At 47.9% G+C, this 552,899-nt stretch overlaps 13 protein-coding genes, 2 long non-coding RNA genes, 207 other non-coding genes and 1 pseudogene across 222 annotated transcripts; 220 read left to right on the top strand and 3 right to left on the bottom strand.

The window, feature by feature from the left end:
- Nucleotides 1–35,825: 35,825 nt before the first annotated feature.
- On the top strand, nt 35,826–44,774 carry LOC144164903 (uncharacterized). Its single transcript, XM_077695140.1, has 2 exons — nt 35,826–36,248; nt 44,499–44,774. Exons 1-2 carry the CDS (start codon nt 35,826–35,828, stop codon nt 44,772–44,774), a joined length of 699 nt encoding a protein of 232 aa, XP_077551266.1.
- A 38,674-nt stretch (nt 44,775–83,448) lies between these two features.
- LOC144164901 (testis-specific serine/threonine-protein kinase 6-like) lies at nt 83,449–146,155 on the top strand. The gene is made up of 8 exons (XM_077695139.1): nt 83,449–83,661; nt 93,274–93,448; nt 101,048–101,277; nt 115,206–115,336; nt 117,421–117,488; nt 131,172–131,281; nt 145,443–145,551; nt 146,046–146,155. Exons 1-8 carry the CDS (start codon nt 83,449–83,451, stop codon nt 146,153–146,155), a joined length of 1,146 nt encoding a protein of 381 aa, XP_077551265.1.
- Nucleotides 146,156–157,720: 11,565 nt separating this feature from the next.
- Nucleotides 157,721–158,945, bottom strand: LOC144164900 (uncharacterized). The gene has a single exon (XM_077695138.1). The coding sequence runs from the start codon at nt 158,912–158,914 to the stop codon at nt 157,721–157,723; it is 1,194 nt and encodes a 397-aa protein (XP_077551264.1). The 5' UTR covers nt 158,915–158,945.
- Nucleotides 158,946–163,588: 4,643 nt separating this feature from the next.
- Nucleotides 163,589–163,660, top strand: Trnat-cgu (transfer RNA threonine (anticodon CGU)). The gene has a single exon. It is a non-coding gene; the product is annotated as a tRNA-Thr (tRNA).
- A 3,907-nt stretch (nt 163,661–167,567) lies between these two features.
- Nucleotides 167,568–167,639, top strand: Trnat-cgu (transfer RNA threonine (anticodon CGU)). The gene has a single exon. It is a non-coding gene; the product is annotated as a tRNA-Thr (tRNA).
- Nucleotides 167,640–167,706: 67 nt separating this feature from the next.
- Nucleotides 167,707–167,778, top strand: Trnat-cgu (transfer RNA threonine (anticodon CGU)). The gene has a single exon. It is a non-coding gene; the product is annotated as a tRNA-Thr (tRNA).
- A 67-nt stretch (nt 167,779–167,845) lies between these two features.
- Nucleotides 167,846–167,917, top strand: Trnat-cgu (transfer RNA threonine (anticodon CGU)). Its single transcript has one exon. It is a non-coding gene; the product is annotated as a tRNA-Thr (tRNA).
- Nucleotides 167,918–168,040: 123 nt separating this feature from the next.
- LOC144164899 (uncharacterized) lies at nt 168,041–169,081 on the top strand. The gene has a single exon (XM_077695137.1). It carries the CDS (start codon nt 168,041–168,043, stop codon nt 169,079–169,081), a length of 1,041 nt encoding a protein of 346 aa, XP_077551263.1.
- Nucleotides 169,082–172,810: 3,729 nt separating this feature from the next.
- On the top strand, nt 172,811–172,882 carry Trnat-cgu (transfer RNA threonine (anticodon CGU)). The gene has a single exon. It is a non-coding gene; the product is annotated as a tRNA-Thr (tRNA).
- A 65-nt stretch (nt 172,883–172,947) lies between these two features.
- Nucleotides 172,948–173,019, top strand: Trnat-agu (transfer RNA threonine (anticodon AGU)). Its single transcript has one exon. It is a non-coding gene; the product is annotated as a tRNA-Thr (tRNA).
- Nucleotides 173,020–173,086: 67 nt separating this feature from the next.
- On the top strand, nt 173,087–173,158 carry Trnat-cgu (transfer RNA threonine (anticodon CGU)). Its single transcript has one exon. It is a non-coding gene; the product is annotated as a tRNA-Thr (tRNA).
- A 67-nt stretch (nt 173,159–173,225) lies between these two features.
- Nucleotides 173,226–173,297, top strand: Trnat-cgu (transfer RNA threonine (anticodon CGU)). Its single transcript has one exon. It is a non-coding gene; the product is annotated as a tRNA-Thr (tRNA).
- A 65-nt stretch (nt 173,298–173,362) lies between these two features.
- On the top strand, nt 173,363–173,434 carry Trnat-cgu (transfer RNA threonine (anticodon CGU)). Its single transcript has one exon. It is a non-coding gene; the product is annotated as a tRNA-Thr (tRNA).
- Nucleotides 173,435–173,501: 67 nt separating this feature from the next.
- Nucleotides 173,502–173,573, top strand: Trnat-cgu (transfer RNA threonine (anticodon CGU)). The gene has a single exon. It is a non-coding gene; the product is annotated as a tRNA-Thr (tRNA).
- A 65-nt stretch (nt 173,574–173,638) lies between these two features.
- Trnat-cgu (transfer RNA threonine (anticodon CGU)) lies at nt 173,639–173,711 on the top strand. Its single transcript has one exon. It is a non-coding gene; the product is annotated as a tRNA-Thr (tRNA).
- A 67-nt stretch (nt 173,712–173,778) lies between these two features.
- Trnat-cgu (transfer RNA threonine (anticodon CGU)) lies at nt 173,779–173,850 on the top strand. Its single transcript has one exon. It is a non-coding gene; the product is annotated as a tRNA-Thr (tRNA).
- Nucleotides 173,851–174,210: 360 nt separating this feature from the next.
- Nucleotides 174,211–175,176, top strand: LOC144164898 (uncharacterized). The gene has a single exon (XM_077695136.1). The coding sequence runs from the start codon at nt 174,211–174,213 to the stop codon at nt 175,174–175,176; it is 966 nt and encodes a 321-aa protein (XP_077551262.1).
- A 3,698-nt stretch (nt 175,177–178,874) lies between these two features.
- Trnat-cgu (transfer RNA threonine (anticodon CGU)) lies at nt 178,875–178,946 on the top strand. The gene has a single exon. It is a non-coding gene; the product is annotated as a tRNA-Thr (tRNA).
- Nucleotides 178,947–180,589: 1,643 nt separating this feature from the next.
- On the top strand, nt 180,590–180,661 carry Trnat-cgu (transfer RNA threonine (anticodon CGU)). Its single transcript has one exon. It is a non-coding gene; the product is annotated as a tRNA-Thr (tRNA).
- Nucleotides 180,662–206,676: 26,015 nt separating this feature from the next.
- Trnat-cgu (transfer RNA threonine (anticodon CGU)) lies at nt 206,677–206,748 on the top strand. The gene has a single exon. It is a non-coding gene; the product is annotated as a tRNA-Thr (tRNA).
- A 65-nt stretch (nt 206,749–206,813) lies between these two features.
- Nucleotides 206,814–206,885, top strand: Trnat-cgu (transfer RNA threonine (anticodon CGU)). The gene has a single exon. It is a non-coding gene; the product is annotated as a tRNA-Thr (tRNA).
- A 203-nt stretch (nt 206,886–207,088) lies between these two features.
- Trnat-cgu (transfer RNA threonine (anticodon CGU)) lies at nt 207,089–207,160 on the top strand. The gene has a single exon. It is a non-coding gene; the product is annotated as a tRNA-Thr (tRNA).
- A 63-nt stretch (nt 207,161–207,223) lies between these two features.
- Trnat-cgu (transfer RNA threonine (anticodon CGU)) lies at nt 207,224–207,295 on the top strand. Its single transcript has one exon. It is a non-coding gene; the product is annotated as a tRNA-Thr (tRNA).
- A 62-nt stretch (nt 207,296–207,357) lies between these two features.
- Trnat-cgu (transfer RNA threonine (anticodon CGU)) lies at nt 207,358–207,429 on the top strand. Its single transcript has one exon. It is a non-coding gene; the product is annotated as a tRNA-Thr (tRNA).
- A 5,800-nt stretch (nt 207,430–213,229) lies between these two features.
- On the top strand, nt 213,230–213,301 carry Trnat-cgu (transfer RNA threonine (anticodon CGU)). Its single transcript has one exon. It is a non-coding gene; the product is annotated as a tRNA-Thr (tRNA).
- Nucleotides 213,302–213,367: 66 nt separating this feature from the next.
- Trnat-cgu (transfer RNA threonine (anticodon CGU)) lies at nt 213,368–213,439 on the top strand. Its single transcript has one exon. It is a non-coding gene; the product is annotated as a tRNA-Thr (tRNA).
- Nucleotides 213,440–213,504: 65 nt separating this feature from the next.
- On the top strand, nt 213,505–213,576 carry Trnat-cgu (transfer RNA threonine (anticodon CGU)). Its single transcript has one exon. It is a non-coding gene; the product is annotated as a tRNA-Thr (tRNA).
- Nucleotides 213,577–213,640: 64 nt separating this feature from the next.
- On the top strand, nt 213,641–213,712 carry Trnat-cgu (transfer RNA threonine (anticodon CGU)). Its single transcript has one exon. It is a non-coding gene; the product is annotated as a tRNA-Thr (tRNA).
- A 65-nt stretch (nt 213,713–213,777) lies between these two features.
- On the top strand, nt 213,778–213,849 carry Trnat-cgu (transfer RNA threonine (anticodon CGU)). The gene has a single exon. It is a non-coding gene; the product is annotated as a tRNA-Thr (tRNA).
- A 66-nt stretch (nt 213,850–213,915) lies between these two features.
- Trnat-cgu (transfer RNA threonine (anticodon CGU)) lies at nt 213,916–213,987 on the top strand. Its single transcript has one exon. It is a non-coding gene; the product is annotated as a tRNA-Thr (tRNA).
- Nucleotides 213,988–217,945: 3,958 nt separating this feature from the next.
- On the top strand, nt 217,946–218,017 carry Trnat-cgu (transfer RNA threonine (anticodon CGU)). Its single transcript has one exon. It is a non-coding gene; the product is annotated as a tRNA-Thr (tRNA).
- Nucleotides 218,018–218,082: 65 nt separating this feature from the next.
- On the top strand, nt 218,083–218,154 carry Trnat-cgu (transfer RNA threonine (anticodon CGU)). The gene has a single exon. It is a non-coding gene; the product is annotated as a tRNA-Thr (tRNA).
- Nucleotides 218,155–218,220: 66 nt separating this feature from the next.
- Nucleotides 218,221–218,292, top strand: Trnat-cgu (transfer RNA threonine (anticodon CGU)). The gene has a single exon. It is a non-coding gene; the product is annotated as a tRNA-Thr (tRNA).
- A 65-nt stretch (nt 218,293–218,357) lies between these two features.
- Trnat-cgu (transfer RNA threonine (anticodon CGU)) lies at nt 218,358–218,429 on the top strand. Its single transcript has one exon. It is a non-coding gene; the product is annotated as a tRNA-Thr (tRNA).
- A 65-nt stretch (nt 218,430–218,494) lies between these two features.
- On the top strand, nt 218,495–218,566 carry Trnat-cgu (transfer RNA threonine (anticodon CGU)). The gene has a single exon. It is a non-coding gene; the product is annotated as a tRNA-Thr (tRNA).
- Nucleotides 218,567–218,633: 67 nt separating this feature from the next.
- Nucleotides 218,634–218,705, top strand: Trnat-cgu (transfer RNA threonine (anticodon CGU)). Its single transcript has one exon. It is a non-coding gene; the product is annotated as a tRNA-Thr (tRNA).
- A 65-nt stretch (nt 218,706–218,770) lies between these two features.
- On the top strand, nt 218,771–218,842 carry Trnat-cgu (transfer RNA threonine (anticodon CGU)). The gene has a single exon. It is a non-coding gene; the product is annotated as a tRNA-Thr (tRNA).
- A 64-nt stretch (nt 218,843–218,906) lies between these two features.
- Trnat-cgu (transfer RNA threonine (anticodon CGU)) lies at nt 218,907–218,978 on the top strand. Its single transcript has one exon. It is a non-coding gene; the product is annotated as a tRNA-Thr (tRNA).
- Nucleotides 218,979–223,940: 4,962 nt separating this feature from the next.
- Nucleotides 223,941–224,012, top strand: Trnat-cgu (transfer RNA threonine (anticodon CGU)). Its single transcript has one exon. It is a non-coding gene; the product is annotated as a tRNA-Thr (tRNA).
- Nucleotides 224,013–230,363: 6,351 nt separating this feature from the next.
- Nucleotides 230,364–230,435, top strand: Trnat-cgu (transfer RNA threonine (anticodon CGU)). Its single transcript has one exon. It is a non-coding gene; the product is annotated as a tRNA-Thr (tRNA).
- Nucleotides 230,436–230,502: 67 nt separating this feature from the next.
- On the top strand, nt 230,503–230,574 carry Trnat-cgu (transfer RNA threonine (anticodon CGU)). Its single transcript has one exon. It is a non-coding gene; the product is annotated as a tRNA-Thr (tRNA).
- A 67-nt stretch (nt 230,575–230,641) lies between these two features.
- Nucleotides 230,642–230,713, top strand: Trnat-cgu (transfer RNA threonine (anticodon CGU)). Its single transcript has one exon. It is a non-coding gene; the product is annotated as a tRNA-Thr (tRNA).
- Nucleotides 230,714–230,780: 67 nt separating this feature from the next.
- Nucleotides 230,781–230,852, top strand: Trnat-cgu (transfer RNA threonine (anticodon CGU)). The gene has a single exon. It is a non-coding gene; the product is annotated as a tRNA-Thr (tRNA).
- A 67-nt stretch (nt 230,853–230,919) lies between these two features.
- Trnat-cgu (transfer RNA threonine (anticodon CGU)) lies at nt 230,920–230,991 on the top strand. The gene has a single exon. It is a non-coding gene; the product is annotated as a tRNA-Thr (tRNA).
- A 206-nt stretch (nt 230,992–231,197) lies between these two features.
- On the top strand, nt 231,198–231,269 carry Trnat-cgu (transfer RNA threonine (anticodon CGU)). The gene has a single exon. It is a non-coding gene; the product is annotated as a tRNA-Thr (tRNA).
- Nucleotides 231,270–233,651: 2,382 nt separating this feature from the next.
- Trnat-ugu (transfer RNA threonine (anticodon UGU)) lies at nt 233,652–233,723 on the top strand. Its single transcript has one exon. It is a non-coding gene; the product is annotated as a tRNA-Thr (tRNA).
- Nucleotides 233,724–233,790: 67 nt separating this feature from the next.
- Trnat-cgu (transfer RNA threonine (anticodon CGU)) lies at nt 233,791–233,862 on the top strand. Its single transcript has one exon. It is a non-coding gene; the product is annotated as a tRNA-Thr (tRNA).
- Nucleotides 233,863–233,927: 65 nt separating this feature from the next.
- Trnat-cgu (transfer RNA threonine (anticodon CGU)) lies at nt 233,928–233,999 on the top strand. Its single transcript has one exon. It is a non-coding gene; the product is annotated as a tRNA-Thr (tRNA).
- Nucleotides 234,000–234,202: 203 nt separating this feature from the next.
- Trnat-ugu (transfer RNA threonine (anticodon UGU)) lies at nt 234,203–234,274 on the top strand. The gene has a single exon. It is a non-coding gene; the product is annotated as a tRNA-Thr (tRNA).
- A 6,355-nt stretch (nt 234,275–240,629) lies between these two features.
- Nucleotides 240,630–240,701, top strand: Trnat-cgu (transfer RNA threonine (anticodon CGU)). Its single transcript has one exon. It is a non-coding gene; the product is annotated as a tRNA-Thr (tRNA).
- A 65-nt stretch (nt 240,702–240,766) lies between these two features.
- Nucleotides 240,767–240,838, top strand: Trnat-cgu (transfer RNA threonine (anticodon CGU)). The gene has a single exon. It is a non-coding gene; the product is annotated as a tRNA-Thr (tRNA).
- Nucleotides 240,839–240,902: 64 nt separating this feature from the next.
- Nucleotides 240,903–240,974, top strand: Trnat-cgu (transfer RNA threonine (anticodon CGU)). The gene has a single exon. It is a non-coding gene; the product is annotated as a tRNA-Thr (tRNA).
- A 205-nt stretch (nt 240,975–241,179) lies between these two features.
- Nucleotides 241,180–241,251, top strand: Trnat-cgu (transfer RNA threonine (anticodon CGU)). Its single transcript has one exon. It is a non-coding gene; the product is annotated as a tRNA-Thr (tRNA).
- Nucleotides 241,252–241,316: 65 nt separating this feature from the next.
- Nucleotides 241,317–241,388, top strand: Trnat-cgu (transfer RNA threonine (anticodon CGU)). The gene has a single exon. It is a non-coding gene; the product is annotated as a tRNA-Thr (tRNA).
- A 205-nt stretch (nt 241,389–241,593) lies between these two features.
- On the top strand, nt 241,594–241,665 carry Trnat-cgu (transfer RNA threonine (anticodon CGU)). Its single transcript has one exon. It is a non-coding gene; the product is annotated as a tRNA-Thr (tRNA).
- Nucleotides 241,666–241,732: 67 nt separating this feature from the next.
- Trnat-ugu (transfer RNA threonine (anticodon UGU)) lies at nt 241,733–241,804 on the top strand. The gene has a single exon. It is a non-coding gene; the product is annotated as a tRNA-Thr (tRNA).
- Nucleotides 241,805–241,871: 67 nt separating this feature from the next.
- Trnat-cgu (transfer RNA threonine (anticodon CGU)) lies at nt 241,872–241,943 on the top strand. Its single transcript has one exon. It is a non-coding gene; the product is annotated as a tRNA-Thr (tRNA).
- A 67-nt stretch (nt 241,944–242,010) lies between these two features.
- Trnat-cgu (transfer RNA threonine (anticodon CGU)) lies at nt 242,011–242,082 on the top strand. The gene has a single exon. It is a non-coding gene; the product is annotated as a tRNA-Thr (tRNA).
- A 204-nt stretch (nt 242,083–242,286) lies between these two features.
- Trnat-cgu (transfer RNA threonine (anticodon CGU)) lies at nt 242,287–242,358 on the top strand. Its single transcript has one exon. It is a non-coding gene; the product is annotated as a tRNA-Thr (tRNA).
- Nucleotides 242,359–242,425: 67 nt separating this feature from the next.
- Trnat-cgu (transfer RNA threonine (anticodon CGU)) lies at nt 242,426–242,497 on the top strand. Its single transcript has one exon. It is a non-coding gene; the product is annotated as a tRNA-Thr (tRNA).
- Nucleotides 242,498–242,564: 67 nt separating this feature from the next.
- Nucleotides 242,565–242,636, top strand: Trnat-cgu (transfer RNA threonine (anticodon CGU)). Its single transcript has one exon. It is a non-coding gene; the product is annotated as a tRNA-Thr (tRNA).
- Nucleotides 242,637–242,703: 67 nt separating this feature from the next.
- Trnat-ugu (transfer RNA threonine (anticodon UGU)) lies at nt 242,704–242,775 on the top strand. The gene has a single exon. It is a non-coding gene; the product is annotated as a tRNA-Thr (tRNA).
- Nucleotides 242,776–242,840: 65 nt separating this feature from the next.
- Nucleotides 242,841–242,912, top strand: Trnat-cgu (transfer RNA threonine (anticodon CGU)). Its single transcript has one exon. It is a non-coding gene; the product is annotated as a tRNA-Thr (tRNA).
- Nucleotides 242,913–242,979: 67 nt separating this feature from the next.
- Nucleotides 242,980–243,051, top strand: Trnat-cgu (transfer RNA threonine (anticodon CGU)). Its single transcript has one exon. It is a non-coding gene; the product is annotated as a tRNA-Thr (tRNA).
- A 67-nt stretch (nt 243,052–243,118) lies between these two features.
- Trnat-cgu (transfer RNA threonine (anticodon CGU)) lies at nt 243,119–243,190 on the top strand. Its single transcript has one exon. It is a non-coding gene; the product is annotated as a tRNA-Thr (tRNA).
- A 67-nt stretch (nt 243,191–243,257) lies between these two features.
- Nucleotides 243,258–243,329, top strand: Trnat-cgu (transfer RNA threonine (anticodon CGU)). Its single transcript has one exon. It is a non-coding gene; the product is annotated as a tRNA-Thr (tRNA).
- A 67-nt stretch (nt 243,330–243,396) lies between these two features.
- Nucleotides 243,397–243,468, top strand: Trnat-ugu (transfer RNA threonine (anticodon UGU)). Its single transcript has one exon. It is a non-coding gene; the product is annotated as a tRNA-Thr (tRNA).
- A 65-nt stretch (nt 243,469–243,533) lies between these two features.
- Nucleotides 243,534–243,605, top strand: Trnat-cgu (transfer RNA threonine (anticodon CGU)). The gene has a single exon. It is a non-coding gene; the product is annotated as a tRNA-Thr (tRNA).
- A 67-nt stretch (nt 243,606–243,672) lies between these two features.
- Nucleotides 243,673–243,744, top strand: Trnat-cgu (transfer RNA threonine (anticodon CGU)). Its single transcript has one exon. It is a non-coding gene; the product is annotated as a tRNA-Thr (tRNA).
- Nucleotides 243,745–243,811: 67 nt separating this feature from the next.
- Nucleotides 243,812–243,883, top strand: Trnat-cgu (transfer RNA threonine (anticodon CGU)). The gene has a single exon. It is a non-coding gene; the product is annotated as a tRNA-Thr (tRNA).
- Nucleotides 243,884–243,950: 67 nt separating this feature from the next.
- On the top strand, nt 243,951–244,022 carry Trnat-cgu (transfer RNA threonine (anticodon CGU)). Its single transcript has one exon. It is a non-coding gene; the product is annotated as a tRNA-Thr (tRNA).
- Nucleotides 244,023–244,089: 67 nt separating this feature from the next.
- On the top strand, nt 244,090–244,161 carry Trnat-cgu (transfer RNA threonine (anticodon CGU)). The gene has a single exon. It is a non-coding gene; the product is annotated as a tRNA-Thr (tRNA).
- Nucleotides 244,162–244,228: 67 nt separating this feature from the next.
- Nucleotides 244,229–244,300, top strand: Trnat-cgu (transfer RNA threonine (anticodon CGU)). The gene has a single exon. It is a non-coding gene; the product is annotated as a tRNA-Thr (tRNA).
- A 206-nt stretch (nt 244,301–244,506) lies between these two features.
- On the top strand, nt 244,507–244,578 carry Trnat-cgu (transfer RNA threonine (anticodon CGU)). Its single transcript has one exon. It is a non-coding gene; the product is annotated as a tRNA-Thr (tRNA).
- Nucleotides 244,579–244,642: 64 nt separating this feature from the next.
- On the top strand, nt 244,643–244,714 carry Trnat-cgu (transfer RNA threonine (anticodon CGU)). The gene has a single exon. It is a non-coding gene; the product is annotated as a tRNA-Thr (tRNA).
- A 298-nt stretch (nt 244,715–245,012) lies between these two features.
- LOC144165096 (uncharacterized) lies at nt 245,013–246,162 on the top strand. Its single transcript, XM_077695220.1, has one exon. It carries the CDS (start codon nt 245,127–245,129, stop codon nt 246,159–246,161), a length of 1,035 nt encoding a protein of 344 aa, XP_077551346.1. The 5' UTR covers nt 245,013–245,126; the 3' UTR covers nt 246,162.
- A 2,178-nt stretch (nt 246,163–248,340) lies between these two features.
- LOC144164897 (uncharacterized) lies at nt 248,341–254,001 on the top strand. The gene is made up of 3 exons (XM_077695135.1): nt 248,341–248,394; nt 252,728–253,582; nt 253,636–254,001. Exons 1-3 carry the CDS (start codon nt 248,341–248,343, stop codon nt 253,999–254,001), a joined length of 1,275 nt encoding a protein of 424 aa, XP_077551261.1.
- Nucleotides 250,227–250,298, top strand: Trnat-cgu (transfer RNA threonine (anticodon CGU)). Its single transcript has one exon. It is a non-coding gene; the product is annotated as a tRNA-Thr (tRNA).
- On the top strand, nt 250,505–250,576 carry Trnat-cgu (transfer RNA threonine (anticodon CGU)). The gene has a single exon. It is a non-coding gene; the product is annotated as a tRNA-Thr (tRNA).
- On the top strand, nt 250,783–250,854 carry Trnat-cgu (transfer RNA threonine (anticodon CGU)). Its single transcript has one exon. It is a non-coding gene; the product is annotated as a tRNA-Thr (tRNA).
- On the top strand, nt 251,061–251,132 carry Trnat-cgu (transfer RNA threonine (anticodon CGU)). The gene has a single exon. It is a non-coding gene; the product is annotated as a tRNA-Thr (tRNA).
- Nucleotides 251,339–251,410, top strand: Trnat-cgu (transfer RNA threonine (anticodon CGU)). Its single transcript has one exon. It is a non-coding gene; the product is annotated as a tRNA-Thr (tRNA).
- On the top strand, nt 251,478–251,549 carry Trnat-cgu (transfer RNA threonine (anticodon CGU)). The gene has a single exon. It is a non-coding gene; the product is annotated as a tRNA-Thr (tRNA).
- Nucleotides 251,756–251,827, top strand: Trnat-cgu (transfer RNA threonine (anticodon CGU)). Its single transcript has one exon. It is a non-coding gene; the product is annotated as a tRNA-Thr (tRNA).
- On the top strand, nt 251,893–251,964 carry Trnat-cgu (transfer RNA threonine (anticodon CGU)). Its single transcript has one exon. It is a non-coding gene; the product is annotated as a tRNA-Thr (tRNA).
- Nucleotides 252,167–252,238, top strand: Trnat-cgu (transfer RNA threonine (anticodon CGU)). The gene has a single exon. It is a non-coding gene; the product is annotated as a tRNA-Thr (tRNA).
- Nucleotides 252,304–252,375, top strand: Trnat-ugu (transfer RNA threonine (anticodon UGU)). Its single transcript has one exon. It is a non-coding gene; the product is annotated as a tRNA-Thr (tRNA).
- Nucleotides 252,441–252,512, top strand: Trnat-cgu (transfer RNA threonine (anticodon CGU)). The gene has a single exon. It is a non-coding gene; the product is annotated as a tRNA-Thr (tRNA).
- On the top strand, nt 252,580–252,651 carry Trnat-cgu (transfer RNA threonine (anticodon CGU)). The gene has a single exon. It is a non-coding gene; the product is annotated as a tRNA-Thr (tRNA).
- A 3,566-nt stretch (nt 254,002–257,567) lies between the features above and the next one.
- Nucleotides 257,568–257,639, top strand: Trnat-cgu (transfer RNA threonine (anticodon CGU)). Its single transcript has one exon. It is a non-coding gene; the product is annotated as a tRNA-Thr (tRNA).
- Nucleotides 257,640–257,704: 65 nt separating this feature from the next.
- Nucleotides 257,705–257,776, top strand: Trnat-cgu (transfer RNA threonine (anticodon CGU)). Its single transcript has one exon. It is a non-coding gene; the product is annotated as a tRNA-Thr (tRNA).
- A 64-nt stretch (nt 257,777–257,840) lies between these two features.
- Nucleotides 257,841–257,912, top strand: Trnat-cgu (transfer RNA threonine (anticodon CGU)). Its single transcript has one exon. It is a non-coding gene; the product is annotated as a tRNA-Thr (tRNA).
- Nucleotides 257,913–258,117: 205 nt separating this feature from the next.
- Trnat-cgu (transfer RNA threonine (anticodon CGU)) lies at nt 258,118–258,189 on the top strand. Its single transcript has one exon. It is a non-coding gene; the product is annotated as a tRNA-Thr (tRNA).
- Nucleotides 258,190–258,255: 66 nt separating this feature from the next.
- Nucleotides 258,256–258,327, top strand: Trnat-cgu (transfer RNA threonine (anticodon CGU)). Its single transcript has one exon. It is a non-coding gene; the product is annotated as a tRNA-Thr (tRNA).
- A 67-nt stretch (nt 258,328–258,394) lies between these two features.
- Trnat-cgu (transfer RNA threonine (anticodon CGU)) lies at nt 258,395–258,466 on the top strand. The gene has a single exon. It is a non-coding gene; the product is annotated as a tRNA-Thr (tRNA).
- Nucleotides 258,467–262,712: 4,246 nt separating this feature from the next.
- Nucleotides 262,713–262,784, top strand: Trnat-cgu (transfer RNA threonine (anticodon CGU)). The gene has a single exon. It is a non-coding gene; the product is annotated as a tRNA-Thr (tRNA).
- A 65-nt stretch (nt 262,785–262,849) lies between these two features.
- Trnat-cgu (transfer RNA threonine (anticodon CGU)) lies at nt 262,850–262,921 on the top strand. Its single transcript has one exon. It is a non-coding gene; the product is annotated as a tRNA-Thr (tRNA).
- Nucleotides 262,922–266,559: 3,638 nt separating this feature from the next.
- On the top strand, nt 266,560–266,631 carry Trnat-cgu (transfer RNA threonine (anticodon CGU)). Its single transcript has one exon. It is a non-coding gene; the product is annotated as a tRNA-Thr (tRNA).
- A 67-nt stretch (nt 266,632–266,698) lies between these two features.
- On the top strand, nt 266,699–266,770 carry Trnat-cgu (transfer RNA threonine (anticodon CGU)). The gene has a single exon. It is a non-coding gene; the product is annotated as a tRNA-Thr (tRNA).
- A 67-nt stretch (nt 266,771–266,837) lies between these two features.
- Nucleotides 266,838–266,909, top strand: Trnat-cgu (transfer RNA threonine (anticodon CGU)). The gene has a single exon. It is a non-coding gene; the product is annotated as a tRNA-Thr (tRNA).
- A 67-nt stretch (nt 266,910–266,976) lies between these two features.
- On the top strand, nt 266,977–267,048 carry Trnat-cgu (transfer RNA threonine (anticodon CGU)). Its single transcript has one exon. It is a non-coding gene; the product is annotated as a tRNA-Thr (tRNA).
- Nucleotides 267,049–267,115: 67 nt separating this feature from the next.
- Trnat-cgu (transfer RNA threonine (anticodon CGU)) lies at nt 267,116–267,187 on the top strand. Its single transcript has one exon. It is a non-coding gene; the product is annotated as a tRNA-Thr (tRNA).
- Nucleotides 267,188–267,393: 206 nt separating this feature from the next.
- Nucleotides 267,394–267,465, top strand: Trnat-cgu (transfer RNA threonine (anticodon CGU)). Its single transcript has one exon. It is a non-coding gene; the product is annotated as a tRNA-Thr (tRNA).
- Nucleotides 267,466–267,529: 64 nt separating this feature from the next.
- Trnat-cgu (transfer RNA threonine (anticodon CGU)) lies at nt 267,530–267,601 on the top strand. Its single transcript has one exon. It is a non-coding gene; the product is annotated as a tRNA-Thr (tRNA).
- Nucleotides 267,602–267,842: 241 nt separating this feature from the next.
- Nucleotides 267,843–269,049, top strand: LOC144165095 (uncharacterized). Its single transcript, XM_077695219.1, has one exon. The coding sequence runs from the start codon at nt 267,864–267,866 to the stop codon at nt 269,046–269,048; it is 1,185 nt and encodes a 394-aa protein (XP_077551345.1). The 5' UTR covers nt 267,843–267,863; the 3' UTR covers nt 269,049.
- Nucleotides 269,050–271,227: 2,178 nt separating this feature from the next.
- LOC144164896 (uncharacterized) lies at nt 271,228–276,887 on the top strand. Its single transcript, XM_077695134.1, has 3 exons — nt 271,228–271,281; nt 275,614–276,468; nt 276,522–276,887. Exons 1-3 carry the CDS (start codon nt 271,228–271,230, stop codon nt 276,885–276,887), a joined length of 1,275 nt encoding a protein of 424 aa, XP_077551260.1.
- Nucleotides 273,114–273,185, top strand: Trnat-cgu (transfer RNA threonine (anticodon CGU)). The gene has a single exon. It is a non-coding gene; the product is annotated as a tRNA-Thr (tRNA).
- Trnat-cgu (transfer RNA threonine (anticodon CGU)) lies at nt 273,392–273,463 on the top strand. The gene has a single exon. It is a non-coding gene; the product is annotated as a tRNA-Thr (tRNA).
- Trnat-cgu (transfer RNA threonine (anticodon CGU)) lies at nt 273,670–273,741 on the top strand. Its single transcript has one exon. It is a non-coding gene; the product is annotated as a tRNA-Thr (tRNA).
- Trnat-cgu (transfer RNA threonine (anticodon CGU)) lies at nt 273,948–274,019 on the top strand. The gene has a single exon. It is a non-coding gene; the product is annotated as a tRNA-Thr (tRNA).
- Trnat-cgu (transfer RNA threonine (anticodon CGU)) lies at nt 274,226–274,297 on the top strand. The gene has a single exon. It is a non-coding gene; the product is annotated as a tRNA-Thr (tRNA).
- On the top strand, nt 274,365–274,436 carry Trnat-cgu (transfer RNA threonine (anticodon CGU)). The gene has a single exon. It is a non-coding gene; the product is annotated as a tRNA-Thr (tRNA).
- On the top strand, nt 274,643–274,714 carry Trnat-cgu (transfer RNA threonine (anticodon CGU)). Its single transcript has one exon. It is a non-coding gene; the product is annotated as a tRNA-Thr (tRNA).
- Trnat-cgu (transfer RNA threonine (anticodon CGU)) lies at nt 274,780–274,851 on the top strand. The gene has a single exon. It is a non-coding gene; the product is annotated as a tRNA-Thr (tRNA).
- Nucleotides 275,054–275,125, top strand: Trnat-cgu (transfer RNA threonine (anticodon CGU)). The gene has a single exon. It is a non-coding gene; the product is annotated as a tRNA-Thr (tRNA).
- Trnat-ugu (transfer RNA threonine (anticodon UGU)) lies at nt 275,191–275,262 on the top strand. The gene has a single exon. It is a non-coding gene; the product is annotated as a tRNA-Thr (tRNA).
- Nucleotides 275,328–275,399, top strand: Trnat-cgu (transfer RNA threonine (anticodon CGU)). The gene has a single exon. It is a non-coding gene; the product is annotated as a tRNA-Thr (tRNA).
- On the top strand, nt 275,467–275,538 carry Trnat-cgu (transfer RNA threonine (anticodon CGU)). Its single transcript has one exon. It is a non-coding gene; the product is annotated as a tRNA-Thr (tRNA).
- Nucleotides 276,888–280,453: 3,566 nt separating the features above from the next.
- Trnat-cgu (transfer RNA threonine (anticodon CGU)) lies at nt 280,454–280,525 on the top strand. The gene has a single exon. It is a non-coding gene; the product is annotated as a tRNA-Thr (tRNA).
- A 65-nt stretch (nt 280,526–280,590) lies between these two features.
- On the top strand, nt 280,591–280,662 carry Trnat-cgu (transfer RNA threonine (anticodon CGU)). Its single transcript has one exon. It is a non-coding gene; the product is annotated as a tRNA-Thr (tRNA).
- Nucleotides 280,663–280,726: 64 nt separating this feature from the next.
- On the top strand, nt 280,727–280,798 carry Trnat-cgu (transfer RNA threonine (anticodon CGU)). Its single transcript has one exon. It is a non-coding gene; the product is annotated as a tRNA-Thr (tRNA).
- Nucleotides 280,799–281,003: 205 nt separating this feature from the next.
- Trnat-cgu (transfer RNA threonine (anticodon CGU)) lies at nt 281,004–281,075 on the top strand. Its single transcript has one exon. It is a non-coding gene; the product is annotated as a tRNA-Thr (tRNA).
- Nucleotides 281,076–281,141: 66 nt separating this feature from the next.
- Nucleotides 281,142–281,213, top strand: Trnat-cgu (transfer RNA threonine (anticodon CGU)). The gene has a single exon. It is a non-coding gene; the product is annotated as a tRNA-Thr (tRNA).
- Nucleotides 281,214–281,280: 67 nt separating this feature from the next.
- On the top strand, nt 281,281–281,352 carry Trnat-cgu (transfer RNA threonine (anticodon CGU)). The gene has a single exon. It is a non-coding gene; the product is annotated as a tRNA-Thr (tRNA).
- A 4,246-nt stretch (nt 281,353–285,598) lies between these two features.
- Nucleotides 285,599–285,670, top strand: Trnat-cgu (transfer RNA threonine (anticodon CGU)). Its single transcript has one exon. It is a non-coding gene; the product is annotated as a tRNA-Thr (tRNA).
- A 65-nt stretch (nt 285,671–285,735) lies between these two features.
- Nucleotides 285,736–285,807, top strand: Trnat-cgu (transfer RNA threonine (anticodon CGU)). Its single transcript has one exon. It is a non-coding gene; the product is annotated as a tRNA-Thr (tRNA).
- A 9,875-nt stretch (nt 285,808–295,682) lies between these two features.
- Trnat-cgu (transfer RNA threonine (anticodon CGU)) lies at nt 295,683–295,754 on the top strand. The gene has a single exon. It is a non-coding gene; the product is annotated as a tRNA-Thr (tRNA).
- A 68-nt stretch (nt 295,755–295,822) lies between these two features.
- Nucleotides 295,823–295,894, top strand: Trnat-ugu (transfer RNA threonine (anticodon UGU)). Its single transcript has one exon. It is a non-coding gene; the product is annotated as a tRNA-Thr (tRNA).
- A 68-nt stretch (nt 295,895–295,962) lies between these two features.
- Trnat-ugu (transfer RNA threonine (anticodon UGU)) lies at nt 295,963–296,034 on the top strand. The gene has a single exon. It is a non-coding gene; the product is annotated as a tRNA-Thr (tRNA).
- A 68-nt stretch (nt 296,035–296,102) lies between these two features.
- Trnat-ugu (transfer RNA threonine (anticodon UGU)) lies at nt 296,103–296,174 on the top strand. Its single transcript has one exon. It is a non-coding gene; the product is annotated as a tRNA-Thr (tRNA).
- Nucleotides 296,175–296,242: 68 nt separating this feature from the next.
- Trnat-ugu (transfer RNA threonine (anticodon UGU)) lies at nt 296,243–296,314 on the top strand. The gene has a single exon. It is a non-coding gene; the product is annotated as a tRNA-Thr (tRNA).
- Nucleotides 296,315–296,520: 206 nt separating this feature from the next.
- Nucleotides 296,521–296,592, top strand: Trnat-ugu (transfer RNA threonine (anticodon UGU)). The gene has a single exon. It is a non-coding gene; the product is annotated as a tRNA-Thr (tRNA).
- A 68-nt stretch (nt 296,593–296,660) lies between these two features.
- On the top strand, nt 296,661–296,732 carry Trnat-ugu (transfer RNA threonine (anticodon UGU)). The gene has a single exon. It is a non-coding gene; the product is annotated as a tRNA-Thr (tRNA).
- A 5,178-nt stretch (nt 296,733–301,910) lies between these two features.
- On the top strand, nt 301,911–301,982 carry Trnat-cgu (transfer RNA threonine (anticodon CGU)). The gene has a single exon. It is a non-coding gene; the product is annotated as a tRNA-Thr (tRNA).
- A 68-nt stretch (nt 301,983–302,050) lies between these two features.
- Nucleotides 302,051–302,122, top strand: Trnat-ugu (transfer RNA threonine (anticodon UGU)). Its single transcript has one exon. It is a non-coding gene; the product is annotated as a tRNA-Thr (tRNA).
- A 68-nt stretch (nt 302,123–302,190) lies between these two features.
- On the top strand, nt 302,191–302,262 carry Trnat-cgu (transfer RNA threonine (anticodon CGU)). Its single transcript has one exon. It is a non-coding gene; the product is annotated as a tRNA-Thr (tRNA).
- A 68-nt stretch (nt 302,263–302,330) lies between these two features.
- Nucleotides 302,331–302,402, top strand: Trnat-ugu (transfer RNA threonine (anticodon UGU)). Its single transcript has one exon. It is a non-coding gene; the product is annotated as a tRNA-Thr (tRNA).
- Nucleotides 302,403–302,610: 208 nt separating this feature from the next.
- Nucleotides 302,611–302,682, top strand: Trnat-cgu (transfer RNA threonine (anticodon CGU)). Its single transcript has one exon. It is a non-coding gene; the product is annotated as a tRNA-Thr (tRNA).
- A 67-nt stretch (nt 302,683–302,749) lies between these two features.
- On the top strand, nt 302,750–302,821 carry Trnat-cgu (transfer RNA threonine (anticodon CGU)). The gene has a single exon. It is a non-coding gene; the product is annotated as a tRNA-Thr (tRNA).
- A 208-nt stretch (nt 302,822–303,029) lies between these two features.
- Trnat-ugu (transfer RNA threonine (anticodon UGU)) lies at nt 303,030–303,101 on the top strand. Its single transcript has one exon. It is a non-coding gene; the product is annotated as a tRNA-Thr (tRNA).
- A 68-nt stretch (nt 303,102–303,169) lies between these two features.
- On the top strand, nt 303,170–303,241 carry Trnat-ugu (transfer RNA threonine (anticodon UGU)). The gene has a single exon. It is a non-coding gene; the product is annotated as a tRNA-Thr (tRNA).
- A 68-nt stretch (nt 303,242–303,309) lies between these two features.
- On the top strand, nt 303,310–303,381 carry Trnat-cgu (transfer RNA threonine (anticodon CGU)). Its single transcript has one exon. It is a non-coding gene; the product is annotated as a tRNA-Thr (tRNA).
- Nucleotides 303,382–303,448: 67 nt separating this feature from the next.
- Nucleotides 303,449–303,520, top strand: Trnat-cgu (transfer RNA threonine (anticodon CGU)). The gene has a single exon. It is a non-coding gene; the product is annotated as a tRNA-Thr (tRNA).
- A 68-nt stretch (nt 303,521–303,588) lies between these two features.
- Nucleotides 303,589–303,660, top strand: Trnat-ugu (transfer RNA threonine (anticodon UGU)). Its single transcript has one exon. It is a non-coding gene; the product is annotated as a tRNA-Thr (tRNA).
- Nucleotides 303,661–303,728: 68 nt separating this feature from the next.
- On the top strand, nt 303,729–303,800 carry Trnat-ugu (transfer RNA threonine (anticodon UGU)). Its single transcript has one exon. It is a non-coding gene; the product is annotated as a tRNA-Thr (tRNA).
- A 68-nt stretch (nt 303,801–303,868) lies between these two features.
- Nucleotides 303,869–303,940, top strand: Trnat-ugu (transfer RNA threonine (anticodon UGU)). The gene has a single exon. It is a non-coding gene; the product is annotated as a tRNA-Thr (tRNA).
- Nucleotides 303,941–304,008: 68 nt separating this feature from the next.
- On the top strand, nt 304,009–304,080 carry Trnat-cgu (transfer RNA threonine (anticodon CGU)). The gene has a single exon. It is a non-coding gene; the product is annotated as a tRNA-Thr (tRNA).
- Nucleotides 304,081–304,148: 68 nt separating this feature from the next.
- On the top strand, nt 304,149–304,220 carry Trnat-cgu (transfer RNA threonine (anticodon CGU)). Its single transcript has one exon. It is a non-coding gene; the product is annotated as a tRNA-Thr (tRNA).
- Nucleotides 304,221–304,288: 68 nt separating this feature from the next.
- On the top strand, nt 304,289–304,360 carry Trnat-ugu (transfer RNA threonine (anticodon UGU)). Its single transcript has one exon. It is a non-coding gene; the product is annotated as a tRNA-Thr (tRNA).
- Nucleotides 304,361–304,428: 68 nt separating this feature from the next.
- Nucleotides 304,429–304,500, top strand: Trnat-cgu (transfer RNA threonine (anticodon CGU)). Its single transcript has one exon. It is a non-coding gene; the product is annotated as a tRNA-Thr (tRNA).
- Nucleotides 304,501–304,568: 68 nt separating this feature from the next.
- Nucleotides 304,569–304,640, top strand: Trnat-ugu (transfer RNA threonine (anticodon UGU)). Its single transcript has one exon. It is a non-coding gene; the product is annotated as a tRNA-Thr (tRNA).
- Nucleotides 304,641–304,708: 68 nt separating this feature from the next.
- Trnat-ugu (transfer RNA threonine (anticodon UGU)) lies at nt 304,709–304,780 on the top strand. The gene has a single exon. It is a non-coding gene; the product is annotated as a tRNA-Thr (tRNA).
- Nucleotides 304,781–304,848: 68 nt separating this feature from the next.
- Trnat-ugu (transfer RNA threonine (anticodon UGU)) lies at nt 304,849–304,920 on the top strand. Its single transcript has one exon. It is a non-coding gene; the product is annotated as a tRNA-Thr (tRNA).
- Nucleotides 304,921–304,988: 68 nt separating this feature from the next.
- Trnat-cgu (transfer RNA threonine (anticodon CGU)) lies at nt 304,989–305,060 on the top strand. The gene has a single exon. It is a non-coding gene; the product is annotated as a tRNA-Thr (tRNA).
- A 68-nt stretch (nt 305,061–305,128) lies between these two features.
- Nucleotides 305,129–305,200, top strand: Trnat-ugu (transfer RNA threonine (anticodon UGU)). Its single transcript has one exon. It is a non-coding gene; the product is annotated as a tRNA-Thr (tRNA).
- Nucleotides 305,201–305,268: 68 nt separating this feature from the next.
- Nucleotides 305,269–305,340, top strand: Trnat-cgu (transfer RNA threonine (anticodon CGU)). The gene has a single exon. It is a non-coding gene; the product is annotated as a tRNA-Thr (tRNA).
- Nucleotides 305,341–305,408: 68 nt separating this feature from the next.
- Nucleotides 305,409–305,480, top strand: Trnat-ugu (transfer RNA threonine (anticodon UGU)). Its single transcript has one exon. It is a non-coding gene; the product is annotated as a tRNA-Thr (tRNA).
- Nucleotides 305,481–305,826: 346 nt separating this feature from the next.
- On the top strand, nt 305,827–305,898 carry Trnat-cgu (transfer RNA threonine (anticodon CGU)). The gene has a single exon. It is a non-coding gene; the product is annotated as a tRNA-Thr (tRNA).
- Nucleotides 305,899–306,106: 208 nt separating this feature from the next.
- On the top strand, nt 306,107–306,178 carry Trnat-cgu (transfer RNA threonine (anticodon CGU)). Its single transcript has one exon. It is a non-coding gene; the product is annotated as a tRNA-Thr (tRNA).
- Nucleotides 306,179–306,245: 67 nt separating this feature from the next.
- Nucleotides 306,246–306,317, top strand: Trnat-ugu (transfer RNA threonine (anticodon UGU)). The gene has a single exon. It is a non-coding gene; the product is annotated as a tRNA-Thr (tRNA).
- Nucleotides 306,318–306,419: 102 nt separating this feature from the next.
- LOC144165094 (uncharacterized) lies at nt 306,420–307,637 on the top strand. The gene has a single exon (XM_077695218.1). It carries the CDS (start codon nt 306,439–306,441, stop codon nt 307,621–307,623), a length of 1,185 nt encoding a protein of 394 aa, XP_077551344.1. The 5' UTR covers nt 306,420–306,438; the 3' UTR covers nt 307,624–307,637.
- Nucleotides 307,638–311,504: 3,867 nt separating this feature from the next.
- On the top strand, nt 311,505–311,576 carry Trnat-cgu (transfer RNA threonine (anticodon CGU)). Its single transcript has one exon. It is a non-coding gene; the product is annotated as a tRNA-Thr (tRNA).
- A 5,404-nt stretch (nt 311,577–316,980) lies between these two features.
- Trnat-cgu (transfer RNA threonine (anticodon CGU)) lies at nt 316,981–317,052 on the top strand. The gene has a single exon. It is a non-coding gene; the product is annotated as a tRNA-Thr (tRNA).
- Nucleotides 317,053–317,119: 67 nt separating this feature from the next.
- On the top strand, nt 317,120–317,191 carry Trnat-cgu (transfer RNA threonine (anticodon CGU)). Its single transcript has one exon. It is a non-coding gene; the product is annotated as a tRNA-Thr (tRNA).
- A 68-nt stretch (nt 317,192–317,259) lies between these two features.
- Nucleotides 317,260–317,331, top strand: Trnat-cgu (transfer RNA threonine (anticodon CGU)). Its single transcript has one exon. It is a non-coding gene; the product is annotated as a tRNA-Thr (tRNA).
- Nucleotides 317,332–322,485: 5,154 nt separating this feature from the next.
- On the top strand, nt 322,486–322,557 carry Trnat-cgu (transfer RNA threonine (anticodon CGU)). Its single transcript has one exon. It is a non-coding gene; the product is annotated as a tRNA-Thr (tRNA).
- Nucleotides 322,558–322,624: 67 nt separating this feature from the next.
- Trnam-cau (transfer RNA methionine (anticodon CAU)) lies at nt 322,625–322,696 on the top strand. The gene has a single exon. It is a non-coding gene; the product is annotated as a tRNA-Met (tRNA).
- A 68-nt stretch (nt 322,697–322,764) lies between these two features.
- Trnat-cgu (transfer RNA threonine (anticodon CGU)) lies at nt 322,765–322,836 on the top strand. The gene has a single exon. It is a non-coding gene; the product is annotated as a tRNA-Thr (tRNA).
- A 67-nt stretch (nt 322,837–322,903) lies between these two features.
- Nucleotides 322,904–322,975, top strand: Trnat-cgu (transfer RNA threonine (anticodon CGU)). Its single transcript has one exon. It is a non-coding gene; the product is annotated as a tRNA-Thr (tRNA).
- Nucleotides 322,976–323,043: 68 nt separating this feature from the next.
- On the top strand, nt 323,044–323,115 carry Trnat-cgu (transfer RNA threonine (anticodon CGU)). The gene has a single exon. It is a non-coding gene; the product is annotated as a tRNA-Thr (tRNA).
- Nucleotides 323,116–328,085: 4,970 nt separating this feature from the next.
- Trnat-cgu (transfer RNA threonine (anticodon CGU)) lies at nt 328,086–328,157 on the top strand. The gene has a single exon. It is a non-coding gene; the product is annotated as a tRNA-Thr (tRNA).
- A 67-nt stretch (nt 328,158–328,224) lies between these two features.
- Nucleotides 328,225–328,296, top strand: Trnat-cgu (transfer RNA threonine (anticodon CGU)). The gene has a single exon. It is a non-coding gene; the product is annotated as a tRNA-Thr (tRNA).
- A 68-nt stretch (nt 328,297–328,364) lies between these two features.
- On the top strand, nt 328,365–328,436 carry Trnat-ugu (transfer RNA threonine (anticodon UGU)). The gene has a single exon. It is a non-coding gene; the product is annotated as a tRNA-Thr (tRNA).
- A 67-nt stretch (nt 328,437–328,503) lies between these two features.
- Nucleotides 328,504–328,575, top strand: Trnat-cgu (transfer RNA threonine (anticodon CGU)). Its single transcript has one exon. It is a non-coding gene; the product is annotated as a tRNA-Thr (tRNA).
- Nucleotides 328,576–328,642: 67 nt separating this feature from the next.
- Nucleotides 328,643–328,714, top strand: Trnat-cgu (transfer RNA threonine (anticodon CGU)). Its single transcript has one exon. It is a non-coding gene; the product is annotated as a tRNA-Thr (tRNA).
- Nucleotides 328,715–328,781: 67 nt separating this feature from the next.
- Trnat-ugu (transfer RNA threonine (anticodon UGU)) lies at nt 328,782–328,853 on the top strand. Its single transcript has one exon. It is a non-coding gene; the product is annotated as a tRNA-Thr (tRNA).
- Nucleotides 328,854–328,920: 67 nt separating this feature from the next.
- Trnat-cgu (transfer RNA threonine (anticodon CGU)) lies at nt 328,921–328,992 on the top strand. The gene has a single exon. It is a non-coding gene; the product is annotated as a tRNA-Thr (tRNA).
- A 198-nt stretch (nt 328,993–329,190) lies between these two features.
- Trnat-cgu (transfer RNA threonine (anticodon CGU)) lies at nt 329,191–329,262 on the top strand. Its single transcript has one exon. It is a non-coding gene; the product is annotated as a tRNA-Thr (tRNA).
- Nucleotides 329,263–329,379: 117 nt separating this feature from the next.
- Nucleotides 329,380–330,594, top strand: LOC144164895 (uncharacterized). Its single transcript, XM_077695133.1, has one exon. It carries the CDS (start codon nt 329,380–329,382, stop codon nt 330,592–330,594), a length of 1,215 nt encoding a protein of 404 aa, XP_077551259.1.
- A 3,700-nt stretch (nt 330,595–334,294) lies between these two features.
- Trnat-ugu (transfer RNA threonine (anticodon UGU)) lies at nt 334,295–334,366 on the top strand. The gene has a single exon. It is a non-coding gene; the product is annotated as a tRNA-Thr (tRNA).
- A 67-nt stretch (nt 334,367–334,433) lies between these two features.
- On the top strand, nt 334,434–334,505 carry Trnat-cgu (transfer RNA threonine (anticodon CGU)). Its single transcript has one exon. It is a non-coding gene; the product is annotated as a tRNA-Thr (tRNA).
- A 67-nt stretch (nt 334,506–334,572) lies between these two features.
- Nucleotides 334,573–334,644, top strand: Trnat-cgu (transfer RNA threonine (anticodon CGU)). Its single transcript has one exon. It is a non-coding gene; the product is annotated as a tRNA-Thr (tRNA).
- Nucleotides 334,645–334,763: 119 nt separating this feature from the next.
- LOC144165274 (uncharacterized) lies at nt 334,764–336,283 on the top strand. Its single transcript, XM_077695405.1, has one exon. The coding sequence runs from the start codon at nt 334,910–334,912 to the stop codon at nt 335,969–335,971; it is 1,062 nt and encodes a 353-aa protein (XP_077551531.1). The 5' UTR covers nt 334,764–334,909; the 3' UTR covers nt 335,972–336,283.
- A 3,400-nt stretch (nt 336,284–339,683) lies between these two features.
- Trnat-cgu (transfer RNA threonine (anticodon CGU)) lies at nt 339,684–339,755 on the top strand. Its single transcript has one exon. It is a non-coding gene; the product is annotated as a tRNA-Thr (tRNA).
- A 67-nt stretch (nt 339,756–339,822) lies between these two features.
- Nucleotides 339,823–339,894, top strand: Trnat-ugu (transfer RNA threonine (anticodon UGU)). Its single transcript has one exon. It is a non-coding gene; the product is annotated as a tRNA-Thr (tRNA).
- Nucleotides 339,895–339,961: 67 nt separating this feature from the next.
- On the top strand, nt 339,962–340,033 carry Trnat-cgu (transfer RNA threonine (anticodon CGU)). Its single transcript has one exon. It is a non-coding gene; the product is annotated as a tRNA-Thr (tRNA).
- Nucleotides 340,034–340,101: 68 nt separating this feature from the next.
- Nucleotides 340,102–340,173, top strand: Trnat-ugu (transfer RNA threonine (anticodon UGU)). The gene has a single exon. It is a non-coding gene; the product is annotated as a tRNA-Thr (tRNA).
- A 67-nt stretch (nt 340,174–340,240) lies between these two features.
- Trnat-cgu (transfer RNA threonine (anticodon CGU)) lies at nt 340,241–340,312 on the top strand. Its single transcript has one exon. It is a non-coding gene; the product is annotated as a tRNA-Thr (tRNA).
- Nucleotides 340,313–340,380: 68 nt separating this feature from the next.
- Trnat-cgu (transfer RNA threonine (anticodon CGU)) lies at nt 340,381–340,452 on the top strand. Its single transcript has one exon. It is a non-coding gene; the product is annotated as a tRNA-Thr (tRNA).
- A 68-nt stretch (nt 340,453–340,520) lies between these two features.
- Nucleotides 340,521–340,592, top strand: Trnat-ugu (transfer RNA threonine (anticodon UGU)). Its single transcript has one exon. It is a non-coding gene; the product is annotated as a tRNA-Thr (tRNA).
- A 67-nt stretch (nt 340,593–340,659) lies between these two features.
- On the top strand, nt 340,660–340,731 carry Trnat-cgu (transfer RNA threonine (anticodon CGU)). The gene has a single exon. It is a non-coding gene; the product is annotated as a tRNA-Thr (tRNA).
- Nucleotides 340,732–340,798: 67 nt separating this feature from the next.
- Trnat-cgu (transfer RNA threonine (anticodon CGU)) lies at nt 340,799–340,870 on the top strand. The gene has a single exon. It is a non-coding gene; the product is annotated as a tRNA-Thr (tRNA).
- A 67-nt stretch (nt 340,871–340,937) lies between these two features.
- Trnat-cgu (transfer RNA threonine (anticodon CGU)) lies at nt 340,938–341,009 on the top strand. Its single transcript has one exon. It is a non-coding gene; the product is annotated as a tRNA-Thr (tRNA).
- A 68-nt stretch (nt 341,010–341,077) lies between these two features.
- On the top strand, nt 341,078–341,149 carry Trnat-cgu (transfer RNA threonine (anticodon CGU)). Its single transcript has one exon. It is a non-coding gene; the product is annotated as a tRNA-Thr (tRNA).
- Nucleotides 341,150–341,217: 68 nt separating this feature from the next.
- On the top strand, nt 341,218–341,289 carry Trnat-ugu (transfer RNA threonine (anticodon UGU)). Its single transcript has one exon. It is a non-coding gene; the product is annotated as a tRNA-Thr (tRNA).
- Nucleotides 341,290–345,054: 3,765 nt separating this feature from the next.
- Nucleotides 345,055–346,341, top strand: LOC144164894 (uncharacterized). The gene has a single exon (XM_077695132.1). It carries the CDS (start codon nt 345,334–345,336, stop codon nt 346,339–346,341), a length of 1,008 nt encoding a protein of 335 aa, XP_077551258.1. The 5' UTR covers nt 345,055–345,333.
- A 104-nt stretch (nt 346,342–346,445) lies between these two features.
- Trnat-ugu (transfer RNA threonine (anticodon UGU)) lies at nt 346,446–346,517 on the top strand. The gene has a single exon. It is a non-coding gene; the product is annotated as a tRNA-Thr (tRNA).
- Nucleotides 346,518–346,584: 67 nt separating this feature from the next.
- On the top strand, nt 346,585–346,656 carry Trnat-ugu (transfer RNA threonine (anticodon UGU)). The gene has a single exon. It is a non-coding gene; the product is annotated as a tRNA-Thr (tRNA).
- Nucleotides 346,657–346,723: 67 nt separating this feature from the next.
- Trnat-cgu (transfer RNA threonine (anticodon CGU)) lies at nt 346,724–346,795 on the top strand. Its single transcript has one exon. It is a non-coding gene; the product is annotated as a tRNA-Thr (tRNA).
- Nucleotides 346,796–346,862: 67 nt separating this feature from the next.
- Trnat-ugu (transfer RNA threonine (anticodon UGU)) lies at nt 346,863–346,934 on the top strand. The gene has a single exon. It is a non-coding gene; the product is annotated as a tRNA-Thr (tRNA).
- Nucleotides 346,935–347,001: 67 nt separating this feature from the next.
- On the top strand, nt 347,002–347,073 carry Trnat-ugu (transfer RNA threonine (anticodon UGU)). The gene has a single exon. It is a non-coding gene; the product is annotated as a tRNA-Thr (tRNA).
- Nucleotides 347,074–347,140: 67 nt separating this feature from the next.
- Nucleotides 347,141–347,212, top strand: Trnat-cgu (transfer RNA threonine (anticodon CGU)). The gene has a single exon. It is a non-coding gene; the product is annotated as a tRNA-Thr (tRNA).
- Nucleotides 347,213–347,279: 67 nt separating this feature from the next.
- Nucleotides 347,280–347,351, top strand: Trnat-ugu (transfer RNA threonine (anticodon UGU)). Its single transcript has one exon. It is a non-coding gene; the product is annotated as a tRNA-Thr (tRNA).
- Nucleotides 347,352–347,418: 67 nt separating this feature from the next.
- Nucleotides 347,419–347,490, top strand: Trnat-ugu (transfer RNA threonine (anticodon UGU)). Its single transcript has one exon. It is a non-coding gene; the product is annotated as a tRNA-Thr (tRNA).
- Nucleotides 347,491–347,557: 67 nt separating this feature from the next.
- On the top strand, nt 347,558–347,629 carry Trnat-ugu (transfer RNA threonine (anticodon UGU)). The gene has a single exon. It is a non-coding gene; the product is annotated as a tRNA-Thr (tRNA).
- A 67-nt stretch (nt 347,630–347,696) lies between these two features.
- On the top strand, nt 347,697–347,768 carry Trnat-ugu (transfer RNA threonine (anticodon UGU)). The gene has a single exon. It is a non-coding gene; the product is annotated as a tRNA-Thr (tRNA).
- Nucleotides 347,769–347,835: 67 nt separating this feature from the next.
- Trnat-ugu (transfer RNA threonine (anticodon UGU)) lies at nt 347,836–347,907 on the top strand. The gene has a single exon. It is a non-coding gene; the product is annotated as a tRNA-Thr (tRNA).
- Nucleotides 347,908–347,974: 67 nt separating this feature from the next.
- Trnat-ugu (transfer RNA threonine (anticodon UGU)) lies at nt 347,975–348,046 on the top strand. The gene has a single exon. It is a non-coding gene; the product is annotated as a tRNA-Thr (tRNA).
- A 67-nt stretch (nt 348,047–348,113) lies between these two features.
- Trnat-ugu (transfer RNA threonine (anticodon UGU)) lies at nt 348,114–348,184 on the top strand. The gene has a single exon. It is a non-coding gene; the product is annotated as a tRNA-Thr (tRNA).
- Nucleotides 348,185–348,251: 67 nt separating this feature from the next.
- Trnat-cgu (transfer RNA threonine (anticodon CGU)) lies at nt 348,252–348,323 on the top strand. The gene has a single exon. It is a non-coding gene; the product is annotated as a tRNA-Thr (tRNA).
- A 206-nt stretch (nt 348,324–348,529) lies between these two features.
- Trnat-ugu (transfer RNA threonine (anticodon UGU)) lies at nt 348,530–348,601 on the top strand. Its single transcript has one exon. It is a non-coding gene; the product is annotated as a tRNA-Thr (tRNA).
- A 67-nt stretch (nt 348,602–348,668) lies between these two features.
- Nucleotides 348,669–348,740, top strand: Trnat-cgu (transfer RNA threonine (anticodon CGU)). The gene has a single exon. It is a non-coding gene; the product is annotated as a tRNA-Thr (tRNA).
- Nucleotides 348,741–348,807: 67 nt separating this feature from the next.
- Nucleotides 348,808–348,878, top strand: Trnat-ugu (transfer RNA threonine (anticodon UGU)). Its single transcript has one exon. It is a non-coding gene; the product is annotated as a tRNA-Thr (tRNA).
- A 67-nt stretch (nt 348,879–348,945) lies between these two features.
- Nucleotides 348,946–349,017, top strand: Trnat-cgu (transfer RNA threonine (anticodon CGU)). The gene has a single exon. It is a non-coding gene; the product is annotated as a tRNA-Thr (tRNA).
- Nucleotides 349,018–349,084: 67 nt separating this feature from the next.
- Trnat-ugu (transfer RNA threonine (anticodon UGU)) lies at nt 349,085–349,156 on the top strand. The gene has a single exon. It is a non-coding gene; the product is annotated as a tRNA-Thr (tRNA).
- A 67-nt stretch (nt 349,157–349,223) lies between these two features.
- On the top strand, nt 349,224–349,295 carry Trnat-ugu (transfer RNA threonine (anticodon UGU)). The gene has a single exon. It is a non-coding gene; the product is annotated as a tRNA-Thr (tRNA).
- Nucleotides 349,296–349,362: 67 nt separating this feature from the next.
- On the top strand, nt 349,363–349,434 carry Trnat-cgu (transfer RNA threonine (anticodon CGU)). Its single transcript has one exon. It is a non-coding gene; the product is annotated as a tRNA-Thr (tRNA).
- Nucleotides 349,435–354,423: 4,989 nt separating this feature from the next.
- Nucleotides 354,424–354,495, top strand: Trnat-cgu (transfer RNA threonine (anticodon CGU)). The gene has a single exon. It is a non-coding gene; the product is annotated as a tRNA-Thr (tRNA).
- A 68-nt stretch (nt 354,496–354,563) lies between these two features.
- On the top strand, nt 354,564–354,635 carry Trnat-cgu (transfer RNA threonine (anticodon CGU)). The gene has a single exon. It is a non-coding gene; the product is annotated as a tRNA-Thr (tRNA).
- Nucleotides 354,636–354,756: 121 nt separating this feature from the next.
- LOC144164893 (uncharacterized) lies at nt 354,757–359,459 on the top strand (annotated as a pseudogene).
- Nucleotides 359,460–359,556: 97 nt separating this feature from the next.
- On the top strand, nt 359,557–359,628 carry Trnat-cgu (transfer RNA threonine (anticodon CGU)). Its single transcript has one exon. It is a non-coding gene; the product is annotated as a tRNA-Thr (tRNA).
- Nucleotides 359,629–373,654: 14,026 nt separating this feature from the next.
- LOC144165093 (uncharacterized) lies at nt 373,655–398,241 on the bottom strand. Its single transcript, XR_013321356.1, has 3 exons — nt 398,133–398,241; nt 387,383–387,437; nt 373,655–374,006 (listed from the first exon to the last, which is right to left on the bottom strand). It is a non-coding gene; the product is annotated as an uncharacterized LOC144165093 (long non-coding RNA).
- A 57,681-nt stretch (nt 398,242–455,922) lies between these two features.
- On the bottom strand, nt 455,923–477,643 carry LOC144165092 (uncharacterized). The gene is made up of 3 exons (XR_013321355.1): nt 477,506–477,643; nt 471,156–471,210; nt 455,923–457,080 (listed from the first exon to the last, which is right to left on the bottom strand). It is a non-coding gene; the product is annotated as an uncharacterized LOC144165092 (long non-coding RNA).
- Nucleotides 477,644–552,899: the final 75,256 nt, after the last annotated feature.

Genomic DNA, 552,899 nt, shown 5'->3' with positions numbered 1-552,899 from the left:
AATGCTGTCGTTGTTTTATTTGCACGTTCATGCAACCCTCTCCAATTCCAAGCTGCTTCGGCCATGTCGGAATGAGGCAATCGGATACACGTAGGATGTATAACGTGAAGGACACAGGTTCGATTACGACCGCGGGAATCGTTTTCTTATTCCGTTCACCCACGATCATTTGTGTATTCCTTCAGTGCACTTTCCACGCGACATACGCCATCAGGGAGACATAAATGGCTTCGATTTAACAACCGTATCGAAAGGGGAGCGCTCGAACTCGTGCGGTAATAACTAAATTCGCAGAGCACCGCTCACGTTCTGACATAAACAATATCCTGCGAAAGATTGATTGATTGATTGATTGATTGATTGATTGATTGATTGATTGATTGATTGATTGATTGATTGATTGATTGATTGATTGATTGATTGATTGATTGATTGATTGATTGATTGTGGGGTTTAACGCGTTGACGCAACGCAGGCGATGACGCGCGCCGTAGTAGAGGACTCCGGGTTAATTTTGAACACCTGGGGATCTTTAACGTGCGCCGAAATCTCGTACACACGGGCGTTTTTGCGTTTCACCTCCATCAGAAAAGCGGCCGCCGGGGCCGGGAATCTAACCCGGGACCTCGTGCTCAGCAGCGTAACGCCTTTGCCACTGAGCCACCGCGGCGGGTATGCTGCGAAAGGACTGTGCTATTTTAGCTAATAATGAACGACTTGAAAGTACGTTCCCCGATGCAAGAAGGGCCACCTTACGGAGGAATGAAAACCTTTAACGATATTTTAGCGTAAACAAGTCGTCCTTCCTAGCACTCAATCAAAACGAATGTTTTAAACCAGATGAATGAGTTCCAAGCATTCACACGTGACTTGCATTACTAATGCCACAGCATGCAAATAATTTACGAGATTTACAACATTCTCAAAGGTTATGTTTATGCTAGTATGTTCGTTTTGTTATAGGGAGTATATTGGAGAAACCAGTCAACGAATGAGCTTACTTCGTAATGATCACTGGATGATGCGCTCAATAAAGCGTCAATAGCAGTGGCTCAACATATTAACCAAACAGGGAACCTTGATCATGACCTCAATCTGTTTATACCGCTGTAAAACTTTAAGTCTTCCAGCCACAGAAAATACAAGAAGCAACATTTATTGGAATTACTAAAACACGGAGCAATAATGACTGGAAAGGCAACGTACGTTTTACGTGTTATTGCCGCCTAACAGTGCCTTAAAGAATTTACATGCAGCTATTTCGTTTCTGAGCACAAAATCCGCTCTCTACATTTTCTAAGCTTAGGGTTGCATGCAAAAGTCAACCGCATACCGAGATTTTTGTTGCTGTTCTTTGTTACTTGCAAAGCGTTTTATCGTTCTGTATTCCCCTTCGCCCTAATATTACTTTGTTTTTTTTCCCTAGCAGATGTCCCTATGAAGAAACATTGCTCTCCAAAGAGTTTTTAAAGGGACACTGAAGTGAATTTTTCAAGCTCCCGTTTTTGCTTGCACTGCGTAGACCGGCTCAAATTAGCACACTTTTCATCGTTTATCCGGTTGACAAATCGGTTATTATTTTACAAAGCGCGAAAGAAGAAAAACTACCATGCGCGGTTTGCGGCGGCCGCACCAACTAAGGCTGTGACGTTGATAGGAGCGGGCACCGTGATTGGACGATACCCAAGGTTAGCAATAAAAACGTTTCGGATTCGGTTTCGGTTCTGTAAAACACAACCGATGGCGTTGTTGAATGGGCATTCTCAATATCACAGTAATCATCGTACCACGCTTCGGCCAAGTTTTCGGCTGTAAAATGCATAAGATAAGCCTCCCAGGACGGCTTGGAATCGTAGCATTCACTAGCCGAGGCCTACGCAGTGCATGAACGCCCTCCGCGTCCCCGCAGACGCTCAAATGCCATGCGCTTTTCCCTCATATTTGGAGCTTGCCTCACTCATGCCTGTAACGTAAAAAACGTGTTCGCACCAGGCCAAGGGTCTGTTGATTGTGGCCTGTGTCCACTGCCCGCAAGCAGTCGGTGCTTATGGCAACAGCACGCCAACGAGAACTCGCTAGCGCGCCATTGCCAGCCTGCGCGCGTTCTGTGAACTGGTTCGTGGAGCAATGAACGTTGCGGCCCAAAAAAAGGTGAACTCAGTATAGAAAACATCGGCGGAAAACGAAAAAGTTAACTTATAAAAAAAGCACGTGCCCGCGGGGATTCAAACTTGTGATTTTCAAAACACTTGCGATGACATACGTAGCACTCCAAACCACTCGGCCACAGGCTTTTTTTTTTATTTATTGCTCAGGCACAGGCGAGCGATGCCGATCTTGGGAATATAAGGTATATAATGTATAACCAGTTTACACTTTTATTTATTTTTAGCATCCCAAGCAGCTTAGGTGACTATTTGTTGTTTTTCGCACGTGCAGTAAGCATCCCCCAAGTTTCCACAATATCTCACGTCTAGCAATTGCATTTCGTAGACGGAAAACCGTTCACAGATGCGTAGTCGTGCTGCTGGCCGCTGTGCTTGTTTGCCCAGCGCAAAAAAGTGCTTCCCGCACCCTAGTTTTACGCTGTACGGTAAAAATATCAGTTGATTTTATTTCCTTAGTACCTATATTAATTTCGCTGACTCTTCTACCCCTTCAAGAGGCCTTATATTTTCCTACTGGCGTACCAGTCAGCGAAGCGTCGCATGTGCGCTTGTGCAGCGCTTGTGTGAAGCGACCTTGACTTGGAGCTAGATACAGTGTACAATCTAACCAAGTAAAGAAAGGCACAATCTTCCATTCACAAACGTGTCCTGGCTTTGTTTCAACTGAGCGAACGAACTGCGACGACCCGTCGACGGCCGGCTGACGAAATGCTGGGCCGACTGACTCTGTCTGAAGGCCGGGGAGCCGTGCAGTAGCGCAGCCAATTGCGAGCTCGACTCCTCCCGACGTCACACAAAAACGCCACAAAAAATGGGCGAGCGTAAAGAGAGGAGGGCAGCATTTTCGAATTAATTTTTCTACTAAATAAAATCGCGCCGACGCGCCCAAAATGGTCGAAACATGGCCTGGGGACTCCGGACTACAATTTGCGCTAGCAATCCCGCAATGTTTACATATCACTTCAGTGTCCCTCTAAGTGCCCATGATCTCAAAATAAAACAGTGTTCAACTTGAACGCACTCGTCCTTGGAAAATTACTCAAGTCCATTCCAGCCAAGAAATACACTTTTTACCGCATAAACAGAAGAAATGTAAAATTTTTTTCGCGCCTTAGTGACGGAGTAATATGGAAAGTAGAGACATCTTGGGGGCCACCAATAAATACAAGTTTATCAGTGCTCTAACGGCACTTTCTCATTCAAGTGATACTAACACACGGAGCTAGAGCCCCACAACAATCGCTCAGTCATGTTTTTGCGGTGGCTTAGGTCCGCGGCCGCGAACCTCGCAAGGAAGATTTTGTGACGTAATAAAAAATGGCGAGGAGGTGCTCCCCAGCTGCTTCGCTCAATTCGTGGTGGCTGCTTATGTTTTCTGTCTTATTTAGATTATTTGCCTTAAGTTTGCTATAACACTGGCATCATTGTTTTTGGGACAAAGCAGTCTTTTTAATGAACTGATCTTGCATTTTGTCTCGATTACCTCTTTAAAATTAGCAAGTGCTCTCTTTTATCGGGCCTACAATAGAATATGCCTGTTCAGTTAGGCATACTTCCCTTCACACTCTCTTTAACGTACTATAAAAGGGTCCACACAATTCGGCACTCTTCGCACTAAATTCAACCAAACCGCCAGCGTAAGTGCTACGGAATATGTACCCTTAAAGGGACACTGAAGTGATCTGTAAACATTGCGGGATTACTAGCGCAAATTGTAGTCCGGAGTCCCCAGGCCATGTTTCGACCACTCTAGGCGCGTTTACGCGATTTTATTTAGTAGAAAAACTAATTCGAAAACGCTGTCCTCCTCTCTTTACGCTCGCCCATTTTCTGTGGCGTTTTCGTGTGACGTCAGGAGGGGATGAGCTGGCAATTGGCTGCGCCACGGCTGCGCTACTGCACGGCTCCCCGGCCGACAGAGTCAGTCGGCCCAGCGTTTCGTCCGCCGGCCGCCGGCGGGTCGTCGCAATCAAGGAGGTTAAAAAAAATTGCTTGGTCGCAATTCGTTCGCTTAGTTGAAACGAAGCCAGGACACGTTTTTGAATGGAAGAATGTGCCTTTCTTTACTTGGTTAGTTTGTACACTGTATCTAGCTCCAAGTCAAGGTCGCTTCACCCAAGCGCTGCACATGCGACGCTTTGCTGACTGGTACGCCAGTAGGAAAATATAAGGCCTCTTGAAGGCGGGAGAAGAGTCAGCGAAGTCAATATAGGTACTAAGCAAATAAAATCAACTGATATTTTTACCGTACAGCGTAAAACTAGGGCGCGGGAAGCACTTTTTTGTGCTGGGCGAACAAGCACAGCGGTCAGCAGCACGACTACCCATCTGCGAACGCTTTTCCATCTACGAAATGCAATTGCTAGACGTGAGCTACTGTGGAAACTCGGGCGACGCTTACTGCACGATCGCAGTACAGCAAATAGTCACCGAAGCGGCTTGAAATGCCAAAACTAAATAAAAGTGTAAAACGGTTGTACAATATATACCCTATATTAGCAAGGCATTCGCGTCCTGCTCCGTGGCCTAGCTGTCTGGGGCGCTAGGAATTCACCGCAAATGTTTTGCGAGTCACGAGTTCGAATCCCCGCGGGTACATGCTTTTGTTTTTTTTGTAAGTTAACGTTTTTGTTTTCCGCCGATGTTTTCTATATTAAGTTCACCTTTTTTGGGGCCGCAACGTTCATGGCTACACGAACTAGTTCACAAAACGCGCGCAGGCTGGCACTGGCGCGCTAGCGAGTTCTCGTTGGCGTGCTGTTGCCATAAGCACCGACTGCTTGCAGGCAGTGGGCACAGGCCAGAATGAACAGACCCTTGGCCTGGTGCGAACACGCTTTTTACGATACAGGCATGAGGGAGGCAAGCTCCTAATATGGGGGAAAAGCGCATGACATTTGGGCGTCTGCGGGTACGCGGAGGGCGTTCATGCACTGCGTAGGTCTCGGCTAGTGAATGCTACGACTACAAGCCGTCCTGGGAGGCTTATCTCGTGCATTTTACAGCCGACAAAATGGCAGAAGCGCGGTACGATGATTACTGAGATATTGAGAATGCCCATCCAACAAAGCCATATATGTTTTACAGAACCGAAACCGAAACCGAAACTTGTGTGATTGCTAACCTTGGGCATCGTCCAATCACGGCGCCCCTCCTCCCAACGTCACAGCCTTAGTTGGTGCGGCCGCCGCAAATCGCGCATGGTAGTTTTTCTTCTTTCGCGCTTTGTAAAATAATTACCGATTTGTCAACCGGATAAACGATGAAAAGTGTGCTAATTTGAGCCAGTCTACGCAGTGCAAGCAAAAACGGGAGCTTGACAAATTCACTTCAGTGTCCCTTTAACCTTCAATCCCTACCAGTTCCACGTAACATTCTCCAACTTTCCTTGCTCCACAAATTATTTCCTCACCCGTACCTGCATAAGGAGCTCATTTTACCAGCCGTGTGCGTGTCATCTCGCCTCGATCATGTTCACAAACTAGGCATAGCATTAAGCAACTTACCGCTTCTTCCCAGTCGCTTAGTCGCCGTGCATAATTAAAATGGAATCACCTTTCCCCCCCCAACTGCAATCATTGTCGATCACACGCTTTTCAAAAGTGCCGTACTCAATATTGTATAAACTATGCTTTGCAGTGCGCAGTTATGTTTGTTTCCTGTGTTTTCTTTGTTTTGTCTAGTACTCTGTAAAGTTGTATATTTTATTTGAATTACCTTTGGTGCCATTTTGTCGTAACACTCATGAATGTACCCACTCCCCTCCTGTATGCCATTTTCCGTAAGGCCATTACGAATAGATGTATAAATTAACAAAAAATTACTCTCTTCATAGCCACCCGCCGCGGTGGCTCTGTGGCTAAGGCGTTGCGCTGCTGAGCATGAGTTCGCGGGTTCGATTCCCGGCCGCGGCGGCCGCTTTTCTGATGGAGGCGAAAAGCAAAAACGTCCGTGTGTTCGAGATTTCCGCGCACGTTAAAGATCCCCAGGTGGTCAAAATTAATTCGGAGCCCTCCACTACGGCGCGCCTCATCGCTTGCGTTGCGTCGGCGCGTTAAACCCTACAATCAATCAATCAATCAATCAATCAAATCTTCATAGCCAAAGCTATAAACGGCCCATCGGGCGGGCAAAAGAGCTGACGTTGACGTCAGTGGAGGCTTCACGAGCAGCGAAACAGCAGGCACGCGGCTGCGAAGAGTTCAGTACCCCGCGCTTAACCTCGTAATAATAATGAAAAAAAAAACATTAACAGAGGACAGCGCTGCGACACAACACCTGGACATGCGCAGAGCCACGCGAGAAGTGCAGAGTCGCAGCTGTGAGTACGAGTGCATTGTTCGGCGATGTGCGGCAGCGGCGCAACGCGCGCCAGCTGACTTCGCATAGCAGAGCAGCCGGCAACCATCCTCATGGCTCGGAACTCTAATTGAGTTTCACCGACGACCAATTGGACACTAATGCTTTTGAATTCACAGCTAAAAATTAGCGTTTAGTGGTTAGATGCGCTCAAAAGCTGTATGCTACGCAAAAAGTGACCGTCACCGGCGTCAACCCGAATGATTGAAAAATCTCCGCTGCTGTAAAGAGAAAAAGAATACAAAATGCATATGGGATAGGGGGGGTATCAGTCCGAGTACCCAGAGTGGGACACTGGTGCATTGCCCCTGCGCAAACTGGGCAAACTACCCGAGGGGAAACGAAAATTATCCCGGTGCTTGTCACGTGGCAGTGAACGAGACAGCACCTCAGTAGAAAAGGGTCACCCGGAGGAAAGCTCTAACTTACGAATCTGCTACGTGAATTGCGGCCGGTGTGCTTTTCGGAATAATTTCCGTCAAAAGAAGCAAATAAAGCCAAGGAGCACCAAGGGCATGAAGTATCAGTAAAGAAGAACTTCGAAATAATCTCCCAGAACCTCCGTCATGTCTCCTGAACTTTTTTTTTTTATTTCTTAAAGCCTCGCCAGAGAGCTAACGGCATCGTATGTTCTACATCTTTCCTGTGGTCTGCAAGACCACGGCTTGCGTTCCTCAGCATCGCTTCAAAATAATCCTTGTTCATCAATTTCAAACTAGCGCTGCGTCAAAAAACCCGCCTCAACACTTCGATCGTCTTTAACCGACTCTCTCTCTCTCTCTCGCTCGCTGTTCCTGTCTCTCTGAGGGGACGTATGCAGAATAACCACATTCTGGAGAGCGATCTGAGGCTGCGAAGCTGCCTTGGTTTCGCCGCTCAAAAAAAACCTTCCTTGTGGCAGGTAAAGAAAACAATCCTTTGTTTGTTGGCTGGTGGGCCACTTTCCAATGCTGCCTCAGCTCGCTCCGCAGGGCATGGCGTGTACTGTTGGCTCGTTAGCTAAGTATTTTGAAGAGTTTAGGAATTCTATGGAAAAACGCCTGCGTTCTCTTACTGATGAGTTGAATACTTTGGAGGCTGTCACTGCGCGCTGTGCATCAAATATGAAAAAGGCTACATGGGGATTTTTTTCGGAACTCGAAAAAGATTTTGAATTCATGAGCGTGGCACTTGATTCCGCTAAGGCCAAAAATGTGAGCCTGGTTGGGAATAACAACGAACTAATCGCAGGAAATGGAGCTCTCGAACGCCAGGTTGCTCAACTCGACCAGTACTCACGGGCGATCAGCCCTCAAATCAGAGGTTTTCCCCTTGCTAACAATGGGGATTTTCACGGGATATTACGCCTGCTCGGCAACCAGATCGAGTGCCGGCTGAGGAAAAGGGATACTGAAACTGAGCACAGAGTTTTAACTCGAAAGGCGAAAGCAATGAACATAGTTGTTAGATTCTGCTCCCGTGCCAAGCGATCACAATTTCTCGCAAAAGCCCGCAAGACCCGCCCAACTACAATTTCTTTTGGATTCATTGAAACGCAGCAGAATCGAGTGTACGTCAATGAGCATATAACGGCGGAAAAGAAGCTTCTTTTTTCATAACGCACTTGCTCTAAAAAGACAGCACAGCTGATTTTATCTGTGGACCGCAAATGGCTTCATCAAAGAAAGGAAAATACCGCGGGCAGGGTTATTTGCTTCGTTCGCAAAAATGACCTCAACGTCTTTTCGTTATAGTGCTTAATCAGCCAAAAGTGGTGCTTCCTTCATGTCTTATCTAAGTCCTAAATAACCTGGATGAAATTTAACTTGCGCTAACGAATTTTCTATTGTCCACTTCAATGTTCGCAGCTTACATAGAAACTATGGCGGCTGTTATTCAATATTTAAATCAGTCATTCTCGGCAGTGTACTTCACTGAAACATGGATCAGCCCTGCAGATTAGAATTTGTATGACATCCTCGGGTATTCATGCGAACACGGTTACCCGACTGACGCCCCTTTCGGTGGCACCGATGTTTGTGTACGAAACGAAAACGATGTTGGATACTTTAGACGTCACGATCTAAACATTAATATCCCAAACTGTGAATGCGTATGGGTTGAATTTGCTTCCATCTATTCATCTGGAAATCATAAGAAAAACTCTTTTGGGGCGTATTTATTGGTCCCCTTCTTCTGACGTTTCACAATTCTGCCGTGCTTTCTCTATCATTCTTGATAAATTGTTGTTCGAAAAAGAAGACGCAGTCATTTTAGGCGATTTAAATGTCAACCCACTTGATTGTAATAGTCCTAGCACTTTGAAATACAGAAGCTCTTGTAGTTAAGAATTACAGTCATTGCCTTCTGTTCCCACCCGCTGTCCTAGTCACGGACCTCAAAAGTTACTAGACCACATTCATTCACAGTTGTCGATTTTCCCTAATGTTGCTGCAATTAAAACTTCCTTCAGGGATCATTAAACGGTATTTTTGTTTTCCTTTTCTGTTATCCTTTTCTTCATGTCATTAATGCGAATTGGCTCCGTTGCAAACACTCAATCTTTGACGTAGCCCCAGAGATAAAAGTCGAGCGAAGAAAGATCACGGGATGTTGGTGGCCAAAACATCGCTCCTCCTCGCCCAATCCATTGTCCTGAAAAATGGCTGTCCAACCAGCTCTTTGCATAGGTGGAGACATGCGGTGGGGCTCCGTCATGCTGGAACCATACTTTGCGCAAGTCATTTCAAGGAGTCATGAAGACAAAGTACAAGTTTGTTTTATTCAAAAGATTTCGACTTTTATATTGCTCCCAGCGCTTGTTCGGATACAAACGATGCTTTATTCACTAAGAAATTATTCAATATAAGTTAAAATTTTTACTTTCCCGCTAAATCGTGTGTTTTTGTGGTCTGCAATGACATCACAGGAACCGATTGCTCTGCAGCCTATGGTGCCACGAATCACGCGTCCATTGTACAGGGTGGAGACGCATATACGCTGGCACCGCCATTTTGGGTCGCTCGCGCGCCACCGAAACAAGTTATTGCATCAAAACCTCGCTAAAACTATCGCTGCAACGCAGTTTACTGGCGAGAAAGAGAGAGAGAACAACTTTATTTAGCCGCACAAAATTGCGGCGACTACGTGCCGGATGGGGTGGTTCCCTCTTCACGGGACCCGTATGCTTCTGCGGCTGCCTGGCCCCTGGAGATCAGGACGAGCTGGTCTTCCAAGGCGAAGTTTGAATGATCTTACGCGTTTCACGTCGCTGTTTCTCGTGGGAAACAAAAAGAAGAACGTGTTGAGCACGTTGACCCAATTGCAGCGGCACGGTACCGTTCAAAGGGTGTCTCTACCGTGTACTGTGGTATTGCGTCAAGGTATTATACTGCAACCTAGATGGCGCCACCATACCCTGGCAAGCCGTTTTCTGCGTTTGGTTTGTTTTTGACCGTATTTAAACCTGGCTTGTGTTTGTTCTTGGAGAAAATAACCGATTCTTGAAACACTGCTCGCTCGGCAAATGTGTTCACGTAAGACACCGTTGCTTGCGTCAATCGGCTAGTGTCGTCTGAGACAACCCCAAAGCCCCGCAGTGCCGTGCAGGTAAACCAAGCATAGGTCGCGCAGTACCGACAGCAGTACGCATCATATGTTTACATGTGCTTTTGTAGCTTCCACTGTTTGTCCTACCATTCTTATTGCTTTGCAAAGAATGTGCCCTAAATTTAAGCACAAATACCTTGTTGTGCAAGCTTATAAGCTCTGCCTAATTTGCGTTTGCTTTTGCCGGCCTCTGCCAATCGCAGAGCAGGCTCGAATGACATCATAGGTTCAGTTGTGGGAAATGAGCGAGTGGGTCGCATTGCTATTCCAATTTTTCTAATTATATAGCTCATATTTGAGCAAAGTTTACGTTAAAAATGGTGTGAGTATGATTCTAACGAGGCCGTCTTTTGAATGAACCAAACTTGTGTTTTGTCTTCATGGCTCCTTTAAGGGGAGATCGCTGGCAAAGTTGTCGATTACAATGCTAACTATTTCTTGTGTGAACTTCTTACTGTCGAGGTTTCCCTAAAAAAAAGTAGAGTTCAATAATCCTGTATCCGAGTATGCCACACCACACATACGCACTCCAGCGAACTTGGTGCTTGTGTTGTCGCAGCCCGTGAGGGTTCTCTTGTGATCAATAATGGGCATTGTGAACATTCACGGTGCCATTGCGGCAAAACCGAGCCTAATCTGTCTACATTACTCGTTGTAGAAAGTCATTGTCTTCAGGAATCGTCATGAGGCCCCGATTGCAAACGTCCAGCCGCTTTTCGAAGTCTGCCCAACTGAGGTCCTGGCGAAGGCAAGCATGGCCTACATGATGCGGATGGAACCCATGCTTTTTTAGCACTCTTGCGACTGTTCAGACGCTGCGTGCTTACTAATAGGCGATCTGTCGGATGTTGATTTCTGGCATCAACATTACGCACGCGAGTACGTCAATTTCGAAATCTTCATTGACGATTTTGTCTCTCTTCTGTCGCTGACCGTGGCAGGACCCGTTGCTCAAAATTGTCTTAACGTGGTTATTAATAGAGACCGGATTTTAGGCAAATGCCTATTTTTTTCCTTGCGTTCCTATCGCCCCATTTCTATATATGAGCACGAATTGGAGGTCAAGGATGGCTTTTGTGGTGGTTTTATAGTGCCTATAAATGCCTATTTTGGGTGTTGGTGCCTAAACTCCGATAAATGCCTATAAATGCCCTTTTTTCTCAAATTGGCGCCTAAATCAGCACTATGTAACGTCAAGTTTCGTTTTCGAGTGAAATTTGATACCTTTAGTCATTCTACCTGGAAATATTTACTGTTCTGAATTCTATGAGTTTGAACCTGGTCCTCTTTTTAACACTCCCACCACCCCCTCCCTTTGCGCCGGTGAAACCGGAGGGGCGGCTTCTGCATGCTTTACGGGTGGCTTTCCCGCAGGACTTGGCGGTGGACGCACAACTCTACTCCCCAGGGGAACTATGATACCGTCAGGGGCAAAGAAAGTTATGGGGAAAAATTACGCCCTCCTCCCCTCGCGGGAACCCTGGTGTGATGCAACGCATCTGGGTGGTTCCATTGGTGTTTCCGTTGGGTTGATTCTCGAAAGGAACCGTCGCCTCAAGCAATCGTCGAGTACTGCGAGAGAGTGCAAACGGAGCACGGACGACCGTCGACTGAGACCGCGTTCGCTATCACAGAGAGGAGAGGAGGAGAGTGGAGGAGAGACGGACGCCGCCGCCGGACAGACGCAGGAGTGACATAGCCCCGAGCAAGAGATGAGTTGCATCTAAAAACGCTGTGACGTACACGCCCTTATCTTGTTTGTAATTTACTAGTTGAAAGGTTCACCACCAGGGGAGAAATTGGCTCTAGGCGATTGGACCCGACCAATAGGAGGCACCCTTCCTTTCTGGTGCGGTCTTTCAACGTGCACGGTCTGGCTTTCTCCGCTGCCCTTTTCAGCCATGCCGAGACGGAAGACGCCCAGAAGTGCGTTGATCCGACAGTGGACACTTAACTCACCATGGTACAGAATAGACGGAGAGACGTGCGGAAAAAAAGGTAAGCCGACGAGTTTTTACATGGCGTGAGTTGTTCATGTGTTATTCGAAACCACGGCCCCTCGATCAAGTGCGTTGATCCGACAGTGGACACTTAACTCACCATGCTACAGAATAGACGGAGAGACCGTGTTCTGCCAACCGTGCGGAAAAAAGGTGAGCCGACGAGTTTTTACATGGCGGGAGTTGTTCATGTGTTATTCGAAACCACGGCCCCTCGATCAAGTGCGCTTGATCCAGGGGCCGTGGTCGAACTCGAAACTATGCAAAGTTGTCCATTGCGCCGCCTTGGTTGGCGCCTGGGCGTCATGGCCGCGATTCGCTGTTATTGCTTTTTGTTTATACTGCCCCTTCTTCTGAGAAAATAAAGGAGGCACCTGTGTATTTTGAATACGGCAGACAGCGCTCCTTTCAGTGCCTGCATTTTTTCAAACGTTGGTTATTTTGATTGCTGGCGTTATTTATAAATTCTAAACTTTCAATACCATTGAGATTATTGAAATGAAATATTTTAAATACCTTGAGAAGGAGATTCACAATTTTATGTACCGTCCCTGTGTGCTGCGTTAAGTGAAAATTCAGACATTTCTTAATCAAACGAGCAATTGATCGGTTGGTACTGAAGGATGATGTTTCAAAACTAGCGCAGATGAACGAAGCGTGTTTTTAAGATATGCACTGGACATCCGTTAAATCGAAGTCCACCTCGTCGCTGACCGTGGCAGGACCGTGGCGGTTAATTACATGCAGACGCTAGCTAGAATTACCGATGTACGCCACGCTAAGTTAACACGCAATTGAATCTGGTAACTTACTCTCCCGCCGTGCCACCGTGAAATTAGGGTATTGATGGCGCGCGCGGAGTCAGTTGAAAAGAACGTCAATGGAATCTCACCGTCTTGTTTTTCAAGTACGTTTTGGTGGTATGACACGCGTAGCAGCGCGGCGCTCAAGTGCAGTTATACCATCAAATAGGACGCAGCAGGAGTGTTCGAGCGCTTCTCTGCGGAAGTTAGAAAGTTTATTGATGCTTATCGTATTTATTTGTCTTCTGTTAGCATGTCAAGACGCTTAGTATGCTAGCATGTTTATCTGCGCTGTGATGTTGAATCTACGCTTCGTATTTAAGAAATCCTAACGCATTTGCGCAGATTCCTTGCGAGAAGAAGTACCACCTGGCTCAGCATGAGAATACGGCAGGTCACCTGGCAAACCTTAAGCGGGACAAGCCCTCAACATCCAAACAGTCTTTTTTGACAACAGCCTTCAAGAACGGCAGGACGAACGCTTTCAACGTTGATTTGTGCGAGGCCCTAGTGGCCGCAAACATCCCTTGGACCAAAATTGAAAATCCCGTTCTGAAACAATTTCTACAGAAATACGGCAATCACAACGTGCCGTCTGAGTCTACTTTGAGGAAAAACTACCTCCGGCCTTTGTATGAACAGACATTAGCAAGAGTCAGAGAAGAGCTTGGCTACTCCTGCATTTGGATTTCCGTAGACGAAACAACAGACGTCAAAGGGCGCTTTGTCGCTCACTTTCTTGTTGGGAAGCTTGCGGCGCATGAGAAGTCAAGGGCTTTCCTCGTGTGTTCGAAGCCTCTGGAGAGCACAAATGAGGAGTCTGTAGCATTCTTAGTAAACGAATCCCTAAAGGTTCTTTACCCTACAGGAGTCGAGGCCACTAAGGTTCTGTTGCTCTACACAGACTCTGCAGCCTACATGCGCAAGGCCGCTCATCTCCTGAAGGCCTTCTACCCGCAGATGCTCCATGTCACCTGCCTAGCGCATGCTCTTCATCGTGTTTGCGAGGAACTGAGGAAGCACTTCACTGAAGTCAACGAGCTTATTGGTTCAGCCAAGGCCGTGTTCCTGAAGGCACCCTCTCGCGTGCGCGTCTTCAAGGAGATGCTGCCTGATGGGCCCCTTCCGCCAGAACCCGTCGTCACACGATGGGGAACGTGGCTAGAAGCTGTTGAGTACTACAACTGCTACTTTTCGGACATCAAGGCCGTGATCAACGGCCTTCCAATTGACGAGAGTGTTGCAGTTACAAAGGCTCAAGCTGTCCTCTCCGTGAATAGCCTTCCAGGAGACCTCGCGCACCTTTGCGCCAACTTCACGTTCTTAGGGGATTCTATCAAAAAACTTGAAAGTGCGGGAGAAACTCTTGTCACGAACGTTGCGCTAATTCTCTACGCACAGGAAAGAATCCCCACCGTTCCCGAAGGACCCGTCGCCGAAAGGCACGTGCGAAGCTGCAATCGGTCTTGGACAAAAACAAGGGGTTTTCTGTCCTTACAAAAAGCTTCAGAAGTCCTTGCTGGTGAGCACTGTAGGATCCCAGTGTCAATTAACCCATCGAATCTTCCCAAGTATAAGTACGCACCAATCACATCTGTCGACGTCGAGCGTTCGTTCTCCGCGTACAAACTCATTCTCAGAGACAAGAGGCACAATTTTGAACCCGGAAATCTGGAGATGCTGGTAGTTACCTATTGTTTCTATAATTTTCATAGTGATTCTTAAACTAGGTTCCGCGTTCTGTCCAAGCACAGTTTTAATATTTACATTTCGAATGAGCGTATGTGTATTTGGCAGTGTTGAAAGGTCTTGCCTGTATAATTAAGGTACCTGTAGAAAATTGCTAAAGTTTGTACGTAAGTTCTCACGTAACAACATGTAAATTTCTTAACAAACCTTGTCTATCTTGCATTTATAACTTACTTGCTTTATTGTAATTTAATTGCGTTAGGCAAACATCACTTCGCGCTTTTATAAATCAGTATTACCATATTTCAAGTATTGTTTCTCCTGCCTGTTTCACAATATGCGACGCTTGAGTGACTTTCGCATCTGAACATGTATGTAAGCAATGCGCTTGTGAAATTAAGCCAATTGATCGCCATTAGCCCAGAGCTATTACGGGGCAATTCCACGTCTAAGGTCAATGTGTAGAACTTGTTATGAGAGAAAAATAAAGCATTCAATTTAATTGAATTGATCTGTTACTGCCATTGTGGCCTCATAGCAATGACATTTTTGGATTTCCTGTCGTGCTTACAGATCGCTCACGTCTTCACTTGAAATTACTAGCATTTATCTAAAAATTTATTGCGCCTATTTTATTCTTTTTAGTGCCTAAAACACTGTTTTTGCCACCTATTGTTGGCGCCTAAAACGTGCTTTTTTAGTGCCTAAAAATCCCGCCTCTAGTTATTAACGTTCATCTAGACGAAAGTGGATGGTGCGGGTGGCGAGCCGCGTGCAGCCGCGCCAATACCAGGGCGTCTCCATTCGTCCGGGACATCGCAAGTACCACATCAATTTTTGTTTCTGTTGAATACCTTGTCCCAGTGGAAGCAGCCATTGCAGCACAGTGGATCTCAGCGCTTTTCTTGATTGTCGTTCGAGGGGCAGCGCTATTGGGGCAGCAGGCTACGGCAATGAAGCTACCATGCTGAAAAGATAATTTCCCCATGCGGTCTCAAGTCGTACTAAAAATGTGCCTTAAAATTGTCTTCCACTTCCGGCTGTAACCCGGTAAAGTGCACTGCGCGCATCACACCACGCTGCTGGGGCCCTATTCTGGACTGCACAAATTGCCGGCAATTCAGGCAATTTTCCGGAAGTCTTTTCTGATTGGCTTTCAATTTTGGTCACGTGCTTCCGGTTGACAAAGCGGTTGTGTGTGCTGTCGTCATTTTGACGTTTCATGTCGTTTACGGACACCAGTTCTAAAGTTTGCCTTATTTCTCGTTACTAAAGGCGCATAATTCTTGGCCGGCAATGAAAAACCAGACTAAATGAAGCGGACATGACAACGTAAGCCTGTCTTTGCTATTCAACAACAATACTGCTTGTAATACACACCCCCTCTGTGATTGGCTGAGAAGGCGTGACGTAATTTAAACACTTGGCGGGAACGATTACGTCATGCATTGGCAACTTCAGGCTGCGTAAAAGTGACGTAATGTTACGTAACAGCTTAAAAATGGCGGCTGTTTTGTCGCAAAATACAAGCAAAATAAGGCACAATATTGCCCCGGCTTACGGGGCCGCGAAATGTGCGGCAATTTGCAGCAGGCGCAGTTTCGCATGCGCGCTGTTTAAAGCATGTTTCCTACCGAAACAAATTATAGTTTCAACTGCTTCCAAGTCAGCGATCATGGAACATATAAATAACTAAATAACATGCAGTATTTTGCTTTTATGTTTGGCAATGAAATAAAAATTATTTGTTTGGCGTAACCGCAACATAAGAGGGCAGTACAAGCCTCTCCATGACAAAGAGAACCCAATGTATGGCATTTGTCTATACTTGTCCTAGTAAGCTGTTGGGTCGCATGATCGAACTCAAGAGAAAAATAACAATGAAAAGTGACTATTTAGTTCATTACAGCGCTGATTGCAGTCGAGCTTGACGAATGAGTGAATCGGTGACATCGGTGCGCTCCGCGGTTATCAAGCGTAGCGCTTCGCTGCTCTTATGTGTCATAGAAGCGATGGTCGCGGCCGTCTTCTTCTGTGATCACGCCATAAACTTGTAACATAGCAGCAGACGATGGCGTGGCGGTGGTGGCGGCAGGGAAGGTGATAACGCAACAAAGCTTGCATTGAAGCAGAGAGCCCAGCTATGTTAATAAAAGTGCTTGAAAGAAATAAATAGATACGGTAAAAAAATTGTGTGATGTTCTTTAGCTCGACATCCGCCTTTCGCTCGCTTTTGGATCAACGTTACTCGATCGCCTTGTGGTGTTGGCGCCAAATTTGACCTCCAGAAATGTGTTTTTCTTGTCAGTCTCAGCTACCGTCTTAATTTTTATAGTACATGCCAAGTGTTTTTATATCTTTTTTGCACAATATTTGATACCTTGGTAGCGATCTTTATGAGTGACTCGTCAAATTACACTGCATGTCGTCATAGCTATAGGTGCAGCACGTCACTGATTGCTTACGTCGTGCTTACGCAAAAAAATATGGGCGAAATGCCGGCAATTTGTGCAGTCCAGAATAGGGCCCCTGGTCTTTGATTTCAAAAGCCGACTTACAAGAGTGCCAGTTATCGCTTTTGTCTATGCCACCACACCGTTGTTAAACTTAACACCATACGCAAAAGGCACGTCACAAACGGAAGGCGCTGTGCGCTGGCTGCCGCCGCAATGCAGGCGTAATCCCGCAACCGACAGTAAAACTTCGCAGTTTGTTATCTCGAATTACAGAAGCGCTAGAAGAATACTGCTCAATGAAACTGCGTAGAAAAGCGATTGCGCCTAACTTTTTAATACAAATATGCCTGTTTACTGCAGTCATTAAAAAGTTAATTATGCAATTTTAGTTAATTAGGCCATCGAAATCAATATTTACCACCTCATTCTTTGTCCCTATGGATGGGTAACCCTACTGTAAAGGTGGTCTTCACGTACAGCTAAGCGCCTAAATAAAAAAAAAAACCTGTCGACTTAACTTTGATCACCCTGTATCTTGATATAAATGTATACCGTTCGTGGATATATGTATATCTAGAGTGTAAGAAGACTACTTGTCATCCCTCCAGAAAGGAAGTTGAGATAAGTGGGAAAGCTAAATGCGCGTCGAGCCTATGGTGAAATTGCGTTGAGTCGGTCGTCAAACCTTGAAAGACCGAAAGTGCGAACGCAAAATGAGCCTTGTGGCCCTTGCAATACGTAAACGGATCTACGAACGATCTAAATGTATACAGATACGTGGTTGATGAAATAAACGTATAATAATGTACTCTTTTTTCATACTCGATGCGTGTATGGCCTCTTTCGCAATTTTCAGTTAACCGTTTTGACACAATGGAAGACCGTTTTCACGCACGCGGCGTGTGCCAAAAGATATTGAGAGAGGTTCTCCGTGGTGCAACAAGTCTTTTGGGGAAATACAATAGTTTTCTGACCTAACTCCTTCGGTCCTACTAAGAAAGCTTTCGCTTTGATGCTCTTTGCGTGGCCTGACATTTGTTCTGTATAAAGCTCGCCCAGAAAGCGGGTCTAACGAAGACCGTTTGGCAACTTTACGGGAGCGTACTGACTGGGGCCGTTCGTCCAACTACACTATCCAAATTATGAGAGTCGCAGGAAAGCCGCACGTATGTAGCACGCTAGAAATTGAATTATAAAAAAAGAAATTGCGCCCCGCTGCTCTTGCAGTTGGGTGTATAGGATGCAGTGTACCTCCGGCATTCTTTCCGTCCCGTTTGAACTGCTGTTTTACCAAGGCAGTATATTTCGCATTGTTGCCCCCGCACACCTGCGGGGAAGTGCGCGTGCGGGGCCTGAGTCCGGGTGCAAACGTATTGGAGAAGCGTTCATTTGTGTCATGATGTTTCTGCCGCTGCGCTACGTCGCGGTGAGCAGTTTATTAGGAATTGGGACACGGGAAAGAGCCCCATGTTGTGCGGGAAACGACCCCGTGTTTTTTGGGGTTTCCGAACGAAGGGTTGCCGTGATGGCTACACGCGTCATCGGTTATATATCTTCAACCGCAGCGCATAGGTGGTGATATTGTGGTTTGTTGGTTACGCTGGCACACTGGAGAAAAAAAGTGGAAATCAGCTCCCGGAAATCGCGGCGAAAATCATATAGAAACAGAATGAAGCCCACAACAACTTCTTCTAAAAGACTACAAGAAAGCCTTACAGCGTTTCCCCCAAACCAACCCACGGCACGAAATTTGGCAACACATTGTCACACAGACAAGCGCAAGTGTGTACGTTACACACACCAGCTAAATTTCACGTGCTGAAAATAGGAAGACAAGTATAGCCCCATCCGTTACTCCTGTAATGCAATTGGCAGTCAACAACCCATTTTATGGGATTGCAACCTTTGCACACAAATGACACAAAACTCCGAGGGTTAATTGGCATACTCATGGGACGTTGTGGCCATTACTACAGCAGGGTAGGCAATAGACTGTCTTAGCTTTCGTTTTTCACTTAAGATCAAGCAACCACGTACAAAAAATTCCCCGCATGTCCCCGAGGGGAAGAATGTGAAAGTGCGAATGCACGAGTTGAATTTGCGCGGTTCGGTAATGTTCGCGAAAGAGAGATCACACACAGACACACACAACTACAAAGAAAGAAAGATGCATTTATTCACAGACACCTATTTGTGTTGTCGTTGTACTTGATTGCTAGAGCGGATCTCAGCTTTGAAATTTCGCGTCAGTACTCCTTTAAGCGGGTGCATTTGCCCTTCTCACGCCCGATTCCTGGCCAATCCCCCACGTGGATATGTGCCATGTCAGCGGCCAGGCAGCGCGCGCCCATCTCCCCCCGTTGCCAAGGAAGACGAGGAGATTCCTGGCCAATCCCCCACGTGGGTATGCTATGTGGACATCGCCGTTGGACGCAGGTTCAGGGTCGCTTAAGAAGTGCATCGCACTTAATAAATTACCGCCCATCACCCGACACACGCATTACTCACCATCAAACCAGAAAACAAATGGCGTCTTTTACAGACCAACACATCTGTTTAGAGAGACCAATTACTCCTGATCTTCCAATTCACGCGCACTTCACCGAAATGTACTGCGTTCCCGCCCTTCCGTACCTTCCAAGACCTTATGTGTTGATGGCTGAGAGAGACCTCCGTTAAGTAATAACCACGTCTGAGCATTGACAGCGGGCGTTGCGTTGCCCAGACAAGGTGGTTCAAGGTTCGCTGGTCGTCGGCGGAAAGTTTGGGCCGACTGGTTCAGATTAGCATAATTTAAGTATCATTTTCTGGTCGAAAATTCTGCCGGGGTCAATGCCAGAACGGTAGCCACCACCATGAACTAATTGCGGTCGTAATAAACGTGTTTTTTGTGTTTACTGTCCCTTTGAGGCTTCAATCCAGGCTTGAATCCTATCCAGATTGTGCTGTAGGAAATATCATGCACGCGTTCAATACCGGTGTTCACCATTTGATCACCTGCATACCTACAAACGTAGCTTGGCACATTCTTTACGATATTTTTGACATCGTATAAAAATCACAAAAGCCTGACTTCTAAGGCTTGCGCCACTCCTTAATCGACCCAGAACTGGGTCTGAGTTAGAGCAGTTCATCACCGTACACAAATATTTGAAAATGAGGTAAGAAGGCATTCAGTTCAATAATCTGGTATTCATTCTAAGAAAATACAGTTTCTGAAAATAACATTTACGTGGTATACAGGGAAACGCTTTCTTAAAATTTGAAAATACGCAATCAGCTTGTGTGCCAAGGTCAAAGGTACGGAATAAATTGTGACTAAATCTGGTAGTTAGGTAGCGCATAAAAGAATAGACCTAAACGCAAGCTGGGCTTGCATTAAGTAGTTACATTTCCTGAAAGTGTTGTTATTTTGTACGTGAAGGCAGATAGAGTCTTTCGTCCAGTTGCAGACATTGATAGGGGAATATGTTGATGGACATTTGCCAGTCAAAACACCACTCGGCTTTTTGGTTAAGACATTTGTTAAGTTCGGTGTGTTCGTGGAGGCAGGTAATTTTTCTGTACTGAATACAATAATTAGAAAAAAATTCCCCGCATTTCCCCGAGGGGAAGAACGTGAAAGTGCGAATGCACGAGTTCAATTTGCGCGGTTCGGTAATGTTCGCGAAAGAGAGATCGCACACACACACACAACTACAAAGAAAGAAAGATGCATTTATTCAGAGACACCTATTTGTGTTGTCGTTGTACTTGATTGCTAGAGCGGATCTCAGCTTTGAAATTTCGTGTCAGTACTCCTTTAAGCAGGTGCATTAGCCCTTCGCACGCCCGATTCTTGGCCAGTCCCCCACGTGGGTATGTGCCATGTCAGCGGCCAGGCAGCGCGCGCCCATCTCCCCCCGTTGCCAAGGAAGACGAGGAGATTCCTGGCCAATCCCCCACGTGGGTATGTGCTATGTCAGCGGCCAGGCTGCGCGCGCCCATCTCCACGTGCACGGACATCGCCGGTGGACGCAGGTTCAGGGTCGCTTAAGAAGTGCATTGCACTTAAAAAAAAACGATATTGCTGTCGATGTCGAGGTAGTCTCATTTATTTAGACTAGATAGAAATAGTACTGGTCCGCTAACGGAAACCTGGAAAACCGGGATGATGCACGTAGTGTTTTGGATGACACGTTCTCGAATAAAACAAACTGTGATCGGTTCGTGAGATGATCTTTCATCCATACCGAAACTTCTCCAACTCCAATAGCATTTTCAAGCTTGGCTAGTAATTTGCTATGACATACACAATAAATGTTTTTGTTAGGTTTGGTAGGATGATGTAAGTATGGCCGCAGTCATTATGGTCAGAGCAAAATCATGAACTACTTCCATCTATTGACTGGGAGTAGACAAGCCATTGCGAAACCCGTGTTGGTTGTGAGAAAATAAATTGATTCGCACTAGAGATACAAGCCATTGTGCGTTCAAATAATTTGTTTAAGTAGCTTACACCATTTGCAGGAAAGTGAAATAGGCCTCAATCGCTAGGCTCAGCTGGGCTTCCCGAAGTACGAATTGAGGATAGTTTTGCAATTTTGCAATCGTCTGAACGCTTGGATGTTCAAAGCGACATGCGATAACTTATTCCAAGGTACCTGCTTCACCGCTCGGTGTTTTTACAGCTAAGCTCTATACCTAAGCTTCCCAGCAGTTTCATCGCGGTGGGCAAAAATGATCTCCGTGGGGAAAAATTTGCAGAGACATCTATGTTTAGATCCTAACATGTAAGGCACGATGGCGACACTTCTACTTCCCCGGAGTGTTTCCGTACACAGCTGCCGCATTGTCGATATGTGCTTCACAAGGCACTAAACGTCATCGAAAAGACAAAGTCTAAGAACGACGGTTTCCACTCGCCGTGGGCCAAAAGAGACAAAGGCTCTCTCGGCTTTTTTGTCCTAAAATATTAGCGTGAACGATTGCGGAGGCGAGGTGTTGGTAAGGTTTAGCCAGCAGGCGTCAGTGCCAGTGTATCACAATGTTTATTCTGTTATGTCTAGGCTGGGCTAAGCAATTTCGCTTTTTTCGAGGAGAAAGAGTGTGGACCTTTTTTCAGGAAGAAATAGTTGTAGGAAAATGCGGTAAAGAGATGGCAGAGAACTAAGAGGTGGGACCGGAGTGGACGACACCAAATGCAGCAGCTTCTTTTCTTGCCCTCTGAATCATCTCGCGCTGATCTTAAGGTAACGAGCTGGGTCAGAGCTGCCTCTCATGTCTCGAATAAATGGAATATGTTATTTGTTTGAGTTGTTCTCCCCTAACCATACCATAGCACATAGCTAGGTTGCGTGCAAGAGGGTGGACTATCGCCTAAGTAAATGTTTGATGTTCGCACTGAAATCCTTAACGAAAATAGATTTTGAGATATTTAGGTTGGTTTTTCGTCCACAGAGTTCGTGATTCTTCGGCATTGAGACCTCGTTGTAGCAAGAGGAAAGATGCTGTTCCTAGGCATAGGATGGGGATTCATCCTTTACGTTTTGCGAGGAGGGCAGTATGATATTCGAGGTCCCAAGGAGCACGGTATGTGAGGTCATGTGCCTTTTGATCAGTGCGTCGTTCTCTTCCTAACCATTGGGTTCGGGTGTCCAAGTGTCGTTTTTAATGTTTTCTATTGTGGATGGATATGGAGAGGATCGAATATGGTATAAAGAACGGAGGTAGCCTGAAAGCAGTGAAGAGGCATCTTGGCATGGGGAAAATCAGATGTATGCACCTAAAGATAATCAAGGCAATGTCATAACAAATACAGATAAAATAGTCACAGTGGCCGAGGAGTTCTATAGGGATCTGTACAGTAGCCGGGACATCCAGGATAATGCTGGACGAAAAAGTAGTTAAGAGGAGATAGACATCCCACTACTAAAGATCGAAGAAGTAAGGAAGGCTTTGAAAGAAATGAAAGGGGGTAGAGCACGTGTTGAGGATCGCATAACAGCAGACCTCTTGAAGGATGGCGGAGAAAGTGTACTTGAAAAACTGGCAAACCTGTATACCCAATGTCTAATTACCGCAAGTGTACCGGAATCTTGGAAGAACGCGAACATCATCCTAATCCTTAAGAAAGGTGACATGAAGGACTTGGAAAATAGCAGGCGGATCAGCTTACTGTCAGTCGTCTAGAAGGTACTTACCAAGGTAATCGGTAACAGAATTTCTGCAACCTTAGATTTCAGTCAATCTAAAGAACAAGCAGGGTTCCGTAAAGGTTATTCAACGGTGGACCATATTCACACGATCAATCAGTTGATAGAAAAGTGCGCTGAGTAATGTAAACCCCTATATATAGCCTTTATAGATTATGAGAAAGCATTTGACTTAGTTGAATTCATAGCAGTCATTCAGGCATTAGGGAACCCGGGGGTTGATGAGCATTATGTAAGACTACTAGACGATATCTACAATGGGTCCACAGCTGCCATCATACTCCATAAGGAAAGCAGTAAAATACCTATAAGAAAGGGCGTCAGACACGGAGACACAATCTCTCCAATGTTATTCACAGCATGTTTACAAGAAGTATTCAGAATGTTGGGTTGGGAACATTTGGGTGTAAGGGTTAATGGAGAATACCTCAGTAACCTCAGGTTTGCTGATGACGTTGCCTTGCTAAGTAACTCGGGGGACGAATTGCACATCATGCTTTCCGCACTGGACGAACAGAGTAGAACCATGGCCTGAAAATTAATATGCGGAAAACCAAAGTAATGATCGATAACCTCGGGACAGCACAGCAGTTTGGGATAGGGGGCGAGGTAGTGGAAGTGGTAAGCGAATATATCTTAGAATAGGCAGAATCCGAGCTATTTGGAGCATACTTGAATTAATACTGGTCAGCCTAAATATAACTGGTTACGCAGACAATGACAAGAAACGAAGCACAGGCGTTGACTCTACCAACTGAATTTTATTACGCCTCTCAATTCACTTTCACTCACGAAATGGCAGTCGAAGGAAGAATAAGGTTCCTAGACCTAATACTGCACTTCAGGACCGATCTCACGTGCTGGAGATACGCACCGCGGAAAGGGAAGGGTTGCCTGCCCTTTGACTCAGCGCATTCGAAGAATGTCAAACGCGGTTTGGCGTACAGTGTCTTAAACTCGGCTTTAAGCCGGTCATGCTGCCACGAATTGGAGAGCAGCTTCACGGGCCAAATCTCGAGGCTGCGCAGTGCAGGCTACCCTAATGTGGTCCTGGTGTCGATCTGCGAGTCACTGCTTAAAAACAAAAAAGAAAAACTCCCCGAACGTCCGAGTGACGCCATCGACAGGAGCAAGCTTGCGGTTGTGCCCTATCTGCATGGAGTAGCACACAACATTAAGAAGACTGCGGCCAGGGAAGGGGTGACGGTTGTATGTTTAGCCCCAAACAAAGGCTATGCCATGTGCCGCCGCGTCAACCAGCCATTGATAGCGAGCCAGTGCACAACCAACCACCGTACCAAGTACGCAGCATGTGTGCAGGGGGTTGTGTACAGGATACCGTTATCATGCGGGAAAAGCTACATTGGCCAGACCGGCCGATGTATCAACGACCGAGTTCGAGAACACAAAGCCAAGGCGTCAACAAAAAGTGTCCGGTCAGGACATTTGGCCACGCACCTCCGAGATTGCCCCAAGTGTGAAGCTGACTTCAATGGTGTCATTACCATGCATAAAAACAACGATAGGCTGGCGCGTGAGATAATCGAAGCTATGGTAATTGAAGAGGGCGCCGACGATTGCATCAGTACTGCGTCGGTTTCGCTAACCGATAAAGAAAAACTATTTCGGCGCAATGTTGCTCCGGGACCATGTGGCTAGAGGGTATAAATGTACAAGGGGAGGCGTAATAAAATTCAGTTGGTAGTGTCAGCGCCTGTGCTTCGTTTCTTGTCATTGTCTGCGTACCCAGTTAAATTTAGGCTGACCAGTATTAATTCGAATATATCTACTTATGCAAAGTTGTGACCCCAGATCCCAACCATGAGGCAGAGATAATTAGAAGGATCAGAATGGGGTGGGTTGCATATGGCAGACATTCTCAGATAATGAATAGCAGCCTACCATTGTCGCTGAAGAAGAAAGTGCAGGACAGCTGCATCTTACCGGTACTCATCTGGGTAGCAGAAACTTGGAGGCTCACTAGGAGGGTTCAACCTAAATTGAGTGCGACTCAGAGGACAATGGACTGGAAAATGACAGGTGTAACGTTAAGGTACAAGAAGAGAGGGAGGTGGGTCAGGGAACCAACGCGTGTTAAGGGCATATTAGTACAGATTAAGAAGAAGAAATGGACGTGGGCAGGGCATGTAATGCGAAGGCAAGATAACAGTTGGTCATTAAGCGTAACAGAGTAGATCCCTAGAGAAAGCACACGGGGCAGAGGGCGGCAGAAAGTTAGATCGGCAGATGATATCAAGAAGTTTGCGGGGATAAATTGGTCACAGTTGGCACAGGACCGGGGTAATTGGAAAATAATGGGAGAGGCCTTTGCCCTGAAGTGGGCGTAGATAGGCTGGTGGTTATGATGGTGGTGATGATGATGACGATGACTGTGGATGGGAATAATGTACAGAAGCGCTTAGGTGTTCTTTCCCGCAGAAAACAGTAAAATTTCCTTTGAGAGTCATTAATGATATTGCGCTCCTATTTGATACTTCCGCTATTCGGATCGCCAATAGGATGGCTCAAACTTTCACTGGTTTGTTCTTGTATGTTAAAGGGTAATACAGTCACAAAGACTGCCAGAGAAGTCAACTACCACAATTGGGGTCTCCTGCTTTTGTACATCCTAGAGTCGCAGTATACTGTAGTGTCACGATATTGGAAACTTCGCAAATGAACTTGATCCTGCCATATCGCCTCTTCTTGTGTAGTATTTTATCCATATTATTGTAGATTAGAGTTTTTTATGCGGGGTCGCTTGATCGGTGTTATGTCTATCGTGGCGTGCTGTAGTTTTTTTTCAAAAGAGGGGGGTGCCGGTCAGGGGTTAGGATGGCCCTTCCAAATTTTCTTTTTCAATCAGTTTCCCTCGGACTAAGACAGTGGTTTCTTCGCTTTCTTGAAATTCGTTGGAAAGACACAAGTTGAGGACACTTTCATTGTCATTATAACCAACATCCAATTTAGGGTAACTGTAGGGTGAAGGACGCTCCCATTGACCTCCCGCGCTTTCTCCTGCGTTTCCCGAATCTAGTCTTTGCTCCAAATACCGTTATTGTATCCCGGAACTGAGAGTATGACTTTCCTTTTCTTCAAGACAAGTGTACACATATCAATTCTCTTACCATGGTGGTCCACCCTTTGTTAGTTTGTCTCACGGTAAAAATTAAAAGGTTCGCAACTGCCTTATATGCTGTTCTGATGGTGACGTTCCATGCACTTCCTTAGGGGCGGGTAAATTTGTGGCACGGTAGCTGCTGCAATATTCGGGTCATGATCAGTGCTTGCATGAGTCTTATCATTTCTTTTTCTGTTATTCGTGTTGTGCTCTCGGTTGCGTGTTTTGGTTGTGGGAAATTGATTAAAGTTTTGTTTTTGCCGATTGTGAGTTTGGCACTTCTAGTCTTCTGTAGATCAACGCCGAGCATTCTTACGCGACTGTTGTCTGGAAGAAGATCTGTACCTATTTTTAGGGGGATTTTTAGCTTGGCCGTGTGGTGCCATCTGTAGGTTCCCAAACCGAGCTTGCAGCGGAGACAGAACCGCGGGAATATTGAAAAGTATTTTGAAATTTAATGTGATTGGACGCTACATAGCTGGCTCTATTTTGGTTCTTTTATGCATATAATCTATGCCTTCTTTGATTTCTGGGAGACCGGAGTTAATCCTTCGCCCCCCGCTTTAGTTAGGTCACGCAATATTAGTGCCTGAATAGGTCTCGTTGGAAAACACGCCGAGGTGGCTCAGTGGGTAAGGCGTTGAGCTACTGATCCCAAGAACGGGGACTCAATTCCGGCCCGCGGCGCCCGTTTTCGTGGTGGAAGCAGAAAACAAAAACGCCAGTTGGTCGAGATTTGGGCGTGCGTTAAAGATCCTGAGGCGGTCTAAAATCTTCCGGAGACATCCGTTACGGCGTGTTTTGTAGTCCACGTGTAGCTTTGGGGCATGAATTACCGGATATGTGTATTATTTATCTTCTAGTGTAAGAACTCTGTGGCGTGATTGTGTACGACATCGTGCCTTCAGGGCAACTTGTTTTCAAACGCTTCGATGCACAAAGCACCCAAGTGACATGTGTAATGTCACTGCGCCCACCATTCTTTTGGGCGCCTGCTAATAGATGCCCACCCGTTTGGGCTGTGTGGCCTCGATGTAAAGTATTGAGTACCGGCGCTGGTAGCTTGGGTTCGATCCGAAGCACGTCTATGTCTTGCATTTTTTTTGGTATTGCTTCCCAGGTTTTTTTTCTACATTTAGTTTTTTTTAAACAGAAATCAACGTGTTGTTTTTGTTAATAATAGTTATTTGGTATGTCACGTGGGTGCTCTGTGCAGCGAAGCGTTTGGAAATACGCTACCGGGCATGCTACCATGAACTTGGCGTGCTACCACGAAAGTTTGAACCGAAGAACAAACTTCACCACGCAGGCGAGGCGCCTGATGCAAACGCGTGTCCTTTCCATCGTATCCGACGTTGTATCATTGTCGTCATTTCCGAATATGTGTTACCGTTGCGCCACATTGCCCATCACGCGGAGCCCTCGAATCCTGCTGCCTCAGTCGTAGCTTCCGGGTGGCAGCGGGGACGTATTTCCGTGGGCGCCTAATTAGCACGGCTGATAGTGGTCTGCTAGGAGCAACTCGGGAATCTAAAACTGAACCTAATAACGCTATCGCGTTAAAGCGCCAAGGCCTAAGACAACGCGAGAATCCGTCAGGCTAATCCGCCATACAGCATAGAGCTCGGCATTAGTTTAAGGAGATAACAAAACAAGCATCAAAACCGCATTATCGATAATAAGGCCCCTCTGAACGCAACTCACTGTGTGTTCCTGGTAAACAATGTGTTTGCAGATGATCTTTGAAGGCGAGGCAGGACTAGTGTCCCTAAAATAGAGCAGTTCTTGCCCAAGAGCCCGACCGCACACGTCAGGCTAGGCAGGACCCAGCGTTTGCCGCATCTTTGGACACAATTGTGCTGCTGAAGTGCTGTTACACGCGTTATATTTGATTCGCATTCGGAACCACGTCAGTCGCACACAGCCGCAGAGCAGTGAGGACAAGCTAAGCCTACTAGAGTTGGACGACTAATATGCATTAGCTACTAAAACGCCAATGAACCGTCGCAGTGTAAACCAATGTCACATAAAACGATCTGACCAATGGTCATGGCGGCGGCTCGGCAGAATAGGAGAACAAAGTGCCGCTAGTCCGTACCTTTATCTAGTGACACTAGCCGAGCGCAAGCGTGAAGCCTTCCTAGATGACCAGAGACATTTCATACCCTCCTCCATCCCCATTTGTTGTGGTTTGCAGCAGCTTTGCTCGACACCCACTTTCGCATGGCGGAATGGCGAGCAATTGTGCTAAGAAAATTTCTTTTGGCTATTCGCCGGCCGGATCATTTTTACTGCAAAGCAGTATATGTCTAGCCCCTCCTAGTTTTCATTGCGGTGTCATCGATTTACGCGGTACTGCTCCGGCGCCGATTCACGCAGCGTTGCACCGCCATTGACACCGCTTTCAGAACTATTTTCCCCCTCGCCTCCACCGATGCCCCTTTGTTAAGGTGCGCTGTCGGCAGCTAACGGCGGTACTGCGGTTATCAGATAATTGCGAAAAATAAATAGAAGGATAGATGGGCGTAAAAAAATGCACTGCCGATTACTACACTCGCTAATATGAAATTTGTGCGAAGCGTGAGCTGCAGTCTTCCCGGTCACGATGCATTTCTGCTGCGTCTCAGGAAGTGTTCGCGTGATCAGCGAACATACGGTGTCATGCGCTACTCTGCTGCTACCTCGCTGTGCGCCACCGCCGCCGGCCAGCATGTTGCAAATCATGTTAGAACCTCCATCGCAAATTGCACGTGGTTCGGATTAGCCCCGCACGAGAGAGCTGCGAGCATATTGTTGCATATCGTGTTTGAACCTCCCGCGCAAACGTCACGTGGTTTCGATTAGCGGAGAGTGGAACAGCATCTGGGGAAAGTTTCAGGGGGAGGGCGCTCCTTGGTGGCGACACATGAAATATGTGTGAGGCAAAGGCAGTGAGAGAGATGACGCGGTGGCCGCACGTGTCGTACTCCACTTCACCCTTCGCTAGACGCTCCTCTTCGTTGTCTTTCTTTCCTGGCTGCCGCGTTCGCTCATTCGTTTAAAGGGACACTGAAGTGATATGTAAACATTGCGGGATTACTAGCGCAAATTGTAGTCCGGAGTCCCCAGGCCATGTTTCGACCACTCTAGGCGCGTTTACGCGATTTTATTTAGTAGAAAAACTAGTTCGAAAATGCTGTCCTCTCTTTACGCTCGCCCATTTTCTGTGGCGTTTTCGTGTGACGTCAGGAGGGGATGAGGTGGCAATTGGCTGCGCTACTGCACGGCTCCCCGGCTTTCAGACAGAGTCAGTCGGCCCAGCGTTTCGTCCGCCGGCCGCCGGCGGGTCGTTGCAATCAAGGAGGTTAAAAAAAATTGCTTGGTCGCAATTCGTTCGCTTAGTTGAAACGAAGCCAGGACACGTTTGTGAATGGAAGAATGTGCCTTTCTTTACTTAGTTTGTTTGTGCACTGTATCTAGCTCCAAGTCAAGGTCGCTTCACTCAAGCGCTGCACAAGCGCACATGCGACGCTTCGCTGACTGGTACGCCAGTAGGAAAATATAAGGCCTCTTGAAGGCGGGAGAAGAGTCAGCGAAGTCATAATAGGTACTAAGGAAATAAAATCAACTGATATTTTTACCGTACAGCGTAAAACTAGGGCGCGGGAAGCACTTTTCTGCGCTGGGTGAACAAGCACAGCGGTCAGCAGCACGACTACGCATCTGCGAACGCTTTTCCGTCTACGAAATGCAATTGCTAGACGTGAGCTACTGTGGAAACTTGGGCGACGCTTACTGCACGAGCGCAGTACAACAAATAGTCACCTAAGCTGCTTGAAATGCCAAAACTAAATAAAAGTGTAAACTGGTTGTGCAATATATACCCTATATTAGCAGGGCCTTCGCATCCCGCCCGGTCCTGACGGCTTAAGCGCGGCCTTTTATAAGTACTTCAAAGAGGACGTATCACCGGTTTTAACGGCGATGTTTTTAGAAGCATTTCGTCTGAAATACCTTCCACCGTCGTTTTCGTCTTCACACACGGTTCTGATACCGAAAACAGAAGAAACTGAAAAACTAAAGTTCGTAACGGCGTACCGGCCAATCGCTTTGTCGAACGTTGATTACAAAATATTGATGAAGGTGCTAGCGCAGAGGTTACAAACTGTGATCACACTTCTTGTAGGGCCACACCAGACGTGCGGCATCAAAGGTCGCACAATCACAACGAATATACACACGGCGAGATGTGTGCTTGAGTGCTGCGACGCCGCTGGAGGAGCCGTCGCGCTTCTCCAGCTTGACCTTGAAAAGGCGTTTGATTGCGTGTCCCACGATATTCTGTTTTCTGTTCTTGACCATGTAAATGTGGGATCTGTCATTAGTGAGGGTGTTGGCCTGGCGTATCGACGGTGCACCACGCGGTTGATTGTAAACAATTCACTGGGAGCGCCCATTAGCGTGCAACGTTCGGTGCGTCAGGGTTGTCCCCTCAGCCCTCTGCTTTTTTGTATTTACATAGAAACGTTGTGTTTAACCATCATACAAAACAACCAGGTTCGAGGATTTCGTGTACACTCTTCTGAAGTCAAGCTTCTCGCTTATGCTGATGACGTTGCAGTTTTCTGTTCAGACAAGGAAAGTGTCACTCTTGTCGTAGAAATCGTGAAACGGTTCGGTGTTGCAACAGGCAGCTTTGTAAACTGGGGAAAGTGTGTTGGATTCTGGCATGGTGATTGGTTGACAACCTCAGACATTTTCGCCAATGTCACTTGGGTCACCCATCCAGTGAAATACTTGGGTATTCCACTGGAGTTTTACAGAGACAGCGAGCCCTACTGGCGTGCGCAAGCTCGGGAGCTGCGTGAGAAAGCGAATAAATGGAGAGCCAATGGTTTGTCTATGTTTGCTAGGGCAACTGTGTGCAACATTTTTCTGGCTAGCAAATTATGGTATGTTATGCAAGCGCTGCATTGTTCTCGGGTGAATCTACAACGACTTCACCGCGTGTTCGCTGTATTTGTGTGGGCTTCTACTTGGGAGAGGACCAGTCGAATGAATTTGTTTCGACGAACCCGCGATGGTGGCTTAGGGCTGACGCACCTTTTTGTAAGACAGCTTGTAAATCGATTTCTGTTTTTGCGGGACGTTCAAGACCCTTTTCTGCGCACAGTACTTCAAGTGCGGCTAATGCGGGCTTTGCCCGAATTCGTAGTTTCTACGAGTAGTATGACAGGGGGAATCTATGGATACTTTAAAGAGATTGTTGTGCCATCCCGTTTTTTGTTTGCTCGATTTTCGATGCAATATTTGGCTAATGTCACGCGGAAAAAATTATATAAGGATGTATGCGATGTGGTCATACCTGTACCAATGTATAGAGTTTTATACTGTGCAGGTCCAGGACAAGATGTTCTAAAAAGTGTTAAGCGAATGGAAGTATCACCAGGAGCGAAGTCTTTCTTCTTTAAACTACACACGGGCACGGTTTCAGTTGCAACATGGATGGAGGGTAAGGGGATTTCTATGCCATGGGGAACTGACTGCTCTATTTGTAAACAACCGGAAACGGTGGAGCATGTCTTTCTCCATTGTTGGGCAGCAGTGTTTCTATGGGATGTCCTCCAAAGGACACTGCGAAAGGACTTTCCACTGAACCCCCATGGAATACGGTTTTTATGTATCGAGAGAGAGGATGGGGTGCCGTACGATCTCGTCATGTTGTTGGGCCTGCACAGTATTTGGCGGTCGCGCATGGCATGGCTCAACTGTGATGTAGACGCGCGGCCGACGCGACAAATTTTCCGCGAAACTGTTTCCAAGTTCACTGAAATTCAGAGAGCGAAGTTTTCTGTTCCTGAGTGGTTGCCAAGTGTGGAACCCCTCGCCATGCTTAGGGAATTTTAAATGACAACGCCAGTCCACCATGGCATGGCGGCCTTTTTGTAGATTGTGTGTTTTCTGTAGTACCTTTATATTGTGTTGCACTGGCGAAGACCGGCAATAAAGAAAGAAAAAAGTTCCGTGGCTCAGTGGTCTGGGGCGCTAGGTATGTCGCCGCAGGTGTTTTGCAAGTCAGGAGTTCGAGTCCCCGCGGGTACGTGCTTTTTTTTGTAAGTTAACTTTTTTGTTTTCCGCCGATGTTTTCTATATTGAGTTCACATTTTTTTGGGCCGCAACGTTCATGTCTACACGAACTAGGTCACAAAACGCGCGCAGGCTGGCACTGGCGCGCTAGCGAGTTCTTGTTGGCGTGCTGTTGCCATAAGCACCGACTGCTTGCAGGCAGTGGGCACAGGCCAGAATGAACAGACCCTTGGCCTGGTGCGAACACGCTTTTTACGATACAGGCATGAGGGAGGCAAGCTCCAAATATGTGGGAAAAGCGCATGACATTTGGGCGTCTGCGGGTACGCGGAGGGCGTTCATGCACTGCGTAGGTCTCGGCTAGTGAATGCTACGACTACAAGCCGTCCTGGGAGGCTTATCTTGTGCATTTTACAGCCGACAACATGGCAGAAGCGCGGTACGATGATTACTGAGTAATTGAGAATGTCCATCCAACAACACTATTGGTTATGTTTTACAGAACCGAAACCGGAACCGAAACTTGTTTGATTGCTAACCTTGGGCATCGTCCAATCACGGCGTCCCTCCTCCCAACGTCACAGCCTTAGTTGGTGCGGCCGCCGCAAACCGCGCATGGTAGTTTTTCTTCTTTCGCGCTTTGTAAAATAATTACCGATTTGTCAACCGGATAAACGATGAAAAGTGTGCTAATTTGAGCCAGTCTACGCAGTGCAAGCAAAAACGGGAGCTTGACAAATTCACTTCAGTGTCCCTTTAAGCGGATTCAAACGGACGCCACTCCCGCGAAGCCCAGGTAACGGCTGCCCAAGGACTGCCCCCTATAACGACCAAAACCGCCGTCGCCGTTTCAACTGAAATTCACTTCGCCAAGTAGCTGCGAATCCCTCACGGTAGAAACTTCCACAGTTGAAACGCCGGTTTGAGCCCATATTTCTTCTTAAGCTTGGAAGGCCTTCCGAGCGACATTTTCGCCGGCGTCTTTCCCGCCTAAGTATGGGACAACACCGGTTGCCGGGTTGAAAAAGGGGTGCGTGCACGCACAGCTATGCTTCATGGTGCTACCGATGAAATACCGTTTTTGCTTGTGGGAGATATAGATGTCGAAAATCCATGGCTCAATGCAGTTAGTCGGCTGTCTTCCTCAATCGAGTGGTTCGGGTGTGGGTATGTGTTACACAGACATCATCCACGGATAGTAAGATGCATACGAGGGGGAAGTAAAATGGACAGCCGCAAGTTTGTACGCGTGAACAGAGCCCAAGGGCTTCCAGGTTTGAAATCGTGATGGGACGGATGCATGCCATTCATTTGGAGGAAGGTGAACAAGAACTGAAGCTTTGGCCGGAATACAGTCGTGAATGGATGCAAGAACAAAGTAAAGCTGCTGGCACCACCTGAAGTTCACTCCCTCGAGTAGCCGTGAATTCCTCCCGGATGAACAGCAAATTGCTCGCTTGGAACGCTGACGTGAGCCAATATGATTTCTTCAGCGGGCTTTCAGGGGACATTTTCAACGGCGTCAGGCACTTCTAAGCACGCGCAAATGACTGGTTGCCGGTTTATGCGTGCGCAGGTTTTTAGGGGAAAATAGTGAGAGGGAGGAGGAGAGGCGTGCACGCGCAGCTATAGGTATCATGCCCGTGCTAATGGATGGTATCTCTCTTGCGCTGGTGCGCCGTTTAAACGCAGGCATTAAATGGATCAATGGGACCTGTAGACCGGTCTGGAGTCCTTAGTGGTAGAGTGGATTGGGTTTGTGTGTTAGGCAATGTTTCGATTACCGATACAAAACCCGTATCGTGATCTATGGACGTAAAAAAACTGCCATGTGACGCATTTCGGTTGGCTGGGACCTGAAATAACGTCATTCATTACAGTTATTACGACAGTTTCGGCAGAAGTCTGAACCTGGCCTTACACACAGTAAAATACTTACGACGGGGGAGGGACACAGGTAGTTCCATATTTATATGCAAGGCCAAAGCCTGGATTCGTCAGAGGTTCATTCAGCTAGTTGTCTAGGAACTATGCTCCATCGCATGTGTTTTGTTTCGTGTAGTAAGTGGACTGGGTCAAGCTTTGCAGGTGGTCCTTCTTCACAGAGTGGCAGGGCAGTAATTTTTATTTTTTAGTCCATGTTTAGTACAAGGTGTACGATTCCTTCTAGTAAAATGCTCAGAGGACCTATGCGCACGGAATTGGGGTGTGCGAGTGGAGGAATAATATTGTTGTCCTTAAAAAGTGACTTAAAACTACCAGTACACACGTATTCGCATAAACAATACGTTAGAGGTGACTTCGGAGAACATATTACAGCAAAAATTCACTTTGAAAAGAAAAAAAGAGTTGTAACTGCCGAGGCTGAAACCCAAGCCGTTACAGCGAAAACCCAAGACTCTAAGCCTGAGCCATGAAAGCCGGCGAGTGGGGCTCTTTTAGCAATTGCTCAAAACAGAACATAACCCTGTCGTGTGGCCCTCAGAATAAAGCTGAAAATTATTCTGTGGCCTGGTCTACAGAATCGGCAGTGCGTTCAGGCTTTGTCTTCACAGCAGACGTGTTCGAGGGATGGCAAGGGTACCAAATATGATTGGTTGGTTGGTTGGTGCCAAAAGAATGCTCATACCCACTCAGAGGGATTGGCCAGGAAATGGGTGCTAACTGAGAGAAAAAAAAACTTGTGGGTAGCACAAGCTTGTCAGAATCCTCCTCATCTTCTTTGCCGATGCACCCAGCGACAAAATCTGAGGATTGAGGCCCACCGGTGTGGCTACTTATGGGCCAGGACTGTGGCTGGCCTACACGCCCTACCAAGGTCGAGTCGTTTTGGGGCTGACGGTTCCTCGCTCTGCTCCAAGAACATCCCGTTCGGGCTCTTCAAGACACGTTCCACGGGACCTTTGTTCACCTGCGTTAGACTCAACGGAATCAAACGGCTTGATTATGGAGCAGCGCCAAGCTTTTGCCAAGGAAAGAGGCTGCGATGTCCCTGCCCTCTTCTCGCGCGGTCCGTTTCATCCCAACGTCTTCCATCATAACAATTTTCCAATATAAGTATTTCAGAATGCCCGTTTCTTTGATGCAGTAATATACACTAAACATGACTATAAAAAAAAATGTTATTCAACATGTTACGAAGATGCCGACGGGAATTGTTTCATTCAAATTTGTTCATATTACTGGATTTTGTCATTTCTCTGCCTTAAAAAAGCCGTCATTTCCCCCAGTGAAAATTATGGTGTCGCACGTAGCGGCGTAATCCCCCAGAGTGAGTATGTACTCTAAAATTCCCTGATGTAAACAAGACTGTAACGCTGGCCTGGGCCGGAGCCGCGCAGAGGGCTCGGAGGTAACGCTATTGCCTAACCTCCGAGAGCCATGAGCGGCTCTCCAAACGAGCAGGAAAATTCTTCAGTACCGGCGTCCATATCTTTAGCATTGGTGCCGGTCTCAGAAGTAAGAAGAGTGATATCCCCGCCCCCGCCGGATGGACCACCGTCCCTGCTGTCCGAGCCCTCGCAAGCATCGCAGTCGTCGCAGGGTCTCCAATCGCCGAAACCTGGGGACACCACGGCAACGAACACGGCTTCAAGCGTTGTCCCTACACTGACGACCACTGCTACTCCTGGACCCAGTCGGCCAGTGTCTCAGCCAGCGAGGGTGCCGGCAGCAAGCAATGCTTTGCTGGGCGCCGTTCAAGAACAGATCCTGGTACTCCGACAGCACATCGTGGACGTTCAGGACTCCTTCGACACGGTCGAACCAGAAGAGTACCCCCAGCTTAGGAAGGCGCTGCTCGCTGTAAGTGCGTGCTATGCATGTTCAGAAAGGTTTTCTTTTTGCTTTGGAGGGCTTAGCGTACTTGCTTGAGTCTGACACCGCATCCAAGCATAACGTTTACTTCAATACAGAATAACTACGAACGACGGTGTTAGATCTGTCACTGTTTTTCTAAGCTTTGTTGTTTTAGAGCTTGAATAAAATAAATATACCCGCGAAGGAGAAAGCGAAGCAAGTGGTAATATTACAAGCCTTGTTTCTTTAGTGCATTACCAAGTAGGACCAGCTAGTGTCAGTTCAAAAGGCTTCGGAGTAATAAAACTGCGTATTTCTTAAACCCGAAAAAAATCCGCGAATGACCGAGGTGGCAAAGCTGAGCGGCCGTGTTGTAAGTTGCTTTGTTCTCGCCGTTTGCATAATTTTCCGACGGTGTTATAAAGCCCAGGCTGATGAAGCTGAATGTAATAATACATTATTGAACACAGCAAAGAAAACAACAAATTATTCTCAGATTGCTTTGATGTAAATTTATCTTGTTCTAACCGAGCAAGTTCGGTGCTCATGCCTCCTCGTAACGTCAAATGGCATTGCGTTAAAAATATTTACTTTATAACAGACGAAACAAAAGTCGGATAGAAATGCACTAAAGTGGCTATTTGAGCTTGTTGGTTGAACATTATAGGGAACTATACAGCGCAGCTTTCAGGCGCACACAAAGAAGAACTAGACACGCACGAGCGCAGCGCTCGCGTGTATGTAGTTCTCCCTTGTGTCCGTGTGCCAGCTGCGCTGTGGTCCTCTGTCGGATAGAATTTTTTGTAGGACCTGTGAAAATAAAGTTAGCAAGTTGAAAACGCAGATATATCTGAAATATCCCTATTGGCACCTTAGTTGAGGGCAGTCTGAATATTGCGGGAATACCTCAAGCTAAAATATGTTTGCGCAAAATAACAATTCACATTCACCGAATATGTATTATCACGGTTGGAAAATATTTCAACACTTCTTCCGAAAGCTTGGTAACGCTAGTTAACATTTTTTCCCTCCCATCTCCCCGTATAGGCACAGTTAGGATGGGTTAAATAACTGTGTTTATTTTTTTTTATTTTTCGGTGCTACATCTTAGGAAGGAGACCACCATACAGCGAAAGCGTTACAAGGCTGGGAGCACAAAAGCACAGTCAGCTAGACGAAGTCCTTAAAAGCAGCCCGCAATACCTGCCCCTCGCGGATGCAAGGGCGGTATTCTGCTTGTAAACGTCTGTTTTACGTAAGCAGGCATTTTTGACCGTTGACTTTAGCGCAGCTGTTCTTGGAAACATATTTTCAACAACTAGACATATTTTAAGCTAACTTTTGCGAGCAAAGTCCCCCAGGGGCTGGGGCGGTTGGCGTCTCCGGTCGTCATCTTGGTAATCGCCGTCTAATCTAGTCGCGGTACTAAGACACCGAGACAGTCGTTTACGCATCGCGCTGGAGAGCTTCGTGCTTCAAATACAAGATACTTTTTCAGCAAAGCAGTTGTCCTCTACCCCCCAAATGTTTCATGTCCGTTGACAAAAATGCCAAGGCACAAAGAATACACTTATAAAATGCACGTCTCGCCCTTCCCCAGGTTTTACTTTAGTGAAGATGGCCCAGGATCTCCGTTATGCGGTCACTTGATTGTATGTCAAAAACCTAAAGTCACTCTAAGATTCTTCTCAAATGACTAAACTGGAAGAACTCACCGCAAGGGGAAGAATACCCAAAAGTGGCTGCTGCCGGAAGTTTCTTCCTGTGGCAGTATAGCCGTAAACAATGCTACAGCTACTCAGTTTTTTCACGCTTGAACCCCAATTTTTATCTCAGTGACTATGACCGTCTATCAAGACAACCCTTCTGTTAGGTAATGCGGCGTCGGCGCACTTGCGTCATTGCGGCGCGAGCTTTTCCAAGAAACTTATATAGTGCATTACGGCGTTGGTATTTCTCTGGTAGTCTACGAGTGAAGAAATGTTTAAGTGGTTTGTATTTTGTTTTCTTGAGTTCACGCCTGTTCAGCCTAGAGTCTACGCATATTTGTCAAGCATGGATAAAAGTTTTAATAGCTGAGCTGTTTAAGCATGGCGTCACTGAAAGCTCGGCGCAGCAGAGTGTACAAGCCGAAAATGCTAGGCTAATAGGTGTGAGGCATAGTGGAGAAGAGGCAAAGACCCATCAAGCACACGTGGGGAATGCGCGCCTTATGAAAAAACCCTTCTCGTGGTAGAGAAATGGAACGTGGGTTCCGTGCGTTCTGAAACCGCTGTCTGTCCGATTGCGCCATCATCGCATTCGAGCCGCTGGAATTTCCTCTGGGATCGGGGCGCGGGTGCTGACTTTAGACTTTTCCTGAGTAAAGCCGACTTTGACTTCGAACGTGGGCAGATTGTATTTTGTACTTAAAGACGGTGGGTTTTGGGCTTTGATTTGACTATGCACGAAGAAAGCCTCCTTTTGTAACGATCAGTCTTTTAATACAGGCGCTGTGTTCTTACCCGCAGAGCTGTTTAAACCTGGCTTCTCTCAAAGGTCGGCGCAGCGTAGTCGAGAGGAGGAAAATTCTACACCAGAACGCGCGACGAAAAGTGGTGAAGAGGCATAGAGCCGACGAGCAGGTGTGGCAAGTGTGCGTCGTCCCGCAGATGGTCGGGTGGCGAGGCGCGCTTCGGGGATAGGCTGCGCTGTGTGATGACGTAAGATCTTATGTGCAGGTGCTCTCCTAGTTGAGAGAAATGCTCTGCGCTGGGCAGCATCTACCGATAAGATAGGCGGAATTAAGAAAAGCCAAGTTAAAGCTAGTGAAACCCACCAGCTCCGCGGTTTCCCGAGTCTTCGCATATCCATTTCGAATGTGGCGGAATTTTTAAGCTTGTGTAATTTTCGCCGACTCGTCGGGAGGTGTAAAGCTCAGAGGAGATCGTTTGTTTCACTGCGTAGTGACCATGGTGACAACGTGAATGAACCACCTCACGGATGGCCGCGACAGTGTTATCGTTTCTTGATTGTGACCGCTGACTGAAAACCACTAGTCACTTTGAACAATGAATCACTTTGAATCACTAGCAAATCACTTTGTTCTCAACCGTGAGCCCGAGCTGCCGCCGGCGAAATTATTCTGGCAGCTCATTGCTGAGCTTCCGTACACTTCTCATCTGGAGACGGAAATGCTAACGGATTGTTTCCGCAGATCCTTAAAAAAAATCAAAAATATTTTTTGCCCACTTGCTGTGCCGGAGATCTAGGAAACAGGTGAAGAAGGAAATATTCATGCCTTGGCCGAAAACTAACGTGCAAACTTGTCTGCTCCGAAAAGCCGCAGCCCAGAGCAGTGACGTCGTCGATATCTCTACCGGTTGCTTTGCGCCTCATCGAGTCGTTCGCTTTCAGCCAATCAGGGCTTGCTCAAACTGGGCGCTTCAAAACGGACGTAAAACGGAGAAGACTGCTAATTGAGGCTCAGGTAAGTCGTCCATAGGAGCGTGCAAAACTACCTCAACTAGAAAAAAATCGCTTTGCAGGGAAGAGCGTTGCGGCATAGCGATGAAACGAAGGATGATGGATGGCGCTATGATTTAATGGGCAGCAGCCATCTTGACGTGAGCACGGCGATGTGATACTGTGTTCGTCATCTCCGAAGGTGCCAAGCATAGCGCTATGTGTAACAGTCCACTTCGTCTTCTCGTCGCACGAGAATCAAACCCAATGCTCCGCGGGGACAAGGACGTGGCCTAACTTGTGCTCTACACCACAACCAATGACATATAAAACATGGCACCCAGCATATTGTAATATATAGGCAAGTTTTTCAAAAGGACAGATGCAAAAGAAAAGGCCAGCGCGCATTTAGCACTTGCCTGCTGAATCCAAAAAAGGCAAGGTACTCTAGTTTCAGCATTAGGTACGTGGGCATTAACGGCGCTGTGCAGGATTTCTGGCGCTGTATTGGTAGCGATTCACTGTATGCCTCAAGCGTGCCTTAGGCGCAGAGGTTAAACGTCCGGTACAGAAACGTATAGTAAATCACGCGGGGTGCCTCTACGGGCACTATTAGGCGTCATCCGAAATTCAACCGCTACCACGTTTTCGTGTTAACATCGTGCAACTATTTGCCTATGAGTCGTCTGTAACATTTTTAATGTCGGCCGGTAAGATACTTTTTCCTCAAAAATGGAATCTAGATAGTATGTACACCGCCGTGCATTTATCGTTCGTTTGACGCTGTTTCATTTCATATAAAACCCAGGGCCACCTTTGCACCGATGCTTGCTGGAAACGCGGAATACTGCGCTAGTTGGTACGGCTACGCGGCTCGTTTTGTGATAATATACGGGCCACAGAAAAGCGAGGGGACAATAGCTACATGTGAACATATGAAATTTTGTTCGGTTGCATAGTGCTACTGGATATGATATAGCAATACAAGGTTTGCGGAGGCACAGCCTTTGCAAGTGGTTCTGAATTTGTGTGCTTATATTCCGGGCACCCTGTAATGTTTACCCCATTAAGCAACTACTGTGCTTCACGGCATCAACGTCATTAGGCATAAGCAGCCAATACGTGCAGTCTGGTCTGCAAAGTAACTGAAAGGTTTTGCCAGCAAGCTTAAGCTCACGTAGGTGCAGCAGTCAGTAGTGCCACCAATTTTCATGCGTAAGTTCTCTTTACGCAGTACCCGTGCCATGAACACCCTTCATCTCCGAAGACACAGAAATTGTTGAGTAGCACAGTTAGTCATTGTAATAATATAAATGAACACGTTTGTCTGAGGAACATTTGTAACCAAGACATTCAATACAGTGCGAAAAATGGCAGAAATACAAACTGAATCAAAAATACGTTTGTGAAAGATCGTTTTCGCATGACGAGGAAAAAAAGCCATGAAAAAGAAAACTGATTTACAGGTGAGATACCACATAAACAGGACAGCCGTGTGACGCCGTGCATCGGCACACGATTGCAAAATTCGAAGTTAACATATTGAATCCTAATAACAGTGTAAAGGAACATTATGTCTCTAGTGGTACAAATACGATAAAGATAATAGACACATCAATGCCTGCGCACTTGTAAACATTTCTGTGAATTTCTGTACATTTATACAGCGAACCTATCTGGGCACGTTGCACCGGACAGAGGCCGCTGTGAGCGCAGAACTTTTTTTAATAAAGTTGTCTGTAGTGCACTCTAGGGCGTCGGTAAAGGAGTGACGATTCCTTGACCCGTTATCACCCATTGCCTGCAGCATGCTGTGCGACGATCTATGCAGTTGAGACTGAAACACGGTGTAAAGAAATACGGCCGCGATGAACGCATCGGTTCCTTCCTGCCATTTATATATCACCTGCAATCTGACTGGTCGGCTACAATATCAACAGAATATTTTTGTCGGCGCCACTTAAACTGTTCGTTCTTCTCGGCCTTATTATCATGACGTTACCGTAGATGCCTCCAATACCTGTGCGTGACTCGTGATAATTCCGGCTGTTGCTGTCTGTACTCGGTTACAACTTAAGAACGGCACCACTTCATGTAGTGTATCACTCCGCCAAAGCGCCGGACCCGTGATGTCAGTGCGCGCGCGTTTTGAAAGGGGTTTGCTATGGATGCGTGATATTGTCTGCCTTGTCTCATGCAGTTTGTTTGTCGTCACTGGAGTCGTTTATAAGCATATTAAATCCAAAAAATCACGGTAACGGCTCACGCCATGTTCAAAATATTCCCAGTAACGCTCTGCTTGCGCCGCGCGGAGAAACATCCGGCAACGGTGATAAGGCACAGCGGCAACTTCTGGTGCCGTTCTTAAGTTTTCACCGAGTATAGGACAGGGCGCCGACACTTACGTATTATGAACGCTATGAACCGAGTCCGTGATATGCGTCGCATCTTTCCTAGAAGAAATGACCGCCCTATCCACCAGGATATACAAAACGGCGCTGGTGCTTGCGAGCCAAACATCAGCGCAACGTGCCTATAGGCTTGGTTTGAACATGCCTTGTGCCTCAAAAATTCGTCGTAGAACGAAAATTGGTCGCACGTAAGGGCCAGTGTCCTTTGTTTTCTTCCTCAAGGGCTTTTGGAGCGCGACATTTCGTACCCAAACTCGCACATCACAATTCGAAACTTGAGGCCTGTATGGTGCAAAGGGGGGGGAAGGAAGTGGAAGGCAGGCGCTGGGTGCGGAGATAGCCGGGCTTCAGGCGTTCACTAATGACATTGCATTTGGAAGATGCTGGCGGGAGATTTCAACGCGGGTACCTGGCGGCCTGATGCACGCCCTGACTGCTGTCCTCAGTGGTTGAGCGGATTCGGTTTCGTATTTTAGAGAGACACTGAGATGCACACGACGCGAGAAGGAAACAGAAAGACTCATGCTTGTCCGGTAGAATAAAACTGTATTTCTTCAATGTTTCATTGAAATATTTGGCTGGGAAGTCTGCGCAATAGAAAATTACAAACAAACTTGTTTTGTTTCCAGCGCTGCTTGCACTGCTGGATGACCTTCGGTGGTCATCGTTCTTCACAACGAAGCACGCCAACTTACATACCGGGCTCATTGTAACCACGAATACCACAACCCCTTTTGTGAAAAATGTACAACGTCTACCATTCTCGTACCTATGACCGCTATCCTCCCCCATGGCAAGGGGGTCTCAACGCCGAAGAATGGAAAACGTCACGCAGTAGAAAACAACATATATATCACCAAATCTTGACAGGCAATAATATTTGGTTGAAAACATCACGCATCAACCCAAAAGTATACATGCGAGGAAACATGCAGACTTTTCTACGTATCCTGGCCTTATAAACGATATGCCCAGGGGAGAATAGCCCAGGCATTATATATTAAGCTTCAATCGAGATATGGGAGGTAGCTTTTACCATCTAGTTACCTAAAGATAACCGTGAGCTGAGTTACAGCACATGGAAAGGAGCTGCTGCATCAGGCCCCCTGGGCTGCGGATTCCACCCTTCAGCTCTCTACCTTCTGCTTACCCCCGTATTTGGAAACCCCCTATATGTTCGTCAACAAAAGTGTCCACTCTCTCTATTTCCCCCCTCTTTTTCAGCAATAACTGAAGCAATGATTCCTTCCAGATATTAGAAAGTAATTTGAAACACTGAAACTGTCGCCTTCACGCTTAAACTGACCAACACCCCGAAGGCATTTCCTTTCGCACCAACGTCTTAAAACACACAAGGGTAGATGGTCTGTTTTCTTTCTGGGCCACGGCGATTAAAAACCGTTGCGGCTAGTCGCTCTCTCTTCAGCAATCTTCAGTGCTTCGCACGCATAAATCGTAAATGCGGCAACTTTCATTTGAACATATCTTAAGGATTAATTGTAGATATCATCTCAATCTTCCTTGTTTTCTTTATTAATGTATAAATGTTTTTGAACTCCGGGTTTAACATAGCAGGGCGGGTGTTTGATACCTTTCTTCTAACAGAGCAAACCTGTGTTTTGTCCTCATGGTCACATTTGGCTGACGTGACGGCTTTGGTAATTGTGCACGCAGTAACTAGAGCATCTCGATGTTTTTCTTCATGCGTTACTTGTGGGTGATGTCCTCCTTTACCGCGCACGCCTATAGCTTTATCACCACGAGCAACACGCAGCAGTTAGGTCATATACGGGTCAGCAAAATCGAGAACGCTGTCACGGCATCCCGTCGTAGGCTGCCGCTGTCATCAAGCCTGGCGCTGAAGGGGGATTTTTAGTGTCGAATTTGTCAGGGAGGGACCCTGGTATTCTGAATCCTTCCCCCACTCTAGCCTCCAGTGGAAAATATGCTTTAAATATATTTCCTCATGCATAAGTATTGGAGAATCCTTCCCTCGGCCGAGTGGAGGTAGCAAATAGAGCGGCAGAGGTGCTCAGAATACAGCCTTGAGGCTCTTACGAAAGTCACCAGGTTTGCGGTAGCAATACAGAACCCTATTCGAGCCCAATAATTCCAGCGTGGTTGCATCGCTCGCCGGTTATCCGGTTGTGTGATTCTGGCCCAACCTGCTTGATAACCATGAACACTTACTCTGGTGAGACCACTATATGTTATTCACCAGGATACACTGTCTCAATTGCGGAAGTCAACAATCAGTCACTCTGCGGTCAACTTTCATACTGCAGGGTATTGGCTGACGTTTGCCGCACTAATATTTTCCCTCTTAGCTCAATGGCTCTGCCAAGTGGACAGGTGAAACTTCCAGTGAATGTCCCTCTGGGACGCCATTTTGTTTCCACAGGTGAGCAAAATGATCTCCCAGATGGAGGCGGCAGCGGACGGAATGAGCCTTAGGCGGATGAACCTGAAGAACGAGATTCGCACCTACCAGGACGAGAACATTGCCCTCCAAGGGGCTCTGCTTCGGGAGCGACGCAAGGTGCAGGCCAAGGAGCGCAACAACAGCACCACTGCGGTCCGGGAAGGAAGGCCGCTGCCCTTGCTTCCTCGGCGAGACAGCAGCATACCCTTCACACCCATCCGTCCCTTCTTGTTCCCTCCAACACTCACCAGGTAGATGTGCAGCGCCGATTCCCTGAGCGATGCGTGGTTTAGGTGATGTTCTTTCCACGCGAAAAAGCGCGTAAAATGGCGGCGGCCTATTGAAATCTCAGTTTAAAATGTTTTTCGCACAACATCTGTGTTCCCTGCACGTTCACATGCTGGCATAGCCGAGTAATAATTACTGACCAGCAGAACCTCTATTCTTGCAACAATAGCACTAGCCGTAGTCTATTAAGTGGGAAATACTACCTTGCGTCTATGTAAGTCGGCCCTGTTTTCAGTATAGTGAGGTGACACCCCGTCACGCACGGAAAAAGGAACGAAGTGTGCGTAAACAGTGCAAGTTACTGGAAAGTGTGTGGAACAGCATTTGTGAAGGTGATAGAACTGTGCGGTGGACTGAATCCCCACTTTCATCTCTGGTTGTTCTTTATGTAGAGAAGATACAGACGCGGCGAAAGGCAATGTTTTCTCGCTGTCCCAAGAGCTGGGGTTTTGCGCAGCCTGTTGCGCTATCTAATATGAAGCACTTTGCTTCCCTAACACTGTATTGTAGCCGTTCATCTCTTGTGGAATTTTCATAGAGGAAGAGGGCGTTTGCGGGTCTTGTAATCAAGAAAGCGGTTGCGCTTACAGAGAAGACGCCATGTATGACTTGTCATCAGGTACCGTCCACAGAACGACAACGACACTTCCGCGATCGACCTGGCGTACGATGGCGGCATCAGCAGTGTCTCGACTGGCAGAATCCTCTCCGGCGTAGGCAGCACTCCTGGGATTTCCGGCTGTACCAGAAGAGGTCGGGGAAGAGGTTCTCGAGCCGCAAGCAACGCTCCAGGTAATAACACTGTCTGGCGGTCTGTTGCCAACAACGCCGCTCGCAATTTTTACGCCGCAGCTTTCATGTACATGGGATGGTTTTCCCAAATATTGTGTTCTGTTCACGACGTTTGAGCATCCGCAGAATACTTTCATACAAAAATATCATAGGTAGGCCCCAAGGACATTTTTAGACTATTGAGCAGCGTTCTCTCCTAATCACATTGTACAGGCTCTTGTTTTACTCTATAGAAAGTGTAGGTATATGACTAAAATTTTCTGCATGGTCATCTGCAAACAGCGCGTTAAAACAGGACCACAAGAAAGAACCAGACAGGATGATCGCTGGTTCTGTCATCAGCACTCATCCTGTCTCGTTCTTTTCGTCGTGGTCCTGTTTTAACTCGCTGTTTCTAAATAACCATGTCGCATTGCCAACTCGCCCACCTCTTATTCTGCTACAATTTTCTGGGTACTTGAGTACTTTAGTTGCCGAGTCCAGTGAAAGAAGATTTTACCACTCGGCCATGAAATATTGGAGGTCATTGTATGTGTTTAAGAAGCAGATGTTCACGAGGCATGCAAGGGTTAGGCTAGCGGCCCCAGGGCACGTCATTTCTGGGCTGGCTTGGTGTGGAAACCAGCATGGTGCATTTGCACGTCCGTTCCGGCCTCTACAGATGTCTCTTTGCCAGTATCGAGTTACCACCCTGAATGCAACAATGATAAACGTAACGCTTAGTGCCGGACCAGTCGGTGTAACATCTATTGAAATGGTTGCGGCGGGTAGTGTTCAATTAGACGTAGAACAAAAACGCACACTTGGTCTTGATGACGACACCGTCTGCGCGGCAAAACGTAAATTTTTATATCTGTTTGCCGCCCTGGCTATACCATCAAGTGACTGACAACAGGCCGCTAACTAGACTCCACAGTCGGTCCACCGGGAACGAAGACGCGCAAACCGCGGGCGCACCATTACGACCGGCTGTGAACCAGCCCCAGGTTGTAGAGGCATTTGTGGATGCTGGGGCTCAAGACGGCATTTTAACTACGGCGATCCAATGTCCCTCTCATTCAGAAGCGAATCAAAAATTCCCCGCATTTCCCCGAGGGGAAGAATGTGAAAGTGCGAATGCACGAGTTGAATTTGCGCGGTTCGGAAATGTTCGCGAAAGAGAGATCACACACACACACACACAACTACAAAGAAAGAAAGATGCATTTATTCACAGACACCTATTTGTGTTGTCGTTGTACTTGATTGCTAGAGCGGATCTCAGCTTTGAAATTTCGTGTCAGTACTCCTTTAAGCGGGTGCATTACCCCTTCTCACGCCCGATTCCTGGCCAATCCCCCATGTGGGTATGTGCCATGTCAGCGGCCAGGCAGCGCGCGCCCATCTCCCCCCGTTGCCAAGGAAGACGAGGAGATTCCTGGCCAATCCCCCACGTGGGTATGCAATGCGGACATCGCCAATTGATTGCTAGAGCGGATCTCAGCTTTGAAATTTCGTGTCAGTACTCCTTTAAGCGGGTGCATTAGCCCTTCTCCCGCCCGATTCCTGGCAAATCCCCCACGTGGGTATGTGCCATGTCAGCGGCCAGGCAGCGCGCGCCCATCTCCCCCCGTTGCCAAGGAAGACGAGGAGATTCCTGGCCAATCCTCATCTCCCCCCCTTGCAAAGGAAGACGAGGAGATTCCTGGCCAATCCCCCACGTGGGTATGCTATGCGGACATCGCCGGTGGACGCAGGTTTAGGGTCGCTTAAGAAGTGCATCGCACTTAAAACTGCGCTTATGAAACGCTCCGCACCTGGCCTTCTATGCTGGCAGAGCTTACAGCCATCCGGGACGGACTGCAAGCGCTACTACCGGCACTTCAAGCCCCTGGAAGTTTCAAGCCCGGCACTTCAAGCCCCCTGGAAGTACAAATGTACACGGACTCAACGGCGGCCATACGGGATCTGCGACGTGTAGCCTCCCTCTCTTCCGTTTCAGAGAGATTCATAAGCTGCTGGACACGTACCCCTGCCCTCTCCGACTGTCGTGGATCCGGCGTAATACTATCACCGCGCATATTGCGGCGGATAGTTCCTGTCCCCTCTCCTCGGTTCCACGACCGCTGCCCTTGCTGACAACGGACCCACATTAACAATTTGTCCAACTAAAGGAAGATCTGCGTCGCGCCACACGCGCTCTCATCCCACCGTGTGGAACTGACCTTTCCAGTGGGCTCGCTCGCTGCGAGGAGGTCCTGCTGCGGAGACTTCAAGTTGGGGTGGCCCTCTCTCCTGCGGTAACACGGGCGTGGCCACCACGATACCATGCCACGTTTACCAACATCTGCCCCTTCTGTACGGTTCCTGCCGAAGACGCCGACACCAACCACCTGCTATGGATGTGCCCTTCCCTGAGTGCAGCAAGGTCCAGACACCTTGGCGGCAGAGGCCTGCATCCTGGGAGACCACGTTATCTCCAACGATTGCTGTGGGGACCCCACCACCTCTGTCTCCTAGATTTCCTCCGGGAAACGGGTTCCAACTTGTACCTCTAAGACTTTATGCCAAAGGGCATACTAGCACAAAAAACCCCTTTCAGTAGCAATGGCGGCTTCTGAGTATTTCGGCATCCGTCTTCATGTGTGACGCATTACAGTTGCCGAACGATTCAGCCTACGATGGGGACAAGGGACGCAAGGGCAAGGACGGACATGCGCAGTGACACTCCAACTGAAGGTTTAGAAACAACCTCCGGGAAACAACCCCGGAAACAAGCTGGGTTTAGAAAAGGGTAGTCTACAATACATCAGTTCCGTGTCATATTTCAAAGAATAGCAAATATTGTAGAGTATAATAGGCGATTATTAGAGTAATTAGGCATGGTGGTTATTAGAGAAATGAGCGAACTCTCTGGTTTCCACAGACTCCACTTGCACAAGGTGCAATCCCCCCCCCCCCCCCCCCCCCAAAGTGGGTACGTACCATGGTTGGGTGGCAGCGAAGCTACGAGGAAGAAGAACACGCTCTCGTAGACTAGCGTGTGCACCAGCTGAATGACCTAGCTGCCTGTCTGTATTTACTTTGCTAATTATCTGCAAATCGAGTATTCTCCTGGTATTACTTGTGAATAGGTGTTTTCCCTGCTCCGCAACAATATGTATGGGTTGGGGTGCACTCGCCAAGTACTACCAAATAATGGAAAGTAAGCATGTAAGCTCCTTCTATCACTGAAAAGAATGGTATCCAACAAATGCGTGCTGCCGGTGATGACATCTCAGCCAGAACTTTGCGGCCTACTCTACAACTGTAAAGAAAACGTAGTTGGGCTCAGTGGGCCATGGAATAAAATATGATGGTAGTGACACTAAGAAACAGGAAACGAGCTTCCGGGATCAGCAAACCAATTCTAGTGGCCCCTGTCATTGTCAAAATTAAGAAAAAGAAATAAACTTGGGCAGGGCATGTAGTGAGATGAAATAACAAACGGTGGACCAACAGGGTAACAGAAGGGATACCGAGAGACAGGTAAGGAAAAAACGAAAGACCTGAACTCTATGGAAGGAAAAAATGTACATATTTACTGGGAAGTTGAAGGGAAAGTACTCCAGGAGGCGCAATTTGTCACACCTCCGGGTGGACAGCCGAACGCCAGCTCGTTTCCTGAGTGTGGGAAGGAAATGCCACAGAGATAGACAGGAGAGGAAAACGAGAGGTCGGCTACATGATGATGATTATAAATGATTCAATAAATCAATCAATGTTTATTAGTGTGGCCAGGAACAACCGCAGGACCTTTGTGCTGGCGCACGAGAACAAAAGAAAAACAAAAGGAAACAGGCAACGCACGATGTGCACATCTCACACAATAAAAGAAAATAGCAATATAATGTAGCATGATAATAATATCACGATAATTTTACTATTAATACTAATACTAATAATACTAATCATAATAATGTCCAGGTCCAGGGGGTTGGAGCTTTGTCAAGCTGCAGTACTGCAGTTTTTCTCCAACCTCCTGATGAAATAAACTGAATCTGAATGATAATAATAAACATGCATACACACACACGCAAGCACGCGCGCACACACACACACACACACACACACACACACACACACACACACACACACACACACACACACACACACACACACACACACACACACACACACACACACACACACACACACACACACACACACACACACACACACACACACACACACACACACACACCAGTAGAGGTAGAGAAAGTGAAAGGAAAGTCTCTGTAGCTCGGCCAACATTCCTTAGTCCTAATTACTGGGCCAGGAAGAGGAGTCCATGGAGAACTCCCGAGGAGTCCAGGTAGGAGAGCAAGGCCTCGTGGACTCCGTCCCGCTGCCTAGCGCCGCCCGGCGGATACAGCAGCTGGTGCAGCGGCCGGGCGCCCGGCAGCGGGGACAGCAGCTCCTGTCTCAGTGCCACAAACTCTGGCAACTCGAAGAGCAGGTGTGACAGGAACGGGACGGACGGGCGCCCGGCGCTGCCGGCGGGTGGCGCTCTCGGCCTGCTACAGGCGGTGCTTCCACGTAGCCGTCCACGCCCCCCCTCTGCCCCCCCCCCTCTACCGAGGCGCGGGGTAAACGAGCGCTGCTGTCAGCGCTCACGTGCCTCCCGTACGAGGGGGAAACAGGGGGGCTCTCCAGCGGGCAGCCGTGGGTCCGGGTGCTGGGTGCCCACGTGCCGCTCGATGAGCAGGCGGGCGTCATCTCGAGCGATAACAAAATTCGAGAGCAAAAATTGGACTCTGGCAGCTCAGGAAAGGGGCTGGTAATGGGAGAGGCCGCCATCCTGCAATGTGCGTAAGTAGGCTTCCGTTGCTGCTTCTTCTCCTGCAGATGTAAAACATGTCGAAATATGCAATCCGGGAATAATTCCAATACATTTCGTGAATTCCTCCTTAGCTCAGTGGGTGAAATTGGCGCTAAAATAGCTGTTAAGAGGTTTATTCATTCCTTATTGACAAATTTCATCGTTCTAGTAATATGTAGTTGCAGGATACCCCGGTAGCACCGCGCTTAAAATCTCTCTTAGCGTTGGGTTAACCGAAGAATTTAGAAAAAGGCCTAGGGCGGTTTTACAGTCATGTTTGCTGTATGAGTAAGCTTACTTGACACTTAGAAGCAAGGGCCGAACCCGCCTCAGTCAGGACCGGGTTCTCGTATGGGTGGTTCTCCTATTGTTTCCACAGTGGTGAGGGGGGTGCAGGAACTTTTGCACTGCACGTGTGGCAATTCCTCGCTACCCGGGCCAACAGTGTAGAGGAGTTTCCGTACGATTGCGGATTTAGATAAACCTGCACCAAAGGTAACCAGAAAATGCACGTTAATATCTTCGAGACCTTTCTGCTAATTAAACCGTTTAGGGACATCAAAAAGAACCTCCCGTTCGTGAAAAAAGGGACTTGCTGGAGTTAAAAATGGGGAGTGGAACCCACTATGGCAGCTGTTGAGAAGCTCAGATGAAAACCTCTTTCGCTGTCACTGAGTTGATACCACTGCAACTTGCAATGGCCGTTCTGTTACGCCATCCACATATTTCGATATCTTTACATAGCTTTTTTATATCAATGGTCGCTTACAAAATAAAATATCATAAGCTGTTCTAAAAGACGGACTGTTTCTACCCCAGGGAGCACAGAACCGTTCGGCCTAGGTCAAGCCGATGTACTTTGGCCAGTGATTTTCCATCCGGCCTTTTTCCGGCAGACGTGTAGGGCCCGTGTCCAACTGTGGGCTGTTTGGCCGTACATGGCTGTACTCCCAAGGCTATCCAATGGCCAGTCTCTGTCGGCGGTCGACCGGCTTACGTTCATACGGCCAGATTCCCGCCGTAGGGCTCCGGCCATTGGAAAGCCACCCGTGTGGGGCGGAAGTACGGCCACCGGAGGTCAGCCGAGATGTGGTCGTCGGACTCCAGCCACACTAAAGGTGCCGGAAGTTCGGCCATGCTACGGGCATAGGAGTTCAGCCACAATACGTTAACTGTATTGAGGCCGGTGGACGACCACTGCATGCAGCGCAAGCAGGCACTGTCAACAGCACACACCTGCCATTTTGGAAGAGCTTGTTGTTGGGCGAGTTGGCTGATCTTGGTGAATAAACACGGACTTAGCGCGAAAAAACAACACATGCATAAAGGGCGGGACAAGCGCAAACTCTCAACGAACTTTTATTGAAAAGAGCACACACCTATAAGTACACTTGTCTTCTGGTCGCTGATGTGCACTTTTTACAACCATAGCAATCTGTATCCCAAGTGTAGCTGAGCTCAGCATCACACACCGCAACTAATTTAAAATCCGCGATTCGTAATTGACAAGGCTCTGTTGTTATCGCGAATCTAAGATAAGAATTGTTTTTAAATAGGCAGTCATAAAACCAGATAAAAAACAGAACAGGGCACGAAGTTGAGCCTACAAATGCACAAGCTTAGCCTCTGATATATTTAGTACGAAAAACGTAATGCAACAATGTTTTTTTTTTGCCGCAATATTGTCAGAAGAATTGGTGGTAACTTGCGCTTTTGCGCCTCTTGCCTTTCTTTGGTGGGGAGTCCTTGATATGGCGCCGGTTGAGCTCCTGTGTGGTGGCCGCTTGCTCGATGCCCTTGTAGGCCAGTTAATTTCGGCGAACCAGGGCCATCTCGAGTCGGGCAACTATGCCGCGTCGATGTCTTTCCATTTCTCGAGGGTGGGGGGGTTGAATACCGTCGAGCTGATGCGTCTACAAGGCCGGCGAATGAGGCGTGGTAGCTCTGCGACTGGCGAGGCTTAGCTGACCCGTCGTTACGGCACAGTCTTCTTTTGGCAATAAATGGTATTCCGGTGGCCTAAAAGGTTAGCTGGTAATCCCTAGTGAGTCCATGCAGCTTGCCGGTTTACCTAGTACCACTCACTACCGCTTGATAAACGAAGTTCGTTCATTTAAAGCGTAGAAAGACCGAGCGGATGAAAAACGTGCCTGCATCGCTCGGCTCTCTAACGGCTTTTTCAAAACGCCAGTTTCCAGAAGTGCATGGGTTGTCGTCGCCCAGACGCGTGCCGTTGTTCGGCTGTACGCCGCTTACCGAAGTAATGACGTATAACCTGAGACTTTAATTCGGCTGATCTCCAGTTGAGCACCGGTTGCCAATTATTCTGCGGCCTTTCACTGGCCGTGATCCGGCCGAAGACCGCTAACCGAATGAAAAACGTACATTCTGGGGCCGTACGTAGGCTGGTATCCTTTATTACACCAGTTGCCCGAAGAAAACGAATACTCTGCCGCCGGACGCTCGGTTCACCGTAGAGAGAGCGAATGCACGGCAGCCGCACTCAGGCCGGTTTTCTTCCGAAGACCAACTGCCACACGAATACGAATATTCTGTGGCAGGTCGCTTGCCGCGCTTCGGCTGAACACCGTTTCCCGAAGGAAAAACGGATGCCCTACGGCCGTCCGTCGGCCGTTCTTCTTCTGAACGTGGACCATCGAAAGTAAACTGGATATCTGGTAGCCAAGTACCTGCCGCTGTGTGTGGAACACGGGCGGCCGGAGGAATACCGAAGCGCTGAGCGCCAAATTTTGGCTGTTTAACGGTTTAAGAGTGGCTGCCAGAACCTGGATGCTGGGCAGACATGCCAGAAAGTGGCCTTAGACGGGCCGGTCGTGGTACAGACTCTGTGCTGCCTGGGTACGATAGCAAAGCAGATATGTTAGCGGACGTCATCTTACACATAGGACGAGAAAGAATAAAGATTATATTCGGAAAGGTGTATGAACCCTGGGATCTGGTCAGCCTCCCATATCCAGTTGGCCGTGAACCTGCGCCTAATCGAGGTCTCGTTCGAGCAGAGCCTAGAGGTTTGGTTTGGAGCTGCTCAGCGTTGTTAAGCTGAATACGAAATGATACATCGTAAGGGGTGGCTTGCAGGATGGCCAGTTTTGTGAGATGAGAGAAGTGAAAGTTTCGAGATGACTAAGTGAATATAAGATGTTTCTGTTTGCCCTCTTTTAAGTATGTATGCTTGGTAACGTCATAGTGACGGGTGTTGAATCTCCCGATGGGTATGCGTCAGTAATCATATGCATCATCATGTAGATTGCCCGAGCGAGTAAATCTGTCCCCGCTAAGGGCAGCCATGGCCCAGGTCTTCCTTGCGTCTTTCTTCCTTAATATTTTGGTGCCGAAAGAAGACTACCGACGTCCCCTCCGGCTTGTGGTTCCTAGAACCCCGCGGTTTTGACTGTTTCCACTCATCAGCAACGCCCTCAGCCGGAGGTCGGTATGGCTGGCCCAGACCGTCCAGTGACGACTGACAGTAAGTGTCGAATGGATAAGCTGTGCCGGCAGCAACGCATCCTTCGCGTCGCTACTGCGAGAATGCTCAAGGCAGTGAATGAGCTTCTGGAAGCCCCCTCTCCATCTTTGCATGATTTGCAAACGGCCATTGCCCTCTTTGCAAGTAAAGATGCCGCACGGTATGCGATCGAAATGAGAATCGTAGAACTCCTCGAATGTGTAAAACTGGAGTAGGACTACTTCGATGCGTTGCCATGCCGAGGAGAGATATGCCGTACCCTCGTGTGGCTGCGCGATGCTTTAGAGGTCCCAAAGTCGCCCGGCATGACAACCACTACCAACAGCACATCAGCAAGGCCAATTTGCCCTCGTCCTTTAGATACGCAGTAGTCCATGTCTATCACGCAGAGAAACGAAGGGAGAGTGCACATCGCGTTGTGCACATGACGACGTTTGGAAAATCGACTCGGGATAACGTGATGCCAAAAGGTCGGTTTGAGTACAACTGCTCCAGGAGGGTCATGCAGGGGCCCGTTTCGTTTAAAGCGACGCGCGACGCGCGACGCTAGGAAGCGCTTCTTTCCAACACCAGACAAAGAGAAGACGATGGAAACCAATTTGCCCGCAAACCTCTCCGAAGTTTCCGCAAAGAAACAAATTGTCACTGCAGCTCAGGCTTCACCATGCAAGGCCGAAGGCGAGGCTGAACGAAAGGACCTACAAGTGGGAGTCTGCTACGAGGGAGCATCGAACATCCCAACGTAAGAAGGGGGTGCAGACCCCGAGGCTATGCTTGCCGCACACAAGGACGGCTCAGAGGCTGCCGTCCAAACAGACAACGAAAACCCTGAAGATTTCAAGGACGAGAAAGAAAAGGCAGAGCCACCACCGTGCGAGATCTTGTGTATCTTCCTTCCAGACAAAGTGAAGAGCAAACGTTCACTGGAAGTAATGAAAAGACGACGAACTCTAACCAACGCAGGATTGCTACACGTTGTACCCCAGCATAAATCTGAGGTGTTCTATCTCAGCCAAGTTGGGAAAGTCGAGAAACCCTGGCGCGTCACGTATGCCCCATGCGAGTACCCAGCAAGGTCCGCTGGAGAACCATCGGAACCGTACATTGAGCTGACAAGAAGCAGGAAAACGATCTCGTCAGCACCACGTCTTCCTTGCGTCGTTCTTTCTTAACAACGGGTATGGAGGTGAAGGTTTGGCGTGCGATTCTTGTGTGCATAGGGCGAGGGTAGTGAGCTTTAGTTGGGGTCAACGGGCACCGGATTGTTGTATGAGGGTTCCGTGCCGCTCTGGTGTCGTATCTGGATTTTCAGAGTGTAGACATTGGAAGTTGATGTGTGGTCGCGTGTGCTGCCCTGTTCCCGACAAGTCCCCAGTGGCCTGGGTCCCAGTCAATGGCGATTGCATTGTCTTCGGGAAGCTTTTAACCAGCAAAAAGCTTTTTTAACTTTGGCTCCTAGCCTTGTGCACTTATTTTGTATTGGCTTTAACCTTGCTGGAGCGGGTACTGTTCCCCACTTTATTTTTTGTTTTTCGGGGGGGTGGGGCAGAGGGGAACACGAAACTTTTAAACGGGTAAAGAAGATTTGAAGAGCCATAAGTGATGTTAGTTCGGTTTGAAACAGGCGACAGGCGTGAGGAAAGTCTCTCATTATTGTAAGATATGGTTGCTTGTGTATCTAGGCGACGTTAGTATCCAGTGTATCCAGGCGACGTTAGTAATGACCATTGCCTGTTAGGCGGTAACGGATAGATGAATATACAGTGCCGGGGCGACGATGTCTCGATTCGGTGGAAAGGGGGGGAAGGAGGAAAGGCACCACAGGAGTCGTTGTTGGCGTTTTGTGACTGTGTGATGTCGGCGTACGTTGTGGGTTTGTAATCTCACCATGTCCTGGGGAGGAGTCGAATGCTCACTTCACGCCGCCCCGTGCTGAATGTTAAAGGAATGTGCTTCGGATCAGATTTTCTGCGTTTTCCTAGGGGTGGTGATTGGGGGATGTCATTAGATTTGGGGGGCGTAGTCTGTTTTTCGGGAGCTCCTTTTGGCCATTGCTATTTTTAATAGGGGGGCCAAAATTTACAAAACATTGACTTGCAAACGGGCTTGAAGGAAAACTATTTCGCTCAGCAACGCGAACGTCCCGCTTCACGCTCGACTGCCTAAGGATCGCGAGGTGCAGCGCTCATGGTTAAACATGTGGAGGTTCTCTATGGGTACACCACCAAAGCTTCCGAAAATGCGAATACACTCATTTGCATTTTTGTGTTCTGAAACGTCACTTTAAGCTACGACTGAGTAAAAGAGTTTGTTTACGCATGTAAAGATAGTGCTCCCTTTATCTTCTCTTAAAATTGTCTGTTATTCTGAAGTTTGTTCTGGGATTGGGCCCTGCCCGTCTTTGCCCAACATTGCTTATTTGAACACTTTTGTATTTCGGGAGCAGTCTCCTTTAACACCGATGCACTTGAATGAAGGCACTCGTCTTCAGGATATGTTTGCATGTATTTCCTTTACAAGCAGGACCATCTCGCGCAGCCAGAAGACAGTCCTCAGGCGTCCGGCGGGGCTCCGTGGGTAGGTCGAGGTCGAGGCCTCCCGCAACGCCAGGAATCATCAGGAACCCCAGTTCTCCCACCACAGATTCGCCTGGTGTCGATGGACTCCGAATCCCAACCCCAACCATCCCAGCGCCCGCCCGCACTGGTGAACCTGCCTTAGGAAGGAACGACGTGAACGAGAACAGCCTGCTCAACAACCGGCTTAACCAGCGCAACAACAAGCTGGCGAGAAGCAGGATGTACACCATTCTGTACTCCTATGCACTTCTAGATTGATACCAGCGGAGCCTTCACCGGGGCCAGCCAAAACGGCGGGCGTAAAGGAGAAAAGATTCAAATGTGTGGCGGTGGGTCCAGCACAACGAAAAGAAGAGACTCGCTCACCGATGTGTGTTTTGCACGCATGAAGAAACATTGCATTATCTTATCCAGTAGCAAAAGTAGCCTGATATCAGTTAAGATCTTTTTGCCAACGCGAACAAGTTGCGGAGATTGAATTTCACGGATCTCCACAGTGACTCCATGCCTGTAGTTGGACGCATTATTTCCTGTAACCATCTGTACCGCTCTGTTCTTTTCTGATACGAAACTGCCGCTAGGAATTAAGGACACATTATGAGTTAAAATTTCTTCGTGTGGGTAACGTATCATGCGGCTTTTCGAATGCGGTGAAAACTTTGGTCAGAAATCCCGAATTGCATAAATGGGTAGAAGATTTCATCTGAACCGAATTGTTTTTTTCTACTTGAAGAAACTCAGTAATATAGCCAAATACTGTGAGTTCCGGCTCACTTCTTAAGATCAGGACAAATAATTCTGATATTTTCCTTCAAACCAAATAAGGTAATCCGTGCGATTCATATCTTGTTTAAGGGTGACAGAGTTGATGTTTTGCACACTGGAGTTTTTGCAGCCACTGCAGACTGGAACGTACTCCAATGTTCCTCGGCTTACTTAAACGTGCCTGTGGGCTTTACGTTTCATGCGTATATTACTTGTTTTCAGCAAACCCGGGATTTTACCTAATTGCAAATTTACCCTGCTGCATCGTGTTTTCGTCTGTTTCTTCTGTTTTGTTGCCTTTGGGCGCTAGTTACTTACTTTGGCCGCCTTTCTTACTGCTCCCCTGTGTTTGAACTTTATCGTTTCGTTTATGTGTATTGCGCCACGAATTACGTGTCAAGCAGACTGGCAGGTACCACAGCTTTTTTTAAACCAAGGTTGTGCGCGGCTGATGTATACTTGTTCTACCCACACGCCATCGTGTGAAGGCGTAAGGTAGCACGTATTATTCTAGAGTTTACACGTTTGCAATAGTTTTGCGAATTTTTCGATGCGGGATCATTATTCCCAACTTCATTGGCGAAGGCGTACCCGTACCGAGCTCGATCACCTCCATCATGTAGTGGTAGCCTGGTGTATGAACGGTGAGCATATTGCTTCTCTGTTGTTGACGACATAGAGACGAGAGCAAACTTAAATGGTTTAATGCATTACAAGAGATTAACAGCGAAGATACAGGAAAAACAGACTGAGGGGCGAGGTACAGCATGACTCGGACAGAGCTGCGCTCCTGACAGAAGCCCGATGAAGTTTAAAGGCGGTCACAGGAAGCGCGCTTAATGTATACCACAAGCGTCAACGGGTCCGCCACATGCGAGGGCTTTGCACACGGCTGGACGACTGTAGATGCACAGAAACATTTTTCTGGGCTTCTAAAATCCGTTGCACTTTGAGTTTGAGAGAGGGGGAAAGGAGGTCTTGGCGAGTGAAGTCTTCTCCCAGATTCAAGTTTCTACACGCCCCGCTTGTGGTCACTGGTCTTAGGAAGGCGGTACTTCCTGCAGTACAAAAACTTCACCCGCGCTGCACCGCATTTGTAGCACGCACATGCAGGGTAGTGGTTTACCGAATCGTACGACCTTCTCTGCCGGGCGTTTGCACACCCATATAGGTATTGGTGTGCAAATCTCATAATATGCGATAACCATGGCGTCATGAAGGATGTGGAAGTGCTCGGAAGGGTAAGGTGTAGTGACCACCGCATGGTAAGATCTCGAATTACGCTAGATTTGAGGAGGGAACGTAACAGGCTGGCACGAAAGAAGTCGCATAATGAGCTAACAGTAAGACGTAAAGTACCAGAATTCAGGATCGCGTTGCAGAACCAATATTCAGATCTTACCGAGGAAGCAGAGTTTAAGACACAGGAAGCCAGCGACAACCTCACACGCATTATCACGGAGTGTGCAGTAGAAGTCGGCGGCACGATGGCTAGACAGGATACTGGTAAACTTTCCCACGAGAAGAAAGATCTAAATAGGAAACGGCAAACCATGACAATCTCCACCCCACCTGACAGAATAGAACTAGCGGAGCTTTCGAAGTTAATTATTAAGCGTAAAACAGCTGACATACGGAAGTATAATATGTAGAGGATGGAATACGCTGTGTAGAACGGAGGTGGCGTGAAACCTGAATCACGAAAAAAATTCTAGTCAAGCGTCTACATTTCACTTCTCGCGCTGACGGTTCCGATTTGAGCTCTCGGCATCACACAAACCTTTCCCCCTTTTGAATCGCACAGTAGGTGCGCCCGTTATCTGAAGGCTGCTGCGACTGCGTGAGAGGACATGGGTCAGTCTCTGAGACACACGTCGAGTACGCGAACAGCACTGTCGAAATTTCTACCGCTCGAAGAAGTCACGCGCGTTTGTTCTCGGAGGCTACGTGTTGCGTGGAGGCACTGCGAAACACGAGTTTACAAGTTGCCACTCGGCGTTCTCCCATGGGAACGTTCGCCGCCTAAATGCTCAGAAGCTTTTCCTCTCCTGCTGCCCCTCGGCTTTTTACCGACACTTTCGGTAAGCAAACACCGATCGGTGTTATCGTTCTGAGCTACCCAGGCTCGGAGTACGGCTCAGCCACTCGCGACACCGTTGTCATTATGGGTAACAGAGTGTGTCCCTATAGAAGGCACGGGTGGGAGCAAGCTGCAGAAAGTTAGATGAGCAGATGAGATTCAGAAGTTTGCGAGGATAAATTGGTCTCAATTAGCACAGGACCGGAACAATTGGAGGTGTATTCGACAGCCTTTGCACTGCTATGGGCGTAGATAAGCTGCTGATGATGATGATGATGACATGCGACACCGGAATCTCTACGAGCTCCACTGGCAGTTGTGCGACATCGGGTACCTGAGCCGGTGGCGGGACGGAATCGATTCGCTGAGACCCCATTCGAGATCCCAAATTTTCTGAATATTTAGCCAATCGGGATCCGGCATGTTCTTGGCGAATGTGAATTCGGGACTGGTGTCACGGCATACGCTGCTAACCACCGTTGTGGGATGAGCGTGATCGGTCAGCAGCGTAGGGCCCACCTGCTGCTCGTCCATCCATAGGTTTCATCCCTCGGCGACCTCCCTACATACCCCCCCCCACCAGCTGGGTGATTCCCGTTACAATTGCTCTCTATGGCGAGTGGTTGTCCTTTGACTATGTCTAAGACTTCACGGAATAGTGTTTCGAACATTTGCCGTTTCCTGGGACTACTGCATACGTTTAGAACGAAAACGCTGCCTTCGCTTCCATTCTCGGTCAGAATAATTTTGACGAGGACGTGGTACACAGTTGCGACGCCAGTCTCGTGTTCTATAACCTGTAAATTGTGTCCTAATAGAGTAGCGTCGGGCGTCCTATTGTCACGAGGCTTTGCCAACCTTATAAAAATTTCTATGTCCAGTCAAAAGACAGTCTACGTCCCGAAGGGAATAGACTACGTCCTATGTGTGTCCTCTGTGTTGGAATTTCGCGACCGACTTTCTCCATCCTCCAAGTGTCCTGTGAGTGTCCGTCCTCTATGCGTCCAGTCTATCTCCCAAAGGCAACAGACAGCATACGGCCTTTGTGTGTCCCCTGTGTGTCTCGAAGGCAATAGACTGCATTCGTCCCTTGTGTGCCCCCTGTATTGAAATTTCGCCACCTACTTTCTGCGTCCTCTAAGAATCGTTTATGTTTCCGTCCTCTACGTGTCCCGCAAGCTTCCACCTTTTGAGTGCCCTTTGCATGCTGTCAGATAACAGCGCCCTACAGCCAGCTGCGTCTGGAAAACGTCAGGCAGCTCCACAGTCACTGGTTCATGCTGCAGTTGTTTCTGTAAGAGCAAGCTGACGAAAATCACATGAAACACATGACTCTTGCAAACCTCATTTTTTTATTCAAGTTGGATCCATAAGTGCTACTGCCGCCTGCCACACCAGGTGTCTCCTCATCTTTATTCCTTGCAGGATGGGATAGCCACTGCCACACTTGAACCTGAAATGACAAACGCATTGATCGCAAATGAAGGGGTTTAAACAGACATGTCTCGGGAACATTTGCTGGTTATGCTTATAAATATGAGGGAGTGTTCTCATACAAAGCTGAACCAAGTATCCTGAAACAGAAGGTACAACTTCTAGGTTGCAATATTAGCCACAAATGTTAGACCAAATGAACAGACTAATGAGCTTACAGACAGCAAATATGACATACTGTGACAGGCAACATAACTCAGAACTCAGTACCATTTAGATTAATGGCCTCCTCATTACGGGCATTCATACATCCCCGCAAAAACATTTGAGAGATAATTGCAGCGGCACTGGGAACAAAGCAATACAGGAGGGGCCGGGGGGTGGGGGGGAAGGGCAACATAAATTTGCATGAACATGCCAAGACAAGGCTATGATCAGTCGTAATCATGAGTAGTTGCTTCTGTCTATGTTTTTTTGGAACCTATAAAGGCAGCAGTTTTATTGGGCATTTCGTTTACGCGAAAGCACTAGTTTGTTTGTGCTTGCTGTCAAAAAGCAAAATGTTCAGAGTTGAGGAAACGCGCATCACCATGAACTGACGAACCTCTAGGTTGTCTCCTCACTCTTTATTTTTCCTTGTGTCGATGAGCCGACCAGAACATGGGTAAATAAAGCAGGAGCAAGTGTACACCCCCATTGTGAATTCCATAGTTATTGATAGATGCAAATATAAATTCATCCTTTCGGTGTTAAGAAGGTTCACATGTATACGCGAGATCTGTGACCGGGGGGTGGCGGGCTCTTGAATAATTAAGAGTATTTACAGGCATGTCAGTGGTATTAGCCCTTTCACTTTTGGGGGTTTCAGGCCATAACTCACCCCTAGTGTCGGATTGGTTTCTGGAATATCAGGGAAGGAACATAGGCATTTATTTGACTACGATAGCGTCTGGAACGTAACGCGCCGAAAGGAAAGAGCGTGGGTGAGAAATCGCCTTTCCAGATATTTTCAGTTTGCCGTGCACACTTCCGGGGGGATGACCCATCATTTCAACATCAGAATGTGATGCTGTGGAACCCACACCCCTTCTTGAGATGAGAAATTCTCGGAGTGCAAATTCGAGCTCAGCTCTTATTCGGATCGGAATCGGAAGAACCATCGCTCCTATTCGCCTTCGAAGGCCCAGCACGGTCTGCCATCCGAAAATAACTGCACTCATAGAGGGAGCACTTTCAGCAGCCCGCACAACGCACAGAAATGGTGCCTTCTGAAATCATGATGGCAGATAGAGATAAAAAGGCGATACAACCTTAATACAACAACGTCATGTGCTGCTGAAACACGAGGTTATTGCCGACATGAGGTGCGTGCTGAGATAACCTGGCACGCCGTAGCAGACACAGGAACAGAAATAAAAAACAACCCTAGAAAACCGTGGTGCATGGCACAACACTTGCACTCATAATTGCACGCGTGCCACGTGGTCTCTCATCCCGACAGATGTACAGTGCCAGGAGAGACCATGCCCTACAAGCAACGAAAGCTGCGGGCGGTCGCTCTGTACTTTGGGAAAATACAAGGTACTAGAAAGATTTGACAGATGGCAAAACAGTGCAGGTGCGCCAACTTTGCGCCATGGCACGAATTTTTATGCGCACAACAGAAAACTCACCGGCATGTCAGTGACACTCTGGAGGGGAAATGTTACAACAAACCAGTACGTCAGTGACAGTGGAAGGGTTAAAGGTATCAAATACAGCAAATTTAATTTCAAGGATTATGCTTCTCGGCAATGAGGAAAGCTACCGCGGTGTGTAACTTGAGCTAACTACTCTGTAACGTGCACTCGAATGCCAAAAACACACAAGCGTTTTTGCATATGTTTGAACACAGAGCATTCAGGCTGTTCGCAAATAATGCGGGTTTTTCCTACTATAAACATCATAATATTGCCCCCAACCACGCCATTTGATTTGTTTACAAAATGTTTTGTTACAAGCACCTGGCCACACCCTGCAATCTTATCATTTTTTAAGGGAAGTGTCTTTTTCCCCTTTTTCCTTTGTATGCTGCACCAGCAGTCATGTTTGATATTGAAAGGGTGTTGATTTGCGATTCCTATCCTAGATCTTCCTGTTTTTTATTGAAAATGTTTTGATCTAAATTAATAATGCAAAAGAAACCCCGTGGAATTAATTCGCCAACGCTCATCTGTGCACGTCCCTTTGCTGACTCCTTCGAGGTTTGTGTTTTTATGTTCACTGCGGAGCACAAGTTTGCTCCAATAATATATATTGTTACAAGAACCCTGCATTATCTGTGGTTACGTAACAATATTCCAAACAACGTCTGATACACAAACCAGACCCCCCACAGCTCTTCAATTGCCGAGTACCCTTTTACAATTAGGATCATCATCAAATTTGCTAGAGCAAATAGCTGTCGGTGGGGGGGGGGGGGGGGGGGTACGATGGCCAGTGAGACTCATTACACTAAAAGAAACAAAGTGGCAAAAAGGTTCGCAATACGCCCCTTTCACTGCTAGGCACAAGTTGCATCCAGGGCATTGAAGGGAATTAACCTAAATTTTTTTTTCGGTGCAAGAAATTGTTTCACTCATGTAATGTAATTCATATGACCTTTGAGTAGAAGTATAAAGAACTAGTTCATCTGTAATAGGCTGTAGAACAAAAATATCCACACACTGTTTTGGCTTCCACACCAACTACCATAGTGAACAAAGCTGACAAAGTCGTTATTATTTCATGGAGCAACGACGCAGCCTTGATGCGACTAAAAATAAGAAAGGCACCAGGAAGTTTATCATCCTCATCGGTTCCTTATATTTGTCCCATCTCTGCAATGTTCTTATATCTTAATATCGATAAGGTACCTTAAGGATGCCACAATGGCTTTTCATGTTTTCCTGTTCTCTCAGCCTTCAAAATTGAGATTTTCATGCATTTCACAGCCGTAATGAACTCCACTTACAGGTCGTCCAGGATAGATTGAAACAGGAGGCAGCCAATTCTTCTGGTAGCTAACAACGTACATCCTCCATGTAAAACACCTGGCCCTGTAAAAAACGAAAGTTCAAGTAGTAAACAAGTCGCAAAAATGCGGTATAACACTGTGACATACTGGCTCTGACAGGACATGGCACAATTTCTTTTTGGTAGGTGCAAGAAAAGCACCTTCAGTTGTTTCAGGCGAAAAAGTAGGTGCATGCATGACGATCCTTACAAGGCTTTCAGCCATACTTTAAAGGAGCAGAAGCAGCCTTACACTGAAATAATGTTAAACCTATTAAATATTCCTAGGTGATAGAAATCTGTTTCCCCAGATTTCAACTGTGGAAGCATATTCTCTGGTCCAGAGAGTCCGAAAGGTGGTTAGGGCTTTTAAAGGAGCCATGAATAAAAAACACAAGTTTGGTTCATTCAAAGGATTGCGTTGTTAGGATCATACTGACACCATTTTTAAAGTAAACTTCACTCAAATAAGCTACAAATTAGGAACAAAGGGAATGACCATGCGACTCACTTGCTCATTTCCCGCAACCAAACCTATGTCATACCCGCCAGGTATACAATTGGCGGAGGGCGCGCAACCGAACCTATGTCATACCAGCCAGCTGTGCAGTTGGCGGTGGGCGGCAAAAGCAAACGCAAATTAGGCAGAGCCTATAAGCTTGCCGAGCGAGCAATTTGCGCTTATATTTAGGGCGCGTTCTTTTTACAGCAGTAAGAATGGTGGGAAAAACAGCAGAAGTTAGGAAAGCACACGTCAACATAGAAGTACCAATGCGTACTGTTGTTGGTACTGCGCGCACTATGCTCGATTTAGCTGCGCAGGACTGCGGGGCTTTTTAGGTTGTCTCAGACGACACTGGCCGATTTACGCAAGCAACGGTGTCTCACGTGACCATATTTGTAGAGCGAGCACCATGTTTCACGAAACGATTATTTTCTCCCTGAACAAAAACAAGCAAGGTTTAAATACGGTCAAAAACAAACCAAAAGCAGAAAGCGGCTTGCCACGGTACGGTGGAGCGATCTAGGTTCACTAACGGTAAAAAAGTCTTCCCAATAGGCTACAGAGCGGTCGTTTCCTGTGATGTCATTGCAGACCACGTAAACGCATGATTTAAAGGGAAAATCAAAATTCAAACTGGAAATAAATAATTTCTTAGTGAATAAAGCATCGTTTGTATTTGGAGAAGTGCTGGGGGCACCATAACACACAAAATCTTTCGAATAACGCAAACTTGTATTTTGTCTTCATGGCTCCTTCAAAATCCTCTCAGAGGCGTATGGTGAACGCCTCAGCGTGTCAATACCATTAAGGGGTAGGCAAGTTAAAATGCTAACGAAATGAAAAGACGGGATGGCGAAGGGGCACAGTGGCAAGCCCACACCCTGTTTAATCTTTCCACACCATGACTGTACCCCCATCACATGCGTATTTTGTAAGAATCAACATGTTGAACCTATGCTCCACACGTTACGGTCAACACAGTTTATGCAAGCCAGCTACAAATAACGTCACACCACACAAGCATTTCTGTCTAATGATGTCGATGCTACATCAGCTTAGGAAGGTGGAAAAATTTCTTGGAATTAAACAGCTAAAGCTGCCCTGTGACTGCACCAGCAATGCACGCTGCAACAGCATGTTTTCAAGCTGCGACGTCCAATCAAGCACCTGATCACTCACACAGCCTAAAGAACTTGTGCATGTGGTATACTTATAAAGTTGCTAGCAATGCTTAAATGTTGAAATTTCAACGTATATGCAACTCTCACGTATTATAAGCACAAATGTAATGCAGCCTTCTTCCAGTTCCTTGACCGTAAACGAAAACTACCTGTCAGAACAATGCTAAGCTGCCTATGTCCTGTAAAAAAATATACTGTAATTGAACTGCCTCCCCCCAAAAAAAAATTCTGGGAGGGGGCGCCTTGTTCTACAACCATTTACGCAGTTTTCTTTTCTTTTCTTTCAAGCAACAAGCTTTAGCGGTCCAATCCACCCAAGCCAAGCTGCGCATGCTGGGCCGTCGGCATAACATTTCGTTGTTGGCAATGACAAGGGGTCCCATCACTCACACAGCATACTGGCCGCGGCTCCTGGAAAACCATTCATGTGACCGCGCCGGCGCAGCCGGTAATTTACGATAAAACAAGTCCCTGGTCCACAGGCTTGCTCCTCCACGGGTCTCCGAAAGGTGGACTAGGTTCAACACCGGCAGGTGTAGCGACACGCGATGGTACTGTGTTCCGACTCAACAAAGTCAAACTAGTGCCACAGAACTTGTGGCCGGCTTCTGAAGGTTATCAGTAGAAAACGGATGTGAGGCCCTGCAGAAAAATTGGGATTGTATTGCGCTAGGCAAACATTTCAAGCTTTGCAAATCTTTTAAAAATCACGTCGTTCGGCACGGTACAAGTTAAGGGAATTATTCCTGCGCACCTAGCCTATGTGAAAGTGTTAGTGAGAGGTGTGGACGCCTCACTGTCTGCGGTTGAGGTCCTTCATAAAGTATTTGCGGGTAGCGTATATAGTTCCTGTGTACCGGTGCAACGGCACCCAGTGTAGCTCTCGGATCGGTGCTGAATCAGTGATCATCACTGTTCTGAGCACGCGCTTCGCATTAGAACCGAATGTTTCAGGACAATCAACAGCCAAAATGAGGTTATTGTCTAATAGGTGGCGACTTTCGTACAGCGAATAGAAACTTACACGGTTTCGTGAGTGACGCTTACCTACACTCCCTGGAATTTGCACGATAGCATTTCTTCTCAGTGCTCTCGATGCACTCGAAAGCATTTTAACCTTACTGTTACAAGTACATGTACGATCATGGTACTGGCGACGTGCTAGTGTTATTTACGGCAGTATAATGACGCTGGTATACGCGAAGCGCTAGCAAGGTAACACGCGGCAAACTGTGCGAAACGAAACAAGCAGACAGCAACGTTTGTTCTCCCATAGCGCCGCACACCTGCGCGTCCTGAAAATGCTGCGATAGGTGTCTAGAATACTGGCCGTTTGTGAACTGAACGGGTGGTTGTTCTGCAAAAGATGTCATCAAGCTGCTACCATCGCTTGGTTTAGTGACATGTATGCATATTTTAATGCAAAGCAGTAAACCTCTATTTTCCAAGGGTTCTTTAGCGACCGTTGCCGTCAACAGAGAAATACCTAAAGAATTAAAAGAAATTACTGGCACTGCGAAGGATCGAACGTAGACCCGAATAGAGTAACGGAGCAAATAGCCCGTTGTTTTACCGACTAAGCTACGCGCATTTTTTTCTTTAATACATGGAAATTTTAGAAAGAAGTCAGCCAAGACAATTGACACACAATATAAAGACTAACAGACAGCAAACGGTAAGCACGTGAGTCTAAGAAAGGTCGGCACCAATTCAAAACTCAGGCAAGCAAACGCACTCATCCAAACGATGCAGCCACTCTGGTGGATCACTCTGCGCAACATAAACGCTCCGTACCGACGGCGCCTGTTCCCGAAAAATGCACTTGGTCGGCCAAGGAGGTTCAGCATGCCGATCAGTCATGTTCCACTTCCACAAGCTAAACAAACCTGGGTGCATAGAAACGTCATATGGCACCCGATTAACGTCCTCAAACGGCAAGAAGCGAAAGATGTAGGGGGTGATGTGAATGTCCTTTTTTTAGTGTCCGTTGCAAAACGTCCCAGAGGAACACCGCGTCACGGCACAGCACAAAACAGCGGTGAATAGTTTCTGGTTGGTTGCACAAGCGGCAATTGTCTGACCAAGGGATCGACATCCCTTTGTCTCGCAGCCATGTTTTAACTGCAACCGTTTGCGAATGAAGCTTAAAGAAAAACGTTTTGGAATTTCGCGGCACGCCCATACGCTTGACACAGTGTAAAACATTATTAGTATGGTCCCGCAAGTATGGCTGGCGATAAAGAGGCACGGAGAATAGATTATGAATTAAAGTGTTCGTCATAGCCTTCCTTGAAAGGATAAACAAACCCGCGCAGTAAAAAAATGAAAAGTACCCACAACTTCTTTTAGAAAACCCCATGGCGGCTTTTGGTTCACCTAACCCGTAGAAACAAGGAGAAACGGTAAATGGTAACTTATGCGCTCTTGAATTACAGTGCGTAAAAATGGATGCTCCGCCAACTTGTAGAAGCAAAACCGAGACACAAGTTGGTGCACGAACAAATGCATTAACCCAACACCACCAGACCGTAAAGGAAGAAATAAATTATCCCTGCGAATTGGCTCCCATCGAGATCTCCACACGAAGGTAGCAAATTCTATGTGTAGAGCCTGGACTTTCGCCCGCGCACAGTGCAGTACCTGAAGCACATAAACAAGCTTTGCTACCAAGAAGACATTGCAGACTTGCGCACTGGCAAATACAGAAAGTTCTCGCCCCATTCATGCCTGCGAGGCACGCTTGACATGAGTGAGTGCTGAAGACCAGTGTGGTCCTGAGTTCCTTATTTGGTCCAAAGGCACGCCAAGGCACTCAAGCGGTGTGTTGTCCCAATTAAACGAGGAAGCAGGGAGACAGGTAGTGTACCCAACAAGCACAGCGGCGCGTCTACATGGGTCTCATTTGAAGTTCACGATATAGATACAAAGGATAGGCAGGAATAATGTAAGACGGCCTCCAGCAGGCCGCCAACGTAGTTCGGGCATTTGCAAAAGGCTGCGGACTAACCTGCACCCCGCAAAATCCGACCTCTTACTCGTGAAAAAGAGGCGACGTGACACAGCCATGGACATACAGATATCACTGGATGGACATAGTATCCTTCCTTCTTCAGCGCTTCAGATATTGGGCATGACCGATCAAGAAAATGGCAAAAACAACCCGCTAATTCAAAAGCCTAGAAGCAAGCACAGCGCAAATAATTGGGATGCCCCGAAGGACTGTGAATCAGAGCCACGTCATGAAAGAGAAAGACATGGTTCGATTAGTCCAAGCGTTCATTGTTACTCGAATCACATATGTCGCCTCTTACACCATCATTGAGGAGCGCGAACAGCAGAAGACACACAATTATTGAAAGCGTACAAGTCCTAGCTTCGCTCACGAGTTAGGCGACTGCAAGCGCTTGGACTACATAACAATCTAGAAGAACTGACTTAAGAACACGGCTAGCCATTACCCCCCTGGACGCCACGTGCTTCAACACTTAGGCTGCACACTTCCACAAACCATCTAAAAGACGTCGGGCATCCCACTGGACATTCGGTCAATGCTGCGAGTACCCCCACTTCCACGGAACATGAATCCTGAACACCATGAAGGGAGAAAACAAGCCAGAGCCCAAGCCCCCTCGCCCCCCCAAAGACTATACTGAAAATCTACCACCACGGCGTACACGAATACAGCAGGCTTCGCACGGGCGAACACCAAAACGGCAGCTATCGCAGCCCCCACTGCCCTCATCGCAAGCATGAGTCTAAAGCAGTGCGTAAACTCCAAGCGTAAGAGACAGCGATTGCACTAGCCATTGCGCAGACTCAAGCAAGTACCATCATCACTTACTCCCATGTAGCTTGTCGTACGCACATGGTGGGAATAATTTCCAGACAAGCAATGCAGGTTTTATCCCAGAAACACCCTAATACAAAGCAATCAATAATTTGGGCGCCTTCCCATTTGTTACTCCGCGGCAATCAAGCAGCCGGTGCGCTCACGCGAGGTTTATAAAACCGGGCACCGTTGGAGTATGATGACCGGGCAGATACCCTCTCAATACTTTCCGCGACACAACGCAACCTTACAAGCTATACCGATGCACTTAACTACCAGGAGCTGACTCGCTGTGCAAAAAGAAGAAGTGACCTTTCGCCGTCTGCAAAAAAATACGTTCCCACACCCCAAGAGACTACATGCCATTCACCCTTCACCCTATAGCCTCTGTGCTGTTGCTGCGCCCAACGCGCTACTCTATATCATATGATCTGGGAGGGCCGGAATAACCCAGACTTTAAACCAATTTCCTGTCTCTACGAAGAGTGGGAGAGTGAACTTGCCAGCTCTGGCCCGAATAGGCAGTTATGGCGTACCAAAAGGGCGAAGACGGCGGGTAGCTGCCAATAGAGTCCTGGACTAAGGACTTTGGCGACGTACCAGCTCTTCAGTCGAATAACCTTGTTCCTCGTCCTCGACCTCCTCGTGTGAAATGGAAACCGCATAATTTATAACGGCGTTTAGGCAGTTGGGATTATCAGCAAACTGAACAGCGCTCGGAGAGGGGGAGGGCAGATGAGGGCGCTCCTTAACGTCGACGCATGAAACAAGACAGAGGAAGGCAGTGAAAGAGCTGACGTCATAGCCGCACGTGCCGCCCTCCTCTAACACTTCCCACGACGATCCTCTCCGCTTTCTTTCTGCCGTCATTGCTGCGTTCGGTACATCGCATGGGCAAGAGTTGTAAATGCCGTTCACAGCTTTGCAGTCAACTACCTTCACAGCGTGGTTTGTAGCCAATTTTCCGGAGTCCTCAATGCGTCTTATAACGTCGGCTTTGTGGTTCCTTGGTAAGTGACTCGATACAACCACCAAAAGATTGTTTTGACGTTGAGTACTTACCGGTAGGAAATTGGAGTTTCCGACAATTCCAGTAGTGGGAATGGACAAAATCTTGACATTCTGAGGAAGTGAAAGGAATAGAATTGCTGAACGTTGCAATTCCTCGGAATGGAATTGCAATAGAAAAGGGCTGCTCATTCCGCAACACTGCTCTTTTCTACGCAGCCTTGTGTGTAGGCACAGGGAGAGCTTTTTTGTTGGCGTAGCAGGCGCTAAGAAGTCGCCTGCGCGGTGGCGCCTAGTTCAAATCCGTGGCTAAATCTACTTGGGTACGCACTAACGGGATTCATTAAGATGTGCTTTATGGAGACTTGGCCGAACAAAATGATGCACTTCGAATCATCCATAAATTATAAATATTGAAGTTTAAATTTAAGAGGTTCCACGGTGCGTGAGATATTTGCTGGCGTCCGCGTACCGCGCCCGCGGTGCCCTAAAGCGACTGGCCGTGAGGCGCCGTGGGGAGCTCCAGTTCATGCGCCCATCACGTCCTCGGCACTTAAAGCTGCTGGAATCTAAATGGCCTGCTGGCGAAACGGCGCGTCTCCACTGTTCAAACTCGAAATGTATGCTGGCTTGAATACGTGAGGAAAGGCAACAACTTGTGGCGGCTATAAAAGACGACAAGCGTTGCGAGCACTATGCCAAGGAACGAAAAGTCGAAGAACTCGTGGGAATCAAGCACCTGGTTGGCGGAGGTCAGCTTGCTGCTATGAAAATCGTTGAGCAAGCACAGATAAAGACTACGACGTCCTACGTCACTGCTCTCCTTTCTACAAAATAGCTGATGTGAAACCTAAGCGCAGCAGCAATTGCAGCATTCTCGATGGCAGAGCATAGATGCTGCATCTAAGGAAGTGATCGCGTCAGCAGCAAACACATGACTGCGCACGCTACGCTGTGGATTTTTCTCGTAATACGTACACGTTGGAGCGGATGCCTCGTTCCGCGTCGTCATACCGCCCTCCCTCTCACACTTTCACCACACCTTCCTCCGGCGGTTTCTTGTGCGCTCGATCTCGTCTGTTTTTGCAGCTGTCTTCGTTCACTTGGTTACAACGACGCTGACGCCGACGGGCGGCGCGAAACCATCGGAGCCGGTGCTTAAAGGAGCCATGAAGAGAAAACACAAGTTTGGTTCATTCAAAAGATTGTCTCGTTACAATTATACTGACACCACTTTTAACGTAAACTTCGCTCAAATAAGCTACATAATTAAGAAAAACGGGAATGGTCATGCGACCCACCAGCTCATTTCCTGCAACAGAACCTATGATGTCACATGAGCTAAGCTCTGCGATTGGCGGAGGCTGGCAGAAGCAGACGCAAATTAGGTAGAACTTACAAACTAGACGAACGAGCGATTTGCGCTTAAATTTAGGGCACATTCTTTACAAAGCAATAAGAATGATGGGACAAACAGTGGAAATTACGAAGCACATGTAAACATAGAAGTACTGATGCGTTCTGCTGTTCGTACTGCGCACAGCATGCTTGGTTTCGCTGCACAGCACTACGGGGCTTGGGGTTGTCTCAGACGACACTGGCCGAGTGACGCAAGCAACGGTGTCTTACGTGACCCCATTTGTCGAGCGAGCACTGTTTCAGGGAACGAATATTTTCTCCCAGAACACAAACAGGCCAGGTTTAAATGCGGGCAAAAACAAACCAAACGCTTGCCACGGTATGGTGGCACCATCTAGGTTACGGAACGTAAAGAAACGCGGGAACAAACCAACACCGCTGTACAGGGTGGAGAAAACCTTTGAACGGTCCCGTGCCGCCGCAATTGGGCCAACGGGCTCAACGCGTTATTCTTTTCGTTTCCCACGAGACCTAGCAACGCGAAACAGACAATATGATTCAAACTTCTTCAGTAAACCGCGTTGCGGCGATAATTTTAGCGCGGTTTTGACACAATGACTTGCTTCGGCGGCGAGCGAGCAACCGAAAATAGCGGCGGCAGCGTATACGTGTCTCTACCCTGTACGGCGGATGCGTGAATGAAGGAATTCTAGGCTGCAGAGCGGTCGGTTCCTGTGATGTCATTTGGGACCACGAAAACGCACTATTGAGCGGGAAAATCAAAAGTTTAACCTAAATTGTTTAATTTCTCAGTGAATAAAGCACCGTTTGTATCCTGACAAGCGCTGGGGGCAGTATAAAACACGAAATCTTTCGAATAAAACCAACTTGCATTTTCTCTTCATCGCTCCTTTAAGTGCTGCGCGCTAAAGCTACAACAGCGCCAAGCACAGTTCCACTTTGAAAATACCACACAAGTGCAATCCAACCGAATTATGTCACGATCAAACATTCGGTTTAGGTGGATTCATAGCCATGAGTGGCATTAGCAAATATTTTTACTTAGTGTTAAATTATCGTGTGATGGCACCCGAATTTTCAGCACTACGCATTAACACGGCAGAGCCTCGGCCGTTGTGGTGTAGAAAGAAAGGGGGAGAGAGAGGGAATGCATTTAACCCTTTGTATGGCAGGATATGTTTTTTTAAAAAAAACTAGAAAAAGGTTGTCTTATTTTACTAACCAAGCCAACAGAAGTAGTTTGCAAGAAATTTCAAGGCTGAACAATGAGTACTTTATTAAAAAAAACTGGGACGCATTCGTCCCACTGAAGCTAAATTGAAATTCAAAAAGTGGGACGCATTTGTCCCAATGCTCCTTGAGGGCTCCTGGGTTACATTCAGCCGGCATGAAAAGGTCCAAAACACGTTGAACAAAGGGGCACATTGCACACAGAACACAGGAGGTTGGTGCGGGCTTCTTTCTTGGCAGTCGAGCACCAACGACACCGCCTCCTTTTTGCAATCTTCTGAGGGTGATGTCCAGCTCCCAGAAATCTGACTTCATCAGCAACCCCTACCATTTTCTGGCCATGTTTGGCACCTTTTTTGTTGACTCGATAAGGGCGATTGCTGGACCCTTTGAATGTTTGGCCGTTTATCAGCTGGCGACCGAGGACGAGCCGGAACCAAAGGTAGCTCATTTCACTGACTGCTTTTATTTGAAGAAAAGCATTTACTATTGCTGCGTCCAGCAGAAAGTAAAAAATTCGGTACCACGACTTCTTAGATCGTCCATCCACCGGGTATGCGTTCCTTCTTTGGTCAAACTTGTCGACTCCACCCATCCAGGTATTGTAGTCGGAGACTGCTTTTGGGCACTGGACGGATATGGATGAGCCATTGGAAAGCTTTCGAACAACGTCCTCAGTGTCACTGGGGTGATGAAAGTTGGACAGCACGTGTACGTTTTTCGTGTCCCGCCACTGATAAGCTGTGATGCTCCCTTTCGCCCGCCAGATATACTCTCCCTTCTGTAGCTTGTTATCCCGTTTGATTTCTTCAGGTAAGTCCTTGCGGTTTGGGCGAACCGTTCCTGCGGCCAAAATGTTCTTTTCTTTCAAGGCCTCCATTAGGCGTGTGGACGTGAAAAAGTTATCGAAATATAGCTGCGTGCCAGCCTCTACTCCGTCAATGAGGGAGAGCACAACATGCTCGCCGAGACCTACGTTCGCAGGTCGGTCTGCACCTTTGCCTTCGTACACCTGAAATTCAATCAGGTAACCTGTCTGGGAGTCGGCTCTGCACCACACCTTGTATCCCCGCTTGATAGGTTTCATGGGAAGGTACTGCTTCAGTGAGGACCGGCCTTTGAATCGTATCATACTCTCATCAATGGCTTGGTGCGCTGATGGAGTGTATTGTCTCTTGAAACTTTCATTCAGTGCAAGGATGAGAGGACGCACTCTTGCCAATCTGTCGTACCCGTCTTCACCTTTCTTTTTTTCCTTGGTTAGGTCGGTGAGGTGCAAACAGTTCATAATGGCTTGAAAACGACGGAACGACATGACCTTTGATATTTCAGGACAATTGAAAAAAGTGTCACTGCTCCAGTACAGGTACATTTGATGCCTAGGGTTTGTGCTCATCAGCAGAAGTATGCCGAAGTATGCACGGAGTTCATCAATTGTAAGCTCTTTCCAAAGTTGTCGGCCTTTCTGTTTGGCAAAGCGGTTTGTCTCAGTCACCAGTGTCTGCATGATACCTTCGTCAAAATAAAGAGCAAAAGCTTCACACGGCGTCGTCGGGAGGTTTGCACTGTATTGTGGGTCCCAAATTTTCGGAACACGAATGACGGCATCCGGTTCACTGCTATTCCATGCCCCAACCTCCTCCTCTTCGACTTCTGCTTCGTCGCAAATTCTAGGCACTTTCTTCTGCTTCCTTCTCTTTCTTGCATAGGTAGCCTTTCGCTTTTGTGATTTGCTCGTTGATGCCGCCGCTTCGGCTTCACTGGTTTCCTCATCTGAATCGGGCGGAGCGAGCTCGGGTACGAAGTCTTCATCCGTATCTCTGTCGGAATCACTCGACGTAGGGTCGTCAGGAAGGCTAAAATATAATTCCAGCGCTTCCTCTCGCGTCAGCAATCGTTTACCTGCGTTTTTATGAGCAAACAGAAAACAAAAGAGTCGGCGAAATGTTTCACTGCACATCGAATGCAGGCAGTGGTGGCACAAGGCTTAGCCCCTCGTCATGCAGTTTTTGCCCTGGCACCATTCGAAAACGCTTTTAGAAGTAAGTATTGCTTCTATTGTTGAAAACACCCGATTATTACAAGCTGGAACTACTTCTTTCAAAGCACAGAAAAGGGTACACTCACTTGTCATCTTGAATTATTCCTTTCCGGAGACTCACAATGCGGAAATTTGTGCCGCCGGTGAAACGGGAAACACAATTTTCAAAATAATGTACACCTAACGCCACCTATTGTACAGCTTCTGAACCAGACTCAACGGAAGTGTAAAAACCTCAATGTAGATGGCAGCACAGAAAAAATGGGCTTGATGCGTCCCATTGCCTCTCACGAGCAATTTTGTGGGGAACAAAAAATGGGACAGATATTTCCCGTTGCCCTACAAGGGGTTAATTGTAAAAGACGTGGATACCCGAGTTTTTCCGCCTACGTTGCTACGCCATATGAGAAATGTATTTATTACAAAGTAAATAATAAAAAAAACTAGGGTTCTCGGCACAAAGTTTTGAACACATTGACACAGTTTGGCAACAAAGTTAGTGGTAACAACTCGTCTAAACCAATACTTCGCCAGAACACCAAAAGAACTTTGGTAGCCCACACGCAATGGGGTAGGCCCGGATGAGGACCCAAAACTGCCCTCAGTTCAACACCTACGTGATGCGGCAAATCACGGTTTAGAGGTTATGTCTTAGATAACATATACCGGTGTGATTGTGGCGGTGGTATAAAAATGGCGCATATCCACATAGGCGGAGTGTCCAAAAGGATGGTGTTTGTTTTGTTGACGGAAGCCAATTAGATGATGGGGTTCAAGTACGCTTCTGGCCTCCTTTATTTGTTCGACACCTTCAATTTAAATTGCAATTCATGGCTTAGGTTCGTTTTCGATGCGTCCAATGATTCTTTTGTGTTCTTTAGTTTTTTTTTAAGTTACGTTATATTTATCAGAACGATGCAGTGCAAGACGCGGCCTACATTTTTGCGAAACGACCGTGGACGCCGCTATAGTGGAGTGTTTACAGTACCTTGGGGCGGCACTGTAGACAAACATTTTAAACTCGCACCTTTTATGGAAAGTAGTAGAAAATCCCCCTGTTATTTGCTCGGGATATCAAGGTAAGAGAGCGAAGAAGAAGGACAGAGGCTCACCAGGAAGACTACCATTGTTTTGTTCTGTAGCGGCGGCGAACGTTCACATCAGGCGGGTGATGAATTCGGCCCAAAAAAGCAGCGAAGAGGAGTTCGAAGATGAACCTCCAGTTGAAGCTCAGAAATCAGAAGCGTCACTGGCGAAGCACGGTTACACAGTTGGCAAGACTCTCGGGTCGGGATCATACTCGACTGTTAAGTAAGCAATGCACTTTTACTGTCAAACTATGTATTCTTGCGCAGATCTTGTTTTTTCAAGGGCTGCGAATGTGTCAAAATGCGGTTAAGATTGTTTCTTAACCTCTCGGGGGATACTACGGCAGTAGTGACATTGGGGCTCACCAGGGGTTTTAACAGCCATGTGATATGCTTCAAAGAGTGGTTTGAAAGTTTTGAAATGGCCGCCGACCAGAGGTTCAAAACACTCATGCTGTAGTTTGGAAAGTTTTTCTTTTTACTGCTGCCATTCTGTCTTTGGCAGTCCTCTCTGATATTATGAACGTAGTACAGATTTTACTATCAATATTTTGAGAAACTCTACAAGTAAAGAGTGCGATATTTTTTTCTAACTCGCTAAGTCACAAAAAAGGCCCATTCCTAAAATTAACCGGTACCAAGCTTATATAAGATCTTCCGCAGCCCCAGGCAACGTTACTCAAATATCTTTGGTGGCTTTGAGAGCTACTGAAGACACTTTCATTTTAGCAGATGAAGTGTTAGTGTCGTTTTCGCGGCGATGTTCTGCTACCGTTGTCGGCTTTCTGAATCAAAAAAGTTAAAACGCACTCAATATTCGCTTCCGTCTCCCTATGTTCGCGAAGAGTTGGTGATACAGCATTGTGCCTTTTTGGTGACAAAGAAAGGAATAAGCTTTTACGGCATGAGTATGGGGACGACTCGGCTCTGCTTCTAACGGCTAATGCGTTGATGAATCTACAGTCTTCAATTCCCAAGTTTGTTCGCAGCGTTTTTCCGACGGAAGAAAAGGTGGTGACTTCCCAAATTCAGAAGAAAGGAGGAATAGCCGTATTCAAAATTGTATAACCCCACAAACATTTGCGGGGTAATCTGTGACGTTGCAATGAAGTGAGGCTGAGCTTTGATGGACACTGACGTGATGAAATTTTATGTTATTACTTTGTTTTATTTTAGGTTTTGTACTGAGCCACATGGTTTCACAATCGCTAGGCCACTCAACTCTACAGTTATAGACAAACGAAAATTTGAACAAGAACAGGTATAACTGAAAAAGTCTGCTCGTTGAGGGCAAATAGTTGCTCGCTTTTGGTATATTTGGAATGCGACGTTTCCCAACATCGTTTTTGTAACTAAGCCATGCGCCATTCTGAATTGAATGAACGGAAATCGAGCTATTTGGTGCTCTGGTTTATATTATTTGTGTTCACCTTTTACTTTTCTATGACTGTACATGCGTAACCTTGCGAACCGAACTAGAACCAAACTTGTGGGCATATACGAAATCTAGAAGAACTGCGAGTTGGGCTTGTTGGTATAGGTTCATAATAGGAAACAGCGCAAAAAACAAAACTTGGACAAGAAAGACAACGGGACGAAGCGGTACTAGCAACTGAAACGTTTAATCGTCAAAACACACAAATATATACACACAATCTAAGCCACCGCCAACACAAAGGTACAGTACAATTTACAATCTTGTACAGTCACGGTTAACAACCACCAAAAACACCGTAAGCGGGCAACAAGAGAGATAATGGAAGCATTTTGCATCAAAAAAGAGGAAAAAACATGTGTCAACCAACCTTCTGTTTTGCTATCAGATGCCGAGTTTGCTTTCTTGGATAAGGGCTGGTAAAGTGTACCGTGCATCTTTCGGAGTATGAACACGTGCGGTTTGGGTGTATGCAGTGTTTTTCGTGGTTGTTCCCCGTGACTGTACAAGATTGTAGATTGTACTGTACCTTTGTGTTGGCGGTAGCTTAGATTTGTGTATATATTTCTGTGTTTTGACGATTAAACGTTTCAGTTGCTAGTAGCGCTTCGTGCCGTTGTCTTTCTTGTCCAAGTTTTGTTTTTGCGCTGTTTCCCATTATGAACCTATACGAAATCTTACACGGTTAATAAGTGAACGGCCCTATTTGTTGCCTACACAGACCAATGAGTTAACGCGCCTGGAAAAGGGAAAAATAAGAGATGGTAGAGTTCCTGTATATGCTCCCTACGGGAGCATATACAGGAACTCTAAGAGATGGTGTACGTCCAACATCGTGTACTCCTACAGGAATTGCTATATAAGTACCCAAATTGGTGAGTTTGCAAAATACGAACAGCACATTATGCACACTGTGTCAACGGTGAATCGGAAAGTGTCACTTTGCACGCACGAGATTCCTTAAATTATGCGTAGAAACACGGTAACTCAAAGGCAATTAGGTAGCACGCGGGGGGAGAGGGCATTATGGATGTAATTACTTCGCCGAAAACTAAATCCTAACAATATAGGGGAGGACATATGTGTGGTGTTTCGAAACACCCCAAAAGAATACAGGTCAACCCTCTTTAAAATGTATTGTGTAGAAATACAGTGAATTGAAGTAATAGCGTCGGAAAACCAGTGAATGAGAAAACAAACACAGCGGCAGTGGAGTCGACAGCGCCTGTGCGGACATGTTTGTGACGGTACCCGCATAAATTACGCTTATTGGCTACTTGAGAACCAGGTTGGGCTTGTTGGTACATAGATAAAATGGTTGCAGCGCAGAAACGACGACGTCGTTTCTGCGCTGCAACCATTTTAATTATTGGCTACGTTCACTTATTGGATATCTGAAGTGGCCGTGCCGTTCGCTAAGATTTTGCTTCGAAGAAAATTTGATTTCTTGTGAAATACAGGAAAATTCATTTCTGCAGCTAAACCATAACGCTAGTGTAATGTAGTCGCAAATAGAGGACGTAATCATTGATAGCTTTTACATCACGTACGGAAACTGCCGAAACTGCTGGCTTTTTAACACCAAGTGCACGTTACAGTCATGCGCTTGCTATTTAAATTGCTCAACAACAATAAAAATATCCAGGAGTACTCAGACTAGGAAGCCCCATGTACGAATTAAAATGCGATTTGAGTTGGTAGCCTGCTCAGAATCCCTCTGCACTTTACTTCCCAGGTTCTCCTGTCTAATGCTCAGATTTGGCACCGCCACTTGGAGGCTGAAGGGAAAAATAAAATAAAATAAAATAAGAAGAAAGGAAATAAAGTCTTCCTACGAGCTTTGAAGGCAAAAGCCTGGCGATGTAACATCTGCTTTACAACGGCATCCTATTTCCCTCGCTTTCTTCGCGCTCGCTTTTTGGTTTGTTTTGGTGCAGAGTTCTTCTACATCATCACCGTCATCATCATCAACATGATCGTAATAAACAGCCTATGTAGGTCGCCTGCATGACGAAAGCATCTCCCATTGACGTCTACCCGCTCCTATCCTGCGCTGCCTGAGTCCATTCTGTGCCTCTGAATTTTCTCATTTCGTCTGTACACCATGTTATTGGCCTTCCCTCTTTTGTAGTCTCCTCTCTCGGTATCCATTACATTGGCAAGCTACTCGTACTCACGTGGTGTAACGTTAATGTGCTATGTGGCAGACTATGCAAGAACTTTAAAGGCGTAAGCCTAACTTGTGCTTTCTGCAAAAGAAACCCGTCGATATTCTAAATGCTGTTCTGTCATGAAAATGGCCGACGATGTAAACAGAGAATAAAAACTCCAAGTTTGATACCATGGCATTGGAAAGCGGACCTGCACCACAGCAACCCAGTGCTCTACCAGCTGTGCTGTTGTCGCCGTTGTTCTTTTTCTCTTAATGGGGCATGCCCACTTTGATATTAAAAAGTAAGCGGAAGCTTTAAGGGCATAATGTGCTGGCTTCACAAAATTCACGAGAATATGCATTGGAAACGTAACATTTGTTGAATACTGCGTGCCGCGTAACACCTAAACGCGGTGGATCATGAGTATAGACAATGGGGCGAGCCGTTGAGACCCCTCCCGATGATTCCCTAATTCTGGGAATTTATGATGATTGTCTGGGCAGGAGAGAAGCAGAGCTACTTCTTTTACAACTTCCTCTCCCACGCTACAGCGACTGAGCAGAGTCCGCAGCCAAAATTGTTTAGCCCGTGGAGAGTTTCTTTCAAGTCCATGCAAGCCAAAAGAGTTCTGCATCTCGAGCCTTCCATCTCCACCGATGGTACCGATATCTTGGCGTTAGTGGACCCACGAACTGAGCCACGGCGGCCCCTAGATGCAGACCTGTGAGCAGGGTAGTTGAGCTCATTTTGTCGGTCTTGATTGCAAGTATTGCTTGTTGTTTCTGCCTCACGTTATTTTCCTTAATGGAAGCCGGCTGCACGTTGAACATATTAAAAGCAGGCTTGTTGCACAGCACAGGATGCGTGCCCTGGGGTATAACTCAGCTCTGTGCCTTAGCTCGTGGCTTCCTGTACGCCGTTTTGCTGAAAACGGTTGGCGCTCACGGATATGCTTCCTTTCGGCAACCTTTCGTTTGCGGCGCCGATTCTCTTCGGAGTAGGGGTGAATTGCGATTGAAACCAGCTTCCAGCGCCTTGGCCTTCGGACGTTTTCTCGTGGCAGTTTTTGCTTGCACACCTTCTTGCGTTCTCTTGGGCTTGCTCTCATCGAGGAGATGTCGGAGTAATTGCCATGTGCGGCTTTTGTGCATGTGGCCATCGGCCGCCTGGCAAATGGCGTGCCATAGTTGGCGGCAGAGGGGTGCACTGTGAGCCTCCATCTCGCGGTTGAGCAGCGCCAGGCGTTCGCGGAGGCTTCGGTTGTGCCTTTGGCGTTTCCATTTTTTTAGGGTTTAACGCGCCGACGCAACACAGGCGATGAGGCTCGCCGTAGTGGAGGGCTCCGGATTAATTTTGACCACCTGGGGATCTTTCTCGTGCGCCGAAATCTCGTACACACGGGCGTTTTTGCTTTTCGCCTCCATCACAAAAGCGGCCGCCGCAGCCGGGAATCGAACCGGCGACCTCGTCCTCAGCAGCGCAACGCCTTAGCCACTGAGCCACCGCGGCGGGTATTTGGCGTTTCCAGCGGGCTCGTATAGATGCTCCGGCTTCTGTGAGATGAGCGAGGCGGCTGTCGGCGAGCGGGGCGTCTGCGTCGATGGGGATCAGTGCAGGGGCCTCGTGAGTGGCAGAATGCAGAACGAGTGTCCAGTCGTCTATGTCCTTTATGGTAGGCGGAAGGCTGGCATCGCGGTGGCGGCGATATTGCTGCCAGTCCGTGAGTTGTTGGGCTCTCGGGGTTGGTAGGCGATCCTTCAGGGGAACAAGGACTTTGAAGATGCAGTGATCGCTACCGAGCGTTTCCCCAGTGTTCCGCCATGTGGCTCTTGTGCGCTCCTTGGGGGCTTTGTAGAAAATAAGGTCGGTGTTAGTATCGTGTTGGACGGACGTCCCATGCCGGGTGTGGATGGCCGGGTCGTTGAGGGGTTGGTATCCCGCCTCCGTCGTTTCGTCAAAGAGGCTGTGGTCTTTTGCTGTGGTCAATTTGCATGGCATTGCAAGTATTAAACTTCCGGCTGTTTTTGTGCGCCTTACGTCTTTCAAACGCCAGAATTTCCCTATTTAAGCAAGATTCTCATTTCGGATAGTCGCGTATTTACAGCACTAAGCGAAGTGTGCGTCGAAAATTAACTCTAAACATAGGATTCAGTAGCAGTTACGTGTTTACTCTTCCGCATTAAAAAAGGTGGCGTTTGCTTTGCGAGGACAGTGCATTTCCGACCAGACAACTTATAGACTTCGCTACTATTGTATTCTGCTTAGCCAGCCTAATTAACCCAAAGTGGTCCTCAACAGGTTGGGGCCTGCTGGTGAGGTACCACGTATCGCGGCGTATGAACTCAAGCAGTTCTCAGTCACACCAGGATAAATTGAAGGATGCCTGCTTTTAGCGTATTGTTCCAGCCGCGTCTCTTCTGTAATCTGCTCCTTGAAATGAAGGCAAGTGAGGGAGATGCCTGTGCTGCCCTTTGAGATGCGGGAAATGCGTTGAAAGTTGTCAGCTTCAGAAGCTGTAAGAGCGTTCTCGAAATTGCTGTCTCACGTCCTCTTTGAAACCGTACAACGTGCATGGATACAAGCGCAACGGTAGGTTGAGCTTGGTTTGAGAGTCTACGTTGGGTATCATTAGGTGGGCTGCGATGCCAAGGAGTTTTTTAAAGTGAAATGTCAGACCATTTTGTAATTCGTGGGAGTCCTGTGGCATATCTGTTTGCGCCTTGAACACTACGCGTATTTGGAGCAACAGTTGGCATCGGCGTGGGCAAGGCTCTAACGCGTATCCCGTCTCACGATGCTGAATTCAGGGTTCTTGAATGCATCATTCCCCGAAAAATATCCAGAAACGTTGCTACTGTTTTTCGCGTAGGAGACAACGCCTCTGTGGCATCTATGACACCCTGTCAATTCTATGCCCTGCGGCGCTAGTTTGGATTTAGGCAAATACCTAGTACATAACTGCCACGGGTCCTCCCACTTTTGGGCGAGTTTCCTTAAGACAACGTGGGAACCTTCTGATTTCGTAAAGCGCGTTGTTTACAAGTTAGTATAGTGGGAAGTGGTGCCCGATGTAAGCGAAGAATAAGCTCCTGTTATGCGCGAGAAAGGCTATGCAATGTATTTACACCAGATACTTTGAAAATGTGCTTCCAAATACGTTGTACTAACCAGTTCATAGAGAATAACTGATATGTGGAATCACCCTGTTCATCTGGTCAGGCCAGCAGTACTCAGCGAGAAATCATTTCTAACAACTTTAGCACGATGTTCACCTGGGGCGGTAGTCTCGTAACTGTCCCTTTTGAAAACGTCCCTTTTGAGTCCCTTTCATCGTGACGTACTTCCGGTTAGGCAGTGGGCGTTGGCAGTAGGTTTGTTGCGCTTGCGTTATGTCACTTCCGGTTGTTTGCTTTTAGCCAATCAGGGCTCGCCAAAAGGGACACTTTTGAAAGGGACGCAAAAGGGACAAAACTCGAGAATACCGCCCCTGTTAATACGTTAGTATTTAAAAGCTATGTTGCGCGCACAGCTACCCGAGACTCCGAGGATTGCGTCTGAGAATTTTAATTTGCCTGTGATTTAACAAACGCGACATAATGTGACCGAAAAGGAGCCCATAAGACCTACAAATTGTTCTTCAGTTGTTACAGTTTTAGATGAAAAGCTAGCCACACTTAAATCTGCCGTCAGCCACACCCCTGTGCGGTGCCGAATTTCGACAAGATGGACCGCTGATTGCCCTCTAGGTCTGAAGTACTTTTCCCTCTTACGCAGGATTGTGATGAAAAACGGTTACACCTACGCATGTAAGATCATCGCCAAAGCCAAGACCTCCACGGTGTACAGGGAGAGGTTTCTTCCTCGAGAACTGAAGATCCTCGGCTCCACGAAGCACCCGCACATCGCCCGAGTTCTCGCCATCATCGATGAGCCCGAGAAAGTCTTTATAATCATGGAAATGGCGGCTGGTGGAGACCTCCTATCGAAAATATTGGTGAGTAGCGTACAAAGTACCCTGAAAGTGTAAGAAAAGCACGACAACAATTCGAACTGAAGAAAACTGAAAGAGAGCTGCATAATTTACCGTAGAAACTTGGGAAATGCACAAATAGCGTTGTGGTTGGAACGACATCCCATTATGCCTTGGATTTAAAGCAAAGCTCTGTGTGACTCTTCACAAAGTCTTAAAGGGGCAGTTTCTGCTCCTTTATGGCCACGTGCCCTGCTCAGTTTTATTTTAAACCAGAATACACCTTCCTCCCCGTAGCGCGGGGAAGAAACTTGCGGGGTTGAGTCCGCAAAATACCCAGTTTATGCGTGTATCAGGCCCTCTGCGCTTTAAAGGGGCCATGCAGACAAAATTGAAGTTTGGTTTTTTGGAGATATTTCGTGTTCTATAGTGCCCCAGCGCGTGTCCGGCAGCAAACGATACCGCATCAGTGAGAAATTAATCGATTAAGATTAAAATTTTGATTCTCTCACCAAATTGTGTATTTTCGGGACGTCTGCCGTGAAGACTTCAGGGCGGATATTGAAACGAAATATTATTGCGTCATTAGGCTCTGATACTGCGCTTAGCGTCAGTACTCCCAGATGGCGCTACCATAGTCAGCTGCGGACCATCGTCCTTGATTGCTGTTATTGACCGGGCTTGCACCTGGCTTGTTTTTGTTACTGTAGAAAGCAAAATGTTTGGGGCTACATGGAGTATGCTCGACAAACAGGGTCGCGTAGGACATAGCCGCTTACGCCAATAGGCCAGTGTTGTGTAAGACAACTCCAATGCGGCGGGCTGCTGGACAGCTAAAACAGGCATAGTGCGCCCAGTACCAACAGCAGTGCGCATCGGTAGTTTTATGTTTACATGCATTTTCGTGACTTTAATTGTTTAGCCCACCATTTTTATTGCTGTAAAATGAATATGCATTGCATTTAAGCGCAAATAGCTCGCTCGGCAAGGTTATCAGCCCTGCCTAGTTTGCGTTTGCTTTTGCCGGCCTCAGCCAATCGCGTAGCTGGGCATATAACATGATAGGCTCTGTTGCGGAAAATGAGCTAGTGGATGGCATGGCCATTTCCTTCTTTCTTGATTATGTAGCTTATTTGAGCGAAGTATGGGTTAAAAGTGGTATCAGTACATGATTCAAACGAAGAAATCTTTCGAATGAAACAAACGTGTTTTATCTGCATGGCCCTTTATGCTGGTAGCGTCTCCCTCAAGAAGGCAAGCTCTGAACGTTTCTCGTTGCGTGTTGTATTTCTGATGCACTTGCTAATTCTCACTGTTCTAAAAAAGGCGCAGCTACGCCAAGTCCAATACGAATAATGCAAACTGGTGTATATATCATGACAAGCTGAATGTAATTGAACCATATTGTGTGCCCGAAACAGTGAAAGGGTCTTATGTAAATGACCCATGGCTTACCCGTCATGTTAAACTGCTTTTAAACAGAAAAAAATGGCGTACAGAAAGGTAACTCGAACAATCGATCGTGGTGACTGGCAAAACTACAGATTCCTACTGTAACTCAGCACACAATACGTCAGGCAAAACAAAACTGTTTCAATGTTATGCTGGCAACTATTATGAAAAGCAACCCAAGCAAATTCTGGAATATTTTTAACCCGAAGGGCGATGATACGGTACCGGACCTAATCAATGGAACAGGGAGAAATTATAATTTGAAGATTGCGCCGAAAAGGTAATATTCTCTGCCCAAGTTTTCACTACCGGCTCCCTTTCAGTGGCTGTTTGGCGCTGTCGCAACCAAACACAACTTCTAGTCTTGCACTCATTGTAATAAGAGCTCAAGGCTTGGCATGCGCTGTTTACCACTCGCCTTCCAAGACTGGGCCGGGCCTTACGGCATGAGAGTGAATATCGTAAAAATAACTTCGCCTTACTCATCCTACACGCTTTTGTTATCACTTCAACAATCCCTAGATTCAGGTTGCTTGCCGTATGGTTGACAAGTTGCTCACACCCTACCATTTTTCAAATATGGCGACCGGTGAGACCCCCTAAACTATAAGCCTATTTCATTTATAGGCCTATATCACTTATATCAGCTGCAAGTTACTTGAACATATTCTTTTCACAGACATAGTTGCCCACCTTAACCAAACATTCTGCGTCACCAGCCAGTACAGATTTATGAAACACTTTTCACGTCAGACATGGCTCTATGAGCTGGTCACATATCTTTACGTTTCGCAGCACAGGTTCCTTTGTACTCACCGTGCAGGTAGTCCTGCCTACCAAAAGGAATTCAGGCAACAGCATTCATCAAAGCATCACCGCACAGAACTTTGCGAGAGGAAATAGTGGCTTTAGTTAAGCAGCGGAAACAAAACATAAATGGCGCAGGAGAGGCATTCGCAACACCACTTCAATGTGCGGAGGCTTACGGCCCGGCAGGACGAATGGCTATCCGCTACTGTCGTGCGGGCTACTTTAATGTGGCTGGCAGCGGCTGGTCTCTCCTGGCTGGCGGCACTCCCGGCTGGCGACTCCCCCGGCTGACAAGCGCCGCTGCGCTAATCTAGCGTGCACAAAACGTGCCACGCCTACCAAGAGGAGAGGTATGCGAGAGGAAGATATACTCAGGCTGGTTCAAGCCTTTGTCATATCGAGGGTCACTTACTCCCTCCCCTAGACCATACTGTCCAAGACCGAAAGGGAAAGGTGGAAGCGATGATGCGGAAGGCGTAGAAAGTAGTATTAGGACTACTTGTTGCCACCTCAATGCTGAAACTCTTGCGGTAGGGAGTCCACAATACCTTAGATGAAGTATTTTAAGCCCACCATTTGAGCCAACTCATACGTCTAAGCTCTACCCCTACCGGTAGAGCCATTCTGTCTCAACTGCCCCTGCGCTCTTCTCTGCAGCACCCGCAGGGCAATGCGACTCAGCTTCGGAATGAGATTCGCACGTTCATTGATGTGACCCCACTGCCACGCAACATGCATCCGACACATCACGAGGCTCGTAGTGAAGCTCGAGCGAAAGCGATTCCTAATCGATACGGCTGAAGCTCTGCTGTAGTGTCTACAGACCGCTTCCTATCCATGGCGAAGAGCTAGGACCTTTGTCATTTCTACAACCGAAAACCTCGCTACCTGCGCATCAATTTCTACCATCCACTCTCTACAGGCGGTCGAAGCGGCCATTGCACTAACCTCTGAAAAAATAATAATCACAGACACCCTGCAACCACGCAGAACCTTATCCAGCCGTTGCATATCACGGCCTGCTTGAACAATTCTTCAGCATCCTCTTCGACCACCCGTAAGGATTATTAGGGCTGCAGCCCACTCCACCGTGTCTGGCAACGAAACTGCTCATCAGCGTGCCTGAAAGGTGATCCAACGGGCAAGCCAGGAATTTGGGGAGCAGTGGCAGGTCTGCCCCCTCTTGTCGTTCCACTAAATAACGCAGAAGTACCGCCTGGAACGAACACTGCATCCCCCTGCACACAAAAGCCTTTCTAAAGAAGAAGAGCGCCACCTCCGAGGCATGCAAACAAATTCATTTCCCCACGCCACTAGAGCTCACATTCTGGCCCCCACCCTTTACTCATCGCAATGCTGCATCTCCGAGGCTGCGGGCACCCTCTGCCATATCTGGTGGGGCTGCGATAAGAACCCCCCCCTACCTACCCCCCTCCCCTGACGACCAGCTTTGGCTGGTGCAGAGAGCACAAGAAGCCGGACAGACTCAAGGGGTCCTGGAATGAGGATTCTTCCCCAGGGCTGACTGCTTTTGAGACACCTTTATTCCTCCTCCTAACCTTCTATCGCAAAGTCTTTCCACCGTGCGTCCACAGATGACCGTAGAGGCGGCGCAACAGTTCAAACGAACAACGCGACAGTTTGAAGCGGAGAATCTCTACACTTTCCCCTCTCTGAGAACAAATAAAGAGTAAGAAAGTGTTTGGCCCCTTTGCACGCGCACACACCCGCGCACAAACGTCCTTGTCTGGCCTACTAATTGAGTCCCAGGTCCCGCACGTCGATATCGTGCGCGCAGTTCAGACCTCTATGCTGAAGTACGTGGAGGTGAAGGCTTTATACCAGTAGGCGTTTGCGTCTTGCTTGGTGCCAGGAGACGAACTGGTGAATGTCCGGAGGGTACGGCCGACGATGGAGTGGGGAGCTGGACTGCGCAGACGGGGCATTTCGCGTAGCGCTCGGACACGTCGCGGTTGCAGGTGGCCCAGGTATGGTAGCACCGCAACCAGAACTCAGGGTTCGCTTCTCCGCGCTGTACAAGTGGTTGGGTCCATCGGTGGTGCTGTGGGGCAGCTCCGGAGTCCAGCACCTGCGTTGCATCGAGATCTGCAAACACTTTGTTCCTTTGATAGCGACATTGGTTGCACTTATAAACCAGTCATATCGGTGGCATTTTCCCGCAACTAATGGCTCTGGTGGAGCTGTAAGGCTGGAAGCCGACAGTCTCCAACAAAGTGATCGAGTGAGCCCGGCAACAATGATACCATACAGCTCTGGCTTAGGTGCGTAATACTTGCTGAACCAGGTTTCCGCAGCTGCAGTACGTCGACAGAGGCTGTGTGGCCGACGAGCCCGTCGCGTGGCTTGTCGGAGTACTCTGCAGGCAGTAAGTTCTGTTAAAAAGACATGGTAGCCTACATGAGCCATCAAAATCGCACTCGCGGCTGTTTATACTCCTCTCGGCATTACTTATACTCGTCTCGGCATTGCTACGAGATATTTCAATGCAGTCATTCGTAAGTGAGTCACCCTTAACGAGGCCTTTGAAAGAGACCGAGTTAGCCGTTACGCAACTGTGCTTTTTTCCGCCTAGACCTAGGTCTCGGCCACTTTAGGATTATGAAGAAGTGGAGCGTTTACAGCATCATTGGCAACACGCACGTTGCGGGACTGGTTTCTGCAATCGCCGTTGCGCTGTCGATCATCATAAGGGCAAAGGTTTGGGCGTGTTGGTTCATAGTGGGTGGCTCTGAGCTCTGAAGCCCATGTTGGCAGAGACCGGGTTGCCTCCGGCCCTGTAGCTCGCGTTGGAAGAGACCGGATAGGAATCCGGCCCCGTAGCTATTGTTGTCAGGGGCCGGGTGGCCTCCGGCCCCATAGCTCGCGTCGTCAGGGGCCGGGATGCCTTCATAACCAGGACCATGGGTTGAGTCATGAGCGCGTCCGGGACAGCGCGTTAGTAAAGCTGCATGGTGCGGCTCGAGTGTGGGCTGACTTGAAAATCCCACACCCGAACGGTCGCATGGGAGCGCTTGCTCCGGCCGCGGCTGGGCAGCATCGGCAGTTTTCCCCGCTGCAGGCCGAGAAGCGGGCTCAAGCCGGACCTGGTCACCATCGGGAGCTGCAGAGCCCACCACGCCCTCGTCAGTGCTTGTGCCAGACGGCATGGGCGGTTTGCTGACCACCTGTGCCTGCAAATCTCGAAATAGGGTACTGAGCGAGCGGAAGTCAGAAGCCAGGGCTTCTAACTCGGATAGGGGCAGATACAACATTTTTCCGCGGGAGGAAATAAAATGCGTGAACTTAAGCGGTAACATCAAACGCAAATGTCTCTAAAGGAGTAAGCGAAACGACGGTCGTTGTTCGCGAATGATTCAGCAAATTTCAACAACACTAATTTCCGAGAAACTGCCGCGCTGCGCCTGTGCTGAATTGTAGTGCGGGAAAAGAACGCGCTTCAGCCAGAGGTTATCAACAAACGCAACGATCGCGTGAACTGTGCGCAGTTATATCAGCGCGGCAATCAAACAAGCAACAAAGGGATACGCCGCACACGCACATATATGAAAAATTTTCGGGCGTAAGTGCAACGAACATGCTATGCCCGGTGGCCGAAAAAGTGTAGGCAATAATTCACAGCACTCAAATACGCTTCGGTATGCCCACATGTTTGATTTTCTGAACCACTGCTATGCAAAACAAAGTACTCAAAATGTTTACTCAAAACTTGCTGCTGTGCAGTTAGCGTGTTCCTGGCGAAGATTTGTGCCAGCCTAACGCGCTTTGGGCGCAACTGCGGATAGACCTGCCTACCGAGGGGGGTTCCGACAGCAGCCTTGTCAACCCACTACTGCACACAACGTCACATTTCAAATACGGGCTTTACTCACGCAGCATAAATAACACATGAATTGCAGAGGAGATGCATCCGCCGCGGCACTTCAAGGTCCGGAGGCTTAAGGCAGGCGGTACGGTCGGCTGACCGCTTGCGGTCGTGTCGTGCAGGCTCATGGAAGTTGGTGGCGGGGGCTTGTCCCTCTTGGCTGGCGGCACTCGCGGCCGGCGACTCTCATTGCTGGCAGGTGCCGCCGTGCTATCTAGTTTCTCAAGTACGTGTCACTCCCCCTCCATCGCACAGTATTTTTAATGTTCGCTCTGAGATGGCGGCAGCGTTAGCACGCAGCATCTCTTGCACTTAGAAAGGTACTTCCGGAATCCTTCGGGAAAGTTTGTAACATTACGTGAACCCCCGGACACGAGGGGCTCCCGGGTAACGAGGCGGCGAACTGACGAGCGTGCGACTTCACTCACAACCCCCCTGTGACTGACACCTTACGATGCCGTAGCACCACTACGTATAAGGAATACCTACAAAATACCAGAAAAGAGCGGGCTACATATCCAATCCCACATCGCGAACTAACAGCTAGTGAAGCCCAGATGCTACGTAAGATTAAAACAAATACCTTCATAAATAAGTCTCGCTGGGCGAAGATTTTCCAACAACGGCATCCCGACTACACAGAAGACTGCAGGCTATGCGGAGAGACTGCTACCCTTTTCCATTCCATGTGGGCCTGCCCACACTTCTGGGAAACGGCCGAACACGAAACAAACCCGCCACTGACTTCTCGTGAATCATGGGAGGCCGCCCTCGTCAGCCCCGACTTACAGATCCAAAAGGACCTAATCAGCCGGGCGAAGACGGAAGCAGAAGCCACTGGAGCCCTGGACAGAGGGTTCCACCTATGATACTCCCATCTTTTTCTCCCCTTCCCCCTTTCCTCCATCTCTACTTCAATAAAGTTTACTCAGTCAGTCAGGCAATTCCAACGGAACAACGCGAACATTTAGAGGGGCAGCTTGAAGCTATTTTGAAGGCAGCTTGAAGCTAGAGGGGTAGCTTGAAGCTAGCTTCAAGCTACAACTTGAAGCTATTTTTTTCGATTCGGCGAAGGCTTTCGATCGAGTTTCACATCAGCGTCCGATGGTTAAAATTTACAACGGTAATCTTGATAATAAAACAACTCGTTTGGTTGAAATCTTTTTACAAATCGTTACCAATCGCTACGATTCAATTACCGCCTTTGTAACCCTGTGGATGTGTGATCAGGAGTCCCAAAAGGGTCCGTAATGGTCTCATTATTATTTATAATTTACATCAACGACATAGAGTGCAAGATTTCATTTCATTTTATTTCATTTCATTTATGGCATCCTTAAAGGCCCGAGGGCACACCATGAGGTGGGGGGCAAGAAATACCCAGTGACAGTGTACAATTTGATGGAGGCAAACAATATACAATATGCAATAGTACACGCGCGTAATAATAAGGAACAACAAAACAATAAACGAACACTTTCACTGGGGATTACAATCAAGAACAGGAAATATTTGGTAGGAATAATTGTACTGTGCGCTCATGCACTATCGCTGTAGTGTTAGGTTATTGACTGTGAACAAGTGGGTTTCCAGCTTTTGCCAGAATGGTGTCCGGTCAGGTATAACAGTAATGTTGTCGGGGAGGTGACTCCACAGTTTAATTGCATGGGGGAAAAGGAGTCGTTCATCATGGATGTACGGGGGTTAATTCGTGCAATGGCGTTTGAGTGATTATTGCGGGAAGAAGTTCTGTTCGGTGGCTTTAAAAGTTTGTGCCATTGACTGTGGGAAGAAAGAGAACCTGTGCAGGATGCATAAACGTGAGATGAAGCGACGTGAGGTTAGAGATGGCAGGTTAGGTGACTGCTTTAAAGCGGCGACGCTGGTTGCTATAGAAATAGGAAACTGTAAGGCTATAAAGCGAGCTGCGCGGTTCTGTACTCATTCTAGTTGGTTGATGACATATGCCTGGGAAAGATTCCCAATGGACGATGCATTTTCGAGCTTTGGGCCCACGTATGTTAAGTATGCTAGTTTTGTAATGTCCGGAGACGCAGATTTCACGGTACATTCGTCTTTTTGCCGACGGCTATGTAATTTACAGAGAAATTGTAACTCCCAACGACGTTTCCGCTCTCCAACATGGTTTATTTACACTACCGGAGTTGTGCAGAAAATGTCTGTTGAAAAATAAACGTGAAAAAAACTAAACATATTCCAGTTTCTTCTGTGACGAGGCCTCACACTTCTAGTGACCTAATAGATAATGCCGAAATTTATTGTTTCATTCTTTAAATATCTTGGAGTTACATTCTCCTCCGATATAAACTGGACCCTCCATATAGAAAAAACCACACCAAAGGCGTGTAAAAGTCTGGATTGCCCAGGCGTTGCCTTTACCTAGCTAATTCAGAGACATGGTTTCAGAGAGCGGTGGGTATGTGTCGGACGAAACACACAGAGAAAGGGGGCATTTGATCACGATGGCTGGCTCCTAAGGTTTTGTTTCGACTTCGGTTTGCAAATCCCGCTATGTGGTTTTATTTCTTAACGACATTGTCCCTTTACTTGCTTTGCCACCGTTCAGTTGCACGCGCGGGACGGAGCCCGTCAACCTTTCCAGCCAAATTTGAATTCGAAAGCAAAAAGTGCCGCCGTGTGAAAAATCGCCATTGTCATTTTCCGGTACAGAATAAGGGACTTCGAAAAGGTAGGAGTTGGTCCCCAAGTTGGTATGCGTATTAATTTCGATGAAGTTAAAACGCTCATTGGAAGGAAAAAAGGTTTGCATTAAAAGACAGCGCCGCGTCTATGGTGTGTTGAATTTGCGTGGCGCGTGCGTGCGAATGTGTGCGAATGGAGATAGCGTATGAATGACTTACTAGCGATTTGTGTCTTAAGTTATCAAATGGTGACCAGTCATCGCCTGAGAAATGAGTCACGCTGCGCCGCCGTGGGTCAGGTGCAGTGAATCACTATGAGGGGCGGTACGTAGCAAAGGCTATCGTCTTTGTGCGCATTCCTAAGAGTGTAGAGGTTATTCGCGGCTTATTTTATCTAGTTCAATGTTTTGTTTTGAGGGAGATCCAAAGATGTTAAAACAGCAGTTCTTACAACGTACGGAAATCGCTTCGTAGCGGTCCAGTAAGTGTGTGCTCGGGGTAGTTGGTCATTTTTAAAATATATAAGGGTGCGTTTATTACAATCATAAAGGACATGTCACCTCGTCTCCATGGTTTTCACCAACTGACCAATAATGCAATAAGCACACCATCGCTCGTCCTATCTAGACTTTTTCTTGGAAAAACTATACACAAGCTGTGCCTTACAAAAGGTTTACGGGCTGAAGTTTCTTGTCAAAATACTTCAGCAGAACGAAAAAAAAAACCCAGGAGGGGGTGCAGCAAATAGCTCACATGTATCGCTTGTTCGTAACTACACACGATACGTTTTGCGGTGGCTCGTTACGAACTCGTGTCTTACTCTTGCAGAAAGTACATCGCTTCGACGAAGAAACTGCCCACCGGTTCTTCATGCAGTTGGTCAGCGCACTCGCCTACCTGCACCAAAATGATATCGCCCACCGCGATCTGAAATGTGAAAACGTCCTCCTGACGAAAGACGACCTTGTCAAGTTGGCCGACTTCAGCTTCGCTCGCTACTGCAGTGCGTATTGCTCTGATTTGGGCGCCCTCTCTGGCACTGGTTCGGCTTCATGAAACGAAGGGAGAGAGAGCTAGAGCAAAGCATGTTGCTATAAATGACCTATATCGATGCGGCGACATTACGCTTCGCCTAGAACATTAGAGAATTGAACTGAAATCTTGTATTCTGTTTGAGGTAAAACACACACCTCGCACTAATCGTAGGCGTTTCATTAGAAATCCCAAAAGAGCATAAAACGTTTCCTATATTAGAATGTGCCAGACCTTACACCTGCAGTCTTAGAGCTACAACATGAAAACGTAGTTTCTATTCTTTAGAGTCGTAACACATCATTTACAGCGCGCATAATCAGTCTAAGAGTGACTTGATTGTTATTCTCGTTAGTTATATAAAAGCAGCCGATACACACCGTAGTCGCATGCAGTATGATTGCAAATATGTGCTTCGCTTCAAAGGATCATTTAGTATTCTTGAAATTATGGAAAGGTTTTTGGGTTCATAAATTCGCTCTCGCAAAAATCTCTCTCCGATTTGTGCTAGCTGCAGTGCTCCGCCATATTTCACAGAGGCTGTTGATGCAGAAGCGTCAGGGTTCGTCGCCACATAGACCACAAAGGTGAAATTTGTAGAACAATTGTGCGGGGAATGCAGCGGGCCTATTCTCTCCAGGGGAATGACAGGGTGCCTACAGTGGGACTTGTCAAGTGGCACTCATCTGCAGCGAAGCGTGCCTCACTTGTTTCGTTCGTGTGGGTTGTGTGTGCTGGCGCGCTGTAAATGTAAATACTCCCGTTTCGAAATTGTTGCTGTCGGGTGTCAGACCAACCCTTTCCAAAGGCACGTAACGCGCCATTTGAATTTACACAAATAATCAAACTTTGGGATGGACAAGCGCCCGGTAGTTGCTAAAGCTTTCCATATAAAGAAAACAAAAAACAAAACAAACCTTTCTTCAACAGACCATTTTCAAACTAGCACTCGCTTAATCAAAACGACTCCCTAAAATAGCAGCGCAGAAAGACTCCAAACCTATTTGTTTCTTGTGAGGGGCCAGACTAATGGTACTAAACATTATTCGCTTGGATTATTGTCTGCCATTTTTTTTGGCTAGTAAACTGTGTTCGAGGGTTTTCTTTTTCATGTTGCAATAATTTCATCTGAGAAACCCACTAGCGCGGCCGATGGGAAGTTCAGATAACGCGCCTTGAGATCAAATAGCCGACAGATTCCCCAACAACAACCGCTAGTAGCACGGTGCATTATACTAATCAAGGCCCAGGGGGCCTTTACCAAATTTACAGCAAAACTCAAGTACGTAAATAAAAATTGCAAGGTTCGGTCAACTAAAGTTTTAGGTGGAATTTGTATTTATGAACAATAATAAAAATTGGGGTGAAAATGTAGCGTCGAAGAGCTCCGAGATCAAAGTACAGCCAACACTCCAGAAAAGAACGGCTATTTCACGGTGTCGTGTGTGAGACCCAAACGGTTTAAAAAGGAAGAAAACAATTAGCGGAATCTTCTGACCTCATTAGGCAGTCTAAGCATATCGTTACCGTGTTTGAGTTACCGTTTACCGTGTTACCGGAATCCGGAGTTTTCTTTTACCGCTGAAAACGGTAAAACGCGTTTTAGCGCTCGGTTTGCGGTTTGCGTATTCCGGTCGCTGTGGCGCCGCTAGCGATATTTGATGAATTAGTTCCAAAGCAAATGAGGCATAATTTTGTTGCTCATATCTATTTCCATTCGTTTAAAGTAAATTGAATATTTCACTTTTTGGGTGAAGCATTCACACTAACTTTAATGTTTTGAGAATACTGTAGCCATCACCGGTAGAGCTTTAAAAAGAAAATGTGTTGGTGGTGCCATGTAATGAGTAAAGTTAGAATAAAGGTAAAATGTAAAATGGCCCCGCGCTAAATAGTTAGGCAACAAATGAGTAAAATATGTCGTTATAATTACTCAATAACCTACACTACCATGCCCAGCACAATTTTGGAGGCCTAAAAGCACTTTGCGAGTTCAGAAACTTATCGGAAATATTTGAGCCGGGCAAGGCTTCGCACGAGTGGGGACGGCCATTTTGCTCGTGCATCTGAGAAAAATAATCGTTTGTCGCTTTCCTCAGCTTTTTTTAACCAGCAACACCTAATAAACAGCATCAAGTAAGATTACGTTTATCGGCTGTACCAAGCAGAAAGCGCCGAGCCCACTCCACTTGCGGTAACCAATACGCGAAGTTACACTTCGTCTGCTCAGGAAGCTCGCTGGCGACGGTAAAGCCTGTGCCGGTAAGTGACCGTTCACGGTAACTCCTGCCCATGCGCAGTCGACTCCCGCAAACACGGTAAACGGTGACGTAAACACGGTAAGGCTATGCTAAAACTCTCTATTGCAAGTTTCGTGGGATGACGGTAGTGCGCTGCCGCGCACGCAATGTCAATGCCTCTCTTTCCCTCTCCCACCATAAACGCGGTAGCGGTTGCACAAGTTCATTCGGTTTTCCCTGCGTTCCACAGCTCGCACAACTGATTTTTTCTCACTTAATTCCTTAATGCCTTACTTACTTAATGGCCTAATTTCTGTAAACTTAATTTGGGCACTTGTTTACATCTTGGAGTCCCCCGCGAGGTCTAGAGTCGGGCACAAACGGTCTTTGTATTGTTTCAGAGGGAAGGAAGGGTAAAAACATGTTTTCAATGCCTATGTTTTGTCTGCTATCACAACATTCATGCACTAAGGTATGTTTACTTAAAACAGCACTGTAAATAACCTTTTTGTGTTGATGGTTTGCCTGATGTATGCCTAACGTTATCTTTTTGCTGAACAATGTTGGTCAGTACGAGGTAGCGCACTAGATTTAGGGGTTTGGAATTGTTTCGCGTATGTTATCATTTCATTGAAGTTCTTTGATTTCCCTTTTGCGTCGGTAGCTCGCTCCAGAGGCAAACAAACCAAAACGTTCAGGATTCAGCAGCCCATGAAAGACTGCAGCCTTTAAAAAAGGAAAGACTGCGCGCTTAAAACCGCCTCGTCGAGACTCAAGATAAAGGCAGTTATTGGGGCAGCTTAGACTAGCGGTGCAAGGCTGGAGAAATAGCACAGCTTGAGCCCCTCTTCCTTCGTCCAAGACCCGGCTGTTTCATCTCACATTTCTTTCCTACATTGCCGCTGAGAGTACTTCATGACACGTAGGCCTGGATCGTTTCGGCCGCAGGCTTTGAGAGCTTTCCAAAAGGGTACCGCGTTAGCGCACGCTAGAATTCGCTCCAAATTCAAAGCCGACGCAACGAGTAACCTAAAGGATATTGTCACGAAGCCAAAGATGACGCAGTTGTCTTGAAGGAAAAGCAAGTTTATTGGAGCGAACTTGTGCTCCCCTAAAAACTCGAAGAATACAGAGGCGGCGAAGCAGCAGTAAACAAAGTGACGTGCGCAGGCAAGTGGCGGCTATCGAATGCCGCTCCGTCTGCCCGCCGGAATTTCTCTCTGGGCGCGAGTGTTTCTCGAACCGTCGAATTACATCATGAACAAGAAGATTATTCAAGGATATTGGCATTACTTTGAAACGCTCTCCCTATCAAAAGAGGGAACACGTGTGACATAGAAATAGAGAATGGAACACGCGCTTACTTCCCACACAGGTAACACAGAGCGGCGCAGCCGTCCGGTAAAAGCAAAACATAAATAAAGAAACCCAATGCACGGTTCGCGGCAATATATTTCTGCGCGCCTACAATTCGATGGTATCTCAATCGTATAGACGCCGGTTTCCTAACGCAGGGGGCCAAGTTGGACAGCGGCAAGCGATTTTGTCTTTTGTATTGGCTGCACATGCTATTGTTGCCCGCCGCTGCTAACACCTTATCTCTCGGGCCTTTGGGGTGGCCCAGGGGTGAGGATGCCGGTTTCACAGGTTAAACGCCCCGGGTTCGCTTCCTGGGACTTACCTAACTACATTTTCTTAAGACGATAGTCTTCCTTGGTCTACTTCAACGCTGAAATTTTGTTCTGTCTGTCTATCCGACACTCGGTGACGCGATTCAGCCACTCGGCCAAAGTGACACACAAAGTACAGAATAGTGTTTTAAACCCAGAGCCAATTATAAATGTGTAAGTCCGGTGTTCAAGTTCACAATTTTCGGCATTTTTTAACGAGAACGAAACATTACGCAAATACAAGGCTAAAAATCAATACATAACTAATATAGGCAGTGTTCCTTTACTGAAATGCATGGATGAATGGTTTTTTAAATAGCAAACATAAAACATTAACGGCAGAAAAAAACTTCAACCCGTCGCCTGCTGTCGCCCGCGCTACTACAGCTTCTGGTGGCATTGTAAGACATCAAACGACAACAGTAGCGAATCGTTTTATTAGATAGGTTCCACGTTTTGTTTAAAATGTTCGTCGAGTAGGGAAACGTGGTTCTATAAACTCTGTAGTAGGGTGGCTCGATTCACGCGCGTCTCCGCTGTACGTCAGCGCTGGCATCGAGACACCCGACCTGGAGCAGTGGAACGCAGTAAATTTAAATATACTTCAGAAACCCTTTAGCATGTTGACCATCGGAGGAGCGCGACGGGAGAGGAACTTCATGAGAGGTGAGTGGGAAAGAGAAGGGAGGCATTTACTTGCCAGGGGCGCCGGTCGACTATCGTCTTCCGTCGACCTTTGCAACGAAAGGAGCAGATGCGCGTCCATTTTTTTCTTGAGGCTTCGAGATTTTTGTTGCGACGGGTGAAAGGCCGAGGCAGTTTTGGTATTAAAATTAAATTTCCCGTACGCGGACATGAGTAGAATCAGAACCATAAAAACACAAAAATATCTGGCGATGTCGACTCGAGCACCGCATGGCCTGCACCAGCGGGGGCGACCAGCATTACGGTGCTGCGGCCATGGAACAGGCTACGTAGTCCCATCTGCTGTCAGTGGCGTCCACGTGCAGGACGGAATATTTATTCACTGCGAATATTGTTGTCTTGCGTCGGGCTAGATTCCCACGAAAGTGAATGAAAGAGAGCGCTTAACAAGAAATTATTTAGCTATAAAGACGACCCGCGCTACCCCAGTTCTCCAAGTTTTCTGCAGAAACTGTCTTCAGTCTAAGATTACCCGATTTAAATAATCCGTCTTTCCAAACAATGTTTCGCAATTTGATTCGTTTGCAACGTCGATTCACCTTAATTACAAAGTAACAAACCAAGATACGAATTCTAGATCATAGCCAGTCGTCAATTGGTCAATTAAGTAACGCAACTCCACAAAATGTAACCTCTGCTCCCTAGCAAATATACACCTAACTAAGGCCGCTAAGGGTGTAAAGGGGCGGAATGATTCTATCTCTTCTTCACCCGAGTGAATAACGGCAAAGAAACAGCCCAATACACTCTTCAATCTTTGCTTATAAACCTCATTTTAAATAAACTTCATCATATTAAAATTATAAGCATAGCGCGACTGTGGGAGGTATTAGCTAGGTTAATTTATTAACCATACAGACGATGGATTTATGTTGATATGTGAAATTATTTTCAGATGTAAATATGTGGGATACATGGTTTTGCTGTTTTTATTTGTAATATTATAAGTCTGTCGTTGGTTTTTCTCATTGTGCACGCATATCGAGTCGTGGTTGTGAAGTAAATGCCTGCATTCTCGATTTTTATTGCTTTATGAAGCTTATGCGTGTGGCATTTCATGAAAGCGGCACCCTCAGGTGTATTTCCTGCATTTAAGGCTGCCCTTTCCTCAATTTCTCAAGTTTTCTTATTTTTTCGTATTTTGGTTCCGCTTCATTTCCTGTTGCGCATTTTCTATTTTTCATTTTTCCACTTTCCACTTTGCGCATTGATAGGTTTGGGAAACTTTAAAGGTGCAACTTTTTTTTTTTTTGTTCAGATAACTAAGAGTTCATTCATGCATTGACCTCGGCGGCCTGGGAACAGCCATGAAATTACGGGACCAGCAATACTTCTGCAGAATTCAGAAAAAAAAAATGTGACGGGCACGTTTAAAAGGACACTGAAGCACGTAGCCTCAATGTTTTGAGATAGTCATCTTTTAACCCGGAGAACACATTTTGTACCACCTAGAGGACCTCAGAAAAGCTTCACTCGCCAGAGTTTTTTTGGTACAGTTGCAACGTTGCGCGACCCACACAGATAAGAACCAAGCGCAATGTTGCCCACTTTTTGAGAACTCCAGCTTGCTGTGGTGGCACAATGAGCAATTGACTCGTGAGATAATTTAAGCTTTCTATATTAGAAAGCACGATGAAGAGCGTGTCAGCCACGCGTACGTGGCATTGCATGAAAAGAAATTTCTGTTGTTGTCAACTGGATTAACTTAGGTGTTTTGTGGGTTGTTTGTTGAATATCTACAGTATAATCTTGTGTTTTTCGACTCGTAATCCTGTAACCTTTGCGTTTATCAAACTGCACTTTCGATTGGTTGACCTGGGCGTCTATTCATTCTGAGTATATATTGCGTTTATGCGTAATAAAACCAGTAGCGAGTTAGCGCCGTCGTGTGTCTCTTCTCGGCTGTCGTCCCGTTTCAAGCGCTACTTAAAGGGACGGACAACCCATTTTTGTTGCGTATATGTTTTCTAGCTCATATGAAAGCCAGCGTTTTATATACCCCGGCAACCACAAGCAACTTACAAACAAATTGGCGGAAATAATTTCAATTTGGCAGAAACCTTTCTCAAATAGGAAGGGTGGCGATATGTAGTGTCGAAACGTGACACTACAATATGTGTCCTGGTCACGTGACCTGCAAAACACAAGTATTTGTATAAGTTGAAATTGTATGTGTATTTTTAAGCACAATTTTGAAATTTTTTAAGACACGCTGACCGCCGCTTCCGGGTTGCTTTCAGTGTGACTAACGGAGCCTCCTTGCCCAGAATCAATGGCAGCGTTTAGTAAACAGACCCAGTGAAAGAGATTTGACGATTCTGCCTCAGTCAGAGGCGTTTGGTCCGTCAAAATATTCGATTTCAATTTCCACCTACGCCAACGGCAGCTTAAAAAAAAGAAAAAAGGACCCGCCCAGGGAGAATCGAACTTCCGACTGCCACAACGTCAAGTTGGATTCTACCTGTCGTCCATCCCAATAGATAGCGCCTGCGTGAAAAATAAACTGGTGAATAAAAAAACCACGTAAAGGAAGAAGAAAGCCTACGATTCATACTTATTTTCGCTGTGGACAAGTTTTTTAATATCGCCTATCACATCGCATACACGCAAAAGTAGGTTGCCGCGCTACTGAATGTCATGGTTGCCAGCATTATTTTTGTAAGGACACACACGTCTCGTAGATCTAAAAATATCGATTTAAAAAGTTCTAGGGAGTTATCAGGAAAACCGTTTCTCGTCACGGTGCTTTTAGGGATGCCCTGTCATTTGGGATAGAGAATATATACTCGAGAGAATTCGGTTGTCTCTACGTTCAGCATGTGCCAAATATAAAGCGGGGTTACATTTGATCCCGTCCACGCGCCATGAAACTTATGTTGCAGAAATCCAGCAGCACGTGCTTAAAGCGGGTGTTTCGCATTACCTACAAACTACAGCCGCTCCTTACAAACGCAGGTGACGAGGTCACCAACAAACCCGACGCGCTCAGTGACACCTTCTGCGGCAGCCAGGCGTACGCCGCACCAGAGATCTTGCAGGGCATCTGCTACCTTCCCAAAATGGCGGACGTGTGGAGCCTGGGCGTCATACTCTACGTCATGGTGACGGGGTTGCTGCCGTTCCGGGGATCGAGCGTGTACCACCAAGTCCGGCTTCAGATGACGAGGACACTGCGATTTCCCGAGGCAAGTACATGCACGCCAGCTTTTGAACTGGTGGACGAGCTTCTTGGTGAAGCTGTATTCCTCCGTACCCACCGTACGAGTGAGATTGGGCGGCGACAGTACCTACCAGAGGGCACACACCAAAGGTGTAGCTAAGTGTCTTAATAAGGGGCCTAGAATGAGCAGGTCTGAGTATCAGCTGCGGAAACGGGGCCCCACTGCGCTCAATGAGACAGGAGGAGGGGCAGGGGTTGACAGAGACGCTGCAGAATTTCTGTATATAAGGTGCGTTGCAAATTCCCCTTTAGACGGCTTCGTTGCCGTCTTCGTGGACAGTCTGCCATGTGAAGTCCCAGTCCAATTCGTACGAAGCAGTCAACAAAGACTGCTTCGAAGAGACAGCATGGAATTCAGCAACGATGCAGGCAACCTTCCTGTCTAAACTAGCAAGTGACGCCAGCGCCACCTTTTTGTATACTAATAATGTGACAAATGAACTTGTTGTTTTAATAAAATACTTAGTATAATTTTCTAGTTGCGAGAATGCTTGTGTTTAGTTTTTCAAGCATTTATAGTTTGTAAAACTAACAAAAATATTATTTACGAAACTTGCAGCTCAAGTTACTCAACCAATATTCTTCGAGGCTGTCGCCTGCGTTGCTGCTGCGTTTGGGACCGCACCGCCGTTCCAAATTTATTCCTGTAGACGTCTGTATAGACTACTTCGTACGCTGTCTACCAAGCCGTCCGCGAATTGGAACGCAGCAATTGCTCCCTTAGGGGAGCAGAGTTACGTATCCATCCGCCATTTTGAATTCGAAGGGCGCGCTGAGAAGCCAACCGTAACGCATGTAGGATCCGCCACAAGGTTGTAGTGGCGAGGCAAAGTCGGTGCGCCTGTATTCTGCCTGCTGCGCCGGCCACTGTGCGGGGAGCCGCAACTACATACCTGCGCACTCCTGCAAAAGTGGTTCGGTTCACAACCTTTAAAGTCGGCCTTTCTGTGCCGGTGTAATTGCACCACGGCAGTTTGTGGACAGCAGACGCACTACTCTGCAGCGCGTACCATTAAGTCGCAGTCAGCCTATCAGCCTATCAGCTATCTACGCCCACTGCAGGGTACAGGCCTCTCCCATAAATCTCCAATTATAACGGTCCCGTGTTAACAGCGACCAATTTATCCCCGCAAACTTCAGAATTTGATCTGGCCGTCTAATATGGATCAATCCGAGAAGTCACTTGTACTGTTTCGTTTTGTCTTTCTTGAACGAAGCATGTGGATAACCAATGCGCAAATTAAGTATACTCGTTTATTTATGTCACATTTACCTTCCCAGTGTAAATAATATACCACAAGAGTTAATGCAGCAGTGTGAAATGCATACCTGACTATGAATGTTTTCTAGCTTTAAGCCTGCTCTCGACATCTAATGCTGTTGTTGCGGAAGCGCTCATAGAAAAAAATTCACTCATCTCCACGAAGTGAATCATCACGAGTGGGCACTGGGGAACGTTCTCACCGTCAGTCACTCGTGACAGTGCTCACAGCTGCTTAAACGATCTCCAATCCAATCCAATTGAATTTAATTCAATCCAATCCATTCAATTTCGATCTAATCCAATCCAAATCCAATTCAATTTAATGCTCCTCGCGCTTGCGCAGCACGGCTCTTTAAGAGCACTCTCTCACTCTCTCTCTCTCTCTAACCTTTTGTGAACCCTTTCTTTTAGTCTGGTTAACGTTTTGTTCCCAGTTGTTTCGATTTTCTCGGTGCTGTGCCGTGAGCACGGTCGCCGAACGCCGGACGCCGAAGCCTCGGCCTTAAAGGAGCGATGAAGAGAAAACACACGTTTGGTTCATTCTAAAGATTGCTTCATTTTAATCAAACTGACACCACTTTTAACGTAAACTTCGCTCAAATAAGCTACATAATTAGGAAAAAGGGGAATGGCCATGTGACCCACTAGCTCATATCCCGCAACAGAACCTATGATGTCATATCAGACAGCTCTTCGATCGGCTGAGGGCGGCAAGAGTAAACCCAAATTAGGTAGAACTTATAAGCTTGCCGAACGAGCTATTTGGGCTTAAATTTCAGGCACATTCTTTTTAAAGTCTTAAGAATGGTAGGACAAACAGTGGAAGTTACAAAAGCACACGTAAACATAGAAGTACCGATGCGTATGCTACTGTTGGTACTGCGCGCACTATGCTTGGTTTTGCTGAAGAGAATGGACAGCTGGGCTAGTTGCTATCCGTCCATCCCACAGCGCTTAACAACACAACGAAGAGGAAGAGGGGACACAAGGCGGCGCTGACTTTCAACTAAACCTTTCATCGGAAGAAAACACACATATATTGAATCAAACACCACACGTGTCTCTAAACGTCATCACTACACAGCAGTGCGCCAACAATCTTAGCGTAGCCCACTCCGCCCGCACCCCCCCACCCCCCCAAAAAAAAATTACTAGTGGCTTAGCTTTGCCATGCCAGGATATACGTAGCGTGAGCTAAGGTTCAGCAATCCAGTCCAAACCAGTCCAGTAAAGTCCAATCCACTCCAGTCCAGTCCAGTCCCGTCCAGTCACTGCTCCTCGCGCATGCTCAGCACGGCTCTTCACGAGCCACATGAAACGGCTAGTAAGCGGCTCCGGCACAACGTCAGACTTGGCTACTGCGCAATTGTGGTGCACACCTGGGCACGCGCCGGCGCCAGTGCGTCTGCCGCGGCTATGACGCAACAAAATCCAACACAATCCACTTTATTCCAATACAGTCCGAATGCAATCCAATCCAAGCTCAGCCAAGCCAATTCAATCCAAGCTAATCCTATTCCCCTCGCGCTTGCGCAGAACGGCCCTTCACAGCCCACGCGAAACTTCTCAACTTCGGGCAGTGTAGCTTACCCTACAAAAACACAACCTAAGGCATCGTCTTTGACAGGAAGGCAAATTCCTTATCGTACATTGTGACACAATCGTGGCTAATGCACTTCCCTTCACTTTTTCGTATATTAAACGCTTTTACCAACTCCCTTCTCAACTCGTCAGTGTGGCGCCAAAGAAAACACGTGTCCTCACACACTGGGTTGCATTTTTTATGGTTTTCCTCGTGGGCCTTACAGTGCCGAGTATATATGTGCAAAAGAATTATTCTTGAGTGAATCACGGTGCTCCATCACCCGTACATTGATGCACCTGCCCGATTGGCCAATGTACACATCACCACATGAAAACGGCAAGGAGTACACGACGCCCGTCGAGCAGGGAACAAAAGATGACACATGTTTCACACTGCACTCGGTGCCAGATTTCTGTCCTGACAACTTGTTTTCCACCATTTCACATATTCGCCCAAATTTATTCGGGGCCAAGTTTATTCGGGGGCGGTCAGCTACAGTTCCTGGATTTGCGTTTGTCTTTGGAGCCAGGGCATGTATGGTGGGCATACTGCCCTGGGTCTGCCAAACCACTTTTCAATTACAGCTCTGGGCAGTCCAAACTGGGTAAATGTGGGATTACCATTTCTGTGCTAAGGTCGGCCGTTTTAAATTCTTGTATGCATAACGTTGGTAGTAGTTTTGAGGCCCACATCACCAGGCCTAAGCCTAACTAGGCTGGTTTTCTTCAGGAAATAATGAAATTATGCGCAGGAGTACACAGAAGCTACTTAAAGCTGTGAATTCATCCGCGGGGTGTGAATCTGGCCGTCCGGTTGAAAGAAACCGGATCGCTGTTATCCCCTGCATACATCCTATCTCACATGGCCTGAAAAATGTTGCCGGTTAGTACGGGGTTCGGGTTGTTTTTTCGGCCCCGAATAAACTCGGGCGAATATGTAAAATGGTGAAAAACAAGTTGTCAGCACAGAAATCTGGCACCGACTGCAGTGTGAACTTGTGTCACCTTTTGTTCCATGCTCGACGAGCATCGTGTACTCCTTCCAGTTTTCATGTGGTCATGTGTACATTGGCCAATCGGGCAGGTGCGTGAATGTACGGTGGATAGAGCACCGTGCTTTACTCAAGAATATTCCTTTGCACATATCACTTGGCACTGTAATGCCCACGAGGAAAACACTCAAGAAAAATAAAACCCAGTGTTTAAGGACACGTGTATTCTTTGGCGCCACAATGACGAGTTGGAAAGACAGTAGGTGGAAGTGTTTCATATAAGAAAAAGTGAAGGGAAGTGCATTAGGCATGCTTGTGTCACCCTGTACGATAGCGAATTTGCCTTCCTGTCAAAGACGATGCCTTAGGTTGTGTTTTTTTGTGTGGGTTGGGGTGGGGTGAGGGGTGGTCTGCGATAAGATTATTGGCGCACTGCTGTGTAGTGATGACGTTTAGAGACACGTGTGGTGTTTGATTGTATATATGTGTGTTTTATTTTTTATTTATTTATTTATTTCATATTACCCCTAAAGGCCCTCAATGAGGGTATTACATAGGGGGGCATACACGCACTGAAACCGCATGTTCAAGCAGTATTAGACAAAATAAAAAAAAGTAGAAAAGAACAAGAAAACCTGGGTTCAAAAAAAGAAGATAGAAATGAACGAGAAAAAAAAAAGAAAAAAAGAAAAGGAAAAGCAAATTTAATTCTACAAAATATGGCAGGAATACAATGTGTTAAAAATAATTTGAACGAATAAATGGATTGCGCTTGCGCAAGACGGTGACAAGGAAATTGCTCTACGGAATTAGTTAAGTACAGTTGAATACAGAAAAACGATGAAGGGCAAAAAAGAGAACAGCGATGCGTACACAATATTGCATATAAAAAACAGTACAATTCAAATCATCACGGTTGGCGAAGCAGTTCTTGAAATTTAGTAATGTCAGTTTGAGTTGCTATATGTGAGGGTAAATCGTTCCAGTCAGATATGGTGCGGGGCAGGAATGAGTGTGCATACAAGGACGAGTGACACAGTGGGCGCTTAACTTTGTTGGGATGATCCCTGCGTGGAAAAATGGCTGATGGAGGCTGAAAAAAATCGCTGTGAAGTGTTGGGTGGAAGTAGATTTTATGGAAAAGGGACAGACGAGCATGAGCGCGACGAACGCATAACTTATCAAGTTCAGCTCGCTGTTTTAATGTTGTGACGCTTGAAAATGTAGAATAATCAGAAAAGATGAAGCGAGCAGCACGGTTCTGTAATGACTCGAGGTTATTTGTAAGATATGATTGATGAGGATCCCAGATTGCAGAGGCATATTCTATTTTTGGACGAATAAGGGTGACATATGCAAGTCTTTTTACATGAGATGGGGCTTGTTTTAGATTACGCCTGAGTAGTCCTAAAGAGCGGTTTGCTGAGGCAAGGATAACGTTAACATGGTGGTGCCATGTTAAACCATTGCTGAAGTGAAGACCAAGATATTTATACGAGTTCGTTACTTCTATTGCATTTTGACTTATAGTATAAGAAGTTGAAAAATGGGGGGTTCCACCTGAAAACGACATTTGCTTTGTTTTGGATAAATTAAGGGGCATCAACCATCTTAAGCACCAAGAGTTAATAGTATCCAGGTCAGATTGGAGACTGCAACGGTCGGAATCAGAAGAAATGGTACGGTAAATTACAAGGTCATCAGCAAATAGGCGAACACGGTATGATACACACGAGGGAAGGTCGTTAATGTAAACTAGAAAAAGTAATGGGCCTAATACGCTACCTTGAGGGACCCCTGATGTTACATGAGCGAAAGCAGATGAGTGATTGTTGACAAATGTAAACTGAAGTCTAGAAGTGAGGAAATCTTTAATCCAAGCCAGAACGTCGGGATGTAGGTTAAATTTAGATAGCTTGAGGAGTAGTCTATGGTGAGGAACGCGATCAAAGGCTTTAGCAAAATCTAAGAACACTGCATCGACTTGCAACCCGGAGTCTACTGACGTATATAAATCGTTAGTAAATCCGGCCAATTGGGTCTCGCACGAGTAACCTTTGCGGAAACCGTGTTGGAATTTAAAAATGGTGTTATGATCTTCCAGGTACTTAATAACTTGAGAATGTATGATATGCTCGATAATTTTACAAATGGTGCTAGTCAGAGAGATGGGTCGGTAGTTTAGTGGTGAAGAACGATCTCCGGATTTGAAGAAGGGTGCAATTTTCCCTATACGCCAGTCATACTGGACTGAACCCTCAGATAATGACTGAGTGAAAAGTGCTGCTAGTACTCGAGCAATGCTTAAGGAAGTATTTTTTAGTAGTGTGTTGTTAATGCCCATATGATCACATGTTGATGAAATTTTAAGTTTATTGAGTAAAGATAAGATTCCCCCCTCAGTAATGACGATTTCAGGCATCGTGACCTCCATGAAAGCAGATGTGATCGGTAATGAAGTAACGTCTTCGCAAGTAAAAACCGACGAAAATGAGTTGTTGAGTATCTGCGCGCATTCAGATTCTGGAACAGTTTGGCCGTTATGATCTACAATTATTATGTCAGGGTAGCTTTTAGGATTAATTACGCGCCAGAATTTCCGAGGGTTGTTAGTTATCATAGGTCGTGAGAGTAGAAATTGCGACGAGTAGATTTAAGAAGTGATTGGTACTGCTTGTCACACTCTTTATAGCGCAGCCAAGAACCCGAGTGTCTGTTTTTATCTGCTTGCCTGAAAAGGCGCTTTTTCTTATTGTTTAAGCGGCGCAGTGCGCGGGTGAACCAAGGCACTGCGCAACTGTTCTTAATGGTTAAGAGCGAAATGCAGGACTAAGTCACATTGATAAATGTTTTTTTTAAAAATGAGCCAATTTTCTTTAGTTGATCGTGAGTGGTAAGTATTCAAGAACTGGTCGGAGAAATGAGACAGTTGAGTATTCATGGCATCAAAATCGGCTCTGGCGTAGCACCTGATTTTTTTTGCTGGTGGTTTTTCTGGAATTCAAGGGACGAGTAATGCTACCAGTTATAATGGAATGATCCGAGAGGCCGTCTAAGATAGTAATATTGGAACAAAGGTCGGGATTGTTGGTAAGTATTAAGTCAAGGATATTTGCAGGCGTCGCTGTACAACGAGTTGGGGAGTTAATTAATTGAGTTAACGAGAAGTCAAGGCAGGTCTGAAGAAAAGCGTTTGCCTTGATTTCATTGGATGCTACGGATAGTGAAGGCCAGTTAATGCTCGGGAAATTGAAATCGCCAAAAATTAATAACACTGAATTAGGAAAACGCATGGTAGTTTCATCGAGGATTTTACGAAATTCAGCTGTGAATGAGGGTGACATATCAGGAGGGCGGTAAAAAACTGCAATTATTACACGAAACGCGTCACAATTCATGGAAACAAAAACACATTCAAGAAACGAATTGAATATGATAGGAGCGGCAAAGAATTCTCTTTTAACCGCTATAAGAACACCCCCTCCCCTTCGGTGTAGTCTGTCGCAGCGAAAAAAGCTGAAGTCCGATCCACTGACCAGAATGCTGCTATCAGGAATCGTGTCGTTCAACCAAGTTTCTGTTAATACCAGTATAGCTGCGCAACATGAATCAACAAGAGAAGAAAGGGCGACATTTTTTGATAAGACACTCCTAATGTTAGTGTACAGAAAACAAACACCGGTACTAAAAGACAGGCGATTTTGTGTTGATAACTGCTGTGAACGATTTGGAATGGGACTACACAAACTGTCACGGCATTCGCTCGTGGGGGGAGATGCTTCAGAGTTAGCTTCGCGCCTTTCGTTGTGGTTTAAACGAACAGCCTGGCCTTTACCAGCATCCCAAACATAGGCGTCGTCGTTAATCAAGAGTTTGGTGAATACGAGCCGAACACGGTCACCCTGCTTTTTAACTGTTTTTGAAAATTGAAGAAGCTTACGGCGAACGGCACGAACGGTTGCAGAATAGTCACGCGAGATTCCAAAAGTTGTGTCCTTTAACTTAATGCCACGGCTTAAAACAGTTTCTACGTCTTTCTCGTTGAAAAATTTTGCTATAATCGGACGCTTTTTGTCCGCAGAAAACTTGCCCAACCTGTGCGCTCTGACGATGGATGTTACGGTGACCTCCAGTTTGTCGGCACAAAAATTTTTAACGAGTTCTTCAGACACATCCCAAGATTCAGCTTTGTCAGTGTCGTCGATGCCGAAGAATAACACATTAGAGCGCCGTTACCGGTTCTCCAGATCGTCAATTTTACACTGCATAAAAGAAAAGTTTTGGTCATAGTTTTGAGTTTGATGGGGGGACGCATCTGAACCAGTTCTTGACTCGAGCGCTAGAACGCGTTTGCTTAGTCATTCTATGACTATGTCATTCTATGTCATTCTTCATAGTGATATGACTCTGCAAGATCTGATTAAGAGATTAAAGGAGGGCTGTATGGGTTGATTCGAGTCGTGTAACTACATCAGACACGAAGTTTAACTTGTCTTCTTGGGCCTTGGTCATAGGTCCCGGGTTCTCTTCTATGTCGCCGCTAAGGAGCAGGATACCACAAAGGTACAACGCGACACCACAAGCGCGCTTCAAACGGTCAAAACAACCAGAACAACCAGTGGGCCACGACACTGCCACAAGGCAAACATTATCGCTACGGTAACAATGACACTTGTAATAACTAACCTGGAAATACATCGCTTGTGAGCGCACTGAAGCGACAGCAGTGCCGTGGCCCGAAGCATCGATGAAGTGGGCGTGCTTTTCAACAGTTGGCTGGGTAGATAGCGCTGATGTCACACCAGGTTGCCAGATGCCGAATTTGGAAGGGTCCAACTTTGACGTGAAATCATCCGGTGCATCCGAAAATTCTGAAGACCAGCGGGAAGAACCCGCGAACTCGAAGTGGATGGCGCTGCATTCTGTGAGGAGAGGCAGCACCACCGGCACCGACGTAGTTGAAGAAGGTCGACCAAGAAGGGTAAGCAACAGCACCTGGAAATACATCGCTTGTGAGCGCACTGAAGCGACAGCAGTGCCGTGGCCCGATTAAAGTTTCTTCCGATTAAAGATTTAGTTGAGAGTTAGCGCCGTCTTGTGTCCCCTATTCCTCGTTGTTGTGTTGTTAAGAGCTGTTTAGGATGGTTTGGTTGGACAGGACTGCGGGGCTTTTTGGCTGTTTCAGACGACACTGGCCGGTTGACGCAAGCGATTATGTCTTACGTGACCGTATTTGTCGAGCGAGCACCGTGTTTAACGAAACCATTGTCTCCATGAAAAAAACAAGCCAGGTACAAATATGTTCACAAACCAACGGCAGAAAACGGCTTGCCGCGGTGTGGTTGCGCCATCTGGTTCACTAACGGCAAACAAGGTCCTGTGCAGCGTTGTTTCCGCGATTTGCGGCCGGCGGCCGCCGCGCCGCCGGTAGCCGATCGCGGATGCCACGTGTGAAGGCATTACAGACGACGGAAACGAACGATTTAGCGGGGAAATCAAAATTTCAACTAAAATTATTTAATTTCTCAGCTAATAAAGCATCGTTTGCATTCGGACAAGCGCTGGGGGTTCTATAAAACACGAAATCTTTTGAAAAACACAAACTTGTGTTTTTTCTTCATGGCTCCTTTTAGGTGCTTCGCCCCTAATTGGCTGATGGTCACGATATCCCTAACGTGAAATTTGTGCGCAGGGAGAAATGCACTCTTCTGGTTGGTGGCGCATATTTGCTGCGTCTTATGAAGTGATCGCCGCATCAGCGAACCCACGACAGTGCGCGATTCTTGCGTTGTCTTGTAGAGCATCATCGCGGAGCACCGTGTCGCGTGCCTTTAGCAGCACTTTCAACCTCGCTTTCCTGCTCGCTTTGTCTTCGGTGGTGTCTTCTTTCTCTCAGTTATCTGGTAGCGCGCCCTCACAGGCAGGAATGTATCGCGCCGTTTCGGCATACTTTCGTCCTCCTCCCACTTTCGCCACACTTTCCTCCTCCGGTTTCTTGTTGGTTTTATCTGGTTTGTCTTCGGTCTTCCCCATTTTCGCTCAGTTAGAACGCGGGATGAAAGTGCCGCCGTGATACAACAGGAGCGGTCGCTCAAGTGCGGCGAACTAAATATATGTCCACCAGCATGTCGCTTTTCAATTGCGAGCATTTATTTGTTAAAGTACAAGAGGCGACAATACGTCCACTATACTTCACCGCAACGTCAATAGCGAGTTTTATCTGACCGTATTTCACGGCCTGCACCACTCCGATAGCAAGGGGGAGCGCTATTGCGCATGCGTGGCGCGTTTGGCCTCTAATGGCATTGGTTCCGGGTGCGGTGAGCGGGCCGCCGGCATAGAGTTTCATACTAATATATACTAGACGGAAATCAGGTGCTGGGATCGCGGGCCGCCGTGGGCTGCGCCATGCAGCTAGCGACATTCCTCGCCTACTTGGCTTAGCTAGCCATATTGCTTCCTTTTCGTCTAGAAACCAGAAGGGTGACTTTTTTTCTTCTGCATCGTGCATAAATCTTTTAAATAATTAATGACAAACAAACCTTTCTGCAAGTTCAATGTTATAAAAACGAAACCAATTTCAACAATCGTTTAGTGTAATGCTGATTTTCTGCAGCCAGAGGCAGCTTTTCAGCCTGTTCAGTAGGCATGCCAAGGACAAGTGGAGCGTGCCTGGCCGTACATGATGGAACACTCCCTGAAGCGCCGCTCCCCTAAACAGTGACGCCAGATTTTCCTCAAGAATATATAGTAATTCCTCTTCATAACGAAGTCAGCGGGACGGCACAAAGTTTTGTTATAAGCGGTGTTTCGATATAAGAGAACACTCAAAAAAACGCTTATGTAGTTGAGATTTGATTGCACCACAACTGCAAGGAATAAAAACACAATGTACTCAGTGAAGCAAAGCTTTATTCAGGTGCAAAAAAGGCAGCTAGTTTTGGCTGTTTCAAGTTCTTGCCGTGCGCGAGCATCCCCTGCTCCAATTTGACCAAGCCTTGCATGAGGCTGGGGTCGCGATCATAAAAGTGGCAGTGGATGTGGCCAATTTGCAGGGGGGCGTGCGGACGGCACGGAAAGCGGTACGCGAGTTTCGCGCTGGAAAGCGCCGCAAATTCAGTCGCTCGAGTCTGAGGTGGCCTTTGTTGCGCTCAAAAAACGATTAACTGCTCATTTCGGGTGCACAGCACAACCATCAAAACTGAACGGTTTTGCACTAGTGGCTTTGCATGATCTCTAGGAAATTTTTTCCGAGGTGTGCAGCTGTGAATTTTGCATATCAAGAGTTTTTGGGCGCCCCGTTGTCGACGACACTGCTAATTCTACGGTTCGAGTTTGAGTGTTAGCGAAGCGTTGCTTCCACGTCATTGACCAATGTCTAGGAACAAAATTCGATGACCCTACCACGCATTCGGACCGTTTGTGTGAAGTCGGATGGCGCGAATCGAGCATGATTGGCCCGAGAAAATCGCCGGGAAAAGAACAGCTTGCGTTGACCCGCCATGTTAGAAGCACGACTCGCCGCTGGGTCGCCGCTGCTCGGCCATGCCTTCGCTCGCCACTTCACTCTAAGCGGGTCAAGTTCTTCGTGTACTTCGAATAATGAGGCCTAAAATTTCTGCGTTTTGTTTGGTACCAGAATAAATTTCGAATAAAGCGATATTTTCAGTGAAGCGATTTCGATATAGGGAGGAAATACTGTATTAGTATGAAACTCTATGGGCCGCCGGCCACGGAGCGGACCTGAAGAAAAGCTTGCGGACCTGAAGACAGCGGACCTGAAGAAGCGCTTGTTTTTTCTTCTGTGTCCGTGTGTTTTTTGTGCTCTTAAGGTGAACGTAACTGAGAGGACCGTCGAAAACGGTCAGCTAAAGATCTCTTATAGTCGCCACGACTATGAATCCCTCCGCTTCGACGCGATGCGCCGCCCATATTGGTGTCGGTAGGGACATGTTTGAATCTGATGTGACTGGTCACTGACGCTGGGTTTCGGCTTCAGCCGTGTCGTCGTTCTCGTCGGCTACATCACCCGCGCTGTGTGAGGTGGCTTCTGTTTCCTCAAGCACCTGGAGCATGGCGTTGATACTACTACTCGAACATACAAGAGAGGAAGGATCTTGAATTGGTGCCCGCCATCTAACATGCTTACGCGGGCTTTGATCTTTGGACAAATAGATTGGTACACCCTCAAAGGTACGAGACATAGCGTTCTTAGAAAGCCAGGCTGTTCATATCCACGACATTAGACAACGACCATATCGCTGGACCACGAATTTAAAATTGGTCTGTTTGTTGAAGTAAGCGGTCCTTACATAGTACGGCTTGCCTCCGTGCTTCGAGCTTCCCCTCGCGGTCCCGTGGCTTGAGAGGTGAGCAATTCTCTTCGCGTTACATATACTTGTTTTTGCAAAATGTCACGAACACATTCCCATCACTCAGCCGCACGATAACATTTCTTCCCCAACACAAGAGACCAGCTGAAGCAAAAGCAGCAGTCTGCGTACAATTGTTATTGTGGTATGTGCAGACGTTTAAAGGACAGGCGAAAGCACAGCTGGGCGTATGGACGGCCACTAGCTCCGCGCGCCGATTGATGGCGTGGCGTTTGACCCGAACGTGAGCCGCCGGTAATTGCAAAACGCGTAAGACGGGCCGTTCAGTGACCTTATAATTTTCCTCCACCGTGGCCCTAGCCATAAGCATCCTCTTCGTAACAGCGGTGGCATTTCGTCGTTTCGTTTTCAAAGTTATTCGCGGCCTTGATCGAACCACAGCCGACGGCATTTGTCTCCCATCCCCGCAAGAGGCGGAAAGGCCATAGTGCACCAATACTAAGCGGTCAAGCGCAAATACTGACATGTTTAACGGCGCCGTGCATCACGCTCACCCACCCAAGACATGGGTTTCACATTGAGTGATAGTTCAGCAGTTGTGGCGCATTTGAGGTGGAAATACTAGACACGGCGAAGCTTACGCATAATTGTCAATATAAAACAGATGGTTGGAAGGCAAAGCTGTAAACGACACCAACAATAACTGGCCGAGCGACGTTCCTTAAGCTACCCCCCACACGCGGCTCTATAAGCTTGTGTCGGATCCTGCTTACTTCACTGTCGAGAGCGACCGTACCGTTTTTGTCGTCGAGCTTTGTATTCCCGCTATTCTTTTGCAGTTTTCACTTTGCGTGGTCTCCCCATGGCAGTCTGTGATAAATTGAAAGCGTCGCTAAAGGAAATACGCTTTAGGCGTTACCTGGGATTAGCGGGGGCGGCGTCCGGAACGCAGCAGTGTCGGCCACGGCAATGCTAGAGCGGCGGACGCGGCCGCTGTAGGCCGGCCGTGCGTCAGCAGAAATAAAATGGAGAGGAGTGTCTGTCGAAGGTTGAGGCGGAGGCGGCGCGCGCGGCTACTGCGTTATATCTTTCACTGCCTCCCCATCGCTCTTGTTGCAAGTGTCGCCTCCAAAGTGCACCCCGCCACCCCTCCGCAGCCGCTGAAAAAGAAAAACCAGCATCTATGACCCTGGCTGCACGTGTGGGTGTAGCTTAGTCGCTAAGACGACGGGCTCTCTTTATGCTTCTCTTCAGGCCCAGGCTCCATCCCTGGCGGTGCCATCAGTGTTTATTTAGCCTGGTTGGGAGTTTCTTGTGGCACACGCGGTGACGAAACCTTTGGTTGGTAGAGGTAGAAAGGTTTGCTTCAAAACGCGCAAATATCTTGAAGCGATGCTTCCCGGCATCCACGCTTGTCGCTGTTCACGAGAAGGAACTTCTACCGCCCTTTTATAGCGCAAGCAATGTCAAATCTGGCGAAAGATTGTCGCTATCATAACTTTAGTTGCCTAGGTTTTCTCCGAGGTAAGGCCAAATGGGTAAGCCCATTGTTTGTTGAAGGAATTGCGCCATGCTGCCAGATTCCAGGATAAGCCAGCCTCCATCTGGACGGAGAACTGACTTAAACATATATGTATTAATTCCTAAATGACAGGTACAATAGGCACAAAACGCAGCGACACACGCGTGAGTTGTTCTTTCAATTCGACTGCTGACGTAGGTGCTGACGATCAGCAGGGAGCTGAAGAACGAGGTTAGAGGGATGCTGGAACCGGTCGTCGCACAGCGTTCGTCCATGGCTCGTGTCATACGACACCCGTGGGTCACAATGTACAAAAGCCCGTTCGCAGAGTAAGTCTAGTTCAGAGCCTTGGCTTTAGATATAAAAGCTTCAAATGGCATTGCAAATGTCGTGCTTGTACCAAGAAAAACAGGCGAGAGAACTGCGCCAGTTTATTTGCAGAGGAGCATTGCACTTTTTGCGTCGCATCCGAAATGAGTCCGACCTAACTATTACCAACTATTCTACCCCTCTTACGATAAAATGTTACCACCATTGCCATGGTTACCACGCCATTACACTGCCAGGTCCGTTTATCCGATATCGTTGTCACCCGTTTCATTATCCCCTCAATGCAAAATGGCTCCGCAAATATTGTGATGAAGTGCGTTTTCCTTGATTGGCATCGGGACTTGGGCAAGCGATCAACGTTTCCTTCGACATGGCAATGATTTCGCAAATTTCTAAAGGCCCGCAGAATAGAGCGTTGGGTTGTGCGTAAAGCGTAAAACGTGATGGTATTGGTGGTGTGCTCATCGGCAGTTGCCGTCCGTGGTAAGAGCAATGTTGGTGGCGAGTCAATAACAAGGTTAATTGGTCCGCTTCTGGCGGTTCCAATCGACTGTATGCATTCCTGTCGGGCCAGCCGTATACCGTTGGCATCATGCGGGTGGCTGCAAGCTTTTCTAGGAGATAGATGTATGGTCCCGCAGTTGGCAGGGCCGTCTGCTGGCGGGCCTTGTAATATGCCAGGAAACCAGGTGTGGGTAGGGCCGCTTCATGATCAGGCGAAACGTTGCAGCAGCATGCGAACCGGCTAAAACATAGCAATTCCGAGATTTATATCTTCCGGCCAGTGGGTGGCCGTTAAAATAGCCGGGCGTCAAGACCATAGGAAAACATTGCGAAATTCCCAATACTGTTTGGCCTATTTTGTGTTTCGTTTACTTCCTGAGCTTTAACAGGTAGATTTTTAGTCCGTATTTGAGCTGCATAATGTAGTTATAACATATAATTTATATACGTGACTGCGAGAATCAATTGGGTGTCATACTGCCATTTTACTTGTGCAGTAAAACGTATGTGTTTACAATCCCCGCCGGCTAGTGGCACTTAACACTTAACATAACTCTCCATTCGCCTGACGAGATGTTAAAAGTTTCTCAAAAAAGATAGGCGGAGTGAAACAGTGCTAAGCTTGGTGCATCCGCCAAAAATTGTTACACTGTAAGGGCCTGAAGCAAAATGTAGCACCAGAGTCAGCCTAAAATTGGGAGATACTAATCTAGTGGGCCGTTGAGCGATTTCCTATTCCGGGATTGGCCAGTTTCTGTAAATTGTTTTATTTTAGCCTTGGGCGCTACACGGAAGAAAGCCAAACAAGCAAGCAGTTATTTGTGCGAAATGCCGAATGAGAGAAGCTTCAAATGCCTGTTTTGCGCTCCTGCGTTTCACGAGTGTTATTAAGGTGTACAGAGGGACATTGTCTGAAACACGAGCATGAGAGGCTTTCTTGAAAGCGTGTAGCGTAATCATGATAGAGAAAGCTTTGCAGGTATCAGCCTACATGGGTTTTACTGCAGTGGATGATGGTCCGTAAGCTCAAAGTGCACTGAACATGTCGCATGAGTTGCTGTCGCCACCGCAGGGAGCCGGAGAGCTCGATATGAAGAAGGCTGTCGCCAAGGGGATGATTGCTCGCGCGGCCCCCGTTTTACGTTCGCCACGTATTTGGCCACGGATTTCGTAGGATCATAGCCAAGTACACAAGATAGCCGCAGGGAAGCTGTGATGCTTTTTTAATCATTAAAAGCTGTATGGGGTACTTCGAGCTGCAAGGTTCGTTTTGCTTTAAACGAGATTTTTTTGGGCCGCTGTTCCCGCATGGGGAACTCTGTGCGTGTGGTGCGTGCATATGAAAGGGTTCTGGCTGCACACTATGAAGTGGAGTGCCTTCTATCGAGGCAGCTGATGGTTTTCGTGGAATGAGGATTCACTTCTACGGGTTATTTAGTCTAACATTTTTGCTTTGGTTTGTGCTGTCCCTTGTTTCGTAACACGATACTCTACACTGAGCGGGGCGGAAATACACTTGCTCTGATTTGACCCCTTTATAAGCGGTTTTCGTACTGAGGGGCTTGCATGGTTTTCGCAGGTTACGTCAAATCATGCTCGAGTCTGCAGCTGAGCAACGGAGAGCGTCGAAATTGGTGCGGATGGAGGGTACGACGTCACTGCATTAGATATGAACGCAGTTCCTCTGCCACTTCAATAAGATACCAGCATTGTAATGTTTGAACGCTCCCTTTACTTTTAGCGTGGCCGTTTCGACGTAGATACTGCTGTTCAAAAATAGCAGAGGTGACTTAGCCAGTGCCCTCAAAGCGGCGGTCTTTATTTTAGGCCGCTTGGCCGCGCATTCTTTGTGCGTTTGTTTAACAGCTCTGTACTTTTGTAACTATTTTTGTCACTCTTTGCTATCGCGTATTTTGTATTGGTTATTGCTTCGACTAGCCTGCAAGGTTTGGCGCCTGTTTTACAAAGTCAAATTATTCTTCTGCGTCGTCACAGCAAGAAGAAATCAATGTCGTTCGCACAAATACGTAGTTTGTGGAAGTTATTATTTATTTGTTCGTTTTCAATTCCCTGAGCGCCCGGAGAGGGTTATAGTGTTAGGTGCGTTTGCCAACATAGCTGAAATAGACTGTGGCTCAATGGGCTATTTATAATTATTATTGTGCTATATGTTCTATAGCACATATAGCATTGTGCTATATCACTCCGTGCTGAAACATGCGTTATCACGAGCAGAGAGATAAAAGTCAAACATGGTCGGGTACATTATCATGTGCTGGCGAATAACACAGAAAATTTTCATTGCTATAAAATACAAATGTACCTGTCGACTAGCAGGCAAAATGGGCGTCCTCGCAGTCTTCGTTGAATAGCGATAAGGGGGCGGTTTTCCGTCCACGCTTGTCAAACTAGCTGTCGTCAACTGTAGAATGGCGTATATTTGTGCTAGAGAAATTGTGCGCGGCTACGTTGGTAAAGTTTAATTGGCCCCATGGGTTCATCGCATTATGACTTTTACATGCTGTGGGGACAGTCGGCGTTGGAACGCAGATGCGATAGTGGATCTATGTTGGTAACAAAAGTGGCTCAAGCAGGGCAGTTATATTTCGTAGTTGTCAGTTCCGTGTATGGTGTCCTTCAGAAAAAACCGATCTCCTTTATTTTATATGACCTTTCATGAGGCAGTGAATAGAAATAAACACCAAGAATGTCCGCTGAAGCGGAAAACAAACTTGTAAATGTTATTGTTGTGCGCAGACGAAGTGCTCAATTTTCTTCGCAATAGCTGTGCTTGGTTTAGTGGACGTTTTATGGACCTAATTGTTTCATGTGTTTTATTTGATATAAAGTAATGATGTTATTTAAGGCGCTGAACACAGCTGACGTACAGCTTTGGCTTGTGTCTTTGTGGCGTACGCATTGCTGTTGTCGCTTTAATACCTAGCTGAGCTGCTTAGTCTCGATACTTCCCGGAAATCTGGAAAAAGGCCAATTAATTTTTTGGAATCTGTGGTAAAGGTGGTCAAATGGATGCACTCACGCACACGCCGAAATCGCTAAGACCAGTGGATATCCCCCTACTAAGACGGGAGGCGTATGAGTGTGTCTTTCCCGAACGGATATCACTGATTATTTAAACTAGAAGAAATAAATCAAGCGCACAGCTCTTGTCCTTGGTGTGGAATATTTAGCTTCAGAAAAGCTGTTGCAGTTCACGGCCCAATCAGAGCGCTGCACTTGACGGTTCTGCTATCGAATGAGAAGGTGCCAAAGTGTGTTTAGTTCTTCTGGCGCCGTGTCACCTAAAACAAGGCACGTTAAAGCACATTTCGGTATTTGTTTATTTTAATTTATTTATTTTTTTACAAATTCTTATGAAATATTTATTTTTATTTATTTATTTTTATTTATTTATTACAGGTTCCTATAACGCCTACAGGCATCAATGATGGTGGTAATTTTCGAACAGTATACATTACATTAATGTGTCAGTGGGAGACAAATAACAATGAAACACTCAGTTGAACAACAATACAGGCAGCAGATATCTGCATGGAAAATTATGCAGCATGCTTAAGAGTCTCAGCAAAATTCGTGGCATGAAAACTTCATATGGGAGTTTATTCGTCAGTGATAGTGTCAGGGTTTGAATCCCCCGGTTGGTTATGCGTAAACTCCTGTCATTAATGAGAAAAAACCCGTTCCGGTCAGCCATGACACCGAACCCTGCTGCCTGTCTCCTCTTGCCCTAATATTTGGTGCCGACAACCCCGGGAGGAAGACAAGAGTCCCACGTGGAGAGCAGCAGGGATGCTAGTGGCTGCAGGCAACTGAGCCCCAGAATCGTTTACAGCCGACTCACCCTAAGCCATATGGCACCTTGACTGATAGTCAACGCATACCGACTACCGAAGTCCTTGAATGCACCGATGCCAATGCTGGCATTCCTACCGTCGGCCTGAAGAGTCGGGTGACTGACCAAACTCGACCGACACCGCGCTTGGCCATCCCCGGTGCACCGACAAGCACCGACCTCAACTATCCCACCAACGCAGACACGCCACGTCCCAGCAAACCACGTTACGTCGTGCAGATATCCCGGAGACGTCAGCAATAGACATTGCAGATGTCCAGGAGACGTACTGTTGTGGTCAGAGTTACATATAATCAACGTCCCCACAACTGCAAAAAACCCATCCAAATAACACGAAGGATCACGTACTGTAGACGTCTCATGGTACTTTTATACGCTGTTTGCGGGACGTTACCTTAGTGGTACGTCGTATGGATATTGTAGTGGTACGCATGCAAGACGTGTATAGACGTCTGTTCTACATTTTTTTTCTGTCTTCGGCACAAGCATTAGTTTGTTATATTCATGACTAGTGTACGTTGGTATGACATTGTAGAGATGAACCTGTATAATGGAAATTTACAGTCTTTATACTCTATCTGGATGTTTGGCCAGCCCCCTTTTCAAGGCTGCCTACGTGTTGTAGGCAATAATATTTCAAATACATGTCTTACTAGCTATTCAGCACTGTTTGCTGTTACTTGTCACCTGGTTTCTAGAATAATGTTTCCACTTTTGAAGTGCTGCATACTGCATGAAGTCTTATATGTGAAGTAACAAGCTGACCACACACTCTTGCAGAAGCACACGAAGCACTGCTCTAAACAAGAAATGTCGCATCGAAAACAAGTGGCAGTAAGTAACAGCAAACCAGTCCGGATCAGCACAAGTGACCTTGACACTAAGGCAACAACAGTAGCGTCATCGAATTGTACCACCAGCATGGCTGTACAGGCATTCTGAAAGTAAACTATCAGGGAAACAATTCAAAAATTAAACTATAAAATGACAGTCTTGCCAACCTAGATGTAAGTAAGTGTAGCTGGGTAGTAAGAAAGCTTTTAATGCACACATAAAACACAAGAGTTCAGTAACACAGTTTATGTTGACTTCACAAAATTCTGTAATATGCTTTCGCAACACAACCAGTTTATTTTGATTCCTATTTGCCCTGGCCCACAGGGTACACATTGTATATTTGCAAGAATAGTAAAAATATTCCTGACAAATTAAATAAGTCAAACACAGCAAAAAGGTTGACAAAAAAAGAAAAAAGCAAACATGACATGTAAACCCAGCGTACAAGCACAAGTTAGTTATGCAACTTGAAGTATCTCACATTAGAGTGTGGAAACAAAAAAAAAATGATTGAATGGTGGTTACAAAAACAAAGCAAATTTACGGAACTAAATAGTTCAAATCTAGTGAACAATTTGTGGAACAATACGCCAAAAGCACCGAACAATACACCAAAAGCACCGTGGAAACACAAACGTGGTGTTGAGTGGTGGGTATGAGTGCCATACAAATTTGAGATACTTTAAACAAACCAACATCTAGGGAAATGGTTATAGACACTAGAAAAGGTGAGTATACAAAAATGAGTGTACGGCGGTTACAAGAGCAGTAGTAATTTACGTGATGAAATAATTCGCACTTAGCGAAATGGCAGGACAACAATAAAACAACAAAAAACTTTAGCAACAACTTATTCAAGTCTGGATAGGAAAACAATACAATGTTACGCTATTTCAATATTTCACACAAAGTGATATGATTTGGCAACCAACGAAAAAACGGGGAACACGGAAATGATTGAATAATATTTACAACAAGACAGATATACACAACTACATGATTCACACCAAGTGATACGCTCAAGGAACAATAACACAAAATAAAAATGCATCGAAGCAAGGAAATAATTCAATGGTGGTTCTATGGTGCATGCCTCCATCATCAGTTATGGTAGGGATTCTTGAACAGTTTTCATTCTTCGTTGTGGTCCCAGAAACTGTCAAAATAGTTGCGGACCGGATTGGTTGGAAAGTGATAGAAATTTCATGATCCAAAGGCTGAAGGAAATTAAATGCCTCTTCTAGCAATAAAACTAAGAAGCCACAGGTTGTCGACAATGTTGATATTTGCGCAGGATGTGACTGACAATAATAATCTGGGCCCTCTACATTGTCTAATGAAAGAATTTGATGTCTGTAACAACACGAAGATATCTAGTTACACACAATTCAGGATGTCGTTCGCAGGTGGAAAAAAAGGTGCTTCTCTTTTTCCCAAACCAGGAGAACTCCTGCGCCAAGTTGACCGTCAAAAGTAGCTCGAGCAGGCGCCTTGTGGACTGTTGCAGTAGCACCTCCCTTGCAATCCAGTTCTTCAATCTAGGCATGGGTACAGGAAAATCTATGTTGTTAATACAGCTTTTAAGACTGGTATAATACAGAGTGGCCGCCTACCATTGTCCTTGAAAACTACAGTGTATGACAGCTGCAGCTTACCGGCACTCACCTACGGGGCAGATACTTCCAGGGTCAATAAAAGGGTCTAACTGAAATTAGGGACTACTTAGCAGGCCGTAGAACGTTAGATGATGGGTGTAACATTAAGGGAAAGGAAGAGAGCGGAGTCGATCGGAGTCGATATAATTTAATGCCAGCATTGGCACTACTAAGGCAACCTTAAAATTATGACTGCTAATGTGAGGTACCACTATTTATACACACTATATTTCGTGAATCGGGACTCGGAGGACATTTTAGCCCAGCTACGGGTCCGACCAGAACTTGCAAAATATTTTTCTGTGTCTATGTTAACCACTTTTTTGAGTGAAGTGACAATATATACACCGATGAAGCCATGTCCACAAAATGTGGCAAAAGGAAACATGCACAAACCCGGACAGCGTCTCTGCCATGGACGTACATCCTGCAGCACAATGGCGAGGTGGGCTAGTTGGTATATATGCATAACTAAACCTTCAAAAACCACATCACTGAAAAACTCGTCCTGTTGTCCTGTTCGCTTGTCTTGTTAGGCCTACATTTGTATTTGAAATATACGTTGTACAGCAGGAAACATCAAGGTAGTGCAAGAAATAGTTACTGCACACTCAAATTTAAACATAGACTTCCCCTAATTTAAACTCTATGTAAAATTTCCAGTGGCCACTGCATTCGAATTCCTGAGGTTAGAATTCTATTGTAGTGAGTTGTTTTGGCAGGCTTTCATTAAATGAAGTGCATTTTGCTTATGTTCTTTCAGTGAAGTTAGCGTTTAAACAACAGGCATGTGACAGTGGTGGCTGCGGCATTGCTTAAAAACAGGTAGGAATGAAACCAAAATAATAGATTCCCCCTCTCACTTCGGTTATTACTGCACCTACTATGCCCTGAACACAAGCCAGCCGAATAATTTTACAATTCAACTTTGCATCAATATACAGTTAATGAGGCCACACCGCACGATCCTACAATGCAGTGAAGGGTGGGGCATGGATGGCATTGGCTTGCACCAGGAGATAAACAAGTTTAGAAATATTCGTCTCAGCAATGAAGCACATGAAAAATATAAAGACTTAGGTGGCATTTAGGCAAACAACAAACATGACTGGTAAACGGGATAATCAGGACGCAAACAAGACGCACGTGAAGTAAACCAGGATACACGCAATCTGCAATTGATACTGGCTCAATTTTACGGCATACAGCAGGCTTTGTTCGTTCCATAGGTGGGATGAATTGACTGTATAGCAATGCTATTGGGGTAGGCCTTCCCCAAGTGAAAGTTGCCAGTCAGTCTTGTTACGAGTTTGGTGTTGCATTTGCAGTTCAGCGCTAGGCATTAAAGAGACACCAACTTGTGCGAAAACAAGGTTGCTATATTCAGTAGAACGGCGTGTTAAAAATACAAAAGTTACAATTGCATTCTTTGAGGCTGAGCTGAGTTTTTTTGCGTTCTTTTAGGAATGAGTCATCATCTTCACCCACCAATCTACGCTCACTGCAGGGCAAAGGTCTTTCCCATAGACCGTCAATTATCCCGGTCCTCCGCTAACTGCGATCAATTTACCCCCGCAAGCTTCACCTCATCTGCCCATCTGACTTAATTTCTGCCGCCCCCTGCCACGCTTGCCTTCTCTAGGGATCCACTCTGTTACGCTTAATGACGAACGGTTATCTTTCTTTCGCATTACATGCCTTGCCCACCTCCATTTCTTAATTTCTACTAAACTGTCATTAACACGCGTTCGTTCCCTGATCCACTCCGTTCTCTTCTTGTCGCTTAATGTTATACTTATCATCTTCCGTTCAATTGCGCACTTAGTGGTTGGGCGCTCCCGTTCCATGGCGTGCTGAGTATCATCGCACAAATTTTGTCATTCTACAGTTTCTCTGCCCAAATAGCAGAAATATATTCGCACAGGATATAACAATGAAAATTCCTGCCACTCGTGTTCATTACATCACTGCTGCACATCAGAGTTTTCCCGTTCAGGTGCACAATCTCTCGTTCTGTTTTTTTACTGACTGTACAAAAGGCGCCTTCTACGCTGCGAACGCAAACAAATCCCGATGACACTTCTGAGGCGTTGTGCCTTCAGCACGAGTGGGAAACGAGGCTGTGCTAAAGAGTATGGACCAAACCTCCACACAGCTAGTCCACTTTGGCAAATCAGCATTGCTGAGCCAGTAGGAGCAACGGGTGTAGCTGGCAGGGCGCAAGATGATGTTTACGTCAGGTGGTGTTGCCATTCCTATCGGATGTGTCCTGGTTTATGTCTTTCGTGTCTGAATAAAACTCGAGTTCACCGCTTTGTCCTATTTTCTCTTCTTATGTTCTCGTCTACGTGCGCTGTATATCCATTGAAGATCGCGTCACCAACAACTGCTTTTGTTGAGGCACGCTTCACAGGAGTTTTAACTTCGACTGGTAGGTTCGAGGGAAGGCGTAGGCCAATGGAGCGGACGGGGCGGAAACTGGAGAGTTTTAGAATAACGTACGCAACCGTATGCAAAAAGTTAGCGAACGCTTATTCTTTGCGTCGCTCTCACTGCGCATGCGCCGTACGTTAAGCCGCTTCTGCATTTGGCGAACGGAAGCGAAATAGCGTGCCTACGTAAGGCCGCTTGGGTTTCTAACAGGCGGCAAGTAGCGCGCCCTCGCACAGCTCTGTATCGTCGTGACATCGCTGACTGTCCAAACAAAGCTTTGTAGCCAGGCAAGCGAACAAAGTGGTGTGGGTGTGTGTGTGTTGTAGCCGCGTTCGCGATGAGATGCGACGTTGTGCTTCTGCGGTGAACAAAGCGCATGCGTTTATCTGGTTATCGCTCCGCCCCGTCTGTAACGCCACCGCTTTATTTCGAAGGCACGTTTCCCACAACGCAGCAACAACGTACAACCCATATGCCTTTTCAGAGACATGCTGGCAAAACTAATAAACCGTGATATTTCATTAGTAATGACGTTGAAATGCACAATACTCACGAGGGGAAGGCGATGAACAAGGTCGCAACTGCAACGGTCTAAATAGCGTTGCATCGGTGACAACTGTCGTCGCGCTTTCGGCTCGCTGAGCTCTTCCAGACGAATTGAGTTCACAACACAATTCACACGGCTGCACACAGTCTTCTTTCATTCACAGTAGTAACAGTAGACATTTGAGTAACATTCAAGGCTCTCATCCTGTAACACGTTTAAACTGAACGGCGCAGCACGCGCCTGGCCGTTGCATGCGTTGCACGTTGCACCCGTTGCACAGAACAGCCCGTTGAACGCCGAAGGTCATGACTAGTGGATTGGATTGGCTCATATGATCTGGCTTTATAGCACCGTCGTTATTTTGCAGTCTCAAAACAGCATATAAAACAATAAACTTTTCAATAGTTCGAACTGTAGCGTTAGTACACATTTAGTTTATTTTATGTAGTTTTTATCTTAGCGGGAGGAATTTATACTCAACTTTGGGCACTGCGCGAAATGACGGTGAGATATTTGAGTGGCGCCCCCTGGATGTGACGTCTGAGGGACCTGCTCCTCTGTCGTCTGCTACATGCGTGCCGCGATCGTCCGGTTGTGACTGGCAGCAGTGCCTTTGCTGGAAATCGCCCGCTTTGATGCTCTGGGGCCTTAAAAAGCGTGTTTTTATTCAGATTCCGACAGCTCTGAATAATTTCAAGCTTTATTCCGCACAAGTTCACAACACACGAGGAGAGCGATAACGTCTTTCAGAGAGCACCGCTTTGACGATCGTGCGTAACGCGTCCTACCTAGCGTATCTGCGAGTTTCAGTGCTCAGAGCTCCTTGGTAAGTATTGAAAATGCGTAAGCTTCCCCGAAATATTTCTGAGATGCTCTTATGAAGACTCAACAGTGTAATGCTACGTATGAAGCAGCGGGGCGCACGGCAGGAAATAAAACGGGTGTTTTCCATTTCTTTTGTTTTTGTTGACTTGTGTTCGATGAAAGTTTTTTTTTTTCTGTGCCCAACGCATTCATTTTTCTGCACCGTCCCAGGAGGTTTCTAGCTGTTTTTAAGGCTCATAAAGTTCATGTGGATATGCAATGCAATGAGATTTGTGCTACGCCGCAGATAATGTTGTCCACAGTACTCGAAGAAAGCTTTTGCGCACCTAATTTCTATCGAACCATCGTTATCGTAACGAACTCAATCTCAACCCGAACAGTTATGCCATAATTACGGTGTTGAAAACTTGATATACTCGCTAACGAGCACAATAAATAGTGTACATGCCGATTTTCAGTATAACACAATTCGAAACCAATGAATATGTCCAGGCAGCTTTTTATTGTTTTCCAACCACTTCAGGCGCAAAGAACAAATCCTGGGCAACTCGGGGTGACGTTGGGTGAATTGAAGAATGAATCTTTCTCTCACGTCTGGGACTGAGGAGCCTGCCCACTAACCAGCTCGATTTTACTGTTAAAGTTTTCTCCTCCGGCTGGTCCTCCTCCTCTTGAGTGCAGTTCTACTATAACGCCTATCTGAATATTGGGATAATATGGCTGTGGCAAATGTACCAAAATATCCCTCCAAATTTGAACAAAAATGCATTACTGTATGTTTGCAATACCGGTTACTCGACTTGCTCAATAAGCCTGCATACTGCATACTCAATAAGCCTGCATACTCTCTGGTATAAAACCAGCACGCGCCTATAAACACAGAAGGTTGTTTGGAAACCAACCTACATTATTTGTGCCCCATAGTGCATGCCGGCACAATCTCATGCCGTGACAAAGTAAAGTGACTTTATACAATAGTTTCGAGCGTTAAGCAAGGTTGCCAAATCTGTTTTACCTTACATATACGATTAGCTGGAATCGTAATGCCTTCTGCCAAAGCCGACAGCCCAGAAGGATTGGAATTTGTTTTGGTCCTCCATTTCCGCTGTTGTCGGTTGTCAGCCTCCGGCTTTTACGTTTGTTCGAAAGACTGCTGCATACAGAGGCTGACGCGTAGCTCAGACTCTTCGCGCTCCTCACGGGGCCAGCTTCACAGCAATGCATGGGCGACGCCGGCAATGTTTTTTTCCGGAGCGGTATCACAAACTATACTTAAAATCACGCCTTGAGCTAGTTTACGCTATTTTAAGTCTTTTGTTACGAAAAAAGTTGCGCATACGCGAGATCTAGTGCTGACAAGCACAAAATCTCAACCGCGCGCAAAGAAACACCGGAGAGAGCGAGCACAAGGACCAAGTAAAATGGTGGTTTCAGTGAATGAAAACTCCTTTAGGCATCAAATTTTGTTAAGGCATATGTTGAAGATAATTTATTTATTATGTCCTCCGCATTTATATTTCTGTAAAAGCAATATTGGTGGATAACAAAACTTGCACAAAACCCCTCGGTACAAAACCCGTACAAAACACATACAAAACCCTCGGTAACATGAAAAGGTTACGGCTGCGGAGAGTTTGAAAATAAGGTATAGCAGATATAGCTAAAAATATGTAACTGTGATAGGCACGTACGAAGTAACAAGCAGACATACCAGCAACATCTGAACAACGTCAGAAAAATATGTCTAAATACCGTCCACAAATGAAGCAGCAGCAACATCTAGAGTACGTCTTCAGCATAGTTGAAATAACGTCCCACATTAAGGTACCAGCAACGTTATCTCAACATCCAAAAATTTTCAGAAAAATATCACACGTTGTACGGATGTCTAATAGAGATACTGCTGGGACATAGACGTTCGGATCTTTTTGGGACGTCGCAGAGATGTTAGTGGTTTGCTGGGGTTTTGTCCAGTCCACCATTCTTTATACAAACAGTACCGCTACCGAAGAGCAAGCTGGTGAACTAGACGCACTGCGTTCCTCGTGGAAGCATATCCGTGCGGATTTCTAACGAATTCTTACCCATGCCGACTGAATATTGTTTTGGCCCAATCACCCCGTACGAAAACTGGAAGCCAACCTAGAGAATCTCCAACAAATCAGAAACGATGTAATGAAATTGAACACTGATATATTTACCTTAATCGAAGAGGAAATTGAGCAGGACGTTCAGGAGGGGGATCGATACATTCGCTGCTTTTTTCTAGTTAACGATTACCTCTAATAGCAAGCTCCCGAAGAGGTGTGCTCCTGAGCGTGCTGCTGAAGTTGCCACGAGGTCTGTCTGAGTACATGTTCGTCCGAGACTTCATGTACGGCGAAGGGGCACCGGAATATCTCCAAGCTTTACTTACGCATGCATGCGACTACTCGCCAGTGCCTATTGCGTTTCAAAAAAAGCTCGGTTTGATAACGTAGGTCCAGAAACCGTGGCCTGCATAAAGCCGTTCTACAAAGACATGGTTGCCTCTTCGCAAGGCTTGTATAGGAGAAAACACTGTCGGCGTGGAACCTAAGGACAGTGGAATGTTGCCAACACCTTTAGAGCACCGAGATGTGATTTAAAAAATAAAACGCAGACATGGAGACTCGTGAACTGCGGATACAGCCGACGTCTACCACTGAGCATAACTGACCGTACACTGAGGTTCAAGACTCGGAAGCAATTTCGGAAATTAGCATTTGCTCCTGCCTGAGACGTGCACTATCAGGGCGGAACTCAAGGAAATGTGCAGTCTGGCTTTTTGAATACCAATACAAACCTTCTATGTTGGTGTCATAGTTACAACACTCAGTGCTTCTGAAGCGGCGACGCAAGTTGAAGCACGGTTCGAAACAGAAGGACCACACGTGGCGACCGTTGGAAGTAGAAACGTTACGGACATAAACCCAAGCTTTAGGACTGCGGACTTATAGTTCATACCTGCCTCATTCCTTGCGGGCGGGAGTAAGAGATGTGACAAGACACGACCGCCGATATTTTACTGGGATTCTTCTAGCATAACGACTACCAACGTGGCGACAACAGTAAACGTGTCTCAAGATGTCAGCAACAAACCAATCGACCTAGCTTTGTCATTTTGTGGCTCGATTTGCAGGATGCTGCAGCAGGAGCAGCAGAGCGTCAAGCAAAACACTGGCGTCGGAATGCCCTCGACAAGCAAAGTGACTTGCATGCTTGCCGTTCAAAAGTACACAATGCGCTCATCAAGAGCGGTGAATGAGTGCAAGCCGCGACGAGTAGCCTGAGCTTCTACTCAGTCATTTCGAGGAACTGCACGAATCCCTGGGCTACAGAATTGTTCCAAAAGGGAGCTTACAACAGCCTGGAATGCCCGGAGGTTACCGGTGCGCAGCGCCAGGAGAAACAAACGTGTCCGACTGCAAGCAAGACCGGCCTCCGTTACCGTTTTATGCTTGTAGAATTTCGCGGCGGACGAATGTTGCGGCTGCGGGAATATGCTGAATCCCCCGCTTAGCCTTGACACCGAACCCTGCTGCCTGTATCATCTCTTGCCTAAAAATGTGGAAAGAATGAATGTTTCAGCACATAATAGTGGTATTCTTTCATCTTTGGTGCACTTTGTCTGGGTTCGGGTACATCGTGTCATTACATCAGTTTATCTCAGAGAGTGGAGGCTTCTTGTGGGTGAACGAGTAGCATATTTTATTACCCCTGTCCTTCATGGCATTACCACCTTCAGGGGATGTAATTACACGTTTCATCAGAGGGTGGACAGCAGACGTCCAAAAATTCACATATTGATCTGACAGCCGAAAAGTCAGGAGCGTCCCTCTATAAGTGGGTGCTAGTATATCTTCAGTGATTTGTTCAGTCACCAAGTAAAAACAACTTTAGACCCAGCATGATTGCCAACATGGGAGGAGAGCAGAACACTAGAAAGATTTGCGCTTTGTCGCAGCATTTTTCTTTCCACCAAAATCGCTATTGATCTCGTAACAGTTCAAAAGATGTTTGTATTTGCAATAACAAGGAAACGGGCTCCAGCAATCACGCTTAGAGGCAGATTACTATGCCCACCGTGTGAGTCAGTATATGTAAATGCTCTGTAGCCGTACGTGCTAAAATTCGGGCTTGTGAATTTCGACTGTAAGACGTGGAAGATAGCCCGCTATATATACCTATCTAGCTGAGCTAGCTAGCACACACGTCTTTGCTGTCCACACTCGCCCACTCGTCTCACACGCCCATAAGTCTACAGTCCTCAAAAGGACTGTAGAGATATTGTTGAGTCGGTAATGATATATCACTATTGCCCTTCCCATATATGAAAAAATAGATAGTACAACGATTGGATAATGCTGTAATTGGAGAAAGATGCTTGAGCGTTGTGAAAGCGAAATTTGCTTTTCAGTGTAATAAAATTGGGCAGAAATATTTTTGATTGATACTTCTAAACAGTCAATGTGTAATGATATGCCTATGTCGTATAGAGTGACTTCAATCTCTAAAATTAATAACTATAGGTCAGAACTGGTAATGTCAAGTTTGTGCTTTTTTTGGTTGTTGGCGCTGGGTTCCCACATGTGAGAAGTGCAAGCGTGGTATCTCATAGACGGCACGAAAGAGCGTATGGATTAGTCTTTGAAGAGGGATTGATGGCAGGCGGTAGCGCAGTGAAGGAAAACTAAGGGGCACATTAAAAACTGAATAAAAGCGAAATATAAGTCGGATATCGTCATACTTACGCAAAAGGGCATCGCAGTCTTTCGTTAAAAATGCTGAGAAAATTATGATCCACAGAAACAGACATTAAATCCACAAGATGTGACATTTGCGCGGGTGGTTGCATGGTTGACGGTGCTTTGGAAGTAAACTGTCAAAACACTACAAAATAAATGACAAGCGTAAGCAGAGAGGGGGTTTTCAGAAGGTGAGCTTTTCCGTTTGCAATGTAACGTGGAGCATTGCGCCCGTAATTTTAATTCACAAAGTTCCAGAACCTCTCAGTATAAACAGAGATCGCTTGTAATCATGAACCATTGGCGGCAATTTGGGGGCCAGGAAAGTCACTTCTTCAGCGTACCGAATGCACCGATAAAATCTGTCATAACGTTACCTGTTATTATGCGCAGGAAATTCGGGAAATTCTGCGTCGGAAACAGGTTCACCCCAGGAGAACCTGTCAGATGACGCTACAACCGATATCGTTGCTGTGGCCATGGACGATGACACCCGTTACATGGTCAGTGCTTGTGTTCTCATTTCCCAAGAAAGCGCTCTAAAACTAAGGGGAGGATAGGGAGAACAGAATGAGTTACACTCACAACAGAACGCTTCAGTGAACACTGGCCGTCAGAGCCTCCTGTTTGCGTACCAAATGCCGCTAGGCAGATCTTTTTAAACGGAACGGCGTTCTTCGAAGCTGTGTTTTGTTTAAAATAAAGCTGCGCTTGGTACCCGACCCTCAATATTTTGTGACCACCTAAAGAATTCACGTAGCTGGTAAGAGTGGTGCAAGGCTAGAAAAACAGCAGAACTTCGCCCCACCCTTACAGCGAACCCCAGGAGAGAGGAAGCAGCCGGACCCCAGCAGTGCGACACTGTTTCTGACGGCACTTTAAAGGGAAGCCCATTAATGTATGCACACTGTTTTATTGAGTGAAAATCGTCGCTATCCCCTTTGTCGTCGCCTTCTGAAGGCCCAGCGGCGTAGGAAAAACCGCTTTGTAGCGCATAATCGCCTAGGTAGACCTCCAGTTCGTCATCTGTTCCGGTGGCCGTCTGAGCGGATGGCTTGACACATATGTCTTCGTCGTCTTTGGTGCGGCGGACAATGGACCTCCTCGATTTACCTGTCCTGAACGGTCCGCGGGCAGCCCGAAGACTGCACTCGGACCGGAAGCTTCATAAGAATACATAGGAGAAACATGGGGAAAACGAGCGCCGCATCACGTCTCGGGCAGTCCTTAGACGATCCGGAACTGATAATCGAGGAGATCCAATGGTGTGCTGGTCGCTACAAGGCGAGGACAACGAAGGCGGAGCTCCTCATGTTGCGCTTGCCAACGCGCAAACCTGGGCGGTGCCGGACGGTCACCGTGAGTCAGGAGCTCACGTGCACTTGGTACTTTTTTTGGTACACCGCTGCGCGATGGTCGTGCCCTGCGCCTTGCACCGGGGACGCGGCCGGGCGCCGCGATGCACGCGCTCACGTGCGTTTTGGGCTTCCAATGAATTTGTGTCAATCTAAATAGTGCTGCTGTTAAAATAAAATATTATTTCTGTGACGCCCAATGCGCGGGGCATAGGGTCTGCTGTGCAACTAAATGAAGCATGAAAATGTTGTTTTTTCTTATGAATAAGGACAATGCCGAACGAAGTGACACAGTGGAAAACCGTTACACACGATGAAGGGAAGCGTATAATAAAGCTCGCTGCAAAGCGCATGCACTGGCTCAATCAGCGATGTTTACCCTTTTTTTTGCTGTGACCTTGTAGGCGCGGGAGCTAAACCGAAAAAGGTGCAGTAGTGTACGGGTGGAGATTGTTAAGCTTTAACTCGCCAAAATAAAAATTACAAAGTATTCTTGCAGATTTAAAAAGTTATAAGAAAAATAACCCAGCTATTGCGAAGTCCTCTGTGTACCATCGTGTCTGTTCGCGGTATTGCATCTGCGCGAAGTGAGGGGCGTTATATATATCATTCCGTTTTTTACCGTAACTGCTCGGCGGGCTAGACAATTGCGTGTAGTTAGTGTTCATCGTGAATGAAATTTGACAATTTAAGATGATTTTACAGGCTTAAGCTCATCGAGGGCCCAACGAGAAAATTATTCAGAGAAAATTCTATTATCCAGGGCTTCTCGGTGTTAACATAGGATGACTTTTACTCTCCCTAAGAAGTTCTTCCAAACAACAAAGTTGTATATAGCAGTGAAGTCGAGTTTAAGGTGGGTCTTGGCGCTTTATAAGAAGGCGTTTTAAGGCGCTTATTGCTAGACCCTTTGGTCTTCACGTTGTTATGTCCGTCTGCTGGTATTTCAGGTATAATTATTGTCCCTAGTTGTACATTTTTTTGCAGTAGTGATTCTTAGTGTAATGACTCTCTGGCACTCGCAACAGGGCACGCTATTTAGTGTAGTAATAGACAGAAGGGCATCCTGACATTTGTGTGAGGCTAATTGCAAATTTTCGTCCTAAAAACGCAATGTGTTTGCCAGTGAAGCAACCTTTTAAGGGGTGCTGTGTATGCCGGAGTGGCTGGAGCGTTTATCTGGTAATTTGTACTTCGGAGTTCTGCCGATTTTTTCAACAATGTCAGCGCAATGCACCCGGAGATGCTTTTCAGTAGATGGTCAGACGAGCAACGTGTCCAAAAATATCGATCTATTTACAAGTGATAGCATAGACCGTCTTATAATACGTAGGCTGCATCCATGTCTAAGCCAACCACCGGTGATTTTCCAAGGAAACACAAAGTGATCACTCTTTGTACTATTTGGCGGCGCCTGCGCCTACAAAGCAGGCGTTATAGCCGCACCCAGTGTACCAATGGGGTTTTGCCGGTGCTCACTCGTCCTGCAGGTTTTAACAGGACCGTGTGGTAATGTGTGACCATGAAAAAAAGGTCACGGCACTTACTTGTTTTTTTTTAAACAAAATTAACACTAGGTTTTCGGCAAGAAGTGCCGACTTGGGTTACTTCAGTTCGTATTCGCCATGGCAAAGTCCGTTAGCGCACAAAATGTGCACGCTTGTTTATTGGGTCAGATGCCACGTCGGTATATTTTCATCCACGTACTTGATATCCAGAGCACCTGACGACAGTGTTTCTTGAGCGACCTTTTCCCTAAATGCGGGCGTGATGTATGTGTATATCTATTAAATAATAGACTTTTTCTCCTTGATTTTTCCACTCTTCTAGCGCATGTAGACCAGAATACAGTGCAAATGTAGCAGACACCGCCCTCCCTGTCTTCTCGCTCGATCTCATTTCTGCTTTCTGCTTTCCAACAGACATACAGCCATCAGGAAGGTCAGATAGAAGAAAGCGACAGCACAGTCAGCGAGCCCGTGCGTTCGCCAGCACAGGAAGACATCTCAATCAAGGAGAACTCTTACAGAGAGCCAAAGGTATTGCCACTGTTTACTCTTACCGTGGGTTTCCTTCGGGGATCTGGAAGAACGGCCGCTCCGCTCAGCTGTAGCAATGGCATGCAGGACCAGTAGCAAAGCAGCCAGCGATTACTATCCTCCGATCATCAGAAGAGACTAGGAATGAAAAGACATGCAGGATATGTTGTGGTAATGTAAGTGTACGCATTGTGTTCCCAAGAAAACGTTTCGAAATTGCTGCGAACTACTGCGAGGATAAAAATTGTTCTTTATGACACAGTTTTTCTATCTGCTTAAGATAGGAGCATTTTACACAAATATGAGTGACAGCAGATATTAATAAATCAAATCATATGGGTATTTAGTCGCTTCTCTGTGCGCATTTCAAACATTTTGTGAACGATATTTTCATACCGTTCACTACAGTGATCCTTCTCCCCACTCATGGCACCCAGAAGCACTGCCATCATCAGCATCATTTTCATTCACGCGTGACCGGCTGTCACCCTGATATCCCGTATATTGGCCGACCGTGAGGGCTCTGTTGGTTGTCCCTTTTGTAACGCCGAAATAAACGGTCTGTGCTTCTCCTTGCCTTGCTCTTCTAAATGGTGGAGTTGCCTTTTTAACCCGTACTCCGCCGCTCCAGTTACACGACAGGAGCTCCGTTGCGGTCGACGAATTCTGCTACCAGCTCCGTGCATGGAGCTAGAAACCAGGTCAGAGTCCACCGCTCAAACGGCGTTGTCATGGATTTTGACAAGCGGCAAGTGTGACCCTCCCTTCTCCGCTGGTCTTCGCGGGGACGATATCGAGGACTGGCTCGACCAGTACAACCGCGTAAGCCAGTTTAGCAGGGGGGACGGCGTTTCCAAACTGCAAACGGCCCCCTTCTGTCTAAACAAGGTGACCAAGACGTTGGTCTAAAACAACAAAAGAAGCCATCTGTGACTGGACCACCTGTATGGATGAAACACGCCAGATCTTTCGCACCCCGTCTGTTCGCTCGGATGGCGCTAGAAAGAAGCTGTACACTAGCGTTTAACATCCAGAAAGAACCTATATTTCTTATATCGACCACTTTCTTGCAATGTGCCGAAGGCTGTACCTAAGCACGCCCGAGGCCGATGAGGTGCGCCACATCTTGAAGGGAATTGCTCCTATCGCAATGACCGCTCTTGCTTTTCAGAATCAAACGAGTGTCGAAGATGTGCAGACAACCTACCTACGTCTCCACCAGTGGCAGTCTCTTCGCCTGCAACCAGAGCCTTGGTTACCATGCCTGGATGGGGAGATCGACATACGTAATCTCATACGTAACATCATCCGTTAGGTGTTAGAAAACCGTAGCTTACCCTACCCTCCACGTGACAACTGCCGCCCGAACGCGTCTTACCTGCGGGACTTCATCAAGGAGGAGCTTGCGTCCATGGCGGCAATACCACCTGTCAATCCCGCCCTATCTACCATCCCCGCCATGTCATACTCTGATGCTGCGTCGAAAACGCCCATGTGAGTGGAAGCTTCCCCACTACCATCTTCTTACCGGCATCTGACAGCAATCTCAATCAGTTTGTTTCCTCTGCCGTACTACTCGCACGGCCATCCCTACCACCAGCTTTTTCCTCGTTACCCCGCTCCGCCCCCCCCCCTCCCGGCCCCGCCAGCTACTACTGCGAAATTCGGGGCAACGTTTCCAGCTTTTTCCTGCGACGCCAACAAGACGAGCGACGAGATTACGTGCCTGATGAAAGGGACGACACCCGCTTTGGGTACGGGGCTCGTGGCAATGGGTACGTTTCGCCTCCTTGCCATCTTTCGCCTCTTCTAAACTTTACTAATGTACCTTACAACAGCGTGGCATGGCGTCGATTACCCTCGCCGTATCGTCGCTCACTGTTGGCTCTTCGACCTGCTTTCCTTCCCACTGACCTGGCTTCGGAAAAGTAGCGCCTGCAGTTTTTGGAGGGGAAACTCCACTACTTACAGAAACCAGAACTCCTCCGGACCGTCGGTCAAACATATCCGTAGAAGTGGAAGGGGTGTGTGTTGATAATCATGTTGATACGGGAACCAGTGTTTCAGTTACGAGCGCCGAGTTGTGTTCACGCCTGAAAAAAGTAAGGACTCCCTATGCCAGTCCGTCTTTGCGAAGGGCAAATGGCGATCAGATTCGCCCCTCTTGATACTGTACAGTTCGTGTTATGATTGGCGGGCTTCTACATTATATTCAGTGTGCGGTGCTGACGTTATATGCGGATAGCAACATTTTCGGTTGGGATTTTTTATCAGCATCGCCAGCGGTAATTTCCTACCGACAACCGGCTATTCACCTTATCAAGAAACACATTGCCAGTGTGTGTCAGACGCACCAATGCAGCGGTTGTTTGCTACCGAAGAATGTGTTCTGCCTCGAAGTGAAGAAACTATTTTTTGTGGCTTGCGACAATATCGCCGACGATTTGTTTGCCACACCGGCTGGGAGCGCCGATTGCAAAGTAGTCCTAATACTCCCATCTCATCCGCTTTTCGCGGAGATCAGCTCTAATTGCCTCACTGAATGTTGCCTCTGAACCTATTCTATTTCCTGAAAGTATGACCGTTGCCAGTATTTCTCAGGACGATGTTGCTTCTCCATAACTTTGCCCTCTGCATCAGGGCAGTGTGCCTGTGGTCCACAGCTGTCGTCCTCGTGCTTTACTCCTTCCATCAGCACTGGATTCAGCTTGAAAAGAAGTGCTCCTGGCTCTGCTGGAGAAACACAAGGCCTTATTCGGCTGCCATTCTTGCACTCTTGGACGCAGATCACCGGTGACTCATCGCCCAGAAACATATGGTTCGTGTGTAATTCGGCATCGTCCCTACCGGGTTTCGGCCTCCAAACACAAAATTAGCATGAAAATGTTGACGATATGCTTCAGAGGGACATTATTCGCCCTGCCGGAAATTCTGGTCATCACCGGTTGTTTTAGTCCGAAATAAAGACGGCTCCTGGAGCTTTTGAGTGAAATATCGGGCGCGTAACAAAGTAACTAGAAGAAACGTTTATCCCATGCCCAGAATTGGTGACGCTTTCCACACTTTTCAAAGCTCAGAATACTTACGGAGCCTTGATCTTTGATCCGGATATTGGCAAATCTTAATGACTGAATGAGATAATAAACAAGGTTTCGCCACACGCGATTGCCTTTCAAAGTTCACCGGGATGCCATGCGGACTGTACAATGGCGCAGCCAGCTTAGAGCGCATGATTCACGACGTCCTGCGTGGATTGAAATGGAAGATCGGTCTTTGTTACCTTGGCGACATCGTTATCCTCTCGTCCACGTTCGATGAGCACCTTAAGCTTGTTTACGAAGTATTAACCTGCCTTCGCAACGCTGGTCTTCAGCTCCACACCAAAAAGTGTCGATTTGCCAGTAACTAAATATCTTGGGCCACGTTGTAAGCCAGGATGAAATACGCCCGGATCCGGACAAGATCAATGCGGTTCTTAACTTTGCTCGGCCGCTCCGTCCAAAAGAACTTCGTGGTTTTTCTTGGATTGGTATATTATTTCCGTCGCGTCATTCGTAATTTTGAAACAATATCCTCGCCCAAAAACAAACTATTGACATACGGAACAGCATTTCTCCTAACTGAAGTCTACGAAACAGCTTTGAAAACCCTCAAAGAAGCTTTCACATCTGAACCTGTCCTCTGCCAATTCGATGAGTCGGCATCGACAATTCTCCATACTTATGTTAGAGGGCATTGTCGTGGTGCGGTCCACCTACAGCGCAACGATTCGCCTTCAGAACGAGTAGTTGCCTACGCAAGCCGCACTTTGACGCCGCTTAGCAGAACGACACAATAACTGAGAAAGAATGCCTTCTGACTGCCTGGGTCGTGCAAACGTTTATGCCTTTTTGTACAAGCACCATTTATGCGTAGTAACAGACCACCATGCGCTATGTTGGTTATCCTCGCTCAAACACTTAGCGGGACTCCTTGTCGGCTTGGTTGTTCGTTTACAGGAATACGACTTTACCCGTATTTACAACTCGGGCAAAACACAAAATAATGCTGTCGCGCTGTCCCGTTGCCCACGACCGTCCCCCGAGGGTACCGCGTTCTCTGCCATCTCTTCACTAACGCTGCCAAAGGTGCCTCTGCGCACCACAGAATAAGATATTCCAACGAAACCTTGTATCTCTGCAACGAGTCGACTCGTACTGCCGACAGCTCATGGACCAACTCGACGGTTCCGCTTCACCACCTAATGGCTGCTCACGCCGCCAAATATACAGATTTCATTTCCAAAATCGGGGAGCGCTTCAGCTTCAGAATTACCACCCTACTGGCGACAGATGGGTTTCATTCAGCCCTCGCTGCCTACGGAACGAAATCTTGGAAGTTTTCCATGACGACGCTATACCTGGCCATCGTGCTTGCAACAAAACTTACTGCCGCATCAGGAGCCGATTTTTTTGGCGGGGACTTTCACCTGCGCCCCAAAATATGTTGCATCATATCCTGCTTCTCAGCGGCGTAAACGCCCGACCTCACCCCTGCAGGGATCTACAGCATCTGCGTTGCCCTCCCGCTCCATTCGAAGACGTCGGCATCTACCTCTCTGGACCTTTGCTTTCAACTTCGACTGTTCGTCGGTGGATTGGTACTGCTGTAGATAATTGGCCCGATTCGCCGAGACTGCTTCTCGGTGTACCGGCTCCACTTCCGAAGTGGCACAATTTTTCTGCAGGCCATATTTTTACATCACGGAACACCTCGCACTCGTATAAGTGACCGCAGACGCACATTGCACTCAGAAGTCTTTGAGGAAGTTCTCCGGGCTGCCAATAACATCCACAAGACCTCGTCAAGTTATCCTCAGACAAATGGCCTGACAGAACGCTTTCATCGTTCTCTGTCTGATATTATTTCTTTCTATATCAAACCCGACCACACAAACTGGGCCGCTGTTCTTCCTTTTGTAATATACGCCTACAAGAACGCTGCTAATAGTACCACTGGATTTTCATCGTTTTTCATCGTGTATGCCCGGCGTCCACTATCCGTTATGGACGCATGTTTCTGTTTCTGCCCTCTTTCTCGAACAGTATATATGAGAGATCAAAATGTTTCTCGTACCACGAAATGCCAGAACCTCGCCCGATTCAACACCGAGTCCTGGCCGAACGACCGGAAGTCTTGCTACTACAGATTGGCCGGACGTGACATTTGAACTAGGAGAAGAAGTGTTGCTTTCGACACTTCTGCGGGCTCCAGGACTGTGTCAAACGTTTATGCCACGCTTTATTGGTCCGTACACAGTTCTTAAGCATAACTCCATCCCAGTGACTTGCGGCCACGTTGGCCGCTCCGACCGCCGGTGAAGTTACTGTGAGCGACGTTGCATATCGATCGCCACATTGGTGATTCTCCCCATTCATAGCATCAAGAAACACTGGCGACATGAGCGTCATCCTTTCAGCGCATCACTTTTCCTTGCGGGATCACCATGCGCGGAAGGTGTTTCCAATTTCTGCCCGTACAGAAAAATTCAAAGCATATCCCTTGTATTGTCAATGAATGATTGGAACCAGTTGCCAGGCAGTGCAGTATATGTAAGGAATCCATCTTTATTTGAGGCCTCTACACTCAGATATCTGGCCGCGGGAAGTGTTGCATAATTTCTTCCCTTTCAGATAGTTCTTTCTGACAATTTGGTCGTACTGTTGTTTCCACCTTGTTCACTGATTTTGTACTCTGATTACACATATTTATATGTACAAAGTGGTATGTACACTTTCATTCCTTTTTTACACCTTGCCATTCAGTTGCATAGCCAGATCCCACCCCTGGGTAATGCCCTGATGGGCTTAAAGGGTACTGAAATAAATAAATAAATAAATAAAAATACATAAATCTTTATTCACGCGCGAACGGCTGTCGCCCTAACATCCCGTGCATCGCGCGACCGTCATGTCCGTTGAAGGCTCTGCTGCTTGCTCCTTTCGCAAAGCCGAATTAAGCGGCCCGTTCTTTTGCATGCACAGGCTGCGCATCCCCTTTGCCTTTCAATTATAGAATAGAGAAACTGAAGAACTATTTTTCTTGTGGTTTCCTTCTGTTTTACGGGGATGCATTCGTTTCGGTGTTAACTCAGCGAAAAAGAGAGAGAGAGATTTTATTGACAGGTGAAAAGTCAGGAGGAGTTTTAGGGAGGATTGCGATATTCAGAGGCCTCTGTCCAGGTTTCTGCTGAAGGCCTCGCGGTTGAAGTCAGTCAGACCGCCTTCTTCCTCTTATGTTCTAGGTGCGGTCAGCCACTCCCTTGTGTATTGCTTTGTAGTTTGGAGGTATTGGGGGCACTTCGAAGGGGTGTGGTCTTGGTTATTGGTAGTTTGAGGGTGTTGTTTTGCCATATGTGATGAGATACAGCCTCGCAGGTGTGTCGAGTGTTCCAGCTTGTGCCGGTCGGAATAAGGCTTGCTGCGGCCTTGTGAGTTTAGGGTGGGGTGCTGGGGATATACGTTTCGCTTTTTTGTATTCTTTGGGGTTTATTCTTTAAGCCCCATTATTGAATGACAAAAATAGAGGCTTTTCGCTAGTGAAGGGGGCAGTAGCGGCGCGCACGTTTTCAACCGCTTCATCTCTCTCAAGACTGGAAGCAAGGCAGCAGTACATACTTCCAGTTCTCTTGCAAGCAAAAAAAATGCAGTTATGTACGACAGCCCACCGTTAGGTCTGTGGTGGGAACCACAACTATGTTTGTGATGTATTTATCAGCTGTGTAACGCACAACAAAGTGACGGGTAGTCTGTGATACTCTGTTGTGCGGCTGCTGGCCTTCCATAGCTGGAGGCAACTATGACTGAACCATTGGATAGGTTGTTTTGCACTCCGAAAGTAGGATATAAAAATTTGTCTAAGATCCCAGTACAGCCAACAGCAACGTGTCCTCTCCTCGTAGGCAAATGGGCAAAACCTAAGCCTACGTATAAAGAAAAATATTGAATTACAATTAATGGCAAACCGACAAAAGGCACATATACCCTATTAATTTTGGATGACAAATGACTGTCGATGTGCAAGTGAGTATCGAATGATAGCAAAAGATAGCAGTTTCGTCGAAAAGAGCTAAGAAAGACAAACAAGCAACGAGAAAGTGTGAATCCGTATGGCGGAGGACCGGCTTGTCGTAATGTAATAAGCATGTCGTAACGAAAACGAACCGAGAGAAGGAAATACAAGTATCCACTTAAATGCGGATGATGGCCCCTGAGAACTTGGGGTTTACCACAAAGATGCCTTTGTTTGACAAATAGCGGCGTGCAGATGGTCAGCGGAAAAATTGGCCGTGTATCTGGTCCTTTGTTGCAAATGTCGTCAAAAGACGATAGTCTTTGAAGACATTTCCCAAGGAAATGCACCCCTTTGCTTTCCCGCTCACCTATCATGCTGTTCCTGTTTCATCGCGCTGATCCCAAGGTAAGCACACTAAAGTTTTGCGGAAGGCGATTTGAATTTACTGCGTTCCACTGCTACAGGCCGGGTTCCCCGATGCCAGCGCTGCAGTACGGCGAAGACGCGCGTGAATGGAGGCGGCCGACTAGAAGGTTTATAGAACCGCGTGGCCGTGCACCACGTGCGTTCCACGCAGAACGTGGAATCTAGATAGTGGAACCTTTCGTTACTGCTGCCGCGTGATTTTTCATATTCCGCCAGGAGGCGGCCGTTTTCTGCAGTAGATGTAGAATATCATTTGCTATCGAAAAACCAAGCTTCCATGAATTTTTTAATAAAGGAACACTGTAAATATCCCTTTTGTACTAATTTCCTGTTTTATATTTGCGTAATGTCTTGTCCTTGTTCAACAAAGTTGACAAGTATGAACATGTAAACTGGGCTTAGACGTTTACCTTTGTCTGTGAGTATATAAGACTATTGCGCAGCATCATTGTTACTTTGGCCGGGTGGCTGAATCGAGTCACAGACAGACAGACGGACGGACAGACAGACAGACAGACAGACAGACCAAAATTTCTGGGTTTAAGTAGCCCAAGAAAGACTATCGTCTTGAAAAGAGCTTACTACAGATTAAAGCAACGTGCTTCCTGCAATCGTTCCACTCGTGTCAGCACAGCTGGCGGTTGCTTCGCAAGCCACTCTGAAGCACGCACACAAAACGCATTCACTGAGTTCCACCATTTGCGGAGACTAACGCCGTAGTGAGAGTCCGGCGCATTTATGCCGTTTCCAGAAATTTTGAAACCACTTCGGCACGTGAATGGGAAATCATTATTGTCCGACTGCCGAGCGGGTGTGCCAGTATTGTGAATGGCGCCATAGCGCCATTGATCTATAATGGCTTTCGCGCTTCGGGTTGATTCAGTGGCCTGAAGGCAAAAGTCCACTTGTTCTGCCCTAAACATGGTTACCCTTTTACCTTTGTGTCGTTCTGCATTGCCGTGTTACTATATAGTTAGTAAGCCTGAGAACCTTAGGCGATCATTGTTGTAAAGCATATATGCGGGCTCAACGTTAGTGTGGCGCAACGTTCAGCTAGAATCACGACGTACCAAGAAACCTGAAACGCGTTGAGCGGGAAGCTAAGTATCGGTTGACGGCTTTAGATCCGAAAGCAAGTTGAGATGCAGGTTATTAGTTAATGAGGAGGATAAGGCCGAGCAGGCAAAGAAGGACGATCGAAACGGATTGACTACGGACAAAGGCAAATATATTTACTGGACAATAAGGTAACAAAATACACACATTAAAAGCAGCAAACCTAACAAGTACACTTTCTTAATTATGGCCTTTGCCCAAAAGTCGGGGCTGACGCGCGGGGTGTCGAAATCGCAGGTGACCCGGTGTGGTACGCTGGCGCAGTGCCCGGGCCGATGACGACGTCGTGGCGAGAGATAACGCGGCGCTGTTGCGCGGGCGCCACTGTTTTAAGAAGACGACTAACTTTCTGACGTTGCGTTGGCTTACCAGAATTGAAGCTTTTGAGAAAGATGTGGTTTAGTGTTGAGTCCCTTGGGCATTCCCTTCCAGCAGAGAACACTGTAGACCGACCACCTCCTGCCTCCGTCTTGTAACCTCTGTTCGTCTTCCTCTCCTCTTCTTTTGTTTTTCTCGCCGCGTTCTCTCGGCCTACAACGGCACGCAAACGTTGTCCTCTTCAGTTCTTCGAGCCCCTCACAGAAGGTATTAGGTGAGGCGGGAACGTAACCAAGTTCGCATAGCCAAGGAAGAAGACCGTTTGAGTAATATTACACGGCTGTGCTTCAAAGTTCCTCTTGACGTCAAGGATATGAGTGAAGACCGTAGTGTTAGTATACATTATCAAGAATGAAAGGCAAAGACGCCGGCCATAAAGTCAATGAGCAAAAATCTTAATTTTGCGGTTCCCTCACTGTAGAACTAGAGCAGGCATTAGATGAAAAGCTAATAATCGCTAAGCTGCTAACAACTTTGCTGCAGGTCTCATGCTTATGAAATCAAAGATGTTAACGATCACATTCCTTGAAAATCTTTGCGCCGTGCTGGTGCAGAACGAACTTTGAAGGGAGCCAATACGCAAAAATCAAGAAGAGAAATAGCCAGGAGAAAGCAGGTGACAAAGTAGCGCACGAGGTGCTAGAGGACGAGAAAAAAATTCGATTGTTTTGGTTCCTCACGACAGCCTAAAATGTTGTTTTATTGTGAAGCCAGTTAGCTGTTTGTAAATAGTAACTAAATAGGGGAGACTTGGAACAAATTGCAAATGTGAGCTCGAAAGCCAAGTTGGACGTTCTGTTGATCTGCTGTGGAAAGTTGTGTTGAAAATCGCGGCCACGCAGCCTTCCGGACAGCCTTCCGGACAGCAGCCTTTGAGCAGCCTTCCGGACAGCAGCCTCTGAACCTCGTTAACCCCCCTCGCCATTGCCCCAGTCGCTACCTTCATCTTCCAAGACGGTTAGTGTAGCGCAAATGGTTGCGTCCTTTATTTCTCCTGGCCTGCTGTTTCCCTTTAGTTGCCTGATAAGATTTTAAAGACGATAGTCTTTCTTAGGCTACAGATATCTGGAAATTTCTCTATATGTCTGTCCGTCCAGCCGTCCATCCGTCCGTCCGTCTGTCTGTCTGTCTGTCAGTATGTATGTATGTATGTATGTATGTATGTATGTATGCATGTATGTATGCATGTATGTATGTATGTTTGTATGTATGTATGTATGTATGTATGTATGTATGTATGTATGTATGTATGTATGTATGTATGTATGTATGTATGTATGTCTATCGCCGTCCGTCCGTCCGTCCATCTGTCTGTCCGTCTGTCCGCCCACCCGCTCGTCCGTCCGCCCGTCCGCCCATCAATCCGTCCATCTGTCTGTCTGTCTGTCTGTCTGTCTGTCTGTCTGTCTGTCTGTCTGCCTGCCTGTCTGTCTGTCTGTCTGTCTGTCGGTCCTTCGATCCAGCCACCCGGCCAAAACGTAAATAAATCTGAAACGCAAAAACAGAAAAATAGCTCGCAGCGGAGCCCAGACCTCCAACGGATTTATAGTGGGGTGAGTGAGACTAAGTAGGGGGAAGGCGATAGGTGGCTGAGGAGGGAGAGAGGCATTTATTTAGCACGGCCAGCAGAAGACGATCGTCCATCTTTGAATACATTTGCTGCTAGGCGAGCAGCACGACACCGGTTGCAGATTCTAGGTGGACGGTTGGGGGGGGGGGGGGGGGGGGGTGCGGAGGGAGGCGTGCTTGCCGGCTTCCTGCGCTCAACGATGATATGCCCGGTGTGCTGAGTGGATATTTCCACGTGGACGTCTCACGACCGATGCCACGTGACTGCGGCCCTGCGCAGTGGACCGGTTTTAGCTGGTGCGTTCCACAAACAGTAAGATGCCTAGCGCAGGGCAAGAAAGCGTGCAGACCCATGTTTTCCCGTAGAATAAAACTGTAGTACCACCAAGTTTTATCCAGCTAAGACGCCAGGAAGTGTGCTGAATAGTAAATTACCAGCGACCGTGTTTTGTTTTCTGGGCTCTGAATGGGCTCAACTTCGCTGTTCATCATTCTTCACAGTGCAAGAGCGTTGAATACTACTACTGAAATGTGATGGAATACTGAGTCCGAATTTTCAGTGCAGTGAAAATTCATAGAGGCTTCATTGCGAGGGGGAACCGCGCAGATTTTTTCAGACGGACCAGTAATCATGAATGTTGAAGTAACTCACTGCAGGTACCATTAGCTTTACTCACACCATAAAAAGAGCCTCATTTGGTTCACAGGCCTTGCTTTTTGTTGCGCAGGGTAGCACCAAAGAAGGAGCCAAGAACAAGTCCACCGGTCTACCAAAAAAGCCTGCCACCGACCGCAGATCCAGCAGCGCCACCAGCAATCGCAGCAGCCAGAGACCACGTAGCCAGCGAAGCGGACAAGGCAACAGCAGCAAACAGAATCCTCCCGATGGAGGAAAAAACGGAAAGGGTGCCGGAACAGAAGCTGACGTAAACTCAACCACGTGCAAAACTTTAGTCGATTGGTGCAAGAATAAACTGCCCTTTTGAATATGCCGCAAGCCCCCGTGCCGCTTAAAGAAAGTGTCTACCGTACCCCTTCGTGTGCAACACAGCATTAACAAAAACATTTCCCTTGCTAAGGTGTAAAGGCATTTTTGCAAAATTTTTTATCGCGCCACCAGGAGGCTAAAGTTGCCTTGTTGTGTTTCATTGGTTCTAGGCCCGAACAGCAGACCACGGGTAATATACAGAGTTTTATATTATAGGCAACATCTTTTATAGTAAATGCCAGGAGGAGCAGATAGGCTTATTTTAAGGGTGGTTGCCTATAATGCGTCATATTGTTAACGGGGGAGTAAATTCTCTATATCGTCGCAATAGCCTCTGCTACAGATCGGCGCCACGAAGACGACGACGAAGAAAGGCACTTGAGAGTGGCGCGTGAAGAAGACCCAGTGAACGGCACCAGCTCCAGAGTCATGACTCGGCTCAGCGGCGCTTAGCATCAGGGCACGTGTTTGGTTTCTCCCTTCCCTTAGTAGTAGGCAGACGTTCGCCTTAATATACTACTCCCTTCGCTTTTGCCATCACCTTCGGTTCTTCAGTTGTTGCCACGCAACAATATTGCCGCGAACCAGTTACGTTTGCGTACAACACGGCTATCCAGGAGACGACGCAGCTGACGCCGTTCGAGCTTGTCTACGGTAGAAAGCCGACTACGATGCTCGACGCCATGCTTCCGCACGTAGAAGACGACGATCTCAACGCCGACGTCCACGAATATCTTCAACGTGCGGAGGAGGCCCGCCAGCTCGCTCGAGTTCGTATAACGGACCAGCAGCTGGTGGATGCGGGCCGCTACAACCTCCGACGCCGAGACGCCGAGTACCAACCAGGGGATCGTGTGTGGGTTTGGACTCCCATCCGACGACGCGGACTCAGTGAGAAGCTCCTGCGACGCTATTTCGGACCCTACCAGATTCTACGACGTGTTGGCCAACTTACCTACGAAGTGATCCCTGATGGTGACTCCGGCACATCACGACAACGCAGGCGGCCTGAAGTCGTCCACGTGGTTCGCCTAAAACCTTTCTACGGACGATGACAAACTTTTATTTTCATTGGTTCGGACTGTCGCTTATGTTAGCATCGGGTCGATGCACTCTTAGAGGGGGGGTAATGCCGCGAACCATACATTGGGTTTGTTTATTTGTGTTTTGCTTTTACCGCCCGGCTGCGCCGGTCTGCGTTATCTCTGCGCCAAGGGAAGCGCGTGTTCCATTCTTTCTTTCTGTGCCGCATGTGTTATCTGTTGTGATAGGGAGAGCATTCCGACCTTACGTGAACAGCCCAGAATAATCTTCTTGGATCTACTATGTTCTCGATGCGAATCGACGTTTCGAGAACCATGCGCGCCGAAAGATAAAAAGCCTGCAGTGTGGACGCCGGGGCATTCGATTCTGCGACGCTCGCCGACGCACGTACGTCACTTTGTTGACCACTGCTTCGCCGCCTCTGTATTCTTTTCAGTTGTTAGGGGAGCACAAGTTCGCTCCAATAAACTTGTTTCTTTTCCAAACAACTGCTTCGTCCTTGGCTACGTGACAATATTCACCGCGGTGTCGGGTTTGGGTTGATGTGTTAGCTCAAAGACGAATGCGGGTATATTTCAATAGTTTGTAGTCTTTAGGTTAGTATTTTATAAATATTGTCGGTAGTTTTTTTTTAATAATGATATTTTATAAATAATTTGCCAGACAATTTTGTGTCTACGCGAATTACGTCCAACCAAAAACGCCTTTCTGCGCCCTCTGCGTTTCATTCCATTCGCCGCCGACGCCATACGCCTAACTGTGCGGGTAAGTGTTCGTGTGATTGTTATGTATTACGATTGCGCTGATCGTATCGCTTGGCAAACAAAAACGCCACAAAGAGGGAACGTTAAGTCCGTTTACACAAGTGCCGTGCAAGCTCCGAAGGAGGCTTATGCGAGTGTACAGGTTTCGAAAACTGCCACCCGTGCTTTGGGAGGTGGGTTCAAATTGAATGGAAATAAAACAACAATAAAATGGCTCATAGCGAAAATACATAACGCGAATGGGTCATCTTCTCGAAAGACGAGGGGTTGTTTGGCTGAGTTGAAATTATTCAACTATTTGCTCAAAACTCATAACAGGGCAGCCATCATTTTCATTAAATCTATCACGTATTTCTAACTTGGCGATGCATCGACGCTGAGGTCAGGGTGTAAGCTGTTTCTCATCTTGTAGTCCGGGCCATGCAAGCTTCGGGCGTTCATTTTATTGCTCAAGCAATAAATATGGCAAGCGACGAAAACAGGTAGCATTTGCGTTTCTGCTGGTATCGGAAGTGGAAAACGGCTCCTGTGCCGCGCGTCTTTTAGGCGCTCCATAGCGGGAGAATTAACTGGGAAGGAGTGAATCGAGCAGGACTAAAACTCGCTAGGACACGGATCAAGGCCTTTCGAAAGCCTAAGGCGAAAGCTGGTCGTGAAAGAGCGTCCCAAGCAGCAAAAGGGAAATGCCTACCGACAATGGAGGACCAAGCAAAGCATCGGAGGCGTTGAATTTGGTACGAATGCGCTCCCATTCACACACCATTAGTTCTCAGGGACCCATCCGTTCTTACGTGTCCCTACTACCTTGTTGAGATTAGTTCCGGGAGACGGCACCAAACAGTCATACTAAATCATGAAAGGCAGGCCATCGCACTACCTTTTTCTGTCGCATGGGTGCGCTATTACGATCTCGTGTCCAGATAATTACGTTTCTCATCAATCTGGGTATCACTTCTGAAGAAGTTGAAAACTGGTGCGTGAGAATATCTCATTGGTGCAGCTGGCGCGTTTACCAATCTAAAGTCGTCGGTTTGACTCGAATATCATACCTTCGTGCACGCGTCCAGTTCGGGTTGCGCTGCGTCGTCGTTTGCTAGGAAAAAGAACGCTGAAGTCTATGTTATGTTGGTAGCGCACTACTTTCTGCATTTTAAAGGGAGTCGTCGTTTGGGTTTGGGCTAGTGAGAATGGTAGTTTCAGAAACATTTTCGTATCCTTGCACAAAACACCTTCACTACTATTCTTCCTAATTGGAACATTGCATTTGAAAGAGCCCACAATACTTCGTCACGAAAGGGGCCATTTTAATTTTCTCGTTTAGCCTTTTCTCACATAATATTAAGGGCAGCCCTTTATGTTTCGCATAAGCGCCACGGAGTTCAGTTTCTTTATTGCGCGCAAAGGAAAGGTAGAACAACATGCAGGGGACATTCTTTTTCTGGTCACCACACGTTAGAGGCAATAGCGTCGTTTCGGCGTCCAGGGAGCATTTTGAATCAAAGCTGCGACGTTCACCATCAATGCTCTCGAATTACTGGTTGTCACCAGACAAAGCGACACTAACAGCAAAGGTTTAAAGACAACCTTCTCTGTACACAGGCCACCGAGAGGGCGCCACTTTCCGCAGTACACTTTCGAAGTTAGCCTGGGATCGCTGGAGGGCAGGGTAGCTTCTACAAGTATAAAAATTGCAGCCTGAGCAAATGCAGGGATAATAAACTCAACCACGAGGCAAACAAATGTGAGATCTTTAACGCATTTGATTCTACTGTTGAACGGGCGGCTACTTTATTGACGTTCAGTTACGCAAGTGTTAACCACGCGCTCACAGATACGAGAGCACGTCACGCAAGGGACTTAGAATCAGAGTTCTTTAAAATCACCAGTTGAGAAATACCGCTTCAGGATCCGGGTGGCGCCAGGCCCTTTGGTCTGCGGAAGCTTAGGGTCAAGTGTACGGACGCTACACCTGGGGTACAAAAATTGTACTTTGCATAACAGCTAGCTACTAATAAACAATAAAAGAAAGCTTGCATTTTTTAAATTAGAAAGCTAAGCTTAGGTAATATCTATTGATGTTCCGCCGGTTTTTCTTTATACGACTTATCGTAGCGGCCGCAAACACTTGCGGACTGCTTGAACTTCCCGGCGATGAACGACAAGCTCGTCAACTTTGCCCGTGCTTGCCCCTGTTTACCCAAGCGCAGGGGGGCCATCCATAGACCCGTTTCTTATACTTGGGGACTGTTGAGAGTTGCGGAACTGATATATATATATATATAAAAATATGCTTCCAAGGCCACGCATGATATTGTGATGACGTCACATTCCCTACGGAAAATTAAAATACAATGATAAACACCTTGCGCCAGGATCGCCAGTTTTTGTTGTGCAGGTGGAGCGATTGCTGACACCACTTGCAAGGTTATCTCCGCCTATCTATTAAAAGCAGTGGCGCCAGCACCACCCCCAGCCCAACAACCACCACTACCAACAATGACACTGCCTACATTATGGGCAGCGTTGCGCCGCGCTGTCGAGGCTCCATAATTTTACATAAGCAATAGTCTGAGCACCCGAGAAAAATTTTTCAGTCGCTCCGTCGACAGAGCCGCTTCAGTGTCATCAGAGAGCGCGCGCCGCTGTGGCCACGGCCGGTCTGAATGCGAGTCCAGACCGGTCGTGGGGCGAAGCCGCGAATAAAATGCGACTTCTGTTGCTGTTTGTGCCCTTCCTCTTCCTAGTCCTCATGCTTTGTTTTATTCAGCCATTTTGCCAGAGGGCAAAAGCAACAAGCAAACAATGAACAATACAGGACAGAGGTACGACAAAGAAAGAATTAAAATTGGCTCCAATCCACGCTGTGAAGGTGGTTGGGAAGCAAAGCTGTGAACGACTCCCACGACAATTCCACATGCGACTTCGCTTGAATTCCCACACGCGGCTCTAGGAAGAGGGAAACTAGTACCCAGCGCCCTCACTGCTGACACCGTTGTCCCGGCCCATTCCCGAGCTCGCTGTGAGAATTTTAAATTCGCCGCTGTAGTGAACGACGCTGAACTTCACAACAGATGTCGCGTACGCCGTAAAACACTACACGCGTCGACAAAAAGGTTGCCTTTAATTGGACAGATAATCGATTTTTGTCAAGTATATTTTCGATATTTCAAGTAAAAGGGCATCGCTAAAAACTCTTCAAAGAGACCCTGCAACGACTCGCCGTGGTGGCTCAGTGGCTAAGGCTTTGCGCTACTGAGCACGAGATCGCGGGTTCGAATCCCGGCCGCGGCGGCCGCTTTTCTGATGAAGGCGAATAGCAAAAACGCCGGAGTGGCCGAGATTTCGGCGCACGGTAAAGATTCCCAGGTGGTCAACATTAATCCCGAGCCCTCCACTACGGCGTGCCTCATCGCCTGCGTTGCGTCGGCGCGTTAAATCCCACAATCAATCAAGACCCTCCAACACTTTTGATAAACGCTTTCACTTTTTCCTTCGCGTCTGGCAGCACAGCGAAAGCTACGGTTATCGCCGGCATGGATCGGCACTGCGTGATTTGCTCATCGCACCAGTCCGTTGCTGCTTTGTTCTTGTGGCTTTATTTCTGAAGTTTTTATAGAAACACGTTCATTGCTGCAACTGAAGGAAAACCGGCAAACAACCGGTACACGGCCTCAGTGACGTAATTCGGGCAGTCCAAGAGCATCAAGACCAGGAAAGAGAGAAAAATCTTCAGAACGAGTTTCCAAGTTATCTGATAGGCATAAAGCTGTAACAAAACTTGTTGAGGCAGTTGGTTCATGCTTATTTGCGCCTGTATGTGGTGTGTGTTTCTACTTTTTCTTCGTCTGCCTAGCGCCCCGGTTTTTCTTTCCAACAGAGCTGTAATTTTTGGCTGAGGTATTTTTCGACCCCGCCTCCCTGTTTTAATTTCCGGTATGTTGGGGTAATACGAGCTGCAAGCATTTAAAATTTCAAAAACGTTGAAAAAAGTGTTGCAGGGTCCCTTTAACCCGAAAAAGTTTTGCTGACAGCGGCCTAGAACTTTCCGAATCTGAACGTTTAGATTCGGAGCACATCAGCGGCGCTTGGTGTAGAAGGCACGCATGACCAGCACGGTGCACGAGACCCCGAATAAGGAAGCAAGCTCCCTCCAGGCGGGTGCTCCTATCATCAGCAAATCGACTTAGTTCATTCATAATGTTCATCTAGTTGGAAAACCGAGAAGGCATGCATTTATAATAAGAAAACCGTTGAAATTGCCTTTAATGGTCCAGAAATCCCCCTAAAATTTATTTGTTCGAAAATTTAGACGCGCATGAAAGTATGTCGGAAAGGTTACTTATACCTTTGTTCAAGAATGTTATTGTTTTGGAAAGGTGGACGAAATGACGGACAGACGAATGGGCGGAACAAAATGTTCTCACTGGGCGAAGAAACGCTATCGCCTTTACAACTTTAAGAACTGCACCGTCCTGTAAGCGCGGGGTGTTCACATTCGCGAGCCGCAAACAAACCAACGTGCCGGTGTGTGTGGTTTAAGCACGCGTTCAAGAAATAAATTGCCCTACGAAATGACACAATTTGTACCTCAACGTTGTATTGGTCTTCACTGGGCAATACGTCTTGGTGAGGGTAGGCAGTAATAGACTGCGGGCTTCCTCGATTTACGAGTCCTGGATGGACCGTCGAGAATCCGGGGACTTTGTGCGGACCGGAAGTCCCCTTACAAATACGCGGGAAAGTCGAGACCGCGTTTCTGGAAGTAGCAGGACGATGCACGACTGATAATAAAGAAGGCCCACCATTTCAATGTTAGAACGTGAAGTAGAGCGCAAGCTGAAACACCTGTTTATTTGGATAGGCATATTCAGCTGGTTACGTATCAATATACATTCTTTCTCAAGATCGAAACAACATAAAAGTGCTTGCATGCGTGTTCATGGAACAAAAATGACTTCAGTCAACGCTGAGGAGGAATAAATATCGTTCACACGTTTCCCCTAAATTCGGTGTGACCTCAATGTAGAGGCACAAAAGAGCATCGCGGGGCATCCACCTTGGCAGGCTGACTCGAATGGCTCACGATATTGTAGCATGAGGTACACTGGTCAAGGTTGAGCAGTTTCGCGTGGCTCCTGGAGAGCCGTGCTGCGCATGCACGAAGAGCAGGGACGTCACACGGCGCCAGTGACGCCGGGCGACTTTCGCCATGTCAGCCTCCTGGCAACTTATCACAAACTGCTGGCAAAAAGTATGGCGAGGCGACTCGACGTAGTGCTCATTGAGGTCGTGCGAGACCACCAAGGATGGCATCGAAGGGCGGCGCATCTCGGATAATCTGCACACAATGCGCGCGTGTGTACACGGTGAAATCAGTACACGGAGAAATGGCTGCGTTGCTAAAGGTGGATATAAGGAAGGCCTTCGACCGCGTCGATCACGAAGTTATTTTTGGGCTGTTTAAAGGGACACTGAAGTGAATTTGTCAAGCTCCCGTTTTTGCTTGCACTGCGTAGACTGGCTCAAATTAGCACACTTTTCATCGTTTATCCGGTTGATAAGTCGTTAATTATTTTATAAAGCGGGACAGAAGAAAAACTACCATGCGCAGTCTGTGGCGGCCGCACCAACTAAAGCTGTGACGTCACGAGGAGATGGCACCGTGATTGGACGATGTCCGAGGTTAGCATTCAAACAAGTTTCGGTTTCGGTTCTGTAAAACAACATGTTTTACATCCGACGGCATCGTTGGATGGGCCTTCGCGATATCTCGGTATTCGCCGTACCGCCCTTCTGCCATATTGTCGGCTGTAAAATGCCTGAGATAAGCCTCCCTGGACGGCTTGAAATCGTAGAAATCATTAGCCGAGGCCTACGCAGTGTATGACGCCCTCCGCGTCACCGCTGACGCTCAAATGCCATGCGCTTTTCCCTCATATTCGGAGCTTGCCTCACTCATGCCTGTATCGTAAAAAGCGTGTTCGCACCAGGCCAAGGGCTTGCTGATTCAGGCCTGTGCCCACTGCCTGCAAGCAGCAGCACGCTAACGAGAACTCGCTAGAGCGTCAGTGGCAGTCGGCGCGAGTTCTGCAAACTCGCTCGTGGAACAGTGAACGTTACGGCCCAAAAATGGTGAACTCAGTTTAGAAAACATCGGCTGAAAACGAAAAAATCAACTGGCAAAAAAAAACGATGCACCCTCGGGGATTCGAACTTGCGTCTTGCAAGAAAACCGTTAACCTAGCGCCTTAGACCACTCAGAAACGGGCTTTTTTTTTTATTGCAACATTTCAGTACAAAACAAGCACCATCAAACAAAAAACTGCAACGATAAAACTGCTAGTCATCACCTTGACAGCAGAAAAACGATTAAAATTGTTTGAGGTTGGTCAGTGTTTCCATCACAGGCAACCACTCTGGAGGCTCAGGCTGAGCCCTCCACACTTCAATAATCATACGCATTGAATCAGCGAAATATTCTCTTGACCATTTAGCGTCAACGCCCCTATGGCGTATGGCCATGCGGGATTTCCAAATTGCATGTAGGGCCAGGAGCATCACGACGTCGTAAGGTACTTCGTCACTCTCAATAGGTAAAAACCTAATGCCGTGAGCGTCCAGGGGAAAATCTTTTTTGAGGGTTCGCTGAAGCACGTCCCAAAAGAAGACCCCGTCCCAGCAGTCCAAAAACACGTGTTCTACAGTCTCGGGTTTTCTGCACGGGTAGCAGTCCACCCCACCCAGCAAAAACATTCCCTTTTCCTTCTGCCACGTTTTCACATCAAGGACGCCCGAGTGAAGTTTAAAGAAAAACGTCTTAACCCATGGGCCAATCGCCATACGTTTCACACGCTTGAGCACATCCTGTCCTGGCCCTACACGGTACAGCGATCTATACAATGGAACGGGAAGTACGGAATCAACGAGGTCATTATACAATCTTTTACGCGTCACACTAGATAAGTACTCTAGCGTGAAGCGTGCACGCAAAAACATGGTGGCTTGTACCACCTCACGGAAGTAGCCTTTCGTTGCGCCAAAAGATAAAGAAGCTGACGTTACAACAAAATCAGGAAGCGCTCTGGCCAACTTCACCTGACACACAGTGCGCAAAAAGGAGTCCTTCACATCCAGAAGAAACAAAAAACGATTTACCACTTGACGCAAAAACAGATGCGATAATGACAGGCCACCAAGACGCACGCGCCTAAACAGGTTCGTACGGCTTGTTCTCTCCCATGACGACTCCCAAATCAACATAGCAAAAACTCGGTGCAACGCCTGTACACGTGCCCGCGAACAATGCAACACCTGTAGAACGTACCACAGTGTGCTAATTAAAAACACATTACGCACTGATGCCCTAGCAAATATTGAAAGTCCGCTTCCCTTCCATTTCTCGGCCTTTTCACGCAATTCGACTGTTTGACTGCGCCAATAAGGGTCGCTGTCTACATAGTTCTCGAGGGGCACTCCCAAGTACTTCACCGGCGTCGTCTGCCAGCTGATACACTCGAAAACACTAGGCATACTGTCCCACTGGCCATGCCAGAAACCAACACATTTCTGCCAATTAACACCACTGGCACTGTACTTACAAAAACATTTCAAGGTGTTTACAGCAATGCTTATGCTTCTCCTATCAACAAAAAAAAGAGCAATGTCGTCAGCGTAAGCTAACACCCGCACTTCACACGACTGAAGTTTAAACCCTTTGACGTCTTTGCTCCGGATTACACTTAAACAAAACGCTTCAATGTAGAAACAAAAAAGCAACGGAGACAATGGGCAACCCTGACGAACGGCACGTTGAACAGGAACGGGTGCGCCGATCGTTTTGTTAATAACAAGCCTAGTAGAACACCCAGTGTACGCCATGCGCACACCATTGAGAATAACAGAACCAACATTCACGTGTTCCAACATATTTAACAAAAGTTCGTGCGACACCTGATCGAAGGCTTTAGCCATGTCTACCTGGAGCATTGCCAAAGTCCCTTGCATGGCGTCACAACACTCCAGAACACTTCGGGCAGTATGAATATTTGTAACTATCGACCGCCCTTTGATCCCGCACGTTTGATGCGGCCCTACCAGGTCCTTTATGACAGTCTGTAAGCGGCCTGCCAATATTTTCATTAAAACCTTATAATCGACATTTGTCAGACTAATAGGACGATACCCAGGGATCTGCCTGAGTTTCGCAACCTCCTCCGATTTCGGTATAAACACAGTGTGCGACACGAGAAAAGAAGGTGGCAGCACACCTTTGTGGTACGCCTCAGAGTAAACTCTACATAGGACCGGGCTAATGTCACCCTTAAACGCCTTGTAGAAAGCAGCGCTCAGGCCATCAGGGCCCGGCGTCTTCCCTGGGCTTAACTCGTCGATAGCGCCGCGTATCTCTTCTACTGTAATATCTCTTTCGAGATGCGCCATAACTTCCTCGTCTAAGCACGGTAACAAAGACGTAAACTGTTCTCTAAACTTGACGGCATCGACAGGATGACAAGAAAACAAATTTTTATAAAAGTCACAAAAACAGCGCTCTATATTAGCCTGGTCACTATAAACCACACCTTCGGCTTCAATTTCCACTATCGCATTTCTGCGCGCATACTTCTTTTCCGCGCTGAAAGCTCTTTTAGTCGCCGCTTCCCGTGCAAAAATCTCTCAGCTCGTGCGCGCACAAGCGCACCCTCATACTTTTTTTATCTATTACTTCGAGCTGCGCTTTTAATCCTCTAATGTCATCCTTCAACGCCCCGGGCGATTCACATTCTTCCTTAACGTAAACGTCCAGGGTACTTCGTAACCAGGCTTTTTTTTGCTTCTCGTCGTATTTGATTGCGGATGATCTTTCAAGGGCCTTTAACTTAACTTCTTGTTTGAAGAGCTCCCAATTGAGAGTAAAGTTAACGTTCTCTTCTCCACCGAAAAACGTCCGTGCGCATGCATTAACGGCCTCAGTGAAATGTTCATCCTGCAGCAGCTTGTTATTAAGCTTCCAAAGACCCCAACAGAACGCGTTGCCTGGTTTTACCATTCTACCAACGGTTACGGTCACAAGACAGTGATCGCTGAAGGAAACGGGGGAAACTCGGTAGCTATCACACTCCGGCAGAATCTCTGACGAAACATACACTCTGTCGAGACGCGCATGACTGTTGCCCTGGAAGTGTGTATAGCGAACGGTACCGCTACTGCCAAGGCTATCGCCCACATCTTCCAGCGCAAAGTCAGCGACGATATCAGTTAAAACTATCGTACTCGCATCGCGGAACCTTGTCGAGCTACTTCTGTCTTGCGCAGAACATACGCAATTAAAGTCGCCAAGTAAAATAACGAGGCTCTCCGTATCGCAAAACCCGCGAACATCCTCAAAAAAACCCTTCCTTTCCGCTGCCTTTGTGGGCGCGTACACACAAATCAAGCGCCATTCGCTTGACGATAAAACAAAATCGCACACAACAAAACGCCCACACTCGGACGCGGTGACGGTCTCTAGGGTTGCCCCCAAACTCCTTCGAACCAACAGGGCAACGCCCGCAGACATCCCGACCGCGTGAGCAACGCACACGTCGTACCTCGACGCAAACGGGCGCACCATACGATCTGTCTGCTCCTCTCTCTCAACCTTCGTTTCTTGTACCGCCACTATATCCAGGTCCTGTTCGGTCACTAAACGATACAACTGATTCTGCCGTCTCCTGTCAGCAAGCCCCCGGACGTTAAGCGTGGCAATACGGATTGGCGTGTTTAAATACACCAGGTTAAGAGAGAAAACAAACAGACCCGAAAGCATTTATGCTGGTACATTTGACAAATGAAAAAAACAACACAACACCGTAAAACGACGAAAACAGCCCCCCCCCCTCCCCCCATGGAAAAAAACAAACGGATCCAACTTGAGCCCGTTGAGAGAGCTTCACTTGACGCTCGTACATACAAAACACCCCAAACCCCCACCCTGAAACGAAGGAAGAACTCTTCGACGCCCAACACACCCCCCCCCCAAAAAAAAAACGCGTAATGACCGCAAGGAAAACCCTTCGACACCCGACACAGAACCGAAAACCCACGTAATACAACTAACGAGCTTAAACCCATGACTAGAACACGCCCTGCACTTTTCTTGCTTTTCAAAGACACACAAAGAAAACTTAAAAATACTTTTAGCAGTCCGAAAACGAAGGCAAGGATGGCGTTCTTACGAATTCTTTGTTGCCGTGGGTCCTCTGTCGTAGGGCGTGTTGAGCTTCGGCTTGAAGCTCGAGCGCCGCGACGTGGGTCCCACACTCACCGACCCCACCGCTACGGAGCCATCCCCCCCTCCGCGTTGTCGGACACTGTCTTGACGCGGCCGCTTGGCCACAGACTGGTCCTGGTCGCCAGTTTTCAAGTCGACGCCCTCTTGGGGGGCGGGAGATTCCAACGCCGCAAACTGACCCGCCACACTCACCGGGCTCTCACCGTCGCCGTCGTACGTCAGCTGGTCTCCTTCGTTGACACTTTGCGCAGGTAGCACTACGACGGCGGCCGACTCCTTCACCTCAGCGCTCTTTTCAGGCGGCGCGTCCTCCGTCACCGGGTCTCCTCCGCCCCCTGCTGCAGCCGCCTCCGTCTCCTCCTCGTCCATGATGTTCTCCGTTCGGTTCACATCCCCCACCGGTCCGGCCACCTTCGCGTACGTCCGCACGCACTCGTTCGCTTCGTGACCGAAGCGGCGGCAGAGGGTGCAGCGCGGCACCTTGCAGTCGCGCCTCATGTGCCCCGTGCCAGAGCAGCGAAGGCACTGTGGGGCCCTGCCGGGCACGACCACGAGCGCCTGCTCGCCTGCGACACGAAGCTGGTGGGGCAGGTCCTCAGCCCTCACGCCCGCGTTGAGCTTGAGGGTCACGGACCGCGTCGTCGAGCCCTTGTCGTGGACGCCTTGAACACGCCAGCGCTCCCGTGAAACTTCGCTGACCCTCCCGTAGGGAGCCAGCGCAACCCGTACGTCGTCCTCGGTCACGTTGTAAAGCAGCCAGTGGAGCTTCAGCCGCAGGTCCTGGTTGGCAGGGTCAATGACGAGGCAGTGTCGACCTTTGACGTGAAGCTCCTTTGCTTCCAAGATCTTCTTGACGCCTAGCTCCGACTTGAACGTCACCGCCCATACGTGACTCATTTGGAACGCCCCCAAGGCAAGTACCTCAGGGAGCAATTCCAGCCGAGCCAAAGTATCGCGGAAATCTTCAACGCGATACGGGCGCGCACGCATGTCACCGTGCAAAAAAACGGTATTAAAAACAATACGTCCTGTAGGCAATGTCGGCAACGAAACTTGATAACAATCGTCCTGAGCAAGAAACCTGTTACCGCGGCCGGGAACGGCCGCATTAACCGCTCCTGAGGAGCCCTGCATCCTGCGTCCGTTCACTGTGGTGGCCGGAAGCAGAATCCACTCAGCCACAGGCCTTTTTTTTTCTTTATTGCCATACTTTGACACACACAAACAAAACACTACACTCTTAAAAACGCTAGCCAGCACTTGACTAACAGAGTAATGGCTAAAATTGTTTCATGCTTGTGAATGTTTCAAACATGGGCAACCATTCCGGAGGTTCGGGCTGAGCCCTCCACACTTCAATAATCAGACGAACAGACTCAGAAAAGTACTCTTTGGACCGTTTGGCATCGATGTCGCGATGGCGGATGGCCATGCGCGATTTCCAAATGCCGTGCAGGGCCAGAACCATGACGAGGTAATATGGTACCCTATCCTCACTTTGAATGGGTAGAAACCTGATCCCGTAGGCATCCAGGGGGAAGTCCTTCTTTAATGTGCGCTGAAGCCCATCCCAAAAGAAGACCCCATCCCAACACTCCAAGAAAACATGTTCAACCGTCTTGGGTTTTTTGCATGGGTAACAGTCAACCCCCCCATGGAATGTATAGACCTTTCTCTTTTTGCCAGGTTTTTACTGGAAGGACGCCCACGTGAAGTTTAAAAAAAACGTTTTAACCCATGGCGGCACTGACATTCTCTTTACTCGTTTAAGTACGTCCTGCCCAGGCCCTGCACGGTACATGGATCTGTACATCGGCTCAGGCAAAACAATATTCGCAAGGTCATGATACAGTTTTTTGCGCGTCACGTTTGATAAGTGTTCAAGCGTGAAGCGAGCCCGTAAAAACTTTGTTACCAGTACCACCTCCCGAAAATATCCTCTGGGTGCACCAAAAGTAAAAAACGCAGAAGAAACAACAAAATCAGGTAGCGCCCTAGCTAGCCTCATCTGACAAACAGTGCGCAAGAAAGGATCATTCACGTCACGCAGAAACAAAAACCGATTGTCAACTTGTCGCAAAAACAAATGCGACAAAGACCCCCGACGCGCACCCGCCGAAACAAGTTCGTCCGGCTCGTTTGTTCCCACGTGGACCCCCATATAAACACTGCAAACACACGATACAGAGCCAGTACGTTCTTACGCACACAGTGAAGTACCTGAAGAACATACCAGACTTTGCTCATAAAAAACACGTTACACACTGAGGCCCTGGCAAACATTGAAAGGCCAGTGCCTTTCCATTTCTCGGCCTTTTCTCGCAGTTCAGCAGCCTGCCTGTGCCAATAATGATCACTATCAACATAAGTTTCCGACGGCACTCCCAAATACTTCGCTGGCGTCGTCTGCCAGCTAATGCACTCATACACGCTCGGTATAGTGTCCCAGTAGCCATGCCAAAAGCCCAAGCATTTCTGCCAGTTTACGCCACTGCCACTGTACACAGAAAGTCTTTATCGTGTTTACACCAACGCTTATACTGCTCCTATCGACACAACAGAGAGCAATATCGTCCGCATACGCCAAAACACGCACCTCGCATGACTCTAGTAAAAAACCATTGAACCTTTGACTCTTAATAATACTCAAACAAAAGGCTTCAATGTAGACACAAAAAAGCAACGGGGACAGCGGGCAACCCTGGCGTACAGACCGTTGAACTGGGATCGGTTTGTTTTGTTGACCAATTGTTTTGTTGACAACGAGCTTAGTTGTACACCCTGTCTACGCCATGCGCACATCATCAAGAATAACAGACCCTACATTTACTTGCTCTAACATGTTTAAAAGAAGTCCGTGCGACACCTGATCAAAGGCTTTTGCGAGATCAATTTGAAGCATTGCTAAAGTTCCCTGGACGCTATCGCAACATTCCAAAACACTCCCGGCCATGTGAACATTCGTTACAATCGACCTCCCTTTTATTCCGCAAGTTTGGTGCGGTCCAACAATGTCTTTGATGACAGTCTGCACGCGGGAAACCAATATTTTCATCAAAATCTTGTAGTCGACATTGGTCAGGCTATTGGGGCGATACCCAGAGATTTCTCTGAGTTTAGCGTCATCCTCAGATTTCGGGATGAAAATGGTATGCGACTCTAAAAATGAAGGCGGAAGCACGCCATTCTGAGAAGACTCCAAATACACTCTACACAACACCGGACTACGGTCTTCTTTAAACATTTTATAAAAGGCTACGGATAATCCATCGGGGCCCGGTGTCTTTCCCGTGTTCAGCTCGTCGATGGCTCTACTCACCTCCTCTACGGTGATATCCCTTGCGAGAGACTCTATGGTTTCTTCAGCCAACTTTGGCATTAAACATATAAACTCCTCCTTAAATTTAACCACGTCGACAGGGTGACGCGCAAATAGCTTTTCATAATGCTCACAGAAACACCGCTCAATATTGGTCTGGTCATTGTACACTACACCATCGGACACAATTTCGGCTATCACATTCCTACGAGCGTATCTTTTTTCCGAACTAAGTGCTCGTTTTGTTGGCGCTTCGCCGAGCAAGAAACGTTCAGCCCTTGCCCGTACAATTGCACCGTGATAGCGTTCCCTGTCGAAGACTTCAAGTTGCGCTTTTAGACTTAGAATATCATCTTTAAACATGCCAGGTGATTTGCATTCTTCCTTCACAAAAACGTCCAGACTACTCCGCAGCCAGGCCTCTTTCCTTTTCTCCTCATATTTCATTGCAGACGATCTTTCAAGGGCTTTCATTTTAACCCTCTGTTTAAAATGTTCCCATTTAGAAGCGTAGCTAACGTTGTCTTTACTGCAAAAATACTCCCGTCCACATACGACGACGGCCTCAACAAATTTTTTATCCTCAAGCAACTTGTTATTAAATTTCCACAACCCCCAACAGAACGCGTTTCTTCGCTTTCCGATCCTACCAAAGTGATACCGACACGAGACAGTGGTCGCTAAACGACACCGGGGACACTTGGTAATCGTCGCACTCAGGCAGAAGCTCAAGCGACACATACAGTCTACCCAGACGAGCGTGACTATTGCCCTGAAAATGAGTGTATTGTACTGTCCCAGCGCCACCAAGGCTGTCACCTACATCTTCCAGCGCGAAGTCTGTGACAATGTCGTTCAGAACCGCCGTACTTGCATCTCGGAAATTTGACAGGCTGCTTTTATCCCGCGCAGAACGCACGCAGTTAAAATCCACAAACAAAATCAACAGCCGCTCAGTGTTACACCATGTTCGTAAATCCTCGAAAAAAGCCTTTCTTTCGGCATCGTTGTTGGGCCCGTACACGCAAATAACACGCCATTCTTTTAAACCCAAATCAAAGTCGCACACAACAAACCGGCCCGCTTCCGAAGCAGTGACAGTCTTTAGAGTCGCCCCTAAACTACGCCTTATTAAAAGCACGCAGCCCGCAGACATTCCGACGGCATGAGAAACAAAGATATCGTAGCGAGCCATAGCTCTGCCGAGGCTGGATATATAAGGTATATAATGTAAAAGCAGTTTACACTTTTATTTAGCCTTATAATTTGAGGTACTTTCGATGACTATTTGTCGTATAGCGCCCGTGCAGTAAGCGTCCCCCAAACTTCCACAATATCTCACGGCTAGCAATTGCATTTCTTGGACGGTAAAGCGTTCGCAGATATGCGGTCGTGCTGCTGACCGCTGTGCTTGTTCACCCAGTGCAAAAAAGTTCTTCCTGCTCCCCAGTTTTGCGCTGTACAGTAAAATTTTCAGTTGATTTTATTTTCTTAGTACCAATATTGACTTCGTTGACTCTTTACCCGCCTTCAAATGGCCTTAGATTTTCCTACTAGCGTAAAGTCAGCGAAGCGTCGCATGTGCCCTTGTGCAGCGCTTGTGTGAGGCGATCTCGACTCGACTTGGAGCTAGATACAGTGCACAAACTAAACAAGTAAAGAAAATCACATTGTTCCATTCACAAACGTCTCCTGGCTTCGTTTCAACTGAGCGAACGAATTGCGACGACCCGTCGGCGGCCGGCGGACGAAACGCTGGGCAGACTGACTCTGTCTGAAGGCCGGCGAGCCGTGCAGTAGCGCAGCCAATTGCGAGTTCGGCTCCTTCCGAGGTCACACGAAAACGCCACAGAAAATGGGCGAGCGTAAAGAGAGGAGGACAGCATTTTTGAATTAATTTTTCTGCTAAATAAAATCGCGTAAACGCGCCCAGAGTGGTCAAAACATGGCATGGGGACTCCGGACTACAATTTGCGCTAGTAATCCCGCAATGTTTACATATCACTTCAGTGTCCCTTTAAAGCTTGCAACGTCCGGGAACGTCTTATCAAGTACATAGCCATTTCCTATAGGGAGGTGTAAACGCGACTTGTCATGAATAGACAAACAACGCACAAGATACTCGTCAGCAGGTCCGTGTGACAAGGATGTCCGCTGTCACCGATGCTTTTCGCACTTTACCTCGAACCTCTTTGTCGATCCATGGTGAACGTCAATATGGTCGGTGGCGTCAGACTGGCAAACGAGACCGTGAAAGTGCTCGTATATGCGGATGATCTCACCCTCGTGTGTGCATCTAAGGAGGAGATGCGCAAAGCGTTGAAACGTACATGGGTGGAAATTCTGCTATGTGTCTGGTGCAAAAGTGAACCGTAACGGGTGTTCGGGTGCATACTTGTGTGTTTGGGACGCCAAGCCAACGAGCTTCTTGGACATGCAGTGGTCTGACCAAGTGAGGCATGTGTCTGGGCATTTGTTATGTCATAGGGGCCGCTATAGCTCAGTGATAGAGCGCTGGTCTCGTAAACCAGAGGCCGTGAGTTCAATCTTCACTGGCGGCATTCATTTTTTGTTTGTTTTAAAATAATCATAAAACGAGCGGAATACGCAACAAAGCAGGTGGTAGGGGCCGCTATAGCTCATTTTTTTTTAATAGTTCTAATATCTTCTTTGTATGCCCCAGGCATTTCGCTTTCGAGTTTTAACATGTGTTGCAGATTATTTCTGAGTTGGTTTTCCACTTCCCTCTCTTGCCGTTTAAGCACTGTCCCCCTCTCCATCGCTACCATTTTGCATTCCTGTTTGAATACCTCCCACCTTTCCCGCCAGCTGCTGATTTCGTCGTTTGTTTGTTTTTCTGCAATTTCCTGTACTCTATCCGTGAATGTGGTGTCTTGTAATAATTTTACAATAAATTTCCAAAGTCCCCCGCAGAACTTCTTACAATCCTCCTTCCTTTCCCCCAACAAAAAAGAAACCAGGCAGTGGTCACTAAAAGAGACACTATCGACCACGTAGTTCGTGCACGCCTCAGCGAGCTGGAAAGATACGTATGCACGATCCAGCCGCGCATGGCTCGTGCCCTGAAAGTGCGTGAATTTTAAAGCACTTCTGTTAACCGCAGTGTGCTACATCGGCTAGTTCGCAGTCTTCAAGAACTTCTGTCAAGACCCTTGCACTCTGGTCATTTGTTCGCGGCGACACATTTCTGTCTCTTCGTTCTAACACACAATTGAAGTCGCCCAATAAAATTACTCTTTCTTGCTTCTTTAAATAATCAGACAACCCTTCAAAAAAAACCATCCTATCCCGTGCAACATTTGGTGCGGAGATACACACTGCACGAAAATCTACTCCACAGTAGTTGAAATCACAACACACAAGCCTGCCAGTTTCGCTCGAAATAACTGATCGTACACGAATACCAACTGAATTTCTAACCAAAATACAACACCCCCCAGAAGTTCCCACAGAATGACTCACGCAAACGCTGTAACGCCCACTAAAGGGCCTTATCATGCTCTCGGTGCTGCCTTCGCTTTCAATTTTTGTTTCTTCAATGGCCATTATATCTATTTCTTTGTAGTCCATAATCCTTCGCAGCTGATACTGCTTGCGTCTAGCCCCAAGCCCTCTTACGTTTAATGTAGAAATGCGAAGTGGCCTATTTAAAGTAGCCATTACAGAGAATTAAAGCACACCAAGAACATAAAAAACAAAGACCAGCTCAACGAACCTTAGCCTCCAGTGTAGCGACGGCGGATATCCCAAGTGTGTTGCCGTGCTCTTGTCCGTAGAAGCTGCTCAACACTCCCCGCAGACGGCTGTTCGTTGCGCTGCACTGCACGGAGAACATCACTGGGCATTATTGACATTGCAGGGACGCAAAAGTGGCTTCACGTTAAGTGTCCGGTGGCTTCCTGGGCCGCTCCGCGTTGATGTTCGGTTTCACTTCAACCGACGACGGCGAAATTCTTAGGGCATACAATGAAGATATCAGAGCCATTAAAAATAAGCTGGAAGCCATCGATATAGAAAGATATCGGGGAGCGACCGTGAGGGCGAGGGCCGAGGCGTTTTTGGCCGGCGAAGCGCCAACAAAACGAGCGATAAAAGACGAAGCACGGTACGCGAGAGGGAATGGTATCGAGGAAATATATTGGCGAGGCGCGCTTACCAGTGACAAAGAGAACATAAAAAGTGCGTTTCAAGAATACTACACAGATTTCTTTAGCCCCACAGTTCCAAAAACTGATGAGTTCAAACGAGACTTTCTTCCAGCCATGCCAAGGTTGGGAGACGATGTGAGGGAGGAGTTAGAACGACCGATATCGCTTGGCGAAATTCAGACGGCAATATCGGAGTTAAAAGTAGGTAAGTCGCCAGGACCTGACGGGCTTGGTGCGGATTTTTATAAAAGGTTCTCGGATATAGTAACTCCGTTTTTATTTATGGTCTTTCGCGAGGCGTACGAGTCCAAGGTACTTCCGCCGTCGTTTGGTCGCACACACACCGTCCTCATACCCAAGTCGGAAGACCGTGTTAAACTTCAGTCGGTTTCTGGGTACCGGCCGATTACATTGGCCAATGTAGATTATAAAATCCTTATGAAGATCTTAGCGCAACGAGTGCAGAGTGTTATAACAAGTGTAGTAGGGCCGCATCAGACCTGTGGTATAAAGGGGAGGAGTATAGTAACAAATGTTCATGTAGCGCGCAGTGTGCTGGGGTGTTGTGACATGTTTTTTAAAAGGGTCGCTATGCTTCAGATTGATTTCGAAAAAGCGTTCGACCGAGTGTGCCATGAGATTCTTTTTTGTATTTTGGAGCATATAAATGTTGGTGATGTGATAATACACGCAGTGCGTATGGCGTACTCTCACTGCTGCACGCAACTTATAATCAACAAGAATGTCAGGGGAAGTATTCCTGTGCTGTCTTCTGTGCGACAAGGATGTCCAGCATCTCCTCTTCTGTTTGCAATTTATTTGGAACCTTTTTGTTTAAGAATAATTATGACAGTGGAGTACGTGGTTTTCAGTTACACACATGCGAGGTGAAGTTACTAACATACGCGGATGATGTGGCGGTTTTTTGTGAAGACGAGGAGAGTGTAAGCGCAGCCATATCGATAACAAGGGAGTTTTGTAGTCTTACTAACAGCTGTGTTAATTGGGCCAAGTGTGCGGGTTTTTTTCACGGGGAGTGGGGGTCAGCACCATCTGTATTTGAAAACGTGTCTTGGGCGCGTACACCAGCGCGTTATCTCGGAGTTCCGCTGGATCGCTATCAGGATAGCGGCGAGTCCTGGGAATCCGAGACGGCGAAGCTGCGGGAAAAAACAACGAAGTGGGGTGGTCGCGCGTTGTCTGTTTTCGCGCGAGCCACGGTATGCAACCTTTTTCTTTTGGCAAAGCTGTGGTATTTGCTGCAGGTGCTTCATTGTTCACGAGTCCACGTGCAACGAATGCACAGAGTATTCGCAGTCTTTATCTGGTCATCGGTGTGGGAGCGTTCCAGTCGGAGTAACCTTTTTCGCCGAGTAAGGCATGGGGGTGTTGGCCTGTGTCATGTATTTGTTCGCCAGCTTGTGAACCGGTTTATGTTTCTGCGTGATACACGTGATCCATTTCTTCGCACTTTAATGCAGATTACATTAGTAGATGCCTTGCCTCTGTATATTGTTTCTTCTGTAAGTGTTAGATGTGGTGCCGTGAAAGGCTATATGAAGGAAGTGGTTGAGTCCTTTCGTTTTCTTACTGTGAGATTTTCAGTAGAATATTTAGCCACTGTTTCGAGAAAAACCCTTACAAATAATTTGACGGAGATGCTGTTCCCCGTACCACGTTATCGTGAAATGTTTAGTTCTGGTCCTGGGCAGGATGTGTTATCCCGTGTGAAAAAAATGGCAGTCCCAGCATCCGTGAAACCTTTCTTTTTCAAGTTACTTACAGGAACGCTGCCAGTTAAAACATGGATGGAGGAGAAGGGGCTGTTTATTGGTTGGTCAAACATCTGTACGCTGTGTGCGAAAGCCGAAACAGTGGAACATGTTTTCGTGGAGTGCTGGGACGCCGTATTTTTTTGGGACGTTTTACAGAGAACGTCAAAGAAAGAACTGCCCATTTCAGCGCATGCCATTCGGTTCCTTCCGGTTGAGCGTGAAGATGAAGTCCCGTATGATTTGATCATGGCGCTAGGTTTGCACGCCACTTGGAGGTCCAGAATGGTTGTGCGACATGCGGACCCCAATGCGCTCACTGTAAGCAAGTATTTTGCTCAAAATGTCAGGTTGTTGTATGAAGTGTACAAGTTACAGGACCCCGAACTTGAATGGCTTCCTGTTTTGGAAGAGCTATGTACTTTTGATGTTTATTTTAAGTCCTTCCGTCAGCCAAAGTTTGGCAGGCGGTTTTTAATTTATCCGTGACTTGTATTACGTGTATGCAAAAGGTAATAAAAAAAAAGTCCGCTATAGCTCAGTGGTAGAGCGCTGGTCTCGTAAACCAGAGGCCGTGAGTTCAATCCTCACTGGCGGCATTCGTTTTTTGTTTGTTTTAAAATAAGCATAAAACGAGCGGAATACGCAACAAAGCAGGTGGTAGTGGCCGCTATAGCTCAGTGGTAGAGCGCTGGTCTCGTAAACCAGAGGCCGTGAGTTCAATCCTCACTGGCGGCATTCGTTTTTTGTTTGTTTTAAAATAATCATAAAACGAGCGGAATACGCAACAAAGCAGGTGGTAGTGGCCGCTATAGCTCAGTGGTAGAGCGCTGGTCTCGTAAACCAGAGGCCGTGAGTTCAACACTCACTGGCGGCATTAGTTTTTTTGTTGTTGTAAAATAAGCATAAAACGAGCGGAATACGCAACAAGGTATGTGGCAGGGGCCGCTATAGCTCAGTCATTCTACTTCCGGCCACCGAAGTGTGCGGACGCAGAATCATGAGCTCCAGCGGAGCGCCGATAGCGGCTCAGCGGAGCCGCGGAAACAGGCCAACGGGAAGCGATAACGAGGAGTACCAGATTATACTGCCCCAACTGCCTACTGGACGAATTGTTTTAAACACGTTGTTTTTGCACGGCGACGTGAAGGCCAGACCGTTTAAGGTCGAAGATTTTCGGGATGCGCTCGCACGGACTGGTCTGCTCCCCGAGGTTGTCGCCTTGGGGGCGTACCAGATAAACCACGTGTGGGCAGTAACGTTCAACAGCCCTGGTGCAACGAAGAAGATGCTCGCGGTCACGGAGCTTCAAGTAAAGGGCCGGCGGTGCGTCGTCATCGACCCGCAAGATCAACAGGTCAGACTGAAGCTGCACTGGCTGCTTCACGGCGTCGCTGACGACGACATCCGGGCTGCCCTTGCGTCGTACGGGAAAGTGACCGGGGTGAACCGGGAGAGGTGGCGCGTCCAGGGCGTCACCGACAAGGGTTCCACAACAAGGACGGTGCTGCTGAAGTTAAAAAGAGGCCTCAAGATTGACGACCTGCCGCACCAGATAAAGGTTGCGGGCGAGCTCGCGCTCGTTGTGGCGCCGGGACGTCCCATGCAGTGCCTTCGCTGCAAAGGCCAGGGCCATGTGCGGCGGGAGTGCAGGGTGCCCCGTTGTTCCAAGTGCCGGCGTTTTGGTCACGTCGATACGCAGTGTGTGCCCTCGTATGCGTCAGTGACGGGACCCGTTGACAACGAGGCTACTTCCGAGCACCTTATGGATGTCGTCGAGGCCGAGGAAGCAGCTGAAGGCGCAGGTGGGGGCGAGCCCTCCGAAACTACCACCGTGACCCCAAGGGAAGACTGCCTCACCCAGGAAGTAAAAACCCCCGAGGTCACCCCAGCAACGACGGCAGCCCCAGAGGAGGACTTGGGTAAAAGCGACGAAAAGTGCGTGGCACCCGAGCCCCCCGGTGCACTGGTGGGGCAACACCCGGAGAAGATGGACACCGACGGAGCAGCGACTTCGGCACGGGAACGACAACGTTGGTAACAAGAACAGCGAGGAGCCGCCGGCGAAAACAACGCAGATACGGCGGCCGTCGTTCAGACCCAAGCCTACCATCCCGCCCGACAGGAAACCCCCCGAAACGCCCCCCCAACAGCGCAACGCAGGGGACAGCGCAGCGGCGGGCGGGAGCGCCTAGCCCGCTCGAGACGCGAAAGGTAAGCGCCATGCTCTCAGCCTCTAATTGAAAGAAACTGTCTGACGATCTCGCACTGACTGTAGCTACTCTCAACGTCAGGGGATTGGCTGGGAAAAGAAAACAGAGCCAAGTGTACCGACTGTTAACCGAACATGACGTTGACGTGTTAGCGGTTCAGGAAACCAAGGTGCAGGGGGAGGCAGAGACTGAGAGCATGGTGCGGCGTTTCACGTCGAGGTACTTCGCATGTGTTAGTCACGCAGTCGGCACTTCAGCGGGTTGCGTGCTTTTTGTGCGAAAGCTACCTAGCTTAGCTGTCCAAACTGTTACGTCGTGTTTGTCGGGGCGATTAGTGGTGTGTGATTACTCTTTACGCAGTGTCGAATGGCGCGTTTTGTGCATTTATGTCCCCAATTCTGGAGACGAGCGTGCTGACTTTTTTAATAGTATCAGGCAGCACCTCACCACTGATAGGCAAATAATACTATTAGGGGATTTTAATTGCGTGTTAACCGCACGTGAGAAGACGAGCAAAAGGCCGTTCAAGGACGTCAGCACTGATTTGTTCTCTGAGCACATTGTGGAATTCGGTCTTGAGGATGTTGCCGAATGTTTGGAGGGCGCAAGAAGCGTGCAATAGAGGCACTTTCAAGGCGCTAGCCACGCCCGACTGGACCGGATTTACATATCGGTGGAAATGGTTCCAATGTGCAGCAACTATAGTGTTTTGCCATTGTCTTTCTCCGATCATTGTCTTGTCGCGTGCAGAATAGGGTACAAAAAACGGCGCAACAATTTTACACGGGAAATGTGGAAGTTAAATGAAACTGTTTTAAAAGATGAAAATTTCAGTAACACAGTAAAGGACCAAATCAGCAAAATCGAACAGGGCAGCCAAAATATGATGTTGGAAATGTGGGAACTAGCAAAAGAAGCGTCTAAAATTAAAGCAATTGAACGGGCCAGCTGCATAAAGTTCGAACAAAGAGAAAAGGAAACGTCTCTCTGAGAATTGCTAAAAACTCTGACAGAGCAGGAGGGCAAACAGCCGGGCGTGTATAAAGACGACATCAGGCAAACAAAACAAAAGCTAGAAATAATCGACGAAGAGCGCTATCACGGTGCGCTTGTACGAGCAAGAGCGGTCCAGGCGATAGCGGGTGAAAGACCTACAAAGAGAGCCTTGGGGCTCGAGAAAGCGCATGCTCGACGGAATCACATAACCGAGATTGACTGGAACGGCGAAACTTCCGGGGATAACAAGCACATCGAGCGTGCCTATTTTGAGCACTACCAGTCGCTTTTTGCTTTCCGCTCTGCCGATATCGAAAGCTTCAGGAGAGAATTCCTCAGCAACATGCCGAAGTTTGACGATGAAACAAAGGAGTGGCTACAACAACCAATAACATCGAAAGAAGTTGAAGACGCCATTGATAATTTAAACCCGGGGAAATCGCCAGGCCCGGATGGTTTGAGTGCGGCGTTCTACAAGGAATTTAAGAGTGAAATATCGCCGGTATTAGTGGCTGTTTTCAATGAATCATTTAATTTGAAAACACTGCCACGTTCTTACGGAACTGCTCACACGGTGTTAATCCCCAAAACAGATGATGTCGGAAAACTTAAGCAGGTTACGTCATATAGGCCCATTTCACTTACGAATGTGGACTACAAAATATTTATGAAAATACTAGCAAGTAGGCTCCAGGGAGTGATTCATAAAATTGTTGGCCCTCATCAGACTTGCGGCATACGGGGAAGGTCCATTTGCACCAATATACACAAGGCAAGGTGTGTGCTGGAGTGTTCCGATGCCATGCACCTAGGAGTCGCTGTGCTTCAGCTAGACCTTGAAAAGGCCTTTGACTGTGTATCGCACGATGTATTGTTTTCTATTTTAGACTATATAAACGTCGGTTCTGTTATCAAAGAGGGGGTAGCATTGGCGTACCGGAATTGCACCACGCGGTTAGTTGTGAACAAGGCATTGGGAGCGCCCATTAACGTGCAACGCTCTGTGCGCCAGGGCTGCCCCCTCAGCCCACTTTTGTTTTGCATTTATATTGAAACATTGTGTTTGCGCATACTCAAAGATGTAGAAATTCGAGGATTCCGATTGCATGAGGCCGAAGTAAAAGTATTGGCTTATGCAGACGACATTGCGGTATTCTGTGAAAACAAGGAAAGTATTATTAAAGTAGTTGAGATAACAAAACAGTTTAGTACAATCACCGGAAGCCTTGTAAATTGGGGTAAGTGCCTGGGGTTCTGGCATGGAGAATGGCAATCAACCCCTGACACTTTTGCCAACGTAAGCTGGTTAACAACCCCCGTAAAGTACCTTGGAGCCCCACTACAGTGTTATAAAGACAGTGAGCCGTATTGGCACGAACAAACACAGGAGACTCGAGCAAAGGTAGACAAGTGGAGGGGGGCTTATTTATCAACCTTTGCTAGGGCAACAGTGTGCAATCTGTTTTTTGTTAGTAAACTGTGGTACGTGATGCAAGTGCTCCACTGTTCGCGCACAAATGTGCAAAAGCTGCAACGGGTCATGGCTGTTTTCGTGTGGGCCTCGAATTGGGAGAGGTGCAGCCGCACCAACCTGTTCAGGCGAATCAAAGATGGGGGACTGGGACTGGCGCACCTATTTGTGCGACAGCTTGTAAATAGATTTCTGTTTTTAAGGGATGTAAGCGACCCCTTTCTGAGGACAGTGTGTCAGGTGAGGCTGGGCAGGCTTCTCCCTGACTTTGTTGTAACCACCGGGTATATGCATGGAGGGATTTTTGGTTTTTTCAAAGAAGTCGTTGGAAGTGTTAATTTTTTGAATGCACCTTTTTCAAAAGAATACTTTAGTGCTGTAAGAAGGAAAAATCTGTATCATGATATTGTGGATACCGTGTTCCCTGTGCCAATGTACAAAGCTATGTACTCTGGAGGCCCAGGCCAGGACGTTCTTAAGAGGGTGAAAAGGATGCAAATTCAGCCAGGGGTCAAGTCCTTTTTCTTTAGGCTGCATGCAGGTACATTATTAGTACGAACATATATGGAACAGAGGGGGCTATTTGTACCATGGGGGACAGACTGTTTTAGGTGTAAATTACCAGAGACAATAGACCACGTGTTTTTGCATTGTTGTGAGGGAGTGTACTTATGGGGTGTGCTGCAAAGGACACTACAAAAATATTTTCCCTTAAACCCTCACGGTATACGGTTTCTTGCAGTGGACAATGAGGCTGGAGTGCCTTATGATTTAGTAATGGTACTGGGCCTCCATAGCATATGGCGCTCTCGCACTGCAAAACTGTATAATGATGTCGATGCACGTTTTGCCCGACAGTATTTTAAAGAGAGTATTGGTCGCTTTGTTGAAATTATTAAGTCTGAGGAGGTATTGCCGGTTTGGCTGCCAGAAATAGAGCAGCTGACAAAGCTGAGGCTATTTTAATTGACAATGCCAACCCTTTATTGGCTGGCAGCCTCACTTTTCATGAGTTCAGTGTTTTATTGTGATCATCTGTAATGTTGTTTTGCGTGTTGTCAAAACCAGGCAATAAAGAAAGAAAAAAAAAGCCGCTATAGCTCAGTGGTAGAGCGCTGGTCTCGTAAACCAGAGGCCGTGAGTTCAATCCTCACTGCCGGAATTCGTTTTTTTTGTTGTAAAATAAGCATAAAACGAGCGGAATACGCAACAAGGTATGTGGCAGGGGCCGCTATAGCTGAGTGGTAGAGTGCTGGTCTAGTAAACCAGAGGCCGTGAGTTCAATCCTCACTGGCGGCGTTCGTTTTTTTTTTTGTTGTACAATAAGCATAAAACGAGCGGAATACGCAACAATGTATGTGGCAGGGCCGCTATAGCTCAGTGGTAGAGCGCTGGTCTCGTAAACCGGAGGCCGTGAGTTCAATCCTCACTGGCGGCATTCGTTTTTTGTTTGTTTTAAAATAAGCATAAAACGAGCGGAATACGCAACAAAGCAGGTGGTAGTGGCCGCTATAGCTCAGTGGTAGAGCGCTGGTCTCGTAAACCAGAGGCCGTGAGTTCAATCCTTACTGGCGGCATTCATTTTTTTTGTTGTAAAATAAGCATAAAACGAGCGGAATACGCAACAAGGTATGTGGCAGGGGCCGCTATAGCTCAGTGGTAGAGCGCTGGTCTCGTAAACCAGAGGCCGTGAGTTCAATCCTCACTGGCGGCAATCATTTTTTTTTTGTTGTAAAATAAGCATAAAACGAGCGGAATACGCAACAAGGTATGTGGCAGGGGCCGCTATAGCTCAGTGGTAGAGCGCTGGTCTCGTAAACCAGAGGCCGTGAGTTCAATCCTCACTGGCGGCATTCGTTTTTTTTTGTTGTAAAATAAGCATAAAACGAGCGGAATACGCAACAAGGTATGTGGCAGGGCCCGCTATAGCTCAGTGGTAGAGCGCTGGTCTCGTAAACCAGAGACCGTGAGTTCAATCCTCACTGGCGGCATTCGTTTTTTTTTGGTCGTAAAATAAGAATAAAACGAGCGGAATACGCAACAAGGTATGTGGCAGGGGCCGCTATAGCTCGGTGGTAGAGCGCTGGTCTCGTAAACCAGAGGCCGTGAGTTCAATCCTCCCTGGCGGCAATCATTTTTTTGTTGTAAAATAAGCATAAAACGAGCGGAATACGCAACAAGGTATATGGCAGGGGCCGCTATAGCTCAGGGATTCCACTTCCGGCCACCGTAGCGGACGGACGTGTTATGTCGAGCTCCGGTAAAGGGGCGGTATTTGCGACCCAGCAGGGCCGCGGTAACAGGGTAGCGGAAAATACCAACCAGGATTATCAGGTTCTTTTGCCATCGCTGCCATCAGGTACGCCTGATTTGAACACCGTATTTCTACATGCCGACGTTAAAGCCAGGCCGTATAGGGTCGAACATTTCCGTGACGCGCTCATTCATTTGGGACTTTTCCAAGACGTTCTCGCCCTTGGGGCTTACCAAATGAACCACCTTTGGGCAGTAACTTTCAAGGACACTGAAGGAAGGAAGAAGATCATCTCTGCTGGCGAGTTCACCGTGAAGGATCATCGCTGCCTTTTGGTAGACCCGTGCAACCAGGAGACCCGCCTGAAGTTACACTGGGTGCTGCACAACATCCCCGACGACGAGGTGCGTGCGGCTTTGGCTCCCTATGGGAAGGTTACGGAGCTAACAAGGGAAAAGTGGCGAGCTCAGAACTGCTCCGAGAAACTGTCAACCACCCGCTCCATATCCCTGAAGCTCAAGGCGGGCCTCACTGTGGACGACCTACCGCACCAGCTGCGAGTGGGGCCAGACTTGGCGCTCGTGGCGGTGCCAGGGAGGGCGCCGCTTTGTTTGCGCTGTCGTGGCACTGGACATATCCGACGAGAATGTCGGGTCCCGCGTTGCGCGCAGTGCCGTCGGTTCGGTTATGAAGAGAACCAGTGCGTCAGGACTTACGCCACCGTTGCCGGCCCAACCCTACGCGAGGATATCAGCGATCACATCATGGATGAAGCCGACGCCGAGGAAACGGCGGGAACGGGAGACAGCCGGGCTGCCGGTGAGGCAACGCCGGTAGTGGTCACGCCCACGGTCACGCCCACCAACCAGGCCGAAAGCGCAGAACAAAAAGTTGAAGGTGCTTCACCGGAGCAGCGAACGAGCGCAGATAAGCCACTGGACGACGTCATTCCTACCGCAGCCAGCGAAACTGCGGTTTCGGTTCCCGTTAAACCGGCGGATAGCATGGAGGTGGACAAATCCAACGGGGGTACAGCCACGGTCAAGAGGACACAGGAACCAAACTCCAAGGACGGACACAATGCCAGCGAGGCCAACGGGGAGGAGCCGCCCCCCAAGGCGGCCCCATCGCGGCGGCCATCGTTCAAGCCAAAGCCCAACATACCCCCGGAGCGCACCCCAAGCATGATGCCGCCGACCTAGCGTCGAAGGCCGGATTCTGCTGGATGTCACACGACGAAGTTAAGTGCCATCTCACTTGTGCCAGTGTGTTGTGGAACGAGAGACGCTTTCGCCGGGAAACAAAAACTCCCTGGGGCCCTGTCAACATAGATTGCACTGAGACAGTGAGTTGGTCACAATATGTTATGAATGGGTTGGCAAGGGGTATTGTAACCGTTAATCGTAAATGGCACAAAACTTACAAAGAGCTCTTCGCATTGCCACGCTGAATGTGAGAGGCCTTTCGGCTAAACGACGGCAGTATCAAGTAAGTCGGTTGTTTTTGGAAAATGATGTTGACATAGCAGGTATACAGGAAACGAAGATAGAAAGTCAAGAACAAACCGATCGTATGGTTCAACCTTTTGCTTCGAGGTATAATGTGGTAGTTAGTCATGCTGTGGGCACGTCTGGAGGATGTGCCATTTTCATACGCAATTCCCTTGGAATTGTGGAAGAGGATGTCATCGTGAGTGAAACGGGTCGGTTAGCCATTTGTGATTTTTCCTGTTTTGAAACACGATGGAGGATTGTTTGTGTTTATGCGCCAAATAGAGATAACGAGCGCGCAGTCTTTTTTGAACAGATCGAAGGACACATGAACACCGACAGATACATTATTCTGCTTGGGGATTTTAATTGCGTCTGTTATGCAGAAGATAGGTACAAAAACTTACCTGTACGAGAACGCAGTGCAAATACTTTGAGCCAAATAACACATAATTACCAGTTAGACGATGTTGGAAAGGCTTTATCGGACGGCAACTGCCCGCAGTTCACGCACTTTCAGCGTGATAGCCATGCTCGGTTAGACAGAATATACGTTTCGATGAAGCTTATCTCGACGTGCAATAACTACGAAGTGAAGCCAGTATCGTTCAGTGACCATAGCTTAGTTTTATGCACGCTAGGGAAAAAGAAGACGAAAGCCCCCTTCAATTGGGATCTCTGGAAGTTCAACACCAAACTGCTTGATGACGAACTTTTTGTTAATAATGCAAAAGAATGCGTAGAAACACTGCTTACTTCCGACAATGAAAACGATATCGAAACGTGGGAACAGTTCAAGCAACAAATAAAAACGACTGCTATAGAAAGAGCATGCGCCTTACGGAGAGAAGAAAGAGCAAAAGAAAGGGAACTGATTGCTCAGCTCCAGTTTTTGTTAACAGTAGATAGCGCGCAACGAGGAACGTTCGCAAAACAAATAAAGGACGTGAAGGGTCAACTAGAGACGATGGATGAGCAGAGTTATAAAGGGGCAGTCGTACGCGCGCGCAATGAGCACTTGTGGTGCGGTGAAAAACCGAGTAAGCGTGCACTGGGAGACGAGAAAAGATATGCATCGAAAAACGAAATAAAACAAATTAGATATGGCAATGCCGTCTCAGACGACGTGAAAGTAATAGAACGGGCCTTTTTTGAATACTACAGCGAACTATTGGGACATAAAAGCCCTGCAGGGGTAGGGTACGACAGTGACTTCTTGGCACTTATGCCAAAGTTAGAGGAAGAAGTCAAAGTCAGTCTCGAAGCACCGATAACAGTAACAGAGATAGAAAATGTAATCGATGAACTTAGCGTGGGGAAGACCCCGGGACCCGACGGTATTGGTGCAGCCTTCTACAAAACTTTTAAACGAGAAGTAGCAGAGGCCTTGCACAGGGTTATCACACAAGCGTATCGGTCAAAGCATGCCCCTCCTTCTTTCCGGCAAACACACATAGCTCTAATACCGAAAAGCGACGATCCTATTAAGCTGGAGAGTGTAACAGCTTATAGACCGATAAGCCTTGCAAACGTGGACTATAAGATTTTCATGAAGGTGCTGGCGCGCCACCTACAGAGCGTAATAAAAGACATTGTAGGGCCTCACCAAACATGTGGGATTAAAGGGCGTTCAATCACAACTAACATTCATGTGACCAGAAGCATTTTAGAGTATTGCGATATGTTTGGAGGGAGAGTTGCAATGCTGCAACTCGATTTTGAGAAGGCATACGATCGCGTTGCGCATGACATCCTGTACTCCATTCTTGATCATGTGAATGTAGGCTCAGTCATCCTAGAAGGTGTAAAGATGGTTTACAACGAGACGTACACGAACAGCATCGTGAATAAGAACCTTACGCAAAGGATCCGTGTAAGTTCTTCGGTCAAACAAGGTTGTCCTTTAGCGCCGTTGTTGTTTGCCATTTACCTGGAGCCTTTCTGTCGAAAAGTAATAAGTAATGGAGCAATTCATGTTTTCCGGCTGATGTCATCGGAAGTCAAAATTCTATGTTATGCTGATGACATCGCCGTCTTATGCGAAAGTGAAGAGGGTGTTCGTGAAGCTCTCCACGAAGCGATCCGGTTTTGCAAATTAACGGGTAGTGTAATCAATCTGGACAAATGCCTAGGATTTTGGCACGGGGAGTGGGACAACCAACCGGCTTTGTGCGGTAACGTACGCTGGACTGTCACCCCAACAAAGTACTTGGGTGTGCCGCTTCAACATTACCGGGACACCAATGAATACTGGAAGAAAGAAGTCGAGCAAGTACAGACGAAAACCGGGAAATGGGGTGGTAGAGATTTTTCAGTTTTCACCCGGTCCACAGTGTGCAACATTTTTCTGGTTGCCAAAATATGGTATGTTCTGCAGGCACTTTGTATGTCTAGAGTGAACATTCAAAAAATACACAGGGTATTTGCGACCTTTATTTGGGGGTCAAATTGGGAGCGAATGAGCCGTACCAATCTCTTTCGGTCGGTTCATAGAGGGGGTCTAGGTCTCGTGCACTTGTTTTTCAGACAAATTATATCCAGTTTATATTTTTGCGGGATCAAAATGATTTGTTCTTGCGCACTGTTGTGCAAGTTACGCTGTGTGATGCACTGCCTGATTTTGTTGTTTCGTCGAGCAATGTTCGTCGACGGAGTCCTCGCGGTTATCTGCGGGAAGTTGCAGCAGCTTTTCAGTTTTTGAAGGTTCGCTTTTCCTTGCAGTATCTGAGTGTGATAACTAAAAAGCAACTGTACAAGGACCTGATTGAGGTGTGCCTACCTGTGCCGTTGTATCGTTCCTTGTATCAGTCAAAGCCAGGACAAGACGTTCTGAAAAGGGTAAAGAAAATGCCTCTCCGGGCTTCCACCAAGACTTTCTTTTTTCAACTCCACAGTGGCACATTACCAGTAAAACCCTGGCTTCAGGAAAAGGGTATGTTCATTCCAGGAACTGTAAACTGCAGGGTATGCCCAAGGGCAGAAACAATAGAACATATCTTCCTGGAGTGCTCTGACGCGGTGTTTCATTGGGACATCTTGCAACGCACATTGAAAAAAGAATTGCCGGTCTCGCCATATGGTATTCGTTTTCTCCCAGTAAGCGATGGAAGCGGAGTCCCATATGACATGCTGATGTTGTTGAGCCTTCACAGTTTATGGAAACCAAGAATGGCTGATAGACATGCTGACGTGGACGGTCGATCTGCAAGAGACTATTTCATTGAAAGTGTTGTTCTGACCAGGGAAGTATACAAGGCACAAAGTGAGCCACCAGACTGGCTGCCCGTAATGGATCAATTGGTGTCATTGAAAAGATTTTAACCAAAGTGTGACCTCCGAGTGGAGGAGGTTCATTTTACTCAATGGCTGTATTTTGTTGTAATGCCAAGAAGGTAATAAAGAAAAAAAGGGCCGCTATAGCTCAGTGGTAGAGCGCTGGTCTCGTAAACCAGAGGCCGTGAGTTCAATCCTCACTGGCGGCATTCGTTTTTTGTTTGTTTTAAAATAAGCATAAAACGAGCGGAATACGCAACAAAGCAGGTGGTAGTGGCCGCTATAGCTCAGTGAATAAAAACCTTACCGAAGGCATAAACGTCCGCTCCTCGGTAAGGCAAGGGTGTCCGTTGAGCCCCTTGCTTTTTGCCCTGTACTTAGAGCCTTTCCTGTTGAGACTGATAAGAAATGAGAATATAAGCGGGTTTCGACTAGAGCAGGCTCAAGTTAAGGTTCTGGCCTACGCGGATGATATCGCAGTTTTCTGCACTGACAAAGAGAGCGTTGTAGAAGTGGTCAGTATTGCAGACTCATTTTGCCGTCAAACTGGAAGTGAAATAAACTGGGAAAAATGTACTGGGTTTTGGCACGGCAACTGGGATTACACACCGCAACTTTTCGCTAATACACAGTGGACAGCCTTGCCTGGGCGGTATTTAGGGGTGCCCCTAGAACACTACGTAGACACTGCGCAATACTGGGGGGAAGAAATAGAGAAGATAAAGGAAAAAACGGGAGGTTGGCAAGGTCGAGGCTTATCAGTGTTCACACGGGCTACAGTATGTAACCTTTTTCTGACCGCTAAAGTCTGGTACGTGCTTCAAGTGCTGTGTATGACACGAGTGAATGTACAAAAACTGCACAGGGCGTTTGCAGTGTTTATATGGGCATCAAGCTGGGAGAGGACCAGCCGAACCAATTTGTTTCGTTCGGTTAAGAGTGGGGGCCTGGGCTTGTCGCATTTGTTCATTCGCCAACTAGTGTCACGTTTTATGTTTCTGCGAGACCAGACGGACCTTTTTTTGCGCACAATAATACAGGTGCGTCTTCGAAGATACCTCCCGGAATTTATAGTATCGACAGGTGGTGAGAGCGGTCGGGCCGTCAGAGGGTACCTCAGGAAGGTTGTCGTGGCTTTCCGGTTCCTAACAGTCCGTTTTTCTATGGAGTATCTGAGTGCAGTAAATCGGAAAAAGTTGTATAGAGACCTTGTAGATACGTTGATGCCTGTGCCGCTTTACAGGTCGTTATACCAAGGCAATACGGGCCAAGGTGTCCTTAAGAGAGTTAAAAAGATGCCTGTAAGGCCTTGTGTAAAGTCCTTCTTCTTTAAACTGCACACAAATACTTTGACAGTAAGCACATGGATGGAGGAAAAAGGGTTCTTCGTTCCGTGGACCACAAATTGTAGACTGTGCCGGAAACCGGAAACCATAGAGCATGCATTTATTGAATGTTGGGATCCAATATTTCACTGGGATGTCTTACAAAGGACACTTAAAAAGGAGTTGCCTATAACTCCACATGGTATACGGTACCTTCCCATAGAAAATGAAAATGGCATACCTTATGACATGTTTATGCTGCTGGGACTGCACAGCCTGTGGAAGACAAAGATAGCTGTGAACAACGCAGATGTGAACGCTCGCCCTGTGCGCGAAAACTTCATTGAGAGCATTGCGTATATTCGCGATATTTTTGTGACCCAGGCTGAGCCGCCTGAGTGGACGGAAATTCTTGATGCTCTTGTTTGTCTGAAAAAGTTTTGATGTCAATGATCAGCCAAAGATAGGCTGAAGTGTTTGTATTGAATATGTGTACTTTGGAACAGGCAATAAATAAATAAAAAAAAGCCGCTATAGCTCAGTGGTAGAGCGCTAGTCTCGTAAACCAGAGACCGTGAGTTCAATCCTCACTGGCGGCATTCATTTTTTTGTTGTTGTAAAATAAGCATAAAACGAGCGGAATACGCAACAGAGCAGGTGGTACTCAGTCGAAAATGTCAACAGGAATACTACAGAAACCCAACAAGAATTCCTGTCGTACGACAAAATTTTTTGTAGTGACGACAGAAGTTCTGTTATTACGACAAAGCCGTCTGTTGTTACGACACACATTTCTGTCGTAACGACAGAGTCAATTTTCTCGACGACAAAAATTCCTGTAGTCACAACAGAACTCCCTGTCGTCACGACAGCCATCATGCTGTCGTGACATAGCCAGCTGTCGTGACGTCTGTCGTTACTACAGAACCACGACAAAAATGCTGTAGTGACATAGCCGGCTGTCGCGACAACAGAATCTTGTAGTCACTACAGCGGCATCATGCTGTCGTGACGTCTGTTGTTACTACAGAACCACGACAAAAATGCTGTAGTAACATAGCCGGCTGTCGCGACGACAGAATCTTGTAGTCACTACAGCGGCATCATGCTGTCGTGACGTCTGTCGTTACTACAGAACCGTACCACGACAAAAATGCTGTAGTGACATAGCCGGCTGTCGCGACGAGAGAACCCTATATCCGTTTGCCATGACAAAATATGTCACGCTACTTACAAAAGACAGCAGTGGCAAATGTTAACAAGACAATTTTATCGTGAGGACAGCTGTTTTTTTATTTAATTCCTGCGGTGAAAAAAAAGGGGGACATATTTATTTTGCAAATTACTGTTTCTAAAACAAACCTTTATTTCAATGTGAGGAGGGTGTTGCGCGTGCGGTACTCTGGGGGGACCTCTGCGGCCATTAACTCTCGCGCGCCTGCGCATCCCTGTCGCGTCGGAAAGAATTGGGAGGCCCCCAGAAGCAAGTGATTTAGACCACTGGGTGTCCGGTCGCTAATAGGAACACGTGTGCGCTCCGGCGGAATCGGGGGGACAACCCGCTGGCTTCAGAGGAGACCGAAGGATCGGCCCGGCCGCGGCCGCGGCGGTGCCCGCGACTCGAGACCTCCGGAGGAGAGGGAAACGAACGGGAGAGTCGTCTTTGGGCAACGGTAGAGAACGGCTGTCCGAACGCTGGCTCTATAGTTCGACGGGCGCGATCGGGGCGGCCTTGGCCAATGGGGTCCCGGAATAGGGACTGCACCTGTGCGGAGGGCCGCAGGCCCTAGCTCTCTTTTCTTCTTAACAAAAATAAAGTTTCACTCCTCCTCCTCCTCCGGACGACGAAAGGCCTGGTGCTCCTCCTTCGTACTAGGATCCCCTTCATCGTCACCGGTCCGCAGTCTGGCCTACCTAGGTCGCAACAATTATAGAGACGCATTTGCGTCTCTATAGAGACGCAGGCCCAGATTATTTACGTTCATGGGCCCGAGAGCATTACAGAAAGGAGTGGGGTTTAACAAAAAAAAAAGAACTAAAAATGTGCGAACAATACATTTAAAGCACTTCTTGGTGGGTTATGACCTTGAAGTTATTTACGTCCGTAATTTGGAGGCGATGGCAGCGGGAAGGTGGTTCCAGTCTCTGCTTGTTCGTGGAATGAGAGTCATATGTTAAAGATTAATTCGACTAGATGGCACTCTAACTGTAAAACATTATTTAAGCGGGACGAAATATAGGAGGGGTGTGTGAAAAGCTGTTCTTTTAAAATGGGGTTGTGATGAAAGATTTTGTGAAAGATTGAAAGCCGTGAACGCTTAATTACGGCAATAACAGGTCAGGCAATTTTAGTGACTTCTTCATTGCCGTTACGCTAGAATGGCGAAAGTAGTTACAGAATAGCTGGTAGTTGAGGGAACATATCAAGACTAAAATGCTTTCTGAAACTCGGAATTTGTTTGAAAATGAATCATGATGACAGTAAGGAGAATTAATAACTTCCAAGAAATGAAACGTATGCATTCACGAAAAGCTGGTAGTCAATTTTTTTCCTCAGCTTTGTTTACATAAATTATCTTTATATACACAGCATATGTTGGTCTCCATTTGAGAACTTTCTCATAAAGTTCTCGAATGGAGAATAAAGTTCTCCAGACACCACTGGGATAAAGTTCTCTCGACAACGCAGCTTCCATTAGCTAGGCACAACAATATCAATGCAGCATTTTATAGCCTTAGGCAGTAAGAGGTAGCATCATGCCAACACTCAATAAGTTTAGACGCTGTGTTTGTAGGCCTTGCTTTCAGCAAGTACTGGTTGAGAACGGCAGAATGTCAGCGCACGTTTGTGCAGGTCGCTACTTTGAAAAGGTGTGTACGGGGAGAAATCGGGTTTAACCAGATTCTTCTGAAACATCTTCGGGGTGTAAAAATTGGGTAAGATCTGGCTTTACCTGAAAACGAACCCTATAGTTTATACTGTGTGCATGTACACCCCATTCTGTCACTTGGACTGAATTGCCATGGTGTTGTGCATTAAAAGCTAAATGTGTTGTATTTACGCTACTCTTCCCAATGAACATAACATTCACACCATCTTCAATTACTGATGGCCACCAGGCTCTTGCAAGTGAATATTACTCCATTATTCGGACTTCAGCTCGACTATCACAACTGAAGTACACATCGCGGAAACAGCATACGCATGCACATTCTTATTGAGTGCTGGCATCAGGAGCGCAACTCTGCAAAAGCACTAACAACATGACTTTGCTAGGAGGAGGAATCAACTTTTACTGAGCCCAAGAAATCGGTGGTGCGCGCTGGCACCAGACGGGGTGGTTCCCTAGTTACGGGACTCATATGTTCCCAGCAGCTCCTGGCCCCTGTCTGTCAGTGCGAGCTGAGTCGGCAGGGCGGGGTTGGTCAACAAGGTCTCCCATCGCTCAAGGGGTTGGGGATTGGGGGTGTTGTGGGGAAGGGAAGGAGGGGTGGTCTTGAGTTCTGTACACTCTGCCAAGATGTGCGGCAGGGTGCCCCTAGTGCTACCTTTGTATTCCCTTGCTTGAAGTTCTGACATTAGTGTCGTGTGAATGGTCACAAAGTGATACAAAAAATGATGTAATCATTTATTCTCATTGATGAGAGATTTTTCACAGTGACGAGGTAGTTTGCAGAGCCAAATAAATGCATACAGACGAACACCAAGCTTAATCTTAAAGCAGAAGCAAGCACCGCACCTTGCTTTCAGTCTTCATAAAAATTTATTAGCAAGAAACTGTGTAATGTCCAGCATTAGTCGTCATCCAATCTCGACACTGAAAATCGCACTGTCAAAAAAAAAAGTATTTCAACTTGAAGTTAGATCCAAGGCCACTGCGAGATGCCAGAGTTATAAATTCAAACGGTACACATGGTTACAACAGTAAGCCTTATTTACAAACTATTTCACACTGTAAAGAACACTTAAGACAGAGGTCTCAAACACGCGGCCTGCAGACCTTTCGATTGCGGCTTGGGCTACTCATGAGTGCCTTCGTTCATTTTTTTTTTCAGATCGAATGCGTGAGTGCATGCCTTGTTCGTACATAGCCAAGGAATCCTGACGCCAAATTTTATTCAGAAATGACCCAGCAAATTTCCAATATGTGCGACAGGACTTATTTCTTTCAAATGGCAGCGTTAGCTGACATTTTGTTATCCCCCCAACTCATTTCAACCTTCTCCGCTGTCCCGGCCATTGCGGGACAAATTTTCAGAACTGTGGCCCGTTCACTGATGTGAGTTTGAGACCCCTGACTTAAGACCCGAACACAATGCTTGAGATTATGAACCCAAACAAGTAATTAAGTAAGACACAAATGTTTTGTGTCATGCTGTATGATTGTAATGATCAGGAGTCCAACTAGTATCTCGCACCAGACCTACGACTCGCTCCGTTGCACGTTGCCACAATTGTATTTCCAACACAAAGACAAGACCACGAAATGAAAGACTGGCGAATAGTTCCCAGCACCCAACACACACAGACGGGCAGTTACGCAAAACACAAGTCTCTGGAGAATGTCCTCTCGACGTCTCACCAAACCCCAGTCCCGGCTCGGATGTCAGCGTCGGTGACTGGCCGAGACTGCTGAGAAGTGGAGTTCCTCGGGCCTACGCCGCGAGGCAACCGGGCACCAGGGCTGTTTGAGCGCTCCTCCGGACGAAGGACGAGAGGTACGCCGTGTCTTCTCGCCGGCCTGGAGATCCAAGACGCCGGCCCGAACCACTGATCGAGCAGTTTCGGTTACCCGGTCCCCTCTTTCTTCCTCGTCTTCCTCCTCTTCCCACAGCCTGATCCAGCCATCTGACCGTCCTAGGGGTTGGCCCCACACGCTTTCCGTTCACCTTACCACAATTACCCCCCTTTTAAGAAAGTTGTTATAACAACTATTCTCAGTCCCACCAAAAAACGTCTTAAAGGGTTCGTTGATTATGGGTCCAGCCGGTTTCCATGACACCTGTGCCACCTCCTTGCGGTGATTCTTTTGGAGAGTATGTTCGCTGACAGGTGGTACACGATGCGACGAACCGCCGCACGTCAACGTTGACGCCAGGCCAGTAAAACTCTCTTAGCACTCGGTTAAGCGTTTGCCGTACCCCGAGATGACTGGCCGGGGTACCTTCGTGTGAGCTTCGAATGACCGATTCTCGCAGCGGCTTAGGCACAAGGATCTGGCTGTACGTTTCACCCATCACTCGGTGGTACTGCCGGTACAGAATATTGTCTTCCTGTAGGAAGTTGCTGTAGTGGCCCTTGCGGTAATAAACTCGCTTGCCGACTTTCCGCTGGCACCATTTCAATGAAGGATCGCTGCTCTGTTGTTGAGCTATCTCGTCCTTCGAAAGAGAGCTCATAACTCCTAGTTTCTTGGAAAAACGGCTGTTGTTCCGCGCCTTGACAATGGCAGACATCAGCACTGGAACGGCTGGTGGCCTTTCCCCTTTCAAAGGCTCAATCTGTTTTTCGTCCCGGCTGCTTGTGCTCTCCCAGCACGGATCTGGGTTCAGTGCTGCTCGTACTCCAGCCACGTTACCAAGAACGAGATCGTAAGTGGGGTTTTCCATGCAAATGGCGTTGACTTCCCCTGTGAAGTAGGGCGTGTCAACGTGAATCTTCGCCTCTGGTAACTGCATCGCCGATCCGTCCAGAAAGAAGACTTCCTTTGTTTTTCCGGAAAACCTCTTGTCGGGAATGAGGCTGCGCCGAACAATAACGGTGTTGCTGCCCGTGTCCCTTAGAACGCGTACAGCTTTCCCGAATACACGCCCTTCAACAACGGGTAGGCCGTCTGCTAGAAATCGAGGTGCCTTGTAGTCCCCTCGGCTAGAGAAGTCTGATGTTTCGTCTGCGTTCCTAGAGGAAGCAGTGGAGACCCGGTTTGAATGACCCTGAGAAAACCGTGTGAAGGCGCACGAGACAAAATGTTCCGGGTCGGTTGGTTCGTTTTTGCACTCTTCAGCGCTGTGCCCTGACTTGCCGCAACTGTTGCATTTTGCCGGGTTTCTAAAAGGGACGTGGCAGTCAGGGGCAGTGTGGCCGGTGCGGTTGCATAAGTAGCCTTTTAGCGACTTCTTTTGAGCATGACTTCCGTCTCTGGGCGGCTCTTCACTGCCATTCCCAAGGTTAGTAATATTGTGGGCCTCCAGGAAGCGGTCGGCATGGTCCGCGAGAGAACTCAGCGTCTTGCAGTCTCGCTCCTTCAGGAACACAATTAGCTTCGCGTGGCAACATCGAAGAAACTTCTCGGAGACGATAAGGTCCCTGAGTCCTTCGAACGTTTTCGGCACACCTGACATCTCGATCCAATGGTCAAAATATCCTGAGAGCCGGGCAGCCAGCTGTCATCCAGTCTCGCCGTCCATGGCTTGCGCTCCCCTGAACTTCTCCTGGTAGCCTTGGGCAGTGAAGCGGAAGCGCTGCAATACAGCCTTTTTGACTGCGGAGTAATCCAGCGATTCTCCTGCTGTAAGACGGCCTATGACGGTCAAAGCTTCCCCAGAGAGGCACATGCTGATGGCCGTGGCCCATTTCTCTGGTGGCCATTCTTGTGCAGTAGCTACCCGCTCAAAGCGCTGTAGATATGCATGTAGGTCATCACGGCGCTCTTCAAAGATGGGGAGAACCTTCTGGGGATTGACCACCGCCCCAGGGGGTGTCGTGCCGACCGGTCCAACGCCGTTCTCCTGGGTCTCTGCAGTTGCCGGCGTTTCCCGAAGTCGGAGCTCAAGCAACAGAAGCTCTTTGCGCCTTTCGTCCGCGGCCTTCTGCCGTTCATCCGCGGCCTTCTGCCGTTCATCCGCGGCCTTCTGTCGTTCGTCCACGGCCTTCTGTCGTTCGTCCTCCTCGCGGTTTGCTTCCCGCTGAGCGAATCGTTCAGCGCGCTGGTTGGCGCGTTCCTTCTCAACCCACTCGCGGAGCTCATGCCCAGATAGGCCGTACTGGACGCCTAGCGCTGTCAGCTTCTCGAGGTCCATGGTGGTCTTTCTGTACGGTACGGAAGTCGTATCGGTCAGTATGCTAGCTGGATCCTGGCAGGCTCGCCACTTTTGTAATGATCAGGAGTCCAACTAGTATCTCGCACCAGACCTACGACTCGCTCCGTTGCACGTTGCCACAATTGTATTTCCAACACAAAGACAAGACCACGAAATGAAAGACTGGCGAATAGTTCCCAGCACCCAACACACACAGACGGGCAGTTACGCAAAACACAAGTCTCTGGAGAATGTCCTCTCGGCGTCTCACCAAACCCCAGTCACGGCTCGGATGTCAGCGTCGGTGACTGGCCGAGACTGCTGAGAAGTTGAGTTCCTCGGGCCTACGCCGCGAGGCAACCGGGCACCAGGGCTGTTTGAGCGCTCCTCCGGACGAAGGACGAGAGGTACGCCGTGTCTTCTCGCCGGCCTGGAGATCCAAGACGCCGGCCCGAACCACTGATCGAGCAGTTTCGGTTACCCGGTCCCCTCTTTCTTCCTCGTCTTCCTCCTCTTCCCACAGCCTGATCCAGCCATCTGACCGTCCTAGGGGTTGGCCCTACACGCTTTCCGTTCACCTTACCACAATGATATACAAAGTACATCTGTCCACCTGAGCAAAACGACATGAAATAGTGAACACATTCCCAGTTGCACATTTTAACTGTTAAAAAATCCAGACATCTATAACAAGTACACTCAACCCCATATGAATTGATAGGGCAACAGGTAAAAAAAAACATATCACACAAAAAATAACAAAGCACAAGAAGATAGTTGGACATTAAGGTTGTGGCTTGAAATGTTTCCATATAAAAGCATGAAAAAAAATGTACAGAAAGCAATTGACAAGGTAAAGAAACAGACAACAGCAGCTTCACAAACAAACTAAAAAAATGACATCAAATACTCACAAGAGCAAGCATGGCTAGAATATAAATTCATCACTCCATGCAGAAACACAAGCAAAAAGTTTAGACTGTGAATACAATGCAAGTGCCGTATGACATACAATACATCTGTTCACCTGAGCAAAAATAAAAATAAAACAGCAGCGTGACAAACTACATAACAAATACTAAAACAAAGGCATCACATACTGAAATCAAGAGCAAGCATGGCTACAATGAAACTCACCACTCAAAGTAGCATTTGAAAACTGTAAATAACATGTATGCATGAAAAAAGCACTCCAGAATCCACCAATATCTGTCAAAAAGATAATTTCATTGATCCAAGTAGACCTTCTTCGAGTCTACAATAAAATCTAAAACAGCAAGATTCCTGACCTAACGGCGGAAACCTTTCAACTTTTCCCTAAAGCTGCTGACACACTGTGGTTGCCTGTTTTGGGGAAGCTCATCCATGCCAGTGACAGAGGTGCAGTAGCCATGAAAATAGTGGCACACAGCTATGTGTGGTTACCTGCCATAGACCGAGAAATTAAGGTCACTTCAGATGAATATATTGAGTGCCAAGGGTCTCAGAGACCTGAGCTTCTTTGCCCTCATGGGAACACCCACTGTGCCCTTGGCAGATGCTACATTTCGATTACTGGACCAGTCAAGGGTTGAACGTTCTTGGTCGTCATAGACGCATACACGGAATGCTTAGAAATGCAGCGAGTTTAAAATGCTACTTTGGCAATGGCAATCATGGAGCTTTATCTACTGTTCACTAGTTTTGACATTACAGAGAAGCGGATGACAGACAATACTGCATTCATTTCAGCTGAAATTCCCACATTTTGTTTGGGAAATGGAATCCAGATAGTCACAAGTGCTGCATACCACCTGGCAACTAATGGCCATGTGAAGTGTGACGTATGTGATCTTAAACTGGTGCCACTGAGGAAACAAGGTACAGACATACCCTTCACTTGGCCAGATTCCTTTTCAAACTCCACTTGACCATTTGTCCATCTACAGAGAAAAGCCTAGCCCAGCTGATATTTGGTCGTGAATTCAGGACAAAACTACAGCTGCTAGTGCTGTCTATAGCTCCAGCCACCATCCAAAATTATCAGACACTTAAAAAAAGTCGCAGCTACAACAGAATTTTTTTGCTACAAACTATGGAAAAGGGCTTTGATTGATTCCTTTCACACTCCTTGAGAGGAAAGGCCTTCGTTCCTGGATAGTCCAGACGTCTACTGGACAGGTTCACAAACACCTAAACCGTTTATGCGTAAGAGTACCTGGACAAACAATCTTCTAAACCAATGCCTCTATCTTTGAGCACAGGAGGATACGTTATGAATTATTTTGCTCTCGCACTACAAGCAGATAACCTCTGGTTGGCTTAGTCGATACAGTGACTTCCTTAGACAGGCAATGGTTTCGGCTTCGAGTACCATACCAGGACAAATCTTTCTTCAGCAGCACAGTTTTAGAGAAACTTAAATGTGAACAGTTCAAATTTGAAACAAAGAAGACACGTAAACGACATAGGAGCTGTTTCTTCGTGGTGATATAGCAGTGTCAGGTAGGATGTAACATTTTCCTCCATCACATTTCAATTTGGCACGGACAGGTGTTTCTAACCCTTTGTGGTCTATTGCTGGGCTCTGCCTGAGAAAGCAAAACCACCGTAGTGGTCCACCGTCGGGCTATTTTCAACATGAATGTTCAAGTTTAAAGTTCACATTTTTTTGTAACTGCAATGCTCCCTCATTCTTTGCATACATGATGCGCCATGTCTCGTGGGACAAAGTGCACTTTGTTGAAGTTTTTTTTACACAAGGGTGCAGCCCAATGTTCAGCGTGGGCTTTCTGGATTCCAGAGCGCCTTTCAAATGTGCAGTGTTTGCTGATAAGCATGGCTGCTTCCTCATCGTGTGCGCTCTACAGTGGTGCTCTTAGTGAAAGTGATGCGACTTCAGTGAGGAAGAGAATTGCGCGCCTCCATCAGTTCGTGATGACAGTGATTCGACAGAAGTGAATGACGACAGAAGTTAGTGACGAAGACCATAACTGTAGTGGAGACAGCACCACGTGGATAATTACTCTTTGCGCTGCTCATTTTGTCGAAAGACAATGAAATGGTGGTGAAAGCTTCTTTTCTGGCATCTAGAGGTTACCTAGTCAATAGTGTTATTTAGAGGTGCACACAGCTGCAGAATCATGACGAAAAAGAGCAGGGAAACCTGCAGTACTGCCGCAACCTTATCCACCAGCTGGTGGGTGGGCTTGAGTCAAAAAGCTGGGCCCGTCTGCACATATGGAGTGCGAGTAAAGGCTAGATGGTACAAGCCATTTCATCTACAAGCTCCCAGGCCAAAGCAACAAAAACTGTGCCGTTCGTAGCAACCGCAAAACAAAAGTCAGTTAAAACCCTGGCCTGCACCCAGGAGAATGCTTCAAGCAGTTTTACACACTGCTCAAATGATGGTAAAAAAAGTTGCAAACAGAATGCAAAAGAAAAAATAAATATCCTGCGAGTTTTTCTTGCTCTTTGCATTTTTATTTGTGGTGCCAGAAACTGGCGAAATAGCTGCAGACCGGAATGGCCAGAAATTGGATAAAAGAACCATACTGAAAAGGCTTAAATTGTTTGTAATGAACTGGCAGACTTGCTGCAATTATGCCGGCTCATAAGCATGATGAGGTTTGGTGATTCTTGATTTCTCAGTCTACTTTATAGTTGTTTGGTATGTCACAAACATAGGATTGATGCTCCAGATTGACAAAAACACACTGAGCAGAAACATCCTCAGGAGAGTAGAGGCAGATGTTCCTACCTGGAGGCGGAAGCTTGCATTTCTGTATGTATGTAACGTTCCTAAACTCCGATTGTGAAGTCACTAATTCTTGGCAGACAAGAATGATCTTCTGGCAATTTGAGTAAAATGAACAAATGTCAGTAACCATGCAGTACAACCCATCATTCATTCTGACACATGTAGAGCAAGTCTTTGTAACCCGGCTGTAGCGCGTGCTGTGAATCTCAGTGCCGTTAACTTCTAAGCGAGCATAGTGCGCCAAGGAGGGCACTTCGCCATACCAAGCAGCGAAGAGCTGCACTGCGGCTTGCTCTAAAGACACAGACTTTAGCGGGGCTCCCAGAAGACGCACACTGCCAGTTTCTCGAACACTGTGGGAGCCGATAATTCTATCCCTTAAATCGGCAAGACGTAAAGGAAGCTCCACAAACTTAGAAGCTGTCCTTTACCATGACTTCATTAACACCCTTTCAGCAATTTGAAATGGGACACCTTGTGCAGCTGTAACCAATTTAACAAGCATTCCATTTCCATTTTCAAATGGAAACGTGGACGTCCCCCACAACGGCCCGAGCATTTCAACACTTTTTGTGAGGTGTGCAAGCTGGTGCACATTGAAGGTGGCAACACTGTCATCATAAACTGTACGCACTCTACTCAAAAATAAGGACAAAAGCTGATCAGCTGTTTGAAGGTCAGCATCAGTAACAGTGGTCTGAATAAGAAGAAAAAGTGCTTGACACAGCAATGCAAAATGATTAATGGCGCTTTCGTCGAGTATACCGCTCAGGCAAGGGAGTGAGTAATAGAGGAGCCAATAAAGCCACTCAGTGGCTTTCCAGTTCTTCCTCTCTTTGACTGGACGAGGGAGACGACAAAATGAATTCGGAGGTTTTATCTGCTTCATGCGCATCTCCACTTCTTTTAGATGCTTCTTAACTTTATATTTTTTGACAGCGACCCAAATATCTGTAAGTTGCTGTGTCACACCCTCAAGAACACAATGCATGTAATCTGGTGGCAGGCACCAAACAAGGTTGAACCCTTTCAGAAGGATGAGCGGTGATGGACCTTTAAGACCGCGAACCATCTCATTGCTGCCGTGGGCGTCATACATGTCCTTCAGGACATTCCTGTGAGTGCGTGGTGCTGCCGGACTCCCTCCAGTCTTGTACCGCACCGTTCCTGGGTTAGAAACATTGTATTAATACACACGCCAATGTGTCCATCCACTGCCATTTATTTCAAGCTGCATGAGCAAGTCCAACTAAGAGCAGTAATTGCATTTAATGTAAAATCCAGCATCACATTTGCTCAAATTACAGACAATTGTTGTGGTACCTACCACTGCAGCAACAACAGTATTACTCCCTGCTTCGACAAAACCAACAATGAGTGGTCTTTCAGCTACGTGTCAATTTCCCTTAACGCACTTACCACAAGCACCAAATCTGCAGCTCAAACAGACTGCAGTGTACTACAGAACTGGCTAGTCTACAAAGAACAAGCGAAATATGTGTGCCATTAATAGCCCAAGTATGCTATGGTAGAAGTTTGCTTACGTATTAAAAGATGCTGGTAACATCGTATTTCCTTTAATATAAAGTTGGTTACATTCCCAATAAAAGTTTCTATTTTCTTTGTGCAAGTGAAAACAACAAAATACAAATGACAAAACTTGCACACTGCCTGCCAAACAGCCACTAACGGTGCAAATAGGGCAGGTGAATAGCACAAGCCTAAGCATTCCACAAGAAAATTTTGAAATTTGCGTTTTTAGCGATGTGTGAAGTACTGGCACGAGCCTTCTCATGAACAAAAACGGCGAGCACCCAAAGGAGTGTGATAAGCAGAGGAAACAATTTGGGGGTGTGCTTAACACCCGGAAAAGGCTAGCAGATGACAGCCACCACAGCTAGTGCTGTGGCCACACATTTGCCGTGTTTGCTGTGCCACTCCGTCATAGGGTGGCTGATCAATTGCAAGGTCAACACTCCCATGATATTGACAAACAATTGGGTGGTGAACATCGTTACCTCGCGAAGCAAGCTGTGAAATAAACAGCAGGCTGTATTCACAAATGCCTTGAAGGGCACCACATGTGCGGCCCTGCTACATCTGGCTGCTCAATACTGCAAAGCATATAACAAAACCTGCACGGTCCGCGTGTATTTTTTGGTATTTCTTCTGTATATAGTTCACTTCCCAAACTCACCATCTACAGGGGCTCCCTCCTGCAGGCACCATGGGCAGCTGAAATAGCCTCCGTGATGGTTCATGTTGAGAAGGCTAGCTCTTGCTGGAGAGTCGACACAGCAGCAGGTGATATAAACACTCGACTTCACACACTCGTCTCCACAATGCCAAGTTATATGTCCCATTTTGAAGGTGAAAAAACCAGCGAAATAGACGGAAGACGTAGAAGAGACGAGACAACACACACGCTGGACTAGCAACTGAAAATTTAATTGAAAAACAGAAACAACCAGAGAATCAGTCTATTTCGCTTGTTTTTTCACCTTCAAAATGTACCAACTGGCCCAGCAAGCTGCACTTCTTCAGTATATGTCCCATATTGTTCAGCGCCGTTACGAATGCCTTCACGAACAGGTGGGCAGGGGGGTGAGTCTTTGCAAACCACAGCGCTCCGACAATCACGTTCTGAAAGCGCACGTTAAACGCCAACTCGTTGACCATCAGCTGTATGGTCAACGAGTTGGTCACTTGCCTTGGTCACTTGCCTTGTATGGTCACTTGCCTTGCTGCTGCTGAACACTGGAGAACCATCGGTGTTCAAAGTTAACGTCAGGTCGCTCCATGCAGCGCCGACGTTCTTCCTGATGCTCTTGTGCAGCCGCCCGTCGCAAATGTCGCCGTACTCGCCGTGAAGGACGCTAGCTCCTCTTCTTAGGCGTTCGTATAAAAGTTCAGCGGACGCGGAAACAACATCGTAAATTTGCTTCCCAATGTCAAAAATAAGAAAAAAACATCCCTTTGAGATCAGACTGCTCACTGACTTCCGGCCAGAGTCTTCGCAACTTGCACAGGAGAAGCAGTGTGCCCTGTCTTTTTGGTCCCTGGCGCCCAAATAACTAAAGCATGTCTCGCAGAAGAAGTGGGCGCTCAGGGAGTCCTTATGGCGCTGCCACATCTTCCGAAAAAGAAACTTGCTTCTTGGAACGACTTCGGCACCGCAGAGCGTGTTGATGAGCTTCAACAAGGCATCCACCTGCGTCCAAGTTAAGCCAGCGAACACGACGTACGTCAATACCAACAATATGGCCTGCGCCTTGTTGATGGCTGAATTTGGAAGCACTTCATGGGCACACTTCTCAAAAAAGTGCTTAATGTCTTCGTCGCCACAATCAAAAGGTGTCGAGTCGTCAGCAGAATCTGTGCAGTCAAAGAAGTCGTCCACGTGTTCGGAGTCGCTGACCCCTTCGCTGTCGTAGTCATCCGTGTCGCTGTCCTCGGACGCATTCTGTTCGCCAATCGAACCTTCATCTGGCTCCTCCACGAGATCACTGTGAGGCAAGTCCTGACCTTCTTCACTTTCATCGGACGACAGCTGGACGCCACTTCCACACTGTTCGACACTCCGTGGTTCGACACGATCAAGTTCGCGAGAGCGTTTCGCACGCTGATAACGCAACGTTGCCTCCGGAACATCTCTCGCTTCTCCGGGCTCGAGGTATCGGCGATACCGCTTTCCGGCCGGTGTACTCATTGTAACACCTTAATTAACGAAACAAAACAACGCAATAGCACTAAACCACAAAAACAAGGGTGGGGATACAGCAACTCGCCTGTAACCTGTACAGTGAACTAGACCACAGAACAGGGAGGATTTACTAGACCCTGCCAGGCCCCGGCATTACATGGGTCACGCGATAGTTTTGCTTGTCACCGCTGCTAATGTGGCGGGCTCAGCGGGCTATACAAAACTAAAAATATACTTTCAACAAAATTACTGATACCGTTTTATCAATAAAAAGGATGGTACTTTTCAATAAAAAAGACGCAAAAAACAGTTAATCTACAGGATGCTGTTTTGCTGATAGAAAATGAAGTAAGATTACACGATTTGAAGAACTGTGCAAAACTTGGAAGGTGGTATCAGTAGGCAATACAATGTAAAATTTTAATCACAAAACTCGTCAACAATTACTAATATTTGTTTATATTAAAAAACAAAAATTACCCAGTTTTGAAGTATTTTTGCGGCGCTTCAACATCTGTAGCGGGCCGACTGAATCCACAGCCGTAGCCCACACTAGAGGCAGCGTTCATGGCAGCGTTGCGCAGCCGTTTCTTTCATTGTATTGCACGAGCATCGTAGTGTTAAAAATGTATGTTCTCGTGCAATACGTTCTGGAGGGGAAAAGAGAAGTAGTAGAACACAAAGACGTGCGCGGATTTTTTCCTCAGGATGTCGATGATTACGAAAGGGACACTCTATATGAAGTGTTTTGGTCCGGGGACAGCGAGACACGGGGTGGCTATTACGAAGCGACCATCATTCATATGACCGGTAAGTGTACTTACCCATAAATTGTGCGTAATATTATCTGATCTGAGCGTGCTTTAACATTTTTAAACCCGACACTAATCGCAGGAAGTAAGGAAGAAATGAGTTCGTGGCAGCGAAGTCGTCGCAAGGCGCCGACGAGGCCTGCTACCTCGGAGATCGCACCGATTCCGAAAAAAAAAGGTTCGTAAAAAAGCTCGCACAATTTTCACCTTTACACAGGATAGTGCTGGTTAGTGCAGTGCACAGGCCCGGGCCGGCCCGAAAGCCCGGTACGGCCCGCGGGCCGGGTAGCACGCATTTTGTCGGGCCGTGCCGGTCCGATCCGGCTCGGGCAGTTCCTGATGCCCGGCTATCCTGTGCCGCAAATTCTAAATTGTTGGCAAGAGAAGGTTTTTTTGTTGATATTTTAGGTAAAGTGAAAACAAAAAAAGAAAGTGCTAATTCACTACGGCGCCGTTAAATGATACGATAAAAAGACGATTGCACTTAGAAAGCCTTCACATCAATAAAAGAAACGTCTGGGTCCCATCAGCTTAGTGGGAGAGAGCGGGCCAGAAAACGAGGGCACTCCAGCCACAGACTACGACATGATTGTATTTTCTCTCTCCTTTTCAAACTAAAACAAACAGAACAAACGTGACCTGGATTTCGCAGTGTGTGCAGAGTTTTAAGAACCAATTTTCTAAGCAGAGCCCATGATTTTTTCGCGCAAAGATTTTTTTAGAGCCATGTCTAAAGGCAAGAAAGAACAGAAGTGCAGATAAAATCATGCTGCCTACGTAACTAGAGGGAAAGACAAAAATCAAATGGTGAAACCGGACACATCGTCTGATCAAATTTCAGCAAGGAATGGAAGAACGAAAGGTGCAATATCTATTGAAGATTTGCAATAATAATAAAAAAAAAACCACTTACTCAGAATCATTTAAGGTATCTTCGGGTGTGCCTTGATTTCGAGGACTGGCAAATGAAGTTACACGGCTACCGAAAATACAGCTTCTAAGTGAGGATAAGTTGTACAAAGTTCGGTCCAAGGAAATTTAAATCCAAAGTAGTCGTATTTGCTTTGTGTTTACGCTTTTTAGGTTAACAGCAAACTTCTTCAAGTTCATGTTAATATCCTGTCGGACTACGGATGATATTTAACAACACTCCCGCGGGCTCGGGCTCATATTGTAGTAGTTTGTTGGGCTCGGGCCGTGCTCGGGCTCAGATTTTGAAATTCGTCGGGCCGGGCTCTGGCTCAATTTTTATAAATTTCTCGTGCCCGGGCTGGGCCTGGGCCGTGTCTCTTTCGGTCAGGGCCTAGAAATTGCGGCCTGTGCACTGCTCTTGTGTTGGTTACGAACGCTGTGTACGAAGTACAGTTTCTAGGAATTTTTCTGCGTAGTTCGTGTTGGCGTCAAATAGTCCCCAAGCCAAATACAGGGTTGTGGTGCGATAATTGGTACACTTTAAAAAATTTTCCTGAACGAACTGCCGCTGACGATGACGCCGGGGGAATTTATTGCTCGTGTGGTCGCAAAATTTGGATTTATTTTCGCCCGAAAATGCGTACATTGGCGGTTCACACACCCGTCCAAATGAATAGCTGCCTCGTTGCTAAATACAAGAAACAGCAGCTGCCCAGGGTTTGTCGCGATTCGCCTGAGTTCAAAGTGACTAAAGCTCAAACGACGCCCCTTGTTGTCGTCCGTCAGTCACTGGTGGACCTGTAGCTTATAAGGCTTGAAGCTTTTTGCCTTCAAGGCACGACTGACTGTTGACGCTGACGTCCCGAACATTAGCCCCGCAGGCCTGCACGATAAGCGCGGGTTGGCTTCGAACGCTCCTACAATGGCCTCGGCAAGTACCGAACGCCGGCACCCTTTTTCTTTCCACACTTTAAGCTGCAAGTATCCGTTCGCTTCAAATGCGTCCCTCCACCGAAGCACAGAAGGGTAGCTCGAAGTCGGGGGTCGCTTGCTGAATCTTTTCTTGAAGAGGGTGCGTACTCGATGGTACGACTTTGTCGTTGCCAAGAAACATACCGCAGCTGCCTTTTCTTCCGCACAAAAAGCTCGCATCTCAATGCTTCGCGATGACAGACAGACAGGCACATACAAACACACACACAAAACTTCACAAGTAAAACAAGAACTCAGGGCCGAATCACCTGGTAATGCTAGCAGACGATCAGAAAATTAACAGTAGGTGAGGAAACAAATCCAATGTTTCTTGGCAACAATGAACCGTGATCATATTTTGTTATGATTGGTATCAGCTGTTATGCAAGAATTTGTGATCACCGTAAACTAGGGACGAAAAAGATTTTCTTATCGTCTGCTACACCATTTTGCTTCTTCCTACTGGGAATCGGAAATGTGGGTTTTGCTCTGCATACCCCAGGTGGCTTCGTCGTTCCAAGATCAACTTGCGCTTGCTCACACATCCAAATAAGCCGCCATATTCCCACAGGTGAAAATTGTTCTTAATTATTTTCAGTAAAACCAGGTAAGTACCGTTGTTGTTTCGGTGTCAAACAAAATAGACCACAAAATGCGACCTTCGTGTGAAGTTTGAGTGCGAACAGAGCGGCGGTTTGTTAGGAAAAATTTTTAAAGTGTTCCAATTATCGCCACACCACCCTTATTTAAGTAAACAAGGCTTTAAGTAACTTCTCACGTTAGAGCTTTGAAATCGTGAATTGTCTGTGAAGGCCTTGTTTCTATTAGCCACTATAGTAATGTTAATCGTAAATGTTCATATCGAACATAAGCACCCACTTAAACTCTATGGCAATAAATTAGCACCCACTTTTAGGGACTTTTTTTTGGAAGTGAACCAATATTTGTGCAAAAGTTGATCTCAAAACAACACTTAAATTTGTGTGTCAAATGACACTGCAGTATGTTTGTGGCTGTAAATGGGCGAGTCTTTTTGGTGGAAGAGATGCAGAACAAGTGACATTTGTTATCCTGTCTTCACCTTTCATTGCAGGCAAAGACAAACAAAAAGGCCGAGAAAGCCCAAAAAAGATCTGCTGAAGCCACCATGCTGCTTCAGGCTGCTGCGATGGAAGAAAGCACCGTAGCAGCATTGAAAATGAGAATCGCACAATTGGAGGCGAAAAACAGCCGACTGAAGGCTTCAAACAAGCAGCTCCAGGACAGCATTTGTAGCAGCGAGCTGCAGGAGCTGCGGTCCATGAATAGGGAGCTTCAGAAAGCTCTGTGCCGGAAAGTTCTCTTTGCAGGTGCGTAAACCATCAGTGCACGTGCATGGTGTATTATTACTGTTATGAGCTAAGTTATGTGGCAGATGCTGCAGTTACTGTCATGCTTAGTTAGCTGTAATCTCAACTGGTGCAGGGAAGGTAGCACATCTGCTAACATGCGCCATTACCATCTAAACAGCCTGCACCCTCATTGAACAGGGTCTTTTCTTTGTGCGGGTTAGAACAAAACTTAGCCCTGCAGCATGGCCTCGTTACATGGCTTGTTTGTAGGCATTTTGAGATATTGCTTTCCTATCTAGTTGTAAGCCTCTGTAGTGCCTTTTGCAGGCACCACATGAATTACGCCTTGTTGAATAGAAGGCCGGGTTACAAATTCATAAAACGGCACTGCTATATAAAGTGGAGAAACATGTAAATGCTCCATATATTGTGTAGCAGACTTGCTAATGATGCGACTTATTGGGCAACGCAGCTTATTGGTCTACATTTTTCTTACAGGCCCAACTGCGAAAGTGGCTTGTTAGTCCCAAAAGAACAAACTGCAGCTATGTAGATTGGCTTACTTGTTTTCGATGTTGTATGTGTTGTGCATAGTGCATAGACTAAGCGAGGCAACCATTCGAGGTTGGAGGAAGTGCGATCGCACCTTTCAAGCCACACCGACTGGTAAAGCGTTCCGTGGACCCAAGAATGGCCACTACTGTACACGGAAAAATGACCTTGCAGAATTCGTCCGCAAACGTCGCGGTCAGTTTTTGACTGTAAACGCTAAGCTTGTTTAACTCAATGCGAGGGAGCTTGCACGTGAGGTTGGTGGGCCTCGTGACAACTTTGCATTACCTCGTGTTATAATCGTAATATATATATTTTTCATTTTCGGAGCGACCAAAAGTGCCCCCGTTGCGTTATAGTTGAGGTCGCTTATTTACATGCAAACACGGTAACTTTGGCACCCCTCCAGGCAGCGAAGAGAGTGGAGATGGCCTGCAGCACCACACCAACATGGAACCAGCTGTGGAACCAGCAGCACCCACCATAAGCTACACCAGCATGGGCCCTGCTGCAGCACCTGCCGTAAGCTGCGCCAGCACGGGCTTGGGGGCACTACTGCCACCAGCCATGAGCCGTGCCACCACAAGCCCTGGGGCACTACCGCCACCAGGCAGTAGCTGCACCAGCGCGGGCCCGGGGGCACTACCACCATCTGGCTCTACCTGCGCCAGCACGGACTCCGCGGCACCATCACCAGGCACGAGTTGCGGCAACATGAGCCCTGGGTCGCTACCGTCACCAGCCAGCACAGGCTGCGCCAGCACAGGCCCTGTGGCACTGCCGACCACTAGCTGTGCCAGCGCAGGCCTGGCAGAAGCACCACCACCTGCCCTCGACACTGGCTGTGAAGAAAGTAGGTGTTGAACGCTTTCTTGCTGTTGGCTCAGAATATTGACAGATGCGTATTTCCCGATTAGATCTCGAATGCCTTACCAATTCGGCTATCTGGGTGCTATGCGTATTTCCCGAGTTAGGCTATACTCGGGAACAAGTTAAGAACGGCAATAGCTCATGTACGGTATCACTCCGCTCAAGCGACAGACCTGGATGTTTTGAAAGGAGATTGCGCTTTTTGAAAGGACATTGCTGTGAATGAGTGATGTCGTCTGCCTTTTCTCACGTAGTTTGTTTGTCGTCGCTGCGGTAGTTTATAAGCATGCTAACTCCGAAAAATCACGGAAACGGCTCGTGCCATGTTCAACAAAACACTCCCAGTAACGCACTACTTGCGCCGCGCGGAGTAACATCTGGCAGCGGTGATGAGGCACAGCGGCAACTTCCGTTGCCGTTCTTAAGTTGTAACCGAGTATAGTGGAACCTATGATTTTGCCCCAGAGTTACATAGTAGGCCTGTGGCGGAAGCCTGTTTTGGTTATTGTGGCAGTTTTCAGTAGCAATGGCCGTGGAGCCATGTCGCATTATGAAGCCTGATGTGGGCAGTGGATTGATTCCTTGCTTGCATAAATAGGATGGCTTTGCATCCTACTTATGCAAGCCACTTCCACATACAAATTTCCTGGAAGCAAGTGAACCTGCGCTTTATTTACTTTTTATCATGGCTTTACCATTAGAACTTCAGGTTGTCCTAACATTTTTTTTTACTGCAGCAGGGACTGGAAGGGCCGAGGATGCGGCAAGATCACAGCCAAAAAAAGGTGTGTTTGTTTATGCCTGGGTTGGCTTTAGGAACAAGCAGGCTTACGCGCACTTCCCCATGGTGTTCTTAAAATGCTAACCATGGAAACAATTTTTTCTGGTTACTTTTGTTGTTGAATGTTAGAATGCATATACAAAATACTGCCAAGCCCACTTATAACTGCCGCAGTTATAACAAAGGCTTGGCTATAACGAACGATTGTATGCACTGGGCCGATGGCAATCAATTTCCGATACAACAAACGAGTGTGAGGGTGAAGCTTGGGTAAAATGAAGGACCCACCCTTGTGTGTCTACAACAGCAGTCCCAGTCGCCACTTCGATGTGTGTTTTATGCCCGCATAGTGTGATATGCACTGCACATCATCACCCTTTCTCAACAGATAGCAGCCAGCAAAAGAAAATGCCAGTGAACAAAAATGTAAACAAAACAGAACACCGCTCTTGGGAATTCCAGGTTTCCGACCCCCCTCCCCTTCTATCCATCCCTGTTTGCCGGGAGCGTGTCAAAAGGAGGAGCATGAGACAGGGAGCATAATAGATTTAATGCGCAGAAACTTCGTGCTGGCACAGTAGCAACACCTGCGAAGCGTGGGTCGTGTCTTCCCCCACCTCCAGCCCGGGGTAGGAGAAAGTGGAAGAACGATTTCAGTCATGGATGAAGGAAAGCTGGGGGCCACTGAATTAGCTAGGCTTGAGAGAACACACTCTTTGTTTCTCCTTACAAGAATTGTTATCGTGCACTGGGCACTGCCATTTTCTAACCATCCATAGTTCTGTTCTGGTGAGCGAGTAGTAAACTTTCCTAAGCACTTTCACTGCTACAGCCAACGCTGAGCAAGTGACGTCTGCCGCTGCGTCAGTGCACCTGCTGTATGCACACAGCGTTTTCCCATGCAGAAAAGGCTTATTATGAACTGCGGATTTAACGAGCGAGTTCAGCATGATGATCGAGTTCATTATAAGTGGGCTCATACACAAATGCTCAAATGTTCCCAGCAATAATGTGTGCTGCATTGCTGAAGGGGTTGTTCCACAGCAGTACATGTAGTGGGAGACGAAATTTAAACATTTCAGCTGTAAAGGCAATTTTGGATGCCGGGGTTGCTGTTTGAAGAAGGGTTTATTCACGGTCAGGGTGTCAACACAGGCTGAGCACAGGATCGAGAAAGCTCGGGGCTCTGTTCACACATGAAGCATCCTCCTTGCTCGTGCTTCCTTCTCCACCTCACTTTTGACATTTGTCAACTATTGGTGCAAATTATATATGCATGGGGGAATACAGTCAAAAATCGCATGTCCCTTAAAAATCTGTTTTGCCTGGCCAGCTAATATTAACCAAGTTCTGCTGACTTCTTAGAAAGGAACAAAAGAGACCTCGTTATGGAAGTAAAGCAATTATGGGCAGTGCATAACATGTAGTCAGGATTTACAACTGAAGCCTATAATCTGATTTTTTACAGCCCTTCGACAAGCTGCTCTAATCCCAGACACCACTGCAGGGACCGTGAGCGATGGGCAGGTAGGCTGATGTAAAGCTCACTTTATTGAGAAGTTTAGCGCATGACTTGCAGTGTATCTTTGTAGAGAAATTCCCGTATAATTGCTTTCATTTCCTACTAATTTCTTTGCAGGTGCACCTTGGTAGGGGCATCTACATCGACTTGGGAACGTGGGAGCGGCTTCTCCTCCTGCCGACTGACGCCGCGTTTTGCAAGCAGCTGGCGGTGCGGATGTGGGGGAATGATGTTCTGAAAGTGCGAAGCTTGACCGGCACCCTCTCAAACAAGGCCATCTCGAAGGGTGGCCTGAAGGTCCACAAAGCGCTCAGCCCGGTCAAGGTGGCAGCATTATCAGGTAAATTTATTAATGCGTGATGCCACTAGCTACTGCTCTAACTATGCCCTACAGCTATAAAACTCCCTCTCACTGAAACAGCGTAATGACGTGGACACTAGGTGTCCAGATGCATTAAATTACACAGGGAAAATGTAGGCGCCAGCTTGACACTTTTGTGCACAGCACTTCGGCCACCACTGCTGTGGTTTCACGATGGCAATGGCTCGGCGTTGTATTTGAGTGAACGATGGAAAGAAAGAAAACAAAGGAGTAGGAGAGTGTGGCGAAATTGTGAGGGGGACGGGCGTTTGTTGAGGTGGCGCGACACGCTCTGAGAGTGTGGGCGGGAGGGCACTTGCCAAGGCTGTTTCCAACACGTGTGTGAAAACTGCCCTCGGCGTGTAGTGGCACCCAAGAAAGCAAACGCAAAACCAGGCATGCATGAAAACAGGCGTCTTGTTCTTTCAAGTTCTGCGTGCTGCACTGTCATCGATCCTTCGGACCCTTCGTCGCCATCCTCGTTGCATCGCTCGTCGAGCCACGTGACATTTGTGTGGTAGTTCAAACACGATTTAGAAAACAAGCTCCATTGTGCCGACGCACAGCAAGATGATCACACAATCATTTTCTGAGACACAGCAACTATGCGCCTCGATCAAGAAGACAGCAGTTCGTGCTGCGCAGAAATTTTGCATTGGGGAGTATCGGCATTTTTTCTTTTTAATTCATTTTTTAATTTGCTGAACTTTTATCGTTGCTGAACTTCACTTAGATTTACGAGCTGGCTTATACTTTTGGGTGGGGAACTTTTATGAGTATGAGTCATGCTCTGTAGTAATTTAACTCATTCCTGCTGGAAAATTGACCGATTTATAGGGGTCCCAGAAAACATTTTTTTTTCTGCAAAAAAAATTGGTTAGGCACTAATTACAGGAACACCAAATGCAGAATATTTAATGCCTTTTCTAATAACACCAGTTTTTTAAATGTTTTCACGCTTCTTAGTTGCAAAAAAATATCAGTCAAAATTTTTGTCAAATTATCGAAGAAAATGAGTGAAAAGAAAATGAGAAAACGAAGAAAATGAAAATCAAGTTGCCGAAGGTGTTGTGTACAACAAACTGTCGACAGTAGAAAAAATTTCGAATATACATTTTGTAGGGAACATTTCAGAAACACGTCCTAGAAAAAATGTTAGCTTGTGCGGAAAAGTTTTCAGATCTAAAAAAAAACATTCACGCATCTCTACGAAATCAATCATGACAAGTGCGCAAAGCACTGGGGATCGTTCTTACCATAAATCACCCGTGGCATTGCCCACTTGCGCATCTAAATGAGTGACAACATGTGTGTACAGTATATACAATTGCAATCCAATCCAATACAATTAAATTTAATCCAATCCAATGCTCCTCGCGCATGTGCAACACTGTGTACTCGGACGCCAAGCCCCGGACAAAGCGAGGTCCTAAGGTGCTTCGCCACTAAAATATCTTAGCACGCGTGGTGCCCGTGCCATGCGGTGAAGCCGAACCTGCGTTTCAAGATGTGCAATTTTGGGGGGTTTCCTGGAAGAATTCTGGTGGTTTGACATTATCAGAGGCACCAATTTGCCCCACATGACGTAAAAACATCTTCTCAATGACTGATTTTCCATTTACAGCCAGCACAGTATTGGGGACAAGCAGACGATGCGGAAAAGCATGCATGTTGAAAATGAAACTGCACGTGGTTGATGCTTTTGACTTTCACTGTCAGTTATCTCTAAAAACATAAACTTGCGGTTTATCATCATCTTCTGACTTGCTATTGTAACCTTGCTTGCAGGAATGAGATGTGATGAGTGAAAATTGTGGCCTGTAAATTTTGGCCGAGTAGCTGTTGCGCGATAAAAAAGATTAGCACTATGAGCCTCCTACATTGCAGCGCATTTAACATTTTTGAAATGAAACAGTACCAAATGTATTGAAGACTCCGTCTGAATAGACATTTCAACTATAAGGAGCAACACTAGACCTAGGCCGGTTTGAAGTGCTCTCCTTGTCGAAACTGATATCTGGCGACTGGGTGTTATCTTCTGACTTGCATTGGAAGTTCTTATCGCAGAAAACGGGTTAGGGTGGGGTGAAATCAGGAGTGGCATGCTTTTTTTGTAGATCTGTAGTTGACGCTGAACTCCATGGCAGGTAGGCTTGAAGTTGAGTAACCGTATAGTAGCAGCAAATATGAATTTCGTGATGCAGAAACGAAACCGAAACTGTTGTTAACTGTTTGAATGGTCCTGTGGTAAGTGGAACTACAACACAACTTAGAACAACATGCACAAAGGCAATAAGAGTGCCTAAAATCGTGAAGTAATTTTGCAAACAGGCACTGCAGTGCCTGTTTGCAAAGTTACTTCACGAAATATCAAGCATGCTTGAAATTTTCAGCCGATTTCAGGGATTATTACTGTCTGACTGCAAACCTGACAATTAAAAATTATCTTTTGAATCACCATTAATGCCCTGATAACACAAACCAAACGCTGATGCAGATTTAGTACGAGCAGCATGCCTTGTGGGGTAGCAGTGACACGCGATGACCACGCCCCTCTTCTGCACTCACGTGATGCGTGTCGAAAATTGCATTTTTGTTGCAAAAAATGAAAACAAAACTGTTTTTGAAAGGGCATTTTCTGATATAAGTCCAAATAGCTTTACTTGTTCCAGGAACGCTATGAAAAGGGGCTTTCAAGATATCATTTAAATTGAATGATTTTGAATAGCCACGGTAAAGTGAAAAGCACTTTATCAGCATAATAGAGAGCACAGCATGCGGAGACGTGCTTAGTTTTATAAAATGGCGCAGTTTAAGGACAGAGTATTAGCAGTATGATTTTCAGTCTTTTTGTGCTGCTTGTCATTGTCTTGCACCATATTTTTTTCTATCGATGCAGATTCCTTCTGGCATTACCTCCAGGTAAAGCTCTGTGATCCAGCAGAAATGCAGAAGCGTCACAAGCTTCTGGCCAGGTATCTTGCGCAGAAGTGTGCGGATCTGCGCCGATGAGAAGGTACATGGGCTTGTTTGCCAATTTGGTTGGTGTGAACGCCAGAGCCAGTGTCTCTACCATTTTATTCCTAAACAATCATTGAGAAAATGGTGGCATTTTGTATGGTTGATGTAATTTGCAATGTAATTTTTGTGCTTCACGAGGTCTGCATTGGTAGTTTTTTAGTCTTTCCATGGCCTTCTGCAGCTATAATTAATTATTGGCAGCTTCTAGCTATTGGTGGTTTTTCACTGGGAATTTAGTAATTTACTATAGGCTTTTTGCAGCTTCTTAAAACTTCGCAGCTTTAGAATGGCACAGATCATCCATAATGCTTTTTAGTTAGGGATGGTGCACTTTTGGACTTTGGCAAGCTGATTCTAATGGCACTTGTACTTGTTTTTTCCAGCCTGGAGCTGCGTTTGCATGAAGAAAGCAAATAAATTTTTTGTGTTCTCTTCAGTTTGTCTGTGCATAGGCTCATGGCATATTTGGGCTGCCTAGCTGTTTACGTACAGTGGATAGCTCGAATACTGTGCATGGCCAGATTAAAAAATACTGATATTTGCTGCAACAGAATTGTTATGAATGCATTGTGTAACAGGTCACGACTGCGAGATGCCAGGAATACATAACACAGCATCAGGACTGTGACAAGACAGGCATGATTCTTGCAGAAGACCATCAGAACTGTGACATACTACAGGATTACTACAGGTCTACGACATACTACAGGATTACTACAGGATTACTATAGGGCTACGACATACTACAGGATCACTACAGGATTACTACAGGACTATGACATACTACAGGATCACTACAGGACTACAACACACAGTGAAACAACAAAATTGCTACAGGAATACTACACACGACAACTGTCAGAATGACGACACAACACGACGACTGTACGACAAGACTACGACGGTACGACTGTACGACACGCAAAAATACGACAAACGACGTACTACAGAAATTTTTCTGTTGTCATTTTCGACTGGGTAGTGGCCGCTATAGCTCAGTGGTAGAGCGCTGGTAGGGGCCGCTATAGCTCAGTGGTAGAGCGCTGGTCTCGTAAACCAGAGGCCGTGAGTTCAATCCTCACTGGCGGAAATCATTTTTTTTGTTGTAAAATAAGCATAAAACGAGCGGAATACGCAACAAGGTATGTGGCAGGGTCCGCTATGGCTCAGTGGTAGAGCGCTGGTCTCGTAAACCAGAGGCCGTGAGTTCAATCCTCACAGGCGGCAGCCATTTTTTTTGTTGTAAAATAAGCATAAAACGAGCGGAATACGCAACAAGGTATGTCGCAGGGTCCGCTATAGCTCAGTGGTAGACCGCTGGGCTCGTAAACCAGAGGCCGACAGTTCAATCCTCACTGGCGGCAATCATTTTTTTTGTTGTAAAATAAGCATAAAACGAGCGGAATACGCAACAAGGTATGTGGCCAGGGGCCGCTATAGCTCAGTGGTAGAGCGCTGGTCTCGTAAACCAGAGGCCGTGAGTTCAATCCTCACTGGCGGCAATCATTTTTTTTTGTAAAATAAGCATAAAACGAGCGGAATACGCAACAAGGTATGTCGCAGGGGCCGCTATAGCTCAGTGGTAGAGCGCTGGTCTCGTAAACCAGAGGCCGTGAGTTCAATCCTCACTGGCGGCAATCATTTTTTTTGTAAAATAAGCATAAAACGAGCGGAATACGCAACAAGGTATGTCGCAGGGGCCGCTATAGCTCAGTGGTAGAGCGCTGGTCTCGTAAACCAGAGGCCGTGAGTTCAATCCTCACTGGCGGCATTCGTTTTTTTTTGTTGTAAAATAAGCATAAAACGAGCGGAATATGTATATGTATGTATGTTTGTGGTTTATTGGCGCAAGGGTTTCTAAGACCAAAGAGCGCCAGAACTATGTTATGTGGTCTTTCAATAGTCATGTTTGTGCTTAAAATATGTATGAAATGAGTATGATACATCTTAAAATACTGTATATATGGGTGTAGAGAGCCCGTCCACTAAAGCATGAAGATGTTCATAATGGTGGCTGAAATGGGTTATGGGTGCAACGTGATGCACCTCGAGCCAAAGAGCATGCGACGGGAGTGGGCCTCCCGTGCGGACAAAGGGAGCATGAGGGCCTCACTCACTGCTCGTAGGCTCCGAGGTCACGCACTGTAAGAGATGAGTTTTAAAAGCTTGATGTCTACAAGATAACTTAAAAGACTTTTGTTTGTAAACATAGGTTCATCTCCTAAAAACAGTGAAGGATGTAGTGGAATGTTGTAGGTATATATTTTCGGGAAATGCCGTTTTCTGGCTTCATTGCAGAATGTGCACTCAATTAATACATGGAGGACGGTGAGTCGTTCCCCACACTTGTTACAAACAGGTGGGAGTGTTCCATTCAAAAGATATGCGTGTGTAGCGTAAGTGTGGCCTATTCGCAGTCTGCAAATGGATACTTCAATGAATCTGTTTTGTTTTTCTGTTGTGTATCTTCCTAGGTTTGGTTTTACTGAGTGGAGCTTGTTGTCTGTGTGTGTGTCCCACATGTGCTGCCAGCATTTACGGATTCCCCTCCGGATTACTGGTTTCAGATCGAGGTGAGGGACCTGCGCTACATCAACACCACTACGTAGGGCCGCCAAAGTGGCGTTCTGGTCAGCAATTTCATTGCCCAGAATGCCACTGTGTCCAGGGATCCAGCAAACAAGTATTTTTAGCTTTGACTTATAGGCAGTTATAAGAGCTTTAAAAAGGCGGTTTAGAATAACGTTTTTTGTGGGCTTAAAGGAATCCAATGCAGTTACTACGCTTAGGGAGTCTGTGTAGATGACTGATTGTTGTATTTTGTTCTGTGTAATGTGATCCACTGTGATTAGAATACCATAGGCTTCTGCTGTAAAGATGCTACAATTTCTGTTCAATGTCCTTGTGCTGGCAAAGTCCGGGCCATGTGCAGCACAGGACACAGAAGAAGAAGACTTGGAAGCATCTGTGTAAAAAGAGGCGCATGGATATCTGTGTTGTAAACTTAAGAAATGCTGTAAAATCAATTCGCGGGGTGCACGACGCTTGTCAATTTGTTTAAAGGATGTGTCACAATGAATAGTTGACATGTCCCAAGGTGGGACTGTATCGGCGATACAGGTTTTTATGCCATCATCTAAAGACACCCCTATCTCCTCTGCAAGGCCTTTGACACGCAAGGCTACAGGGGCAGGGATCGACGGGCGCGCTAAATACAAATGGGCGGATGAGATGTCATTCACAATAGAATTGCATGGGTGATTCGTCATAGACATTGTCCTAATAGCATAGAGGAGTGCTGTATAAGCACGCTGGTGCTCTAGGCACCAGTGGTCGCATTCTACATAAAGACTCTGGATTGGACTTGTCCTGAAGGCTCCAGAGGCAAGGCGAAGGCCCAAATGTAGTACTGGGTCTAACATTTTTAAGGCAGTTTTAGACGCGGACCCGTATGTTACACTTCCATAGTCTATACGTGACCTAACTAAACTCACAAAGAGACGTAGAAGGCAGTCTTTATCAGCACCATAAGACTGATGTGACAACACTTTTAAAATGTTAATGGTTTTTAGGCATTTTTGTTTGAGTTTCTTTAAGTGCTGTACGTATGTTAGTTTTCCGTCAAGTACAACACCTAAAAACTTGTGTTCTTTCTTGACAGCAATCCGTTCTCCGTTCAGTGTGACATCGGGTTCTCGACGAATTCCACGCTGTCTTGTGAATGACACACATGTACTTTTGTGAGGATTCAATTTAAAACCATTTTCTTCCGTCCATTTTGCAAGCCTGTTCACACCTAACTGTATCTGCCTTTCGCATTTGGACTGATTGCATGACCTAAAGCTTATTTGGACGTCGTCAACATACATTGAGTAGGAGATTGAGGGTGGCAACGATTTCCCAAGTGAATTCATTTTAATTATAAACAGAGTACAGCTTAATACTCCACCCTGGGGAACCCCATTTTCTTGTATGTATGTTCTTGATACCACTGTCCCTACTCTTACCCTAAATGTCCGCTCCGACAAATAACTTTCAATAGTGTTTAGCATATGTCCAGACACACCGAATGCCTTGAGATCAAGCAGTATGCCGTAACGCCAAGTTGTATCGTATGCTTTTTCTAAGTCAAAGAAAACAGAAAGACAGTGCTGTTTGTGGATAAAAGCATATTTGACATACGACTCAAAGGCAACTAGCTGGTCAGTTGTGCTTCGACCTGATCGGAAACCAGCCTGACAACTGTCCAGGATGCCGTTATATTCAAGAAAATGAATTAGCCTCTTATTTACCATTTTTTTAAAAACCTTTCCTAAGCAACTTGTCAGAGCTATTGGTCGGTAACTGGCAGGTAGTGAGGCATCTTTCCCCTGTTTTAATACGGCAACTACAACTGCTTCTCTCCAAGCTCTCGGAAAGTATCCCGCCGCCCATATTTTGTTGAACAAGTGCAAGAGTGTTCGGAGAGTTTCTGGGTGCAGATGTTGTATCATTGTGTATGATATACTATCTGCCCCAGGCGCTGAAGCCTTACATGTTCCCAAGGCGACCAAAAGCTCTGTTATGGAAAATTCCGTGTTGTATGGTTCGTCAGATCTTTTGTTATCACGAATCGGTTTCTTCTCCATAGATGTTTTGTGTCGTAAGAAAGCATTCGTGTAATGAGCAGAACTCGATACATATGAAAAGTATTTCGCAAGTGTGTTTGCCTGGTCCTCTAGGGTATCGCCTGTACTGTTGACCAAAGGTAGGGTGTGTGTTTTCCGTCCATTAAACTTTTTAATTCTGTTCCATACTTTGCCTGCATCTGTGTACGAGTTGATAGAAGTCACGAAAGAGCGCCAGCTATCTCTTTTTGCTTGCTGGCGAATGCGTCTTGCTTGTGCTTTTGCACGTTTGAAGGAAATCAAGTTTTGCGTAGTGGGGTACCTGCGAAGGACACCCCACGCCTTATTTTGAGCCTGCCGTGCAAGCCTACACTCTTCATTCCACCACGGCCTCCTAGTGTTAGGTGTGGCACCAGATGTTTGCGGAATTGAGCCCTCGGCAGCATGAAGAATGTGTGCAGTCACCAGTTCACAGGCTTCGTCAATGCCCAAATAGCTTAAGGACGTGTATGAAAGCTGAGATAATTGTTTAAATTTTAACCAATCAGCACCAGATTCCTTAAACTTTTTATGGCAGATGGAACTGTTACGGGCTTTATCAATGCCTTTCAAGATGACAGGGAAGTGGTCGCTCCCATAGGGGTTGTTGTCCACTTCCCATTCAACAGCCGGAAAGAGGACAGAAGAGCCGATCGCCAAGTCTATGTGTGAGTATGTATTGTGTGTAGTGTTGTAGTATGTCGGCTCTTTTTTGTTAAAGAGACAAGCTCCGGATGAGAAGAGGAATTTTTCTATCAAGCGGCCCCGGGAATCTGTGCGTTCAGATCCCCATAGTGGGCTGTGTGCGTTCAGGTCACCTACGAGTAGGAACGGTTCCGGCAGCTCATCTATGAGAGACTCAAATTCAGAGCTAGATAAACGATATTCAGGGGGAATGTATAGTGAGCAAATTGTTGTTAATCTGTTGAAAATAATTGCCCGGATTGCAACCGCTTCTAGGGCGGCACGCAATTGAAGAGATTGGCAAGGGATAGATTTTTGCGTAACTATAGCTACGCCACCAGAGCAGTGCGTGCAGCTATCTCTGTCTCTCCTAAATACTGAGTATTGGTTCAGGAAATTGGTGTGCTTAGGTTTCAAGTGTGTCTCCTGTAAACATAGGATGGCTGATTGCGTTTTGTGTAGGATTTCATATATATCATCTAGGTTTTTAATAAGGCCCCGGCAGTTCCACTGTGTAATTATTTGTGCTACCATAAATGTTTAGGGAGGAGATTTTACCTGGTGTAGATGGGGACTTGGGCTGGATGTATACTATCTATCAGTTCTGACTTGGACCTGTGACACGGGTGGCTGGTGGCTTTTTGCCTCGCCCCGCCATGGTTCGCTGTTCTCTTTCTGCCTTTGGCACTGGCAGAGACGGTGTTACCTCCATGTCATCATCTGAGTGGTGTGACAGTGACGAGATGGAGTCCTTGCGGGCTCCTCCTCGGGATATGTTCGAAGTGGAGGCAGGAGCCCCTGCCGTCCCCGACTGTTTGTTGGACACAGAAGTGGTCGTGGGACCGACCACATCTACGTCCATGGCCGCCTGCAGTCTGGCAGCCGGAAGAGGAGGATTGACGGCAGAGCCGTCACTCCTCACACTCGCAGCTAACACAACACTTGCGGGCGCCACAGGTGTAGTGTCGGATGGTTGGGCTGCCTTGGGCAGCACCTGGGGGGGCTGGGACGGCACCAAGTCTGCTTCGCAGTACTGGGTGGCCGCCGTGACTAGACGCCACTCCGCCCCCCGGCGAGCTGCATCGGCATATCTTTGCGAAAACATTGAGTGTTTCTGTCGTGCTTCTTGATAGGTAATGTTCTGGGTGACCTTCATGTTTATGATTTCTTTCTCGGCTTTGAATTTAGCACATGACCGAGAGTATGCAGCGTGGGGTTGTTCACAGTTGGCACATTTCAATACGTTAGAAGCACAGTTCTCTGAAGGGTCATGATGTCCTGCGCACTTGGCACATGTCAGTTTTCCGCGGCAGGTGGTAGTAATGTGCCCATACCGCTGGCACTTGAAGCAGCGGCGTGGGTTCGGTATGTAAGGTCGTACGTTGCAATGAAGGAAGCCTGCAGTGACAGACTCCGGTAGGACACTTCGGTCAAAAGTTAGGATCACATGTTTCGTTTTTACTTCTTTGCCATCGCGTCTGATCATTATTCTTCTTACCGCAGTAACGCCCTGGTCACGCATGCCCTCGAGGAGGTCAGACTCACTTTCATTGAGCAGGTCCATCTCAGATATGACGCCCTGCGAGCTGTTAAGGCTCCGGTGTGGCGTTACAGCTACTTCAAGGCCAAGTAGGTCGGTCTGGTTCAAGAGACTATCAGATTGTTTTTTAGTAGATAGTTCTACAAGCACGTCCCCCGATGTCAGCTTCTTTGCCTTGTAGTTCGCGCCAACTACACTCTCAATGAACTTGGCAATTAAGAAGACCGACTTGCAGGTAACTGGAGATTCCTTGTTCTTAGATTGTATCACTAAGAAGCGAGGAAAGTTGTCTGGTGTGTTAAATTTCATGTTGGGCAGAGGTTTGAAAATTACATCGGTGCGGGCCCTTTTTGGGGCCCGATCATTTGGAAGAGAGGATTTCGAAAGTACCATGCGGCATAGTATAAAGCAGGGAACTGGGGTACTTTCTTCTTTGACGTTACCCTGATGGTCAAAGAGGTCCCGGAGCTCCCAGCCTGATAGACAGACAGGGAGCCCATCGGCCGGAGCTTGACCAGGGCTCCGACGGCCACCGTTCACGGCTTCTAACCCTTCACCTTTCAACTTCTCGCCACGGTAGGTAACAGCTTAAGTATGGGGGGCTCGGGGTACGCGGTGTCGCCACTCACCGTCACCAAGATTACTCAAGGTGCCCCGTGCAGGGAAAACGAGCGGAATACGCAACAAGATATGTGGCAGGGGCCGCTATAGCTCAGTGGTAGAGCGCTGGTCTCGTAAACCAGAGGCCGTGAGTTCAATCCTTACTGGCGGCATTCGTTTTTTTTTGTCGTAAAATAAAAATAAAACCAGCGGAATACGCAACAAGGTATGTGGCAGGGGCCGCTATAGCTCGGTGGTAGAGCGCTGGTCTCGTAAACCAGAGGGCGTGAGTTCAATCCTCCCTGGAGGCAATCATTTTTTTTGTTGTAAAATAGGCATAAAACGAGCGGAATACGCAACAAGGTATGTCGCAGGGGCCGCTATAGCTCAGTGGTATAGCGCTGGTCTCGTAAACCAGAGGCCGTGAGTTCAATCCTCACTGGCGGCAATCGTTTTTTTTTTGTAAAATAAGCATAAAACGAGCGGAATACGCAACAAGGTATGTCGCAGGGGCCGCTATAGCTCAGTGGTAGAGCGCAGGTCTCGTAAACCAGAGGCCGTGAGTTCAATCCTCACTGGCGGCAATCATTTTTTTTGTTGTAAAATAAGCATAAAACGAGCGGAATACGCAACAAGGTATGTCGCAGGGGCCGCTATAGCTCAGTGGTAGAGCGCTGGTCTCGTAAACCAGAGGCCGTGAGTTCAATCCTCACTGGCGGCAATCATTTTATTTTGTTGTAAAATATGCATTAAACGAGCGGAATACGCAACAAGGTATGTGGCAGGGTCCGCTATGGCTCAGTGGTAGAGCGCTGGTCTCGTAAACCAGAGGCCGTGAGTTCAATCCTCACAGGCGGCAGCCATTTTTTTTGTTGTAAAATAAGCATAAAACGAGCGGAATACGCAACAAGGTATGTCGCAGGGTCCGCTATAGCTCAGTGAGGAACAGCGAGGAGCCGCCGGCGAAAACAACGCAGATACGGCGGCCGTCGTTCAGACCCAAGCCTATCATCCCGATCGACAGGAAACCCCCGGAAACGCCCCCCCAACAGCGCAACGCAGGGGACGGCGCAGCGGCGGGTGGGAGCGCCTAGCCAGCTCGAGACGCGAAAGGTAAGCGCCATGCTCTCAGCCTCTAATTAAAAGACACTGCCTTACGATCTCGCACTGACCGTAGCTACTCTCAACGTCAGGGGATTGGCTGGGAAAAGAAAACAGAGCCAAGTGTACCGACTGTTAACCGAACATGACGTTGACGTGTTAGAGGTTCAGGAAACCAAGGTGCAGGGGGAGTCAGAGACTGAGAGCATGGTGCGGCGTTTCACGTCGAGGTACTTCGCATGTGTTAGTCACGCAGTCGGCACTTCGGCGGGTTGCGTGCTTTTCGTGCGAAAGCTACCGGGCTTAGCTGTCCAAACCGTTATGTCATGTTTGTCGGGGCGATTAGTGGTGAGCGATTTCTCTTTTCGCATTGTCGAGTGGCGTGTGTTGTGCATTTAAGCCCCCAATTCTGGGGACGAGCGTGCCGACTTTTTTAATAGTATCAGGCAGCACCTCACCACTGATAGGCAAATAATACTATTAGGGGATTTTAATTGCGTGTTAACCGCACGTGACAAGACAAGCAAAAGGCCGTTCAAGGACGTCAGCACTGATTTGTTGTCTGAGCACATTGTGGAATTCGGTCTTGAGGATGTTGCCGAATGTTTGGAGGGCGCAAGAAGCGTGCAATACACGCACTTTCAAGGCGCTAGCCACGCCCGACTGGACCGGATTTACATATCGGTGGAAATGGTTCCAATGTGCAGCAACTATAGTGTTTTGCCATTGTCTTTCTCCGATCATTGTCTTGTCGCGTGCAGAATAGGGCACAAAAAACGGCGGAACAATTTTACATGGGAATTGTGGAAGTTAAATGAAACTGTTTTAAAAGACGAAAATTTCAGCAACACAGTAAAGGACCAAATCAGAAAAATCGAACAGGGCAGCCAAAATATGATCTTGGAAATGTGGGAACTAACAAAAGAAGCTTCTAAAATTAAAGCAATTGAACGGGCCAGCTGCATAAGGTTCGAACAAAAAGAAAAGGAAACGTCGCTCCGAGAATTGCTAAAAACTCTGACAGAGCAGGAGGGCAAACAGCCGGGCGTGTACAAAGACGACATCAGGCAAACAAAACAAAAGCTAGAAATAATCGACGAAGAGCGCTTTCACGGAGCGCTTGTACGAGCAAGAGCGGTCCAGGCGATAGCGGGTGAAAGACCTACAAAGAGAGCCTTGGGGCTCGAGAAAGCGCATGCTCGACGGAATCACATAACCGAGATTGACTGGAACGGCGAAACTTCCGGGGATAACAAGCACATCAAGCGTGCCTTTTTTGAGCACTACCAGTCGCTTTTTGCTTACCGCTCTGCCGATATCGAAAGCTTCAGGAGAGACTTCCTCAGCAACATGCCGAAGCTTGACGATGAAACAAAGGAGTGGCTAACAACCAATAACATCGAAAGAAGTTGAAGACGCCATTGATAATTTAAACCCGGGGAAATCGCCAGGCCCGGATGGTTTGAGTGCGGCGTTCTACAAGGAATTTAAGAGTGAAATATCGCCGGTATTAGTGGCTGTTTTCAATGAATCATTTAATTTCAAAACACTGCCACGTTCTTACGGAACTGCTCACACGGTGTTAATCCCCAAAACAGATGATGTCGGAAAACTTAAGCAGGTTACGTCATATAGGCCCATTTCACTTACGAATGTGGACTACAAAATATTTATGAAGATACTAGCAAGTAGGCTCCAGGGAGTGATTCATAAAATTGTTGGCCCTCATCAGACTTGCGGCATACGGGGAAGGTCCATTTGCACCAATATACACAAGGCAAGGTGTGTGCTGGAGTGTTCCGATGCCATGCACCTAGGAGTCGCTGTGCTTCAGCTAGACCTTGAAAAGGCCTTTGACTGTGTATCGCACGATGTATTGTTTTCTATTTTAGACTATATAAACGTCGGTTCTGTTATCAAAGAGGGGGTAGCATTGGCGTACCGGAATTGCACCACGCGGTTAGTTGTGAACAAGGCATTGGGAGCGCCCATTAACGTGCAACGCTCTGTGCGCCAGGGCTGCCCCCTCAGCCCACTTTTGTTTTGCATTTATATTGAAACATTGTGTTTGCGCATACTCAAAGATGTAGAAATTCGAGGGTTCCGAGTGCATGAGGCCGAAGTAAAAGTATTGGCTTATGCAGACGACATTGCGGTATTCTGTGAAAACAAGGAAAGTATTATTAAAGTAGTTGAGATAACAAAACAGTTTAGTACAATCACCGGAAGCCTTGTAAATTGGGGTAAGTGCCTGGGGTTCTGGCATGGAGAATGGCGATCAACCCCTGACACTTTTGCCAACGTAAGCTGGTTAACAACCCCCGTAAAGTACCTTGGAGCCCCACTACAGTGTTATAAAGACAGTGAGCCGTATTGGCACGAACAAACATAGGAGACTCGAGCAAAGGCAGATAAGTGGAGGGGGGCTTATTTATCAACCTTTGCTAGGGCAACAGTGTGCAATCTGTTTTTTGTCAGTAAACTGTGGTACGTGATGCAAGTGCTCCACTGTTCGCGTACAAATGTGCAAAAGCTGCATCGGGTCCTTGCTGTTTTCGTGTGGGCCTCGAATTGGGAGAGGTGCAGCCGCACCAACCTGTTCAGGCGAATCAAAGATGGGGGACTGGGACTGGCGCACCTATTTGTGCGACAGCTTGTAAATAGATTTCTGTTTGTAAGGGATGTAAGCGACCCCTTTCTGAGGACAGTGTGTCAGGTGAGGCTGGGCAGGCTTCTCCCTGACTTTGTTGTAACCACCGGGTATATGCATGGAGGGATTTTTGGTTTTTTCAAAGAAGTCGTTGGAAGTGTTAATTTTTTGAATGCACCTTTTTCAAAAGAATACTTTAGTGCTGTAAAAAGGAAAAATCTGTATCATGATATTGTGGATACCGTGTTCCCTGTGCCAATGTACAGAGCTATGTACTCTGGAGGCCCAGGCCAGGACGTTCTTAAGAGGGTGAAAAGGATGCAAATTCAGCCAGGGGTCAAGTCCTTTTTCTTTAGGCTTTTTCTTTAGGCTGCATACAGGTACATTATTAGTACGAACATATATGCAACAGAGGGGGCTATTTGTACCATGGGGGACAGACTGTTTTAGGTGTAAATTACCAGAGACAATAGACCACGTGTTTTTGCATTGTTGTGAGGGAGTGTACTTATGGGATGTGCTGCAAAGGACACTACGAAAAGACTTTCCCTTAAACCCTCACGGTATACGATTTCTTGCAGTGGACAATGAGGCTGGAGTGCCTTATGATTTAGTAATGGTACTGGGCCTCCATAGCATATGGCGCTCTCGCACTGCAAAACTGTATAATGACATCGATGCACGTTTTGCCCGACAGTATTTTAAAGAGAGTATTGGTCGCTTTGTCGAAATTATTAAGTCTGACGAGGTATTGCCGGTTTGGCTGCCAGAAATAGAGCAGCTGACAAAGATGAGGCTATTTTAACTGACAATGTCAGCCCTTTATTGGCTGGCAGCCTCATTTTTCCTGAGTTCAGTGTTTTACTGTGATCATCTGTAATGTTGTTTTGCGTGTTGTCAAAACCAGGCAATAAAGAAAAAAAAAAAGTCCGCTATAGCTCAGTGGTAGACCGCTGGGCTCGTAAACCAGAGGCCGACAGTTCAATCCTCACTGGCGGCATTATTTTTTTTTTGTTGTAAAATAAGCATAAAACGAGCGGAATACGCAACAAGGTATGTCGCAGGGGCCGCTATAGCTCAGTGGTATAGCGCTGGTCTCGTAAACCAGAGGCCGTGAGTTCAATCCTCACTGGCGGCAATCGTTTTTTTTTTTGTAAAATAAGCATAAAACGAGCGGAATACGCAACAAGGTATGTCGCAGGGGCCGCTATAGCTCAGTGGTAGAGCGCTGGTCTCGTAAGCCAGAGGCCGTGAGTTCAATCCTTACTGGCGGCATTCGTTTTTTTTTGTTGTAAAATAAGCATAAAACGAGCGGAATACGCAACAAGCTATGTGGCAGGGGCCGCTATAGCTCAGTGGTAGAGCGCTGGTTTCGTAAACCAGAGGCCGTGAGTTCAATCCTCACTGGCGGCATTCGTTTTTTTTTGTCGTAAAATAAGAATAAAACGAGCGGAATACGCAACAAGGTACGTGGAAGTGCCGCTATAGCTCGCTGGTAGAGCGCTGGTCTCGTAAACCAGAGGCCGTGAGTTCAATCCTCCCTGGCGGCAATCATTTTTTTTGTTGTAAAATAAGCATAAAACGAGCGGAATACGCAACAAGGTATGTGGCAGGGGCCGCTATAGCTCAGTGGTAGAGCGCTGGTCTCGTAAACCAGAGGCCGTGAGTTCAATCCTCACTGGCGGCATTCGTTTTTTGTTTGTTTTAAAATAAGCATAAAACGAGCGGAATACGCAACAAAGAAGGTGGTAGTGGCCGCTGTAGCTCAGTTGTAGAGCGCTGGTCTCGTAAACCAGAGGCCGTGACTTCAATCCTCACTGGCGGCATTATTTTTTTTTGTTGTAAAATAAGCATAAAACGAGCGGAATACGCAACAGGGTATGTTGCAGGGGCCGCTATAGCTCCGTGGTAGAGCGCTGGTCTCGTAAACCAGAGGCCGTGAGTTCAATCCTCACTGGTGGAAATCATTTTTTTGTTGTAAAATAAGCATAAAACGAGCGGAATACGCAACTATGTATGTGGCAGGGGCCGCTATAGCTCAGTGGTAGAGCGCTGGTCTCGTAAACCAGAGGCCGTGAGTTCAATCCTCACTGGCGGCATTCATTTTTTTTGTTGTAAAATAAGCATAAAACGAGCAGAATACGCAACAAGGTATGTCGCAGGGGCCGCTATAGCTCAGTCGATTCCACTTCCGGCTGCCAAGCTGTGAAGGTGCGGAAAGGATGAGCTCCGATAGCTCGTTATCGGCGGCCGCCGGCCGCGGTTTATCTGTTTCTTAGGACGAATACCGTGTTTTACTGCCTCCGCTGCTAACTGGAAATGCTGCGCTTAACACTGTGTTTTTGCACTGTGATGTGTCCGGGCGGCCATACCGCATCAACGACTTCGAAGACGAAATGGAACGACTGGGAGTGATCCAGGATGTGGCGTCGATTGGCGCCTATCAAATGAACCATGTGTGGGCTGTGTCGACGCACTCCGCGGCAGCCAAGCACCGCCTAGTTGCTGCGAAAGAACTTCGTATCAAGGGCAAGAAATGTCTCGTGCTCGACCCCAACGATGGCGAAATTCGCATCAAGATCCACTGGCTGCCCTACCAGCTTAGCGATGACGTCGTGCGGAAGGCCCTCGAGCCTTTCGGAAAAGTTGACCGCATCACAAGAGAGACTTGGCCAACAAGCAAGTTCAAGGGAGCCCAAACGTCGATAAGGTCAGTAACCATAACCTTGAAGAATGGGTACACGACCGAAACATTGCCGCATGAGCTGCGTATCCAGGGAGGCAATGCCCTTGTGATAGTGCCCGGACGATCGCCTTTGTGCCTGAGGTGCAAGAGGAATGGGCATATCAGAAAGAACTGCCGCATACCGCGGTGCTCCGAATGCCGGAGGTTCGGGCATGAGGCTCCGGATTGCCGGAAGACCTACGCGATGGTCACGGGAGGCAAGAGTGAGGAGGAAGACACAGAAGCAGTTATGGATGAGGAAGAAGCTGAGGAGGCAGCGGCCTCCCCCCCACTGCACGAAGACCAGCCGACGTTGGAGACAACGCAAAGCCCGCCTGTAGCTTCGCCACCTCCTGAGGTGTCAATGGAGGCGCCTCGGAAACCCGGAGAATATGGTGAGCCCGAAAAAACCCCGCAAAACGAACTTTCTGTCAGCATGCCGACTACGTCGACCACAAAAGACAGCGTGATAGGCGTAGAGCCGCAATATGAAGTCTCGCGAGAACAGGCGAAGGAAACTGCGCTGTCAGGAAGGGAAGCGGAGGAAGTGACTGAATTTCCAGCCTTGTCGCCGATTGAACCAGAAGCAGAAGATGAACTAAATGAGGCGTCAGGAAGGAAAACCGCTCATGTAAAGAATAAGTGGAACGCGCCCACTAAAAGAAGGGCTCGCTTTAACCCCGCGCCACGCGTACCCATAGAAATACGACGTCGAAAGCGTTCCGTTTAACCGGGCAACGTAACTAGGCGCCCCATTCGCAAATAGAAAGAAAAGAAAAAGAATCTTTATTTTTTGCAAATGCCCTTCCTAAAACTCGCAACCTTCAACTGCCTAAGCCTTGTAGGCCGTATGCGCAAGCAGTGGCTCTTAAACCAGCTTTTGCAGGAAGGAATCGACATAGCATTCCTTCAAGAAACAAAATTAGCCTCAAACGAGCAGCTAGATAGCGCGGCTCGATTCTTTCGCAATCGCTTTCACTGTCACTTCTCGCCCGCGTGCGGGCGCAGCGCAGGAAGTGCAATCATGATAAGGAAAAGGCCGGCTTTAACCGTGCATCCTGAATATGAAAGGGATCACAGCGGGCGTGTTTGCAGTGTCGATTTAATACTTCGTGGCGAGCAATACAGGCTTATCTCAATCCATGCACCAAATGACCCGCCGCAACGAACAGAATATTTCACGAAGCTCAGGCAGTATCTTGACACCCCATGCCGCACCGTTCTCGCAGGTGACTTCAACTGCGAACTGCAGGCGCGTGACTGCTCAAAAAGAAGGCCAGCTGACCCCAGTTTGAAGGAGTTGCAAAAGCTCTTACGCGATTTTGACTTGCAGGACGTAGCAGATGGCACACCAGCCCTCGCCCCTGCATTCACGCACTGGCAGGGGGACTGCCATGCGCGACTAGATCGCGTGTACGTATCTAGTGAGCTTATGTGCATGAACGTCTCCTCCCGAGTAACGCCAGTGGCGTTCTCTGACCACGGCTTTGTCACTGTCACGTTTGAGAACGGCGACCACCGAAGGACCAAGCAAACTGCCAAACCTTCTTGGCAATTATGGAAACTTAACGAAAGCCTTTTAGACGAGGAGGATGTGGTCTCAGGGATCAAAGCTATAATCACGCAGGTACGCGAGCGGGGCGGGGTAAACGCCATAGCGTGGGAAGAAGTGAAAGAAGAGTGCAAATTGTTTCTTGTGGCGAAAGGGCAGGAAAAAGCGGCTCTAAAAAGGGAAAGAAAAAACGTTTTAATGCGCACGCTTCGAAGTCTCATTGAAGCGGAAAATTCCGAACCGGGAAAGTTTATGACAGATATTAGAGAATGCAAAGGACAGCTCCTATCAATTTTGGAAGCCGACTATAAAGGCGCTATGATTCGTTGTCGACTCGAAGCACAACAGAGGGACGAGGAACCGATCAAGATTTTTAGAACGAAAGAAAGGCAACATGCTGCACGAAACAGAATAGAGGCGGTGCAAGATGGCGACGACACTCTTACCAGCCAAGACGACTTTGTAAGGGCGTTCACAGGGATGTACAAAAGTCTGTTCGAAGAGAAAGATGGCGTACACAGTCGGGGGTGCGCGTTTAATTATGCTGATCTGTTGCCAAAGGTCAGCGATGATATTAGAGAGGAAACAAATGAAAGCATTTCCGAGTCTGAAGTTGAATGGGCCATTAAAAAGCTGAAGCCTAGGAAAACGCCCGGTATCGACGGCCTAGGAAGTGCATTCTACAAGAAGTTTGCATCGGATTTGGTACCAATTCTTTGTTCCGTGTACGAAAACATACTGAAGCGGGATCTGATGCCTCCCTCCATGAGGCAAGGCCTGACGGTCCTAATCCCAAAAAAGCACTCCAACCGTGTCCCGACCCCGGGTGACTTTCGCCCCATCAGCCTTCTGACGACTGATTACAAATTGCTGGCAAAAATTATGGCGAAGCGACTCGACGTAGCGCTCAGTGAGGTCATAGGGGGCCACCAAGCATATGGTATCGAAGGGCGGCGCTTCTCGGATAATCTGCACACAATGCGCGTGCTGTGTGAAACAACATCGGTACACGGCGACAAGGCCGCGGTGCTAAAGGTGGATTTAAGTAAGACCTTCGACCGTGTTGATCACGAATTTCTTTTTGGGCTGCTTAAAGCTTGCAACATCGGGGAACGTCTTCTGAAGTACATCGCCATTTGCTATAGGGAGGTGTCAACGCGCCTTGTCATCAACGGACAAACAACGGACAAGATACTCGTCAACAGGTCGGTGCGACAAGGATGTCCGCTGTCACCGATACTTTTCGCACTTTACCTTGAACCTCTCTGTCGTTCCATTCTGAACGACAATACTGTCGATGGCGTCAGCCTGGCAGACGAGACCGTGAAAGTGCTCGCCTATGCTGATGATCTGACCCTCGTGTGTGCTTCCAAAGGGGAGATGCGCAAAGCGGTGCAACATCTGTCGGAATTCTGCAATGTGTCTGGTGCAAAAGTGAATCGTGTGCATGGTTGGGTGATTGGGACGCCAAGCCAACGAGCTTCTTGGACATGCAGTGGTCTGAGCAAGTCGGCATGTATCTCGGCGTTTGTTTTGATACCACCCATTTTCAAAATGGACAAAACACCATCAGTCTAAACGGACTAGCAGCAAAGGTGCGTGCGTGGCATGGGAGAACCATACCACTTGGAAATCGTGCGTTTGTGGGCAACACAGTTTTCTTTCCTGCTGTTTGGTATGCTGCTCAAGTGATGCCATGCCTACCAGCCGATGTGAATCGAGTGCATAGATTCTTTGCCACGTTTATTTGGGAGTCTCGTTTTGAACGAATGAGGAGGAGTAACCTGTTTCTAAGTTTAGCCAAAGGTGGCCTGGGATTGGTCAATGTTGAGGTAAAGCTCAAAGTTCAGAGGTACCTTTTTTTTCGCAGGCAGAATAGGCCTCTAATGTTGAACTCATTTGCTAAGCTGGGCTGTGGGTTTTTGAGAGACTGGCTTGAAGATGCTGGTGTAGGACCAAGGTCACGAGTGCTAAAGTTTTACAGGGAGCTGGAAGAGGCGGTCCGGTTTTTCGAAGAGAGGTTCTCACGGGACTACTTAATGGAAGGGAAAAGAAAATCACTGTACTGGGACACGATTGACATGCTTTTTCCAGCTGCGCTGTACCGGTCACGAATGGATAGTACATTAGTGTCAGACGTCTTGAAACGATTACCACTGCTTCCTGTTAAGGTCGCCGTCAAGGATTTTTTTATCAGGTTTCGCGTGGAAGTTCTGCCGGTAAAGCCATGGCTGGCAAACAAAGGTTTATTTGTTCCGTGGTCAACCAACTGTGATCTCTGCCCTTACCCAGAGTCCCTTCAGCACGTGTTCCTCTTTTGCACGAACGCAGCGCATTTCTGGCATGAGGTCAGATCAGCATTTGGAATTTCTCTGTATCCAACTTGGAAAGATGTGAAGTTTCTCTCAAGTGAGGAATTCCGAAATGACAAATGTGTGGAAATTGTCCTGCTGTTGGGATTGTATGCAATTTGGCGGTCTCGCACGGATCACGTCCTTTGTTTGGAGGGAGCAAAGTCCGCGTGGATGCATTTTTGTGACGCGTTTGCCTACACCAGCTCTCTGTTAAAAAGTGCAGACGACGAGCTATCCAGCAAGTGGAAAGTAATGGAGGCGCAATTGCACAGACGCGTCCATCCGTGATTTCAAGATGAACCAGTGTATCTGTGTGTTGCACTTCGCTGAGTGTACTCTGTTATGTCAACGGTCTCTGATGTATAAAGGCAAATACTGCCTTTTTACTATGTACATAGCACCCGATTTTAAATAAAGCTTCAAAAAAAAAGCCGGTATAGCTCAGTGGTAGAGCGCTGGTCTCGTAAACCAGAGGCCGTGAGTTCAATCCTCACTGGCGGCAATAGTTTTTTGTTTGTTGTAAAAAAGGCATAAAACAAGGGGAATACGGAACAACGCAAGTCGTCGGGGCCGCTATAGCTCAGTGGATTCTGTTTCCGGCCGCTGCGCAGTGCGAACGCAGGATGGCGAGCTCCGTGAAAGGAGCGGTTTTGGCGGGCCCTGCGGCCCGCGGTAACAGGTCAACGGAAGTGAACAGTGTTTCCCAGGATTACGAAGTTATTCTGCCCCACCTACCTTCAGGACCAACTGCCCTCAATACGATTTTTGTGCACGCTGACGTAAAAGCCAGGCCCTACAAAGTGGAAGATTTTCGCGACATGCTGGTTCGTCTGGAACTGCTCCCCGAGGTTATCGCCTTGGGGGCGTACCAGATGAACCATGTGTGGGCGGTAACATTCAAGGACGCTGACGGAGCAAAGAAGTTGGTCGCCGCTGGTGAAGTGCAGGTCAAGGGGCGTCGATGCGTCGTCATCGACCCGCGTAACCAGGAAGTCCGTTTGAAGCTCCATTGGGTTCTCCACTTCGTCCCCGACGACGAAATACGAGCTGCCCTGGGGCCATACGGCAAGGTCACTGACGTGACCAGAGACCGCTGGCGTGTCCAAGGCTGCACGGCACAGTCGTCGACTACACGCTTGGTCACCCTAAGGTTGAAAGCAGGCGTCAGCGCCGACGACCTCCCGCAACAACTATGTGTGGCAGGGGAGCAAGCCCTCGTCGTGGTTCCCGGCCGGGTTCCAGTCTTCCTGCGCTGCCAACGGAGCGGCCACATTCGGCGTGAGTGCCGAGTGCCGCGGTGTGCTAGCGGCAGGCGCTTTGGCCGCGACGAGAGTGAGTGTGTGCGGACTTATGCCAATTTGACTGGACCGACGAAAGGTGACTGTGAGGCGAAATACATAATGGATGCCGCCGACGCCGAGGACGCCGCGAAAGGAGAGGACATCGTGCCTTCCCGAGAGGTTACGTCCCCTGAGCCTACCTCCGCAGTGAAGCCCCTGTCTCGAACGCCGAGGTAACAGTGCCTAACGATGCCGACAGAGAGGCTACAGCCAGCCTCCCGGTGCCCGAAGCGGTCAGCTCATCTGACAAGCAACATGAAGGTGAGCTTACGGGGTGGGGGGGGGGAGCTTCAGCTTCGGAGCAGTACGAGGCAATGGAGGAAGGTGCGGTGGAAAACGGGGCTGCAGCGGTGAAGCGTGCACGCGAGCAGTGTGAGGAGGAAGGAACTTTCTTTGCGACGAATGAAGAACCGCCACCGAAAGCAGCAGTAGGAGGACGGCGCTCTTCACTTAAACCAAAGCCCAACATAACGCTGGAGAGGAAACCGCCGGGGCAAAGGCCCCCGTAGCAGCACGGACTGGGCCGAGAATGGTGTGTGAGTTGATTAAGGTGGTTTTCCGCGTATGCTAGACGCAGAAGTAGTGGTGCATCTTATTCATCGTACTAGCCTTTCTTCGGCTCCTTTGGTGTATAAAACCCGCCACTCTGTTCTGTTGACCCGTTAATCTTTTATGGCTGCGAAACTAAAAAATGCTCTAAAAATAGCCACTTTAAATGTGAGGGGCTTGGCGTCAAAAAGACGCCAGTATCAGCTTAGCCGCATTTTGCTCGAAAACGATATCGACATAATCGCAGTGCAGGAAACGAAGGTAGAAAGTGAGCAACAGACCAACGCCGCCTGTATAGACAGTGCCTAACGCGTGAGCGAAAAATGGCCAAACAGCCACTCTCCTGTTGCTCTCTCCTACCCTTCCCCGCTCCGTAGCCTTCCAGCGTGCTTTTGTGTCCGCCAGCCAGCGCCGCTTCTCGGAAACTATGCAAAATAGTGGAAAGTTCGTTAAGCGTTCCCGGTGCGGCGCTCCTACGCCTTCTTGTTTGTCACCATGCCTGTCTGTCTTGGTCTGTCACTGATAAAACTTCCTTTGTCACGAAGCAAAATCCCTTGCGCTGCCGCAGGCTGATGCCGGCTTTGCGCGCTTATCTACTCGGATCACAAACCCTGAAATTTTCTGAGTGGGGCATCCCACCTCTATCCCCTCCGCATTTAGGTATTGTTTTGACCCCGCTGTTCGCACTCCGCATCGGTACGCACTTCTAAAATTGAGGACTGTACTGTAAAAGAACCCGGACAGCGTGGCGGGATCCCAGCTGCTTATCCTTTTGTTTCCTATAATTTTCGGAAGTTTACAGTAAAGGCACGTGATATTATTGGAAAGTAATCGTAGAAGTGAGCGCCTGAACAAAAAAACGTGCACGCAAGTTTTTCTTCTCTAAATACTCCAGAAAGAAAAATATCAGTAAAATAATGGCTGCCCCAGCAGAAAATATATGTCTACCCGACAATCAGTATGTTCTTACACTATTTCAGTCCGCCTCCGTCTTTATCTTCGAAAAAATGCAGCAAGTATGAAGCGAGCGACCCGTTGAACGAGATCCCCAGTGCGCCACAGAACTAGCGCCCCGTCGCGGCTAAGATGTAAGCGAAACGGCCTTTGAAGCCCAACAGGCAAGCTGACAGACACACGTCGTAGAAGTGGGTGCAGCGTTCGCGACTCGCGAGCAGTGACGTAAGGCGTGATGTCCGCCGGCACGCGCCACATAGCGGATCAGTGCCTGAACTAAGCGTCCCTACCCTTCCCATTGAAAAGCGCGCGACGCGTCAGGCAATGTTAATACAGGCGGCGTTGAACAGACAGAGCTGATGATTTCGCCTTTCAGGGCGCGTTACAACGTTTGTGTGTGCCATGCCGTTGGCACGTCCGGCGGCTGCGCACTCCTCATCCGCAACAGCTTGGGCGTTTGCGAGGAGAGTGTAACAGTAAGCGAAGACGGCAGAGTGATTGTGTGTGATTTTGTGTATTGCCAGTGCGCGTGGCGGATAGTTTGTATTTATGCACCCAACAAAGAAAATGAGCGTAAAAGATTTTTTGAAGACATTGAAGTCTATCTCGAGTGTGATAGACAGATGATCTTTTTGGGGGATTTTAATTGTGTGAGTTGGGCCGAGGATAGAGTAAAAAAACAGCCCGCCCCGGACGCAACCGCGCTTCTTTTAGGTATACTTACCCAGGAACATAATTTGAGTGACGTAGGTCACGTACTATGCTGCGGACGCAATTTACGCACTTTCAAAATTAGAGCCACGCCAGATTAGATAGAGAATACGTGTCCTGTAGTCTAATACAACTTTGCAACAGTTATGAAGTTAAAAATGTGTCTTTTAGTGATCATACTTTAGTTTCGATTGTCCTGGGTAACCCGCCGCGGTGGCTCAGTGGCTAAGGCGTTGCGCTGGTGAGCACGCGGTCGCGGGTTCGATTCCCGGCCGCGGCGGCCGCTTTTCTGATGGAGGCGAAAAGCAAAAACGCCCGTGTGTACGAGATTTCGGCGCACGATAAAGATCCCCAGGGTGGTCAAAATTAATCCGGAGCCCTCCACTACGGCGCGCCTCATCGCCTTCGTTGCGTCGGCGCGTTAAACCCCACAATCAATCGATTGTCGTGGGTACAAAAATAACAAAGCCCACCTTCACTTGGAACCTATGGAATTTGAACGGGAAGCTTCTTTCGGACGAAGATTTTTTGGCTCAAGTAAAGAATATGCTTCAAAAAGTGCTCGACGTAGATAATGAAGATGTCATCGTTAAGTGGGAAGACTTTAGGAACAATGTCAAGATAGCCGCAATAGAAAAAGCTTGCGTTGCACACCATTGTGAAAAGCAGAAAGAAAACGAGTTACATGACGAACTAGACTTTTTCTTAAACCAGGAAAGTATCGTTCCAGGAAGAAACAAAAAAAAATAAAACAAATAAAAACTGAGCTTGAGATTATCGATACAGAAAGGTACCCAGGGGCCATGATAAGGGCACGGGCCGAACGATTGTGGGGAGGGGAAACGCCAACCAGGCGGGCGTTCAGTGATGAAAAAAGTTACGCAAAACGGAATGAAATTCAGGAGATAAGTTACACGAACACAGTTACGAGTGATAGACAGATCATAGAGAGGGCTTTCGTTGAATATTATACCGAAATGCTGGGTGTTCAGAAAAACGTTACGAGTGATTACAAAAGTACCTTTCTTACACTGTTGCCACAGTTGGATGAAGACATTAAAGTACAGCTGGAAGCTCCAATTACCAAAGCTGAAATAGAGACGGCGATTAATGAACTTAGCTTGGGAAAGTCACCGGGGCCGGATGAAATAGCCGCAGCATTCTATAAGGCGCTCAGGTCAGAAATAGCGGAGGCCCTGTACAGAGTACTTGACAGAGCATACGAGTGTAAAGAACTGCCTTTGTCTTTTCGAAAAACACATATTGTTTTGATCCCAAAATCTGAAGACCCAATCAAGCTGCAGTCAGTGAGTGCTTATCGACCGATAAGCCTCACCAATGTTGACTATAAAATTTTCGGGAAAGTACTGGCGAGGTGGCTGCAAACAGTAATAAAAGACATAGCCGGTCCCCACCAAACATGCGGAATTAAAGGGAGAACCATTTTCACGAACACGCACTCAGCGCGCAGCATATTAGAATGCATCGATGCAATAAGCGGTCGTGTCGCCATGCTGCAGCTCGATTTAAAAAAGGCCTTCGACCGTGTAGCTCATGAAGTGTTATTTTGTGTTTTAAAGCACGTGAATGTTGGCTCAGTGATTTTAGACGGAGTTAAGATGGCGTACAAGCAGTGCAGTGCGAGTGTCATTGTTAAGAAGAAATTAAGAATATAAGTATTAGCTTTCCTGTCCTATCTTCCGTAAAACAAGGCTGCCCCTTGAGTCCACTGCTTTTTGCAATGTACTTAGAACCCTTCTGTTTAAAGATTTTGACCAACACTAGAATAAATGGCTTTAAACTGCACTCAACTGAGGTAAAGATTCTGGCATACGCAGACGATGTTGCGGTGTTTTGTACAGAGCAGGACAGCATCAACGAGGCGGTAAAGGACGTCACAGCCTTTTGTAAACTTTCTGGCAGCACCATAAATTGGAATAAGTGTTCGGGCTTCTGGCATGGTGAGTGGGAAACCACACCACCTGTGTATGAAAATGTTCAATGGACTGTGGATCCCACGAGGTACCTGGGTGTGCCGCTTGAGTACTACCGGGACCCTGCCGAACACTGGAAAAAGCAAACTGAGCAGGCACGCGAGAAAACGTCGAAATGGGGAGGCCGTGGTATGTCTGTGTTTACGCGGGCGACTGTTTGTAATCTTTTTATTGTCGCAAAAGTGTGGTATGTGTTGCAGGTATTGTGAATGGCGAGGGGTGCGGTGCAAACGTTGCACCGAGTATTTGCACTTTATCTCTGGGGTTCAACATGGGAACGCACCAGTAGAACAAATCTTTTCCGTTCTGTAAAAAACGGAGGGATCGGCCTTGCACATTTGTTTGTGAGACAAGTAGTAGCGAGATATATTTTTTTGCGAGACCAGAATGATTTATTTTTACGAACTGTAGTCCAAGTGTTCCTACGAGATGAGCTATCCGATTTTGTTGTGTCGTCAAGTGATGTGACACACAATCGTGTGCGTGGTTACCTCCGTGAGGTAATCGATTCTTTCAAATTTCTTAAAGCCCGTTTTTCCATTGAATATTTAGTTAGTGTTTCTCGTAAACAATTGTATAAGGATGTGCTTGATGTTTGCTCGCCCGAACCTCTGTACCGCTCCGTGTACAGAGGAGAGGGTGGCAGGGATGTGTTGAAGCGAGTGAAAAGAATGCCTGTGCGACCATCTGTGAAAAGTTTTTTCTTTCAATTGCATACTGGCACGCTCCCAGTAAAACCACGGCTTCAAGAAAAAGGCTTATTTGTGGCTTGGTCCATTAACTGTCGCATTTGTCTGAAGCCAGAAACGATCGACCACATATTTATTGACTGCTCAGACTCCGTTTTTCACTGGGACATTCTGAAGCGCACGCTTAAAAAAGATCTTGTGATAACGCCCCATGGCATTCGTTTCTTGGCCTTTCAAAGCAGTGGTGGAGTGCCGTATGATATGTTTGTGCTGCTGAGTCTCCATAGTAATTGGAAGACACGAATGGCTGACAGACATGCTCATGTGGACGCCCAGCCCGCGAGAGTTTATTTCAAAGAGAGTATGGTGTACATGAGAGAAATTTACCGGGTTCAAAAAGAGCCGCCTGAGTGGCTACCTCTGTTGGACAGCTTGGTTGCACTGAAAGAATTGGTTGGTTGCACTGAAATTGCTTGGTTGCTTGGAAAGAATCGCTTGGTTGCACTGAAAGCTTGGGTTGCACTGCCCAAGTAGGGCCAGTGCTTATGTGTGCGTAATATTTTGTGTACGGGTGTTACATGTCCTATGTATGTGCCAAGCAGGCAATAAAAAAAAAGCCGCTATAGCTCAGTGGTAGAGCGCTGGTCTCGTAATCCAGAGACCGTGAATTCAGTCCTCACTGGCGGCAACCATTTTCTGTTTGTTGTAAAATAAGCATAAAACAAGCGAAATACGGAACAACGCCAGTCGGCGGGGCCACTATAGCTCAGTGGTAGAGCGCTGGTCTCGTAAAGCAGAGGCCGTGAGTTCAATCCCCACTGGCGGCAATCATTTTTTGTTTGTTGTAAAATAAGCATAAACCAAGGTGAATACGGAACAACGCAAGTCGTCGGGTCCGCTATAGCTCAGTGGTAGGGCGCTGGTCTCGTAACCCAGAGGCCGTGAGTTCGATCCTCACTGGCGGCGATCATTTTTTGTTTGTTGTAAACTAAGCATAAAACAAGGGGAATACGGAACAACGCAAGTTCGCTGGGCCGCTATAGCTCAGTGGTAGAGCGCTGGTCTCGTAAACCAGAGGCCGTGAGTTCAATCCTCACTGGCGGAAATCATTTTTTGTTTGTTGTTAAATAAGCATAAAACAAGGGGAATACGGAACAACGCAAGTCGTCGGGGCCGCTATAGCTCAGTGGTAGAGCGCTGGTCTCGTAAACCAGAGGCCGTTAGTTCCATCCTCACTGGCCGCAATCATTTCTTGTTTGTTGTAAAATACGCATAAAACAAGGGGAATACGCAACAACGTCAGTCGTCGGGGCCGCCATAGCTCAGTGGTAGGGCGCTGGTCTTGTAAACCCGAGGCCGGGAGTTCAATCCTCACTGGCAGCAATTGTTTTTTGTTTCTTGTGAAATTAGCATAAAACAAGGGGAGTACGGAACAATGCAAGTCGTCGGGGCCGCTATAGCTCAGTGGTAGAGTGCTAGTCTCGTAAACCAGAGGCCGTGAGTTCAATCCTCACTGGCGGCAATCATTTTCTGTTTGTTGTAAAATAAGCATGAAACAAGGTATATACGGAACAACGCAAGTCGTCGGGGCAGCTATAGCTCAGTGGTAGGTCGCTGGTCTTGTAAACCAGAGGCCGTGAGTACAATCCACACTGGCGGCTATCATTTTTTTTTGTTGTAAAATAAGCATAAAACGAGAAGAGTACGCAACAATTCAGGTCGTCGGGGCGCTATAGCTCAGTGAAGTCCAGTGTTATGTGACCTGTACACACTAGGAAGACTTCCACCCTCGTTCTCACAATCGCACACTGTTCTCATACCCAAAACACATGTAAGAGAAGAGCTCAGAAACGTTACTGCGTATAGGCCGATATCTTTAACAAATGTATGTTATAAAATGTTAATGAAAGTCTTTGTAAGGAGGTTACAGAGTGTGATAATAGACATAGTAGGCGAACACCAAACATGTTGAATAAAAGGAAGGTCTATAACTAGTAATATACACATAGCAGGGAGCATTCTCGAGTGTTGTGACGGCATGGATGAGGTTGTAGCCATGCTACAAATAGACCTTGAGAAGGCCTTTGATAAGGTCTCTCATGAGCTGCTCTATACTATTTTGGAAAACATAAACCTAGAAAAAGTAATAACGGAGGGCGTAAGAATGGCGTATAAGGAGTGTTCAACAAAGCTGGTAATAAATCAGTCAGTGAGCCGTCAAATACCTTTCACGCGTTCAGTGCGGCAAGGATGCCCGCTGTCCCCTTTGCGCTTTTTTTTGTACATCGAGTCCTTTTGTGCTAGCATAATAAACAGCAATAACATTCATGGTTTCCGGTTGCAGGCATGCGAGGTACGTGTATTGGCATACGCGAAAGATATCGCTTTATTTTGTCGTGACAGAAAAAGCATTAGCAATGGAGTTGCGTTGCTTAAGACATTTTGTGAGTATACTGGGAGCTCTGTAAATTGGAGCAAGTGCTTGGGTTCTGGCACGGCAACTGCGACGTGACCGCTTGTGTGTTTGAAGGTATGAACTGGCAGGTTATGCCTCCCAAATACTTAGGCGTTCCACAGGAAAACTACAGAGATAGCGACCCGTACTGGCGAAGCGAGATGACAGCAATGCGTGATAAAGCGGAAAAGTGGGAAGGGAAGGGGCGTGCGCTGTCGATGTTTGCGCGCGCAACGGTGTGCAACATATTTTTGTTCTCGAAACTTTGGTACGTTTTGCAAGTGATCCAGTGTTCTCGCGCTAACGTTCAGCGGCTGCATCGCGTTTGTGCTTTTTTTTTGGAGCTCGTCCTGGGAAAGAACGAGTAGGACGAATCTTTTTCGAAGATTACGCGAAGGCGGTTTATCGCTCTTGCATCTTTTTTTCAGACAAGTGGTGAATCATTTTTATTTCCTGCGCGAGGTAAAGGACCCCTTCCAGCGCACTGTTATTTAAGTCAGGTTAGGCAGGCTGTTGCCCCAATTTATTGTTACGTCATGTCAAAGCTACAATTAAAGAGTACACGTGTATATAAAAGAAGTTGTTCAAGCGACACAATTTCTTTGTGTACGGTTCTCTATGGAGTACTTGAGTGCCGTGTCGAAGAAAAAGTTGTATAAAGACCTTGCTGAAATCTGTTTTCGTGTTCCTTTATACCGAACCATTTTCCGGTGGGCCCCGGGCAGAACGTTGTGAAACGTGTAAAAGCTATGGCCATTGCCCCTGGTGTTAAAATATTTTTCTTTAAACTGCACTGTGGAGTGTTACCAGTTAAAACATGGATGTTACAAAAGGGTCTGTTTGTGCAATGGGGTGTGGACTGTTCTTTGTGTAAAAAGCCCGAGACGGTGGAACATGTTTTTTGGCTTGTTGGGATGGGGTGTTTTTGTGGGACGTTCTTCAGCGAACATTAAAAAAGGAGTTTCCGTTGAGCCCTTACGGCATTCGGTTTTTAGTGGTGCACAACGATAATGGAGTGCCGTATGACCTTGTGATGTTGCTGGTTCTCCATGAAATATTGAGGTCCCGAATGCCGTTTCGGCACTGTGACGTAGACGGAAGGCCAGCAAGGCAGTATTTCTGTGAGAGTGCCCAACGTATTGCAGCAATGTGGAAGAGTAAACAATGTACTCCTGAATGGTTGCAGGAATTTAAAAAGGTACTGTCTGTGCCCCGTTTTAATCATGTAACGCTGGCTTAAGTGAAGTCAGCGATTTTATTATGTGTCCGATTTTTCTGTATTATGTCTGAATGCTGCAATAAGGAAAAAAAGGCGCTATAGCTCAGTGGTAGAGCGCTGGTCTCGAAACCAGAGGCCGTGAGTTCAATCCTCACTGGCGGCAATCACATTTTGTTTGTTGTAAAATAAGCATAAAACAAGGGGAATCCGCAACAATACAGGTCGCCAGGGCCGCTATAGCTCAGTGGTAGAGCGATGGTCTTGTAAACCAGAGGCCGTGAGTCCAATCCTCACTGGCGGCAATCATTTTTTGTTAGCTGTAAATTAAGCATAAAACAAGGGGAATACGGAACAACGAAAGTCGTCGGGGCCGCTATAGCTCAGTGGTAGAGCGCTGGTCTCGTAAACCAGAGGCCGTGAGTTCAATCCTCACTGGCGGCAATCATTTTGTTTGCTGTAAATTAAGCATAAAACGAGGGGAATACGCAAGAACGCAAGTCGTCGGGGCCGCTATAACTCAGTGGTAGAGCGCTGGTCTCGTAAACCAGAGTCCGTGAGTTCCATCCTCACTGGCGGCGATGATTTTGTTTGCTGTAAAATATGCATAAAACGAGGGGAATACGCAACAACGGAAGTCGTCGGGTTGCTATAGCTCATTGGTAGAGCGCTGGTCTCGTAAACCGGAGGCCGTGGTTTCAATCCTCACTGGCGGCAATCATTTTTTGTTTGCTGTAAATTAAGCATAAAACAAGGGGAATACGGAACAATGCAAGTCATCGGGGCCGCTATAGCTCAGTGGTAGAGCGCTGGTCTTGTAAACCAGGGGCCGTGGGTTCAATCCTCACTGGCGGCAATCATTTTTTGTTTGCTGTAAATTAAGCATAAAACAAGGGGAATACGGAACAACGAAAGTCGTCGGGGCCTTCTATAGCTCAGCATTCTGCTTCCTGCCGCGCTAGTGTGCGGACGCGGGGTGATTGGCTCCTCAGGAGCGGTGAATGCGGCCATGTCTGGCCGCGGAAACAGGTTTTTTGGCCAGGAATCCAGAGATTATCCCGTCAGTTTGCCAATGCTGCCAACAGGTCGGTGTGTTTTAAACACCATTTTTCTTCATGCGGACGTTCGTGCGAGGCCTTATCGCGTCGAAGATTTCAGGGACACTTTGGCTCGTTTGGAACTGCTCCCCGAGGTGCTTGCCTTGGGGGCGTATCAAATGAACCACGTATGGGCCCTGACATTCAGGGACGAAAGCGGCGTAAAGCGCATGCCCGCGGCCACCGACGTGAAAGTGAAGGAGCGCCGGTGGCTCGTCATCGATCCGGCGAACCAGGATGTGCGGATGAAACTGCACTGGATTCTGTACAACCTGCCGGACGACGACGTGCGAGCGGCGCTGCTTCCTCACGGCCGTGTCGTCGACATCGGACGCGAGAGGTGGCGTGTCAAGGGCATGAATGAGAAAGGTTCGACGACGCGGTCGGTGACCCTCGGGCTCAACACCGGCGTGAGGCTCGACGACCTGCCGCACGAGCTCCGGGTTGCGGGCGGCCAGGCGCTCGTGGTCGTTCCAGGTCGGGGCCCGCAGTGCCTCCGCTGCTCGGGGACGGGCCATATGAGGCGCGACTGCAAGGTGCCGCGCTGCACTGTCTGCCGCCACTTCGGTCACGAAGCGGCGCAGTGCGTGCGGACGTATGCACATGTCACCGGACCTGTCGGAGACGCGGACGCGGCTGAAAACCGTATGGACGAGGAGGAGGCGGAGGCTGCGGCAGCCGGCGGAGGTGGTGCGTCCGCACCCGGGGACCCTTTGGCGGAACCAGACGTGGAGGACGTAAATGCTGCTCCCGTGGAGCAGCAGTCGACCTCCCAGAACGACCCAGCGCCGGTGGCACCTGTGCTGGACGCGAAAAGTGAAGAGTGTGTTGGGGCGGGTTCGACGAACACCGCCTTAAATCGTGAAGTGCGTGACGCCGGCGACGGCCACGGAGACGACCCGGAAGCCACCGTCTAGCGGCCGCGTAAGGAGGACAATAAGCGTGAGGACTCTGGTGACTCCGGCAACGTCAAGGCAAGTGTGGGCGGGGTTATGCTGAGGCGCTAAGCTTCAAGCCAAAGCCCAACACCACGCCTTACGACAGAGGACCAGCGGCGGGGAAGCCTCCGTAAGTGAAACGTTTGCTGTTTTTGCGCGGGAGGTCTTCGAATGAGCGTTACGGCACGGACAACATTTTTTCTTTTTTTGAGGGGTAGAAAAGGGGGCGGGGCTAGTGTTCCTGAAACGTGTGTGTAACAGTGTGTTACTTGCCTTCATCTTACATTCACGCGGTGTTCATTTCATCATCTGCGTTGTGCCACCCTTAATGTACGCGGCCTTTCCGAGCGTAAACGTCAGAGTCAGTTGTACAGAATCATCAAGGAGAGGGAGTTAGATGTCGTAGCATTTCAGGAGACGAAAGTAGAGACCGAGCAAAGCACGGAAAAGATGGTGGGTGTGTTTAGTCCTAGTTATGAAGTCTGTGTCAGCCATGCGGTGGGATTGTCGGCAGGTTGTCTGATTTTAATACGTCGGAGCAGCGGCGTAGTAGTGCAAAACGTTACGTCCAGTTTAAATGGGCGCTTTGTTATTTGTGATTTTATTTTAGCGTCAAAAGAATGGCGGATTGTTTGTGTGTACGCGCCTACAAAGGTCGACGAAAGAAAAGTGTTTTTTGAAGAGTTGAAGGCCTGGCTTGACACAGAACGGGCTCTTGTGTTACTGGGAGATTTTAATTGTGTGTGCTCGGCTCGCGATAAATCATGTGGCACTCCTTATCGCGATGGAAGCACGATTGCATTGAATGGTGTCACGGCAGATTTTGGTTTGGAAGATGTGGGGGATATGTTGGAATGCAAGACGCATATCCAGTTCAATCACTTTCAAGGAACGAGCCACGCAAGATCAGACCGAGCTTATGTGTCGTTAGAACTTGCGCCGGAGTGCTCTGAGTATAGTGTTACACCTGTGTCGTTCAGCGACCATTGCCTAGTGTCGTTCTTGATTGGAAAGCGCAAAGATAAAAAGACGTTCAACTGGGATTTATGGTAAATGAAGAGCTTATTATTGAACGATGAAGAATTTGTAAAAGAAGTAACGAAAAAGATCAGGAACCTTGAACAGGATACATGTGACTGTGCCTCTAAGTGGGAGAACTTTAAAGCAGATATTAAGATGACAGCATTGGAAAGGTCAACTGCCTTACATTATCATAAACGAAAAAAGGAAGTTCTGCTTACAGGAAACCTGGAGACTCTTTCTGCACTAGAGTGCGAGTCACCTGGACTGTTCAAGGAAGACATTAAAACTTTGAAACATCAGTTAGAAGCTATAGAACAAGAGAAATATCATGGTGCGATAGTGCGAGCCCGTGCAGAAAAGTTCAAGTTAAGGGAAGCCCCTACAAAGAGAGCACTCAGCTCCGAAAAGAGATACGCGACCCGCAATTCTATTGCTGAAATATAGTATAAAGGGCAGGTTCTTAATGAACAACAAGCAATTAGCAATGCCTTTTGTGATTTTTATGATGGTTTGTTTTCGTGCCAACCTGCAAACTTAGACGGGTTTAAGGACAATTTTTTAAGATTCTTGTCGACGATAGATGAAGAGGTGAAAGAAAATTTAGAAGTACCAATTACAGTGGAAGAGGTTAAGAAGGCTATCGATGAATTAAGTCCGGGAAAGCCTCCAGGCCCTGACGGGATGTGCACGGCGTTCTACAAAGCTTTCCGCAATAACCTAAGTACAGTTTTATGTGACCTTTACTCAGAAGCCTACACACTGGAAAGACTGCCCCCTTCGTTCTCACAATCGCACACTGTACTCATAAACAAAAGAGATGTAAAAGAAGAGCTCAGAAAAGTAACTGCGTATAGGCCGATATCTTTGACGAATGTAGATTATAAAATATTAATGAAAGTCTTAGCAAGGAGGTTACAGAGTGTGATAATAGACATAGTAGGCGAACACCAAACATGTGGAATAAAAGGAAGGTCTATAACTAGTAATATACACATAGCACGGAGCATTCTCGAGTGTTGTGACGGCATGAATGAGGTTGTAGCCATGCTGCAAATAGACCTTGAGAAGGCATTTGATAAGGTCTCTCATGAGCTACTCTATACTATTTTGGAAAAAGTAAACCTAGGGAAAGTAATAACGGAGGGCGTAAGACTGGCGTATAAGGAGTGTTCCACAAGGCTGGTAATAAATAAGTCAGTGAGCAGCCCAATATATGTCACGCGTTCAGTACGGCAAGGATGCCCGCTGTCCCCTTTACTGTTTTGTTTGTACATCGAGTCGTTTTGCGCTAGCATAATAAACAGCAATAGTATTCATGGTTTCCAGTTGCAGGCATGCGAGGTACGTGTATTGGCATACGCGGACGACATCGCTTTGTTTTGTCGTGACAGAAAAAGCATTAGTACTGCAGTTGCGTTGCTTAAGACGTTTTGTGAATATACTGGGAGCTGGGTAAATTGGAGCAAGTGCTTGGGATTCTGGCATGGCAATTGGGACGTAACCGCTACTGTCTTTGAAGGTATGAACTGGCAGGTTGTGCCGGTCAAATACTTAGGCGTTCCACTTGAAAACTACAGAGATAGCGACCCGTACTGGCGAAGCCAGACGACTGCGTGGCGTGATAAAGCGGAAAAGTGGGAAGGGAAGGGGCGTGCGCTGTCGATGTTTGCGTGCGCAACGGTGTGCAACATATTTTTGTTCGCGAAACTTTGGTACGTTTTGCAAGTGATTCACTGTTCTCGCGCCAATGTTCAGCGGCTGCATCGCGTTTGGGCTGTTTTTGTTTGGGGCTCGTCCTGGGAAAAGACAAGTAGGACGAATCTTTTTCGAAGAGTTCGCGAAGGCGGATTATCGCTCTCGCATCTTTTTTTGAGACAAGTTGTGAATCGTTTTTATTTCTTGCGCGAGGTAAAGGACCCCTTCCTGCGCACTGTTATTCAAGTCATGTTAGGCGGGCTATTGCCCCAATTTATTGTTACGTCTTGTCAAAGCTGCAATGGGGCAGTACACGGGTATTTAAAAGAAGTTGTACAAGCAACACAATTTCTTTGTGTACGGTTCTCTATGGAGTACTTGAGTGCCGTGTCGAAGAAAAAGTTGTATAAAGACCTTGCTGAAATCTGTTTTCCTGTTCCTTTATACCGATCCATGTTTCCGGTGGGCCCCGGGCAGAACGTTTTGAAACGTGTAAAAGCTATGGCCATTCCCCCGGGTGTTAAAACATTTTTCTTTAAACTGCACTGTGGAGTGTTACCACTTAAAACATGGATGTTGGAAAAGGGTCTGTTTGTGCCATGGGGTGTCGACTGTTCTTTGTGGTAAAAGCCCGAGACGGTGGAACATATTTTCTTGGATTGTTGGGATGGGGTGTTTTTGTGGGACGTTCTTCAGCGAACATTAAAAAAGGAGTTTCCGTTGAGCCCTTATGGCATACGGTTTCTGGCAGTGCAAAACTATAATGGAGTGCCTTACGACCTAGTGATGTTGCTGGTCCTCCACGGAATATGGAGGTCTCGAATGCGTTTCGGCACTGTGACGTAGATGGAAGGCCAGCAAGGCAGTGTTTCTGTGAGAGTGCCCAACATATTGTAGAAATGTGGAAGAGTCAGAAATGTACTCCTGAATGGTTGCATGAATTTGAAAAGGTATTGTCTATGCCCCGTTTTTAGTTATGTAGCGCTGGCTTGAGTGAAGTCAGCGATTTTATCATATGTACCGTTGTTTCTGGATTTTGTTTGAAACCGGCAATAAAGAAAAAAAAAGCCTTCTATAGCTCAGTGGTAGAGTGGTGGTCTCGTAAACAAGAGGCGGCGAGGGCAATCCTTACTGGCGGCAATCATTTTTTGTTTGCTGTAAATAAAGCATAAAACAAGGGGAATACGGAACAACGAAAGTCGTCGGGGCCGCTATAGCTCAGTGGTAGAGTGGTGGTCTCGCAAACAAGAGGCGGCGAGGTCAATCCTTACTGGCGGCAATCATTTTTTGTTTGCTCTAAATAAAGCATAAAACAAGGGGAATACGGAACAACGAAAGTCGTCGGGGCCGCTATAGCTCAGTGGTAGAGTGGTGGTCTCGTAAACAAGAGGCGGCGAGGTCAATCCTTACTGGCGGCAATCATTTTTTGTTTGCTGTAAATAAAGCATAAAACAAAGGGAATACGGAACAACGAAAGTCCTCGGGGCCGCTATAGCTCAGTGGTAGAGTGGTGGTCTCGTAAACAAGAGGCGGCGAGGTCAATCCTTACTGGCGGCAATCATTTTTTGTTTGCTGTAAATAAAGCATAAAACAAGGGGAATACGGAACAACGAAAGTCGTCGGGGCCGCTATAGCTCAGTGGTAGAGTGGTGGTCTCGTAAACAAGAGGCGGCGAGGTCAATCCTTACTGGCGGCAATCATTTTTTGTTTGCTGTAAATAAAGCATAAAACAAGGGGAATACGGAACAACGAAAGTCGTCGGGGCCGCTATAGCTCAGTGGTAGAGTGGTGGTCTCGTAAACAAGAGGCGGCGAGGTCAATCCTTACTGGCGGCAATCATTTTTTGTTTGCTGTAAATAAAGCATAAAACAAGGGGAATACGGAACAACGAAAGTCGTCGGGGCCGCTATAGCTCAGTGGTAGAGTGGTGGTCTCGTAAACAAGAGGCGGCGAGGTCAATCCTTACTGGCGGCAATCATTTTTTGTTTGCTCTAAATAAAGCATAAAACAAGGGGAATACGGAACAACGAAAGTCGTCGGGGCCGCTATAGCTCAGTGGTAGAGTGGTGGTCTCGTAAACAAGAGGCGGCGAGGTCAATCCTTACTGGCGGCAATCATTTTTTGTTTGCTGTAAATAAAGCATAAAACAAGGGGAATACGGAACAACGAAAGTCGTCGGGGCCGCTATAGCTCAGTCGTAGAGTGGTGGTCTCGTAAACAAGAGGCGGCGAGGTCAATCCTTACTGGCGGCAATCATTTTTTGTTTGCTGTAAATAAAGCATAAAACAAGGGGAATACGGAACAACGAAAGTCGTCGGGGCCGCTATAGCTCAGTGGTAGAGTGGTGGTCTCGTAAACAAGAGGCGGCGAGGTCAATCCTTACTGGCGGCAATCATTTTTTGTTTGCTGTAAATAAAGCATAAAACACGGGGAATACGGAACAACGAAAGTCGTCGGGGCCGCTATAGCTCAGTGGTAGAGCGCTGGTCTCGTAAACCAGAGGATGTGACTTCAATCCTCGCTGGCGGCAACTATTTTTTTTGCTGTAAATTAAGCATAAAACGCGGGGAATACGCAAGAACGCAAGTCGTCGGGGCCGCTATAGCTCAGTGTCAGAGCGCTGGTATCGTAAACCAGAGGCCGTGAGTTCCATCCTCACTGGCGGCGATGATTTTGTTTGCGGTAAATAAGCATAAAACAAGGGGAATACGGAACATTGCAAGTCATCGGGGCCGCTATAGCTCAGTGGTAGAGCGCTGGTCTCGTAAACCAGAGGCCGTGGGTTCAATCCTCACTGGCGGCAATCATTTTTTGTTTGCTGTAAATTAAGCATAAAACAAGGGGAATACGGAACAATGCAAGTCATCGGGGCCGCTAAAGCTCCGTGGTAGAGCGGTGGTCTCGTAAACAAGAGGCGGCGAGGTCAATCCTTACTGGCGCAATCATTTTTTGTTTGCTGTAAATAAAGCATAAAACAAGGGGAATACGGAATAACGAATGTCGTCGGGGCCGCTATAGCTCAGTGGTAGAGCGCTGGTCTCGTAAACGAGAGGCCGTGAGTTCAATCCTCGCTGGTGGCAATTATTTTTTTTGCAGTAAATTAAGCATATAAGGAGGGGAATACGCAAGAACGGAAGTCGTCGGGGCCGCTATAGCTCAGTGGTAGAGCGCTGGTCTCGTAAACCAGAGGCCGTGAGTTCAATCCTCACTGGCGGCAAACATTTTTTGTTTGCTGTAAATTAAGCGTAAAACAAGGGGAATACGGAACAATGCAAGTCATCGGGGCCGCTATAGCTCATTGGGAGAGCGCTGGTCTCGTAACCAGAGGCCGTGAGTTCAATCCTCACTGGCGGCAATCATTTTTTGTTTGCTGTAAATAAAGCATAAAACAAGGGGAATACGGAACAATGCAAGTCATCGGGGCCGCTATAGCTCAGTGGTAGAGCGCTGGTCTCGTAAACCAGAGGCCGTGGGTTCAATCCTCACTGGCGGCAATCAAATTTTGTTTGTTGTAAAATAAGCATAAAACAAGGGGAATACGGAACAATACCGGTCGTCGGGGCCGCTATAGCTCAGTGGTAGAGCGCTGGTCTTGTAAACCAGAGGCCGTGAGTTCAATCCTCACTGGCGGCAATCAAATTTTGTTTGTTGTAAAATAAGCGTAAAATAAGGGGAATACGGAACAATACCGGTCGCCGGGGCCGCTATAGCTCAGTGGTAGAGTGGTGGTCTCGTAAACGAGAGGCCGTGGGTTCAATCCTCACTGGCGGCAATCATTTTTTGTTTGCTGTAAATTAAGCATAAAACAAGGGGAATACGCAAGAACTCAAGTCGTCGGAGCCGCTATAGCTCAGTGGTAGAGCGCTGGTCTCGTAAACCAGAGGCCGTGAGTTCAATCCTCACTGGCGGCAATCATTTTTTGTTTGCTGTAAATTAAGCATCAAACAAGGGGAATACGGAACAACGAAAGTCGTCGGGGCCGCTATAGCTCAGTGGTAGAGCGCTGCTCTTGTAAACCTGAGGCCGTGAGTTCAATCCTCACTGGCGGCAATTATTTTGTTTGCTGTAAATAAAGCATAAAACAAGTGGAATACGGAACAACGAAAGTCGTCGGGGCCGCTATAGCTCAGTGGTAGAGTGGTGGTCTCGTAAACCAGAGGCCGTGACTTCAATCCTCACTGGCGGCAATCATTTTTTGTTTGCTGTAAATTAAGCATAAAACAAGGGGAATACGCAAGAACTGAAGTCGTCGGGGCCGCTATAGCTCAGTGGGAGAGCGCTGGTCTCGTAAACCAGAGGCCGTGAGTTCGATTATCACTGGCGGCAATCATTTTTTGTTTGCTGTAAAGTAAGCATAAAACAAGGGGAATACGGAACAACGAAAGTCGTCGGGGCCGCTATAGCTCAGTGGTAGAGTGGTGGTCTCGTAAACGAGAGGCCGTGGGTTCAATCCTCACTGGCGGCAATCATTTTTTGTTTGCTGTAAATTAAGCATAAAACAAGGGGAATACGCAAGAACGCAAGTCGTCGGGGCCGCTATAGCTCAGTGGTAGAGCGCTGCTCTTGTAAACCAGAGGCCGTGAGTTCAATCCTCACTGGCGGCAATTATTTTGTTTGCTGTAAATAAAGCATAAAACAAGGGAAATACGGAACAACGAAAGTCGTCGGGGCCGCTATAGCTCAGTGGTAGAGTGGTGGTCTCGTAAACGAGAGGCCGTGGGTTCAATCCTCACTGGCGGCAATCATTTTTTGTTTGCTGTAAATTAAGCATAAAACAAGGGGAATACGCAAGAACGCAAGTCGTCGGGGCCGCTATAGCTCAGTGGTAGAGCGCTGGTCTCGTAAACCAGAGGCCGAGAGTTCGATCATCACTGGCGGCAATCATTTTTTGTTTGCTGTAAAGTAAGCATAAAACAAGGGGAATACGGAACAACGAAAGTCGTCGGGGCCGCTATAGCTCAGTGGTAGAGCGCTGGTCTCGTAAACCAGAGGCCGTGAGTTCGATCATCACTGGCGGCAATCATTTTTTGTTTGCTGTAAAGTAAGCATAAAACAAGGGGAATTCGCAAGAACGCAAGTCGTCGGGGCCGCTATAGCTCAGTGGTAGAGTGGTGGTCTCGTAAACCAGAGGCCGTGACTTCAATCCTCACTGGCGGCAATCATTTTTTGTTTGCTGTAAATTAAGCATAAAACAAGGGGAATACGCAAGAACGCAAGTCGTCGGGGCCGCTATAGCTCAGTGGTAGAGCGCTGCTCTTGTAAACCAGAGGCCGTGAGTTAAATCCTCACTGGCGGCAATTATTTTGTTTGCTGTAAATAAAGCATAAAACAAGGGGAATACGGAACAACGAAAGTCGTCGGGGCCGCTATAGCTCAGTGGTAGAGTGGTGGTCTCGTAAACGAGAGGCCGTGGGTTCAATCCTCACTGGCGGCAATCATTTTTTGTTTGCTGTAAATTAAGCATAAAACAAGGGGAATACGCAAGAACGCAAGTCGTCGGGGCCGCTATAGCTCAGTGGTAGAGCGCTGGTCTCGTAAACCAGAGGCCGAGAGTTCGATCATCACTGGCGGCAATCATTTTTTGTTTGCTGTAAAGTAAGCATAAAACAAGGGGAATACGGAACAACGAAAGTCGTCGGGGCCGCTATAGCTCAGTGGTAGAGTGGTGGTCTCGTAAACGAGAGGCCGTGGGTTCAATCCTCACTGGCGGCAATAATTTTTTGTTTGCTGTAAATTAAGCATAAAACAAGGGGAATACGCAAGAACGCATGTTGTCGGGGCCGCTATAGCTCAGTGGTAGAGCGCTCGTCTCGTAAACCAGAGGCCGTGGGTTCAATCCTCACTGGCGGCAATCATTTTTTGTTTCCTGTAAATTAAGCATAAAACAAGGGGAATACGCAAGAACGCATATTGTCGGGGCCGCTATAGCTCAGTGGTAGAGCGCTGGTCTCGTAAACCAGAGGCCGTGAGTTCAATCCTCACTGGCGGCAATCATTTTTTGTTTGCTGGAAATAAACCACAAAACAAGGGGAATACGCAAGAACGCAAGCCGTCGGGGCCGCTATAGCTCAGTGGGAGAGCGCTGGTCTCGTAAACCAGAGGCCGTGAGTTCAATCCTCACTAGCGGCAATCATTTTTTGTTTGCTGTAAATTAAGCATAAAACAAGGGGAATACGGAACAATGCAAGTCATCGGGGCCGCTATAGCTCAGTGGTAGAGTGGTGGTCTCGTAAACAAGAGGCGGCGAGGTCAATCCTTACTGGCGGCAATCATTTTTTGTTTGCTGTAAATAAAGCATAAAACAAGGGGAATACGGAACAACGAAAGTCGTCGGGGCCACTATAGCTCAGTGGTAGAGCGCTGGTCTCGTGAACGAGAGGCCGTGCGTTCAATCCTCGCTGGCGGCAATTATTTTTTTGCTGTAAATTAAGCATAAAACGAGGGGAATACGCAAGAACGCAAGTGGTCGGGGCCGCTATAGCTCAGTGGTAGAGCGCTGGTCTCGTAAACCAGAGGCCGTGAGTTCAATCCTCACTAGCGGCAATCATTTTTTGTTTGCTGTAAATTAAGCATAAAACAAGGGGAATACGGAACAATGCAAGTAATCGGGGCCGCTAAAGCTCAGTGGTAGAGTGGTGGTCTCGTAAACAAGAGGCGGCGAGGTCAATCCTTACTGGCGGCAATCATTTTTTGTTTGCTGTAAATAAAGCATAAAACAAGGGGACTACGGAACAACGAAAGTCGTCGGGGCCGCTATAGCTCAGTGGTGATTCTGCTTCCGGTTGCGCCAGCGTGCGGTCGCAGAATGTCGAGCTCCGCCCAAAGAGCGGCTTCAGCGGGCCTTTCGGCCCGCGGTAACAGGATTTTTGCCCAGGATTCTCAGGACTACCAAGTACTTTTGCCCCAGTTTCCTACAGGACAGTCGGTGCTAAACACGGTGTTTCTGCATGCGGACATGCGTGCCCGCCCCTACCGTGTCGAGGATTTCCGCGACACGTTGGCTCGTCTGGCGCTGCTCCCCGATGTTTTGGCATTGGGGGCGTATCAGATGAGTCACGTCTGGGCGGTGACGTTTAAGTCAGCGGAAGGTGTGAAGAAAATTTTGGAAGCAAGCGACATCAAGGTAAAGGACAGGCGCTGCCTTGTTATCGACCCGAGCAACCAGGAAGCGCGTCTCAAGCTACATTGGCTTCTGCACAACGTGCCGGACGAGGCAGTGCGCGCTGCGCTGGCGCCTTACGGGCGTGTCAGTGAGGTGCGCAGAGAGCGTTGGCGCGTTGACGGAATTCAAGATAAAGGTTCCACGCTGCGGTCGGTGACCCTGAAACTGAAGGCCGGAGTGACTCTGGAAGACCTGCCGCACGAGCTACGCGTGGCGGGCGACAAGGCCCTCGTCGTCGTCACCGGGAGGGCCCCGCAGTGTTTGCGCTGCAACATGAAGGGCCACGTTCGGCGGGAGTGTAAGGTGCCACGTTGTTCGGCGTGCCGTCGCTACGGGCACGAAGCGGCAGCCTGTGTCAAGTCCTACGCTAGCGTCACCGGGCCTTCGAAGGACGAGGACCTCCGCGAAAACCTCATGGACGAGGCAGACGCGGAGGAGACCGCAGCAGGAGTCACCGGCGGGGCGGCAAAGGAGCAGACGCCTGCGGAACAGGTCGAGGCCGAGGCTGGCCAGCGCGGTCCTGAAACGGAGCCGCCCGGTCAGCCGAAGACGCCTCCCCAACTCGTAGCGCCGAAGGAGGCTGGCTGCCCCGGAGCGGCAAGCCAGGGGACGACGGCGGCGTCGTCTACAGTAGAGGACGTCGTGCAAATGGACCTCAGTGGTGCCGCCGCAAAGCGGCAGCGCGAGGGCAACGACACAGGACAAGGCGACGGACTCCCCGGCAGCGAGGAGCCGCCTACCAAGGCGGTTATAGGGAGACGTTCGAGCTTCAAGCCGAAGCCCAACGTCCCCCCAGACCGCACAAAGCCCCCGGCTACGCCCACCTAGTCACCACGATGCTTCGAAAGGTAGTCGGCAAATGTTTGATCTGTGTCTGGTGTTGCAATGCTCTACCGAAGCGCGAGCGAACTAAACTGAACTACGTAGGTGGGTCCAAGGAGTACTTTTGTAGCGTCTCCGGTGACTTTGTTGCCTGTAAAGTGCCTTTCGGTGTGTTTTTTAGGGTGGGGAAGGGGGGAGGGGCAAGTACAGCACCGTGTTTAGTGGTGCCCGAAAAGCGCTTAGAGTATTTGCAGTTTAATGTATGTATGTATGAGTGTATGTATGAGTGTTTCATTTTCTTTTTTGTTGTAGTTGCGTTTTGGAATGCGGGTGAGTTCTTTAGTGTCTGCGGAGTGCTTTTTATTGGAATGTACGGACTTAAGTGTTACACGGTAATCCCCGTTGCTTTGTTGGAATGGTTTATTTAAGCAAGCCTATACGCATAGCCACGCTAAATGTCAGGGGGCTTGCGGATCGGAGACGTCAAAGTCAGTTGTACCGCCTTCTTGTAGACGAGGATCTAGATATTGTCGCCTTGCAAGAAACCAAGGTCGAGAGAGAGGATCAGACGGACCGTATGGTGCGGCCATTCATGTCGCGCTATGACGTCTGTGTTTCTCACGCAGTCGGGTTCTCGGGGGGTTGCGCACTGTTAATACGGCGCAGTTTAGGGGCAACCCTGAATACCGTCACTGCGTCTGATTCGGGGCGGTTGGTTGTGTGTGATTTGGCCTTGTTATCAAATGAATGGCGGGTTATTTGCATGTACGGCCCCACCAAAGCCGCCGAAAGGAAGTTGTTTTTTGAGGAAATTAGAAAGTGGTGTGAGACAGACCGGATGGTAATTTTACTGGGTGACTTTAACTGCGTGTGTTCTGCACGCGACAAAAGTAGCCCGTCACCTTTTAGAGATGCTAGTACAGCAGTACTAAGTGATATTGTAGCAGACTTCGCCCTAGAAGACGTTGGTGATAGCGTCGGTAGTAATGGCCCCGTGCGCTACACGCATTTCCAAGGCAATAGCCATGCGCGTCTTGATAGGGTGTACTTATCGCTTGATCTACTGCCGCAGTGTGAAGAATACCGTGTGATACCTGTCTCGTTCAGCGATCACTGTTTGGTATCTTTAACGCTCGGTAGGAGCGCGAAGCGGCGAAATGCCTTTTCTTGGGGCTTATGGAAGATGAACAATAAGTTAGTCGAAGACGGAACTTTCGTGGAGGCAGTAAACACATGCGCACGAAAGATTTTCGGTAGTGATGAAGGAGTGAACTTCATTTGTAAATGGGAACTCTTCAAACAAGAAGTAAAAATGAAAGCCCTGGAAAGATCGGGGGCAATGAAAAATGAAGATAAATGCAAAGAAGCCCTGCTACGAAGTAGCCTTGATGTTTTTGTTACAGAAGAATGTAAGTCGCCCGGTACGTTCAAGGACGATATTCGAACAATGAAGGTGCAGCTTGAAGAATTAGATAAGGAAAAGTATCACGGCGCACTTGTACGCGCAAGGGCTGAACGGTTCCTACTCGGTGAAACGCCTACCAAAAGAGCACTCAGTTCAGAGAAAAGATACGCACGTAGAAATACGATAGCGGAAATAGAGTACGATGGCGTAAAGTGTAATGACCAGGCAAGCATCGAGCGTAGTTTCTGTGACTACTATGAGAAGTTGTTCGCGCGTCAGAATATCGATGCTGTCCAGTTCCAAAAGGAATTTATGTGTTTGTTGCCGCGCCTGAGAGAAGGAACAGCAGCAGGTCTTGAAAGTGATATAACAGTAGACGAAATAAGGAGAGCCATTGACGAGCTGAGCCCAGGGAAGACCCCGGGTCCGGATGGACTGAGCTCAGCCTTTTATAAAAAGTTCAAGGAGGATCTAAGCCCTGTTTTGCGTAAAGTTTACGCCGAGTCTTACAAAACAAGAGAACTACCTCCGTCCTTTCTTGTGTCCCACACAGTCTTTATACCAAAATCGGAGGACGATAATAAACTGAGGGAAATATCTGCCTATCGCCCAATCAGTTTAACCAACGTTGATTATAAGATATTAATGAAAGTATTGGCTAGCCGCTTGCAGAGTGTAATAAGAGACATTGTTGGACCACACCAAACTTGTGGAATAAACGGACGGTCAATAGTCACGAACATTCACACCGCCAGAAGTGTTCTTGAATGTTGTGACAGTATGCGAAGTGCTGTGGCCATACTCCAGATAGACCTGGCAAAAGCATTTGACCAGGTATCCCATGAACTCCTTTTAGACATGTTACAGCATGTAAACGTAGGATCTGTTGTACGCGAGGGAGTACGTATGGCGTACAATGGGTGTTGCACTCACCTTGTTGTAAACAAAACGACAAGGAAACCCATTCAGGTTCAGCGAGCCGTGCGTCAGGGCTGCCCATTGTCACCGTTGCTTTTTTGTGTATATATTGAAGCGTTTTGTTTAAGCATCATAAGAAGTGAGAGCGTCAACGGGTTTCGATTAGAGTCAGCTGAAGTGCGTGTCTTGGCCTACGCTGGTGACATTGCCCTTTTTTGTGTTGATAGAAGCAGCATCAGCGTTGCTGTAAACGCTCTGAAACGGTTTTGTAAATATAGTGCCAGTGGAGTAAACTGGCAAAAGTGTTTAGGATTTTGGCATGGGGACTGGAAAAGCGCGCCAAGTGTGTTTGAATGTATCAGTTGGCAGACGACGCCCGCTAAGTACTTGGGAGTGCCCCTGGAAAACTATGAAGACAGTGACCCTTACTGGCGCAGACAGACCGCTGAATTGCGCGAAAAAGCTGAGAAATGGAAAGGCAGTGGCCTTTCCATGTTTGCTAGAGCATCAGTATGCAACATATTTTTGATGAGCAAACTGTGGTACGTACTTCAGGTGCTGCCCTGTTCGCGTTCTCATGTACAAGCCCTGCACCGGGTGTTTGCTGTGCTGATCTGGGAATCGACATGGGAAAGGACGAGCCGCACGAATCTCTTTCGGCGCGTGCGTCAGGGGGGGCTTTCTTTGTCCCATTTGTTTTTGCGGCAAGTCGCCAATCGTTTTTTGTTCTTTCGTGACGTGAACGATCCTTTCCTGCGCACAGTGTGTCAGCTGAAGTTATCAAGGGCATTACCTGAATTTGTTGTTACGTCTGCCCACTTTTCTGTCGGAGTAATCAAGGGCTACTTCCGTGAAGTGGTTCAAGCGACCCAGTTTTTGCGTGCACGTTTCAGTACAGAGTACTTATCTAGTGTTACGCGGAAAAAGTTGTACCGTGATTTGCTTGACACTGCATTACCTGTGCCGTTGTATAGGTCAATGTACCGTGCAGGGCCAGGACAGGACGTGCTCAAACGTGTAAAACGAATGGCGGTACCGTCATGGGTTAAGTCATTCTTTTTTAAACTGCATGCGGGTGTCCTCCCTGTAAAAACGTGGCAGAAAGAGAAGGGTTTGTACATGCCATGGGGGGTTGAATGCTACCCGTGTAAGAAACCCGAAACGGTAGAACATGTGTTCCTCGAGTGCTGGGATGGGATATTTTTTTGGGACGTGCTTCAGCGGACTTTAAAAAAGGACTTCCCTCTGGACGCACATGGCATCAGGTTCCTGCCTATTGAGAGCGACAATGAGGTACCATACGACCTTGTCATGGTCCTGGCTTTGCACGGCATTTGGAAGTCGCGTATGGCGATCCGTCATCGTGACGTTGATGCCAAACGCTCAAAAGAGTATTTTGCTGATACTATGCGATTGATGATTGAAGTGTGGAGGGCTCAACCTGACCCTCCAGAGTGGCTGTCCGTGATGGAGTCGCTAACGGACCTGAAGCAATTTTAACCGCTTTCTGCTAGCAAGGTTGTTGGCTAGCAGTTTTTATCTTTGTCTTGTTTTTGGTTTGTTTGGTTCAAGTGCTGTGTCAAAATATGCCAATAAAGAAAAAAAAAAAAAAGCTATAGCTCAGTGGTAGAGCGCTGGTCTCGTAAACCAGAGGCCGTGAGTTCAATCCTTACTGGCGGCAATCATTTTTTGTTTGCTGTAAATTAAGCATAAAACAAGGGGAATACGCAAGAACGCAAGCCGTCGGGGCCGCTATAGCTCAGTGGTAGAGCGCTGGTCTCGTAAACCAGAGGCCGTGAGTTCAATCCTCACTAGCGGCAATCATTTTTTGTTTGCTGTAAATTAAGCATAAAACAAGGGGAATACGGAACAATGCAAGTCATCGGGGCCGCTGTAGCTCAGTGGTAGAGTGGTGGTCTCGTAAACAAGAGGCGGCGAGGTCAATCCTTACTGGCGGCAATCATTTTTTGTTTGCTGTAAATAAAGCATAAAACAAGGGGAATACGGAACAACGAAAGTCGTCGGGGCCGCTATAGCTCAGTGGTAGAGCGCTGGTCTCGTAAACCAGAGGCCGTGAGTTCAATCCTCACTAGCGGCAATCATTTTTTGTTTGCTGTAAATTACGCATAAAACAAGGGGAATACGGAACAATGCAAGTCATCGGGGCCGCTAAAGCTCAGTGGTAGAGTGGTGGTCTCGTAAACAAGAGGCGGCGAGGTCAATCCTTACTGGCGGCAATCATTTTTTGTTTGCTGTAAATAAAGCATAAAACAAGGGGAATACGGAACAACGAAAGTCGTCGGGGCCGCTATAGCTCAGTGGTAGAGCGCTGGTCTCGTAAACCAGAGGCCGTGAGTTCAATCCTCACTAGCGGCAATCATTTTTTGTTTGCTGTAAATTAAGCGTAAAACAAGGGGAATACGGAACAATGCAAGTCATCGGGGCCGCTAAAGCTCAGTGGTAGAGTGGTGGTCTCGTAAACAAGAGGCGGCGAGGTCAATCCTTACTGGCGGCAATCATTTTTTGTTTGCTGTAAATAAAGCATAAAACAAGGGGAATACGGAACAACGAAAGTCGTCGGGGCCGCTATAGCTCAGTGGTAGAGCGCTGGTCTCGTAAACCAGAGGCCGTGAGTTCAATCCTCACTAGCGGCAATCATTTTTTGTTTGCTGTAAATTAAGCATAAAACAAGGGGAATACGGAACAATGCAAGTCATCGGGGCCGCTAAAGCTCAGTGGTAGAGTGGTGGTCTCGTAAACAAGAGGCGGCGAGGTCACTCCTTACTGGCGGCAATCATTTTTTGTTTGCTGTAAATAAAGCATAAAACAAGGGGAATACGGAACAACGAAAGTCGTCGGGGCCGCTATAGCTCAGTGGTAGAGCGCTGGTCTCGTAAACCAGAGGCCGTGAGTTCAATCCTTACTGGCGGCAATCATTTTTTGTTTGCTGTAAATTAAGCATAAAACAAGGGGAATACGCAAGAACGCAAGCCGTCGGGGCCGCTATAGCTCAGTGGTAGAGCGCTGGTCTCGTAAACCAGAGGCCACGAGTTCAATCCTCACTAGCGGCAATCATTTTTTGTTTGCTGTAAATTAAGCATAAAACAAGGGGAATACGGAACAATGCAAGTCATCGGGGCCGCTATAGCTCAGTGGTAGAGTGGTGGTCTCGTAAACAAGAGGCGGCGAGGTCAATCCTTACTGGCGGCAATCATTTTTTGTTTGCTGTAAATAAAGCATAAAACAAGGGGAATACGGAACAACGAAAGTCTTCGGGGCCGCTATAGCTCAGTGGTAGAGCGCTGGTCTCGTGAACGAGAGGCTGTGCGTTCAATCCTCGCTGGCGGCAAATATTTTTTTTGCTGTAAATTAAGCATAAAACGAGGGGAATACGCAAGAACGCAAGTCGTCGGGGCCGCTATAGCTCAGTGGTAGAGCGCTGGTCTCGTAAACCAGAGGCCGTGAGTTCCATCCTCACTGGCGGCGATGATTTTGTTTGCTGTAAAATATGCATAAAACGAGGGGAATACGCAACAACGGAAGTCGTCGGGTTGCTATATCTCATTGGTAGAGCGCTGGTCTCGTAAACCGGAGGCCGTGGGTTCAATCCTCACTGGCGGCAATCATTTTTGTTTGCTGTAAATTAAGCATAAAACAAGGGGAATACGGAACAATGCAAGTCATCGGGGCCGCTATATCTCAGTAGTAGAGCGCTGGTCTCGTAAACCAGAGGCCGTGAGTTCAATCCTCACTGGCGGCAATAATTTTTTTTGCTGTAAATAAAGCATAAAACAAGGGGAATACGGAACAACGAAAGTCGTCGGGGCCGCTATAATTCAGTGGTAGAGCGCTGGTCTTGTAAACCAGAGGCCGTGAGTTCAATCCTCACTGGCGGCAATTATTTTTTTTGCTGTAAATTAAGCATAAAACAAGGGGAATACGCAACAACGCAAGTCGTCGGGGCCGCTATAGCTCAGTGGTAGAGCGCTAGTCTCGTAAACCAGAGGCCGTGAGTTCAATCCCCACTGGCGGCAATCATTTTTTGTTTGCTGTAAATTAAGCACAGAACAAGGGGAATACGGAACAATGCAAGTCATCGGGGCCGCTATAGCTCAGTGGTAGAGCGCTGGTCTCGTAAACCAGAGGCCGTGAGTTCAATCCTCACTGGCGGCAATTATTTTGTTTGCTATAAAAAAAAGCATAAAACGAGGGGAATACGCAACAACGCAAGTCGTCGGGGCCGCTATAGCTCAGCATTCTACTTCCGGCCACCGAAGCGTGCGGACGCAGAATCATGAGCTCCAGCGGAGCGGCGATAGCGGCTCAGCCGAGCCGCGGAAACAGGCCAACTGGAAGCGATAACGAGGAGTACCAGATTATACTGCCGCAACTGCCTACCGGACGCATCGTTTTAAACACGGTGTTTTTGCACGGCGACGTGAAGGCCAGACCTTTTAAGGTCGAAGATTTTCGGGATGCGCTCGCACGGACTGGTCTGCTGCCCGAGGTTGTCGCCCTGGGGGCATACCAGATAAACCATGTGTGGGCAGTAACGTTCAGCAGCGCCGGAGCAACGAAGAAGATGCTCGCGGTCACGGAACTTCAAGTAAAGGGCCGGCGCTGCGTCGTCATCGACCCGCAAGATCAACAGGTCAGACTGAAGCTGCACTGGCTGCTTCATGGCGTCGCCGACGACGACATCCGGGCTGCCTTTGCGTCGTACGGCAAAGTGACCGAGGTGAACCGGGAACGGTGGCGCGTCCAGGGCGTCACCGACAAGGGTTCTACGACGAGGACGGTGCTGCTCAAGTTGAAAAGAGGCCTCAAGGTTGACAACCTGCCGCACCAGATAAAGGTTGCAGGGGAGCTCGCCCTCGTCGTGGCACCGGGACGCCCCATGCAGTGCCTTCGCTGCAACGGCCAGGGCCATGTGCGGCGGGACTGCAAGGTGCCCCGTTGTTCCAAGTGTCGGCGTTTTGGTCACGTCGAGACGCAGTGCGTGCCCTCGTACGCGTCAGTGACGGGACCCGCTGACAGCGAGGGTGCTACCGACCACCTTATGGACGCCATAGAGGCAGAGGAAGCAGCCGAGGCGCTGGTGGTGGCGAGCCCTCCGAAAATACCACCGTGACCCCAAGGGAAGCCTGCCTCACCCAGGAAGTGAAAACCCCCGAGGCCACCCCAGCAACAACGGCACCACCAGAGGAGGACTTGGGTGAACGTGACCAAAAGTGCTCGACACCCGAGCCCCCCGCTGCACTGGTGGGGCAACACCCAGAGAAGATGGACACCGACGGAGCAGCGACTTCGGTGGGGACGGTCAAGCGTTCCCACGTCGACGCAGCAGACGGGAACGACAACATGGGTAACAAGAACAGCGAGGAGCCGCCGGCGAAAACAACGCAGATACGGCGCCCGTCGTTCAGACCCAAGCCCACCATACCGCCCGAAAGGAAACCCCCGGAAACGCCCCCCCAACAGCTCAACGCAAGGGACAGTGCAGCAGCGGGCGGGAGCGTGTAGCCAGCTCAAGACGCGAAAGGTAAGCGCCATGCTCTCCGCCTCTCATTGAACGAAACTGTTTTACGACCTCGCCCTTAACGTAGCTACACTCAACGTCAGGGGATTGGTTGGGAAAAGAAAACAGAGCCAAGTGTACCGGCTGTTAACCGAGCATGACGTTGATCTGTTGGCGGTTCAGGAAACCAAGGTGCAGGGGGAGGCAGAGACTGAGAGCATGGTGCGGCGTTTCACGTCGAGGTACTTCGCGTGTGTTAGTCACGCAGTCGGCACTTCGGCGGGTTGCGTGCTTTTTGTGCGAAAGCTAACGGGCTTAGCTGTCCAAACCGTGACGTCGTGCTTGTCAGGCCGATTAGTGGTGTGCGATTACTCCTTTCGCAGTGTAGAGTGGCGCGTTTTGTGCATTTATGCCCCCAATGCTGGGGACGAACGTGCCGACTTTTTTGTTAGTATTAGGCAGCACCTTACCACTGATCGGCAAATAATACTATTAGGGGATTTCAATTGCGTGTTAACGGCACGCGACAAGTCAAGTAAAAGGCCGTTCAAGGACGTCAGCACTGATTTGTTGTCTGAGCATATTGTGGAATTCGGTCTGGAGGATGTTGCCGAATGTTTGGAGGGCGCAAGAAGTGTGCAATACACGCACTTTCAAGGCGCTAGCCACGCCCGACTGGACCGGATTTATGTATCCTTGGAAACGGTCGCAATGTGCAGCAACTACAGTGTTTTGCCATTGTCTTTCAGCGATCATTGTCTTGTCGCGGGCAGAATAGGGCACAAAAAACGGCGGAACAATTTTACATGGGAATTGTGGAAGTTAAATGAAACTGTTTTAAAAGACGAAAATTTCAGTAACACAGTAAAGGACCAAATTAGCAAAATCGAACAGGCCAGCCAAAATAATATCTTGGAAATGTGGGAACTAACAAAAGAAGCGTAATAAATTAAACCGATCGAACGGGCCAGCTGCATAAGGTTCGAACAAAATGAAAAGGAAACGTTGCTCCGAGAATTGCTAAAAACACTGACAGAGCAAGAGAGCAAACAGCCGGGGTGTACAAAGACGATATCAGGCAAACAAAACAACAGCTAGAAATAATCGACGAAGAGCGCTATCACGGAGCGCTTGTACGAGCAAGAGCGGTCCAGGCGATAACGGGGGAAAGACCTACAAAGCGGACCTTGGGGCTCGAGAAAGCGCATGCTCGTCGTAATCACATAACCGAGATTGACTGGAACGGCGAAACTTCAGGGGATAGCAAGCACATCGAGCGTGCCTTTTTTGAGCACTATCAGTCGCTTTTTGCCTTTCGCTCTGCCGATGTTGAAAGCTTCAAGAAAGAATTCCTCAGCAACATGCCTAAGCTTGACGACGAAACGAAGGAGTGGCTACAACAACCAATAGCATTGAAGGAAGTTGAAGACGCCATTGACAATTTAAACCCAGGCAAATCGCCAGGCCCTGATGGTTTGACTGCGGTGTTTTACAAAGAATTTAAGAGTGGAATAGCACCGGTATTAGCGTTGGTTTTTAATGAATCGTTTAAGCTGAAATCACTGCCACCTTCTTACGGAACTGCTCACACAGTGTTAATTCCCAAAACAGAAGATGTTGAAAAACTTAAGCAGATTACGTCATATAGGCCCATTTCACTTACGAATGTGGACTATAAAATATTTATGAAGGTAATAGCAAGTAGGTTCCAGGGAGTGATTCATAAAATAGTCGGCCCTCATCAGACTTGCGGCATACGGGGAAGATCTATTGGTACCAATATACATAAGGCAAGGTGTGTGCTTGAGTGTTCCGATGCCATGCATGTAGGAGTCGCTGTGCTTCAGCTAGACCTTGAAAAGGCTTTTGATTGTGTATCACACGAAGTATTGTTCTCTATTTTGGATTATATCAACGTCGGTTCAGTTATCAAAGAGGGGGTAGCATTGGCGTACCGGAATTGCACCACGCGGTTAGTTGTGAAAAAAGCATTGGGAGCGCCCATTAACGTGCAACGCTCTGTACGCCAGGGCTGCCCCCTCAGTCCACTTTTGCTCTGCATTTATATTGAAACATTGTGTTTACGTATCCTCACAGACGTCGAAATTCGAGGGTTCCGAGTGCATGAGGCCGAGGTAAAAGTATTGGCTTATGCAGACGACATTGCGGTATTCTGTGAGAACAAAGACAGTATCAGTAAAGTAGTGGAGATAACAAAACAGTTTAGTACAATGACAGGGAGCCTTGTAAATTGGGGAAAGTGCCTCGGGTTCTGGCATGGAGAATGGCAATCAACCCCTGACACTTTCGCCAACGTAAGCTGGGTAACAACACCCGTAAAGTACCTGGGAGCCCCGCTACAGTTTTATAAAGATAGTGAGCCGTATTGGCACGAACTAGCACAGGAGACTCGAGCAAAGGCAGACAAGCGGAGGGGGGCGTATTTGTCAACCTTTGCTAGGGCAACAGTGTGCAACCTGTTTTTCGTTAGTAAACTGTGGTACGTTATGCAAGTGCTGCACTGTTCGCGTACAAATGTGCAAAAGCTGCATCGGGTCCTTGCTGTTTTCGTGTGGGCCTCGAATTGGGAGACGTGCAGCCGCACCAACCTGTTCAGGCGAATCAAAGATGGGGGTCTGGGATTGGGGCACTTATTTGTGCGACAGCTTGTGAATAGATTTCTGTTTGTAAGGGATGTAAGGGACCCCTTTCTGAGGACAGTATGTCAGGTAAGGTTGGGCAGGCTTCTGCCTGACTTTGTTGTAACCACTGGGCATATGCATGGAGGCATTTTTGGTTTTTTCAAAGAAGTCGTTGGAAGTGTAAATTTTTTGAACGCGCGGTTTTCAAAAGAATACTTAAGTACGGTAAAAAGGAAAAACATGTATAACGATATTGTGGATACCGTGTTCCCTGTGCCAATGTACAGAGCTATGTACTCTGGAGGCCCAGGCCAGGACGTTCTTAAGAGGGTGAAAAGGATGCAAATTCAGCCAGGGGTCAAGTCCTTTTTCTTTAGGCTGCATACAGGTACATTATTAGTACGAACATATATGGAACAGAGGGGGCTATTTGTACCATGGGGGACAGACTGTTTTAGATGTAAATTACCAGAGACAATCGACCACGTGTTTTTGCTTTGTTGTGAGGGGGTGTATTTATGGAATGTTCTACAAAGGACATTACGAAAAGACTTTCCGTTAAACCCTCACGGTATACGATTTCTTGCAGTGGACAATGAGGCTGGAGTGCCTTATGATTTAGTAATGGTACTGGGACTCCATAGCATATGGCGCTCGCGCACAGCAAGACTGTATAATGATGTCGATGCCCGTTTTGCACTACAGTATTTCAAAGAGAGTTTTGGTCGCTTTGTCGAAATTATTAAGTCTCGGCAGTTATTCCCGGTTTGGCTGCCAGAAATGGAGCAGCTGACAAAGATGAGGCTTTTTTAATGACAACGCCAGCCCGTTATTCGATGGCAGCCCCATTTCTCCTGAGTTGAGTGTTTTATTTTGATGATCTGTAATGTTTTGTGTGTTGTCAAAACCAGGCAATAAAGAAAAAAAAAGCCGCTATAGCTCAGTGGTAGAGCGCTGGTCTCGTAAACCAGAGGCCGTGAGTTCAATCCTCACTGGCGGCAATTATTTTTTTTGCTATAAATTAAGCATAAAACGAGGGGAATACGCAACAACGCAAGTCGTCGGGGCCGCTATAGCTCAGTGGTGGAGCGCTGGTCTCGTAAACCAGAGGCCCTGAGTTCCATCCTCACTGGCGGCGATGATTTTGTTTGCTGTAAAATATGCATAAAACGAGGGGAATACGCAACAACGGAAGTCGTCGGGTTGCTATAGCTCAGTGGTAGAGTGGTGGTCTCGTAAACCGGAGGCCGTGGGTTCAATCCTCACTGGCGGCAATCATTTTTTGTTTGCTGTAAATTAAGCATAAAAAAAGGGGAATACGGAACAACGAAAGTCGTCGGGGCCTTCTATAGCTCAGTGGTAGAGTGGTGGTTTCGTAAACCGGAGGCCGTTAGTTCAATCCTCACTGGCGGCAATAATTTTTTTTGCTGTAAATTAAGCATAAAACGAGGGGAATACGCAACAACCCAAGTCGTCGGGGCCGCTGTAGCTCAGTGGTAGAGCGCTGGTCTCGTAAACCAGAGGCCGTGAGTTCAATCCTCACTGGCGGCAATAATTTTTTTTTGCTGTAAATTAAGCATACAACGAGGGGAATACGCAACAACGCAAGTCGTCGGGGCTGCTATAGCTCAGTGGTAGAGCGCTGGTCTCGTAAACCAGAGGCCGTGAGTTTAATCCTCACTGGCGGCAATCATTTTTTGTTTGCTGTAAATTAAGCATAAAACAAGGGGAATACGGAACAACGAAAGTCATCGGGGCCGCTATAGCTTAGTGGTAGAGCGCTGGTCTCGTAAACCAGAGGCCGTGAGTTCAATCCTCACTGGCGGCAATCATTTTGTTTGCTGTAAAATAAGCATAAAACGAGGTTGCTGTAAAATAAGCATAAAAAGCATACGTGTCCATTGAACTGGTGCCGTCATGCAATAGCTATGACGTAAAACACGTATCTTTTACGGACCACAGCCTTGTGTTGTTTACGTTAGGCAGGAAAAAAGAAAGTGCAAAGTTCAATTGGGAGCTATGGAAATTTAATGAACGGTTGCACGAGGATGGCGAGTTCGTGAAAAGCGTACAAAGGGAAATGGCGAAAACGTTGTCAGCATTACCCGAAAGCTACTGCGTCGTATGGGAAGAATTTAAAAGTCGCGTCAAAATGATTGCAATCGAAAGACGAGGCAGTATCCAGCGCAGTGAACGGAAAGCCGAAAATGAACTACGTAAATAGCTTGACGAACTAATCAGCCTGGAGAGCGAGCAGCCAGGAAAATGGTTAGACGAAATAAGGGGTGTGAAAAATAAACCGGAAATAATGGACGACGTTAAGTTCCGGGCGGCAATGATAAGAGCACGAGCGGAAGATCTGTGGGCTGGGGGGAGAAACCCAGCAAGCGTGCTTTAGGCGATGAGAAGAGATACGCAACAAAAAAACGAAATAAAACAGATAAACTTCCGAAACGAAGCTACAGCCATCCGCAAGTCCCACAAGACGGCACTGGGACTTCTCCACAGCACAAGCAACCGGGCCCTTGCGTCCCTCGGCGTACACAACACACTGGAAGAGGTGTGCGAAGCCCAGCGCTCCGCGCAGCTCGCCCGTCTCGGTACTACCAAAACGGGTCGCCTGATCCTGCAACGGGCCGGCCTCCGCCCGCTACGGACGGAGCCGCTCTCGGAAGACACCCACGAACACAGGAAGATACCCAACGACATTGCCAGACAACTGGTCGTCGCACCGCTCCCGCGCAACGTCCACCCGGACCGCAACAAGGAGCGAAGGCGAACCAGAGCCCGCGCACTCGCGGAGACGTACGCTACAGACAACACGGCGGTATACGTGGACGTCGCCCAACTCCCGGACAGACCCCACACCTTCGTGGCCGTAGTGATCCGCGCCACGGACGGAAGCATCCTGAACGCCTGCAGCTTCCGCTCCCCCGGCGCCGAGCAAGCAGAAGAGGCTGCCATCGCACTGGCGCTACGAAGCGACCCCGACACCACAACCATCCTGAGCGACTCCCGCTCGGCCATCACCAACTTCGCCAGAAGCAGCATCGGGGAAACGGCAGCCCGCCTGCTCCCCACGCGCAAGTCGACCACAACCAACATCAGATGGTTCCCGGCACACGTCGGACCCATCGCCGGAGGAGCGGCCAACCGCAACGAGACAGCAGACGCCGTCGCACGCGAGCTCGCGCACCGTGCGGCGCCCCCCTGCGCCTCGACCGCGGGAGACGTCGGCCTCCAAGCGGAACCGCTGACCACGTACGGCGACATCCTGTCGTGGTACCAAGAGGGGCGCCGAGCGCTGCCTCCGCCTCACCCGAGGCTGGGCAGACGCGAAAGCGTCCTTCTCCGACAGCTACAGATCCGCACGGTGCTCACGCCGGCCCTCGCCCGACACGTGTGCCCCGGATACTATGTGCAAGTGCAGTGCAGTGTTTGTGCGCGTGAACCAGCAACTCTAGCCCACATCATGTGGGGCTGTGAAGTGCAGCAAGACGATGCCGAGCCGGACTCACTACCGCCAGACATTGTGGACTACATCAGCTCGCCCGACTCTGCGGCGCAGCTGCTCGCCATCCAGCGGCTCGAGGACGCCCTGGCCCGGCAAGAGCGAACGGGGGACCCTCCCGCGGGAGCGGACTCACCTAGTAGCCGACGTCGCGACGTAGGCCCACCCTCGAGGTCTACATAGCCACGAGCTAGATAGGGTGCGGAGAAGCCCTGCGTGGCCTGATCCGCACCCGCACGCCGGATATTCTCAATAAAGTCTTGTTCTCTCTCTCTCAGGTGACAAAGAAAGCATAGAAAGTGCATTCGTCGAGCACTACATTAATATATTTGGGTGAGAGAGATGAATACAGCCTGGTTTTGCGAACTGTTTCCTGGCGCACATGCCGCGATTAGAAGACGACGTACGAACACGATTAGAGGAGCCAATCACGTTGCAGGAAATCGAAGCGGCAATTGACGAATTAGCGGCGGGAAAGTCACCAGGCCCTGACGGCCTGGGAGCAGCGTTTTATCCAGCCTTTAAGAAAGAATTGGCACTTATGGTGTACGCCGTGATCCGGGAAGCATACGAAAAGAAGCGACTACCGAAGTCTTTTCAAGTAGCACACATGGTCTTTATACCAAAAATGGACGACCCAGATAAGCTGTTGTGGGTGGGGTCATATCGCCCGATAAGCCTTACCAACGTGGACTACAAAATATTTACCAAAATCTTACCGAAAAGAATACAAACAGTTATCAAGGACATAGTGAGGCCGCACCAGACATGCGGAATCAATGGGCGTACCATTGCTACAAATATACACGTTGCGCGGAGTGTCCTTGAATGTGTTGACGCTTTCGAAAGCCGGGTAGCCATGCTCCAGTAGACTTGGCAAAGGCTTTCGATCTTGTTTCCCACGAAATCTTGTTTTCTGTGTTTGAATTTGTAAATCTAGGCACCACAATACTACAGGGTGTTAAGATGGCTTATTGCGATTGTATTACACGTATTATAGTCAATAAAAACCTTGCCGAAGGCATAAACGTCCGCTCTTCGGTAAGGCAAGGGTGTCCGTTGAGCCCCTTGCTTTTTGCCCTGTACTTAGAGCCTTTCCTGTTGAGAAATGGGAATGAGAAATAAGAAATGAGAATATAAGCGGGTTTCGACTAGAGCAGGCTCAAGTTAAGGTTCTGGCCTACGCGGATGATATCGCAGTTTTCTGCACTGACCAAGAGAGCGTTGTAGAAGTGGTCAGTATTGAAGACTCGTTTGGCCGTCTAACTGGAAGGGAAATTAACTGGGAAAAATATACTGAGTTTTGGCACGGCAACTGGGATTACACACCGCCACTTTTGGCTAATACACAGTGGACAGCCTTGCCTGGGCGGTATTTATGGGTGCCCCTACAACACCACGTAGACACTGCGCAATACTGGGGGGAAGAAACAGAGAAGATAAAGGAAAAAACGGAAGGTTGGCAAGGTCGAGGCTTATCAGTGTTCACGCGGGCTACAGTATGTAACCTTGTTCTGACCGCTAAGTCTGGTACGTGCTTCAAGTGCTTTGTATGACATGAGTGAATGTACAAAAACTGCACAGGGCGTTTGCAGTGTTTATACGGGCATCAAGCTGGGAGAGGACCAGCCGAACCAATTTGTTTCGTTCGGTTAAGAGTGGGGGCCTGGGCTGGTCGCATTTGTTCATTCGCCAACTAGTGTCACGTTTTATGTTTCTTGGAGACCAGACGGACCTTTTTTTGCGCACAATAGTACAGGTGCGTCTTCGAAGGTACCTCCCGGAATTTATAGTATCGACAGGTGGTGAGAGCGGTCGGGCCGTCAGAGGATACCTCAGGGAGGTTGTCGTGGCTTTCCGGTTCCTAACAGTCCGTTTTTCTCTGGAGTATCTGAGTGCAGTAAATCGGAAAAAGTTGTATAGAGACCTTGTAGATACGTTGATGCCTGTGCCGCTTTACAGGTCATTATACAAAGGCAATACGAGCCAAGGTGTCCTTAAGAGAGTTAAAAAGATGCCTGTAAGGCCTTGTGTAAAGTCCTTTTTATTTAAACTGCACACAAATACTTTGACAGTAAGCACATGGATGGAGGAAAAAGGGTTCTTCGTTACGTGGACCACAAATTGTACACTGTGTCGGAAACCGTAAACCATACAACATGCATTTATTGAATAATGGGATACAATATTTCACTGGGATGTCTTACAAAGGACACTTAAAAAGGAGTTGCCTATATCTCCACATGGTATACGGTACCTTCCCATAGAAAATGAAAATGGCGTACCTTAATTCATGTTTATGCTGCTGGGACTGCACATCCTGTGGAAGACCAGGATAGCTGTGAACAACGCAGATGTGAACGCTCGCCCTGTGCGCGAAAACTTCATTGAGAGCATTGCGTATATTCGCGATATTTTTGTGACCCAGGCTGAGCCGCCTGAGTGGACGGAAATTCTTGATGCTCTTGTTTCTCTGAAAACGTTTTGATGTCAATGACCAGCTAAAAATACTCTGAAGTGTTTGTGTTGAATATGTGTACTTTGTGGCAGGCAATAAAAAAAAGCCGCTATAGCTCAGTGGTAGAGCGCTGGTCTCGTAAACGAGAGGCCGTGAGTACAATCCTCACTGGTGGCATTGACTTTTTGTTCGTTCCAAAATGCACGCAACACGAGTGGAATACGCAACAGTGCAGATCAGGTGCCGCTATAGCTCAGTGGTAGAGCGCTGGTCTCGTAAACGAGAGGCCGTGAGTTCAATCCTCACTGGTGGCATTGATTTTTTTTTGTTGCAAAATCCACGCAACACGAGTGGAATACGCAAAAGTGCAGATCAGGTGCCGCTATAGCTCGCTGCTTCCGGCCGCTGCGCAGTGCGGACGCAGGATGGCGAGCTCCGTTCAAGGGGCGGCTTTGGTGGGCCCATCGGCCCGCGGTAGCAGGTCTTCTGTTTTTGATAACTCTGGAAACCAGGAATACCAAGTTGTTCTGCCTCATTTGCCAACCGGACCATCTGTTGTGAACACCATTTTTCTGCACGCCGACGTGAAAGCCAGGCCATACAAGGTGGAAGACTTCGGCTACCCGCTGGTGCGTCTGAATTTGCTGCCCGAGGTTGTGGCCTTGGGCGCATATCAAATGAACCACCTGTGGGCCGTGACGTTCAAGGACGCCGAGGCAGCTGCGAAGCTGGTTGCCGCCTCCGAACTTACAGTGAAGGGGCGGAGGTGCTAATCATCGACCCGCGGAGCATGGACGTACGTCTAAATCTGCACTGGGTGCTCCACAGCGTCCCAGACGACGAAGTGCGAGGCGCCCTGTCGCTTTACGGGAAGGTCACCGAAGTGACCCGTGACCGCTGGCGTGTGCCGGGCTGCACTTCGCAGCTCTCGACGACACGCCTGGTCACCCTACGACTGAAGACAGGCGTCACCGTAGAAGACATCCCGCACCAGCTACGCATCGCCGGTGAGCAGGCCCTTGTAGTGGATACCGCTTTGTTTGCGCTGCCACCGGAGTGGCCACATTCGGCGGGAGTGCCGCGTCCCACGGTGCGGGCGTTTCCGCCACTTCGGCCACGGCATGAGCGAGTGCGTCCGCACTTACGCGAACGTTGCGGGACCATGGGAGGACGACCACAAGTCCGAGTACGTGATGGACGCCGAAGCCGCGGAGAGCGCTTCGAAGGGCAACGACGAGGACGAGGTGAAGGAGGCAACGCCCCCTGAACCTGCAGCCGCCGTGGCACCGAGCGCCGAACCACCCGCCCAAGGAGGCACTCCCATCGAATCCCCGGACGTGCAGGGCAACCAAACCGCCACGGACAGTTCTGGCTTGGCCGATGCACCACTCTTGGCGTCGGAGGGAGAGAAAAGCAAGGAAGAAGAAGAAGTTGAGATGGCAGGTGTTCTTTCTGGTTCTGCAAAGCGCGCAAGGGATGCTGTCGAAGGAAAACAGGCCAGCACCGCCGAGCCGAGCGGTGACGAGCCGACGGCGAAAGCTCCGACGCATGCTCGACGGGCGTCTGTTAAAGTGAAACCGAACATCAACGCGGAGCGGCCCACGAAGCCACCGGACACTTAACGTGAAGCACTTTTGCGTCCCTACATTGTCAATATTGCCCAGTGATGTTCTCCGTGCAGTGCAGCGCAACGAACAGCCGTCTGCGGGGAGTGTTGAGCAGCTTCTACGGACAAGAGCAAGGCAACACACTTTGGATATACGCCGTCGCTACACTGGAGGCTAGGGTTCGTTGAGCTGGTCTTTGTTTTTTAAGTGCGAATGCACTTCTTAAGCGACCCTGAACCTGCGTTCACCGGCGATGTCCGCATAGCATACCCACGTGGGGGATTGGCCAGGAATCTCCTCGTCTTCCTTGGCAACGGGGGGAGATGGGCGCGTGCTGCCTGGCCGCTGACATGGCACATACCCACGTGGGGGATTGGCCAGGAATTGGGCGTGAGAAGGGCTAATGCACCCGCTTAAAGGAGTACTGACACGAAATTTCAAAGGTGAGATCCGCTCTAGCAATCAAGTACAACGACAACACAAATAGGTGTCTGTGAATAAATGCATCTTTCTTTCTTTGTAGTTGTGCGTGTGTGTGTGATCTCTCTTTCGCGAACATTACCGAACCGCACAAATTCAACTCGTGCATTCGCACTTTCACATTCTTCCCCTCGGGGAAATGCGGGGAATTTTATGCTCTTGGTGTGGTTTAATTCTATGTAATGGCTATTTTAAATAGGCCACTTCGCATTTCTACATTAAACGTAAGAGGGCTTGTTGCTAGACGCAAGCAGTATCAGCTGCGAAGGATTATGGACGACAAAGAAATAGGTATAATGGCCATTCAAGAAACAAAAATTGAAAGCGAAGGGAGCACCGAGAGCATGATAAGGCCCTTTAGTGGGCTTTACAGCATTTGAGTGAATCATTCTGTGGGAACTTCTGGGGGGTGTTGTATTTTGGTTAGAAATTCAGTTGGTATTCGTGTACGATCAGTTATTTCGAGCGAAACTGGCAGGGTTGTGTGTTGTGATTTCAACTACTGTGGAGAAGATTTTTGTGCAGTGTGTATCTATGCACCAAATGTTGCAAGGGACAGGACGGGGTTTTTCGAAGGGGTGTCTGATCATTTAAAGAAGCAAGAAAGAGTAATTTTTTTGAGCGACTTCAATTGGGTGTTAGAACGAAGAGACAGAAATGTGTCGCCTCGAACAAATGATCCGAGTGCAAGGGTCTTGACAGAAGTTCTTGAAGACTGCGAACTAGCCGATGTAACACACTGTGCGGTTAAAAGAAGTGCTTTAAAATTCACGCACTTTCAGGGCACGAGCCCTGCGCGGCTGCATCGTGCGTACGTATCTTTCGAGCTCGCTGCGGCGTGCAAGAACTACGTGGTCGATAGTGTCCCTTTTAGTGACAACTGCCTGGTTTCATTTTTGTTTTGGGAAAGGTGGGAGGATTGTAAGAATTCAGCTGGGAAGTCTGGAAATTTAACGTAAAAAATTGCAAGACACCACATTCACGGATAGAGTCCAGGAAAGTGCAGCAAAACAAACAAACGACGAAATCAACAGCTGGCGGGAAAGGTGGGAGGTATTCAAACAGGAATGCAAAATGATTGCGATGGAGAGGGGGAAAGGGCTAAAACGGCAAGAGAGGCAAGTGGAACACCAACTCAGAATTAATCTGCAACACATGTTAAAACTCGAAAGCGAAATGCCTGGGGCATACAAAGAAGATATTAGAACTATTAAAAATAAGCTGGCAGCCATCGATATAAAAAGATATGGGGGAGCGACCGTGAGGGCGAGGGCCGAGGTGTTTTTGGCCGGCGAAGCGCCAACAAAGCGAGTGATAAAAGACGAAGCTCGGTACGCGAGAGGGAATGGTATCGAGGAAATATATTGGCGAGGCGCGCTTACCAGTGACAAAGAGAACATAAAAAGTGTGTTTCAAGAACATTACACCGATTTGTTTGGCCCCGCAGTTCCAAAAACTGATGAGTTCAACGAGACTTTCTTCCAGCCATGCCAAGGTTGGGAGACGATGTGAGGGAGGAGTTAAAACGACTGATATCGCTTGGTGAAATTCACACGGCAATATCGGAGTTAAAAGTAGGGAAGGCGCCGGCACCTGACGGCCTTGGGGCGAATTTTTATAAAAGGTTCTCAGACATACTAACTTCGTTTTTATTGATGGTCTTTCGCGAGGCGTACGAGTCCAAGGTACTTCCGCCGTCGTTTGGTCTCACACACACCGTTCTCATACCCAAATCGGAAGACCGTGTTTGAACTTCAGTCGGTTTATGGGTACCGGCCGATTACATTGGCCAAAGCAGATTATAAAATCTTTATGAAAATCTTAGCATAAAACAAGGGGAATACGCAAGAACGCATGTCGTCGGGGCCGCTATAGCTCAGTGGTAGAGCGCTGGTCTCGTAAACCAGAGGCCGAGAGTTCGATCATCACTGGCGGCAATCATTTTTTGTTTGCTGTAAAGTAAGCATAAAACAAGGGGAATACGGAACAACGAAAGTCGTCGGGGCCGCTATAGCTCAGTGGTAGAGTGGTGGTCTCGTAAACGAGAGGCCGTGGGTTCAATCCTCACTGGCGGCAATAATTTTTTGTTTGCTGTAAATTAAGCATAAAACAAGGGGAATACGCAAGAACGCATGTTGTCGGGGCCGCTATAGCTCAGTGGTAGAGCGCTGGTCTCGTAAACCAGAGGCCGTGGGTTCAATCCTCACTGGCGGCAATCATTTTTTGTTTCCTGTAAATTAAGCATAAAACAAGGGGAATACGCAAGAACGCATATTGTCGGGGCCGCTATAGCTCAGTGGTAGAGCGCTGGTCTCGTAAACCAGAGGCCGTGAGTTCAATCCTCACTGGCGGCAATCATTTTTTGTTTGCTGGAAATAAACCACAAAACAAGGGGAATACGCAAGAACGCAAGCCGTCGGGGCCGCTATAGCTCAGTGGGAGAGCGCTGGTCTCGTAAACCAGAGGCCGTGAGTTCAATCCTCACTAGCGGCAATCATTTTTTGTTTGCTGTAAATTAAGCATAAAACAAGGGGAATACGGAACAATGCAAGTCATCGGGGCCGCTATAGCTCAGTGGTAGAGTGGTGGTCTCGTAAACAAGAGGCGGCGAGGTCAATCCTTACTGGCGGCAATCATTTTTTGTTTGCTGTAAATAAAGCATAAAACAAGGGGAATACGGAACAACGAAAGTCGTCGGGGCCACTATAGCTCAGTGGTAGAGCGCTGGTCTCGTGAACGAGAGGCCGTGCGTTCAATCCTCGCTGGCGGCAATTATTTTTTTGCTGTAAATTAAGCATAAAACGAGGGGAATACGCAAGAACGCAAGTGGTCGGGGCCGCTATAGCTCAGTGGTAGAGCGCTGGTCTCGTAAACCAGAGGCCGTGAGTTCAATCCTCACTAGCGGCAATCATTTTTTGTTTGCTGTAAATTAAGCATAAAACAAGGGGAATACGGAACAATGCAAGTAATCGGGGCCGCTAAAGCTCAGTGGTAGAGTGGTGGTCTCGTAAACAAGAGGCGGCGAGGTCAATCCTTACTGGCGGCAATCATTTTTTGTTTGCTGTAAATAAAGCATAAAACAAGGGGAATACGGAACAACGAAAGTCGTCGGGGCCGCTATAGCTCAGTGGTGATTCTGCTTCCGGTTGCGCCAGCGTGCGGTCGCAGAATGTCGAGCTCCGCCCAAGGAGCGGCTTCAGCGGGCCTTTCGGCCCGCGGTAACAGGATTTTTGCCCAGGATTCTCAGGACTACCAAGTACTTTTGCCCCAGTTTCCTACAGGACAGTCGGTGCTAAACACGGTGTTTCTGCATGCGGACATGCGTGCCCGCCCCTACCGTGTCGAGGATTTCCGCGACACGTTGGCTCGTCTGGCGCTGCTCCCCGATGTTTTGGCATTGGGGGCGTATCAGATGAGTCACGTCTGGGCGGTGACGTTTAAGTCAGCGGAAGGTGTGAAGAAAATTTTGGAAGCAAGCGACATCAAGGTAAAGGACAGGCGCTGCCTTGTTATCGACCCGAGCAACCAGGAAGCGCGTCTCAAGCTACATTGGCTTCTGCACAACGTGCCGGACGAGGCAGTGCGCGCTGCGCTGGCGCCTTACGGGCGTGTCAGTGAGGTGCGCAGAGAGCGTTGGCGCGTTGACGGAATTCAAGATAAAGGTTCCACGCTGCGGTCGGTGACCCTGAAACTGAAGGCCGGAGTGACTCTGGAAGACCTGCCGCACGAGCTACGCGTGGCGGGCGACAAGGCCCTCGTCGTCGTCACCGGGAGGGCCCCGCAATGTTTGCGCTGCAACATGAAGGGCCACGTTCGGCGGGAGTGTAAGGTGCCACGTTGTTCGGCGTGCCGTCGCTACGGGCACGAAGCGGCAGCCTGTGTCAAGTCCTACGCTAGCGTCACCGGGCCTTCGAAGGACGAGGACCTCCGCGAAAACCTCATGGACGAGGCAGACGCGGAGGAGACCGCAGCAGGAGTCACCGGCGGGGCGGCAAAGGAGCAGACGCCTGCGGAACAGGTCGAGGCCGAGGCTGGCCAGCGCGGTCCTGAAACGGAGCCGCCCGGTCAGCCGAAGACGCCTCCCCAACTCGTAGCGCCGAAGGAGGCTGGCTGCCCCGGAGCGGCAAGCCAGGGGACGACGGCGGCGTCGTCTACAGTAGAGGACGTCGTGCAAATGGACCTCAGTGGTGCCGCCGCAAAGCGGCAGCGCGAGGGCAACGACACAGGACAAGGCGACGGACTCCCCGGCAGCGAGGAGCCGCCTACCAAGGCGGTTATAGGGAGACGTTCGAGCTTCAAGCCGAAGCCCAACGTCCCCCCAGACCGCACAAAGCCCCCGGCTACGCCCACCTAGTCACCACGATGCTTCGAAAGGTAGTCGGCAAATGTTTGATCTGTGTCTGGTGTTGCAATGCTCTACCGAAGCGCGAGCGAACTAAACTGAACTACGTAGGTGGGTCCAAGGAGTACTTTTGTAGCGTCTCCGGTGACTTTGTTGCCTGTAAAGTGCCTTTCGGTGTGTTTTTTAGGGTGGGGAAGGGGGGAGGGGCAAGTACAGCACCGTGTTTAGTGGTGCCCGAAAAGCGCTTAGAGTATTTGCAGTTTAATGTATGTATGTATGAGTGTATGTATGAGTGTTTCATTTTCTTTTTTGTTGTAGTTGCGTTTTGGAATGCGGGTGAGTTCTTTAGTGTCTGCGGAGTGCTTTTTATTGGAATGTACGGACTTAAGTGTTACACGGTAATCCCCGTTGCTTTGTTGGAATGGTTTATTTAAGCAAGCCTATACGCATAGCCACGCTAAATGTCAGGGGGCTTGCGGATCGGAGACGTCAAAGTCAGTTGTACCGCCTTCTTGTAGACGAGGATCTAGATATTGTCGCCTTGCAAGAAACCAAGGTCGAGAGAGAGGATCAGACGGACCGTATGGTGCGGCCATTCATGTCGCGCTATGACGTCTGTGTTTCTCACGCAGTCGGGTTCTCGGGGGGTTGCGCACTGTTAATACGGCGCAGTTTAGGGGCAACCCTGAATACCGTCACTGCGTCTGATTCGGGGCGGTTGGTTGTGTGTGATTTGGCCTTGTTATCAAATGAATGGCGGGTTATTTGCATGTACGGCCCCACCAAAGCCGCCGAAAGGAAGTTGTTTTTTGAGGAAATTAGAAAGTGGTGTGAGACAGACCGGATGGTAATTTTACTGGGTGACTTTAACTGCGTGTGTTCTGCACGCGACAAAAGTAGCCCGTCACCTTTTAGAGATGCTAGTACAGCAGTACTAAGTGATATTGTAGCAGACTTCGCCCTAGAAGACGTTGGTGATAGCGTCGGTAGTAATGGCCCCGTGCGCTACACGCATTTCCAAGGCAATAGCCATGCGCGTCTTGATAGGGTGTACTTATCGCTTGATCTACTGCCGCAGTGTGAAGAATACCGTGTGATACCTGTCTCGTTCAGCGATCACTGTTTGGTATCTTTAACGCTCGGTAGGAGCGCGAAGCGGCGAAATGCCTTTTCTTGGGGCTTATGGAAGATGAACAATAAGTTAGTCGAAGACGGAACTTTCGTGGAGGCAGTAAACACATGCGCACGAAAGATTTTCGGTAGTGATGAAGGAGTGAACTTCATTTGTAAATGGGAACTCTTCAAACAAGAAGTAAAAATGAAAGCCCTGGAAAGATCGGGGGCAATGAAAAATGAAGATAAATGCAAAGAAGCCCTGCTACGAAGTAGCCTTGATGTTTTTGTTACAGAAGAATGTAAGTCGCCCGGTACGTTCAAGGACGATATTCGAACAATGAAGGTGCAGCTTGAAGAATTAGATAAGGAAAAGTATCACGGCGCACTTGTACGCGCAAGGGCTGAACGGTTCCTACTCGGTGAAACGCCTACCAAAAGAGCACTCAGTTCAGAGAAAAGATACGCACGTAGAAATACGATAGCGGAAATAGAGTACGATGGCGTAAAGTGTAATGACCAGGCAAGCATCGAGCGTAGTTTCTGTGACTACTATGAGAAGTTGTTCGCGCGTCAGAATATCGATGCTGTCCAGTTCCAAAAGGAATTTATGTGTTTGTTGCCGCGCCTGAGAGAAGGAACAGCAGCAGGTCTTGAAAGTGATATAACAGTAGACGAAATAAGGAGAGCCATTGACGAGCTGAGCCCAGGGAAGACCCCGGGTCCGGATGGACTGAGCTCAGCCTTTTATAAAAAGTTCAAGGAGGATCTAAGCCCTGTTTTGCGTAAAGTTTACGCCGAGTCTTACAAAACAAGAGAACTACCTCCGTCCTTTCTTGTGTCCCACACAGTCTTTATACCAAAATCGGAGGACGATAATAAACTGAGGGAAATATCTGCCTATCGCCCAATCAGTTTAACCAACGTTGATTATAAGATATTAATGAAAGTATTGGCTAGCCGCTTGCAGAGTGTAATAAGAGACATTGTTGGACCACACCAAACTTGTGGAATAAACGGACGGTCAATAGTCACGAACATTCACACCGCCAGAAGTGTTCTTGAATGTTGTGACAGTATGCGAAGTGCTGTGGCCATACTCCAGATAGACCTGGCAAAAGCATTTGACCAGGTATCCCATGAACTCCTTTTAGACATGTTACAGCATGTAAACGTAGGATCTGTTGTACGCGAGGGAGTACGTATGGCGTACAATGGGTGTTGCACTCACCTTGTTGTAAACAAAACGACAAGGAAACCCATTCAGGTTCAGCGAGCCGTGCGTCAGGGCTGCCCATTGTCACCGTTGCTTTTTTGTGTATATATTGAAGCGTTTTGTTTAAGCATCATAAGAAGTGAGAGCGTCAACGGGTTTCGATTAGAGTCAGCTGAAGTGCGTGTCTTGGCCTACGCTGGTGACATTGCCCTTTTTTGTGTTGATAGAAGCAGCATCAGCGTTGCTGTAAACGCTCTGAAACGGTTTTGTAAATATAGTGCCAGTGGAGTAAACTGGCAAAAGTGTTTAGGATTTTGGCATGGGGACTGGAAAAGCGCGCCAAGTGTGTTTGAATGTATCAGTTGGCAGACGACGCCCGCTAAGTACTTGGGAGTGCCCCTGGAAAACTATGAAGACAGTGACCCTTACTGGCGCAGACAGACCGCTGAATTGCGCGAAAAAGCTGAGAAATGGAAAGGCAGTGGCCTTTCCATGTTTGCTAGAGCATCAGTATGCAACATATTTTTGATGAGCAAACTGTGGTACGTACTTCAGGTGCTGCCCTGTTCGCGTTCTCATGTACAAGCCCTGCACCGGGTGTTTGCTGTGCTGATCTGGGAATCGACATGGGAAAGGACGAGCCGCACGAATCTCTTTCGGCGCGTGCGTCAGGGGGGGCTTTCTTTGTCCCATTTGTTTTTGCGGCAAGTCGCCAATCGTTTTTTGTTCTTTCGTGACGTGAACGATCCTTTCCTGCGCACAGTGTGTCAGCTGAAGTTATCAAGGGCATTACCTGAATTTGTTGTTACGTCTGCCCACTTTTCTGTCGGAGTAATCAAGGGCTACTTCCGTGAAGTGGTTCAAGCGACCCAGTTTTTGCGTGCACGTTTCAGTACAGAGTACTTATCTAGTGTTACGCGGAAAAAGTTGTACCGTGATTTGCTTGACACTGCATTACCTGTGCCGTTGTATAGGTCAATGTACCGTGCAGGGCCAGGACAGGACGTGCTCAAACGTGTAAAACGAATGGCGGTACCGTCATGGGTTAAGTCATTCTTTTTTAAACTGCATGCGGGTGTCCTCCCTGTAAAAACGTGGCAGAAAGAGAAGGGTTTGTACATGCCATGGGGGGTTGAATGCTACCCGTGTAAGAAACCCGAAACGGTAGAACATGTGTTCCTCGAGTGCTGGGATGGGATATTTTTTTGGGACGTGCTTCAGCGGACTTTAAAAAAGGACTTCCCTCTGGACGCACATGGCATCAGGTTCCTGCCTATTGAGAGCGACAATGAGGTACCATACGACCTTGTCATGGTCCTGGCTTTGCACGGCATTTGGAAGTCGCGTATGGCGATCCGTCATCGTGACGTTGATGCCAAACGCTCAAAAGAGTATTTTGCTGATACTATGCGATTGATGATTGAAGTGTGGAGGGCTCAACCTGACCCTCCAGAGTGGCTGTCCGTGATGGAGTCGCTAACGGACCTGAAGCAATTTTAACCGCTTTCTGCTAGCAAGGTTGTTGGCTAGCAGTTTTTATCTTTGTCTTGTTTTTGGTTTGTTTGGTTCAAGTGCTGTGTCAAAATATGCCAATAAAGAAAAAAAAAAAAAAGCTATAGCTCAGTGGTAGAGCGCTGGTCTCGTAAACCAGAGGCCGTGAGTTCAATCCTTACTGGCGGCAATCATTTTTTGTTTGCTGTAAATTAAGCATAAAACAAGGGGAATACGCAAGAACGCAAGCCGTCGGGGCCGCTATAGCTCAGTGGTAGAGCGCTGGTCTCGTAAACCAGAGGCCGTGAGTTCAATCCTCACTAGCGGCAATCATTTTTTGTTTGCTGTAAATTAAGCATAAAACAAGGGGAATACGGAACAATGCAAGTCATCGGGGCCGCTGTAGCTCAGTGGTAGAGTGGTGGTCTCGTAAACAAGAGGCGGCGAGGTCAATCCTTACTGGCGGCAATCATTTTTTGTTTGCTGTAAATAAAGCATAAAACAAGGGGAATACGGAACAACGAAAGTCGTCGGGGCCGCTATAGCTCAGTGGTAGAGCGCTGGTCTCGTAAACCAGAGGCCGTGAGTTCAATCCTCACTAGCGGCAATCATTTTTTGTTTGCTGTAAATTACGCATAAAACAAGGGGAATACGGAACAATGCAAGTCATCGGGGCCGCTAAAGCTCAGTGGTAGAGTGGTGGTCTCGTAAACAAGAGGCGGCGAGGTCAATCCTTACTGGCGGCAATCATTTTTTGTTTGCTGTAAATAAAGCATAAAACAAGGGGAATACGGAACAACGAAAGTCGTCGGGGCCGCTATAGCTCAGTGGTAGAGCGCTGGTCTCGTAAACCAGAGGCCGTGAGTTCAATCCTCACTAGCGGCAATCATTTTTTGTTTGCTGTAAATTAAGCGTAAAACAAGGGGAATACGGAACAATGCAAGTCATCGGGGCCGCTAAAGCTCAGTGGTAGAGTGGTGGTCTCGTAAACAAGAGGCGGCGAGGTCAATCCTTACTGGCGGCAATCATTTTTTGTTTGCTGTAAATAAAGCATAAAACAAGGGGAATACGGAACAACGAAAGTCGTCGGGGCCGCTATAGCTCAGTGGTAGAGCGCTGGTCTCGTAAACCAGAGGCCGTGAGTTCAATCCTCACTAGCGGCAATCATTTTTTGTTTGCTGTAAATTAAGCATAAAACAAGGGGAATACGGAACAATGCAAGTCATCGGGGCCGCTAAAGCTCAGTGGTAGAGTGGTGGTCTCGTAAACAAGAGGCGGCGAGGTCACTCCTTACTGGCGGCAATCATTTTTTGTTTGCTGTAAATAAAGCATAAAACAAGGGGAATACGGAACAACGAAAGTCGTCGGGGCCGCTATAGCTCAGTGGTAGAGCGCTGGTCTCGTAAACCAGAGGCCGTGAGTTCAATCCTTACTGGCGGCAATCATTTTTTGTTTGCTGTAAATTAAGCATAAAACAAGGGGAATACGCAAGAACGCAAGCCGTCGGGGCCGCTATAGCTCAGTGGTAGAGCGCTGGTCTCGTAAACCAGAGGCCACGAGTTCAATCCTCACTAGCGGCAATCATTTTTTGTTTGCTGTAAATTAAGCATAAAACAAGGGGAATACGGAACAATGCAAGTCATCGGGGCCGCTATAGCTCAGTGGTAGAGTGGTGGTCTCGTAAACAAGAGGCGGCGAGGTCAATCCTTACTGGCGGCAATCATTTTTTGTTTGCTGTAAATAAAGCATAAAACAAGGGGAATACGGAACAACGAAAGTCTTCGGGGCCGCTATAGCTCAGTGGTAGAGCGCTGGTCTCGTGAACGAGAGGCTGTGCGTTCAATCCTCGCTGGCGGCAAATATTTTTTTTGCTGTAAATTAAGCATAAAACGAGGGGAATACGCAAGAACGCAAGTCGTCGGGGCCGCTATAGCTCAGTGGTAGAGCGCTGGTCTCGTAAACCAGAGGCCGTGAGTTCCATCCTCACTGGCGGCGATGATTTTGTTTGCTGTAAAATATGCATAAAACGAGGGGAATACGCAACAACGGAAGTCGTCGGGTTGCTATATCTCATTGGTAGAGCGCTGGTCTCGTAAACCGGAGGCCGTGGGTTCAATCCTCACTGGCGGCAATCATTTTTGTTTGCTGTAAATTAAGCATAAAACAAGGGGAATACGGAACAATGCAAGTCATCGGGGCCGCTATATCTCAGTAGTAGAGCGCTGGTCTCGTAAACCAGAGGCCGTGAGTTCAATCCTCACTGGCGGCAATAATTTTTTTTGCTGTAAATAAAGCATAAAACAAGGGGAATACGGAACAACGAAAGTCGTCGGGGCCGCTATATCTCAGTGGTAGAGCGCTGGTCTTGTAAACCAGAGGCCGTGAGTTCAATCCTCACTGGCGGCAATTATTTTTTTTGCTGTAAATTAAGCATAAAACAAGGGGAATACGCAACAACGCAAGTCGTCGGGGCCGCTATAGCTCAGTGGTAGAGCGCTAGTCTCGTAAACCAGAGGCCGTGAGTTCAATCCCCACTGGCGGCAATCATTTTTTGTTTGCTGTAAATTAAGCACAGAACAAGGGGAATACGGAACAATGCAAGTCATCGGGGCCGCTATAGCTCAGTGGTAGAGCGCTGGTCTCGTAAACCAGAGGCCGTGAGTTCAATCCTCACTGGCGGCAATTATTTTGTTTGCTATAAAAAAAGCATAAAACGAGGGGAATACGCAACAACGCAAGTCGTCGGGGCCGCTATAGCTCAGCATTCTACTTCCGGCCACCGAAGCGTGCGGACGCAGAATCATGAGCTCCAGCGGAGCGGCGATAGCGGCTCAGCCGAGCCGCGGAAACAGGCCAACTGGAAGCGATAACGAGGAGTACCAGATTATACTGCCGCAACTGCCTACCGGACGCATCGTTTTAAACACGGTGTTTTTGCACGGCGACGTGAAGGCCAGACCTTTTAAGGTCGAAGATTTTCGGGATGCGCTCGCACGGACTGGTCTGCTGCCCGAGGTTGTCGCCTTGGGGGCATACCAGATAAACCATGTGTGGGCAGTAACGTTCAGCAGCGCCGGAGCAACGAAGAAGATGCTCGCGGTCACGGAACTTCAAGTAAAGGGCCGGCGCTGCGTCGTCATCGACCCGCAAGATCAACAGGTCAGACTGAAGCTGCACTGGCTGCTTCATGGCGTCGCCGACGACGACATCCGGGCTGCCTTTGCGTCGTACGGCAAAGTGACCGAGGTGAACCGGGAACGGTGGCGCGTCCAGGGCGTCACCGACAAGGGTTCTACGACGAGGACGGTGCTGCTCAAGTTGAAAAGAGGCCTCAAGGTTGACAACCTGCCGCACCAGATAAAGGTTGCAGGGGAGCTCGCCCTCGTCGTGGCACCGGGACGCCCCATGCAGTGCCTTCGCTGCAACGGCCAGGGCCATGTGCGGCGGGACTGCAAGGTGCCCCGTTGTTCCAAGTGTCGGCGTTTTGGTCACGTCGAGACGCAGTGCGTGCCCTCGTACGCGTCAGTGACGGGACCCGCTGACAGCGAGGGTGCTACCGACCACCTTATGGACGCCATAGAGGCAGAGGAAGCAGCCGAGGCGCTGGTGGTGGCGAGCCCTCCGAAAATACCACCGTGACCCCAAGGGAAGCCTGCCTCACCCAGGAAGTGAAAACCCCCGAGGCCACCCCAGCAACAACGGCACCACCAGAGGAGGACTTGGGTGAACGTGACCAAAAGTGCTCGACACCCGAGCCCCCCGCTGCACTGGTGGGGCAACACCCAGAGAAGATGGACACCGACGGAGCAGCGACTTCGGTGGGGACGGTCAAGCGTTCCCACGTCGACGCAGCAGACGGGAACGACAACATGGGTAACAAGAACAGCGAGGAGCCGCCGGCGAAAACAACGCAGATACGGCGCCCGTCGTTCAGACCCAAGCCCACCATACCGCCCGAAAGGAAACCCCCGGAAACGCCCCCCCAACAGCTCAACGCAAGGGACAGTGCAGCAGCGGGCGGGAGCGTGTAGCCAGCTCAAGACGCGAAAGGTAAGCGCCATGCTCTCCGCCTCTCATTGAACGAAACTGTTTTACGACCTCGCCCTTAACGTAGCTACACTCAACGTCAGGGGATTGGCTGGGAAAAGAAAACAGAGCCAAGTGTACCGGCTGTTAACCGAGCATGACGTTGATCTGTTGGCGGTTCAGGAAACCAAGGTGCAGGGGGAGGCAGAGACTGAGAGCATGGTGCGGCGTTTCACGTCGAGGTACTTCGCGTGTGTTAGTCACGCAGTCGGCACTTCGGCGGGTTGCGTGCTTTTTGTGCGAAAGCTAACGGGCTTAGCTGTCCAAACCGTGACGTCGTGCTTGTCAGGCCGATTAGTGGTGTGCGATTACTCCTTTCGCAGTGTAGAGTGGCGCGTTTTGTGCATTTATGCCCCCAATGCTGGGGACGAACGTGCCGACTTTTTTGTTAGTATTAGGCAGCACCTTACCACTGATCGGCAAATAATACTATTAGGGGATTTCAATTGCGTGTTAACGGCACGCGACAAGTCAAGTAAAAGGCCGTTCAAGGACGTCAGCACTGATTTGTTGTCTGAGCATATTGTGGAATTCGGTCTGGAGGATGTTGCCGAATGTTTGGAGGGCGCAAGAAGTGTGCAATACACGCACTTTCAAGGCGCTAGCCACGCCCGACTGGACCGGATTTATGTATCCTTGGAAACGGTCGCAATGTGCAGCAACTACAGTGTTTTGCCATTGTCTTTCAGCGATCATTGTCTTGTCGCGGGCAGAATAGGGCACAAAAAACGGCGGAACAATTTTACATGGGAATTGTGGAAGTTAAATGAAACTGTTTTAAAAGACGAAAATTTCAGTAACACAGTAAAGGACCAAATTAGCAAAATCGAACAGGCCAGCCAAAATAATATCTTGGAAATGTGGGAACTAACAAAAGAAGCGTAATAAATTAAACCGATCGAACGGGCCAGCTGCATAAGGTTCGAACAAAATGAAAAGGAAACGTTGCTCCGAGAATTGCTAAAAACACTGACAGAGCAAGAGAGCAAACAGCCGGGGTGTACAAAGACGATATCAGGCAAACAAAACAACAGCTAGAAATAATCGACGAAGAGCGCTATCACGGAGCGCTTGTACGAGCAAGAGCGGTCCAGGCGATAACGGGGGAAAGACCTACAAAGCGGACCTTGGGGCTCGAGAAAGCGCATGCTCGTCGTAATCACATAACCGAGATTGACTGGAACGGCGAAACTTCAGGGGATAGCAAGCACATCGAGCGTGCCTTTTTTGAGCACTATCAGTCGCTTTTTGCCTTTCGCTCTGCCGATGTTGAAAGCTTCAAGAAAGAATTCCTCAGCAACATGCCTAAGCTTGACGACGAAACGAAGGAGTGGCTACAACAACCAATAGCATTGAAGGAAGTTGAAGACGCCATTGACAATTTAAACCCAGGCAAATCGCCAGGCCCTGATGGTTTGACTGCGGTGTTTTACAAAGAATTTAAGAGTGGAATAGCACCGGTATTAGCGTTGGTTTTTAATGAATCGTTTAAGCTGAAATCACTGCCACCTTCTTACGGAACTGCTCACACAGTGTTAATTCCCAAAACAGAAGATGTTGAAAAACTTAAGCAGATTACGTCATATAGGCCCATTTCACTTACGAATGTGGACTATAAAATATTTATGAAGGTAATAGCAAGTAGGTTCCAGGGAGTGATTCATAAAATAGTCGGCCCTCATCAGACTTGCGGCATACGGGGAAGATCTATTGGTACCAATATACATAAGGCAAGGTGTGTGCTTGAGTGTTCCGATGCCATGCATGTAGGAGTCGCTGTGCTTCAGCTAGACCTTGAAAAGGCTTTTGATTGTGTATCACACGAAGTATTGTTCTCTATTTTGGATTATATCAACGTCGGTTCAGTTATCAAAGAGGGGGTAGCATTGGCGTACCGGAATTGCACCACGCGGTTAGTTGTGAAAAAAGCATTGGGAGCGCCCATTAACGTGCAACGCTCTGTACGCCAGGGCTGCCCCCTCAGTCCACTTTTGCTCTGCATTTATATTGAAACATTGTGTTTACGTATCCTCACAGACGTCGAAATTCGAGGGTTCCGAGTGCATGAGGCCGAGGTAAAAGTATTGGCTTATGCAGACGACATTGCGGTATTCTGTGAGAACAAAGACAGTATCAGTAAAGTAGTGGAGATAACAAAACAGTTTAGTACAATGACAGGGAGCCTTGTAAATTGGGGAAAGTGCCTCGGGTTCTGGCATGGAGAATGGCAATCAACCCCTGACACTTTCGCCAACGTAAGCTGGGTAACAACACCCGTAAAGTACCTGGGAGCCCCGCTACAGTTTTATAAAGATAGTGAGCCGTATTGGCACGAACTAGCACAGGAGACTCGAGCAAAGGCAGACAAGCGGAGGGGGGCGTATTTGTCAACCTTTGCTAGGGCAACAGTGTGCAACCTGTTTTTCGTTAGTAAACTGTGGTACGTTATGCAAGTGCTGCACTGTTCGCGTACAAATGTGCAAAAGCTGCATCGGGTCCTTGCTGTTTTCGTGTGGGCCTCGAATTGGGAGACGTGCAGCCGCACCAACCTGTTCAGGCGAATCAAAGATGGGGGTCTGGGATTGGGGCACTTATTTGTGCGACAGCTTGTGAATAGATTTCTGTTTGTAAGGGATGTAAGGGACCCCTTTCTGAGGACAGTATGTCAGGTAAGGTTGGGCAGGCTTCTGCCTGACTTTGTTGTAACCACTGGGCATATGCATGGAGGCATTTTTGGTTTTTTCAAAGAAGTCGTTGGAAGTGTAAATTTTTTGAACGCGCGGTTTTCAAAAGAATACTTAAGTACGGTAAAAAGGAAAAACATGTATAACGATATTGTGGATACCGTGTTCCCTGTGCCAATGTACAGAGCTATGTACTCTGGAGGCCCAGGCCAGGACGTTCTTAAGAGGGTGAAAAGGATGCAAATTCAGCCAGGGGTCAAGTCCTTTTTCTTTAGGCTGCATACAGGTACATTATTAGTACGAACATATATGGAACAGAGGGGGCTATTTGTACCATGGGGGACAGACTGTTTTAGATGTAAATTACCAGAGACAATCGACCACGTGTTTTTGCTTTGTTGTGAGGGGGTGTATTTATGGAATGTTCTACAAAGGACATTACGAAAAGACTTTCCGTTAAACCCTCACGGTATACGATTTCTTGCAGTGGACAATGAGGCTGGAGTGCCTTATGATTTAGTAATGGTACTGGGACTCCATAGCATATGGCGCTCGCGCACAGCAAGACTGTATAATGATGTCGATGCCCGTTTTGCACTACAGTATTTCAAAGAGAGTTTTGGTCGCTTTGTCGAAATTATTAAGTCTCGGCAGTTATTCCCGGTTTGGCTGCCAGAAATGGAGCAGCTGACAAAGATGAGGCTTTTTTAATGACAACGCCAGCCCGTTATTCGATGGCAGCCCCATTTCTCCTGAGTTGAGTGTTTTATTTTGATGATCTGTAATGTTTTGTGTGTTGTCAAAACCAGGCAATAAAGAAAAAAAAAGCCGCTATAGCTCAGTGGTAGAGCGCTGGTCTCGTAAACCAGAGGCCGTGAGTTCAATCCTCACTGGCGGCAATTATTTTTTTTGCTATAAATTAAGCATAAAACGAGGGGAATACGCAACAACGCAAGTCGTCGGGGCCGCTATAGCTCAGTGGTGGAGCGCTGGTCTCGTAAACCAGAGGCCCTGAGTTCCATCCTCACTGGCGGCGATGATTTTGTTTGCTGTAAAATATGCATAAAACGAGGGGAATACGCAACAACGGAAGTCGTCGGGTTGCTATAGCTCAGTGGTAGAGTGGTGGTCTCGTAAACCGGAGGCCGTGGGTTCAATCCTCACTGGCGGCAATCATTTTTTGTTTGCTGTAAATTAAGCATAAAAAAAGGGGAATACGGAACAACGAAAGTCGTCGGGGCCTTCTATAGCTCAGTGGTAGAGTGGTGGTTTCGTAAACCGGAGGCCGTTAGTTCAATCCTCACTGGCGGCAATAATTTTTTTTGCTGTAAATTAAGCATAAAACGAGGGGAATACGCAACAACCCAAGTCGTCGGGGCCGCTGTAGCTCAGTGGTAGAGCGCTGGTCTCGTAAACCAGAGGCCGTGAGTTCAATCCTCACTGGCGGCAATAATTTTTTTTTGCTGTAAATTAAGCATACAACGAGGGGAATACGCAACAACGCAAGTCGTCGGGGCTGCTATAGCTCAGTGGTAGAGCGCTGGTCTCGTAAACCAGAGGCCGTGAGTTTAATCCTCACTGGCGGCAATCATTTTTTGTTTGCTGTAAATTAAGCATAAAACAAGGGGAATACGGAACAACGAAAGTCATCGGGGCCGCTATAGCTTAGTGGTAGAGCGCTGGTCTCGTAAACCAGAGGCCGTGAGTTCAATCCTCACTGGCGGCAATCATTTTGTTTGCTGTAAAATAAGCATAAAACGAGGTTGCTGTAAAATAAGCATAAAAAGCATACGTGTCCATTGAACTGGTGCCGTCATGCAATAGCTATGACGTAAAACACGTATCTTTTACGGACCACAGCCTTGTGTTGTTTACGTTAGGCAGGAAAAAAGAAAGTGCAAAGTTCAATTGGGAGCTATGGAAATTTAATGAACGGTTGCACGAGGATGGCGAGTTCGTGAAAAGCGTACAAAGGGAAATGGCGAAAACGTTGTCAGCATTACCCGAAAGCTACTGCGTCGTATGGGAAGAATTTAAAAGTCGCGTCAAAATGATTGCAATCGAAAGACGAGGCAGTATCCAGCGCAGTGAACGGAAAGCCGAAAATGAACTACGTAAATAGCTTGACGAACTAATCAGCCTGGAGAGCGAGCAGCCAGGAAAATGGTTAGACGAAATAAGGGGTGTGAAAAATAAACCGGAAATAATGGACGACGTTAAGTTCCGGGCGGCAATGATAAGAGCACGAGCGGAAGATCTGTGGGCTGGGGGGAGAAACCCAGCAAGCGTGCTTTAGGCGATGAGAAGAGATACGCAACAAAAAAACGAAATAAAACAGATAAACTTCCGAAACGAAGCTACAGCCATCCGCAAGTCCCACAAGACGGCACTGGGACTTCTCCACAGCACAAGCAACCGGGCCCTTGCGTCCCTCGGCGTACACAACACACTGGAAGAGGTGTGCGAAGCCCAGCGCTCCGCGCAGCTCGCCCGTCTCGGTACTACCAAAACGGGTCGCCTGATCCTGCAACGGGCCGGCCTCCGCCCGCTACGGACGGAGCCGCTCTCGGAAGACACCCACGAACACAGGAAGATACCCAACGACATTGCCAGACAACTGGTCGTCGCACCGCTCCCGCGCAACGTCCACCCGGACCGCAACAAGGAGCGAAGGCGAACCAGAGCCCGCGCACTCGCGGAGACGTACGCTACAGACAACACGGCGGTATACGTGGACGTCGCCCAACTCCCGGACAGACCCCACACCTTCGTGGCCGTAGTGATCCGCGCCACGGACGGAAGCATCCTGAACGCCTGCAGCTTCCGCTCCCCCGGCGCCGAGCAAGCAGAAGAGGCTGCCATCGCACTGGCGCTACGAAGCGACCCCGACACCACAACCATCCTGAGCGACTCCCGCTCGGCCATCACCAACTTCGCCAGAAGCAGCATCGGGGAAACGGCAGCCCGCCTGCTCCCCACGCGCAAGTCGACCACAACCAACATCAGATGTTTCCCGGCACACGTCGGACCCATCGCCGGAGGAGCGGCCAACCGCAACGAGACAGCAGACGCCGTCGCACGCGAGCTCGCGCACCGTGCGGCGCCCCCCTGCGCCTCGACCGCGGGAGACGTCGGCCTCCAAGCGGAACCGCTGACCACGTACGGCGACATCCTGTCGTGGTACCAAGAGGGGCGCCGAGCGCTGCCTCCGCCTCACCCGAGGCTGGGCAGACGCGAAAGCGTCCTTCTCCGACAGCTACAGATCCGCACGGTGCTCACGCCGGCCCTCGCCCGACACGTGTGCCCCGGATACTATGTGCAAGTGCAGTGCAGTGTTTGTGCGCGTGAACCAGCAACTCTAGCCCACATCATGTGGGGCTGTGAAGTGCAGCAAGACGATGCCGAGCCGGACTCACTACCGCCAGACATTGTGGACTACATCAGCTCGCCCGACTCTGCGGCGCAGCTGCTCGCCATCCAGCGGCTCGAGGACGCCCTGGCCCGGCAAGAGCGAACGGGGGACCCTCCCGCGGGAGCGGACTCACCTAGTAGCCGACGTCGCGACGTAGGCCCACCCTCGAGGTCTACATAGCCACGAGCTAGATAGGGTGCGGAGAAGCCCTGCGTGGCCTGATCCGCACCCGCACGCCGGATATTCTCAATAAAGTCTTGTTCTCTCTCTCTCAGGTGACAAAGAAAGCATAGAAAGTGCATTCGTCGAGCACTACATTAATATATTTGGGTGAGAGAGATGAATACAGCCTGGTTTTGCGAACTGTTTCCTGGCGCACATGCCGCGATTAGAAGACGACGTACGAACACGATTAGAGGAGCCAATCACGTTGCAGGAAATCGAAGCGGCAATTGACGAATTAGCGGCGGGAAAGTCACCAGGCCCTGACGGCCTGGGAGCAGCGTTTTATCCAGCCTTTAAGAAAGAATTGGCACTTATGGTGTACGCCGTGATCCGGGAAGCATACGAAAAGAAGCGACTACCGAAGTCTTTTCAAGTAGCACACATGGTCTTTATACCAAAAATGGACGACCCAGATAAGCTGTTGTGGGTGGGGTCATATCGCCCGATAAGCCTTACCAACGTGGACTACAAAATATTTACCAAAATCTTACCGAAAAGAATACAAACAGTTATCAAGGACATAGTGAGGCCGCACCAGACATGCGGAATCAATGGGCGTACCATTGCTACAAATATACACGTTGCGCGGAGTGTCCTTGAATGTGTTGACGCTTTCGAAAGCCGGGTAGCCATGCTCCAGTAGACTTGGCAAAGGCTTTCGATCTTGTTTCCCACGAAATCTTGTTTTCTGTGTTTGAATTTGTAAATCTAGGCACCACAATACTACAGGGTGTTAAGATGGCTTATTGCGATTGTATTACACGTATTATAGTCAATAAAAACCTTGCCGAAGGCATAAACGTCCGCTCTTCGGTAAGGCAAGGGTGTCCGTTGAGCCCCTTGCTTTTTGCCCTGTACTTAGAGCCTTTCCTGTTGAGAAATGGGAATGAGAAATAAGAAATGAGAATATAAGCGGGTTTCGACTAGAGCAGGCTCAAGTTAAGGTTCTGGCCTACGCGGATGATATCGCAGTTTTCTGCACTGACAAAGAGAGCGTTGTAGAAGTGGTCAGTATTGAAGACTCGTTTGGCCGTCTAACTGGAAGGGAAATTAACTGGGAAAAATATACTGAGTTTTGGCACGGCAACTGGGATTACACACCGCCACTTTTGGCTAATACACAGTGGACAGCCTTGCCTGGGCGGTATTTATGGGTGCCCCTACAACACCACGTAGACACTGCGCAATACTGGGGGGAAGAAACAGAGAAGATAAAGGAAAAAACGGAAGGTTGGCAAGGTCGAGGCTTATCAGTGTTCACGCGGGCTACAGTATGTAACCTTGTTCTGACCGCTAAGTCTGGTACGTGCTTCAAGTGCTTTGTATGACATGAGTGAATGTACAAAAACTGCACAGGGCGTTTGCAGTGTTTATACGGGCATCAAGCTGGGAGAGGACCAGCCGAACCAATTTGTTTCGTTCGGTTAAGAGTGGGGGCCTGGGCTGGTCGCATTTGTTCATTCGCCAACTAGTGTCACGTTTTATGTTTCTTGGAGACCAGACGGACCTTTTTTTGCGCACAATAGTACAGGTGCGTCTTCGAAGGTACCTCCCGGAATTTATAGTATCGACAGGTGGTGAGAGCGGTCGGGCCGTCAGAGGATACCTCAGGGAGGTTGTCGTGGCTTTCCGGTTCCTAACAGTCCGTTTTTCTCTGGAGTATCTGAGTGCAGTAAATCGGAAAAAGTTGTATAGAGACCTTGTAGATACGTTGATGCCTGTGCCGCTTTACAGGTCATTATACAAAGGCAATACGAGCCAAGGTGTCCTTAAGAGAGTTAAAAAGATGCCTGTAAGGCCTTGTGTAAAGTCCTTTTTATTTAAACTGCACACAAATACTTTGACAGTAAGCACATGGATGGAGGAAAAAGGGTTCTTCGTTACGTGGACCACAAATTGTACACTGTGTCGGAAACCGTAAACCATACAACATGCATTTATTGAATAATGGGATACAATATTTCACTGGGATGTCTTACAAAGGACACTTAAAAAGGAGTTGCCTATATCTCCACATGGTATACGGTACCTTCCCATAGAAAATGAAAATGGCGTACCTTAATTCATGTTTATGCTGCTGGGACTGCACATCCTGTGGAAGACCAGGATAGCTGTGAACAACGCAGATGTGAACGCTCGCCCTGTGCGCGAAAACTTCATTGAGAGCATTGCGTATATTCGCGATATTTTTGTGACCCAGGCTGAGCCGCCTGAGTGGACGGAAATTCTTGATGCTCTTGTTTCTCTGAAAACGTTTTGATGTCAATGACCAGCTAAAAATACTCTGAAGTGTTTGTGTTGAATATGTGTACTTTGTGGCAGGCAATAAAAAAAAGCCGCTATAGCTCAGTGGTAGAGCGCTGGTCTCGTAAACGAGAGGCCGTGAGTACAATCCTCACTGGTGGCATTGACTTTTTGTTCGTTCCAAAATGCACGCAACACGAGTGGAATACGCAACAGTGCAGATCAGGTGCCGCTATAGCTCAGTGGTAGAGCGCTGGTCTCGTAAACGAGAGGCCGTGAGTTCAATCCTCACTGGTGGCATTGATTTTTTTTTGTTGCAAAATCCACGCAACACGAGTGGAATACGCAAAAGTGCAGATCAGGTGCCGCTATAGCTCGCTGCTTCCGGCCGCTGCGCAGTGCGGACGCAGGATGGCGAGCTCCGTTCAAGGGGCGGCTTTGGTGGGCCCATCGGCCCGCGGTAGCAGGTCTTCTGTTTTTGATAACTCTGGAAACCAGGAATACCAAGTTGTTCTGCCTCATTTGCCAACCGGACCATCTGTTGTGAACACCATTTTTCTGCACGCCGACGTGAAAGCCAGGCCATACAAGGTGGAAGACTTCGGCTACCCGCTGGTGCGTCTGAATTTGCTGCCCGAGGTTGTGGCCTTGGGCGCATATCAAATGAACCACCTGTGGGCCGTGACGTTCAAGGACGCCGAGGCAGCTGCGAAGCTGGTTGCCGCCTCCGAACTTACAGTGAAGGGGCGGAGGTGCTAATCATCGACCCGCGGAGCATGGACGTACGTCTAAATCTGCACTGGGTGCTCCACAGCGTCCCAGACGACGAAGTGCGAGGCGCCCTGTCGCTTTACGGGAAGGTCACCGAAGTGACCCGTGACCGCTGGCGTGTGCCGGGCTGCACTTCGCAGCTCTCGACGACACGCCTGGTCACCCTACGACTGAAGACAGGCGTCACCGTAGAAGACATCCCGCACCAGCTACGCATCGCCGGTGAGCAGGCCCTTGTAGTGGATACCGCTTTGTTTGCGCTGCCACCGGAGTGGCCACATTCGGCGGGAGTGCCGCGTCCCACGGTGCGGGCGTTTCCGCCACTTCGGCCACGGCGTGAGCGAGTGCGTCCGCACTTACGCGAACGTTGCGGGACCATGGGAGGACGACCACAAGTCCGAGTACGTGATGGACGCCGAAGCCGCGGAGAGCGCTTCGAAGGGCAACGACGAGGACGAGGTGAAGGAGGCAACGCCCCCTGAACCTGCAGCCGCCGTGGCACCGAGCGCCGAACCACCCGCCCAAGGAGGCACTCCCATCGAATCCCCGGACGTGCAGGGCAACCAAACCGCCACGGACAGTTCTGGCTTGGCCGATGCACCACTCTTGGCGTCGGAGGGAGAGAAAAGCAAGGAAGAAGAAGAAGTTGAGATGGCAGGTGTTCTTTCTGGTTCTGCAAAGCGCGCAAGGGATGCTGTCGAAGGAAAACAGGCCAGCACCGCCGAGCCGAGCGGTGACGAGCCGACGGCGAAAGCTCCGACGCATGCTCGACGGGCGTCTGTTAAAGTGAAACCGAACATCAACGCGGAGCGGCCCACGAAGCCACCGGACACTTAACGTGAAGCACTTTTGCGTCCCTACATTGTCAATATTGCCCAGTGATGTTCTCCGTGCAGTGCAGCGCAACGAACAGCCGTCTGCGGGGAGTGTTGAGCAGCTTCTACGGACAAGAGCAAGGCAACACACTTTGGATATACGCCGTCGCTACACTGGAGGCTAGGGTTCGTTGAGCTGGTCTTTGTTTTTTAAGTGCGAATGCACTTCTTAAGCGACCCTGAACCTGCGTTCACCGGCGATGTCCGCATAGCATACCCACGTGGGGGATTGGCCAGGAATCTCCTCGTCTTCCTTGGCAACGGGGGGAGATGGGCGCGTGCTGCCTGGCCGCTGACATGGCACATACCCACGTGGGGGATTGGCCAGGAATTGGGCGTGAGAAGGGCTAATGCACCCGCTTAAAGGAGTACTGACACGAAATTTCAAAGGTGAGATCCGCTCTAGCAATCAAGTACAACGACAACACAAATAGGTGTCTGTGAATAAATGCATCTTTCTTTCTTTGTAGTTGTGCGTGTGTGTGTGATCTCTCTTTCGCGAACATTACCGAACCGCACAAATTCAACTCGTGCATTCGCACTTTCACATTCTTCCCCTCGGGGAAATGCGGGGAATTTTATGCTCTTGGTGTGGTTTAATTCTATGTAATGGCTATTTTAAATAGGCCACTTCGCATTTCTACATTAAACGTAAGAGGGCTTGTTGCTAGACGCAAGCAGTATCAGCTGCGAAGGATTATGGACGACAAAGAAATAGGTATAATGGCCATTCAAGAAACAAAAATTGAAAGCGAAGGGAGCACCGAGAGCATGATAAGGCCCTTTAGTGGGCTTTACAGCATTTGAGTGAATCATTCTGTGGGAACTTCTGGGGGGTGTTGTATTTTGGTTAGAAATTCAGTTGGTATTCGTGTACGATCAGTTATTTCGAGCGAAACTGGCAGGGTTGTGTGTTGTGATTTCAACTACTGTGGAGAAGATTTTTGTGCAGTGTGTATCTATGCACCAAATGTTGCAAGGGACAGGACGGGGTTTTTCGAAGGGGTGTCTGATCATTTAAAGAAGCAAGAAAGAGTAATTTTTTTGAGCGACTTCAATTGGGTGTTAGAACGAAGAGACAGAAATGTGTCGCCTCGAACAAATGATCCGAGTGCAAGGGTCTTGACAGAAGTTCTTGAAGACTGCGAACTAGCCGATGTAACACACTGTGCGGTTAAAAGAAGTGCTTTAAAATTCACGCACTTTCAGGGCACGAGCCCTGCGCGGCTGCATCGTGCGTACGTATCTTTCGAGCTCGCTGCGGCGTGCAAGAACTACGTGGTCGATAGTGTCCCTTTTAGTGACAACTGCCTGGTTTCATTTTTGTTTTGGGAAAGGTGGGAGGATTGTAAGAATTCAGCTGGGAAGTCTGGAAATTTAACGTAAAAAATTGCAAGACACCACATTCACGGATAGAGTCCAGGAAAGTGCAGCAAAACAAACAAACGACGAAATCAACAGCTGGCGGGAAAGGTGGGAGGTATTCAAACAGGAATGCAAAATGATTGCGATGGAGAGGGGGAAAGGGCTAAAACGGCAAGAGAGGCAAGTGGAACACCAACTCAGAATTAATCTGCAACACATGTTAAAACTCGAAAGCGAAATGCCTGGGGCATACAAAGAAGATATTAGAACTATTAAAAATAAGCTGGCAGCCATCGATATAAAAAGATATGGGGGAGCGACCGTGAGGGCGAGGGCCGAGGTGTTTTTGGCCGGCGAAGCGCCAACAAAGCGAGTGATAAAAGACGAAGCTCGGTACGCGAGAGGGAATGGTATCGAGGAAATATATTGGCGAGGCGCGCTTACCAGTGACAAAGAGAACATAAAAAGTGTGTTTCAAGAACATTACACCGATTTGTTTGGCCCCGCAGTTCCAAAAACTGATGAGTTCAACGAGACTTTCTTCCAGCCATGCCAAGGTTGGGAGACGATGTGAGGGAGGAGTTAAAACGACTGATATCGCTTGGTGAAATTCACACGGCAATATCGGAGTTAAAAGTAGGGAAGGCGCCGGCACCTGACGGCCTTGGGGCGAATTTTTATAAAAGGTTCTCAGACATACTAACTTCGTTTTTATTGATGGTCTTTCGCGAGGCGTACGAGTCCAAGGTACTTCCGCCGTCGTTTGGTCTCACACACACCGTTCTCATACCCAAATCGGAAGACCGTGTTTGAACTTCAGTCGGTTTATGGGTACCGGCCGATTACATTGGCCAAAGCAGATTATAAAATCTTTATGAAAATCTTAGCGCATCGAATGCAGAGTGTTATAACAAGTGTAGTAGGGCCGCATCAGACATGTGGTATAAAGGGGAGGAGTATTGTAGCAAATGTTCATGTGTCGCGCAATGTGCTGGAGTGTTGTGATATGTTTTTAAAAGGGTCGCTATGCTTCAGATTGATTTCGAGAAAGCGTTCGACCGAGTGTGCCATGAGATTCTTTTTTGTATTTTGGAGCATATAAATGTTGGTGATGTGATCATACAGGGAGTGCGAACGGCGTACTCTCACTGCTGCACGCAACTTATAATCAACAAGAATGTCACGGGAAGTATTCCTGTACTGTCTTCTGTGCGACAAGGATGTCCAGCATCTCCTCTTCTGTTTGCAATTCATTTGGAACCTTTTTTTTAAGAATAATTAATGACAGTGGAGTACGTGGTTTTCATTTACACACAAGCGAAGTGAAGTTACTAACATACGCGGATGATGTGGCGGTTTTTTGTGAAGACGAGGAGAGTGTAAGCGCAGCCATATCGATAACGAAGGAATTTTGTAGTATTACTAACAGCTGTGTTAATTGGGCCAAGTGTGCTGGTTTTTTTCACGGGGAGTGGGGGTCAACACCATCTGTATTTGAAAACGTGTCTTGGTCGCGTACACCAGCGCGTTATCTCGGAGTTCCGCTGGACCGCTATCAGGATAGCGGCGGGTACTGGGAATCCGAGACGGCGAAGCTGCGCGAAAAAACAACGAAGGGGTGGTCGCGCATTGTCTGTTTTCGCAGGAGCTACGGTATGCGACCTTTTTCTTTTGGCAAAGCTGTGGTATGTGCTGCAGGTGCTTCACTGTTCACGAGTCCACGTGCAGCGAATGCACAGAGTATTCGCAGTCTTTATCTGGTCATCCGTGTGGGAGCGTTCCAGTCGGAGTAACCTTTTTCGCCGAGTAAAGCATGGGGGTGTTGGCCTGTGTCATATATGTGTTCGCCAGCTTGTAAACCGGTTTATGTTTCTGCGTTATACACGTGATCCATTTCTTCGCACTTTAATGCAGATTACATTAGTAGATGCCTTGCCTATGTATGTTGTTTCTTCTGTAAGTGATAGATGTGGTGCCGTGAAAGGGTATATGAAGGAAGTGGTTGAGTCCTTTCGTTTCCTTACTCTGAGATTTTCGGTAGAATATTTAGCCACTGTTTCGAGAAAAACCCTTACAAATAATTTGAGGGAGATGCTGTTCCCCGTACCACGTTATCGTGATATGTTTAGTTCTGGTCCTGGGCAGGATGTGTTATCCCGTGTGAAAAAAATGGCAGTCGCAGCATCCGTGAAAACTTTCTTTTTCAAGATATATACAAGAACGCTGCCAGTTAAAACATGGATGGAGGAGAAGGGGCTGTTTATTGGTTGGTCAAACATCTGTACGCTGTGTGCGAAAGCCGAAACAGTGGAACATGTTTTCGTGGAGTGCTGGGACACCGTATTTTTAAATGCAGAGCCTTTCTTAGCCTCGCCTGTTTCTGCGTCGGAGGGTGTCAACAGTTCCGCGTCCGCAGCAGGTGTGCCTCTCCTTCCCTCTTCTCTCTCAACAGCAGCTGGGGCGCGCATGCGTCGTAGTTAGCCCGTTCGCTCCGTCGCGGTCTCGGCGTAACAGGTGCGTGATAGCAGCGCGGTGGGGCGTGGAAGGGCGCGCGCTACTTACGCATGCGCGCTCTCCTCCCTCTACTGCGCGCGCTGCAAATATAGCGGGTAGCGGTCGCTCGTGTTTCAGTCACTGCGTTGCTGCTTCCTTCCTTGGTTGACGCTCGTGCCCACGTTTAACCACATTTACTCGCGGGGGACAATGCGGTGGTCGCTGTCCCGGGTAGGCCCCCCATGTGCCTACGCTGTCGCGGCACAGGTCACGTCCGCAGGGAATGTCGAGTGCCCCGCTGTGAAACGTGTAGACACTTCGGTCATGACTCCGACGCTTGCGTCAAGACTTACGCAAGTGTCACTGGTCCAGCGGTCGTCGACGAAGCGTCGGAACACCTCATGGATGAAGCCGATGCGGAAGAAGCAGCCAGGGCACGAGAGGAGGAACCCGGTGCAGCGGCAATAGACGTCAAGGACGACGCCAAGGGTGAAAAGGGCAGCGACAAGGGGGAGGACGAGGCAAAGGGGGACGGCGGCCGAACCACCACCCCCGAGCTTCAACTACCCGGACTAGGAGCCAAAGAGCAGCCAGAAGGCAAGCAGTGCGGTGAACCACAAATTGTGGAAGTGCTGTCCGCTACTGCAACCCAGCGAGCCGGCCCCACCAGCGACGGAAGCCAACCTCCTGTAAGCGACGACTTGCAAGGAACACCACCACAGGACGAGGCAGACGCTGAAATGGCCGACGTCAACGGCGCGAGTGGCAAACGGGTCCGGGACGACAATGACGATGACGACGACGAAGGCTCCGGGAACACTAGTGCGTGTGAACTGTCTACAGAAACCGGTGTTCGGCGTCGACCGAAACTGAAGGTGAGACCGAACATTCCAACGGAGAGACATAAGAGTGCATCGAAGCCCCCAAAGAAATGAGGGCGGACACGTGTCGAAAGCAGACTTGTAATGGCAGACTCAAAGCCCTCAACGATCTTGCAAAGCGCCCTCGAGGTATGCCACCATCACGAGGTTTTTTGGGTTTGGGTGTGTGTGTGTGTGTATGCTTGCGTGTGTGTGTGTATGCGTGGGTGGGTGGGTGTAGTGGGTTACGAACAGTGTATTGAGAGATGCAGCGAAATTTCTGCTCCTAGTCTGTGTCATTAATCGAGACATCAATGGATAAAACAGCATTGCGAATAGGTACGATAAGCGTTCGGGGTTTGGCGGCCAGAAGGAGGCAGTGCCAGCTGAGTAGGCTCTTTATTGAACATGACCTTGACCTAATCGCCATTCAAGAGACCAAGGTAGAAACTGAGGAGCAGACGGAGCAGATTATTTCGCAGTTTCGAGGAAACTACAACGTGTGTGTTTGCCATGCTGTGGGTACGTCAGGGGGCTGTTTACTTTTACTGCGGAATAGCCTTGGTATTGTGGAAGAAAGTGTAACGGCAGGCGATGACGGCAGACTGGTTGTGTGCGATTTCTTTTTGTCGGAAATGTACTGGCGTGTTGTATGTGTATATGCACCAAACAAAGAGAATGATAGAAAAGTGTTTTTTGAGCGAGTGGAGAACTTTTTACGCACCGACAGGAACGTTGTACTCCTTGGAGATTTTAACTGCGTATGTAACGCTGAAGATAGAGTAAAGGGGCGGCCTGTCAGGGACAAAAGCGCCATTTTCTTGAATGAACTGGTACACGAGTATGAGTTAGAAGATGTTGGCTCGGCTCTGGCCAGTGGCCAGCCGCCAGAATACACACACTTCCAAAACCAGAGTCATGCGAGGCTGGACAGGCTGTACGCATCGCTGAAGCTTATACCATGTTGCACAAGTTACAATGTCAATCAAGTATCCTTTAGTGACCACGCGTTGGTGACGCTTACGATGGGTAAAAAGCAAAAAAAGGCGAGATTTAATTGGAATCTCTGGAAGCTTAACGCAAAGCTACTCGAAGACGAAATGTTTGTCGACATAGTAAATGAGCGGGTGCACGAGTTTATCGGAAAAGGTGATGATGTTATTGTTCGGTGGGAGCAGTTTAAGAATGACGTGAAAATGAAAGCAATAGAGCGTGCGAGTGTACTACGGTACAATGAAAAGAAAAAAGAGGAAGAGCTGCAGACGCAATTGAAGTTTTTGCTAAGCCAGGAATGCGCAGCGCCTGGAATATTTAGTAAAGAAATCAAAGAAGTGAAAAATGCCCTCGAGGTTATCGACATCGAAAGATACAGGGGGGCAATGATACGCGCACGCGCGGAACGGTTATGGTCAAATGAGACACCGACGAAGCGAGCGTTAGGGGAAGAAAAAAGGTATGCGAAACGCAACGAAATCACTAGGATACGATGCGGAAATGAAGTTACTGAAGACAGCGACCTGATAGAACGCGAATTTGTTCAGCACTATCGAGGTCTTTTTAGTCATCAAAGTTGGTATAAAGATGACTATGAAGGTAAATTTTTGTCTCTTATGCCAAAGTTAGATGAAGAGGTCAAGGCGAGACTGGAGGAACCGATAAGTGTTAGCGAAATAGAAAAGGCAATCGATGAACGGGGAAAGGGCAAGTCACCAGGGCCGGACGGCATCAGCACCGCTTTTTACAAAACGTTCAAGAAAGATTTAGCGGTGATATTGCACGCGGTGTTTACGAGAACGTACGAGTGTAAAAAAATGCCGCCGTCCTTTCAAAGAAGTCACATCGTCTTAATTCCCAAAAGCGACGATCCAGAGAAGCTGCTGCAAGTCGAGTGTTACCGACCGATTAGTCTTACCAATGTCGATTACAAGATCTTAATGAAAATTTTGGCAAGCAGGTTACAATTAGTCATTAAGTAAATAGTGGAGCCACACCAAACATGTGGGATTAAAGGAAGGACCATTTACACAAACATTCATGTGGCGCGAAGTATATTAGAGATGATTGATGCACTCGGTGGTAAAGTGGCAATGTTACAAATTGACCTCGAAAAGGCTTTTGATAGGGTGGGGCACGAAGTGTTGTTCAGCATTTTGCGCCATGTGAACCTAGGGTCGGTCATTTTAGAAGGCGTGACGATGGCACACAAGCAGTGCACAGCAAACCTAGTGATAAACAAAAACGTGAGTCAGAGCTTCCCCGTTCTGTCATCGGTACGGCAAGGGTGCCCCTTGAGTCCGTTGCTTTTTGCGATTTATCTCGAACCCTTTTGTTTGAAAATACGGGAAAATAGTTCTGTACACGGGATCAGGCTCCAGTCAAGTGAAGTGAAAGTACTGTCGTACGCGGATGACATTGCCGTGTTTTGCGTGGACACAGATAGCGTGAAGGAGACTGTAAAAGAAGCCTCCTTGTTTTGTGAAGTGACTGGGAGCAAAATTAATTGGAAAAAATGTTCAGGTTTCTGGCACGGGGATTGGGAAACCACGCCGTCCACATTTGCAAACGTCCAGTGGAGTGTGTGTCCAGGTAAGTATTTAGGCGTGCCACTTGAGTGCTACAGAGACCCAGATGAGTACTGGAAGGAGCAAATTGAGGCTACACGAGAGAAAACGCTCACGTGGGGTGGACGGGACTTGTCTATGTTTGCACGCTCAACCGTATGTAACGTGTTTCTTGTTGCGAAGGTAATGTATGTTCTACAAGCCCTGTGTATGTCAAGAACTATAGTTCAGAAGTTACACCGAGTGTTCGCGGTGTTTTTGTGGCGGTCAACTTGGGAAAGAACGAGTCGCACGAACCTTTTTCGTTCAGCGAAGGCAGGGGGTTTGGGCCTTGTACATCTGTTTCTGCGACAAGTGGTCGCACGGTTCATGTTCTTTCGTGATGAAAGCGATCGTTTTTTGCGCCATGTGATTCAGACAAGGCTATCGCACACTCTCCCTGAGTTTGTTGTGTCAACTAGTCAAGCAAGACCAGTGTCTGTGAGAGGGTTTTTGAGTGAAGTTGTGCGTGCCGTCAAACTCCTCAAAGTGCGATTTTCGACAGAATACCTGAGTGTTGTCACGCGGAAACGTCTGTACAAAGATCTTGTTGATGTATGCTTGCCCGTGCCAATATACCGGTCGCTGTACCCAACTGGAAAAGGCAAAGATGTTCTTCAAAGAATTAAGAAAATGCCAGTTAGAGCACACTGCAAAACGTTCTTTTTCCAGTTGCATAGTGGCACTCTTCCTGTGAATCCTTGGTTGGAAGAAAAGGGGTTATTTGTCTACGGGTCCGTAAACTGTCGTTTGTGCAAAAAATAGAAACAGTTGAACACATCTTCCTGGATTGCTGGGACGCAGTATTTCATTGGGACATTCTGCAGAGGACTTTGAAAAAGAACCTGCCACTTTCTCCTTACGGCATTAGGTACCTTCCAACGGAAAATGAAGGGGGAGTGCCCTATGACATGATCATGCTCCTTTCTCTACATAGTTTGTGGAGAGTTCGTATGGCGGTCAGGCATGCTGATGCCAATGCTAGACCCGTCAGGGAATACTTTATTGAATGTATAACGTACATCAGGGAAGTTTACCGAGTGCAAGTAGACCCACCTGACTGGATCACAACATTAGATAGCCTGGCATCATTGAAAAAATTTTAGTTCTTCACGCAGCATAAGAGAGGCTGCTGTTTCACATTCATCCACCAAGCGTTGTGTCTTTCGAATTGTATCATGTCACAAGCAGGCAATAAAGAAAAAAAAAAGGCCGCTATAGCTCAGTGGTAGAGCGCTGGTCTCGTAAACCAGAGGCCATGAGTTCAATACTCACTGGCAGCAGTCATTTTTTTGTTTGTTGTAAAATAAGCATAAAACAAGGGGAATACGCAACAATACAGGTCGTCGGGGCCGCTATAGCTCAGTGGTAGAGCGCTGGTCTTGTAAACCAGAGGCCGTGAGTTCAATCCTCACTGGCGGCAATCGTTTTTTTGTTTGTTGTAAAATAAGCATAAAACAAGGGGAATACGCAACAATACAGGTCGCCGGGGCCGCTATAGCTCAGTGGTAGAGCGCTGGTCTTGTAAACCAGAGGCCGTGAGTTCAATCCTCACTGGCGGCAATCGTTTTTTTGTTTGTTGTAAAATAAGCATAAAACAAGGGGAATCCGCAACAATACAGCTCGCTAGGGCCGCTATAGCTCAGTGGTAGAGCGCTGGTCTTGTAACCCAGAGGCCGTGAGTTCAATCCTCACTGGCGGCAATCGTTTTTTTGTTTGTTGTAAAATAAGCATAAAACAAGGGGAATACGCAACAATACAGGTCGCCGGGGCCGCTATAGCTCAGTGGTAGAGCGCTGGTCTTGTAAACCAGAGGCCGTGAGTTCAATCCTCACTGGCGGCAATCGTTTTTTTGTTTGTTGTAAAATAAGCATAAAACAAGGGGAATACGTCACAATACAGGTCGTCGGGGCCGCTATAGCTCAGTGGTAGAGCGCTGGTCTCGAAACCAGAGGCCGTGAGTTCAATCCTCACTGGCGGCAATCACATTTTGTTTGTTGTAAAATAAGCATAAAACAAGGGGAATCCGCAACAATACAGGTCGCCAGGGCCGGTATAGCTCAGTGGTAGAGCGCTGGTCTTGTAAACCAGAGGCCATGAGTTCAATCCTCACTGGCGGCAATCGTTTTTTTGTTTGTTGTAAAATAAGCATAAAACAAGGGGAATACGCAACAATACAGGTCGCCGGGGCCGCTATAGCTCAGTGGTAGAGCGCTGGTCTTGTAAACCAGAGGCCGTGAGTTCAATCCTCACTGGCGGTAATCGTTTTTTTGTTTGTTGTAAAATAAGCATAAAACAAGGGGAATACGCAACAATACAGGTCGTCGGGGCCGCTATAGCTCAGTGATTCTGCTTCCGGTAGCGCTAGCGAGCGGTCGCAGAATGTCGATCTCCGCCCAAGGAGCGGCTTCAGCGGGCCTTTCGGCCCGCGGTAACAGGATATTTGCCCAGGATGCTGATAATTACCAAGTACTTTTGCCACAGTTTCCTTCAGGTCAGTCGGTTTTAAACACTGTTTTTCTTCATGCCGACATGCGTGCCCGGCCTTACCGCGTTGAGGATTTTCGGGACGTTTTGGCTCGTCTGGAACTGCTCCCCGACGTCGTGGCTTTGGGGGCGTACCAGATGAGTCACGTTTGGGCAGTGACGTTCAAGTCGGCGGAGGGTGTAAAGAAGATTTCTGCGCTCGCTGATATCAAGGTGAAGGATCGTCGGTGCCTTGTTATCGACCCGTCGAATCAAGAAGCACGCCTCAAGCTTCACTGGCTGCTGCGCAACGTTCCGGACGACGCCGTTCGCGTTGCGCTGGCGCCCTACGGGCGTGTCGGCGAGGTGCGCAGGGAGCGGTGGCGCGTCGAAGGCATCCAAGACAAGGGCTCGACACTTCGTACGGTGACCCTCAAGTTGAAGGCGGACGTGACCATCGACGACCTGCCGCACGAACTTCGTGTGGCGGGTGACAAGGCCCTCGTCATCGGCGCCGGAAGGGCCCCGCAGTGCTTACGTTGCAACCTCAAGGGGCACGTGAGGCGGGAATGCAAGGTTCCGAAGTGTTCTTCGTGCCGTCGCTTCGGGCATGATGCAAGCGCCTGCGTTATGTCCTATGCCAGCGTCACCGGTCCAGCGAGGGAGGACGACCTCCGCGAAAACCTCATGGACGAGGCAGAAGCGGAGGAGACAGCTGCAGGAGTAGCCGACAAGGTGGTGAAGGAGTCGACGTCGGCGGGGCGGGTCGAGGCCGAGGCTGGCCAGCGTGCTCCTGAAAAGGAGCAGCCGGTCGAGCTGAAGACGCCTCCCCCTCACGTCTCGTCGAACGAGGACAACGGCACCGGAGCGGCAAGGCAGGGGACGACGGAGGTGTCGGCTCTAGCAGCCGAAGCCGTGCAAATGGACCTGAGTGGGGCCGTGGCAAAACGACAACGCGAAAGCAACGACACACGACAGGGTGACGGACTCACCAGCAGCGAGGAGCCCCCGGCTAAAGCGGTTTCAGTGAGACGTCCGAGCTTCAAGGCGAAGCCCAACGTCCCTCCAGACCGAACGAAAACTCCGGCTTCGCCCACTTAGCCAGCACGTCACTACGAAAGGTAGTCGCCATCCTGTTTCTCTGTGTTGGTTGTTGCGCTGCTGTTTTGAATCGCCAACGAACTAAACGAAACAGTGTAGTTGGGTCAAGGCAGTATTTTTGGAGGGGGTATTGTGTTCCTGATGCTTATGCTTTCATCTTTAGGTTTGGCTGGGGGGAGGGTGGCAGTGTGTATTCCAGCGGCCGTGAATCCCGTAGGCCATACGAATGTTTTATAAGTGCGAGATTTTGGAGCGTGTATGGGATGTTTGCAGTTGACGAAGCGTCTTTCTTTTTCGTGCTGCATGAATGTAAGTGTTGTGCAATAAGTCTAGCTCCCTCCTAAACATGGTTTACTTGAGCAAACCAATGCGCATCGCCACGCTTAACGTCAGGGGATTTTCGGATCGGAGACGTCAAAATCAGGTGTACCGGCTCGTAACAGATGAGGATTTGGACATCGTGGCCTTGCAAGAGACCAAAGTTGGGAGGGAGGACCAGACGGATCGTATGGTGCGGCCCTTTATTGCGCGCTATGATGTGTGCGTGTCGCATGCAGTCGGGTTTTCTGGGGGTTGCACACTTCTAGTTCGGAGAAGCTTAGGGGCCGCTCTAAAGACTGTCACCGCCTCGGAAATGGGGCGGTATGTTGTGTGCGACTTGGAGTATTGTTCCAATGAATGGCGTGTAATATGTGTCTACGGGCCCACCAATACAGCCGAAAGGAAGGCTTTCTTTGAAGAAATGCGTCCATGGTGTGAGACGGAACGGCTTTTAATTTTAATGGGCGATTATAATTGTGTTTGCTCAGCGCGCGACAAAAGCAGCACGACCAATTTCAGGACGCCAGTACGGTGGTACTGAATGAGATAGTAGCCGGCTGCGCCCTGGAAGATGCAGGTGATAGTATGAGCAATGCAGGCACCGTTCGCTATACACACTTTCAGGGCAATAGTCATGCGCGGCTCGACAGGGTGTAGCTTTCCGTAGAACTCGTACGTGAATGTGACAATTACAAAGTGACCCCAGTTTCATTTAGCGACCATTGTCTGGTGGCATTAACACTAGGCAGGGCCGCTAAACGTGGAAACGCGTTCTCCTGGGGTTTGTGGAAAATGAACAACAAACTTCTGCAAGATGATAAATTTGTCGAGGCGGTTGACGCATGCGCACGGACCTCATTTAGCAGCTCAGGAGTGACGAACTTGATTCGGAAGTGGGAGCTGTTCAAACAAGAAGTTAAGCTAAAAGGCCTTGAACGTTCTTCTGTAATGAAAAGCGACGAGAAAAAGAAAGAAGCCACGCTACGAAGTAATCTCGATGCTCTTATTGTAGCAGAATGTAAATCGCCGGGGACGTGCAGAGATGACATACAGAATGTTAAAGCACAGCTCGAGGTCTTAGATCAGGGCAAATATCATGGCGCGCTTGTTTGCGCAAGAGCAGAAAAGATGCTGCTGGGAGAGGCGCCGACCAAAAGAGCCTTAAGCTCCGAGAAAAAGTACGCTCGCAGAAATGCGATAGCGGAAACAGAAAGCGAAGGCGTCTTGTACAAGGACCAAGCCAGCATAGAACGCTATTTTTGTAACTTTTACGACAAGCTGTTTGCACGTCACGCTATTGATGTCGTGGCGTTTAGGGATGAATTTTTGAGATTGTTGCCATGCCTAAACAAAGAGGTGTCAGCACTGCTCGAAACAGACATAACGGAGAATGAAGTAAGAAAAGCTATAGAGGAGTTGACCCCGGGAAAGACGCCTGGCCCCAATGGGCTGAGCGCTGCATTCTATAAAAAGTTTAAAGAGTGCCTAAGTCCGGTGTTGTGTACGTTATACGCTGAGGCGTATCAGAATGGTGTGCTACCACCATCTTTTCATGAGTCGCACACCATTTTTATTCCTAAGTCAGATGATGACGCCAAACTCTGAGCTGTATCTGGGTATCGCCCAATCAGTCTCACAAATTTAGACTATAAGATTTTAATGAAAATTCTGGCGAGTCGCTTGCAGACTGTTATTAGGGACATCATTGGACCGCATCAAACATGTGGTATAAAGGGGTGGTCGATAGTAACGAACATTCATACTGCTCGAAGTGTTCTTGTGTGTTGCGACAGCACTTAAGGTTCTCTAGCAATGCTCCAGGTAGACCTGGAGAAGGCATTCGATCAGGTATCACACGAGCTCCTTATAGCCATGTTAGAGCACATAAATGTAGGGGCTGTTATTCTTCAAGGAGTGCACATGGCGTATAGTGGGTGTTCAACTAGCCTCGTTGTGAACAAGTCACTCAGCAAAGCAGTGCAGGTTCAACGTGGCGTACGTCAGGGTTGCCCATTGTCCCCATTGCTTTTCTGTGTATATGTAGAAGCGTTTTGTTTGAGTGTTATTGGAAGCAAAACCATCAACGGCTTTCGACTACAGTCGTGTGAGGTGCGTGTGTTGGCCAATGCCGACGACATTGCACTTTTCTTTGTTGATAAAAGCAGCATAAGCGAAGCTGTAAAGACACTAAAGGCCTTCTGTAAATACAGTGCCAGCAGTATGAACTGGCAAAAATGTTTAGGTTTCTGGCACGGCCAATGGAAAGATGCCCCTGAGGTGTTTGAAAGTATAAGCTGGCAGAAGACGCCAACCAGATACCTAGGTGTGCCTCTCGAAAACTACGAGGACAGTGATCCCTATTGGCGCAGACAGACAGCTGAATTGCGCGATAAAGCAGAAAAATGGCAAGGCACTGGGCTCTCCATTTTTGCAAGAGGCTCAGTCTGCAATGTGTTCTTGATAAGCAAAATATGGTACGTGCTCCAGGTGTTACACTGTTCGCGTGCGCATGTGCAGGTGTTGCACCGCGTTTTCGCCGTGTTGATTTGGGAGTCCACGTGGGAAAAAAGTTGAACGAACTTGTTTCGGCGCGTGCGTCGCGGGGGCCTTTCCTTGTCTTATTTGTTTTTGCGACAGGTTGTCAATCGTTTTCTCTTCCTTCGGGATGTACAAGACCCCTTTTTGCGTACTGTTTGCCAAATGAAGTTGTCTGTGGTGTTACCCGATTTTGTTATAGCGTCAGCACGTTTTCCTGTCTCGACAATGAAGGGATACTTCCGCGAAGTTGTTCAAGCGACCCAGTTTTTGCGTGCCCGCTTCACGATGGAATACCTATGTAGCGTCACGCGGAAAAAAATGTATAATGATCTCGTTGACTCTGTATTTCCAGTTCCACTGTACCGGTCAATGTACCGTGCAGGGCCAGGCCAGGATGTGCTTAAACGCGTGAAATCTATGGCGGTACCGCCATGGGTGAAAACCTTCTTTTTTAAGCTCCACGTGGGTGTCCTACCAGTCAAAACGTGGCAAAAAGAGAAAGGACTGTACGTTCCGTGGGGGGTTGACTGTTATCCGTGCAAAAAGCCGGAGACAGTAGAACACGTGTTTTTAGAGTGTTGGGATGGGGTCTTTTTTTGGGACGTGCTTCAGAGGAATTCGAAGAAAGATTTCCCTCTAGACGCCTACGGAATCAGGTTTATACCCATCGAGAATGACGGCGGGTTGCCGTATAATGTGGGGATGGTTTTGGCTCTGCACGGCATATGGAAATCTTGCATGGCTATACGCCACCGCGATGTTGGTGCTAAGCGTTCCAAGGAATACTTTGGAGAAACTGTTCGTTTGATTGTAGAGGTTTGGAAGACTCAGCCTGACCCCCCGGAATGGCTTCCAGTAATGGAGTCGCTGACAAACCTTAAGCAGTTTTAGCCATTTCCTGCTAGCAAAAGACTGTTAGCAGTTTTATCAGTGTATGTTACAGCTTTGTGTACCTGTTTTCCTTGCTTTGTGTGCTTGTTCTCTGTCAGAGTGTGGCAATAAAGAAAAAAAAAGCCGCTATAGCTCAGTGGTAGAGCGCTGGTCTCGTAAACCAGAGGCCGTGAGTTCAATACTCATTGGCGGCAGTCATTTTTTTGTTTGTTGTAAAAGAAGCATAAAACAAGGGGAATACGGAACAATACAGGTCGTCGGGGCCGCTATAGCTCAGTGGTAGAGCGCTGGTCTTGTAAACCAGAGGCTGTGAGTTCAATCCTCACTGGCGGCAATCATTTTTTTGTTTGTTGTAAAATAAGCATAAAACAAGGGGAATACGCAACAATACAGGTCGCCGGGGCCGCTATAGCGCAGTGGTAGAGCGCTGGTCTCGTAAACCAGAGGCCGTGAATTCAATCCTCTCTGGCGACAATCATTTTTTTGTTTATTGTAAAATAAGCATAAAACAATGGGAATACGCAACAATACAGGTCGTCGGGGCCGCTATAGCTCAGTGGTAGAGTGCTGGTTTTGTAAACCAGAGGCCGTGAGTTCAATACTCACTGGCGGCGGTCAGTTTTTTGTTTGTTGTAAAATAAGCATAAAACAAGGGGAATACGCAACAATACAGGGCGCCGGGGCCGCTATAGCTCAGTGGTAGTGCGCTGGTCTTGTAAACCAGAGGCCGTGAATTCAATCCTCACTGGCGGCAATCATTTTTTTGTTTGTTGTAAACTAAGCATAAAACAAGGGGAATACGCAACAATGAAGGTCTCCGGGGCCGCTATAGCTCAGTGGTAGAGCGCTGGTCTCGTAAACCGGAGGCCGTGTGTTCAATCCTCACTGGCGGCAGTCACATTTTGTTTGTTGTAAAATAAGCATAAAACAAGGGGAATACGCAACAAAACAGGTCGTCGGGGCTGCTATAGCTCAGTGGTAGAGCGCTGGTCTCGTAAACCAGAGGCCGTGAGTTCAATCCACTCTGGCGGCAATCATTTTTTTGTTTGTTGTAAAATAAGCATAAAACAAGGGGAATACGCAACAATACAGGTCGCCGGGGCCGCTATAGCTCAGTGGTAGTGCGCTGGTCTTGTGAACCAGAGGCCGTGAGTTCAATCCTCAGTGGCGGCGATCATTTTTTTGTTTGTTGTAAAATAAGCATAAAACAAGGGGAATACGGAACAATACAGGTCGTCGGGGCCGCTATAGCTCAGTGGTAGAGCGCTGGTCTTGTAAACCAGAGGCCGTGAGTTCAATCCTCACTGGCGGCGATAATTTTTTTGTTTGTTGTAAAATAAGCATAAAACAAGGGGAATACGCAACAATACAGGTCGCCGGGGCCGCTATAGCTCAGTGGTAGTGCGCTGGTCTTGTGAACCAGAGGCCGTGAGTTCAATCCTCACTGGCGGCGATCATTTTTTTGTTTGTTGTAAAATAAGCATAAAACAAGGGGAATACGGAACAATACAGGTCGTCGGGGCCGCTATAGCTCAGTGGTAGAGCGCTGGTCTCGTAAACCAGAGGCCGTGAGTTCAATCCTCACTGGCGGTGATCATTTTTTGTTTGTTGTAAAATAAGCATAAAACAAGGGGAATACGGAACAATACAGGTCGTCGGGGCCGGTATAGCTCAGTGGTAGAGCGCTGGCCTCGTAAACCAGAGGCCGTGAGTTCAATACTCACTCGCGGCAGTCATTTTTTTGTTTGTTGTAAAATAAGCATAAAACAAGGGGAATACGGAACAATACAGGTCGTCGGGGCCGCTATAGCTCAGTGGTAGAGCGCTGGTCTTGTAAACCAGAGGCCGTGAGTTCAATCCTCACTGGCGGCGATCATTTTTTTGTTTGTTGTAAAATAAGCATAAAACAAGGGGAATACGCAACAATACAGGTCGCCGGGGCCGCTATAGCTCAGTGGTAGTGCGCTGGTCTTGTAAACCAGAGGCCGTGAGTTCAATCCTCACTGGCGGCGATCATTTTTTTGTTTGTTGTAAAATAAGCATAAAACAAGGGGAATACGCAACAATACAGGTCGCCGGGGCCGCTATAGCTCAGTGGTAGTGCGCTGGTCTTGTAAACCAGAGGCCGTGAGTTCAATCCTCACTGGCGGCTATCATTTTTTTGTTTGTTGTAAAATAAGCATAAAACAAGGGGAACACGGAACAATACAGGTCGTCGGGGCCGCAATAGCTCAGTGGTAGAGCGCTGGTCTCGTAAACCAGAGGCCGTGAGTTCAATCCTCACTGGCGGCGATCATTTTTTTGTTTGTTGTAAAATAAGCATAAAACAAGGGGAATACGGAACAATACAGGTCGCCGGGGCCGCTATAGCTCAGTGGTAGAGCGCTGGTCTCGTAAACCAGAGGCCGTGAGTTCAATCCTCACTGGCGGCGATCATTTTTTTGTTTGTTCTAAAATAAGCATAAAACAAGGGGAATACGCAACAATACAGGTCGCCGGGGCCGCTATAGCTCAGTGGTAGTGCGCTGGTCTTGTGAACCAGAGGCCGTGAGTTCAATCCTCACTGGCGGCGATCATTTTTTTGTTTGTTGTAAAATAAGCATAAAACAAGGGGAATACGGAACAATACAGGTCGTCGGGGCCGCTATAGCTCAGTGGTAGAGCGCTGGTCTCGTAAACCAGAGGCCGTGAGTTCAATCCTCACTGGCGGCGATCATTTTTTTGTTTGTTGTAAAATAAGCATAAAACAAGGGGAATACGGAACAATACAGGTCGTCGGGGCCGCTATAGCTCAGTGGTAGAGCGCTGGTCTTGTAAACCAGAGGCCGTGAGTTCAATCCTCACTGGCGGCGATCATTTTTTTGTTTGTTGTAAAATAAGCATAAAACAAGGGGAATACGCAACAATACAGGTCGCCGGGGCCGCTATAGCTCAGTGGTAGTGCGCTGGTCTTGTAAACCAGAGGCCGTGAGTTCAATCCTCACTGGCGGCGATCATTTTTTTGTTTGTTGTAAAATAAGCATAAAACAAGGGGAATACGCAACAATACAGGTCGCCGGGGCCGCTATAGCTCAGTGGTAGTGCGCTGGTCTTGTAAACCAGAGGCCGTGAGTTCAATCCTCACTGGCGGCGATCATTTTTTTGTTTGTTGTAAAATAAGCATAAAACAAGGGGAATACGGAACAATACAGGTCGTCGGGGCCGCTATAGCTCAGTGGTAGAGCGCTGGTCTCGTAAACCAGAGGCCGTGAGTTCAATACTCACTCGCGGCAGTCATTTTTTTGTTTGTTGTAAAATAAGCATAAAACAAGGGGAATACGCAACAATACAGGTCGCCGGGGCCGCTATAGCTCAGTGGTAGTGCGCTGGTCTTGTGAACCAGAGGCCGTGAGTTCAATCCTCACTGGCGGCGATCATTTTTTTGTTTGTTGTAAAATAAGCATAAAACAAGGGGAATACGGAACAATACAGGTCGTCGGGGCCGCTATAGCTCAGTGGTAGAGCGCTGGTCTCGTAAACCAGAGGCCGTGAGTTCAATACTCACTCGCGGCAGTCATTTTTTTGTTTGTTGTAAAATAAGCATAAAACAAGGGGAATACGGAACAATACAGGTCGCCGGGGCCGCTATAGCTCAGTGGTAGAGCGCTGGTCTTGTAAACCAGAGGCCGTGAGTTCAATCCTCACTGGCGGCGATCATTTTTTTGTTTGTTGTAAAATAAGCATAAAACAAGGGGAATACGCAACAGTGCAGGTCGCCGGAGCCTTTATAGCTCAGTGGTAGAGCGCTGGTCTCGTAAACCAGAAGCCATGAGTTCAATACTCACTGCGGCAGTCATTTTTTTGTTTGTTGTAAAATAAGCATAAAACAAGGGGAATACGCAACAATACAGGTCATCGGGGCCCCTAGAGCTCAGTGGTAGAGCGCTGGTCTTGTAAACCGGAGGCCGTGAGTTCAATCCTCACTGGCGGCAGTCACATTTTGTTTGTTGTAAAATAAGCATAAAACAAGGGGAATACGCAACAAAACAGGTCGTCGGGGCTGCTATAGCTCAGTGGTAGAGCGCTGGTCTCGTAAACCAGAGGCCGTGAGTTCAATCCTCTCTGGCGACAATCATTTTTTTGTTTGTTGTAAAATAAGCATAAAACAAGGGGAATACGCAACAATACAGGTCGCCGGGGCCGCTATAGCTCAGTGGTAGTGCGCTGGTCTTGTAAACCAGAGGCCGTGAGTTCAATCCTCACTGGAGGCAATCATTTTTTTGTTTGTTGTAAAATAGGCATAAAACAAGGGGAATACGCAACAATGCAGGTCTCCGGGACCGCTATAGCTCAGTGGTAGAACGCTGGCCTCGTAAACCGGAGGCCGTGAGTTGAATCCTCACTGGCGGCAGTCACATTTTGTTTGTTGTAAAATAAGCATAAAACAAGGGGAATACGGAACAATAGAGGTCGTCGGGGCCGCTATAGCTCAGTGGTAGAGCGCTGGTCTTGTAAACCAGAGGCCGTGAGTTCAATGCTCACTGGCGGCGATCATTTTTTTGTTTGTTGTAAAATAAGCATAAAACAAGGGGAATACGCAACAATACAGGTCGTCGGGGCCGCTATAGCTCAGTGATTCTGCTTCCGGTAGCGCTAGCGAGCGGTCGCAGAATGTCGAGCTCCGCCCAAGGAGCGGCTTCAGCGGGCCTTTCGGCCCGCGGTAACAGGATATATGCCCAGGATGCTGATGATTACCAAGTACTTTTGCCACAGTTTCCTTCAGGTCAGTCGGTTTTAAACACGGTTTTTCTTCATGCCGACATGCGTGCCCGGCCTTACCGCGTTGAGGACTTTCGGGACGTTTTGGCTCGTCTGGAACTGCTCCCCGACGTCGTGGCGTTGGGGGCGTACCAGATGAGTCACGTTTGGGCAGTGACGTTCAAGTCGGCGGAGGGTGTAAAGAAAATTTCTGCGCTCGCTGATATCAAGGTGAAGGATCGTCGGTGCCTTGTTATCGACCCGTCCAATCAAGAAGCCCGCCTCAAGCTTCACTGGCTGCTGCACAACGTGCCGGACGACGCCGTTCGCGCTGCGCTGGCGCCCTACGGGCGTGTCGGCGAGGTGCGCAGGGAGCGGTGGCGCGTCGAAGGCATTCAAGACAAGGGCTCGACACTTCGTACGGTGACCCTCAAGTTGAAGGCGGGCGTGACCATCGACGACCTGCCGCACGAACTTCGTGTGGCGGGTGACAAGGCCCTCGTCGTCGTCGCCGGAAGGGCCCCGCAGTGCTTACGTTGCAACCTCAAGGGGCACGTCAGGCGAGAATGCAAGGTTCCGAAGTGTTCTTCGTGCCGTCGCTTCGGGCATGATGCAAGCGCCTGCGTTAAGTCCTATGCCAGCGTCACTGGTCCAGCGAGGGAGGACGACCTCCGCGAAAACCTCATGGACGAGGCAGAAGCGGAGGAGACAGCTGCAGGAGTAGCCGACAAGGCGGTGAAGGAGTCGACGTCGGCGGGGCGGGTCGAGGCCGAGGCTGGCCAGCGCGTTCCTGAAAAGGAGCAGCCGGTCGAGCCGAAGACGCCTCCCCCTCACGTCTCGTCGAACGAGGACAACGGAACCGGAGCGGCCAGTCAGGGAACGACGGAGGTGTCGGCTCTAGCAGCCGAAGCCGTGCAAATGGACCTGAGTGGGGCCGTGGCTAAGCGACAACGAGAAAGCAACGACACAGAGCAGGGTGACGGACTCACCAGCAGCGAGGAGCCCCCGGCTAAGGCGGTTTCAGTGAGACGTCCGAGCTTCAAGCCGAAGCCCAACGTCCCACCAGACCGAACCAAAACTTCGGCTCCGCCCTCCTAGCCAGCACGTCACTACGAAAGGTAGTCGCCATCCTGTTCCTCGGTGTTTGTTGTTGCGCTGCTATCTTGAATCGCCAACGAACGAAACGCAACAGTGTAGTTCGGTCAAGGCAGTATTTTTGGAGGGGGTATTGTGTTCCTGATGCTTATGCTTTGAGCTTTAGGTTTGGCTGGGGGGAGGGTGGGAGTGTGTATTGCAGCGGCCGTGAATCCCGCAGGCCATACGAATGTTTTATAAGTGCCGGATTTTGGGGCGTGTATGGGATGTTTGCAGTTGATGAAGCGTCGTTCTTTTTCGTGCTGCATGAATGTAAGTGTTGTGCGATAAGTCTAGCTCCCTCCTAAAACATGGTTTACTTGAGCAAACCAATGCGCATCGCCACGCTTAACGTCAGGGGATTTTCGGATCGGAGACGTCAAAATCAGGTGTATCGACTCGTAACAGATGAGGATTTGGACATCGTGGCCTTGCAAGAGACCAAAGTTGGGAGGGAGGACCAGACGGATCGTATGGTGCGGCCCTTTATTGCGCGCTATGATGTGTGCGTGTCGCATGCGGTCGGGTTTTCTGCGGGTTGCGCACTTCTAATTCGGAGAAGCTTAGGGGCCGCTCTAAAGACTGTCACCGCCTCGGAAAAGGGGCGGTATGTTGTGTGCGACTTGGAGTTTTGTTCCAATGAATGGCGTGTAATGTGTGTCTACGGGCCCACCAATACAGCCGAAAGGAAGGCTTTCTTTGAAGAAATGCGTCCATGGTGTGAGACGGAACGGCTCTTAATTTTAATGGGCGATTATAATTGTGTTTGCTCAGCGCGCGACAAAAGCAGCACGACCAATTTCAGAGACGCCAGTACGGTGGTACTGAATGAGATAGTAGCCGGCTGCGCCCTGGAAGATGCAGGTGATAGCATGAGCAATGCAGGCACCGTTCGCTATACACACTTTCAGGGCAATAGTCATGCGCGGCTCGACAGGGTGTATCTTTCCGTAGAACTCGTACGTGAATGTGACAAATACGAAGTGACCCCTGTTTCATTTAGCGACCATTGTCTGGTGTCGTTAACACTAGGCAGGGCCGCTAAACGTGGAAACGCGTTCTCCTGGGGTTTGTGGAAAATGAACAACAAACTTCTGCAAGATGATAAATTCGTCGAAGCCGTTGACGCATGCGCACGGACCTCGTTTAGCAGCTCAGACGTGACGAACTTCAGTCGGAAGTGGGAGCTGTTCAAACAAGAAGTTAAGCTAAAAGGCCTTGAACGTTCTTCTCTAATGAAGAGCGACGAGAAAAAGAAAGAAGCCACGCTACGAAGTAATCTCGACGCTCTTATTGTAGCAGAATGTAGATCGCCGGGGACGTGCAGAGATGACATAAAGAATGTTAAAGCACAGCTCGAGGTCTTAGATCAGGGCAAATATCATGGCGCGCTTGTTCGCGCAAGAGCAGAAAAGATGCTGCTGGGAGAGGCGCCGACCAAAAGAGCCTTATGCTCCGAGAAAAAGTACGCTCGCAGAAATGCGATAGCGGAAATAGAAAGCGAAGGCGTCTTGTACAAGGATCAAGCCAGCATAGAACGCTGTTTTTGTAACTTTTACGACAAGCTGTTTGCACGTCACGCTATTGATGTCGTGGCGTTTAAGGATGAATTTTTGAGATTGTTACCATGCCTAAACAAAGAGATGTCAGCACTGCTCGAAACAGACATAACGGAGAATGAAGTAAGAAAAGCTATAGAGGAGTTGAGCCCGGGAAAGACGCCTGGCCCCGATGGGCTAAGCGCTGCATTCTATAAAAAGTTTAAAGAGTGCCTAAGTCCAGTGTTGTGTACGTTATACGCTGAGGCGTATCAGAATGGTGTGCTGCCACCGTCTTTTCATGAGTCGCACACCATTTTTATTCCTAAGTCAGATGATGACGCCAAACTCCGAGCTGTATCTGGGTATCGCCCAATCAGTCTCACTAATGTAGACTATAAGATTTTAATGAAAATTCTGGCGAGTCGTTTGCAGACTGTTATTAGGGACATCGTTGGACCGCATCAAACATGCGGTATAAAGGGGCGGTCGATAGTAACGAACATTCATACTGCTCGAAGTGTTCTTGAGTGTTGCGACAGCACTCAAGGTTCTCTAGCAATGCTCCAGGTAGACCTGGAGAAGGCGTTCGATCAGGTATCACACGAGCTCCTTATAGCCATGTTAGAGCATATAAATGTAGGGGCTGTTATTCTTCAAGGAGTGCGCATGGCGTATAGTGGGTGTTCAACTAGCCTCGTTGTGAACAAGTCGCTCAGCAAAGCAGTGCAGGTTCAACGTGGCGTACGTCAGGGTTGCCCATTGTCCCCATTGCTTTTCTGTGTATATGTAGAAGCGTTTTGTTTGAGTGTTATTGGAAGCAAAACCATCAACGGCTTTCGACTACAGTCGTGTGAGGTGCGTGTGTTGGCCTATGCCGACGACATTGCACTTTTCTTTATTGATAAAAGCAGCATAAGCGAAGCTGTAAAGACACTAAAGGCCTTTTGTAAATACAGTGCCAGCAGTGTGAACTGGCAAAAATGTTTAGGTTTCTGGCACGGCCAATGGGAAGAAGCCCCGGAGGTGTTTGAAAACATAAGCTGGCAGACGACGCCAACCAAATACTTAGGTGTGCCTCTCGAAAACTACGAGGACAGTGATCCCTACTGGCGCAGACAGACAGCTGAATTGCGTGATAGAGCAGAAAAATGGCAAGGCACTGGGCTCTCCATTTTTGCAAGAGGCTCAGTCTGCAATGTGTTCTTAATAAGTAAAATATGGTACGTGCTCCAGGTGTTACACTGTTCGCGTGCGCATGTGCAGGCGTTGCACCGCGTTTTCGCCGTGTTAATTTGGGAGTCCACGTGGGAAAAAACAAGTCGAACGAACTTGTTTCGGCGCGTGCGTAGCGGGGGCCTTTCCTTGTCTCATTTGTTTTTACGACAGGTTGTCAATCGTTTTCTCTTCCTTCGGGATGTACAAGACCCCTTTTTGCGTACTGTTTGCCAAATGAAGTTGTCTGTGGTGTTACCCGATTTTGTTATAGCGTCAGCACGTTTCCCTGTCTTGACAATGAAGGGATACTTCCGCGAAGTTGTTCAAACGACCCAGTTTTTGCGTGCCCGCTTCACGATGGAATACCTATGTAGCGTAACGCGGAAAAAATTGTATAATGATCTCGTTGACTCTGTATTTCCAGTTCCACTGTACCGGTCAATGTACCGTGCAGGGCCAGGCCAGGATGTGCTTAAACGCGTGAAATCTATGGCGGTACCGCCATGGGTTAAAACGTTCTTTTTTAAGCTCCACGCGGGTGTCCTACCAGTCAAAACGTGGCAAAAAGAGAAAGGACTGTACGTTCCGTGGGGGGTTGACTGTTATCCGTGCAAAAAGCCGGAGACAGTAGAACACGTGTTTTTAGAATGTTGGGATGGGGTCTTTTTTTGGGACGTGCTTCAGAGGACTTTGAAGAAAGATTTCCCTCTAGACGCCTACGGAATCAGGTTTATACCCATCGAGAATGACGGCGGGTTGCCGTATGATGTGGTGATGGTTTTGGCTCTGCACGGCATTTGGAAATCTCGCATGGCTATACGCCACCGCGATGTTGATGCTAAGCGTTCCAAGGAATACTTTGGAGAAACTGTTCGTTTGATTGTAGAGGTTTGGAAGACTCAGCCTGACCCCCCGGAATGGCTTCCAGTAATGGAGTCGCTGACAAACCTCAAGCAGTTTTAGCCATTTCCTGCTAGCAAAAGACTGTTAGCAGTTTTATCAGTGTATGTTACAGCTTTGTGTACCTGTTTTCATTGCTTTGTGTGCTTGTTCTCTGTCAGTGTGGCAATAAAGAAAAAAAAAAAAAAAGCCGCTATAGCTCAGTGGTAGAGAGCTGGTCTCGTAAACCAGAGGTCGTGAGTTCAATACTCACTGGCGGCAGTCATTTTTTTGTTTGTTGTAAAACAAGCATAAAACAAGGGGAATACGCAACAATACAGGTGATCGGGGCTGCTATAGCTCAGAGGATTCTGCTTCCGGCCACCACCGTGAACGGACGCAGGATGCAGGGCTCCTCAGGAGCGGTTAATGCGGCCATGCCTGGCCGCGGTAACAGGTTTTTTGCAACGGACGAATATTACCAAGTTTCACTGCCAACAGGTCGCAGTGTTTTAAATACTGTGTTTTTGCACGGTGATATGAGAGTCCGGCCGTATCGCGTGGAAGATTTCCGTGATACGCTGACTCGTCTGGGATTGCTTCCCGAGGTGCTCGCCTTGGGGGCGTTTCAGATGGGTCACGTATGGGCAGTGACGTTTAACTCAGAGCAAGGCATCAAGAAGATTTTGGAGGCCCCCGACGTGACAGTAAAGGGAGGAAGGTGCGTCGTTATCGACCCGGCCAATCAGGACTTGAGATTGAAGCTGCACTGGCTTCTTCATAATGTGACCGAGGAGGACGTCCGCGCCGCTCTCGCTCCTAACGGAAAGGTGAGCGACGTCTCCAGGGAACGTTGGAGGGTGCAAGGCGTACATGACAAGGGCTCCACCATGCGGTCCGTGACCCTCAAGCTCAACGTCGGCGTGAGGGCTGAGGACTTGCCGCACCAGCTCCGAGTGGCCGGTGAACAGGCGCTTGTGGTCGTGCCTGGCAGGACTCCGCAGTGTCTCCGCTGCCACGGTTCGGGGCACATGCGCCGTGATTGCAAAGTGCAGCGTTGCACTGTCTGCCGCCGCTTCGGCCACGAAGCGACACAGTGCACGCGGACGTATGCTTCGGTCACCGAACCCGCAGAAGGCGACGACCCAAACGAACTCGTGATGGATGTCGCAGAAACGGAAGAACTTGCGGCGGGAGGGAGCCCCAGTAAGGTCGAGACACCGGACCAGACCAAACAGGCGTCCGAGGCAACGGCAGCTGGCGTGAATGCGGTGGAGGGTGTTAGTGACAAGCTGTCTGCGGCCCATGACTTGGCAGACGACACTAAGCAAGCAACTCAGTCAAACGTCCCCGTCGTGAGGGAAGGTAAGGAGTTGGGTACGGAAAACGTCGAGACCGACGACGGGAGCCCTGTGAGGGACCACGAGCGCGAGGAAGACAGCAGTGTAGCGAAGCGTCCACGCCACTCCCACCCGGAGACAACGCTGAGCGAAGTGCATTTCGAACTAAACGCGTCGTCAAAAGGAAATGTGAGTCGTCGTTCAAGCTTCAAGCCGAAGCCGAACGTCGGCCCGTACGATCGCGGGCCCACTGGCACGAAGCTCCCGTGAAGTCCTGTCGGTGCTCTTTGTATGTGTACTCCGCTTTGAGTTACCGCTCCTGAAACGTTCTGTTTAACGTCTACGTTTGTTAATGCGGCAGTTAAAACACATTCAATGGGCTTGTTGTGTATGTGCCGGAATTTTTTTTAGCCTCTTTTTTAGGGCGGGGGAGGGGTGGGGGGGGGTGTTGCTGTCCGGCTCACACGATGCCTTATTTTGTATATTTATTTTTCGTGCTTGAAAAGAGCGATTTGCTTTACTTTGTGGTCCCAAGCACAGTACTAATTTTTTATTGTAAGCGCCGTGCATTGAGTCTGAATCCGAACAGAAATGATTGATATTATTAACCCTCTGCTTGTCGCTACGCTGAATGTGCGAGGACTTGCTGATAAAAGACGACAAAGTCAAGTCTGCCGTCTAATCCTCGAAAAAGAACTGAATATTGTAGCCATACAGGAAACAAAAGTTGAGGGGGAGGAGCAGACTCGGCGCATGTTGCGGCAGTTTACTGCGCACCATAATATTTGTATCTGCCATGCAGTGGGCGTATCCGGTGGCTGCATGCTATTGATCAAGCAGAGTTTAGGTGCAGTCATTCAAAATGTGGTGGCGTGCTTGGAGGGACGGCTGATTGTTTGTGATTTTGCTATTATGTCGCGCGATTGGCGAGCAGTAGTCGTATATGCCCCAACGAGGCCTGAGGAAAGAAAGGTGTTTTTTGAAGGCATACGAGTCTGGTTAGACACGGAGCGTCTTGTTCTTCTTCTTGGTGATTTTAATTGTGTATGCTCGGCCAGAGATAAATCAAGCGAAACACGTTTCCGGGATGCCAGCACTTCAGTTCTCCAAGAAACAGCCGAAGAATTTTGTTTGGAAGATGTTGGCGATGTAATGGTCGGGTCGCAAGCGGTGCAGTTTACTCATTTTCAGGGCAGAAGTCATGCCCGTTTAGACCGAGCGTATGTGTCGCTCGAGCTTTTGTCGAAGTGTTACGAATACTGTGTAACGCCCGTGTCGTTTAGCGACCAATGCCTTGTTTCGTTCTCCATCGGGGGGCGGAAACAGAAAGTTAACCGATTTAATTGGGATTTGTGGAAAATGAATAGCAAACTACTGCAAGATGAGGAATTTAGGAGTGAAGTAACTGAAAAAATTAAGAAACTAGAATTGGAGCGCTCCAGCTGCTCCTTCAAGTGGGAAATATTTAAGCAAGAAAGAAAAATGACTGCTTTAGAAAGGTCGTGCCCACTTAAGTACATTGAGCGAAAAAGAGAAACACTGCTTCGAAGCAACCTTGCTTCGCTTATTAGAGAAGAATGCCAGTTACCAGGGGTATGTAAAGAAGATATTAGAACCTTGAAGTCGCAGCTTGAAGTAATCGATAAAGAAAAATATCATGGTGCCCTAGTAAGAGCGCGAGCTGAAAAGATGCTCTTTGACGAATCGCCTACCAAGCGAGCGCTTGGATTAGAAAAACCACACGCTTGCAAGAAAAAGATAGCTGAGATTGAAAATGATAGGGGGATATGGACTGATCAGGCCGATATCAAGCATGCGTTAAGGGAATTTTATGAAACTTTATTTTCTGTTCATCCCACAGATATAAACAAATTTAAAGAAGAATTTCTGAGTGCGATGCCTCGTTTAGGAGATGACATAAGAGCCAACCTTGAAGCCCGTATAACCATAAACGAGATAAAGAAAGCAATTGATGACCTCAGCCCAGGAAAAACACCAGGTCCAGATGGTATTGGAGCAGCGTTTTATAAGTTTTTTACACACGAACTTAGTCCAGTGCTGTGTGATGTGTACGCCGAAGCATACGAGAATAATCTACTGCCGCCCTCCTTCCGACAATCGCACACTATTCTTATACCAAAAACCGAAGATGTAGTAAAACTCAGGAGCATGGGAGCCTATCGTCCAATAAGCCTTTCAAACATGGATTATAAAATACTAATGAAGATCTTGGCAGGGCGTCTGCAGTCTGCAGTACAGGATATAGTGGGGCCACATCAGACGTGTGGCATCAAAGGTAGATCTATAACAACTAATGTGCATATAGCCCGAAGTATTGTTGATTATTGTGACAGCACAGGACAAGTTGTAGCCATGCTACCAATACATCTAGAGAAAGCTTTTGATAAAGTCTCGCATGAATTGTTGATTTTAATTCTCCAACAAATTAACGTAGGACAAGTGATTACTCAGGGAGTGGAAATGGCGTACAGTGAAGGCAAGACGAGCCTAGTGATTAATAACGAGGTCAGTTCTCCCATCTCAGTTAAGAGCTCCGTACGGCAAGGCTGCCCCATATCGTCATTACTTTTCTGTATTTACATTGAAACTTTTTGTTTGAGCATTACAAGAAACTGTCGCTTTCGAGGTTTCGCACTGCAAGCGTGTGAAGTGCGCATACTTGCGTATGCCGATGACATCGCTTTGTTTTGCCGCGATAGGCAAAGCATATTAGAAGGCATAGATACCCTCAAAAAGTTCTGCCGATATAGCGGGAGTGCTGTGAACTGGGGCAAGTGTATTGGCTTTTGGCACGGCGACTGGGATTGTAAACCGAGAACGTTTGGCGAAATTAGATAGGACGACACGCCGACGAAGTATTTGGGAGTTCCGCTCGAGAATTACCGAGACAGTGAACCGTACTGGAGAAGGCAGGCGAGCGAAATGCGAGAGAAGGCAGAAAAATGGGGTGGAAAACAGCTATCGATGTTTGCGCGCGCAACCGTTTGCAATCTATTTTTTATGTCCAAACTTTGGTACGTAATGCAGGTTTTGCATTGTTCGCGAGCCAATGTGCAAAGATTCCACCGAGTGTGCGCAGTGTTTACGTGGTGCTCTACGTGGGAGCGAACTAGTCGAACTAACCTGTTCCGAAGAGTTCGCAACGGTGGTCTATCTTTGGCGCATCTTTTTTTGCGGCAGATTGTGAACCGCTTTCTTTTTTTGCGTGTCATGCGTGATCCTTTTTTGCGCACAGTCTGTCAAATGCGTCTGGGCAGAGCTTTACCACGATTTGTTGTTTCAAGTGATGGCTTTGTTTCTGGAATTCATGGATATGTTCGAGAGGTTGTGGATGCGACAAAGTTTTTGAGTGCACGTTTCTCAATGGAATATTTGGCGAATATGACAAGAAAAAAGCTGTATGGAGACCTTGTCGACACTACTTTGCCTATTTTTTTTATTTGATTGTAGGGTTTAACGCGCCGACGCAACGCAGGCGATGAGGCGCGCCGTAGTGGAGGGCTCCGGATTAATTTTGACCACCTGGGGATCTTTAACGTGCGCCGAAATCTCGTACACACGGGCGTTTTTGCTTTTCGCCTCCATCAGAAAAGCGGCCGCCGCGGCCGGGAATCGAACCCGCGACCTCGTGCTCAGCAGCGCAACGCCTTAGCCACTGAGCCACCGCGGCGGGTTACTTTGCCTATTCCACTGTACACATCCATATACCGTGCAGGGACAGGGCAGGATGTGCTGAAAAGAGTAAAAAGGAAGTCAGTACCGCCTTATGGTAAATCCTTGTTCTTTAAGCTGCATGCTGGGGTGCTGCCGGTGAAGACTTGGATGGTGGAAAAAAGCCTGTTTGTGCCGTGGGGGGAAGACTGTTTAGTATACAAAAAGCACGAGACAGTTGAGCATGTATTCCTAGATTGCTGGGATGGGGTTTTCTTTTGGGATGTTTTACAGCGCACGCTGAAGAAAGATTTTCCGTTAAACAGCCACGGTATTCGATACTTGGCTGCGGAAAATGAAGGAGCACCATACGATCTCATAATGATGCTGGCCCTGCATGGTATATGGAGGTCGCGACTGGCAGTTCGCTACAGCGATGTGGACGCGAGACCTGGAAGAGAGTACTTTTGCGAAAACGTTCGTCAAATTGTAGAAATTTTGAAAGCACAACCTTGTCCACCTGAATGGTTGCCTGTACTAGAAAGTGTAACTAGGCTTTGGCCTTTTTAAATTTTGACACTAGCAAATGATACGCTAGTGTTTTTACTTCAGCTGAAAGCTTGTGTTTGTTTTTGTTTTATTGAAGCCATGACCAGGCAGTAAAGAAAAAAAAAGCTGCTATAGCTCAGTGGTAGAGCGCTGGTCTCGTAAACCAGAGGCCGTGAGTTCAATCCTCACTGGCGGCAATCATATTTTGTTTGTTGTAAAATAAGCATAAAACAAGGGGAATACGCAACAATACAGGTCGCCGGGGCCGCTATAGCTTAGTGGTAGAGCGCTGGTCTCGTAAACCAGAGGCCGTGAATTCAATACTCACTGGCGGCAGTCATTTTGTTGTTTGTTGTAAAATAAGCATAAAACAAGCGGAATACGCAACAATACAGGTCGCCGGGGCCGCTATAGCTCAGTGGTAGAGCGCTGCTCTCGTAAACCAGAGGCCGTGAGTTCAATCTTCACTGGCGGTAATCAAATTTTGTTTGTTGTAAAATAAGCATAAAACAAGAGGAATACGCAACAATACAGGTCGCCGGGGCCGCTATAGCTCAGTCATTCTACTTCCGGCCACGCTCGCGGACGGACGTGCGAATCCTGAGCTCCAGCGGAGCGCCGATAGCGGCTCAGTGGAGCCGCGGAAACAGGCCAACGGGAAGCGATAACGAGGAGTACCAGATTATACTGCCCCAACTGCCTACTGGACGCATTGTTTTAAACACGTTGTTTTTGCACGGCGACGCGAAGGCCAGACCGTTTAAGGTCGAAGATTTTCGGGATGCGCTCGCACGGACTGGTCTGCTCCCCGAGGTTGTCGCCTTGGGGGCGTACCAGATAAACCACGTGTGGGCAGTAACATTCAGAAGCCCTGAAGCAACGAAGAAGATGCTCGCGGTCACGGAGCTTCATGTAAAGGGCCGGCGGTGCGTCGTCATCGACCCGCAAGATCAACAGGTCAGACTGAAGCTGCACTGGCTGCTGCATGGCGTCTCCGACGACGACATCCGGGCTGCCCTTGCGTCGTACAAGAAAGTGACCGAGGTGAACCGGGAGCGGTGGCGCGTCCAGGGCGTCACCGACAAGGGTTCCACAACAAGGACGGTGCTGCTGAAGTTAAAAAGAGGCCTCAAGATTGACGACCTGCCGCACCAGATAAAGGTTGCGGGCGAGCTCGCCCTTGTTGTGGCGCCGGGACGTACCATGCAGTGCCTTCGCTGCAAAGGCCAGGGCCATGTGCGGCGGGAGTGCAGGGTGCCCCGTTGTTCCAAGGGCCGGCGTTTTGGTCACGTCGATACGCAGTGTGTGCCTTCGTATGCGTCAGTGACGGGACCCGTTGACAACGAGGCTACTTCCGAGCACCTTATGGATGTCGTCGAGGCCGAGGAAGCAGCTGAAGGCGCAGGTGGGGGCGAGCCCTCCGAAACTACCACCTTGACCCCAAGGGAAGACTGCCTCACCGAGGAAGTAAAAACCCTAGAGGCCACCCCAGCAACGACGGCAGCACCAGAGGAGAGCTTGGGTGAAAGCGACGAAAAGTGCTTGGCACCCGAGCCCCCCAGTGCACAGGTGGGGCAACACCCGGAGAAGATGGACACCGACGGAGCAGCGACTTCGGTGGGGACGGTCAAGCGTTCCCGCGTCGACGCAGCAGACGGGAACGACAACATGGGTAACAAGAACAGCGAGGAGCCGCCGGCGAAAACAACGCAGATACGGCGGCCGTCGTTCAGACTCAAGCCTATCATCCCGCCCGACAGGAAACCCCAGGAAACGCCCCCCAACAGCGCAACACAGGGGACAGCGCAGTGGCGGGCGGGAGCGCCTAGCCAGCTCGAGACAAGAAAGGTAAGCGCCATGCTCTCAGCCTCTAATTAAAAGACACTGTCTTATGATCTCGCACTGACCGTAGCTACTCTCAACGTCAGGGGATTGGCTGGGAAAAGAAAACAGAGCCAAGTGTACCGACTGTTAACCGAACATGACGTTGACGTGTTAGCGGTTCAGGAAACCAAGGTGCAGGGGGAGGCAGAGACTGAGAGCATGGTGCGGCGTTTCACGTCGAGGTACTTCGCATGTGTTAGTCACGCAGTCGGCACTTCAGCGGGTTGCGTGCTTTTTGTGCGAAAGCTACCTAGCTTAGCTGTCCAAACTGTTACGTCGTGTTTGTCGGTGCGATTAGTGGTGTGTGATTACTCTTTACGCAGTGTCGGATGGCGCGTTTTGTGCATTTATGCCCCCAATTCTGGGGACGAGCGTGCTGACTTTTTTAATAGTATCAGGCAGCACCTCACCACTGATAGGCAAAGAATACTATTAGGGGATTTTAATTGCGTGTTAACCGCACGTGACAAGACAAGCAAAATGCCGTTCAAGGACGTCAGCACTCATATCTTGTCTGAGCACATTGTGGAATTCGGTCTTGAGGATGTTGCGGAATGTTTGGAGGGCGCAAGAAGCGTGCAATAGAGGCACTTTCAAGGCGCTAGCCACGCCCGACTGGACCGGATTTACATATCGGTGGAAATGGTTCCAATGTGCAGCAACTATAGTGTTTGGCCATTGTCTTTCTCCGATCATTGTCTTGTCGCGTGCAGAATAGGGCACAAAAAACGGCGGAACAATTTTACATGGAAATTGTGGAAGTTAAATGAAACTGTTTTAAAAGACGAAAATTTCAGCAACACAGTAAAGGACCAAATCAGGAAAATCGAACAGGGCAACCAAAATATGATCTTGGAAATGTGGGAACTAACAAAAGAAGCGTCTAAAATTAAAGCAATTGAACGGGCCAGCTGCATAAGGTTCGAACAAAAAGAAAAGGAAACGTCGCTCCGAGAATTGCTAAAAACTCTGACAGAGCAGGAGGGCAAACAGCCGGGCGTGTACAAAGACGACATCAGGCAAACAAAACAAAAGCTTGAAATAATCGACGAAGAACACTATCACGGAGCGCTTGTACGAGCAAGAGCGGTCCAGGCGATAGCGGGTGAAAGACCTACAAAGAGAGCCATGGGGCTCGAGAAAGCGCATGCTCGACGGAATCACATAACCGAGATTGACTGGAACGGCGAAACTTCCGGGGATAACAAGCACATCGAGGGTGCCTTTTTTGAGCACTACCAGTCGCTTTTTGCTTACCGCTCTGCCGATATCGAAAGCTTCAGGAGAGAATTCCTCAGCGACATGCCGAAGCTTGACGATGAAACAAAGGAGTGGCTACAACAACCAATAACATCGAAAGAAGTTGAAGACGCCATTGATAATTTAAACCCGGGGAAATCGCCAGGCCCGGACGGTTTGAGTGCAGCGTTCTATAAGGAATTTAAGAATGAAATATCGCCGGTATTAGTGGCTGTTTTCAATGAATCATTTAATTTGAAAACACTGCCACGTTCTTACGGAACTGCTCACACAGTGTTAATCCCCAAAACAGATGATGTCGGAAAACTTAAGCAGGTTACGTCATATAGGCTAATTTCACTTACGAAAGTGGACTACAAAATATTTATGAAGATACTAGCAAGTAGGCTCCAGGGAGTGATTCATAAAATTGTTGGCCCTCATCAGACTTGCGGCATACGGGGAAGGTCCATTTGCACCAATATACACAAGGCAAGGTGTGTACTAGAGTGTTCCGATGCCATGCACCTAGGGGTCGCTGTGCTTCAGCTAGACCTCGAAAAGGCCTTTGACTGTGTATCGCACGAAGTATTGTTTTCTATTTTAGACTATATAAACGTCGGTTCTGTTATCAAAGAGGGGGTAGCATTGGCGTACCGGAATTGATTTGATTGATTGTGGGGTTTAACGCGCCGACGCAACGCCAGCGATGAGGCGCGCCGTAGTGGAGGGCTGCGGATTAATTTTGACCACCTGGGGATCTTTATCGTGCGCCGAAATCTCGTACACACGGGCGTTTTTGCTTGTCGCCTCCATCAGAAACGCGGCCGCCGCGGCCGGGAATCGAACCCGCCACCTCGTGCTCAGGGCGTACCGGAATTGCACCACGCGGTTAGTTGTGAACAAGGCATTGGGAGCGCCCATTAACGTGCAACGCACTGTGCGCCAGGGCTGCCCCCTCAGCCCACTTTTGTTTTGCATTTATATTGAAACATTGTGTTTGCGCATACTCAAAGATGTAGAAACTCGAGGGTTCCGAGTGCATGAGGCCGAAGTAAAAGTATTGGCTTATGCAGACGACATTGCGGTATTCTGTGAAAACAAGGAAAGTATTATTAAAGTAGGTGAGATAACAAAACAGTTTAGTACAATCACCGGAAGCCTTGTAAATTGGGATAAGTGCCTGGGGTTCTGGCATGGAGAATGGCAATCAACCCCTGATACTTTTGCCAACGTAAGCTCGTTAACAACCCCCGTAAAGTACCTTGGAGCCCCACTACAGTGTTATAAAGACAGTGAGCCGTATTGGCACGAACAAACACAGGAGACTCGAGCAAAGGTAGACAAGTGGAGGGGGGCTTATTTATCAACCTTTGCTAGGGCAACAGTGTGCAATCTGTTTTTTGTTAGTAAACTGTGGTACGTGATGCAAGTGCTCCACTGTTCGCGCACAAATGTGCAAAAGCTGCAACGGGTCATGGCTGTTTTCGTGTGGGCCTCGAATTGGGAGAGGTGCAGCCGCACCAACCTGTTCAGGCGAATCAAAGATGGGGGACTGGGACTGGCGCACCTATTTGTGCGACAGCTTGTAAATAGATTTCTGTTTTTAAGGGATGTAAGCGACCCCTTTCTGAGGACAGTGTGTCAGGTGAGGCTGGGCAGGCTTCTCCCTGACTTTGTTGTAACCACCGGGTATATGCATGGAGGGATTTTTGGTTTTTTCAAAGAAGTCGTTGGAAGTGTTAATTTTTTGAATGCACCTTTTTCAAAAGAATACTTTAGTGCTGTAAAAACGAAAAATCTGTATCATGATATTGTGGATACCGTGTTCCCTGTGCCAATGTACAGAGCTATGTACTCTGGAGGCCCAGGCCAGGACGTTCTTAAGAGGGTGAAAAGGATGCAAATTCAGCCAGGGGTCAAGTCCTTTTTCTTTAGGCTTTTTCTTTACGCTGCATACAGGTACATTATTAGTACGAACATATATGGAACAGAGGGGGCTATTTGTACAATGGGGGAGAGACTGTTTTAGGTGTAAATTACCAGAGACAATAGACCACGTGTTTGTGCATTGTTGTGAGGGAGTGTACTTATGGGATGTGGTGCTAAGGACACTACGAAAAGACTTTCCCTTAAACCCTCACGGTATACGGTTTCTTGCAGTGGACAATGAGGCTGGAGTGCCTTATGATTTAGTAATGGTATTGGGCCTCCATAGCATATGGCGCTCTCGCACTGCAAAACTGTATAATGATATCGATGCACGTTTTGCCCGACAGTATTTTAAAGAGAGTATTCGTCGCTTTGTCGAAATTATTAAGTCTGAGGAGGTATAGCCGGTTTGGCTGCCAGAAATAGAGCAGCTGACAAAGCTGAGGCTATTTTAACTGACAATGTCAGCCCTTTATTGGCTGGCAGCCTCATTTTTCCTGAGTTCAGTGTTTTATTGTGATCATCTGTAATGTTGTTTTGCGTGTTGTCAAAACCAGGCAATAAAGAAAAAAAAGGCCGCTATAGCTCAGTGGTAGAGCGCTGGTCTCGTAAACCAGAGGCCGTGAGTTCAATCCTCACTGGCGGCAATCAAATTTTGTTTGTTGTAAAATAAGCTTAAAACAAGGGGAATACGCAACAATACAGGTCGCCGGGGCCGCTATAGCTCAGTGGTAGAGCGCTGGTATCATAAACCAGAGGCCGTGAGTTCAATCCTCACTGGCGGCAGTCATTTTTTTGTTTGTTGTAAAATAAGCGTAAAACAAGGGGAATACGGAAAAATACAGGTCGTCGGGGCCGCTATAGCTCAGTGGTAGAGCGCTGGTCTCGTAAACCAGAGGCCGTGAGTTCAATCCTCACTGGCGGCAATCAAATTTTGTTTGTTGTAAAATAAGCATAAAACAAGGGGAATACGCAACAATACAGGTCGCCGGAGCCGCTATAGCTCAGTGGTAGAGCGCTGGTATCGTAAACCAGAGGCCGTGAGTTCAATCCTCACTGGCGGCAGTCATTTTGTTGTTTGTTGTAAAATAAGCGTAAAAAAGGGGGAATATGGAAAAATACAGGTCGTCGGGGCCGCTATAGCTCAGTGGTAGAGCGCTGGTCTCGTAAACCAGAGGCCGTGAGTTCAATCCTCACTGGCGGCAGTCATTTTTTTGTTTGTTGTAAAATAAGCGTAAAACAAGGGGGATACGGAACAATACAGGTCGTGGGGGCCGCTATAGCTCAGTGGGATTCTGCTTCCGGCCGCGCTAGTGTGCGGACGCGGGATGATTGGCTCCTCAGGAGCGGTGAATGCGGCCATGTCTGGCCGCGGAAACAGGTTTTTTGGCCAGGAATCGGGAGATTACCCCGTCAGTTTGCCAATGCTGCCAACAGGTCGGTGTGTTTTAAACACCATTTTTCTTCATGTGGACGTTCGTGCGAGGCCTTATCGCGTCGAAGATTTCAGGGACACTTTGGCTCGTTTGGAACTGCTCCCCGAGGTGCTTGCCTTGGGGGCGTATCAAATGAACCACGTATGGGCCCTGACATTCAGGGACGAAAGCGGCGTAAAGCGCATGCTCGAGGCCACCGACGTGAAAGTGAAGAAGCGCCGGTGCCTCGTCATCGATCCGGCGAACCAGGATGTGCGGATGAAAGTGCACTGGATTCTGTACAACGTGCCGGACGACGAGGTGCGAGCGGCGCTGCTTCCTTACTGCCGTGTCGTCGACATCGGACGCGAGAGGTGGCGTGTCAAGGGTATGAATGAGAAAGGTTCGACGACGCGGTCGGTGACCCTCAGGCTCAACGCCGGTGTGAGGCTCGACGACCTGCCGCACGAGCTCCGGGTTGCGGGCGGCCAGGCGCTCGTGGTCGTTCCAGGCCGGGCCCCGCAGTGCCTCCGCTGCTCGGGGACGGGCCATATGAGGCGCGACTGCAAGCTGCCGCGCTGCACTGTCTGCCGCCGCTTCGGTCACGAAGCGACGCAGTGCGTGCGGACGTATGCACATGTCACCGGACCTGTCGGAGACGCGGACGCGGCTGAAAACCGTATGGACGAGGAGGAGGCGGAGGCTGCGGCAGCCGGCGGAGGTGGTGCGTCCGCACCCGGGGACCCTTTGGCGGAACCAGACGTGGAGGACGTAAATGCTGCTCCCGTGGAGCAGCAGTCGACCTCCCAGAACGACCCAGCGCCGGTGACACCTGTGCTGGACGCGAAAAGTGAGGATTGTGTTGGGGCGGGTTCGACGAACACCGCCTTAACGCGTGAAGGGCGTGACGCCGGCGACGGCCACGGAGACGACCGGGAAGCCACCATCACGCGGCCGCGTAAGGAGGACGATAAGCGTGAGGACTCTGGTGACTCCGGCAACGTCAAGGCAAGTGTGGGCGGGGTTATGCTGAGGCGCCCAAGCTTCAAGCCAAAGCCCAACACCACGCCTTACGACAGAGGACCAGCGGCGGGGAAGCCTCCGTAAGCGAAACGTTTGCTGTTTTTTGCGCGGGAGGTCTTCGCATGAGCGTTACGGCACGGACAACACTTTTTCTTTTTTTGAGGGGTAGAAAAGGGGGCGGGGCTAGTGTTCCTGAAACGTGTGTGTAACAGTGTGTTACTTGCTTTCATCTTCCATTCATGCGGTGTTTATTTCATCATCTGCGTTGTGCCACCCTTAATGTACGCGGCCTTTCCGAGCGTAAACGTCAGAGTCAGCTGTACAGAATCATCAAGGAGAGGGAGTTAGATGTCGTAGCCTTTCAGGAGACGAAAGTAGAGACCGAGCAAAGCACGGAAAAGATGGTGGGTGTGTTTAGTCCTAGTTATGAAGTCTGCGTCAGCCATGCGGTGGGATTGTCAGCAGGTTGTCTGATTTTAATACGTCGGAGCAGCGGCGTAGTAGTGCAAAACGTTACGTCCAGTTTAAATGGGCGCTTTGTTATTTGTGATTTTATTTTAGCGTCAAAAGAATGGCGGATTGTTTGTGTGTACGCGCCTACAAAGGTCGACGAAAGAAAAGTGTTTTTTGAAGAGTTAAGGGCCTGGCTTGACACAGAACGGGCTCTTGTGTTACTGGGAGATTTTAATTGTGTGTGCTCGGCTCGCGATAAATCAAGTGGCACTCCTTATCGCGATGGAAGCACGATTGCATTGAATGGTGTCACAGCAGATTTTGGTTTGGAAGATGTGGGGGATATGTTGGAATGCAAGACGCATATCCAGTTCACCCACTTTCAAGGAACGAGCCACGCAAGATTAGACCGAGCTTATGTGTCGTTAGAACTTGCGCCGGAGTGATCTGAGTATAGTGTTACACCTGTGTCGTTCAGCGACCATTGCCTAGTGTCGTTCTTGATTGGAAAGCGCAAAGATAAAAAGACCTTCAACTGGGATTTATGGAAAATGAACAGCTTATTATTGAAGGATGAAGAATTTGTAAAAGATGTAACGAAAAACATCAGGAACCTTGAACAGGATACATGTGACTGTGCCTCTAAGTGGGAGAACTTTAAAGCAGATATTAAGATGACAGCATTGAAAGGTCAACTGCCTTACATTATGATAAACGAAAAAAGGAAGTTCTGCTTAGAGGAAACCTGGAGACTCTTTCTGCACTAGAGTGCGAGTCACCTGGACTGTTTAAGGAAGACATTAAAACTTTGAAACATCAGTTAGAAGTTATAGAACAAGAGAAATATCATGGTGTGATAGTGCGAGCCCGTGCAGAAAAGTTCATGTTTGGGGAAGCCCCTACAAAGAGAGCACTCAGCTCTGAAAAGAGATACGCGACCCGCAATTCTATTGCGGAAATAGAGTATAAAGGGCAGGTTCTTGATGAACAACAAGCAATTAGCAATGCCTTTTGTGATTTTTATGATGGTTTGTTTTCGTGCCAACCTGCAAACTTAGAAGGGTTTAAGGACAATTTTTTAAGATTCTTGTCGACGATAGATGAAGAGGTGAAAGAAAATTTAGAAGTACCAATTACAGTGGAAGAGGTTAAGAAGGCTTTTGATGAATTAAGTCCGGGAAAGTCTCCAGGCCCTGACGGGTTGTGCACGGCATTCTACAAAGCTTTCCGCAATAACCTAAGTCCAGTTTTATGTGACCTCTACTCAGAAGCCTACACACTGGAAAGACTGCCCCCTTCGTTCTCACTATCGCACACTGTACTCATACCCAAAACAGATGTAAAAGAAGAGGTCAGAAAAGTAACTGCGTATAGGCCGATATCTTTGACGAATGTAGATTATAAAATATTAATGAAAGTCTTAGCAAGGAGGTTACAGAGTGTGATAATAGACATAGTAGGCGAACATCAAACGTGTGGAATAAAAGGAAGGTCTATAACTAGTAATATACACATAGCACGGAGCATTCTCGAGTGTTGTGACGGCATGAATGAGGTTGTAGCCATGCTGCAAATAGACCTTGAGAAGGCATTTGATAAGGTCTCTCATGAGCTACTCTATACTATTTTGGAAAAAGTAAATCTAGGGAAAATAATAACGGAGGGCGTAAGACTGGCGTATAAGGAGTGTTCAACAAGGCTGGTAATAAATAGGTCAGTGAGCCGCCCAATATATGTCACGCGTTCAGTACGGCAAGGATGCCCGCGGTCCCCTTTACTGTTTTGTTTGTACATCGAGTCGTTTTGCGCTAGCATAATAAACAGCCATAGTATTCATGGTTTCCAGTTGCAGGCATGCGAGGTACGTGTATTGGCATACGCGGACGACATCGCTTTATTTTGTCGTGACAGAAAAAGCATTAGTACTGCAGTGGCGTTGCTTAAGACGTTTTGTGAATATACTGGGAGCTCGGTAAATTATAGCAAGTGCTTGGGATTCTAGCATGGCAATTGGGACGTAACGGCTACTGTCTTTGAAGGTATGAACTGGCAGGTTGTGCCGGTCAAATACTTAGGCGCTCCCCTTGAAAACTACAGAGATAGCGACCCGTACTGGCGAAGCCAGACGACTGCGTTGCGTGATAAAGCGGAAAAGTGGGAAGGGAAGGGGCGTGCGCTGTCGATGTTTGCGCGCGCAACGGTGTGCAACATATTTTTGTTCGCGAAACTTTGGTACGTTTTGCAGGTGATTCACTGTTCTCGCGCCAATGTTCAGCGGCTGCATCGCGTTTGTGCTGTTTTTGTTTGGGGCTCGTCCTGGGAAAGGACAAGTAGGACGAATCTTTTTCGAAGAGTTCGCAAAGGCGGTTTATCGCTCTCGCATCTGTTTTTGAGACAAGTTGTGAATCGCTTTTATTTCTTGCGCGATGTAAAGGACCCCTTCCTGCGCACCGTTATTCAAGTCAGGTTAGGCAGGCTATTGCCCCAATTCATTGTTACGTCTTGTCAAAGCTGCAATGGGGCAGTACACGGGTATTTAAAAGAAGTTGTTCAAGCGACATAATTTCTTTGTGTACGGTTCTCTATGGAGTACTTGAGTGCCGTGTCGAAAAAAAAAGTTGTATAAAGACCTTGCTGAAATCTGTTTTCCTGTTCCTTTATACCGATCCATGTTTTCGGTGGGCTCAGGGCAGAACGTCTTGAAACGTGTAAAAGCTATGGCCATTCCCCCGGGTGTTAAAACATTTTTCTTTAAACTGCACTGTGGAGTTTTACCAGTTAAAACATGGATGTTGGAAAAGGGTCTGTTTGTGCCATGGGGTGTCGACTGTTCTTTGTGTAAAAAGGCCGAGACGGTGGAACATGTTTTTTTGGATTGTTGGGATGGGGTGTTTTTGTGGGACGTTCTTCAGCGAACATTAAAAAAGGAGTTTCCGTTGAGCCCTTATGGCATCCGGTTTCTGGCAGTGCAAAACGATAATGGAGTGCCTTACGACCTAGTGATGTTGCTGGTCCTCCACGGAATATGGAGGTCTCGAATGGCGTTTCGGCACTGTGACGTAGACGGAAGGCCAGCAAGGCAGTATTTCTGTGAGAGTGCCCAACGTATTGTAGAAATGTGGAAGAGTCAGAAATGTACTCCTTAATAGTTGCATGAATTTGAAAAGGTATTGTCAATGCCCCGTTTTTAGTTATGTAGCGCTGGCTTGAGTGAAGTCAGCGATTTTATCATATGTACCATTGTTTCTGGATTTTGTTTGAAACCGGCAATAAAGAAAAAAAAAGCCGCTATAGCTCAGTGGTAGAGCGCTGGTCTCGTTAACCAGAGGCCGTGAGTTCAATCCTCACTGGCGGCAATCAAATTTTGTTTGTTGTAAAATAAGCATAAAACAAGGGAAATACGCAACAATACAGGTCGCCGGCGCCGTTATAGCTCAGTGGTAGAGCGCTGGTCTCGTAAACCAGAGGCCGTGAGTTCAATCCTCTCTGGCGGCAATCATTTTTTTGTTTGTTGTAAAATAAGCGTAAAATAAGGGGAATACGGAAAAATACAGGTCGTCGGGGCCGCTATAGCTCAGTGGTAGAGCGCTGGTCTTGTAAACCAGAGGCCGTGAGTTCAATCCTCACTGGCGGCAATTAAATTTTGTTTGTTGTAAAATAAGCGTAAAACAAGGGGAATACGCAACAATACAGGTCGCCGGGGCCGCTATAGCTCAGTGGTAGAGCGCTGGTCTCGTAAACCAGAGGCCGTGAGTTCAATCCTCACTGGCGGCAATCAAATTTTGTTTGTTGTAAAATAAGCATAAAACAAGGGGAATACGGAAAAATACAGGCCGTGGGGGCCGCTATAGCTCAGTGGTAGAGCGCTGGTCTCGTTAACCAGAGGCCGTGAGTTCAATCCTCACTGGCGGCAATCAAATTTTGTTTGTTGTAAAATAAGCGTAAAAAAAGGGGAATACGCAACAATACCGGTCGCCGGGGCCGCTATAGCTCCGTGGTAGAGCGCTGGTCTTGTAAACCAGAGGCTGTGAGTTCAATCCTCACTGGCGGCAATCAAATTTTGTTTGTTACAAAATAAGCGTAAAACAAGGGGAATACGGAACAATACAGGTCGCCGGGGCCGCTATAGCTCAGTGGTAGAGCGCTGTTATCGTAAATCAGAGGCCGTGAGTTCAATCTTCACTGGCGGCAATCATTTTTTTGTTTGTTGTAAAATAAGCGTAAAACAAGGGGAATACGGAAAAATACAGGTCGTCGGGGCCGCTATAGCGAGCGCTGGTCTTGTAAACCAGAGGCCGTGAGTTCAATCCTCACTGGCGGCAATTAAATTTTGTTTGTTGTAAAATAAGCGTAAAACAAGGGGAATACGGAACAATATCGGTCGCCGGGGCCGCTATAGCTCAGTGGTAGAGCGCTGGTCTCGTAAACCAGAGGCCGTGAGTTCAATCCTCACTGGCGGCAATCATTTTTTGTTTGTTGTAAAATAAGCGTAAAATAAGGGGAATACGGAACAATACCGGTCGCCGGGGCCGCTATAGCTCGATTCTGCTTCCGGCCGCTGCGCAGTGCGGTCGCAGGATGACGAGCTCCGTTCAAGGGGCGGTTTTGGCGGCCCCATCGGCTCGCGGTACTAGGTCTTCTGTTTTTGACAACTCTGCAAACCAGGAATATCAAGTTATTCTGCCTCATTTGCCATCCGGACCATCTGTTCTCAACACCATTTTTCTGCACGCGGACGTGAAAGCCAGGCCATACCAGGTGGAGGATTTCCGCGACCCGCTGGTGCGTCTGAATTTGCTGCCCGAGGTTGTGGCCTTGGGCGCATATCAGATGAACCACCTGTGGGCCGTGACGTTCAAGGACGCCGAGGCAGCTGCGAAGCTGGTTGCCGCCTCCAAACTTCAAGTGAAGGGGCGGAGGTGCCTGATCTTTGATCCGCGGAGCCAGGACGTACGCCTAAAGCTTCACTGGGTGCTCCACAACGTCCCCGACGGCGAAGTGCGAGGCGCCCTGGCGCTTTACGGGAAGGTCACCGAAGTGACCCGTGACCGCTGGCGTGTGCCGGGCTGCACTTCGCAGCTCTCGACGACACGCCTGGTCACCCTACGACTCAAGTCGGGCGTCACCGTAGACGACATCCCGCACCAGCTACGGATCGCCGGTGAGCAGGCCCTTGTCGTGGTGCCCGGACGGGTACCGCTTTGTTTGCGCTGCCACCGGAGTGGCCACATTCGTCGGGAGTGCCGCGTCCCACGGTGCGGGCGGTGCCGCCGCTACGGCCACAGCGACAGCGAGTGCGTCCGCACTTACGCGAACGTTGCCGGACCAGGGGACGACGACCACAAGTCCGAGTACGTGATGGACGCCGAAGACGCGGAGAGCGCTTCGAAGGGCAAGGAAGAGGAAGGCGACGCGGTGAAGGAGGCAACGCCCCCTGAACCTGCAGCCGCCGTGGCACCGAGCGCCGAACGACCTGCCGTAGGAGAAACGCCCACCGAAGTCCCGGACGTTCAGGGCAACCAAAACGCCACGGACAGTGCGGGCGTGACCGAAGCACCACTCCTGGCGTCGGAGGGAGAGAAAAGCAGGGAAGAAGAAGAAGTTGAGATGACAGGTGTCCTTGCTGGCTCTTCAAAGCGTACAAGGGATTATGTCGAGGGAAAACAGGCCAGCACCGCCGAGCCGAGCGGTGACGAACCCCCGGCGAAGGCTCCGACGCATGCTCGACGGGCGTCGGTGAAGGTGAAACCCAACGTCAACGCGGAGCGGCCCAGGAAGCCACCGGACACATAACGTAACGTCCCTGTTCGGCCCTGCAATGTGAACAATGCCCCCTGATTCTCTCGTGCAGTGCAGCGCAGCGAACAGCCGTCTCCGGGGAGTCTACGGACAAGGCCACGGCAACGCACACGGAATATCCGCCGTCGCTACACTGGAGCCCAGGGTTCGTTGAGCTGGCCGTTGTATTGTGCTCTCAGTGTGCTTTAATTCGATATTATGGCTATTTTAAATAGGCCGCTTCGCATTTCTACTTTAAACGTAAGAGGGCTTGGGGCTAGGCGCAAGCAGTATCAGCTGCGAAGGATTATGGACGAAAAAGAAATAGATATAATGGCCATTCAAGAAACAAAAATAGAAAGCGAAAGCAGCACTGAGAGCATGATAAGGCCCTTTAGTGGCCGCTACAGCGTTTGCGTGAGTCATTCTGTGGGAACTTCGGGGGGGTGTTGTATTTTGGTTAGAAATTCAGTTGGTATTCGTGTACAAACAGTTACGTCGAGTGAAACTGGCAGAATTGTGTGTTGTGATTTCAACTACTGTGGAGTAGAATTTCGTGCAGTGTGTATCTATGCACCAAATGTTACACGGGATAGGACGTTTTTTTTTGAAGGGTTATCTGATTATTTAAAGCTGCAAGAAAGAGTAATTTTATTGGGCGACTTCAATTGTGTGTTAGAACGAAGAGACAGAAATATGTCGCCGCGAACAATTGATCAGAGTGCAATGGTCTTGACAGAAGTTCTTGAAGACTGCGAACTAGCAGATGTAGCACACTGTGCGGTTAACAGAAGTGCTTTAAAATTCACGCACTTTCAGGGCACGAGCCATGCGCGGCTGGATCGTGCATACGTATCTTTCGAGCTCGCTGCGGCGTGCAAGAACTACGTGGTCGATAGTGTCTCTTTTAGTGACCACTGCCTGGTTTCATTTTTGTTGGGGGAAAGGAGGGAGGATTGTAAGAAGTTCAGCTGGGAACTTTGGAAATTTAATGTAAAATTATTACAAGACACCACATTCACGGATAGAGTACAGGAAATTGCGGAAAAACAAACAAACGACAAAATCAGCAGCTGGCGGGAAAGGTGGGAGGTATTCAAACAGGAATGCAAAATGGTAGCGATGGAGAGGGGGACAGTGCTTAAACGGCAAGAGAGGGAAGTGGAAAACCAACTCAGAAATAATCTGCAACACATGTTAAAACTCGAAAGCGAAATGCCTGGGGCATACAAAGAAGATATTAGAACTATTAAAAATAAGCTGGAAGCCATCGATATAGAAAGATGTCGGGGAGCGACCGTGAGGGCGAGGGCCGAGGTGTTTTTGGCCGGCGAAGCGCCAACAAAGCGAGCGATAAAAGACGAAACACGGTACGCGAGAGGAAATGGTATCGAGGAAATATACTGGCGAGGCGCGCTTACCAGTGACAAAGAGAACATAAAAAGTGCGTTTCAAGAACATTACACAGATTTGTTTAGCCCCACAGTTCCAAAAACTGATGAGTTCAAGCGAGACTTTCTTCCAGCCATGCCAAGATTGGGAGACGATGTGAGGGAGGAGTTAGAACGACCGATATCGCTTGGCGAAATTCAGACGGCAATATCGGAGTTAAAAGTAGGTAAGTCGCCAGGACCTGACGGGCTTGGTGCGGATTTTTATAAAAGGTTCTCGGATATAGTAACTCCGTTTTTATTTATGGTCTTTCGCGAGGCGTACGAGTCCAAGGTAATTCCGCCGTCGTTTGGTCGCACACACACCGTCCTCATGCCCAAATCGGAAGACCGTGTTAAACTTCAGTCGGTTTTTGATTACCGGCCGATTACATTGGCCAATGTAGATTATAAAATCCTTATAAAGATCTTAGCGCAACGAGTGCAGAGTGTTATAACAAGTGTAGTAGGGCCGCATCAGACCTGTGGTATAAAGGGGAGGAGTATAGTAACAAATGTTCATGTTGCGCGCAGTGTGCTGGAGTGTTGTGATATGTTTTTTAAAAGGGTCGCTATGCTTCAGATTGATTTCGAAAAAGCGTTCGATCGAGTGTGCCATGAGATTCTTTTTTGTATTTTGGAGCATATAAATGTTGGTGATGTGATCATACAGGGAGTGCGTATGGCGTACTCTCAGTGCTGCACGCAACTTATAATCAACAAGAATGTCACGGGAAGTATTCCTGTACTGTCTTCTGTGCGACAAGGATGTCCAGCATCTCCTCTTCTGTTTGCAATTTATTTGGAACCCTTTTGTTTAAGAATAATTAATGACAGTGGAGTACGTGGTTTTCAGTTACACACATGCGAGGTGAAGTTACTAACATACGCGGATGATGTGGCGGTTTTTTGTGAAGACGAGGAGAGTGTAAGCGCAGCCATATCGATAACAAGGGAGTTTTGTAGTCTTACTAACAGCTGTGTTAATTGGGCCAAGTGTGCGGGTTTTTTTCACGGGGAGTGGGGGTCAACACCATCTGTATTTGAAAACATGTCTTTGTCGCGTACACCAGCGCGTTATCTCGGAGTTCCACTGGATCGCTATCAGGATAGCGGCGAGTACTGGGAATCCGAGACGGCGAAGCTGCGCGAAAAAACAACCAAGTGGGGCGGTCGCGCATTGTCTGTTTTCGCACGAGCCACGTTATGCAACCTTTTTCTTTTGGCAAAGCTGTGGTATGTGTTGCACGGGCTTCATTGTTCACGAGTCCACGTGCAGCGAATGCACAGAGTATTCGCAGTCTTTATCTGGTCATCGGTGTGGGAGCGTTCCAGTCGGAGTAACCTTTTTCGCCGAGTAAGGCATGGGGGTGTTGGCCTGTGTCATGTATTTGTTCGCCAGCTTGTAAACCGGTTTATGTTTCTGCGTGATACACGTGATCCATTTCTTCGCACTTTAATGCAGATTACACTAGTAGATGCCTTGCCTATGTATATTGTTTCTTCTGTAAGTGATAGATGTGGTGCCGTGAAAGGCTATATGAAGGAAGTGGTTGAGTCTTTCGTTTTCTTACTGTGAGATTTTCAGTAGAATATTTAGCCACTGTTTCGAGAAAAACCCTTACAAATATTTTAAGGGAGATGCTGTTCCCCGTACCACGTTATCGTGAAATGTTTAGTTCTGGTCCTGGGCAGGATGTGTTATCCCGCGTGAAAAAAATGGCAGTCCCAGCATGCGTGAAAACTTTCTTTTTCAAGTTACATACAGGAACACTGCCAGTTAAAACATGGATGGAGGAGAAGGGGCTGTTTATTGGTTGGTCAAACATGTGTACGCTGTGTGCGAAAGCCGAAACAGTGGAACATGTTTGCACGGAGTGCTGGGACGATGTATTTTTTTGGGACGTCTTACAGAGAACTTTAAAAAAAGACCTGCCCATTTCAGCGCATGGCATTCGGTTCCTTCCGGGTGAGCGCGAAGATGAAGTCCCGTATGATATGATAATGGCGCTAGGGTTACATGCCATTTGGAGGTCCAGAATGGCTGTGAGACATGCGGACCCGAATGCGCTCACTGTAAGCAAGTATTTTTCTCAAAATGTCACGCTTTTGTATGAAGTGTACAAGTTACAGGACCCCGAACTTGAATGGCTTCCTGTTTTGGAAGAGTTGTGTACTTTTGATGTTTATTTTAAGTCCTTCCATCAGTCAAAGTTTGGCAGGCGGTTTTTAATTTATCCGTGACTTGTATTACATGTGTGCAGAAGGTAATAATAAAAAAAAAGGCCGCTATAGCTCAGTGGTAGAGCGCTGGTCTTGTAAACCAGAGGCCGTGAGTTCAATCCTCACTGGCGGCAATCAAATTTTGTTTGTTGTAAAATAAGCATAAAACAAGGGGAATATGGAAAAATACAGGTCATCGGGGCCGCTATAGCTCAGTGGTAGAGCGCTGGTCTCGTAAACCAGAGGCCGTGAGTTCAATCCTCACTGGCGGCAATCAAATTTTGTTTGTTGTAAAATAAGCATAAAACAAGGGGAATACGGAAAAATACAGGTCGTGGGGGCCGCTATAGCTCCGTGGTAGAGCGCTGGTCTCGTTAACCAGAGGCCGTGAGTTCAATCCTCACTGGCGGCAATCAAATTTTGTTTGTTGTAAAATAAGCGTAAAATAAGGGGAATACGGAACAATACCGGTCGCCGGGGCCGCTATAGCTCAGATTCTACTTCCGGCTTCCGAGCGGAGCGGTGGCAGAATGTCTGGCTCCAGCAATGGGGCGTTTTCAGCGAGCCCTTCGGGCCGCGGTAACAGGTTTGAAGATGACTCCCAGGATTATGCTATCGTTTTGCCATCGCTGCCAACAGGACCAGTTGTTTTAAACACAGTTTTTTTTCATGCTGATATGAGGGGACGGCCTTATCACGTCGAAAATTTCCGTGACGCGCTCCTGCAACGAGGCCTGCTCGGCGAAGTGCTCGCTCTTGGACCGTACCAAATGAACCACGTTTGGGCTGCAACTTTCAAGACACCGGAGGCCGCGCAGAAAATGCTGACCGAGACCGAGATGGAAGTGAAAGGACGGAAATGCGTTGTTGTCAACCCGGGCAACCGAGACGTCCGTGTGAAGCTTCACTGGATGCTTCACCATGTACGAGACGACGACATCAGGGCAGCCTTCACTCCGTACGGCAATATTATCGAGGTGAGCCGGGAAAAGTGGCGCGTGGAAGGCTGCGGAAGCCAGTGCAGCATGACGCGTATAGCCGTGCTCAGGCTCAATGCTGGTGTGATGCCCGAGGACATCCCGCATGAACTAAGGATTGCCGGTGCCAAGGCGCTCGTTGTGGTGCCGGGCAGAGCTCCTCTTTGCCTACGGTGCCAACGTACAGGCCACATCAGGCGAGAGTGTCGTGTGCCGCGGTGCACCTCGTGCCGCCGCTTTGGACACGAAGCGGCTGAATGCGTAAAAACTTACGCGACTGCTGCCACGCGCACCGTCAACGAAGACAAGCGAGAGCTGTTTATGGACGAGGCTGACGCCGAGGAAATGGCCCTCGCAGTGAAGGAGGATACGCCCACTGAGCCACCGCCCACCAAGCAACTCCACGACGACCGCGCTGCCTCCGGAAAAGCTGGAAGCAACGAAAACCATCAGCTTGAAACTGCACATCCACCGCTGTCTGACGAGGACGGAAAAGCGGAAAACGACACCTCTACCGCTTGCGCTGTTCCACCCGCGGTGGACCCCGAGCCCATGGACAACCAGGACGCCGGCGCAAGCAACACCTCGGCCAAGCGGCACCATGAAGGAAACACCAGTGACGGCGTGAGCACGGTGGCCGCGACTCCGGACGAGCCTCCGCCAAAATCGGCCCCGGGACGACGCCCATCTTTCAAGCCAAAGCCAACGATACCTCCAGACCGAAGAACCGCCGCGACACCCTGGGCGTCACAGCCACCATAGCTGCGAACGCCATGCACGCCCGGACAGACGGCCAAGTCGTTTGTGGGATACGGCGAACTGAACTTATGGTGCCGAGGTATGTGCAGCAGCCGGCGCCAAAAAACGAACAATACGCACGAGAGGACAGTTTCGAACGCCCAGCGTGGTGTTACCTGCCTCGACTGAAAGGTAAGCACCGTGAGGTCCGCTTGCTCTAGCTTTTATATGGCACTAAATCTGAAAAACAACCTACGCCTAGGCACGTTGAACGTGCGTGGATTGTCAGCGAAAAGGCGGCAGCATCAACTCAAACGCCTCCTCGTAGATAACAGCCTTGACGTGCTTGCGGTGGAAGAAACCAAAATCGAAAGCGAAGAGCAAACGGATCGCATGGTGCAGCTTTATAGTGCTTTCTACAGTGTATGCGTATCTCACGCGGTTGGCACGTCCGGTGGATGCGCATTATTTCTGAGTAAGTCTTCCGGCATTGATGTTGAGCACGTTGTGTCGGCCAGCGATGGCCGCCTGATTGTGTGCGATTTTCATTTTACCGGTTTGAAATGGAGAGTTGTATGCGTGTATGCCCCCACCCGATCTAATGACAGAAAGCAGTTTTTTGAAAGTGTTGAACCCTATCTTAAATCCGAAAGAAATGTCGTCCTGTTAGGTGATTTCAACTGCGTCTGTAAACCACCCGACAGAGTGTCGAATTCGCCCATCCGTGATACAAGTGCTTTGTTTCTTAATGGGATGTTACATGATCTACATTTCGAAGACGTGGGCTGTCTACTCTCGGGTGGGAAACCCATCGAGTACACCCACTTTCAAAGAGATAGCCATGCCAGGCTAGACCGGATATACGTAACCGCGGGTCTGGTGCCTTTCTGTTGTTGTTATGAAGTTAAACACATTAGCTTCAGCGATCACAGTTTAGTGATGCTAGATTTGGGGTACGGGAAAACAAAACACAAATTCAACTGGGCCTTATGGAAATTTAATGCAAAACTTCTCAAAGACGATGCGTTCGTTGGAAAAGTAAGAGAAAAACTTAAGGCTCTGTTAAACGTAGAGCAGAAAGACATTATACCAAATTGGGAAAACTTTAAGCAGGAAGTTAAAATGGACGCCATTGAAAGGGCTTGTGCACTAAGACATGACGAAAGGAAAAAAGAAAAGGAACTGCAGCTGCAGCTTGAACTTCTTTTAAGCATCGAAACAGCTCAGCCGGGGAAGTTCACCGATGCTATCAGAGAGGTGAAGGCGCAACTTGAACTGATAGATAACGAAAGATACAGAGGGGCTGTAATACGGGCACGAGCTGAAAAATTATGGTTAGGGGAAGCGCCAACGAAGCGTTCACTGGGCGAAGAAAAAAGATACGCAAGGCAGAACGAAATCACAGCTATAGACTATCACGGCCAAGTTACCCATGACAGCGATACGATCAGTCAAGCGTTCCTAGAGCACTACCGCGAACTGCTAGGGAAGGGGCGGGACGTCGAAGATGGATTTACAAAGTGTTTTTTATCTGCGATGCCTAAGTTGGATGACGAGCTAAGAGAGCGTCTGGAAGGACCCATAAGCATATCAGAAATAGAGAAAGCCATCGATGAATTGAGTATGGGCAAATCCCCTGGACCAGATGGTTTAGGGGCTTGTTTTTACAAAGCATTCAAAGGTGAACTAGCGATGATCCTTTACTACTTGTTAAAGGAAGCATATGAGAAAAAATGGCTGCCAAAATCGTTCAGACACTCGCACATTGTTCTTATTCCGAAGAGCGACGACCCCGCTAAATTATTGTCGGTGAAGGGCTTCCGCCCAATCAGTCTCACGAACGTTGATTACAAAATTTTTATGAAGGTTTTAGCAAGCAGGTTGCAATCAGCTATAACATATATTGTTGGGCCGCACCAAACGTGCGGAATAAAAGGACGCTCTATTCAGACCAACATTCATGTGGCCAGGAGCATCCTAGAGTGCGTAGACGCACTGGGTGGACAAGTCGCCGTACTACAACTTGACTTAGAAAAGGCGTTTGATCGCGTTACCCACAAAATCCTGTTTGATATCCTGGAGCATGTTAATGTAGGTGCTGTCATTTTAGAAGGCGTCAAAATGAGCTACTCCGATTGCTCAGCGAGTCTCATCATAAATAAGAAAATAACCAGTAGCTTCCAGATCCTGTCATCCGTGAAACAAGGGTGCCCCCTGGCACCTCTACTCTTCGCTCTGTACCTCGAGCCATTTTGTTTGAAGTTGCTCTACAATGACAGCGTGCACGGTTTCAAGCTTCATGAAAGTGAAGTCAAAATCCTTGCGTACGCCGACGACATTGCCCTTATCTGTACTGACAAAGAGAGTGTTTGTGAAGCCGTGAATGATGCCGTAATGTTTTGTAAACAGACAGGAAGTGAAATTAACTGGGACAAAACTGCGGGGTTCTGGCACGGAGCGTGGGATAACACTCCAGCCTCATTCGCAAGGGCACAGTGGGCCACCATACCCTCAAAATACCTTGGCGTACCACTTGACCAGTACCGCGACACGAAAGAATACTGGGAAGCGGAGATAGAACGGGTGAGGGAAAAAACGGCTAAGTGGGGCGGTCGCGACTTATCGATGTTCGGACGTGCAACTGTGTGCAATTTGTTCTTGGTTGCAAAGATCTGGTATGTTCTTCAAGTGCTATACATGACAAGGGTTCATGTGCAAAAATTGCATAGGGTCTTTGCCGTATTTATATGGGGCTCCGCGTGGGAGCGCACTAGCCGCACAAACCTTTTTCGTTCTGTCAGATGTGGCGGCTTGGGGTTGGTTCATTTGTTTGTGAGACAAGTTGTGTCGAGATTTGTTTTTCTACGCGACCAAAGCAATGACTTTTTACGTACTATGATCCAACTTAGGCTGTGTGATTCCTTGCCTGACTTTGTTGTGTCTTCTTATGTTACCAGGGGAACGACTGCAAGGGGATATTTACGAGAAGTGGTGCTGGCATACCAGTTCTTAAAAGCGCGATTTTCAATCGAATACCTCAGTGCTGTTACCCGCAAACGACTTTACAAAGACTTGATCGATGTGACAATGCCGGTGCCTCTGTACCGATCCCTACACTGTGCAGGCCCAGGACAAGATGTTTTAAAAAGAGTTAAAAAAATGCCCGTCCGGTCATCAACGAAATCCTTTTTCTTCCAACTTCACAGCGGCACCTTGCCAGTCAAACCTTGGCTACAAGAAAAAGGGTTGTTTGTCCCCTGGGGCATTGACTGCATTATCTGCCGTAAACCAGAGACTATTGAACACATATTTCTTGACTGCAGTGACGCTTTTTTTCACTGGGACATCCTCCAGCGAACTTTAAAGAAAGATCTACCGATAACTCCTTACGGCATACGGTTTCTGCCGACAGAAAATGACGAAGGCGTGCCCCACGACATGTTTATTCTCCTCAGCCTGCACAGTCTGTGGAAAACGCGTATGGCAGTTCGTCACGCCGACGCCAACGCACGTCCGGCGAGGGAATACTTTAAAGAAAGCATCGCATTTATAAGAGATGTTTACAACTCCCAGAATGAGCCACCCTTGTGGATGAATGTACTGAACGAACTGGTAGCCCTTAAGCAGTTTTAACCCACACGCACTTGCCTGAGCTCGGCCAGTGCTTTTAAGCTTGTGTTGTGCAAAGGTTGTATTGCATGTTCTGTACCAAGCCGGTAATAAAGAAAAAAAAAAAGCCGCTATAGCTCAGTGGTAGAGCGCTGGTCTCGTTAACCAGAGGCCGTGAGTTCAGTCCTCACTGGCGGCAATCAAATTTTGTTTGTTGTAAAATAAGCGTAAAATAAGGGGCATACGGAACAATACCGGTCGCCGGGGCCGCTATAGCTCAGTGGTAGAGCGCTGGTCTTGTAAACCAGAGGCCGTGAGTTCAATCCTCACTGGCGGGAATCAAATTTTGTTTGTTGGAAAATAAGCATAAAACAAGGGGAATACGGAAAAATACAGGTCGTGGGGGCCGCTATATCTCAGTGGTAGAGCGCTGGTATCGTAAACCAGAGGCCGTGAGTTCAATCCTCACTGGCGGCAGTCATTTTTTTGTTTGTTGTAAAATAAGCGTAAAACAAGGGGAATACGGAAAAATACAGGTCGTCGGGGCCGCTATAGCTCAGTGGTAGAGCGCTGGTCTTGTAAACCAGAGGCCGTGAGTTCAATCCTCACTGGCGGCAATCAAATTTTGTTTGTTGTAAAATAAGCATAAAACAAGGGGAATACGCAACAATACAGGTCGCCGGGGCCGCTATAGCTCAGTGGTAGAGCGCTGGTATCGTAAACCAGAGGCCGTGAGTTCAATCCTCACTGGCGGCAGTCATTTTTTTGTTTGTTGTAAAATAAGCGTAAAACAAGGGGAATACGGAAAAATACAGGTCGTCGGGGCCGCTATAGCTCAGTGGTAGAGCGCTGGTCTCGTAAACCAGAGGCCGTGAGTTCAATCCTCACTGGCGGCAATCATTTTTTTGTTTGTTGTAAAATAAGCGTAAAACAAGGGGGATACGGAACAATACAGGTCGTGGGGGCCGCCATAGCTCAGTGGTAGAGCGCTGGTCTTGTAAACCAGAGGCCGTGAGTTCAATCCTCACTGGCGGCAATCAAATTTTGTTTGTTGTAAAATAAGCATAAAACAAGGGGAATACGGAAAAATACAGGTCGTGGGGGCCGCTATAGCTCAGTGGTAGAGCGCTGGTCTCGTTAACCAGAGGCCGTTAGTTCAATCCTCACTGGTGGCAATCAAATTTTGTTTGTTGTAAAATGAGCGTAAAATAAGGGGAATACGGAACAATACCGGTCGCCGGGGCCGCTATAGCTCAGTGGTAGAGCGCTGGTCTCGTTAACCAGAGGCCGTGAGTTCAATCCTCACTGGCGGCAATCAAATTTTGTTTGTTGTAAAATAAGCATAAAACAAAGGGAATACGCAACAATACAGGTCGCCGGGGCCGCTATAGCTCAGTGGTAGAGCGCTGGTATCGTAAACCAGAGGCCGTGAGTTCAATCCTCACAGGCGGAAGTCATTTTTTTGTTTGTTGTAAAATAAGCGTAAAACAAGGGGAATACGGAAAAATACAGGTCGTCGGGGCCGCTATAGCTCAGTGGTAGAGCGCTGGTCTCGTAAACCAGAGGCCGTGAGTTCAATCCTCACTGGCGGCAGTCATTTTTTTGTTTGTTGTAAAATAAGCGTAAAACAAGGGGGATATGGAACAATACAGGTCGTGGGGGCCGCTATAGCTCAGTGGTAGAGCGCTGGTCTTGTAAACCAGAGGCCGTGAGTTCAATCCTCACTGGCGGCAATCAAATTTTGTTTGTTGTAAAATAAGCTTAAAATAAGGGGAATACGGAACAATACCGGTCGCCGGGGCCGCTTTAGCTCAGCATTCCACTTCCGGCCACCGCGGTGTGCGGACGTGTTTTTCATGAGCTCTTCGAGAGCGGATTTTGCGGCCCACCAGGGTCGCGGAAACAGGACCATGGAAAGTATTTCTCAGGAATACCAAGTTCTTCTGCCGGCTCTGCCAACAGGTCGTACTTTTTCGAATACTTTATTTTTTCACGCTGATATGAAAGCCAGGCCATACCGGGTGGAAGATTTTCGTGACATGCTGATAAGATTGGGAGCGCTCGCCGACGTTGCCGCGTTGGGGGCGTTTCAAATGAATCATGTTTGGGCTGTCACGTTCAAGAATGCCGAAACACTGAAGAAAACGCTAGCTGCGAAGGAGGTGACGGTGAAGGAAAGGCGGTGTATCATCGTCGACCCCAGCAACCAAGACATTCGGCTCAAGCTGCACTGGGTTTTGCATAACGTGACCGACGACGATGTGCGGGTGGCTCTTGCGCCCTACGGAAAAGTGACCGAAGTAGCGAGGGAGCGGTGGCGAGTTCGCGGCTGTTCCGAGCAAGCGTCAACGACGCGGTCCGTGTCGCTCAAACTGAAGGCCGGGCTTAAAGTGGAGGACCTGCCTCATCAGCTACGTGTCGCGGGGGACAATGCGCTGGTCGCTGTCCCGGGTAGGCCCCCCATGTGCCTACGCTGTCGCGGCACAGGTCACGTCCGCAGGGAATGTCGAGTGCCCCGCTGTGAAACGTGTAGACACTTCGGTCATAACGCCGACGCTTGCGTCAAGACTTACGCAAGTGTCACTGGTCCAGCGGTCGTCGACGAAGCGTCGGAACACCTCATGGATGAAGCCGATGCGGAAGAAGCAGCCAGGGCACGAGAGGAGGAACCCGGTGCAGCGGCAATAGACGTCAAGGACGACGCCAAGGGTGAAAAGGGCAGCGACAAGGGGGAGGACGAGGCAAAGGGGGACGGCGGCCGAACCACCACCCCCGAGCTTCAACTACCCGGACTAGGAGCCAAAGAGCAGCCAGAAGGCAAGCAGTGCGGTGAACCACAAATTGTGGAAGTGCTGTCCGCTACTGCAACCCAGCGAGCCGGCCCCACCAGCGACGGAAGCCAACCTCCTGTAAGCGACGACTTGCAAGGAACACCACCACAGGACGAGGCAGACGCTGAAATGGCCGACGTCAACGGCGCGAGTGGCAAACGGGTCCGGGACGACAATGACGATGACGACGACGAAGGCTCCGGGAACACTAGTGCGTGTGAACTGTCTACAGAAACCGGTGTTTGGCGTCGACCGAAACTGAAGGTGAGACCGAACATTCCAACGGAGAGACATAAGAGTGCATCGAAGCCCCCAAAGAAATGAGGGCGGACACGTGTCGAAAGCAGACTTGTAATGGCAGACTCAAAGCCCTCAACGATCTTGCAAAGCGCCCTCGAGGTATGCCACCATCACGAGGTTTTTTGGGTTTGGGTGTGTGTGTGTGTATGCTTGCGTGTGTGTGTGTATGCGTGGGTGGGTGGGTGTAGTGGGTTACGAACAGTGTATTGAGAGATGCAGCGAAATTTCTGCTCCTAGTCTGTGTCATTAATAGAGACATCAATGGATAAAACAGCATTGCGAATAGGTACGATAAACGTTCGGGGTTTGGCGGCCAGAAGGAGGCAGTGCCAGCTGAGTAGGCTCTTTATTGAACATGACCTTGACCTAATCGCCATTCAAGAGACCAAGGTAGAAACTGAGGAGCAGACGGAGCAGATTATTTCGCAGTTTCGAGGAAACTACAACGTGTGTGTTTGCCATGCTGTGGGTACGTCAGGGGGCTGTTTACTTTTACTGCGGAATAGCCTTGGTATTGTGGAAGAAAGTGTAACGGCAGGCGATGACGGCAGACTGGTTGTGTGCGATTTCTTTTTGTCGGAAATGTACTGGCGTGTTGTATGTGTATATGCACCAAACAAAGAGAATGATAGAAAAGTGTTTTTTGAGCGAGTGGAGAACTTTTTACGCACCGACAGGAACGTTGTACTCCTTGGAGATTTTAACTGCGTATGTAACGCTGAAGATAGAGTAAAGGGGCGGCCTGTCAGGGACAAAAGCGCCATTTTCTTGAATGAACTGGTACACGAGTATGAGTTAGAAGATGTTGGCTCGGCTCTGGCCAGTGGCCAGCCGCCAGAATACACACACTTCCAAAACCAGAGTCATGCGAGGCTGGACAGGCTGTACGCATCGCTGAAGCTTATACCATGTTGCACAAGTTACAATGTCAATCAAGTATCCTTTAGTGACCACGCGTTGGTGACGCTTACGATGGGTAAAAAGCAAAAAAAGGCGAGATTTAATTGGAATCTCTGGAAGCTTAACGCAAAGCTACTCGAAGACGAAAAGTTTGTCGACATAGTAAATGAGCGGGTGCACGAGTTTATCGGAAAAGGTGATGATGTTATTGTTCGGTGGGAGCAGTTTAAGAATGACGTGAAAATGAAAGCAATAGAGCGTGCGAGTGTACTACGGTACAATGAAAAGAAAAAAGAGGAAGAGCTGCAGACGCAATTGAAGTTTTTGCTAAGCCAGGAATGCGCAGCGCCTGGAATATTTAGTAAAGAAATCAAAGAAGTGAAAAATGCCCTCGAGGTTATCGACATCGAAAGATACAGGGGGGCAATGATACGCGCACGCGCGGAACGGTTATGGTCAAATGAGACACCGACGAAGCGAGCGTTAGGGGAAGAAAAAAGGTATGCGAAACGCAACGAAATCACTAGGATACGATGCGGAAATGAAGTTACTGAAGACAGCGACCTGATAGAACGCGAATTTGTTCAGCACTATCGAGGTCTTTTTAGTCATCAAAGTTGGTACAAAGATGACTATGAAAGTAAATTTTTGTCTCTTATGCCAAAGTTAGATGAAGAGGTCAAGGCGAGACTGGAGGAACCGATAAGTGTTAGCGAAATAGAAAAGGCAATCGATGAACTGGGAAAGGGCAAGTCACCAGGGCCGGACGGCATCAGCGCCGCTTTTTACAAAACGTTCAAGAAAGATTTAGCGGTGATATTGCACGCGGTGTTTATGAGAACGTACGAGTGTAAAAAAATGCCGCCGTCCTTTCAAAGAAGTCACATCGTCTTAATTCCCAAAAGCGACGATCCAGAGAAGCTGCTGCAAGTCGAGTGTTACCGACCGATTAGTCTTACCAATGTCGATTACAAGATCTTAATGAAAATTTTGGCAAGCAGGTTACAATTAGTCATTAAAGAAATAGTGGGGCCACACCAAACATGTGGGATTAAAGGAAGGACAATTTGCACAAACATTCATGTGGCGCGAAGTATATTAGAGATGATTGATGCACTCGGTGGTAAAGTGGCAATGTTACAAATTGACCTCGAAAAGGCTTTTGATAGGGTGGGGCACGAAGTGTTGTTCAGCATTTTGCGCCATGTGAACCTAGGGTCGGTCATTTTAGAAGGCGTGACGATGGCATACAAGCAGTGCACAGCAAACCTAGTGATAAACAAAAACGTGAGTCAGAGCTTCCCCGTTCTGTCATCGGTACGGCAAGGGTGCCCCTTGAGTTCGTTGCTTTTTGCGATTTATCTCGAACCCTTTTGTTTGAAAATACGGGAAAATAGTTCTGTACACGGGATCAGGCTCCAGTCAAGTGAAGTGAAAGTACTGTCGTACGCGGATGAGATTGCCGTGTTTTGCGTGGACACAGATAGCGTGAAGGAGACTGTAAAAGAAGCCTCCTTGTTTTGTGAAGTGACTGGGAGCAAAATTAATTGGAAAAAATGTTCAGGTTTCTGGCACGGGGATTGGGAAACCACGCCGTCCACATTTGCAAACGTCCAGTGGAGTGTGTGTCCAGTTAAGTATTTAGGCGTGCCACTTGAGTGCTACAGAGACCCAGATGAGTACTGGAAGGAGCAAATTGAGGCTACACGAGAGAAAACGCTCAAGTGGGGTGGACGGGACTTGTCTATGTTTGCACGCTCAACCGTATGTAACGTGTTTCTTGTTGCGAAGGTAATGTATGTTCTACAAGCCCTGTGTATGTCAAGAACTATAGTTCAGAAGTTACACCGAGTGTTCGCGGTGTTTTTGTGGCGGTCAACTTGGGAAAGAACGAGTCGCACGAACCTTTTTCGTTCAGCGAAGGCAGGAGGTTTGGGCCTTGTACATCTGTTTCTGCGACAAGTGGTCGCACGGTTCATGTTCTTTCGTGATGAAAGCGATCGTTTTTTGCGCCATGTGATTCAGACAAGGCTATCGCACACTCTCCCTGAGTTTATTGTGTCAACTAGTCAAGCAAGACCAGTGTCTGTGAGAGGGTTTTTGAGTGAAGTTGTGCGTGCCGTCAAACTCCTCAAAGTGCGATTTTCGACAGAATACCTGAGTGTTGTCACGCGAAAACGTCTGTACAAAGATCTTGTTGATGTATGCTTGCCCGTGCCAATATACCGGTCGCTGTACCCAACTGGAAAAGGTAAAGATGTTCTTCAAAGAATTAAGAAAATGCCAGTTAGAGCACACTGCAAAACGTTCTTTTTCCAGTTGCATAGTGGCACTCTTCCTGTGAATCCTTGGTTGGAAGAAAAGGGGTTATTTGTCTACGGGTCCGTAAACTGTCGTTTGTGCAAAAAAATAGATACAGTTGAACACATCTTCCTGGATTGCTGGGACGCAGTATTTCATTGGGACATTCTGCAGAGGACTTTGAAAAAGAACCTGCCACTTTCTCCTTACGGCATTAGGTACCTTCCAACGGAAAATGAAGGGGGAGTGCCCTATGACATGATCATGCTCCTTTCTCTACATAGTTTGTGGAGAGTTCGTATGGCGGTCAGGCATGCTGATGCCAATGCTAGACCCGTCAGGGAATACTTTATTGAATGTATAACGTACATCAGGGAAGTTTACCGAGCGCAAGTAGACCCACCTGAATGGATCACAACATTAGATAGCCTGGCAGCATTGAAAAAATTTTAGTTCTTCACGCAGCATAAGAGAGGCTGCTCTTTCACATTCATCCACCAAGCGTTGTGTCTGTCGAATTGTATCATGTCACAAGCAGGCAATAAACAAAAAAAAAAGCCGCTTTAGCTCAGTGGTAGAGCGCTGGTCTTGTAAACCAGAGGCCGTGAGTTCAATCCTCACTGGCGGCAATCAAATTTTGTTTGTTGTAAAATAAGCGTAAAATAAGGGGGATACGGAACAATACCGGTCGCCGGGGCCGCTATAGCTCAGTGGTAGAGCGCTGGTCTTGTAAACCAGAGGCCGTGAGTTCAATCCTCACTGGCGGCAATCAGATTTTGTTTGTTGTAAAATAGGCATAAAACAAGGGGAATACGGAAAAATACAGGTCGTGGGGGCCGCTATAGCTCAGTGGTAGAGCGGTGGTCTCGTTAACCAGAGGCCGTGAGTTCAATCCTCACTGGCGGCAATGAAATTTTGTTTGTTGTAAAATAAGCGTAAAATAAGGGGAATACGGAACAATATCGGTCGCCGGGGCCGCTATAGCTCAGTGGTAGAGCGCTGGTCTTGTAAACCAGAGGCCGTGAGTTCAATCCTCACTGGCTGCAATCAAATTTTGTTTGTGGTAAAATAAGCGTAAAATAAGGGGGATACGGAACAATACCGGTCGCCGGGGCCGCTATAGCTCAGTGGTAGAGCGCTGGTCTTGTAAACCAGAGGCCGTGAGTTCAATCCTCACTGGTGGAAATCAAATTTTGTTTGTTGTAAAATAAGCATAAAACAAGGGGAATACGGAAATATACCGGTCGCCGGGGCCGCTATAGCTCAGTGGTAGAGCGCTGGTCTCGTTAACCAGAGGCCGTGAGTTCAATCCTCACTGGCGGCAATCAAATTTTGTTTGTTGTAAAATAAGCATAAAACAAGGGGAATACGGAACAATACCGGTCGCCGGGGCCGCTATAGCTCAGTGGTAGAGCGCTGGTCTTGTAAACCAGAGGCCGTAAGTTCAAACCTCACTGGCGGCAATCAAATTTTGTTTGTTGTAAAATAAGCGTAAAATAAGGGGGATACGGAACAATACCGGTCGCCGGGGCTGCTATAGCTCAGTGGTAGAGCGCTGGTCTTGTAAACCAGAGGCCGTGAGTTCAATCCTCACTGGCGGCAATCAAATTTTGTTTGTTGTAAAATAAGCATAAAACAAGGGGAATACGGAACAATACCGGTCGCCGGGGCCGCTATAGCTCAGTGGTAGAGCGCTGGTCTTGTAAACCAGAGGCCGTGAGTTCAATCCTCACTGGCGGCAATCAAATTTTGTTTGTTGTAAAATAAGCATAAAACAAGGGGAATACGGAACAATACCGGTCGTCGGGGCCGCTATAGCTCAGTGGTAGAGCGCTGGTCTTGTAAACCAGAGGCCGTGAGTTCAATCCTCACTGGCGGCAATCAAATATTGTTTGTTGTAAAATAAGCATAAAACAAGGGGAATACGGAACAATACCGGTCGCCGGGGCCGCTATAGCTCAGTGGTAGAGCGCTGGTCTTGTAAACCAGAGGCCGTGAGTTCAATCCTCACTGGCGGCAATCAAATTTTGTTTGTTGTAAAATAAGCATAAAACAAGGGGAATACGGAACAATACCGGTCGCCGGGGCCGCTATAGCTCAGTGGTAGAGCGCTGGTCTTGTAAACCAGAGGCCGTGAGTTCAATCCTCACTGGCGGCAATCAAATTTTGTTTGTTGTAAAATTAGCATAAAACAAGGGGAATACGGAACAATACCGGTCGCCGGGGCCGCTATAGCTCAGTGGTAGAGCGCTGGTCTTGTAAACCAGAGGCCGTGAGTTCAATCCTCACTGCGGCAATCAAATTTTGTTTGTTGTAAAATAAGCATAAAACAAGGGGAATACGGAACAATACCGGTCGCCGGGGCCGCTATAGCTCAGTGGTAGAGCGCTGGTCTCGTTAACCAGAGGCCGTGAGTTCAATCCTTACTGGCGGCAATCAAATTTTGTTTGTTGTAAAATAAGCGTAAAATAAGGGGGATACGGAACAATACCGGTCGCCGGGGGCGCTATAGCTCAGTGGTAGAGCGCTGGTCTTGTAAACCAGAAGCCGGGAGTTCAATCCTCACTAGCGGCAATCAAATTTTGTTTGTTGTAAAATAAGCATAAAACAAGGGGAATACGGAACAATACCGGTCGCCGGGGCCGCTGTAGCTCAGTGGTAGAGCGCTGGTCTTGTAAACCAGAGGCTGTGAGTTCAATCCTCACTGGCGGCAATCAAATTTTGTTTGTTGTAAAATAAGCATAAAACAAGGGGAATACGGAAAAAGACAGGTCGTGGGGGCCGCTATAGCTCAGTGGTAGAGCGCTGGTATCGTAAACCAGAGGCCGTGAGTTCAATCCTCACTTGCGGCAATCAAATTTTGTTTGTTGTAAAATAAGCATAAAACAAGGGGAATACGGAACAATACCGGGCGCCGGGGCCGCTATAGCTCAGTGGTAGAGCGCTGGTCTTGTAAACCAGAGGCCGTGAGTTCAATCCTCACTGCGGCAATCAAATTTTGTTTGTTGTAAAATAAGCATAAAACAAGGGGAATACGCAACAATACAGGTCGCCGGGGCCGCTATAGCTCAGTGGTAGAGCGCTGGTCTCGTTAACCAGAGGCCGTGAGTTCAATCCTCACTGGAGGCAATCAAATTTTGTTTGTTGTAAAATAAGCGTAAAATAAGGGGAATACGGAACAATACCGGTCGCCGGGGCCGCTATAGCTCAGTGGTAGAGCGCTGGTCTTGTAAACCAGAGGCCGTGAGTTCAATCCTCACTGGCGGCAATCAAATTTTGTTTGTTGTAAAATAAGCGTAAAATAAGGGGGATACGGAACAATACCGGTCGCCGGGGCCGCTATAGCTCAGTGGTAGAGCGCTGGTCTTGTAAACCAGAGGCCGTGAGTTCAATCCTCACTGGCGGCAATCAAATTTTGTTTGTTGTAAAATAAGCGTAAAACAAGGGGAATACGGAAAAATACAGGTCGCCGGGGCCGCTATAGCTCAGTGGTAGAGCGCTGGTCTCGTAAACCAGAGGCCGTGAGTTCAATCCTCACTGGCGGCAATCAAATTTTGTTTGTTCTAAAATAAGCATAAAACAAGGGGAATACGCAACAATACAGGTCGCCGGGGCCGCTATAGCTCAGTCACAGTCGCCCAGATAGCCGAAGCATTCTGCTTCCGGCCGCGCTAGTGTGCGGACGCGGGATGATTGGCTCCTCAGGAGCGGTGAATGCGGCCATGTCTGGCCGCGGAAACAGGTTTTTTGGCCAGGAATCCGGAGATTACCCCGTCAGTTTACCAATGCTGCCAACAGGTCGGTGTGTTTTAAACACCATTTTTCTTCATGCGGACGTTCGTGCGAGGCCTTATCGCGTCGAAGATTTCAGGGACACTTTGGCTCGTTTGGAACTGCTCCCCGAGGTGCTTGCCTTGGGGGCGTATCAAATGAACCACGTATGGGCCCTGACATTCAGGGACGAAAGCGGCGTGAAGCGCATGCTCGCGGCCACCGACGTGAAGGTGAAGGAGCGCCGGTGCCTCGTCATCGATCCGGCGAACCAGGATGTGCGGATGAAACTGCACTGGATTCTGTACAACGTGCCGGACGACGAGGTGCGAGCGGCGCTGCTTCCTTACGGGCGTGTCGTCGACATCGGACGCGAGAGGTGGCGTGTCAAGGGCATGAATGAGAAAGGTTCGACGACGCGGTCGGTGACCCTCAGGCTCAACGCCGGCGTGAGGCTCGACGACCTGCCGCACGAGCTCCGGGTTGCGGGCGGCCAGGCGCTCGTGGTCGTTCCAGGCCGGGCCCCGCAGTGCCTCCGCTGCTCGGGGACGGGCCATATGAGGCGCGACTGCAAGCTGCCGCGCTGCACTGTCTGCCGCCGCTTCGGTCACGAAGCGACGCAGTGCGTGCGGACGTATGCACATGTCACCGGACCTGTCGGAGACGCGGACGCGGCCGAAAACCGTATGGACGAGGAGGAGGCGGAGGCTGCGGCAGCCGGCGGAGGTGGTGCGTCCGCACCCGGGGACCCTTTGGCGGAACCAGGCGTGGAGGACGTAAATGCTGCGCCCGCGGAGCAGCAATCGACCTCCCAGAACGACCCTACGCCAGAGGCACCTGCGCTGGACGCGAAAAGTGAGGAGTGTGTTGGGGCGGGTTCCACGAACACCGCCTTAACTCGTGAAGTGCGTGACGCCGGCGACGGCGACGGAGACAACCCGGAAGCCACCGTCAAGCGGCCGCGTAAGGAGGACGACAATCGTGAGGACTCTGGTGACTCCGGCAACGTCAAGGCAAGTGTGGGAGGGGTTATGCTGAGGCGTCCAAGCTTCAAGCCAAAGCCCTACACCACGCCTTATGACAGAGGACATGCAACGGGGAAGCCACCGTAAGCGAAACGTTTGCTGTTTTTTTGGGGGGAGCGGTCTTCGAGTGAGCGTTACGGCACGGACAACACTTTTTCTTTTATGAGGGGTAGAAAAGGGGGTGGGGCCAGTGTTTCTGTAGCGCATGTGTAACAATGTGCGACGTGCCTTCATCTTCCATTCATGCGGTGTTCATATCATCTGCGTTGTGCCACCCTTAATGTACGCGGTCTTTCTGAGCGCAAACGTCAAAGTCAATTGTACAGACTCATCAGCGAAAGGCAGTTAGACGTCGTGGCCTTTCAGGAGACTAAAGTAGAGACCGAGCAAAGCACGGAAAGGATGGTGGGGGTGTTCAATTCCAGTTATGAAGTCTGTGTCAGCCATGCCGTTGGTTTATCGACTGGGTGTCTCATTTTAATACGTCGGAGCAGCGGCGCAGTAGTGCAAAACGTGATGTCCAGTTTGTCTGGGCGCTTTGTTATTTGTGATTTTATTTTTGCCTCAAAAGAATGGCGTATTGTTTGCGTGTACGCGCCGACAAAAGCCGATGAAAGGAAAGCGTTTTTCGAAGAATTACGGGCGTGGCTTGGCACAGAACGGGTTGTCGTATTAATGGGAGATTTTAATTGTGTGTGCTCGGCTCGCGATAAATCTACTTGTACTCCTTATCGCGACGGAAGCACGATTGCATTGAATGGTATCGCGGCAGATTTTGGTTTGGAAGACGTGGGGGATGCGTTGGAATGTAAGACGGAGATCCAATTCACCCACTTTCAAGGCACGAGCCACGCAAGATTAGACCGAGCATATATTTCGTTAGAACTTCTGCCGGAGTGCTCGGAGTATAGTGTTACACCCGTGTCGTTCAGCGACCATTGCCTAGTGTCGTTCTTGATTGGAAAGCGCAAAGATAAAAAGTCGTTCAACTGGGACTTGTGGAAAATGAACAGCTTATTGTTGAAGGATGAAGAATTTGTAAAACAAGTGACGAAAAAGATTAGGAACCTTGAACAGGATACATGTGACTGTGCCTCTAAGTGGGAGAACTTCAAAGCAGAAATTAAGATGTCAGCATTGGAAAGGTCAGCTGCCTTAAATTATGAGAAAAGAAAAAAGGAAGGCCTGCTTAGAGCAAACCTGGAGACGCTTTCTGCACTAGAGTGCAAGTCACCTGGACTGTTCAAGGAAGACATTAAAACTTTGAAACATCAGATAGAGGCTATAGAACAAGAAAAATATCATGGCGCGATAGTGCGAGCTCGTGCGGAAAAGTTCATGTTAGGGGAAGCCCCTACAAAGAGAGCGCTTAGCTCTGAAAAGAGATACGCAACCCGCAACTCTATCGCGGAAATAGAGTATAAAGGGCAGGTTCTCGATGAACAACAAGCAATAAGCAATGCTTTTTGTGAGTTTTACGATGGTTTGTTTCCGTGTCAACCTGTAGACTTAGAACGATTTAAGGACAATTTTTTAAATTTCTTGTCGACGATAGATGAAGAGCTAAAAGAACATTTAGAATTACCAATTACAGTAGAAGAAGTTAGGAAGGCTATCGACGAATTAAGTCCTGGAAAGTCTCCAGGCCCTGACGGGTTGTGCACTGCGTTCTACAAAGCTTTCCGCAATCACCTAAGTCCAGTGTTATGTGACCTGTACACAGAAGCGTACACACTAGGAAGACTTCAACCCTCGTTCTCACAATCACACACTGTTCTCATACCCAAAACAGATGTAAAAGAAGAGCTCAGAAAAGTTACTGCGTATAGGCCGATATCTTTAACGAATGTAGATTATAAAATATTAATGAAAGTCTTAGCAAGGAGGTTACAGAGTGTGATAATAGACATAGTAGGCGAACACCAAACATGTGGAATAAAAGGAAGGTCTATAACTAGTAATATACACATAGCACGGAGCATTCTCGAGTGTTGTGACGGCATGGATGAGGTTGTAGCCATGCTACAAATAGACCTTGAGAAGGCCTTTGATAAGGTCTCTCATGAGCTACTCTATACTATTTTGGAAAACATAAACCTAGGAAAAGTAATAACGGAGGGCGTAAGAATGGCGTATAAGGGGTGTTCAACAAGGCTGGTAATAAATAAGTCAGTGAGCCGTCAAATAACTGTTACGCGTTCAGTGCGGCAAGGATGCCCGCTGTCCCCTTTGCTCTTTTGTTTGTACATCGAGTCGTTTTGTGCTAGCATAATAAACAGCAATAATATTCATGGTTTCCAGTTGCAGGCATGCGAGGTACGTGTATTGGCATACGCGGACGATATCGCTTTATTTTGTCGAGACAGAAAAAGTATTAGCAATGCAGTTGCGTTGCTTAAGACATTTTGTGAGTATACTGGGAGCTCTGTAAATTGGAGCAAGTGCATGGGATTCTGGCACGGCAATTGGGACGTAACCCCTAGTGTCTTTGAAGGTATGAACTGGCAGCTTGTGCCGGTCAAATACTTAGGCGTGCCACTTGAAAACTACGGAGATAGCGACCCGTACTGGCGAAGCCAGACGACTGCGATGCGTGATAAAGCGGAAAAGTGGGAAGGGAAGGGGCGTGCGCTGTCGATGTTTGCGCGCGCAACGGTGTGCAACATATTTTTGTTCGCGAAACTTTGGTACGTTTTGCAAGTGATCCACTGTTCTCGCGCTAATGTTCAGCGGCTGCATCGCGTTTGTGCTGTTTTTGTTTGGGGCTCGTCCTGGGAAAGGACGAGTAGGACGAATCTTTTTCGAAGAGTACGCGAAGGCGGTTTATCGCTCTCGCATCTTTTTTTGAGACAAGTGGTGAATCGTTTTTATTTCTTGCGCGAGGTAAAGGACCCCTTCCTGCGCACTGTTATTCAAGTCAGGTTAGGCAGGCTATTGCCCCAATTTATTGTTACGTCATGTCAAAGCTACAATGGAGGAGTACACGGGTATTTAAAAGAAGTTGTTCAAGCGACACAATTTCTTTGTGTACGGTTCTCTATGGAGTACTTGAGTGCCGTGTCGAAGAAAAAGCTGTATAAAGACCTTGCTGAAATCTGTTTTCCTGTTCCTTTATACCGATCCATGTTTCCGGTGGGCCCCGGGCAGAACGTTTTGAAACGTGTAAAAGCTATGGCCATTCCCCCGGGTGTTAAAACATTTTTCTTTAAACTAAACTGTGGAGTGTTACCAGTTAAAACGTGGATGTTAGAAAAGGGTCTGTTTGTGCCATGTGGTGTGGACTGTTCTTCGTGTAAAAAGCCCGAGACGGTGGAACATGTTTTTTTGGATTGTTGGGATGGGGTGTTTTTGTGGGACGTTCTTCAGCGAACATTGAAAAAGGAGTTTCCGTTGAGCCCTTATGGCATCCGGTTTTTGGCAGTGCAAAACGATAATGGAGTGCCTTACGACCTAGTGATGTTGCTGGTCCTCCACGGAATATGGAGGTCTCGAATGGCGTTTCGGCACTGTGACGTAGACGGAAGGCCAGCAAGGCAGTATTTCTGTGAGAGTGCCCAACGTATTGTAGAAATGTGGAAGAGTCAGAACTGTACTCCTGAATGGTAGCATGAATTTGAAAAGGTATTGTCTATGCCCCGTTTTTAGTTATGTAGCGCTGGCTTGAGTGAAGTCAGCGATTTTATCATATGTACCGTTGTTTCTGGATTTTGTTTGAAACCGGCAATAAAGAAAAAAAAAAGCCGCTATAGCTCAGTGGTAGAGCGCTGCTATCGTAAATCAGAGGCCGTGAGTTCAATCCTCACTGGCGGCAGTCATTTTTTTGTTTGTTGTAAAATAAGCGTAAAACAAGGGGAATACGGAAAGATACAGGTCGTCGGGGCCGCTATAGCTCAGTGGTAGAGCGCTGGTCTCGTAAACCAGAGGCCGTGAGTTTAATCCTCACTGGCGGCAATCATTTTTTTTGTTTGTTGTAAAAGAAGCAAAAAACAATGCGAATACGCAACAGTACAGGTCGTCGGGGCGCTATAGCTCGATTCTACTTCCGGTCACGCTCGCGTACGGACGCGGAATCATGAGCTCCGTCGGAGCGGCGTTTGCGGCCAAGTCTGGCCGCGGTACCAGGAGCGATAACGAAGCCCAGGAATACTCTGTTGTTCTGCCCCCTCTGCCAACCGGGTCTGTTGTTTTGAACACTGTCTTTTTGCATGGCGACGTAAGGGCGCGGCCTTACCGCGTGGAAGACTTCCGTGACGCGTTAATGCATGACGGTATGCTTGCCGACGTAGCTGCTCTCGGCACATACCAAATAAATCACATCTGGGCAGTTACCTTTAAGAGTGATGACGGGAAGAAGAAATTGCTTTTGAAGAAAGAAGTCACCGTCAAGGGCCACAAGTGCTTGGTAATTGACCCGTGCCACCAAGACGTCCGCCTCAAACTTCACTGGGTCCTGCACAATGCTCCGGACGACCAGATAAAGGAAGCGTTCGCGCCTTACGGCAGTGTTGTTGAAGTGACGAAGGAAAAGTGGCGCGTTAATGGCTGCACGAACTTCAGCAGCATGACACGCATCGTAGTGCTTCGCCTCAAAGGGGGCGTGGCTCGGGACGATTTGCCACATCAGCTGCGTGTCGGGGGCGAGCTAGCTCTCGTCGCTGTGCCAGGAAGGCCTCCGCTATGCCTTCGCTGCAACCAAACTGGGCACATTCGGAGGGAGTGCCGAGTTCCCAAGTGCAACGTCTGCCGCCGCTTTGGACATGACGGCGCCAACTGCGTGAAAACGTATGCGGCGGCCACAGGACCCGGTACGAATGAAGAGCGAAGTGAGCTCATAATGGACGAGGCGGAAGCAGAGGAGGTCGTCGGAAGCCCGTCTCTCGAGCGTACCTCAACCCCATGCGACGTGTCAGCAGGAAAAGGAGACGCCACCAAAGGTACTGCCACCGAGGCGACGACGGACAAGGAAGAACCTGGAGCCACACAGGCGCCGGAGGGGCTGCCTCAAGACACCCCACTTCCAAGTACAGACGACGGCTACCCGAGCGACGGCTCCATGGATGCCGAGGACGCCGTAACGCGTGGGAAAGGTGGTGCGGTGAACGAGCTTGCGTCTAAGCGTCCAAGGGGACAATGTGCTGCGGATGGTGATGTGACGAACCGAGAGGAGAACTCGTCAACGGGACCAGCAGTAAGGAGAAACGCCTCGACCCAAAGCCGAACATTCACGTCGGCGAGAAGAGGCCCCCAAAGCCACCGTCGTGAAAAATTTGTGTGTATCTGTTCTTCTTGCCACAGTGATTTACGCCAATACTGACGCATCCATGTATCCGTCAAATCACCGAGGTAAGCGGCATGCGGTCTGATTTTTTTCTCAAATGGCTGTACGCCTAGATACTGCAATTAATGTTGCCACAGTTAATGTCCGAGGATTGGCAACGAGAAGGAAGCAATGTCAGCTTAGTAGGCTGTTTGCGGACAGGGAGTTAGATATAATTGCAGTGCAGGAAACCAAAGTACAAAGCCAGGAAGTGACAGACCGCATGGTGCAGCCTTTCACAGCACATTTCAATGTGTGCGTTTCGCATGCTGTGGGGACATCGGCTGGGTGCGCTCTTTTCATTAGGCGATCACTGGGCATTGTTGAGCAGACGGTCGTAGTGGATCCCTGTGGCCGCTTTGTGATTTGCGATTTTTCTTTTTCCAACACTGAATGGAGAGTGATATGCATTTATGCACCTAACCGACAAAACGAAAGGGAAGTGTTTTTTCAAAGCTTTGGTAAACACCTTGATTGCGGAAGGGCTATAATTTTGCTTGGTGACTTCAACTGTGTGTGCATGCAAGAAGACAGAACAACAAAAGAGCGCATTAGAGATAGGGGTGCTGAGTGTTTGATGGATATAATTGAACGAAATTCTCTTGAAGACGTGGCTCTTTTCACGCCCAAAGGCCCAGTGTGGTTTACCCACTATCAACGGAGTAGCCACGCTAGACTTGATCGCGTGTATATTTCAAGCGAACTAGTCCCTCTGTGTGCCAATTACAAGGTCGAGGCTTTGGCTTACAGCGACCATTGCTTAGTGGCCTGCAGCCTTGGAACAAAGAAAAACGTACCGAAATGGAACTGGAAGTTGTGGAAATTGAACAGTCGCATTCTTACAGATGAACCTTTACAACCAAAGTTAACGAACTTTTTACTAATATGCACACGGACATGCGAATGAGCTGGGGGGCCAGATGGGAACTTTTTAAGGAACAAGTCAAGATTAGCGCAATAGAAAGGAGCACGATTCTAAATAAACAACGAAGAAAGAATGAGGAAGACCTACGCCAACAGTTAAGTACCTTTCTGCTAGAAGAAAGCATAAACCCCGGGGAATTCAAACAAGAGATAAGAGATACGAAAAACAGGCTAGAAGCAATCGATACTGAACGCTACAGGGGAGCCATCGTCAGAGCACGCGCAGATAAAATGTGGATGGGAGAAATGCCCACAAAGCGTGCGCTATCAGACGAAAAGCGCTATGCGCAGAGGAACATAATAAAGGAAATAACGTACCGTAATAACGTTACAGACAACAAGGAAATGATTGAGCGCGCATTCGTAGAGTACTACACAGAACTGCTGGGCACGCACATTCCAGAGGATGAAGGTTTCGCTAAGGAATTTTTACCGCTCATGCCCAAGTTAGATAAAGATGTATGTGACATAATCGAAGCACCAATTAGTGTTGGGGAACTAGAAAGAGCAATCGATGAGCTGAGCGTTGGCAAGTCACCTGGTCCAGATGGCCTAGGCGCAGAATTTTACAAGGCATTTAAAACGGCGGCGGCAGTGTTTTTATGTGAAGTGCTTGTGGAGGCGTACGAAATACGTGTGCTTCCGCAAACGTTTAAGGAGACCTACATAGTCTTGATACCAAACTGCGAGGAAAGAATAAAGCTACTGTCCGTAAAGTCTTATAGGCCAATTAGTCTGACTAATGTAGACTATAAAATTTACATGAAGGTCGTAGCACGAAGGTTGCAAACCGTAATTCAGTGCCTGGTAGGTCCACATCAAACTTGTGGTATCAAGCACCGCACAATAAGCACTAATGTTCATGTAGCTAGAAGTGTTTTGGAGTGCTGTGATGCTTTCTCGGGTCGTGTGGCAATGGTGCAACTGGATCTGGAGAAAGCTTTTGACCGGGTATCGCACGATGTACTGTTTAGCATCTTAAAATACGTGAATGTCGGATCCGTTATTCTGGAGGGTACAAAAATGGCCTACGCCGGTTGTAAAGCGAGCATCATTGTTAACAAAAACGTAACTGAGGCGATAAACATAGGATGCTCGGTCAGGCAAGGCTGCCCATTATCCCCACTACTTTTTGCTATATATCTTGAACCTTTCTGCCTAAGAATAATGAAGGAGGAGGGAATACGAGGATTCCAATTGCAGAGTGCGAAAGTAAAACTGCTCGCTTACGCAGATGATATTGCTGTTTTTGTCCGGATCAAGAGAGCGTAAGTGAAACAGTTAAGGTGGTGAAGTCCTTTTGCAAAAATTCAGGAGCGGTAGTTAATTGGGATAAATGTTCGGGATTTTGGCACGGAAACTGGAACTCAACGCCCCCTCTTTTCGAGAACATACAATGGGCAGCTTTGCCGACAAAGTATCTCGGTGTGCCGCTGGAACATTACCGTGATACTGGCCAGTACTGGAGTGACGAGACAGAAAAGCTGAGGGAAAAAACAAGAAACTGGCAAGGGCGCAACTTTTCGATGTTTGCCCGTGCCACGATCTGCAACCTTTTTTTGTTAACCAAAGTGTGGTACATGCTACAAGTGTTATGCATGACTCGTGTAAATGTTCAAAAAATCCACAGGGTTTTTGCTGTTTTTATCTGGTCTTCCAGTTGGGAAAGAACGAGTCGTACTAATCTTTTCAGATCAGTAAGGAAAGGAGGACTTGGTCTCTGCCATTTATTTTTACGACAAGTTGTCGCAAGGTTTTGTTTTTTGCGGGACCAAAAAGATTTATTCTTGCGCACGGTTATTCAAGTCCGGTTGAAACATGTCCTACCTGAGTTTGTTGTGTCCTCTAGCAGTCATTTTGGTAATGGGGTAAGGGGATACCTACGAGAAGTAGCCCTGTCATTTGAGTTTCTGAAAGTGCGGTTCTGACTTGAATACCTGTCTAGCGTTTCAAGAAAGTGCCTGTACAAGGACCTTGTCGATGTTTGTTTGCCAGTACCACTGTAAAGGTCGTTATACGGAAATGGCTCCGGATCTGATGTTCTCATGAGGGTTAAAAGAATGCCCGTAAAACCAAGTATGAAATCTTTTTTCTTTAAATTGCACAGCGAGACGCTACCTGTAAATGTATGGTTAGCAGAGAGAGGTTTCTTCGTCCCATGGACAACAAACTGTAGTCTGTGTAAAAAACCGGAAACGGTCAATCATGTGTTTATTGAATGCTGGGACCCGGTGTTCCACTGGGATATCCTTCAGCGCACGTTGAAGAAGGAGCTACCCATAACCCCACAGGGTATTCGGTTCCTGCCCCTGGAAAGTGAGGGTGGTGTACCGTATGACTTAATCATGGTGCTCAGCCTGCACAGCATATGGAGGACGAGAATGGCCGTGCGAAATGCGGACATCAATGCCCGACCTGTCAGGGAAAACTTTATTGAAAGTGTGCAGTACATAAGGGAGGTGCTCCGTGTAGAGGATGAACCGCCAGAGTGGTTGCCTGTCCTCGATGATCTAGTGTGCCTTAGGAAGTTTTAAAACCTCTCTGTGAGCCAAGGCTGGCACACAGGTTTTAACATTATGCATGTCTGTTTCTGTTCTGTAAAAATGTCTAAGCAGGCAATAAAAAAAAAAGGGCGCTATAGCTCAGTGGTAGAGCGCTGTTCTCGTGAACCAGAGGCCGTGAGTTCAATCCTCAGTGGCGGCAATCATTTTTTTGTTTGTTGTAAAATAAGCAAAAAACAAGGGGAATACGTAGCAATGCAGGTAGTCGGGCTAGCTCAGTGGTAGAGCGCTCGTCTCGTTAACCGGAGGCCGTGAATTCAATCCTCACTGGCAGCAATCATTTTTTGTTTGTTGTAAAATAAGCATAAAACAAGGGGAATACGCTACAATGTAGGTGTTCAGGGCCGCTACAGCTCATTGGCAGATTTTCACTTCCGGCCACCGAGGTGAGCGGACGTGTGAACATGAGCTCTCCTAGAGCGGATACAGCATCCCGTCAGGGTTGAGGAAACAGAAAAGCTGCTAGCGAAGACCAGGAGTATCAAGTCATGCTGCCAAGTATCCCATCAGGTCGTTCGTAAATAATACTGTGTTTTTGCACGCAGACCGCAGGGCCCGGCCTTATCGTGTAGAAGATTTCCGGGACACTTTGATTCGTCTGAAGCTGCTCCCAGATGTGCTCGCGCTGGGGGTGTATCAGATGAATCACGTTTGGGCGATAACGTTCAGCAGCGCAGACGCAACAAGGAAAATGGTGCATGCCAAGGAAGTCACCGTGAAAGGACACCGCTACGTCGTTATCGACCCCAGCAACCAGGATGTGCGGTTTAAGTTGCATTGGCTGCTGTACAACTTCCAAGACGACGACGTGCGCGTTGCCCTTGCCGCGTACGGCAAGGTTGTCAGCGTGACGAGGGAGCGCTGGCGTGTTCACGGCGCCGTAGACAAAGGTTCGACGACTCGATGGGTGCCGCTTCAGCTCAAGCCAGGTGTCAAGGCCGACGACCTACCGCATCAGCTTCGCGTCGCCGGTGACCAAGCCCTGCTTGTGGTGCCTGGACGGGCGCCCATGTGCCTGCGTTTCCAGTGCTCCGGTCGCGTACGACGTGAGTGCCGTGTGCCACGCTGTGGTGTTTGTTTTCGGCTTGGCCATGACGATACCCAGTGCGTGAAAACGTACGCGAATGTGGCAGGACCCGTGACGAACGAGGAAGACTCCGAACTGGCCATGGACGGAGCGGAGGTGGAAGCTGCTGCGGGAGGAGGAGGGGAAACGTCGCCCACCGAACCACCTGTAACACAGGTGGACCCCGCAACGACGGAACCGGCTCTGCAAGGCACTCCTGGTGCTGACGGGGTCACCGGAGAGCAAATCAAAATGAAGACAACCCAATGGGCGAGTCGGGGCCGCTGAAAATCAACCCACGCGGCGAGAGTGACAACGACAAAGACGAGTTGGACGCAGTGGTTAAAAGACCGCGCAAGGAGGACAGCAGCAGCGGTGAGAAGCCTTCGGCTACCACGTCTGCGGAACCAGCAAGGGAAACGTTCGGGCGACGGTCTTCCTTCAAGTTGAAACCGAACGGGACAAAAGACGTAGGGTGGCGGCAACGCCCCCACATTAGCGGGCAACGGCTATGAGTGTTGTGTGTTGAAGCGCTGGACCATGTGAACCTGAACCACCTTCGACGTGGAAAGGTGAGCCCTGAACACGAAGTGCAACAAGTTGGTAAGGTCAAGCATGACTGCAAATATTAGTCCGGTCATTACGCTATGTGTTTTGAGGGGAAATGTGTCTAGTACCGGTACACATTATTTGTTGATAAAGTGTTTTGTACGCCCCTAACCTTTGTCAATGGCTGATAAAAGTCATGCATTGTGCGCTAATGTCCGCGGGTTGTCGGCCAGGCGGAGGCAGTACCAGCTCAGTCGGCTGCTTCTGGACGAAGGTTTAGATTTGGTGGCCGTTCAGGAGACCAAAGTCGAGAGCCAGGAGCATACAGATCGGATGGTCCAGCCATTTACAGCACGATACTACGTTTGTCTGAGCCACGCTATCGGTATGTCCACTGGGTGCGTAATTTTTATTAGAAAAAGTCTAGGTATAGTGATAGAGGCGGGTGTAACAAGTGAGGTGGGACGGTTTGTTTTTGTTGATTTTTCGTACATTGAATGCTGTTGGCGTATTATTTGTGTTTATGCTCGTAATAAGGAAAATGATCGAAATGTTTTTTTTATTTGGTAGAACCGTTTTTGAAGTGCGACAGACGTGTGATATTCTTGGGTGATTTTAACTGTGTGTGCTCTACTGAAGATCGTTCCAGGAATTCAGCCAAACGTGATAAGAGTTCTTTGCTGTTGTCCACAATGATTGGTACCCATTGCCTATAGGATGTAGGACTCACACTCAGGAGCGGAGTTACCCCTCGCTACACGCATTTTCAGCGCGAGTGTCATGCCCGACTCGGCCGGGCCTACGGTTCATTAGAGATAGTTGCACTGATCAGCGCATATGAAGTAAAGCATGTGTCATTTAGTGACCATAGCTTAGTGATGTTTACTGTAGGAGCAAAGAAAATAATGACCAATTTTAACTGAGACCTGTGGAAGTTCAATACAAACCTGCTAAATGATTAGAAATTCGTGGGATGTGTAGAGGGAGAGTTAGAAAAACTATTGTCATGTCAAACGAACACCTACAGTGCGATGTAGGAAGAAGTAAAAAGTAATATAAAACGTATGGCAATAGAAAAAGCAGGCATCCTTCGCCATGACGAAAGAAAAAAAGAAAACGAGCTGGAAGCACAACTGGTCTACCTCACAGAAATAGAAAGTACCCAGCCTGGTACGTTTTTAAATGAAATAAAAGACGTTAAAATCCAACTTCAAGTACAAATGTTCATGTTGTGCGCAGTGTGCTGGAGTGTTGTGATATCTTTTTTAAAAGGGTCGCTATGCTCCACATTGATTTCGAGAAAGCGTTCGACCGAGTGTGCCATGAGATTCTTTTTTGTATTTTGGAGCATATAAATGTTGGTGATGTGATCATACAGGGAGTGCGTATGACGTACTCTCACTGCTGCACGCACCTTATAATTGACAAGAATGTCACGGGAAGTATTCCTGTACTGTCTTCTGTGCGACAAGGATGTCCAGCTTCTCCTCTTCTGTTTTCCATTTATTTGGAACCTTTTTGTTTTTGACAGTGGAGTACGTGGTTTTCATTTACACACAAGCGAAGTGAAGTTACTAATATACGCGTATTATGTGGCGGTTTTTTGTGAAGACGAGGAGAGTGCGAGTGCAACCATACTGATGACAAAGGAGTATTGTAGTGTCACTAACAGCTGTGGGAATTGGGCCAAGTGTGCGGGGTTCTTTCCGGGGTATCTGGGAGAACACCAGCTGCGTTTAAAAAAGTGTTTGACGTGTACACCAGCACTTTTTCCGGAGTTCCCCTAGATAGATATCAGGATAGCGGCGAGAACTGGGAATCAGAGGCAGAGAAATTGCGCAAAAAACAACGAAGTGGGGCGTTCGCCCATGGTCTGTTTTCTTACTTGCCACAGTATGCAACCTGTTTATTTTGGCGGCGCTGTGGTACGTGCTGCAAGTTCCACATTGTTCATGGGTCCACGTGCAGCGAATGCGGAGTATTTCCCGCCTTCATTTGGTCATCGGTGTGGGAGTGCTCCAGTCGAGGTAACCTTTTTCGCAGAGTATGCACGGGATGTTGGCCTACGCCACGTTTTGGTACGTTAAATGGTAAATCGCTTTATGTTTTGCGGGATACACGTTATCCATATCTTCGCACTTTCATGCATATCCCACTAGTAAATGCATTGCCTATGTACATTGTTTCGTGTGAGAACGAAAGATGTTTTTCTGTAAAAGGCTATATAAAGGAAGTGTTCGAGTCATTTCGGTTGCTTACAGTGCGATTTTGAGTTGAACATTGGCACAAATCCAATACATGGTTCGTGGTATTAACCACTGTTTCCAGGAAAATCCATACAAATAATATGTGGGGAATGCTGTTCCCGGTACCACGTCATCGCGAAGTGCTTAGTTCTTGTCCGGGGCAAGATGTGTTATCCCGTGTAATAAGAGGCGGTCCCAGTATCCGTGAAAGCTTTGCTTTTTAAGGTCATACTGGAACGTTGCCAGTTATAACGTAGATGGAGGAGGTGGGTTTGTTTTTTGGCTGGTAAAACATATGTGCGTTGTGTGCCAAAGCCGAAAAAATGGAGCATGTTTTTGCGGATTGCTGGGACGCCCATTTTTTTCGGAACGGGTTGATTGATTGTTGGGTTTAACGGGCCGACGTAACGCAGCCGATGATGCGTGCTGTAGTGGAGTTCTCCGGAATAATTTTGACCACCTGAAGATCTTTATTTAGCGGGCGCCGGAATCTCGTACACACGGGCGTTTTTGCTTTTCGCCTCCATTCGAGAAGCGCCCACCTCGTCCGGGAATCGAACATGCGTCCTCGTGCTCAGCAGCGCAACACCTTGACTACTAAACCACAGGGGCGGGTTGTTGGGAACGTCTTACAAAGAACGCTAAAGGAAGACCTGCCCTTAACAGCGCGTGGCATTAGGTTGCTTCCGGTTGACCGCGAAGATGGTGTCCCGTGTGACTTGATGATGGCGCTGGGGTTACATACCATTTTGAGTTGCAGGACAGCTTTGCGACACGGGAACCCGAATACGGTCATGTTGAGCAATTTTTTTGCTGAAAATATTAAGCTACTGTACGAAGTGTAGAAGAGTCAGGACCCCGAACAAGAATGGCTATCGGTGTTGTAAGTGTTAGGTACATCTGATGTTTATTTTAGGTCCTGTCATCAGAAAAAGTTGCGCGTGCGGTTTTCAATTTATCCGTGACTTGTGTAAACGAAAATCAAGAAAAAAACCGCATAGCTCAGTGGTAGGACGCTGGTCTCGTAAACGAGAGGTTGTGAGTTCAATCCTCACTGCCAGCATTCAGATTCAGTTGCCTCTAAAGTTACCTTGAATGAGTGGATTACGCATAAATGCGGCTTGAAGTGGCCGCGCGAGCTCAGTGGTAGAGCGCTGGTCTTGTAAACTAGAGCTCGTGAGTTCAATCCTCAATATCGGCCTTCATTTGTTAATGTTTGCAAAATTAACTCAAATTGAGTAATGCATGAAAGAAAACGGACCGGCAGGGCCACTATAGTTCTACATACACAAGCGCGTTATCTAGGAGTCCATCCGGATTATTATCAAGGTAGCGGAGACTACCCGGAATTTGAAACATGAGAACTGTCCCAAAAGAATAATCGTAGGTCACACATTGCTGTTTTCGCAGGTGCCACTGTCCGCAACTGTTTCATCTTACAAAAGATGTGCTACGTTGCCAAAGTGCGTTATTTCTTGCTGCCCACGGGCAGCGAATACACTAAGTATTATCAACATTCATCTGGCCATGAGCGTGGGTGCGGACGAGCCGGAAAGACGTTTTTGTCGAGTAAGGCAAGTGTCCTTTGTTTAATGCGATATCACTATTAGGTGTATTGCCTTTGCATATTGTTTCGTGTGTAACTGAAAATTGAGGTGCCGAATAGGCTACTTAAAGCAATTACTGGAGTCTCTAAAGTTTATAACTGTCCGAGTTTTAATAAAGTATTGAGACTGTTGCGAGAAAAACCGTCATTAAAGTCGTAGGGAAAGGTGGTTCCCGGTCTCTCTCTATAACGAAATGTTTTGTTCTGGCGCAAGGCAGATTGTGCTATACCGCATTAGAGAGATGGCCGTTCCAGCATCCCTTAAAGCTAATTTTCTCTTTTAGACAAAGAAATGTTACCGGCCAAGACGTGGAGGAAGAAGGGTCTGCTCGTTGGGTTTTCTAATATGAGTACGTTTTGTGCATAACCCAAGACAGTGTAACACGTTTTCACGAAATGCTGGGACGCAATACTTTTTGCGACGCGTTGCAAAGAAGCATAAAAAAAGACTTCTCAGTCTCACGGCATGGCGTACAATTTTTTTATGTTGACTGACATGATAGTGTGCATAATCGCTTGATTAGGACACTGAGTCCACATTCAATTTTTTTATCAAGTGTGACAGTGCGACATGCCTATGCAAATGTGCTTACTTTGAGCAAGTACCTCGCACAAAGTGTCCGATTGGTGTTTTGAGTGAGCAAATTACAGGATCCTGTTCTTCAATGGCTCCTTATTTTGGAAGAGTCGTGTTCATTTATTGTTTATGTTAGGTCTTTTATAGGCCAAAGCTTGCGAGTCCATTTTAAACAGCGAAGCTTTTAGGCAAATCAAAATTTTTTGTGTCCGCGGTTAAAAATACCAAACAATTGCCTAGCACCCACCGTCAGCGCGTGCCTCGCCGCGGCCACCCGAAGTCCTTTGCGCAAGTTTGTCAAGCCAACTATTCCCACTAAGGGAGATTGGCCAAGACGGTGTAAAAACAAACCTTCACCGTTCGCAATAATGGGGGAAGCACTTGGTCAGAACGACAGACAGCAGCGTTCGCCGTAATCGTAGCAACAGTTACTCGGAACAGGAAATACACGCCATAGCGGTCGCCCTTCCGAGTTGATGTCCAGTGTTTCACTTCCACAGATATAAAGGAAGCTCCCCTAATAGCAAGAGTGATGGATTAAAGGTCGTTGCGAAAGCGAAAAATCAAATTGGCTGCTTCCTTCACTATTTTAATTTGCCCTTGAGTGTATTATTCGGTGGAAAAGGTAATCACGAGAAAACGCCGCTATAACTCAGTGGTAGAGCCCTGACCAGAGATTGTCTTTGCGTTTGTGACTAACGTCATTATTTCTGGGAACTTATGAAATTGGGGTAAAAAAAGTGGTGCATTCAACAACGGGGACTGAAATGCCCTCTATAGCTCAGGAATTCCACTTCCTGTCACCCGAGCGTGCTGACGCGGAACAATGGACTCAGAACGGCAATAGCGACCAAGTGTTTCCGTGGTGCCAGGATGGAAGCGCGCGGGGATAACGGGTATCAAGTTATCTTGACCCAATTTCCGACATGAAGCGTCGTGAAGAATGTGCATGACATGAACAACTTGCATAACATAAACTTGCAAAATTCCTTTTGCAAGTGCAGGAAAAACGTGGTACAGTAAACCCTCGTTAATTCGAACTCGCAGAGAACAATAAAATTGTTCCAAATAAGCGGAGTATGAATTACCAGGCGGGTGCGAGAAATAATACATATCACCCCATACTACACGGGCATAACGGAAAGAAGACACTTGTGAACTTTTTATTGTGAATTAGACGCTACTAAACTCCACAGCGACTGCGGCGCAAAGACAACCTGCAGCGGCATGCAGCGGAACAGTGGGTCCGGTGGCGTGGCGCCCGCGGGGCATAGCAGGATCAGTGCGGCTTTTTATACGCTATATCACATTAACTGTCCTGTTCTTGCTGACATGTACAATGAAGAATACCAACCTACAGCGCTTCAACTATCCCACTGTACACCGCATGTGGTACTAAATAGGAATAGACGGCTCGAATAAACAAAGGGCTGTGAAAGTGTAGTGAGAAATCATTCTAAGATATACACACTTCAAAGCTTTCATGAAGGTTCTTGAGGAAAGTGTAAAACCGGTAATGCAGCAGATGTTTGCAGTGCATGAGACATGTGCCACAATTGGTCTTAACAAAAATAACAATCATACGTAACGCAAGGTAGACTCGTGGTCAAATAAAATACGAGCATGAAAATAAGAACCGGAATACGCAAAAAACATACTGTTCATTGATGTGCATCAAGGGCACGCTGTTGTTAATTTCAGAAAGTCACATTTGCAAACTTTGGTTTTGTGACTCGTCACGCGTCATTTTGACTTGCGTGGAAAGAAACCGGTGCGCTAATTGTGTGTTCTTCTATATATATGCTTGTTATCGCGGTTCATTTGTCCATTACTGTTCATGTTCGAATGGTGAGAAGCAATGTACGCGGGAAGGCTATTCTCCAGGTGGAGCTGCGTGAGGTCACAGTTACAGTTAGGTAAGGTCTCAGTTACGTGATGGGTACAGGGAAGAATGAATGTGGTACAGTAGCGCCCTGCAAGGGAGAGTGTGCGTTTGCAGGAGTCACCAGGTACGTTCTTGTGAATGGGTGAGTTCATGATGTGCGGGGGATATTATCTAACTGCCCCGCGTGTGGTGTCTGTGCTACAGTTCCCCACTCTATGTGGGGCTGCTCTCTTGACCACTTTCCATTCAATAACCTCTGACGAACAGTGGGACGGAGCGCTGGGTAGCTCTGACCCAAGAGTACAAGCCTCACTCGTGGCCAGAGCTGCTACTGTCGGTGCTAGACTTGTGCCGGCGGCCACCCGCTCCTTTAACCTATTTTCGATCAATAAATGTTTATCTCTCTCGCTCTTTCTCTCTCTCTCTCATGAGTTCACACGTAATACCATAAATTTAGGACGGTGCCTCGTGCTTTGGCACGGTGAGTGTCTCGCACGTCTTGCGTTTTACGCTTGTGTGAGCTGAACCAATACCTCCATAAAGTAATTTAGAGACCCACGGCTATATTTTCACGAGAGTGATTCTGACTCGTGGGGGCAAGTGCAATCACTCTGGGAGACAGCGCGTAAATTAAGAGCCAATATGCTCTGAGAGCATGCGAGAGCTGCGTCTTGTAACCTTTTTTGGGTGGAACGATTTTTTTTTGTTAAGCGACTGCTTTTTTTTCGCACTAGAATGTGTATAAGATATAAAGTGCTGTTTTTGTTTGGTCGTCCACTCGGGAGAGGAGCAGAAAAATTAGTTTATTTCGGCGGTCGTGCCATGGGAACCTAAACCAAACACATGTGCCAGTTCTACAGCGCGTAAACCGATCATTGCTTTTGTAGTTTTCGAGACCATTTTCTGCGCGTGATATTTCAAAGTAGGCTAATGCGTACATTGCCCGAAAAGGGTGATTTCATGAAAAACGAATGCTGCGTGGTGTTCATAGAGATTTTGAAGATTGTTTTATGATTCGAATTTGGTATTTTATTTTTTTATGCTATATTCGTCCAATGTACCCTGAAAATAACCTAAAATAATGCGGTAGATATTCTATGCCATGCAATCTTCGTGCATTGTGTAGGGCCTACTGTTGAGCTCTCCCCAATGGAATGTGTTAGATTTGATGGAGCGTATAGAAGTGTCACATGGAGCAAAGTCTTCTTTCTGTTACATACCCGTGCGGTAGCAGTTCGGACCTCGATGAAGGCTAGGCGGTTGCTATGTGGTGGAGAACTCACCGCTATAGTTCTAAAAAGCCTCAAACAATATAGCATGTCTTTCTAGATTGTTGGGCACTAGTTACCGTAATTACCCGATTCTAGCGCGCACCTTTTTTCCGCAAAAATAGGCCGAAAAATTGCATGCGCGTTAGAATCGGATACGAAATCGAAACTGCCGAAACAGCTGAAATTTCGTTCCACCCATCGCCATCGCCATCTCAAGATGGCGCCAAAGCTTTTCACAACAATTTTTCAGATCTAGGCGACTAGGCTTTTCTTTCGGCGTTCACACAAATCCTCAAATTATTCCACTTGCGTGCTTGATAACAGCAATGGCAGCAGCGGCAACGAAGGTGCGCCGCTTCCGCGGCTTACGAGCGGCTCGCACGCGTTCACAACGAGCGGTTGGCTGAAGCGTATGCCTCTGGAGAAGCTCGCGGGATGGGCATGCGAGGCGTGGGCCACGATCCCATCGAACATGGTTGAACGTTCGTTCAGAAGTGTGGCATCGCGAACGCGCTTGACGGCACCAATGACGAGATGTTGCGGTCAGCGGAAGCCGACAAGGAGCTCTCGGAAAGCTACGAGGAGTGAGACGAGTGAGATTACTTCGTGGAATAAATCACCCGTTTCTCTCGCATTCGTTTTTCTTGCTCACAAAGTTCCTTGCGCGTTACAAACGGAGGTGAAAGTTTTTTTGGTTTTTTGCCTGGAAAATCGGGTGCGCGTTAGAATCGGGGGCGCGTTAGAATCGGGTAATTACGGTATGTTAGAAATGCCTGTCAATGGAGTCTACAGGACTACTTTCATTGGAGCACATATATCATACAGTTTTTGAACATAAACAGCGCAAACGCAATGGTGAGCGATCTCGTTTTTTTATAAGACTGCATAGTCAGGGGATCGCGCATTGCGTGTGTCCACGCTGATCTGGCAGCAAGAAAAGAAAACCCTTCACAAAAACAGGATTGTCAGAATCCGTGGAAGGTACACAAGAAGGGTGAGTATAATATAACCCTGCCGTACCCGCCACTACGGACATTGGCCAAAGCGTGCTTATGGTTTTTTTGGGGCCTTAAGAGGGACGAATCCGTTCGTGCAAAGACTAAGCTTACGCCGGTCAACGCAGCGGCCTCAGATTGGGCAAAGCTAGGGCCGATATCGTACAAGTAGCGGGAAATACAGTGTGGTAATCTTATTGCATGCGGAACACTGCACAGGCGGCCAAATTACCCGCGTTAGCAGAGGGGACAGAAGAGGCGGGTTGGCGAAATATATGCGGAGTTCGGGAAAGGAAAACAGTCCTCTTGAGAAATGGATTCAGAAACCGTGCAAATCAGCCACCAAGGGCGGCTGGCTCGCTTTGAGTGGCTTATGTGCTACCTCGCCACGACATCAGCCGTTACGGCAAACCTGGAGCGTGCGTAGTGCACGAACACTTGTGCAGAGTAGGATAAGCATGACGGTAGGATGGGCTGACTCCGGTACGATGGAGGTGCCTCGCCCGTGAAATCTTCTGGGCACACTCGTTATCAGGATGCCCTACATGACCGTGAATCCACCACACTGTTATAGTGCTAAAAGACTGGTGTATAGACCGGCACGAACGTTAATTTTGGTGGGCCGCGAACAGCCTACGTAGTCGAATAATAAAGAGCGTAGAGGGCATAGGTGCGTTCCGTGAAAGTGTAGACATGATGTCCACTTTCCAGATGGCGAGTCGCTACAACACTTTATACTAGGGGTATACATAGACGAGTAGCGCGCAGCTTGAGTTTTGTTATATGGTAGTCTGAGGGAGACTAACCATCGTCTCCAAGACCGCTGCAGCCTATTTCTGTTTGCCTACGATCCCGTTTCTACCCCTGCTTACCACGAAGCCTACCGCAGGCTTACGAAAACGCTTGATCGCCAACACCTCTGCTATTCAAAGAGTGTAACTGTACTCGTGTTGTGATTATACCGAAAGAAATGTGATGATTAACCGCTAAGACGACTGGGAGATTAGGCTCTAATTTAAATTTCATCGCTAGGCTGTTCAGACTGTAAATGTTTTTAACGTAAAAGTTGTAAATGTTTGGAAAATACCGGTTAATACATGGGCTTCCATCGGTGTGAAACAAACATTGCTCCGTTTGACCGCTAAAATAAAGCTCTAGTCCTTCCAAGTCCCCCGGAAGTAAACAATGACGTTGTTTACCTGACGAAACACACTTATAATATGCTTTAAAGTTTGCTGTAAATACATGAAAAATATACATACTTCAGAAGTACGAATAAGCGCAAGCGTGTCACGACTGATTCAATATCCATGCCCTTGAAACAGGGGTAGTAAACCTTCGTCCATGGTTCGTAGTTTAGAAAGTGTGAGTAATATTTTTTCCTTGCATCTGCTTCTGATGAAGACCGCTCCTCGGGTGTAGTTTTTATTTGCTGTCCTGTTACATTTCGAGATATTGAATTGACATTAATGTTGACTTGTGTCCACATTTAATTACAGATGCAGGTTAGTGAGGCATTATATTTTACCTGGCATGTTCAAAGAGGCAGTGAATGGAATCTTCAAGATAGGTTTAATAGAAAGACTGCTTTTTCCGGGTAACAATGGTACCAACTGTATCGCAAACTTGACGTCCCAAAATCTTGCGTGTGCCATCGGCCGCCACCAAACTAAGGCGTCGATGAGACACATGACTGAATGGTTGTAGGAGGTCCTGCAGGTCTTAAGGAGCGCACCAGTCGAAAGGCTGACTGCTGTTATCACACGTAAAATTGTTTTTTGTGATGGCCCATATGCCTTGACCTGGGCCCATAACGTCACTGCAGCGCAGAATTTGAACGCTTTGAAATAGTTTGTGAGTATTTTGGTAAAAAAAATGTCTATCAAGACTGGAGTGGATCCCAGTGAATAACTCAAGGTTAGGTAATTCAAATAAAACCATGTTGTATATTGCGTTCATTGTCCCTTTAAACGCAAAAAAAGTTTACCGGTGTAGCGGATTGTAAATATTTATTATCGCAACAATTTAGTACCGTTTTGTCAAAATTGTATGCATCTTGCACATGGCGATTGCGCATCATCATGTAGTATCAAAACAAAAGAAAATGAAGACACATGGTGTTGAAACCAATCTCTTACAATCAGAATATTTTTTTAATAATGTATCGCTGCAACTGGAAGTTTAGTGCAGCTAGTCCTTTAACAAATGACTAAGTTTGAGTACAATAACTCTGCTGCCTCTTATATTTAGTAGAAAAAGCTTTCTATTTATTGATAATAATAGATAGTCACATGCTTCTTAACACCTGCGAACGCGTTCCATTTGAGTTTTGTTTTTGGGACTGAGAGTACGTTGCGGAATCAGCTCTCGGGAGTCCGGGTTGGTTCGAGACAGAGAGCTGTTACATAACTCGCTCGTGGTGGTTGTATCTGCTGCTCCGCGATCGAAAGCGCTTGTAGGATCTCTTGGCGAACCACATCAGCAACAGAGGCAGGCGCTTGTGCTAGCCCGCCATTGCCACTCAATTGCAGCTCTTCTCGTGCAATTGAGCGGATGATGTCTCGAAGGGTTGCGTCCTTGGCCATACTGGTTAGGGTGCCCGCAGTACCGGACGAAGCGCCGTTCACGCGGTTTTACTGCCGGCGTCTCTCTTGCAGGGCTCGCTCCAAGGCTGTAGCCTTCCTGATGAAGTCTTTCACCGTGCGAGGAGGGTTTCATGCGATACCTGCGAATAGCGGCTCTTTGACGCGTGGATCAGGTAGCGCAGCTTCCTCGGTTCCGACATTTCTGGGACAGCCCTCTTAAACAACCACGCCATGTCCTCTGCATAGTTACGGTTTCATTGGGTTTTGGATACGCGACTCCAACAGCCGCTGTTCATGGTCCCGGTGGTCTGTGGTGGCAAAATTTTCCAGAAGCTCTTGTCGAAATTCGTACCACGTAGACAACCTCGCCTCGCGGGTTCTCGAACAACGTCTTTGCACCATGTTCGAATGAGTAATAGACCTGACGCAGCTTTTGACAAGCGTCTCACTGCTTGAACGATGCGACCCGCTCAAAACGCTCTAGCCAGTCTACGACGCACTCAAGCATCTCATCGTGAAACATGGCTGGAGTACGTGGCTGTTGGAGAGTTACCTGGGCAGTAAGGGCTTGCGCCATTACTTCGGGTTCCGGGGCTTTACTTCTGGGTACGGTGAAATTAAGGTAACCGCATTCTGGAGACAGCCCGCGTTGGCGACGACTCGACCGATGGGCAGGTGTGTGGACAGGGCGAGACCATTCGGAGATGGCGGAAGGGGTCCTTTGCATGCGGTAGTCCCAGTGACCTGTGCTATAAACACGCAGTTGCTGAACCGGGGTCCTTCAAGGTGGCGACCAGGTCAGTACAAGCAGCCGGATCCTATTTGAGATAGCTCGAGCACAGGGTTCCGAGCGCGAGTGCCAGAGATCTGAATCTGAATGGCGATGGTGAGAGAGCACGCGCACTCAACCACTTCGTCCTAACAGTTGTCTCTTGGCGCCGGTGTTAAAGAACACGTGACAATATTGAAGCCAACTGATGCTTCAACTTGTAGATGGTAAATTGCTGGGGTTCGTTACATGATGTTTTTGAGGTCCATGGGAAATATTGAGGTTCATGGATAATCACTGAACAAAATACCTTATCAGTGGTCGTTAGACTATATCAATATGCAATTTTCTTCGCACCATTAGGTCCTCCTAGGCAATCCTCCCGCGGCGTTGTTTCGAATAAATCGACCCCAGTAGCTGTTGGTAGATCCACCCCCGTAGCGGTTGGTGGGAAATCCACCCCCGTAGCTGTTAGTAGGTCCTCCCCCGAAGTTGTTGGTAGGAGATCCACCCCCGTAGCTGTTAGTATGTCCTCCAGCAAAGTTGTTGGTAGGGTATCCACCCCCGTAGCCGTTTGTAGATCCTCCCCCAAAGTGGTTGGTAGGAGATCCCATCCCATAGCTGCTAGCAGGTCTTCCCCCGAAGTAGTTGGAGTTGGTAGGAGATACACCCCCGTAGCTGTTAGTAGACCCTTCACCGAAGTTGTTGGTAGGAGATCCACCTCCATAGCTGTTATTAGATCCTACCCCGAAGTCGTTGGTAGGAGATCCACCTCCGTAGCTGTTAGTATATCCTCCCCCGACGTTAGGAAATCCTGCCCCGAAGTTATTGTAGCTCCAGCAACAAGGCTCCCTCGGTCCTAGCGGGCGGGGATAGTACCAGGGAGTGCACCTTCCCATGCAGCGCTCATTCCCAAAAGAACGGCAGGGGCACCCACGGGGGCAGGCGTCAACTGGCCAGTCAGTTTCACACTGCAAGGAATGAATTGGAGTAAACAGCACTCGTAAATAATCGTGTCACAGCGTTGTCTAAAATATTTTGAGTTTACTTCTTGCCGACGAGCTCAATACTCCAAATGCGGACATCTCTAATCCCGAAGTTTATTTCCTCCACTGCATACTTTTTATTGCAAGTGGAATAAATCTAGCTTCCCGCCAAAAAACACTAGTGTACGAAAAAATAAATTGTAGTAAACGGACCTCATTGTGGCTATACAAACATGATGTACAGCACAAAATCGGCAGTTTCTGAATTGCGTAATTGGGAGCAGCGGAGTTGGGCACTTTCCTCATTCTTAATACGGTAAAATAAAGTAGCCGAACTTAAAAAAAATAACATACTCCACAATTTTAAGGGCATGACTATTGTGAAACCCATTGCGGCTGAATGATATTAAAAGCATGCCCAGGAAAAAGTTGCTGCCTTCAGGACAGATCTAGCGTCTCAATAAACCGAGTCCGAAAACAATTGCAGCTAGGCCACACGGAAAATACAAACAACCGCCACTGAGATGGTTGCCTCAATTTGTCGTATATGAAATCTTCAATGTCACTAGTGAAATAAATATTTTGGCCTAGGTTCTCTAGCCACTCCAGAAAGTAGTTACACTGTTCAATATAACATAAGATGTCATCACGTTGGTCCCGTACATACAGGAATTACTGCTAAGGGGTGCTGTAATGAGACGTTATTTGGTATAGCAAATCTCATTGTGTTTGAATTTTACTCACGTTTCATAGTGAGCAGAAAAAAACCGTTTTAGTACCGTAAACCAACATGACTTTATCCACCATTTGAATTTTCCCTTGCTTTGTTTCCAATGCATTTGCAAATCCGATAGATTTCTCGGCACCATTAGGTAGGCTGGCCACTTCGTCGCGACTTCTAATCTTCTGTGTCGTGTGACTATTTTGTTACCCTTTGTGACAAAGTGTGCCTGTTGTAATTTCGACAATTAAGTTACCCCAAGGATTTTTTACGGTTTATACGCACCATCACTCATGCCTGGTTCGTAGTTTGAGGTGAACTCCGGACTATTTTTATATGCTTCTCTATAATAAAGGTACTGACCCCGTGGCTGCTTCTATGGAAAATCTTAGGAATTTTAGTAGCTGCTTGTGTGTGTAGACCCCCACCGCGATTTGTTTGTTTGCTTGTTACGCCTGCAATATTTGGCTATCCTGTGGGTACCACATCAACCGCTGTATTTTGTGTGTATTTAATATTTGTAATAAACAGTACAACAACCGCATGTTTTGTTGAACGCGCCAAGTTTACCATAAAATAAAAATTAAGATGATTCGAATGCGCGATTCATAGTGCAGTGATAGCAAAACCGCTCTCGTGGAATTTCTGAACCTGTGCTCTAAATATTACTGTCATCCTATTTTTGTGCCTTTTCTACGTAAACGCTGTTTAATGTCGGCAACGCCGCAGGACATCTATATGTAAGCCACTTTTGTAATTAACACGATGAAGTTATTCATGATGGCCTAGGAACATGCATTGATGATGGCTGAGTAATCGAGCTGTGGTCATGTACAATCCTGAGTCCCTACAATTGCATTCAAGTGAAATTTAACTTGGCTTCACGATCTATCACCGTAATTTGCTTGGACGAGGTTCCACAAACAATTCGGCTACAATACGAGGTTTTTTTTCTGGTATCTTTTTTTAATCATCCGTAAATTGGTATTCCGTAAGTATACCACTTTTCCTGCAATCTCTTCGTCACGACACTGGTTTTTTGACGCAATTAATCATCGTCATCCTCAATATTACTATCAATATCTTATTTAGGTCCCATGCAGGATGAAGGCCTCTGCCATTCACCTCAATCCGCTCCTCTCACGCGCTCCCAGTGTTCATTCCTGGCATCCGAATTTTCTTATTTCGTCGTTCCATCGAATTAAGACCCTTACCCTCCTTCTAGTGCCGTTTCTCAGTATCCATTCTGTTATCCTCGTGGTCCACGTATTGTCAGTTCGCCTCATTACACGGCCATCCTAAGAACACTTTTCTTTCTATTTGAACTATCATATCTTCTACTCTAGTTTTCTCCCTCATACAGGATGCTCGTTCTGTGTCTCCGAGTGTTCCTCCTATTATTATTCACTCCATAGATAGCTCATTGTGCCCACCTAGGTTTGCTTTCGAGTTGTTTAGTAAGGCGCCAAGTTTCTGCTCCATATGTCATGAGCGGTAGAACGTATCGGTTAAATATTTTTTCATGAACAGAGATTGATTGGGTTATATTTTTGTGAGTGCTTGCCGAGGGTGCCCCTGCCCAATGCTGTTCTGCGCCGGATTTCTTTCTCGTGGTTTAAATCAACAGTGGCAACCTTCACAAGGTAGTTATATTATTCTACTTGTACTTCTTCACAATGAATTATTAAACTCGTGCTTTCGCAATAACAATTTACAGGAGTTGCTGCGCAGATTTTTGTTACAAAGCGACCCATTTATTACGTTAATGAAAAGGGGTGGGCTAAACGTCGTGAACAAGTTGCGGTGTCGTCGTAGCGTGAAGCGGAATAAATATACAGCTATTTATACTATTTGCAATATTTGGTGGCTCACTGCTGTAATTATTGCACGCATTGCTATCATGCCTTTGTTGGTGTACGTATAGCTCCAAGTAGTGAAATGGTGTGCCGTACAGGTTGAAAAATTACGGTTGGCTGACTGACTATCATGTCTTTGTTTGTGTACGTATAGCTCCAAGTAGTGAAATGGTGTGCCGTACAGGTTGAAAAATTACGTTTGGCTGACTGAATGGTGTGAGCTCTGTGACGATGCTATTTCTTGTATCTCATTCGCATGGCTTTGGTCAGGCGACCTAGCTCAGGAACGCCCGCATGCGTTTCATGCGGCAATATTTTGGCATGTGGGCTGCAAAAAATATGCAAGGGTAAGATGAAACTTTATGTGTTGTTTTTGCACCACCCCATTTAAAAATGAAACTTTTTATAACAAGAGACAATAATTGACAATGTGGATATTGCATTGGAAATTAAAGTATCCTAAAAGTGCAAATTACTGCCAGGTTTAGTGTACTGTAGGCCCAGAAAGCAGCAGGTAGGTTTTATAAAGATTTTTCGCTTTACTGTGTGAGCGGCAGAGGCGTTAGGTACTTTTATTTATGAGTGTTGTGTTCTCCATAGGTGGCTTGATCATCGCTTTTCCTGGTGTGTCGCTCAGTCTCCACGGATTACAGAGCTTCTTGGTAAATTCTTTTCTAGAAAAACATACATCACCCACGCAAAACATTCTGAAGTGGGAGGTGATGATTTTGAGGTAGGCCAGCTTTCGTCTCTGGAGCAAGAGTTTGGGCTTGAGAGATGCGTGTTAGCCAGTGAAAAAAAAACTCGGGAACCCGCGGCTATCGGACCACGCAGATCTTCCCGGTTTTGTGGGGAGAGTGGGCGTTTACAGTATTGTGGGGAGATATTAGTGAGTGATTTTCTTCGGTCCTTCCCGCCGTGAAGTGGATACTTTTCTTGGTTAGTAAACTGAGGTTGATATTCATGGCTCCAAAAACTAACTGTGTAACATAAATGGCAATGCGCCTGGGCGCTTTTGTCCTGAAGGGGACTTACACAAATTTGGTTGATGGAAGTACCCTGATAAGCAGCGGCAGAGTCCTTCAAAGCTCTCTGGCCATGAAACTGCCGGCCAAGTTTCGTACGGGAACAAAGGGTACCGCGAGTGGCGCTACCGCAGATAGGAGGGCATCGGGTGGCCGCCGCTCCTCTGTAGCCAGACCAGCAGGCAGAAACGCAGTAGTAGCATGCCCGTTCGCAGCAAATGTTTTTCGCCACTCATGAAATGATAAGTCCATTTGAGCGGCCCACGACACGTAAAGCGAATGCCCACTGCTGATAAGACGGCGAGCGGCGGTTTTATCTTACTCCGTGGTCCGTTCCCCTCCAAACGCGCTCTGACCACGTCGCCGGCTACCCTTCGATCAACACCAGCGCCGCGGCGTTGCAGCGAACGAAGCTTTCCCATAGCGTGATGGCGAAGTTTCATGACCAGAAAGGCATTGAAGGACTCTGATAGTGGGTTTCTGTAGTCATTGAAGTGTTGTGTAACCTTACTTCCGCTGTTAAAAATACGAAGAAATTCCCGAACGCACGCATGTTACGTGGGCCTCATGGTGACCGCCCGGCAGTTAGCAAAAGCAAAAAAATGCTGGGCGCTCGTGTGTGCGTGTGTGGCGACTACCTCCCAGTGTCCCCTGTGCACATTTGTCAAGCCAAGCATAACCACACAGAGATATTCGCTAAGATTGCGGCGACCGCCGGGCAGAAAAAAACAAGAAAATACCGAGCGCTCGTGTGCGCGTGCCTCGTGGAGACCGCCTAGGGTGCCTGTAACGTGCATGTCCAGCCAAGCATACCCACTTAGGGAGATTGGTCCAAAAAATCTCCAGCGTTCGCCGTAATCGTGGCAACACTTGTGTCGGAACGAGAAAGACACGTCATAGCTTACGCCCGTCCAAGCTACTGTTCACTGGTTGCCACATCCAAAAAATTAAGGAAGCTCCCACCTATCGCAACTGTAATGAAATATAGGTCGTTGTGCTGGGAAGATGAAGGACATCGGCCGCAATCGCGTATTTAAACAACCTTCGTGATCGTAGTGAAGGTTGCGTACAGCTTCGCTACGTTTGAGTAATCCGCGTTCGTGCGAGCCTCTTTAATTTTTTCTGGAGGACAGCCTGTCAGCCAGTCATAAACTCAAGATAAAAACAATGCGTGGAAACACAGGCAAACCACAGAAAATGCACACACTCACACGCTCACACACACCGACATACACAGACGCGCGCACACACACGCATGCACGCATGCACGCACACTCACACACGCGCACATACGCACACGCACGCACACACGCACACAGGCCCGCGCACGGACGCACACACACAGACACACGCATGCACACACACAGACACATGCACATGCACACACGCACACGCACGCACACACACACACGCCCACATAACAACGACGACATCTTGTTATCATCCTTACCGCAACAAGAAAATGACACCCTCAAAAAGACGGTGCTAGATTGTCTGGAGGCGCCTGAGGAAAGCCTACTCCAGCAGGTCGTATCCAGAAAAGAGCTGGGTGACCAACGACCATCCCAACTAATGCACCGGATGCAGCAACTTCTTGATGTGCACGCACATCAGGGCGGCCAGCTCCCAGTCCTTCGTTGACTTTTTCTGGAACTGCTGCCCCCATCGGTGCGCGCGGTTCTTCCGGGTTTAGATGAGACGAACCTTGATAGACAGGCGCAACTTGCTGATGGCATCACGCTATTATCTATTATAAACTTCCCCTCCAGTCCTGCTGCAAGGATACGTCTTGAGTAGAACCTGCAACAAGTTTCCGCGACAACGCAGCAAGTTTGGCTGTCTGTCACTCCCCAACAGAGCGAGCAACGACGCAACTGATCTCCCTCAATACAGCCAAGATCTTCTCAGAAAAGCAGGAACAATATAAACAGTATGGAGTTGTCTGATACCACCGCCGTATCGGCCCGGGTGCTTGCTGTTGCACTCAACCTTGCTCATTTCCGGGAAATGCTCCAGCCAGGCGTTCACGCTGGTTTTCGCATTTGTCCCTCCCCACAGCCGCTTGTTCTGCGCAGTCGACCGCGTAAAAAAACACGCACCTTATAGTCGACACGGGAGCCGAAATCTCTATTTTCGCGGCAACCCCCGAGAATCGCTGACGTAGCGAGAACATATCGACGCCGCAGCGTGTGAACAACACTGCCTTATCTAGGTACATCTTTCGCTCACTGACAATAAATGCCGGACTCGGGCACCTCTTTCGCTGGGTCTTCGTGGTGGCGGACGTTAATTTCGGCCTAATGAGAGCTGATTTCTGGAGCCACTTCATCATGTATGAGAATGTACGCGAGCGTTTTCTAAACGATAACAACTCATCCCTCACGGTGCTTGGTTTGGAGTCAAATATTTTCCCACCTGGCATCTGCGCCTTCCAGCAAGTATCTGCCTACGACCATGCGCTAGCTGAATGTCCTTCTCTTACTTCGCCCCGCAACACGGACCAGCCTGTGAAACATAACATGAGTACCATATCGTCACCACCGGACCGCCAGTCACCGCCCGACCACGAAGGCCGTCAACCAGGAGGCTTCAAACTGCACGCGCTGCATTTGAGCATATGCTGCAGATGGGAATCATTCGCCCTTTATCTAGCAAGCAGTCATCTCCGCTGCACATGGTGCTTAAATACGACGGAGACGACTGGCGCCCATGCCGTGATTACAGAGCATTGAACGGCTCGACAACGCCGCACCAGGATCCCCTGCCATGTTTTATCACTTCAGCTTGCGGCTGGCAGAGGCGAAGATATACAGCAAGATTGAACCTTTCGTTGCATATCACCGAGTCCCCGCCAAAGCCGAAGACCTACCAAAAAACGACAAGCCTCCACTCGCACTGTTTGAGTTTCTCCGTATCGCGTACGGACTGAAAAACGCGGGACAGACATTTCGACGGGTTCCTGGATTTGGTCACCCGTAGTATTCTTTTCGTCTTTGTCCACCTGGATGACATTTTGGTGGCCAGAAGAACTCTCACCAAGCACGAACAGTACCTCCACCAGCTCTTTCAGCGTCTGGGCGAGCACGGTGTTGTACTGAAAAAGATCAGAAGTGCATATTTGGCGTCGTCGCTCTCAACGTACTCCGCCACCACATGACTGCTGAAGGCACTACGCCATTGGAATCTAAGGTAGAATTCATCCATAAATTTCCTGCTCAAGCGTAGTTCCGTAGGTTGCGAGAGGTCGTTGGGCTTGTGAGCTTGCACCGGTGGTTCATTCCGTCTTGCGCTCGAGTACTGCAGCAACTGACGGGCCTGCTGAGCCGAGACTCTTAAAACTCTGCAGAATTTTGTTGGTTTGGCGAACACGAGAACGCTTTAGAGAAAGCGAAGGACGAGCCAGCCACGGCTACCCTACTCATTCATCCAGTGCCTGATGCCCCTACGCAATTCATGATGGACGCCTCCTCCACGTCGATCGGAGCGGTGCTGAAGGCACAGGAGGCCGCAGAGTCGAAGCCCCTCACCTCCTTTCCCAAACGCCTCAAGCCTGCAGAAGTACGGTACAGCCGTTTCGGAAGGGACATGCTCGCAATCTGTTCCTCCATTTTGCATTTCCGCTACTTCCTGGAAGGCCGTGCGTTTTACTTGTTGACAGGCCACAAGCCTCTTATTTACATATTCAACAACAACAGTTCACCCTACTCAGAACGGCAAACATCTGAGTTTTATAGACATCGCCCACGTACCCGTGTCAAAAACGAAGCAGCCGACGCCTTGGCTCACATCCACGCTTCTGTACCAAAAGTCCTCAACTGCGAAGTGCTGGCCTGGGTTCAGAGGGACAAAACTGCGTTAACAACATTGAAAGGCTGTAAATTTTTCGGAAGTTACACTTCCCTACGCCCAAGGCACGATAACCTGCGATAACTTCCAGGCAACCCCACGACCTCTCGCTCGACTGAATGTTCGCCCAGTCGCCCAGTAGTATCTAACATTTTCCATTCCATCAGCCACGCAGGTGTCCACACCGCACAACGGCTGATAACAGAATGCTTCTTTTGGCCCGGCATAAACGCGGGCGTGTGACTGCATTCGGACATGTGAGACAAGCCATCACGTGAAGTTGACTCGCCACAGTTGGGCTCCACTACAAGAATTTCGGACAGCCTAGTTTCGCTTTGGCCACACTTTCCTCGATCTTGTTGGACTGGTACCGCTCATCCACGATTTCAGATACCTGCTCACAAGCATCACCGAATACAGCCTACGGCCCTAGGCTATACCAATTCCGGAACAGATGAGACCGTCGTGCAGGCATCTATTCAGAAATGGATCTCAGGCTTCCGCTGCCCTGCCCGCATAACAACCGATCGCGGATGGCCATAACAGAGCAACTTCTTTTCCGCGCTTTTGATCCTCCACCGCCTACCACACTGCGAGCAACAGAATTGTTAAGTGTTTGCACCAGCAAGTAAAACTGCACTCACAGCAAAACTCGACCACCAGAAGGAGGGGGGGGGGGGAGAGGGGGGAGGGGAAAGGTCCCACTCGTTCTTCATGGCATATGGTCAACGGTGAAGGGAGACGCCGGCTTCAGCACAGCGGAAACGGTGTACGGCTGAACAGTGCGCCTTCCTGGGGAAATCCCCGAGCAGACGCTTTCCGTCACAGCCCCCTCCGACCACATCGAGAAGCTGCGCGCACGGCTGGAACAACTTAAGCCAACAGCACTCGCATCGCCCACCACCAGAAGGCTTTCACCTTTCACTACACGGACTCAGATACACATGTGTTTTCGGAACACGAACCAACGAAGCCGCCCCTCACTCCGCCGTACGAAGGCGCGTTCATAGATATGGAGCGGAATAACAAGACCATCACTATCGGCGTGCAGCCGTCGCCGTTAACCGAGGCAAGCCTTCTCATATAAGGGATTCTGTTCGTTCTTTCTCTGACAATGATTTTCAGTGATAATTAGTTACTTTTTTCGATTTTTACCCGATTCCATTCTGCCCGTAGCTTCTGCCTCTTTTAAAGCATGACCTTCTAGGTGGAGAGCTTTCGTAGCGGAAGCTTCACTGCACTGCTGTGCAGGCGGCTCCCGCTGATGGTGCCTTTTTCTTCTCCACTGTCTACCGCCTTCCTGCATAGAAGAATGCTTCTTAAATCTCCGCTGGGTATGCGTCATTAGTGACCATGATCATCATCGTTTAGACACCTGTCAGTAAAGTTATCGTCCATGCTAAGGGCAGCCATGGCCCCGGTCTCGATTGTGTCGTTCTTCCGCATTATTTTCTGGTGCCGTTAAACCCGGTAGGATGACTGCACGCAACGACGAAGCAGACCACCTACGTCCCCTCCGGCTTGGGGTTCCTGAAACCCCGCCATTTCAACTGTTGTTCCGCTGATAAGCCCCGCCCTCAGCCGGAGGTTGGCATGGCTGGCCCTCACCCCCCACCTAGGACTGACTGGAACCTTCAACGCGACTCAGATACGCCCCGTCAAGTCCAGGATACCATGCTTGGGAGCAAGTGTACGTGGGCCGAGTACCAAGCTGGTGAGGACCTGGACGCCCTGCGTTCGTTGAGAAATGTTCTTCGCGCTGCAGTTACGAGGCTGCTTAAGGCAGCGAGCGCACTCCGGCAAGCTCCCTGACCATCTGCGTTGGAGTTGGAGTTGGCTATCAACGAGCTCGAACAGAAGGACGCTGAACTCAACAAGCTGCACGATAGGGTAGGTGAGCTGCTGGAAGAAGACGAGTTGGAACACGATTGCTACGAGATTTTGCACTACCAGGACAGGATATGCGGGGCCCTCAGTCGGCTGCGATCGACTTTGACCGATCTGCGGGCAGCCGGCATTACGTTTACCGGAAAGGGAACTTCACAACGTCCACACGACCCCTCCCACGTCGGCTTGCTCACGTCGACTTCACCAGTTGTTCTGCCGATGCTGCAGGTTTCAAATTTCACCGGTGAGGCACGTAGGTTCAAGGGGTATCGGTGCCGTGTCGAGACGACGGCCCACAGCCACGTTCCACATATTGACAACGTGAGAGCCAGCAACGAGGTAGCGTCGAACGTTCAAGCGAAGAAGAACTGTGAAGAACGCGAGGCCACGCCACCCGCATACAGGGAAACTCCGCTGCTCCCGTCCAAGTACATTAAAGAACGCGTGAAGTAAACGGTGTGAACGAAAGGATAGAGCAACTATAGTGTGAGCGTGAGTTCGAGTACATCTTTTTTCGAACTTTATGAAGGTGAAGCGTTACAAGACATTTGCGAAGGCCGGCTAGCACCAAACGTTGCAGCAGCGTGCGAGGTCACACCCATCCAGGAGTCTGAGCTGTTCCATCCACCTGAAGGCCTAGAAGCTGAAGCACGCTGGCTGATCGCTTCGGCTGCGTATGAAAAAACCGTAAAGCCGTATTGTTACCGGAACCCAAGCACGAAAATAAGTACGGCGGAATCGCAAACTATCGAAAAGCGAATCCAAGCCAGGCACAAGAGCCATTTGGTAACACCGCTAGACTCGCTCATCAGGGGTGACCGCAACACCGAAATATGGATAATTTCCCGACACCGCTCCCACTACACTTTCTACAGACGACCTGCTGGATTTGAAATGTTTCAGCGCGCTGGACGCCTAGTTTTGGCGCCGTCTGTTTCGCCTTGGCGACGCCATGCTCTGCTGAAAGTCGTACGACGACAGATGCACCGTTGAAAACGCAAGAGGGAAGAGAACTTCATGACAGCTTTACTAGGATTCAATCTGCGAAACGAAACCCAAACATTAGGATTGTGGAATTCTTGTTCATCCTCGCAGCAATTTTCTCCCGTGCGGAAGGAGGTATGATCATCCGTTTCGAGCCGACGAAGAATTCGTTGACCTTTGGGCATCGTCATGATTGTATCAGCCTCCGCACCCAAAGCACGCATGCGTTCCCTGCAGGTTCGAGACACCGGAAATGGTGCAGTTCTCCTTTCGTCGTACTCCGACCATCGCGACTTTTTATGGAGTATGTTGGAAGCCGAGAAGCGAAAAGAGAAATATGAAGTACACTCAACGAACACTGGCAAGTCTAGATAGGTGACTTAGCGTGGGAGAAGTCGAAAACTTGTCAGAAGTGGAGAAGCATGTCTCTGCAAGGGGCCCGAGGATTCACTCAAGCTTTTAGAGGGACGGCGGAACTCAGTCACGCATCGTTCGACAGAATTTGGTTGAGACTCAGTAATGGTGCCACCTGGAGGAACCAGCGACTAGCCTGCAAGTTCCATGTTCGGTGCAGCGTTTGTACAGTGTCGGACACGAACGTTGTGCGCGCGGGAGGATGTTAAATCTCCCGCTGGGTATGCGTCATTAGTAACCATGATCATCATCGTTTAGACCCCTGTCAGTAAAGGTATCGTCCTCGCTAAGGGCAGCTATGGCCCCGGTGTCGCTTCGGTCGTTCTTCTGTTAACATTTTGGTGCCGAAACCCGTTCTTCCGCTATACTGCTCCTTTCGTAGCGGACGCTTCTTAGCGACGCCGCCATCGCTCAAGGCGAGTGATTCTGTTTTCCTCATAAACGTTCGCCTTTCGGGAGTACGCCTACAAAGCTCCTGCTCTGGAGTTTGGTGGCATGCAGCGCCCCCTCATGTCCGACATGTCTGGGTAGTACAAAAGGAGACGACCCTCGCCGCCCTCCATGTGTTTTCAATTACAAGGCAGAGCGAAACTTGGTTGTACTTCGTTTAATCGGTTTGTGGCGCGTTTGAATGACTACATACTGTATGAAATAGCCGTTAAAGTAGTTGTAGAGGCTACAAAAAATAATATCAACTCAATCATGCCGATTTATCGGCTTTCTTTTCAGCAAGCTGTCATGGTCGTCGCGGCGTGGGACAGTATCCCCAGTTAGTGTGATCTAACTTCCTGACGATGATTACCGTTCTTTCTTCTTGCGTGCGGCCGACCAAGGAAAGTTCACAAGTAGGATAAACGCGAAACGCTGCTCATCCGGAAGGTAACTGCATCCTGAGGTAACTGCAAAAGGTTGCTTCAGCGGGAGCATGCAAGCGAACCCAAGAACTGCGCAGCCGACTCAGCTGACACTGCTGGTCTGGCACCGCCTTGAAAACGAGTGGAAATTTTGTTTTGTATTTTACCAAAGTGAATGATCCTTGCATAGCGCTTTACGCCGCATGGTTTACGAACGGCAGGTTACATGTATACTAGCGAGAACGTGAGCCATTGCGTCAAATAAACAAATTAAGCGCCTATAAAGGACGTAAAATAAGCACCAAATCGCACGCCCGGTGCCTCCAGAAATGTGTACTTCTTTATTTGCATAACATAACACGGCCGCATACACGGCGCGCGGCCCCGAATATTTACATACGATCATCACTGACTCTGTTGGTTGCTTTCGTCGCAAACAATCTGAACGCCGACATGCCAGCTTCTCCTCAATCGGAGTTAAACAGCGAGACAAGTACAGAGAATTGGTCGCTTCCAGTTCAATTGTCTACCATATTCCCACTTCGCCAGATTATTGTCCAATATATTGGCGATTCTCCGAATTTTTTCGCTTTGCATTCAAAGACCCCCGCCCCACCAACCCGATTTTTCGTCCAGCCCTCCGCCATGTCGGCTGCATGCAACTCGGCCTTACATATCAAAACGTTGCTGACCCTCATTCTAGCCTATTACGTGCGAACTGGGAATATATGGTGCAACAGCGTAATTAAGTAACGAAGGAGCAAGCATGGAAAGCTAGCGGCATCTAAGTTCGCCCGACCACATTGTTTTACAGCCACTAATTTCAGAAGCACAAAAGAGATTTCCCGCTTCTGACGCTCGCTGAATTTTGTCACTGAGAACGCAACAAAATGGCAAGCTAACGCTGCACCATGTAATCGTAACGGCGACGCAAACCAGCACTATTTAATGAAAGTGCACGCATAGTGCGCAGGTAGGCAAAAGAGCAGCGCACCGCAGAAGGCGAGTGCGTGGTCCGCTGGACTCGCTTGCTTTTTAACGCCGATTGCGTCACTCTTCTTTTTTGATCAGCTGTTGTTGAAACGTTTTTGCCACTGAGAGTATTAGTTTAAACTAGAAATTTCACTTCAAATTTCACTTTATGCGACCATCGATCGGGGAACGTGCGAGTGGCAGAGCGCCGTCACTGTCCCGGCACTTTCGTCGGCGCTGTAAACGTATTTAGCGCTGCACAGCTTTTTCCCCTAATGCCAAGTTGATCGCCAGAAGAGATCGGACTCGTCGGGAATGGGCTGGTGACCATGCCGCAAAACAATCGGGAGCATAGAGCTCATTTTCCTTCTGTCAACACAAGATCCTATGGGACCCGCGCAGCTTTGTACTACCCGGAAGTACTTCCCGGAAGCCGCTTGCGCAGCGCCCCCTGGTCAGCGGAGGAGGCCTTTTAGCTTGTTGCTAGGCTAACTCCTGGCGGGAGTTCCTTCCTTTCTTTTGCCAGGGGATCCGCTCAACGTACTCCTCGGTTGCAAATAAACAGTCGTGCCTTCAAACTGGGAACCAGCACAGGGTCTGTTTTCTCGCCTCTTTGAGCAGCCGACATCCAGAGCTTCTACTCTGCATTAACTCAAAGATTCATGTAAGTCCAACTCCTTCACTGTGACCTCCACACTTATAAAAACAAAATTATAACAGTTTCCTATGAGATGGGCAATGTCGGAAGAAGTGAAGTAATAGGTGTTTACAGGTTCACAGCAGTACGTAATATTTAACTCACAAGACTTCCACACCAAAGTTGCACCTCTTGACTCGCCGTAGGACCTCTTGTTGCTCTGCACACAAAAAAAACAATTGCAAACTTAATTTTTATGTTTGCTGAATGAGAACAGCGAAGCTATCTAGAGCATACATTCGATTGTATGTGAAAAGTTTTTTAATCAGTATAACAAGCTACGAACCCAATGTACCAGGCAGAATCGCACAGTCTGTCCCTGATTTCCCTGTGCGAAACTGGTTTAGTGACAAATGTCTATAAGAATCCAATTGATACTTGAGGACCAAATAAAACAAAAAAGAAAATTAATAATAATGGCGGCTATCACGGGCACCAGTTCTTGCATAGATACCATAGCTCGGAAATTATCCGTGGGGACAGCTGCGGCGAAGAAGGTAAAATCGAAACAACCTGATGTAGAACATTACTCATCTGTGCAGGGAAGTTATTTTAACGCCATTGAATTGTGGAGATCTGTGCAGTACTCGAAGGCAGCTGCAGGTAGATGTTTCTTTGAAGCATTTATATTATATATAATAAAATCAGCACAAATATGGCTGATTTATGGGTAACTCCCTATTGTAAAATTTGGGCAAAGAGCGTGCTGCAGTATTTTTGGTTAACGCGTATAGCTCCTGTGCCTCAGCAAGAGATGGCGTGATTAGCGAACGCACGGTGGCGCGGGTTACTATGCCGTTGTCGCGCAATGTTGTTATAAATTGTCTTCGAACCTCCGGGCAAATGTCACGTGGTTCGCATTAGCCACGCAACGAGGACGACGACGACGAAGGACCCGAAGGACCTTCGAACGGGCAGCACACAGGACGTGCTGGGCTTCGAGCATTTTTTAAATGCGAATGCATCTCATTCACTCGCCTTGTCCCTGCATCCATCCGGCGTTGTCGGCATCCACCACTCCCCCATTCTCCTCGCCGCGCCAGCTGCGCTCTCCGCCGCTCACCCCCTCTCCTCTCCGATAGCGAACACTCTCTCGCGAGGGGCATTTTATTGGATTCGATTGGATTCTCTTGGCTTGACTTGGCTTGGATTGGATTGGATTGGATTGACTTGGCTTGGCTTGGGCTTGGCTTGGCTTGGCTTGGATTGGATTTGGATTAAAGTGGATTGTGTTGGATTGTGTTGCGTCATAGCCACGGCAGACGCACTGGCGCCGGCGCGTCCTCTCACCGTTATGCGCGATATAAAACGCGGTGCCTGCGCCGCTCCGCTCCATCGTTCCAGCGCCGTTCCTCCGCTGCCCAACGCTGCAACGTGAACCCCCTGTGCGTCGCATCTACACAGGGGTTCCCACGAGGGGAGGTGGGAGTTTTTTTATCTTGAAAGAACAAGGCGCTTGGTTTCATGGATGCCAGGATTCGCGTGTCCTTCCTCGGGCGTCACTAGACGCCGAGGGCGGTTTTCACACACGTGTGTAGTGTAACGCGGGGTTGCTCTCCCCCTCAAAGTTTCGGAGGAGAATCTTGCGCCGCCTTGACAAACTGCCCACCCAAGGACAATTTCGCGGCTCTCTCCTCCCGCATTTTCTTTAGGTCTTCGGTAGTCCAATCATTCGCTTAATTACTACGCCACCTCCAAAACACAATAGAGGCCACCAATGTGGTGCGCCTGAAACTAACATTATTACTAACGTGGAGAAAATCTTCAATGGCCAACAAATAACTCATTGTTAAAGCAATGATTGGTATTGTATTAGCTGTACCGACAGAACAGAAGGAACATAAGGAACATGTTGCATTCCGATTGGCACAGTCTCATCAACGGGAATAGTAATCGGTATTCTGATCTCTCTTCTTAAGAGAAACAATCACTTCTAGCCACATATAAGTCTTTCTCGTGCCTGTTCTTTATGCGGAAGGATATTTTGTGTGCACTCAATCGCCATACCTTCCATTTCGGTGCAGAGATTACGGCGGAATTTATTCTTAGAAAAGTGCCTGTGTTACAAAAAAGACAGATGCCGATAAAGGGGGTGCTCAAATTTAGGTTTTTGGCAAAAAATAGCACCGATAAAGACACCGATAGCGATTCATGTGTCGGTTCTATACCTAAAGCTGGTGTGTTCGGACTTCAACTGCACATCACGAAAGAGGGCCGCAAGGAGTGGCTCAGTGGCCGGGGTATCGTGCTGCTGAACGCGAAGACGGGGGTTCCATCCCAGTTACGGATGCCGATTAGCTGGGTTGAGGCAAAAAGCGAACACGTGTGTGTGTGTAGAGATATATGCGCAAGTGGGAGGTCCCCAGGTGGTCAAAATTATTCCGCAGCACTCCACTACTGCGTGCCTGATAGCCCTTGTGCAGCTTCGGCGCGTTAAACACCACAATTAATCACACCAGGAAGGATTGGCACAAGCCAAATATGATTCCTGAATAAATGTGGTTGTTGCCTCTTTCATAGCAATCGGTAAAACACTTAAGTGGAATGTGCCTGCACAGGAGCATTTATTGTGCATGCATATGAACTTACACATCGCTATTTATATTACGTCGGTATGCAACGTTAACCGCATCAACGTTAGACACTGGACCGCACACTACCGAATATTGTGTAAATCCGACTGAAACCACAGTCCCTTGAAAACCATGCGAACGAAACGCATCCGAAACAGAAAGCAGTAGTTGGCGGAGTACAGTGTAGCCCACTTATAACGAACCCAGTTTTAACGAAATAGCGCCTATAACGAACAAATCTTCGTTTCCCGTTTCCATTGGCATAGATAGATTTTCTGTCCAGATAAAGCGAAAAGCGGATATAACGAAGTGATGTCGATTTCTCGTTGTATTCGTTATAAGCGGGCTAGACTGTACACGAAGACGCTGGCATCGAGGCGCCAACTGTCGGCGCTCAATATTGTGATGGTGAAATACGTCGCTTCACTTTCCTAGACTGCAACCTCTTCTAGACAGCATCTGAATGAAGAAAGTAGTGGGAAAGATGTAAGGCGCGTTGGTAGACCTACTTGCGCTTGGATTCGTAGCGCAGTAGGCCGAGCGCTGTGTACCTCCCGTTGCGGCGAGAGAGTTCGTAGTTGGAATCTGGGCGCCGCAGCGCCAATTGGAGGAGTACTGGCGATGCCTTTCCGTGAGGAATATGACTGCGGTCAGATCATTGCATGCGCGTGCATAAAACACTTCAGTGTTAAAAATTGTAAGTTGAGCGTACGTTACGCAGACAGAAAACATAAAAGGGAGTGAGTATTTTTAGTTGGAATCACAATAATTCAAGATACGCTAACGTTGATAGTATCGTAAACAATATTAGAGAAAACTTTACATTTAGAATGGAATATTCAGGTGCACGGCCTATCAATTTCTCCAATTGTTCCGAAACTGCTCTGTATCAAGTGGGTAGTTGAATCGTGGACACGAAGACACCGAATGAAAATTTGACATTATGTATTGTGACAAAGAACGTCTACACGTTGACGCTTATAACGCATATAAAAAGCATATACAAGAACCTGTATTTTACCTGTACGTGTATGTATCTGTAATCACCTGTAAAGCATGTACCTGTATTTTGTCATGCTGTCTTCGGCCACAAGCAATTCGAATCTCAGGGCAAAGGGGACAATTTTGCTGAAAATTGTGTGACCCCACTCAGAGAAACACTGGTAACAAGCAAAGTGTTCATACCATTACTCATTAGAATGGGGACATCGGAACGCTCACGGGAAAAAATTCCGGGAGCAGCGGAGTCTCGTGCACCCCCGACTGAATTAAAAAAAATGTTGCTGAGATAATACCATCGCGAGGGGCTGCTATCATAAGGGTAACGGTAACTTGAACCTTGATGCCTGGTTTTTATCTGGCATAATGTGATCGTCAGGTCTACGTAGGAGGGTCTAAAAACACCTTGAGTATTCCCTCCCCGACGCCCAAGTTTCTGAAAGAGATATAATTACGGACTCAAGCAAAAAATACAATATGTATTCGACTTAGGGGCGACTGAGGCCAGGCTGCAGTGGTGTCTTACAGTACTTTTTACGCGTCGGTCTATCACAAATTTTGTCGCCGTGGAGCGCTGCTCGTGGGTGTGTACGGAGAGGAGTGTACGGAGAGGAGAGCTCAAAGCCAGAAACTGAGGTTTTGTTAAGTCCACGGATAATGCCACGACTCAAGCAGATCTTTCTCCAGTTCATTTGAGGATAGCCGGTCCGGCGAAGGAAGTTCCGTCGTATAATGCATCGCAGTTCTCGGCGTCGGCGAGGTGCTCAATGACCACACAGCTTACTTCTAACGGCCGTCCTCGAGAGTAAAATGAACTGCAAGAAGAGACTTTTAGCATTGACTTTTGATGCCGTAGATTTTGTGCGTTTTTACCAATGCCCGAGGTAACTGTTTTTGGGAAACGTTTCTGCACCTCACTGATTTTGTAAAGAAATATGCAGCATATATAAATGCTCTTGGCAATTGGGAGCATCGTCTGAGTGGTGCGTCCAAAAACTGTCTAACCGAAGCTGAATGGCACCTACACACCAGAGCACAGATAGGTGCTTCATGTTCTTTCATTCAATCGCCACGTATATTTCCAAGCATTGGACCAACTATTTGCACATCTTCATTTGCGCTATTTCAATTACGAGAATTTTGTTGCGTGCATAGCAAGAAAATATACTTATAAATGTCCATATACTGGCGGGTTTGTGTGCCAGACCGTCGACAAATGGGTTAGTTGCTGTCGCTGCAAATTGGTTTTGGAATCAAAAAGATAACATAGTGAAAAGCTGCTTAGAGTTGGGTACAATGGGCGTTGCGGAAGGTTGAGGAACACGGAAAATCAAAAAGAAAATCCTTAACCATTTCAAAGATATGCCCGACAATGCACACGTTCGATCTACGGGCAGTGAGATACTGACCAACTAAAGCGCTCTAAATGGTAAAGTTGCCAACTGATGCGTTATTAGTATTAGGCTCCTTGCAAATATTTTCACAAAGAGCACAATATACTTCAAACAGTGCTGTACTCATTTACCGAGCCCACGTCCATAGGGTGCGTGCCTTTGTGCGGCGCGAAAAGATTGGATGGCCTGACAAAGACCCGCATTGGATGATGCATTGGATGATTCGCATTGGAGACCCGCATTGGATGATTCGCGCATTGGATGATGCATAGCCTTGTGGTCTATTTTGTACAAACGTCGTCAGCGCAGTGCTTGTTTACACTGAAGCCTTGATTTTGAAGCACAGGGATAAAACGCCTCGCTCTTTTATAGCAGCACAATGATGAGGTCGTTTAAGTAGAAAATTGAATTCTCGCAACTGTTTGTGTTTCTTTGAAGCATTTAGTTGTTATTAATTCGTATTGTGTTGCAATGTGTTGCACGTCGATGTCCTTGCGGTTTTGGAACTGCAAAGAGGTACTGTCTCCGCGCTTAGGGAGATCAGCTAAAATATATTGTTTTTATTCAAGCTTGGCATTTGTAAGCTGGCTTTCTTACACTGTGTGTTGTGCAGTAGAGCATGGGCATATAAAGAATATAGTTGGAGCCCCACTTCATACTCCTCTCCACCACCGCCGCAAGTTACCCGAGCCATGCATGCACCTTTGCACGGGTGGCGTCTTTCTCCGCCTGAAATTCCGCGATGATGCATCATTTAAGCCGTCCACCTGTGAGCGCATTTGGACCTGCCCGGTGAATGGTGTAGGCGCGCAAAAATAAAACGCCAGTTCCATTACCTACCAACACGCAAATCGTGGTTTTCGTTACTCTGTGAAGCAGATACCTCACTACTGTTTTTATATTTCAGCAAAACCAATTGTCAATACAGCTAAACCACAACGTACAAAGTTCCACCAGAGCGCCAGATCCTCTTCACTTTGTTCAAGAGATCCAAAGGTTTTTTGAATGCGTACTATGAGCTGAAAATATTTGGGCTACGCTGTTCTGTCGCCGGAGACGATATTCCTGATCCCATGTATAAGACTCGGTGTAAACGCATAAAAAAGGTTACTTCGAGGAAACACCAAAAGACCACTCGTTATCAAGAAGGAAGTTAGTCAGGCGAGCCGCATGTCTAATCACGTCTACACTGTGTGGGTTTGCCCCTGAAATACCAGGAATGCAAAAAGGGTTTGTTCAGAAGATGATTCACTTTGTCGCCCTCGTGCATTCGGGCTTTGAAGTGTTTACATAGCTTCTCAATTTCCTTGAACTACGTAGTGAAGTTGTACAATGGCATTTGTGCTTGCCTAAGAAAGCCTGGTCCGCGCGTTTGTTTGCTTTCTTAAGAATCGCCACACTTTCTCTTCATAGCCTCTGCGAGTCCGACCAACGTGGTCAACAGCTCCACATGATTTCCAGCCACAAACCTCGTGCTTCATTAAAAATACACGACATTTGCCGGCTTCGCTTCCGAATTCGTTCGGTTGTATATGGTCCCCGTTGGGATAGATGTGCGCCACTCTTCACCTCGTCTTCTTTCTTTAAAGGAGAGTATGCGGTGTTTATTGTTGCTACCACACGACAGCTAAAGTTGGAGATCCTTAAGCGTTCGCGGTAATGCTTGCTCAAGCCGAAAAAAGACGTGCAAAGCAGCGGCTGCGAAGGGGTTCCTGTGACTTTGTCACCAATTGCGACGTACGATGTACTCACGAAGACGGCTACAGTAGAAGCGCGTTTTTTTCTGACAAAAAAGGGAGGATTGCGCATAGCAACTGGGCCCAGCGCCTGAGAGACCATCAGAGCTGATGGTGCCCCCTGTCTTTTCCAAATAGTTTGCAGAGATTCACAATTCGTTGTCGATATGTCGGCTTGATACGAAATGCTGAATAGTGTTTACAGAAATGGTATATTCGTCAAGATTTGCGTGCCAAGGCTTAAAAAAAGGTGACTAAATTAAAAACCACTGTATTATCTTGACTGTGGCTATTGGCTACATGTTTACTCCCACTTTGCGGGACACCAATGTCTATTAGAGACACTAAAACTTGTATTCCTAACTTGGGGAAATTACACATCACACTTAATCAATAATGACGTTATTGGGGACCAAAAATTTATTTTATTATCAAGCGGAAATATGAGCCCTCTTTGGGTTCCAAAAATCAGCACATATAATCTTACATCATTCGTAAAAGCTCCTCTAGCCAGTACACCGATCTTCTAAACAAGCCGTGATGAAACTAGTGCCGCAATTTACAGTAACAAAACCAGGCCTTTTCCGGCAATGGCTTTATCACCATCGATCTCTTCTTTCCCGCGACAGCGTTTTTGTTTCTATTTAGCTAATCTGAAACTTACCTGTATAGGGCGTAACAATACGCTCAGATGCAGTTTGAGATTATGCTAGATGTGTGAAGTTTCAAAGCACCTATATACACGCCATTTCAGAGCGTCAACATAAAATAACAACAGAATTAACCTCGTGACACTGAAAGCATCAAGGAATATTGTGGCTTCTGCTATGCTACGGGAGCAGCAGTGTGCCCACCAGCAAAGCAAACCTTGACGAGTGCATAATTGCCTAGTTGGGAGTGTTCGTTTGAGACTGTGTAGCTAGCACAAGGACGAAAGAAGACTAACACATTCAGCGCCGGTGTGTCGTGTGCTACTTTTGTCTGTGTCCAAGCTGCGTTGTCTTTCGTTTTTATCTATGCAGATCTGCATATATATTTTAGTTAAAGCCTTTTGAAGCGAAACGGAAGAGCTGCAAAATATGGCAGTTAATACAAGGGGTTGCTGAGACTAGCCTTATAAGGTAGAGTGACGAGTTATTGTGAGAAAATATCTCGTTGTGGTAGACTGCTGGGGATACATTTGAGAACAACATATCGAGTAAGCCGAGAGCGTCTGGAACTGCACACGGCAAGAAAAGGCTGATGAAGAAATAAAAACTGAAAACAACTACATGTTCAAGAGAATTCCTCTGGCATTTTTTAGTATACCTAGAAAAAAGTTTTTATACGGCATGTATTAGGTTTTTAGCAGGTCAATGAATGAGTTAGAATTTCCCCTTGGTATATGACTCATGTGTGGAAACGTAAAGAAATCGCGTCAGCAAACGCGCAAGCGTAAAGTTCAACTATTTTAAATAACCTCGAATAAACCCGGGGCGTTCAATGCTCTTGTACAAACAATGGGAATTGAGCAGCAGTGCGACATTACGTGGTCCATAGAATTTCTTCGGTCATTTACCCATGTTTTTATTCTCAAAGTACATCTGATATGCACAGTTCAAACTAAAAAAAAATGAGGTTGATGCCTCTTTCATAGGAATCGGTAAAACACGAAAGTTAAATGTACCTAAGAAGGAGAATTTTTTGTGCATACTGATGAACTTGCCCATAACTATTTAAATTACGTTGGTATGGCACCGTTAACGGCATCAACGTTAGAAACTGCATCGCATGCGCTAAAACACTGCGCTAACCCGACTGAAACCACCGGCCCTCGAAAACCGTGCGAACGAAACGAAACCTAAACCGAAACCAGTAGCTGGCGGAGGGTGCCCCAATTCTCCTGCGTCCCGCATACACGAACACGCTGGCGTAGAGGCGCCAACTGTCGGCGCTGATTAGTGTCATGATGAAATACTTCAACTCACTTCCCCTAGCCAGCAGCATCTCCTAGATGGCATCCGAATGAAGAAAGTAGCGGGAAAGATGTAAGGGGCGTTCGTAGACCTACTTGCGCTTGAATTCGTAGCGAAGTGTGCAGATCCCTGTGTACCTCCCGTTGCGCGAGAGAGTTCTTTACTCGAATCAGGGTGCCGCCACGACAATTGAAGTTTTTCTGATTGATTGTGTGGTTTAACGCGCCGACGCAACGCAGGCGATGAGGCGCGCCGTAGTGGAGGGCTCCGGATTAATTTTGACCACCTGGGGATCTTTAACGTGCGCCGAAATCTCGTACACACGGGCGTTTTCGCTTTTCGCCTCCATCAGAAAAGCAGCCGCCGCGGTCGGGAATCGAACCCGCGACCTCGTGCTCAGCAGCGCAACGCCTTAGCCACTGAGCCACCGCGGCGGGTGTGTTGAAGTTTTTCTGGCAACGTCATTTTTGTGACGGATATTACACGGGTGAGCCATTTGTGTACCCGGGCATAAAACACTTTCGTGTGAAAAATAACAGAAACTCTTTCTACGCCCATAAAATCATTAGACAAGTAAGAATGCCGAAATATACATACTTGTTTATAAATGTGAAAGGCACTTTAGCTTTAATAATTTACAACGCAGGACATCCAACTAAATCAACGCCAGTGCAACGAAAAAAAATTTTTCTCTCCAGTAGAAAGCAACGCCGTACTGGCACTATGCGAATACGCCTACATGTATCGTTTTTGACATGAACAAAAGTTTTCTTCTTGTTGTGTTTCAGGTATTTTACAGAAATATTGTTAAATAGCAATTTTTTTTGCTCCACAGTTTAAAATTCGTAATAAAAATGGCAGGCTTCATAATTGTTTCGCCGATAAGGTCATCAATATATCTAGGTGGGGTAGACGCAACCTGTGTTATACCTGCACGTGGTAACTATAAAATGCGTGTTTGAGCATTGTTTAGCTTTGGTTTTTGAAGGGCTCAGCTTAGTGATCTCGATAAATCATAATACATCTTAACAATGGCTACAAAATGTAATTACGAATGCAAAGCTATATAAAGAAATAGTGGCAAATTTTATCTTGAAACTTCGTGGCATTGATGTGACAAATTATAATCTGATGTCTTAAGAAGTCAAGCTATTCGATGTCTTGAAATCAGACCATAAAAACTTTGAATAACCGAAATTACCATGGTATATGTAAGCGAGTTGCCGACCATTGCGGACTTTATAAATTATTGCATGATAAAAGCTCGAGGATCGCCGGCTGACGTCATTTTTTTATACTGTCGAAAAACGCAAATTTTGTAATCAAGAGAATTTTATTGCGTGAGAATTACGTACATGAAAAGTTCGTTAATTCGACTCCAATGTGACGCCACCTCAGTCCGAATTATTGAATAGTCAAACTAACGAGGTAAAATGCACAATACGCACCATGCGATTCTAGAGCAGTCGAGCATGTCAGCAACTGAATGCTTGAAAATTACCGTAATTAAAAATTGACTTTTATCCTTGACGACTTTTTTTCGTTGACGAGCAGCGGAATGCAGCGTATATGTAGCGGAAGGCCTCCCTTTCAAGCACTGAAAATTCAGGAAGCGATGGGCGGCATTTATTTCGGTCATTAGTTCTGAGCGAAAGCCGTACTGGTGCTTCTTCGGGAACCTCTTCGTAATCCCTGGAAGCGATTGTTTTTACGCTTTCCAATTCACAAATGGTGCCACCTGTCAACGCTCCCCACACTCTGAACTCGTCTCCACATCGACGTAGGCCCCAAAATATCCGATGTAGGGGTTTTAGGCTGCTTTTACCCAATTTTACCTTTCTCCCTCCGTTTATCTCTCCTTTCCGGAGGCATTGCAGCCGTGTGTAGGTAAGGGCGCCATCGGGCCGCGCGCCTGGCCCCAACTGGCCGGCGGCATGCCACGAAGTTGGAAATACCCGCGGCGCTTGGGTTCGATTTCACAGGCTTTTCAATACATATGATTCTATGTAGTCTCTGCCGCCGTACAAAATTGTACAGTCTAAATTTTTATATAAATTCAACCCATTGAAGTTCGAGTAAACGCGATTTCAAGGTACTGCAATATATCTATTGCCCTTTTATTACTAAAGTTATTACATAAATATGGGGAGGAACCTACGTTCACAAATGTTATCTCAGCAAAGAACAGACGTACTCACATAATGATGGCCGCCGTGGCAAGAAACAACAAAATATTTGCAGCTTTCATTGGTGCAAAAGTAAGTTTCGGCGTGAAGAGCAGTATAGGTTTGAAGCGTCGGGTACGAAAGTTTTCCAGTTGTCTAATGCAAAGGGGACATTTTAAACAAAACAATGGCTTGCAGGTGCAGTTGATGGCTGCATGACTCTTTTTTGTATTTCAGGCCACGTTTATAGATAAATTGAAGATAACAACAATGCCCTTTTGCGTAGGCCGCAGAAATACATATCGGCCTTGAAATGCCCAGAAAACAAAGGCTGCTGTTATTCATTGCTCAGAAAATAAAAAAGGAACGTTAGCTTTCAGGGCATTCCTAAAAAACATTGGACTAAGAAAAACGTACACTGTCTTGTTTCTAAGCACCCAGATGGCTTTCTGTTTTTTCGCACAACTATACTCGGCCATGACCTCACCACACTAAATGAGCTTTACTTAGTTGGAGGAAGTAACAGAGCTTTTTCTTGAATTCTTGAGAATTTTTATGCGCTTTATTTGTTCAAACCAAGGATCGGCATTTTGTGTTCAGTGAACCGCCACAACAAAAAAAATGGAGTTCACCTTAAACGTACTAACATCTCTATTAGCATTTCTGTGGTGCAGAAAGACATGTGGTATAAACCGTCCTGTGCAAATAAAAAATGTGGATCGGTACTTTTCATACTCTTCGACTTCATTAGCCTATACCAAGGCGTTTGTCATGCAGCCTAATTCTTGCTGTCCTTTCCGGCCCGCAATCCAGCTCTGTCACTAAACAATCTTAGTAATTCCCTGTATCGTGAAAATGCTCATCCGCTGGTACCACTCACGTCGCCAGCTAGCTAACGTCTGCCACTGGTCCTTTTATCTCTCTGCGTGTCCATACAGCGCCCACGTTTAGCAATCATATATCCAGTAAAGGTGTATAGCCTGAGAAAATGCACTCGCTTCTTGTACTTCCGGAAAACTACGAGCAGCGTTCGTTTCATACGTCGTTAGGCTGGCGAATCTTTATATCAGAAGTCTACCAGATAGGTTCTCGCGACAAACGTTAGCGCTGGCCATACACATTGAGAATGTGCTCTTATTTCCACTGCGACTGGTAGCCTACACAGTTTGATTGGAGAGTATTGGCCGCATCCGCCGCGGCCCACAGCAATTGTTCGGTGGATCTGGTTAGGGTCTACCACTTAGAACCTGCGGGAAGTCTCTCAAGTATTTTATTAGCGATGAAAACCTTGGGGCTGCTGGCATGGCTATGTAATTCTTCCTACTTGCATACTATATTTAGGAAATTATACATTATGCATGAAGCAGTCGCGGCTATGGCGGGAGCGTGGCAAAACCCAGTTTAAAACGATTAATGAAGGGGAAAATAAACATTCATTAAAAAGTTCACGCGCAACTTGCTTATAGAAGTAAACACTGAAGTCACCGTTACAGTTATCAAACCTGAGGCCTCTACACGAAAAACGTCTCAGCGTATATTTATGACCCTGCATTTTTACATTTGGAAGGACCCGGGAATCACGGTCTGGAGATAGCAGCAACGCCAACCGCCAATGTTCTGACACCAAGGGCCGGCCACCAGGTGGAGCCTGCGCATTCTGCGTGGCTACGACGATGCCGAGAAGAAGAAACGCGCCTGCGCATATCTACAGGAACTGGCTACAAAAGCACCAGCGGAAAACACAGGCCTTCACAACAGCGAGCAATCCAGGCAGAACGGAATCGCTGCGAGCTGAGCTCGCACTACTGCATTTTTACAGGTTGGTGAAATACTGTTTTGAATTGCCCTAAACAAGATTCGATCGCTCGCTGTTCTGGTGTTCTAGAGCAAGAGGCAAATTGCATTCCCTGAAGGGCTCCGGACATGCACTTGTCATCGACATCGAACCCATGGGTGTGAAGTCTTTACTTGTGACTTCTTGAGGTGATTGTAGACTATAGCGTTGTGTATAACTCGCGCTTTTTTATTTTGTACTTGTGTGCATGAATAAAGAACTTGACTAGGGCTTTGGAAGATCTCAAAGCGCGAGGAAAGGTCGGACTTCAGAACCCTAAATGATAGCGTGAAGTATTGCAGCGACACGTGTGACGGTGTAAACGAGCTCAGAAATGAAATAAAAAAACTTTGAAATGAACTACTCGCGGCAAGAAAAAATGCCAGCATCTCCACTCTGTGGATGATGGCGATGGTGTTGAGTACGGGGACTCGAAATGACATCCACGTTGCGCCCCGAGTAACATCAGATTTGCGCCCCGACCATCATTCCATTTGAGCCGTGAAGTGCGCCTTGAAACCGAAATAAAACTTGAAATGAAACTGCAACTCACGGCTCAGATAGAATTTCGCTTGACTGTCGTTTGATGGTGGTGGGCGCACGGATGAACACGGGCGGACATCCTGAGGTACTCCGCACCATTAAAGGCGTTTGACAAGTAAGCCGTTTGACTCTCGGGTACCAACTCACGGTCGAAGCACAGTGGGTAAGACGACTGACACTAACTGTGTCTACTCTACCAGACACAGGCTCAAATCCTGGTGGCTCCTGGGGATTTTTTTGCGATTCTATATGCTATGTGCGCGGACGCGGACAGAGATTGTACGGTGCTAAAGTACTACGCACCTAAAACAAAACGGAGAGCTGGCTGCTGCAAACAGGCATCTGAGAGAAAAGATCGAAGAACTGCAGCAATATCAGTGATCAAACAATTTGGAAACAAAGGGTGTGCCCGAGGAGGGTGACGCGCGTGTCATAGTAGGCGGATGTTTTGGGAACGCTATGTTGTAAGTAACAAGAGGAACTCAAAAAAGTTTAATGTTTTGATAAACAAACATTTCATGTTTCGTAGGCATTTTTCCCCTTTTCAATACCATCAACGCCTTGTTTGGTTGGAAAATAATATTTAAAGGGATAGAAAACCGATTTTTGTCGCGTATATGTTCTCTAGCTCATATGAAAGCCAGCATTCTATATAGCCCGGTAACGACAACCAATTAATAAACAAATCGGCGGAAATAATTTTAATTTTTCAGCAAACTTCCTGAAATCGGAAGGGTGGCGGTTCGTAGTGTCAAAACTTGGCACTACAATGTGTGTCCCTGTCACATGACCTGCAAACCTAGCAGCTATTGTAACTGCTGAAACGCTTATTTACGTATTGAAAACCTTTCAACACAAGTATTAGTACAAGGTTAAATTGTATATGCATTTTTAAACATTATTTTGAAAATTCTAAAGACACGCCGCCCACCGCCACTGGGGCAGCCACCATGCGCAGAATCAGCGGCAGCGTTCAGTAAACAGACCCAGTGAAGGAGCTTTGACGATTCTCCCTGGGTCAGAGGCATTTGTTCTGCCAAAATATTTGATTTCAGTTTTCAAATACGTCAACGGCAGCTAAAAAAAACGCTGTGCCCGCGGAGAATCGAACTTCCGACCCTCGCAACGTGAAGCCAGATTTTACCTATCGTCTATCCCAACAGATGGCGCATTCGTGCACAATAGACCGTTGCATTGAAAACACACATAAATGAACAGGAAAGCCAGCGATTCAAACTTTTTTTGACGGGACAAGTTTTTAAATATCGTTTTTTATTTCGCATACAGACAAAAGTACGTTGCCGAGCTACTCTATGTCATGGTAGCCAGCATCATTTTTTGGAGGGACACATACGGCTCGCAGAGCGTTATCAGCAAAACCGTTTCTCGTCAAGGTGTTTTAAGTGATGCCCTTAAATTTGGGATAGAGAATATATAATCGACAAAAATCGGTTGTCTGTCCCTTTAAAGCTGAGATATCTCCCTCACGTTTTCCTTCGGCCTCTTCGTGACGTAAAGGCACCATCGAAAAGTGCCCGCAGTGAATATTGGCATCTTCCCCAAGTCAGTGCTTACTGGCTCTCACTGTTAACTAAAACAAAAAAAAAGACAAATAACAAACAAAACAAATCACAAATAAAAGAAATTACTTTTTTTACTCCCAACCAACACGGATTTCGCAGTGGCCTATCTACCACCACTCAATTGAACGAAGTAGTCCAAGACGGGGCCCTGAGCATTAATAACGGCGGACAAACTGGCATCATCCTACTAGACCTAACGAAAGCATTTGATCGTTTATGTCATAGCAAATTATTAGCCAAACTGAAAAATGGTACTGCTACTGGAGACATTTTGGAATGGATGAAAGATTACCTCACTAACAGATCACAGTTTGTTTCATTTCATTTGCGAACGTGCATCCAAAGCCCTGCCTGTATCATCCGGGGTTCCTCAAGGTTCTGTTCTCGGACCAGTATTATTCCTCATTTACATAATGATATCACCTCAGATATTGACTGTAATATCAAGTTATTTGCCGATGATCGTATTCTTTACAGTAACCAGTAACAGTAAGTACAGTAAGTACCAGTAACCATTACCAGTACCAGCAACAGTAAGAGTAAGTACCAGTAACCAAAACCACATTCAACCTAACAAATCCCTTAACCAAACTGCCGAGTGGTGTTCTAACTGGCAAATTTGTATTAACAGTAAGAAGTCTATGTCCATGTCCGTAACTAGATGAAATAATCCATCTGTTTTCACGTACAAAATTACCGACACCCCACTAGGCAAAGTAAGTCAACACAAGTACTTAGGAATAACCATTACATCCGATCTCAAGTGGAATACCCACATCTCAAACATTGCTGCATCGGCCCTTCGCAGACTATTTTTCGTTAAAAGATCCTTACGACTGTCATCACCAGCTACCAAACTATTAGCTTACACTACGCTTATTCGACCGATTCTTGATAATGCTAATACAGTGTGATTCGCACATACTACAACTCATATCATGACTTTAGAAAAGGTGCAACAAAAAGCTATTAGATTCATTCATAATAAGTATAGGTGCACTGATTCACCCACCAACCTACTGTTGGCCTCTGGCCTTCATACACTGGCAATTAGGCCAAGGCAGGCGCGTCCTAAATTTCTGTTCCAGTTCATTCATAACGCTTCTAAAATCGACGTTACCAAGTATATTTCACTTTCACAGTCCCACCGAACGCGACATCAACACAATTACACTTTAATAGAATATTTCTGTCACAATGATACAATTAAATATTCGTTTTTTTTGTGTGCGATACATGTATGGAACCAGTTGGATCCTGACGTCACCAGAATCGCTTCATCAGCGGAATTCGCGAAAATAATCGATGAATTAAGTGAAAGCTAACACTAAACTGTTTTTCTGTAAACTCAAGTTGTGGGCTGATACACATGTTTTTTATCCTCTGGTTATTATCTCACCAAAAAGCATATTTTTCTCGCACCCTTATCCCATTTCCAGGTGTTCCGCCTTAGGTTTTGTAATGTTCAATCATGAAATATTTCCATTTTCATTGTTTTTTCTCTCTCTTTTCAAGTGCCTTAGCCTCTGTAATATTTTATCTTCATTGCTTCTTTTCATATCTCTCGTTGACAATGTTAGAATAACACAATTCATGCCGGCGGTTTTGTGCGAAATTGGAAGTTTGTTGTGAGTAATCGTCATCAAGTGACGAATGTTTGTTTCGTTCCTGTAACTACTGGGGCATATCAATGCATTGTATTTGTTGTGCATTGTATTTGTTGTGGCCGTATTGAAAATAAATAAAATAAAATAAAACTTTGAGGGAAGTTAAAAAAAAGTCGACCAGTGGGCAAGGAAGTGACTGATATTGTACACTTTCTTATTGTGTCCCAGCGCAAATTTCCAAGAATGCCCATCAGTTTTTTCTTTTGTGTCCGTTTAAAAGTCCGCACTCTAAGCGAATCATTTTTTGCTGAACGCCAATGCATTGTATTTGTTGTGCATTGTATTTGTTGTGGCAGTATTGAAAATAAATAAAATAAAATAAAACTTTGAAGGAAGTTAAAAAAAAGTCGACCAGTGGGCAAGAAAGTGACTGATATTGTACACTTTCTTATTGTGTCCCAGCGCAAATTTCCAAGAATGCCCATCAGTTTCTTCTTTTGTGTCCGTTTAAAAGTCCGCACTCTAAGCGAATCATTTTTTGCTGAACGCCGACCGAAGGACGTGGCAGAAGTTAGCGTCAGCAGAAAACAAAAGTTGGATTCTCTGCAAGGGCGGCCATCAATTGTCTCGTAGAACGAGCCGTGACACGTCCCGACACATCCAACCAGTTACATTTCAGCTGCAAAATATCGAGCTGATTTAAATTTGCCGCAGCAGACGTACAGTTATGCCTCGGGTACAGTAAACGTCCTCTTGAAAAAAAAATCCGAATGGTGCCCTGCTGCTATTCTATGAAACAAAATGTAACAAAAAGGTCTATTCATGCTGTTAAGACACACGTTCAATGAAAGCCTATTCCATTCTGAGAAGATTATGACATTGTAACGTGATCTTTCGGTGGCAGAGAAGAAATGCGTTCAATATCGTTCCTTCGCATTGGGAGATCTAATTCTGATTATGCATATTGCCTGGTAATAATGCGTTTTATTACACGAAATCTCGCAGAAGAATTTATGAAGCAGTTACAATGTTTTCCCCAAAAAGGTGCTACCATTTTGCTTTTATATGCTCATCGAGACATGAAGACGACTTTTGAAATACAGCGTATGGTGTATCAGACAGGCTTAATTTTATTGTTATCAACAATTTGCTTTTTAGTTCTTCAAAATCCCGAGTAACTGCAAGAGTGTAATGTTCCGTTTATTGTGTCGAACTGCTCGTACGGCAATGGAATCGTGCATGCAATTTTCACTGCTCTTTGGACACAATACAAATAAATTTTGTTGTGCGGCATTCTTTTACTCAGGAAAAGAAATGTTTATTTAACCTTGTCCTGCATTACCGTGAGAAAGGAGTTATGCTTCGAATTATAGAAGTAAAAATGGGAGCTTTTAGGCAGTTTTCTATCGCCTTTTATTACACTACCCAATTCAGGGCATTAGATTCGGAGCAGCAGCCGCACCAGCGCTACCGCTGGTGCGGCTGCTGCTCACTTGCGGGTCGACATCGTGCGCGTGCCTGCTGCATCACCTGCAGAAGCCGTGCTCCAAGTGCTGCGATCGGCGCATTGAACGACGACGCGGCTTCCACGGGAAACTATAAAGTACGCTCAGTGGTGGCAGATCATTACTCTTGCAGCAGTGGTCGCGCCGATGAACGCACCAATCTAAGCCTCGTCCAATTCCAGGTCTGCATTAAAGTCTTGGTTCCTCTGTTAGCTCCCCACTGATGCGACTGTTGCTGCAATTGAAGCTGTTTGTTTGCATTAGTTTGTTGTATCGGTGCTGGTTGCAATGTCTACAAAAATTGAGGTTGCTAAATTTCCTGACCAGCTTGAAGGTCTACTCAGAGGGAAAATTGCAGAGGTTTTGGAAGATGTAACAAATAAGCTGAAGGCTAGCCTAAAGGCGGACCCTCGCGTAGTCGTCGAAGATCTAAAAAAGGAATTCGAAGAATTTCGCCGCAGTCTGACGTTTACGGACGAAACCGTGGATACGTTGACAAAAGAACGTGATCAACTAAGAGTTGCAACAAAGCTATGGCTGTGCGGAATGAAGAGCTCGAAAGGCGAGTATCAGAACTCTCGCAAGAACAACATCGAAGTGAAAGTCATTCCATGCACAAAAGGTGAAAGCTGCCTCGCTATATTTCAAGACTCTGGGAACAAAATCGAGTGCCCCATAAATGAAAGCGACATTGACATCCTTCACCGCCTACCCTCGTCCTCAGACGCAAGACATATAATCGCTCGATTTTGCACACTCGCAAAAAAAAACAGACTTCGTTTCAAGCCTCGCAAAGCACGACTTCAGACAAAAAAGAAAAAAATGTCCCACCTCCCCGCGAGGGGGACTCGAGTAAATGCGTCGCATAGGGGGTGGGTGTATTGCGTTAGCGTTTAGCGTTTCGGGAGTTGGTGGTAGTGAATGCGTTGTAGCAGCAGCTTCTTGACGTAGTTTGAATGAGTCAAGGATATAAGGCGCGTTCGTAGCCTTTCATTCTGTGTCGGTTTTGTGGCGCAGTGGGAAGAGCACCATGTACCTCGCGTTCTACCCACAGGTAGTGAATGCGTTGTATCAGCAGCTTCTTCAAGTAGTTTGAATGAGTCAAGGATATAAGGCGCGTTCGTAGCCTTCCATTCTGTGTCGGCTTTGTGGCGCTGTGGGTAGAGCATCAGGTACCGTGCGTTCCGCCCGCAGGGTCGTGGGATCGAAACCAGGCGCCGGTAGGTAATATTTTTTGATATAGTGTAGGGGGCGAGCGATGCGGACTACTACGGACGCCTAGAACGGGTGACATCGTGAGTTAAAGAAATGTTCTGCATTTAAAAACTTTGACTTCCAGACAAACGACACATCACCCATGTATGTTAACGAGCACCTCACCCAAAGAAGGCGCTGCGCTGCTGAGCACGAGGTCGCGGGTTCGATTGCTGGCTGTGGCGGTCGCTTTTCTTACGGAGGCGAAAAGCAGAAACGTCCGTGTATACGATATTTCAGTGCACGTTAAAGATCCCCACGTGGTCTAAATTAATCGGGAGCCCTCCACTACGGCGCGCCTCATCGCCTGCGTTGCGTCGGCGCGTTAAACCCTACAATCAATCAAGCTCACCCAGGGAAACAAACGGCTTTTCGACTGACGACTGCATTATCAAAGTGCGGCAGACAGCAGATAGCAAGGTTTTCAGGATTCGTAACGAGGTAGATCTCGCCGTTTTCACTGGTCAATGCTAGAAAATTTACATACACGTGCCACTATGTCCTACGTCAGCACACAGGAACTGTCGTATCTGCTTTAGTATCGTCGTAGTGATATACATTTCAATGCACGCAATCTGAGAAAGAATAATGATGAATTTCATTCTCTCTTGTGGTTAACTAGTGAACCTTTTTCTATAATTTGTATCTCCGTAAGTTGGCTTAAGGACTCGGACAAAAATTGTTACTGCTTCCTATCATACTGCGCGGAATATTGTCGCCGTAGAACATAAAGTTACGGCGGTTCGTCTTTTTTTGTTTTCTCGAAAACCAGGTACAGATGCCGGCACAACCTGTCCCTCAATGTAGCTGACTGTATATCAGTATGGATTGAAATTGATAGGTCTAGTTTTGGAAGCGACGGCAGAAACAGCATATTTGGTAGCATTCATCGGTCCCCCAGCTCCTCATTGCCTAATGTCTGCAGCGAACTGAATACTCCATTACATTCCGCTGCATCCGAGAACAAAAATATTGTTGTAGTTGGAGACATCAATACAATATCCATTATACCAATTCTTCAAGCCAACATGAATATCGAAATTGTTTCAACAGGTATGGATTTGTAACGTAATTGATTTACCTACCCGTTGCCCGCCGATGGTTCACGAGATCTTATCGATAACGCGTTTACTTATCTCTTGTCCCCGCCGAACGCATTTATCCTACGTACCGACATCACCGACCACTATCCTATTGCTCTTCGTTAACACTGCCTCCTCCATAACTATATACACCATCAATAAAATCTCTGTTCAACAAGGTTTATTTTTCTGAACACGTTGCTAACGCAAAATGGTCCTCGGTTTACTCATGTGAAGATGCTCAAATTTCTTACAATAACTTTTCTTCAGTTCTTTTCAAATGCATATCTGCTTCAATGACGGTAGCATCCTGTAAAAAAAATATGCCTCACTTCAGTGCCCTTGGATTTCGCTAAGTCTACATAAAAGTTTAAGAATAAAAGGATAAACCATACCGAAAAACGAAAAGACAGCCTTATAATGCTTCATAAAAGAGCATTACAAAAGGTACTCGAACATGCTCTCTCTTTGAGTGCGTAAAGCAAAAAAGAAACTACACCCGCCGCGGTGGCTCAGTGGCTAAGGCGTTGCGCGGCTGAGCACGAGGTCACGGGTTCGTTTTGTGGCCACAGCGGCCGCTTTTCTGATGCAGGCCAAAGTCAAAAACGCCCGTGTGTACGATATTTTGGCGCCCGTTAAAGATCGCTAGGTGTGAAAATTAACCCGGAGCCTTCCACTACGGCGCGCCTCATCGCCTTCGTTGCGTCGGCGCGCAAAACTAACAATCAATCAATCGAAAAGAAACTACTTCGAACAACAGATTATTCTAGCCGGTAACATTCTGCTAAACAGTGGCGGGTAATCAATTCTTCTCTTAGCAAAAACACGAACAACAATAACATTCCTGAAGTACATTATGATGGTAAAGTTTTCTACGAGCCAGTCGACATAGCGAATGCTTTCAGTTTTTACTTCTCTCGGCCACACGCTGTACCAACCACGGAGCGCTTAATAACCCCGACGCGTGTCACAATCGTTTTTTCTTTCCCCAACAAACTCTGGTGATGTGCGGGCGACTACTTCTTAATGTAGAAAATACCAGTCCCGGCGACGATAACATTTATGCAAGCTGCAATAAAGAAAACGGCCTAATATTATCTGAAGTATTTTATTTTATTGTTAACCTAATCTATAGAACGGGAATTTTCCTCACGAGCTTAATGTAGTAAGGCAACACCTGTGTTTAAGAAACGTGATAGAAGAAAATTAGCCAACTACCGTACAATTTCAATCTTGCCCTTTTTCAGTAAGGTGATAGAAAAACTCATTGAACAAGGCCTATATAAATATTTTCTAAAATTTAATTTACTCACCCCAAGAAAAGTTGTTTTTCGTCGCGGTTATTCTACTGACCTTGGTCTAATCAGTCTACAAGATATATTTACAAAACAAATTGGTGAAGGTAATTATGTGGGCCCGGTGTTAATTGATTTTACTTAAGTATTTGACTCTATTACCACGATATCCTATTTAATAAACCTAGTTCATATGAAATAGTAGGCCCAGCACAAAAGACAATCCAAAGTTATTTTAAAGATGGCGAACAAACCGTAAATATATCCGGAGTCACTACTACTAGAAAAACTATAACATCGGTGTCTCGCAAGGCTCAATTCTTGGACCTTTTTTATTTTTACCTAATATTAATGACCTTCCAACCTGTCTTAGTCCAACAATTTAATGCCTTTTGTACTGTCTTCACCGCGAACAAGCAAATCTACCTGCTAACTGAACAATTAAATTACGACCTGAAGCAAATTGTAGCGTAGTTTAATGATAACCACTTAGCAATAAATCCCTCCAAAACCAAGTTTATGATCGTTTTCTCAAAGCCGTTGGAAACAAGTACTATTCTACCGATTTCAATTTCTGCTCAGCTATTTTTCTCAGTAGCCATTGCACTTTCTTTGGTGTTGATTTGGATATGTTTCTGAAATTCGATATTCACATTCATTATTAGCGAAAATACTGCGTATGGTATTAGAATACTTCTTAAGGCCCGTTCATACTTTGATACCTCTAATTTATTACTCTGCACTGTGTTTTATCTGTATCATATAAAATTTTGTATAACTTCATGGTGACTTACATATAGTACTCATCTCGCCTCATTGCAACACGTTCAAAATCAAGCTTTAGATGTCATTACGCACAGACCCTATAATTCTCACGGTACCATATTTTATAGGCAACTTATTTCCTGCCGTTACTAAGTCTTTTAAAGTACAGTCTAGGAATTATGGCTGATCATGCAACAAACAGCCCCAGCTTCGTATAAATTCTAGGCAAGACTCCCCAACAAAACACGTATTGCGCTTCAAAACAACTTCTTGCTCCCCAAATCCGCACACACTATGAAAAACTAACTGTCGAATTCAGTACAATGAAATGGTGGAATGCATTACCGGTATCAATCAAATCAACCTCATTTTTTTCTACTTTTAGGCGTCAACTTTGTTCATAATTTGTAAGTAACTGCTGAAGATTGCCTGGCCTTTTTTATTTTCTGTTTACTGTAATTACCTTCCGTTATTTCTAACTGATGTTTTAAGTAAATGTTATATTTATTCTGCTTAAAATGTTTTTATGCTCGTTTTTGTTATTGTGGTCGTTTTGATGGTGAAGTAATTGGGTATTGCTAATTTGCATAGTCATGTGTTTTCCTATTCGTATTTCTTTGCTATAAGTATTTATTATTGCACCAAACGTTCCTTTTTGTTTTCATTTTCTTTTCTTTCTGTACTTTCCTTTTTGCCTCGTTCCTATATTTCTTTCTTTTTCTCTTTTTTTGTCTGCTAATTACCTGAGCAATGAATTAAACGCTGATGAATAATAGTGTATAAGCTAATAATTTTGGATGTATGTCTGCCGGTTTGGCACCTTTTTTTTGATTTATTAGATTAGGAATGTCGAGAAATATAATTCAAAAACAACTGAAGTGCTCATGCATTGAAGGAACATCAGTTTTAATATGGCTGATAATTTCCCCTTGTTACAGCGGAGCTATAAAATGTCACGACTGCACCAAAAACCGTTCATTCAATAAAGCAAACTCTCCCCAGACTCGAGCAGACGCGAAACAAAGCATGCCCTGCTACTTACAAGAAACTACCTAAACACGACAACAAACGTTGAGTGGAACATGGCTATCGCTTTTCTTAAAAGACTGAAATAGTACCCTTGCTATTTATTAGCACACAATAGAATTTTTCTTCGCCTACCAAGTTTTTTCAGTCAGTGTTATTCTAGTGTTGTTGAACATAGCTTACAAAATACTTTTACTGCAATGCACAACTGGTACGTTTAAAAAAAACTTGCTACCTACTGGAACGAGGTCTCAAAGTAGCATAGTTATAGATGTTTTGACGCTCCTTAAATGTAGGCATTAGTCAATCTTAAGATTTACACTTAAGTAAAAGCGTAACTTTAGTGGTTCGTGACTAACATCTTTTGATACGGGCATGCATCAACCGCCATAATTGTTCCAGAGCATTCTGAAACGCCCAGTATTCTCAAGGTTTTGAGTTCGGCTTGTGTCTCTCACAACTACAGTACTGAATTTTTACGACTCAGCGTCATTAGTATGACTATGTGGCGAGAAATTCGGACTCAATGGGAATTTTTTGTCTTGAATATGTTTTTACAGAAATAGAACCATCATACAGTACCACAACGTAGTTCTCAGTTAAAAAGAGTAATTTAGAATGTGAAACGTAACTTATTTTTGCTACCGCAAGTATCTGTGCATGTTTTAGAAGATACTGTTCATTTTTTTACCAATATCTAAGAATTACATTGGAGATATTCCATCACCACGCACAGCATAAAACCAGTTGCTCCCATCACCTATGGTGAAGTCTGACCAAATTCACACATTTCAAAATATCTTGAAATCTTCAGAAGCTCTTAAACTTCTTACGTAAAAAATGTTTGCTCCTACTCACGAAGCTAGAACATGTTGCTTTATGTGGGACCCTTTAACATATTCGAAGCTTTGAAAGCTAGTCAAAATTACGTACACGGTTTAATTCTCATTGCCTCCGACCACTCATCTAGCATCACCAGTGCTTCTTCTTGCATTGAAGAATTCCAGCCATTTCCTTTTTTAACCTTAGAGGTAAGCACTGCACTTGTAATACTGATATTATTAGCACCAAGGCAGGTTTCCGCCCACAAATCTTTCATTTTTTAAACATTTGCGTGCATTGGGCGCATAGTTCATTCTTATATTTCTAGGATGATCCATACCATACATCATTGGAGCGGAGCAATATACCGTCCCCTACGATGCATGTTAACGACGGCAAATATTTGAGGCACAACTCGGGGCTGCTGCATACCGGTAATTTGTTACGTTTTTGCAACTTCGATTTTGTTTCCGTTCGAAAGTGGTTAGATATTTTTAGGTTTCTTCGGAAATATTTTTGGGTATTTGTATTGTCCTATAACACTGCTTTACTCATTGGCTTTAGTCCTGTGGAGGGCCCAGGAGTAGGTGACACCGTCTGGCAGACGCAGTTGCAAAGTTATCGATATTTCTGCGGTGAGCTCTGGTACGGATAACAACGTCGTGTTTTCCAAATAATGGGTGGAATGTGAAGGCGTTTCCTGAGGGCAACCCAGAACGTTTATTCCAGGCAGGTCATACGACTGTGAAAAGTGTCTTGTTTCAGCGAAGTCCCTGTTTGCGTCCACCCTGAGAGGGCTTTCAGGTGCAATTGCTTCTTATTCGGAGCCACTTTCGTAGCTCTAAGTGATCTTATGTCTCCTTTGATGCCTTTCCTGTTATGTAAGTGTACGTGCGTAGGTCAAAACTGTTTTGTAACACATTTTGAAGCTCTACTGCACCTAAATTGTGTGCTCGGGTGGCAATACCTTCCGTAAAAAATTTTGTGCATTCTATGTTTGAGATGGGGAACCTCCTGCAAGCCTGAAAGAGTGCCCATTCTGTATAAAACGAAGTTTTGGCGGCACCAATTGGCGGGTTATACGTCGTACGGGTAGGTTTTGTTAACCACTTTAAAGGGTACGAAGCGATTGGACACAGAATAATTAACTGCTGGTAGAAACGTTGCAACTCACTGCAGCCGGGATTGAATCCCACTTGTCATAGAACGTTTGATTGTGTTTCCGAGTTACGGGTCAGCTACCGACTGCGTTGTCGGCGACTGGGGCGATAGAGGTTTCTTGTGTAAGAAACACTGAATGATCAATGCATTCCGGCCCGAAGCTAAGCTTTTTCTGTACGCTCACGCATGCACATCAGCGCTGCAAGCAACTTCCGTGGGCCCGGCATTCGTCGTCGAAAGCGCAAGTTGGGGTGTCAAGGCTTGGTCGCGTGTCCTGTTTCAGGGATAATTTTAAGTGCATATTAACGTAACGCAGGGTACATTGGCATTCGGGCACACATGAATGAACTGTTCGCGTAAATTGCAATCCTTCCCAACGTGGTTCAAAGGATTGCTTTTTCTATACGACAAATGAACTGGCGGCACCCTCGCTAACGGCATCCCGTTTGATTGGCTGGTATCAACCCAGTCGTTCATGAGCTGCATAACATTGGTCGAAAGAAGTGGAGGGACGGACTTAGCAAGGAAGCCTGAACTCAGTAGATGAGCAGACAAAGCAGAAAGAGTCGATAGCATCGGCCAATAACAGCTGATCGCGTTAGATTCCACCTATTCACATTCGAAGCACTGCCGTTTACCTGTCCTCGACGAGCATAATGCTTACGAGAGATCAAAAGCGCTTGTAGCTTTTCATTTCGTGCATAACTATTTTCTTGTGGGTAGTGGAAATCCATTTATCCTAAAATACGGAAGACTCCTCCAATACCATGTTAATCGTAGTGCCTGAAAGCACGTGAAAGGCGAACTTGGAAAAATGGATCCCAGAATCACCCACTAAATAAAACACCACATGGGTAAATTTACTAGCAGAGGAGTAGGCGGCACACTGTCATGCCGAGAAACGATATTCACTGAGTGGCACAGCCCGGCATTTGAACGATCTGGACTTGGTACTTCAAGACTGCAGTGAAGTCCGCATCGAGGACAATGCAGGTGAGTTCGGAATATAACTGAGAACGGTACGACGTAGATATTTGGGCAATTGCTGTACATGTCGATGGTTCCCTGAATGTTGTGCTAGCAGCTGAATTTTTTTGCAGTAGGGCGTCCAACCTGCGGGCGAGTACGGTGGTCGCATTAAGACAGCGATAGGGCATATCGAGCGTGCCTCCGGAAGACAAGGGAGCGTCTCTACGTCTTTTTTTTGGTTTACCGGGTCTATGGTGCCCTGAATGCTATTTTCACTTGTGGAAGTTTCTTTTATATGGTAATAAACCTGGCGAAGCGCCCTTTGATTGAAGCATGCATGCATCGGCGGTGTCTATGCATCTCACCTTATGTTACGACCAGCCAGAAGAATACTGATGTTTTTGAAACCAGAGTTTGCAGAACAAAAACTCCATGAAGAGCACCGCACGCCGACTCGCTGCCTTCGAGGGAGGCTGAAACACTGAGCAGGGTTGCGGGCGCAGCTGGTCTTCGTCCTAGTGATTTCGTGCTAGGAGACCTGCTCTTTTGTATGTATGTATGTATGTGTGTGGTTTATTGGCGCAAGGGTTTCTAAGACCAAAGAGCACCAGAACTATGTTATGTGGTCTTTCAATAGTCATGTTTGTGCTTAAAATATGTATGAAATGAGTATGATATATCTTAAAATGCTGTATATATGGGTGTAGATGGCCCGTCCACTAAAGCATGAAGATGTTGATAATGGTGGCTGAAATGAATTATGGATGCAACGTGATGCACCTCGAGCCAAAGAGCATGCGACGAGAGTGGGCCTTCCGTGCGGACAAAGGGAGCATGAGGGCCTCACTCACTGCTCGTAGGCTCTGAGCTCACGCACTGTACGAGATGAGTTTTAAAAACGATGTCTCAAAGATAACTTAAAAGACTTTTGTTTGTAAACATAGGTTCATCTCCTAAAAACAGTGAAGGATGTAGTGGAATGTTGTAGGTATACATTTTAGGGAAATGCCGTTTTCTGGCTTCATTGCAGAATGTGCACTCAATTAACACATGGAGGACGGTGAGCCGTTCCCCACACTTGTTACAAACAGGTGGGAGTGTTCCATTCAAAAGATATGCGTGTGTAGCGTAAGTGTGGCCTACTCGCAGTCTGCAAATGGATACTTGAATGAATCTGTTCTGCTTTTCTGTTGTGTATATTTCTTCCTAGGTTTGGTTTTACTGAGTGGAGCTTGTTGTCTGTGTGTGTGTCCCACATGTGCTGCCAGCATTTACGGATTCCCCTCCGGATTACAGGTTTCAGATCGAGGTGAGGGACCTGCGCTATATCAACACCACTACGTAGGGCCGCCAAAGTGGCGTTCTGGTCAGCAATTTCATTGCCTAGAATGCCACTGTGTCCAGGGATCCAGCAAACAAGTATTTTTAGCTTTGACTTATAGGCAGTTATAAGAGCATAAGAGCTTTAAAAAGCCGGTTTAGAATAACGTTTTTTGTGGGCTTAAAGGAATCCAATGCAGTTACTACGCTTAGGGAGTCTGTGTAGATGACTGATTGTTGTATTTTGTTCTGTGTAATGTGTTCCACTGTGATTAAAATACCATAGGCTTCTGCTGTAAATATGCTACAATCTCTGTTCAATGTCCTTGTGCTGGCAAAGTCCGGGACATGTGCAGCACAGGACACAGAAGAAGAAGACTTGGAAGCATCTGTGTAAAAAGAGGCGCATGGATATCTGTGTTGTAAACTCAAGAAATGCTGTAAAATCAATTCGCGGGGTGCACGATGCTTGTCAATTTGTTTAAAGGATGTGTCACATTGAACAGTTGTCATGTCCCAAGGTGGGACTATATCGGCGATACAGGTTTTTATGCCATCATCTAAAGACACCCCTATCTCCTCTGCAAGGCCTTTGACACGCAAGGCTACAGGGGCAGGGATCGACGGGCGCGCTAAATACAAATGGGTGGATGAGATGTCATTCACAATTGAATTGCACGGGTGATTCGTCATAGACATTGTGCTAATAGCATAGAGAAGTGCTGTATGAGCACGCTGGTGCTCTAGGCACCAGTGGTCGCATTCTACATAAAGACTCTGAATTGGACCTGTCCTGGAGGTTCCAGAGGCAAGGCGAAGGCCCAAATGTAGTCCTGGGTCTAACATTTTTAAGGCAGTTTTAGACGCGGACCCGTATGTTACACTTCCATAGTCTATACGTGACCTAACTAAACTCACAAAGAGACGTAGAAGGCAGTCTTTATCAGCACCATAAGACTGATGTGACAACACTTTGAAAATGTTAATGGTGTTTAGGCATTTTTGTTTGAGTTTCTTTAAGTGCTGTACGTACGTTAGTTTTCCGTCAAGTACAACACCTAAAAACTTGTGTTCTTTCTTGACAGCAATCCGTTCTCCATTCAGTGTGACATCTGGTTCTCGACGAATTCCACGCTGTCTTGTGAATAAAACACATGTGCTTTTGTAAGGATTCAATTTAAAACCATTTTCTTCCGTCCATTTTGCAAGCCTGTTCACACCTAACTGTATCTGCCTTTCACATATGGACTGATTGCATGACCTAAAGCTTATTTGGACGTCGCCAACATACATTGAGTAGGAGATAGAGGGTGGCAACGATTTCCCAAGTGAATTCATTTTAATTATACACAGAGTACAGCTTAATACTCCACCCTGGGGAACCCCATTTTCTTGTAAGTATGTTCTTGATACCACTGTGCCTACTCTTACCCTAAATGTCCACTCCGACAAATAACTTTCAATAGTGTTTAGCATACAGACACAGCGAATGCCTTGAGATCAAGCAGTATGCCGTAACGCCAAGTTGTGTCGTATGCTTTTTCTAAGTCAAAGAAAACGAAAGACAGTTCTGTTTGTGGATAAAAGCATCTTTGACATACGTCTCAAAGGCAACTAGCTGGTCAGTTGCGCTTCGGCCTGATCGAAAACCAGCCTGACAACTGTCTAGGATGCCGTTATATTCAAGAAAATGGATTAGCCTCTTATTTACCATTTTTTCAAAAACCTTTCCTAAGCAACTTGTCAGAGCTATTGGTCGGTAACTGGCAGGTAGTGAGGCATCTTTCCCCTGTTTTAATACGGCAACTACAACTGTTTCTCTCCAAGCTCTCGGAAAGTATCCCGCCGCCCATATTTTATTGAACAAGTGCAAGAGTGTTCGGAGAGTTTCTGGGTGCAGATGTTGTATCATTGTGTATGATATACTATCTGCCCCAGGCGCTGAAGCCTTACATGTTCCCAAGGCGACCAAAAGCTCTGTTATGGAAAATTCGGTGTTGTATGGTTCGTCATATCTTTTGTTATCACGAATCGGTTTCTTCTCCATAGATGTTTTGTGTCGTAAGAAAGCATTCGTGTAATGAGCAGAACTCGATACATATGAAAAGTATTTCGCAAGTGTGTTTGCCCGGTCCTCTAGGGTATCGCCTGTGCTGTTGACCAAAGGTAGGGTGTGTGTTTTCCGTCCATTAAACTTTTTAACTCTGTTCCATACTTTGCCTGCATCTGTGTACGAGTTGATAGAAGTTACGAAGGAGCGCCAGCTATCTCTTTTTGCTTGCTAGCGAATGCGTCTTCCTTGTGCTTTTGCACGTTTGAAGGAAATCAAGTTTTGCGTAGTGGGGTACCTGCGAAGGACACCCCACGCCTTGTTTTGAGCCTGCCGTGCAAGCCTACACTCTTCATTCCACCACGGCCTCCTAGTGTTAGGTGCGGCACCAGATGTTTGCGGAATTGAGCCCTCGGCAGCATGAAGAATGTGTGCAGTCACCAGTTCACAGGCTTCGTCAATGCCCAAATAGCTCAAGGACGTGTATGAAAGCTGAGATAATTGTTTAAATTTTAACCAATCAGCTCCAGATTCCTTAAACTTTTTATGGCAGATGGAACTGTTACGGGCTTTATCAATGCCTTTCAAGATGACAGGGAAGTGGTCGCTCCCATAGAGGTTGTCGTCCACTTCCCATTCAACAGCCAGAAAGAGGACAGAAGAGGCGATCGCCAAGTCTATGTGTGAGTATGTATTGTGTGTAGTGTTGTAGTATGTCGGATCTTTTTTGTTTAAGAGACAAGCTCCGGATGAGAAGAGGAATTTTTCTATCAAGCGGCCCCGGGTAATCTGTGCGTTCAGATCCCCATAGTGGGCTGCGTGCATTCAGGTCACCTACAAGTAGGAACGGTTCCGGAAGCTCATCTATGAGACACTCAAATTCAGAGCTAGATAAACGATATTCAGGGGAAATGTATAGTGAGCAAATCGTTGTTAGTCTGTTGAAAATAATTTCCCGGATTGCAACCGCTTCTAGGGCGGTACGCAATTGAAGAGATTGGCAAGGGATAGATTTTTCCGTAACTATAGCTACGCCACCAGAGCAGTGCGTGCAGCTATCTCTGTCTCTCCTAAATACTGAGTATTGGTTCAGGAAATTGGTGTGCTTAGGTTTCAGGTGTGTATCCTGTAAACATAGAATGGCTGATTGCGTTTTGTGTAGGATTTCATATATATCATTTGGTTTTTAATAAGGCCCCGGCAGTTCCACAGTGTAATAATTTGTGCTACCATAAATGTTTAGGGAGGAGATTTTACCTGGTGTAGATGAGGACTCGGGCTGGATGTATACTATGTATCAGTTCTGGCTTGGGCCTGTGACACGGGTGGCTGGTGGCTTTTTGCCTCGCCCCGCCATGGTGCGCTGTTCTCTTTCCGCCTTTGGCACTGGCAGAGACGGTGTTACCTCCATGTCATCATCTGAGTGGTGTGACAGTGACGAGATGGAGTCCTTGCGGGCTCCACCTCGGGATATGTTCGAAGTGGAGGCAGGCCTCTAAAGCTGAAAGAGATAACAGGAAAGATTTACCCTTGCCCTCGTGTTTGACTACAATCAAGAAAAACCACTCCTTCCTCTTGTAGACAAACGGTGGCCTGTTAGACGCACTTTTCAGCAAGCCTGGTTATGCAGAAAGCTTCCATAATTTCTCACATAAGCTGATATGTATGGCGTAACCGTACTACAGTTTTATCTAAATGGGGCTGACAGGCGCGGGGGGAACATGCGCGACAGTGATTCTACCAAGGAGATGTCAGTATGCTTTTCAAGGAATTGAAGTGCTCTCTTAAACGCAGCTTTAAACATTAGCCCGCCTGGCCAACCTAAGCCTGACCACATGACAAAGGGAATAGCTAAACTACAGCAACGCAACATGGAACATACTTATATTTTGATTAACAGAGCACTTGTAATATCTATCGGCTTTCTTACCCTGCTCCCTTCTGTCTACTAAGGCACAGACTCTACCTAGTTTATTGGATGCCGATCTGGCAACCTGTACCTCATATCTGGAAGCAACTTTTTTTAGCCTATGAGGGGTCCGGTGAACATACGAGACCACGCCGTACTTTTTCTGTAGTTATACTTTCTTTTGTGTGCCAGTTTTAGCGCCACCTTTTATAATTTTGACAATCTTGCTACAGGCTGATGCCAACGCTCTGGTTTGAAAACCTCCTTCTTTTAGTTTTTTGACCTGTTCCTTAAAACTTTCATTCATTTGGTGTATACATGATTTTGACAACACTGAAAGAATGCTAGAAAAGATAACCGAGATCTTTACAAGTCTACTGTGGTCGGAATTGTAATTAAACAATGGTTTTACTGCTGTAGATGCTAATTGCCAGCAAACAGGGTCGTCACCAAATTTTAATGAGAGGTGCAGAAATTGGATACACGGGTTTTTTATGGCTTCAACTATGAACTTCAGGCCCATATCTTCCTCTCTAAATACTTTCAAGCCATCCACTGTAAAGCGGAAAATAGAACGCTTGTCTGCAATCACTACATAATCGTCAACATACCTGAAGACTTTTCTAACCATTCCTGACAGGCCTTCATCAAAAGCACGATCAATTTTACTCAAAAAATATCACTTAATATGGGCGCCACCTTAGCAGCGATGCAGATCCCTGATTTTTGAAAGAGCACATCTTCATTGAAACTGACATACGTGGAATTCAAGTAAAGTGATAACAATTCTAGAAAAAGACTATAATATTTCCGCTGTTTCTTCGGAAAGCCAGTTCATCATTGTCAATCTTCATACTACCTTCTACAGCAACTGGAAGATGGTTTTGAGGCAGTGAATAATACATATCTCCAACATCAATGCTAAATGCGCCTACATTGGCCGGACATTCATTCACTACATGCTCAATGACACTTTCAGAGTTTCTCACAAGGAATGTATTCTCAAGTTTCAAATACGAGGGACATCTTTCCAAATAAGTGGGCATGCGAAACTGCCAAGAAGCCCTCTGAGACACCACTACTCGACAGGGAATGCCGGTTTTGGGTGTTTTGGCGGTGAAGAACATTTCAAGGTGCAATATAGTTGCTTTACTAACTTTGCTAAAGCCCCAAGATTTATCACTTCAAGCAGGGACCAGGCCTGTATTTTTCTTTCTGCCACATTTACACTTGCAGTCTTGAAGTTCTTCTGCACTGCAGACAGCGCCTTTTCCTGATACGTACCTTCAGGTAATAGAAAGAAAACCTCCCGCCGTCGTCAGAGACGAGAGCTCGAAGACCGTGCAAAACAAGGTACCCATCTAATGGCTTGGTTGGATTGTGCCTGTGACACCCCCCATACGTATTAGCAAGTGCTTCCACACATTCATTTACACACCTGCTTCGCTCTGCCTCCGGAGCGTCTCTGCTTGTCGGCCTTGTCCACAAGCGACCTGGTCGACGGGAAGAAGCCGAGGTTCGAAGCAGAACTTGGGGCCCAAGTCCAGCACCCAGCAGTGAGGTTCAAGTAGCTGAACTTCGCCGAGTGTTTGAAGACGACCTTGCGTTAGACGCGCTGTTTCCTTACTAGGTAGGCTGGGATGTAACTGCTTGCCACAGCAACTCAGTTTTCTCGTCAATTGTTCGGCACCAATCCCTATACACCCGGCCACGGCGGCGTCCACCAGAGGAGTGAGTCCTAAAGCAATCTCTAAAAAAACGGGCTTGGCGGAGCCACTGTTCTGAGAACAACCTGCCGTAACGCCTTGAATAGTCTGGAGTCGGTTGCTGCCATCCGCATATTTGTTGCATCTTCTGGACAATAACCGATCCTTAAATGCCTGGAAGTTGGCCTTGACCTTGCACACAGCGACACGCGAAACTAGGTTCGCTGGATTAGTTGGGTTGAAGGTTAAACAAAAAAAAAGCCAATTGAAAAAGAAATGTACCGCATCAGGATGGAGAGTTTGGCGAGTTGGTATTGCGACATGGTTGTTTCGAAAACACGACCACAGCTAAACGAAACAGAAAGCACCAGTTTTTCTACACCAGAAAGATGAGGCTTTTCTTCATGGTTGTAAAACGCAGGAGTAAAGAGAAATCCGTCCTGTTATGCCTTTCAGTGTTTTAGTGTGATTCTAACCATAGAGCATGCACAGATACGGTGTTTTATGTATACATTCTTTCTTCGTTTTGAATAAATCTCAGTTGATAGTCAGCGCTCGTCCTGTCTTGTTCTCTTCTTTGTGGTACTGGTTTAACGCGCTGTTTCCAAATACCCATGTCGCAATTCCAACTAACCCAACTCTCCAACGTGCTGCTATAATTTAGAAAGGCAGAAAAGCTCGTGTTGGAGGTGTTTTGTTGTCCGTTATCCCCATTTATTGTCCGTTGGGCGTCCGCCGGTAGTCAATTCATTGCGATCTCTACGACGGCGTTCTCAAAGCCAAAGCGCATTTTCGGCGCGTTAAAACTATTACGCCCACCCATTTACCCAAACCTTATAACCTTATTTAAAAGTGATGCATTCAGTCATGCTCACGGCAGTGATCGCACCCAGTTTTATTTTTTGTTGGTCTGTACACTAATGGTTGTTTCCCTTGTAATATTACTCTGATGTTTCCCTGGTGTTCATCATTTCCTATAGCAGGTGCTTTCGGCGATTTTCGAATATAAAATTATCCATCTATTTTCAGGGCGAAGTCAGTGTGTTGAGTCATTGTATTAGGTATTAAGGCTCAAACATCATATACAAACAGAGGTCATATCTTGTAGGGGTCGTTGGTTGACATAATTCATCTCTATTTATTAGCGGTGAAGTGCGGCAGCGTCTCAACGCAGCGCCTGAAGGAGCTTATCTTCGCTAGAGAGTGGTCGCGATAGATGCCAATCACAATCGAACTTGTTTCTAGAGCACTGGTTCATAAAGAAATTACTCCGCGATTATTGCCGTAATGACTACTGAGCGCACCACTTATCTATGAGGGTTCAGTAACTGGTTGAACCTGTTGGTGTACCTAAATTATTTGAAATGCGTGGGTTTAGGCTATATTTAGGCTTCGAGGCCGGCAGTAGTGGAGCGTCAGGAGTGTTTTGCTGTCGTGGGGACTAATAAGGAGCCCCAGTGTCTCAACACCCGAATTTTGTGATTTTCGCCTCGTTCCGAAAAGCCCCCACATCGGCCAGGATTGAGTCCGTGTTCTTGGGGTCAATAACACGGTGCCTCGGCTACTCAGGCAGCGTAGTGGAATTGGTGATTGTGTAGGTATAATGATGAACCACGGCGCACTGCGTGTATACCCCGCGAAATTATGACGTCGGCTTAGCTGCTTGCTACACACGCAATTAAAACACCAGCGAAGGTGCACTGTTCTCAAGCGTCGCCAGAATAGCTCCTACCGCCGGCGGTATTTTCGTGGGAGTCGCGACTGCGCATGCGCTATTCGCTTCGCCACGGGGAATGTGAATGTTAAGGAGTGCGTGCTCTCGCTCTCGAAGTCAAAAAATCAAATCACCTTCGTGTAACGACACCGGCGTTAAAACGGCACTCTTTCTAGCGTGTGAGCATGAAATGGAGAAGTGCCCAAGTCAATTGAGCTACAATGAAAATCAAGGCGCCAATGATCGACATGGAAACACGCGACATTAAGAGTCGAAGTGTCAACGATAGAAGCGCAAACTTCCTGCGAGTCAAAGTCCAATCTCAGACATGGGGAACGAATAGCTCACGGGAAAGCGAAATTCACTCACCCATCTTTGACCATGTCAAATTTGCGCCACCAGATACACCTGGGGTTGATAACGCGAGGGAATTCCTAACACAGGAAGCGGTTTTTCCTTTGGTCATCATTATCTTCGTGTGCCCTCCATGTGTGTGTCTTTTGCTTCCCCGCACTGCGATTGGGTTATGTCACTGCCATCAGCGTGTCAAAAAAGTTTTTTAATATACGAGAGGAAAAATTCGAAATTATGCCAACCAGTGGCGAAAGGAACTAGATATAGTGTAAGTAGTTAACTCTCCCATCGACGACGCTATTCTTCCTTTGCCAGAACAACGATGTTTATATCCAGTCGGTGTTAGCTCGACCCGCCCAGAGAGAAAGTAATAAGTCTTTTTCTTACTGCTGTCCTACTCCTGGCCTGTAGCTTATCATCTGGGTAAGATACGCACAGAGGTACCTTCGGTTACGACTGAGGCTCATAGCCGACAAAAGTTCGGAGTTGCGTGAGCCTGGAATCGGTGTTGATAAACAGTACGTAAAGGGCACAGCGTTCATTCACGCCGCTGTAACTTTCTCGCCCTTGATATGACCATAAAGTGTGCACCATGGGGAGCGCCAGCCGAGCTGCAAATCTTACATTCGTGTGGATCCGCTTCTACCGGGCGCTCGAAGGGCCTTTAGCTTCTCTTTCATGTCTTCGTACATCTTGCCTCCAGGTCTTGCTCACGTGATGCAGCTTCCGACGTCTTTCCGCATTATGGAGCCACTCTACGCGGTTGCACATAGCATGTGAAATTCGAGCGATGTCTGAGGTTTCCAGATTAGCCGAAGATGACTGCCTGCGAATTCGAGGTGTGCTGACAGTTTATTGTTTTCGAGTTGTGCTGATGGTTGCCGCTGGAAGTACCTTGCTGCACGCAGTGGTTGAACACCGTAGGGTTCGAGAGAGCTTCGAGGACCGAAGGTGCGCTGCCTTCCCTTTGCACCCAGCGACTAACACGTCGACCGCGTAACTAGTTCGAACAAAGCAGTCTCTATTCCGCATGGGCGACCTATACGATGTGCCGGTGTTCACGAGACAATCGGGATCATGAAGACCAAAGGACATCGCAGCAAGGCACCAGTGTGGTGAGGGCTTCTGGTTATGTAGTGAAAAAAAACCTAATCCATGCCAGGTTACGCAAGTACGAATAGTCTAGGCAATGTTTACTCGAAAAAGGGCTGTGAGGTAGAAGTAAAGAAATGAAAGTGATCAAACAAATTAAATAACATATTACTTCTATCGTTACGTAATATGATATTTTATATATTTATTTTATTTTATTTATTTATTTATTTATTTATTTATTATTTATTTATTTATTTATTTATTTATTTATTTATTTATTTATTTATTTATTTATTTATTTATTTATTTATTTATTTATTCATTTATTTATTTATTTATTTATTTATTTATTTATTTATTTATTTATTTATGTCAAGTTCCCTCAATCGCACAAGCATTTATGAGGGAAGTGGGTTTGGGATAGAAAAAATACAAGTAACTGGCAACAAAGCGCCAAGAAAGTAGCATAGACTACTTATGCTGGTGGTACAGACACAGAATTGTATAGAAAATACGCTAGTGGTTGTTGTGGACAGACCTGTAGAAGTGTTTATGCTGTAATAAAACGAGCGAAAAGCATTTGCCAACTACTAAGCAAAGTACACATAGTTTACACCATGCCGCTCAAGAATTGTACAAAACATGCGCTTAACAGTTGTTCAAGAGAAAAGGAAACAAACACGAACAGCACGAACAGAAAGAAATTCACATTGAAAGACTACACCCGAAAAAGGCAAAACAACGATCAGCGAAAAGATTTGAATCAGTATTTTATGCCATATCTACGGGAATACTCACTCGAAGTTTCCGGAATGAAAACAAAAACTTTTTGTGAAAATTAGTTGCAAGTTTATATGCGTGGTCAACACTTGAAGAGCGGTAAGATAATATTGAGCTGATTGGACTGGCTAAGCAGTGGTGATGGCCAATTTTATTAAATAAGCCTAGAAGGAAAACGTTTCTTTGCAATAATACAGTGGCAGTTGCAGAGTAAACTGTACTTGAGTTGCATAGCAGTTCTATTCTACTTTGACAGGATGAAACGGGCAGTGCCATTCTTGACAAGTTCAAGAGTGTGTTGAAAAAAGCTTGAATCGCATCTCAGAATGAGGCGGCATATTCAACCGCCGTGGTGGCTACTCGGGGTGAAGGCGTTGCGCTACTGAGCACAAGGTCGCCCGTTTGATTCTTGGACACGGCGGCAGCTTTGCTGATGGAGGCGAAAAGCAAAACTGCCGTGTGTACGAGATTTCGGCGGACGTTAAAGTCCTCCAGGTGGTAAAATTTAGTCCGGAACCCTTTACATCCGCTCGCTTCATCGCCTGCGTTGCGTCGGCGTGTTGAACCCTACTATCATCAATCGAGGCGGCATATTTTGATTTTGGCCTGACAAGTGTTTTGTAAAATAACAGCTCTAATGGAGTCGGGGCTTTTCGGAAGTTTCGCCGAAGCAACCGTAATGTGCGGTTGGTATTATTGGTTATACATTTGATATGTGCTTTCTATGTGAGAGTTGAAGTTATAAAAACGCTTAAATAATGGTGAGATGAGACGGCTTCGAACTTGGTTCCATTGACATTGGACACTGAAGGTGCTTCGTTCTGACAAGAAAACCGCCTTAAGTTGCATTTGTCAGGGTCCGGTAGCGTTTTCTATGTTTCGCACCACCGCATGATAGCGTCTGCATCTGACTGCAGCAAAGGGCAGTCAGTATCATTCACGTTTTCTCGGTAAAGGACGCAGTCGTAAGCTTAGAGGTACAATAAAGGTGAAACGCATTTCGGGAGGTCCATAATATATATTTAAAATACTAGTGGACCTACAACGTGGTCCTGACGCACACCTGATGGTGCACAAATCAAAGGGGAATCGTAATTGTTCAGAGTAACCTATGAAAGCGCTAAGTTGGAACATATTCATGCCAGGTCGGATCTATTCGGGTCTATTCTAATTCAATTTGGGATCTATTTTAGGGCCTAAAGGTTTTAGTAATACGCGATGATCAAATTTATCGAACGCTTTTGAGGATCCAGAAAAACACAGTTATACTCTAGATCGTCTGTATAGCAAGGCATGAAAATTGCGTGTAAAGAGCCGCAACTGTGTTTCGCATGAATATAAACGACAAAAGCCACGCTGAGATGAAACAAAAAAATGTGGTTGATCCCTCTTTCATAGAAATTGGTGAAATACGAAAGTGAGGTGTGGCCAAGATGAGTTCAATGTTTATTCTTCATCGATACAAACTTTCACTTTGCCATAAATATTTCGTCGGTATGGCACCATCAGACTAATCAACTTATAAACTTTAGGGACTGGATTGCACGTGCCGGAGCACTGCGTAAACCCGAATGAAACCACACGCGTTCGCAAACCATGCGAACGAAACCGAATGGGTTGCCAGCTAATCGTTTGGTGAACTCACGGTCCGCTGCAGCGAAAGAGCATGATTTGCGGAGCGGTCTTGTGGGTGTGCTTGGCGAGTGACAACCTGCTGGCTCGTCGCTTTCGTGAATCCGCGACCACTGCGTCGCTGCTTCGCTTCGTAGGGTGTTGCAGACGGCTGGGTTGCGACTAGCTCAGCTGCTGCCAACTTTCTGCGCTCATCAGCATCGTGATGCACTACAGCGCTTCACTTCTCTTAGATGGGAGCACCATTGAAATAGAAGAGGTTATAGGAAAGATATATGGTCCGTTCATACGGCTGTCTGTGCTTGAGCTCGTAGCGGAGTCGGTAAAGCGCCTGGCAACTCCCGTTGTGGTGACGGATAACCCGGCTTGAATCGTGGTGCAGCCGCCGCGTTTTTCTGGCGATGTCATTTCAGTGACGGATATTACGTCAGTCAGGTCTTGGTGTATCCCGGCATAAAGCATTGTCATGTTAACAAAGAATTTCCTCTCGGAAAAGGCAGTACGCTGGCAGGCAGCTGCCAGTGCGCGCCTGATTTTAGGACGAGCGCACGCGTTCTCCAGTGGAGCTGCCCGCTGGAAAACTCGAGCCCTGGCGCTGCTTGGCGCGTGTGCTGGAGCTGGTTTCCAAGTGCGCGGGCGCTGCTTTGCGTTTCTGCGACCGCTGCTTTGAGCGTGCGATGCCACTGCTTTGCGCGTGCGCTGCCACTGGATTACGCTGCTCCTGGCGCCGGCGCTACAGCTGCATATTTTGGAAATTTTTCAAACATGAAAAGCGAAATTTTCTAACATTCCTTTTAATTGCCTCTTCATACTTTACACAGGATATTCCTATGTCGTATACTCTCACGCGTTTATATGTAACTGTATTGTCCATGCACACAGAGTTACCAGGTTCATTTTTATTGTATCCATCGCAGCAGATGTTTTTGAAGGTTCCTTGCTTGAGGGCTGTCCTCATGACTATGCAGGGTCGTAAAAAAGGAGCCCGTAAACCGCGTGCAGCTGTGGCTGATTGCGATGTGCCCTTTACGCATGGTACGCAACTCTGCTCCGGGAACGTCCGCTTTTTTCTTTGTTCCAAAGTTTCCATTGGTACCTAAAAAAGAAAACAAAATGAAACAAGGTGAAAACGAGATGTAGCCGTCCATATCTACTGCAGGTAAAGAAAATTTATCTGTTTACTTGCTATTTATTCCTGCAGATATTGCTACAAAAAGATTGAATAAAAATGGTGCCATGTCTGATGGTGGTGTAAAACCCAGGCAGATATAGAAAGCTCTGTGCCTGGTACACTGTTTATGTAGCACTTTGCGAAAATACTTGTAGAGCATTCCGTGAATCTGAAGACCTAAAAAATGACAAGGCCCGTTGTCACTGTTATCCACTTACCAATAGGCTGTTGGCAAATGATATGAATTGGCCAACAAACCTTTGATGCCGTTGATTGGCCAACAGGCCATATTATCACACTCTCACCCATGCTCTAAACTGTGCTAGCATATGCTCACCATTATAAAACGGGCCGCATGAGCCCAAGCTCACCCGGCCCTACATTACAAAAGGCCGACGAGGTCGTACATTAGCAAATTGACTCTCAAAAAGAGCGCAGGTTGACATCCAGATCTGTCGCTGCAGCAGAGTGACACACCCCATCAGCTGTTTCTCTTCTTAACTTGTACCTGAGTATACAGCCTTCCACTGCAGCTGTACACTGCCTCTATATTTACTTTATGAAACATATTGTACGGCCGTCAAGTACAATGTCGCCTTTCCTTGTGAGACCCGAATAACAACCTGCCGCGTGTAGTAGAAGCAAACGTGTACTTAAGCCCATTGGACCCAAAAAATTACAATAAAAAAGTTTTATTCATGTAAATTGTGGCGTTGGCCTACCATGGCATGTGAAATATATTGCCCACCGGGATGCAGTGCACGAAAAAAAAATCACATATTGCGCGCAATAAAAGAAAAGACAGTTCTCCAGCTGGAAATTCTAGCTATGAAACTGTTTGAAGCAGTTCCTTGAGGAAGTTAAACAAAAAATGCATCGCAGCGAGTGCACCGAAACTTCGAGCGTTGTGAGCATCCGGGGTTACGGCACCTTGATGGTGACTTTGGTTCAGAAAGCTCAAGCATGTGTTTGGCGCCCACTGTCCTGAGAGACAGGAGGAAATGGTGCTGTCGTGGTCGAAGAGGAAGCATCTGGGAGGGGTGTTTGTTGTTGTTGTTGTTGGTCCTTAACATTATTGCGCATACCCAATCAGGGGATCGGCCAAACAACAGTTGTGAAACCAAAAGAGATAACTGACTAGGTGGATGATTCGAGGGAAATTAGAAAAATTTGGAAGCTTTTTTCTTGTTGTGTTTGAGGAATCGAGTTTGGAAATTAGTCAATAATAAAATAAACAACAAAAGGAAGGATATAAATAAATAAATAAATAAATAAATAAATAATAAGAAGGATGAGGAGGACGAGGACGAGCAGGAGGAGGAGGAGGGAGAAGAATAATAAAAAATATTCAGTAGAACAGTCGTGTCCTCTTCGTCTTCTGACAAGTCGAGATCCGATGTGTCCTGAGAAGCAATGACTTCCAAAATCGCCACGGCAGTTTTCAGCCGCAGCCCTAGCACAGTCCAGAAAATCCGAAATTGATAACGTTGTAATATAAACCAAAAAAAGCTTATTTGGTAGAGATAAATATCAATTTACTGCCCGGTCACACACGAAAATACTGCAAATACTGAAAATACTGCACACTCAAAAATACCTAATATAACGTACCTCGATCCCGGTGTGCAATAAATTGTACACAGAAGAATTCAGCTCGACAAAAAACAAAATACACGTTTGCGCGAAATAAAATTGAGTTCTAGATGCTCCCTACCCATTCAAGAATCCATTCAAAACAAATTTCAAACCATTTCGTAAAGCGGTAAGAAAATAAGAGCATCTTACTTGGCCGGGCCGAGTAGAACGACTCCACGTCATCGTCAAAATGGCGCGCAAGAAGAAACGCGCAGTCGACTTCTCCCACTCTGCGCTAGATGGCAGCACATGTCTGTGCAATTCTTTGTACAGGCGGTCTTAGCTTCTACGGCTGTTGGGAAACCGCTACGGCGCTGAGAACGAGTGTGCAAGATATTGTACACTGGGTATCACGAGGATTTATTGGCTAGAAGGCATCTTCTAGCAGGTAACATTCCGAAACTGAAATTTAAAAATAAGGTTGCTTAAACATTTTATAATTTTGCCTTATTAAATCACATGCGTTCATAACGACTCTGTGACTTTCTCAGGCGAAATTTCTTACTAACTGGGACATCAACATTACAGCAGGAGTTTTAAGTGTTGTATTGAACAAGCATGATTTCAGCAAATAAGGGACACGCAAACAGTCCTATGTCACTTCATGACTTCACCAAGTGTCATTTCAAGTGACATCCTGAAGTTCCTTACATATTTCTTCTCTACAATGCAGTACAACCAACCAAAAAATGATGTCTCGCATATGCCGGCCACTTAATGTGGCTGATATGAAGCATTTTGCCCCTTACGTGGCGTTCCCATGCATGGACCGGCAATTTTTCCTCCATCTCCTGGCGCATTTAGGAGTGCTCGTCAAGGTGCATCAAGGTAAGCCTCTACATACAATTCTATTATTAAAAATTTTTGGTCTGATGGGTAAGGCTATACGGTGGAAGTCTTCGAATTCTGTGTTGCGTCATGGTCGAAGCCGCCACTTCAGACCGTCAATCGGCTGCAGCATTGTCAAAACTGAAGTGGGCTTTGCCGTTGCGGTTATGTTCACGGGCTTGCTGGAATGATTCTTTAAGGAATTCGCCGAAGTCGGCCCAGTGTACCTTGTCGGCGATACTCCAGTGGATGATGCTGGTAGACAACATTAAGATTTGGCTGTTTGTTTCCTCTTAGGTGCCCATCAATCGTATTACAGCTGGGCACCCGTCTTCTCTTGGGCAACAAAAACGTCATGTGCATCTCGTTAAAATTTGCTCTCAATAATGTAGTAGCATTACAAAATCGTGCAGACCTTCAGCAACAATTCTGCGTACTCAAGGCGCTTCAATGTGACTTCTGAACCCTTTCTCTCGACCTGTCTCACCGTGGCGAACTTCAGCAAATTATGGCTGTCTTACAAGTGGCCGATGCAAGAAGAACTACACTCTAGGCCTGGCACGGCTTTGGTTAGAATAGACCGAATGGGTGAAAGCGTGAAATACGGGTTGTTGTCAACACTTTTAGCCAGTACGTTTACGACAGCCTCATCGAAAAATTGTTGAACTACCACGCGTTTTGCTGTGCTGTGCTTTGTTGCTGCAATAAAGGTAGCCGTCTTGACATTGATGCCGAGCATCTGGGCAAGAAGCTTCAATTCGTCACTGCGCCGATACACGTCAAGGAATCGGGGTGGGTGGACATTTGAAACAGAGTTGTACTTCACTCCGCCAGGATCTTTTTCAGTGTTCTACGAAAACATTTTTAAAATTCGTTCTGTGTGAATTATCTTATCCCTAGAGCTTACATGCGTTTACTAACGTGGGAGGACGAGAATATCTTCTGTCGGTCCCTGGCATTTAACTCGTCTGCTCGCGTAACAATACACAGGGAAGTTCGTTTGGCGAATCACAATTCTGAAATGCTTGTGTTATTCAATGTTGAATCGATGTTTTTTTCGCAATGTTAGCTGTTGTTTTCGACTACTCACCCAAAAAAACAACCCGAACGTCAAGCGAAAGCACCGTTAGAATGAAGAATCGCTGCAGACATCGTCGTGACCTTATTCTGCAGTGATTGTGCCTACTCAAGGTGCTTTGCCTTGACTTTCCAGATGTTTTTGTGGACCAGAACTAGAAAACAAGAGCTAACACTCAAAAACAAGAGCTAAAACAAGGACTGCTTCGGAATTTGATAACCGCCTTCTTGCGAGGCCAAGTACAAATGAACCTAACCTACGTTATTAGCAGTGCGGAATGAATGTTTGCACACATGTGCTTGTATATGTATATGTATATGTATATGTAAGCGTTGCAGGGGGCGGCAGAAAGTTAGATGGGCCGATGAGATGAAGAAGTTTGCGGGGATACATTGGTCGCAAATGGCACAGGACCGAGGTAATTGGAGAATAATGGGAGAGGCCTTTGCCCTGCAGTGGGCGTAGGTAGGCTGTAAATGATGATGATGATGATGATGATATGTATATGTATAGATTACTTTATTTTACTGATTCGCTTGTCTGCATTTTTTACGTTTGTTTGGCATTATTTGTTTGCATTGTTTGTGCAATAATATAGGCATGCACGATTATGTGTTTGCTTTTGTGCGTGCTTATGCACGCTTATATGTTATTACAAGAATTTTGTAACCCCACCCTGTGTCGGCCCCACCGGCCAGCAGTATGAGTAAATAAAAAAACAAATTCAAAATGCAATAACAACGACATAAAAAGCTCCATTTTATCAAAGGAACTTCCCTGTGTATTGTTATGCGAGGAGACGAATTGGAGGCGAGAGATTCACAGACCGCTCTCCTGGTCGTCGCGTGTAGTGACTGTCTGTTATGCTCTATACATAAACTACTTTCCACTGAATGAATAAAAAAATGGCACGTTTTCATGGAACAGCGAAGAAACCTCCTGAAGCAGAGAAGTACAATTCCATTTCAAATGTCGATCCAGCCCGAATCGTTGAGGTGTATCGGTGCGATGGCGGCTTAAAACTTCCGACCGACATGCTTGGCATAGATGTCAAGATCGCTACATTTATTGCAGCAACAGTCCACAGCACAGCCAAACGCGCGCGGTGATTCAGCGAAAAATTCCACGAGGCTGTCGTGCAAGCGGTGACTGAAAAATGTTGAGAATGACCAGTCTGTAGTTATTTTTTAGAGTGAACCTGTTCTCAACAAACCCATCCCACGCACTGATATTAGTTCCTGCAGAATTAGGCACTTGTGAGACTGCCACGCCAATTTGGTGAAGTTAATATAGCTACGCTGAGACCGGTTGATACAAACTGCTAAAATGGTTCTTGTTATTAGAAGAATGAGCTAGTTGGAGCGTTTTGCCGTCCCCTTTAGAAAAAGCGAACTAGGCATTATTGCGTCATCAATAAACAGAATCACTGCAGGATGAGGGTAATGTAGTGCAACTACATTTATGAAACCAATTAGTGTTTGGTGCACCTGGAAATTTGGTTTCACAGAGCAGAAGAATGCTCCTGCCGTAGAACCTTAGACAGGCACCAAAGAGGAAACAAAACACCCTAGTCTTGATGTAGGCAATGACCCCATCCACTAGGGATCCGCCAAAAAGTACACTGGCCTGTGTTCAACAAATGCTTAGAATAATCGCAGCAGGCCTGTGGACTTAATCACGACGGCGAGGATGTCTTCACTTTTGACAATGCTGCAGTTCATTGACGGACTGAGTGGCGGCTTTTGCCATGACCCAAAACATAATCAAGAGACCTCCGCCGTAAAGCTTTTTCTCCAATCTCACAGAAAAAGTTATTCCGTAACTCCAATTGGATGGGAAGGATTACCTAGATGAATTTTGACGAGCATTCCTGAATGCGCCAGCAGGTGGGAAAAAATGGCTCGAATCCACACTGTGAACGTGGTTCACTACAAAGCCGAAAATGGCACCTGCGATGTACCCAACGAAGCAAGGTCGGCAGAAAGGAAGCGGAGAGCAGCGTCAGGGGAAGTGTGAGGTAGGGGGCGGAAAGCGCGGCTATGCAACATCTCTCTCACTGCCTCCCCCTCAGTCTTGGTTCATGCGTTGCCGCCAGGGCGCGCCCTCCTCCGCCCTCCCCCTCTCCAGACGCTGTTCAGTTAGATGCAAATCCAAACCACCTAAGAGCCGTTATCATACATTATGTGGTTTGCACTTAACACGAGGAGTTGCAGGGGGAGGAATAACTTTATTCGAATGAAGACCTGTGAGGTCGGCAAGGTCCTTAGTCGAAGACTCCATTGGTTCTACTCGCGTCTTCGCCCTTTCGGTCAGCCATAACTGCCTCTTCGGGTCACAGCTGGCAAGTTCACTTACCCATGTTCGTAGGGACTTGGAATTGGTTTCGAGTAGGGGTTATTCTGGTACTCCGAGGCCATATGGTATAGAGCAGCACGTTGGCCGCAGTAATTGCACGGAGGGTAAATGGCGTGAATGGGTTGTGAATTGCTTGTAGTCTCGTGTGGTGTGGAAAGGTGTTTTTAGACAGCGGAAGGCCACCTTTGGTGTTTTTGGACAGCAAGTCAGCTCCTGGCGGGTAAGTACATCGGGATAGCTTATAGTATTGCGTTGTATCGCAGAAAGTAGTGAGAGGGTGATCCGCCAGGTCGTCATCCTCCAACGGTGCCTGGTTTTAGAAACCTCGCGCGAACGCATGGACGCATGATCTGCTTGATTGCAGCGGATAAACAAATGAAAAGGCGCCCACATTATTGATAGTATTCTTTTGGCGGGATTCTGAGACAGAACCTAAACTATTTTTTTGGACACTCTTCCCACTATGTACGTACGACAAGCTGCTTGGGAGTAAGTGTTGATGGTACTGGATTGAGTCTGCGGAATGGCTATTGCGATTGCTGTCTCTTCCGCGTGGAAGTTATGCACTGCTTTAGACTTACGCTCGAGATGAGGGCGGTGGGGGCTGCGATAGCTGCCGTTTTGGTGATCCCGCGCGCATTTTCAGATGCATTCGTGTACACCGTAGTGGGAGGTTTTCCCTATAGATTATTGAGGGTTGGGGCTCTGGCTCCTCTTCTCCCTTCATGGCGCTGAGGGGTCATGTTGCGTGGAAGTGGCGGTACTCGCATCATTGATCGAATGTCCAGTGGGATGTCCGACGTCGTTTTGGTGGTTTCGCGAAGTGCGTAGTCTGGGCATCGGGGTACGGGGGTCCAGTCGGGGGGTGGGCGGGGGGTAATGGCTAGCGGCGAGGTGGGCTTGAGTCAGTTCTTCTAGTCTGTTATGTAGTCCAAGTGCTTGCAGTCGAGTTGTTGCTTCACTTGTGGGCAAAGCTAGGGCTTGTTTGTACGCTTTACGGATAAATGCCTTTATATTCAGCTTTTCTCACACATCAAAGATGGTGTCTCGGTGGCGACAAGGTGATTCGAGAAACGAAGAACTCTTTGAACAAACGTAGCATGTCTTGCTCTTTTCTTGCCGTGGTTCTGATTCGCAATTCTTCGGGGCATCCTAAGTATTTGCGCTCTGGTTGCTTCTAGGTTTTCGGTTTAGCGGATTGTTTTTGCAATTTCCTTGATAGGTCATGCCCAATATCTTAATTGCTGTAAAAGGAACGATACTATGTCCGTCCAGTGACACGTTTACGTCCATGGCTTTGTCGCGTACCCTCTTTTGCTTGAGTTAGAGCTCGGATTTGGGAGGGGCGCACGTTAGTTCACAAACTCATGCATAGGCGTGAACTACGTTGGCGGCCTGTTGCAGGTGATCTTCGTTTATTCCTCCCGATCCTTTGTATCTATATTGTGAACAAACGAGGGCTCTGAATGAGCGCAGATTGTAGTTGGACAACCTGTAGTTTGGCTAATGTATGAAACTACTCATCTGGACATCCATTGTAATCTGCCATGCAAGCATCCAATACCACTCCATGTCTTATTAGGAGCTACAGTGCTATCTCCATGACTCAGTATTTCACGGACAAGCATGCTGACGATTCCGGGCTGTGTTCAGCTGCAACCACGCGTCTGTAAGCGCGCAAGTTGCCATCAATAGAATCCTCGAAAAAGTCCGTATTACTGATCCCATATTTTTCACTTAAAGGGCTACTGCGCTGAAGATTTCTACATTTTGTAACCATATTTCCGTATATTCTGCAATATAGGAAATATGACAGCTGAAATATGCACGTGCATGGCAAAAACGACCAGCAAAAATCAACACTTTTCAAACTGGAATTGAGAAGAGCGCAGCCCTTGTGACCAGGATTACGTGATGTTGCAGCCTGCAAGAGAGATGCTAGCCAGCCGGAGAAAATCGGCGCACAACAACTTTGTGGGCTCCAGAGCCCCTGCAAAAGCATTACCAGCACCGCTGGAATGGTACTGGCTAGCAGTAGAATTTAGCACCTTGCCAGCCGCCATGTCACTTCCGCTTCATGGCTGTTTGTGCGATATGCCAGCAAAGGCACCTTCATCTGCGATGCAGCTATTTTAAACATTTCTAACTGATTTGCAATGCATTACTCACAGGCTACTGGTCATGTCCCAGTTGGGTATGTGGTACATAGCGTACGTTTGAAACAAATTTGTTCTAGGCGAAATTTAAGTCCACTTGGCCTTGAAGCTGTAGTACTGGGTGTGGCGCAACTTGTGCGGCGCCGCCGACGTCATAAGTGCGGTTGCATTCTGCCGCATAGGAGCGTGTTTCCCGATGCGAAACGTGGTTTACGGCTTGGTGTTGGCAACAGCGTTCGTGTGGACAGTGTTTTTTCTGAGTGATCCGAGGGTTTGCGAATGACCGGTCATAATAAGTAGCTAGTATTCAGTTCGCTTAGAAATATCGGGCTGCTCTAATCATGAATGCTGCGACTGCAGACCCTAAGCAGTCCGCACGACAAAAACAAGATGGCCGTTCTTTAATATTCGTATTTCTTTTTGTTTTGCTCTTTCGAAGTGAACGCCTATGCGGGCTTGAACAGAGCCTGACTTCACTCGACGAATGCGCCAAGAATTTATTGTTGACACGGCACATCAGTACCGAATCAGTACCCCAGGACGACGGGCGTCAAAGCTTTCACCTCGCATCTCGGCACATGCTTGAAACATCACCTAGTGCTCATAATCGTTTAGAAATTAGGGTATCCGGCGCTCTTTACGCTTGTGTAAACACAAGCGAGTCCGGGGAACCGCCTGCATTCTTTGTTTAGTGGCTCCTAAGTGATCGCGCGAGGAGCTTCTTCCTCTTCAGAATGAATGATGGTGATATTTAACAGATTCCCGCCCACCAAGCGCGCTAGGATGGTCTGTGGCGCGCTTATTTGAAGCAGTTTTAGAGCGGGTAAATGTGCATTGCTGAACGCTGCATCAGCTTTCGGTTGCTTCGGCTTAGAAGACACACTTTGGTCACACCGTCATGTCCCGGATACTTCTTTTCGATTCTGCACATTTCCCATAACGCCCGTGGTCCGATGCCTCCCAGGAGCACGATGCAGCCTTCGAACCTCTTGCCGGTCTTTTCCTTTGTGCGTAATGTTGCTCCTACTCTTTTCAGGCACTCTCAATGTCATCGTACCCCCCCAAGCTGTTCTGATCTGACACAGGCTTCTCAAAACCTCTTCGATATCACCGAGAATGGCCCACTGCTCATCAATGAGCTGCTGTCGTCCTCCGATGATGTCCGCAGGTGTAATTGCATGGGATCGCCAGGCTGGCTGCAGACGTAGGTTAAGGGGCGACCTCCCCCTCTGTCACTGGTTCGCAGGTCTTCTACTGTGAATGCCAGTGTACCGATGATTTTTCGCATGAAGGTTTAATGCCTATAATAAGGCGTTCATAAATTCATGTCTAACTCTGAAACACCATTTTTGTCGCGTTGTATATTTTATTGAATTCAAATATTGTGGCCGCTCCGAGTATAATGTCGTCAACGTAAATTGCCATCGGTACGATGTCTGGTTTTCTTGGAAATTCGAAATTCATTTTTTTCAGATGGTGCCTGATCATGGCCGACAATACAAACGTGTTCGCTGTTCCGAATGACCCCTTTTCCATACTAAACGTTCGAACTTCATCCGTTAGCCTTCCCTTCCAGTGTATCCAACATCGAAAACGCAAAGTCTTGGTGTTTTTGTTGATGCTTACTTGCAAAAGTGCTTTTTGTACGTTTCCGGTTGGGGCTATCTTGTCTTTCCGTAAGTTTATAAGGAAGGGCAGTACGTCTTCGTTGAAGTTTGGTCGTGCTTCTTATTTGTGGTAGATACATTTGTCTTTTATCGAGCTTGACGGCGCGTCAAAATCGAGTCTAAGTTTTGTTGTCGCTCGGTCCTCCCGAATTACTGCGTAGTAAGGCATACAGTAGAAAGGATAGTTCGCTTGTCCCGTTTCCTCTTTAACGGCTTGGGCTACACGAGAGGTGAAATATTCCGATATTGCCTCGTCATATCTCCTGAGTGAATCACTCTTCTTAAGCCTGGTTGTTAGCTGTAGTACCCTTTTAGTTGCAGTTTTTTTTTTGTATGTACCGAAGTTCACGTCTTCTTTCCATGGAACACCTACCGAGTAGCGACCATTCTCTATCGTCATTTGTTCGTCGAATCACTGCAGTATTTTTCTGTTCCGAACTCGGTTGACCGTGTTTCATTGCGATGCTGATTGACTCTAAACTCCAAAAGTTTTGCAATTCATCCTGAATTACCATGACTGAATTACCATGACTGCCTGGCCTTTTGTTATTTCCATCTTGCTTTGTTTGCATGGTCCTTGAACTATCCATCCGAGCGTTGTCTCTGCAGCCATTGGCTTGCCACTTCCCAAAAACTCCCAATAATAATCAGGGCCAATTAACAACCCTATCGATCTCGCCGTTCGTGTTCTGTATGTCTCGACGGCAATCTACATATGTAGATTCTTCACTTTTTCGCTGAATCCTTTTGTGGAATCATTCTGTATTTTCTTTCCATTGTTTCTTTTGTGGGATAATTCTTCCTGTTCCATTCTTTATATTTTATGCCGCATGTGTTGCCTTCCTCGATAGGCAGAGTTTCGAACTAACGTCACAAGCATAAATTAATTTTTTTTTTATCTACAGCGTTCTGAATATTATTCCACGTTTTAAGAAACACTTGCGCCAAGAGATAAATGCCCCCAAAGCAGATGCCGCGGTAGTCGATTCGCCGGCACTCACCTACGCACGTCACTTCGTTAAATGCTGCTACTTCACCGCCTGTGTATTTTTTAAATTTTTAGTGGAGGAGAAGTTCGCTTCAATACACGTGTTTTTTGTTCAAAACAGCGGCGTTATCTTTGGCTAGGAGACAATGTGTAAGCGAAGTACCCCGCTAGCAAAGCAGGACACGCTGCTTCCTCAGGTCTCAACGGAAAGTGCTGTATCTTGAGGTGCAGCCAGCAACAACGTGGATTTAGATGCTCACGAGGTCGTCAAATCACCAACTTGCTCCGATGACCACGAAACGGTGCCTCCACTTAGACCGGTTCCTAGTAAGCCGCGTAAGCGGAAAATCCGAAATAGGAAAATTCTTCGCTATGCCAAAACTAAATCGAAGCACCTAATAGTAAAGAAAGAGGCAGTAGAGGCAATTCCCAAGACAGGAAAGCTGGTCCATGACTTTTGTTCTGTGCCCTTTAGGAGGCCGAAGCATCTCAAACGCAATGGTATGGTTGGAGAAACGCGCGAGATAAGCGACGCAGAGAATAACCCTCCGCTCCTCGAAAGGCAAAAAAGCTTTGCCATGCGGTATCAAAAATTTTCGAGCTGTGCATATAGAGATTCTGCTTTAGGTGCACCGTGCACTGACGAAACAGAACTAAAAATTATGTGATTCCCAAGGTTTTGTTGTTAATAGCGAGGAAAATATCTGTGAGCTTAATGGAAATTTTAATCGTAGCGGTCGGAACATTGTGAATTGTCACGGCCAGTACTATTAGAAATACAGGCGAAAGAGAAATCTGTGAAACCTGCAGAAAAAAATTGCTGGAATGAAATGTTATTCGTTTGCAAAGTAATGAACGAGGTTCTTCGGCAACCATGGCTAGTCCAAGAACAGCAGGTTTTGTTGCTAGGTTAGTGGGGCGTATCCACTCGATGTAAGATAAATGTTTTTGTAGTCTTAGCTGCAGAAAGCCAGGGGTGGCATCCCTAAATCGGCGGAACATCTAGTCTGGTGATCACACTGTCTGCGTTTTAGTGCATATACGGCCCCGTTATGGCTGTTGAAAACGGCTGTACAGAAAGGGCGGGTTTGGTAAACATTTGCGCAAAGGATGCCCATTCGGTTGAGAACTGGTTCCAGAAATTGTGTCAATTGGCCAACATGGGTGGTGCCCTGAGCGGACAGCGGCGCCCTTGCTACCTGGCGGTAATGTAAGCGGTTATGGCAAAGCCAAAGCGTGCCCTGTTCAGGTTATCTTTTGGTCTTGGGATATTCCCTACGGCAGCATATGCTCACGGCAGTATGATAAAGATGCCTCGCTCGCTACACTTTGTGGTAGCACTCAATACCAGGGTGTGCTACATGACCATGAACAAATCATACTGAGAAATAAGTGCTGAAGGTATAGTGTATGCCCATCACGAAGGCCTGATTTGGTGCGCCATGAAGTGCCTACAGGGTGGTTCAATAAAGGAATAGGTGGCAGCAGCACAGTCAGTGAACCTGTTGCAATTATGTGAATTTTGCAGATTTAGAGTCGCCATAACAATGCGTGCAATTAGTTTACCTAACCAAATGGCGTGCAGCTTAAGTTTTTTGATATCTTAGTTGCAGGGAGACAAAAGCATGCTGCGAAACCGTTAGCCCAATTTTGATGGGTCTCTAAACCTTCTACCCCTTCGCAAATCACGACCTTCAGAGGTGGAGCAAATCCCTGCAACAACAAGAGCTGCGCTGTTAAGGAACTGCAGTTCTAGGTTTCTTCAGAATTGCCCGCAACAAAGTTTATGATGACCAGCCAGAAGACGGCTGCAATATTAGGCCGAGATTAATTCAGGATTCTCCTTTAGGTAGTTCGCAATAAAGTTCAAATTATTGTGGAACTTCCGTCCGCTATCAATAAATGAGGTTCGACGGGACTGAAATAGGCAGCCCCACGTTTGTTGGCTGGTATAAAGCTATATTTCTTGAACGTTCTCCAAAAGTAAAGAACGCCGCTTTTTACCTGACCAAGCATCATTAGGTGGTAGTTTGAAATTTGCTGTAAATGAATTGAAAATATACAGACTTTTCAAATTAGGAATGCTCATCAACGCACTGGCCATGACTGATTTACTACCCTTGTTTTTTAAGAGGAATATTTAACCATTGTTTTGAAGTTGTAGCTAAACGTCTGAACGATGTGACACGGCCGGATGTAACGGTGCAGTTTGGTGACGGGGTGGAGGTAGCCGATGCTGATGAGCAAACCAGACGAGGTGACGACATGTGCTAGTAGGAAACCCAATTATATCCGGCCGTTACAAATACTGAAAAACAAGCACTATAACCCATACACAATCAAACGTCAGAAGAAAACAGGGACATTCGAAAGCCGCTTGTTTGGAAATAGTTACTTGAATACCCGCTGCAACTCCGTGACTCCGTGATTAACTAGAGTTGGGAAGAGCAGCGAAAGCGCACTAACAGTGCCAGCGTAGCAGCATTTCGGCACATTATCGGCTTCCCAACATTTCTAAAAATAGTGCTTTGCACAGCAGTGTGCCCCCACCTGGTGTAGTTGGCTATACACTCATTTAATGAGCCGAGAAGCAGCCGCGAATAAAGGAGTAGCAAAGGCATGCAAATGCAACACTGATTGGCAGTGACTGCGCAGTGCGCGGTTCACGACAGAAGGTGCAGCTCCCCCAAATGGTGCAGAGCTTAGATTTGGCTGCCGCTTTCATGATACTTATACGTAAGTTTATTGCTGCACCTATCGTCAAAGTCGGGCAATTCGGATTGCAGTAAGACTCCAGGGAACATACATCTGAAGTGCTCCCTAAAAACTGAAGTCTTTTTTACGAAAACAAACTCTTAGCCAATTTATTTTAGGATTGCGTATGTCTACACTATGCCCTAAAACGGCCCAAACTTGTCTCAAAGCAAAGTGAGGAAGTTTATGCCTACGTGTGCGAAATGTTAGCACAGAGATAGAGTAATCGCTCGTTATAACGAAATCGCTTTACTCGAAATATCGATTGATTGATTGATTGTAAGGTTTAACGCGCCGACGCAACGCAGGTGATGAGGCGCGCCGTAGTGGAGGGCTCCGGATTAATTTCGACCACCTGGGGATCTTTAACGTGCGCCGAAATCTCGTACACATGAGCGTTTTTGCTTTTCGCCTCCATCAGAAAAGCGGCCGTCGCGGCCGTGAAACGAACCCGCGACCTCGTGCTCAGCAGCGCAACGCCTTAGCCACTGAGCCACCGCGGCGGGTCTACTCGAAATATCGCTTTATTCTAAATTTCCAATGGCCCCAACCCAAACGCACGCATTTTAGGCCGCATTACTCGAAGCGCACGAAGAGCTGGACCCGCTTAGAGCCAAGTGGTGAGCGGAGGCGTCGCCGCGCAAAGGTGACCCAGCGGTGAGTCAGGCGGTCAATATGGCGAGTTGCCAAGCTGGTGTTTCCCCGACGATTTTGTCAAGTCGGTCATGCTCCATTTGAGCCATCCGATTCAAGGCAAACGGTCGAAATGAGTAGTAGGGTGATTGAATGTTTTTCGTAGACATTAGTCAATGGTGTGGGCGCGACGGTGCGCGAACACTGGCACTCGAAGCGTAGAATTATAAGTGGCATCGAGAGCGGGGCGCCCAAAAACTCTTTACGAACTTCACGGTAGCACGCCTCAAGCAAAAAATTGCCCAGTATTCATGCAAAGCCCCTTGTGCAAAACCGGCCAGTTTTCATGATTGTGCTGTGTAGCCAGAATGAGCGGGTAATCGTTTTTGGAGGTCAGCAAGCACGACCTCAGAGTCGAGCTGTTGGAATTTGCGGTGCTTTGCAGCGAGAAACTCACGTAGCGTTCCGTGTAACCTGCTTGGTCAAATTGGAGCGGGGTGCCTTGCGCCCAGGAAAAACATGAAACAGCCAAAGTGCCTTTTGCACCTGAATAACGTTCTGCTTCACTGAATACATTGTGTTTTGATTCAGCAGTTGTGGCGCAGTTAAAGCCCGAAAGCCCAACTACTCTAGTTTTTTCGAGTGGTCGCTTGTATGAAAATACCGCGTAAAATGAAATATTTTGCCGTCCCGCTGACTTCGCTATAACGAGGGATTACGGTACAACCACCATAAGTGCTTGCTATGAATAAAAACAGGCAGTCTGTTTCCGAAAAACGATTAGTTTCGGCTACCTGCGACATGTGACTGCATTCATATTCTCCTCTTTCTATTCTCAGGGCCTCCCAACCCATGTTACTCCAATGGAGATAATCAAATACAGTTATTCCATGGTCACAGTCACAGCGTGAGCATTTTTGTCTATCTTTTCTGATTGGTTGTTTAGAACAGCACAGGACAACTTTTTTTTTGTTTTTGCGTTCGTCTCTCGTGTCAGCAAGACTGCCCCTACCCCTTAGTAGTTTATTTGCTTTTTTGCTATATTTTCAACCTGTGAATTGGCATAAATATCGTGCGTGTCGATATTTGAAATAAAAGGAAGCAATATACGCTTAATATATTTTACGGCATGCGTAAACAGAAAAGTTATGCCGCTAACAGCAAATTTGAACAATATATTTCTTATCCCCACTTATCAGTACGCTGTTACGAAGTTGCCTTCTGGCCGCTGTCAATCTGCCGGTACAATGTTGCCACCCACCGCTGGCCACCAGTTGTTACGGTCAGGAAGGCGTCCCCGAACCGGGCTGCGTTGTCTCCATCATGTGACATAGCGTGTTCAAGAGCGGCCATCAAGTATTGCTGCCTTGGTTACAACGACAATAATCCGAAGGCAAAATTAACTGGTTTAGTGTATGGAGAGAGAGAGGAACAATACCCGCCTGGGCGAGGTTACAGTACACTATTCGAGCAGTGCGACAGCATGGATTCAAATCGAATAAACTGCGCTCGAGGCCCCGCGTATGTCCACCCGAAGGTCTTAACGGTCGTACAACTCTACAACTGCATTGGCACACGACGCGAACATATTACAGACACACACAACAGTCTTTCCAGAGCTCGTGAGGGGCCGGCAGTAGCTGCCAACGCTGCGTGTGAGAGAGGGTGGAGAGGAGATCTCGGCGGCGGCATCTGCCCGCCGATGCAAAGCGCTACACGAAGCGTTCCCCGCCGCCAAAGTTGGAGTCACAAACAGCGAGTCGCCCGGGAGCGCGGTCTGCGGCATTTTGTGATCTGCCCGAGGAAGGCTTGCACTCGGAGTTTCGCCTCGGTCATCGTGGGGTGCGGACGTGTTTTTCGTTCGCTCCTGCGCGGCCGGGGCGGTATCGCGATTATGCCGGCCACGCGTCGCGAGCCATAGGTGTTTAGTTCGGGCGTCGAGCGCTCTGCTGCGTGGGGCCGTCGAGCGCCTGCTCCCGCTCGCCAGTAACCGCTCGTCTTCCACGAACATCACCCAGCAAGCTCCCCTCACTTCGGAACTCCGCGCACGACTCACCGCAGCACAGCCTCGCCTCTACGCTCCACCGCTCCCGTCGAGAACTTGTCCCGGACGCAGCATGACGCCAGGACCTGTGATTGTGGTGTGTACTGTGCTCGGTGGCCCCCAGTGACTGTGGCAACGCTTCTTTTCCTCCCGGCGCCTTAACTTTTCTCTCTTTACCTATCTCCTTTTTCTCTACCCTATCCTATTCCCCCCCTTCTATATTCACTACCCCCCGGACTGGGTTGTATGCCGGTGAGCCCCCAGCTGGGCTCAATAATATCTCTAGTCTATTCCCTTTCCTTTTCCATCGAACCACCTAAAAAGAAGAAGAAGGCTTGCACTCGCAAATTGTACGACGCCCGGAAATGGTAGTTTGCGCGCAGAACTGTAACAGCTTCTCCGCCGGGCGTCCGAGATCACGATGGATAAGAGTCTTTATCCGTTGTCCGCGGGGATTTTCTGAAAGAAAAGTGCTCTTCTGACACTCGACTCCAGGCCTGGGCTATAAAACCCCTTGCTGGAGCTTCACGGGCCTGGTCACTGGAAAATAGCGCCTCGCAAGGAAAGTCCCTGGCTTGGTCAGGCAAGCAACAGAAAAACGCAAGAAGACACAACCGCATCACCGACAAGTGCAAAGACAATTCCACATTCAAGCTCTACCAGGCTTGTGGTTGCACAGAAATACCTAAATAACTAACTGCACTAGTTACATTTTTGGCAGCACGAGGTTGACAGGTGATATTTGGCGTAATTGAAAATGTCTCGCAGAAAAAGGAATTTATTCGTAAGGGCCAAACATACACCAGGAACAGCAATGCAATCGTGAAAATCAGACATGCACAGGCCACTTCTTGCGCTAAGAAACTGCGACTAGAGCTCTCTGCATTGCCCTGAGGTTCCCCTTTTTAAAATCGCACCTTAAGTGCTCCCGTTTTCGAAAAACGCCTTAGACCGGTCGATATTTTATCGGTCTTTTTGCGAGACGCATCTCTAAGCCGCGCAGAAAACTGCTCTAATTCCTACCGCTCGAGCAAGGCGTGCGTTTACGTTCTCGCCCGCTCCGAGTTCCGCTCTGACATGGCGCAATGCGTGCGTACAGCGCTGCCATATGGCAGGCGCGCACTACAACCCTCGCCGAACGTGTGCACCAACGTTTTGCCTCCCTGGTCGTCTTTTGAACCTTTTTGGCAACTCTATTGGTAGGCGAACACCGCACGCTGTTTTGATCCTCGTTTCCGGCTGTCAAGGTCACACTAGGTCCGGAATTCCAAGTTTCACGAGATGGTTCGGCCCCAAGCGACACATGGGGAATCGCTACAAGCTCCGTTGGCCGTTCCTCAAAATATTAAGTATACCAGTTGTTGGCAGAAAGCTTAACAACTTTCTTAGTGTAGGAACGTTCGTTGCGCTTAGCTGCACAGTGAAAACCATTCAGTGTCTCGACTGTTGGCTCTTCCACATCGTCGCTCGGTTCTAAACTCGAGTATAGGGACCGGGCAGCTGGACGGGTGGCGCCACCACTCGGCGCTCCCCTCGTCAGTGGAATGAGCCGGTGCATTAGACTACACAGCCTCCTGTTGTTTTTGTCGTGTTTGCTTCGGTGCTTTGAATGTTTTGGTGATGTCGTGGGCGGACATGGGAGATGAACCGAAGTCTAGAAAGATGTGTTGAGTTCTTAGATGCAGTAACGGCTATGCAAACTTGTCGGGCGCTTCTAAAGTTGGGTATCGGCTACAATGGCATGAGCGCTTTTTGCAGCGATCTACGCTTGGCTCCACCCGATCATAGTACGAATAAAAGTACTATTATTAGTATTAATTTATTCTTAAATGCCTTAACGGCTTCATAAACTTATTTGACGATTCTAAGTTTGGGAACAGGCTACACTGACATGAGCGCTTTTGGCAGCGCTCTGCGCATGGCTCCGCGTGATCTGAGTAGGAATCAAACTATTACGATTATTACTATTCCTTTTTACCACTTTAAATTATTTTCACTGGCTTCAATGACTACTGGTTCCACTCCAGCCTTGGCGCTGGGATACCTCCATACGTGTGCTTTGAAGAGAAAGGCACTTGTGTACGAGATGGATTACCGTGTAGCCGTAGAAATGTTGCGGTAGTGTATACTTTCTTTCGGTAACCGTGAGCTTTGTGCCTTCGTTTTTGTTGAGCGACACTGGGACAGCATGGACGCCTGAATGGAGAAGTGGAACTCCCACGTTTGTGGTGTTCATTTTATCAGCACAAGTTATTCACCCACCCAACTGCCCAAGCTACAAACCATCCCTCCTCCCGTTCCCGTTTTACCACCGGCGTGAAATAAATGCTGGCACCGATAGTTAAAAATGTTGCAGTGTTAACGCCAGCCTGTGTTTTTTAATGCTTAAGTAATAATTACAGAGTACCTAAAAAATTGTGTGATGCCTTGTGAGGACGCCAAAAAGGCGCGATTAGTCGCCTAAAATATGGGTGCATCACCCCGAGTCATCCAGCACAGACACATTTCCGACACACTAGAAAACGTTGAGCTTTGAAGAGGGGTGCACAGAAGTCCAAAATTAAACAGCAAACTCATCTAGCCCCCCGTCTAAGGATTACCATGGTTGGACGCAAATCTTTCTTCGCGCGAAATCGAATGCTAATTGGTCAAAGACGCTGGAATCAAAAGACCAAACTGCTTTCTGGTCAAATTCGAAGCTCAAGTAGTCAAAGTTCACATCCAGAAGGCAACCAAGGAAAGCCGCACGAGAAAGTTTTGCGAGAAACCGTCATCGTCGTTACACGGAGAAGTGCATGATTTTTCAACGGTACGTGGCAGATTGTAAAACGACCGCAGCATTCAGTTGTCAAACTGAGTACAGGTTTTCAGCACCCTCCTGTCTATCGTCCTTCAGCCACGCAGGAATTGCTTTTTGAAAAATCATTAACCAATACTAGCCAGCAACCATTGCAATTCTTGTAAAGCAATGGTTCTCCACGACAAGCAATAACGTTCTATCACGCGGTATTTATTCGGTAAACAATTCCCGATGACTGTAGTAAGAGCATTTCTGTCAAACTAAACATGTTTCAGCCGTATTTAATAAAGTTACGGAAGCGTCGTCCATCACAATTTCTGTTTTGAGGTAAATCTTAGAAGGCATCGCCAACTTTGGCTTTCACTTGTGCACGACGTCGACGCCGTTTCGTCATCAACTGCCGAAGGCCAGCGCCGCAGCATTCCTGAATCGGTTGCACACACCAGTTTTGTGGGAGCATTCAGCTGCAATATACTCCTCGATGTGCGAAACTGCATGCAGGCATGAAACATTGCATAAAGGAAAGCACTTTCACTTCCAGCTTCACTTCCAGCTTGGCGCACTGAGCGTCGTATGCTATTCGTAAATACTGAGTATGGGCGTAAATCACACACATGGCATGCCTCGTAAATGTCACATCTACGCTTAGGATTTAGGGATCTGAAAAAAGTTCCTGTAGTGATCTACGCTTTGCAAACCGCACCGCAGAGAAAGGACAGAAGGCCATGCACAATAACGCTGCGCTACCCGCCACCGGCATTCCACTGACGAACGGTTCGCCACGGGCGGCGCTGTTCGCTGACGTGACGGTGGTGCCATACAACGGCCGCCCGGTCCCTATGGAGAAACACCGTTCGTTCCAACGGAATCGTGCTCGTTTTCTCGTTTTCGCGTTAACTCGTAAACTGTGCGCGTTTGGATCGGCAGCCGATTTTAATGGTCTGAACCTGGACACTCGGAACTCAACGCTGACGCATCTCTGCTCGCCGTAGGGGCCTTTCTCTCAGTGTACCTACTCTGCCCTCTGTGGCGAACGTTCTGAAATGCGCTATTTTCGCTGGCTCTCTCAGCTTCTCTGTTCCTACAAGAGGTGGCGACACTGTCCTTACCCGAGCTTTTCGCAGCCCGCTCACTTGTTTGCTTTCGCGCCAGTGCTTTGAAAATATAACCATTCTCGCGTAACAGCTGATTCGACCATCACGAGATTGCGTACCTGTATTGCGGAAGAAGTTGTGGAGATTCGACGCCTGTGTGACAAGTTCACCAAACGGGCCCCCGATGCTGAGTTTAGCAATAGGCCTCCTGCTCTGGAGTTTTGGCGACATGCAGCGCCCCTAGTGGCCGATGCCTCTGGGTAGTACCAGAGTCCTTCAATGCTTTACTGGTCACGAAACTGCTTCGTAACTCAATGGGAGAGCTTCATATGCTGCGTTTGGCCGCCGCGCGGTGGCGCCACCCTCTCACTGAGGTTAGGGTGCCTCGATGCGCGCCCGCTCCGCTGAGGGTGAGGACAACCGCGTCGTCTGCTAGCGCGACCGCCATTTTCTTGCATCCGCTAGGCGCGGGGCGCGCGTTTGCTGCGTGACGCGCCTTGATAGTGCTGGTCTCGCTAACAGTGTGGGCTTGATTTGGCTTTACTTTTGATATACATTCTTTTTCTAGCGTAGATGAACAGAAGAGTAAGGTTTTGGTGAAGGATTCTATATTTTGAGGTGATAAGCGAAGGTATGGTGAATGCCTGTCTTTTTTTACGATAGGTGACTGCGGAAAACTTCACGCCGTCGTGTCATACCGGCGCCGTGAACTTGCTGTCGTTGCGTTTATATATAAACATAGCAGAAAGTAGGCGGAGTACACAAAGGAAGGGAACTGCTGCATATTCAAGTGCGAATGTCCGGCACACTTACAGCCACTGAAACTATTATTTGGTACTTACATATATAGGATTGCCTGGCGGCAAAGTGTGTCATGCATGCACTGTGCAATCTGAACGTGATTGATTGATTGGTGAGGTTTAAAGCGCCTACGCTACATAGGGGATGAGGCGCCGTAGTGGAGGGCTACGGATTAATTTTGACCACCTAGGAATCTTTACATGCGCCGAAATCTCGAACAAACGGGTGTTTTGTATTTTCGTCTCCATCAGAAAAGCGGCCGCCGCGGTCGAGAATCGAACCAGCGTCCTTGGGCTGCAATCTAAACATAAAGGCTTACACGGATGTAGGAAAATCATTTAATACCTTGAAGCAAAAATACACTATGCACAAAGTGATGAACGACATCCTCCACTGCTGATACATAATACATTATGTACAAAATGATACAAACACACTTCACTGCAGTTATAATACAGGTAATGATGATTACGCTCGAATGTTTTCGAACTTGCTCTTTGATGTTTTGCATTGCGTTCTCAGCATGTGTGTGATGTTCTTGAAGTGCGGTGTATCTTCTTTCCAGGTCTGCCAACTGCTTTTTCAACTCAGCTCAATCCCTTTGTGTCTCACTAGCTGTGAGAGTTTGGAATTTCGGCATTCAAAGCTTCGACACCTGGGCTGTTGAGTTGGAGGTTTTCTGATGACGTCTCTTGTGATACCGCCTCTTGTGATACCGATGGCGTCTCTTGTGAGTTGACTCGGGGAGGATTTCCGCTGTCTAATGATGCGTGAAGTTTTTCTGCGGGGTTGTCCACCTCTTCATTGCTGTATGTGGGCTCAGGCTGCGTTCTGTCTCCGGGTGGCTTTCGCTGCTTTGGACCGATTTTTAAAGTAATGTACGCACTTATACGAAAACACGCAGTGAATGAAATGGTAAATGCCGACCTCTGATTGGGAAAGGCGTTAGCACAGCATTTGGCTTCAGCTCCTTCCATCCATCTGCACGGATTTGTTCAAAACAGGATCCTTCAAAGTGAGCCTGCACGCTAAATTGTCAATATAGGGGCCTTTTGCTCCCGAGAAATAAGAATAAATGACGTGAAATCAAGCCAATCAAACAAACCGGCATCCACGCGTATCGGCTCACATCCCCACATGATTCACATAATAGAGGTGTAATTAACACATTTCTTTTCACCTCCATGCGCTACTTTTATGGCATGATAAGCGACAATAAATGTCTTAAATATTATAATTTTTGCGCACAACAAGATTTATAACAGACCTTAAGTTGAGACAACACGGAGAAACACGAGCATAACGCGTCGCATGCAGTTTTACGCTTTGGGATATATCATTCACACTGCCAAAAAATGGGCTTTTGGGGAAGTAAGCGTGATGCGCCGGGGTGACGCTTCGGGACTGAGAAAGGTCGCACACCTTTTTACAACGAGCGCCTTATTTCGTGATACAAAGTGAAATGACTAAAGATGCAAAGCGCCACACGTTTTATATCGGCCCCCCGCTTTAAGAGGCCACGTCCGTTTGCATCGATCAAAATATAAAAAGGCCGCAAAAGCATGATGAAACCTCCAACATAAACACGTAAATCCGTGCGTCTGGTATCGAGAAACAGCCACACAGACAAGCTTACAATAGCCCCAAATAGATTTTGCACTGCTTGGAAGCCGGGTACTTGCACTGCATATGCAGGAGTGCTTCTTCGGCTGCCACTTGTCCCGCTTGATCTTCATCGTCCACAGAAGCCGCCTTTTTGGGTCTATAGGAAACGAAACATGCTCCAGAGATTTTTAGCGCTGCTAGAACACAAGAGAACGCAGCACCCAGACATTCTGCAAAGAGGTTTTGTGAAGAGCGCCGCTTTTCGGGCGCCTAGCGCGGGAGTCGGCGGGGGCGGGATGCAAGAAAATGGCGGCGGCGTCTCCCGAGAACCGGTCTTGGCGGCGGCGACCCCTTCAAAGAGTGACGCCAGCCTCCGCAGAGCGGGCGCGCATCGAGGCACCCTAACTGAGGTCACTCCTCGGGCGGCGTTGCGCTGGCTCGAACGGCGGAGCCGCGGCGAGTTGTGTTTGTTTTGTGCGGGAAAAAAGTGTAACGTGCATATCCCGCTCTTGTCTTGCGACTTAAGTAGTGCAACGGCGATGCCGAACATGTGTTGCGTCCCGGGATGTCGTTCCTTGTACTACGATACCAAAGAAAAGGTTTCCTTGTACTGTTGACGGAGCGACGGGCAGCTGTGTGAAAAATGGAGGGGTGCCATTCCAAGGCAAGCAACGGGAGATTTCAGCTTCGATTATAAGTGTGCGACAGTGTGTGTAAATGCACTGTGTGTGAGAATGGAAAAAGCAATTTACCTTTTTGGGAGCATCGTGGACCTAGAATTGTACAAGGCTAACTTAAAGCCGGATTTTTGTCATATCAGTCAGGTTGTAGCGGTGCTTCATTACCTGTTTGCAAACTTGTATTACCTTGCGCTCAGGCTCGCGTGTAAAAAAAGCTTTGGGACGTCCTTGCGCTTTTACTTTTCATATTTCCGCGAATTACCCCTTAGGGTTCGTTTAGTTTGTTTTGTAACCGCGCGTGGCCGATTCCGGTTTCTTATCTGGCGTTTCAACCAGAGCGCCCATTTGCTCTTTTTGTCGTACGTCCTGTCGGGCAATATTGTTTGATTTGGAAAGGGTGCCACCTTGTCGCTCACTTGATTTTTTGTTTCTTCGACAATGTTCTCGATCCTATTTCCATGGATCTCAAATTAATAACGTTCCAAGAGTAATGCATGCATAGCAAACGCCGCGCAACTCACTTTATCGACGTTCACCTGTTCACGTCACACTGCGGACTGATTCTTCGACTTTTGGGTTTCATTCTAGTCTTTTGCAGTGGAGAAGATCGCTAGCTCGCTGCGTTCAGAAAAGCTTTCCGTCGTTCTTGGCTACGTGGCAATATTCTGTTTCCTCCGTGTGCTGTACATCGCCGCGCGAAAAAATAAATTTTTGTACGCTGGAGCACGCTCTTTTGTCTCCCTTCGCAACATTTAATTTTTTTGTTGCGTGTGATAAAATCAGTATCACTGTTCTTTTTTCGCTTCTTGTTTTTGCAAGGATTGCAAAGCGTGGAAGCAGAAAGACACATGGTGCAACATATATCTCTTCGTGTTTTGATTCTTCGCGTTTCTGCAGCGTTTTTAGATGTTCTGAAGTATGTACCCACTCATCAATGCGACAATACTATTGGGCGATCTGTTTTAGCGTTCTGTGCATTCCCGAGCAATCAAAGGATTCATTAAGCATAGTCTAAACGACGCGTACTTGGTTTATTTCAGTTTTTTATTGTATTATCGATAGGCCCGCAGCAGTCCGTGACTACACAGCTACCGTATGTGTGTTATTTACAACTATTCTTTAAGAAAAGAAGCAATATAGATTTAAAAATCCGTAAACACGACTGCGCAGCGCTTGTGCCAGAGCACACACAAGCCGTTGCCGTTCGCGGCCGAAGTCTACGGCAACTTACTTCGAAAAATAAAACCCCATTGAAGGCAGGTGATAAACACAATAACGGGACTGTTCATTGCTAACTACTACGAAAAACAATACACCTAATCAGCGCGCAGACACCAAAAGGAGTGAGCGTTTGCACGCCAAGAACTGGCGAATACGCCGCACGCGCGGCGGCTGGATGACCTTCGTGCGGCGGTGGCGCCTGTAGTGGCGCGCGCGGTCCCTATATGAAGCGAGCGCCGAAGTTTCGTGACCAGTAAAGCATTGAAGGACTCTGGTAGTACAAAAGCAGACGACCCTCACTGCCCTCCATGCGTTTTCAATTACTAGGCAGAGTGAAACTTGGTTGTACTTAGTTTAGTCGCTTTTTGGCGCGTTTAAATGACTGCATACTGTATGAAATAGCCCTTAGAGTAGTTCTAGAGGATAACAGAAATAATATCCGCTAAACAAGCCAAATTATCGGCGTTCTTTTCAACGAGCTGTCACGGTCGTCGCGGCGTGGGACAGTATCGCCAGGTCGGGTGATCCGACTTCCTGACCACGATTACCGTTCTTTCTTCTTGCGGGCAGTCGACAAAGGATAGTTCACGAGTAGCATGAACACCTAACGCTGCTCATCCTATAGCCTGGGGTAACTGCAAAAGGATTCCTCAGCGTGTTGCGCCGCACGATTTACGAACGGCAGGGTGCATGTATAGTAGCTAGTAGTTAAGGCATTGCGTCAAAACAACAAATTAAGCGCTATAAAGCACACAAAACAATAACCAAGTCGCATGCCCATTGCCTGCAGAAATGTGTACTTCTATATTTGCATAACATTACATACCACAGCCGCATACACGGCGCGCGGCCCCGAATATTTACATGCCATCGTCACTGACTTTGTTCGTGATCTTCGTCGCTAACGATCTGAACGCCGACAAGCCAGTTTTGTCCTCACATGGAGTTAGACAGCGAGACAAGAACAGAAAATTGGTCGCTTCCAATTGAATTGTCCCCCATCTTCACACTTCGCCAGAATATTGCCAAATATTATTGGTGATTCACTCAATTTTTTCGCTTTGCATTCAAAGCCCCCCTCCCTCTCCCACCCGATTTGCCGTCCAGCCCTCCACCATGTCATCTGCATGCAACTCGGCTGTACACTTCAAAACGTTCCTGACCCTCATTGTAGCCTATTAAGTGCGTACTGGGAATATATGATGCAAGAGCGTAATTAAGTAAAGTGAGCGCACACAAGGAAAGCGAGCGGCCTCTGGGTTCGCCCGACCACTTTGTTTTACGACCACTAATTTCGGAATCGCAAAACAGATTTAACGCGTCTTACGCTCGCTGAATTTTGTCACTGAGATACGAAACAAAACGGAAAGCTAACGCTGCACAATGTATTCGTAACGGCGACGCAAAGGCGCACTATTTAGTGAAAGCGCACGCATAGTGCACAGGTACGCAAAAGAGCGGCGCACCACAGCAGACGAGCCAGCGCTGCGCCGTACTCGCTGGCTTTTAAAGCGCCATCATCGCCGATTGTGTCAGTCTTGTTTTATGATCAGCTGTTGTTAAAACGTCCTTGTCACCCACAGTAGTAAGTAGTTTAAACTGGAAGTTTCACTTCAAATTTCACTTCATACGACCATCGATCGGTGAACCAGCGAGTGGCAGAGCGCCGTCACCATCCGCGCCGTTTCGTCAGCGCTGTAAACGTATTTAGCGCTGCAAAGCTTTTTCCCCTAATACCAAGTTGATCGCCAGAAGAGATTGAACTCATCGGGGATGGGCTGGTGACCATGTCGCAAAACAATCGGGAGCATCGAGCTTATTTTGCTTCTGTCATCACGGGATCCTCTGGGACCCGCGCAGCTTTGCACTACGCGGAAGTACTGCCCGGAAGCCGCATGCGCAGTGCCCCCTGGGCAGCCGAGTAAACCTATCGACAGGCGCACGTTCCGCGCTGCTGCGGCCTGTTTCGCCCAAACACTCTGTCCCGCCAGCTGGTCTGTTTCCACTTAGGAAGGGTGGATCATGTCAACCGTCACCGTGGAGTCGCAAAGAACTCACCACGGTTCACAGTTGATCCCGACATCATGTACGGACGGCTCCAGAAACTGCATGATTTCCTCACTCTCATCTTTTTCATGAATCTTGCCTTTTTTGCAACTCGCAACGATGTGCCCTGCGTCACCGCAGTTGTGAGGCGCAGCCTGTTTGCGCGCTTCGAAAGCTTTCTTTCTTTTGGCGCTGCTCCTGGGCGTCTGCGCCCTTCTGATTTTATAAGACTGTTTTAATACCCTTGTAAATTGTTTTGTTAGTCCACCGTCTTCCTGGGAAGCTCTGTCTCTGAGTCGTGATTTGTCAGGCCTTTGCCTCAACGTTTTGTGGCCCTATTTCGGCAACTGTACACCTCCACGTGTGATGAATCTGCCTGCTAACTGAGCTGCATGATCCACAGTATTTACCTTTGGCCGGTCTTGCATGCAGAGCCTCACAGTTTCCGGAAGTCGGCGGTACACCTGTTCGGGACCGAAGCAAACAATCATCTTGTTTTGCTTTCTGAAAGCCTTTGCGCCTTTGAGCCACTCTTCCATGTTTGCCCTCAGTTTGTAGGCATACTCCCAGTACGATTCGCGATCAGCTCTCACGGCTTCCCGGAAATATCTGGCGAACGGCCTCTGCGGGCAATCCAGCCTCCTGTACATTCGTGCAGGAGGCTCGACTCGCGTTTTTTTAGTCCTACGCCTTCTCTTTTGGTAAGTGCGCCATCATATTGGATGCCTCACTAGAAAAATGCGCATGCAGCTTTTAGTACAATTTGTCTCGACTAAACTGGGCCATCTGGCACGTACGCTCGAAATCGATCAAAAAAACGCTGTCTTCCACTACCTTGTAGGGTGGCATTTAGTCACTAATTCGGAACTTAGGTCCCTTCGCGGCCGCAGGCTCCACGCTGCTGTCACTGTCACGCTACTCTTTTGCCTCTGGAGCTCCTGTTCTTGTTTCTGTTTCTGCCTCGATCGCTCGAGTTGTCGATTATTGTCCTCGCCTTCTACCTTTGCAACCTGATGCCAAGCGGCCCCTCGTTAATTGATACGCTCAATGCATTCCGAAAGCTCGTCATCATCAGCCCCAACAGCGAGTATAGCCTGTATTAGCGGTGGCTTCATCAGCGCGTCCGAAACACCCAAGCGCAACCCTTTTGCAAGCTGCAAATAGCGGTTTCTATCAACGCTTTCAATTTCATGGCTGGTATGAAGTACTGCTTTCTTACTGCACCACATTTGTTTTTCACGAATATTTCGCGCTACATGAACACATGTCCTACATTCTATCCTCCTAAGCATGAAAAACTCAGTAAAGAAAGGTCGCGCACTCACTATTTAACGCCATGACTTCTGCGAATACCGAAGCCGCCTTGGCGTGCGGGGTGTTGAATCTTGCACCGCTGGAACCAGTGGTTCCTAGCTTGCCATCTGATCCCTGCCTACCAGTTGTTACGACGTTGACATGCCACCTCTGGCAACCAGTTATGGTAGGGGAGAGGTCCCCGAACCGGGCTACGTTGCTTCCGTCATGAAAAGTAGCGTGGTAAAGAGTCGACAGCAAATGGTTCTGCTGCCTTGGTGACGCCGACAAGAAGCCGAATGCAAACTTAACTTGTTTACTGCATGGCGAGAGGTGAGCCGAAGAAATACAGGAACAATGGCCTTCCGGGCGAGGTTACAGTAGAGTACTCGAACAGAGCGAGAACATAGATTCTCTGTTCAAAACGGAGGTTCGTCTGCGCTCGGGTCCCCGAGTATTTATGCCCAAATTTTTAACGGTCAAAAAACTTTCCTACTACTTTCGCGCACCGTGCGAACATAGGGCAGGCACTCTAAACACCCTTTCCAGATTTCGTGAGGGGCCTGCAGTAGATGCGCAGGCTGTGTCTGTGAGATGGGGAGAGGAGATCGCGCCTGCGGAGTCAATGACAGCGGGAAGTTTGAATTACGACTGCGACGCCACCACTGGTGGGCTGTTCTTCGCCATGTTGTGATCTGTCTGGAGCAGGCTCCTACTGGGAACGTTTAGGACGCGCGAACATGATAGTGCTGCGGAGAATCGTAACAACGCTTCTGGGAAAATTATTTGCGCCTGGAGCCTTTCTTGGGCGACTACGCAGAGTCATGTCGCAACAGTTCAACTGATCAGAACAATCACACTTGAGGAACATGGGGTTTAATCAAATGTTTTATTTAACAAGCTTTTATGCTTAGAATAACATATGGCTTCACCTTGAAGTTGGTAGCAGCTGTTGGTTGCAGCTGTTGGTTGCACCAGCTCTCAGACCCGTAGGTTGGAGTCCCATATCTTTTCTACTTTTATTTCTTGTACGGGACGTTTTATTTATTGATAATAATAAAGAATGGAGAAACCCGAAACTTCCCTGTTTACTTTGTAAACCGCTGGGGTTCGCCCTCGGTGGTTTTTGTTTGAAGTCTCTGACAATAATTGAGGTTCATGAGGAATTATTGTAAAAATAACGTTATTGGCAGTTCTATGTGAATGATGTCTATGCAATTTAGCTTACATTATCCGAACATCCTAGTTACCACTTCCCCGTAGGTGTTCGTATGAAACACAATCCCGAAGTTGTTGGTAAATCTTCCCTCAAAGTTGTTAGTAGATCCAAAGTTGTTAGCAGATCATCCGCCATAGTTGTTACTAACTCCTCCCGCGAAGTTGCTAGTTGATCCTCCACCGTAGTGGTTGGTAAGAAACCTACCCCCAAAGTTGTTACTAGGTCATCCCCAGAAGGTGTTAGTCCCCGCAAGGACCCCCTACATACTTGATCAACCCCAGAAAGATTCTCCTCTGACGTTGTTAGTAGATCCTTCCCCGAAGTTGTCAGCAGATCCTCCGCCGTAGTTGTTAGTAACTCTTCCCGCGAAGTTGCTGGTTGATCCTCCACCGTCGTGGTTGGTAGAAAAATCACCCCCGAAGTTGTTAGTAGATCCTCCCGAGAAGCTGTTAGTAGATGGTCCCTCGAAGTTGTTAGTAGATCCTACCACTGAGTTGTCAGTAGATCCTTCCCCGTAGTTGCTAGTAAGTCCTCCCGCAGTATTTGTATTAGTTCCTCCACCGTAGTTGTTGGTAGGAATCCCACCCCAAAAGCTGTTGATAGATCCTCCCCCGAAGTTGTTAGCAAATCTACCTCCGAAGCTATTCGCATATCCTCCAGCGAAATTGTTAGGCAATTCTCCCCCGAAGTTGTTAGCAAATCTACCCCCGAAGCTATTCGTATATCCTCCAGCGAAGTTGTTAGTGAATCCTCCGCCGAAGTTGTTGTTTATCGAGCAACAAGACTCCCTCGGTCCTAGAGGGCGGGGAAAGTACCAGGGAGTGCACCTTCCCATGCAGCGTCCATTCCCAAAAGAACGGCAAGGGCACCAGCGGGGGCAGCGGCCAACTTTCCAATCAGCTTCACACTGTAAGGAATGCATAGGAGTAAAGAGCACTCGTAAAAAAATGCGTCACCGCGTTTTGTAAAACATATTCACACGAAGTTGTTACGTCAAACAATCGCGCGCTTGCAACTACACTTGAATACGAAGAGCCTAATTCTCGAAATGTGGAACTGCCTATTCACAACGTCTACTTCTTCCTTTGAATTCGTTGATTTAAAGTGAAATAAATGCAATCCCAGGCTATAAAACCGCGTAGAAAAAATGAAATTGCCTTAGTAGGTTTACCTAATTGGGGCAATACGAAAATTAGCGGGTGTAAGGCACTAAAACAAAATTTTTGAAATTGTGTAATTGGAAACACCGTAATGTTATACTCTTCGTATTGCGTGCTTTCGCAGTACAAAGCAGCTAAACCGAATAAAATAGCTAACCCCACGTTTTCAAGGGAGTACCTATTCGTAATGAAATTGCAGCCGCATAAAGTAAAAAAACATCCAGGAAAAAGCCGTTGCTTTGATGATCAATATTCACAGCGTTTCACTAAATGCAATCGGAAACCGATTGCAGCTAGCCTACTGGCAAAATACAGACTACCGCAACAGGAATGATTGGCTCAATCGACAGTACGTAGAACGGTCAATTCAGTTGCGAAACAAATAATTTGATGCAGGCTCTCCAGCATTCTACAAATTCACTTGTTTTGTTCGTTTTTATGTACAAGGCATTACGCTTGTCCCGCGCAGCGCAAGTATCAAGGGTAAGGGGTGGATATAATGTGACATGATTTGGTACATAAGATCTTTTTACGTTTATTTTAGAGTAAAATTCTACGTTGCAGAAAAAAACAATTGTTTTAGTACAGACAATACACTCGGTGATATCCTACACTGAAAATTTCTCTCGCGTTTTTTGTAACGCGTTCGCAAAGTGGATAAAGTTAGCGCTACCACCAGGGAAGCTGGCAGCATCGTCTCGCCTTCCAGTGTACTGTGTTGGAACACTATCTATTTGGTAAATAGTTCTGCTACAGTTTGCATCGGTAATGTGTATGCTTAATTAAACCAAGGTTTTTTATGGAACGTTAGCAGCAACCGCTAATGGCCGGATTGCACCTCATGGAGGACTGTGATTTCCCTTGTACGCTTTGCCACGTTGTAGGTGTCGACCCCATGATTGTTTTAGTAGCTGCTTGTATGACGTATACCCCTAACGTAGTTGGTTCGTATTTTGGCGCGTTGAGGCGTGTATGCATGCAATATTATAGTAATGCTTGGTTACCACCCTGGCAGTTTTATTGCGTTTGTTACGTGAATGTTTGAAAAAGTTATAAATTAGAAACATCAAAAGCTTTGTTCAACACACCGAGTATAACGATGAAACAAAAAAATTAGGGGAATTGGATAACCCACTTTATTATGCCGTTATCACTAGCCTCGAATATTCGAACTTGCGCTTGTATATTATAACCATTCTATTGTTTTTGTGCCGTTCTACTTCTCGCCTTTGCAAAAACGGTCGCCGGCACGTGTACTTCCGCTAGACTAAACAACACCTATCAATAAACTACACATGTAATTAGCAGAATCAAATTACTCGTGGTTACCCGGTAACATGTTACTAACTATCCTGTTTTGGTTGTATGCCCAAAGGCGTTCAGCGAGTCCACCGTTCAGCGTACAGTGTGCGTAAAGCAATAGTGACCGAGCCTTGACTGTCTCATTCCACCGGCCATGCAATTTCATCCCACCGAAATATTAAGTAGAAGAGCTGGATTTCACGATCTGAAAGTGTCGCGTGACGCGTAGGTGCCACGCCCTTTCATTTTCTGGCTGTGTCGCTCAGTCAGGACCAATTCCAGAGCCTAATGTTCAGTCCCAGGCGGCACAAAAAGTGTGTCCGAAGACCGGCCCCTCTATGGCCGCTTTCTGGTATGTCCGGCCGGCATTCAGGCTCTGGCAGCCACTGTACAGCCGTTAAACAGCCAACATTTGGCTACCAGCACCTCGGTATTTCTCCGTCTCCGGCCGCCCGTGTTCAGACACACAGCGGCAGGTACTTGGCTGCCAGATATCCATTTTACTTTCGGCGGATGACGTTCAGAAGAACGGCCGTTGGATGACAATAGGACATCTGTTTTTCCTTCGAGAAACTGTGTTCAGCCGAAGCTTGGAAACTGACCTGCCACATAATATTGGTATCCGTGTGGCAGTTGGTGTTCGGAAGAAAACCGGCCTGAGTGCGGCTGCCGTGCATTTGCTCTCTTTACGGTGAACCGCGCGTCCGGTGGCGGAATATATGTTTTCTTCGGGCAACCGGTGTAATAACGGAGACCGGCCTACGTGCGGCCCAAGAATGTACGTTTTTCATTCGGTTAGCGGTCTTCGGCCGGATCACGGCAAGCGAATGGCCGCAGAATAATTGACAACCGGTGCTCAGCTGGAGATCAGCCGACGTAACGTCTCAGGTTATCCGTCGTTACTTCGGTAAGTAGTGTACAGCCGAACAACGGCACGCATCTGGGCGCCGAGAACCCATGCACTTGTGGAAGCTGGCCATTTGAAAAAGCCGTTAGGGAGCCGAGCGATGCATACACGTTTTTGATCCGCTCGGTGTTTCTACGCTTTAAATGAACGAACTTCATTGGTGAAGCTGTTATGAGTGGTACTATGTGAACCAGCAAGTTGCATGGACTCACTGGGGATAACAAGTTGCCATTTTAGGCCATCGGAATACCATTTACAGTCGAACACGGATATATCGAACTCCAAGGGGATCGCGAAATAGTTCGATATATGAAAAATTCGATATAACAAATATGGGCTCTGAGACGTTACCTGTTACGGATGATCACTTACCGATCGGCGCATTCAAGAACGACAAGTAATTCCGCGCTCACGACGAAACAGGATGATTTATTTGCGTGAAACAAAATCACTGGTCTTGGCCTGCTTCTTCGTTCGGGAAATGAAATTAAAGACTCTGGTCTCGATCTTCTTGAGGTTGTCCAGGCGCTACAGCCCAGTTCCTTCCATGTCGCCGCAACAACGGCGAATCAAGCTAAACGCAGCCGCCACTTCACCTGCGGACTACGAACGTGTATACCCGCACCCTTGTCCGGACGATCTTCGCCGCTCGAGCTATATCAGCCTGGGTTCCTGCGACCGCAACAGCCTGAACATTGTTGTAAGCATTCACAAAGTCATCGGCAGACACTCCTGCTGGAACAGCAGCCGGGAAAAGGGACGGCAACTCGCGAAATATGTCGTACATGCACTCGTCGTCGTCGTCGCCAAGCTTTGGAAAGTGCGGCCGTCACGATCGTCGGAATTGGGGGGCAGCGACCGCCGAAGAGCACCAGCAGCTCGCGCGGCGTTCGATATACCCAATGTCGTGAAAAATACCGTTCGATATAAACGTACGAATTCCTATACTTTTACACAGAATTTTTAAGGGGATAATTTATATGTTCGATATAGACAATAATTCGATATACCCGTGTTCGATATATCCGTGTTCGACTGTATTGCCAAAAGAAAACTGTGCCGCACCGACGGGTCAGCTAAGCCTTGCCTGCCGGCCTCGTCGACGCATAAGCTCGGCTGTATTCACCACCGCGAGAAATGGAGAGCATTGGAGACATCGATGTGGTATAGTTGTCCGACTCGAGATGGCCCTAATTCGCCTAAATTCACTTGCCTACATGGGCGTCGAGCAAGCTTCCACCACGCAGGAGCTCAACCGGCGCCATATCAGGGACTCCCCACCAAAGAAAGGCAAGAGGCGCAAAAGCGCAACTTACCGGCAATTCATCTTGTTTATAATGCGGCAGAAAGCAATGTTGCATTACGCTTTTCGTAGTAAATATATCAGAGGCTAAGCTTGTGCACTTGTAGGCTTAACTTCGTGCCCTGCACTGTTTTTTGATCTGATTTTATAACTGCCTATTTAAAAAAAAAACAAGTGTTATCTTATATTCGCGATACCAACAGAGCATTGTCAATGACGAAGAGGGAATTTTAAATTAGTTGCAGTGTGTGATGCTGAGCTCAGCTACACTGGGGATACTGACTGCTATGGTTGTAAAAACTGTGCATGAGCGACCTGAATACAAGTGTACTTATATGTGTGTGCTCTGTCCAATAAAAGTTAGTTGAGAGTTTGCGCTTGTCGCGTACTTTTTTAGATGTGTTGTTGTTTCGCGCTAAGTCCGTGTTTATTCACCAACATGAGTCAACTCGCCCAACAACAACCTCTTCCAAAATGGCGGGTTTGTTCTGTTGCTCAGTGCGACTCAGCCATCTGCTTGCGCTGCATGCAATGGTCGTCCACCGGCCCAGTACAGTTAACGTACTGTGGCTGAACTGCAATGCCCATAGCATGGCCGAACTTCCGGCAGCTTTAGTCTGGCTGGGGTCTGACGACCGCATCTCGGCTAACTTCTGGTGGCCATACTTTGGCCGCACACGGGTGGCTTTCGAATGGCCGGAGCCCTACGGCGGGAATCTGGCCGTATTAACGAACGCCGTCGACCGGCCGACGGAGACCGGCCGTTGGATAGCTTTTGGAGTACGGCTGTGTACGGTCAAAAGTCCCACATTTGGACACGGGCCGTACACGTCTGCAGGAAAAAGGCCGGATTGAAATGCACTGGACAAAGTACAACGGCTTGAGTTAGGCCGAACGGTCCTGTGCTGCTTAGGGTGTTACCAGAAAACATGCATGCCCAACCTAACGCAGTCTGAAGCCTGAGAGGTTATGGTTAAGGCAGGTAGGCTTTTGTGTCTAGATGAAGGGTGAATTTCGAGCAGGAACAAGAACAGACACGCTTCAAATGAAAATTTGGGGTCGCCGCAGTTGCGTGTTAGTGACAAAAATCTCCGGGAGTACGCATAGGAGGATCATACAGATATGCCTGCTTTGTTCAATTGTTCACAATTATGTTGGCCGTTTTTAGGGAGTCTTTTGCTTCCAGTCCACCTTCCATTTATGTGAAAAGTGTTTTGAGGAGTACCCTGTAATTCGCACTCAGCCTCTGGTTAACACTCACTCAGCCATTACTCTAGGAGAGTTCGTTCAGGAGCTCAGTGACGCGCCGGGACAAGCTGCACTTTGGTAGCGCCGACTGCGCACAATGAGAATCCGCAGCTTAATATATATTTTTGCATAGCAGCAGCCTGCATTTTTTTGGGTGAGGAGGGGGAATTACGATGAAGAAGCAGCGAGTGATGACCCTGTATATGCGCTGGTAAAGTAGGGAAGACCAAAACTCCAGAAAATGTGGGTGCGTTACCTCTTCAGACCCGGCCGCATGAATGCGGGTTTTCCGTGAGTTGTATCCGAGGGGGCAAATTTAACGTTGAACGCGTAAACAGCAACCACTGTCTCCGATTTTTTGCCAGAGATTGCAGAGGTCTTGCGTGTCGTAATCATGTGTCAACGGTCAAGTGTTGTTCATTTGAGAGAACTTTGCAGGCGCTTCTATATAGTAATGACCAACTACTTCGCCATGCTTCTAAAGCGCTTCACAAAAAGTTCCTGTTACTACGCGGAGACGAATGGCCCGAATGAACAACCACACCGGACACTCCAAGATATTGTTTTAAGGTTCTTTGCGGCATTGTCCTGGACACTATTCTGCCGTCCGCTACTTTTTCAAATACCACTGCAGTTTGCGTTCTGTCCTTGAAGCAGAAAAAAATTCTAGAAGTTTTCTTCGTAAAAAGCCGCGACTCATCATTCATTCTTGACTACAATTTCTTATCTGCTCCCATTCCTACAACAAGCCTGCTCTCAGAGCAGGCGATTTCCGGTCTCAACTACTGCCGTCTACTGACTGCTACGCATACTGAAGCCAGCCAGCACAGTGACAAAGACCACTCTAATGCCTAAAAACGCTGTTAATGCGGCTTGTTGGTACATACCTAAAATTAGATAACAGCGCTAAGACAGGACAAAGAGAAGGTGAGACGAGACTGGGCGCTAACTAACAACAAAGGGTTTATTTCAACGCAGCTGGATATATACCCTCGGAAGCAGAAAGAATCAATCACTCTAAAAAATAGAAGTCCGAAGATAAGGGCTACTTCTTTAAAGTAATGCACACGGTCAAAGATTACGGTTCGTGGCTTAAGTACTCGCTCTCTTTTTTATTCAAATGAATTGAGCCATGCTAACGGAAGTTTCATTTCGTGTATGGCTGATGTGGCCCTCGAAGATTTGCCTGGTGCGTTGCTCTTTATATCATTTTAGCACTCGTGTTCCTCGGAGTCTGGGTATGCATCTAAACTTGCAACAGTAGAAGGGCTAGGTTATTGGCTTTCCTCATTTTTTGATTGCAGGCGTGTTCTCTTAGCGGGTCGAGGCCGGCTACAAGAACACGCTATTAAACACGCTACAACAACAAGCCACAAGAACCTGCTAAATGACAGGTCATTTAGGGGGTTCCTGCAGAGTGTTCTTGTAGCGTGTTGTTCTAGCGTGTATTGTAGTGTGTTCTTGTAGCCGGTCCCGACAGGCAAAGAAAACACGCCTGCAAGCAAAAAACGTGAACAGGCAGTAATCGATTCCTTCAGTGTGCCAAGTGCGGATGCATACGCATCCTCGAAAAGGCACCTGGGCCTTCGTCTCAAAAGTCGGACAGTCAGAACAGTCGCACTCCGACAGTCGCGCTGTCGGCACTTGACGCCCAAGTCATATGCGTTACCCCGTCGTGGTTCAATCTTGAGAGCTGCCTTGTTAATACGGCCCTTTTCTCTCTCTCTCTCTTTTCTTTTTTTGTTGTTGTACCATGGGCATAGACCGACTGCATGCATACTCCCCGTTTCCGAAGCATCATCTGCTCCTTCTCGCAGTTTTCCGCAAAGATATCTAAGAAATGGGTTCCAAATGTTTGTGACACCAAAGTCATGTAACTGTACTCTGATGAAGTCAAGTCCCGTTGCCTCTACACATTATTTGTTATTGTTCATCGTGTGTACCCGACTCTTTACTGTAATATTTCTGCGCGCATTGTTGGTTTGATTTTTCTCAAGATTTATATATATATATATATATATATATATATGTAGTAAAAAATGGGTATAGCTTCTAACAAAACTGTTTATTGGTCGACGTTTCGATCGGATGCCGATCTTTCTCAAGACAACATTTCGTATTTCTGTGCACGTATTTATAAGCTCGTCGTCCAACGACGCCGAAAAAAGAGAGAGGGGGGATTTGGGGAGAGAGGTAGCAACAAACACGCTCTCGGCGAGGTGAGATGAAGGTTTGCAAAAAAGAGAGAGAAAAAAAAGAGAAAACGCAAAACCAAAAACAAACCTAAACATGCAGAAAAGGGAGAGAAGTACACAACTCTTTCAAAAACACTGTCCTCCATCGTTCGTCAGCTTGTAGAACGAGTGACAGGTAGCGCCCACTTCAGAGGGGGGCCGCTCTGCTTAAGAAACGAAAGCGCAAAGCAGTAACAGGGACGCTCTCACACCATCACTGGGAGGCACAGAATTCTAATGGTCACTGACCTTACGGGAAGAGTTTACAGGAAGCGGTCGCAGCCGCACACATATCTCAGTGACGCCAACCCCACAAAACAAACAGGCAGGCTCGTTAACAGTGTAGGTACGATCTCCGCACTGTGGCTCAAAGCATGCACGATTCTGCCTACCGGCAGGACGGGCGAGTGCCATTCATCATTCTTAGCTCTATTCTTCTGCCCTGCCCGGGCAGCCGACAGGGTCGTCCCTGACCATGAACCAGGGAGAAGGAGCTTAACTAATCCTCTAACCGCACGCGGGAGTCGCGCGGGTCCTTTGTTGGAGTAAACGGCGGCGGGCGCCTCGATGTTGTTTGTGGCATATGCCGCCTGTGCGGACAGGCGGCATATGCCATATATATGTATATATATATATATATATATGTATATATATATATATATATATATATATATATATATATATATATATATATATATATATATATAGATATATATATAAATATATATATATATTGTAAAGAAGATCGTCGCCGAGTCAATCCAACGGACAATCTCCTGTTTGGTGGTATGCGTCAGTGGGAGGACGGTGCAACGGACAATCTTCCGTCTGTGGGCATGCACCAGGGTCAGGACACTAGCATGGTTCAGTTTTGGGCACGTCCTATCCCACCCGTTTGGCTCGTGCTCGCCCTGTTCCGACCGGCTGAAACGACCGCTTGGTTTGGCCCAGCTCATCGTCGTACCCCTATCTGCACTCCAAATAAATACCATTTCATTTGGTGGACTGTGCGGGTTCACACCATCCTGACCCCAGCTTGGCACCTTCGCGGTAAACACCCCTCGATCCGCAAGCCTGGAACTGCGAAACCGAACACTACCAGCCCTCTCTTGTCCCGCCATGCCTAATGACAGCAGAACCGCACCACCGCCTTCGCCACCGGCGATCGTTTGTTCCGGGGCGATTCGACAGCGTGATCCTGCAATCTTCAAAGGCACCGGCGACCAGGATGCCGAAGACTGGCTTACATCTTACGAAAGGGTAAGCGCGTACAATCGGTGGGATGACGCGATGAAGCGATATAACGTCGGTTTCTGCTGTCGCGAAGTCGCCGAACGGTGGTTTAACAACAACTATGCCAAGATGAGCACGTGGGAGGCATTCAAGACCGATTTTATGGAAGACTTTGGCCGACCAGCCCTGCGCAAACTTCTCGCACAGCAGCGCTTAGGTGAACGGGCACAACAGGCTGGCGAAACCTTCACCAGCTACATCGGGGATATTGTCGATTTGTGCAGGCGCGTCAATGACGCGATGCCCGAAAGCGAGAAGATCAGACATATCATGAAGGGCATTGAAGAAGACGCTTTCCAGATGTTGCTGAGCAAAAACCCACAAAACATCGGTGAAGTCGTCAGCTTATGTCGAAGCTACGACGAGCTGCGGAAGCAGCGCGTCTACGCTCGCCACCGCCCAGCTGCAACCGACGCATCCCTTTCAGCGCTGTCCTTCGACGACCCTTCAATACAAGAGAGGATTAAGGACCTCGTGCGCGAAGAGGTAGCCCGGCAACTTTCTCTTCTCTCGTGTACGCTACCGACTTCGTGTTCTCAAATGCCTGGCGCGGCTTCACCGCTTCATCAGAATATTCGGGAACAAGTCGCTGAGGCTCTTCCTTGGACCTGTCAGCAGACAACTGTGACGGCACCCTTTTCTTATGCCGATGTTGCATGTGCACCACGCCACCCAGGTTTCTCTGGGCCATACCCTTTGTCAACGCCTATTGCTTATGATGGAGTCATCGCCATACCTCGTTACACCGGCCCCCCTTTGGTGCGCTCTACCCCGGCCCCAGCACGTCCTCCCCTTCGAGTCACAACTTCCGCCAACCCTAACCCCTGGCGCACTGCGGACAATCGCCCTATATGTTTTGCTTGCCGCATCCCGGGTCACGTTGCTCGTTTCTGCCGTCGTCGTGTTCAGCCACCCGATTACACCTACCGAGGTCCCCCCTATGACAGCAATTCCTATGTGACGCACCAACCCTACGCGCCCACATCTTCCGGTCAGACGCGTAGTTGTTTTGCTTCTGACGAAAACAGCCGCCACCAGTCGCCTTCGCCCCGTCGCCGTTCCTTGTCGCCGATGCACCGTCGTCCCAGCGCACCGCCCGAAGAAAACTGATGAGCACAGTTCCGGAGGCAAGAACTGCGGCATCGTCGAAGTACCGAAGCCCTCCTGTTTCTCTTAGGAAGGCGATCGAAGTCAATGTTGAGGAAGTCGTTACGTATGCCCTTGTCGATACAGGAGCTGCCGTGTCCGTCATGCATGCGAAGCTCTGCCGCAAAATTCGAAAAGTAACTACTCCGGCACCTGGCCTTCGTCTGCGCACTGCCAGCGCTCAACACGTGGCTCCTTTGGCTGCGTGCACGGCCAGAGTGGTAATTCAAGACGTTCTTTATTTTGTCGAATTTTTAGTGTTGCCGTCATGTTCACATGATATCATATTGGGCTGGGACTTTTTGTCGCGTAACGAAGCCGTCATCGATTGTGCCCGAGCGGAAGTTGAACTGTTTCCCCTGTGTAAAGCGCCATTGGCCGATATGCCACTTGTTCATCCTTCTAAGCTTGTCGCCGCTACATATACAGATATACCGCCTTTGTCTGCCGTTATGGTTCCCGTGTCTTGTGCTTCTGTCCTCGACTCAACGATCCTCTTCACGCCTTCCGAACTATTCTCACGACGCAAGAATCTCACACTTCCTACTGCTTTTCTTTCCCTCAAGAATGGTTGTTCCACCTTTCCCGTCTGCAATACTTCCGTATCGCCACTGACGTTGACTGCCGGAGAGTGCCTTGGATTCGTCGAAGTTATAGACAACACTTTCATCGTGGACGTGTCTGATGATGCCCCTCCGCCTGCTGTCAGCGCTCTTACTCCAACCTGTGCATCGACATCAAGCGTTTTCCTACCTTCCATCGACCCTGGCCTCTCCTCCTCGCAGCGCGATCACCTCATCACGCTTTTGGACCCGTTCCTTGACTCCTTCGACCATGAGCAAACTTCTTTGGGCCGTTCTTCGAATGTTCGTCACAACATTGGCACCGGTACCCATGCTCCTTTACGTCAGCGACCATACCGCGTTTCAGCTACTGAGCGCAATGTCATTGAAGCGCAAGTGACCGATATGCTGCAACGAAATGTTATTCAACCATCCAGCAGACCCTCGGCATCCGCGGTTGTCCTGGTCAAAAAGAAAGACGGATCCATTCGATTCTGCGTCGTTTACCGACGCCTCAACAAAATTACCCACAAAGACGTCTATCCCTTACCGCGTAGACGACGCTCTCCACTGCTTGCAAGGTGCAGAGTTTTTCACATCGTTAGACCTGCGATCTGGCTACTAGCAGATTCCTATGGCGGACGCCGATCGGCCTAAAACGGCTTTTATTACACCTGACGGATTATACGAGTTTAACGTCATGCCGTTCGGCCTCTGCAACGCTCCAGCTACATTTGAGCGGATGATGGACAGCATTTTGCGTGGGTTGAAGTGGAAAATATGTTTATGTTACTTAAACGATGTTGTCTTGTTCTCTCCTGACTCCGACACGCACCTCCAACGTCTGGATCAAGTTTTGAAATGCCTCACTTCAGCTGGGCTTCAACGTAATCTAAAGAAATGCCACTTCGCTGCCCGCAAACGTACCATCCTTGGCCATGTGGTTTCCAGAGAAGGCATTCTACCGGATCCTGCTAAACTTCGAGCCGTCGCAGAGTTTCCCAAGCCGAGAACTATGTAGGAGCTGCGCAGTTTTATTGGGCTCTGCTCTTATTTCCGACGTTTCGTTCGTGACTTTGCGTCTATTATTTCCCCCTTGACGCCCCTTCTCGGGGGTGGCACTAACATCACTGCTTGGTCACCAGCCTGCGACAATGCATTTGCCCGACTGCGCAAACTGCTTACAACGCCACCTATACTTCGACACTTCTACCCCTCAGCTGCGACCGAACTCCACACCGACGCTAGCGGTATCGGCCTGGGAGCTGTTCTCGCGCAGCGTAAACCGGGAATCGCTGAATACGTTGTTGCATATGCCAGCCGCACCCTTAAGAAACCAGAATCTAATTATTCGGTGACCGAAAAAGAGTGCTTGGCCATCATATGGGCCATCAACAAATTCCGCCCGTACCTTTACGGCCGCCATTTCGATGTGGTTACGGACCATCATGCCCTTTGTTGGTTGGCGTCGTTGAAAGACCCTTCTGGCCGGCTCGGCCGCTGGGCTCTTCGCCTCCAAGAATTTGACGTTAACATCGTCTACCGCTCCGGCCGCAAACATCACGACGCCGACGCCCTATCACGTTCTCCTCTATCCGTTGATAGTGCTTCGCTCGACGAGTCGGATGGCAACCTGAACGCCCCCTCGTTCGAGGACATGGTCAACGAGCAGCGCAAGGACCCCTGGATAGCTTCCATCCTGGCATATCTCTCCAACAAAGCTACTGCTCCCGTGTCCAGGGCACTTTGCCGACAGGCCTCTCACTTTTCCATCCGCGATGGCCTGCTTTACCGCCGCAGTTACGTCCCCAGAGGCCGCAAGCGGCTACTAGTCATACCTCGCCACTTGCGTTCCACTTTTTGCGCTTTCTTCCATAACGACGCCCAATGCGCTCATGCTGGCGTGCTGAAAACGTACCAGCGCCTCCATCTACGGTACTACTGGCGCGGGATGTACAGCTTCGTCTGCAAGTTCGTCCGCTCATGCCCTGACTGTCAGCGCCGCAAGTCGCCGCCTCATCATCAGGCCGGCCCATTACAGCCCTTGCCTTGCCCAGAGCGCCCCTTCGATCATGTGGGCATTGACTTGTACGGCCCAGTGCCTTGTACCGCTGCCGGTAACGGTTGGGTCATTGTCGCCATTGACCATCTCACGCGCTACGCCGAGGCGACCGCATTACCGGCTGCCACAGCACGGGACGTGGCTTCTTTTATTTTACATCGCTTCATCCTTCGCCATGGTGCCCTTAGGGAATTACTCGGCGATAGAGGCCGCGTTTTCCTGTCCGAAGTTGTTGAAGCTCTTCTTACTGAATGCCGCATTATTCATCGGACCTGCACGGCATATCACCCGCAGACCAACGGTCGCACCGAGAGATTTAATCGCACTCTTGGTGATATGCTCGCCATGTACGTTTCTTCAGACCATACTAACTGGGACTCAGTCCTCCCATTTGTCACGTACGCATACAATACCGCGACACAGTCTACTACCGCCTTCTCGCCATTTTTTCTTCTGTACGGCCGCGAACCGACTCGCCCCCTTGACACCATTCTCCCGTACAGAGCTGACGCCGCTGAGTATTCGACTCTGTCTCAAGTATCCTCTTATGCCGAAGAATGCCGTCAACTTGCCCGCTGATTTACATCCGACGATCAATTAACGCAAAACAATCACCATGACAAGGACCTCCCAGATGTGTCTTTCTCCCCCGGTTCACTGGTGTGGCTGTGGGTACCACCCCCACCTTCTGGATAATGCAGTAAGTTTCTTACTATCACGGCCCATACCGGGTCCTTGAGCGTACCTCGCCAGTTAATTACCTTGTCGAGCCAGTACAGCCTTCACCCGACCAACGCCGACGTGGAAAAGAGACAGTCCATGTGCAACGCCTGAAGCCTTACTACGACCCCCTCGTCTTATCGTGCCCCTAGGCATCCAGGATGGCTGCTGTTCAGCGGGGGAGTGATTGTAAAGAAGATAGTCACCGAGTCAATGCAACGGACAATCTCCTGTTTGGTGGTATGCGTCAGTGCGAGGACGGTGCAACGGACAATCTTCCGTCTGTGGGCATGCACCAAGGTCAGGACACTATCATGGTTCAGTTTTGGGCACGTCCTATCGCACCCGCTTGGCTCGTGCTCGCCCTGTTCCGACCGGCTGAAACGACCGCTTGGTTTGGCCCAGCTCATCGTCGTACCCCTATCTGCCCTCCCAATAAATACCATGTGAATATATATATATATAAGCAGTAAAAGGAAACTTCTCGAGGAGCCAGAAAAAATACTTGAGAAAATGGTAGACGCACGATTAAAAACAAAAACAGTGGTTTACTGACGTTTCGACGGCGGGACCAGTCTTCATCTTGAGTTACAAGATGAAGACTGGTCCCGCAGTCGAAACGTCAGTAAACCACTGTTTTTGTTTTTAATCGTGCGTCTATCATTTTCTCAAGTATATATATATATATATATATATATATATATATATATATATATATATATATATATATATATATATATATATATATATATATATCTTGAAACTAGTTTACGCCACCATTTTTCTGGTCATTAAAAATGCAGAGACTCTACGGAAAAACACTGCGAAGGCGCTCCTTTTTTCTTTCGTCCGTCTCCATTTCACATTGCATGCTACAAATCTTTCAGTACAAAATCAAAGAACCCAGAATTTCCAATTCCTTTCCTTCTCCCCTAATGGCAGGTATACTAGATAGAATGTAAGTTTTTTAAGAAATCGTCTACGGAAGGGGAATTAAATTATTATTTGGCCGCAATCCCAGAGGCGGCAGTCGTATTTACTCACGAGACTTCCACAAAAAAGTTGCACCCGTTGACTTCTCGTAGGGCCTCTTCTTCCTCTGCGCACAAAACAAAAACAATTACTTGCAATATTCGTTCTTTGACTTATTTGTAATATTCAGCAACGAAGTGAGGCTATTTAAAGGAAACGTACCCAGGCAGAGAAATGTTACATTAAGTATAACAATTTACGCGCCTAGAAACAAGGCACATTCACACAATCTGCCCGTGATTTCGGTGTGCGAGTACAGTTTCCTGATACCACTTTGCGTGATTATAAATGATTGCTCAAGAACAAATACAACTCAATCTGTATTTGGATATTAGCGGTTGCCTCGGACACTAACTATGTGGGGATACATTAGGTGGGAAATTATTGTTGGTAATACAGGTGCGCTGAAAAACGCTGCTCTCGCAAAAAGATAAAATAAAACACATTTCTTCTGGGAACAGGATAATCATTTTACTGCAGATGAAGTATATAGATTTCTGCATGGCTTGAATGCGGTTGTAGATGGACATTTGGTTGGAGCTTTTATATGACAAATAATTTAATCAGGACAAAAAATTGAAATGGTTTCGTACTCGGAGCATATTCCGAAATCCCAGCAAATAACTGACTTTTGAAGGAATGATTGGTGTCGCAGTGTGTGCTTCGTCACTAAAAGAAACGTAAATAAAATGTTCCATGTGGAATGGCACAGCATCATGGTTAAGGTCGCACACCTCACGAATTATTGAATGCCCCGCAACTAGGTATCGTCCGTTTGGTATAGTGTGTTTGCGTATACGGTGTTTGTTTTAACCTCATACAACCTGACGTAGGCGTGTAGGGCGTCAGGAGAAACCTTGGAAGCTTCTGTCTTCTTCACCGCGCGTTTGTGTTCAGCGGATGAGCGGGCCTGGAGAGGACAGCGGATGAGCGGGCCTGGAGAGGTCGGTCACCCCAAAATAATTGAAAGTGGTGTGAGCTTTTTGAAGGAGGATTTCCTTTTGTTCGTTTGAAAAACTGGCGCAAGGGGATCGTTGAAACTTTAACTACCGCGATTACGGCCATGACAATGCCCGAATCGTACGGGAGCTGGAGGTAAACAAACAGGTCAAGATAAAAAGAGGACACCAGTCGTACTGTCTACCACAGTTTCGCGGCTCAAGGCGACTGGACGAAGTTTCAATTCGCTCAACGTCTGATCCTGGTGAATCGGTAGCGAGGACGCGTCAATGGGTACGCGAGAAGGCTTTGTTACGCAGTGGACGTGTTTAAAAGGCAAATAATTTTGGCGGCGCGGAGCACCATTACAGGAACACTGACGAACAATACTCTAAGACGAGCCGCCCAATGGCCGGTTCCCGTCGTTAGGTTTGCTTTTAGTTGTTTGGTTTTCATTTGTGGTATTTGTTTTTTTTGGCGGAACACCTCTGGGTTTCTGTATGACAGCTGAATAGGTAGGTCACATGACTATTTTTTACCTATATAGCTTGGTCACAGCGGTCAATCAATTGTCAAGTGTGCGTTCCTTATTGAGCCATCCTCTCTCTCCAACTGTGACGTTCCTTTTGTGAGTGGGGTTTTGGTGGCAAAACCGAGCAGTTTGTTTTGCTCCAATGTTTTGCGCGTTTAAAAAACGTTCTGGGTTGTGAAAACAACTGCGAAGTGGCAGTTTCTCCTCTCTTACGATGTTCACCTAAAAAATATTGTTTATATTTATGCTTGGATCTGTATGCTGGCTTTCCCAAGCAGTGAGTGTCATACTGGAGCATGACCATCTACAGAGTACGGTTATAGACACAAATTCTGCATTTTCTCCCCGCCCCCCACTTCGCCTTACGCGAGCAGTGCATTTTCCTCGCAACGGGCGGCATTTGGTTCCGCCTGGCACTGCGCAATGCCCCGCCCTTTTTGGCAACTGCCTGTGTGGCTTACAGTTTTCACCTGCGCCGTGACTGCCATCACGGATCACCTGGCATCACCGTGACTGGCATCGCGGATCACCTGGCATCGCCGTGACTGGCACCACGGATCACTGGAATCGCGGATCACCCGCGCGGTGACTGGCATCGCCGCGATACAAGAAAACGTCATTTTTTTTACCCACAAGCCCGCAAATCGTGTGTGTCTTTAGTGTGTGATGTAGAAATTGCCCCAGTGGTCTTATATTTCAGCATAATCAATCGCGAAATTAGATAAACTTAAACATTGTAAATTCCACCGGAGCGGCAGCTTTGCTGGACTTCTTTATTGAGATGGTCCAACGGCTCTGTATTTTATTTTTCTATGTACTCTGTATGAGCTCAGACATTTTTTATCTACCCCGGTCTGCCAACGGAGACAATATGCTGGAACCTATCCACAAACCACTTCGGCTTCAAAACATAATGTTTATTTCGACGTTACAGTAGGAGACCGGTCTTTTATAATATTAAAGCCGCATGTATAATTACGCCCAACCCTGAGTCCATATGCTCCTCACAGACAAGTACGCGGAAACATTTCCTTCAGCAAATTCAGCAGCTTGTCGTTCGCGTTAGTTTCGGCGTTCAGCCTTTAACATACCTACTCGATTTCCTGGAAGTACATATTGCCGCTGTAGCGGGGTATATGTACCAGCCTAAGAACGCTTTCTCTGACCGTTTGGTTCCGTTCTAAGAAATCGCCCCAAGACTTCTTTATTGCCTCTGTGAGTCGAACCCACGTCGTCAACGTCGCCCCATGGTTTAATACCACAACCATGGTGCTTTTTGTATAAAAACACAACGTTTCTCGGCCACGCCACCGAATTTTATCGGTTGTATTTGCGCTCCCAGTTTGAAGCGGGTGAGCCACTTGCCTTCCCGCGAAAGTACGTGGCCCCTCTTACTGCCGCTGGAAGTACGCGCACCTCACCAAGACTGTTATGGTAACAGGGCGTCAGTTTTTGAGACGAAAGGGTGATCGTACATAGCTACTGGGCCCACCGCTCGCCTGTGCATCCCAGGTGTTGGTGCTTACTTTCTTTTACAAAAAAATTAGAAGCATTCACAACCAGTTGTCGGTATGCCTGTTTGATACGAAATTCTCAATAGTTTTAACAGTATTTAACGTTTCTTTCTACATTTTGAGGTCAAAGGTAGTAACGGCATAATAGGGACGGCAAAATACCACTTCCGCAACCGCTATTGGCATATGTTTACTGGCGTGTGGCGTTTCACCGATGTCTACAAGAGGAAATGGAAAACGTTTGTTGCTGACTTATGTTAACAATACATTAGGCCTACAAATACGCTGATATTGTTGACCGAAACGTCCGTCAGTTTAAAGCAGAAAGGTTAGCCTTGCTTGCGTTCCTGCAGATGAGCACTTTACCCTCTTACACAACAAGTTAAAATTTTTTTACGCGTACACCGACGTTGTGACAAGTATTGATGCCAATACTGCCATTATTTCAGGCAACAAAACCCGTTTTTTTGTACAATGGCTGTGTCACCATAGCTGTCTTGTTTCTCTAAACAGACTAAATTTTTAAAAAATATTCCTTTACCTGAAGTACACCTGTATGAGGCATTAAAAATGATGGGCTGATGTGCGATTCAAGAACATGTTAAACGTGTGAGGTTCGACAGCATAAACATTGACGCAGCTGTTGAAATAATTAAAGAATAAGCTATGCGACACTGATGCAAACCCTCAGAAATATTCCAGCTTCTAGTTAGCTGCAGGGGCAACAGCTTGCTTGTAAAATCAAGAAACCTTAACCGTGCAATAAAGTGGATATTTGGGCGTCTTCTTTACACACGACAAAAAAAAAGGATAGTGCAGCTGGCACACGAACAAAAGAAGGAGTTGACACAAACGAGCGCTCGCGGTTGTCAAGTCTTCCATTTGTGTATGTCCATCAAGCGATGCCTTTTCTTTTCAACCATCCAGAACTGCAGATCCCTTTTTGATAACAATTTTTTAATCCAAATCCATCCGCTGTAAATTATACCGGGAATTATATCTGCTCGCTTGGACGTGTCTTGAAGATTAGAGAGAAGACCAAGTATTAGTCAATATTCCAGAGTAGCCGACCGCTGGAGATATATTTAGAATTGTATATTCAGTGAATCTGGAGAGCCTGGAACTGTACACGGCAACAAAATGCAGAAAGTAAAAACAAAAAAACAACTTGTAATGACGACACGTTTAAGGAACTTGGGCTGCCTCTTTTTGTTTTAGCTTTCACGTAGTTTTCGCGAAGTACATTCATGTTTTATGCAGAAATGCATTAGAGCCGGGGGTTGTCTTGTGTACGTTGGCCGGCGTCCGCAGCGCGTCTTATGTTGATTGTGGCATGATGCCCCTAGGGATTGGCCAACCAAACAATCCATCACGAGATAGCTTTGCGTTCAACCACCATCGTCATCTTCCCGTAGGGGAACCGCTGTAGAAGAAGAAGGAGAAGAAGACAAAGTTGCGAAGAGGAGGGCTGCGTGAGTTTTGGCTACCGTTATCCTCCTCGGCCGGCGCATCTTCCCGATCTGAACCCGGTCGAAGAGCGGCTCATCGCGCCTCGACTCCCCTTGATGAGCATCAGGCGGCTGACTCGAGGCAACGGGCAGTTTGGAATCAAGGGACAGGCGGTGAACGTGCCCATCGACGTATCGAAGGTTGTGCGGTGCCTTCCTCGCATGGTACCCGAGGACGTTGCGTTCGACGTTCACATCAAGCGGAGGCTGATGAGTCCGGCAACGTACAAGCGCGGGTTGGTGAAGCGCGGCAACATCCTGGCTTGGCTCAAGCACCTGGAACACACCCCGTTGTATCGCGCCATCAACGTTCGGGTCGATTGGAGTCGGCTCGATCACTTCGATGACGGCGGCGAACGATAGGAACCGCAGGAAGACGACGTCGATGATGCTGACGGTGAGTTCGAAACGATTCCCGACGACTTTGACGTGAACGATCCTCTGCAGTTGGCGGATGCGCTGAACGCGGTCTCGAAGACGCTCCTCTCTCTTCGCCATTAATCGCAGCACACTCATCGGTGCACCCAATGCATTTCTGCATCCTCAGAATCCCCCTCGGCGAGGTGCGGGGGAATTTTTTTCGCCTAGTCATCAGTTCTTAAAATTTCTCTTTGAATTTGGAGCATATAAATGACTTTCTTTGAACGCTTGCACACGCAAGCATTTTAATTATTTCAAAATACCTTGAATACCACCGTGCCCTTTGTGCTTTTGTAGAAATAACACAAACTGGTGATCCGTGGCGACAGGTTAAGGACTATCAAATTTCTTCGGTTATTTTCAAAAGCTTTATGTTCTCCAAATATATCTTCTATACGATATTAACCTACATAAGAAAGAACATTTCTGCCGCAGACTATCATTAAAATACAAGGAATTTCAGAAATATGCATACTTCGCTATATATGTACACGCTAATTTAGCTCTTATAACTTACAACCCAAGATATTTGCTACAGCCCATGCTGGCGCAGCCACCATGTGTAATAATTTGTCTTCCCCTAAAAATGATGTAAAATTCAAGAAACCTTTGGTCTTTCATTGATATGGTTGTTTGAATATTGTTGCTGAAAAAGTGGCTTTACGCGTACCTAGAAAGCAGCGACATGAAGGTGAAATCCGAATACACCGGTTCGTAATGCCTTGGCCTTGATAAAACTTGTTTTTATATTTTTTGTGTTTGGAAAGTGTTACAAAAATTGTGTGAAATATTATTTCTTTTTGCTTCAGAGTGGTACATTTGTGCTATAAATTACAGAATTCATGCGTATTTTGTAGATAGGGCTCAAAATTTTTAGTATGTGTAGAAGTAACAACCCAATCTCTACATGTGCATGGTAAATAGACGATGCTTTCCTGAGCATCCTTTAGGGCGTCATCTCAAGCGCCGAGTTTGGATAATCCCGCCAAGACATATTCCAACTAAATTCTGGCTGCATTACGTAAAACTATGAAAGCAAAACTACGTTAGGAATAAAACACGACCAAATTGTATGATCAAACCGCGGTGTTTTGTTGTGAACAGTTATATTCAGATATATCAGGACGTCGAGATGGTCTATGCCAAGACATGCAACCATAAGCAGTTTAAATAACACAAATATACAAGCTCAAGGCAAGGGAATGGCCGAGAATTTGTGAACAACTAATTTTTTTTTGCGCCAAAAGCTCGCGGATCCCTTTCGACGATATTTCTGTATACTGTGATAAAACGAACTCTTGGATATAAACAGATATTGATTGCAGGCGAATAAATAAGTATTGCCATTTACATATCTGTTAACCACTTCCCAAATATTTTATGGCATAAATCAGTTATAGAAAATCCGTACCCGCAGCAATATCTTACCAAATGAACAACTCTACTCACACAATCATGGCCGCCGTGGCAACTAACAGCAAAATATTTGCAGCTTTCATTGGTGGAAAAGTAGGTTTCGAAGCGAAGGACAGTGTAGGTTTGAAGTGCGGCTGAACAGAATTTTCCAGTGGTTTTGATGCAGTGGGGAGATTTCAAACAGAACAATAGATTGCAGAGGCAGTTGATTACGCTGTGCCTGTTGTATTTTTTCTATGTCAGGTTACTTTTGTAAACGCGCCTAAAATGTCAACAATGCTCTCTTTTGTTAGGAAACAGATATAAATACATGGACGGCTTGGAATTTCAAGAAAAGGAAGACATCTTCTGTTCGTCACTCTGCTAGCGCTAGCACTAGCGCTAAGGTAATTTATGAAAGGCATTGGAAGAAGACAAAGCTGTGCTCTCTTTTTTCTAAGCTCCCAGATGGCCTGCCTTTGTTCGTAAAACCAAACGTAGCCTTATTCTTACGGCACAAATTGAGATTTACAGATTTTGAAGAACCAACAAAACTATTTTTTTTCCATTTTAAGACGTGTATGTGCGTGAACCATTCCAAGCAGCAGGTGTCATTTTGTGTGCCGAGTCAACCACCTTAATAAAAAAAATTGGGTTTTACCTCGAACGTATGAACGTCTCTATCAATGTTTGTGGGACGCAGGAAGGCATTTGGCATAAACCCTTTTTTGCATACATAAAATGCGGCTCGTACGTTTCATAATCATGATCTTTATCAGCACCTCCGCAGCCCACGGGCCTCTGGCCAGCCTCTCTTCACTCCTTTGCCGTTCACCCAATCGTTCATGCCCTGTACTGCCCGAGACCAAGCTCTGCCACTAAACTTTATAATTAAGTCTCTGCGGTGTTACAATGCTCATCAACTACACTTAGTCCCTTCGTTCGCTAGCTAACCTTGACCGGTGTTCATTTTGTCTCACTACATGTCCAACTATAGTCCACTTTAAGCAATCATTTCTCCAATGCAGGTGCGTTACCTAATAAAAAGCACTCAATTCCTACTCCAAGGCAATACTAAACTCATATTTCTTTTCACCTGGTTTGTTTAGAGATTTTTCTTTCCTGATGTTCCAAATGTTATTACTACAAAAATGCATTGATTGCGTGCCTTTATTTCTGGAGGGGCTGGGAGCTCGAAGATCGAAGATTCTTTTTGGTGAGTACTGGCCGTATGCCCCACAGCCCAGAGAGATTGTTAGCCGGATTGTGCCGAGTGGTTATGATCCGCCAATGCGAACCTGGGAAAACTGTGTTAGGCGTTTTCTTAGCGAGGCAGAACTAGGGTTACCTTCATGAATACATATTGTTCTATATTTGTATAATTTATACAGATATTTGAATGTTACACCGCAAGAATTTGGCGCAATGCCACGAGGAAGAAAAAACTCTTTTTACAACAAAAATCAATAAAAAAGAAACTAGATTGCGATATTAAATTACAAGTCCCTGTTGTTTATGGAAATAAAAACTGAAGGCATTGTACAGCGATGAAACCTAAAGACCACACACCCAAAGAAATTAGGCTATATTTATGCCTGTCAAAGTTTATTTTAGGACCTTGAGCGCATGGTGAATTGTTCCCAATAATAATTGCGCGCTTAAAAAAGTGGACGTAATTTACCTATTTATTTATTTATTTGTAGATACTGCAGCCCAATTGGGCTATCGCAGGAGTGGATAGGTACATATAATTCCAAACACTTTTTGCACAAAATAACACAGATCAGAGCACAAAACATTTAAATTCAGTTATTCCTAAGTTTTGACATAATACATAATAAGTACAGCTTGACATTAAAATTATGCAAAATTGACACGACACAATCAATTTAAATTATGCAAAAATTTTCCAAGGGCAATGACCTAATTTCACATGGTAGTGGATTCCGTTTTTCAATTGTTCGCGAGAAGAAGCTGTACTTAAATAGGTTAGTTCGTGGATGAAAAGTTGCAAGGTTGAGTTTGTGGCTCTTATTAGCGGATTTAAATTGATCGGTCGACAAATAGCTGTTCTGTAATGACTAGCGCGGAATATTCATAAGAATATGCAAAATTTTAAGACATTCGCGTTCACAGCGCTTAGAGAGGGGTTGTAATTTCAGTGTAGTGAGGCGGGATGACGGTGAAAAGCTTTAATCGAAACGGCGGAAAATGAAACGAATTGATTTGTTCTGAACAGATTCAAGTGTGTTAATTTCAGACACTTCATAAGGGTTGCAGATGGTACAGGCGTATTCTAATATGGGTCGGATGAGCGTTTTATATGTTAACAATTTTGTTTCGAGTGAAGCTTCTCGCAATTTACGATTTAGGTAGCCTATTTGTTTTAGTGCTTTGTGTCATGTATATCCGATGTGCTTTGACCACGACAAGGTCACTGTGAAGATGACGGCAATGTACCCATATTCGTTCACCCGCTGTAGAGAAGAGCCGTTTAACGAATAATTAAACAAAGAAGCGAAATTGCGCGTACTGAGAGATAAAACAATTGTTATTGTGACGTTAATATTCATTTTCCATTTGTTTTACCACCTGTAAAATTGAACAAATTACGTTGTATAACACACAATCGTCAGCATAGAGGCAGATGTTTGGCACATGTACTACCGACGAATTTGAGGAATTAAACGAATCATACTGGGAGAGTTCATGTAAAAAGCTTGAAATCTAATCTACTAACGCCGAGTTAGTAGTATACCGCAAACTTTATGAAGAAGGTTTGAGTGGGTAACAGTGTCAGAATACTTGTAAAAGTATATAAAAATTGTGTCCATTTGTTTTTTTTTTTTATCAAGAGCGTGAGGAATGTCATGAGAAAATTCAAGAAGCTTAAGTATTCTACTAAAGCCGCGACGAAAACAATCCTGGACGTTACACAAAATGTTATTGCATTCGAGAAACTCCATAATATGACTGAAGGCTATATGTTCGAAAAATTTACATGATGGAGACGTTAGTAAAATCGGACGATACATGATTGGTGACAACTTCTTGCCGGATTAGAGCGTGGGGAATATTTTTGCGAATTTTATACTAACGGGACAGTCGCGGTAGATAAAGATTTATTAAAAATTATACTTAGGTATCGGCTGGTCCAAGCGCAATGTCTAACCAAAAAAGCATTGTTAATGCTATGAGAACCAGAGGATTTCTTATTGTGCAGGTGCGAAATTAAATTTAGGACCCCCTCGATAGATCCGGTTATATCGCCAATTGAGTAACACGACATGTGTGGGAAATCGGACATTTCGAAGTTGTCACCTTTGAGAACTAACTGAAGGTACTCATTGAAGGCAGTGGCGATAGTTATTGGGTCACTAGAAGGGACATTGTTAACTAGGATAGTACTAGTAGGAACCGAAACGGGAAAATTGAATTCCAAAATTTCCGGGGGTTAGTTTCCTTAAACCTTCTAATGTAATTTTAAAGTAGAAATCTTTAGATGATGGATGCATTTTGAGGCGCAGCTCTTCTGTAGCTTGGTTAAATCCGGACGCTAAATTCGGACCTTTTCATTTTGCATGCCTTAACCTGGGAACACGACGCGACAGGTGAAGTATATCACGCGATATGTAAGGCAGGCGAGGACTTTTTTTGGTTTTAAGAGGAAGAAGGAGATGGAAAGAGGTTCCAAAAATATTTTTTAAATAAGTCACAAGGGAATTCACATCATTCGATAAACTATGTTGTTCGAAATTGTCAAAAGAATCGCTAAATAATCGATCATAGAGAAATCATTGACGCGTCAAAAATCAGGAAATGTAGAGTTAACGAAGCAATTGGTGCGAACTAGAGCGGGAATGGAAAGGATAACAACCTCGTGATCTGAAATGCCATGAGTAACCTTGCCTTCATAGTCATTATCTAATAGATCGGGACTAAGAAGTACTAAATCCGAAACTACGGTACCTCTTGTGTTGGCTTGAACGATTTTCTTTCAAACCAAAAGATACTGAAAAATCTAGAATAACCGGTGAGAGATAAAGAAGGCCACAGAATACCGGGAGCGTCGAAATCGCTGAGACAGGTCAAGCTTGAAGACCAGTTACGCTCGTGCATTAACGTAGTTAAGGTGAGTGGCTGAGCTATGTTCGATGACAGCGGACCATAGATGACACGAAAGGTAAGAGAAAAGTTCCCGAAAACGATCTTGCACCCAACGGATTCGGTGTCAGGCGGGCTGGGGAGTACTGAAACTTGAAGGTCAGACCGCAAAAGTAACCCAAAACCTCCCCCGCTCCGATGTCGCCGATCAGTTCTAAGGACAGTGAAACCTAATGGTGTTACGTCGCTGTCGTAAACGTTATCGTGTAACTATGACTAAGTTACGCCAACAATATGAGGTGAATAGGTGGCGAGCAGTCCAAAGAAAATGGGGATATTTAGTAGCTAAGACTCTGCCATTACCATAAGGACGCGCAATGGATCTTGTATGTTACTTGGGCGTCAGGAAGTTAGTAAAAGCATTCAAAGCGGCATTTGGAGGGCGAGAAGGAACCTTGACAAGGATGTCAGTACTATCGTCAAAGTTGTGCCGAACCTGATCAATAAACGCGTGGTGGAAGCGTAAGCGAACGATCGAGCCAATATAGCGGAAGGGCTTAGCTGCCTCCCATATTTTTTTCCAGATTGAACGTTTGTGTACCGAAAAGTCTTCTGAAATGCTGCTGTTAAGGGCAAACACAGGTGCGAAACTGACTCTTGTGGCCGCTTTTCTGATGAAGGCGAAAAGCAAAAATGCCCGTGTGTGCGAGGTTTCGGCGTACGTTAGAGATCCCTCGGTAGTCAAAATTATTGCGGAGTCCTCCACTACGGCGCACCTCATCGCCTTGGTTGCGTGGGCGTGTTAAACCACACAATCAATCATGGAAACGGACTCCTAACACTGACATAGAAGACGTAGTGCAGAGCACGTTCAGTGCCTTTATCGAGATCTCTTGAAGACGACTCCGAGTGGACAGGAGAGTGAAACTTATAGAGTAATTTGTTCCACCACCGAGGCGAACGTTTTCGGAGGCTAAGAGACGGTAAAAACTCACGTGCGTGAAAAACAGTATTTTATCGCCAGCAGAGAGGCCTAATTGCGTTTTTTGCACCAGATTAAGTTCATTAGAATTAATCCTAATCTAAACATTAACCGCAAGCGTTTCTCTCACCCAAAAACGAAAATCTTCCACCAAAGCATACTGCCGGTGATGATATACGGAGCTAACACACGGCGCCCTAATAAATAACTAGAAAACAAACTTATGTCTATTAAATAGGCCTAGGAAGAAATAATGTCAGGCATAACACTCAGGGACAGGAAACGAGCTACCTGGAACAGAGAATACGCTAGTGTAGAAGGTATCAACGTTCAAATAATGAACACGAAAGTGATTTGAGTGGCCACCTGAGAAGAACGAAGTTTTTACAGTATTTTAATATAACGTGCTCATTCTGACTGGAGGAAGATACATTCTTCTCAAAAGCACATGAAGCTAGTTCACTATATGATTGGGATTTTTTGGCCTTGCAGGCCCGGGACGCGTGGACTTGGAACTTGCCGAATAGGGAAAAGATAAGTTGTACTAACGACATTAGGATGGGGACCGTGAAAAGGAATTCTCAGCACAAACGAAGAAAAACAAGCTTGAGAGATGAAGTTTTCGAATGCCAGTTCTAGTGCAGGGGAAGACGTAACTGCTCTCACAGACTAGAAGGTCGTCACTCAGCGATCTGGTGGCGGTAAGTCGTTGGTGAAGGTTGCGTCAGCACTTTGGCCGCCGTTTACGAGTATTACTGGGTAGAAGCAGGAGAGGTAGCATACGCCTTGCGGCCTCCGCCGTTAGCACGAATCACGGCTAGGTGCGGAACGCATCCCCGTCGTGTATGGGCGCAGGCGTGTTGGCGTGCCCCATCTAGTATGCTTGGAACCACTAGTAGACTCGTAGACAGCCACTGCGTGTGCGCCTCTACTCCTCGCCAGCTTGTCATTTCGCGAGCTCGAGAGGTCCTCCGGTTCCGCAATGAGCCGCCACTCGAACCGCGTTCTACACCGCCGCTTGAGAACCTTCAGTGCCGCATCTGATATCTACCGCATCTTCAGTACCACATCTTAAAATAAATACGTTTAGATGCAGAGCATCTGATTCACTCGCCTTGTCCCTCCGGCGTCGTCGTCGTTGTCGTCGGCGTTGTCCACCCTTCCCCCATTCTCCTCGCCGCGCCAGCTGCGCTCTCCGCCGCTCACCCCCTCTCCTCTCCGAGAGCGAACACTCTGTCGCGAGGGGCATTGGATTGGATTCGATTGGATTGGATTGGATTGGATTTGGATTGGATTAAAGTGGATTGTGTTGGATTGTGTTGCGTCATAGCCGCGTCAGACGCGCTGGGGCCGGCGCATGTGCAGTACTCTCTCTTCCGTGGTGTCCTTTCCTTCCGGCGCGCTGCGCATATAACCAGTGTGCCGTTCTGCGGCGAAGCAACATCCACGCTTGGCTCAAACACCTAGAGTCCACGCCACTTTATAAGTACGCCAACGTCGTCATCGACTGGGACCGGCTTACGCAGTCCCGTCAACGTTATGCGCGCTATAAAACGCGGTACCTTCGCCGCTCCGCCTATGCGTCGCATCTACACAGTGTTTCCCGCGAGGGGAGCTGGGAGTTTTTTTGCCTCTCCTGGGGTCAGTGGTCACCATAGTTGGGCGAGCTCACTCAAGGTGCTCTCCCACCCACTCAATCAAGACTCACGAGTGAGTGGAGAGTGCGCTTTGCCATGGTTTCGGGTTGGCGAGTAAAAGTTTTTGGGAGCGCCACTCGCCGTGAGCCGCGCTCACAATTCGTCAATGCGAGTGCCACTGGAAGTGTGTCCCGCTCAGAAATCGTGAGTGCGTCGCCGCTCGCGGTGAGCCCCGCTGAGCAGTCGGAACTGCGAGTATCATTCCGCTAACCTCCGCTCACACATCGCGAGTGCGAGCGCCACTGACGGTGAATCGTGTGTGCGAGCTCCACTCGCCGTGAGCGCCGCGCATTACTCGCCGGTCCGAGCGCCATTGGATGTCTGTTCCCCTAAGCACTCGCGAGTGCGTCGCCACTCGCAGTGAGCCCCGCTCCGCACTCGTCACTGCGAGTATCATTCCGCTGAGCTCCGCTCACACTCCGTGAGTGCGAGTGCCACTGACGGTGAATCGTACTCACCCCTCAAGAGCGCGAGGGCCACTCGTCGTGCGTCCCGCTGACCTCACGAAAGTGCAACTGCCACTGAAAGTGATTCCCGCTCATGACTCACGAGGGCGACCATCACTCGCGCTGAGCCCCGAGGAGCACTCAGAAGTGCCAGTGCATTTGCGTTGAGGTCCGCTCACCATTCGCGAGTGCGAGCGCCACTGGCGGCGAATCTGGTGTACGGGTGGATGGAGCTTCGTCAAGCTGCGGAAGTGCGCCTTTTTTCTCCGACCACCTTTTTTTTCGTTGTATACAGGGTGTTGCGACGATAACTGGAACACTTTAAAAATTTTTCCTGAGCGATCCACCGCTCTGTTCGTGCTCAAACTTCACACAAAGGTCGCATTTTGTGGTCTATTTTGTTTGACACCGGGAACAACAACGGTACTTACCTGTTTATTCTGAAAATAAATAAAAACGATTTTCGCCTGTGGGAAAATGGCCGCTGATTTGGACGTGCGAGCCAGCGCAAGTTGATGTTGGAACGACGGAACCACCTGCAGAGTGAAACGCATGTTTGGGATTCACGTACGGAGCCAAATGGTGCAGCAGACGATCAGAAAATGCACCTAGAAATGAGCTAACAGACGATCAGAAAACCCGGTTTTCGGGCTCGCACGTCCAAATCGCCGCCATTTTCCCATAGGCGAAAATCGTTTTTATTTATTTTCAGAATAAACAGGTAACTACCGTTGTTGTTCCCGGTGTCAAACAAAATAGACCACAAAATGCGACCTTTGTGTGAAGTTTGAGCGTGAACAGAGCGGCGGATCGCTCAGGAAAATTTTTTAAAGTGTTCCAGTTATCGTCGCAACACACTGTATATGGCGAAAGATAAACTTCTTTGATTGATTGATTGATCGAATCGCGCTCACCAATCTTGCGCCACTCGCAATGATACCTGCTACTACTCACAAATACAAGTGCGCATCACTACTTGCGAGCCTCCTCGTTCCTCACTCATGAGTGCTGAGCGCACTCAGCGTACAGGCGCGATGCATAGGTCCTATTGCGGTAAGCGGCACTATTGCGCTTGTACTCACCGTTGGAGATTCCCCGCAGGAGCCGCTCGCTCTAGTGGATGCCGCTAACGCTATCCACTCATACGCACAGCTAATTATTAATGGCGAGATTGCACTAAGCTGCCGCAATAGGTCATCACTGCACTCCTGCTATGGGGCTCCGTACAATATACAATCCCGTGGCGTGTTGATACTTTATTAAAACGGGCTCAAGAACTGAAACCCTTCCCGTTCCACCGAGGTATAACGGGTAAATTAAAAAATTGAAAATGGATGTATGAATTTAAAATTAAAAAAAGACGTAAAAAGGTAATTAAACAAGATAATTACACAGAAAATGACCTAACGAAGAACAATGGTAAATAAAAACGATCTAAAGGCTATTATCGCGTTATTTGCCGCTGACAGGAATGCCATTTGGGAATACGACTTAGATGAACTTCTCACGCAGCAATGCACTAGAACGTTTGTTGCATAACTAATGGAGGGACTGCCGCTTCGACACGCGCCGAATTTGGTTTGGGCTCGTAAAATTTTGTGCGTGAATCGGTGTCAGTAATATCGGTGAAAAAAAGCGGGTGCACTGAACTACTGCGTCACCTACTGTGGAAAAATCAGGAAGCATGAGGTGTTCTGTTGCAGTTACTGGCGTATATCATTGGCTTGCTTGGTGCGGCTTTCAACATAGGACCGTCTCGCGCTGACAAGCTAGGCAATAAAAGTTTGCCCTACTCCTCCTGTTTTAATGCGTAAATTGTGAGCGGACGTACTCGCTGTAGAACGCATTGTAAGTTTCGAGATTGAAACCGTTCAGGTGGGCGAAAGGTGTCTATTCGAAGAAGTAGCCGGTTTTTGTGGCCTACTTATCATAGACGTATTATTAATGTAAGTACTCGTTACGGGATTGCACTTTTAATGATTACTCGCGGTGGTGCCTCAGTGGCTAAAGCGTTGTACACCAGATCCGAGGGATGTTGGTTCAACCCCGGCTGTGGTGGCGGCTTTACAGATGGAGCCGAAGAATTCAATTCAATTCAATTCAATTTTATTTCCAGCTGTATGGGTAAAAGCTGCATGAGCAGCTTGACAAGGCCCAGGAAACCAGTACAAGGTGCAGCGACAAGCATGGTCGACGCATGAAAACAAAAATACAAGCTTACATTAAACTTAGTGAAAGAACGAGTGTACAACCTACACATATACATCACACCTTGATACAAAGGTTCAGAATGTTTCATAATAAAAGAGACACCAGACAACAACATACAATATTTCATATCTTGAATATCATTTGCAACAATCAAAATATATAGCCGAAACACCCCTATCATAGATTAAGATAGGTGAGCACAATATTTTTCAGAACAGTGTTCCTATTCTCAACGTCATCATCATCATAGCTCTGAGAAATATTTACGGACTTCTTCGTATGTTTATTTGGCTATATTATAATGGTTATTTAAAACAGTTGAAATATTTTGAGCCAACGCTTGTAATTTATAATTGGTACGAAAAGAAGGTATATTCCAGACCTCCTGCCTACGTGTTTGTTTATTTGCGCTGTGATATTGTACATCGGCAAGGGAGGTTCAGGAAAGTCTGATCCTAGCTGAAAAAAAACAATACGCCTGTATAAGGCGAAATTCATAAATGTGTTCTATTTTGATTATGTTATGTATTTTAAATGCATCCTGTGTTTTATGGAGACGTTCAATATTTGCAATCAGTCGTATCATTTTCTTCTGGAGGCGGAAAAGTTTGTTATGTTAGTCGTTGTTGTCATGGTGTATACCAAGCAGCAGTAATTTAGTGGTAATAAAATTACCGACCAGATTTAGGGGAAATGCCCCAATGTGGAGTAAGTTTCTGTGAAGGAACGTTTGACATCCACCTAAATGCAGCATAATAAATTTGAAGTTTAACCTTTAGTGGAAGTAACAAACTGGATCTAGAAAGAGCACCACAAACAGCCGAGAGTTTTCTACAGAGATAGTCGACATGGTTTTCCCAGCTCAGATTGCAAGTAAAATAGACACCAAGAATTTTGTGTGTTTTAACAGCGAACACCACCATATGATTACATTTTGGGACACGTTAAGAACTCCGGGTCGTAAATATTAATCTGGAGCCCTCCTGTACGGCGCCCTTCACAGCTCAGGTGTAAATTAGGCCCGGTACACACTGTAATCTGAGTGTGAGTCTATTTGCAATACTTCGCTTTTAAACAGATGTGGCGTCACACTTTCTCATAAGACAATTACGGTGGTTGTCTTGATGCGTGGGATTTACTATCGCCCCTCTTTGTTACATCACTAAACTTCTGCGACAGTCTTTCCGAAATTGACCAGTTTTTGTTTTCTCACTGCCTTGCCTTGCTAACTAACTAGGGGGACTAATTGCAAAGCGTGCTTAACGCACTGGACAAGCTGAGTAGAACCATAGAAAAAAAAATATTATTGCAGAAAACTAAAGCAATGCTCAATAACCTCGGGAGAGCACACATGTTTGATACAGGTGACGAGGCTGTGGAAGTGGCAAACGTATATATCTCTTTGGGCCAAGTAGAGTGTTTAGAAGGACTTGTTGGGCGAGTTGGTGCATTTTCTCAGAAGGAGTAAACTGCGCTAAGGAAGACGTTACACATAGAGATGTACACAAAGACAGGCGCAAGAGGTACACAAAGACTGCGCCTGTGTTTGTGTTCTTCTATCTGTGTAGTGTCTTCCTTAGCGCAGTTTACCCCTTCTGAGCCAAGTAGAGACCCCGGATCTCAACCATGAGGCATAGGTGATTAGAAGGATAAGAATGGCGTGGAGTGCTTTCGGCAGGCATTCTCAGATAATGAATGGCAGCCTAACATTGTCCCTGAAGAAGAAAGCGTATGACAGCTGCATCTTACCGGTACTAACCTACGGGACCAAAACTTGTAGGTTAACTAAAAGGATTCAACTCAAATTGAGGACAACTTAGAGAGGAATGGAGCGGAAGTTGATAGGTGTAACATTACCGGACAACAACAGAGCGGACTGTGTCAGAAAACAAACGCCTATTCAGGACACATCAGTAGCAAGTAGGAAGAAATGGGCGTGGGCAGGGTACGCAATGCAAAGGCAAGGTAACCGTTGCTCATTAAGGGTAACAGTGGATTCATAGAGATGGCGAGCGTGGAGGGGGCGGCAGGAGGTTAGATGGGCAGATGAGATCAAGACGTTTGCGGGTATAAATTGGTCGCAGTTAGCACAGGACCGGCATAATTGGAGGTGCATGGGAGGGGTCCTTGCCATGAAAATGGCGTAAACAGGCTGATGATAATGATGATAATGATGATCCATGTTACATTGTTTCTTATACGGAATGTGCGTACCTTTTGCACCTTGCTGCAAACGAAGTTCTCGACTTCACAAGAACCTGACCTAGTATATGTACTTCAAACTCTCCAACAGCGTCCCTTCGTTTTGTTCATTGGCTGCGGCGGAAGTTGGCGTATGCCTTCTCGCTGTTTGACAAGGCTCGTACGTTAGTCTTACTCTGCATTCGCCTGCTCGAATCGGGGAATACCAATCGCTACTGTTGCGTGCAAAGTCTGAAATATATACTGCATATCTTCAGATCGCCAAGCGTAAAGAACGCGTTGCTCGCGCTGATGTTGTCATCAACGCTGATTTGCCATTGCCTTCGTGAAATTCCGTGCGCTATATGAAATTTATATCCGGACACCCAAATTTTGATATTTCACTCGGTCTGTGCAGGGTCGCCGATTAGTTAAGAAGGCGATAGAGATGTGATGTTTTATTTTCTCATTTTTCATTGTTTTTAGCCCGGAAACTGTAGCGGCCATCGTGCTTGATATGCTAGCTTAGAGAATAAAACTTCCACGTCTAGTATTCCTCGCCTTTTTCATAGAGTTTCTTACAATAACAACAAGAGAGGAATCTGGCGCTGCGATCGTCAACCGCAGTGATCATGATGGGTAGTTCTAGGTTCGGATTGGCGCGCGACGGCTTGTCGAAGTTGCTTTGGATGGATTCGTGCAGGAAGTTTCGTTATCGTTTAGGACTTACATGAATGCATTTGCTTGCCTACGCGGGGTATTGGAAGAAGCATTCAAAATACGTTTCTCCTTTAACTGCGTGCCACGCGTGCTTCGACCCCACACTAAGTGGAATCTTTTACAACCAGAGTTGCTAATTGGGTGTGTTATCAATTCGTTGCCGGCACAGCGAGCACGAAAACTCAAATTACGGCGCTTTGTGCGGCGAGCGAAGTTGTCAGCGAATTATGAGTCGCGGCGCGGATCATTAGATAAAAAAAAAATGTATTTTCGAAGCTGATGACGGTTGCAAATTCCTTGAAACAGCCACACCTCACCGCCACACAGCCCTCATCTCGTGCGATCACCGCTCCTACGTCGTATACCAGCAGTAGCGGCGGCTGATAGGAACCAGTGTTACCGAATCGTTCGAACCGCCAAATCAGCCTCCTCAGTAGCCTTAAAGTAGCCCTGTGCGAACATTTCAACTAGCCAAATAGTAGCCATAAATATTTTTCTTGAAGTGATTTTTTGCGCATATACACTTATTTTCCCGCACGGATGATTTTACCCTGACTCGAATACTGCCCCACGTGAACAAGATATGGGAGATGAGCGTGGTTCCTGTTTACTTGATATTCACCCTCGTCCATCTCATTCCCAAACCGAGGACCCAAATGTTATCACAAGTTTGCGGGCAATTTCACTTACTCCTACTCTTTTTTAACTAATAGGACGTCTCATCCGTGCCCGAATACAATACTACATCGAATACGCTCAACCTTGATTTCACCCAACCCCAACCGGCTTTCGTCCTCATGTCGGTAGACACGACGCCTGTGGTTTCTTCGTCGTGTAATCAATCACTTGACAAGGAGTAGTGGCCTACCATACTATGTTTTAGCCGTCTACATCCGGAAGGCATTCGACAGAGTCTGTCATACCGCCATTCTAGAGGAATCAGCCCAAGCGTATCCCAGACAAAGTACTCAAGACCGGGTGCTTCACTTTGTACAGACTAGACCCATAAATATCAACGGTTCCCATTAGGGCTAGAGACAGCTTGCATGTTCCCGGCCACGAGACAACTTCCACGCGAAACCAGGCCGCCCATGCTGCTGCACAGGAGAGCAGTATCATTACACCTATGCTGATTTTCTGCACGCTGACGTGTCACCTCTACCTCCTTCCCGGCAGTTACTTCGACATAAACGCAACAAGAGGGACCGATTCATCGCTGCCACCCCTGAATTTTACGTTCCCGGCATTCCTCCTCCACCCCAAGCCGGTGAGGTATTTCTCAACCAGCTCCTAGCAAATGCCGCCCACATTACCCGAAACTGGCTCTCATCCAAGCTACCTCTCAAATGTACGTCATGCAATGCCCTCACATATGCATTATCTGAAAATGGCTCTCACCTAATCTACCTCTAAAATGTACGTCATGCACCACCCTCACATATTCCGACCTCAGCCATCTCTTTCGCGACTGCTCCTTGTTCTCGCAACATCGCTCCGACATCATCACATCTTTCCACGTGCCCACAAGCCCTCGAGAAGAATATGATACTATGGAGACACCTCTACTACACAAAATGGCAGCATCGCCACTCCGTGGATGATGGTGAAGGGGCTCGATATGACATCCCAGTAGCGCCCCGAATGACATCCGATTTGCACCCCGACCGTCATTCGATTTGAGCAGTGAGTTGCAGATTGATTATTCCCTAAATAAAACTGAAACTCACGACTCAAATCGGATTTCTCTTGATTTTCGCTGCATGGGGGTGTGCGCACGAATGGACGCCGAAGGAAATTAGAAGGTCATCAGGTACTCCGCACCGTTACATGCGAGTAACCCGTTTAACTCGGGTAGTAACTCACGGTGGTAGCTTAATGGGTAAGACGGCTGACAACTCTATCTGGTTTACCAGGGACAGGCTCGAATCCTGACGTTGCCTGTGTGATTTTTTGCTATTGTACATGCTATGCGCACGGACACAGACGGACATTGTTCGGTCGTAAGGTACTCCGCAGGTAAAACCAGGGCTGTTTGCCGTCAAAATTGGCCTAGGACGGTCAGTGTAGCTGGGGTCGACTCTGGTCCCTGGTAGCTGCTACCTCCCTGTAAAAAATACTGTATTTCCTCGCCTTCCTCATCCCTAAACCGGCATTTGGCCCTCCTTTACAATAAAGATGCTGCTACTACTAATCCGAAGGACTTTTTTTTGTTCAGGACATTTAAGGTGCGAATGGCGTGATTATCTCACCGCGCGCACCATTTGCTTATTCTAGACAAAATACCATCACGGAGGCAATGCGACATAAGAACATCACCAGAGTTAGACTCCATGGCGCGTAACTGGCCGCCCAACTATACGATTTTTCGACATTTTTCTGTGCACATGCACAAAATGTCGAATAAAATGATCGAGCAATGACTGTACGTGATTTAGAAAAATGTTTATTGTCACTTGACGCAACGCAAACAAAACTTTAGGAGAAAGACAGCACAGAGGACACTTATTTACGATGTGCACAGATGCATGTAGAAACCGGCAAGGCTTCGTAGACTAACATAACTTGAGGCAACAAACCTTGAGGGAAAAAGCACACACAAAATCTTTTTGCAATCTACACAGAGGCACAGAGAAACTGACGAGCCTTCGTCAAATCCCATAATTTGATGCCACACAGCCAATACCTTAAGGGACAAAAAGCAGGCAGAACCTCTACTTACGATCTATACAGGAGCACACACTCCAACGCATAACAAAACCCCAAGGGAAATAGCACACCGTAAAATCTATCTACAATCTATACAGACACGAACTGAAATTATTTCGTAAAATCATTTAACTATGTACAACATTGTAAGAGCTTATTTAGAAGAACACATTGGTATTTACCAAAACTCATTCAAATAAACATCATATCAAAGAACATCACTACGCTGAGGAGTATGCTTATAGTACAGTTGGGTACAGACTCGTCTTAGCCATCATGAACTTATTTGGGAGTGGAACTGCTTGCCCCATACATAATGTTTGAAGCAAAACGCGCCAGAAGTTCTTGGCCCGGTTTGAAGCTCTAACAGCAGCCTTCGTTCTGGGCCCGAGCAAACTTCACCTGAAACGGACCTTCTTATGTATCGCTAGACATTCTATTTCAAAGGTCGGTTTTAGTAAGCGAGACTAGACCGAACACTCGTCACACGGCAGCGTTTGACACACCTCTATGCCGAACTAAACACCATGGACAGCAGACGCGTCCCAGAAGGAGGGAGCTTTGCCCCGGTGCAGACTGCCTTTTATGTGTAATCATGCGCACGGCAATTAAACTTCGCCGTTTGATATCTCGGACTACGGATGCGCTAGAAGAATTCTGCCAATTGAAACTCCGTAGAAACATGATTGCGCCTAACTTTCTAATACAAACATGCCTGGTTACTGTAGCCAATAAAAAGTTAATCAAGTTTAGTTACTTAAGCCTCCAAAATAAATACAGTCGAACACGGATATATCGAACTCCAAGGGGATCGCGAAATAGTTCGATATATGAAAAATTCGATATAAAAAATATGGGCTCTGAGACCTCACCTGTGGCGGACGACCGCTTATCGATCGGCGCATTCATGAATGACAACTAATTCCGCACTAACGACGGAACCGGATGCTTTATTTGCGTGAAAAGAAATCGCTGATCTTGGCCTGCTTCTTCGTCCTGTATATGAAATTAAAGACGCTGGTCTCGATCTTCTCGAGGATATCTAAGTGCGACAGCCCAGTTCCTTCCATGTCGCCGCAACTACGTCGAATGAAGCTGAACGCAGACGCCATTTCACCGGTGGGGTACGATCGTGTAGCCACATCCTCGTCCGGCCGACCTTCGCCACCCGAGCTATCAGCCTGAGTTCCTGCAACCGCAGCTACGATATCCTCGTCACTGGCGCTTGGAACAGCCTAAACATTGCTGTCAGCGTTCACGAAGTTGCCGGCAGACACTCCGGCTGGAACAGCAGCCGGGAAAAGGGACGACAGCTCGCGAAACGTGTCGTCCATGCCCTCTTCGTCGTCGTCGCCGTCTTCGCAAGCTTCCGAAAATTCAGCCGTCACGAAGCCTGCCTTCCGGAAGCAGTTGGCCACGCTCTGCTTTACGCTGTTCCAGGCACCCCTCATCATGTTTATGGCCCCCAGCTGGTCAACTTTAGGCTCGGTACCCACGCGGAGGTTCATCAAAAGCCTATCGAGGAGTCCCCTCCTGTACCCAAGCTTGAACGACTTAGTCGAGCGGTCGAGCGGCTGCAGCCTGACTGTTGTGTTCGGAGGCAGAAACTTGAGCTTGATGTTGTCGAGGTCGCAGGTAGTTTGGTTGGCCGAGCAGTTATCCATGAGAAGGCAAGCGTGGCGCTCCGAGGCCCCGGCTTCTGTCCCTGTCGGGTTTCGGCGAAGGCACTAAGCGACCGCGGAAATCGGGGGTGCAGCGACCGCCGAAGAGCACCTTTCAACTCGCGCGGCGTTCGATATACCCAATGTCGGGAAAAATACCGTTCGATATAAACGTACGAATTCCTATACTTTTACACGGAATTTTCAAGGGGATAATTCATGAGTTCGATATAGACAATAATTCGATATACCCGTGTTCGATATATCCGTGTTCGACTGTAATTACCTCGTATTTATGTGTCCCCGTGGGCGCATATACCCAATGTAGAGGTCGTGTTCGCGTAAATCTAAGCGCCTATTTTTTATTAAACCTGTCGACTCAACTTTGATCACCTTGTATAATAAACCTTACCTTAAGCAATTGTGTTGTCAAAAAAAAGTTGCAAAATTTCCTCTTAAATTTAAGGGTGCTGATCTACAAAACCCGTCAGATTTTCCCCCAATATCCGTGCAAACAACGCTGTCTAACAATTTTCGTTTTGGTATTTTCCTGAGACACGTTTCTTTCTTTGATATACATATTATAACAACCTAGAGAAAGTACGGCATTCGAAAAGAGCGTTCAACTAAGCAGGCGTTGCTTATTATAGAGGGTAAAATAAAAGCTTACATGGCAAATCGGAAATACACATTTGGACTGTTTAACGCGCTATGAAAGCATTTGACTCCATAAAATACAGCAAGTTGCTGAAAGCGGTGTCCATTTTTGGTGCACCTGGCATTGCCCTTGAGCTTAAAAAGTTCTATTTGGATAATCGTTACAAAAGCGAATTTTATAGTACAATGTATTCAAAAATAATTTGTAAAGAGGGTGTCCCCGGGGCCTCTATTTTGGTCGGTTCACCTTCCTTGCAAATAAAAATGATATGGTTTGAATACCACCTTCAGCAAAACTCGTAATGTATGCAGATGACAGTGGGACAATCCGGGACTGACAATCCAGGAGTTCCACTAATATTTTTTATGTCCAATAATCGTACGTCACCCAAAAAAGCGGTAACGATTACATGCGATGAGTGTAAAATTTGCTGAAAGGTGGTAGGTAAATTTTGAATTCCAAAAATTGATACGTACCGGTGCCGTCAGAGCTATTTGGAACATGGAAGCAGTGGCCGAACTGGATTGGCAAGCCGGGTAGCTGGGCCGGCGAGAAGCGAAAAGACGTGAACACGCATGCGCACCTGCTAATGGCGATAGCCCATCTATACCTGTTAAACAATTTCTTTTGACCTGCCTTCGAGCATTGCTTCCAGTATACTGGTCTATTCGATGGGCTTGTAGCATACGTACAAAAAAATATTTGAAAAAAATGGCAGAATCTCTCCTCCGTGGATGAAGGCGAGGGTGCGGAGTACGAGGACCCAAAATGACATTCCAGCTGCGCCAGAGTGACATCCGATTTGTGCCCCGACCGTCATTCGATTTAAGGCGTGAGTTGCACCTTGATTGTTCCCTAAATGAAACTGCCACTCACGGCTCAAATCAAATGTCGCTTGATTTTCGCTTGATAGTTGTGTGCGCACGGTTGGACGCGGACGGACATTGGGAGGTCCTAAGGTACTAGGCACCGTCACAGTCGAGGGAGTAAGCAATTTGACTCGCGGGTACTAACTCACGGTCGTAGCCAAATGCGTAAGACGACTGGCACTAACTCTGTCTGGTTTACCAGACACAGGCTGAAATCCTGCCGGTGCCTGGGTGATTTTTTGCGATTGTAAATGCTGTGCGCACGGACGCGGAAGGACATTGTGCCGCCCTAAGGTACTCCGCACCTAAAAATAACTGTCTCAGCAGATTCTTCTGATGGCACACCACTTCTCCTGTAGCTCGCGTGCGCTGGAGGTGTACCAGAAGCACTTCCGGAAGTGTTCTGATAACAGCGCCACCGTCGAGACCAGTTTGAGGCGACGAGTGCGTGAAGCCAAAATAGTTAGAGAGGTATAGATGCGCTATCGCCATCGGCAAGAACGCATGCCTGTTCTCGTCCGTTCGATTTCCGCCCGTGCAGCTACACGGCGCTCCTATGCAATTCACGCACAGATGTTATGTCCAAAAGATTTCCAAGCGTGCGTGTGCATCATATTTCGCCCTATAAATAAGCCGTTAAGCACAACTTTTGCAGTTTTCACTAACCAGCATCCTGAAACGGTTAGAGAAGAAAAGTTCCTTGGAGTATGGTTTCATGTGGAACTATCATGAAATGCGCACGGTGAACACTCATGGATAGAATTGGCTCTAACCGTGGGTACGCTGTACAAGTTGACATCGTTAATTCCGCTTTGCCTAAAAGACGTTTGTACCAGTCTTTTTTCTATTCGAAGCTCTGTTATGAATTATTGGTCTGGGAAAGAAAAACAACTGCAAAATAGAATACAATAACTGTGCTGCAGAAGGCACTTGGTATTTTGTGAAAAATCATATGGAACCTACCAAAGTGTGCCAACATTTCCTGTGTTCTTGAAACGCGAAATATATAAAGCCGAGCAGATTTACTATTTTAAACAGCTTGAGCAGATAAAACAAAATAAACTGTACATGGCGGGCGTAGATCACGATTATCGTTGTTTATTACGACGAAAACATGAGCGAACGCCTAAAACCAGGACAAATTACTGGAAACAAAGAACTGCATACCAACCACCATTTATACTTATTCAAATATACATCAACATATATTTCGCGCGTTCAGTGGGTGTGTTTAAAACGTTGAAACCGCATAATAAAAATGTACTGCACACACAAGGTCTTCAGTGTATCCGTTGATTTTGCCTATAATGTTTTCTTCACACGATCTGAATTTGATTTCTTTTTATTGATTTTTGCCAATAGCGTTACCGTGCAGTGCGAAACGCTGCGCACATTTATATAAGTATGCGCTGTATTATGAGGAAATGCATGCTGGTGAAACTCTTTCATCACCTGTAAAGGTTTCCTTGTATCGGTTGTATAAAGTGCTTTATATCATGTTTTCAACTTGCTCGTGTGCATTGTTTATGTCGTTGTTTCTCTAGAAACGTCGCTCGATAAAGTTTTGCAACCTTGCCCTTTACGGGTACCGAGACTGTCTATCTCTTTTGCGTTAAATTAACATGCGCAGCTGTAAAACCAGACAGGGGCAGAGTGCTGGTAAGGCGATTTAACTTTTAGTCTGTCTCCAAGTTGCACATTATGTATGTTAGTCTCATCTAATAAAGAATGAAACGAATGAATGAGTGGTTATATATTAACGGTCGAAGCCAGTAGCCTTTTGGCGCCCGTTAATCTCGCTAATTTTGAAACAGAATGAGGCGTGTGCGTGTCTTCTCAAACGAATCTGTCCATACACATATACGTACACTGACAAGTTTTTTACCAAACATTTACCTCCTTTTTTGTAAAATTGGCGTAGGTAATTGACTGAAACTGTCTCCAAGTATAAGCGAAAAATCAAGGACCCTTTCTTTAGAGAATGACGGTTAAAGCACGAAGCTTTCTATTATGCAAACTGAGTCAAAGTGAAAGTCTAAGACTAAGCTGGCACATCGCATGTTCCTGGGCTTCATAACGCGACGGGCTGAGGTTCGAATCCAACTACGGGAAGTGTTCTTTCACAGCGGAGCTTGTTAGGACGACGCAACTCCGTGCCTCGCACCAAAAAAAACCCCGAAGTCTTAAAAAATGTGGTTAGAAATATCCTGAAAATCGGACCCGGGGACTTCGCGTCGTGAAACCCGCCCCCTTACCACTGGGCCACCTCAAAGGCCCGAGGGGTACGGGTAAGCAGCGACGGAAAACAATAACATGTGCAGCCAATTGGAAACAAACAAATCAGTTCCCTCTGTCGGAATCGAACTTGGGTCCTTCGCAATAATAAACCATAGTCTATCTGATTGGAATCTAACTACAGGCATGGTACTCAGCATTTCAGTTTGGTTCGTAGCCCGGGCGTTGATTTTGGATTTCGCTGCTGGCGCTAATACGGTCCACTTCCTGAGAATAGCGACACCTGCAGGTGAAACGATCCGGGCCGCCAGTCATGAAGAATTTTGAAAGCCAAGTTCGGAAATAAATGTACTGTGATGGCATAAGGAACAGAAAACTGGCGCCCTACTGAACAACTTGACAGCAAAATTAGGTCAGCACTTATAAATCGGAAACTAAATTTCTATATTTATTTTTTTGGTAATACTGTTGACTCTCTAGTGAGGGTCGTTACAGGGAGGGAACAAACACTACAATAACACACAGTGATGAACAAAACACTGCAAAATAATGCAAGAGAACAAAACACGGAAACAAAATACGGCAAGGGAACAAAACGGTGAACTAAAATACTCTTATCGCACAGTCATGAACATATTTCGGATGACGCACTATTTCTAAAAAACATATCTACAGCTAATTCAAATTGATGTACACCCGAGCACTCCACAACATCGTTTGGTAGTTTATGGCGCATTTCAATGACATCCGGAAAAAAAGAATACCGATACACGTCAGTGTGCGTAATAAAAGTTCGAATCGCTCTGCTGGGATTATTTCGGGAACTATGTTTTGGAGGCGCTTTCACATACTGTTCCTTATCTAGTTTTATTGATCCATGCAATATCTGGAAAAGAAATTTCAGCCGTTGTTTTGTTCTTCTGCTTTCCAGAAGTTCCAACCCGCAATGCTGAAGCATATCTGTAACTGAATCTGTGCGGCGATACCTAGAACATATAAAACGTGCTGCGATTCGCTGTATTTTTTCTACTTTCTTTTTCAAACCCTTTTGGTGTGGGCTCCATACAGCATTTGCATATTCTAAAACGGGCCGTATGAAAGTCTTGTAGGCAACTAACTTAATTTCTTAGTCGCGTTTGGTAGCTTCCGCCTAAGAAAGCAAAGCTTTTGATATGCTTTGGTGTAGGTGTTATGCACATGAATGCGCCAATCGAGATTATGCGCCACTGTCACCCCTAAGTACCGGAAGCGCTGTACCTCGGTCAAGGCATATTCCCCTATATTATATTCAAATCTTAGAACATCCCGCTTTCTTGTTACATGCGGATATGTTGTTTTTTTATAATTGATTTTCATGCCCCACCGTTGACACCATATATTTAATGCTTGCAGACATTTGTTTAGTTCAATCTGATCGTTGGGGCATAGTACACGAGAATAAATCAAACAATCGTCCGCAAAAAGTTTCATCTTAACAGGGGCGTTGACAATGGCAGGAATATCATTTATGTACATTAGGAACAATAACGGTCCTAAAACGGAGCCTTGAGGCACTCCAGACAGAACTTCGCATTTTTCTGATACGCTTGTTCCAATTTTGACTCTTTGAAAACGATTTCGTAAGTACTCCTCGATCCACGAAACAATACCCTCACTAATTCCTAGCCTTCGCAATTTGTAGAGCAGATTATGATGCGGAACCTTGTCGAATGCCTTCGCAAAGTCTATACATACAACGTCTACCTGTTTGCATTCATCTATAGCCTCGCAAAGGTCATGGACAGTTTCGATTAATTGAGTGACTGTCGAAAGGCCAGATCGGAAGCCGTGCTGGAATTGACATAGGAAATCGTTTTTTTCTAAGAAGTTAAGAATGTGTTTGGCTATCATATGCTCTAATACTTTACAACACACCGATGTTAGCGAGACGGGTCTGTAGTTTGTTACGGACAGTTTATTTCCACCTTTATGTATCGGAACAACGTTCGCGTCGCGCCAGTCCTGAGGTACTGAATTATCCCTTAATGATTTTTCAAACAAAAGCTGCAGGTAATACGACATCCACTGAGCGTACCATTGAAGGAATGCTGTCGGTATTTCGCCTGGGCCACATGATTTCTTTGGGTCCAACTTTAACAAATGTTCAAACACACCCTCCCTCCTAATTTGCAGGTCTTCCATTGGGTACTGTATTGAATAGACTAGGCTTTCGCTCTTATTGTCACCTCTATACTTTGTGAAAACTGATTGGAAGAAACAATTAAATAGGTTCGCGATATCTTTTTTTTCGGTCAGCACTACTTCGCCATTCATTATCTGTTGGATTGCGTCCTTCTTATCTGTAAAGTATCGCCAGAATTTTTGTGGTGAGCATTTGAGGAAATGTGTGAGCGTTTTAATAAAAAACGTTTTCTTCGATTTTACTAAGGCGGATTTCAGACTTTTTTTAGTTAGCGAAATTTCCGTAGGGTTGTTCTTCCTTTTTCGTAATCTTTTTAGCTTGCGCTTGAGGTGAATTATGTCTCTAGTTATCCAAGGATTTTTCGGTTTTGATTTCTTCGTTCGTGTGGGAACAAATTTGTCAATGCAGTGTTTTAAAATACCTTTAAGACGCTGCCATAGTTCTTCTACACTTTCGTGGTGGGATGCTATTTGAAATTCGTCTAATCTGCTCTCCAAAACGTCTAGGATGGACGTGTCATCCGCACGGCCATTATCTTTAACATGTACCAATTCATATGGTTTTCCAGAGGCCCTTACGCTCACCGGTATATTCAAGCAGACCATCTTGTGATGAGATAAACCTTCGTCAATTGATACAATGTAATCCGCCACTCCACCAGATATAAAAATCAAGTCCAACACTGACTGCGACTTTGCGGTAACCCTTGTCATTTCTTTACTATTTGGTTAAGATTATGCGAAAACATAATCTGCATCAGTTTGTTCGTACTATTTACTTCAACTTGATCCGTTGATAGATTTTCCCAATTAATATGTGGCAACTTAAAGTCACCAGCCATAATTAGCCTTGTATTTTCATTTGCATGCGAGTTTAGAAAAGAATTCTTGTCATCCAAACATTTTGGTGAAGTGAAGGGTAGCCTATATACAGTCCCTATCAAGTACACCTTGTTTGCGTAGGTAATCCGGCACCATACCATTTCGGGTAGAGTGCAGTGCAAAGGCATGGTACTTATAGTTCTTTTCACAATGGTAGCCACTCCACCACCTCTAGTATCTCTGTCTCATCTAAACGCTTTGTAAGCGGGTGGGAAAATGCTAGTGTCACTAATTTTATTATGCAACCACGTCTCAGTTAAGAGCAATACATCTGGTTTTTGGGAAATTAATAAATGTTCCAAATCAGTTGTTTTGTTAGCTATACTGCGTGCGTTCAAAAGTATGATTCTTAGCTATGACTGCGACGAATCGCTTTCCGTGCCAGAATTCTGGCCTGAAGTAGGCGGGCGTTGCTGGTTCTGGCTGGCAGATTTACCCTTTCGCCCCTTTGGACGAGTCTTATCTTGTTCCGTCCGGAACAGGCAACGTTCATTTTTGTCCTGATCCCAGACGTAGATGCGATTGCCGATCTTGAGTTTATCGTGTAGCAGTTTTACTTTGCCACCGGCTGCTCTTTCAGATGCACTGCTTTGCCAAAGTTTTTTTCTAACTTCAACAGTATCTTTTGCGTAGTCTCGACTTATGCTTATTGAACTTCCTTTCAGCTTGCCACAATTCTGTAACACACGCTCTCTTTCTCGCGAGTCGTAAAAGTGCATGATTACCTGCCTATTACCCCCCGTTTTTTTCTTGCCAAGACGATGAATTTTGTCGATCGTGTTCACTTGCACTCCCAAGGTTTCTTTAAAATAATTCTCGATTACAGCTTTTTTCAGGTCGTCGTCTGATTCGTCCTTGTCTTCCTCGATACCATAAAGCAAAAGATTATTGGATCGGCTTCTGTTTTCATATTCTACCAAATTCTCTGCCTGTTGCCGTACAAGAGATACTAAATTTCGTACTCTAACACTCATGTCTTGAATAACTTCGAGCACGGCGTTCATTTTTTCACATGTAGCATTCACCTGGGTCATATCGGCTCTAAGTGCGTCTATTTTAGCTTCTGATGTAGCCTGGTTAGCAAGAATTTGTTTCAACATTTCCTGCGTCGAGGGACCAGGATTTTCCTCAACATCTCCCGACAGCAGCAGTGACATCACCAAAGATCATGAATCAACAACACAAGTCAAGTAAGTGTGAGGGCGCGGCAGGACTAACAAGAAACGGTTGTCACTTCTATAAGTTGCAACATTCGGCATGTAACGAACCTGCAACAGCAGTAGTGCCGGCTTAGACATGTTGTCGCCAGGCAAGGTGCCGCGCCCTATGAAGCTGCCCGCGCCGCTTGGCTCCTTTTGTAGTCGATCCACTGGTGACGTCACCGTCCGCGCCGAAAGAAGATCCACGGGCAGTTGATCACCAGCCGCGATGTCTTGATAAGGCTCGAAGAAAAGCGGTGCTTCGTCCGTACTGCAGGTCGATGCGGCGTTGAAAATCCAGGGCAAAACCTGCAACAGCAGTAGTGCCGGCTTAGACATGTTGTCGCCAGGCCAGGTGCCGCGCCCTCTCATTTTTAAACCAAACTACACTAGAAGATATCATAGTTAAAATAAGCAAAAAGAAATGGAGTGGGCCTGGTCACGTAATCAGGCGAAACAACAATCGGTGGAGTACAAAGGTGACAGAGTGCACACTGAGGAACAGGTGCAGAAAAAGAGGAGGGATCTGGATTGAGAAGCGAAATAAGAAAATTCCGTTGTGAAGAACGGGCGGGAGCGCCACGGAACAGGAACGGTTGGATGTCGATGGGAGAAGCCTTTGGCCCAGGAGTAATCCCAGTTGACGTTCGAGGATGTTGACGATGCAACAGCCGGGTCTCCAACGAAGAGAGACTGCAGCAATGTTTTCTGTTTTTCCACCCTTGCACAACTAGTGCAAGATGACCCGATGTTACTTAACGTGCCTAATGCGCCTTTGGAGAACCCATTGTATAATCATTAGTTTGAGGGCTTTCTCTCTGGTGAGAAAGCGTGCCTGGTCTCTTACCAAAGTCAAGGTTTACAACTGACATCTCGGGAGCGCTACGTCTTGTTTTCTTTACTGTTCGAGAGCGCTACGTCTCCCTTATTCACACTGAAGCAACCAGCTCCACGACCCCCCGTTATGTAGCACGAAGTAGCGTCTTCAGTGATTTTGCATAGATAGGATCCAATGTTCCATCGTTCCTGGTTAGCTTGTCCGACATTATCTGGGGGATCAGTGACTCAAAGTTTCAAGGGGTTGATACATTATTTTCCGTTTTCGTTATCTTTGTGTCGTTCCAGTTAATTTGATGGCCACTTTTCTCCGCATTGGGGGCGATTGCGTTTGTTTATACCTTGTCCTTCCGTACGTCATTCTGGTGTTCTTTCAGAGGTCTCATGAAGCCCTTTATTTCGCCTTGGTAAACTGATGAACAGTCGGCTCAAGGAATTTCGTGCACGCCGCGTGGAACTTATACGCAAGATAGCGGGTCTTCCGCGTTTACAAGCTGAGTCCGTATCTTCTTCTTTGGGACACGCGCAATATTCGCGCTGTGCCCGAGGAAAAGGCGCAGAAGCGCTCTGCTGATTCCAGGTGAATGCAAGACTAACGGTCGCTATGTTTTCGTTTCTTATGTATTCCAGTTTTCCCCGGAAAAAAACTCCTTCAGGGATGCCAATCTTTCACACGTGATCGGGATAGACGAATCTCTGCAGCCGTTTCGTTGCAGGTCACTTTTCATTATTTTCATCTCTTCATTTAGAACACTATCTTCGCGGCATATTTCTCCGGAACTGTTGGTTAGAGAAGCCACCACGAAGCACTTGTGACTGACTGGGTGCATTGAATTCAAATCTAGGTATCCTCCAGAGAGCGTATGTTTTCAGTAGACGCGGAAAGAAAGGCCAGTCCGAGCAGGGGTTTCCATGATATCAAGGGATGGGAGGCAGCCGTAAGTCTCTTCCTCAAGAGAAAAATTAAGTTACGGTTCAATAGCGTTGAGGTGGTCCAAAACGTGCGTGTGTGCTTCCGGTTTATGACACCGACACAGTCGTGATGTACCTCAGGAATATGTTTGGTCGCGTTTGGGAAGATGGCCGGAGCTTTCCTGTTGATGGCTGTTGGGACTTCCTCTTTGTCATCCCTTGTAGCAGATGACGCTAATCATTATCATTTCATTACGCTCGTCACGAGCGGCCGCATGCTCTCGTGGCTGCGTCGGCTTGCTCCACTTCTTCTTCTAGATTCCATTAAAGCCTCATCGGATCACGACGTGTCGCTCCCCTTCCTGAGAATCGCGCCGCAGCTGGAGGACCCAGAGGTCCAACACATGGTGCCGAAAACCCGGGACTTCTAGACGACGCCAAGCCCATCGACGCACGGAGCCGCGAAAGCCCAGAAAAAGACGTGGCGCCTGCGATCTTGGCGAGTTCCCAGCTGCGTGCAACTGAATGGAACGACAGCTTCGACGACGACGCAGCCTACGGGCGCAACTTGATGGCCTTCTAACGGAAGCGGAAGGCCACATAAGTGGAAACAGAGAGGCGACGGCAGGAGCGGTGAGTGTACTGCTCGAACGAATCAATGCATTCTATGGCCAGATAGAGAAGTTGGACGAGGCGATCTTTGAAGAGACACCGGAGGACCTAGTAGACAGCGAGACGACAGACGCGGGACAATACCGCGACAAGGTTGTAAGCGCTACCGCGAACCTTCGTCTCAAGCTGCAAGAATCCCGGTCTTCAACGCCACGTCCGACGACCATCCACCCATCACCGACTGGCAAATGCAAGCTTCCCCAGCTAGAGCTCCTCAAATTTGACGGGAACCGCAGATCGTGGCAGCGATTCTGGACACAGTTTTCGGCAGCCGTCCACAACAACGACGAGCTCAGCACGGCTGACAAGTTTAACTACTTGAGCAGCCTCGTGACTGGAACAGCTGCATCAGCCATAGCCGGACTGCAAGCGACGGAAGAGTGCTACAAGGACGCCATCAAGATATTGAAGAAGCGCTTTGGAGATGACCGCATCATTGTGCAAGATCATCTGCGAGGCCTCCTGGACCCCTGAAGCCGGTGTCGTCGTCATCCGACGTCCGACAACTGAGGCACCTTTACGATCGGGTCCAGGTTCATATCCGAAGCCTCAAGGCGCTTGGCACGAGCTCCACGACCTACTGCACCATGCTGCGTGAAATCCTTTTAAGGGTACTACCGACAGACATGGTCCTGCGGTTCTATGAGGGACGCAAGACTCCATTTTCCCCAGATGGCGCTTCATCGAACCCACACGGCGACTCATCCGGTTTAACGGCCTCCCCCGACCAGGAGCTTCAAGTTCTTCTGGAATTCGTCGACCACCAGCTTATGTGTCGAGAGGCTGTTGCTGAACGCGCGGAAGAGAAACTTCATCGCACCCCAGAGAAAGAAGCACGAAAACTAAACCACCCCTGTGATGTTCCCACGGCAGCTGCTCTACAAAGCTCAGTGAACCCGCCGAAGCAGTGCTTCTTTTGCCAGCCTGGAGCACACTCTTCCGAAGCATGTGATGCCAAAGAACTCAGCCTTTCGTGCAAAAAGGAGATGCTCGCCAAAGCTGGACGATGCTTCCATTGTCTCAAGAAGGGTCACTTGGCGAGAGATTGCAGAAGCCAGCTAAAATGTGGCAAGTGCACGAGAAGGCACGCAAGATCCGTGTGCCCTGCAGACAGCACTAACAACGACATGGAGAACGTGACGTCTGCACCGGTCAACCTGGTCGCGAAACAAGCAGGCTCCGTCGTGCTGCTGCAGACACTCTCAGCCACAATAGCAGGCGCGAAAACGTCAGGACGCTACCGAGTTCTGTTCGATGGAGGAAGCCAGCGGAGCTTCATTACTGCCAGTGCTTCTGAAAAACTCGGTTGCAAACCACTGGGCGAGGAAACGTTGTTTGGACGTTACGGAACTGTTGCCAGCTACTGCACATCCGAACAAACTTAGGGAACAAGACAACACAGTGCTATTCGTTGGAAGACAGCACCCGACATAGCTCTGTCGTTGAGCAAAAACTCATCGGTGGACGCAATGTGCATCGTTAGGGTGTACTCAACTTTTGCCCAGCGACACCACAGTGAAGATATCCGTACAGCTACTCCACCCTTTGGAAGCCACCTAGCGTCATCTGTCGGTGGGGGAGACTGTTGTGACTTCCTCGTCTTCACCCCTTCCAGCAGACGACGCTGATCATCATCATTTTCATCATGCTCTCCACGAGCTGCCGCATGCTCTCGTGGCTGCGTCGGCTCGCTCCGCTTCTTCTTTAGATTCCATTAAAGCCTCATCGGATCACGACGTGTCGCTCCCCTTCCTGAGCATCGCGCCGCAGCTGGAGGACCCAGAGGTCCAACAATGGCTTCTATAGCGATGTTCGCCGTTGTGACGGAGATCGCTGCCCCCATTGCCGTGACAAATATGTGCTGGTACAAATTGACGGTGTACGTAAAATACGGCTTTGCGAGGCAGAAACGCAAAAGCCGCCGCCAAAGTCCAACGGCGTCCAAAGCAGTCCATCTTAACATGAGTCATCATTTTCGAAGCACTGTTTGAATGTCTCAACTGCAAGGTCGACGGGTACGCTTGTACAAAATGAGCAGTCATCGAAGGACATCATCACGTCCGTTTCTTCGGCAACGAGCTCTTCTGCTTTGTTGACGAAATCTAATCAGTTCTTGATGCTTGTTCCTGTCTTGCCAGCGAGTGGAATCATAACAGCGAGTACAAGGGAGAACTTCTGAAATCCACTGTTTGGTGCAGGGGAGTCTCCAGTTTGTCCACCTTTGGCGCCCGTATATCGCGGGCGATAATTCGTTCATACATACCAGGCGGTAGTAAATCCTTTTTATAGCGGGGGTGTCGGGCGTTTTTCCGCACTAACTAGCGCGGTCCCTGGAAAGAGCAGCGCGAAAATGGCAAGAATGTGTCGCGCGGCGCTTTCAAATGCTGCGCATTCCGAGAAAAGCCGCGCCTGCTTGCACCGGGTGTCCTAGCGGCCATCATATGGGGATAAACCCCGACGAGGAGGACTCGCTTTTCCTCCTTCCCCGGCCGTCAGCGGCAGGATGAAGGAAAGATGAAGACAGCAAGACGCGGTCCAGCGCCAGAGCTCTCGGCCTGTCTTGTTCGTGCTCCGCCCGAACACTGTTCTTAGCCGTCCGCTGGCCTGTAAATAAATGTACAGTTTTTCTATCGGAAGCTGAGTTTGTCGGTTGCGGATCCTCAGTGCATCTGCGGCTTGGAGGAGAAGCACCTGGAAAAAGAACACGACGATGTTAACTGGCATAGTCGGAAGGATCTTCAACAGCGACGACTTAGCGAGCCCGCGGGCGAGACGGGCTGCTCCACGGACGGAGCGCGCGAAGAAATCGCGGTCCGCAGAGCGAGGTCGGCGGCAGCAGCGAGCTCGCCAGCCAGGTGGAACGGCGGCTCGACCGGCGCTCAACGGAGAGCGGGGCAATCTCTTCGGCCTGCTGAGCGTCAGAAATGCAGATTGACCAGTGGTCCGCGGATGCAGCAGAAGCCTGCTGAACGGGAATGGCTGGAGCAGTAAGCGAGCTGGCCACTCTAGAAGGCAATGACTTCTACTATAAGAGTCGGGATGATGATCGTGCGATGACTTCTTAAAAGGGTCGGGATCACTCCTCCAGCTCCGAGAACGAGAACACGGCCTGCACCGCGTGGATGTGGATCGCCCCCTCGGCAGATCCAGGCCATCACATCAAGCACCAAACTGTGCAGGCCTCACTCGATCTTGGGTGTGTGGCTCGCCATGACATATAGGGGGTGCTTTATGAGCAGCCCTGAGATAATGGTGGGTGGTTAGCTAGGTATGGTGAGATGAAGCTGAGTGTGAGGGCTGAAGAAGCAGCAAGCGTCAGCAGTAGGTCAGCCATGTCATTCACTGACGAGATGGCCCTACTGCAGGCGAAATTGAAGATCGTTGAGGTGGAGTTAGCAGCGCAACGTCTAAGGGTGAGCGAGTGAGAAGTGCTAACAACGCCACTGCTTCAGCGATCGGGCAGCGACCATAAGGGTGCAGCGAAATCGATGGGAGAATAAATTGCATGGGCATGCTGCAAGGGGTGCTCGCAGATATGCCCTCCAAGGAAGGGCTTGTGTTTGACTGGTTCGCTTGTGCCACAGCCAGGCTAGACTCCTACGATGTTCCGCCAAATTGACGAGCAGGGGTAATTCTTCCCTACTTGAGCGCGAGGGCTAGATAGTGCCTAGCTGGACTCTCGGGGGAGCAGCGGAAGAACTATGCATTTCGTAAAGCAGCAGTACTGAAGGGGCTGAGGCTGCCTTCAGACAAGCGTGAGCCCATCGTCGCAACGTGCGGAGACGGAGAACATTCCGGGAGCGTGGGCGAGCGGCCAGTTGCTTTGCAGGATGCAGCAGGACTAGAAATGGGCGAGGAATCGGACACAGTTGGTGTCGCGCAAAGCGCATCTGGGGTTCTGGAGATACCCAAAGTCGAGTCGCGAAAATGTGATTCTTATGGGAAGCTCCAGCGAACTCAGAGAGGAATGTGTAAATCAAGGTATGGTCTCTCATGTAATTGAGCCCCAGGGAGTTGCAGGTATGACTGTAGGAGTGGCTGAAGAGATAACCTCTCCAGCATTGCATGCCAGCGTGGATGTGGCTGCTAGGCAGCCCTCTGTTGCTTAATTGCGTTCCGAGCGCAGAAGAGGCAGAACCCGACGGTTCGCCCAGAAAGAGGGGAAAGCGTCAGTCAACCTTACCTGAGTGCAGCGTGGCTGCAACGCATGCTGACGATGCAGCAGCGGTCCCTTCTCGAGCGAGAAAGGGAGGAGGAGTGGGGCCACTGATACTGTGCGACTTTGTGCGCCGCATGGCAAGGGTGTTTTTGGAGGACAGCCGTTGTGTACCGCTTTTTAAAGGCCGCTCGCTCTGGGTGAACTAGTGTTGTGGCTATTTCTGTCTTGGTCACCTGCAGTCTGGGTCATGAGGAACTGGACATGCTGATTGTTGTGTCTCCAATTGAAGGAACAATGGAGCGCGCGCGAAAAATGTGTGTGGTGTGCGTGTGTTTGCTGTGTGAAACACTCCTGAAGTTATGTTTCACAGTGGCGGTGGAGGCGTCAGCCGTTCCGACGCAGTAACGTCCGTGGTCCCTGGGATGAGCAGCGCGGAATTGGAAAGAATGTGTCGCGCGGCGCATTCAAACGCCGCCCATTCCGAGAAAAGCCGCGCCTTCGCGCACCGGATGTCCTAACGGCCACCATATGGGGATGGACCCTGACGAAGAGGACTCCCTTTTCCCCCTTTTCCGGCCGTCAGCGGCAGGGTGAAGGGAAGATGAAGACAGACAGACGCGGTCCGGGCGCCGGAGCTCTCGGCCCGTCGTCTTTGTGCCCGAACACTGTTTCTTAGCCGCCCGCTGGTCTGTAAATAAATGTACAGATTTTGTATTGGAAGCTGAGTTTGTCGGTTGAGGATACTCGGCGTCAGATCCTCAGCGCTGCTGCGGCTTGCAGGAGAAGCCCCGAGAAAAGAACAAGACGAAGGTAACTGTGCTGAAGGACTCTGATGATCCATGCGGTATTTTCTGGAGAGACGTCTGTAACGTAGATTGTTTGATTGTTTGCTTGTTTTACTAATTGATTGATTGATTGTTTGGTTGATTTGTTGATTGAATTATTGAATGATTGATTGATGGATTGATTGATTGATTGATTGATTGATTGATTGATTGATGGGTTCAACGCGATGACGCGATGCCGGCGATAAGGCGCGCCGTAGGGGACTGGGCCGGATTAATTTTGGCTGTCTGGGGATCCTTACTGTGCGGCGAAATCTCGTAAACACCGGCGTTTTTGCTTTCTGCCTGCATCAGAAATGTGGCCGCCGCGGAAGGGAACCTAACCCGCGTCCTTGTGCTCACCTGCACAAAGTCTTAGCCACTGGGCCATCGCGGTGGTTCCAAGAGAGCAGCTAGATGATGCCTTTTTTGTGCGAGCCAACACACGTATCATTTGGACCCCGGCCCACTCTGCTTTTCGCGGCAACCAGACAGCACACGTCCTGGCCCGAGAACTCGCCCACCGGGCACCGCAAGAAGAGTCGGAGCGAACCTGCAACCGCTCCTCACATACGCCGACATCAGCCAACATTATCGACTGGCGAGACAACTCTATCCCCCAGTCACCGATCAGGCCACGAAAGAACATGAAGTCATCCTGAGACAACTACAGACTAATACCTACCCCCACCCAACACGACTGCACGCCATCAACCCTACTCTTTACGATCCCCTATGTACTCACTGCCAAGCACCAGGCACGCTGTACCATATTGTCTGGGAATGTCAACTGAACCAGATCTTCCCGCCATCCCCAACCCCTCACGCGAGCAGTGGGAGAGTACGCTGGCCAGCTCTTCTCCTGAAACGCAGCTTTTGCTAGCGGAAAGGGCGAAGACAGCCGGTCGTACCAATGGAGTCTTGGACTAAAGACCCCGACCTGGTCACAAATATGCTCACTTCAACTGTGATTAAAGTTTATCTCTCTCTCCTTGATATAAACTTCGTCCCAGAAGTCTCGGTCCAGCAGACGCACAGCCCCTTCACAAGCACAGGCAACCCTCCGTGGGTCCGGTGCTTTATCTTGGTTGAAATTCAAGCCTCGGCTAAGTAATTCTCATTCTTAAAGGCGGAGTTTTTATGACGACCGGTTCTGCGTTCGGAAGTTCGGGGGGGGGGGGCTGTTTCCCTTTTAGCAAGTAATATCTGCATTTTTTGATCTTGGGAGTTCAAGCGCCTGGCCTCTCGTGTGCGGATTTCTTGGTTAGCAGCGAATGGAACGCTCGCAAAGTGTACGATGTAATGAATTCCAGTTGTTTGGAAAAAAAACGGGGTGGTTTGCAGGCGCTTCTTTGTTAGGTTGAATTGTTCAATTCACGACTGAAGGACGTGGCATTCAGCGTTAGAAACCACCTTCAGTCCAAAAGTTGTTGTCGCGGGCTTCTTGAGATGCAAGAATCTTGGAATAACTAGATTAGACCTGCACTAAAGGCTAAAATGCAAGTGCCTGAGGTATGCCGCAAGATTGTCGGAGGTGTTTACAAACAGAAGAAGCCCCGTGACGCACTTTAGTTCAGACTGGTGGTGTAACTTGATGTATTCGAGGGTTTGACGGGACTGTTTGATGTTGCTGCGGCAAATGGCAACATCTTATAACTGTATTCTGATGAAGGCAAGTCCCGTTGCCGCTACGTGAATAAACCTTCATTGCTTTTGTTCTTGCTGTGTATGCAACTGTTTATTTATGCACTTTCTCCCTCTCTCCCTCACTCTCTCTGTATCTCTCTCTATATATCTATATATATGGATATTGCCGCGAACTATGCATTGGGTTTGTTTATTTGTGTTTTGCTTTTATCGCCCGGCAGCGCCGGTCTGTGTTATATCTATGCCAAGGGAAGCGCGTGTTCCATTCTTTCTTTCTTTGCCGCTTGTGTTATCTGTTCTGATAGGGAGAGCCTTCCGATCTAACGTGAACAGCCTGGAATATTCGTCTTGGATCAAGAATGTTCTCCTTGCGAATCGACGTTTCGAGAACCACGCGCGCCGAAAGATAAAAAGCCTGCAGAGCAGACGCCGGGGAATTCGATTCTGCGACGCTCGCCGACGCAAGTCACTTTGTTGACCGCTGCTTCGCCGCCTCTGTATTCTTTTGAGTTGTTACGGGAGCACAAGTTCGCTCCAAATAAACTTGTTTCCTCTTCAGGACAACTGCGTCGTCCTTGGCTTCGTGACATCTGGTGGAGGTGCTGGGTACTCACCCTTTATGCTCTCTACGACATCTGGAAGCCGCCAAGCCAGCCAAAGCAGAGAAAGCCCCCGACTGCAAGGATTGCTACCCGAGTTCGGTTTGATGCCAGAAGGGCCCAAGAAAAGGAACGCTGCAACCAACACCATGGTGCAAGAAACAACGTCGCCAATCGTCCTGCAGCAGCCCCGGGAACCGCCATCGTTCTGGGGTGCCCCCGCTCAAGACCCCGAAGAATGGTTGGAGAAGCTGGAGCGCGTCCGGATCTTCAACAGGTGGGACGACGAAGAAACTTTCCGGCATGTCTTCTTTTACTTAGAAGATGCTGCTCGAACTTGGTTCGAGAACCATGAGAGTTCTTTGACCGACTGGACTCACTTCAAAAGGGAGTTCCTTAAGACATTCACTACCGTTGTGAGAAAAGAGCGAGCTGCGCTTTTTGCTTGAAACTCGGACACAACACCCCAATGAAGGGTTCGTGATCTTCGTTGAGGAGATGAAGCAACTATTTCGCCGTGCGGACCCCGAAATGACGGAAGAAAAGAAGTTACGCTTCTTGATGCGCGGTGTGAAGGAGGAACTGTTTGCTGGACTTGTCCGAAATCCGTCAAAGACCGTTGCCGAATTCGTGACCGAAGCTAGCACCATCGAGAAAGCACTCGAAATGCCTGCTAAGCAGTACGACCGGAACTATGTTGGCATGGCCAATGCGAATTGCGTCGACAACGTGCGCATTCCCGAAGATAGCCTACGGGAGACTATCCGCGAAATAGTGAGGGAGGAGCTGCGGAAACTGCTCCCGACGCCGCCACAACCACAAGTCGCTTCTCTTACCGACGTCATTAGAGAAGAAGTGCAGGAAGCGCTGGGAACTTCAACGACGCCAGTAGCACCTCGCGAGCCGCAAGCCATGACCTACGCGGCTGCTGTACATTGCCCTCTCCCACCTGCACCCTATCGTCACGAGGGTCCGTACCGTCGTCCCCTCTCGCCGGCCCGACCACCTGCGGCGCAACCCCCCGCCCCAAGGAAGACCGACGTGTGGCGAACGTCTGACAATCGTCTGCTGTGCTACCACTGTGGAGAGGCCGATCACGTCTACCGTCGCTGCCCCTACAGGAGGCTCGGTTTGCGAGGGTTCTCCGTCGACGCAACCCGCCCCCGAACTGGCCAGCGCCCATCGGAGATCAAAGAGTACCTGTCCAAAACCAGCCGTCGACCAGCCCGTTTCAACCGCTCGCCGTCACCCTACCCATACCAGTCGCCGAACCGCCGTAGCAATGCTGAGTTATCACGTGGAAGGTCCCCCAGCACACGCGGGGGAAACTAAAGGAAGCAACATCTGGAGGTGAAGTTGCTCTACGGCGAAAAACCGGAAACCCTCCAACGACGCAAGGACGTGCCGAAGACAGTGATTCACGACATGCCCTCATCCCGACGACCCGACCTAACCCAGACGAGACTCCCGAACACGACGACAGCTATACGCCACGACGCTAACCCGACCTGACCGAGACGTCCGCTGAGAAGACGTCGACAACGACGACGCACAGTGCCAGACCGTCAACACGCACAAGCCGAGATGCGACGCACCGACGCACCCCGAACTCCAGGAAGGCGGCATCCGACGTCAAGGTGTCCATCGACGGTTTTGATGTAGTCGCCCTCGTAGACACGGGAGCCGACTACTCCATAATGAGCGGACCATTTGCGTCTAAGCTGAAGCAAGGTATGACCAGATGGGACAGTCCACATATACGCACAGCAGGAGGCCACCTCGTGACGCCAAGTGGAACGTGCACATCGCGCGTCACCATAGACGGTACGATGTACCCAGCGTCGTTCGTCATTTTTCCTAACTGCTCCCGCGACGTAATTCTCGGAATGGACTTTTTGACGGACAACGGCGCAATAATCGATCTGCAGACGAACTCGATAACTTTTTCCTCCGATCACTCCATGACGCCGGAATCAAACCCCGATCACCGTGCTGCTGTTAGGATCGCCGACGATCACGTCACCCTGCCACCCCGCGCAAGCTTGATGATCGCCGTCTACTGTGAGGATGCTGCTCCTGACATCGACGCTATCGTAGAGGGTGACCAAAGGTTGCTTCTCAACCGCGGTGTCTCCGTCGCAAGAGGCATTGCGCGCTTTAAGCAATGCAAATCCCATGTTTTCGTCACCAATTTCACCGAGGAGTACCAGCATCTAAACAAGGCCGCTGCAATTGCGTTCCTCGAAGAAACGCAAGAAGCAAGTCATGTGATCGCGGTCGCAAACTATGAATGCGCACGCGCAGATGCTTCCAAGCCGCCGCAACCTTTCGACGTGAACCCGGCGCTGCCGCAAGAAAATAGGGACAGATTGCTGGCTTTGCTTCATCGCTACAGTGAGTGTTTTTCGGCAAACTCAAAATTACGTAAGACACCCCTAGCGAAGCACCGAATTATAACCGAAGATGGAGCCCGACCTACCCGACAGTCACTGTACCGCGTCTCTTCACACGAGCGGGAAGCCATCCGGGCTCAAGTCGACGGCATGCTCAGCGACGACATAATACAGCCATCGAAAAGTCACTGGGCTGCGCCAGTCGTACTCGTGAAGAAAAAAGACGGCACATTAAGGTTCTGTGTTGACTACCGGCGACTGAACACAATCACCAAAAAGGACGTGTACCCCCTGCCACAAATCCACGACGCCCTCGACCACCTCTGCCATGCGAAATACTTCTCATCGATGGATTTGAAGACCGGCTACGGGCAAATTGAAGTGGACGTAAGAGACCGCGAGAAGACGGCATTTATAACCCCGGATGGCCTATACGAGTTCAAGGTGATGCCTTTCGGGCTGTGCACGGCGCCAGCAACGTTTCAACGAGTCATGGACACGGTGCTAGCTGGCCTGAAGTGGCACACCTGCCTCGGATACCTCGACGACGTCGTCGTATTCGCCCGGACTTTCGACGAACACCTCGCAAGGTTGGAGTCTGTACTCGAGGCCATTCGTCCGTCGGGGTTAACGCTAAAGCCTGAAAAGTGCCGTTTCCCGTACGAGGAACTCAAGTTCTTGGGCCACGTCGTCAACGCCGCGGAGTCCTACCTGACCCAGCAAAAACTTCAGCCGTTGCGAACTTCCCAAGGCCAAAAGACAAGAAGGGCGTGCGAAGATTTCTCGGACTGTGCGCATACTACCGGCGCTTCGTCGCAAACTTCGCACGCATTGCAGAGCCGCTCACGCACTTGACGAAAGATAGCATTCCTTTCAGCTGGGACAACGACCAAGAAAACGCATTTTGCGAGCTGCAAAAACGCCTGCAAAGCCCGCCCGTGCTCACTCATTTCGACGAAAACACCGAAACGGAAATACACATGGACGCCAGTGATATAGGCTTGGGTGCCGTCCTCGTCCAAAAACAAAGCGGGTGCGAAAAGGTAATCGCCTATGGCAGCCGTGGTCTGTCGAAGGAGGAGAAAAACTACTCTGCCTCTGAGAAAGAGTGCCTGGCAATTATATGGGCGATTTCAAAATTTCGCCCATACGTGAATGGAAGACCATTCAAGGTTGTGACAGACCACCACGCGCTGTGTTGGCTCGCCAATTTGAAGGACCCCTCTGGCCGTCTTGGGCGGTGGAGCTTGCGCCTGCAGGAGTTCGACGTTACAGTCGTTTATAAATGCGGCAGAAAACACTCCGACGCCGACTGCCTGTCCCGCGCCCCCGTCGACCCACCAGCACAACACTCTGATGAAGACAGCGCGTTCTTCGCAATCGTGGCGGAGACCGACCTAGTCGCCCAGTAGCGTGCCGACCCTGACTTACGCGTCATAATCAACTACCTCGAGGGACGCAACGTCGCCGTACCTAGGACCTTCAAACGCACCTTACCAGCATTCAGCCTGAGAAACTCCGTCCTCGTGAAGACGAATTTCAGCCCCGGAACGAGAACGAATTACCTTCTTGTCATCCCCGCAGACCTTCGTGACGAAATTTTGGAAGCGTGCCACGACGACCCGTCTTCCGGACATCTCGGCACAGCCCGCACAATTGCAAAAAATCAAAGCGAAGTACTACCGGCCCCGCCTTACTTCCGACGTCACCTACTACGTCCGGAGCTGCCGTGACTGTCAGTGACGAAAAACGCCACCGACGAGACCTGCCGGACTTCTGCAGCCGCTCGCCGTCCCATCAAGGCCGTTCCAACAGATTGGAATGGACCTTCTGGGCCCGTTCCCTACGTCACGATCGGAGAACAAGTGAATTGTCGTAGCAACAGACTACAAGACACGCTACGGGGAGACCGCCGCTCTTCCGAGGGGGACTGCGCAAGAAGTCGCCAAGTTTTTCATAAGACAAGTTGTGCTGCGACATGGAGCACCTGAAGTCCTCATCACGGACCGCGGAACGACCTTTAGTGCGGAGCTCATGCAAGGAATCTTACGCTACAGCAACACGGATCACCGAAGAACGATGGCGTACCAGCCACAAACGAACGGACTAACGGAACGTTTGAACAAGACGATTGCGGATATGCTCTCCATGTACGTCGACGTTGAACATAAGACTTGGGACGAAGTGCTCCCGTATGCCACGTTTGCGTACAACACGCCTATCCAAGAAACCACGCAGATGACACCCTTCGAGCTCGTCTACGGAAGACGGCCGACTACAATGCTTGACGCCATGTTGCCGCACGTAGAAGACGACGACCTGAAGGCCGACGTCCAAGGATGCCTTCAGCGTGCGGAGGAGGCCCGCAAGCTCGCTCGAGTTTTTAAAGGGACCAGCAGCTGGTGGATGCCGGACGCTACAACCTCCCACGCCGAGCCGCCGAGTACCACCCAGGGGATCGTGTGTGGGTTTGGACTCCCATCCGACGACGCGGACTGAGTGAGAAACTTCTGCGACGGTATTTCGGACCCTACAAGATTCTACGACGTGTTGGCCAACTCACCTACGAAGTGATCCCCGATGGTGACTCCGGCACATCACGACGACACACGCGGCCCGAAGTCGTCCACGTGGTTCGCTTAAAACCTTTTTACGGACGATGACGAACTTTAATTTTTATTTGTTGGGACTTTCGCCTATGTTAGCATCGGGTCGAGGCACTCTTAGAGGAGGGTAATGCCGCGAACCATGCATTAGGTTTGTTTATTTGTGTTTTGATTTTACCGCCCGGCAGCGCCGGTCTGTGTTATCTCTGTGCCAAGGAAAGCGCGTGTTCCATTCTTTCTTTCTTTGCTGCTTGTGTTATCTGTTCTGATAGGGAGAGCCTTCCGATCTAACGTGAACAGCCTGGAATAATAGTCTTGGATCTACAATGTTCTCGATGCGAATCGACGGTTGGAGAACCACGCGCGCCGAAAGATAAAAAGCCTGCAGGGCAGACGCCGGGGCATTCGATTCTGCGACGCTCGCCGACGCAAGTCACTTTGTTGACCGCTGCTTCGCCGCCTCTGTATTCTTTTGAGTTGTTAGGGGAGCACAAGTTCGCTCCAAATAAACTTGTTTCTCCTTCAGGACAACTGCGTCGTCCTTGGCTTCGTGACAATATTTATATATACAAGGTCAGTGGATACAGAGACACAGGAGAAAAACCTTAAAAATAAATGTGTACTGACGTTTCAGAAAGAGGAATTCCTTTCTTCAGAGAAGGACGTCCTGAAGTGCTATTCCGCGATCGCGGAATAGCACAAGAAACATGACCACACACGTCATTCGGCACTATGAATTATTTCGAAAAAGCCTAATACCACTTGAGGACTTCGTTCTCTGAAGAAAGGAAGTGCTCTTTCTGAAACGTCAGTACACATATATTTTTAATCTATATATATACGTATATTGTATATATATATATATATATATATATATATATATATATATATATATATATATAGCAGAACAGAAAGATACGGGACGAGGGACTCGGTAAAGATACATATCAAGGTTGCAGTCGTCATTGCCAGTGCTCTTCGGCTTTTTCCAAAATATTTAATAGGGCCGAATGATGTCCGAAATGATGTCCGAATGATGGCCGAAATATTTAATAGGGCCGAATGACCATTCGGCCCTATTAAATATTTCGGAAAAAGCCGAATAGCACTGGCAATGACGATTGCAACCTTGATATATATATATATATATATAGAGGGAGTAGTAGAACTTTGAAGATGGTAGAGAACACAAGAGAAGAAAAACTTCGAACAAGGTAAAAGCACGATTGTGGCCTACGTTTCAGCAAAGAGAACTTGCTATATATATATTGTTACGTGTTCGTGACATTGCGGAAGCTTCTTACGTCGCCACCCATCCTGCTGCATTTCGACCCGAACGCCCCCACTGAGGTTCACACTGATGCCAGCGGCGTTGGTCTTGGGGCTGTGCTTGCTCAGCGAAAATCGGGCTTTGACGACTACGTTGTCGCCTATGCTAGCCGTACCCTTACAAAGGCTGAGGCAAACTACTCCGTCACGAAAAAAGAGTGTTTGGCCATAGTTTGGGCACTCGATAAGTTCCGACCTTACTTGTACGGCCGCCCTTTTGACGTCGTCACAGACCATCATGCGCTATGCAGGTTGTCCACACTAAAAGATCGGTCTGGACGGCTAGCTCGCTGGGCTTTACGGCTACAAGAGTACGACATACGTGTCATATATCGGTCTGGCCGCAAACATTCTGACGCTGATGCGTTATCCCGTTCTCCAGTGTCACCAGAGAATGCCTGTATCCTGCCTGACGACGCTGTTGTGCCCCCTGCCTCTCTCACTGACATGCCCTCTGAACAACGCAAGGACCCATGGATTGCTTCGCTCATCTCCTTCCTTGCTCTCGGACGTCTCCCGTACTGAACAACCTCGGGCCCTGCACAGACAAGCTATGCATTTCATGCTTCGTGACGGGTTGCTCTACCGGCGCAATTACCTCAACGAAGGGCGGAAGTGGCTGCTCGTAATTCCTCGGCACCTTCGCACCGACATTTGCGCATCGCTTTATGCCGACCCAACGTGTGCCCACGCTGGCTTGTTAAAAACATACCACCGTGTCCGTCTACGCTATTACTGGCGCGGCATGTACACCTTTGTGCGCAAGTACGTTAGGTCATGCACTACCTGCCAGCGTCGCAAGTCTTCACCTTCCAGCTCGGTGGGTCCACTGCAGCCGCTTCCTTGCCCGGAGAAACCATTTGACCGTGTTGGTATAGACCTGTATCGACCTTTGCCCAACACAGTCTCTGGCAACCAATGGGTTATCATCGCCGTCGGTCACCTGACGCGCTATGCCGAAACTGCGGCTCTGCCTGCCACCACAGCACGAGACGTCGCCTCTTTTATCATACGGCGCTTCATTCTGCGGCATGGGGCGCCTCGTGAGCTCCTCAGCGACAGGGGACGTGTGTTCTGTCAGACGTCATTCGTGCCCTCCTCGCTGAGTGCCGTGTTGTCCATCGAACAAGTACAGCGTACCATCCGCAGACAAACGGCCTCACTGAGCGCTTCAACCGCACCCTCGGCGACATGCTGTCGATATACATCTCAGCGGATCACGACGACTGGGACCTTGGGCTGCCCTACGTGACCTATGCGTACAATACAGCCATTCAGGCCACAACAGGTTTCTCGCCCTTCTTCCTCCTGTATGGTCGCGAGCCGTCATGTACCCTCGATACGGTTCTCCCCTACCGACCGGATCGCTGCGAGTGCTCCCAAGCTTCTGAAGCTGCTAAGTACGCGGAAGAATGCCGCCAGCTTGCAAGGTCCTTTACGACTGAAGATCAGTTGCATCAAAAATCTCGGCACGACGACAGAGCTGTCCACCGAACGTATTCTCCAGGATCTCTGGTGTGGCTGTGGATTCCCCCCACCACACCAGGATTGTGTAGCAAGCTTCTTTCTTGGTTTCACGGACCCTACCGTGTCCTCGAACGGACGTCACCGGTGAACTACGTCATAGAGCCCATGACACCTTCCACAGACCTCCGTCGCCGCGGGAAGGAGACTGTTCATGTCCAGCGTTTGAAGCCGTATTATGACCCCCTAGTGTCGTCTGCCCCGTGACACGCCAGGATAGCGCTTTATTCCCCAGGGGTAGTTGTAATGAGGTAACGCGCGCTGCAATAATTAGGAACTGCGGACAATCCCTTGTAATGGCTATGTGCCATCTGTCATCGCCATGTTGCTAGCAGACGACCAGCCGCTCGTGTGAACGAAGAAGAAGCTCGGTCTGCGCGGCTTTGGGTGTGACCGTTCGTCGGCTCTCTCGCTCTCTGTGGTTCTGGACCTCTGCGACCGTCTGCATTTACCAGCCAACAAACCCCCTTTCAATATATATATATATATCGAGAGGCAGAGTTCCGAGATGCAGAAGGACACTTTAAATTAGGCTGCCGAGCACAGGCCACCGAAAGGCGGAACCAGATGGGATGATGATGGTTATACACAGATGACCGTGGCGATGGGTTTGGATGGGTAGAGGGAGCGGAGGGATTGACCCGCCGTTTCCCACACTACATATAACAATGATCATATCGGTTTCACACAAAAATAAATAAATAAATAAATATATATATACAAATATATATATATAAAAAAATATATATATATATATATATTAAATTAGAGTCACCACGAAAAACATAACAATATTTAATACGACGTTTCGGATGGGAACCAGCCTTTTTCAAGTGAAGTACAAGGGTCGAATACACGGTATATGTAGGCTCGCAGGGAGCGCTGTGAGCCCGTGGACACATGATTTCAAAAGCGTACAAGAAGTAAGTACAGCAAGTGGAAAGGAACGCACTGCACGACTGGGCACGCAGGTAATCCATCTCAATATACAACGCGGCGAAAAGAAAAAGCGAGGCACTTGGGAAGTGTGTTTCCTTCAGCCAACGCCTACCCAAGCAGAGCAATATTAGGAAAAGTATACAAATAAGGAATGGGTACTGGGCATCGCACTCCAAAGGAGCGGAAACAACCTGCCGCATAAGGAGGAAGCGTAGAATCGAAAATTAGTCATCCAGACACTGAAGACGCAAAATGGCAAAAGGCGACGTTGAAGTTCAAGAATGCAGGCGGGAGGATTAGCGAGGGGGCCGCGTCCTCAAAGGAAAATGCCGCCGCTTCCCGAGGAGACCAGATAATGGCCACCAATGGCTTATCCGCGGCCCGCGTCCCGGGCACACGGCGGACAATGACGACCCCTCGAAGGGCGCCGATACCGACAGAGGTGTGCGTGAGCCACCCAAGAAGAGCGCAGGTTGTGCGAGGATTTTGAGAAATGACACACAAGGCAGGAAATAAACAAAGAAACAGCACACAGAAAAAAGCAGTTGAACGAGCCCCCGGCCTATGACATGAAATGGATAGATACAACAAATTGTTATCTTACATTTGATATTTTTGCAAGTAACAAGGGTTTGCACATTATGAAAACAGTAAAATAAAGATGTGGCGCACGTAGGAGAACAAGTCTCCAGTGATATAAAAAGACACTTCGTAGCTAGTCATCAATGGCAGTATAAATTCGCACACAGCATTCTTTAAACAAAGTGACAAACGAAAGAATACAAAAAATACACGTGTACAAATCGTAGAACACGTGGAACCATAGCAGTGAACAAAAATAGCTTACAAAGTGGCATTTCGGGCAAAAGAGCAATGAAGCATACGGATAAAATACGTTATTCACAACACTAGACCGAACAGTGCTTGGAAAGTGTAATGATATGATACAGCAAGATTTCGTGCAGGAGAAGCATTAAAGAATAGGAAAAGTAACCTGCTGACAACGTTGAACCATTCAACGATTGAGAAGTGGTAACGTGCGATACGTGCCGCTACAAGGTCTAGGTTTAAAGGCACGACAGCCTTCCCTGAGACTCATTGATACCTCTTGTGAGAGTGTTATATTTGTGGATCAGATAAGATTCGCAGGCTTCCCTGTCGAAATGGGGTTTAAATCCTGATTGGAGCACTGTGGCCTTAAATTGGTCGAACGGGTGTTTCAAAGAGTTAATATGTTTTGAAAGGGGGAGATAAGGTTTTGTTTTTGCATCGGATCTGTGATAATTGATGCGAGTTCTAAATAAATTTTCAGTCTGTCCAATATATTGCGCACCACAATCACCACATTCTAGGAGGTAAACTATATTTGCAGTGTCATAAATAAAGTTGCGCCTGATCTGCATGGAAAAGTCAGATTCCCTGGTCTGAGCGCTTGTTGTTGGTGTCATCATTAGACACAATTTGCACCGGGGTTTTCCACACGGTGTGGAACTTGTGAAACTAGTTTCTCTTGATCGATATGATGTTACAATGTCTCTGATGTTTCTTGCCCGGCGATACACCTCGCGTGGTGGGTCTGGAATGACGAGCTTCATTCTTTCACTCTGGAGCAAGATGTTGTGGTGTCTTCTTAAAATTTCATTGACGTTTGGGCCAGATTCCGAATATGTCAGAATCAGATTGGTTTGTGACCTCGAAGCGGCGGTTTTATTGCCACTAATAAGGCTAGAACGCTCCTGTTCTGATGCCTTCCTGATGGAATCTTAAATGAGTGGTAGTGGGTATTTTTGTCATGCGAGGTCAATGCGGAGCTGATAACAATAAGAAGCGAAGTCATTTTGGTTAGAGCAAATTCCGCGGAAGCGTAGGGCTTGGCTGTATGGAATGGCCGTTTTGCAGTGTCTCACGTGGCTGCTCTGAAAGTTCAAGTATTGGTGTCGGTCGGTGGGTTTTCTGTGCACCGAAGTATCTAGTCTGCGTCCGTTAGTTGTTATCTGCACGTCAAGTAAATTTATTGTAGAAGTTGAATACTCATGTGAGAATGAGATATCACTGTGAGGACTGTTGAAATCGGATGTGAATTGATTCAGGGTTCCCTCACCATAAGAATAAACCAAGAAAATGTCGTCGATGTACCGCTTGTGAAACAGTGGTTTTAAAGAGAAGTTCTTCAAGAACTGTGTCTCAAGGGTTCCCATGAATATGTTTGCATAATTTGGGCCTATTTTTGTCCCCATAGATGTGCCACTCATTTGGACGTAGTGCTGGTTATTGAATTCGAAATTGCCTAATTCAAGTATTAAAGTTAATAGTTTTGTCAAAAGTGTTGCTGTCAATAGGTTTGTCCCCTTGTGAATTTTCGTAGGCTCTTATGACGGATTCTATTCCACCGGCGTGAGGTATGTTTGTATACAAAGAGGCTACATCTTTTGTTACAAGGAAGGAGTCATCCGTTATCGTGATTTCTTTTATTTCACTTAGAAAATGAGTAGTATCCTTTATGTGCGAATTGAATGTGGGCGTAATTTCCTTTATAATGTTGTCTACATAGCTAGAAATGTTCTCGGTCATGGTTCGTATGCCAGAGACTAAGGGCCTGCCCGGATTGTTGAATTTGTGAATTTTGGGAAGGAGGTAAATACGTCCTGGCGTGCAGTGCAATGGAATAAGAGCTCGCGCAGTTTTTTTGTCTATCAGTTTTTTATCCCTAAGTTCAAATATGGTACTGAGGACTCGTTATTTGTATTCTAATGTCGGATCGGCCGCAAGGGGCTGGTAGAAAGACGTGTCACCTAATTGCCTTTGCGCTTCAGTGTTATAATCTCTCTGGTTCATGACAACAATGGCTCCTGCCTTGTCAGCGGGCTTTATAATGATGTCAGAGCGGGTGCTAAGGATTTCTAGTGCCCTCTGTTCTTTTCCTGTGAGATTCGGTCGGTAGGAGGTGCGCTTTCTATATTCCGCTATGACATCTTTTTGAACCGCCTTGATGTACGTATCCATATACTTGTCACGTTGTGGTGGTCACATGGCTAACTGATGGAAGGCTCGGTCCTATGTTATCATCTCTGGGGACATCATGATAGTACTCTTTTAACCGGAGTGAGCGTGAGAAATTTTCTAGATCCTGGTACAGTTCAGCTCATTTAATTTTCCAGTGGAGGGACAAAATGATAGCCCCTTAGACAATGCGCTCAATTCATCCTTTGAAAGAGTAACGGTGGAAAGGTTGACTGCATTATCAGGAGTGTCGGGATCGGGTACATCATTATGGGAAGATGATGTGCTAGGTTCGGATAGGGATAAATCAACACCGTCGCGGAGCATTTTTTGCCTTGAGAGTGGAAAAATGGCTTGGTTTGTTCAGTTTAAACATTTCTAGTTTGGTCTTTTCTTGCGTAGTGAAATGAATTTTTTAAGTAGAGAGGTTTCTTCCCTTTTTAAGGCATCGAGGCAACACTGGTCATGTTCGATTACAGTGCTCAAAACATCCATCGATGCCTTATGCAGTATGCTCCGCCAGTTTGCCTCGTGAGTAGGCGAGAGGTCAGAGGTAGCTGATTTGAGGTTAATTATCAAGCCTTTTGGGGCAATGCCTGATTTCCTGTATACAATTAGGCTGCAAACGTTATGTTCATATCGAATTCTTTTTTCCACAACTTTCCTTAGCTTTAAAAATTCTCTAGAAAATGTATAGACACCGTGTTCACCTGGGGTCTCTTCAGGAAGTCAATCTCGGCCTGTTCCCCGGACGACTTCGGAGTATCGAGGCCTGGTTGAGGGGGCCTCGGAGGATGGAGCAGCGACTGTTGGTGGAGGCGGAGGTGGAGGTGGGGCCTGTCCTTGCACTTGTTGGGATGGGGCACTTGCAGCGTGTTGTAGCCATGTCGACTGACTGCGTCCAAAGTTTCTCAACAAGGCCCAGTGCAGGTGGCTGGCCATGATGGCGACGCCGCCACATGGCCAGCCACCTGCACCGGGCCATGGTTCATCGTTGGATGGTTCATCGTTGTCAGCAGGTTACTTTTCCGTATGCTTTAATGCTTCTCCTGCTCAAAATCTTGCTATATCCCATCATTACACTTTACAAGCACTATTCGTTCTAGTGTTGTGAATAACTTAATTTCTGCGTATGCTTCATTGCTCTTTTGCCCGAAATGTCACTTTGTAAGCTATTTTTGTTCACTGCTATGGTTCCCCATGTTATACGATTTGTACACGTGTATTCTTTGTATTCTTTCGGTTTTCAGTTTGTTTAAAGAATGCTGTGTGCGAATTTATACTGCCATTGATGACTAGCTACGAAGTGTCTTTTTTTATCACTGGAGAGTTGTTCTCGTACGTGCGTCACATCTTTATTTTACTTTTTCCATAATGTGCAAACCCTTGTTACTTGAAAAATATCAAATGTAAGCTAACAATTTGTTGTATCTATCCATTTCATGTCATGAGCCGGGGGCTCCTTCAACTGCCTTTTTCAGTGTGCTGTTTCTTTGTTTATTTCCTGCCTTGTGTGTCATTTCTCAAAATCCTCGCACAACCTGCGCTCTTCTTGGGTGGCTCAGGCACACCTCTGTCGGCGTCGGCGCCCTTCGAAGGGTCGTCATTGTCCGCCTTGTGCCCGGTACGCGGGCCGCGGATAAGCCATTGGTGGCCATTATCTGGTCTCCTCGGGAAGCGGCGGCATTTTCCTTTGAGGACGCGGCCCCCTCGCTAATCCTCCCGCCTGCATTCTTGAACTACCACGTCGCCTTTTGCCATTTTCCGTCCCCAGTGGCTGGATGACTAATTGTCGATTCTACGCTTCCTCCTTATGTGGCAGGTTGGTTCCGCTCCTTTGGAGTGCCATGCCCAGTACCCTTTCCTTATTTGTTTACTTTTCTTAATATTGCTGTGCGTGGGTGGGCGGTGGCTGAAGGAAACATGCTCCCTAAGTGCCTCGCTTTTGCTTTTCGTCGTGTTGTATATTGAGATAGATTACCTGCGCGCCCAGTCGTGCAGTACGTTTCTTTCCACTTGTTTCTTGCTTTACTTCCTTCTTGGACACTTTTGAAATAATGTGTCTACGTGCTCACAGCGCTCCTTGCGAGCCTACATATACCCTGTATTCGACCTTTGTACTTCACTTGAAAAAGGCTGGTTCCCAGCCGAAACGGCGTATTAAATAGTGTCATGTTTCTCGTGGTGACTCTAATTTATTACACTACTCAGCTGCCAAGCCCTGCACTGTTATATATATATATATATATATATATATATATGTATATATATATTTATATATATATATATACATATATATATATATATATATATATATATATATATATATATATATATATATATATATATATGCACAAAGTTGAAGTTATCTCTTCGGAGACTTTATTTCCAACGTTTTACCTGAGACAGGTCTTCCTCAGGAATGAAAGCTTTGGCTAAAATCGTACGGACTCAGAGGGGGGGCGGCGCCCCGAAACACAAGCCACATGGGTAACAAACACACAAACGACCACACACAGCATACAGAGCTTTTTCTGCCAAAGGCAGGCGAAAGAAAGCCTTAAAAAAAAAGAAGGCGAAAGGAAGCGGGAGGAACTAGGTGGCAAGGAGGAGGCAAGAAAGAGGCAAGGAGGAACACACTGCATGAACGCGGGTAGTGGGGATAACAGAAAATGCGACGAGTTCACGGGTGGCGAAATGCCCAAAAACATCCGGTGTCTCCGGGAGGGAAAAACTACAAAGCACATGCCGCCACGCGCAGTGAGTTTACATGCGCGTCACCGGTAACAAGGATTAACTACTGACCGTCTTCAGCGGCATGGTCAAGAATGCAAGCGGGGCCAATTACTGCATCTCAAGCGCAGGCAGCCTCCACGACATTGGGGGGTCCCACAAAAGCCAATGGGGGAACCCATTTGAGACGCCCCCTTCTCCGCCTACGCCTCCATTTGTACACGGCGTCGCGTCGTGTCGCGCCAGGTCAATGCATCACAACATCACAACATAACAACATCACAAAAACGAACAGGATGCTCTCAATGCATTGAGTAACCGACAGGACGTTGTAATCAAACCAGCTGACAAGGGAGGGGATTGTTATTTTCGACCGGAATGATTACGTCAAAGAAGGGGACCGGCAATTAGGCGACCGGAAATTCTATAAGCCCCTTCTATCAGACCCTACTAAAGAACACCAAAAAATTGTAAATAACGTGCTGGAGCAACTTGTGGGGACCCGAGAAATTGATAGAAAACTTGCCAGGGCACTAACATCGGCCCACCCAGTGGTTGGCCTCTTTTACATGTTTCCAAAATCACACAAAATTGGAAATCCCGGCCGCCCAATTGTATCGGGAATAGGCACGATCACAGAGCCAATTTCAGGTTATATAGATTACCTCATTCGCAATATACCCCTTCAATTTCCATCATACTTATGGGACACAAACCATTTTCTCCAAGAAATCGAGGGAATGCTTCTGCCGGACGGTGCATTTCTCGTAACATTGGACGTGACCTGCCTTTATACCAACATTCCGCACAGCGATGGCATCACTGCCCTCATTCAGTCGTACAACGAACACCGCGAAGAAGACTCTCCCAGCCCGAGGGTTGTTGAGGTATTAACGCGTCTCGTATTAGAACTCAACAGTTTTGAAGTTGAAAACAAATACTTCTTTCCAAACAAGTGGTACTGCGATGGGAACAAAAATTGCCCCTAATTATGCCACCATATTCATGCACAATATTGAAACCAAATTCCTCTCTACTTCAGACAGTTCACCTGCACTGTACAAGCGATTCCTTGACGACATTTTCATGATCTGGACAGACACTGAGCAACGACTTATTGCCTTTATAGAAGAATTCAACACAGTTCATCCTAATATCTCATTCACATACGAGTACTCTCGCACGGAAATTAGTTTATTGGACGTTCAGGTTCATGTGGGGGCGGGGTCACTGGAGACGAGTTTGTACAGGAAACCTACAGACCGCCAACAGTACCTGCACTTCAACAGCTGCCACCCACGCCATTGCAGAACGGCTATCCCTTATTCCCAGGCACATAGATTTAGAAGAATTTGCTCCAGGGATGAAGACTTTCGTTCGAACGCCAGCCGAATGCGGGGCGTCCTCGTCAAACAGCGTTACCCGCCGGCCCTTGTTGAAGATGCCATTTCTAGGGCGGCAAGTTTAAATCGTAACACACTCCTACAGGGGTCGCACGTGAATGATGGGAATAATTCCCGCGCTAATTTGGTCTTAACTTTTACTAGTAGCCCACCGAACGTGAATAAAATTTAAAAAAAGCTCTTCAACATTCCTCAGCAGAGCGAACGACTTTCCAAAATTTTCAGTGATCCTCCGCGTGTAATATACAGGCGCGCAAAAAGCATAGGGGACTATCTTGTCCACGCCAAAGACAGGGACGCCCAGCAATTAGGCTGCCGACCATGTGGCAAAAACAGATGTTTGGTGTGTAAACACGTGCAGACCGCGAGGGTGGCAATTAGCACACATTCGGACATCCGATATTCTATACGTGGATCATTCGATTGCGACTCGTCAAATTTGGTTTACCTATTGGAGTGTGGTGGATGTAATATGCAGTACATAGGACAGACGGATGGACCTTTTCGAATGCGGTTTAACAATCACCGCTATCCCACCAAGGCACTCCCAAACCTTCCCTTGCCCAGACACCTAGCCATGCAAAATCACTCTTTCGATGACATTAAAGTCACGCTTCTACAGAGCAGTTTTTCTAGCAGTAGGGAGCGAGAACAATGTGAGTCTTACTTAATCTACAAATTTATTACCCTGAAGGGGGGTCTTAATGAGAGTCCTGGGACTATGACTGTAATTCGTACGCTGCATGACCATTGAAGCATAGTGACCCCGGGACATACGAAACCTTGTAGTTTTGTTGTCCTTTTGCTATCAGCCCTTCCCGCGCAAGTCATTGTACGGTCAGAGGTTTACAGGCAGCCTTTTGCTCCAGGTGTGAGGTTGTACATTGTAACACCAACAACCTACCATTATGTTCCGCAGTCACTATAATTATCTCGTCCGCTCCCGACCCCTACCAACACTTCCCTTCCGGTCCCCGCTATTTTTATTTTTATATTTTTTTCTCCCATTTACTTGTCTCAACGCTCAGGAAGCATAACATGCCTCATTAATAACCAGATGGTTACCATTGCCTGTTTATGTCACCATATGTCATACCCATTTTATCCTTGAGAAATGTGAAACGGAATTTTGAAGCTTTTAGTTCCAACCGAGCGTGTAAGAAGTATTTTATTTTGGTGCCTGTTGTGGCTTATGCCTCGGGTGTTTTGTAGTCACATTGTGATCCCCAATGCTGGTGTTCACGGAGTGCACGCGTCCTTCTTGTCTTTCCACTCCTGTTTTGCTTTGTTTCTCTTTTCCATTGTTTCCCTTTTTTTCTTTTTCTTTTTTTTTCTCTTTTTCTTTGGTTGCCCCAGAGGCACGGCACATACCGACGGTCGCCTCTCTCTTCTTGTTTTCATGTTTTGTTAAAAATTGCCGCGCTCCGACATATTTTCGTGGATTGGGCCAAGGGCGCCACGCGTGCCGGCGACAGCCGAGTACTAACAGTTAACAGGCCGTGCATTGACCTGGCGCGACACGACGCGACGCCGTGTACAAATGGAGGCGTAGGCGGAGAAGGTGATGCCTCAAATGGGCTCCCCCATTGGCTTTTGTGGTACCCCCCAAAGTCGTGGAGGCTGCCTGCGTTTCAGATGCAGTAATTGGCCCCGCTTGCATTCGTGACCATGCCGCTGAAGACGGTCAGTAGTTAATCCTTGTTACCGGTGACGCGCATGTAAACTCACTGCTCGTGGCGTCGGGTGCTTTGTAGTTTTTCCCTCCCGGAGACACCGGATGTTTTTGGGCCTTTCGCCACCCGTGAACTCGTCGCATTTTCTGTTATCCCCACCACCCGCATTCATGCAGTGTGTTCCTCCTTGCCTCTTTCTTGCCTCCTCCTTGCCACCTTGTTCCTCCCTCTTCCTTTCGCCTTCTTCTTTTTTTTGAGGGCTCTTTTTCGCTTGCCTTTGGCAGAATAAGCTCTGTATGCTGTGTGTGGTCGTTTGTGTGTTTGTTTCCCATGTGGCTTGTGTTTCGGGGCGCCGCCCCCACTCTGAGTCCGTACGATTTTACCCAAAGCTTTCATCCCTGAGGAAGATCTGTCTCTGGTTGAAACGTTGGAAATAAAGTCTCCGAAGAGCGTACTTCTACTTTGTGCGTATTCCTGCAGCAACTAAGGACTCTACTTCACGACTATATATATATATATATATATATATATATATATATATATATATATATATATATATATATATATATATATATACATATATATTGAATACCTTGAAGACATAAGGAAGACCCTGTACAAGTCGGCACCAGTACCAGCGGACTAGGTTTAATGAGACCGTCGGTGACTGAACGGAATCAGGCACTCGTGACGATGATTACAGTCAAACCCGTTTATAGCGAACTGCAATATGCACCATGATTAGTTCGATATATCCAATAATTCGATATAGCTAAACCCGCCTATAACGAGCCCATTGTTAAGAGTTCGCAATTTGCGGTAGCCCCCCGTCCCCTCCCCAACTCCGCCATCCGCGTATGCAGAAACGAACACAGTACAGTAGCTGTTAGCAGACCAAAATAATCCATTTATTGCAAGTATTAAAGCTACTTTCCGCCTTTACTGCCTAATTTGCAAAAAAACGGTGATTTTTGTTATCACTTTCGTTTTGGCAGCTCCAACTAGCATAGCATTCTCTACACGAAACATTGTTTGCACCAGTTCGAGTCCGCGTCCTCAAAAATTTAAGAAGCATTGGCGGAGCACATCGACTGCTGAAAGCGCTTCATTATAAGCGTCGGAGGGATTTCACTGCCGACATCATCGGGAACGTTGGAGAGCTCTTCCCACAGTTCACCGATGCTGCTGTCTTGGTCCGCACTCACTGACTGGGCGGGTTCCGTCGCCCAGTCCGGACAGTTCCGGAATGGGTGTCACGTCGTTTCATGCCAGGCGCAATGTCTCAGTCGCGGCTCTTGCTCCGTGGTCGCGGCCAATCCTGATCTCAATCGCCGCTCCGAGATCATGCATTTCGGCGGCCATTCTAGGCGCCCAGAGTTCGATATATCGGATGTGAACTTTGTTATAAGGAATATGTTTCTCATGTATTTCCGTAACTGAATTATTTTTGTTCGATATATAGCATAATTCGCTCTATCCTGGTTCGTTATAGCCGGGTTTGACTTATGTACAGATGATGATGGATTGGTCCTACCGAATGACGGCGATTGTCCACAGCATGTAAGTGTCCCAGAGCGCAATAATTGTCCAGTAATGTTGACGGCGCTTACACGCGCCCACAATATATATATATATATATATATATATATATATATATATATATATATATATATATATATATATATACACGTACGGATATTAGTTTCATGCCCACCATATATGTGCACAACCGTCCATGTACACACACAAATGAATAACTGCGTGTCCTCCCAGAGACAGGAATATACGTGGGCAGAGCTTGGCTAGAATAATGTACACAAGCTCACTTTTTTAGCTACCAGTTACATACAGAGGAATAGTAAAAGAATACCATCAGCAATTAGAGCAAGACAAGTAGGCCTTCCCCACCGGAAACACACATAATCTCGATTTAAATCAAGCGATTCAGGGCTAGATAAAAATGCGTTGGCACAACTGCAGACAAACACACACTGCGGGTAGAAATTCTGCTTAGAAACGAACTTGAGGCAAATGGGTTATATAAAGTGCTCAATTTCAGTGTAGCCTGTAGAACCTTATTTTAGTAGTGTTGGTAGGTTAATAGTGGCCTTTGTAGCTGATTCATTTTGATTTCAACCTTTAAAGACGTTTCTAACAAAAAAATACACCAACAGAAATATTGCTCGAAGTGTAAAATTCTCGCAATAGTGAGTATTATGTGCATCGGTTATGCCTTTTCGTCCCCCGTCCTAACTTTCAGGTGGTACAATCAAATAGAACTAGAGGGCCAACTATATGTTTCATTCAGGTTTTATGGTATTGGCTAAGGTTTTGTTGCACTGTTGACGTGTTTTATTTATTATCTTGGTTGGTTGTTTGTAGCTAATACTACATTCTATGGCTGTTATCGGGACAAAAAGCCTGTTTATTGAACTGAACTTGTATGCTGTCGTTATGACCCGTTTAGGCATCTACGCAGTTTTTGTTTCCTCATAAACAGCCGCTTTTGTTATGCTTGACACCGTCGGCGCCGCCCACCACCAGGGCGCCCGTCTGCAAGCGACTGTAAACATATTTCCCTATCGGGGTATTTATGCCGCTTGTGAGAAACGTGTTTGCTAAAATCGAAATTTTCACTTCCTCTGGACCTCGTTTTTCGCTTCAGCGTTTGTATTCATTTTTCGGATTTAATTGGGGGCGACGAACGAATCAACGTGTACCAGCTCCTACTGCGCTCAAGGCATTCAAGGAAATTGTAAAAAGTAAAAAAAATTGCCGAAGCTTGCACTTAACCCCGCAAGGCTTGAACCACAGTGAGGCAGCAGGATTTTTTTCTATGCAAGCACTCAAGGACACACCACCACGCTTTGGTTTAGGTTTGAAATTGTTTATTTACATGCTCGGTCATTGGGTCCGGTAGCGGGATGATGTGCAGGCGCTACAGTGTCTTCTGCTTCATTTTGCAGATTGCAGCCAGTCCGGGAAACAACTATCTCCACTTGCATGCCCCTTCCGAAAGCCACGCTTGCAACGCGCCCTCTAAACAGCATGACGAACCCTTAAATAACAGCACATGCGCCAAATCATCGATTCTCTGAAACGTGCCCGCTGCCTCGTGGGGCTCGCCCGTCGGCTGGTCCATGATCGGCTGGCCAAATTGCACACGGCGTGGGACGGCAGCGACACCTACGTGGAGGCAAACGGACATAAAAGCATCGTCGCCGACGCTCCCCTTGAGTGGGTCCAGCAGCGGCATGATGTGCAGGTGCTACAGTGTCTTCTGCTTCATTTTGCAGATTGCCCCCAGTCCGGGAAACAACTATCTCCACTTGCATGCCCTTCCGAAAGCCACGCTTGCAACGCGCACTCCAAACAGCATGACGAACCCTTAAATAACAGCACATGCGCCAAATCATCTATTCACTGATACGTGCCCGCTGCCTCGACGTGCTCGCCCGTCGGCTGGTCCATGATCAGCTGGCCAAATTGCACACGGCGTGGGACGGCAGCGACACCTACCTGGAGGCAAACGGACATAAAAGCATCGTCGCGGACGCTCCCCTTCAGTGGGTCCGGCAGCGGCATGATGTGCAGGCGCTACAGTGTCTTCTGCTTCATTTTGCAGATTGCCCCCAGTCCGGGAAACAACTATCTCCACTTGCATGCCCCTTCCGAAAGCCACGCTTGCAACGCGCCCTCCAAACAGCATGACGAACCCTTAAATAACAGCACATGCGCCAAATCATCGATTCTCTGATACGTGCCCGTTGCCTCGTGGTGCTCGCCCGTCGGCTGGTCCATGATCAGCTGGCCAAACTGCACACGGCGTGGGACGGCAGCGACACCTACCTGGAGGCAAACGGACAAAAAAGCATCGTCGCCTACGCTCCCCTTCAGTGGGTCCGGCAGCGGCATGATGTGCAGGCGCTACAGTGTCTTCTGCTTCATTTTGCAGATTGCCCCCAGTCCGGGAAACAACTATCTCCACTTGCATGCCCCTTCCGAAAGCCACGCTTGCAACGCGCCCTCCAAACAGCATGACGGACCCTTAAATAACAGCACATGCGCCAAATCATCTATTCTCTGATACGTGCCCGCTGCCTCGTGGTGCTCGCCCGTCGGCTGGTCTATGATCAGCTGGCCCAATTGCACACGGCGTGGGACGGCAGCGACACCTACGTGGAGGCAAACGGACATAAAAGCATCGTCGCGGACGCTCCCCTTCAGTGGGTCCGGAAGCGGCATGATGTGCAGGCGCTACAGTGTCTTCTGCTTCATTTTGCAGATTGCCCCCAGTCTGGGAAACAACTATCTCCACTTGCATGCCCCTTCCGAAAGCCACGCTTGCAACGCGCCCTCCAAACAGCATGACGAACCCTTAAATAACAGCACATGCTCCAAATCATCTATTCTCTGATACGTGCCGCTGCCTCGTGGTGCTCGCCCGTCGGCTGGTCCATGATCAGCTGGCCAAATTGCACACGGCGTGGGACGGCAGCGACACCTACGTGGAGGCAAACGGACATAAAAGCATCGTCGCGGACGCTCCCCTTCAGTGGGTCCGGCAGCGGCATGATGTGCAGGCGCTACAGTGTCTTCTGCTTCATTTTGCAGATTGCCCCCAGTCCGGGAAACAACTATCTCCACTTGCATGCCCCTTCCGAAAGCCACGCTTGCAACGCGCCCTCCAAACAGCATGACGAACCCTTAAATAAAAGCACATGCCCCAAATCATCGATTCTCTGATACGTGCCCGTTGCCTCGTGGTGCTCGCCCGTCGGCTGGTCCATGATCAGCTGGCCAAACTGCACACGGCGTGGGACGGCAGCGACACCTACCTGGAGGCAAACGGACAAAAAAGCATCGTCGCCTACGCTCCCCTTCAGTGGGTCCGGCAGCGGCATGATGTGCAGGCGCTACAGTGTCTTCTGCTTCATTTTGCAGATTGCCCCCAGTCCGGGAAACAACTATCTCCACTTGCATGCCCCTTCCGAAAGCCACGCTTGCAACGCGCCCTCCAAACAGCATGACGGACCCTTAAATAACAGCACATGCGCCAAATCATCTATTCTCTGATACGTGCCCGCTGCCTCGTGGTGCTCGCCCGTCGGCTGGTCTATGATCAGCTGGCCCAATTGCACACGGCGTGGGACGGCAGCGACACCTACGTGGAGGCAAACGGACATAAAAGCATCGTCGCGGACGCTCCCCTTCAGTGGGTCCGGAAGCGGCATGATGTGCAGGCGCTACAGTGTCTTCTGCTTCATTTTGCAGATTGCCCCCAGTCTGGGAAACAACTATCTCCACTTGCATGCCCCTTCCGAAAGCCACGCTTGCAACGCGCCCTCCAAACAGCATGACGAACCCTTAAATAACAGCACATGCTCCAAATCATCTATTCTCTGATACGTGCCCGCTGCCTCGTGGTGCTCGCCCGTCGGCTGGTCCATGATCAGCTGGCCAAATTGCACACGGCGTGGGACGGCAGCGACACCTACGTGGAGGCAAAAGGACATAAAAGCATCGTCGCGGACGCTCCCCTTCAGTGGGTCCGGCAGCGGCATGATGTACAGGCGCTACACTGTCTTCTGCTTAGTTTTGCAGATTGCCCCCAGTCCGGGAAACAACTATCTCTACTTGCATGCCCCTTCCGAAAGCCACGCTTGCAACGCGCCCTCCAAACAGCATGACGAACCCTTAAAAAACAGCACATGAGCCAAATCATCTATTCTCTGATACGTGCCCGCTGCCTCGTGGTGCTCGCCCGTCGGCTGGTCCATGATCAGCTGGCCAAATTGCACACGGCGTGGGACGGCAGCGACACCTACCTGGAGGCAAACGGACATAAAAGCATCGTCGCAGATGCTCCCCTTCAGTGGGTCCGGCAGCGGCATGATGTGCAGGCGCTACAGTGTCTTCTGCTTCATTTTGCAGATTGCCCCCAGTCCGGGAAACAACTATCTCCACTTGCATGCCCCTTCCGAAAGCCACGCTTGCAACGCGCCCTCCAAACAGCATGACGAACCCTTAAATAACAGCACATGCGCCAAATCATCGATTCTCTGGGACGTGCCCGCTGCCTCGTGGTGCTCACCCGTCGGCTGGTCCAGGATCAGCTGGCCAAATTGCACACGGCGTGGGACGGCAGCGACACCTACCTGGAGGCAAACGGACATAAAAGCATCGTCGCGGACGCTCCCCTTCAGTGGGTCCGGCAGCGGCATGATGTGCAGGCGCTACAGTGTCTTCTGCTTCATTTTGCAGATTGCCCCCAGTCCAGGAAACAAGTATCTCAACTCGCATGCCCCTTCCGAAAGCCACGCTTGCAACGCGCCCTCCAAACAGCATGACGAACCCTTAAATAACAGCACATGCGCCAAATCATCTATTCTCTTATACGTGCCCGCTGCCTCGTGGTGCTCGCTCGTCGGCTGGTCCATGATCAGCTGGCCAAATTGCTTACGGCGTGGGACGGCAGCGACACCTACGTGGAGGCAAACGGACATAAAAGCATCGTCGCGGACGCTCCCCTTCAGTGGGTCCGGCAGCGGCATGATGTGCAGGCGCTACAGTGTCTTCTGCTTCATTTTGCAGATTGCCCCCAGTCCGGGAAACAACTATCTCCACTTGCATGCCCCTTCCGAAAGCCACGCTTGCAACGCGCCCTCCAAACAGCATGACGAACCCTTAAATAACAGCACATGCGCCAAATCATCGATTCTCTGATACGTGCCCGTTGCCTCGTGGTGCTCGCCCGTCGGCTGGTCCATGATCAGCTGGCCAAACTGCACACGGCGTGGGACGGCAGCGACACCTACCTGGAGGCAAACGGACAAAAAAGCATCGTCGCCTACGCTCCCCTTCAGTGGGTCCGGCAGCGGCATGATGTGCAGGCGCTACAGTGTCTTCTGCTTCATTTTGCAGATTGCCCCCAGTCCGGGAAACAACTATCTCCACTTGCATGCCCCTTCCGAAAGCCACGCTTGCAACGCGCCCTCCAAACAGCATGACGGACCCTTAAATAACAGCACATGCGCCAAATCATCTATTCTCTGATACGTGCCCGCTGCCTCGTGGTGCTCGCCCGTCGGCTGGTCTATGATCAGCTGGCCCAATTGCACACGGCGTGGGACGGCAGCGACACCTACGTGGAGGCAAACGGACATAAAAGCATCGTCGCGGACGCTCCCCTTCAGTGGGTCCGGAAGCGGCATGATGTGCAGGCGCTACAGTGTCTTCTGCTTCATTTTGCAGATTGCCCCCAGTCTGGGAAACAACTATCTCCACTTGCATGCCCCTTCCGAAAGCCACGCTTGCAACGCGCCCTCCAAACAGCATGACGAACCCTTAAATAACAGCACATGCTCCAAATCATCTATTCTCTGATACGTGCCGCTGCCTCGTGGTGCTCGCCCGTCGGCTGGTCCATGATCAGCTGGCCAAATTGCACACGGCGTGGGACGGCAGCGACACCTACGTGGAGGCAAACGGACATAAAAGCATCGTCGCGGACGCTCCCCTTCAGTGGGTCCGGCAGCGGCATGATGTGCAGGCGCTACAGTGTCTTCTGCTTCATTTTGCAGATTGCCCCCAGTCCGGGAAACAACTATCTCCATTTGCATGCCCCTTCCGAAAGCCACGCTTGCAACGCGCCCTCCAAACAGCATGACGAACCCTTAAATAACAGCACATGCGCCAAATCATCGATTCTCTGATACGTGCCCGTTGCCTCGTGGTGCTCGCCCGTCGGCTGGTCCATGATCAGCTGGCCAAACTGCACACGGCGTGGGACGGCAGCGACACCTACCTGGAGGCAAACGGACAAAAAAGCATCGTCGCCTACGCTCCCCTTCAGTGGGTCCGGCAGCGGCATGATGTGCAGGCGCTACAGTGTCTTCTGCTTCATTTTGCAGATTGCCCCCAGTCCGGGAAACAACTATCTCCACTTGCATGCCCCTTCCGAAAGCCACGCTTGCAACGCGCCCTCCAAACAGCATGACGGACCCTTAAATAACAGCACATGCGCCAAATCATCTATTCTCTGATACGTGCCCGCTGCCTCGTGGTGCTCGCCCGTCGGCTGGTCTATGATCAGCTGGCCCAATTGCACACGGCGTGGGACGGCAGCGACACCTACGTGGAGGCAAACGGACATAAAAGCATCGTCGCGGACGCTCCCCTTCAGTGGGTCCGGAAGCGGCATGATGTGCAGGCGCTACAGTGTCTTCTGCTTCATTTTGCAGATTGCCCCCAGTCTGGGAAACAACTATCTCCACTTGCATGCCCCTTCCGAAAGCCACGCTTGCAACGCGCCCTCCAAACAGCATGACGAACCCTTAAATAACAGCACATGCTCCAAATCATCTATTCTCTGATACGTGCCCGCTGCCTCGTGGTGCTCGCCCGTCGGCTGGTCCATGATCAGCTGGCCAAATTGCACACGGCGTGGGACGGCAGCGACACCTACGTGGAGGCAAAAGGACATAAAAGCATCGTCGCGGACGCTCCCCTTCAGTGGGTCCGGCAGCGGCATGATGTACAGGCGCTACACTGTCTTCTGCTTAGTTTTGCAGATTGCCCCCAGTCCGGGAAACAACTATCTCTACTTGCATGCCCCTTCCGAAAGCCACGCTTGCAACGCGCCCTCCAAACAGCATGACGAACCCTTAAAAAACAGCACATGAGCCAAATCATCTATTCTCTGATACGTGCCCGCTGCCTCGTGGTGCTCGCCCGTCGGCTGGTCCATGATCAGCTGGCCAAATTGCACACGGCGTGGGACGGCAGCGACACCTACCTGGAGGCAAACGGACATAAAAGCATCGTCGCAGATGCTCCCCTTCAGTGGGTCCGGCAGCGGCATGATGTGCAGGCGCTACAGTGTCTTCTGCTTCATTTTGCAGATTGCCCCCAGTCCGGGAAACAACTATCTCCACTTGCATGCCCCTTCCGAAAGCCACGCTTGCAATGCGCCCTCCAAACAGCATGACGAACCCTTAAATAACAGCACATGCGCCAAATCATCGATTCTCTGGGACGTGCCCGCTGCCTCGTGGTGCTCACCCGTCGGCTGGTCCAGGATCAGCTGGCCAAATTGCACACGGCGTGGGACGGCAGCGACACCTACCTGGAGGCAAACGGACATAAAAGCATCGTCGCGGACGCTCCCCTTCAGTGGGTCCGGCAGCGGCATGATGTGCAGGCGCTACAGTGTCTTCTGCTTCATTTTGCAGATTGCCCCCAGTCCAGGAAACAAGTATCTCAACTCGCATGCCCCTTCCGAAAGCCACGCTTGCAACGCGCCCTCCAAACAGCATGACGAACCCTTAAATAACAGCACATGCGCCAAATCATCTATTCTCTGATACGTGCCCGCTGCCTCGTGGTGCTCGCTCGTCGGCTGGTCCATGATCAGCTGGCCAAATTGCTTACGGCGTGGGACGGCAGCGACACCTACGTGGAGGCAAACGGACATAAAAGCATCGTCGCGGACGCTCCCCTTCAGTGGGTCCGGCAGCGGCATGATGTGCAGGCGCTACAGTGTCTTCTGCTTCATTTTGCAGATTGCCCCCAGTCCGGGAAACAACTATCTCCACTTGCATGCCCCTTCCGAAAGCCACGCTTGCAACGCGCCCTCCAAACAGCATGACGAACCCTTAAATAACAGCACATGCGCCAAATCATCGATTCTCTGATACGTGCCCGTTGCCTCGTGGTGCTCGCCCGTCGGCTGGTCCATGATCAGCTGGCCAAACTGCACACGGCGTGGGACGGCAGCGACACCTACCTGGAGGCAAACGGACAAAAAAGCATCGTCGCCTACGCTCCCCTTCAGTGGGTCCGGCAGCGGCATGATGTGCAGGCGCTACAGTGTCTTCTGCTTCATTTTGCAGATTGCCCCCAGTCCGGGAAACAACTATCTCCACTTGCATGCCCCTTCCGAAAGCCACGCTTGCAACGCGCCCTCCAAACAGCATGACGGACCCTTAAATAACAGCACATGCGCCAAATCATCTATTCTCTGATACGTGCCCGCTGCCTCGTGGTGCTCGCCCGTCGGCTGGTCTATGATCAGCTGGCCCAATTGCACATGGCGTGGGACGGCAGCGACACCTACGTGGAGGCAAACGGACATAAAAGCATCGTCGCGGACGCTCCCCTTCAGTGGGTCCGGAAGCGGCATGATGTGCAGGCGCTACAGTGTCTTCTGCTTCATTTTGCAGATTGCCCCCAGTCTGGGAAACAACTATCTCCACTTGCATGCCCCTTCCGAAAGCCACGCTTGCAACGCGCCCTCCAAACAGCATGACGAACCCTTAAATAACAGCACATGCTCCAAATCATCTATTCTCTGATACGTGCCCGCTGCCTCGTGGTGCTCGCCCGTCGGCTGGTCCATGATCAGCTGGCCAAATTGCACACGGCGTGGGACGGCAGCGACACCTACGTGGAGGCAAAAGGACATAAAAGCATCGTCGCAGATGCTCCCCTTCAGTGGGTCCGGCAGCGGCATGATGTGCAGGCGCTACAGTGTCTTCTGCTTCATTTTGCAGATTGCCCCCAGTCCGGGAAACAACTATCTCCACTTGCATGCCCCTTCCGAAAGCCACGCTTGCAACGCGCCCTCCAAACAGCATGACGAACCCTTAAATAACAGCACATGCGCCAAATCATCGATTCTCTGGGACGTGCCCGCTGCCTCGTGGTGCTCACCCGTCGGCTGGTCCAGGATCAGCTGGCCAAATTGCACACGGCGTGGGACGGCAGCGACACCTACCTGGAGGCAAACGGACATAAAAGCATCGTCGCGGACGCTCCCCTTCAGTGGGTCCGGCAGCGGCATGATGTGCAGGCGCTACAGTGTCTTCTGCTTCATTTTGCAGATTGCCCCGAGTCCAGGAAACAAGTATCTCAACTCGCATGCCCCTTCCGAAAGCCACGCTTGCAACGCGCCCTCCAAACAGCATGACGAACCCTTAAATAACAGCACATGCGCCAAATCATCTATTCTCTGATACGTGCCCGCTGCCTCGTGGTGCTCGCTCGTCGGCTGGTCCATGATCAGCTGGCCAAATTGCTTACGGCGTGGGACGGCAGCGACACCTACGTGGAGGCAAACGGACATAAAAGCATCGTCGCGGACGCTCCCCTTCAGTGGGTCCGGCAACGGCATGATGTGCAGGCGCTACAGTGTCTTCTGGTTCATTTTGCAGATTGCCCCCAGTCCGGGAAACAAGTATCTTCCACTCGCATGCCCCTTCCGAAAGCCACGCTTGCAACACGCCCTCCAAACAGCATGACGAACCCTTAAATAACAGCACATGCGCCAAATCATCTATTCTCGGATACGTGCCCGCTGCGCCGTGGTGCTCGCCCGTCGGCTGGTCCATGATCAGCTGGCCAAATTGCACACGGCGTGGGACGGCAGCGACACCTACGTGGAGGCAAACGGACATAAAAGCATCGTCGCGGACGCTCCCCTTCAGTGGGTCCGGCAGCGGCATGATGTGCAGGCGCTACAGTGTCTTCTGCTTCATTTTGCAGATTGCCCCCAGTCCGGGAAACAACTATCTCCACTTGCATGCCCCTTCCGAAAGCCACGCTTGCAACGCGCCCTCCAAACAGCATGACGAACCCTTAAATAACAGCACATGCGCCAAATCATCGATTCTCTGATACGTGCCCGTTGCCTCGTGGTGCTCGCCCGTCGGCTGGTCCATGATCAGCTGGCCAAACTGCACACGGCGTGGGACGGCAGCGACACCTACCTGGAGGCAAACGGACAAAAAAGCATCGTCGCCTACGCTCCCCTTCAGTGGGTCCGGCAGCGGCATGATGTGCAGGCGCTACAGTGTCTTCTGCTTCATTTTGCAGATTGCCCCCAGTCCGGGAAACAACTATCTCCACTTGCATGCCCCTTCCGAAAGCCACGCTTGCAACGCGCCCTCCAAACAGCATGACGGACCCTTAAATAACAGCACATGCGCCAAATCATCTATTCTCTGATACGTGCCCGCTGCCTCGTGGTGCTCGCCCGTCGGCTGGTCTATGATCAGCTGGCCCAATTGCACACGGCGTGGGACGGCAGCGACACCTACGTGGAGGCAAACGGACATAAAAGCATCGTCGCGGACGCTCCCCTTCAGTGGGTCCGGAAGCGGCATGATGTGCAGGCGCTACAGTGTCTTCTGCTTCATTTTGCAGATTGCCCCCAGTCTGGGAAACAACTATCTCCACTTGCATGCCCCTTCCGAAAGCCACGCTTGCAACGCGCCCTCCAAACAGCATGATGAACCCTTAAGTAACAGCACATGCTCCAAATCATCTATTCTCTGGGACGTGCCCGCTGCCTCGTGGTGCTCGCCCGTCGGCTGGTCCATGATCAGCTGGCCAAATTGCACACTGCGTGGGACGGCAGCGACAACTACGTGGAGGCAAAAGGACATAAAAGCATCGTCGCGGACGCTCCCCTTCAGTGGGTCCGGCAGCGGCATGATGTACAGGCGCTACACTGTCTTCTGCTTAGTTTTGCAGATTGCCCCCAGTCCGGGAAACAACTATCTCTACTTGCATGCCCCTTCCGAAAGCCACGCTTGCAACGCGCCCTCCAAACAGCATGACGGACCCTTAAAAAACAGCACATGAGCCAAATCATCTATTCTCTGATACGTGCCCGCTGCCTCGTGGTGCTCGCCCGTCGGCTGGTCCATGATCAGCTGGCCAAATTGCACACGGCGTGGGACGGCAGCGACACCTACCTGGAGGCAAACGGACATAAAAGCATCGTCGCAGATGCTCCCCTTCAGTGGGTCCGGCAGCAGCATGATGTGCAGGTGCTACAGTGTCTTCTGCTTCATTTTGCAGATTGCCCCCAGTCCGGGAAACAACTATCTCCACTTGCATGCCCCTTCCGGAAGCCACCCTTGCAACGCGCCCTCCAAACAGCATGACGAACCCTTAAATAACAGCACATGCGCCAAATCATCTATTTTCTGATACGTGCCCGCTGCCTCGAGGTGCTCGCCCGTCGGCTGGTCCATGATCAGCTGGCCAAATTGCACACGGCGTGGGACGGCAGCGACACCTACCTGGAGAAAAACGGACATAAAAGCATCGTCGCCTACGCTCCCCTTCAGTGGGTCCGGCAGCGGCATGATGTGCAGGCGCTACAGTGTCTTCTGCTTCATTTTGCAGATTGCCCCCAGTCCGGGAAACAACTATCTCCACTTGCATGCCCCTTCCGAAAGCCACGTTTGCAACGCGCCCTCCAAACAGCATGACGAACCCTTAAATAACAGCACATGCGCCAAATCATCGATTCTCTGGGACGTGCCCGCTGCCTCGTGGTGGTCACCCGTCGGCTGGTCCAGGATCAGCTGGCCAAATTGCACACGGCGTGGGACGGCAGCGACACCTACCTGGAGGCAAACGGACATAAAAGCATCGTCGCGGACGCTCCCCTTCAGTGGGTCCGGCAGCGGCATGAGGTGCAGGCGCTACAGTGTCTTCTGCTTCATTTTGCAGATTGCCCCCAGTCCGGGAAACAACTATCTCCACTTGCATGCCCCTTCCGAAAGCCACGCTTGCAACGCGCCCTCCAAACAGCATGACGAACCCTTAAATAACAGCACATGCGCCAAATCATCGATTCTCTGATACGTGCCCGTTGCCTCGTGGTGCTCGCCCGTCGGCTGGTCCATGATCAGCTGGCCAAACTGCACACGGCGTGGGACGGCAGCGACACCTACCTGGAGGCAAACGGACAAAAAAGCATCGTCGCCTACGCTCCCCTTCAGTGGGTCCGGCAGCGGCATAATGTGCAGGCGCTACAGTGTCTTCTGCTTCATTTTGCAGATTGCCCCCAGTCCGGGAAACAACTATCTCCACTTGCATGCCCCTTCCGAAAGCCACGCTTGCAACGCGCCCTCCAAACAGCATGACGGACCCTTAAATAACAGCACATGCGCCAAATCATCTATTCTCTGATACGTGCCCGCTGCCTCGTGGTGCTCGCCCGTCGGCTGGTCTATGATCAGCTGGCCCAATTGCACACGGCGTGGGACGGCAGCGACACCTACGTGGAGGCAAACGGACATAAAAGCATCGTCGCGGACGCTCCCCTTCAGTGGGTCCGGAAGCGGCATGATGTGCAGGCGCTACAGTGTCTTCTGCTTCATTTTGCAGATTGCCCCCAGTCTGGGAAACAACTATCTCCACTTGCATGCCCCTTCCGAAAGCCACGCTTGCAACGCGCCCTCCAAACAGCATGACGAACCCTTAAATAACAGCACATGCTCCAAATCATCTATTCTCTGATACGTGCCCGCTGCCTCGTGGTGCTCGCCCGTCGGCTGGTCCATGATCAGCTGGCCAAATTGCACACGGCGTGGGACGGCAGCGACACCTACGTGGAGGCAAAAGGACATAAAAGCATCGTCGCGGACGCTCCCCTTCAGTGGGTCCGGCAGCGGCATGATGTACAGGCGCTACACTGTCTTCTGCTTAGTTTTGCAGATTGCCCCCAGTCCGGGAAACAACTATCTCTACTTGCATGCCCCTTCCGAAAGCCACGCTTGCAACGCGCCCTCCAAACAGCATGACGAACCCTTAAAAAACAGCACATGAGCCAAATCATCTATTCTCTGATACGTGCCCGCTGCCTCGTGGTGCTCGCCCGTCGGCTGGTCCATGATCAGCTGGCCAAATCGCACACGGCGTGGGACGGCAGCGACACCTACCTGGAGGCAAACGGACATAAAAGCATCGTCGCAGATGCTCCCCTTCAGTGGGTCCGGCAGCGGCATGATGTGCAGGTGCTACAGTGTCTTCTGCTTCATTTTGCAGATTGCCCCCAGTCCGGGAAACAACTATCTCCACTTGCATGCCCCTTCCGGAAGCCACCCTTGCAACGCGCCCTCCAAACAGCATGACGAACCCTTAAATAACAGCACATGCGCCAAATCATCTATTTTCTGATACGTGCCCGCTGCCTCGAGGTGCTCGCCCGTCGGCTGGTCCATGATCAGCTGGCCAAATTGCACACGGCGTGGGACGGCAGCAACACCTACCTGGAGAAAAACGGACATAAAAGCATCGTCGCCTACGCTCCCCTTCAGTGGGTCCGGCAGCGGCATGATGTGCAGGCGCTACAGTGTCTTCTGCTTCATTTTGCAGATTGCCCCCAGTCCGGGAAACAACTATCTCCACTTGCATGCCCCTTCCGAAAGCCACGCTTGCAACGCGCCCTCCAAACAGCATGACGAACCCTTAAATAACAGCACATGCGCCAAATCATCGATTCTCTGGGACGTGCCCGCTGCCTCGTGGTGCTCACCCGTCGGCTGGTCCAGGATCAGCTGGCCAAATTGCACACGGCGTGGGACGGCAGCGACACCTACCTGGAGGCAAACGGACATAAAAGCATCGTCGCGGACGCTCCCCTTCAGTGGGTCCGGCAGCGGCATGATGTGCAGGCGCTACAGTGTCTTCTGCTTCATTTTGCAGATTGCCCCCAGTCCAGGAAACAAGTATCTCAACTCGCATGCCCCTTCCGAAAGCCACGCTTGCAACGCGCCCTCCAAACAGCATGACGAACCCTTAAATAACAGCACATGCGCCAAATCATCTATTCTCTGATACGTGCCCGCTGCCTCGTGGTGCTCGCTCGTCGGCTGGTCCATGATCAGCTGGCCAAATTGCTTACGGCGTGGGACGGCAGCGACACCTACGTGGAGGCAAACGGACATAAAAGCATCGTCGCGGACGCACCCCTTCAGTGGGTCCGGCAACGGCATGATGTGCAGGCGCTACAGTGTCTTCTGCTTCATTTTGCAGATTGCCCCCAGTCCGGGAAACAAGTATCTTCCACTCGCATGCCCCTTCCGAAAGCCACGCTTGCAACACGCCCTCCAAACAGCATGACGAACCCTTAAATAACAGCACATGCGCCAAATCATCTATTCTCGGATACGTGCCCGCTGCCCCGTGGTGCTCGCCCGTCGGCTGGTCCATGATCAGCTGGCCAAATTGCACACGGCGTGGGACGGCAGCGACACCTACGTGGAGGCAAACGGACATAAAAGCATCGTCGCGGACGCTCCCCTTCAGTGGGTCCGGCAGCGGCATGATGTGCAGGCGCTACAGTGTCTTCTGCTTCATTTTGCAGATTGCCCCCAGTCCGGGAAACAACTATCTCCACTTGCATGCCCCTTCCGAAAGCCACGCTTGCAACGCGCCCTCCAAACAGCATGACGAACCCTTAAATAACAGCACATGCGCCAAATCATCGATTCTCTGATACGTGCCCGTTGCCTCGTGGTGCTCGCCCGTCGGCTGGTCCATGATCAGCTGGCCAAACTGCACACGGCGTGGGACGGCAGCGACACCTACCTGGAGGCAAACGGACAAAAAAGCATCGTCGCCTACGCTCCCCTTCAGTGGGTCCGGCAGCGGCATGATGTGCAGGCGCTACAGTGTCTTCTGCTTCATTTTGCAGATTGCCCCCAGTCCGGGAAACAACTATCTCCACTTGCATGCCCCTTCCGAAAGCCACGCTTGCAACGCGCCCTCCAAACAGCATGACGGACCCTTAAATAACAGCACATGCGCCAAATCATCTATTCTCTGATACGTGCCCGCTGCCTCGTGGTGCTCGCCCGTCGGCTGGTCTATGATCAGCTGGCCCAATTGCACACGGCGTGGGACGGCAGCGACACCTACGTGGAGGCAAACGGACATAAAAGCATCGTCGCGTACGCTCCCCTTCAGTGGGTCCGGAAGCGGCATGATGTGCAGGCGCTACAGTGTCTTCTGCTTCATTTTGCAGATTGCCCCCAGTCTGGGAAACAACTATCTCCACTTGCATGCCCCTTCCGAAAGCCACGCTTGCAACGCGCCCTCCAAACAGCATGACGAACCCTTAAGTAACAGCACATGCTCCAAATCATCTATTCTCAGGGACGTGCCCGCTGCCTCGTGGTGCTCGCCCGTCGGCTGGTCCATGATCAGCTGGCCAAATTGCACACGGCGTGGGACGGCAGCGACACCTACGTGGAGGCAAAAGGACATAAAAGCATCGTCGCGGACGCTCCCCTTCAGTGGGTCCGGCAGCGGCATGATGTACAGGCGCTACACTGTCTTCTGCTTAGTTTTGCAGATTGCCCCCAGTCCGGGAAACAACTATCTCTACTTGCATGCCCCTTCCGAAAGCCACGCTTGCAACGCGCCCTCCAAACAGCATGACGAACCCTTAAAAAACAGCACATGAGCCAAATCATCTATTCTCTGATACGTGCCCGCTGCCTCGTGGTGCTCGCCCGTCGGCTGGTCCATGATCAGCTGGCCAAATTGCACACGGCGTGGGACGGCAGCGACACCTACCTGGAGGCAAACGGACATAAAAGCATCGTCGCAGATGCTCCCCTTCAGTGGGTCCGGCAGCGGCATGATGTGCAGGTGCTACAGTGTCTTCTGCTTCATTTTGCAGATTGCCCCCAGTCCGGGAAACAAGTATCTTCCACTCGCATGCCCCTTCCGAAAGCCACGCTTGCAACACGCCCTCCAAACAGCATGACGAACCCTTAAATAACAGCACATGCGCCAAATCATCTATTCTCGGATACGTGCCCGCTGCCCCGTGGTGCTCGCCCGTCGGCTGGTCCATGATCAGCTGGCCAAATTGCACACGGCGTGGGACGGCAGCGACACCTACGTGGAGGCAAACGGACATAAAAGCATCGTCGCGGACGCTCCCCTTCAGTGGGTCCGGCAGCGGCATGATGTGCAGGCGCTACAGTGTCTTCTGCTTCATTTTGCAGATTGCCCCCAGTCCGGGAAACAACTATCTCCACTTGCATGCCCCTTCCGAAAGCCACGCTTGCAACGCGCCCTCCAAACAGCATGACGAACCCTTAAATAACAGCACATGCGCCAAATCATCGATTCTCTGATACGTGCCCGTTGCCTCGTGGTGCTCGCCCGTCGGCTGGTCCATGATCAGCTGGCCAAACTGCACACGGCGTGGGACGGCAGCGACACCTACCTGGAGGCAAACGGACAAAAAAGCATCGTCGCCTACGCTCCCCTTCAGTGGGTCCGGCAGCGGCATGATGTGCAGGCGCTACAGTGTCTTCTGCTTCATTTTGCAGATTGCCCCCAGTCCTGGAAACAACTATCTCCACTTGCATGCCCCTTCCGAAAGCCACGCTTGCAACGCGCCCTCCAAACAGCATGACGGACCCTTAAATAACAGCACATGCGCCAAATCATCTATTCTCTGATACGTGCCCGCTGCCTCGTGGTGCTCGCCCGTCGGCTGGTCTATGATCAGCTGGCCCAATTGCACACGGCGTGGGACGGCAGCGACACCTACGTGGAGGCAAACGGACATAAAAGCATCGTCGCGTACGCTCCCCTTCAGTGGGTCCGGAAGCGGCATGATGTGCAGGCGCTACAGTGTCTTCTGCTTCATTTTGCAGATTGCCCCCAGTCTGGGAAACAACTATCTCCACTTGCATGCCCCTTCCGAAAGCCACGCTTGCAACGCGCCCTCCAAACAGCATGACGAACCCTTAAGTAACAGCACATGCTCCAAATCATCTATTCTCTGGGACGTGCCCGCTGCCTCGTGGTGCTCGCCCGTCGGCTGGTCCATGATCAGCTGGCCAAATTGCACACGGCGTGGGACGGCAGCGACACCTACGTGGAGGCAAAAGGACATAAAAGCATCGTCGCGGACGCTCCCCTTCAGTGGGTCCGGCAGCGGCATGATGTACAGGCGCTACACTGTCTTCTGCTTAGTTTTGCAGATTGCCCCCAGTCCGGGAAACAACTATCTCTACTTGCATGCCCCTTCCGAAAGCCACGCTTGCAACGCGCCCTCCAAACAGCATGACGAACCCTTAAAAAACAGCACATGAGCCAAATCATCTATTCTCTGATACGTGCCCGCTGCCTCGTGGTGCTCGCCCGTCGGCTGGTCCATGATCAGCTGGCCAAATTGCACACGGCGTGGGACGGCAGCGACACCTACCTGGAGGCAAACGGACATAAAAGCATCGTCGCAGATGCTCCCCTTCAGTGGGTCCGGCAGCGGCATGATGTGCAGGTGCTACAGTGTCTTCTGCTTCATTTTGCAGATTGCCCCCAGTCCGGGAAACAACTATCTCCACTTGCATGCCCCTTCCGGAAGCCACCCTTGCAACGCGCCCTCCAAACAGCATGACGAACCCTTAAATAACAGCACATGCGCCAAATCATCTATTTTCTGATACGTGCCCGCTGCCTCGAGGTGCTCGCCCGTCGGCTGGTCCATGATCAGCTGGCCAAATTGCACACGGCGTGGGACGGCAGCGACACCTACCTGGAGAAAAACGGACATAAAAGCATCGTCGCCTACGCTCCCCTTCAGTGGGTCCGGCAGCGGCATGATGTGCAGGCGCTACAGTGTCTTCTGCTTCATTTTGCAGATTGCCCCCAGTCCGGGAAACAACTATCTCCACTTGCATGCCCCTTCCGAAAGCCACGCTTGCAACGCGCCCTCCAAACAGCATGACGAACCCTTAAATAACAGCACATGCGCCAAATCATCGATTCTCTGGGACGTGCCCGCTGCCTCGTGGTGCTCACCCGTCGGCTGGTCCAGGATCAGCTGGCCAAATTGCACACGGCGTGGGACGGCAGCGACACCTACCTGGAGGCAAACGGACATAAAAGCATCGTCGCGGACGCTCCCCTTCAGTGGGTCCGGCAGCGGCATGATGTGCAGGCGCTACAGTGTCTTCTGCTTCATTTTGCAGATTGCCCCCAGTCCAGGAAACAAGTATCTCAACTCGCATGCCCCTTCCGAAAGCCACGCTTGCAACGCGCCCTCCAAACAGCATGACGAACCCTTAAATAACAGCACATGCGCCAAATCATCTATTCTCTGATACGTGCCCGCTGCCTCGTGGTGCTCGCTCGTCGGCTGGTCCATGATCAGCTGGCCAAATTGCACACGGCGTGGGACGGCAGCGACACCTACGTGGAGGCAAACGGACATAAAAGCATCGTCGCGGACGCTCCCCTTCAGTGGGTCCGGCAACGGCATGATGTGCAGGCGCTACAGTGTCTTCTGCTTCATTTTGCAGATTGCCCCCAGTCCGGGAAACAACAATCTCCACTTGCATGCCCCTTCCGAAAGCCACGCTTGCAACGCGCCCTCCAAACAGCATGACGAACCCTTAAATAACAGCACATGAGCCAAATCATCTATTCTCTGATACGTGCCCGCTGCCTCGTGGTGCTCGCCCGTCGGCTGGTCCATGATCAGCTGGCCAAATTGCACACGGCGTGGGAAGGCAGCGACACCTACCTGGAGGCAAACGGACATAAAAGCATCATTGCAGACACTCCCCTTCAGTGGGTCCAGCAGCGGCATGATGTGCAGGTGCTACAGTGTCTTCTGCTTCATTTTGCAGATTGCCCCCAGTCCGGGAAACAACTATCTCCACTTGCATGCCCCTTCCGGAAGCCACCCTTGCAACGCGCCCTCCAAACAGCATGACGAACCCTTAAATAACAGCACATGCGCCAAATCATCTATTTTCTGATACGTGCCCGCTGCCTCGAGGTGCTCGCCCGTCGGCTGGTCCATGATCAGCTGGCCAAATTGCACGCGGCGTGGGACGGCAGCGACACCTACCTGGAGAAAAACGGACATAAAAGCATCGTCGCCTACGCTCCCCTTCAGTGGGTCCGGCAGCGGCATGATGTGCAGGTGCTACAGTGTCTTCTGCTATATTTTGCAGATTGCCCCCAGTCCGGGAAACAAGTATCTCAACTCGCATGCCCCTTCCGAAAGCCACGCTTGCAACGCGCCCTCCAAATAGCATGACGAACCCTTAACTAACAGCACATGCTCCAAATCATCTATTCTCTGATACGTGCCCGCTGCCTCGTGGTGCTCGCCCGTCGGCTGGTCCATGATCAGCTGGCCAAATTGCACACGGCGTGGGACGGCAGCGACACCTACGTTGAGGCAAACGGACATAAAAGCATCGTCGCGGACGCTCGCCTTCAGTGGGTCCGGCAGCGGCATGATGTACAGGCGCTACAGTGTCTTCTGCTTAGTTTTGCAGATTGCCCCCAGTCCGGGAAACAAATATCTCTACTTGCATGCCCCTTCCAAACGCCACGCTTGCAACGCGCCCTCCAAACAGCATGACGAACCCTTAAATAACAGCGCATGCGCCAAATCATCTATTCTCTGATACGTGCCCGCTGCCTCGTGGTGCTCGCCCGTCGGCTGGTCCATGACCAGCTGGCCAAATTGCACATGGCGTGGGACGGCAGCGACACCTACGTGGAGGCAAACGGACATAAAAGCATCGTCGCGGACGCTCCCCTTCAGCGGGTCCGGCAGCGGCATGATGTGCAGGCGCTACAGTTTCTTCTGCTTCATTTTGCACATTGCCCCCAGTCCGGGAAACAACTATCTCCACTTGCATGCCCCTTCCGCAAGCCACGCTTGCAACGCGCCCTCCAAACAGCATGGCGAACCCTTAAATAACAGCACATGCGCCAAATCATCGATTCTCTGGGACGTGCCCGCTGCCTCGTGGTGCTCACCCGTCGGCTGGTCCATGATCAGCTGGCCAAATTGCACACGGCGTGGGACGGCAGCGACACCTACCTGGAGGCAAACGGACATAAAAGCATCGTCGCGGACGCTCCCCTTCAGTGGGTCCGGCAGCGGCATGATGTGCAGGCGCTACAGTGTCTTCTGATCATTTTGCAGATTGCCCCCAGTCCGGGAAACAAGTATCTCAACTCGCATGCCCCTTCCGAAAGCCACGCTTGCAACGCGCCCTCCAAACAGCATGACGAACCCTTAAATAACAGCACATGCGCCAAATCATCGATTCTCTGGGACGTGCCCGCTGCCTCGTGGTGCTCGCCCGTCGGCTGGTCCATGATCAGCTGGCCAAATTGCACACGGCGTGGGACGGCAGCGACACCTACGTGGAGGCAAACGGACATAAAAGGATCGTCGCGGACGCTCCCCTTCAGTGGGTCCGGCAGCGGCATGATGTGCAGGTGCTACAGTGTCTTCTGCTTCATTTTGCAGATTGCCCCCAGTCCGGGAAACAACTATCTCCACTTGCATGCCCCTTCCGAAAGCCACGCTTGCAACGCGCCCTCCAAACAGCATGACGAACAATTAAATAACAGCACATGCTCCAAATCATCGATTCTCTGATACGTGCCCGCTGCCTCGTGGTGCTCGCCCGTCGGCTGGTCCATGATCAGCTGGCCAAATTGCACACGGCGTGGGACGGCAGCGACACCTACGTGGAGGCAAACGGACATAAAAGCATCGTCGCGGACGCTCCCCTTCAGTGGGTCCGGCAGCGGCATGATGTACAGGCGCTACACTGTCTTCTGCTTAGTTTTGCAGATTGCCCCCAGTACGGGAAACAACTATTTCTACTTGCATGCCCCTTCCAAAAGCCACGCTTGCAACGCGCCCTCCAAACAGCATGACGAACCCTTAAATAACAGCACATGCGCCAAATCATCGATTCTCTGATACGTGCCCGCTGCCTCGTGGTGCTCGCCCGTCGGCTGGTCCATGATCAGCTGGCCAAATTGCACACGGCGTGGGACGGCAGCGACACCTACCTGGAGGCAAACGGACATAAAAGCATCGTCGCGGACGCTCCCCTTCAGTGGGTCTGGCAGCGGCATGATGTGCAGGCGCTACAGTGTCTTCTGCTTCATTTTGCAGATTGCCCCCAGTCCGGGAAACAAGTATCTCCACTCGCATGCCCCTTCCGAAAGCCACGCTTGCAACGCGCCCTCCAAACAGCATGACGAACCCTTAAATAAGAGCACATGCGCCAAATCATCGATTCTCTGATACGTGCCCGCTGCCTCGTGGTGCTCGCCCGTCGGCTGGTCCATGATCAGCTGGCCAAATTGCACACGGCGTGGGACGGCAGCGACACCTACGTGGAGGCAAACGGACATAAAAGCATAGTCGCGGACGCTCCCCTTCAGTGGGTCCGGCAGCGGCATGATGTGCAGGCGCTACAGTGTCTTCTGCTTCATTTTGCAGATTGCCCCCAGTCCGGGAAACAACTATCTCCACTTGCATGCCCCTTCCGAAAGCCACGCTTGCAACGCGCCCTCCAAACAGCATGACGAACCCTTAAATAACAGCACATGCGCCAAATCATCGATTCTCTGATACGTGCCCGCTGCCTCGTGGTGCTCGCCCGTCGGCTGGTCCATGATCAGCTGGCCAAATTGCACACGGCGTGGGACGGCAGCGACACCTACCTGGAGGCAAACGGACATAAAAGCGTCGTCGCCTACGCTCCCCTTCAGTGGGTCTGGCAGCGGCATGATGTGCAGGCGCTACAGTGTCTTCTGCTTCATTTTGCAAATTGCCCCCAGTCCGGGAAACAACTATCTCCACTTGCATGC

The sequence above is a fragment of the Haemaphysalis longicornis genome, unplaced genomic scaffold, assembly GCF_048455015.1.
Source record: "Haemaphysalis longicornis isolate Haplotype H1 unplaced genomic scaffold, Haemaphysalis longicornis Haplotype H1 scaffold_14, whole genome shotgun sequence".
Taxonomy (NCBI): domain Eukaryota; kingdom Metazoa; phylum Arthropoda; class Arachnida; order Ixodida; family Ixodidae; genus Haemaphysalis; species Haemaphysalis longicornis.
Note: the sequence above shows the minus strand (reverse complement) of the source record. Positions and strands in the feature narration are given on the sequence as shown.

Excerpts from the sequence above, each read along its gene's own strand:
- LOC144165095 (XM_077695219.1), top strand. The coding sequence starts at position 267,864 with ATGTCGAGCTCCGCCCAAGGAGCGGCTTCAGCGGGCCTTTCGGCCCGC.
- LOC144164895 (XM_077695133.1), top strand. The coding sequence starts at position 329,380 with ATGACGAGCTCCGTTCAAGGGGCGGTTTTGGCGGCCCCATCGGCTCGC.
- LOC144164898 (XM_077695136.1), top strand. The coding sequence starts at position 174,211 with ATGAACCACCTTTGGGCAGTAACTTTCAAGGACACTGAAGGAAGGAAG.
- LOC144164897 (XM_077695135.1), top strand. The coding sequence starts at position 248,341 with ATGCGAAGTGCTGTGGCCATACTCCAGATAGACCTGGCAAAAGCATTT. Across the intron at positions 248,395-252,727 it reads TGGCAAAAGCATTTGACCAG|CTCAGCATTCTACTTCCGGC; the intron begins GTATCCCATGAA and ends GGGCCGCTATAG. Across the intron at positions 253,583-253,635 it reads CAGCCGAGGCGCTGGTGGTG|GAAGTGAAAACCCCCGAGGC; the intron begins GCGAGCCCTCCG and ends TGCCTCACCCAG.
- LOC144165094 (XM_077695218.1), top strand. The coding sequence starts at position 306,439 with ATGTCGAGCTCCGCCCAAGGAGCGGCTTCAGCGGGCCTTTCGGCCCGC.
- LOC144165096 (XM_077695220.1), top strand. The coding sequence starts at position 245,127 with ATGCGTGCCCGCCCCTACCGTGTCGAGGATTTCCGCGACACGTTGGCT.
- LOC144164901 (XM_077695139.1), top strand. The coding sequence starts at position 83,449 with ATGAAAAACGGTTACACCTACGCATGTAAGATCATCGCCAAAGCCAAG. Across the intron at positions 117,489-131,171 it reads GAAATTGGTGCGGATGGAGG|GAAATTCGGGAAATTCTGCG; the intron begins GTACGACGTCAC and ends TATTATGCGCAG. Across the intron at positions 131,282-145,442 it reads ACGATGACACCCGTTACATG|GGTAGCACCAAAGAAGGAGC; the intron begins GTCAGTGCTTGT and ends TTTGTTGCGCAG.
- LOC144164900 (XM_077695138.1), bottom strand. The coding sequence starts at position 158,914 with ATGCAGGGCTCCTCAGGAGCGGTTAATGCGGCCGTTCCCGGCCGCGGT.
- LOC144164903 (XM_077695140.1), top strand. The coding sequence starts at position 35,826 with ATGAGCGGCTCTCCAAACGAGCAGGAAAATTCTTCAGTACCGGCGTCC. Across the intron at positions 36,249-44,498 it reads TTAGGAAGGCGCTGCTCGCT|GTGAGCAAAATGATCTCCCA; the intron begins GTAAGTGCGTGC and ends TTGTTTCCACAG.
- LOC144165274 (XM_077695405.1), top strand. The coding sequence starts at position 334,910 with ATGAGGGGACGGCCTTATCACGTCGAAAATTTCCGTGACGCGCTCCTG.
- LOC144164894 (XM_077695132.1), top strand. The coding sequence starts at position 345,334 with ATGTTTGCACGCTCAACCGTATGTAACGTGTTTCTTGTTGCGAAGGTA.
- LOC144164899 (XM_077695137.1), top strand. The coding sequence starts at position 168,041 with ATGAGCTCCAGCGGAGCGCCGATAGCGGCTCAGCGGAGCCGCGGAAAC.
- LOC144164896 (XM_077695134.1), top strand. The coding sequence starts at position 271,228 with ATGCGAAGTGCTGTGGCCATACTCCAGATAGACCTGGCAAAAGCATTT. Across the intron at positions 271,282-275,613 it reads TGGCAAAAGCATTTGACCAG|CTCAGCATTCTACTTCCGGC; the intron begins GTATCCCATGAA and ends GGGCCGCTATAG. Across the intron at positions 276,469-276,521 it reads CAGCCGAGGCGCTGGTGGTG|GAAGTGAAAACCCCCGAGGC; the intron begins GCGAGCCCTCCG and ends TGCCTCACCCAG.